At 44.4% G+C, this 576716-nt stretch overlaps 1 protein-coding gene and 1 long non-coding RNA gene across 5 annotated transcripts; one reads left to right on the top strand and one right to left on the bottom strand.

Moving 5' to 3' along the window:
* The first annotated feature begins 227766 nt into the window (after window positions 1–227766).
* CHKA (choline kinase alpha) lies at window positions 227767–520469 on the top strand. Of its 4 annotated transcripts, XM_040410245.1 has the most exons (14): window positions 227767–228076; window positions 253409–253517; window positions 282478–282497; window positions 283999–284011; window positions 303193–303246; window positions 355579–355692; window positions 359214–359347; window positions 395009–395113; window positions 410348–410406; window positions 414253–414340; window positions 507879–507987; window positions 509982–510088; window positions 512195–512276; window positions 520410–520469. In XM_040410245.1, exons 1-14 carry the CDS (start codon window positions 227814–227816, stop codon window positions 520467–520469), a joined length of 1317 nt encoding a protein of 438 aa, XP_040266179.1. In that variant the 5' UTR covers window positions 227767–227813. The 4 variants fall into 4 exon arrangements, with proteins under 4 accessions (XP_040266179.1, XP_040266177.1, XP_040266180.1 ...); XM_040410243.1 differs by lacking the exons at window positions 282478–282497; window positions 283999–284011; XM_040410246.1 differs by lacking the exons at window positions 282478–282497; window positions 283999–284011; window positions 303193–303246 and adding an exon at window positions 270346–270354 and having other exon boundaries at window positions 253409–253521; window positions 355589–355692.
* LOC120980886 lies at window positions 434164–448721 on the bottom strand. Its single transcript, XR_005774585.1, has 3 exons — window positions 448611–448721; window positions 447081–447082; window positions 434164–434176 (listed from the first exon to the last, which is right to left on the bottom strand). It is a non-coding gene; the product is annotated as an uncharacterized LOC120980886 (long non-coding RNA).
* Window positions 520470–576716: the final 56247 nt, after the last annotated feature.

The following is a 576716-nucleotide window of genomic DNA, read 5'->3' as shown; positions in this document are numbered from 1 at the left end:
TTGTATTCAGTCGTTGCAACTCGAAGCAATTCTTTAACATGTGTGTCAGTAAGAACAGAACGATGCTTTGATTTCACATGTTTCAGGGTGGAAAAAACAGATTCACAAACATAGGTTGAGCCAAACATTGATAGAAGCTTCAGTGCAGCTCGTTTTACATTGGGATACTTCTCCATAGGCACAATCTTCCAAAACTCCAAGGTTCCCTCACTCAGAATTGACCTGAGTCGGTCATCTTCCAAAAGTTCAATCATCTCAATTTGTGTTGTTGCTTCATCTGTCACCAGCGGGGGTTTCAAACAATCTGAATCGGCAGCAAATGGGTTAACGAGGAATGTAATTTGTGGCCTCTTCAGTTGTAGATCCTGGAATCTGTCCTCAAAGTTCTGCTGTAGGTTTTCAAGAAGTTCTGCGTAGTAAGAAGTTCTCTTTTTTAGGATCTTAGCAGCTTGGGCACTTGCATTGGACACAGAGGGGAAATGTGTTAGTTCTCCCTTTCTCAGATTAGTTTTAAAAAGCTTGAGCTTGTTAATAAACGCAAAAACTGTTTGCACTAGATCGGGCAGCATCTTTAATTTCCCTTGGAGGTCAAGGTTGAGTCTATCCAGGTGGTGCAGCATGTCCACCAGAAATGCCAGGTCCAAAATCCACTGGGAATCAGAAAGCACAGGATAGTCTTTGTGTTTTTCTTCCAGATACAACTTTACCTGACTCAAAAGTTCAAAAAAATGAGATATCACCTTACCTCTTGAAAGCCATCTTACAGAGCAGTGAAGTGGCAAATCACTGGGAAGGTTCTCATCAAGGTCTGCAAAGAGATTTCTGAACTGTCTGTGATTAAGTGCATGAGTGCGAATAAAATTGACAATTTCCAGAACAGGCATCATGACGTGGTCCAAATTTAGCTTTTTAGACACCAGCTGCTCCTGATGAATAATGCAATGAAATGTCCAAAACTGTGGAAATCGGTCATCACATTTACATAGCCCGACAAGGCCATTAACAGATCCTATCATAGACGGTGCTCCATCTGTGGTTATGGCTGTGAGTTTTGATAATGGCAAATTTGCCTTTTCAACTACAGTCATCAGTGTCTCTTTTATCGATGCCACGAGTTCTGTCTGTTAACGGGACAATATCAAGTAGCTCTTCATTTATTGTACAATTGTCTGATACAGACCGTACAAAAATTGCCAACTGAGGCTTGTCTTGTATATCAGTAGACTCATCCAGTGCAATACTGTAATACTGGCATTTCTCAAGGTCAGAGTACAGCTGTGTTTCAACTGCACTGTTAATGTCTGATATTCTGTGTTCAACTGTATGTCGTGACAATTGGAGGTCTGATACCATTCGTTTCAAACGTTCATCTTCTGGAGACAAGATTGCAATGGCGTCACTAAGGCAACTTTTCACTAATTCCCCTTCATTGTATGGTTTTTTGGCGCGAGCAATATTCCATGCCAGTTGATAGGATGCAAGAGTGACAGTTTCTGAATGTTTTGTAAGTTTCTTAAAGAACTGAGTCTGTTGTTCAGCGTGGCGTTTCAATGCATTTAGCTTGTGTTTGCGTAGTTCTGTACCAGCCGGAAAGTCGTGGTCAATTTTAGCATGTTGTGTGGCAAAGTGGCGCTGAAGATTTGAAGCTTTAAAATGTGATATTGATGAAGGCTTCCCTTTCCTCTCAATGAAAAAATACAAATCCTCCCACTCCGGTAGAAATGTTCTGTGTTCATCTTCATATTTACGCTTGGCTTTATGTTTCCCAGACACTGCCATGTTTAATGTGGTGACGTTGCAGACACACCTAGGTTTTGGAGGAGAAAAATATGAAAAAAATAGAACCAATCCTCATCAGACCTCCAAAATGAGACCTCTAATACTCAGATGAGACATCACAAATCCAACACCTCCATGTTCTGATCACCCACAATGCTCAGACAACCGCCCCATGCTCAGATGATCTGACATGGGGGGAGTTATGAGCAGGGTGGGGTGTCTGATTTGTCGTGTCTTATGTGAGCACTGGGGGGCTTATTTTGTGGGTCTGATGAGGATTTGGGGGTCTTATCTAAGCTCATACTACCCCCATGTCAGATAAGACCCCCATGATCAGTAGTTCAATAAAAAACCGAGGGCTCTTCTCCATGAGTAGGAGGCTTATCCTGCCGTACCTCTGGTGCTGCTGCTCTGAGCACTGCTGCCCGATCCACAGTGACCTGACGTTTTGTTTGGATTCCTAGTTTTGTTTGGTTTCCTCAAACTATTTTTCGTCTTATGTAAGACACACCTAGGTTTTGGAGGAGAAAAATATGAAAAAAATAGAACCAATCCTCATCAGACCTCCAAAATGAGACCGCTAATACTCAGATGAGACATCACAAATCAGACACCTTCATGCTCTGATCACCCACAATGCTCAGACAACCGCCCCATGCTCAGATGATCTGACATGGGGGGAGTTATGAGCAGGGTGGGGTGTCTGATTTGTCGTTTCTTATGTGAGCACTGGGGGGCTTATTTTGTGGGTCTGATGAGGATTTGGGGGTCTTATCTGAGCTCATACTACCCCCATGTCACAGCCGGTGCAATATGGCCACAGCCGGGCAACGGCCGTGTGAACGAGGCTTAGGCAGATAAAGAGATAAAAAAATGCCAAATTGGCCAGTTGCTGTTTTAAAAGACAATATCGCCAGCTACTCATACGTGGTAGAGGTAATTATCCAAACAGGGGTATATAATACTTCACATAAGTTTTTATTTTATTTTGCAGCATAAAATAGTGTCATTATCATTTGGAGGCAATTACAGACCAGTGAATTTTTGTGGCCATTTTGCATTGCAGTCTTTATGGGTATGTAACTGCAGAAATACAAATATGGCTGACTGTCAAAATGTCCCTCCCAACCACTGTGACTGGGTGATTTACCAGCCGCACATTGCCCCTCACATAGCTTAAAAATCTGCAGGCAGCACTGATGACATGCAACCACAAGCTAGTTGCATAAGTTGCCCAGCGAGAGTCCAGTACAGTGAGCTCACCCTTAGGCTGGGTTCACACGAGCGGATGCCGTGCGTGACATCCGCTCCGTGAATGACAGCCAAGACCCGATGCAGACTGCAGAGGCACGGAGTGTTAACATGATTGATAATGCTCCGTGCCTCTCTGTGATCTCTTTACTACGAAATCACAGTGACAACTTTATCTCACTGTGATTTCGTAGTAAAGAGGTCACAGAGAGGCACGGAGCATTATCAGTCATGTTAACACTCCGTGCCTCTGCAGTCTGCATCGGGTCTTGGCTGTCATTTACGGAGCGGATGTCACGCACGGCATCCGCTCGTGTGAACCCAGCCTTAATTTCACATCCAGCAGCCTCGGTCTTCTCTTCTTGCTCCTGTACACAGCAAGGAGGCGGTGCTGGTTAAGTCCTGCGCAGAACGTCCTCAAGCGTCAGGACGTTATCACTGTAGGCACTGTTAACACTTTGTGACCCCAAAGGACGTTATCACTATGTACAGGGCCGGCTCCAGGCTCATGTGGGCCCTTGGGCGATAAAGTCTCAGTGGGCCCCCTTGAGGCATTTGGCACGACATACGAGGCAATGGAACTGCATTTATTATAGATGTTGTCGGATACAATAGACAGGGCATGTGCGCCAGTACTGAAAAACTACCCTCCTTATGTGAGCCAACACAAAAAATACCTCTATAATGTGCACCAATACAAAAACTAACATATGAAAGCGCTCACTAGTATTCGCTTTATAAGACGCACTCCGTCTTATCAAGCAAAAAATACAGTGCTATTGGCAAAGGGGGGGGCACTCACTAGTATTCGCTTTATAAGACGCACTCCGTCTTATAAAGCAAAAAATACAGCGCCATTTGCAAGGGGGGGTGCTCACTAGTATTCGCTTTATAAGACGCACTCCGTCTTATACAGCAAAAAATACAGCGACATTGGCAAAGGGGGGGGGCTGGGCGCTCACTAGTATTCGCTTTATAAGACACACTCCGTCTTATAAAGCAAAAAATACAGCGCCATTTGCAAGGGGGGCCCCTATAGCTACGTCAGTGCCCCCCCCCCCCCAGAAGCAGTGGGCCCCTGCACTTGCCCGGGTATTCCAGGTGCTGATGCCGGCCCTGGCCACTGGGCACCCTTGAAATGCACTGGCATGCAGTTTTCAAATATATGCGTAATTTGTGGGCAAAACTGCTATTCACCTGTGCAGCAATTAACAATCAGCTTGAAATCTTTGGTGATTTGCTGTAAAACGTTATATTGGCGCAGTTGCAGCCACATTATGGTGACCCCTCTGTGTGTCCGTGCCATAAAAAGGTCCAAACTGATTATTACTGACGCACAGGGTTAATCCTGCAGCACCACAGTCATCACAATTGTAAGGTGCTGACCATGCATCAGGTTCCTATTCTCATTAGAACTAGAGAAAATGTTTTCTTGTGTAGGGTGGACTGTGGGAGGACGTGAAGTAAACTGCTTTGATATTGCTTTACTCCTCCATCCTAAAAAGGAGGGGCACTGATTTCCCGTGCTATAGACTAGGAATCATTCCTGCGGTAAGTAATCCCAACATATAGAATAGCAGAGCTGCCATGTCTGAACACAACCTTGCTTTTAGAGCCAATCACCAAAATCTGTGAAAACTGTCTGCTACTGAGTGTAAGCTCCTATGCCCAGGAACCTTTCTCCTTTAGCTGGTGCTATGTAGCTTATTTTCATCAGTATGACTTTGACTATCGTTATCAATAAGATCATACAATTAAAAATCCGGTTTCGTTCAGGTATATAGCCCCCATAAACGTACCAAGTCTACAAGAACTGGTCTTTCTGTGACTGTCTGTAACTACTAGTAACTTACTAGACTTACTAGTTCACCTGAATTCTAAATTTAAAACGAGATCCAGCAGCAGCAGCATTCAGCTTTGTCTGCTTTCCTCTGAGCTACAATGCTTTCCTCTGGGCGCCAGGTTTCCAGCTCTGGGCTCGGCTATGAGTCCTGTCTTCTGCAGCTGCGCCGAGATGAGTCCTGCTGCTGGCTGGGGGCGGGCTTACAGTCAGACTCAGATGATGATCTTGGCGGCGTGCGCTGCTATGGAAACTGCCTGGAGTCAGAAGATCACGTGAGAGAGGGGCCGGGCGGCGGGCGCTGCGCAGCATGAATGAACCTGTATGCAAACATTTTAAAGGGGCCGCTGCCGCGAAGACGAGTGGGCCCCCTATGTACACTGTGTAGGTAGGCACTATAAATTGACCCAATTACACTCTTCAGAGCCTGCTCTTCCTGAGGCTTGCTCTACTAAGTGGCTTCTTATTAAGTGGAGTTAAAAAACTAGGAGTTTAAGAAAAGGAGTTTGGAAACTAAGGTTGGATATTATTTCCTTGCGTGTTGTTGGCTTAATTTTACGTGGTCCTTCGACTACAGCAGACAGGGTCTAAATCTAAATCATTTATACTGTTTTACTTTTTTACTGTTGTAATCCCCATTTAGTATGTGTTGCACAATTTACAACGCAGTCCAGTGCACATCTTGCATGATGTATGCAGTCCTGGAACAGGAGTTCAAGGGTGTATATCTTTGTTCTAGATGTGAGCAAATTACCCGTTTGGAATCGCAGATCGAGTCTCTAAATGGGCAAGTTGCAACACTGAGAGGCATTGATAATTTGCAAAAGAGTTTGCTTCTCACCGAGCAAGCACTCTTTGGGGTAGATGAGGGGGAGGGTGACAGAGAGGAGGCTGAGGAAAGTGAGGTAGCTAGCTGGGTAAAAGTTAGAAAGCGGGGTAGAGGGAAGAGTGCCAGGGAGGCTAGCCCTGATCTGACACACCCCAACAAGTTTGCACGTTTGGCAGATGAGGGGGATGTCAGTCCGGGGACGGCACTGCTGCAGCCAGACACTTCCTCTGCCAGTCATGGGAATGTCAGCTCCAGTAAGCAGGGAACCAGGAGAGCAGGGCAGGCCAGACAGGTGCTGGTAGTGGGAGACTCCATTATTAGGGGAACAGATAGGGAAATCTGTCACAAAGACCGTGATCGCCGAACAGTGTGCTGTCTTCCTGGCGCTAGAGTTCGACACATCGCGGATCGGGTTGACAGATTACTGGGAGGGGCTGGAGACGATCCAGCGGTCATGGTCCATATCGGAACCAATGACAAAGTTAGAGGTAGGTGGAGAGTCCTTAAAAATGATTTCAGGGATTTAGGTCAAAAGCTAAGGGCAAGGACCTCAAAGGTAGTATTTTCCGAAATACTGCCTGTACCACGAGCCACACAAGAAAGGCAATGGGAGATTAGGGAGATTAACAAGTGGCTCAAGAACTGGTGTAGGAAGGAGGGGTTTGGGTTCCTGGAGAACTGGGCCGACTTCTCTATCGGCTACAGGCTCTATCGTAGGGACGGGCTGCACCTCAATGGGGAAGGGGCAGCTGTGCTGGGGAGAAAGATGGCTAGAAGGTTGGAGGAGTGTTTAAACTAGGGACTGGGGGGGAGGGTAATTACACTATAGAAGGGGAAGATAGTGCAGATAGAGACCGGGGGCAAGGTAATAAGAATGGGGGAGGAATGGAAGGAGGGACTAGAACAGTTCAGAAGGAAAGGTGTAGGGTAAATAATATGCATAAACCTCTCAAATGTATGTATACTAATGCCAGAAGCCTGACTAATAAAACTGGTGAACTGGAATTAGTGATGTGTGAGGAGGACTATGACATAGTGGGAATAACTGAGACATGGCTGGATGATAGCTATGACTGGGCAGTTAATGTACAAGGTTACAGTCTGTTTAGAAAGGATCGTCAAAACCGGAGAGAGGAGGGGTCTGCCTTTATGTAAAGTCCTGTCTAAAGCCCACAGTCCGAGAAGATATAAGTGAGGGACATGAACATGTGGAGTCACTGTGGGTAGAGATACATGGAGCTAAAAACAACAATAAATTACTAATAGGAGTTTACTATAAACCACCTAATATACCAGAGTCCACAGAAAATCTACTACTAAACGAGCTAGACGAGACGGCAAATCATAATGAGGTGGTTATTATGGGGGACTTCAACTACCCAGATATAGACTGGGAAACTGAAACTTGTATATCTCATAGGTTCTTGGCAATAACCAAAGACAATTACCTTTCCCAACTGGTTCAGGACCCGACTAGAGGGACGGCCATACTGGACTTAGTATTAACCAATAGACCTGACAGAACAACAGATGTGCAGGTCGGGGGACACCTGGGAAATAGTGACCATAAAGTAATAACCTTCCAATTATCTTTCAAAAGAGCGTTTCTACAGGGAGGAACAAAAATACCAAACTTCAAAAAAGCTAATTTTAGCCAACTAAGAGAGGCCATAGGCCTAACTAACTGGGACAAAGTCCTCACAAATACAGACAAAAAATGGGATATCTTTAAAAACATCCTAAAATCTCATTGTGAGAGGTACATACCGTATGGTAATAAAAGGTTAAGGAACAAAAAGAAACCAATGTGGATAAATAGAACTGTAAAGAAAGCAATAAATGACAAAAAGAAAGCATATAAAACACTAAAACAGGAGGGTAGCACGGAAGCACTGAAAAACTATAAGGAAAAAAATAGAACATGTAAAAAACAAATAAAAGCGGCCAAACTAGAGACCGAGAGATTAATTGCCAAAGAGAGTAAAACTAACCCAAAAATGTTCTTCAATTATATAAATGTTAAAAAGTATAAATCTGAAGGTGTCGGCCCTTTAAAGAGTAATGAGGGGGGAGTCGCAGAGAGCGAAGAGGAGAAAGCAAAGCTGTTAAATATTTTTTTCTCCAATGTATTCACTGAGTAAAATAAATTGTCAGATGACATGCAGAATGCAAAAATAAATTCCCCATTAAAAGTGTCCTGTCTGACCCAGGAAGAAGTACATCAGCGACTTAAAAAGATTAAAATAGACAAATCGCCAGGACCGGATGACATACACCCCCGTATCCTAAAGGAATTAAGTAATGTCATAGCCAGACCCTTATTTCTGATATTTGCAGACTCTATACTGACAGGGAATGTCCCACAGGATTGGCGCGTGGCATATGTGGTGCCAATATTCAAAAAGGGGCCAAAAACAGAGCCTGGAAACTATAGGCCGGTAAGTTTAACATCTGTTGTGGGTAAACTGTTTGAAGGTTTTCTGAGAGATGCTATAATAGAGCATGTCAACGGAAATAAGCAAATAACACCATATCAGCATGGCTTCGTGAGGGATCGGTCATGTCAGACTAATTTAATCAGTTTCTATGAGGAGGTAAGTTCTAGACTTGACAGCGGCGAATCAATGGATGTCGTATATCTGGACTTCTCCAAAGCATTTGACACTGTACCACATAAAAGGTTAGTATATAAAATGAGAATGCTCGGACTGGGAGAAAACATCTGTATGTGGGTAAGTAACTGGCTGAGTGATAGAAAACAGAGGGTGGTTATTAACGGTGCACACTCAGATTGGGTCACTGTCACTAGTGGAGTACCTCAGGGGTCAGTATTGGGCCCTATTCTCTTCAATATATTTATTAATGATCTTGTAGAAGGCTTGCATAGTAAAGTATCAATTTTCGCAGATGACACTAAACTGTGTAAAGTAATTTACACTGATGAGGACAGTATACTACTACAGAGGGATCTGGATAGATTGGAGGCTTGGGCAGATAAGTGGCAGATGAGGTTTAACACTGATAAATGTAAAGTTATGCACATGGGAAGGAAAAATGCAAGTCACCCGTAAATACTAAATGGTAAAACACTCGGTAACACTGACATGGAAAAGGATCTAGGAATTTTAATAAACAGCAAACTAAGCAGCAAAAACCAGTGTCAGTCAGCTGCTGCCAAGGCCAACAAGATAATGGGTTGCATCAGAAGGGGCATAGATTCCCGTGATATGAACATAGTCCTACCACTTTACAAATCGCTAGTCAGACCACACATGGAATACTGTGTACAGTTCTGGGCTCCTGTAAACAAGGCAGACATAGCAGAGCTGGAGAGGGTTCAGAGGAGGGCAACTAAAGTAATAACTGGAATGGGGCAACTACAGTACCCTCAAAGATTATCAAAATTAGGGTTATTCACTTTAGAAAAAAGACGACTGAGGGGAGATCTAATTAATATGTATAAATATATCAGGGGTCAGTACAGAGATCTATCCCATCAGCTATTTATCCCCAGGACTGTGACTGTGACGAGGGGACATCCTCTGCGTCTGGAGGAAAGAAGGTTTGTACACAAACATAGAAGAGGATTCTTTATGGTAAGAGCAGTGAGACTATGGAACTCTCTGCCTGAGGAGGTGGTGATGGTGAGTACAATAAAGGAATTCAAGAGGGGCCTGAACGTATTTCTGGAGCTTAATAATATTACAGGCTATAGCTACTAGAGAGGGGTCGTTGATCCAGGGAGTTATTCTGATTGCATGATTGGAGTCGGGAAGGAATTTTTTATTCCCCTAAAGTGGAGAAAATTGGCTTCTACCTCACAGGGTTTTTTGCCTTCCTCTGGATCAACTTGCAGGATAACAGGCCGAACTGGATGGACAAATGTCTTTTTTCGGCCTTATGTACTATGTTACTATGTTACTATAATCCCTGCGAGCCGCATACACTCCCCTGCGAGCCGCATCTGTAGACAGAGCGCGGCAGAGAGGAGGAGCAGCAAATGAAGTCGGAAGGAGCCGCATGCGGCTCGCGAGCCGCGGGTTGGCCACCCCCTGGTCTAAAGGAAGCATGCGGGCAACCAGGCTTCTCCAATGCAATGTGGCGAGATTGGTCTCGTCACAATTCTGTATTAGGAATGCTATTATTTTCCCTTATAACCATGTTATAAGGGAAAATAATTACGTCTACACAACCTTGAACCCAAACCTGAACTTCAGTGAAGAAGTTCGGGTCTGGGTACCATAGTCAGTTTTTTATCACGCGCGTGCAAAACACATTGCACCCGACGATAAAAACTGAACAACGGAACGCAATCGCAGTCAAAACTGACTGCAATTGCGTACCTACTCGTGCGGGTTTGCCGCAATGCACCCGGGACGCATCAGGATCCAAAACCTGACGCCCGTCTGAAAGAGGCCTTAGGGTCACTATTTTTTCAGCAGTATAGTACCTGGGGCATTGGGGAGCACAGCTGGCACAGTATTGGGAGTGGCAGCAGGATGACACTATGGGGACACCAGGATTGAGAAATCTAACGTGTCTGTGTTACAAACTCTGTAGAGATGAGATGCGGCTGAAAGAATTTCTCATGGCGGTCTAATGGAGGAGAAGAGGAAAGAGAAGGTCTTCATGACAGGAGATGTCCCTGGATGTAAGAGGTATGTGGTCAAGTATTGGGGAAGGGGGGGTGCCAAAGAAATGACCCGCCCCGGGTGCCAAACACCCTGGGCACACCACTGCTCAGGTCCCATATGAAAGGATACATATGCACTACAGTAAGCAGAGCTGAGGCTCCTGTTTGACCCTAACAGCTGTAAATTCAGTCACCCTGCTGTCAGCTCCTCTCTCCTCAGCTCTGCACCATCATGCAGAGCGCTTCTGCTTCCTTCCGACCTCTCACCTAGCCTAGGAATAGTGTGAAGGAAGTGACTGGCAGTGCTGGGGGTAAACAAGCATAGAGAAGTGCAGGAGGACCCAGAGGAGGGTCAGCATGTGGGACATTACTGCTGATAAAAGTAAATACAGGGCTGCTAGCTGTGGGAGCAAACTTCCACCAAAGACATCACAGAGGGGCGGGCACATCAGGCAGTGAGTTACTACCTGATTGGAGGAAGCGACTGCTCACTCTTCTGCCTTCGAGCCCAGCGCTGCACATAGTGCCAAATGAAAATGTAAATATGTAATGGCACTGGGGCATTTGGGGTTGCAATGGGCCCCTCATTGACACTGGACATGGGGCTGCCAACCCAACGCCATATTATAATCAGCCATTGCTAGTATTTATCTCTCTACTGTTACTAATGCAGTGTGTATTCATGTTGGAAAGGGGGTGGAGCCATGCAGCCTGGCCAGGCCTCCTAACCTCAAGGGCCCCATAGCCAGTGCGTGGTCTGCCTATATTGATGGTTCGCCACTGCCTGGTGACCTTCTGTGGCAGGACGTTTGATTGCCGGATCACCCTCTTTTGGAGGATCCTCTGTGAGCCTTGTCCTTTTCCTGGTAGGTGACAGATTCTCCTTACACCAAGAAAGGATAGACCCTTGGTCTTTCATAGCAAGGAGCTCTGGATTTTTTGGTGGTTCTGGAGTGCATGGAGCAGTATCAGTGGACGTCTCTTTATCCTCACACACCTCAGGGCAGTGCTCCTGTTTGATGGGTTCAGGCTGTACAGCAGCAGTAGTAGTAGGCCCAGATATTTCTGTAGTGGCAGTGATAGCCACAGACTTGCTCTTCTCTGGCTCTGCTACTCCAATAGTCAGGGGCAACAGTGGTAAAATCCGCCTGGCAGATGGCCTGCTGCTCCCTACCGGAGTGACTGGAAGTCTTCTTTGCTGTTGTTGCAGCGGTTGAAAGTCTCTAGTGGCAATGCCAATGGCCACAGGGCAGTCCTTCTCTGACTCCATTATGGCAGTAGTTAGAGGCATGATGCAGGTGGCTGCAGCTGCTGCTAATGGATCGCTGCGGTCCAGGTGGGTGCTATATTCGTTGTCAGACATGGCCCTTAATACCCAGTACCAGATTAGAGGGATCAGTATTGGCCACAATGCAGTTTAGATGCAGGTTGCTATGGGCAACTGCAGCAGAATTGGTGCGTGGCTCCTTTAAGAGTCACTGCAGCTGCTCAATTTCGGGAACTATCGTGCTCTGGCAGACAGATGTTTCTCCAACATCCAAGACAGAATTTTCCATTTTTCAAGATGGCCGCCGCTTCACTTCCTGTATGGGCAAATCCAGCGATTTCTTTGTCCTCCTGGGAACTTGTATTCAGCAGAACAACCTGCTGTTGTAAGACTGGTTTCTCTGTGGATGCTGGCTGTTTGGATACCTCCCCTCTGTTGGGTGGATGTATCTAAGGTGGCCGATTAACCCCTGCTCTGCCACAGTGCTGCAACTGATGCAGACCCACACTCTTCAGCAGTAAGTACATGCAAAAGTCTCTTTTTCTCGGGGTTTGGTGATTACTGTAGCTTGTAGTGTATAGGCCCAAAGGTAAATTCTGTTCACTGACACCACTTTTACTATCCCAGGGCCTTTCCAAGGTGTGGTAACACACGTCCCAGATTAGGAATGCCAGAGTGGTGTAATGGACTATAATGTCTCTGTAGAGTAGTGATAATTGTGTCACTGTGTCAACTACCTGGGCACGGCTGGACTCCTGGCTCACTTGCAATAAATTTGAGTGTAGTGATAGTAGGAGTAAGAGGAATTTTGCAGCAGAAATGATGTCCAGACCTTTAGATGAAGTTCAAACGTTTCTTTACTTGACATAATTTGTATCCAAGCAGTATACAACTTTTGTCTCTTGGTTTTGGCAAGGATTGGCAGGAATGAGTGCTTCTGCTTTGAATGTGACCTCTGCTGTGTAGGAGACAGACTAGCTGAGGAGGGAATAGCTTCAACTAGGTCTCTGGACTTATCTCTCAGATGGATTCTCAGGGGATGCTTTCTTCCTGGAACTCTGGAGGTTGTCTGTAGTTTTCTGCTTCTTCATACAGCTGAGGCTGAAGGTGCTCAGACTGGGAATATGACCAAGTCTCAGCAGAGACTAGGTCCTTGCTGTCTTCCCTATGCAGGGGTGAAAACTATATCTGACTCTAACATTTTTTTTCCCTTCCTTGCTGCAGGAAGACGGAATAGTCCACCTCTCTTCAGCAGGGGGACAGAATAGAACAGGATTGTTCCACTCTGAACTGCCATAACATTAAGACTACCTCTCTACGAATATGCTACTGCCACCTGCTGGTGAACCTGGAAAATTCTAAGAACAATTACATTAAACATAGTTTTTATGCACATTTCTGGGGAACATAAGCAAAATCGTATCAGATGACAGTATAAAGCTCTTAGAAGGTAGTAGCGGGTTAGAGGCGTGTAGTAACACAACTCTGGGGTGTTACAGAAACCACCCAAAAATTACCCCATTTTAGAAACTACATCCTTCAAGGTATTCAAAACTGATATGGTCGACCATATAAATGACACTATTAGGATAATCGCAAATATCATTCAATGTCAGCAATGGAAGTAATAATAGCTATGCATGGATGAATATGGCGTGAAAAGTTCTCAAATGGTGTCCTGAAGTGACAAAAAATTGGTGTTGAAAAAATTAGGTAGGAAAATTATATCCTGATTCAGGATTGTGCACATACAATAGTGTCCATAAAATGTGAGGAAAAGTAATAAGTTGGTATAAAGGCCGTGTGCCTAAAAGGTGTATTTAAAGGAAAAGAAAGGGACACCTGTTGGATCCCTGCACGTTCGTGCACGCTGGTATGCTTGTAATACTTCATCTAACAAGTAGGGGCGTCCGGATCAATGCATCAACTCATACACTTGTCCGCATCAAACGCTATTGCTGTTGTCTGTATTCAGCTGTTAGGTAATTCGTTTGTATAGAAAGTCTCTAATATCGGCCAGGCACTTACCTCTGAATAGAGGATGGCCTTTGCTGTTTGAGGAGAGAGTTGTCTTACCTCCTATGATGTTTTGTTTGGAGATCTCTTCCTTGGCTAAGTCCAGGTAATGTGCTGGAGACGCCGCTCCGTCTTCACAGCTTGCAGGCTCTGACAATCTAGCCCGATCTCGCGATGTTATGAGTGGGACTTCCGTCCGGTCTCTGTATTCACTCAGATATTTGGGGCGATTCAATTGTCACAGAGTTTCGTTCTTCAGTTTAAAAGTTTTTCTTTATAGCATGGCCATGCAAAGATTCTTTCAGCGGAGGGGGATGATTCCACATCCCTTCCTCAGTGGTCATATCCGGCACTTCTAACCTCCTTTTTAAGCGTTTTTGAAGTCCTCTGTAAGTTACGGTAGTGTAATCCAGAATTGGATTGTCATTGGCAATTTTTCACCACAATGCGGTTATGATGCGTTTTTATTGCGTTTTTTTCTCTATTGATGCGTTTTTTCTTGTTTTCTGTCCTATTCATTGCGATCAATCTCTGTATGTCATTAAAACTCATAAAAAATAATGCAATGTTGCAAATTTAATAAAAACATGTTATAATTCATATAAAATACATATGAATATTCAGCAGCATATAATATATAAAATGTATAAAATTTATATAAGAAAAAGTCATCTATTATGAACCATTCGGTGTAAATTATGTAAATAACCATAGGTGTTGCTGTATAGACATGGAGTTGGTCGGATTAGGTGGGGGTCCCAAACCAGAGGGCGGGTCCCAGCGCCGATAAACGGCCAAGCTTAGGACCCGTCATCGGGAATGGGGCCCGAACCCTATAGAAAACCAAACAGCTCCATGTCAGAATTCAATCCAAATGGCAGTAAGGATCCGAATTCATATATCTGCCTAGATTCTGCTCTAGACATTTTCTGAATGTAGTCACCTCCTCTCCAATGTTGGTTAATCTTCTCTAGTCCCACAAATTTTAGGTCACCTGGATTACTATTGTGTGTCTCTTTGTAGTGTTTTGACAATGAGTGCTTGTCATACCCTTTTTTGATATTGGAGATATGTTCCCTAATTCTTGTTTTCAGGGGTCGTTTTGTCCGACCTATATATTGGCGATTGCAGGGGCATTGAATCAGATAAATCACCCCAGATGTATTACAAGAGATACAATCGTCAATTTCCCATATCCCAATCAAGTCCTTAGCCGGGATGGAATCAGGGAGTCCGACGATTCTCAAATTACTGCGTCTCGATCGATTTTCGAGATCGTCCAGCTTGTCCCAGAGCCTGTTGTTTTCAGCCAGGGTTTTCTGTAGTTGGACTGCAGAGATACAGTCCGAGCTTCCACCTCCTGGACTTTAAGCTGTTGTGCTTCTTCATAAGTGCAAACGGTTATATCTACTTATTTTAGTTATAATGGGTATTCATTGCCTTTGAGAGCAATGTTGATTTATATTCACTGTTTTGTATGGATTTTCATGTAGGCCAAAGTAAGTCCATGAGAAGATTACTGTGCTGTTCAAGAGCTAGTGTTATAGTAACAATATATTATACATTTAGAAAGTTAGAAGATACACCGCACCTGCAGATTCTGAGGCTTCATTGTTTTTTATATCTGAACATGAATTCCACAGTGTGAGAATTGTCTAGATGTTCCTCAAAGTATACATTCATGTATCAAAGTTTGTTCCTCCGCCCTGAGACAAGGCCTCCAGACGTCAGAGGTGTAGTAGTGAAAATATCAGGCATGTATGAGTTAACCCTTAATGGTATGATGCCTATTGCTTAGACAACAGTGCCACCTAGATATGAGCAGTTAATACTACATCAGTAGCAAAAGTGCATTCTGGGTAGTATTATGACGTCAGGCTCCTTATCAATGCACACACCCATCCAACAATGTTGGAAGTTCCAAACTCGGAGGGCGTGTTCATCTGATAAGTTTTGGGTTAAGAAACCAGTTACCAGGAGAAGAAAAAAAAAAAGAGGGAGAGAAAAAAAAAAAACAAAGAAACATTTGGATTATAGATCTCTGGAGAATCATTTGGATTATCGGGAAATACTCTTGAGAGCTGGCTGCCCCAAGACTCTGCACATCACTTGACCCTTGGGTAATGTATATTTTTGTTTTATGTAGTATTGATCTAAATTAATTGGCTTGATACTTAGTCAAATACCCGCTCATTTGCGGACGTGTAACGTTAGTTGCTACATCAGTATTTTCTCTGATTTCAGTTACGATGCATATAACTGAATAAAGGGGATAATATTGGAGAAACTCTCTGTTGGGAATCTTTATATTCCCTAGTTCGACATCAAGGCAATAATTTATAAGTTTTGTTGCAATACTACGATTATCTGAGTTTGGTCATCCTCATTTTTTTGGGGGCGGAGCAAGGGCTCATATCTGTCATCTTCTTGATTGAGTTTTCCGCATAATCCATTGATTGTATATCTCTCACAAATTTAAAGCTATATTGCATAATATTCTTGTGTTGGTTGAGTATTGTTTTGTTGGCATCATATAGTGGTGAATTCTGGGTACTGCATATCATTGTATATTATTGAAATTTATGTTGATTCATTTTTGATTGTATATTAAACTATTGTATAATAAACCATTTATATTTTTGCATAGACGCTTGTACCCTGTTTTACTGATTGCACAAAATAATCAGGTTCTTGATCGAACTCGTTTTGAGATGATTATGTCCATCTCCCGGATCAATATTGTTTGCATAATTTTTCTTTTGATCCGTTCAAAAAATTTTTTTTTATCTTTATATAAAGCATTTGCTTTATATACCCGACATAAAATGGAGGCCCCGGTAGCGAGATCGAGTTAATTCTTTGATTATTTGTGCAAATAGTAAACCGTTCCATACCTTTCTTGGCTAACCAGATTATTTATAAATCTGTGTATAACTTTATTGCAAGAAAATGAGTGCAGCCGGTAGTGAAGCCGGTAGTGATGTTGCAACAGGAGATAGTCCATCTAGCCCGGAGCAGTTAATCCAGAATGTTGTTGAATATGTAAATTCACATTTAAATTTGGATCATGATGTGGCTGCATGGATAAATGAGTTGCAGGCAGAAGCCAAGAGAGAATGTGTGGATGTATGGACGCCACTTGGCACAGTCAGGAGACAACTAACTTATCTTGATGTGCTTAAAAATACTGCCAGTAAAAAAACAACACCTCTTAAAGATGTTGCCATCAATTTTGTATGCATTATTAGAGGTCAGCATTCTCTCAGAGAGTAGACATGTGCATATAACGAAAGTGCAAGCATATGTATCCCATATGGAAGAAAGATTAGAATCTGCAAAGGCATCGATCGAGGATTTAAAATGCGAGCTCGATCACAGCCATGCTGCCTATCACAAATTAATAAGTGAGGCAGAGGAGCTGCACATCCGTTATAGCAGTCTGCAGCAAACAAATGAACTAAGCCAAACTGTAGCTAATGTTCAAAGTGATCTGTCTGATCACGAGGGATATCCAGACCCTCCAATTCTCACACCCCAAAATGTAGATATGTCATCATCACATGCTCTTAAAGCGCAATCCATCCGAGACCCTAAGCCACCAGAGGGTGATGGCATGATTAAACAGTAGGCCTTAAACCAATTAAATCAGGCGTTTCAAGCTGTAACCGCCTTACTAGGCGCTAGCGACGCAAAAGGGTACAGAAGTGCCCCTCCACATCCTCCTCTAGAGAGGAATGTTAGGGTTAAGTCACCTGTGCCAAGAGGGTCTGATGGGAGTGAGCAGAGCGTGAGTGATTGTGACAGTGATGTGGGAAAGCGTGTGATCCATTCCCTACCACGCAGGTATAAGATTGCCCATCAGGGGGATGAGAGTTTCAGATGACCAACATATGCTGAGGTGGTCTCTAGAAAGAAAAATACTCAGTGTTCAGAAAAGGATCAGAACTCCTCGAGTATTATTAAGTTTCTAAATGTCACTGTGCCCAAATTCTCTAAAAAGGGTTCTGCTGAAATTGCCAATCACTTAGAACTGTACCAGTCCACCATGGATTCTTTAAAATTGTATTCTGATGCGGACAGGATCAGATTCCTACCATGGGCATTTGATGGTAAATATCGCCACTACTTTATTTCATTTAGGGAGAGGGGAATTCTGGATTGGCAGGATGTTTTGCATAAGGTCAAATTAGAATTTGGCCCTTACCGTACTGTGACTGCTACAAAACGTGATATCTATAAACTCGCATGTAGACCCAATCAGAGTCCCCGGGAATTCCTCCCCATCCTTAAAAATGCCTATGGGTTGGCGTATAGATCCCCAAACTGGGAGTCTGAGGAGTTCAAACAGCTGTTTTATGATGCAATGCCCATGCAAATTAAGCTTAGCTTGGCTAGAGATCTTGATCTCAAAGCTCCCTTGGACAGGTGACGGCTGCCACCTCACTGTATAACATCAGTGAATGCCATGCTACAGGTGAGAGGAGATATAAAAAGTCCCCAGAACAAAGCGTAGCAGAAGCTAAGGTAAACCCTGGCTTCAAATTTGAAACGCAGCCACGTAAGTACCCTCAGTCTACAGGACCTGTCCAACAAACCCAGCGACAACGGGTAGGACCCAAGCAAGCAAGACCTCAGAGCCCCAAGGGGCCAGAGGGGGATAACTCCAGTGCTGGGAGGTCTAACTACCATCCCCAATATTACAATAGGGGTCCCCAAGGATACAGGCGCTGGAACAACAGGCCCAGACAACAGAAGGAAAGTAGGCCTGAATCCCCTACCTCACCTAGAAGTCGGTCACCCACTTCTAATAAGGGAACACCAGAAGTCCAAACTGTGCGCAAACCAAACAATCGTTTGGATCATTTGGCAGATCAAGTAGCCAAATTACAGGAGATCATTAGTAAAATGTCCCTGGTGTCAACTGGAAAACAGCCTGAGTCTTTTTTAGGGGTAACTGCAGGACCCAGCTCAGCCCTATAATGCAGGCAGGGCAGGGTCAGAGCCCAGGCCGGTGCAAGGCTACTAAGATGGTTGTAACAGAATCTAATGTGATTTATAATCCTACTTTGCCTTGCAGTGTTCTTGACCCTAAAATTGAGGCCAAGGAGGAGATGTCTAACATGTTGTCTATATTACAGTCTAATCATGATGATTCCTGCACTAATGTGTCTTCTCCAGTGAGTGATCCTATCATCTCAGCGTCAACCTGCGAGCTGCCGTCTGTAAGCTGTGATGTGATCCAGTGTTCTCCAAAGGTGGGGGCTGCTGCTGCCGCCGCGAGCAGCAGGGATTCCAAGAATTCACCAGAGGTCGCGACGCTGCAGAAAGGTCAAATCCTTAACAAGTGTCAAATAGGTGATCACCCTAATTTTTTGTGTGATTTGTTTCAGATCAAAGGCCGATATTTTCTTGATTCCTATCTCCAAGATGAACTTATTGGGCCAATCAGGGGTTTACTTGACACAGGATCACAAGCCACTATATTGTCATATAGTTATTTCGAACAGGTATTGGAGGTGACAGCAAAGAAGCCGAAACTGAAATCGTTTGATGGCTCTTTGATAAGTGTCGGCGGAGACGCTTTGCAGGTAAAAGGTACATCATGGTTAAAATTCAAAATTGGCAAGAAGATAATTAGACATCCCACACTGATTGTGGACCTTCCCTATGATCGGCTGATCATAGGAATCGACCTCCTGAGAAGATTGAGTTCCATAGTAGGCTTCATCAATGAAGCCGTCTGGACTCAGGTGAAGGCACCCATTGCCTATGAGTACTCTTGCAATGCACAATCCCAACGTAATTGTCATGTGATTGAGGAAAGGTTTAACTCTGTTGAAGTGCATTTTAGGAACAATCAAACGCCGGATGTCACGATCCTGAAAAATGGTGAGCCCGAGGAAGCCGTCAGCGGTGCCGCACATACCATAACCATCTAGAAGGACAGAATTGAAAAGGTAACCCTGGATGGGGATGCATTAACTATTTCTCTTAAAGGGAGAAGTTACGAAGTCGCGGACCTGACCAGGCATACTCAATCCATGGTACGGATTGAGAAGGTTAATGATAACTTATTGATTCCCGTACAAGTGAACAATATGGCCCGGGTGAAATACGCCAAGTTGGATCTGAAATCCGAAGCCAGTTACATAAGCCTGAGTCTCTTGAAACAGATTGCTAATCCTAAAATGATTAAAGTTTCCTCTCCACAGGACCAATGGGTTCATGATCTGGATGGAGATTCACAGAGTCATAATGTGATTGCAAGATGTATTTTGTCTATTTCCATAGGAGATAAAACCACAGAACATTTATTCATTGTGTTGAATGAACCACGGTACCAGATGTACATAGGTAATGACCTTCTACACCGATTTGCCGTGCAGATTGATCTAGTCAACAATACTCTATGGTCCAGATTACCTGGGAACCCGGAGGGATTCCAGAATGAAGACCAAGCCTTGAGATGGGGACAACAGATGCCCTATGCCGTGAGTATCGTGGTTGCAGATGAAGTTAAAATCCCTGAAGGATGTAAACCATTTCTTCTTCCCATTCAAATAAAGAAGGGACAAAGACTGAAGAATGCAGATGCTTTGATCTGTTTGTCCAACCGGATGCAGCAACTTGGCCTGAAGGTAAAGTAGACTCCTATGGTAAACATTCATCAGGAACCATTGCATATGGTAATTCATAACATGGCTCCCCATAGTATATCTCTACAAAAAGACACTATAATTGGTCTGGCTATGGATTCGGAGTATTACACTTTTGGTTTCCAAAATGATGTCATTGAACTTATTCCTGATGAATACCTGACAGAAGAACAGGTAGTGAAACAACATTTTCCCTCAACACCTGAGGGGTTATTTAATATCCACTCTGTTTATCCTTTCAGCTCTGAAGAAGGTACATGCCACATTGAAGAATCATCATTGGTTTTCAACCATGAGATCGATGAGAAGGAGTACGAGTCATGCCAAACAGGAAAGGATAAGGTACGCAATACTCAAAACGATTTAACTAGTGAGCTTGAAGAAGCTTACGAGTTAAGTCAACCTGAAATCTTTCCAGAATTTCAGGAACGGGTGGAAGAGCAAATCTCTGTGGCTGACGCATGTTCCGAGGAGTCGGAGCGTCAAAAACTAAAGGGGCTCTTCGCCGAATTCCAGGACATGTTTGCTAAGGATTCTTACGACTGTTGGGAAACTGACCTACACGTTGCAAGAATCCAAACGGATCCAAATGCACCCCCTGTATATGTTAAACAGTACCGACTTCCGCTGGCGGCATATGAGTCGCTATCGGAAATCGTCAAAAACTTGGAGAAGCGGGGGATCATCCGTCCAGTGCACAGCTCGTTCAACCATCCTGTGCTTGGGATTCTCAAACCCAATGGTCAATTCCGTCTCTGTTCGAACCTAAGGCAGTTAAACAAACGTGTATACAGTGGGGGAAATAATTATTTGACCCCTCACTGATTTTGTAAGTTTGTCCAATGACAAAGAAATGAAAAGTCTCAGAACAGTATCATTTCAATGGTAGGTTTATTGTAACAGTGGCAGATAGCACATCAAAAGGAAAATCGAAAAAATAACTTTAAATAAAAGATAGCAACTGATTTGCATTTCATTGAGTGAAATAAGTATTTGAACCCTCTAACAAAAAAAGACTTAATACTTGGTGGAAAAACCCTTGTTTGCAAGCACAGAGGTCAAACGTTTCTTGTAATTGATGACCAAGTTTGCGCACATTTTAGGAGGAATGTTGGTCCACTCCTCTTTGCAGATCATCTCTAAATCCCTAAGGTTTCGAGGCTGTCTCTGTGCAACTCTGAGCTTGAGCTCCCTCCATAGGTTTTCGATTGGATTAAGGTCCGGAGACTGACTAGGCCACTCCATGACCTTAATGTGCTTCTTCTTGAGCCACTCCTTTGTTGCCTTTGCTGTATGTTTTGGGTCATTGTCGTGCTGGAACACCCATCCACGACCCATTTTCAGTTTCCTGGCAGAGGGAAGGAGGTTGTCGCTCAGGATTTCACGATACATGGCTCCGTCCATTTTCCCGTTTATGCGAATAAGTTGTCCTGTGCCCTTAGCAGAAAAACACCCCCAAAGCAAAATGTTTCCACCCCCATGCTTGACGGTGGGGACGGTGTTTTGGGGGTCATAGGCAGCATTTTTCTTCCTCCAAACACAGCGAGTTGAGTTAATGCCAAAGAGCTCTATTTTGGTCTCATCAGACCACAGCACCTTCTCCCAGTCACTCTCTGAATCATTCAGGTGTTCATTGGCAAACTTCAGACGGGCCTGCACATGTGCCTTCCTGAGCAGGGGGACCTTGCGAGCCCTGCAGGATTTTAATCCATTGCGGTGTAATGTGTTTCCAATGGTTTTCTTGGTGACTGTGGTCCCTGCTAATTTGAGGTCATTAACTAACTCCTCCCGTGTAGTTCTAGGATGCTTTTTCACCTTTCTCAGAACCATTGACACCCCACGAGGTGAGATCTTGCGTGGAGCCCCAGAGCGAGGTCGATTGATGGTCATTTTGTGCTCCTTCCATTTTCGAACAATCGCACCAACAGTTGTCACCTTCTCTCCCAGCTTCTTGCTAATGGTTTTGTAGCCCATTCCAGCCTTGTGCAGGTCTACAATTTTGTCTCTGACATCCTTGGACAGCTCTTTGGTCTTTCCCATGTTGGAGAGTTTGGAGTCTGCTTGATTGATTGATTCTGTGGACAGGTGTCTTTTATACAGGTGACTAGTTAAGACAGGTGTCCTTAATGAGGGTGACTAATTGAGTAGAAGTGTCTAACCACTCTGTGGGAGCCAGAACTCTTAATGGTTGGTAGGGGTTCAAATACTTATTTCACTCAATGAAATGCAAATCAGTTGCTATCTTTTATTTAAAGTTATTTTTTCGATTTTCCTTTTGATGTGCTATCTGCCACTGTTACAATAAACCTACCATTGAAATGATACTGTTCTGAGACTTTTCATTTCTTTGTCATTGGACAAACTTACAAAATCAGTGAGGGGTCAAATAATTATTTCCCCCACTGTACATGTCCGGATGGCCCGTGCCGTATATTGACCAGAGTTTGGCGCAAATACAGGGATCCAAAATTTTCACTGCTTTGGATTGTGCGCAAGGATATTGAACAATCAAAGTGGACGAGAGGGATCAATACAAACTGGCCTTTACGTTTGGAAAGCAACAATATGCATGGACCCGATTACCTTTCAGGTACATAAATGCGGGTCATGAGTTTGCTGTGTTCATGTATAAGGGAATGCCTGATGCCACTGAACGAGGTACCTTATCCTATGTGGATGACATCCTAATCAAAAGTACAACTTTTGAGGAGCATATTACGGAACTGAGGCATGTACTAACCCAACTAAGAAACGCTGGTGTAAAACTTTCTTTACAGAAGGCTCAATTGTGTCGTACCAAAGTAAATTTTTTAGGTCACGAAATCACTGCCGATGGAATTAACCCACAGAAGAATAAAGTGGAAGCAGTGATCAACACAAAGTCACCTACAAATACCAAGGAGTTGAGATCCTTCCTGGGCATGATGAACTATTCACGTAAGTTCATAGATAATTATGCCGAGATTACAAAACCTCTTTTGCAGTTGCTGAAGAAAGGAGTAAAATGGGAGTGGAGTGAGCGTCACGAGCAAGCTGTGAATGAGCTCAAAACCAGACTTATCCAGGCCCCATGCCTTGCCTATCCAGAAGGTGGAAAACCCTTTTACATTGAAACAGGTTTCACCGACAAAAGCGTGAGTGCAGTCCTTTTCCAAAAACAGGACAACCTGAACAAGATCATCGCCTATGCCAGCAAGTCCTTGTCACCGATTGAGGTAAAGTTCAATGACTGTGAAAAAGCATTACTGTCAACTGTGTGGGCTTTGCAGTATTTCAGGAGTTTTATCCAGGGCGAAAAGATCATTGTGGAAACTGCACACCAACCCCTGCAATATTTGCAGAGTGATAGAATTAAGGATGGGAATTTATCAAACAGCAGGATAACCGCCTGGACGATGTCCTTAATGGGATGGCCATTGGAAATCAGGTACAAACAAAATAATAAGAATCCAGTTGCTCAAGGATTAGCCAAACTGCATGATTGTTCCAATTCAGGACATTAAGGTGAATCGCCACAAAATGATTTCCTGGAAGAACAATCTTCATCTCCATACAAGTCTTATGAAGAAGAATACTGCAAATCATTACCATGTGCATATGTTGATGGCTGTTCTTTCCATACCGATGTAGAAACTGAACGCAAATTGGTTGCAGGTATCGGAATCGTATGGAATAACACATTCCCAGACATGTCCGTCGGATACAAAATTGGTTCCAAAAGTAGCCAGTTCGCGGAGCTCACCGCTGTGTATAAAGCTGTACAAATGGCTATTGACTCTGGTCTTAAAGAGTTTGTTATAATCACAGATTCTAATTATGTTCGCAGTAGCTTCGTGGAGTACTTCCCTGGATGGAAAAGGTCTAATATGGCGAGGAGTAACAATAAGCCTGTTAAGCATGGTAAAATGTTTTGTAAGATCGACGACATGGTTACCACCCATGGTCTCACCATTTACTGGAAGAAGGTAAGAGGTCACTCAAAATCTCCAGGTATAGATAAAGAGGGGAATGATTTGGCAGATTCCCTCGCTAATCAAGCAGCCATTAATGGAGAAGTCTTGAACGTTGATGACCTCATGGGAACTATCCAAGTGGATGCAATGACAAGAAGACAGGCCCAAAAGGAAACCGAAGCCAATGTGGCACAATGGAGCCAAGATTCCCCTAGTGAGGATCTCAACGCGAGTCAAAAGGGGGATCCAGTCATTGGTATGTTTTACAAACACATTGAAGATCCGCAGAACTGTCCCATAACTATGGCAAAGAAGAGTTACAAATTTTGATGAAGGGTAAGTCCCAATTCTCGTTACAGGATGGATTGTTGGTAAGAACCTCGAAGAATGGTATCTCACAATGGGTGGTACCCACAGCATACCGAGGTTTGATGTTACAACACGCCCATGACGCCCCAACGGCTGGTCATCGAGGTGAGAAGTTAACGTATGAATTACTACGGGATTACGCTTATTGGCATCATATGTTGCAAGACGTTCGCACATATTGTCAAGGATGTGTAATATGCCCTCAATTCCAGCCGCAAGCACCCACTCATCGGGCACCGCTGATGAAAAGGGGGATGTCCATGCCATGGTCAGACATCCAGATTGACTTTATTGGACCAGTAACAACTTCATCAAAAGGCAACAGATATATGTTAACCGTGACTTGTCTATTCACAAAATGGGTAGAATGTTTGCCTTGCAAGACTTGCAGTTCAAGTGTGTGTGCGTCTCTACTCATTAACCACGTGTTTTCCAGGTTCGGTCTTCCCCAACGCATAAAGTCCGATCGCGGAAGTCATTTCACTAGTGAGGTGATGACAAAAACGTGGGAGATACTGGGAGTACAAAGGAAGCTACATATAGCTTACCGGCCAGCCTCTAGTGGTGGAGTGGAACGCTACAACCAAACAATTGTCAACAGTCTAAAGAAATTTGTCAATGAATCCGGTAAGGACTGGGATGTAAAGTTGCCTCTGGTTCTCATGGCCATCAGAGCCACTCCAAGCGCAGCAACCAAACTTTCTCCCTTCGAAATGATCACAGGAAGGAAGATGGTGTTACCCCAGCATTTACTCTACCGGACAACAGACCAAAATTTGATAAATGCTTCAACAGCCCATCAATACATAGAGAATCTACGTAAGCACCTTCAACATGCTTTTGCATTCGCCCAGAAGAATCTGGAGAAAGCAGCCGTAAGCGCCAAAACCTACTATGATCTGAAGACTACTCAAAAGGAGTACCAAATTTCCGATCAGGTTTATCTCTATAACTTCGCCCGGGATCAGGTGAAGGAAAATAAGTTCCTGCCTTCCTGGAAGGGACCCTATGTTGTCATTGACAAATTGTCACCTGTGGTCTACAAGATCAAAATTCCTAAGGGGGATGAATTTATAGAGAAATGGGTGCATATTAATCAATTACGTGTTTGTCATCCTAGGTCACAGCTTCGCCAAATGGAAGGATTGCCGGATGATGAAGAGTAAAGAGATATCAAGGTTCCAGCTAAAGATGGGAACCCAGGATTGGTATAGTATGAACATACAAATGTACTAACCTATCCTCATGTATTTTCCTCTGTAACTAATTATCTTTTAACTCACTTTTGGATCGAGAACTTGCTCTGTCCAAGAAAAGAAACGATGCCAAATCAAAGATGTATGGTCGTATTAACTCTTTTCTTGCAGGAGTGATAAAAAGTGGAAGATGTATGTACTTATATTTGTCATACAATATATTTCAGGCGCAAGATGGCATTGAGTGTTGTTGCCGTTATCTACATCATCCTGATCTTGGGGAAGGAGTTCCAGGCCGAGCCGATTGCTGTACCAGGCCTTTCATCTGGGATCATGCTACAGGATACCACGGGATTCCTCTTGACGAATAAGAGGATTCTATCCCAAAAGTTCTACGTCAGTTTGGATCCACGTGTCTTCATCGAAAGACAGTTCAACATTTCCGAGATTTCGTCTCCGGAGATAAAGATTTGGTATCAAATGCACATTGGCTATTCCCAAGAAAGGATTACACAGATCCTGGAACAGACAAGGAAAACCATGACTAGAGAACAGTTTTCAACAAGTCGTCGACCAAAGCGGTTCATTTCTGCCATTACAGCCGCCATAATCTTTGCCGTAGTGGGCACTGTCATTGCCACCGGTGTATCAGCTGTTAATTCCATCTCTATTAAGACATTGGAACTTGAGATTGGTTCACTGAAAAGGAACCTAATGAGTATTCATGCAGAGATGGAGAATCAAAAAAAACATTTATCGGACTTATATTCCGTCGTTACCATCAACTTACACTCAAAGTTATTGACTCATTCAATAGATCTTCATGAGAGTCACGAACAGTTTAAACAAGAACTAATGTCTCTGAAGAATCTGAATGAAAAGCCCTTTGTGACAATACAATGTAGTCCAACTTCTCTATTGGATTACATTGTAATGAAGGGGGATTTGTTGTGCTTCTTCATAAGTGCAAACAGTTATATCTACTTATTTTAGTTATAATGGGTATTCATTGCCTTTAAGAGCAATGTTGATTTATATTCACTGTTTTGTATGGATTTTCATGTAGGCCAAAGTAAGTCCATGAGAAGATTACTGTGCTGTTCAAGAGCTAGTGTTATAGTAACAATATATTATACATTTAGAAAGTTAGAAGATACACCGCACCTGCAGATTCTGAGGCTTCATTGTTTTTCATATCTGAACATGAATTCCACAGTGTGAGAATTGTCTAGATGTTCCTCAAAGTATACATTCATGTATCAAAGTTTGTTCCTCGGCCCTGAGACAAGGCCTCCAGACGTCAGAGGTGTAGTAGTGAAAATATCAGGCATGTATGAGTTAACCCTTAATGGTATGATGCCTATTGCTTAGACAACAGTGCCACCTAGATATGAGCAGTTAATACTACATCAGTAGCAAAAGTGCATTCTGGGTATTATTATGACGTCAGGCTCCTTATCAATGCACACACCCATCCAACAATGATTGGAAGTTCCAAACTCGGAGGGCGTGTTCATCTGATAAGTTTTGGGTTAAGAAACCAGTTACCAGGAGAAGAAAAAAAAAAACAAAGAAACATTTGGATTATAGATCTCTGGAGAATCATTTGGATTATTGGGAAAAACTCTTGAGAGCTGGCTGCCCCAAGACTCTGCACATCACTTGACCCTTGGGTAATGTATATTTTTGTTTTATGTAGTATTGATCTAAATTAATTGGCTTGATACTTAGTCAAATACCCGCTCATTTGCGAACGTGTAACGTTAGTTGCTACATCAGTATTTTCTCTGATTTCAGTTACGATGCATATAACTGAATAAAGGGGATAATATTGGAGAAACTCTCTGTTGGGAATCTTTATATTCCTTAGTTCGACATCAAGGCAATAATTTATAAGTTTTGTTGAAATACTACGATTATCTGAGTTTGGTCATCCTCATTTTTTTGGGGGCGGAGCAAGGGCTCATATCTGTCATCTTCTTGATTGAGTTTTCCGCATAATCCATTGATTGTATATCTCTCACAAATTTAAAGCTATATTGCATAATATTCTTGTGTTGGTTGAGTATTGTTTTGTTGGCATCATATAGTGGTGAATTCTGGGTACTGCATATCATTGTATATTATTGAAATTTATGTTGATTCATTTTTGATTGTATATTAAACTATTGTATAATAAACCATTTATATTTTTGCATAGACGCTTGTACCCTGTTTTACTGATTGCACAAAATAATTAGGTTCTTGATCGAACTCGTTTTGAGATGATTATGTCCATCTCCCGGATCAATATCGTTTGCATAATTTTTCTTTTGATCCGTTAAAAAAATTTTTTTTTTATCTTTATATAAAGCATTTGCTTTATATACCCGACAAAGCTCCAGCTCATCCAGCTTAGTGGAGTGGAGAGATACTTCAGCCTGCAATGCTGCGAACGATTGTGCGATGGTAGACGACAAAGCTTCCTGCAGGTCCGGAAGAATACGCGATGCTACCTCTATCACAAGGTGTTTGTAGTCCAGGTCTGTATTCTCCAACTCCCGAGCCTTGCAATGGTCCGTCCGGTCTTCACAGGCCGAGGAGTTAGGCTGTTGAGCGTCAGCCGTCATCGGCGCCATTTTGTCATCTGCAGGTGCAGCGCTAGGTTTATCTTGGGTTTTCTTTGACTTATTCCCCATGTGTATGAGGAAGCGGTCCATAAACAGGAATTCCTCCCTTTCTGGGTGATTGTCCTGGCCGCCTGATCTAGATCGACAGCCAGTAACGCAGTGATTTTGTGTCCGCTGTGCCCCAAGTGACGGAGCTCCTAACACATGCTGCTCACTCGATGGCGCCGGAATTGGAAGTCCTTTGTTGCATGTTGAAGCTCTACTTGGAACCTTGTTAAGATCCAACAATGTAAAATATGATTTTTTTGCCATTTTTCAAGTGGTCTTAAACTTTTGATCAGGACTGTATCAGCGTGTCCCAATGCAGCGTTTTCCCAGCAAAAAAACTGGTACATCAGGGGGCAAAAGGATAATGCTTGACATAAAGCAAAAAAGAAAGAGATAAGTCCTGGAGTATTGACTTCTACATACTCTATAAAAGAAACTAATGTAGGGGACCCTATGGTTGGTGCTCTGTGAACAAGACTACAGCGGCATGATCTGGGCCACTAGATGTTTGGTGTCTCAGTAATGCTCATATCTGGTGCCATTATAAGGGTTTGCCCCTCCCAAAACACCCCCCCCTCACTTCCTCTTAGGTAATTGAAGTGTATTATAAGAAATAAAACATACTAAATCAATTCATATCCAATGGGTCCTAAATGTAAAATGGTAATCCTTATTGGTGAAAAGATAATGCATTTAGAAATTCAAGAATTATGCAGAACTATGTAAACCGCCGGCGTGGAGGCGGAGCGCATCTATCTTTTTGATGATTCCTTGAAATATATTGTTTATTCATTCCAAGGATATTGTCACGGCCTTTGGTTTGCACTGTGACATTGTTGCCAAACTTGCGGTTGCCCGCGGCAACGTGTTGCTGTGAGAGCATGCGGTGGCAGTGTCTCAGCCTTCTGGTTGATTGCCGTGATATGGTTGCCATGCATGCTGTTGCAGGTGGTAACGTGGGGTTTGGTATGCTTGTGTGTGCACTTACCCTTTAAGTGGCTTCCTTTTTCTGTCTGGTGTTGGAAGGGTTAACTCCCTTCCTAGTGTTTTGTGAACACTGGGTTTGTGTGTGGGTGTGGGTGTGGGTGTGGCTGCTTGGGCTATTTAGCATTTGCTGGATGCTTGAATCTGGGGGTTCCTCCATCTTTGGTGTATGCTGATGGTTCACTGTTCCTGGCTTTTACCATCTGTCCAGTGAGGGCCACCCTTTTGGTCATTTATGTTATTATGGTGTCTCTTTCCTTTCCTATCTTTTGGTTTGTGTGGGTTATGTTCAGTGTGTTGTATGTCTTGTGTGGTGTTACATGGCTGGTGATGTTTGGTGTCCAGCATGTTTGCTAGACATTCCCCTGTCTCACGTTTGTTGCAGCTATGGGTGTCCTGGGTTCCTGTGTGGTTGTAGTTTGTGCTGTGTCCTTTAATGTTGGTGTGGACAGCAGCACTTGTGCACGGGTTCCAGTCAGTGTGTCTGTGGCAGGTAAGTGTGTTATGGGTTTCGTTTACCTGTCAACTCCATATGCTGTATGTGTTCCCCTCTCCTTGCAGCCAGGCCTCAGATAAAGACTCATGTTCCTCCATGACTGAGAGGAACAGGTCGTCTCTTCCCTGCACCTTGGTGAGGGATTACCAGGGCGACTCAGGGTCTCTAGGAATCCAGTGTATGAGTCGTCCTACCATTGGGGTCTGCTCATACGGTGAGGAGTCAGGGAGAGGATTATTACTCCCTTATTACTCCTTTTGGCCAGGCTGATACCCTTTTACCCTTTGACACCGCACGGTGGGGGGTCTCCCCCACTCCCCACTGTGACAGATATTCTTTTTTTTCTTTCATTTTCGGTATTTATAATAATTTGTGTTTATCATCTTTTTACCTCTGGGACAAACACCTTGTTATCAGACAGGGCGCCAATAGGTATCAGAAAGGGCTTAGCCACGAGAGGTGGGGTCGCCCCTTTCGGGACGGGTTCTCTGCCTGTAGGCAGGGATAGGTGAGGGATTCAATAGGGATGGTGAGGTTTTTTTCATCCCATAAAACCTATACCGTTGGTCTTCTTCTCCATGATACATGATTCTTCAATCCATGAGTAAGAAGGACACAAGAATCACTGTTTCTTATTCATTTGTCTTAGGCTACTTTTACACTAGCGTTTTTTTTTGCGAATCCGTCATGGATATGCAAAAACGTTTCAGTTACAATAATATAACCCCATGCATCCGTCATGAACGGATCTGGTTGTATTATGTCTTATATAGCCAAGACAGATCCGTGTGTCAGAGAAAACGGATCCGTCCCCTTGACTTACATACTTGCAGCGTTATTCTGTCTGCAATGGGGATGGAGCCAAACGGAACAGAAAGCATTTTGGTGAAAGTAGCCTTACATAGATAGATTTATTTGTGGTCTGGGCTGCGGTGAGCGCCCCTGAAATGCTAGAACTAACTACCTCGCCTAACTACGAAGGCTAGTGGTGTGCCCTTAGCCATGTACGAGGGTAGGCAAATAAAGGGGGCAAAAAGCATGATAATAGGTATTTAGTTCATTGAAGTAATTGTATTTACAAAACCAGAGTGGAAAAAGCTCTGGCGATCTCATCTTTGGGATGCAGGATATAATGCGAGAAGCATGACGACTGCCAGCATCCCATCTTGCGAATGATGTGGGCTGGAACCCCATGCTTGGAAGCGGTGGAGGCGGCTTCAATTCTAAAGGAATGGCCCGAGATGACCCTGGGGTTATACCCTAGCCCTGCCGCGAGGCTACGCATATACTTGACAAACTGTGTGGATGAAAGCAGGCGTGACGGGAAGGGAAGTAAGGGGCTATCCGGTGCCCGGACACCTAGAGTGACTAGTAGTTTATTAAAAACTGCCACTGGACACCATGCACTGCTGGTCGGGAAATATTCTACCGGCACGGGGGGCCCTACCTGCAAGGTCTTAGATACGGGAAATAGGAAGAAAATGACCTTGTTTACGGATGTGCTGGTTAACTACTGCACCTGAATGGTGAGGGGAGGAGCTAGTGAATTCCACGGGTCTGAGAAAGCCATAAAAACGTAGGTAGAGAGCGGCCTTGAGAATGGTGCTTTTGAATGGCCCGAAAGGGTTGCTATCTAGGGAGGAGGATATTTTCCTAAATAGATCCCCGGAAATAAGCTGCCTGATGGGTTCTGATTTTGTGGAATTTTCCTGAATGCCGCGTAGCGTGGCTTTTATGGCTTGTGAGGAAAAAATGGAGCCGCTACCGGGATGATTTATCATGAGATGATGTTGCACCCCTGCCAAATACAACCTGATGGTGTTGTAGGGAAGGTGGCGGACTTTGTGGCAGTAAGCCAGAAAAGCCATGATGAAGGTGACTTGGTCCGTGTTGTCCCTGGGATGAGATGAGAGAATAGTTTGAATATTTTCAAATCTGCTTGATAATTCCTAGTTGAGTTAATGGAAAGGGACTTGCGGATGAGTGCCCAGGCCACTGATATGTGCCTGTCTATCTATCTTTGCGGCTTGTGGCATGACCTGAAAGAAAACTGTAAAGTTTAAGTGTGACAACGCGTCTGCTGCTACATTCTTGATGCCCTGAATGTGGCTGCATGAGATGCTGAAGTTGTGCTTTAAGGCCAGCCACATCAGCTTGTGCACGAAGCGCATGACCTTGGGCGAACTGGACCTGCCTTTGGTGAGGATGTCAACTACCGTAAGGCTGTCCGTAATGAACGAGACTGGCATGTTACTCCAACCTCTGCCCCAGACTTGGGCGGCAGCCACGATGGGATAGATCTCCAGTAGGGGTGAAGATTTGATGGCCTGGGGGTCCGAATATATTTGGGGCGGCCAAGAATCTGCGAACCATTGCCTGCCGCATATGGCACCGAATCCGAATGATGCAGCCGCATATACGGTTGGGAATGTCTCTTTCTATTGCGGAACGAAAAGGGAAATGCCGTTCCACTCGGATAAAAAGACAATCCACATGGCTAAGTCAGCAAGGGCTTCTCGATCCAGATGGATAAGAGAATCCTGGTCTGTAGCCGCGGGCAACAATTGGAGGAGTCTTGACGTGAAGGCCGGACCCTGTGGCATGATTTTGGTAGCGAAGTTGAGTGAGCCTAGTAAAAACTGTAAATTGACTTTTGTCATGGTCCTAGAACCTACATGTCTGGCAATAGATGTTTTAAGCCTGGCTAATTAATCTTCCGGGAGCCTGGCCTCCATCTTAGTTGTATCTAAGGAGATACCCAAGAAGGTGATGACCGTGGAGGGGCCCTCCACTTTTGCGGGGGCCACTGGAACGCACAATTCTGAAAAAATGCTGAGCAATTTTTCCAACCTATCAGGCACGTGGTTGGGGCTCTCGACCAACAGGAAGTCGTCCAGGTAATGAATTACCCTGGGACAATTGCCGTGATTTACCAGAATCCAATGGAGGGCCTGGGCAAACTGGTCGAAGAACAAGGGACTGCTCTTAGACCCAAACGTCAGACGAGTAGCAAAATAGTACTGGTCCCTCCATTTGATTCCGTAAAATTTCCATAAATGTGGCTGAATCGGCAGCAATTTGAAAGCGTCAGAAATATCGGCTTTTGACAACCACGCACCTACCCCTACTTGCAAAATCAATTGGATGGCTTCGTCCAGGGAAGAGTATATCAAAGAATTGAGGCTTGGTATACTGGAAGCATGAGGAGCTGACAAGTCGTAGATCAACCTCTTTTTATTGGAAAATTTCTAGGTGACCAGACCAATAGGACTTACTCTGTAAGTATTGAAGGGAGGAGCTGAAAAGGGGCCGATGATGAACCCTTTTTGCAGTTCGGCCTGCAGTAGAAGGTCTATCGAGACTGGGTCTTCCATGGCTGACACCAGGTTGGGTGCTTCCCATGAAACTAGAGGCAATGTGACAAGGCCAGTATGAAAGCCTTCTGTGAAACCTGATTCTAGGAATTTTACAAATGCGGGGTCGTAGTGATTTTTAAGAAGAGAGACTAGGGCGGGAAGATTAACGTTGGGAACAGGAAGATTGTGCATGGGCCCGGAAGCAAACAGAGCAGATATGGAGCGCCTTGCATTTATTGTAGCTGCAGAAGGGGAGATTTTAATTGTTGCAGATTTGATTTTTCCCGAGGAACACTATGGGTCGGCCTAATTTGTCCAGGAGCGGACCTGACTTCTGGGGACCTGACGTGCTGGGCTGTTGCTTTGCCTGGGAGGTGAGAATTAAGCTGGGGCACCAGTCGGAAGCATGCAGTACTGACTGGCAATAGGTGCAAGTGGGGGCTTTGAGTCCTGCAAAGTGCCTGCAGAAGAGCTTTATATCTAGGGGAGCCCAGTTTGTGATGTACTAAAACTGGGCGAGTGCGGCCGCCGTTTTTGCAGAGAATGATCTATGATAATCATAGAAAGCAAATCCTCCGTACTAGTACCCCAACTCCATGACCCTATATAAATAAGCATCTAGCTCCTCCCTCCTGGCAGGCTGTGCAGAACAGACTATGTCCCGATACAAACTAAATGCCAATACAAATTCAGGAATAGTATGTTTTTTGTTGAGCCGCGCATCCTTTGATTTCAGGACCACTGACACGTCGCCACAAGTGATGGTCCTACTTTCGATGGAGTCATGGTTTGAAATCAGGATAGCTGCTAAATTGACATCCTTGCCCGGCCGGGATGGCTCGACGTATGTTCTCCAGGACAAAAAAAGATGGGGCGATCTCGGGAGCACAAGAAAACCTACCTGGGGACGAAGGCCGAGAAGTGGAAGGTCCTGGGCCGGAGGCGATGGGTGTAGAAGGAGCCTCGCCCCTGTTTTCAACTGCCTGTAATCTGGCACTGACGTCGGACAGGGAGCTGGACAAGCTGTTAATGGTTGCATGCAGCTGAATTAGAGATAACTGAATAGTGGACATTGAGACCTGTTCTACAGGTGCACTAGAAGGCTCGGGGAACAACAGGCGATATAACTCTGCCTTGCGAGCAGAAGCAGAATGTCGTATCCCTCTTTTGTTCAACTCTGAAAGCAGTTTTGGAATCGTCCACCTCCTGTAGGATGAGTGGCTGCTTTGTTCGGACACCGCGGATTCTACGGTAGACAGCGCATCCTCGATATCAGAACCGTGAGACATGATGTGCTGAAAACGAAGGGAACACGGTATAGCCTGCCAGTAATACAAGTGGGAACTATGCAAGGGGCGAACTATCGTAATGTGAAGAGCATGATCCGTGAGATGGGGAGGCGGATAGGTTAGTGATGACATTGTAGCAAAGTGAGTGCCCTTGACCGACCCGAGGTAACGGTGATGATAGAAAGTGGAAACGTGACTCGATGGCCGGGCTTGGTGACCTCTAACGAGATGCGTGAGAGTGGTAAACCTACCTGGAGGCATCTTAGATGTTCGACAAGCCTAATGGAATATCACCTGAAAGGAATGGAAGATTTGCCGCAATTGGCTATGCGAGGGGCCCTAAAGCCAAAACACACCTGTTTCACTTACCTGGATATCAGTGACTGAGTCTTTAAGGGTACCCGCGGGGTATCTTAGTACCTAAAAGAATGAGACCGTAGACTAACTGCCCGAACAACGGAAGGGCGACATCGAGACCGAATCATGCCTGGTGTGTGAAAAGAACTAACAGGGGAAGGTTAGTGACTACGTTTTGGAGAAAATATCTAAATGGCAGGGTGAACCGTGGGAAAGAGACAGTAGAAAAGTACAGCGGGAGATGTCCTGAACAAAAAAGACGAGACAAAACGATTAGTGTAGGCAACGCAGTTGCCGTATTTGTGGGAGGGGAGGCTCCTGCACATCGTATATAAAGCACTGCGTACCCCTCCCCCTGTCAGCTACGTTCGCATCACGTTCACAGCAGCGTCATGCGCAGGCGCATCTTTACTTCTGGGTCGCAAGCGGGGTCAGCGTCCTCTGAGCCCCAATGTACGGCTAGCAGAGTTCCCACATCGTTCGTCGGCGTGTGCGTCCGGGTCCGGTAGGGTAAGTCCGGCCTCGCGCTCTTCCTTCTGACAGCCGAGCCCCACGTCCGGGCAATGGTGGCTCTGTTACATGCGGCTCAGCACATTCGGCTCTCTGTGCAGCCGCCTTGTACTCCCTGCACGGCGGATACCGGCTCTCGTGGAACAGTGGCTTGAATTTTGGAAAACACAGGGGGTAATGCCGACACACCGCAAGCTGCGTGAACCCTGCATACCATCCAGTAAGACGCGGAGCATCAGCAGGCAGGGAGTCACGTGGAGGCCCAAACGCAGGAGCAGCACCTAAAGCGGCTAAGAGCATAACAACCCGCTCCAGTACCAGAAAAATAAAAAATATAAAAAATCTTAAGAACGTACTTACTGCAATACTTGACGAGGACCTGGGGTACTCATCTCTAAGGAGACCATTCACTCAGTGTATATCCAACGGAGGTACATGCTCCGTTCGGCGTTCCTGTATACCTAGTGCGCATGCGTGCCATTTTCCATAGGGTGTGATGCTTATCTCATGGCGCCTGCCGTGTGCACACCCCGCAGGTGTCATGGGAACCGCGGACACCATGCAACCCCGCGTCTCCATGCGTACTCTGCACCTGCACGCCCGACACACGAAACCACCGGATCCGACGTCGGGCTCCCTGTTCCTGCGCAGTGCGTCCCCGGCCGGCGCCATGGCAACGCAATAAACAGTCCTTATAGTGTATCGCTGCAACATTTGTTTCGGTCTAATCAGTGCGGCATTCATATATTATATTTTTTTTAGCATGTTCTAGCACTTAGAACTTGGGGAGGTTCTGCTGGCCTCAACGGTGGGCCTGGGGTATAGTACAACCCATACCTGGAGACATAATGAGTCCACATAATCTTGTAGACATCGTCGCTCTCTCCCGCTAACAATAGAACAACTTCTGAGGGCCACTGGGTGATTGTGGACTACCGCCAGCCTCTGCAGGCACTTTGGTAGCCTCTACCTCCTTTCTGGGCCTCTTGCCTCTATTGGGCTGGGGACCAGGACGATCAGCCATATTGTCAGGCAATGGTCCTTTGAAAATCTCTCTACAAAAGCGCACGTCCTCACTCTCAGTCAGATTGGCGCACGCTCCACCTACCGGTCCGCCCCCTAGGTTCACTTACATAACCTAGGTATGGCACTAGCATTGTAATCCATATTAGGCATATCGTGGCGCAGTATTATTAATAAAGAAGCTTCAGGTGGCCATTTTAGGTGAATAAGGAAAGTCCATTCAATGACAGCAATCAGTTCTATTGACCATAAAAACATCTTCAGTTTTGCCATCTTCATGCAAATTAATAATAAAGGTTTTGTATAGTTAGATATTGATCCGTTAAGAATAACTACGTGGGTGGCGCACGTCCGCAGTTAGCGCCAAACATGCAAGGTGTCGGGTAATGTGCATCAGCGGTCCACGTATGGTGGCCCTAGCAGATAGGGTCATGACATCTGTGATTGAGTTCCGATGTTCTTGCATGTAAATGTGTTTATTCTGTAAACATTACTTTACGGGCAAGCACGCGTCAGCGGTTAAGTGCATGTCCGTAGGTGCACTATGTCTATCAATTGGCGTTGCATCAGGGTTATGTTCAACCACGTTCACGTGTTTCTAGGCCAATACGAGGTGGTGAAAAAAAAAAAAGGCAGTTTGCGCCTGGCCAATGGCAGAAGGTGCCAGGCGAGGGCTGGCATTCAAGGTAGGATCAGACGTGGTTCCACGGTCCGTGACTCACATCGCTCCGGGGTCAAGGGGGTTGGGCACTAATGGTCGAATGATTGTGGTTAGGATTGTTACCTTCAAAAGCTACGTCCGTTTGTCAGCATTTTCTTTTGTCCCATGCTCCTTTCACTGCGAGCTGCGTTTATGCGTCCGCGGTTGCATTCCATCAATACTCTGCTCACTTCAGATTGCATTCATACAACTGCTTTATACCATGCTCTTCATGCTCATACTCAGAGCTGTGCCCATACCATGTTTTAGGCACCACTCACATCCAGTGCTGCATTCACCCACTTGTTCTTATATCATGTGTTATACTCTGCTTCCACTAAAGCTGTATTTCCTTTCATTTCTAGGCCTATAAGAGTGTGTTCCTACCATGTTCACAAGTTGGTCATTCGTTAAGGGTCTTCTCTTAGCGAGCTGCAATGCCTCTGGCTCTTGTTTTCCCCCATCTGTTCAATTTCACGGTTCGCGGTTGATTAATGTTTCGGTTGTACTCGTGGTTCGGATCACTACTGTCCATGAATTTTTCCATCAGGTCTGGCATGTTTAACTACTTATCATCACCATGAGGTCATCCAGTTCAGTCCCTTGGCTTTGGGGGCCCGATGTCCGTTTTTAGTGTTGTCCATTAGGGGTACTATACGGTTGTAGGCTGGTTAGTGTCTCAAGTTCATTGTCGGAGATGATCATGATCATGCAAGTCCTATTGGTGACACATAAGTGATGGGAAAAGTAAAAAAAAAAAAAAAAAACATCTGCTATTAGTCGCCCACGCATGACTTCTCCGTTATAGTTTTACACACAGAACTCCGCCTTTAGTCTCCCACGCATGGCTTCTCCGTTTAGTTGTATACACATGACTCCGCTATTGGAGTCTCTCACGCATGGCTTTCTCCATTTTAGTGTTTCACATATAACTCCGCCATTAGAGTCTCTCATACATGGCTTTTCCGTTTTAGTGTTTCACACATAACTCCGCCATTAGAGTCCCTCACGCATTACTTCGCCATTTAGTTTTACACACATTACTCCGCCAGTAGAGTCTCTCACGCATTACTTCGCCGTTTTAGTTTTACACTCATAACTCCGCCATTAGAGTCTCACACATTACTTTGCCGTTTAGTTTTACACATATGACTCCGTCATTAGTCTCACGCATGGCTTCTCCGTTTAGTTATACACACATGACTCCGCCATTAGAGTCTCTCACGCATTACTTTTGTCACGACTGTGACTGATCCAGACAGGTCTGGGAGGAGAAGGTCGCAGCGACTTGCTACTCGCGATAGCTTGTGAGTTTGCTCCGTGGTTCAGGGTATGTCATCTGGGTTTTGCCTTGTGAACCTTTTTGTCCTGACTGGGAGTTTGTAGGCATCCTTCTCAGGTGAGTCCTGTCTGCCACTCCCAGCTACTATATTAGTTTCAGTTTCACTTGCAGTCATTGCCAGATATAGTCCTTACTTCCAGTGCTACTCTGACCTTGGAAGGAGATCGTTTGATGGTGTTGCTGTGGAGCTCTTGTCCGGCGTGGACTGTCGTGTTTGGGATCGCCTTCTCTGCTCGTGACTGGATAAGTCTATCTCTGCTGTTGTTTGTTTGTTGCTGTCTTCCCCTGTTGTTTTCCTAGACGTGAGTGATGGTGACTAGCGCTCCCATCGGCCTTTCCCCAGTCCAGTCTTGTTAGGGCGACTGAGGGTTTAGGCATCCTGCTCGCCGCACGGGTTCACACCCCGTCTAGGGTATCAGGGCAGACAGGTGCCAGCTTAGGGTTAGTCAGGGGTGGCCATTCTATTTCCCATCCGTAGATAAGGGTCCCCCTTCCCCTCCGTCTGGTGCGACACGACTGCTGCTGGGATAGCGGTCGTGACAACTTTGCCGTTTTAGTTTTACACATATGACTCAGCCATTAGTCTCACGCGTGGCTTCTCCGTTTAGTGTCACACATATGACTTTGCCAGTAGAGTCTCTCACGCACGGCCCCGCCATTAGAGCCTCTCACGCATGGCTTCTCTATTCTAGTTTACACATATGACTCCACCATTAGAGTCTCTCACGCAGGGCTCCGCCATTAGAGCCTCTCACGCATGGCTTCTCTGTGTTAATTTTACACATATGGCTCCGCCATTAGAGTCTCTCACGCATGGCTCCGCCATTAGAGTCTCTCACGCATGGCTCCGCCATTAGAGTCTCTCACGCATGGCTTCTCCGTGTAAATTTTACACATATGGCTCCGCCATTAGAGTCTCTCACGCATGGCTCCACCATTAGAGTCTCTCACGCATGGCTTCTCCGTGTTAATTTTACACATATGGCTCCGCCATGAGAGTCTCCCACGCATGGCTCCGCCATTAGAGTCTCTCACGTACGGCTTCTCCAATCAAATATTACACACATAACTCCACCAGTCGAGGCCGGCTGCGTGGTCCCACAACCAGTAGGTTCGATGTCTTTTCTGCCTTCAGACCCGCTCGCATGGCTCGGTCATCCGTGGCTCGCAATACAATTATCTCGTGGTGACTCGCACGCGTGGCTTGCGCCATTAGAGTCTCTCTCACGTTATCGTTTTCTCAGACTTTTATTTTCTAGGTCGTCGGGTCTTCATTGTTTTCCCTATTAGCAGTCATCCCAAGCCTGCCTTGGCGGACATCATCTTTTCCCAGGCATGCTTATTTCATCTACAAACTTGGGCTGAGGGGTTGGTGTCCAGCCAAAGTCCTGGGTATCGGTCCATCTGCCCGTAGTAATAAGGTAAGGAGGTACAGTAATAAGGCAGAAGTCATTGTCCAAGAATACGGCAAGTAATTACGAGACGGCTTGGTACCGTTTCCAGGTTTCAACAGTCTTGTCCGCAACAGGGTTGTATCACATCACATACCTACTAACGTTTATCGCATTTTTGCCACTCAGATCTTAAATATTCCCACGGAACGATCAAGTTATTTAGCCGGGATACAACACCATTGGCATTTTTCCTATCCAGACAGGTCATCTTCATTCTTAGCACACCCTATTAGTGCATTCCTGTAAGGAATACTTGACGCGTCAACCGTGAGTAAGATTTCCAGGAAACTATTCTCAGGTGAAATGTTAAATCCATGTTGATTATGTTAAGTGCAGACCCCTTTGGTTAAGGACTTGCGCTTTGGTCAAAACAGCACTGTATTTATGTTTCAGGGGGTTCCTGCGACCTGGGAAATTCACGTGCCCCATCACTAGCAGTACCTTCGTGCTAAAACAACAACCAAATGCCTAGGGCCTCTTTCACACTTGCGTTGTCCGGATCCGTCGTGCACTCCATTTGCCGGAGGTGCCCGCCGGATCCAGAAAAACGCAAGTGAACTGAAAGCATTTGAAGACGGATCCGTCTTCAAAATGCGTTCAGTGTTACTATGGCAGCCAGGACGCTATTAAAGTCCTGGTTGCCATAGTAGTAGTGGGGAGCGGGGGAACAGTATACTTACAGTCCGTGCGGCTCCCGGGGCGCTCCAGAATGACGTCAGAGCGCCCCATGCGCATGGATGACGTGATCGGGGAGCCGCACAGACGGTAAGTATACTGCTCCCCCGCTCCCCACTACACTTTACCATGGCTGCCAGGACTTTCGCGCCGAAACAACGTTTAGCTTAAGGCCGGATCCGGATCAATGCCTTTCAATGGGCATTAATTCCGGATCCGGCCTTGCGGCAAGTGTTCATGATCTTTGGCCGGAGCAAAAAGCGCAGCATGCTGCGGTATTTTCTCCGGCCAAAAAACTTTCCGTTCCGGAACTGAAGACATCCTGATGCATCCTGAACGGATTTCTCTCCATTCAGGATGCATTAGGATAAAACTGATCAGGATTCTTCCGGCATAGAGCCCCGACGACGGAACTCTATGCCGGAAGAAAAGAACGCAAGTGTGAAAGAGCCCTAGGTTCCTCCGTGTCCCACACTTGATCACACAAAGCCACACAACCAGGCATAAAATTGAAGTTCTTCCCTATGGGTAACAAGTAGTGTCCAGTGGCAGTCTTTAACGTACAGTCGGAATTCATCAAATGCGCTCCACCTAACTCCCCTCGTATTAGCGTACAACTCCGGCCCCTAAGCAGTCATATATCCCTAAAGTACATACGTGTCTTATAGCCTTAGTTAGATATCGATCCGTTAATAATAACCAGCCACTCATCCAGAACAGGAGCCACCTCAGCCGCGTCAAGTACAATGTACCTGTTCACATTATTAAGAACCGGGTCGTTGGAAATCGCCATGGTACACTCGTTACATACCCTACCCTAAACGAGACATGTCTTTGACTTTCAGAATTTGCTATCATGATGTTATTGTAATACAGTTCCCTATTTTCTCTACTACTGAGTCTTGTATTTTTGGCCCCTTTAGGCTACCCTTTACAGCAGTTCCGCCACTACTCTACTGCTATGTTTAGGTTACTGTCATTCTGATAGTTGATCCGAGCACAAGTGTAGGCAACGCAGTTGCCGTATTTGTGGGAGGGGAGGCTCCCGCACATCATATATAAAGCACTGCGTACCCCTCCCCCTGTCAGCTACGTTCGCATCACGTTCACAGCAGCGTCATGCCCCTCCCACCCAACCCTCATATCATCCTTACTTACAGGATGGCCCCCTTTAGGCTACCCTTTACAGCAGTTCTGCCACTACTCTACTGGTATGTTTAGGTTACTGTCATTCTGATAGTCGATCCGAGCACAAACACTGACAGAGGAAAGAAGCAACCGAGTAACTGACGAACCGACATAGACCAGGGAGTACCTGGTAAAGATCAGAATGCCGCGGAGAACCCAGCCTGGGTATACCATATGAGGCGGCATGGGCTGTGTGAGCCCAGAAGGGGACAGACGTGAAAACATTGAACCGTGGAGATGAAGACAGAGGAACTAAATGACACAGAAAAGCTGGAACCTGGGTTTCAGGCCAGCCCAAGCGAACATGATAGAACAGAAAATGAAACAGAAAGAAGCCGTGAGCACCAATACGCCGAGACATCCCGGCCGGGCAAGAATGTCAATTTAGCACCTGGTGAGGACAAGATCGAGGAGGAAAAAAGATGATGCCTGGGCGTACCAAGCAATGAGAGACGGGTTGCGTGACCCGAACGGAGACAACGAGAAAGAGACATGGAACATGCGGCTAGGGTACCGAAAGAAATACCAGAAAACCAAACTCATGACAGACAAGAAGCCAGGGCGCACCTGGCGAAGACAAGAATTTGTGGGAACATGGTGCCTGGGCGTAGCAGGCAAGCAGACATGGGTTGCGTGACGAACTTAGGAGAGACATGAATATGCGGTTTAGAATATATATATATTTTTTTTATACGAGGGACAAGAGACTTACGAAAGACAAAACCAGGGCGCACCTGGTGAAGACAAAAAAAAGGGTTGGAAACATGGTGCCTGGGCGTACCAAGCAAGGAGAGAAGGGTTGCGTGATCCCGGAAGGAGACAAACATGAGAGAGACATAAAAACATGCTGCTAGGATACCAGAAAAATTACGAAGAAAAACAGGGCTGAGAGACACGAAGCCAGGGCGCACCTGGCGTGGACAAAGGTGTTGACCACATGGCGCTTGGACGTGCCAAGCAGAGAGACGTGGGTTGCGTGACCCAGGAGAAACAAAATGTGGGTAAACATGATGAGGGCCACCGGTGGAAACTAGCCCATAACATGCGGCTATGTCTTCGCAGACAGCCCCCTCCCGCGGCCGCGGGCAGATAGCCGTGCGACTATGAGAACAGCCGGCGAAGGCACAGGGCGCGTGCCCACCCCCCTCCAGATAGGAGAATTGCGAACGCGCCTGACCGCCTGGTGGAACGCGACCTCCCGCTCCGGCCAGAGCAGGACGCAACGACTGACACCCTGATAAGTATCGGCTGCCAGCTTGCTCACCGCTCAGCCCTTGAGCAGGTGAACGCTGGATGGTACTTCCAGCCAGTAGACCCTGAAGCTGAGCGCCATCAGTGGGTGGGCGCCATACCCAAACAACAGCAGTGGGGCTGGGAAGGCCGCCCCAGAACCCAAGAACCCATCCAGCGCCTGATGCAGCACGCGGAGGGACCTATGGGCCTGGGGCGGACCGGGATTCCGCACCGGGACCATCCAGCAGAAGCCACCAGGAGAAATACCTGCGGCCTCCCAGGACCCCTACGCCAAATAATGAATGGGACAAGCTGTCCCACGTGACCTTGGGCGGATGCTGGCACGGGGGAAGGGGCCGCACGCTAAATGGCTTGGATGTGAGCGGAAGCCGACCAACCTACCCCGTGCATGCGTGCGAGCCTGCCCTGCCGCCTGGTGAGACCGCGAGCGCCAGCTTGCTGACTGCTGCGGTCAGAAGACGCTGGAGGGAGATGGGTAGCCAAGGGCAGGACCCCGGACGCTTGTGCACTTACCGGAGGCGCAGAAGGAATGTGAGGGGAAGCCGTCACGTTGTCCTAATCCTGAAGTGCCGTTGACCTGGAACCGGAAGCAGCCAGCATCAAAAGAAATGCGCGACCTGACGACGGAGTGGCGGCGTTTTTGAAGCCCCTTTTCCCCTCCCACAATTGCAGGCTGAATTTTCAGCCTGCTGAAATATATTGATTCATTAGTGTTGGATATCATATTTCATTCTATTTAGGGGCATTCTATATGTTTTTAGATACTCTATTAAAGGTTATATTTTAATAAGGGAAGGTTTTTCTATGTTAAGGTCTACTACACTACCCTTAGATCAAATTGCTTTCACAAGCGTATCAAAGATATAATAGGGAGGCATTATTCACACTATAGGGAGAGAGAGCAGGGACCAATTAGCACAGTGCAAAGCCTAGGTAATAGGAGTTATTATCTTACACCTTGCTGCACTAATTGGGGATACAAAGTGCTCTAATATTACAGAATTTATTACATCCTTGATTGTCTAATTGGGGTGAAATTGCGGTCTGATACAACAAGTTTTGGGGTGTTTTTATTTTATATATAAGTACATCCATTTATCCTTTATTCTGGGGTGAAATTGCGATCTGATACAAGTTTTGGTCTGTTTGTATTTTATATATAAGTACATCTGTAACAGAAGCCCTCGGTTTGTCTGTTGGAATACAGGGAGTGCAGAATTATTAGGCAAGTTGTATTTTTGAGGATTAATTTTATTATTGAACAACAACCATGTTCTCAATGAGCCCAAAAAACTCATTAATATCAAAGCTGAATATTTTTGGAAGTAGTTTTTAGTTTGTTTTTAGTTTTAGCTATTTTAGGGGGATATCTGTGTGTGCAGGTGACTATTACTGTGCATAATTATTAGGCAACTTAACAAAAAACAAATATATACCCATTTCAATTATTTATTTTTACCAGTGAAACCAATATAACATCTCAACATTCACAAATATACATTTCTGACATTCAAAAACAAAACAAAAACAAATCAGTGACCAATATAGCCACCTTTCTTTGCAAGGACACTCAAAAGCCTGCCATCCATGGATTCTGTCAGTGTTTTGATCTGTTCACCATCAACATTGCGTGCAGCAGCAACCACAGCCTCCCAGACACTGTTCAGAGAGGTGTACTGTTTTCCCTCCTTGTAAATCTCACATTTGATGATGGACCACAGGTTCTCAATGGGGTTCAGATCAGGTGAACAAGGAGGCATGTCATTAGATTTTCTTCTTTTATACCCTTTCTTGCCAGCCACGCTGTGGAGTACTTGGACGCGTGTGATGGAGCATTGTCCTGCATGAAAATCATGTTTTTCTTGAAGGATGCAGACATCTTCCTGTACCACTGCTTGAAGAAGGTGTCTTCCAGAAACTGGCAGTAGGACTGGGAGTTGAGCTTGACTCCATCCTCAACCCGAAAAGGCCCCACAAGCTCATCTTTGATGATACCAGCCCAAACCAGTACTCCACCTCCACCTTGCTGGCGTCTGAGTCGGACTGGAGCTCTCTGCCCTTTACCAATCCAGCCACGGGCCCATCCATCTGGCCCATCAAGACTCACTCTCATTTCATCAGTCCATAAAACCTTAGAAAAATCAGTCTTGAGATATTTCTTGGCCCAGTCTTGACGTTTCAGCTTGTGTGTCTTGTTCAGTGGTGGTCGTCTTTCAGCCTTTCTTACCTTGGCCATGTCTCTGAGTATTGCACACCTTGTGCTTTTGGGCACTCCAGTGATGTTGCAGCTCTGAAATATGGCCAAACTGGTGGCAAGTGGCATCTTGGCAGCTGCACGCTTGACTTTTCTCAGTTCATGGGCAGTTATTTTGCGCCTTGGTTTTTCCACACGCTTCTTGCGACCCTGTTGACTATTTTGAATGAAACGCTTGATTGTTCGATGATCACGCTTCAGAAGCTTTGCAATTTTAAGAGTGCTGCATCCCTCTGCAAGATATCTCACTATTTTTGACTTTTCTGAGCCTGTCAAGTCCTTCTTTTGACCCATTTTGCCAAAGGAAAGGAAGTTGCCTAATAATTATGCACACCTAATATAGGGTGTTGTTGTCATTAGACCACACCCCTTCTCATTACAGAGATGCACATCACCTAATATGCTTAATTGGTAGTAGGCTTTCGAGCCTATACAGCTTGGAGTAAGACAACATGCATAAAGAGGATGATGTGGTCAAAATACTCATTTGCCTAATAATTCTGCACTCCCTGTATTGTGGATTTTGGGGTACTTTTTAATCTATAAAAAGAAAATGTGATTTTACTGTCTAGAAATAATTAGATTACTACAGTGTCTAACCTGATTATCTCCCAGTCTGGGGGGAGACATTGTATGTCCTTTATGGGGGTCTTTATACACAGTGTGGTTTTCCTGTCTGGAGATAATTAGGTTACCTACAGTGTCTAACCTGATTATCTCCCAGGGGAGACATTGTGTGGGACTGTCCTGGATTGTGTGATTATTTCCATTGGTCTGTGTGGTTGTCACGCAGTTCTCAATCAGGTCCATGGGGGAGGGCCCCTTCCATGGAGACTTGTATAAAAGGCCAAGGTTGGCACCAATAAATGTTGTTCTTCTTACCCTCAACTCGCAGCCTCGTCTCGTGTTGTAGGGAACAGCTATATCACTACTAGCTCTTGTAAGAGCTGCACAGCTACTGTAAATCGCAACTCTACTGGCTGGTGGCAAGCAGTGAGATGGTTCTTTTACCCCAGAAGGCGTGCAGGTCGAATGGAATGCTGATATGAGCAGCTAAAAAGGACGACCCTCAAGGATCTACTTGAAAGCTGTGGAGGGAGTGCCAGCAACTGACCTAAGAGGGAGCTGATTGTGGAGTTACAGCACCTGGATCAGAATTCTGCCATGGTTGAAACCCCTACCCCATCTGGAGACTAAACAGCTTGCATAGTGAGGGAGCGGTTGGCGATCTATGGGCCAAACCCCTCTGAGGAATGGATTGCATAGATTTTTGCCCAGGTAGCAGTGGAAGCTCGAGAACAGAGGGAATATGAGCTGCAACGAAATATTGCCCAGCAACCTCCAGAGCCACCCCCAGTCAACCTTACTCCAGCCATCACAGAAAAGTGGAAGGTACCGTTTGCTGCATTTAAACAGTTCTGGGAGGCAGAGGGGGAGATCGACAGCTATTTGGTGGACTTTGAAAGTCAGTGTGTACTTCACCAGGTACCCCCAGACGAATGGGTTACCATTCTATCCGGCCAGCTCTCCGGGAGAGCAGCGGAAGCTTTCCGGGCCATCCCAGAGGACGAGGTAAATCAATACCACCTTGTCAAAGACACCTTACTTAAACGGTATGCCCTAACTACTGAGGCATACCGGCGGAAATTCCGAGCTACCAAAAAACAGGGATGTGACACCCACATGGAATGGGCTAACAAATTGCACCGCACCGCTACCCATTGGATTAAAGGGATTCTGTCACCTCATTTTCGGTTATAGAGCTGCGGACAGGCACGGCTAGATCGCCGCTAGCATGTCTGCAATATACCGGTCCTATAGGTCTGTGTCCTTTTATTGTGTTTAAAAAATGATTTTAGAGATATGAAAATGAGCCTGGTAAGGTGCCCAAGGGGCTGTACTAACCTTCTTGGTGCCCAGCCACGCCCCCCTGTGAAGGAGCCCAGCACCGCCTGCGTCCTCCGAATCTCCTCCTTTCTTCACAGTTAGATTGCCATAATCTCGGGATGCGTGAGCGCGCATGCGCAGTTCCTTTGCTGAGGCTGATGCCAGCACAGGGAAGGAACACTATACCGGCACTGCGCATGCGCAAGCTCGCGCATCGCAAGATTACGGCAATCTAGCTGTGAAGAAAGGAGGAGATTCGGAGGACGCAGGCGGGGCTGAGCTCCTTCACAGGGGGCGTGGCTGGGCACCAAGAAGGTTAGTACAGCCCCTTGGGCACCTTACCAGGCTCATTTACATATCTAAAAAAAAAATATTTTAAGACAATAAAAGGACACAGCTTTATGGGACAGGTATATTGCGGACATGCTAGTGGCAATCTAGCCGTGCATGTCCGCAGCTCTATATGCTAAAACGAGGTGACAGAATCCCTTTAATGGATGCCAGGCCGTATCTGCCGAGGAGGTGCTACAAATTTTTCTCTTAGAGCATTTCTTCAATAATCTACAGCAGGACTTAAGCAACTGGGTAAGAGACCGACGTCCCCACACCCTCACAGTAGCGGCCCGCCTGGCCGATGAGTATTCGAATTCCAGGCGACTGGACCCAGCAATATCCCGACCTAATCCTCGAGCCGATGCCCGGGTCCCCATTGTATCCAGAACCGCTCCACGACCGGAGTTTAGGGCCCCTGTTCCGCCCGACCCCGCTCATTTTGCTGGTCCTTCCAGGAATAGTCCAGAGTATTCCAAGGTGAAATGTCACGGATGCCACAAACCAGGACACCTAGTGGCCAATTGCCCTTTTAGCCCTCCCTGACCTTCCTGGAACAACTCATACCCTGTGTCAACCCCTGCTGCATCCCGTACCCCACCTGTTCACTGCGTGGACACAGACACTCACCCTGAGGAATATCTGGGAGTATTGTACGAGGTCAATCCCATTCATGCCGATTCCGGGGATAATAGACAGCAGCACCGACAAGAGTTCAAACTTGATGGACAGGTCGCCCAAGGACTATGGGACACTGGGGCTACCATTACACTGGTACAGAGGCACTTGGTTGAAGCCCTATAAGCATACGGGCCAACCCGTAGTTGTTTGAGTGGCTGGGGGAGCCATATTTCGCCTGCCGATGTCAGTCCAGGGACGGCACTGCTGCAGCCGGACACTTCCTCTGCCAGTCAGGGGAATGTCAGCTCCAGTAAGCAGGGGACCAGGAGAGCAGGGCAGGCCAGACAGGTGCTGGTAGTGGGAGACTCCATTCTTAGGGGAACAGATAGGGAAATCTGTCACAAAGACCGTGATCGCCGAACAGTGTGCTGTCTTCCTTGCGCTAGAGTTCGACACATCGCGGATTGGGTTGACAGATTTCTGGGAGGGGCTGGAGAAGATCCAGCGGACATGGTCCATATCCAAACCAATGACAAAGTTAGGGGTAGGTGGAGAGTCCTTAAAAATTATTTCAGGGATTTAGGTCAAAAGCTTAGGGCAAGGACCTCAAAGGTAGTATTTTCCGAAATACTACCTGTACCACGGGCCACACAAGAAAGGTAGCGGGAGATTAGGGAGATTAACAAGTGGCTCAAGAACTGGTGTAGGAAGGAGGGGTTTGGGTTCCTGGAGAACTGGGCTACAGGCTCTATTGTAGGGACAGGCTGCACCTCAATGGGGAAGGGGCAGCTGTGTTGGGGAAGAAGATGGCTAGAAGGTTGAAGGAGTGTTTAAACTAGGGACTGGGGGGGAGGGAAATTACATTATAGGAGGTGAAGATAGTGCAGATAGGAATGGAAGGAGGGACTAGAACAGTTCAGAAGGAAAGGTGTAGGGTAAAAAATATACATAAACCTCTCAAATGTATGTATACTAATGCCAGAAGCCTGACAAATAAAACTGGGGCACTGGAATTAGTGATGTGTGAGGAGGACTATGACATAGTGGGAATAACTGAGACATGGCTGGATGATAGCTATGACTGGGCAGTTAATGTACAAGGTTACAGTCTGTTTAGAAAGGATCATCAAAACCGGAGAGGGGGAGGGGTCTGCCTTTATGTAAAGTCCTGTCTAAAGTCCACATTCCGTGAAGATATAAGTGAGGGACATGAACATGTGGAGTGACTGTGGGTAGAGATACAGTACAGACCAAAAGTTTGGACACACCTTCTCATTCAAAGAGTTTTCTTTATTTTCATGACTATGAAAATTGTAGATTCACACTGAAGGCATCAAAACTATGAATTAACACATGTGGAATTATATACATAACAAACAAGTGTGAAACAACTGAAAATATGTCATATTCTAGGTTCTTCAAAGTAGCCACCTTTTGCTTTGATTACTGCTTTGCACACTCTTGGCATTCTCTTGATGAGCTTCAAGAGGTAGTCCCCTGAAATGGTCTTCCAACAAGAACCTAGAATATGACATATTTTCAGTTGTTTCACACTTGTTTGTTATGTATATAATTCCACATGTTAATTCATAGTTTTGATGCCTTCATAGTCATGAAAATAAAGAAAACTCTTTGAATTAGAAGGTGTGTCCAAACTTTTGGTCTGTACTGTACATGGAGCTAAAAACAATAATAAATTACTAATAGGAGTTTACTATAAACCACCTAATATACCAGAGTCCACAGAAAATCTACTACTAAATTAGATAGACAAGGCTGCAAATCATAATGAGGTGGTTATTATGGGAGACTTCAACTACCCAGATATAGACTGGGAAACTGAAACTTGTATATCTCATAAAGGATACAGGTTCTTGGCAATAACCAAAGACAATTACCTCTCCCAACTGGTTCAGGACCCGACTAGAGGGACGGCCATACTGGACTTAGTATTAACCAATAGGCCTGACAGAACAACAGACGTGCAGGTTGGGGGACACCTGGGAAATAGTGACCACAAAGTAATAACCTTCCAATTATCATTCAAAAGAGCGTTTCCACAGGGAGGAATAAAAATACCAAACTTCAAAAAAGTTAAATTTAGCCAACTAAGAGAGGCCATAGGCCTAACTAACTGGGACAAAGTCCTCAAAAATAAAAATACAGCCACAAAATGGGATATCTTTAAAAGCATCCTAAAATCTAATTGTGAGAGGTACAGGGTAGAGGTACTGGTACGGTAGTATGGCAGGGATGGCCAACCTGTTGCAAAACTACAACTCCCAGCATGCCCAGACTACCTACAGCCATCAGCCTACAGCAGGGCATCGTGGGAGTTGTAGTTTTACAACAGCCAAGAGAGCCGCAGGTTGGCCATGCCTGCCGTATGGGAATAAAAGGTTAAGGAACAAAAAGAAACCTATGTGGATAAACAGAACTGTGAAGAAAGCAATAAATGACAAAAAGAAAGCATATAAAACACAAAAACAGGAGGGTAGCACGGAAGCACTGAAAAACTATAAGGAAAAAAATAGAACATGTAAAAACAAATAAAAGTTGCCAAACTAGAGACCGAGAGAATAATTGCCAAAGAGAGTAAAACTAACTGTCACCGCCAGTTCTGTGAGAAGGTCTGGCAGACGTTCTTCTCTACCTCTTGTGTCACAGCCACTATCTCTGGCTGTGACCTTCCGTCATTGCTTGTTCGGCACTCCTCGCTGAAGTTCCGTTCCTGTGTCATTTGTGGTTCTTTATGGGTTAACTCCCCTGTGTGCCTATTAGGAGTTAATCCTCTGTCTGCTCCATGGGTGTGGTCTCTCTGCTGCACCTATGGAACCTGTATATAAGGCTGAGGTTTCCTCATTTCTGTGTCAGCTCTCCTGGTGTGTGTTGTCTTGTCCTGCTCCTGGTTTGTACTCTCTCTCTCCCATGCTGCTGACCCATGGGATCTGTGTCGGTTTCCCTACTTGTTCATTTACGTCCTTTCCCGTCCTCTTTCCTGTCTTTCTGTTATCTGTTCTGCCAGTTATGTTTTAGTTACTTTGTGTTTATTCTGATGTCTGTGTTCAGCAAGTCTTTGCAGCAGAGTGGCATATGCGCAAGGCCACGCAGTTTATCTCTGGTGGAGCAAGTCCTTCTCTGCTCATTGCCACTCCTGCTCCCTTGCGTGAACTCCTGCTTGTATTATTAGTTGCCCTGTTTTGTATTTGCCTGTATGTTATGTATGCCTATGTGCCGTCGGTACCTTCTGGTACCTGTTGTCCATTCGCTCCTGCTGTCACTGCCTAGTTCACGCTCCAGAGTGGACCCTGGCAACTTCCTGCGGCAAAGCCTAACCTTACCTTCTGAGGCCCTAGTGAATACCAGGAGTTGCTTAGTCACGCCCCTCTAGAGTATTACTAGACAGTGGCGCAATGGGGGTTTTCTCCCACTGTGCTGACGGTACATAGAGCTCTTGTTTTGTCTGTGCTGCCTTTCCTGTTTTGTTTGTGCAATAAACTCCTATGTGTCTGTACCTGATTTCCGTTTGTTTATTGCATGACGACGCGGTGGTCTCTCCTGGGACCTCCAACTCGTGACATCTTGTATGACGTTCTTTGTTTTGGTTTCACTTTGTCATCTCCTTTCCTTCTGCCAGGTGTCACTTATTTAGACTAATCGTCTTCCTTTAATTCCCTCCCATACTGCCTCACTTTGCGGTTTATACTACTTCCTGGATGAAGTGTTCACTGCTGGAGGCTGCTGCTGCTGTTTGCTCAGATAAGTCTTTTCCTTTATTGTGTTTCCTTGCTGGCTTTATTCTAGGTGACCCTGACTCCGTCCGTATTAAGTGCAGGGAGCCGGTGGTAGTGTCCCCTCACTATTATAGGGTTTTCAGGTGTCACACAGTCTTAGGTACGTGGACATGCAATCGTCTACCATTGAGACCCTTGCATGTGCATAGCAGTCAGGGAGAGCTCTTAGGGTTTTAAAGGGCTCGCCTATATGCTCCTTAGTTTAGGATCAAGCCAGTCGGTCGTTTATTTATACGTTCCAGCTATCTGCATCTTCATCTGTGACACTAACCCTAAAATGTTCTTCAATTATATAAATGTTTTAAAAAGTATAAATCTGAAGGTGTCGGCCCTTTAAAGACTAATGAGGGGGGAGTCGCAGAGAGCGACGAGGAGAAAGCAAAGCTGTTAAATATTTTTTTCTCCAATGTATTCACTGAGGAAAATAAACTGTCAGATGAAATGCTGAATGTAAAAATAAATTCTGCATTAAAAGTGTCCTGTCTGACCCAGGAAGAAGTGCAACAGTGACTTAAAAAGATTAAAATAGACAAATCGCCAAGACCGGATGGCATATACCACCGTATCCTAAGGGAATTAAGTAATGTCATAGCCAGACCCTTATTTCTGATATTTGCCGACTCTATACTGACAGGATTGGCACATAGCAAATGTGGTGCCAATATTCAAAAAGGGTCCAAAAACAGAGCCTGGAAACTATAGGTCGGTAAGTTTAACATCTGTTGTGGGTAAACTGCTTGAAGGTTTTCTGAGAGATGCTATGTTAGAGCATCTCAACGGAAATAAGCAAATCAAGCCATTTCAGCATGGCGTCATGAGGGATCGGTCATGCCAACTAATTTAATCAGTTTCTATGAGTAGGTAAGTTCTAGACTTGACAGCGGCGAATCAATGGATGTCGTATATCTGTACTTCTCCAAAGCATTTGACACTGTACCACATAAAAGGTTAGTATATAAAATGAGAATGCTCGGACTGGGAGAAAACGTCTGTATGTAGGTAAGTAACTGGCTGAGGGATAGAAAATAGAGGGTGGTTATTAGTGGTACACACTCAGATTGGGTCACTGTCACTAGTGGAGTACCTCAGGGGTCAGTATTGGGCCCTATTCTCTTCAATATATTTATTAATGATCTTGTAGAAGGCTTGCATAGTAAAATATAAATTTTCGCAGATGACACTAAACTGTGTAAAGTAATTAACACTGAAGAGGACAGTATACTACTACAGAGCGATCTGGATAGACTGGAGGCTTGGGCAGATAAGTGGCAGATGAGATTTAACACTGACAAATGTAAAGTTATGCACATGGGAAGGAATAATGCAAGTCACCCGTACATACTAAATGGTAAAACACTCGGTAACACTGACATGGAAAAGGATCTAGGAATTTTAATAAACAGCAAACTAAGCTGCAAAAACTAGTGTCAGGCAGCTGCTGCCAAGACCACTTTACAAATCATTAGTCAGACCACACATGGAGTACTGTGTACAATTCTTGGCTCCTGTGAACAAGGCAGACATAGCAGAGTTGGACAGGGTCCAGAGGAGGGCAACTAAAGTAATAACTGGAATGGGGCAACTACAGTACCCTGAAAGATTATCAAAATTAGGGTTATTCACTTTAGAAAATAGACGACTGAGGGGAGATCTAATTACTATGTATAAATATATCAGAGGTCAGTACAGAGATCTATCCCATCATCTCTTTATCCACAGGACTGTAACTGTGACGAGGGGACATCTTCTGCGTCTGGAGGAAAGAAGGTTTGTACACAAACAGAAGATGATTCTTTACGGTAAGAGCAGTGAGACTATGGAAGTCTCTGCCTGAGGAGGTGGTGATGGTGAGTACAATAAAGGAATTGAAGAGGGGCCTGGATGTATTTCTGGAGTTGATCCAGGGAGTTATTCTGATTGCCTGATTGGAGACGGGAAGGAATTTTTTTATTACTCTAAAGTAGGGAAAATTGGCTTCTACCTCACAGTTTTTTTTTTTTGCCTTCCTCTGGATTAATTTGCAGGATGACAGGCCGAACTGGATGGACAAATGTCTTTTTTCAGCCTTATGTACTATGTTATGTACTACAGGGAGTGCAGAATTATTAGGCAAGTTGTATTTTTGAGGATTACTTTATTATTGAACAACAACCATGTTCGTAATGAACCCAAAAAACTCATTAATATCAAAGCTGAATATTTTTGGAAGTAGTTTTTAGTTTGTTTTTAGTTTTAGCTATTTTAGGGGGATATCTGTGTGTGCAGGTGACTATTACTGTACATAATTATTAGGCAACTTAACAAAAAACAAATATATACCCATTTCAATTATTTATTTTTACCAGTGAAACCAATATAACATCTCAACATTCGCAAATATACATTTCTGACATTCAAAAACAAAACAAAAACAAATCAGTGACCAATATAGCCACCTTTCTTTGCAAGGACACTCAAAAGCCTGCCATCCATGGATTCTGTCAGTGTTTTGATCTGTTCACCATCAACATTGCGTGCAGCAGCAACCACAGCCTCCCAGACACTGTTCAGAGAGGTGTACTGTTTTCCCTCCTTGTAAATCTCACATTTGATGATGGACCACAGGTTCTCAATGGGGTTCAGATCAGGTGAACAAGGAGGCCATGTCATTAGATTTTCTTCTTTTATACCCTTTCTTGCCAGCCACGCTGTGGAGTACTTGGACGCGTGTGATGGAGCATTGTCCTGCATGAAAATCATGTTTTTCTTGAAGGATGCAGACTTCTTCCTGTACCACTGCTTGAATAAGGTGTCTTCCAGAAACTGGCAGTAGGACTGGGAGTTGAGCTTGACTCCATCCTCAACCCGAAAAGGCCCCACAAGCTCATCTTTGATGATACCAGCCCAAACCAGTACTCCACCTCCACCTTGCTGGCGTCTGAGTTGGACTGGAGCTCTCTGCCCTTTACCAATCCAGCCACGGGCCCATCCATCTGGCCCATCAAGACTCACACAAATTTCATCAGTCCATAAAACCTTAGAAAAATCAGTCTTGAGATATTTCTTGGCCCAGTCTTGACGTTTCAGCTTGTGTGTCTTGTTCAGTGGTGGTCGTCTTTCAGCCTTTCTTACCTTGGCCATGTCTCTGAGTATTGCACACCTTGTGCTTTTGGGCACTCCAGTGATGTTGCAGCTCTGAAATATGGCCAAACTGGTGGCAAGTGGCATCTTGGCAGCTGCACACTTGACTTTTCTCAGTTCATGGGCAGTTATTTTGCGCCTTGGTTTTTCCACACGCTTCTTGCGACCCTGTTGACTATTTTGAATGAAACGCTTGATTGTTCAATGATCACGCTTCAGAAGCTTTGCAATTTTAAGAGTGCTGCATCCCTCTGCAAGATATCTCACTATTTTTGACTTTTCTGAGCCTGTCAAGTCCTTCTTTTGACCCATTTTGCCAAAGGAAAGGAAGTTGCCTAATAATTATGCACACCTAATATAGGGTGTTGATGTCATTAGACCACACCCCTTCTCATTACAGAGATGCACATCACCTCATATGCTTAATTGGTAGTAGGCTTTCGAGCCTATAATGCTTGGAGTAAGACAACATGCATAAAGAGGATGATGTGGTCAAAATACTCATTTGCCTAATAATTCTGCACTCCCTGTATGTTACCGCCCGTGTTCACCTAGACTGGGGAGCCGGATCCGGAGTAGCACAAGTTGGCATAATGGATATCTTACCTGCAGAAGTCCTTCTGGGCAACAATTTGGGCCCCCTCACTTCTGCCTACGTTCCCACCTCTACAGCAGCTACACACCCCTGTCACGAGGGTGTCAAGAGCCACGTCTGACTCCGTTATACCCGGGGTCAGGAAGTCGCAGCGGGTGGCTGCGCGCTCCCTGTCACGAGGGTGTCAAGAGCCACGTCTGACTCCGTTATACCCGGGGTCAGGAAGTCGCAGCGGGTGGCTGCGCGCTCTATGTCTAAAAATCGTGCTGCTTCTTAATGATAGCTTTCTGTGTTTGCCTTGTAATCCTTTTTGTCTCACTCAGGGATCCGTAGCTTCTTCTCCTCAGCTGTTTCTTGTCCGTCACTCCCAACCTCCTTATATTCTCCCTCCCACTTCTCTGGTTGTCAGATATAGAGCTTCCTGCCTGGACTTCTATACTGACCCACTGGAGCTGTGTAGCTGTGATTCCTGGTTGTTGCTCCAGAGTGTTACCCTCCGGATCCCTGTTGGGCTTTTGTTGTCCGCTGTTGTCGCCCACCTGGGATTATATGTTTGTCTGTATTGTCTGTCCTCTCCTTGGTGTTTTCCTCTTAGTGTCAGTGGAGCGGACTAGTGTTCCCACCGCCCTATTCACTACTTAGGGCTTATCTTAGGGAAAGCCAGGGTTTAGGCACGTGATCGGCGTACGGGTGAGAAACCAGTCTAGGGACATCAGGGCAGTCAGGTGCCAGCCTCAAGGTGAGTTAGGGGTCACCACCTTTCCCTCTCCCTTGGACAGGGCCTTCCCTTTTCCCTCCCTTTGCGTCACGTATGTGATCGGCACGCCGGTCGTGACATTATATCTGGCCCTTATTTTGTGTAGGTAGAAAAAATAAAAATAAAAAGACTTTTTCTTTCTGCCTATTTAGAAACCAGTATGGATCCCATTGCTGCTTTGACAAAGCAACTTCAAGGCCTGTCTTTGGAGGTGGCAGGATTGAAGGATTCGGTCCTCCAGCACCAGCAGCAATTGCAGCAGACCGCAAGCCCAGCGGTTGCTATGGGAAACCAGGTTGCTGCGGAACCCAAGGTTGTTCTTCCTGACAGATTTTCTGGGGGAAGGGACAAATTTGCGACGTTCCGTGAGGCCTGTAAGTTATATTTTAAGCTGCGCCCTTACTCCTCTGGTAATGAAGAACAGCGGGTGGGGATTGTTACTTCCCTGCTTCAGGGGGACCCACAATCCTGGGCGTTCTCTTTACCCACTGATTCCCAGGCTCTCCGGTCAGTGGATGAATTTTTTGGGGCCTTGGGTCTCATATATGATGACCCTGACCGAGTCGCCCTGGCTGAGTCGAAGTTACAGAGACTCCTACAGGGAGAGCGGCCAGCAGAGGAGTATTGCTCAGAGTAACGTAGGTGGGCTACGGATACCCAGTGGAAAGACCCGGCTTTCAGGAGTTAGTTCTGCTCTGGGTTATCCGAAAGGGTTAAGAATGTGCTTGCGCTGTATGAGACCCCCTTTTCACTTGATGCAGTTATGTCCCTTTCCATCAGAATAGATAGACGTTTTAGGGACAAATTGAAAAATCCGGAGCAATTGGTAACCACTCCGAAGCAGCAGTTAGTCTGTACGGGCCTAGAAGAGCCTATGCAGCTAGGAGGAACTACTTGTCAGGTCCGTCCTCCTGAGGCTCGCCGTAGGCGTGGGGTTTGTTTTTTCTGTGGGGGGAGGGGTCATTTCATTAATGTCTGTCCTTCCTTTCTCAAAAACAAAAGACCGTCGGAACTACTAACCCCAGGCTGTGAGGAGGATGTCAGCCGGCGGGTATACGTTTCCTCTATACGAACATCTCAATTTGTGTTGCCAGCGGTTGTTGTTTTTGGTGTTAAGACGGAGACTATTTCTTTCTTTCTAGACAGTGGAGAAGGGGTAAATTTGATAGATGCCCATTTTGCCCGCACTATGGGTTTGTCTCTTTATACGCTACAGAGACATATTCCCATATTCGCTATTGATTCTGCTCCTCTGTCTCAGAGAAACCTCACTCACATTGTCCATAACTTACAACTTCGGGTAGGGGACCACCATAATGAGTGTCTTTCATGTTATGTTCTGGAGGGCCTTCCCTCTCCTGTGGTATTGGGTCTTCCCTGGTTGGTAGCGCACTATCCAGTGGTGGATGGGCAGGCCAGGGAGATATTGGAGTGGAGTGAGCATTGCAGAGAAAATTGCTTAACTGCTTACCGACCGCCTAACGCAGGGATGCGTCCTGGCGGCAGTCGATTCATTCCTCCTAGACGCATATACGTGTCATCTCGCGAGACGCGAGATTTCCTGTGAACGCGCGCACACAGGCGCGCGCGTTCACAGGCACTGCAGGTAAGCGAGTGGATCTACAGCCTGCCAGCGGCGATCGTTCGCTGGCAGGCTGTAGATGCGATTTTTTTAACCCCTAACAGGTATATTAGACGCTGTTTTGATAACAGCGTCTAATATACCTGCTACCTGGTCCTCTGGTGGTCCCTTTTGCTTGGATCGACCACCAGAGGACACAGGCAGCTCTGTAATAAGTAGCACCACACTACACCCCGGTCACTTATTAACCCCTTATTAACCCCTGATCACCCCATATAGACTCCCTGATCATCCCCCTGTCATTGATCACCCCCTTGTCATTGATCACCCCCCTGTAAGGCTCCATTCAGACGTCCGTATGTGTTTTACGGATCCACGGATCCATGGATCGGTGGGTGGTGGGGTGATCAATGACGGGGGTGTGATCACCCCATATAGACTCCCTGATCACCCCCCTGTCATTGATCACCCCTCTGTAAGGCTCCATTCAGACATTTTTTTTGGCACAAGTTAGCGGAAATAGTTTTTTTGTTTTTTCCTACAAAGTCTCATATTCCACTAACTTGTGACAAAAAATAAAATCTCACATGAACTCACCATACCCCTCACGGAATCCAAATGCGTAAAATTTTTTAGACATTATATTCCAGACTTCTTCTCACGCTTTAGGGCCTCTAAAATGCCAGGGCAGTATAAATACCCCACATGTGACCCCATTTCGGAAAGAAGACACCCCAAGGTATTCGCTGAGGGGCATATTGAGTCCATGAAAGATTAAAATTTTTGTCCTAAGTTAGCGGAAAGGGAGACTTTGTGAGAAAAAAAAAAAAAAAAAGATTTCCACTAACTTGTGCCAAATTCTTTTTTTTTCTATGAACTCGCCATGCCCCTCATTGAATACCTTGGGGTGTCTTCTTTCCAAAATGGGGTCACATGTGGGGTATTTATACTGCCCTGGCAATTTAGGGGCCCTAAAACTTGAGAAGAAGTCTGGAATCGAAATGTCTAAAAATGCCCTCCTAAAAGGAATTTGGGCCCCTTTGCGCATCTAGGCTGCAAAAAAGTGTCACACATGTGGTATCGTTGTACTCAGGAGAAGTTGGGCAATGTGTTTTGGGGTGTCTTTTTACATATACCCATGCTGGGTGAGATACATATCTTGGTCAAATGCCAACTTTGTATAAAAAAATGGGAAAAGTTGTCTTTTGCCGAGATATTTCTCTCACCCAGCATGGGTATATGTAAAAAGACACCCCAAAACACATTGCCCTACTTCTTCTGAGTACGGCGATACCAGATGTGTGACACTTTTTTGCAGCCTAGGTGGGCAAATGGGCCCACATTCCAAAGAGCACCTTTAGGATTTCACAGGGCATTTTTTACACATTTTGATTTCAAACTACTTCTCACACATTAGGGCCCCTAAAATACCAGGGCAGTATAACTACCCCACAAGTGAAAGAAGACACCCCAAGGTATTCCGTGAGGGGCATGGCGAGTTCCTAGAATTTTTTATTTTTTGTCACAAGTTAGCGGAAAATGATGATTATTTTTTTTTTTTCTTACAAAGTCTCATATTCCACTAACTTGTGACAAAAAATAAAAACTTCCATGAACTCACTATGCCCATCACGAAATACCTGGGGATGTCTTCTTTCCAAAATGGGGTTATTTGTGACGTTTTTCTACTGTCTTTGCATTGTAGAACCTCAGGAAACATGACAGGTGCTCAGAAAGTCAGAGCTGCTTCAAAAAGCGGAAATTCACATTTTTGTACCATAGTTTGTAAACGCTATAACTTTTGCCCAAACCATTTTTTTTTTACCCAAACTTTTTTTTTTTATCAAAGACATGTAGAGCAATAAATTTTGAGAAAAATGTATATATAGATGTTGTTTTTTTTAAAAAAAATTACAACTGAAAGTGATAAATGTCATTTTTTTGCAAAAACTTCATAAAATTTTGATTAATAACAAAAAAAGTAAAAATGTCAGCAGCAATGAAATACCACCAAATGAAAGCTCTATTAGTGAGAAGAAAAGGAGGTAAAATTCATTTGAGTGGTAAGTTGCATGACCGAGCAATAAACGGTGAAAGTAGTGTAGCGCAGAATTGTAAAAAGTGGTCTGGTCATTAAGGGTGTTTAAGCTAGGGGAGCTGAGGTGGTTAAATAGCAATTGCGTAGTCTCCTCCATAGCTACTCTACTTACATTTGTTTCGGACTTTGAGGACGTTTTTTCTGAAAAGGTTTGTCAGAAGTTACCACCTCACCGTCCTTATGATTGCCCGGTTAATCTGATTCCCGGTGCAAAATTACCCAAGACCAGGTTATATAATCTTTCAGGTCCCGAGAGACAAGCCATGAAAGATTATATCTCCGAGAGTCTGGCTAAGGGACACATCAGACCCTCTTCATCACCCGTGGCTGCAGGGTTTTTCTTTGTTAAAAAGAAAGATGGGGGCCTGCGTCCTTGCCTAGATTTCCACGAACTAAACTGGATAACCATCCGAGACCCATACCCTCTTCCTCTCATTCCTGACCTGTTTATTTAGATTGCGGGTGCTAGGTGGTTCTCCAAACTTGATCTTAGGGGGGCCTACAATCTGATTCGTATCAAGGAAGGGGATGAGTGGAAGACAGCTTTTAACACCCCCAGGGGCATTATGAAAATCTAGTCATGCCTTTCAGTCTGACCAATGCTCCTGCTGTCTTCCAACATTTCGTTAATGAAATTTTTAGTCATCTTATCGGCAGGTTTGTGGTGATATACCTAGATGATATTTTAATTTATTCGTCTGATCTGAAAACACATGAGGTACATGTCAGACAGGTACTGCAGGTCCTACGGACGAATAAATTATATGCAAAAATTGAAAAGTGTGTCTTCGCCGTTCAGGAAATACAGTTCCTGGGATATCTATTATCTGCTTCAGGCTTCCGTATGGATCCTAGGAAGGTCCAGGCAATTTTAGATTGGGATCTTCCTGAGAACCTTAAAGCACTGCAACGGTTCTTGGGTTTTGCAAATTTCTATAGAAAGTTCATAAAAAATTATTCTGTGATTGTCAAACTCCTTACTGACATGACTAGGAAGGGGACTGATTTTTCTAAATGGTCTGACGCCGCTAAAATGTCATTTTCCTCTCTAAAAGAGAGGTTTACCTCGGCACCTGTTCTATCCCAACCTGATGTCTCCCAGCCTTTTATTGTTGAAGTAGATGCGTCAGAGGTGGGAGTAGGGGCTGTACTGTCTCAGGGTCCATCTCCTGGCAAATTGCATCCTTGCGCTTTCTTTTCTAAAAAACTATCTGCAGCGGAGAAGAACTATGATATTGGCAATAGGGAACTATTAGCTATTAAACTAGCGTTTGAAGAATGGCGTCACTTTTTAGAGGGGGCAATCCCCCCCGTCACGGTGATTACGGACCACAAAAACCTTCTGTACCTCGAATCAGCTAAGCGTCTCACCCCTAGACAAGCTAGGTGGTCGCTATTTTTTACCAGGTTTAACTTTTTCATCACCTATCGTCCTGGGGCAAAAAATACCAAGGCAGATGCATTATCTCGTAGTTTCCCTGGAGGGGGTAATGTGGGTGATCCGGTAACCATTTTACAAAGAGGAGTGGTTGTCTCTGCTGTACACTCTGTTCTGGAGGGAAAGGTGTTAGAGGCCCAGGGGGACGCCCCGGTCTCTTGCCCCTCAGAGAAATTGTTTGTACCGTTAAACCTGCGTCTCGAATTATTAAAGGAACATCATAATTCGGCACTTGCTGGGCACCCGGGTAGTAAAGCAACTTTGGAGCTATTGTCTCGTCGTTTTTGGTGGCCAAGGTTGCGTCAGGATGTAATGGATTTTGTGTCTACTTGTTCTACTTGTGCACGGGCGAAAGTCTCTCATACACGTCCAGCAGGGTCTTTATTGCCACTTGTCATTCCCAATAGGCCATGGACACATATATCAATGGATTTCATCACTGACTTACCTTTGTCTGCGGGTAAAACAGTTATCTTGGTAGTAGTAGACAGGTTTAGCAAAATGGTACACTTTATTGCATTACCCGCACTACCTAATGCTAAGACTCTTGCTCAGGTATTCATCAGTGAAATCGTGAAGCTTCACGGGGTCCCTTCCGATGTTGTTTCGTATCGGGGAACCCAGTTTATTTCAAAGTTTTGGAAAGCTTTTTGTTCCCGTTTGGGGGTACACTTGTCCTTTTCCTCAGCTTTCCATCCTCAGTCGAATGGACAGACTGAGCATACCAACCAAAACCTTGAGACATACCTAAGGTGTTTTGTGTCTGAAAACCAAGAGGTGTGGTCATCATATTTACCGTTAGCTGAGTTTGCTATAAATAATCGCCGTCAGGAATCCACTGGCAAGTCACCATTTCTCGGTGCATATGGTTTTCATCCCCAATTCTGTACTTTCAAAGAAGGGGGGTCATCAGGGGTTCCCGAAGAGGAACGGTTTTCGTCATCTCTTTCATCTGTATGGCAGAAGGTGCAAGCTAACTTGAGAAATATGGGAGGTAAATATAAATGCATGGCTGATAAGAAACGGTCGCCAGGTCTGGACCTAGGAGTGAATGACTATGTGTGGTTATCTACTAGGAATATTAAGTTAAAGGTTCCCTCTTGGAAACTGGGTCCTAGGTTCATTGGTCCTTACAAAATAGTAGCCATCATTAACCCCGTGGCTTTTCGCTAACTCAGACTTTTAAAATCCATAACTTCTTCCATAAGTCGTTACTCAAAAAGTATGTTCCACCTCTAGAACTGTCACCACCCCCTCCTGTTATTGTTCATGGTAATCTGGAGTTTCAAATATCCAAAATTGTTGATTCTCGTCCGCCGCTCTCTTCAATATCTGGTGCATTGGAGGGGTTACGGTCCCGAGAAAAGAATGTGGGTTCAAGTATCAGAGGTAAACGTCAACAGGTTAGTTCAGGCTTTCCATGCCTCTCATCCTGAGAGACCTGGTCCTGAGTGTCTGGAGGCCCCTCGTGGAAAGGGGGGTACTGTCACGAGGGTGTCAAGAGCCACGTCTGACTCCGTTATACCCGGGGTCAGGAAGTCGCAGCGGGTGGCTGCGCGCTCTATGTCTAAAAATCGTGCTGCTTCTTAATGATAGCTTTCTGTGTTTGCCTTGCAATCCTTTTTGTCTCACTCAGGGATCCGTAGCTTCTTCTCCTCAGCTGTTTCTTGTCTGTCACTCCCAACCTCCTTATATTCTCCCTCCCACTTCTCTGGTTGCCAGATATAGAGCTTCCTGCCTGGACTTCTATACTGACCCACTGGAGCTGTGTAGCTGTGATTCCTGGTTGTTGTTCCAGAGCGTTACCCTCCGGATCCCTGTTGGGCTTGTGTTGTCCGCTGTTGTCGCCCACCTGGGACTATATGTTTTGTCTGTATTGTCTGTCCTCTCCTTGGTGTTTTCCTTTAGTGTTAGTGGTGAGGACTAGTGTTCCCACCGCCCTATTCACTACTTAGGGCTCATCTTAGGGAAAGCCAGGGTTTAGGCACGTGATCGGCGTACGGGTGAGAAACCCATCTAGGGACATCAGGGCAGTCAGGTGCCAGCCTCAAGGTGAGTTAGGGGTCACCACCTTTCCCTCTCCCTTGGACAGGGCCTTCCCTTTTCCCTCCCTTTGCGTCACGTATGTGATCAGCACGCCGGTCGTGATAACCCCGTGACGACCAGGGCCCTAGCTAGAACAGAACGGACCAGTTCACCAGCTCCGGAGAACCAGATGCTTCAATGTTCGGACTGGGGGCAGTTCTGAGCCAGGTGGGAGAAGATGGAGGAGAGCACCCTGTCGCCCACCTTAGTAGAAAACTTCTTCCCCGAGAGGTCAGCTACGCGGCGGTGGAGAAGGAGTGCTTAGCCCTGGTGTGGGCCTTAAAGAAATTGACTCCCTATTTATATGGACAGGAGTTCACACTTGTTACAGACCATAACCCGCTTGTGTGGCTAAACTGTGTTGCAGGGGACAATGGCCGACTACTGAGATGGAGTCTGGCACTCCAATCCTACAACTTTACCATCCAGTACCGGCCTGGAAAACAGAATGGCAACGCAGATGGATTATCCCAGCAGACTGATCTCAACCCCACATAACAGAGATTGGACAGCCCCAAGCTGCCCTGAAAAAGGGTCAAACCGGGTCTGCCAGCGTGTTCCACTAAGAGGGAGCCATGTAACAGAAGCCTTCGGTTTGTCTGTTGGAATATTGTCGATTTTGGGGTACTTTTTAATGTATAAAAAGAAAATGTGGTTTTACTGTCTAGAGATGATTAGATTAACTACAGTGTCTAACCTGATTATCTTCCAGTCTGGGGGGAGACATTATACGTCCTTTATGGGGGTCTTTATACACAGTGTGGTTTTCCTGTCTGGAGATAATTAGGTTACCTACAGTGTCTAACCTGATTATCTCCCAGGCAGAGGGGAGACATTGTGTGGGACTGTCCTGGATTGTGTGATTATTTCCATTGGTCTGTGTGGTTGTCACGCAATTCTCAATCAGGTCCACGGGGGAAGGCCCCTTCCATGGAGACTTGTATATAAGGCCAAGGTTGGCACCAATAAATGTTGTTCTTCTTACCCTCAACTCGCAGCCTCGTCTCGTGTTGTAGGGAACAGCTATATCACTACTAGCTCTTGTAAGAGCTGCACAGCTAATGTAAATCGCAACTCGGCTTGGAAGTCTCTGGAGCAGCTCTAAAGTGCCACGCTGACCAGGGGAGAAGGACGTTGCCAACGATTCATACTGTTACAACATCAATTCATCCTTGATTCTCGGGTGAAATTGCGGTCTGATACAAGTTTTAGGGTGTTTTTATTTTATCTATAAGTTTATCCATTCATCCTTGATTCTGGGGTGAAGTTGCGGCCTGATACTACAGATTTTAGGGTGCTCAAATTATATTAAACATAAATATATACGTTAATCCCTAGTTGGGGAGTTGGTGTAAAATTGCTGCCTGATACTATTGCTATTTTACCCTTGCAGTTACCCTTGCAGTTACTGTTACTGTATAGTATGTCCAACAGAAAGGTGACAGGCCTTTCTAAGGGAACGAGCAGTGGCCAAAATGTTTCTGGAGCTGACAGAACTAGCAGCAGAAGAAAGGGGTTGGTAACAGCAGTCATAGTGACAGGGCAGTGCTGCCAGTGTCATCCAGCGGTCATATTTTGACCAGCAACCTAGCTGTCCTTGAATGGCTGACTCAGTCATCAACATCATCTCAAGTGACAGACACCCCAAGCCAGGAGTTGGTGGGTTCCTCTGACACCACGCTTGTTAGCATACAAGGTTTGTATTGTATAAGCATCAACCACTGCATGTCATTGCTGTATGCCTAGTATATTGTATGGTCACTAGATGGCAGTGTTACATTTGTGTAAGTTCCTGTTTTTGCTATGTCTTTAAAATAAAAGAGTTCAGTGCTCATTCTGTTACCGAGCAAACTGCAAAGACTGTAGGCCTGTTCTTTGTTTAGCCTCAGAAAGTATTTACAAATAGTGATGTCGCAAACATAAAATTTTCAGTTCGCTAACGGTGAACGCGAATTTCCGCAAATGTTTGCGAACGGGCGAACCGCCATAGACTTCAATAGGCAGGCAAATTTTAAAGCCCACAGGGACTCTTTCTGGCCACAATAGTGATGGAAAAGTTGTTTCAAGGGGACTAACACCTGGACTGTGGCATGCCGGAGGGGGATCCATGGCAAAACTCCCATGGAAAATTACGTAGTTGACGCAGAGTCGGGTTTTAATCCATAAAGGGCATAAATCACCTAACATTCCTAAATTGTTTGGAATAACGTGCTTTAAAACATCCAGTGTGTGTATATGATGTTGTATCGATCAGGTAGTGCAAGGGTTACGCCCGCTTTACAGTGACAGACCAAACTCCCCGTTTAACGCACCGCAAATAGTCCATTTGCACAACCGCAAACTCACCATTTGCACAAGGTTGGATACCAAGCTAGCCATGTCCCGTTCCTTGTCCTCAATGACGTCATTGAAGGTCTCTTCCTCCACCCAGCCCCGTACAACACCAAGGGTCCCTGAAAGGTGACAACAAGCCCCCTGGGACGCCTGCTGTGGTTGGTCTTCCACTTCCTCAAAGCCACCTTCCTCCTCTGACTCCTCTTCTTCAGACTCCTCTCTCTGCATTGCCGCAGGTCCAGCAATCGACGACGACAAGGCTTCTTCTGGTGGTGATCATAACTCTTCCTCTTCATGCTCATCCTGATCCAGCACTCTTCGCAGGGCACGCTCCAGAAAAAACGCATATGGGATGAGGTCGATGATGTTGCCTTGGGTTTGACTGACCAGGTTTGTCACCTCTGCAAAAGGACGCATGAGCCTACAGCCATTGTGCATGAGCGTTCAGTAACGCGGCCAAAAAATACCCAGCTCCGCAGAGGCTGTTCTCTTTTTTTAAATAAAAAAAAATCTGTTCTTAACAGTTTAATCTCTGTTTTGTCACCTATCAGGGGCCGGTGTATGGAATAGATTTTAGTAACCGGGAGATGGAAAAAGATGCTTGGTCGGTCCTCTTACTTCCAATTTGGGGCACTGCGCGTACGGCTTGCAATGTACTGTGCCACCAGATATGAGTGGTATGTTAAGTAGTACTATTCCTATCAGTTTAATCCCTGTTACCTCCCCGATCAAGGGACGTGTATGGAATAGATTTTAGGAACCGGGAGATGGAAAAAATGCTTGGTCGGTCCTCTTACTTCCAATTTGGGGCACTGCGCGTGCGCTGTGCAATGTACTATGCAATCCCAATATGAGTGGTATGTTAAGTAGTACTATTCCTATCAGTTTAATCCCTGTTACGTCCCCTATCAGGGGACGTGTATGGAATAGATTTTAGGAACCGGGAGATGGAAAAAGATGCTTGGTTGGTCCTGCTACTTCCAATTTGGGGCACTGCGCGTACGCCTTGCAATGTACTGTGCCACCAGATAGGAGTGGTGTGTTAAGTAGTACTATTGCTATCAGTTTAATCCCTGTTACGTCCCCTATCAGGGTCCGGTCTATGGAATAGATTTTAGGAACCGGGAGATGGAAAAAGATGCTTGGTTGGTCCTCCTACTTCCAATTTGGGGCACTGCGCGTGCGCCATGCAATGTACTGTGCCACCAGATATGAGTGGTGTGTTTAAGTAGTACTATTCCTATCAGTTTAATACCTGTTACGTCCCCTATCAGGGGACGTGTATGGAAAAGATTTTAGGAACCGGGAGATGGAAAAAGATGCTTGGTCGGTCCTCTTACTACCAATTTGGGGCACTGCGCGTGCGCCGTGCAATGTACTATGCAATCCCAATATGAGTGGTATGTTAAGTAGTACTATTCCTATCAGTTTAATCCCTGTTACGTCCCCTATCAGGGGTCGGTCTATGGAATAGATTTTAGGAACCGGGAGATGGAAAAAGATGCTTGGTTGGTCCTCCTACTTCCAATTTGGGGCACTGCGCGTGCGCTGTGCAATGTACTGTGCCACCAGATATGAGTGGTGTGTTAAGTAGTACTATTCCTATCAGTTTACTCCCTGTTACGTACCCTATCAGGGGCCGGTCTATGGAATAGATTTTAGGAACCGGGAGATGGAAAAAGATGTTTGGTTGGTCCTCCTACTTCCAATTCGGGGCACTGCGCGTGCGCCGTCCAATGTACTGTGCCACCAGATATGAGTGGTGTGTTAAGTAGTACTATTCCTATCAGTTTAATCCCTGTTATGTCCCCTATCAGGGGACGTGTATGGAATAGATTTTAGACAACAGCAAAGAGTTGTCAATAGTTGACACACTCATGACATAAATTTTATTCCTCTATGCGTCAATCTTGGTGTAGTGATGACTGTGCTCGTGCGCACGTTTGGGAGATTGCAGGCAATGTTTTTTTTTCAAAGCCTATGGTCGTGCTGAGGTAGTTCAGTGACAGTTAAGTGACCCAGAAAACAATGATTCTGCAGTGTGGGCCCATTGTTGGCCTAGTAGGCTTTAATGATCACCTTAGATCAGGGGTCTCCAAACCCCGGCCCGCGGGCCAGAACCGGCCCGCTTGTGCGTTCGATCCGGCCCGCCCGCAGCTGGCAGGTTGCAGGAACCAAATCCGCACAACCGCCCATGCTGTCACGCTTGTGTTGTGTGTTCGATTCCGCGCCCGCCCGCAGCTGACAGGTTGCAGGAACGAAAGCCGCACAACCGCCCATGCTGTCACGCTGTGCTTTTTGATTGGCTGCTGGGACCGCCGATGTCCCGGCAACCAGTGACGTCACAGGTGCGGCACCTCCCCTCTTCCCGCCCGCTGTTTGAAATAACAAATCCACGTGTGTAGCAGCGGGCGGGAGTCGGGACTCAGGAGTCCAAGAAGAAAAAAAAAAGAAGAGGAGCAGAAGCCGGCTACAGCGGAGGCAAGTGTTGCACAACGCTGATGGGGACACAATGGGGAACGCTGACATTGCTGTGCTGCGCTGATGGGGACACAAGCTGCTGAGGACACATACTGATGGGGATATTGCTGTGCTGCTGGGGACACTGCTGATGGGGACATTGCTGTTCTGATGGGGACACCGTTGATGAGGACACGGGTGTCCCCATCAATGGTGTCCCCATCAGCACAGCAATGTCCCCATCAGAGGTGTCCCCATCAGCGATGATGGGCACACTGCTGATGGGGACAATTCTGTTCTGATGGGGACATTGCTGGGGACACCGCTGTTTGGCACACTGCTGATGGGGACATGGGTGTCCACATCAATGGTGTCCCCATCAGGATAGCAATGTCCCCATCAGCGGTAACCCCATAATCGATGTCCCCATCAGCACAGCAATGTCCCCATCAGAGGTGTCCCCATCAACGGTGATGGGGACACATGCTGCTGGGGACACCGCTGACAGGGACATTGCTGTGCTGATGGGGATGTTGCGGTGGACACTGCTGATGGGGACATTGCTGTTCTGATGGGACATTGCTGGGGACACCGCTGATGGGGACATGGGTATCCCCATCAGCGGTGACCCATCATCGGTTTCCACATCAGCACAGCGGCGTCCCCATCAGCAATGATGGGGACGCTGCTAATGTGGAAACTGCTGATGTGAACATTGCTGTGCTGATGGGGACATTGCTGAGGACACCGCTGATTGTCACACTGCTGATGGGGACAAAGGTGTCCCCATCAATGGTGTCCCCATCAGTACAGCAATGTCCCCATCAGCGTCCCCATTCTGATGGGGACATTGCTGTTCTGATGGGGACACCACTGATAGGGACACGGGTGTCCCCATCAACCGCGTCCCCAAAGGCAGTGTCCCCATCAGTGGTGTCCCCATCAGCTGCTAATGGGGACTCCGCTGATGGGGACATTGCTGTTCTGATGGGGACATCATTAATGGGGACATTGCTGTGCTGATGCTGACATTGCTGTTCTGATGGGGACATTGCTGTGCTGATGGGGACACCGCTGATGGGGACATTGCTGTGCTGATGGGGACACCGCTGATGGGGACATTGCTGTGCTGATGGGGACATTGCTGTGCTGATGGGGACAACGCTGATAGGGACACGGGTGTCCCCATCAATGGTGTCCCCATCAGTGGTGTCCCCATCAGCACAGCAATGTCCCCAACAGCAGCGTCCCCATCAGTGGTGTCCCCATCAGCACAGCAATGTCCCCAACAGCAGCGTCCCCATCAGTGGGTGTCCCCATGATGGGAATATTGTTTTTCTGATGGGAATATTGTTTTTTTGATGGGAATATTTTTTTTTTTATGGGAATATTGCTTTTCTGATGGGGACATTGCTGTTCTGATTTGGCCATTGCTGTTCTGATGGGGACACCGCTGATAGGGACACGGGTGTCCCCATCAATGGTGTCCCCATCAGCCGCGTCCCCAACAGCAGTGTCCCCATCAGTGGTGGCCCCTATCAGCTGCTAATGGGGACTCCGCTGATGGGGACATTGCTGTTCTGATGGGGACATCGTTGATGGGGACATTGCTGTGCTTAAGGGTGACACGGCTGATGGGGACATTGCTGTGCTGATGCTGACATTGCTGTGCTGATGCTGACATTGCTGTGCTGATGCTGACATTGCTGTGCTGATGGGGACATTGCTGTGCTGATGGGGACATTGTTGTGCTGATGCTGACATTGCTGTGCTGATGCTGACATTGCTGTGCTGATGCTGACATTGCTGTGCTGATGGGGACATTGCTGTGCTGATGGGGACATTGCTGTGCTGATGGGGACATTGCTGTGCTGATGGGGACATTGCTGTGCTGATGGGGACATTGTTGTGCTGATGCTGACATTGCTGTGCTGATGCTGACATTGCTGTGCTGATGGGGACATTGCTGTGCTGATGGGGACATTGCTGTGCTGATGGGGACATTGTTGTGCTGATGCTGACATTGCTGTGCTGATGGGGACATTGCTGTGCTGATGGGGACATTGCTGTGCTGATGGGGACATTGCTGTGCTGATGGGGACATTGCTGTGCTGATGGGGACATTGCTGTGCTGATGGGGACATTGCTGTGCTGATGCTGACATTGCTGTGCTGATGCTGACATTGCTGTGCTGATGCTGACATTGCTGTGCTGATGCTGACATTGCTGTGCTGATGGGGACATTGCTGTGCTGATGGGGACATTGCTGTGCTGATGGGGACATTGCTGTGCTGATGGGGACATTGCTGTGCTGATGGGGACATTGCTGTGCTGATGGGGACATTTTTGTGCTGATGGGGACACCGCTGATAGGGACACGGGTGTCTTTGCGTTGTTTTGCTAAAGTTTTTTCTCTTTTGTTCTCAGTCATATCATGCTGATTACAAAAACGATCCATGTAAAATATATACATTTAATTTAATACATAACTGATTTTTTTTTCCGGCCCCCGAATACTTGTAAAATCTTCAATGTGGCCCTCCTGTTGAAAAGTTTGGAGACCCCTGCCTTAGATGATCACAAAGAAAATTAATGTTTTTTCTATGCAAAATTATCCAGCTGATCGCTTTTGATCTGTTCACAATGAAGCAACGACCTTATCATCTGGGGTGTGCCAACATTGCCAACACATGCATAGAGGTGTTCGCTTCATTGTGATACGCAAGCCCCTTCACCACAACAAGGTAACGATCACGGGAATTAACACATGTATGTGTATTTTTATTTATTTTATTTTTGCAGCCACAGTGCAGCACCAGAGGCCAGAAAAATTAGGCATGTACACATGCCTGAAAAATCTGGTATTGTTGCAGCCGCACTAAAGTGCACTAAAACATTGCGGCTTGAACCCTAGTTGTTGGCGGAGAAGTCACGCAAGTCATCCGGCATGCAGAGATAAAATACAGCAGCGTGTGGACCATTTTTAGCCCAAGGCAGCTCATCTCATCAGGCCTTTTTTAGTCGAATGTATCGCCCACTGTCAGTCCCTTCGGGATCCATGCCTCATTCATCTTAATAAAGGTGAGGTAATCTAGACTTTTTTGACCTAGGAGACTTCTCTTCTCAGTGACAATACCTCCTGCTGCACTGAAGGTCCTTTCTGACAGGACACTTAAAGCGGGGCAGGCCAGAAGTTCTATCGCAAATTGGGATAGCTCAGGCCACAGGTCAAGCCTGCACACCCAGTAGTCAAGGGGTTCATCGCTCCTCAGAGTGTCGATATCTGCAGTTAAGGCGAGGTAGTCTGCTACCTGTCGGTCGAGTCGTTCTCTGAGGGTGGACCCCGAAGGGCTGTGGCGATGCGTAGGACTTAAAAAGCTCTGCATGTCCTCCATCAACAACACGTCTGTAAAGCGTCCTGTCCTTGCCGGCGTGGTAGGAGGAGGATTACTTTCACCTCTTCCCCTGTTAGATTCCCGTTGTGCTGTGACATCACCCTTATACGCTGTGTAAAGCATACTTTTTAATTTATTTTGGAACTGCTGCCTCCTTTCCGACTTCCGGTAATTCGGTAACATTTCAGGCACTTTCTGCTTATACCGGGGGTCTAGTAGCGTGGCCACCAAGTACAGGTCGTTCTCCTTCAACCTTTTTATACGAGGGTCCAACAACAGGCACGACAGAATGAAAGACCCCATTTGCACAAGGTTGGATGCCGAGCTACTCGTGTACCGCTCCTCGTCCTCACTGATCTCACTGAAAGTATGTTCTTCCCCCCAGCCACGTACAACACCACGGGTACCAGATAGGTGACAACGAGCACCCTGGGATGCCTGCTGTGGTTGGTCTTCCTCCTCCTCCTCCTCAAAGCCACATTCCTCCTCTGACTCCTCTTCCTCAGACTCCTCTTCCAGCGTTGCCGCAGGTCCAGCAAGCGATGCTGATAAGGCTGTTTCTGGTGGTGATGGTGACCACAACTCTTCCTCTTCCTCATCAAGCTCATCTACGGCCTGATCCAGCACTCTTCGCAGGGCACACTCCAGGAAGAAAACAAATGGGATGATGTCGCTGATGGTGCCTTCAGTGCGACTGACTAGGTTTGTCACCTCCTCAAAAGGACGCATGAGCCTACAGGCAAGAGCGTCCAGTAACGTGGCAAAAAAATTCCAAGCTCTGCAGAGGCTGTCCTAGCACCCCGGTCATACTAATACTCGTTGATGGCTTTTTCTTGTAGGAGGAAGCAGTCAAACATTAGGAGTGTTGAATTCCAACGTGTCGGGCTGTCGCAAATCAAGCGCCTCACTGGCATGTTGTTTCGCCGCTGGATATCTGAAAAGTGCACCATGGCCGTGTAGGAACGCCTGAAATGGCCACACACCTTCCTGGCCTGCTTGAGGACGTCCTGTAAGCCTGGGTACTTATGCACAAAGTGTTGTACAATCAGATTCAACACATGTGCCATGCACGGCACATGTGTCAACTTGCCCAAATTCAATGCCGCCAACCAATTGCTTCCGTTGTCACACACCACTTTGCCGATCTCCAGTTGGTGCGGAGTCAGCCACTGTTCCACCTGTCCATTCAGGGCGGACAGGAGTGCTGGTCCGGTGTGACTCTCTGCATTCAGGCAAGTCAACCCCAAGACGGCGTGACACTATCGTATCCGGGATGTGGAATAGCCCCTGGGGAGCTATGGGGGTGCAGTTGATGTGGAGCAAGACGCAGCAGCAGAAGAGGACTCAGCCGAGGAGGTTATCGAAGAGAATGGTGTAGGAGGAGTAGAGGAGGTGGCAGCAGGCCTGTGTCACGACTGTGACTGATCCAGACAGGTCTGGGAGGAGAAGGTCGCAGCGACTTGCTACTCGCGATAGCTTGTGAGTTTGCTCCGTGGTTCAGGGTATGTCATCCGGGTTTTGCCTTGTGAACCTTTTTGTCCTGACTGGGAGTTTGTAGGCATCCTTCTCAGGTGAGTCCTGTCTGCCACTCCCAGCTACTATATTAGTTTCAGTTTCACTTGCAGTCATTGCCAGATATAGTCCTTACTTCCAGTGCTATTCTGACCTTGGAGGGAGATCGTTTGACGGTGTTGCTGTGGAGCTCTTGTCCGGCGTGGACTGTCGTGTTTGGGATCGCCTTCTCTGCTTGTGACTGGATAAGTCTATCTCTGCTATAGATTGTTTGTTTCTTGCTGTATTCCCCTGTTGTTCTCCTAGACGTGAGTGATGGTGACTAGTGTTCCCATCGGCCTTTCCCCAGTCTAGTCTTGTTAGGGTGACTGAGGGTTTAGGCATCCTGCTCGCCGCACGGGTTCACACCCCGTCTAGGGTATCAGGGCAGACAGGTGCCAGCTTAGGGTTAGTCAGGGGTGGCCATTCTATTTCCCATCCGTAGATAAGGGTCCCCCTTCCCCCTCCGTCTGGTGCGACACGACTGCTGCTGGGATAGCGGTCGTGACAGCCTGCCTGCATGTCGTGGCGGTGTTACCAACTCCTCTGCAGAGCCACGCATTCCATGCTTGGCAGCCGTCAGCAGGTTTACCTAATGCGCAGTGTAGGTGATATACCTGCCCTGACCGTGCTTTGCAGACCAGGTATCAGTGGTCAGATGGACCCTTTCCCCAACACTGTGTGCCAGACATGCCATGACTTCCTTTTGCACAATAGAGTACAGGTTGGGGATTGCCTTTTGTGAAAAGAAATTTCGGCCGGGTATCTTCCACTGCGGTGTCCCAATAGCTACAATTTTTTTGAAGGCCTCAGACTCCACCAGCTTGTATGGTAAAAGCTGGCGGGCTAAGAGTTCCGACAAGCCAGCTGTCAGACGCCGGGCAAGGGGGTGACTCTGTGACATTGGCTTCTTACGCTCAAACATTTCCTTGACAGACACCTGACTGTGGGCAGATGAGCAGGAACTGCTCAAGGCGAGAGACGGAGTGGCGGATGGTTGAGAGGGGGCAAGGAGGACAGCAGTGGTTGACGTGGCTGAAGATGCTGGACCAGGAGGAGGATGGTGGCTTTGAGCTTGTGTGCTGCTTCTACTCGTCATCATGTGTTGATCCCATAGGCGTTTGTGATGTGCGATCATGTGCCTTCGCAAAGCAGTTGTACCTAGGTGGGTGTTGGATTTCCCACAACTCAGTTTCTTTTGGCACAGGTTGCAAATGGCATAGCTGCTGTCAGAGGCAGACACACAAAAAAAATGCCACACTGCTGAGCTTTGCAATGACGGTATTCTGGTGGTGGCAACAGCATGCGTTGATTGGCGTGCTGTCTGGCTGACCCCGGGTGCCGATACATGCTGTCTGACTGTGTCACTAGCTCCTTACGACGACCTTCCCCTGCTTCCAACTCGTCTCCTCCTCCTCTCTGTCTCCCCATCTGAACTTTCACCCTGTTCTTCTTCTCTTTGAGCGGGCACCCACATGACATCCACGGACACATCGTCACCATCAACCGCTTCACTTGTATCTGACAACTCAGCAAAGGAAGCAGCAGAGGGTACAACATCATCATCATCATCACACAGTACGTCCATGTGTGTAATGCTGCCTGACTGAGACGTATCCCTGTTATCTACATCCTCTTGCAATAATGGTTGCGCATCACTCTGACAGATCAAGTGAAGCAGCTGTGGTGCTAGTGTTGGTGGTGGCGGCATGCGGGCGAGTGGTAACTTGAGAGGTGCCCGAAGCTGAGCTGGAGGAGGATGGTGCATCAAGGTTCCGAACGGAAGCTGTAGAAGATTAGGTGTCCTGTGTTAGCCAGTCAACTATGTCCTCAGAACTTTTCGAGTTCAGGGTACGTGGCATCTGAACACTGGGCATTATTCTAGGGCCAAAGGGAATCACAGCACCACGACCACGACGGCCCCTGCGGGGTGGCCTGCCTCTGTCTGTCATTTTTTTTAGATTAGTTTAGTTGTACTATGCGTGCAAGCTGTGACACCAGATATAAGTGCAAAAGAACAAACCACGTCCCACGGCGCGAATTACCGTCAGCCAGTCACCAGGATCAAGAAGGAATCTTTTATTGCAGCGATACAACGCGTTTCGGGGAATCACTCCCCTTCATCAGGTACAAAAAAAGCTGCACAACTTTTTTGTACCTGATGAAGGGGAGTGATTCCCCGAAACGCGTTGTATCGCTGCAATAAAAGATTCCTTCTTGATCCTGGTGACTGGCTGACGGTAATTCGCGCCGTAGGACGTGGTTTGTTCTTTTGCATCATCATCTTCTTGGGGGCTCCAGGCTTCTCCTTTTGAAGATTTCTTGTGGTCCCGTGGCTGCAGACCGCCATATCCAGACGTCCAGGCTTGTTTGAAAATACCTGCAATAGTGTTGTGCCTACATTTGCACAACCACACAAGGTGAGCCTTACCATCTTTCTCCGTATATTACTATACACTCACAGAATTACCCTATGGTGCGCCCATCTGTTTTGTTACAGATTTTAAAAAACTAGCCTGCTATATTACATACCAGATATAAGTGGCACTGTGCACTGGCAGAAGTTGGCAGAGTAGACGCTGTAGGCCTGACACACACTCTTGCAGGCAACTGACTGCTATTCTATTACAGTCAAAATTGTAGTTTTTTTTTTAAATGTAATATACTGTGACACCAGATAGGAGTTGCATTGGTGACACTCGGCACTTGCAGGGTCTGAAACACACACGTTTGCAGGCAACTGACTGCTATTCTATTACAGTCCAAATTTTTTTTTCTTTTTAATGTAATATACTGTGACACCAGATAGGAGTTGCAGTGGTGAGGTGACACTCTGCACTTGCAGGGCCTGAAACACACACGCTTGCAGGCAACTGACTGCTATTCTATTACAGTCAAAATATATATATTTTTTTTATTTAATATACTCTGACACCAGATAGGAGTTGCACTGGTGACACTCTGCACTTGCAGGGCCTGAAACACACACGCTTGCAGGCAACTGACTGTTATTCTATTACAGTCAAATTTTATTTGTATTTTTTATGTAACATACTGTGACACCAGATAGGAGTTGCACTGGTGACACTCTGCACTTGCAGGGCCTGAAACACACACACGCTTGCAGGCAACTGACTTCTATTCTATTACAGTCAAAATTGTTTTTTTTTTAAAATGTAATATACTGTGACACCAGATAGGAGTTGCAGTGGTGACACTCTGCACTTGCAGGGCCTGAAACACACACACGCTTGCAGGCAACTGACTGCTACTCTATTACAGTCAAAAAAGTTTTTTGTTTTTTTAAATGCAAGCTACTGTGACACCAGATATGAGTGGTGGCACTGGGCAACTGGGCACAGTATACGCTGTGAGCCTGACACACACCCTGGCAGGCAACTGCAATTAGATTACACAGAAAAAAAAAAAAAAAGCAGACTGATGTACTAGCGCTAAAAAGGGCTTTTAGGTGCTGTCAGGACGCTGTCCTTACAGCAGAGATCAGATGAGTCTTTCAGGACTGGAGTGGACACTGAATACACTAGCCTAGCTATCGATTTCCCTATTAAATCAGCAGCAGCTACACTGTCCCTCCTCTCACTAAGAATGCAGCTTCCGAATGAATCTAAAATGGATGCTGTCCAGGAGGTGGGAGGGTCTGGGAGGGAGGGTCTGCTGCTGATTGGCTGGAATGTGTCTGCTGACTGTGAGGTACAGGGTCAAAGTTTACACAATGATGATGAAAAGGGGGCGGACCGAACATCGCATATGTTCGCCCGCCGCGGCGAACGCGAACAAGCTATGATCGCCGGGAACTATTTGGGACATCTCTAGTGCAGTATACATTTTAATCCATGCATTCCGTACAATATACACATAACCCCACAGTGTAGGTGTTATACTGTATATTGAACGGCATGGTGTATGGATTATAATGTATATTGTATAGCATGGTGCAGCGATTATAATGTATTTTATACAGCATGTTGCAGGGATTATAATGTATATTATACAGCATGGTGCAGGGATTATAATGTAGTGCATATTATACAGAATGGTGCAGGGATTATAATGTAGTGCAGAATGGTGCAGGGATTATACTTTATATTGTACGGCATGGTACAGGGATTATAATGTATACTGTACAGCAAATGTATGGAGTTTACACCATGCCGGCCAATATAACCCCTGCACCATGGTGTACAATATACAGTATAACCCCTACACAGTGTAGAGGTATACTATATATTGTGTGGCACAGTGTATGCTATATGTGTATAACATAAACCTATTCCACATAAAAACGTATTACTTGGATTGGCCCTTGGGGATCTCGGTCGCCACTTCAACACTTTGGCTGGGGGCTAGGTCTAAGAAGATGCCGTCCCCTCCTATTTTCCCCTCTTTTGCTGCACTGCACATGTTTTCCTCTTCCAGTAGCAGCAGCAGCGCATAAGGAAGGAGGCGGGACCAGCGTGGAGCTCCGCACAGGAACGTCCTGACACTAAATAATGTCTGTAAGGGCACTGTGGGCAGTATGGAGTGTGCCTGTTCCGAGTTCTAGGGCCACCCACTACAGCAATGCACACAGTGAAAATTGTGTGCATTGCCAGGGTGGGCATCCCCAGAGTACGGAACAAGCATACACCATTACATGAAGTCCAGGCTGCGGCGGTGATCGGGCCTGCAAACGTCTGAGCAGAGGCATAAAGGAAGCTGCGCAGCCACGTGCCCGCGCAGCTTACAGGGAGCACTGCTTGGGAATAACTGTCACGACCATGGTCATGGTCGTGACTCAGGATCCGCATGCAGTTGCCTGCGGTTTGGTTTTATTGTCAACCACATGGTGAGGGCTGCTGGTATGTTGCCTCACGTGTGGTTGCCGCTGGCAACATGATTTGGTACTTGGCAGTATAGCAGCCTGAGCTGTTGCTAGGCAGCTTGCTGTCAAGTGCATGCGGTTACACCTGGTTGGGTGTGTGTGTATGTATGCACTTTGTATGTCTGGTGTGCACTGTGACACTTCCCTTCACTGTGGCTGCCTGTGGCAACGTTTGGTATTGTGTACATGTGGTAGCAGTGTCTCGGCCTTCTGGCTGACTCCCAGGACATGGTTGCCACGCATGTCGTTGCCTGCAGTGTGATGTTTATTTGGACACTTCCCCTTTAAGTGACTTTTTCCCTTGCCTGGTGTAAGAAGGGTTAACTCCCTTCTTAGTTTGTGAACACTGGGTGTGTGTGTGGGTGTGGCCACTTGGGGCTATTTAGCTCCTGCTGGATGCCAGACTCTGAGGGGTACTTCAGCCATGGTTAGCTGAAGTCATCCTCCTGGCTAATACCATCTGTCAGTGAGGGCCACCCTTGTGGTCATAAATTACGTTACATGGTGTTATGAAGGTGTGTGTGTGTGGTCTCATTGTAATTGCAGCTTATGGTCCTGGGTTCCTGTGTGATGTGTGGTGTGTGCTGTCTTCATTTGTGTTCTGGACAGCAGCACTTGCACATGGGTTCCAGGCTTTGTTGTCTGTGGCAGGTGAGTGTGGTGTTTGTTGCATTTACCTGCCATTGCCATAAGTTGTTTCTTTTCCCCTTGTAGCTTGGCCACTTTAGACTCCTGTTTCTCCACGTCCAGGAGGAACGGGCTGTCTACCCAGCTCCTAGTTCAGGGATCGGCGGAGGGTCAGAAGGGATCCGAGGTTCCTGAGCATGAGCCCTCCTACCTTCAAGGGCGGCTCATGCATCTAGGAGTCAGGGTCAGATTAGGGAAGCTCTAGGAGGTGACCTGCTCCCTAATTCTGTGGTTCTGGCCAAGTAGCGACCTTACCATCTCCTGACATCGCACGGCTGAGGGTTTCCCCCCATCCTCAGCCGTGCCAATAACCCTTTCATGTTCATAAAATTCACAGAACTCTACAAGAAGAAGAATGTGAAAAAATGACTTTTATTCACCCTTCTTAATGCGATTGTACAGTCTTGTCACAGGACCTTTCTCAAGTAAAGTTATACTGACAATGCAGTTATATCCATACAAACAATGCCAATCAATCATTACATAGACTTCACATGAAACACATCCAAAATACATGTTATGTTGGGTTCACATCACATTTTGGTCTTAAACAGATTCCTCAGGCGCATGCCATGCAGTGAAAAAATTTATATTAACGTATAAAATTTTTTTGCTGGAATTTGCAGAATGGAAAAGTGCACTACACTATGCTCATTTTTTTGTATACTGTTGTCATGAGGGTGTCACGACCTTTCGCTGACCCTGTTGTGCTGGGGTCAGAAGGTCGCAGCGGGTGGCTACGAGCTCGGTTTCTCAAGGGACTGCTCCATGACCTAATGGTGAGAATAGATTCCGGTCCCGGTTTTCCTGCTTAGGTTTGCGATCCTTTTTGTCCCATTTTGGAATCTGTAGCTTTTCCTTTCAGCTGTTCTCTGTCAGCCATTCCCACCTACTATATATTCTCCCTTTCTGCTTCCCTTGCCAGATATAGACATTCCTTCCAGATCTTCTATTCTAACCTCAGGTGGACAACTGTTGCTGTGGAGCCGTTTGAACTGGAGCTGTTGGATCTCCGGTTCACTTCTGTTGTTGTCTCCCTTCGAGGATTGTTTGTGGTGTTTGTCCTTTCCCTGTTGTTCCCCTAGGTGTCACCGGTGAGGACTAGTGCTCCCACTGCCCTATTCACTACCTAGGGCTTATTTCAGGGTAAGCCAGGGACAAGGCACATGATCGGTGTACAGGTTAGCAACCATTCTAGAGACGTCAGGGCAGCCAGGTGCCAGTGCCAGGTGAGCTAGGAGTCACCACTCCTCCCGCTCCCTAGTGGAAGGGTACACTTCTTCCCTCCCCTCTGTGCCGCACGTCTGTTACCTGCCATCTCAGGCATGATATTATATCTGGCCTTTATTTTGTTTTTTCTTTAAAAAAAATACACTATGGATTCAAATGCTGCTTTGGCAAAGCAGTTGCAAGGTCTGTCTCTTGAAGTGGCAGGATTGAGGGTGTCGGCCCTTCAGCAGCAGACTTCGAGCCCAGTGATTGCTATGGGTAACCAGGTCAATCTGGAACCTAAAGTTGTTCTTCCAGACAGATTTTCTGGAGGGAGAGACAAATTTGTTGTTTTCCGAGAAGCCTGTAAATTATATTTCAGGTTGTGCCCAAATTCCTCTGGTAATGGGAAACAGGGGGTGGGGATTGTTATCTCCCTTCTCCAAGGGGATCCTCAATCCTGGGCTTTTTTGTTACCAGCTGTTACCCAGGCCCTCCGGTCGGAAGATTAGTTTTTTGAGGCCCTGGGTCTCATACGATGACCCTGACCGAGTCTCACTAGCTGAGTCTAGATTACGTCAACTTCAGCAGGGAGATTGGTCAGCGGAGGTTTATTGCTCCGAGTTTTGTAGGCGGGCCACAGATACTCAGTGGAATGCTAGGGGTTGTCAGAGAAAGTAAAAGACTCGCTTGCGCTGCATGAGACTCCAATGTCCCTTGAGGCCGCTATGTCACTATCTATAAGAATTGATAGACGACATAGGGATAGGCCGAGGAGTTCTTGTCCTCCAGACACTTTTCTCAGGCAGGAGTCTGTTTGTTCTGACTTAGACGAACCTACAGTGGGGGAAATAATTATTTGACCCCTCACTGATTTTGTAAGTTTGTCCAATGACAAAGAAATGAAAAGTCTCAGAACAGTATCATTTCAATGGTAGGTTTATTGTAACAGTGGCAGATAGCACATCAAAAGGAAAATCGAAAAAATAACTTTAAATAAAAGATAGCAACTGATTTGCATTTCATTGAGTGAAATAAGTATTTGAACCCTCTAACAAAAAAAGACTTAATACTTGGTGGAAAAACCCTTGTTTGCAAGCACAGAGGTCAAACGTTTCTTGTAATTGATGACCAAGTTTGCGCACATTTTAGGAGGAATGTTGGTCCACTCCTCTTTGCAGATCATCTCTAAATCCCTAAGGTTTCGAGGCTGTCTCTGTGCAACTCTGAGCTTGAGCTCCCTCCATAGGTTTTCGATTGGATTAAGGTCCGGAGACTGACTAGGCCACTCCATGACCTTAATGTGCTTCTTCTTGAGCCACTCCTTTGTTGCCTTTGCTGTATGTTTTGGGTCATTGTCGTGCTGGAACACCCATCCACGACCCATTTTCAGTTTCCTGGCAGAGGGAAGGAGGTTGTCGCTCAGGATTTCACGATACATGGCTCCGTCCATTTTCCCGTTTATGCGAATAAGTTGTCCTGTGCCCTTAGCAGAAAAACACCCCCAAAGCAAAATGTTTCCACCCCCATGCTTGACGGTGGGGACGGTGTTTTGGGGGTCATAGGCAGCATTTTTCTTCCTCCAAACACAGCGAGTTGAGTTAATGCCAAAGAGCTCTATTTTGGTCTCATCAGACCACAGCACCTTCTCCCAGTCACTCTCTGAATCATTCAGGTGTTCATTGGCAAACTTCAGACGGGCCTGCACATGTGCCTTCCTGAGCAGGGGGACCTTGCGAGCCCTGCAGGATTTTAATCCATTGCGGTGTAATGTGTTTCCAATGGTTTTCTTGGTGACTGTGGTCCCTGCTAATTTGAGGTCATTAACTAACTCCTCCCGTGTAGTTCTAGGATGCTTTTTCACCTTTCTCAGAACCATTGACACCCCACGAGGTGAGATCTTGCGTGGAGCCCCAGAGCGAGGTCGATTGATGGTCATTTTGTGCTCCTTCCATTTTCGAACAATCGCACCAACAGTTGTCACCTTCTCTCCCAGCTTCTTGCTAATGGTTTTGTAGCCCATTCCAGCCTTGTGCAGGTCTACAATTTTGTCTCTGACATCCTTGGACAGCTCTTTGGTCTTTCCCATGTTGGAGAGTTTGGAGTCTGCTTGATTGATTGATTCTGTGGACAGGTGTCTTTTATACAGGTGACTAGTTAAGACAGGTGTCCTTAATGAGGGTGACTAATTGAGTAGAAGTGTCTAACCACTCTGTGGGAGCCAGAACTCTTAATGGTTGGTAGGGGTTCAAATACATATTTCACTCAATGAAATGCAAATCAGTTGCTATCTTTTATTTAAAGTTATTTTTTCGATTTTCCTTTTGATGTGCTATCTGCCACTGTTACAATAAACCTACCATTGAAATGATACTGTTCTGAGACTTTTCATTTCTTTGTCATTGGACAAACTTACAAAATCAGTGAGGGGTCAAATAATTATTTCCCCCACTGTATGCAACTAGTGGAAGCCATTCATCAGGTTGGTCTTCCTGGGGTTTGCCGTAAGACAAGGGTTTTGTTTTTTCTGTGGTTGGAGGGGTCATTTTAATTGAGCTCGTACATCCGTACAACCGCCGGAACTACTGACCCCAGGTTGTACGGAGGATGACAACCTGGGTGTATACATCTCCTCCATACAAATGTCTCAGTTTGTTTTGCCAGCTATGGTAGTCTCAGGTAATAAAACTGAGACAATATCTTTTTTTTTGGAGGGGGTGGTGGTCAATATGGTGGATGCCCGATTCGCTCGGACTCTGGGTTTGTCTTTTAGTCCTTTATCTAGATCAATCCCCATATTCACCATCAAATCTGCTCCTCTTACTCAGGGGAAACTAACATACATTGTACATAACATATATCTTCGGGTGGTGGCCCTCAATAATGAGTTTATTTCTTGCTATGTTCTTGAAGGTTTTCCCACTCCTATGGTATTACGTCTTCCCTGGTTGATAGTTCATAATCCTGTCATTGATTGGCAGGCCAGGGAGATATTAGAGTGAAGTGAGCATTGTAGGGACAATTGCCTTAGTAGCAGTTGCTCAGCCACCTCCATTACAACCTTACCAGCAATTGTGTCTGACTTTGAGGACTTTGTTTTCTCTGAAAACAAAGAGGTCTCAGTGGTTACCACCCTATCGTCCATATGATTGCCTGGTTAACCTGCTCCCTGGAGCAAAGTTACCTATGACCAGGTTATATAATCTTTCTGGCCCTGAAAGACAAGCCATGAAGGACTATATTCCCGAGAGTCTGACTAAAGGACATATCAGACCCTCTTCTTCACCCGTGGATGCATGGTTCTTCTTTGTGAAGAAGAAAGATGGGGGCCTGCGTCCTAGCCTAGATTTTCGTTAACTAAATCGGTTAACTATCCGAGACCCCCTCTCCTCTTCCTCTCATTCCTGACCTTTTTAATCAGATTGCTGGTGCGAAATGGTTTTCCAAAATGGATTTAAGGGGAGCCTAGAATCTGATTCGCATCAAAGAGGGGGATGAGTGGAAGATAGCATTTAACACTCCTAAGGGGCATTATGAAAACCTGGTCATGCCATTTGGCCTGACTAATGCTCCTACTGTCTTTTAACACTTTGTCAACAATATCTTTTGTCATCTTGTCGGCAGATTTGTGGTGATATATCTTGATGATATTTTGATCTATTCACCCGATCTGGAGACTCACAAGGCACATGTCCAGCAGGTGTTGCAGATTTTACGGACGAATAAGTTATATGCTAAATTAGAGAAATGTTGACAATTCCTGGGGTATCTGTTATCAGTAGAGATGAGCAAATTTATCAAAAATATGAATTGGCCGGTTCACTGAATTTTTAGAAAAAAATTTGGTTTGATCCGAATTTATTCACGGTGAATTTTGTAAAAAAAATGGCTATTTCCTAGCTGCAGAAAGCCTTTATAGTAGTGTAGAACACTGTGCCTTGCAGTAACACGCATAGGGAGTCTGCTCTGGTAGTGAAATAATACTGTGAGTCAGTATGACATGCAAATGACAGCCGTTGCTCTTAGAATCACTGTACACTTCACTTATTTGGGCAGTCACGGGGCCAAAACTGACCAAATAAGTGAAGTATGAACTCAGCCTTACAGGTCAATGTTAGTGCCAAGAAGAAAGGCACTCCTTTTACACCGTCGTCAGCTGATTCCACATAGATGTCTACAGAAACCTGTCCTATTAAACACTTAAACAAGTAGAGTCCCCCGACAGAGTGGAGAGGGTGTCAGCAGTGAGTTTGTGTTGACGTCACAGATTATTTTGCCCTTCCTCTGATCTGTCAGAACAATAACCACCAAAAAACGTATCCTGTCTGTTGAGTATCCGCCTTCACTCGGTCAGCAATCCATCAGTATTGAATCAGTATTGAATCAGCAATCCAAAAAAAAAGAGGAGTAGATCCAAAACAGAGATGACATGTGAATGGAATATTTGCATGTCTTCGGTGTTTTGTACCCACTCCTGCTTTTGGCTACCAAATCACAAGCCAATTTTGATGGGACCATACAGGCCTTACAGATGCTACACAGATAGGATCCATTGTGCGTCACATTTTTCCTTCCTTCTGATAGATCAGAAGAAGGGTCAAATAAATGATGATGTCAGCCAGGCCAAAAGGCAAAATAGTGGCCCAGTCTTTGTGGGGGATATAAAGCAAATGCTTTATATAAAAATAGGATCAAAGGAAAACTTTCAAAGGAAGTTGATCCTCGAGGTGGACATATAAAACACCTCAAAAAGAGATTGTTGTTAATTTAATTATGTTGTGCAATCAGTAAATAAGGTACAAGCGTCTATGCAAAAATATAAATGATTTATTATACAATAATTTAAAAAACCATCAAAGCTTAATCAGTAGAAAAACACAATAATATGCAATAACACACAGTGATATGCAGTACCCAAAACTAGATGGCACTAATACAAAGACCAACGTATACACGGTACCTCTCAAACATAAAATGTAATACGATCCATCTCGACAACAATCATCAGATATAAAACTCAATAATGTTAATAATAGATACGAACCCTTGCTGTGCACAAAACTATGACAAATCTCGGATAATCGGGTAGGATTGTCACACAACTTATAAATTATCAAGCCTGGTATGACTATAGAATGAAATTATTCCAATCAGAGAATTTCCTCAGAAATCAATAATTAGATCTTTTATTCAGTAATATGCATCTTTACTAAATAGTGACAATATTGATGTAGCACTTTTAATAACTATACATCTGCCATACAACGGGGAGTTTTCTAAATATCAGGCTAATTAATTTATATCAACACTACACGGAATAAGTTATACGTTACCCGAGAATGCAGATGATGTGCACTGACTAAGGGGAGTCAGCTCTAAAGTCTGTTCTCATCATTGGGATTTTCTCCTGGGGTGTGCTTCCTTTCTTTGTTTCTCAGTGTTTCTGTGTCATCTGTTGCTCCCTGTTGTTCTTTCCTGTTGCTGTTTTTTTCCCCTCATGTGTGTGTGGTTTATGATAACAAACTTATCAGTTAGAAACACCTTCCTAGCTTGGAGTTTTCCAATCATTGTCGGCTAGGCATGTACATATGATAATGACTGTGATGTCATTGTATTACCCAAAATGCATTGCTGCTGTTGGTGTAATGTTACTCATTTACCCCTAGGTGACACTATTACCTAAAAGCTATTAGTATCATCCTAGTAAGGGTTAAATATCTAAGGCCCCTTTCACACAGGCGAGTATTCCGCACGGATGCGATGCGTGAGTTGAACGCATTGCACCCGCTCTGAATCCTGACCCATTCATTTCTATGGGGCTGTTCACATGAGTGGTGATTTTCATGCATCACTTATGCGTTGCGTGAAAATCGCAGCATGCTCCTCTTTGTGTGTTTTTCACGTAACGCAGGCCCCATAGAAATGAATGGGGTTGCGTGAAAATCGCAAGCATCCGCAAGCAAGTGCGGATGCGGTGCGATTTTCACTCACGGTTGCTAGGAGACGATCGGGATGGAGACCCGATCATTATTATTTTCCCTTATAACATGGAGGGGGTAAAAAAAAATAAAAAAATTTTTAACTCGCCTTATTCCACTTGATCGCGCAGCCCGGCTTCTCTCCTGTCTCCTTCTTTGCTGATTGCAGGAACAGGACCTGTGGTGACGTCACTCCGGTCATCACATGATCTTTTACCATGGTGATGGATCATGTGATGACCAAGTGGACTAAGGTGAGTTAAATAATATATTATTTTTTTTAACCCCTCCAGTGCTATTTTACTATGCATTCTGTATTCAGAATGCTATTATTTTCCCTTATAACCATGTTATAAGGGAAAATAATACAATCTACAGAACACCGATCCCAAGCCCGAACTTCTGTGAAGAAGTTCGGGTTTGGGTACCAAACATGCACGATTTTTCTCACGCGAGTGCAAAACGCATTACAATGTTTTGCACTCGCGCTGAAAAATTGCGCGTGTTCCCGCAACGCACCCACACACTTTCCCGCAACGCCCGTGTGAAAGAGGCCTAAGTATGACTTTATCTCACATTCTATACACATGACATATGGAACCTTAAATTAGAGCTGAGGGATTAATTTTGACACAAAACTAACTAAAACACAGACTTTGCGGTACCAGTTGGATGTTTCTCACACTCTCAAATTTATGTTACAGATAATAATATAATGAACATTGTACTCACAGATGTGTGTGTCTCCTCGGCTACTCCAATGGGTGATTGATGATTAGTTAAAATAACGCATCTTTCCCTAGACAGAGACTTATTAGCAAGTTTAATATATATATGATAACAGATATATAAATGTCCTTAACCACTTGCCGCCGCGCTAACGCCGAAAGGCGTCATTGCGGCGGCTCTCCCAGGTCACACTAACGCCGATTGGCGTCATCTCGCGAGAGGCGAGATTTCCTGTGAACGCGCGCACACAGGCGCGCGCGTTCACAGGATCGGAAGGTAAGCGAGTGGATCTCCAGCCTGCCAGCGGCGATCGTTCGCTGGCAGGCTGGAGATGTGATTTTTTTAACCCCTAACAGGTATATTAGACGCTGTTTTGATAACAGCATCTAATATACCTGCTACCTGGTCCTCTGGTGGTCCCCTTTGTTTGGATCGACCACCAGAGGACACGGGTAGCTCAGTAATATGTTGCACCAAGCACCACTACACTACACCACACCCCTGTCACTTATTAACCCCTTATTCACCCTTGATCACCCCTGATCACCCCATATAGACTCCCTGATCACCCCCCTGTCATTGATCACCCCCCTGTCATTGATCACCCCCCTGTAAAGCTCCATTCAGATGTCCGCATGATTTTTACGGATCCACTGATAGATGGATCGGATCCGCAAAACGCATACGGACGTCTGAATGGAGCCTTACAGGGGCGTGATCAATGACTGTGGTGATCACCCCATATAGACTCCCTGATCACCCCCCTGTCATTGATTACCCCCCTGTCATTGATCACCCCCCTGTAAAGCTCCATTCAGATGTCCGCATGATTTTTACGGATCCACTGATAGATGGATCGGATCCGCAAAACGCATACGGACGTCTGAATAGAGCCTTACAGGGGCGTGATCAATGACTGTGGTGATCACCCCATATAGACTCCCTGATCACCCCCCTGTCATTGATCACCCCCCTGTAAAGCTCCATTCAGATGTCCGCATGATTTTTACGGATCCACTGATAGATGGATCGGATCCGCAAAACGCATACGGACGTCTGAATGGAGCCTTACAGGGGCGTGATCAATAACTGTGGTGATCACCCCATATAGACTCCCTGATCACCCCCCTGTCATTGATTACCCCCGTCATTGATCACCCCCCTGTAAAGCTCCATTCAGATGTCCGCATGATTTTTACGGATCCACTGATAGATGGATCGGATCCGCAAAACGCATACGGACGTCTGAATGGAGCCTTACAGGGGCGTGATCAATGACTGTGGTGATCACCCCATATAGACTCCCTGATCACCCCCTGTCATTGATTACCCCCCTGTCATTGATCACCCCCCTGTAAAGCTCCATTCAGATGTCCACATGATTTTTACGGATCCACTGATAGATGGATCGGATCCGCAAAACACATACAGGCGTCTCCCTGGAGCCTTCCAGGGGGGGTGATCACCCCATATAGACTCCCTGATCACCCCCCTGTCATTGATCACCCCCCCTGTCATTGATCACCCCCCCTGTCAGGCTGCATTCAGATGTCCGTATGATTTTTACGGATCCACGGATACATGGATCGGATCCGCAAAACACATACGGACATCTGAATGGAGCCTTATAGGGGGGTGATCAATGACAGGGGGGTGATCACCCCATATAGACTACCTGATCACCCCCCTGTCATTGATCACCCCCCTGTCATTGATCACCCCTCTGTAAGGCTCCATTCAGACATTTTTTTGGCCCAAGTTAGCGGAAATTATTATTTTTTTCTTACAAAGTCTCATATTCCACTAACTTGTGTCAAAAAATAAAATCTCACATGAAGTCACCCTACCCCTCACGGAATCCAAATGCGTAAAATTTTTTAGACATTTATATTCCAGACTTCTTCTCACGCTTTAGGGCCCCTAGAATGCCAGGGCAGTATAAATACCCCACATGTGACCCCATTTCGGAAAGAAGACACCCCCAGGTATTCCGTGAGGGGCATATTGAGTCCATGAAAGATTGAAATTTTTGTCCCAAGTTAGCGGAAAGGGAGACTTTGTGAGAAAAAAATAAATAAAATCAATTTCCGCTAACTTGTGCCAAAAAAAAAAATTTCTATGAACTCACCATGCCCCTCATTGAATACCTTGGGGTGTCTTCTTTCCAAAATGGGGTCACATGTGGGGTATTTATACTGCCCTGGCATTTTAGGGGGCCTAAAGCGTGAGAAGAAGTCTGGGATCCAAATGTCTAAAAATGCCCTCATAATAAGGAATGTGGGCCCCTTTGCGCATCTAGGCTGCAAAAAAGTGTCACACATCTGGTATCGCCGTACTCAGGAGAAGTTGGGCAATGTGTTTTGGGGTGTCATTTTACATATACCCATGCTGGGTGAGATAAATATCTTGGTCAAATGCCAACTTTGTATAAAAAAATGGGAAAAGTTGTCTTTTGCCGAGATATTTCTCTCACCCAGCATGAGTATATGTAAAAAGACACCCCAAAACACATTGCCCAACTTCTCCTGAATACGGCGATACCAGATGTGTGACACTTTTTTGCAGCCTAGGTGGGCAAAGGGGCCCACATTCCAAAGAGCACCTTTCGGATTTCACAGGTCATTTACCTACTTACCACACATTAGGGCCCCTGGAAAATGCCAGGGCAGTATAACTACCCCACAAGTGACCCCATTTTGGAAAGAAGACACCCCAAGGTATTCCGTGAGGGGCATGGCGAGTTCCTAGAATTTTATATTTTTTGTCACAAGTTAGCGGAAAATGATGATTTATTTTTTATTAATTTTTTTCCTTACAAAGTCTCATATTCCACTAACTTGTGACAAAAAATAAAAACTTCCATGAACTCACTATGCCCATCACGAAATACCTTGGGGTGTCTTCTTTCCAAAATGGGGTCACTTGTGGGGTAGTTATACTGCCCTGGCATTTTAGGGGCCGAATGCGTGAGAAGTGGTTTGAAATCAAAATCTGTAAAAAATGGCCGGTGAAATCCGAAAGGTGCTCTTTGGAATGTGGGCCCCTTTGCGCACCTAGGCTGCAAAAAAGTGTCACACATGTGGTATCTCTGTACTCAGGAGAAGTTGGGCAATGTGTTTTGGGGTGTCATTTTACATATACCCATGCTGGGTGAGAGAAATATCTTGGCAAAAGACAACTTTTCCAATTTTTTTATACAAAGTTGGCATTTGACCAAGATATTTATCTCACCCAGCATGGGTATATGTAAAATGACACCCCAAAACACATTCCCCAACTTCTCCTGAGTACGGCGATACCACATGTGTGGCACTTTTTTGCAGCCTAGGTGGGCAAAGGGGCCCACATTCCAAAGAGCACCTTTCGGATTTCACAGGTCATTTACCTACTTACCACACATTAGGGCCCCTGGAAAATGCCAGGGCAGTATAACTACCCCACAAGTGACCCCATTTTGGAAAGAAGACACCCCAAGGTATTCCGTGAGGGGCATGGCGAGTTCCTAGAATTTTATATCTTTTGTCACAAGTTAGCGGAAAATTATGATTTTTTTTTTTTTTTTTCTTACAAAGTCTCATATTCCACTAACTTGTGACAAAAAATAAAAACTTCCATGAACTCACTATGCCCATCACGAAATACCTGGGGGTGTCTTCTTTCCAAAATGGGGTCACTTGTGGGGTAGTTATACTGCCCTGGCATTCTAGGGGCCCAAATGTGTGGTAAGAAGTTTGAAATCAAAATGTGTAAAAAATGACCGGTGAAATCCGAAAGGTGCTCTTTGGAATATGGGCCCCTTTGCCCACCTAGGCTGCAAAAAAGCGTCACACATGTGGTATCTCCGTACTCAGGAGAAGTTGGGGAATGTGTTTTGGAGTGTCATTTTACATATACCCATGCTGGGTGAGAGAAATATCTTGGCAAAAGACAACTTTTCCCATTTTTTTATACAAAGTTGGCATTTGACCAAGATATTTATCTCACCCAGCATGGGTATATGTAAAATGACACCCCAAAACACATTCCCCAACTTCTCCTGAGTACGGTGATACCACATGTGTGGCACTTTTTTGCAGTCTAGGTGGGCAAAGGGGCCCACATTCCAAAGAGCACCTTTCGGATTTCACCGGTCATTTTTTACACATTTTGATTTCAAACTACTTACCACACATTTGGGCCCCTAGAATGCCAGGGCAGTATAACTACCCCACAAGTGACCCCATTTTGGAAAGAAGACACCCCAAGGTATTCGCTGATGGGCATAGTGAGTTCATAGAAGTTTTTATTTTTTGTCACAAGTTAGTGGAATATGAGACTTTGTAAGAAAAAAAAATCAAAAAAAAAAAATCATCATTTTCCACTAACTTGTGACAAAAAATAAAAAGTTCTATGAACTCACTATGCCCATCAGCGAATACCTTAGGGTGTCTACTTTCCGAAATAGGGTCATTTGTGGGGTGTTTGTACTGTCTGGGCATTGTAGAACCTCAGGAAACATGACAGGTGCTCAGAAAGTCAGAGCTGCTTCAAAAAGCGGAAATTCACATTTTTGTACCATAGTTTGTAAACGCTATAACTTTTACCCAAACCATTTTTTTTTACCCAAACATTTTTTTTTTATCAAAGACATGTAGAACAATAAATTTAGAGCAAAATTTATATATGAATGTCGTTTTTTTTTGCAAAATTTTACAACTGAAAGTGAAAAATGTCATTTTTTTGCAAAAAAAATCGTTAAATTTCGATTAATAACAAAAAAAGTAAAAATGTCAGCAGCAATGAAATACCACCAAATGAAAGCTCTATTAGTAAGAAGAAAAGGAGGTAAAATTCATTTGGGTGGTAAGTTGCATGACCGAGCAATAAACCGCTAAAGTTGTGGAGTGCCGATTTGTAAAAAAGGGCCTGGTCTTTAGGGGGGTATAAACCTGTGGTCCTTAAGTGGTTAACCACCTCCGGACCGCTGTACGCACAGACGCGTCCTGGAGGTGGTTGATTCATTCCGAGTGGACGCATATACGCGTCATCTCGCGAGACGCGAGATTTCCTGTGAACGCGCGCACACAGGCGCGCGCGCTCACAGGAACGGAAGGTAAGAGAGTTGATCTCCAGCCTGCCAGCGGCGATCGTTCGCTGGCAGGCTGGAGATGTGTTTTTTTTAACCCCTAACAGGTATATTAGACGCTGTTTTGATAACAGCGTCTAATATACCTGCTACCTGGTCCTCTGGTGGTCCCATTTGTTTGGATCGACCACCAGAGGACACAGGTAGCTCAGTAAAGTCCCACCAAGCACCACTACACTACACTACACCCCCCCCCCCGTCACTTATTAACCCCTTATTAGCCCCTGATCACCCCTAATCACCCCTGATCACCCCATATAGACTCCCTGATCACCCCCCTGTCATTGATTACCCCCCTGTCATTGATCAACCCCCTGTAAAGCTCCATTCAGATGTCCGCATGATTTTTACGGATCCACTGATAGATGGATCGGATCCGCAAAACGCATCCGGACGTCTGAATGAAGCCTTACAGGGGCATGATCAATGACTGTGGTTATCACCCCATATAGACTCCCTGATCACCCCCCTGTCATTGATCACCCCCCTGTCATTGATTACCCCCCTGTAAAGCTCCATTCAGACGTCCGCATGATTTTTACGGATCCACTGATAGATGGATCGGATCCGCAAAACGCATCCGGACGTCTGAATGAAGCCTTACAGGGGCATGATCAATGACTGTGGTGATCACCCCATATAGACTCCCTGATCACCCCCCTGTAAAGCTCCATTCAGATGTCCGCATGATTTTTACGGATCCACTGATAGATGGATCGGATCCGCAAAACGCATCCGGACGTCTGAATGAAGCCTTACAGGGGCATGATCAATGACTGTGGTTATCACCCCATATAGACTCCCTGATCACCCCCCTGTCATTGATCACCCCCCTGTCATTGATTACCCCCCTGTAAAGCTCCATTCAGACGTCCGCATGATTTTTACGGATCCACTGATAGATGGATCGGATCCGCAAAACGCATCCGGACGTCTGAATGAAGCCTTACAGGGGCGTGATCAATGACTGTGGTGATCACCCCATATAGACTCCCTGATCACCCCCCTGTCATTGATTACCCCCCTGTCATTGATTACCCCCCTGTAAAGCTCCATTCAGACGTCCGCATGATTTTTACGGATCCACTGATAGATGGATCGGATCCGCAAAACGCATCCGGACGTCTGAATGAAGCCTTACAGGGGCATGATCAATGACTGTGGTGATCACCCCATATAGACTCCCTGATCACCCCCCTGTAAAGCTCCATTCAGATGTCCGCATGATTTTTACGGATCCACTGATAGATGGATCGGATCCGCAAAACGCATCCGGACGTCTGAATGAAGCCTTACAGGGGCATGATCAATGACTGTGGTTATCACCCCATATAGACTCCCTGATCACCCCCCTGTCATTGATCACCCCCCTGTCATTGATCACCCCCCTGTCATTGATTACCCCCCCTGTCATTGATCACCCCCCCTGTCATTGATCACCCCCCCTGTCATTGATCACCCCCCCCTGTCATTGATCACCCCCCCTGTCATTGATCACCCCCCCTGTCATTGATCACCCCCCCTGTCATTGATCACCCCCCTGTCATTGATCACCCCCCTGTCATTGATCACCCCCCCTGTCATTGATCACCCCCCTGTCATTGATCACCCCCCTGTCATTGATCAACCCCCTGTCATTGATCAACCCCCCTGTCATTGATCACCCCCCTGTCATTGATCACCCCCCTGTAAGGCTCCATTCAGACATTTTTTTGGCCCAAGTTAGCGGAATTATTATTTTTTTTTCTTACAAAGTCTCATATTCCACTTAATTGTGACAAAAAATTAAATCTCACATGAACTCACCATACCCCTCACGGAATCCAAATGCGTAAAATTTTTTAGACATTTATATTCCAGACTTCTTCTCACGCTTTAGGGCCCCTAGAATGCCAGGGCAGTATAAATACCCCACATGTGACCCCATTTCGGAAAGAAGACACCCCCAGGTATTCCGTGAGGGGCATATTGAGTCCATGAAAGATTGAAATTTTTGTCCCAAGTTAGCGGAACGGGAGACTTTGTGAGAAAAAAATAAAAAATATCAATTTCCGCTAACTTGTGCCAAAAAAAAAAAATTTCTATGAACTCGCCATGCCCCTCATTGAATACCTTGGGGTGTCTTCTTTCCAAAATGGGGTCACATGTGGGGTATTTATACTGCCCTGGCATTCTAGGGGCCCCAAAGCGTGAGAAGAAGTCTGGTATCCAAATGTCTAAAAATGCCCTCCTAAAAGGAATTTGGGCCCCTTTGCGCATCTAGGCTGCAAAAAAGTGTCACACATCTGGTATCGCCGTACTCAGGAGAAGTTGGGGAATGTGTTTTGGGGTGTCATTTTACATATACCCATGCTGGGTGAGATAAATATCTTGGTCAAATGCCAACTTTGTATAAAAAAATGGGAAAAGTTGTCTTTTGCCAAGATATTTCTCTCACCCAGCATGGGTATATGTAAAAAGACACCCCAAAACACATTCCCCAACTTCTCCCGAGTACGGAGATACCAGATGTGTGACACTTTTTTGCAGCCTAGGTGGGCAAAGGGGCCCATATTCCAAAGAGCACCTTTCGGATTTCACTGGTCATTTACCTACTTACCACACATTAGGGCCCCTGGAAAATGCCAGGGCAGTATAACTACCCCACAAGTGACCCCATTTTGGAAAGAAGACACCCCAAGGTATTCCGTGAGGGGCATGGCGATTTCCTAGAATTTTTTATTTTTTGTCACAAGTTAGTGGAAAATGATGATTTATTTATTTATTTTTTTTTTTTTTCATACAAAGTCTCATATTCCACTAACTTGTGACAAAAAATAAAAACTTCCATGAACTCACTATGCCCATCAGCGAATACCTTGGGGTCTATTCTTTCCAAAATGGGGTCACTTGTGGGGTAGGTATAATGCCCTGGTATTTTAGGGGCCCAAATGTGTGGTAAGGAGTTTGAAATCAAATTCTGTAAAAAATGACGAGTGAAATCCGAAAGGTGCTCTTTGGAATATGGGCCCCTTTGCCCACTTAGGCTGCAAAAAAGTGTCACACATCTGGTATCTCCGTACTCGGGAGAAGTTGGGGAATGTGTTTTGGGGTGTCTTTTTACATATACCCATGCTGGGTGAGAGAAATATCTTGGCAAAAGACAACTTTTCCAATTTGTTTATACAAAGTTGGCATTTGACCAAGATATTTATCTCACCCAGCATGGGTATATGTAAAATGACACCCCAAAACACATTCCCCAACTTCTACTGAATACGGAGATACCAGATGTGTGACACTTTTTTGCAGCCTAGGTGGGCAAAGGGGCCCACGTTCCAAAGAGCACCTTTCGGATTTCACTCGTCATTTTTTACAGAATTTGATTTCAAACTCCTTACCACACATTTGGGCCCCTAGAATGCCAGGGCAGTATAACTACCCCACAAGTGACCCCATTTTGGAAAGAAGAGACCCCAAGGTATTTCGTGATGGGCATAGTGAGTTCATGGAAGTTTTTATTTTTTGTCACAAGTTAGTGGAATATGAGACTTTGTAAGAAAAAAAAATAAATAAAAAAAATCATCATTTTCCGCTAACTTGTGACAAAAAATAAAAAGTTCTATGAACTCACTATGCCCATCAGCGAATACCTTAGGGTGTGTACTTTCCGAAATGGGGTCATTTGTGGGGTGTTTGTACTGTCTGGGCATTGTAGAACCTCAGGAAACATGACAGGTGCTCAGAAAGTCAGAGCTGCTTCAAAAAGCGGAAATTCACATTTTTGTACCATAGTTTGTAAACGCTATAACTTTTACCCAAAGCATTTTTTTTTTACCCAAACATTTTTTTTTTATCAAAGACATGTAGAACAATAAATTTAGAGCTAAATTTATATATGGATGTCGTTTTTTTTGCAAAATTTTACAACTGAAAGTGAAAAATGTCATTTTTTTGCAAAAAAATCGTTAAATTTCAATTAATAACAAAAAAAGTAAAAATGTCAGCAGCAATGAAATACCACCAAATGAAAGCTCTATTAGTGAGAAGAAAAGGAGGTAAAATTCATTTGGGTGGTAAGTTGCATGACCGAGCAATAAATGGTGAAAGTAGTGTAGGTCAGAAGTGTAAAAAGTGGCCTGGTCTTTCAAGGTGTTTAAGCACTGGGGGCTGAGGTGGTTAAAGGGTTTCTATCACTTCATATGACATAATTAGCTGGCAGACACTAGCGATCTGCTAGTGTCTGCTCTGGCCAACCATCCTACTATAATCACTTGTGGGGCAGCGGTTTTGCTAAAAAACTAACTTTTATAAATATGCTAATGAGCCTCTAGGTGCTATGTGGGCGTCATTAGCACCTAGAGGCTCTGTCTACCTTCATACACAGCGGCCGCCCAGCACGTCCCTCCAGCCCGCCCATGTCCTCCTCCGTGTGACGCAGCGGCCGAATTCTCGCGCACGCGCCGTGTGCGGCTGTATTCGGCGCATTAGAGATGTCTGAGCTCGGAGCGGTCAGACATTCAATGGGCATGCGCGGCTGTCGGCGCATGCGCATTGAATGTCTGACCGCTCCGAGCTCAGACATCTCTAATGCGCCGAATACAGCCGCGCACGGCGCGTGCGCGAGAATTCGGCCGCTGCGTCACACGGAGGAGGACATGGGCGGGCTGGAGGGACGTGCTGGGCGGCCGCTGTGTATGAAGGTAGACGGAGCCTCTAGGTGCTAATGACGCCCACATAGCACCTAGAGGCTCATTAGCATATTTATAAAAGTTAGTTTTTTAGCAAAACCGCTGCCCCACAAGTGATTATAGTAGGATGGTTGGCCAGAGCAGACACTAGCAGATCGCTAGTGTCTGCCAGCTAATTATGTCATATGAAGTGATAGAAACCCTTTAAAGATTGCTGTTCACAAGCGCAAACCATCCAACTTGAAGGAGCTGGAGCAGTTTTGCAAGCAGGAATGGGCAAAAATCCCAGTGGTAAGACCTGGCAAGCTCATAGAGACTTATCCAAAGCGACTTGGAGCTGTGATTGCCGCAAAAGGTGGCTCTACAAAGTATTGATTTTAGGGGGGTGAATAGTTATGCACATTCACTTTTTCTTTTATTTTGTCCTATTTGTTGTTTGCTTCACAATAAAAAAAAAACATCTTTATAGTTGTGGGCATGTTCTGTAAATTAAATGATGCAAATCCTCTAACAATCCATGTTAATTCCAGGTTGTGAGGCACCAAAATAAATAAAAAAGTCAAGGTGGGTGAATACTTTTGCAAGGCACTGTAAGTTCGATAGATGTTGCTTCTGATTTTCCATTTCTGCATGAATAGACATCAGATTCCTTTTTAGCGAACCGATCTCAAGTTCCAATGTCTTAATAGAGATGGAATTAGCAGATGATACACAAAGATTATGGCGGCTGCAATCTCAGAAATGAAACGTTTTGGTCATTGACTCATTGAAAACTGTTCCCTGGTCAGGGTTTTTCTTGCCTGTTCCAGGATCTGTTTTTGGGAATAACCAACGTGTACTTGATACCACATCTTTATCTCTGGAGACTGAATCTCGAAAACGTTGAACTGTCTTTCAATAGAGACACGGGGATCCAAACTGATGTAGATCTGGGATAGACTGCTCTTATTCGTCAAGATGAATCCTGTGGTATTCTGCAGCATGATCCCAGATGAAGGACCTGGCACAGTGATTGGTTCAGCATGAAACTCCTTCCCCAAGATTAGGACGATGTAGATAACAGCAACAATCCTTGATGCCATGTGTGACGGATACTACGTCAAGCTCACGAGACGCGGTATGGTCCCTGGTTGCCAAGACGTGATGTTACACCCTTCTGGAGGAGCATGTAAGGTCAGCTTGGTACAGTTTACACAGACACATCTTGTCCATGCGGGCACAGAGAGTCAACAAGCTGAGAGGGCCTTTTCACTGCCGCAGTGAAATAGCGCCTTCTCAGCCCAGTTCATCTGCCACCAGCTTCTCGTTTGATATAAGCTCGGTCCGCTAACGGGATTATATAGGGTGAGAAACCAAACCACGGTAGCTTATCACTAGGCCAAAACACAGACGTGGGGATTCGTGATCGAGATACAAGACAGCACAAGATTAAATTATATATTTAATCGCATTAAGGGCATACTAGATAGCACAATATACACTAAGAATATATACAGTGGTCTGAGGTTACAAATACAGGTAATATGGTACAAACAGGATTACACAGAGCACAAGTCAGTTATTGGGTAGATGAATGTTCCTTTGCTGTATTCACGTGGAGGGCAATGATGTCAGTTGGTTTCCAGGTCTCTCCAAACACATTTGCACGATGTGACCCCCTTTTAGAAAAAGACCCGCCCGCTTGCTGGCACAAGCCTTTTGTACTGTAGCTGGCCCCTCCTCTGGGAAGGGTCCATTCCCCCCTCTTCTGGGCTGGCATTAAATGACCCACAAAACCCTTTAGGGTTCATAGCTCCAGACCAGAATGTCGTAGGGAGGTGGTTCCGTGCCCAATTGACCCGCCTGGGTTCCGGCTACAACTAGAGTCCAAACATGGTGCCGCTATGTGGTTTCTGTGGGGAGTTATGTATATCTCCCCTCCCAGGCATCCTACCATCAAACTACCATCAAACTAATACTATGGGCATGTTCATCGTGGCCACAGGGACACAAATATGTATCCGATTTGCGCCTGCGATGGCCGGGCGATTTATAATTCCTTATAAATGGCCAGTTCCATGCTGTCTGCTAGATTTGATTGAACTGGGGAATGGCTTAGACCCCTGCAGGGAGGTTTTCCTGCAGGATCTGTGCTGTCTGAATGGAGGTGTGAAATGTAACCAAATGTGGCCTGCTAGGAGTTTTCTTCTATCTGGCTGCGGCTTTGAAGCAGGGCCCTCCTGTGGAGTTCACTACCTCTGCTATATTTCAGCAAATGGTGGGTGTGAGGACATGGCAGACAGTAAATATTGATCCATATTCCATCTTGCGCCTATAATATATTGTATGACAAATATAAGCACATACATCTTTCCACTTTTCTTTTTATCAACCCAAAGATGAAAGAAGTCATACTACCATATATCTGCAATTTGGCATAGTTTTCTTTCTTGAACAGAGCAAGTTCTTGGTTCAGAAGTGAGTCAAGAGATAATTAGTTTCAGAGGAAAAATACATGAGGATAGGTTAGTACACTCGTTTGTTTATACAATCCTGGGTTTCCGTCTTTAGCTGGAAGCTCAATATCTCTTCACTCTTCATCATCCGGTAATCCTTCCATTTTGCGAAGTTGTGACCTAGGATGACAAACACGTAACTGATTAATATGCACCCATTTCTCTATAAGTTCATCCCCCTTAGGAATTTTTATCTTGTAGACCAGTGTTTCCCAACCAGTGTGCCTCCAGCTGTTGCAAAACTACAACTCCCAGCATGCCCGCACTGCCAAAGGCTGTCCGGGCATGCTGGGAGTTGTAGTTTTGCAACAGCTGGAGGCACACTGGTTGGGAAACACTGTTGTAGACCATAGGTGACAATTTGTCAATAACAACATAGGGTCCCTTCCAGGAAGGCAGGAACTTCCTTTCCTTTGCCTGATCCCGGGCAAAGTTATGGAGATAAACCTGATCGGAAATCTGGTACTCTTTATGAGTAGTATTCAGATCATAGTAGGTTTTGGCGCTTACTGCTGCTTTCTCTATATTCTTATGGGCAAACGCAAAATCATGCTGAAGGTGCTTGCGTAGATTCTCCATATATTGATGAGCTGTTGAAAAATTTATCAAATTGTGGTCTCTTGTCCGGTAGAGTAAATGCTGGGGTAATACCATCTTCCTTCCTGTGATCATTTCGAAGGGAGAAAGTTTGGTTGCCGCACTTGGGGTGGCCCAGATGGCCATGAGAACCAAAGGCAACTTCACATCCCAGTCCTTACAGGATTCATTGACAAATTTCTTTAGAATGTTGACAATGGTTTGGTTGTAGCGTTCTACTCCACCACTAGAGGCTGGCCGATAAGCTATATGTAGCTTTCTTTTTCCCCCCCAGTATCTCCCACATTTTCGTCATCATCTCACTAGTGAAATGACTTCTGCGATCGGACTCGATGTGTTGGGGAAGACCAAAATTTGAAAATACGTGGTTGATTAGCGAAATTGCAGAAGGCCTCAATGGTAAGGTGTGTCTTTTTGCTGATGACACACAGATTTGTAACAGGGTTGATGTTCCTGGAGGAATACACCAAATGGAAAAGGACTTAGGAAAACTAGAGGAATGGTCAAAAATCTGGCAACTAAAATTTAATGTTGATAAGTGCAAGATAATGCACCTGGGACGTAAAAACCCAAGAGCAGAATATAAAATCAGTGATACAGTCCTAACCTCAGTATCTGAGGAAAGGGATTTAGGGATCATTATTTCAGAAGAAATGTGGGGGATTGGGTCAGCACAACCCGTATGTAGGTGCACATCACTATGGCGAAATACATATACAAACGGAAAATGCAAATGTGATCGCACACTACATCCAGCACTCTGCCCTGCCTCCATGCTGGATGAGACATTGGTGTACATTTTGGCCAAAGCATATTAAGCCACTCACTGCGTCAAGGTCGTCTCATTTGAGTGGTCCCTATCACTAGTTCCTACCTGTTCATGGGCCATGACAGCCACACAAAGTCCAGGGACTTTGTGTGGCTGTCATGGCCCATGAACAGGTAGGAACTAGTGATAGGGACCACTCAAATGAGACGACCTTGATGCGGTGAGTGGCTTAATACAATTATTTCAGAAGACTTAAAGGTAGGCAGACAATGTCACAGAGCAGCAAGAAATGCTAGCAGAATGCTTGGGTGTATAGCAAGAGGAATTACCAGTAGAAAGAGGGAGGTGCTCATGCCGCTCTACAGAGCACTAGTGAGACCTCATTTGGAGTATTGTGCTCAGTACTGGAGACCATATCTCCAGAAGGATATTGATACTTTGGAGAGAGTTCAGAGAAGAGCTACTAAACTGGTACATGGATTGCAGGATAAAACTTACCAGGAAAGATTAAAGGACCTTAACATGTATAGCTTGGAAGAAAGACGAGACAGAGGGGATATGATAGAAACTTTTAAATACATAAAGGGAATCAACAAGGTAAAAGAGGAAAGAATATTTAAAAGAAGAAAAACTGCTACAAGAGGACATAGTTTTAAATTAGAGGGGCAAAGGTTTAAAAGTAATATCAGGAAGTATTACTTTACTGAGAGAGTAGTGGATGCATGGAATAGCCTTCCTGCAGAAGTGGCAGCTGCAAATACAGTGGAGGAGTTTAAGCATGCATGGGATAGGCATCTCAAATGAGACGACCTTGACGCAGTGAGTGGCTTAATATGCTTTGGCCAAAATGTACACCAATGTCTCATCCAGCATAAAGCCAGGGGCTATCCATAGTATTTAGTATATCGGGCAGACTAGATGGGCCAAATGGTTCTTATCTGCCGACACATTCTATGTTTCTATGTTTCTATTATTAGAGATGCGCACACACTTGAACTGCATGTTCTGCAAGGCAAACATTCCACCCATTTCATGAACAGACAAGTCACAGTTAACATATCTGTTGCCTTTTGATGACGTTGTTACTGGTCCAATAAAGCTATTTGTACGGCTTTATACACAACTGTAAGCTCTGCGACCATGGCTAATTTTGGGACCAATTGTGTACCACACGGACACACCTGGAAATATATTTTTCCACACGACTCCGATACCTGCAACTAGTGTACATTCAGTTTCTATATTGGTATGGAAAGAACAGACATCTACATATACACATGGTAAGGATTTGCAATATTCTTCTTTATAAGACTTGTATGGAGACATAGATTGTTCTTCTAGGAAATCATTTCCAGTTGATTCATCTTTATGTCCTGCATTGGTGCAATTGTGAAGTTCAGCTAATCCTTGAGCAACTGAATTCTTATTATTTTGTTTGTATCTGACTTCCAATGGCCATCCCATTAAGGACATCGTCCAGGCGGTTACCCTGCTGTTTGACAGATTTTCATCCTTGATTCTATCACTTTGAAAATATTGCAGTGTTTGCTGTGCAGTTTCCACAATGATCTTTTCGCCTTGGATAAAACTCCTGAAATATTTCAAAGCCCACACATTGACAGTAATGCTTTTTCACAGTCATTGAATTTTACCTCAACCGGTGATAAGGACTTGCTGGCATAGGCGATGATCTTTTTCAGGTTGTCCTGTTTCTGGGCGAGGACTGCACTCACGCTTTGTCTGTGAAGCCTGTTTCAATGAAGAAAGGTTTCCCACCTTCTGGGTAAGCAAGGCATGGGGCTTGGATGAGTCTAGCTTTAAGCTCATTCACAGCTTGCTCATGGCATTCACTCCATTCCCATTTCACTCCTTTTTTCAGCAACTGCAAAAGAGGTTTCGTAATCTCGGCCTAGTTGTCTCTGAACTTACATGAATAGTTCATCATACCCAGGAAGGATCTCAACTCCTTGAGATTTGTAGGTGACTTCACTGCTTCTACCTTCTTTTTCTGTGGGTTGATTCCATCAGCATTGATTTCGTGACCTAGGAAACTGACTTTGGTACGACACCATTGAGCCTTTCCTCAGTTGAGTTAGTACATGCCTCAGTTCCGCAATGTGTTCCTCAAAAGTCGTACTTTTGATCATGATGTCATCCAAATAGGATAAGGTACCTCATTCAGTGGCATCAGGCATCACCTTATGCATGAACACAGCAAACTTATGGCCTGCATTAATGTACCTGAAAGGCAATCGGGTCCAGGCATATTGCTTCTTCCCAAATGTGAAGGCCAATTTGTATTGACCCTTCTCGTCCACCTTAATTGTTCAATATCCTTGCGCACAGTGAGCAGAGCAGTGAAAATGTTGGATTCTTGTATTTGCGCCAAACACTGGTCAATATACAGCATGGGCCATCCGGACATATATACCCGTTTATTTAACTGCCTTAGGTCCAAACAGAGGCAAAACTGACCATTTGGTTTGAGAATCCCAAGTAAAGGATGGTTGAACGAGCTGTGCACCGGACAGATGATCCCTCGCCTCTCCAAGTTTTTTAAGATTTCCGATAGCGACTCGTAAGCTGCCAGCAGAAGTTGGTACTATTTGACATATACAGGGGGTGCATTGGGATTTGTCTGGATTCTTGCAACGTGTAGGTCAGTTTCCTTACAGTCATAAGAATCCTTAGCAAACATGTCCTGGAATTCTGCGAAGAGCCCCTTTAGCTGTTGATGCTCCAACTCATCGGAGCATGCATCAGCTATAGAGATTTGCTCTTCCACCCATTCCTGAAATTCTGGAAAGATTATACTGTAGGTTGTCTTAACTCGTAAGCTTCTTCAAGCTCACTAGTTTTGAGTATCGCGTACCTCCTCTCTTCCTTGTTGGCATGACTCGTACTCCTTCTCATCGATCTCATGGTTAAAAACCAAAGATGATTCTTCAATATGGCATGTACCTTCTTCAGGACTGAAAGGATAAACAGAGGAGATATTGAATAAACCCTCAGGTGTTGAGGAAAAATGTTGTTCCACTACTTGTTCTTCTGTCAAATATTCATCAGGAATAAGTATAATGACATCATTCTGGAATCCAAAAGTGTATACTCTGAATCCATACCTAGACCAATTATGGTACCCTTTTGTAAGGATATGCTATGGGGAGCAATATTTTGAATTACCATATGCAATGGATTCTGATGGATGTTTACCATAGGAGTGGGCTTTACCTTCAGGCCGGGTTGCTGTATCCGGTTAGACCAGGCATCCTCAAACTGCGGCCCTCCAGCTGTTGCAAAACTACAACTCCCAGCATGCCCGAACAGCCTACAGGTATCAGCCTACAGCAGGGCATTGTGGGAGTTGTAGTTTTACAACAGCTGGAGGGCCACAGTTTGAGGATGCCTGGGTTAGACAAACAGATCAAAGCTTCTGCATTCTTCAATTTTTGCCCCTTCTTTACTTGAATGGGAAGAAGAAATGGCTTGCACCCTTCAGGGATTTTAACCTCATCAGCAACCATGATAATTACGGCATAGGGCATCTTTTGTCCCCATCTCAAGGCTTGCTTTTCATCCTGAAACCCCTCCGGGTCTCCAGGTAATCTGGACCATAAAGTATTGTTGACCAGATCAATCTGCACAGCAAATCGGTGTAGAAGGTCATTACCTATTGTAGGAAGTCGCAAGGGTCCATCATTGATGGAAGGTATGTGTCACCGAGATTCCTGACCTTGGTGAGGTAAGAGCCAGTAATTTTAAGTGTCAGCGGCAGTTAGTGCTGACTGACACTATTTGTTATTTAGTATGGCTGTAGAGCCGATCCGGGCCAGCTCTTACTGGGAGCAGCCAAAGTGCAGAGTGGGTGGCTGTTCCCCATGTTCCAGGCCTGGTTTTGGTTTGGGATAAAAACCCAGCGAGCAGTCTCAGCTGAGTGGATTATCCTCCAGTTCACAGTGAAGCTGTGGAAAAGCTTTGGTTTTGGGATCTGCATGAGGTGTGCCGTGCTAAATGGCTGAGAGCCGCATTGCTGGAAAACAGGCCCCCTAAAGCCTGCAGTGGATGGCTGATGAAAAACTGCTAACCAGGTGAATGCTTGTGTTCTGTGGACTTTCCATGGTATGAACATACACTAATACTGCAAACTGTTATTTTGTTTTGCCTTTTGTGTGAATAAACACTGAAATATTTAAGTTAAAGACTTTGTTATTGCCTCTATACTGCGTCCACTAAGCTGCCTACCAGAGCAAATCCACACATTTGGTGTCGGATGCTGGCAAACGCAGTGAGACTGGCCTGAAGGCCGAAAAGTTTTAGTTTTTTCCCCGGGCACGGGTGTATGTCCTTTATCAAGCCGGCAAGGTTACGACCCATATCCCCTGAAAAAATGGAGGCGGTCGTGAAAGCTCTCATGGAGGCTAACTTGCAGCAGCAGGAGGCAAACAAGTGGCAGGAGTGTCCCAGAACATCCACGATGCCCGGAAAGCTGTTTGTGCGGCGATCCCTACCAGCTGACCAAGCGGCCGACTACCTGACCGTTAAAGATGAGATTCTGGCAAGACTGGAGGTGAATGTATTGGTCTGGGCCCAGCGAGTGCGTCAGTGGGATTTTAACCTGGCTGAACCCGCCAGACCGCAGTATTATGACCTGCTACACCGGCTGCAAAAATGACTGCAGCCTGACGTACTGAGTCCCACTGCTATGCTGGACCACCTGTTGGCAGATGTGTTCTGGAGGGCTTTGCCGTACCCTCTCCAGCACTGATTCGGCTAGGTGTCTCCTGGTAATGCCCTAGAGATGGTCGACCTGGTGGAGCGCTATGATGCCACCAGAAATCTGCTGGGGGGCCAATCAAACCCCGGAAATCTCCACCGCAGGCCCGTCGGCTGGTGCCAGCAAAAACCCGCCCGGGACGTACCCCCTGCAGATCCAGCCCGGAAACATAAGGGCCGACTATCCCCATCGGGGTGAACCTATGGACACTAACTTTGGCTACCACCCCTCAATGTATGCCAGGAGGCTGTGTGCATCCGGTAACCACGAAACAATAGACAATTGTCACCTGTGCCAGCTGCAAGTGGGAGATACCCTGGCATTGGCGCTGCTGGACTCAGGGAGCCTGGTGTCCATGGTAAGAGCTGCCCTGGTGCGGCCCGCCGAGTATACTGGCCGAAAAAGTAGGCATAGTGTGCATCCATGGAGACTTAAAGGACTATCCCACCGCCCTAGTCCCTAGTGTCACTATCCACGGTGGCCGGCACGTGGACTCATGAGGTGGCCGTCGCCACAAAGTTGCACTATGAACTAATAATTGGGAGAGACTTCCCCAGTTTCCCGGCACTATGGTCGGATACGAAAGTTACCGATACCTGGGAGACAGATGTGACCCTAGCAGAGTGGCCCTGCTCAGGAGGGAGACCAGAACCCTGGGAACCTGAGTCTAAAGGGCCAGCGGTAGGGGTGACTGCCACTCCGGTGGAAGAGGGGGAGACAACCCCACTAAGTGTGATGTTGGGAGACGTGGAGGACTTGTCGCCTGGTCCGGAGTTGCCAGACCTCAACATCTCCATGGATAACTTTGGTACACAGCACCAGGACCTGACTCTATCTCGAGCCTGGGAAAATGTGGTAGTAGTTGAGGGTGAGTCTATGCTCCCCCATTTTGAAGTTCAACAGGAGATGCTGTACCAGGTAAATCAACATCAGGGTGAGCATATTAAACAGCTGGTGGTGCCCAAGGCGTATCGCAAGCTCGTGTTGGAGTTAGCCCACCAACATGTTCTTGGGGGACACCTGGGCCAGCAGAAAACACAGGACCGGATTCTACAGCGATTCTACTGGCCCAGTGTGTTCAGAGAGGTGGAATAGTATTGCAAGTCTTGCCCAACTTTCCAGATAACCACCCCCCAGCCACATTTCTGTAGTCCCCTGGTCCCTCTCCCAATTACTGAGGTTCCATTCGAGCGGATAGCTATGGATCTCATAGGCCCAGTACCGAAGTCCGCTAGAGGGCACAACACATCTTAGTCGTCCTCGACTACATGACTCGGTACCCGGAGGCGGTGCCGCTGTGTCATACATCAGCCAAACTGATAGCTAAGGAGTTAATGGAGATGTTTTCTCGAGTGGGTCTGCCTAAGGAGGTTCTGACTGACCAAGGTCCAAGGTCATGAAGGAACTCTTTAAGTTGCTCCACATAAAACAGCTACGGACGTCCGTGTATCATCCACAAACGGATGGCCTGGTAGAGAGGTTTAATCAAACACTAAAAAATATGTTAAAAAGAGTGGTCTCTAAGGATGGGAGGGACTGGGACCTTATTCTGCTCTAGCTCAAACCCTGGAAAGATATGGAAACCTGTACGGAAGACAGCCCATGACCAGGGTTCCTAGGGAAAGCGGTTTCGGACACTCTATCTGAAGCAAGGGAAGCGGCTGCCACAGTGAAAATTGCTGACAGCCTCTCCTCTAAACAGGCTTAGGAAACCAGGGAGTTCATTAGTCGGAACAGGGATGTGTTCTCAGACCTCCCTGGATGCATGTCCATAATCCGGCATGACATTGTCACTGAGCCTCCGGCAAAAGTCTGGTTAAAACCATACCGGTACCCGAGACTCAGCAACAAGCGATCGCGGAGGAAGTGAAGCTAATACTCCAGCTAGGTGTCATCGAGGAATCAAAAAGTGAATGGGCCAGTCCGATAGTCTTAATACCCAAGCCGGACGGGACATTGTGGTTCTGTAACGATTTCCGCAAACTGAATGAGGTGTCCAAGTTTGACACATATCCCATGCCCCGGGTAGATGAGCTTATTGAGAAGTTAGGCCAAGCCCGGTATTTTTCTGTGTTGAACCTCACCAAAGGGTACTGGCAGGTACCCTTGACGGAGGCTGCCAAGGAAAAAGTGGCTTTCATTACGCCAGAGGGGCTGTATCAGTACAAGGTATTACCCTTTGGTCTACATGGCGCTGCCGCCACGTTTCAAAGGATAATAGACATTGTACTCCGTCCACATCGTCTGTACGCTTTGGCGTACCTGGACAATATCGTTGTCCAAAGCACCGACTAGGAAAGTCACCTACCTAAACTACAGGCTGTAGTTGACTCACTTAGGAAGGCTGGCTTAACCGCTAACCCAAAAAAGTGCGCAATGGGGTAGAAGAGACCAAGTACCTGGGGTATGTAATTAGGTGCGGAATGATCAAACCTCAGGTGAACAAAATTGAGGCAATTTGGCCCCAACCTGTCACTACTCGGCAAGTAAAGTCGTTCTTGGGTATGGTGGGGTACTATATCAGGTTTGTCCCCAATTTTGCTACAGGCCTTTTGAAGGGACACAAGTCAGTGACGGTCCAGTGGAATGAGCAGGTGGAAAAGGCTTTCTCCGCTTTGAAGTCGGCCCTGTGTGGGTCCCCGCTATTGGTAGGGCTCGGAGCTGTACTCTCTCAGGACATCAATGGGGAGGAACATCCTGTTGTTTTCCTGAGCCGAAAGCTTACCTCAGCCGAGACTAGTATAGTGGAGAGAAAGTGCATGGCCAACAAGTGGGCACTTGAGTCTCTCCGCTATTATCTGTTGGGGAGAAAGTTCCATCTGGTGACCGACTACTCCACTCTCAAGTGACTGAGCCAAGCCAAAGAGAGGAATGCTCGGGTCACCAGGTGGTTTTTGTCTTTACAAAACTTTAAGTTTCCCATGGAACATAGGGCAGGCAGTTTACAGGGAAACGTGGATGCCCTGTCACGCGTACACTGCCTGGCAAGTGTTCACCCCCTCAGGGTTGAACAAAGGGGGAGGTATGTAGGAAGGTGCAAGGGTCCGTCATTGATGGAAGGTATGTGTCACCGAGATTCCTGGCCTCGGTGAGGTAAGAACCAGTAATTTTAAGTGTCAGCGGCAGTTAGTGCTGACTGACACTATTTGTTATTTAGTATGGCTGTAGAGCCGATCCGGGCCAGCTCTTACTGGGAGCAGCCAAAGTGCAGGGTGGGTGGCTGTTCCCCATGTTCCAGGCCGGATTTTGGTTTGGGATAAAAACCCAGCGAGAAGTCTCAGCTGAGTGGATTATCCTCAACTTCACAGTGAAGCTGTGGAGACGCTGTGGTTTTGGGATCTGCATGAGGTGTGCTGTGCTAAAGGGCTGAGAGCCGCTTTCTGGAAAACAGGCCGCCTAAAGCCTGCAGTGGATGGCTGATGAAAAACTGCTAACCAGGGCCGGCTCTTACTGGAAGCAGCCAAAGTGCAGGGTGGGTGGCTGTTCCCCACGTTGCCAGGCCGGGTTTTGGGCTGGGCTATAAAACCCAGCCAACAGTCTCAGCTGTGTGGAATTTATCCTCCATCTGACAGTGGAGCTCTGGCAGGCTCTGCTTTGGGACATAAAACGTTTGGTACCATGCTAGAGAGCCACACACTGGGAATCAGGCGCCCTAAAGCCTGTTGTGGATGGCTGTGGACTGCCATGGATAAATCAGCCTGCCAGGTGACATGTTTGTTCTAGAAACATAGAAACATAGAATGTGTCGGCAGATAAGAACCATTTAGCCCATCTATTCTGCCCAATATACTGAGTACTATGGATAGCCCCTGGCCCTATCTTATATGAAGGATGGCCTTATGCCTATTCCATGCATGCTTAAACTCCTTCACTGTATTTGCAGCTACCACTTCTGCAGGAAGGCTATTCCATGCATCCACTACTCTCTCAGTAAAGTAATACTTCCTGATATTACTTTTAAACCTTTGCCCCTCTAATTTAAAACTATGTCCTCTTGTAGCAGTTTTTCTTCTTTTAAAATTTCTCTCCTCTTTTACCTTGTTGATTCCCTTTATGTATTTAAAAGTTTCTATCATATCCCCTCTGTCTCGTCTTTCTTCCAAGCTATACATGTTAAGGTCCTTTAATCTTTCCTGGTAAGTTTTATCCTGCAATCCATGTACCAGTTTAGTAGCTCTTCTCTGAACTCTCTCCAAAATATCAATATCCTTCTGGAGATATGGTCTCCAGTACTGAGCACAATACTCCAAATGAGGTCTCACTAGTGCTCTGTAGAGCGGCATGAGCACCTCCCTCTTTCTACTAGTAATGCCTCTCCCTATACACCCAAGCATTCTGCTAGCATTTCCTGCTGCTCTATGACATTGTCTGCCTACCTTTAAGTCTTCTGAAATAATGACCCCTAAATCCCTTTCCTCAGATACTGAGGTTAGGACTGTATCACTGATTTTATATTCTGCTCTTGGGTTTTTACGCCCCAGGTGCATTATTTTGCACTTATCCACATAAAATTTTAGTTGCCAGATTTTTGACCATTCCTCTAGTTTTCCTAAATCCTTTTCCATTTGGTGTATCCCTCCAGGAACATCAACCCTGTTACAAATCTTTGTGTCATCAGCAAAAAGACACACCTTACCATCGAGGCCTTCTGCAATTCCGCTGATAAAGATATTAAACAATATGGGTCCCAGAACAGATCCCTGAGGTACCCCACTGGTAACAAGACCTTGGTCTGAATATACTTCATTGACTACAACCCTCTGTTGCCTGTCCCTCAGCCACTGCCTAATCCATTCAACAATATGGGAGTCCAAGCCCAAAGACTGCAATTTATTGATAAGCCTTCTGTGTGGGACAGTATCGAAAGCCTTACTGAAGTCTAGATAAGCAATGTCTACTGCACCTCCGCCATCTATTGTTTTTGTCACCCAATCAAAAAAATCAATAAGATTAGTTTGACATGATCTCCCTGAAGTAAACCCATGCTGTTTTTCATCTTTCAATCCATGGGATTTTAGATTTTCCACAATCCTCTCCTTAACCTTCTCAGGACCGCCGAGACGCGAGATTTCCTGTTAACGCGCGTACACAGGCGTGCGCGTTCATAGGAACGGAAGGTAAGAGAGTGGATCTCCAGCCTGCCAGCGGCGATCGTTCGCTGGCAGGCTGGAGATGTGATTTTTTTAACCCCTAACAGGTATATTAGACGCTGTTTTGATAACAGCGTCTAATATACCTGCTACCTGGTCCTCTGGTGGTCCCCTTTGTTTGGATCGACCACCAGAGGACACAGGTAGCTCAGTAATATGTTGCACCAAGCACCACTACACTACACCCCCCCCCTGTCACTTATTAACCCCTTGATCACCCTTGATCGACCTTGATCACCCATGATCACCCCATATAGACTCCCCGATCACCCCCCTGTCATTGATCACCCCCCTGTAAAGCTCCATTCAGATGTCTGCATGATTTTTACGGATCCACTGATAGATGGATCGGATCCGCAAAACGCATACGGACGTCTGAATGGAGCCTTACAGGGGCGTGATCAATGACTGTGGTGATCACCCCATATAGACTCCCTCATCACCCCCCTGTCATTGATTACCCCCCTGTCATTGATCACACCCCTGTAAAGCTCCATTCAGACGTCCGCATGATTTTTACGGATCCACTGATAGATGGATCGGATCCGCAAAACGCATACGGACGTCTGAATGGAGCCTTACAGGGGCGTGATCAATGACTGTGGTGATCACCCCATATAGACTCCCTCATCACCCCCCTGTCATTGATTACCCCCCTGTCATTGATCACACCCCTGTAAAGCTCCATTCAGATGTCCGCATGATGTTTACGGATCCACTGATAGATGGATCGGATCCGCAAAACGCATACGGACGTCTGAATGGAGCCTTACAGGGGCGTGATCAATGACTGTGGTAATCACCCCATATAGACTCCCTCATCACCCCCCTGTCATTGATTACCCCCCTGTCATTGATCACACCCCTGTAAAGCTCCATTCAGATGTCCGCATGATTTTTACGGATCCACTGATCGGATCCGCAAAACACATACAGGCGTCTCCCTGGAGCCTTCCAGGGGGGGTGATCACACCATATAGACCCCCTGATCACCCCCCTGTCATTGATCACCCCCCCTGTCATTGATCACCCCCCCTGTCATTGATCACCCCCCTGTCAGGCTGCATTCAGATGTTCGTATGATTTTTACGGATCCACGGATAGATGGATCGGATCCGCAAAACACATACAGACATCTGAATGGAGCCTTCTTTCCCCAACTTTGTATCTGAATGGGGTGTCTTCTTTCCAAAATGGGGTCACTTGTGGGGTAGTTATACTGCCCTGGCATTCTAGGGGCCCAAATGTGTGGTAAGGAGTTTGAAATCAAATTCTGTAAAAAATGACCAGTGAAATCCGAAAGGTGCTCTTTGGAATATGGGCCCCTTTGCCCACCTAGGCTGCAAAAAAGTGTCACACATCTGGTATCTCCGTATTCAGGAGAAGTTGGGGAATGTGTTTTGGGGTGTCATTTTACATATACCCATGCTGGGTGAGATAAATATCTTGGTCAAATGCCAACTTTGTATAAAAAAATGGGAAAAGTTGTCTTTTGCCAAGATATTTCTCTCACCCAGCATGGGTATATGTAAAATGACACCCCAAAACACATTCCCCAACTTCTCCTGAATACGGAGAAACCAGATGTGTGACATTTTTTTGCAGCCTAGGTGGGCAAAGGGGCCCATATTCCAAAGAGCACCTTTCGGATTTCACTGGTCATTTTTTACAGAATTTGATTTCAAACTCCTTACCACACATTTGGGCCCCTAGAATGCCAGGGCAGTATAACTACCCCACAAGTGACCCCATTTTGGAAAGAAGACACCCCAAGGTATTCGCTGATGGGCATAGTGAGTTCATGGAAGTTTTTATTTTTTGTCACAAGTTAGTGGAATATGAGACTTTGTAAGAAAAAAAAAGAGATCATCATTTTCCGCTAACTTGTGACAAAAAATAAAAAGTTCTATGAACTCACTATGCCCATCAGCGAATACCTTAGGGTGTCTACTTTCCGAAATGGGGTCATTTGTGGGGTGTTTGTACTGTCTGGGCATTGTAGAACCTCAGGAAACATGACAGGTGCTCAGAAAGTCAGAGCTGCTTCAAAAAGCGGAAATTCACATTTTTGTACCATAGTTTGTAAACGCTATAACTTTTACCCAAACCATTTTTTTTTTACCCAAACATTTTTTTATTATCAAAGACATGTAGAACAATAAATTTAGAGCAAAATTTATATATGGATGTCGTTTTTTTTGCAAAATTTTACAACTGAAAGTGAAAAATGTCATTTTTTTGCAAAAAAAATGTTAAATTTCGATTAACAAAAAAAGTAAAAATGTCAGCAGCAATGAAATACCACCAAATGAAAGCTCTATTAGTGAGAAGAAAAGGAGGTAAAATTCATTTGGGTGGTAAGTTGCATGACCGAGCAATAAACGGTAAAAGTAGTGTAGGTCAGAAGTGTAAAAAGTGGCCTGGTCTTTCAGGGTGTTTAAGCCATGGGGGCTGAGGTGGTTAAGTATGGTTTCCATTAATTTCCTCACTATTGATGTCAGGCTTACTGGCCTATAGTTGCCCGATTCCTCCGTACTACCTTTCTTGTGAATCGGCACAACATTTACTAATTTTCAATCTTCTGGGACGACTCCTGTTGCCAGTGATTGGTTAAATAAATCTGTTAATGGTTTTGCTAGCTCACCGCTGAGCTCTTTTAATAGCTTTGGGTGTATTCCATCAGGCCCCTGTGACTTATTTGTATTGATTTTAGACAGCTGACTTAGAACCTCTTCCTCTGTAAAGACACATGCATCAAAAGATTCATTAGTCTTCTTTCCTAACTGAGGTCCTTTTCCTTCATTTTCCTTCGTAAAGACTGAACAGAAGTATTCATTGAGGCAGTCAGCTAGTTCTTTATCTTTTTTCATATACCTTCCTTCTTTTGTTTTTAATTTTGTAATTCCTTGTTTTAGTTTCCTTTTTTCATTTATGTATCTGAAGAATGCCTTATCACCTTTTTTCCCTGACTGAGCTAATTTCTCTTCTGCCTATGCTTTAGAAGCTCTTTAACTTGTTTAGCCTCTCTCTGCCTAATCTTGTAAATTAGCCTGTCATCCCCGTTTTTTTTTTTTTTTTTTTATAATTCCTAAATGCTATCTTTTTGTTTTTAATGATTTTGGCCACTTCTGCTGAGTACCAGAGTGGTCTTTTCCTTTTTTTGCTTTTACTGACAAGCCTAATGCAATTTTCTGTTGCCTTCAATAGTGCCTCTTTTAAGTAGTCCCATTTCTCCTGGACTCCAATGAAACTGTTCCAATATGATAGGGACTCGTATACCACTAATCTAATTTTAGAAAAGTCAGTTTTTCTAAAATCTAAAACTTTTGTTTTTGTGTGGTGTGACTCAGTCACTGTACTTATAGTAAACCACACTGACTGGTGATCACTAGATCCCAAGCTTTCCCCTACAGTAATATCATATACCAAATTCCCATTTGTGAATACTAAATCTAAAATGGCCTCCTTCCGGGTTGGCTCCTCAACTACTTGCTGTAGAGATAATCCCAGTAGGGAATTTAGAATATCTGTACTCCTGGCAGAACTAGCTATTTTGGTTTTCCAGTTTACATCAGGAAGATTGAAGTCTCCCATAATGATAACTTCCCCCTTCAATGTCATTTTAGCTATTTCCTCAACTAGTAGATCATCTAATTCTTTGACTTGGCTAGGTGGTCTATATATCACACCTACACGAGTTACCTTATGATTATCAAGCTGCAAGGTAACCCTAACTGACTCTAAATTGTTCTCGCTAACTTGTATCAAATTTGATTTTATGCTGTCTTTCACATACAGGGCCACCCCTCCCCCCTTCTTGCCTTCTCTGTCTTTCCTGTATAGAGAGAACCCTGGTATTGATATATCCCAGTCATTACTCCCCTTGAACCACGTCTCAGTAACAGCCACTACATCTATATTCTCAGATGCCATTATAGCCTCAAGTTCATTGATCTTATTCCCTAAACTGCGAGCATTTGTAGATAAGAATCTGAGCTTGTCATTTCTTAACCTTTGTGCTACTGGCATCTTCTGGATTATCACTCTAGTTTAAATGCTCCTTAGCAAATACTTGGAACTGTTCACCGAGGACATTTGTTTCTTTGAGAAAAAGATGCAAACCATCTTTCTTGTACAGTTCTTTTCCATTCCAACAAGAGCTAACATGAGACACAAAGCCAAACCATTGGTTCCGACACCATTCACCAAGCCATACATTGAATTCCTTAATGCGCATCTTCCTGTCATGCTGAAGGTTATGCACAGGCTAAACTGCAGAGAATGAAACAGTTGATGCAACCTCCCGTATATCCTTTCCAAGTGTGTGAAAAGCTTCTTTCACCTTTGAAACCTCATTGCAAGCCAGATCGTTTGTCCCCAGATGGACAATAACATCCACTTCCCTTTCCTGTTTTGCTTGCCTAACAATATTAAGGATCCGTCGTCTATCCCTGCTAGCGGTAGCACCAGGGAGACATCTTACAACACCATTCTCCTCAAACTTCACACCTCTTATGATGGAATTGCCCACCAACAGCTGCTTACTATCAGTCCTCACCTTCTCCTTTTTGTCTTTGGCTGCAGTCTTGCATACTTTAGGCATGGGAGATGATTGTTTCTCACCCACTGTGCTTGAGCCATCCGCCATGTTGCTTTTGCACTCTGAAAGTGCTGCAAATGAATTATGGAGAGCCACAGACTGTGGGACATGTCGTCTATCCACAACTCTCAGTCTACCAGAACCTACAGTAACCCGTCTTCCATTTCTAGGGGGCCTCTGTGGCAGTGGCATTGCAATGTTCTCAGTCTGAGTTTGCTTAATGGTTAATTTACAAATGTCATATTTCAAAAAGGTGATTTCCTGTTGCATTATGGAGAGCTGTCTACAGATCAGACAGTATCCAAACCTCTGAAGAGTGGAACCTGAAATAAAAGCACAACAATTCCTGCACAGAACCAGGTCTGCCATTGCAAAGAGGGGGGGAAAAAATAAAAAAATAAAAATAAATTTTTTATGCTGTGTGAATTAACACCAGGACTCTGCAAAGTTTGTTTTCCTTTTTTCCTTTTGTGTGAATAAACACTGAACTTTTGCTTTACTACCGTGTTCTTGCCTTTGTACTGCGTCCACCTACCCTGCCTACCAGAGCAAATCCCTACGATTGGTTGAGGATGCGGGCAAGCACAGTGAGGCTGGCGTGAACGCCAAAATATTTTTGGTTTGCATTTTTGGGCACAGTTGTATGTCATTTATCAAACCAGCTAAATTCAAACCTGTGTCACATGACAAAATGGAGGCTGTTGTGAAGGCCCTAATGGAGGCTAATTTGCAGCAGCGAGAGACCAACCTGCACCAGCGAGAGGTTAACAAGCAGCAGCAAGAGACCAACCAGTTGCTGCTACAACACGTGATGGCTTTGCAGACAGCAGGAGCAACCCCAAGTGTCCACGATGCCCGGAAAGCAATCCGTGCAGCGATCCCTAAGATGACACCCACAGATGACATCGAAACCTACCTGGCGATGTATGAGAAAGTGGCCACCAGGAAAAGGCTGCCCCAGGACCATTGGGCTGAGGTCTTCGCTCCTTTCCTGGCATCAGAGTCTCAGTGGGTGTATTTCGACTTGCCGGACGATCAAGCGGCCGGCTACCCAAAGGTAAAGGGTGAGATTTTGGCAAGACTGGGGGTGAATGTGCTGGTCGGGGCCCAGCGGGTGCATCAGTGGGGGTTTAACCCGGCTGAGCCCGTGAGACCCCAGTATTATAACCTGCTCAACCTATTTCAAAAGTGGCTACAGCCTGACGTGCTGAGCCCCACTGCTATGCTGGATCGGTTGTTAGCAGATATGTTCTGGAGGGTTCTGCCACCCCCTTTCCAGCAACGGATTGGCCAGGTCTCTCCAGGTAATGCGCTTGAGATGTTCGACTTGGTGGAGCGCTATGAGGCGACCCGGAACTTACAGGGGGGTTCTTTTGGGAGGGGGGCAGTCAAATCCCATAACTCTCCACCCTGGATCTGGGGCCCATCAAACGCGCCCGGGATGTAACCCCTGTGGACCTCGCTCCATTAATCTTCTGGTGGTGTCGGGAGCCTGGCCATGTTCAAGCTGACTGTCCACATCAGGGGGAACCCATGGACACGAACTATGGCTTCTGTCAATCATTGTATGCCAGGAAACTGTGTGCAGTGGGTGCTCCGGAGTCACTGAATCACCTGTGCCAGGTGGAGGTGGGAGACATTCCAGCGGAGGCTCAGTTGGACTCAGGGAGTCTGGTGACCCTGGTAAGGGCTCCCCTGGTAGGCAGTCATGAGTATACTGGCTGTAAAGTCGGAGAATGTGTATACATGGGGACTTAAAAGACTACCCTACTGCTATGGTGTCTCTGTCCACGGTTTACGGCCAGTGAACCCACGAGGTGGCTGTTGCAACCTGTCTACACTATGAACTTATAATAGGGAGAGACTTCCCAGGCTTCCCGGCACTGTGGCCTGTTCCGAGAGTGACTGATACCCATGAGACAGGTGTTAACCTAGCAGAGTGGCCCGGCCATCTCAGAGGAAGTGCTGCGGCTAGACGTCATTGAGGAGTCTAAAAGTGAGTGGGCCAGTCCTATAGTCTTAATTCCCAAGCCAGACGGGACGTTCCGATTTTGTAACGATTTTCGGGATTTGAACGAAATATCCAAATTCGATGCATATCCTATGCCTTGGGTAGATGAACTTATTGAGAGGTTAGACCAAGCCAGGTATTTTTCTGTTTTGGACCTCCCCAAAGGGTACTGGCAGGTACCCTTGAAGGAGGCTGCCAAAGAGAAAACTGCCTTCATCACACCAGAGGGTCTTTACCAATATAAGGTATTACCCTATGGCCTGCATGGCGCGCCCGCCACTTTTCAACGTCTAATGGATATTGTACTTCTCCCACATCGGTGGTACGCCTCGGCCTACCTGGACGATATTATAATTCACAGTACTGACTGGGAAAGTCACCTGCCCAAAGTACAGGCCGCAGTGGACTCCCTTCGAAAGGCGGGACTAACAGCTAACCCAAAGAAATGTGCAATAGGGTTAGAGGAAACTAAATACCTTGGGTATGTCATTGGGCGCGGAGTTATCAAACCCCAAGTAAACAAAATAGAGGCGATACGGAATTGGCTCCGACCTGTCACCTCTAGACAAGTAAAGTCGTTCCTGGGAATGGTGGGCTATTACATGAAGTTTGTTCCACATTTTGCCACTTTAGCGGCTCCGTTGACAGGGCTCTTGAAGGGTCAGAAGTCTGTGATAGTCCACTGGAATGACCAGGCGGAAGAGGCTTTCTCTGCTTTGAAGTCGGCCCTGTGTGGGTCCCCGGTTTTGGTGACGCCCGACTTCAAGAGGGAGTTTGTGGTACAGACCAATGTCTCTGAAGTAGGCCTGGGAGCTGTACTCTCTTAGGAAACCAATGGGGAGGAACATCCCGTTATTTTCCTGAGCCACAAACTTACCCCAGCCAAGACCCAGTACATTATAGTGGAGAGAGAGTCCCTGGCCATCAAGTGGGCACTCGAGTCTCTCCGCTATTATCTGTTGGGGAGAAAGTTCCGTCTGGTGACCGACCACTCCCCTCTCAAGTGGATGAGCCAGGCCAAGGAGAGGAATGCTTGGGTCACCAGGTGGTTCTTGTCTCTACAGAACTTTAAATTTTCTGTGGAACATAAGGCAGGCAGGTTACAGGGAAATGCAGATGCGCTGTCCCGGGTACACTGTCTGGAAAGTGTTCACCCCCTCAGGGTTGAACAAAGGGGAGAGGTATGTAGGAGGGCGCAAGGGTCCATCATTGACGGAAGGTACGTGTCGCTGAGATTCCTGATCTCGGTGAGATAAGAACCCGTAATTTTGGGTGTCAGCAGCAGCTAGTGCGGGCTGAAACTGTCGTTTTACTTAGTATGGCTGTAAAGCAGATCAGGGCCGGTTCTTATTGGGAGTAGCCAAAGAGCAGGGTGGGTGGCTGTTCCCCATGTTTCCAGGCCGGGTTTTGGGCTGGGCTATAAAAACCCAGCTAGCAGCTCAGCTGTGTGGAATTTATACTCCATCTGACAGTGGAGCTCTGACAGGCTCTGCTTTAGGACATAAAACGTTTGGTGAGAGCCCCACGCTGGGAATCAGGCGTCCTAAAGCCTGCTGTGGACTGCCGTGGATACATCAGCGTGCAAGTTGACATGTTTGTTCTGTGGACTTTGTGCTGTGTGAATTAACACCAGGACTCTGCAAAGTGTTTGTTTTCCTTTTGTGTGAATAAACACTGAACTTTTGCTTTACTACCGTGTTCTTGCCTCTGTACTGCGTCCGCTTACCCTGCCTACCAAAGCAAATCCCTACAGTATATATATATATACAGTGGAATGCGAAAGTTTGGGAAACCTTGTTAATCGTCATGATTTTCCTGTATAAATTGTTGGTTTTTATGATAAAAAATGTTAGTTAAATATATCATATAGGAGACACACACAGTGATATTTGAGAAGTGAAATGAAGTTTATTGTATTTACAGAAAGTGTGCTATAATTGTTTAAACACAATTAGGCAGGTGCATACATTTGGGCACCACAAAAAAGAAATGAAATCAATATTTAGGAGATCCTCCTTTTGCAGAAATTACAGCCTCTTGTCACGAGGGTGTCGAGGACCACGCCTGACTCCATTATACCCGGGGTCAGGAAGTCGCAGCGGTTGGCTGCACGCTCTATTTAAGATAGGGCTGTTTTCCTTATGGTTGCTTTCTGGGTTTGCTTAGGAAACCCTTTTGGCTCACTCAGGGATCCGTAGCTCCTTCTCCTCAGCTGTTCCTTGTCCAGCACTCCCAGACCTCCTTATATTTCTCTCTCACACTTCTCTGGTTGCCAGAGATAGAGCTTCCTGCCTGGACATCTATTCTGACCTTCTGGAGCTGTGTTGCTGCGTTCGCTGGTAGTTGGTCCAGTACGCTACCCTCCAGATCCCTGTTGGACCTTTTTGGTTTATTGTGGTCGCCCACCTGGGTGTATGTGTTTGTATGTTTTGTCTGTCCTCTCCCTGGTGTTTCCCTCTTAGTGATAGTGGTGTGGACTAGCGATCCCACTGGCCTGTTCACTATCCAGGGCTCATATTAGGGAAAGCCAGGGTTTAGGCACGTGATCGCCGCACGGGTGAGGAACCCGTCTAGGGACGTCAGGGCAGTCAGGTGCCAGCCGCAAGGTGAGTTAGGGGTCACCACCTTTCCCTCTCCCTTGGGCAGGGCTTTCCCTGTTTTCCTCCCTGTGCGTGACGTCGGTCATTACATTATCTCTGGCCATTATTTTGTGTAGGTAAAAAAAAAAATTTACCTACTTAGAATCCAGTATGGATCAAATTGCTGCTCTGTCCAAACAATTTCATGGCCTGTCTTTGGAGGTGGTAGGATTGAAGGCGTCGGTCCTCCAACAACAGCAGCAATTACAACTGACTGCAAGCCCAGCGGTTGCTACTGGTAACCAGGTTGTTGCGGAACCCAAGGTCCCTCTCCCTGACAGATTTTCTGGGGGAAGGGACAAGTTTTTGACATTCCGTGAGGCCTGTAAGTTATATTTTAAACTGCGCCCTTACTCCTCTGGTAATGAAGATCAGCGGGTGGGGGTTGTTATTTCCCTGCTGCAGGGGGATCCGCAGTCCTGGGCGTTCTCTTTACCTACTGATTCCCAGGCTCTTCGGTCAGTGGATGAGTTTTTCGGGGCCTTGGGTCTCATATATGATGACCCTGACCGAGTCGCCCTGGCTGAATCAAGATTACGGAGACTCTTACAAGGAGAGCGGCCGGTAGAGGAGTATTGCTCTGAATTCCGTAGGTGGGCTACGGATACCCAATGGAACGACCCGGCTCTCAGGAGTCAGTTCTGCTCTGGGTTATCCGAAAGGGTTAAGGATGCGCTTGCATTATATGAGACCCCCTTTTCCCTTGATGCGGTTATGTCCCTTTCTATCCGAATAGATAGACGCCTTAGGGTCAGGTTGAAAAAACCGGAGCAATTGGTAACCCCTCCCAAGCAGCAGTTAGTCTGTACGGACTTAGACAAGCCTATGCAGCTAGGAGGAACTACTCGTCAGGTCCGTCCTCCTGAGGCTCGCCGTAGGCGTGGGGTTTGTTTTTTTTGTGGGGAGAGGGGTCATTTCATTAATGTCTGTCCTTCTTTCCTCAGAAACAAAAGACCGTCGGAAAAACTACTAACCCCAGGCTGTGTGGAGGATGTCAGCCGGGGGGTATACGTTTCCTCCATACGTACATCGCAATTTGTGTTGCCAGCGGTTATTATTTTTGGTGATAAGACGGAGACTATTTCTTTCTTTCTAGACAGTGGAGCAGGGGTAAATTTGATAGATGCCCATTTTGCCCGCACTTTGGGTTTGTCTCTCTGTACTTTACAGAGACCCATTCCCATATTCGCTATTGATTCTGCTCCCCTGTCTCAGAGAAACCTCACGCACATTGTTCATAATTTACACCTTCGGGTAGGGGACCACCATAACGAGATGCTTTCAGGTTATGTTCTGGAGGGGCTTCCCACTCCGGTAGTGCTGGGTCTTCCCTGGTTGGTAGCGCACAATCCAGTGGTGGATTGGCAGGCCAGGGAGATATTGGAGTGGAGTGAGCAGTGCAGAGAAAATTGCTTAAATAGCAATTGCTTAGTCGCCTCCATAGCTACCCTACCTACATTTATTTCGGACTTTGAGGATGTTTTTTCTGAAAAGGGTTGTCAGAAGTTACCACCTCATCGTCCTTATGATTGCCCGGTTAACCTTATTCCCGGCGCAAAATTACCCAAGACCAGGTTATATAATCTTTCGGGTCCAGAGAGACAAGCCATGAAAGATTATATCTCCGAGAGCTTGGCTAAGGGACACATCAGACCCTCTTCTTCACCCGTGGCTGCAGGGTTTTTCTTCGTTAAAAAGAAAGATGGGGGCCTGCGTCCTTGCTTAGATTTTCGCGTAGGGGTGCCTACAATCTGATTCGTAGTAAGGAGGGGGATGAGTGGAAGACAGCGTTTAACACCCCTGAGGGGCATTATGAAAATCTAGTTATGCCTTTCGGTCTGACCAATGCTCCTGCCGTCTTTCAACATTTCGTTAATGACATTTTTAGTCATCTAATCGGCAGGTTTGTGGTAATCTACCTAGATGATATTTTAATTTATTCGTCTGATCTGAAAACACATGAGGTGCATGTCAGACAAGTACTGCAGGTCCTACGGACGAATGAATTATATGCTAAAATTGAAAAATGTGTCTTCGCCGTTCAGGAGATACAATTCCTGGGTTATTTTTTATCTGCGTCAGGTTTCCGTATGGATCCTAGGAAGGTCCAGGCAATTTTAGATTGGGATCTTCCTGAGAACCTCAAAGCACTACAACGGTTCTTGGGCTTCGCGAATTTCTATAGGAAATTCATTAAAAATTATTCACTTATTGTAAAACCGCTTACTGACATGACTAGGAAGGGGACTGATTTTTCTAAATGGTCTGACGCCGCTAAAGTTGCTTTTTCCTCTCTAAAAGAGAGGTTTACCTCAGCACCTGTACTGGTCCAACCTGATGTCTCTCAGCCTTTTATTGTTGAAGTCGATGCGTCAGAGGTGGGAGTGGGGGCGGTGCTGTCTCAGGGTCCGTCTCCTGGCAAATGGCGTCCTTGTGCTTTCTTTTCTAAAAAACTATCTGCAGCAGAAAAGAACTAAGATATTGGCAATAGGGAACTATTAGCTATTAAACTTGCGTTTGAGGAGTGGCGTCATTTCTTAGAGGGGGCAGTCCACCCCGTCACTGTGATTACGGACCACAAAAATCTTCTGTACCTCGAATCAGCTAAGCGTCTCACCTCTAGACAGGCTAGGTGGTCGCTATTTTTTACCAGGTTTAACTTTGTGATTACCTATCGTCCTGGGGCAAAGAACACCAAGGCTGATGCACTATCTCGTTGTTTCCCTGGAGGGGGTAATGTGAGTGATCCGGTACCCATTCTTCAAAGAGGAGTGGTTGTTTCTGCGGTACACTCTGTTTTGGAGGGGAAGGTGTTAGAGGCCCAGGGGGACGCCCCGGTCTCTTGCCCCTCAGAGAAATTGTTTGTACCGTTGAACTTACGTTTCGAATTATTAAAGGAACATCATAATTCGGCACTTGCTGGGCACCCGGTCGTTTTTGGTGGCCAAGGTTGCGTCAGGATGTATTGGATTTTGTGTCTTCTTGTTCTACCTGTGCGCGCGCAAAAGTTTCACATACACGTCCTGCAGGGTCTCTATTACCACTCGTCATTCCCAATAGACCGTGGACACATCTGTCAATGGATTTTATCACTGACTTACCTTTGTCTGCGGGTAAAACAGTTATTTTGGTAGTAGTGGACAGGTTTAGCAAAATGGTACACTTCATTGCGTTACCCGCACTACCTAATGCTAAGACTCTTGATCAGGTATTCGCCAGTGAAATCATGAAGCTTCACGGGGTCCCCTCCGATGTTCTTTCGGATCGGGGTACCCAGTTTATTTCTAAATTTTGGAAAGCTTTTTGTTCCCGTTTGGGGGTACACTTGTCCTTTTCCTCTGCTTTCCATCCTCAGTCGAATGGACAGACTGAGCGTACCAACCAAAACCTTGAGACATATCTAAGATGTTTTGTGTCTGAAAACCAAGAGTTGTGGTCATCATATTTACCGTTAGCTGAGTTTGCCATAAATAATCGTCGTCAGGAATCCACTGGCAAGTCACCATTTCTTGGTGCATATGGTTTTCATCCCCAATTCTGTACTTTCAAAGAGGGGGGGTCTTCTGGGGTTCCCGAAGAGGAACGGTTTTCGTCATCTCTTTCATCGGTATGGCAGAAGGTGCAAGCTAACTTGAAAAATATGGGAGGTAAATACAAATGCATGGCTGATAAGAGACGGTCGCCAGGTCCGGACCTAGGAGTGAATGACTATGTGTGGTTGTCTACTAGGAATATTAAATTGAAGGTTCCCTCTTGGAAACTGGGTCCTAGGTTTATTTGCCCTTACAAAATTGTAGCCATCATCAACCCCGTGGCTTTTCGCCTGGAGTTACCTCAGACTTTTAAAATTCATAATGTTTTTCATAAGTCGTTACTCAAAAAATATGTTCCACCTCTAGAACCATCACCGCTGCCACCCCCTCCTGTTGTCGTGGATGGTAACCTAGAATTTCAGATATCCAAAATTGTTAATTCTCGTCGGGTCCGCCGCTCTCTTCAATATCTGGTGCATTGGAGAGGTTACGGTCCCAAGGAAAGAATGTGGGTTCCTGCGTCTGAGGTAAACGCCGACAGGTTAGTTCGGGTTTTTCATGCCTCTCATCCTGAGAGACCTGGTCCTGAGTGTCCGGAGGCCCCTCGTAGAGAGGGGGGTACTGTCACGAGGGTGTCGAGGACCACGCCTGACTCCATTATACCCGGGGTCAGGAAGTCGCAGCGGTTGGCTGCACGCTCTATTTAAGATAGGGCTGTTTTCCTTATGGTTGCTTTCTGGGTTTGCTTAGCAAACCCTTTTGGCTCACTCAGGGATCCGTAGCCCCTTCTCCTCAGCTGTTCCTTGTCCAGCACTCCCAGACCTCCTTATATTTCTCTCTCACACTTCTCTGGTTGCCAGAGATAGAGCTTCCTGCCTGGACATCTATTCTGACCTTCTGGAGCTGTGTTGCTGCGTTCGCTGGTAGTTAGTCCAGTACGCTACCCTCCAGATCCCTGTTGGACCTTTTTGGTTTATTGTGGTCGCCCACCTGGGTGTATGTGTTTGTATGTTTTGTCTGTCCTCTCCCTGGTGTTTCCCTCTTAGTGATAGTGGTGTGGACTAGCGATCCCACTGGCCTGTTCACTATCCAGGGCTCATATTAGGGAAAGCCAGGGTTTAGGCACGTGATCGCCGCACGGGTGAGGAACCCGTCTAGGGACGTTAGGGCAGTCAGGTGCCAGCCGCAAGGTGAGTTAGGGGTCACCACCTTTCCCTCTCCCTTGGGCAGGGCTTTCCCTGTTTTCCTCCCTGTGCGTGACGTCGGTCATTATACCTCTAAACGCTTCCTGTAGATTCCAATGAGAGTCTGGTTTCTGGTTGAAGGTATTTTGGACCATTGCTCTTTACAAAACATCTTTAGTTCATTCAGGTTTGATGGCTTCATTCAGGTTTAAACAGCTCTCTTTAAGACACACCACAGATTTTCAATTATATTCAGGTCTGGGGACTGAGATGGCCATTCCAGAACGTTATACTTGTTCCTCTGCATAAATGCCTTAGTGGATTTTGAGCAGTGTTTAGGGTCGTTGTCTTGTTGAAAGATCCAGCCCCGGCGCAGCTTCAGCTTTGTCACTGATTCCTGGACATTGGTCTCCAGAATCTGCTGATACTGAGTGGAATCCATGCGTCCCTCAACTTTGACAAGATTCCCAGTCCCTGCACTGGCCACACAGTCCCACAGCATGATGGAACCACCACCATATTTTACTGTAGGTAGCAGCAGTGGCGTAGGGATCGCCATAGCAACCATAGCAGTGGCTATGGGGCCCTACGCACTGGGGGCCCATCCGGACCGCATAATTCTTTTATTTTTTTATTTTTTATTAATACACACAGGCAGCCAGGCCCGATTGCCCGCCCAGTGTAGTGGGCGGTCCGCGGCTCGGGCCTGGCTGGGGGGAAGCCAAGAAACTAAGGAAGGAGGAGTACTGTAGGCCTGGAGCAGGCGGGCCCGGGGCGCACTGCCGCACAAGGAGAACATGAGGTAGGCGGTGGAGGGGGCCGGAACGGGGGCGTAGCGGAGGCGGAGCCAGGCTGGCACCAGCGCCGCAGTGCAGGAAAGATTTCCTCCAGCTCCTAGTAACTAGAGGGAGGACTCAGGAGGCGGACTCAGGCGGTGGAGGGGGCGGGGGGGTTGGGGGGGTACCTGTTGTGGAGGGACTAAGGAGGTAGTGGTCCCGCCGGCCGCACTGGCGCCAGTCAGATTCGGCACTATGCGGCTATGCTATCGTTAGGGCAACAGATATTAACCCCCCCCCAGCCTGTGTGTGCGTGTGCGAGTGCGGCTGTGTGCTGGCTGGGCCGCCCGGCCGGACTCGTAGTCAGGGCAACATAGCAGCAGCAGCTAGGCAGGCAGAGCTAGATGATTACAGATGAATGATAGCTATTCATTCATTGGCTCAGCAGCGTGCCGCTCTGGCTGCCACTACTAGTGACAACTCAAGTCACCTGACCTGCACAGGGGGGCGTGAGTAGACAGTCACACAGGCAGCTCTAATCAGATTAATCTGATAATTCTGATTCAATTTCTTGGCGGGCGCGGGCCGCGGCTGCCGTCTGAGGTCTGACTCTGCTGTCTGCTGAATATATTATGTCTGAGTGACTGAATGAATTCTGATCTAATTTAGATCAGAATTCATTCAGTCACTCAGACATAATATATTCAGCAGAGTCAGACGGCAGCCGCGGCCCGCGCCCGCCAAGAAATTGAATCAGAATCAGAATTATCATCAGATTAGATCAGATCAGATCATGATTCTTCAGTCAGTCATATATATTCAGGCTTCAGCAGAGTCAGTCAGACCTTCGGACAGACGCACACTGGCACTCTGGCAGGCGGCAGCAAGCAGCAGCAGCGCAGGAGATGGCACTCGGCAGGCTTTCAGGACTGGACAGGGGTCAGGACTTGTTAGGGTAGGTTCGAATTGAATTTTGAATGTTATTTTATAATAATTAATATGATCACTTGATTTAAAATTAATTCAAAATGATGAGATGAGCGCCAGGGCCATGTGAGCGCAAAGCGATAGGCTAGCTAGCGCACACACTGAGGCGCTCAGGATTAGCACAGCATCAATTATGTGTTAAATTTTTTTTATGGGGGGGGATGCCGTGCTAATCCTGAGCGCCTCTGCTCTGGCGCTAGTTTGTGTGACCGTGACACTGACATGATGGAGCCTGGAGGGAGGGCCGGGGGGGACAATGTAAATGTCTGTACTCTGAGTATGTCACTGTATGTGACATGGGAATGGGGCCAGGCCGCCAGGAAGGGCCGGCCGGGGGGGGGGGGAATGATGTGCCATGGGGATGGGGGGTGTAAAATGTGACACAATAGGGGGTAATGATGTGATCATGGATGGGGCCAGAGCCGTCCGGGCGCGGGGGGGGGGGGGAGAAATAGCCTATTGTGTGTCACATTTCTCCCCATGAAAAGAAAAATAAGGTAAAAAAACATCTACCGTATGCACAGGAGGTGGGTGCGGTAGGTGCATTGCGTGTTTGCGTGGGAGCTCTGGAAGGGGTGGTGGGAGGCCCGATAGATATGTGGGGGCTGGGGGGGCTCATAATTTTTTTTTGCTATGGGGCCCATGCATTTCTAGCTACGCCCCTGGGTAGCAGGTGTTTTTCTTAGAATCCTGTGTTCTTTTTCCTCCATGAATAACGTCCCTTGTTATGGCCAAATAACTCAATTTTAGTTAGATCAGTCCACAGCACCTTATTCCAAAATGAAGCTGGCTTGTCCAAATGTGCTTTAGCCCACCTCAAGAGGCACTTTTTGTGCTGTGGGCGGAAAAAAAGGCTTCCTCTGCATCACTCTCGCATACAGCATCTCCTTGTGTAAAGTGCACCGAATGGTTGAACGATGCACAGTGACTCCATCTGCAGCAAGATGATGTTGTAGGTCTTTGGTGCTGGTCTGTGGGTTGACTCTGAATGTTCTCACCATTCGTCGCTTCTGTCTATCCGAGATTTTTCTTGGTCTGCCACTTCGAGCCTTAACTTGAACTGAGCCTGTGGTCTTCCATTTCCTCAATATGTTCCTAACTGTGGAAACAGACAGCTGTAATCTCTGAGACAGCTTTCTGTATCCTTCCCCTAAACCATGATGGTGAACAATCTTTGTCTTCAGGTCATTTGAGAGTTGTTTTGAGACCCCCAAAGAGGAGGGAAAATTAAAAGAGGAGGGAAACTTACAATTGACCCCCTTAAATACTGTTTCTCATAAGTAGATTCACCTGTGTATATAGGTCGGGGGTCACTGAGCTTACCAAGCCAATTTGAGTTCCAATAATTAGTTCTAAAGGTTTTGGAATCAATAAAATGACAACAGTACCCAAATTTATGCACATGCCTAATTTTGTTTAAACAATTATAGCACACTTTCTGTAAATCCAACAAACTTCATTTCACTTCTCAAATATCACTGTGTGTGTCTCCTATATGATATATTTAACTGACATTTTTTATCGTAACAACCGATTTATACAGGAAAATCATGACGATTAACAAGGTTGCCCAATCTTTCACATCCCACTGTATATATGTATAAATATATATGTATGCCCCAGCTATTGCATGCATCTGTATATATATTTATATAATGTGCCCCAGGTTTATATTGGGTATATAGTTGCAAGAAAAAGTATGTGAACCCTTTGGAATGATATTGACTTCTGCACAAATTGGTCATAAAATGTGATCTGATCTTCATCTAAGTCACAACAATAGACAATCACAGTCTGCTTAAACTAATAACACACAAAGAATTAAATGCTACCATGTTTTTATTGAACACACTATGTAAACATTCACAGTGCAGGTGGAAAAAGTATGTGAACCCCTAGACTAATGACATCTCCTAGAGCTAATTGGAGTGAGGTGTCAGACAACTGGAGTCCAATCAATGAGATGAGATTGGAGGTGTTGGTTACAGCTGCCCTGCCCTATAAAAAATAACACACACCACTTCTGGGTTTGCTTTTCACAAGAAGCATTGCCTGATGTGAATGATGCCTCGCACAAAAGAGCTCTCAGAAGACCTACGATTAAGAATTGTTGACTTGCATAAAGCTGGAAAGGGTTATAAAAGTATCTCCAAAAGCCTTGCTGTTCATCAGTCCATGGTAAGACACATTATCTATAAATGGAGAAAGTTCAGCACTCCTGCTATTCTACCTAGGAGTGGCCATCCTGTAAAGATGACTGCAAGAGCACAGTGCAGACTAATCAATGAGGTGAAGAAGAATCCTAGAGTGTCAGCTAAAGACTTACAAAAATCTCTGGTATATGCTAACATCCCTGTTAGCGAATGTACGATACGTAAAACACTAAAGAAGAATGGATTTCATGGGAGGATACCACAGAGGAAGCCACTTCTGTCCCAAAAAAAACATTGCTGCACGTTTACAGTTTGCACAAGAACACCTGGATGTTCCACAGCAGTACTGGCAAAATATTCTGTGGACAGATGAAACCAAAGTTGAGTTGTTTGGAAGAAACACACAATGCTATGTGTGGAGAAAAAGAGGCACAGCACACCAACATCAAAACCTCATCCCAACTGTGAAGTATGGTGGTGGGGGCATCATGGTTTGGGGCTGCTTTGCTGCGTCAGGGCCTAGACGGATTGCTATCATCGAAGGAAAAATGAATTCCCAAGTTTATCAAGACATTTTGCAGGAGAACTTAAGGCCATCTGTCCACCAGCTGAAGCTCAACAGAAGATGGGTGTTGCAACAGCACAACGACCCAAAGCATAGAAGTAAATCAAAAACAGAATGGTTTAAACAGAAGAAAATACGCCTTCTGGAGTGGCCCAGTCAGAGTCCTGACCTCAACCCGATTGAGATGCTGTGGCATGACCTCAAGAAAGCGATTCACACCAGACATCCCAAGAATATTGCTGAACTGAAACAGTTCTGTAAAGAGGAATGTTCAAGAATTACTCCTGACTGTTGTGCATGTCTGATCTGCAACTACAGGAAACATTTGAAGTCCAAGGGTTCACATACTTTTTCCACTTGCACTGTGAATGTTTACATGGTGTGTTCAATAATAACATGGTAACATTTAATTCTTTGTGTGTTATTAGTTTAAGCAGACTGTGATTGTCTATTGTTGTGACTTAGATGAAGATCAGATCACTTTTTATGACCAATTTGTGCAGAAATCCATATCATTCCATACATTCACATACTTTTCCTTGCAACTGTATATACACTCACCTAAAGAATTATTAGGAACACCATACTAATACGGTGTTGAACCCCCTTTTGCCTTCAGAACTGCCTTAATTCTACGTGGCATTGATTCAACAAGGTGCTGATAGCATTCTTTAGAAATGTTGGCCCATATTGATAGGATAGCATCTTGCAGTTGATGGAGATTTGAGGGATGCACATCCAGGGCACGAAGCTCCCATTCCACCATATCCCAAAGATGCTCTATTGGGTTGAGATCTGGTGACTGTGGGGGCCATTTTAGTACAGTGAACTCATTGTCATGTTCAAGAAACCAATTTGAAATGATTCGAGCTTTGTGACATGGTGCATTATCCTGCTGGAAGTAGCCATCAGAGGATGGATACATGTTCTCATTCTGTTTACGCCAAATTCGGACTCTACCATTTGAATGTCTCAACAGAAATCGAGACTCATCAGACAAGGCAACATTTTTCCAGTCTTCAACAGTCCAATTTTGGTGAGCTTGTGCAAATTGTAGCCTCTTTTTCCTATTTGTAGTGGAGATGAGTGGTACCCGGGGCGGTCTTCTGCTGTTGTAGCCCATCCGCCTCAATGTTGTGCGTGTTGTGGCTTCACAAATGCTTTGCTGCATACCTCGGTTGTAATGAGTGGTTATTTCAGTCAACGTTGCTCTTCTATCAGCTTGAATCAGTCGGCCCATTCTCCTCTGACCTCTAGCATCCACAAGGCATTTTTGCCCACAGGACTGCCGCATACTGGATGTTTTTCCCTTTTCACACCATTCTTTGTAAACCCTAGAAATGGTTGTGCGTGAAAATCCCAGTAATTGAGCAGATTGTGAAATACTCAGACCGGCCCGTCTGGCACCAACAACCATGCCACGCTCAAAATTTCTTAAATCACCTTTCTTTCCCATTCTGACATTCAGTTTGGAGTTCAGGAGATTGTCTTGACCAGGACCACCCCCCTAAATGCATTGAAGCAACTGCCATGTGATTGGTTGACTAGATAATTGCATTAATGAGAAATAGAACAGGTGTTCCTAATAATTCTTTAGGTGAGTGTATATATGTATATGGATGTGCCCCAAGCATCTATATAGATATATATTTATAATGCTGGCCGAAATATTCCCCCGTCATAGCTGCCCCTTCCCCAGCCAAATCCTCCTGCAGGCACATTCCAATCATGTCCAGGTGCGGCCACATCAAAAGACAGGGGATCGATAAGATCCACTGTCTTTTGTTAAACATCTCCAGCAGGGCTGGACATGTTTAGCATAACAGAGATAGGGGAACAAAAGTTCCCCTCCCGCTGTTTGTGGCATACCTCCGGTGCGGTAATTACAGCCCTAGAGGTATGCGCGGTCCTTAGATGTGCCTGCAGGGACACGTGGGCTGGTGCGGTGATGTCATATCGCCGCGCCAGCCTACGTTTCCTTGTGCGGGAAAATGTGAGCAAGCACCGTGGGGTTTAAATACCCCAGTGGCACTGCGCTCAGGAGGCATAATCCCGCACCCCCCCACCCTCAGATGGCAGGAGAGCGCATGCGGCGCTCAGAAGGTTAGTTAACCCCCGCTGCCCCAGAAGAAGAGAGCGCAGACGGCCATGTGCCGGGCTGCGCTAGAGGCAGAGAACCCCGATCCCCCGCAGAAGGCCCCTGGCACCCCCTGCAAAAGGAGAACACAGTCGGAGCTCAGAAGAGAGAGAATCCCCGCTCCCCCCTCCAGGAGAAGAACCCCCACCGTAGTCCGGAGAGCGTGTGCGGCGCTCAGAAAGACCGAGCGCCCCCACTCGCAGACAGCGCTGAGGAGGCAGCGCTGCGCTCAGGAGGCCAGTTAACCCTAGCAGCCCCAGGGGGAACAGCCCCAGAAGGAGAGCGCAGGCAGAAGAGAAGCTGGGAGAAGCCAGTAACCCCTGGAAGACGAGGATTGGTGACTAAGTATTAACCCCTAAACCACTAATAACAACCCCTGCTATCCCTGCAGCCCCAGCCATAACCCCTGCACCCTATCATCCCTGTAATCCCCTCAGGTGTTAATCCTTTCCTGGGTTAACCCTTGCCCTGCCATTTCTACCCCTGCAGCAGTGAACCCTTTACTGCTGCACTGAGGACCCCTTGTACCCAGTAGGGACAGTGAGTAGCCAGGCGGGTGGGTTGCTGCTATATACATGTGAGTGTAATGTATAGATAGTGTGTGTGGGGTGGAATTGGGAATTGAATTGTGTAGTGTAGTTAGGTTTGTATTGTTTTTGTTATAGTGATATTACTGTACTGTGGTGTGTGCGTCTATATGTATATATATTTAGAACCATTGATCTATAAATATATATAGATATAGCGTATAATTAGAATGTATACTTGTATTGTGTAATAAATATTTCTTTATTCATAACATGCAGTGTTTTTAGTGATCGCTGTAGTATTGTCACGGATGGTGTACAGGAAACAAGATGATACAAATAACATACGATGACTCACTGGATCCACAACTAAGGAACAAAAAGGGAGACCCCTGCAATCGACCTGCCGCTCTCCCTTATTGCTCAGCCTATGCGACCACTCTAAAGGTGAATGGGCGCATATCCACGTACCTCGGCTATCTGAACCTGAAGGCCCTACAATAGTGAGGGGACACGACCACCGGCTTCCTACACAGACACGGAGGGAGTCAGGGTCACCTGGATCCAGACAACAGAAAATCATAAATACTAAAACAACACTTATCTGCAGACGAACTGAGAACTGGTAGTTGGGAGCTGGGAGCTGAAGACAGCATGCACACTCATTCCAGGAAGTTGTATCAGCCACACCCAACTACCTTATGGGGGAGAATATAAAGGGAGGTAATGAGTCTGACTGCATGACAGCTGAGATAGCCTAACAAGGTGAGAAACAGAAACCAAAACAAAGAAACTCAAGGGGGAGGATCTGAACGACTCCTGTCAGAGCTTCTCAGCTGTCTGGTTGTGACAGTACCCCTCCCTCTAGGAGTGGACTCCGGACACTCAGGGCCCACCTTCTCAGGATGGGACCTATGGAAAGCCCTGATGAGGCGAGAGGCCTTAATGTCCGTCACTGGGAGCCACATCCTCTCCTCAGGACCATAACCCTCCCAATGAACGAGGTACTGGAGGGAACCGCGGACAAGACGAGAATCCACAATCCTAGAGACCTGAAATTCAAGATTCCCATCAACCATAATCGGAGGAGGAGGCAAAGGTGAGGGTACAATAGGTTGAACATAAGGTTTCAATAAGGACTTATGGAAAACATTATGGATCTTCCAAGTCTGAGGAAGATCAAGACGGTAGGCAACAGGATTGATGACAGACAGGATCTTGTAAGGCCCAATAAACCTAGGACCCAACTTCCAGGAGGGAACCTTCAATTTGATATTCTTGGTAGACAGCCACACCAAATCACCAACATTCAGGTCCGGACCAGGCATACGTCTCTTATCCGCCACACGCTTATATCTCTCACTCATATTCTTTAGATTATCCTGAATATTTTGCCAAATAGATGACAAAGACGAGGAGAATCTGTCCTCATCAGGCAAACCAGAAGAGCCCTCTCCAGAGAAAGTCCCAAACTGCGGATGAAACCCATATGCACCAAAAAATGGTGACTTATCAGAGGACTCCTGACGACGGTTATTTAAAGCAAACTCAGCAAGGGACAAAAACGAACACCAATCCTCCTGATTCTCCGCCACAAAACAGCGCAGATATGTCTCCAGATTCTGATTGACACGCTCTGTCTGGCCATTCGACTGCGGATGGAAAGCAGAAGAGAATGACAAGCGAACCCCCAAGCGAGAACAGAAAGCCTTCCAGAATCTGGAAACAAACTGCGTGCCCGTATCAGAGACTATGTCAGAAGGAATCCCATGCAATTTGACAATGTGGTCAACAAATGCCTGCGCCAGCGTCTTAGCATTGGGCAAACCGGGAAAAGGGATAAAGTGCACCATTTTGCTAAAACGGTCCACCACCACCAGAATCACAGACTTCCCCGAGGAACGAGGCAAGTCCGTTATGAAGTCCATGGACAGATGTGTCCAAGGACGGGAAGGAATGGGCAAAGGAAGGAGAGGACCTGATGGCCGTGAGTGAGGGACCTTGGCACGAGCGCAAGTCTCGCAAGCTGCCACAAAACCCTCAACCGACTTACGAAGCGCAGGCCACCAGAATCTCCGAGCAATGAGATCCAGTGTGGCTCTTGTCCCCGGGTGCCCAGCAAGGACCGTATCATGGTGTTCTTTAAAAATCTTGTGTCTCAAAGCGAGAGGCACAAACAACCTCCCAGGAGGACAAAGATCAGGAGCTTCTGACTGGGCTGCCTGCACCTCTGCCTCCAATACAGGAAAAAGAGCAGAGACCACCACACCTTCAGCTAAAATGGGACCCGGGTCTTCAAAATTCCCACCTCCCGGGAAACAACGTGACAGGGCATCTGCCTTCACATTCTTAACCCCAGGGCGGAACGTAACAACAAAATTAAACCTTGAAAAGAACAAAGACCATCTGGCCTGTCTCGGGTTCAGACGCTTGGCTGACTCCAAGTAGGCCAGATTTTTATGGTCAGTAAACACGGTAATAGGGTGTCTGGCTCCCTCTAGCCAATGGCGCCATTCCTCAAAAGCCAACTTGATGGCCAACAATTCCCTATCTCCCACATCATAATTTCTCTCTGCGGAGGAGAGCTTCTTTGAGAAAAAGGCACACGGTTGCCATTTGGCAGGAGAGGAACCCTGAGACAAGACCGCCCCCACCCCTACCTCAGAAGCATCAACCTCAACTATGAAGGGTAAGGAAACATCAGGTTGTACTAGGATGGGAGCGGAAGCAAAACTCTCCTTGATATCAGAAAAGGCCTTACGCGCCTCTACCGACCAGGAAGAAAAATCTACCCCCTTTCTGGTCATATCCGTGAGTGGTTTAACAACAGAGGAATAATTCAAAATAAATTTCCTGTAATAATTAGCAAAGCCCAAAAAACGCATCAGCGCCTTCTGATTCTCAGGAAGCTCCCACTCAAGCACAGCGCGGACCTTCTCGGGGTCCATGCGAAAACCAGAAGCGGAGACAAGAAACCCCAGAAATTGGATCTCTGGAACCGCAAACACACATTTTTCCAGTTTCGCGTATAATTTATTCTCCCGCAGGATGAGTAAGACCTGACATAAGTGTTCCTTATGAGTTTTGAAATCAGGAGAAAAAATCAAAATGTCATCCAAATACACTAATACAAATTTTCCCATTAAATGATAAAAAATGCTGTTGACGAAATGCTGAAAAACGGCTGGGGCATTCATCAAACCAAAAGGCATAACTAAATTCTCAAAATGGCCCTCAGGGGTATTGAAAGCCGTCTTCCATTCGTCTCCTTCTCTGACCCTAACCAGGTTGTATGCCCCTCTTAGGTCTAATTTGGAAAAGACTTTCGCCCCAACAACCTGGTTAAACAAATCTGGGATTAAAGGAAGCGGATACGGATCACGAATAGTGATACTGTTCAGCTCCCTGAAATCCAGACAAGGTCTTAAAGAACCATCTTTTTTCTTAACAAAGAAAAAACCAGCGGCAACAGGTGACTTTGAGGGTCGTATGTGTCCTTTTCTCAGACTCTCAGAGATATAAGCACGCATCGCGACCCTCTCAGGTTGGGAAAGATTGTATAAACGAGATTTAGGCAGCTTGGCTCCTGGGATGAGATCAATAGGGCAATCATACTCCCTGTGCGGAGGCAAATCCTGAACTCCACTCTCAGAGAAAACATCCAAAAATTCAGAGAGGAAAGGTGGTACAGTTTTAGTAGAAACCTCAGAAATAGATGTTATGAGGCAATTCTCTCTGCAAAAGTCACTCCAACCATTTATTTGCCTCGCTGGCCAATCAATGGTGGGGTTATGTTTAGAGAGCCAGGGTAGCCCCAACACTAGAGGAGTAGGCAAACCGCTAAGGACGAAACATGACACATCCTCAACATGAGTATCATTCACAATTAAACGGATATTGTGAACTATGCCCTTTAATGATTTCTGAGAAAGTGGAGCTGAATCAATAGAAAAAACAGGAATATTTTTTCGCAAAGTGCAAACCTGGAAACCATGAGTTATTGCAAATTGGTTATCAATGAGGTTGACAGCTGCTCCACTATCCACAAAAATCTCACAAAAAATGCTCTTGCTCTCTAGCGCCACCCTAGCAGGCAGGACAAAACGGGAACTACAAGCAAAAGACAATTCTTCAATTTCCGCCTCAACCCTGCCAATAGTAACAGACGGAATATTCTTAAAAGATTTCTTCCTTTTTGTCTCTTTATTACTCCCAGAAAACTGCCTGAATCTCCTAGAGGGACAAACATTTGCCAGATGATTTATACCTCCACAACAAAAGCAAACCCTCCCCTGCGGGCTGAATCCTCTATTGTCAGAGGCAATCAACCCCAGCTGCATGGGCTCCTGCTCAGAAGGGGCTGACAGCGACTGAGACCCCTGTGCACAGAATGACACCGCTGCACTGTCCCGGGACTGAGCATGATAAGAAGGAGAGATCTCTCCTCTTTCTCTAAGACGCCTGTCAATACGAACAGCCTGAGACATAGCAGAATTCAAGGAGGTAGGTCTTTCATGAAAGGCAAATGCATCTTTCAATCCCTCAGAAAGACCATAACAAAATTGACTTCGGAGTGCAGCATCATTCCAACCCGTATCTGCTGCCCATCTCCGAAATTCTGAGCAGTATATCTCTGCGGATTGTTTACCCTGGCATAACAGACGTAGTCTAGACTCAGCCAGAGCAATACGATCCGGATCATCATATATCTGACCCAGGGCTAAAAAGAATTCATCCACTGAACGGAGGGGTTGTGCCCTCTCCGGCAGCGAAAAGGCCCAGGACTGAGCATTACCCCTGAGCAGCGATATAATGATGCCCACCCTTCGTTCTTCATCACCGGAAGAATGGGGAAGAAGGCGAAAATGGAGTTTGCAGGCCTCTCTAAAACGTACAAAATTCTCACTACCCCCGGAAAACGTATCCGGGAGCGAAATCTTAGGCTCAGCACAAACTCCATGAACGCAAGCTGAACCGGTCACTTGAAACTGAGAAAAAGTCTTACGGAGATCAGCTACCTCCAAAGCAAGACCCTGAAAGCGTTCAGCCAAAAGTGAAACCGGATCCATGCTAGACGGTTTTGGTGGCTGATAATGTCACGGATGGTGTACAGGAAACAAGATGATACAAATAACATACGATGACTCACTGGATCCACAACTAAGGAACAAAAAGGGAGACCCCTGCAATCGACCTGCCGCTCTCCCTTATTGCTCAGCCTATGCGACCACTCTAAAGGTGAATGGGCGCATATCCACGTACCTCGGCTATCTGAACCTGAAGGCCCTACAATAGTGAGGGGACACGACCACCGGCTCCCTACACAGACACGGAGGGAGTCAGGGTCACCTGGATCCAGACAACAGAAAATCATAAATACTAAAACAACACTTATCTGCAGACGAACTGAGAACTGGTAGTTGGGAGCTGGGAGCTGAAGACAGCATGCACACTCATTCCAGGAAGTTGTATCAGCCACACCCAACTACCTTATGGGGGAGAATATAAAGGGAGGTAATGAGTCTGACTGCATGACAGCTGAGATAGCCTAACAAGGTGAGAAACAGAAACCAAAACAAAGAAACTCAAGGGGGAGGATCTGAACGACTCCTGTCAGAGCTTCTCAGCTGTCTGGTTGTGACAAGTATAGTAGTAGTAGTAGTAGTAGTAGTAGTAAGACGCATGTAGTTTAGTTCAGTGTAGTGTAAAGGCAACAGAGGTAGTTAGTTAGCTAGTTAATTTGCTAATTAACAGAAAGTATTCCTATTTTAGGTATAAATAGGCGGAGTCATCAATAGACGACTTACGCCTATTTATGAATATTAATTATTGGTATTATCCAAAATATCAATAATTTATATTTCCCTTTACATTGGCGAGCCAGCCAGGAGACAGAATAAATAGGCGTGGTCACAGTAGATGATTGTACGCCTATTTACGAATATTCATTATTTATATTAACCAAAATATCAATAATTTATATTTCCCTTAACATTGGCAAGCCAGGCCCACTGCTAGGAATTTGTATCTGTGTTTGGTTTTGGTGAGGAAAATCGCTTACGCTGTGAACTAGTCAGGCGGGAGGGACGCGGTCAGTGGATTCTGAGCGTCCAGAACCTTATAGTTTGGACAGATAAAGCGGTTTTCTCAATCAGAACTAAACAAAAGGCAATTTCTACAGCAGAGAACCTAAAATCTTTTTGATTTTTGTGTATTAACGAATTTCTGATTGCCTTGCACGCCCACTGAACACTGGAGAGAAGTCGTCACATACGTCACTGAAGAGAGAACCATCACCGTTAGAGCTGATCAGAAGAAGTCCGGCTGTTCGGGAGAAGGTGCTCCGGATATTAAAGGACCCCCTCCACGCAGCACACAAAGGACAAGGAAGATGGCCTCTCATCAAAACGTGAGTATGGACTTCCCCCCACTGCTACACCTAGCAAAACATAGTATGTTTAACCCCATCCTCCCCAACACTTACAAGACAGCAGAAATGCTGTGGTCCAACTTATTAGCACAGGCTTGTAGTTATGACAAGCTATGTGTTAACAAACGGATGGTGTTGAACAAGCGACCAAACGGCTTAGCATCTGCAAGTCAAAGCAAGTAGCGCTGGTGTCTCGGTCAACAGAGACAATTCCTCCGACCATTCACTGCCAATGCTGTGCCAGTAATTCGAACCTGGTTTCGGCATTGCAGGCAGAGTTGGCAGAGAATTTACAGTCTACCGTTGACTGAGATGTGCAGGTGGCTAGGATAGAGTCACAGTTAATAGAGCTGCAGAGGCAGAAGGAGGAAATTGAGGCTAAGTTGATTCAGTCTTATATTGAGATCAAGGCTTTCAAGGAGTGGGCTGCCTCTACTGGCGTGACAGTAGCCAAATTGAAGGATGAGGTTGCTGTAAGATCCCAGTCAGTGGCGTACATATAGGGGTTGCAGGGGTCGCAGTTGCGACCGGGCCCGGCACCCCAGGGGGCCCGGTCGCCTGCAGACCCCTGGCCCCTGCAGCTGCGTGTGCGTACGCTAATCTCTCTTGACTTTTGCGGTCAGAGTGACTCAGCTGTCAGCGCCGGGCCCGGGCAGGAGCGATCACGACGTCAATCCCGCGAGACCTGTGAACTCCTGCCGCAGGTCTCGCGGGAACATGCGCGCACGCGCCTGAACTCACGCAGGCGCAGCAGACAGGACCCGGACGGGAGACTGAGAAACGGCGTCGGAGGACTAGGAGACATCACAGTTTACTTCCCCCTAGTGCAGCGCCGCAGACGTAAGTAAGGAAAAGCCGCACAGTGCACTGACTGGAGTTGGAGTAGTGAGGGCCCCCCTGGCCCCTGGCAGATGACCGGGGGGGGGGGGTTTGAGCTACCTGGGGGGTTTGAGCTGCCGGGCCCCTGACTCGAGTAGTGAGGGCCCCTGGGGGCCCTGGCCTACCATGACCCCAATTTATTGCTGATCTGAGGCCCGGGGGTCTTGACTCTTTCGGCTGATGATTGATCTGGTGGCTGATGGGGGGGTCTTTGGGCCGATCTGAGGTCTGATGGGTGCTGACTGGGGGTCTCGGCTGATATGGGGGCTGACTGGGGGTCTGGGCTGATCTGAGGTCTGATGGAGCTGACTGGGGGTCTTTGGGCTGATCTGAGGTCTCATGGGGGCTGACTGGGGGTCTCTGGGCTGATTTGAGGTCTTATGGGGGATGACTGGGGGTCTGGGCTGATCTGATGTCTGATGGGGCTGACTGGGGGTCTTTGGGCTGATCTGAGGTCTCATGGGGGCTGACTGGGGGTCTCTGGGCTGATTTGAGGTCTGATGGGGTCTGACTGGGGGTCTGGGCTGATCTGAGGTCTGATGGGGGCTGACTGGGGGTCTGGGCTGATCTGAGGTCTCACTGGGGCTGACTGGGGGTCTTTGGGCTGATTTGAGGTCTGATGGGGGCTGACTGGGGGTCTGGGCTGATTTGAGGTCTGATGGGGGCTGACTGGGGGTCTGGGCTGATCTGAGGTCTGATGGGGCTGACTGGGGGTCTTTGGGCTGATCTGAGGTCTGATGGGGGCTGACTGGGGGCCTCTGGGCTGATCTGAGGTCTGATGGGGGCTGACTGGGGGTCTGGGCTGATCTGAGGTCTGATGGGGGCTGACTGGGGGTCTTTGGGCTGATCTGAGGTCTGATGGGGGCTGACTGGGGGTCTGATGGGGGTAGGAAACTAAGATGTCTGTCTGTCAAACTCTGCAGAGATGAGAGATGGCTGAAAGAAATCATCATGGTGGTCCGGTCTGAATGGAGAAGATGAAGAAAGAGAACATCTACATCAAAGGAGACGTCACTGGATGTAAGAGGTATGGGCGCGATATATAGGTAGGGCTGTGCGTGGGTGTGGCTTGAGGGTGGGCGACTGGGCGGGGAAACTGGGGGGGGGGCGGCGGGGGGGGCCCATGGATCAGTTTCGCACAGGGGCCCCATGGATTGTGTGTACGCCACTGATCCCAGTTAATGACTGGCATGCAACAGGTCATCACCAATTTTGCCAAGATGGTGCCGGCCCTTTCTTTTTCCTCAAAGTCAGGGCCAGAGTCTTCCAAAGTTTTGCCCTGTGCAGGGCAAAAAGGGGGGAGGTTAGTCTGTGACAGGCCAAATCTCCTGAAATCCGAGCCTGTCCAGACTAACAGAGATTTTTCCCTGACATTGGGAAAAAGAAATATGGTGAAGACTGTGTCCCTGAGGATGGAACAGTACAGGAAATGGGAGCACAGCTGCAGTGTAGACGGACCTAAGCCATGCAGGGCAAACATCAGATGTTTTGCATGTGCTGGCTTAGGTCATATAGCGAAACACTGCAAAGCAGGTAAAAACAAGACACACAGGACAGGAAACCAAGTCAGGTACTTCAGGTGTGGGAATAAAGAACGCATTGCAAGGAATTGCCCTTGTGTAAGTAATTGCAATGTGTCCAGTAACAATAGCCAGGTAACAAATTGTGCCGTGGGGTCTAGTCAGCTTGGCCATAAAGGAGTTACATCTCAGCGGCATACGCCTCACCAGGTGCTCAGGGGTCAGGATGGCCAAGATAGGCTAGGCAACATTTGACACCCCTGTACTATTTGTTACACTGTTTGTTCCCTGTGTATGTCCATGTTATGTGTTTTTCTTATCTGTTTGTATGTTTTTCTTGATGTTGATGGTGGTGGTCCTTGTCTACGAATGTGTTCCACCCTGCTGATTTTTGTAGTTTACATTCCTTGCTGTGAGTCCAGTCGCTGCTGTTTTTTTTATTTATTCTTGTGTCCCTTTTGAGTAAAACTGTGTTATACTGTGGATCGAGAAAGTTGTTGGTTAGCGGAATGGGTGACATTGGAACACGGTTAAGTGGGATGTCGAGATGAGCAACCAAGTTCTCTGATCCATACAGGTAACACTGTTTTGCTCAAGGTTTTCGGTAGGGCTGTGTTATGCTGGGAACTGGGGCGGACAGACAACATTGGTGTAATGTTGTGCTGCGCACTTAATTCTAGTCCGATCAGGTAACACAGCTGTGATTGAGGTTGGACACAGAGTGATTGGCAGCAGAGGGTGGACTGTGTTTTTGTGTTGTGGAGTCCTGAAGAGCCAGGGCATGATTTATGCCATGGATTCTGCTGGCCTCCCCAAGACAGGATGACAGGGGCAAATCAGCCTAAGTACACATGGGTAGACAGGGATACAGTGCCATCAATAACAATATGGTGTTTTTTCCACAGCTCCCCTCAGTTATCCTAACCTATTAGGGTGGCCATCCTTATCTGTTGGTGCAGAGGAATGGGAAGCAGAGGACGCAATCCTCTGAAGGTAGGGTGTTCAGACACCAGTGTTACGATAAAGAGGGGTCCTGTGAGATGAAGGGAAGTCCAATACCTTTCTCTACTCATGGGTCAAATGTATTGGTGCTGGTGTAGGACAATTAACTGCACCGTGAGGGGAGAAATCCCCAGGAGCGCCTGGTATTTTTTTCTGTCATAGGTATGTTCACTATGGAGCAGAGGAAAAACCCAGATGACCTAGCTATCCACCCTGACACTCTTGTGAGGCTCCAGAGGATCCCACTTGTTCAGAGGTCTTCAAGAAATGGAGAACTGTGCCACAATCCAGCGGGAGCATTATCTAAGGCTCTGGAGAAAGACTTTGAGATGTTCGGGTGGAAGAGCTTATTCAGCTACAATCACCCAGTGAAAGTTCTTCTGGTTCTGGTCATCATCATCTACATGGGACTGTGTATCGGAGGGTCCAGAACCAGACCAGAACCAGACAGAACTAACCGGAGGAGGAGGCTCAGGACATAACTCCAACATAGTCCTGTAGCCAGATATCTTATGGACACACTTTGTTTCCTATGAGGGTTCAGGTCGTATAACCTATGCCATCCTGAAACCCCATAGTACTGTGTACACATACTGATTATTTGTATGTTTGTCAATTGTGTACCCATAGACACTCTAGGTACAAATGTGTGACAGCCTATTCTCAGGGAAACTCTCCTTACAATTTGGCTGTACACATTTGCATCCTATAGTTGGTTTCCCATTGACACGTGGGTCTGTGACCTACCTGTGTCTTTGGAGGTGTAGAGAGATATGCCAGGTTGCATGAGTCTCTATGGGTACACACACTAAATCTAATTTAGCGGTGTTGGGAGGGATGTGACCTGTTTTTGTGTGAATGGGGAAGAGTAGATTCCCTAGGGACAGGCCCCCTCCTTTACCAAGTTATTTACAACCTTAATCCCAAAAACGGTGAAGTTTGTAAGGGTTGGACTGAATGTCAGTCAGTGCGGTGTTCCTTCCCGCAGTTAGAATTTAGGTACCATGATATCACCTCTTACCAGAAATTCTGACCTGCATTGTAAATACCTACGTATCTGTCCATGGGAGAACCTCCCCAACAACTGATTCTTCAATCAAGATGGAAGAAGCAGTGTCGGAAGAAAAGTCGTGCCGTCACTAACAGGAGGCCATTCCATGGTTAACCGTACTACCTGGAGACCGTGAGGGTGAAGCTATCCCAGAGTCTGACTAATAAAAGACGACAATGGGGGTGGCGGCGGGTACCTGAAGATCGACACTGACAGCAGAAACGAAATGAGGCCAGTCCACAGTTGCTACGTGGATCGACCTAGAGGCTGTGAGGTTGACGCCATTCCAGAGTACTTTGGGCGTGGCTGATACCTGAAGATCGACACTGACAGACCGCAGATCAAGAAAGTCCCAGAGCAGGATCCGGAGAGAAGAAGACGGTGTATCCTGTGGATGGAGACATCTGGTTACGGTAAAGGGCAGGTCGGAGGAGTCAGTCGTGATGGGTAATGTCTAGGTACCTAAGGGCCAGGGTATACTTCAGTCCTTCCTGAACTGTCACCAACAGTGATTGGGGTTGAGGGGTCAAATACATCCCAACCCTTCCCTCTGAATTTTTCTGTCGTGTTCTCGACAACGGGGAGATTGTAGAGGGAAGTCAGGTGGGCTTATATATAGATATGTATATGTATCTGCCCCTTCGTTGATATGTGTATATACACTCACCTAAAGAATTATTAGGAACACCATATTAATACGGTGTTGGACCCCCTTTTGCCTTCAGAACTGCCTTAATTCTACGTGGCATTGATTCAACAAGGTGCTGATAGAATTCTTTAGAAATGTTGGCCCATATTGATAGGATAGCATCTTGCAGTTGATGGAGATTTGAGGGATGCACATCCAGGTGTCACGGCTGTACGTGAGCAACAATAGTATACACAGTAAAAGAGCTACTGACCGGACCCAAACTAGGGAGGATAAAGAGTGACCCCTGTCAGACCCTCAAAGCTCTCCCTATGCTGCTAAAGCACATGCCCGGATCCAAATGGCGGAACGAGGCATGCCCATGTGCCTAAGACTGATGACCACTGTAACCCCTACAATAGTGGAAGGGGCACGGCCACCGGTGCCCTACTCAGTATATGGAGGGAACCGTGGCCACCTCAGATCCAGTCAGAAAACAATCAGGTACACAACAATGTCTGTACACTTAGCTGAAGGTGTTGCAGCCGCAGAGAAGATGGATCCAAGGACAGCTGGCAATATCCGGAGTGCTTGCTGCAGCAGAACACAGGTCCAGTGAACTGATAGCTACAAGTGAAGATACTAAAGCAAGAGCTACAACTGAAATGAGAACTATAATCCACGCCCTACAATAGGAGGAGGGGTGATATAAAGAGAGGGAAATCAAACGCATGAGGAACAGCTGGGAGGAAGGAAACCAAAAGTAAACAGAGCAGTGAGAACTCCTCCCAGCTCTAGTAGTGACATCATCACAGGGGTGGAGAAACAGAGCTGTGAGAACGTCCCAAAGCTCTGGTAGTGACAGTACCCCCCCCTCTACGGGTGGACTCCGGACACCCAGGACCCACCTTCTCAGGATGAGCCTCATGAAATGCCCTGATGAGGCGAGTGGCTTTAATGTCCGACACCGGAACCCACATCCTCTCCTCAGGACCATAACCCTTCCAATGAACGAGATACTGAAGAGAACCGCGGACAATGCGAGAGTCCACAATTCTGGAAACCTCAAACTCCAGATTGCCATCAACCAAAATCGGAGGAGGAGGCAAAGAGGAGGGTACCGTGGGCTGGACATATGGTTTTAAGAGAGATCTGTGAAATACATTATGTATCTTCCAAACCCGTGGAAGATCAAGACGGAAGGCAACAGGATTGATGACTGACAAGATTTTATAAGGCCCAATAAACTTGGGACCCAATTTCCAGGAGGGAACCTTCAGTTTAATATTTCTTGTAGACAACCACACCAGATCACCCACATTCAGGTCCGGACCAGGCACACGTCTCTTATCAGCCACACGCCTATACCTCTCACTCATCTTTTTAAGATTACTCTGAATCTTTTGCCAAATGGTAGACAAAGACGAGGAAAATCTCTCCTCCTCAGGTAAACCAGAAAGAGCCCCTCCCGAGAATGTCCCAAACTGCGGATGGAACCCATATGCACCAAAGAATGGTGACTTATCAGAAGATTCCTGACGACGGTTGTTCAGAGCAAACTCAGCAAGAGGGAGAAATGAACACCAATCCTCCTGGTTCTCTGCCACAAAACAGCGCAAATATGTCTCCAGATTCTGATTGAGGCGCTCAGTCTGACCATTCGACTGCGGGTGAAAAGCAGAAGAGAAGGACAGCCGAACCCCCAGGCGAGAACAGAAAGCCTTCCAGAACCTGGACACAAACTGTGTGCCTCTATCTGAAACAATATCAGAGGGAATGCCGTGCAATTTAACAATATGGTCGACAAAAGCTTGCGCCAACGTTTTAGCATTGGGTAAACCAGGGAAAGGTACGAAATGAGCCATCTTGCTAAAACGGTCCACCACCACCAGGATCACCGACCTCCCCGAGGAACGAGGAAGATCCGTGATAATGTCCATGGACAGGTGTGTCCAAGGACGGGAAGGTATGGGTAACAGGAGAAGGGAACCTGAAGGCCGTGAACGAGGGACCTTAGCGCGAGCGCACGTCTCACAAGCAGCCACAAAACCCTCCACCGACTTACGAAGAGCCGGCCACCAAAATCTCCGAGCAATGAGATCTACCGTGGCTCTACTCCCGGGGTGACCAGCAAGAACCGTATCATGATGCTCCTTAAAGAGTTTGTGACGTAGCTCAGGAGGCACGAACAACTTCCCAGAAGGACAACGGGCAGGTGCCTCAGTCTGGGCAGCCTGGACCTCGGCCTCCAAATCGGAATATAGAGCAGAAACAACTACCCCCTCCGCCAAAATGGGACCCGGGTCCTCGGAGTTTCCTCCTCCCGGAAAACAGCGAGAGAGAGCATCAGCCTTCACATTTTTTTATCCCAGGTCGGAATGTAACAACAAAATTGAATCTGGAGAAGAACAGAGACCATCTGGCCTGTCTCGGATTCATACGCCTGGCCGACTCCAAGTATGCCAGATTCTTATGGTCGGTAAAAACGGTGATAGGGTGCCTGGCCCCCTCCAACCAATGGCGCCATTCCTCGAAAACCAACTTGATGGCCAACAACTCCCTATCTCCCACATCATAGTTTCTCTCTGCCGGGGAGAGTTTTTTAGAGAAAAAGGCACAGGGTCGCCATTTGGCAGGAGAAGGGCCCTGGGACAAAACCGCACCCACACCCACCTCGGAAGCATCCACCTCGACAATAAAAGGTAAGGAAACATCGGGATGCACCAAGACGGGAGCAGACGCAAAACTCTCTTTAATCTTAGAAAAGGCTGCAAGCGCCTCCTCCGACCAAGAGGAAAAATCCGCCCCCTTTTTTGTCATGTCAGTAAGGGGTTTGACAACAGAGGAATAATTCAAAATGAACTTTCTGTAATAGTTCGCAAAACCCAGAAAGCGCATCAATGCCTTCTGATTCTCAGGAAGCTCCCACTCAAGTACAGCACGGACCTTCTCCGGATCCATGCGAAAACCAGAAGCAGAGAGGAGAAAACCCAGAAATTGAATCTCCGATACCATAAAAAGACATTTCTCCAGCTTGGCGTACAATTTATTTTCCCGCAGAATCTGCAGAACCTGAAAAAGATGATCCTGATGGGTCTGAACATCAGGGGAAAAAATCTAAATATCATCAAGATACACCAATACAAATTTCCCCATTAAATGGTAGAAAATACTATTAACAAAATGCTGAAAGACGGCCGGAGCATTTATCAGGCCGAAAGGCATAACGAGATTCTCGAAATGCCCGTTAGGGGTATTAAAGGCCGTTTTCCATTCATCCCCCTCTCTGACCCTGACCAGGTTGTACGCGCCTCTGAAATCCAATTTGGAAAACACCTTGGCCCCAACAATTTGGTTGAAGAGGTCCGGGATCAGAGGAAGGGGATAGGGATCAGCTCCCTAAAATCTAGGCAAGGTCGGGAGCCATCTTTTTTTTTAACAAAAAAAAAAAACCGCGGCCACAGGTGACTTTGAGGGACGAATATGCCCCTTCTCGAGACTCTCGGAGATATAAGTTCGCATTGCGATTCTTTCCGGTTGTGAGAGATTGTAGAGGCGTGCTTTTGGCAGCTTGGCGCCGGGAATGAGGTTAATGGGACAGTCAAACTCCCGGTGAGGAGGTAGCTCCTGAACACCGCTCTCGGAAAACACGTCCGAGAAATCAGAGAGAAATGATGGCACAGTTTTAGTAGACACCTCTGCAAAAGTCGCTGTGAGACAATTCTCTCTACAAAAGTCACTCCACTCATTTATTTGCCTTCCTTGCCAATCAATAGTGGGGTTATGTCTAGTGAGCCAGGGTAACCCCAAAACTAGAGGAGAAGGCAATCCGTTAAGGACAAAACAAGATATATCCTCCACATGAGTGTCACCTACAGCTAGCCGGATATTGTGAACAATGCCCTTCAGAGATCTCTGTGAGAGTGGAGCAGAGTCAATAGCAAAAACAGGTATATCCTTTTCTAATGTGCAAACCTGAAAACCATGCATGGCTACAAATTGAGTGTCAATAAGATTGACGGCCGCTCCACTATCGACAAAAATCTCACAAGAAATGACTTTGCAGGTCAGAGGAAAAGCATCAATTCCTACATCAACTTTGCCCAAAGTAGCAGATGAAGCAGAATTTGATGATTTACCTTTTGAGGTTTTTCTCTTATTATCGCTCTTAGTACAGTTCAAGAATCTCCTAGACGGACAAACATTTGCCAAATGACCTATGCCCCCACAACAAAAACACACCATACTCTGAGGACTAAATCCTCTTTTATCAGGGGCAAGTCGACCTAGCTGCATTGGCTCCTCCTCAGAGGGGAGCGAGACAGGATGAGGCCCCTGCACACTGAATGAGTCCGTACCACTGCCCCTAGACTGACAATGGCTGGACAGAGAGGTCTCGTTTCTTTCTCTTAGACGCCTGTCAAGGCGTACCGCCAATGACATGGCAGACTCTAAGGACGTTGGTCTCTCATGGAAAGCAAACGCATCTTTCAATCTCTCTGAGAGACCATGACAGAACTGACTCCGGAGTGCAGCATCATTCCAACCCGAATCAGCTGCCCATCTCCGAAATTCAGAACAATAAAGCTCCGCAGACAGTTTGTTCTGGCATAAAACACGTAAGTTAGATTCGGCCAGAGCAACACGATCCGGGTCATCATAAATCTGCCCCAGGGCCACAAAAAATCTTTCCACAGATCGAAGGGAGGGATCCCCTGATGGCAGCGAAAAAGCCCAAGTCTGAGCATTACCCCTGAGCAGGGAGATGACAATCCTCACCCTCTGCTCCTCCTTACCAGAGGAGTGGGGACACAAGCAAAAATGGAGTTTGCATGCCTCTCTGAAGCGAACAAAATTCTCACTGCCCCCGGAGAACGTTTCCGGAAGTGAGACCTTTGGCTCGCAACAGACTCCGTGAGCCGGAGCAGAGCCCAATGCTTGAAGCTGAGTCATAGATTGACGGAGATCCGCTACTTCCAAAGAAAGACCCTGCATGCGGTCAACCAGGCCAGAAAGCGGATCTATGTAAAAAAAGGACGGTTTTGGTGGATTATAATGTCACGGCTGTACGTGAGCAACAATAGTATACACAGTAAAAGAGCTACTGACCGGACCCAAACTAGGGAGGATAAAGGGTGACCCCTGTCAGACCCTCAAAGCTCTCCCTATGCTGCTAAAGCACATGCCCGGATCCAAATGGCGGAACGAGGCATGCCCACGTGCCTAAGACTGATGACCACTGTAACCCCTACAATAGTGGAAGGGGCACGGCCACCGGTGCCCTACTCAGTATATGGAGGGAACCGTGGCCACCTCAGATCCAGTCAGAAAACAATCAGGTACACAACAATGTCTGTACACTTAGCTGAAGGTGTTGCAGCCGCAGAAAAGACGGATCCAAGGACAGCTGGCAATATCCGGAGTGCTTGCTGCAGCAGAACACAGGTCCAGTGAACTGATAGCTACAAGTGAAGATACTAAAGCAAGAGCTACAACTGAAATGAGAACTATAATCCACGCCCTACAATAGGAGGAGGGGTGATATAAAGAGAGGGAAATCAAACGCATGAGGAACAGCTGGCAGGAAGGAAACCAAAAGTAAACAGAGCAGTGAGAACTCCTCCCAGCTCTAGTAGTGACATCATCACAGGGGTGGAGAAACAGAGCTGTGAGAACGTCCCAAAGCTCTGGTAGTGACACCAGGGCACGAAGCTCCCGTTCCACCACATCCCAAAGATGCTCTATTGGGTTGAGATCTGGTGACTGTGGGGGCCATTTTTGTACAGTGAACTCATTGTCATGTTCGAGAAACCAATTTGAAATGATTCGAGCTTTGTGACATGGTGCATTATCCTGCTGGAAGTAGCCATCAGAGGATGGGTACATGGTGGTCATGAAGGGATGGACATGGTCAGAAACAATGCTCAGGTAGTTCGTGGCATTTAAACAATGCCCAATTGGCACTAAGGGGCCTAAAGTGTGCTCAGAAAACATCCCCCACACCATTACACCACCACCACCAGCCTGCACAGTGGTAACAAGGCATGATGGATACATGTTCTCATTCTGTTTACGCCAAATTCGGACTCTACCATTTGAATGTCTCAACAGAAACCGAGACTCATCAGACCAGGCAACATTTTCCCAGTCTTCAACAGTCCAATTTTGGTGAGCTCGTGCAAATTGTAGCCTCTATTTCCTATTTGTAGTGGAGATGAGTGGTACCCGGTGGGGTCTTCTGCTGTTGTGGCCCATCCGCCTCAAGGTTGTGCGTGTTGTGGCTTCACAAATGCTTTGCTGCATACCTTGGTTGTAACGAGTGGTTATTTCAGTCAACGTTGCTCTTCTATCAGCTTGAATCAGTCGGCCCATTCTCCTCTGACCTCTAGCATCCACAAGGCATTTTCGCCCACAGGACTGCCGCATACTGGATGTTTTTCCCTTTTCACACCATTCTTTGTAAACCCTAGAAATGGTTGTGCGTGAAAATCCCAGTAACTGAGCAGATTGTGAAATACTCAGACCGGCCCGTCTGGCACCAACAACCATGCCACACTCAAAATTGCTTAAATCACCTTTCTTTCCCATTCTGACATTCAGTTTGGAGTTCAGGAGATTGTCTTGACCAGGACCACCCTCCTAAATGCATTGAAGCAACTGCCATGTGATTGGTTGACTAGATAATTGCATCAATGAGAAATAGAACAGGTGTTCCTAATAATTCTTTAGGTGAGTGTATGTATATATATGGGCCCCTTTATATGGCCAATAGGGAAATATATTCCCTGTATGGCTGTGTATATATTGGCCAGTATGGGCCCAGGTATGGGTAAATATATGTATAGAGATTTGTGTATGCCCCTTATATTGCACACATCTGTATATAGTGAAAACCGCACTATACCGCAGCCTATAAAAGACTTTCACTACACGTGGGACGCCACGAGTGATATGAAAACCGGCATTACCCAAAAACAGTGAGTAAAAACCATTCCGGCTCAGTCTTGCAATTAGGCAGCGTTTTACTTGCGGCATTACTGCAATTCAGGATAAGTGGCAACTAATCCACACAAAAAATAGAAGTGACTATTATTCAAGTATTATACCCAACTATCACATTGAATCCCCTCCTGGGACATTATTTGGGTTAATTAACCCTTAGAAAAGACTGCTATATATATAAAAATTTTGTTCATAGTCCAGCCGATTATACTATTGATGACTGTATTTTAGGAATTTTATAGTAATAATTTATGTGTTTTAGTAAATTTTAACATTATATGTCACAAATATTATATGTTATAATAAATATCTTTATATTAACTCTCCGTGTGGTATCAAGTGGTGGTGTGCCCTACTATTTTAAATTGTTTTCTTAATTATTTCAAAGAATTGGGTGAATCCTTTTGCAGGTGCACCCACACCATTCTTGAGCAGTAGGTGAGCCCTCTCTAAACATTTGAATTAACCCTATACTTTCACCCACTGAGAGTGAGCTCCCTCTTCTCAAAGAATGGACATTTGGAGCCACATGGAAAATAAGCGTTTGAAAGTAGAAACTTTCTCATTTGAAAAAGATGATGATGAACAAATGAATCAGTCTAATGAGAAATCAATAGCAGATATTTTTAGAGAATTGGAAAATTTATTGCAAAAACAGTTAAAACAACGTTGGGAAATTAGAGCCCTTAGACAATATATTATACAAGGGATAACACCAACAGGATTGCTATTGACCAAAATACCAGCATATGATCTATATAGTATTGAGTTTGATACAGAATGGAATAATTTCCTACAGACACAATCCATTGTTCTAATGGAAATGATCATAAAAAGAAGATCTCAGATTTTGGAACAATTGACAATCCAGATAGAAGAATTAAAAACAATTATGGCAAATTTACCCAAAAATTAAGAATATAAATTATGGCAAGAAAGAGTTTGTAAAAATATTGATAAGATTGAATATGACATAATTACCAAGAAAAGTAAGAAAATTCGGAATGCAAAAAAGGAGCCGAAGAAACAAATACAAAAAAAGACTAATAATCAATATATAAAATCAACCATAGAATCACAGGTAACCCATAATATAGATCAAGGAGAATGTAATATTCCAACCTCCAATAGGTATGAAATATTTACAGAGAACCATTTTTTAGACCAAACCCCACCCCATCACAAAGTAAGATCACGACAGAGAACACCGAGGCAATCACCCCAGTTATATCTAGCACAAAAAGAGTCCCCAGTACACCGATACAATTTACGACACAGGGATATCAGTCGGGATCACCATTATCACAAGTCTCACCAACAGCACAAGACACCACAATCGAGAACACGATACGAGGAACCCCAGAACACACAGAGACACCAGTACAAACCACAAAGACACGAAAAAGGAAATTACGCCGAGGACTCAAACAGAAGAAAACACAACAATCACTACAATTGAATGATTCAGATTCAATTGTAAATCTGAGCACGTCCACTCTCACTCCCTCTCAAATCCACTTATTAAATAAAGGTCTTAAATTTGCGCCCTCAAATCAACTAAACAAGTTTGATACATTAATAGGCATAGAAAAATATATAAGGAAGCTATGTCTAAAGAAATATTTCATTAAAAACCCAATAATGAACGGAACAAACCCAATAGAAGGAAGGAAATATGTACATACGGATGTAAAAAGGAAATCGGTAAAATATCCACGACAAGAGACCAGTGAAGGAATTATGGCTTTTAGACAAGCAGTGGAATTTGATATTAGGAAAATAAAAATAAGTAACAATAGAGAAAATAACCTATCAAAAATAGAGATACAGGCAATAAAACAATTACAAAAAGACCAAAAGATAATAATACGTCCAGCTAATAAGGGTGGAGCTATTGTAGTGTGGGATGTGGATAATTATAACAAAGAGTGTGTCAGACAATTGTCTGACACAATCACGTATAAACGCTTACGTACCGACCCCACGGCAGAATTCCACAAGCAATTAATAAATTTATGTGAAGAAGGGCAGAAATCTGGCATTTTATCTCAACAGGAATACCATTACATTACCAATGGCCAATGTAGATTGCCAGTATTTTATTGCATCCCTAAACTGCATAAAGATCCGTTAAATCCACCAGGACGGCCAATAATTTCTGGCATAGGTTCGCTTACAGCAAACCTTTCACATTACATAGATAAATTGTTACAGCCAGTAGTTAAAACAATTGGATCTTATATAAAAGACACTACTTCTATAATACAAATAATAGAAAAACTACAGTATAACCCTGAATGGACTATAGGGACACTAGATGTACAGTCCCTATATACAGTGATAAATCATAAACAGGGTATAGAAGCTATGGGACATCAACTACAAGAAAATAATCAATTACCCATAGAACAAATTCAATATCTACAGAAGGTTACACAATACATTTTAGATCATAATTATTTCTGGTTCAATTCAGATATATATTTACAGATTTGTGGCACTGCGATGGGCACCAGGTTTGCCCCCAGCTACATCAATTTGTTTATGGTAAATTGGGAGCGGAAAAATATTGATCCCAAGCTGGGGACAAACCTGGTGCTCTGGAAGAGGTACATAGATGATGTCCTCTTCATATGGAAGGGCGACCAGGAATCATTGGATGGATTTTTGGAGGATATAAATAAAAACGATTGCAACTTACGGTTTGCAGGGAAGACTAGCCAGTCGATGGTTGAATTCTTGGATCTACAAATTAAAATAGAAGAGAATAAATTAGTCTGCAATACATACCGCAAACCAACCTCAAAAAACTGTTATATCTTATATAATAGCTGTCATTTACCCCAATGGCTCCTAAATATACCAATAGGACAGTTTAGACGGATTAGGAGAAATTGTTCAAAATTGGAGGACTTTGAGGAAGAGGCTGTAATATTGAAAGACCAGTTTCTAGAAAAACGATATCCTGTAAAAATTCTGGAAACAGCCATAGATACAGTTAGACAAATAGACCGAAAATCTTTTTTCGATATAAAAACTAAAAAGGAACAGAAAGATGGAAATACAAGAATAATATTACCTTTCAATATCCATCATAAAAAAGTGAGGTATATAATAAATAAGCACTGGCACTTTATAAATAAAGCTAAAGTAATAGGTCATTTAATACCTCAATTCCCTCATTTTTTTTTTCTAAAGCACCAAATTTAGCATTGATGGTAGTACCTACAATTCCAAAAAGAAATAAAAACAAAGTAGGTTCGTCCATACAGGAATTATTCAAATACCACAGTTTTTTTCCGGTGCGGTAAATGTATGGGGTGTAAGAACACTACATTCCCCAAGAAAACATCGACAGTAAAATCCATGACAAACCCCCATGAACACACGATTAAAGATTTTCTTACGTGTAATTCTAACAGCGTTATTTATATCATACAATTCCCCTGCAAAAGACAATATGTGGGGAGAACTAAGAGACAACTTAAAGTCCGTATAGCTGAACATATTTCGAACATAAAGAAGGGGTATGAAAAACATACCTTGTCAAACCACTTCAAAATTATGCACAATCAAAATCCAAAGGGACTCATCTTTTCAGCCCTTGAAAAGGTAGAAACAGATTGGAGAGGCGGAGATCATATAAAAAGAATGTCGAGAATTAAATCAAGATATATCTTTGATTTCAATACTCTGCTTCCTGCGGGACTAAACGCAGAAATAGAAATATATGGGTTCCTATGATTCATTCGGGTGGGGGGGGGGGGTCCTCACCAGGGAGAGACCCGTGAGTTCTTATAATTTTCCGGGCCTTCCCCTGGTGGGCACCCTTCCCACTACGTATTTTACTCTGTACTACATTCCGAGATTTTTATTTTTTATTCTTTACATTATTGCTTTTATTTAGAAGAAAATACGTACAGAATTATATATGTATATGTCTTTCCAAACTTGAAAAATCCAATTCGAAACCAATATAATGAATATATATATTTTGACATAATTATAATATTTTTTATATCTACATTTTATATTTTTATATTTTTTTATATATTTTATTATATGTGATCAATGTAAAACTGTGGGACTTAACGAATACTCAGCAGTATTAGTGTAGATAGAGAGTAGAAATATAGTGAAAACGCAATGTGAACATTTACCGCATTAAAAAAACGCATATTTATCGCATGGCGGCCGATGTATTTGTTCCTGCTCTCTATCTACGTTATTTAGATTAGTAATATTATGAACACCATAAAATAAGGAATCCATGTGATACAAATACTACAAAATATGGAATATATATGGTATAAACTTTGAGTTTACGTATATTTAAGCAACGATTCTGTCTGATATACTCTTGATTTTTGCTTTGAGTTTTAAATAACATAACATATTCATAATATAAAGTGATATATTGATTTAATATGCCTTTTAAATAAGAAATAAATGTTTTAAACGATTGAAATTATATAGCTTGTCATCATGAACTTTAAAAGAAATCCACGTCACTTCCTACAAACGGCCCAAGCTAATTAATTAAAACCACACCTGTATAGGTATATAAAGATAGATCATTCCCATGGGAAATTCAACCACTGAAGAAGGAGTCGTAGCCTACTCCGAAACGCGTATGGTAATTAATCCCATGAGATAAAAGTATAGAACCGGAGAACAATAAGCGCTTCAAGAAAGGGATCGGTGAATCTGCATCTTGTTGTAAAGAAAAGCTGGATACCTGTCATTTTGTGCTGAGACCTATTTTTCCTGGTGAAAGTCAACCCTGCATATTATGAACAAATAACGCAGAAGGTATACACTTCCAGGTGATCTCTAAGACGGCACAGCTAACTACAACCACCGAGGATCCCGAAAGTTTCTTCCATTATTTCTGCCGCAAGTGAAAAACGCACTATACCGCAGCCTATAAAAGACTTTCACTACACGTGGGACGCCACGAGTGATATGAAAACCGGCATTACCCAAAAACAGTGAGTAAAAACCATTCCGGCTCAGTCTTGCAATTAGGCAGCGTTTTACTTGCGGCATTACCGCGATTCAGGATAAGTGGCAACTAATCCACACAAAAAATACAAGTGACTATCATTCAAGTATTATACCCAACTATCACATTGAATCCCCTCCTGGGACATTATTTGGGTTAATTAACTCTTAGAAAAGACTGCTATAAATATAAAAATTTTGTTCATAGCCCAGGCGATTATACTATTGATGACTGTATTTTAGGAATTTTATAGTAATAATTTATGTGTTTTAGAAAATTTTAACATTATATGTCACAAATATTATATGTTATAATAAATATCTTTATATTAACTCTCCGTGTGGTATCAAGTGGTGGTGTGCCCTACTATTTTAAATTGTTTTCTTAATTATTTCAAAGGATTGGGTGAATCCTTTTGCAGGTGCACCCACACCATTCTTGAGCAGTAGGTGAGACATCTCTAAACATTTGAATTTCCAAAATGATGCCAACATAAAGTAGACATATGGGAAATGTTAAGTAATAAATATTTTATTAGGTATCACTTTCTGTTTTAGAAGCAGAGAAATAGAAATTTGGAAAATTGTGAATTTTTCTAAATTTTTGGTAAATTTGGGATTTTTTCATAAATAAAGGTGAAATATATTGACTCAAATATATGACTATCATGAAGTACAATGTGTCACGAGAAAACAATCTCAGAATGGCGTGGATAAGTAAAAGTGTTCCAAAGCTATTACCACATAAAGTGACGCATGTCAGATTTGTAAATTTTGACCTGGACAATGGGGCATCAATGACCCTTGGTCATGAAAGGGTTAAATAATATCCCAACCAGTCAATTTAGAAGATTAAAAATAAATTGTACCGATAATAAGAAATTTGAGGAAGAAGCTACACAGATGAAACAAAAATTTCTAGAAAAAAGATATCCTGAGAAACTCATAGAGAACTCATTAGACAAAGTGAAAAAGATGGATAGACAGGAATTCTTCAGAGACAAGGAAGGAACTAAAAAAACAATCCTTCTATATAATGCACAATACAAAATAATTGCAAAAATCATTAATAAACATTGGCACCATCTATTAAATGACAAAACCATAGGTCCACTATTAAACACCAAACCATCAATTGTATACACTAAGGCCCCCAATCTAGGTCTCAAAATAGCTCCTACAGTCAAACAGAAAACAAAACAGACATTTAACAACTGGCTCCTATTGAAAGGCTTTTTTCGGTGTGGCTGTGGCAGCAATTGCAAGGCAACTAGCTTCCCCAAAAAAACTATGCATGTTCACTCCACTCAAAATTCATTCAAACTTAGAATAGATGACTGCCTAACTGTCATGGTCTTACCTTCTTGCTGTTCTCCTTCGTTTGACATGTGCTGGCGGCCATCTTGGTTTCTGGGTTTCTTGTAGCCTCCCACCCTGCGGCTCCTCCTTCCCACTGGGAGGAGCTGGATGCCCAGCTCATATATATAGGAGGTCTGTGGCTTCAGTTCCTTGCTTGGTCCTCCTGTGTTCACATGCTTCTAGACTGCTGCTGCTTCTGGTTCCTGATCCTGGTTTCGTCCGACTACCCTGCTGGTTCCTGATCCTGGTTTCGTCCGACTACCCTGCTGGTTCCTGATCCTGGCTTCGTCTGACTACCCTGCTGGTTCCTGATCCTGGCTTCGTCTGACTACCCTTCTGGTTCCTGACCTCTGGCTTCGCAAAGACTCTGCTTCGGTTTCGCCATCCGTTTGGACTTTTGCTTACAGCTTTATTTTCAATAAAGCCTTCTTATTTTCACTTATCCCTTGTTGTACGTCTGGTTCATGGTTCCGTGACATTAGGACCAAGCCATGAATTCTGACGGTACAGGGCCATCCTCGCTACCTACGCTGGTTGCCAGACTTGATCAGCAGGATCACCTGTTGGGTCGGTTCGCTGTGGCGTTGCAAACCCTGCTTGAACGCACGGCTCATTTCGCTCCCGTTGCCGATGGGTCGGTTGTCGCTCCTGGGCCCGCTCCTACTGCCGCTCCGGTTGTTGCGCCAGAGTCTACCCCGACACCTGTTGTTGCACCTGCGGTGTTTCGGGGTATGACCGGTTCTGCCCCTCTTCCACAGCGCTTTGGGGGAGAGCCAACTCAGTGCCGAGGTTTCCTTAACCAGGTGGGCATTTATTTCGAGTTGCTGCCACATGCCTTTCCCACTGAGAGATCAAAGGTGGGCTTCTTGATCTCGCTGCTCTCGGACAAGGCCTTGGCCTGGGCCAGCCCTTTATGGGAGAACAACAATCCGGTGGTTGCCGAGTTTTCCGGTTTTGTTGCTTCTCTTCGGAAGGTATTCGATGTGCCGGCTCGTGCTGCCTCTGCTGCGAAGCTCCTTATGTCCATCAGACAGGGTTCACGATCCGTAGCTGAATACGCCATTGAGTTTCGTACCCTGGCAGCAGAGGTGGGCTGGAATAATGAGGCTCTGGTCGCTGCTTTCTCTCATGGTCTCTCGGATGCCTTGAAGGATGAGGTTGCAGCTAAGGACCTACCAGTGGAGCTCGAGTCTCTTATTTCTTTCCTGATTTTGATTGACACCAGACTCAGGGAGAGACCTTCCTTTAAGGAGAGCCTGCGGAGGTTTTCTAACAGATTGGCGCCTACGTTTGCTGTCCCACCCGTGCCTCCCTCTCCTCCCACGCCTCCTGGGGATGACTTGTCTGGGGGTGAACCCATGCAGCTGGGGTTTGCTCGCCTGTCCGAGGGGGAGAGGGTACTCCGGAGACGCGAGGGCCGATGCATGTACTGTGGTCTCGGTGGGCATTTTCGGTTGGCATGTCCGAACCGTCCGGGAAACGCTCGCACCTGAGATCCTGTCGGGGGCAGATCTTGGGTGGAGTCTCCTCGTCCCCGGTTTCCCGTGTTGACAAACCACTGATCACTGTTGTCCTCTCCTGGGTCGGGGGCTCGGTGACGACCCAGGCGTTGGTGGACTCTGGTGCTGGTGGTTTGTTCATTGATAATGTGTTCGCTGCCGCCAATTCCATTCCTCTGCAGGCTCGAGGTTCCCCACTGGCTCTTAAGGCGATAGACGGCAGACCCCTTCTGCCGCCACACGTGACTCATGAGACCCTTCCAGTGGGGATAGCCATTGGTGCCGTTCACAGAGAGTCGGTCTGCCTCCAGGTTATTTCGTCTCCACACTACTCGGTGGTCTTGGGGTACCCCTGGCTCCGGAAGCATAATCCGACTTTCGATTGGAGATCGGCCGAGATCCTCTCGTGGTCACCGCAGTGTGGGGCTAGTTGCATCCATGGGTCTGTCAAGTTGCTGTGTACTTCCTCGGACTCTCTGTTGCCTCCTGAATACGAGGAGTACCGGGATGTATTCGATAAGGTGCGCGCGGTTGCCCTACCTCCGCACCGCCCATACGATTGTGCCATAGAGTTACAATCTGGTGCCGTTCCTCCTCGTGGCAAAGTCTATCCACTGTCGGTAGCGGAGAATGAGGCCATGGAGGAGTACGTGAGGGAGGCGCTTTCACGCGGACACATTCGCAAATCCTCGTCCCCGGCAGGGGCTGGATTTTTCTTTGTGAAAAAGAAGGGCGGTGAGTTGAGGCCTTGCATCGATTACAGGGATCTCAATCGCATCACGATCAAGAACGCTTACCCGATACCCTTGATTTCCGAGCTGTTCGATCGCCTTAAAGGGGCCACGGTCTTTACCAAACTCGACCTGAGGGCGGCATATAACCTGGTAAGGATCAAGGCGGGCGATGAGTGGAAGACCGCGTTTAACACCAGGATCGGTCATTATGAATCCTTGGTTATGCCCTTTGGGTTGTGCAATGCGCCCGCAGTCTTTCAGCAATTCATCAACGATGTTTTCCGTGACCTGTTGCAGCAGTGTGTGGTGGTCTATTTGGATGACATCTTGGTATATTCTGAATCCATGGAGGCCCACATTCTGGATGTCAGACGAGTGTTGCAACGGTTACGAGAGAACAAGCTGTTCGGTAAGCTTGAGAAATGCGAATTTCACCGATCCCAGGTAACCTTCTTAGGTTACATCATTTCCGCTGAGGGGTTCTCCATGGATCCTGAGAAGGTTTCGGCTGTCTTACAGTGGCCCCAGCCCAGTGGTCTTCGTTCCCTGCAGCGCTTTTTGGGCTTCGCCAATTATTATCGGAAGTTCATCAGGGACTTTTCCATGCTAGCCAAGCCTCTCACGGATCTGACCAGGAAGGGCAGTAATTCCCAGGTCTGGCCGCTCGAGGCCATCCGAGCTTTTGAGGCTCTAAAGTCCGCCTTTGTGTCGGCTCCGATTCTGTCGCATCCCAACCCTGGGTTGCCCTTTGTCCTCGAGGTGGACGCGTCTGAGACGGGAGTAGGCGCCCTTCTGTCTCAGCGTAGAACACCAGAGGGTCCTCTGCTTCCTTGTGGGTTTTACTCCCGGAAACTGTCTTCCGCGGAGTGCAACTATCAGATTGGTGACAGGGAGTTATTGGCCATCGTGCAGGCCCTTAAAGAATGGAGGCACTTGCTCGAGGGTTCGGTGGTTCCGGTCCTCATCCTGACGGACCACAAGAATCTGACCTACCTTTCTGAGGCCAAGAGATTGACACCACGTCAGGCCAGATGGGCTCTGTTCTTGTCACGTTTTAATTACGTGGTCTCCTACCTACCCGGTTCCAAGAACATCAGGGCGGATGCCTTATCACGGCAGTACTCCGAGCTGTCCAGGGAGGAGTCGATTCCGACTTCGGTCATACCTCCGAATCAGATCTTGGCCGCCATTCGCACCAGCCTGACCTCTCCCCTGGGTGAGCAGATTTTGGCGGTTCAATCTGGTGCTCCCTCTGGGAGACCCAACGGCAGATGTTTTGTGCCTGAGGAGTTGCGCACTCGGTTGTTGCGAACCTACCATAACTCCAAGACCGCGGGGCATCCTGGGAAGAATCAGCTGTCCTGGGCTGTTTCACGTCTGTTCTGGTGGCCTTCCCTACGTTCCGACATCGTCGCATATGTAGCGGCATGCTCCGTTTGTGCCCAGAGTAAGTCCCCTCGGCACCTTCCGTTGGGCCTTCTGCAACCCATAGCCACCGGGGAGCGCCCATGGTCACACCTGGGGATGGATTTCATTGTGGACCTCCCTGCATCCCGAGGCCATACGGTCATTCTCATGATTGTGGATCGGTTTTCCAAAATGTGCCACTGTGTTCCTCTCAAGAAGTTACCCTCTGCACAAGAGTTGGCCACGATTTTTGCCAGGGAGGTCTTCCGGTTGCACGGTTTGCCCAAGGAGATTGTGTCGGATCGGGGGAGTCAGTTTGTGTCCAGGTTCTGGCGCGCCTTTTGCTCCCAGTTGGGTATTCATCTCTCCTTCTCCTCGGCCTACCACCCTCAGTCCAATGGGGCCGCAGAACGATCCAATCAGGCCTTGGAGCAATTCCTTCGTTGCTATGTCTCCGATCACCAAGACAATTGGGTTGACCTCCTGCCTTGGGCTGAGTTTGCCAGGAACACGGCGGTGAACTCTTCCTCTGGGACGTCTCCCTTCATGGCCAATTATGGGTTCCAACCTGCCGTGTTACCGGAGGTATTCTCTCCCCAGGATATTCCGGCTGTGGAGGATCACCTTTCCGTCCTACGTGCTTCTTGGGTACTGATCCAGAAGTCCCTTGAGGTCTCTGCGCAGCGCCAGAGACTCCAGGCTGATCGCAGACGAGCGCCTGCTCCTTCCTACCAGGTCGGAGACCGTGTATGGTTGTCCACCCGCAACCTCAACCTTCGAGTGCCCACTCCCAAGCTGGCGCCTCGCTTTGTTGGTCCCTTCCGAGTGCTTCGCAGGGTAAACCCGGTAGCCTATGCCCTTGCGCTTCCTCCTGGCATGCGGATCTCCAACGTGTTTCATGTCTCCCTGTTGAAGCCACTGGTGTGTAATCGTTTCACTTCCTCGGTTCCTCGGCCTCGTCCGGTCCAAGTGGGTAATCGTGAGGAGTATGAGGTGAGCAATATCCTGGACTCACGCCTGGTCCGCGGTCGGGTGCAGTTTTTGGTCCATTGGCGTGGTTATGGTCCAGAGGAGCGTTCCTGGGTTCCCTCCGCAGATGTCCATGCTCCTGCCTTGCTCCGAGCCTTCCACGCACGCTTCCCTCAGAAACCGTTCTTTACTCCGCGGAGGAGGGGCCCTTGAGGGGGAGGTACTGTCATGGTCTTACCTTCTTGCTGTTCTCCTTCGTTTGACATGTGCTGGCGGCCATCTTGGTTTCTGGGTTTCTTGTAGCCTCCCACCCTGCGGCTCCTCCTTCCCACTGGGAGGAGCTGGATGCCCAGCTCATATATATAGGAGGTCTGTGGCTTCAGTTCCTTGCTTGGTCCTCCTGTGTTCACATGCTTCTAGACTGCTGCTGCTTCTGGTTCCTGATCCTGGTTTCGTCCGACTACCCTGCTGGTTCCTGATCCTGGTTTCGTCCGACTACCCTGCTGGTTCCTGACCTCTGGCTTCGCAAAGACTCTGCTTCGGTTTCGCCATCCGTTTGGACTTTTGCTTACAGCTTTATTTTCAATAAAGCCTTCTTATTTTCACTTATCCCTTGTTGTACGTCTGGTTCATGGTTCCGTGACACTAACATGTAATACGACAGACGTCATTTACATGCTCGAGTGTCCTTGCCACAAACAGTATATAGGCAGAACCAAAAGACAAATGAAAACAAGAGTGGCTGAACATATTGCCAACATAAAGAAAGGATATGAACAACACACAGTATCCAAACACTACAAAACACACCATAACAGTGACCCATTATCATTAATATGGAGGGGAGGAAATCATGTAGATAATATGTCAAGAGCTGAATCAAAAAGAATCTATGAATTTGGTACCCTATCCCCTGCAGGCCTCAATGTTGAACTAGAATTATTTAGATTTTTATAGATTTTAGGGGGGTGCCTCCTGGTGACAGGGAAATGGAGGTCAGGCTGTTTTACCAGCACCTCCATCTCCTCTCCCCGGGGAGCCCCCCTCTTACATTCTTTCTAGAAACCTTTTCCATTGACAATCCCCATTACAACAATGGATGTATATAAGACTCTAAAGTCTGTTCATAAATGCAATGTATATTTTATATTGTATTTTTGAAGAAAGCCACCCTTTCTAAGAGGATATTGACACCATAAAAATACAGACACAAATACAGTATATTGTCGACTACACTCTCCAGCATACAATTGAGTCTCCCACCATAATTTCAATTTGAAGTAGTCAAATTATGAACAAGGACCCAATCTACACTGCCATGATCTGATAACTATACTGTTTTGATCTCTACACTAACTAAATACCAGCAATGAATTCATAACTTTTTTATAAAGTTATTTTTATAATGATCTTTCCTGTATGTCACCGCTTTTTGAAAATAAATAAAAATAAATAAATCATTTTTTAAGGAATTTTTTAAAACATTCCATTAAAGAAATGTTTTTAAATACATATCTTGCAAATATATTCCTTGTCATGTGTTTTGATAATATAATATAAATCGTGTATATATATATATATATATATATATATATATATATATATATTTGTGGTAGGTGCTAATCGAGGAACAGAATAGGCATGCCTATGTGCTGCCCTGACCTGACTGGCTGGAGTGTGCCCGGCGCCAGTGACGAGGTAAGGCCTATACACTGCATGCAGAATTATTAGGCAAATGAGTATTTTGACCACATCATCCTCTTTATGTATGTTGTCTTACTCCAAGCTGTATAGGCTCGAAAACCTACTACCAATTAAGCATATTAGGTGATGTGCATCTCTGTAATGAGAAGGGGTGTGGTCTAATGACATCAACACCCTATATTAGGTGTGCATAATTATTAGGCAACTTCCTTTCCTTTGGCAAAATGGGTCAAAAGAAGGACTTGACAGGCTTAGAAAAGTCAAAAATAGTGAGATATCTTGCAGAGGGATGCAGCACTCTTAAAATTGCAAAGCTTCTGAAGCGTGATCATCGAAAAATCAAGCGTTTCATTCAAAATAGTCAACAGGGTCGCAAGAAACGTGTGGAAAAACCAAGGCGCAAAATAACTGCCCATGAACTGAGAAAAGTCAAGCGTGCAGCTGCCAAGATGCCACTTGCCACCAGTTTGGCCATATTTCAGAGCTGCAACATCACTGGAGTGCCCAAAAGCACAAGGTGTGCAATACTCAGAGACATGGCAAAGGTAAGAAAGGCTGAAAGACGACCACCACTGAACAAGACACACAAGCTGAAACGTCAAGACTGATTTTTCTAAGGTTTTATGGACTGATGAAATGAGAGTGAGTCTTGATGGCCCAGATGGATGGGCCCGTGGCTGGATTGGTAAAGGGCAGAGAGCTCCAGTCCGACTCAGACGCCAGCAAGGTGGAGGTGGAGTACTGGTTTGGGCTGGTATCATCAAAGATGAGCTTGTGGGGCCTTTTCGGGTTGAGGATGGAGTCAATCTCAACTCCCAGTCCTACTGCCAGTTTCTGGAAGACACCTTCTTCAAGCAGTGGTACAGGAAGATGTCTGCATCCTTCAAGAAAAACATGATTTTCATGCAGGACAATGCTCCATCACACGCGTCCAAGTACTCCACAGCGTGGCTGGCAAGAAAGGGTATAAAAGAAGAAAATCTAATGACATGGCCTCCTTGTTCACCTGATCTGAACCCCATTGAGAACCTGTGGTCCATCATCAAATGTGAGATTTACAAGGAGGGAAAACAGTACACCTCTCTGAACAGTGTCTGGGAGGCTGTGGTTGCTGCTGCACGCAATGTTGATGGTGAACAGATCAAAACACTGACAGAATCCATGGATGGCAGGCTTTTGAGTGTCCTTGCAAAGAAAGGTGGCTATATTGGTCACTGATTTGTTTTTGTTTTGTTTTTGAATGTCAAAAATGTATATTTGTGAATGTTGAGATGTTATATTGGTTTCACTGGTAAAAATAAATAATTGAAATGGGTATATATTTGTTTTTTGTTAAGTTGCCTAATAATTATGCACAGTAATAGTCACCTGCACACACAGATATCCCCCTAAAATAGCTAAAACTAAAAACAAACTAAAAACTACTTCCAAAAATATTCAGCTTTGATATTAATGAGTTTTTTGGGTTCATTGAGAACATGGTTGTTGTTCAATAATAAAATTAATCCTCAAAAATACAACTTGCCTAATAATTCTGCACTCCCTGTATAAGTGGGCAAAAGAGAACCGACCTGGAGTAGGTTACAAGGTTTTTTATTGGAGAATCATGATACCTATAAAGCCAATGACAGAAAGGCTCTGGAGATCTCAACTCGCGGGTTGGGAATGTACCTGGCGTAGCAGGATGACCGCCAGCGACCCATCTTGCGGATGACGTGTGCCGGAACCTGATGACTGGATGCTGCGGACGCGGCCCCTATGCGAAAGGAGTGCCCAGAGATCGTGCTAGGGTTATACCCCAACCCTGCCGCCAGGGTGCGAATATTGGAGACAAACTGGGCCGAAGACAGTGGCCTACCGTTAATTGGGAGCAACGGTTCGTCTAACGCGGGAGACTGGAGGGAGGCCTGGCAAGAAACCCTCCCGGGCCGGGGTGGGGAGGTTGGGACACCAGTCGGCCGTATGCTGAATCGATTGGCATGCCGCGCACGTTGGAGCCTGTAACCCCGCGAAATGGCGACAAAACAGCTCCATGTCCAGATTTGCCCTGTCCGTGCTGAACTGAAATTGGGCGAGGGCCGAGGATGCCTTGGCCGAGAATGACCGGTGGTGGTCGTAGAAGTTGGACCCGCCGTACTTGTACCCCAAGTCGGTGACCTGGTACAAGTACGAGTCCAACTCCTCGGGGATGAATTGCGAGGGGGAAATCTGGGGGCTGGCACGGACCGTACCTGGAGCTGCGTCCTGGGAAGTAGAAGGCAAGGCAGGAGGGGCTGGGGAAGGAGGTGCCGCCGGAGGCCGGGACTCCAATTCCCCCACCCTGGACTGGATGTTTGCTACCGAACCCGCCAGGCTGCCGATGGTAGCCTGCAACTGCAGCATGGCCAGCTGTATTGATGACAGAGAGGGCTGGTCGTCGGGGCCCTCCAGTTCTGACATCAGGAGTCGGTACAGCTCCGCCTTCCTCGCGGAAGCGGGATGACGGATTCCCCTCCTGTTGAGCTCCGCGACGAGCTTCGGAATGGTCCAGCTTCGCAGAGAGGGGTTGCTGGCGCGCCCTGACACGGAAGTCCCGGGTAAAGACAGGCTATCATCAGATTCCGGAGCCCGAGACATCTTTACACTACCTGGAGAAGGTATGACAATGACAGATGAGTAACATTACCCCCCCCCCAGACGCCAAGAGACGACACCCGCCAGAGGACGGGTTAGAACAGAAATGATTTTAATCGCTACTTACACGAACGACTCACGCTACTAATTTCCGAGGTGAGCAGAAACCTATGAACGGAAGCTCGTGAGGAAGCATACTTGATGCCGGGACAGGGAGCAACAGCAGCCTCTGGCTGGACCTACCTGCACAAGGAGGAGCCTGGCGACACGAATGAGGCTTGCTTGAAGCTCTGGAGGCCTGAGGCCCTGTTTACGTGGAGAAATAAGCTGTGTTGGAACGAGACCCGGCGATGAGTGTGAATGACCGGCCTCTAAGGCGCGAAGGGAACTTGCGAGACTCAGAAAAACTATCTTGTGGAAGACACTCTTATTGATTTTAGGGAAAGACGGTATCTGAGTGATCCAGGGGATACACCATACCTGAGTGATCCAGGGAACACATGGTACCTGAGCGAACCAGGGGGCCTGAATCCTGAGTGAAACGGGGAATTCGTGCTACCCGAGCGGATCAAGGAACACGCGACCCTGCATGAATCAGGGAACACATGACCACCAAGCGAACCCGGGAGAACATGACACCCGAGCGAATCAGGGAGCACATGACCCCTGAGTGAATCAGTGACCATGATACCCAGCGGATCAGGGACAGATGATGCCTGCACGAATCAGGGGATCAACTAGTCTGAGCGATTCAGGGAACACACAATACCTGTGCGATTCAGGGAACACACAATACCTGAGCGATTCAGGGAACACACAATACCTGAGCGATTCAGGGAACACACAATACCTGAGCGATTCAGGGAACACACAATACCTGAGCGATTCAGGGAACACACAATACCTGAGCGATTCAGGGAACACACAATACCTGAGCGATTCAGGGAACACACAATACCTGAGCGATTCAGGGAACACACAATACCTGAGCGATTAAGGGAACACACAATACCTGAGCGATTCAGGGAACACACAAGACCTGAGCGAATCAGGGAACACACAAGACCTGAGCGATTCAGGTAACATACCCCTGAGCGATTCAGGGAACACCTAACACCTGAGTGATTCGGGGAGCCAAAAAAACCCTGAGTAAATCAGGGGGGACAGACACATGTGATAACGGGAACATGACACCTGCGAATTGGAGAAGACATAACCCTGAGTGATTCAGGGAAGACATGACCCATACGATTTTGGGAACAATACACCTGTGATTTGGAGAAAACATAACCTTGAGCGATTCAGGGAAGACATGACACATGCGCTTTGGGAACATGACACCTGCGAATTGGAGAAAACATAACACCTGAGCGATTCAGGGAAGACATGGCACATGCGTTTCCGGGAACATGACACCTGTGAATTGGAGAAAACATAACACCTGAGCGATTCAGGGAAGACATGGCACATGTGTTTCCGGGAACATGACACCTGCAATTGGAGAAAACATAACACCTGAGCGATTCAGGGGAGACAACCTGAGCGATTCAGGGAAACATGACACCTGCTATTCCGGGAACATGACACCTGCGACTTGGGGAAAACAAAACCTGAGCGATTCAGGGAAGACCTGGCACATGAGTGCTGCAGGAAATACTACCAAACGCCTGAGCGATTCAGGGAACATATGACCCCTAAAAGATTTCAGGAACCCACACACTAAACCTAACCCTGGAATAAAAAACATCACAATGCGTAACATTTGACAGATTTGGCGAACCCATGGTGCCTGAGTGATGCTGGGTACGATTTTACCCGTGGGTAACCGGCACCTGGCTGAACAGGGGATGACTGCCGTAAGCGGCAGACTCCAGCCTCCCCAGGTGAGGAACCCGGTATATCTATTTAATAACCCTTGTTTTTTTTGGTTTGTTTTTTTGTGGGGTTAAGGGCAGCAGCAGCACGGCCTAACCCACCCACCGACCTGCAGGGGACAGGGAAGCGGCGCCCGGCGCGGGGGCGGCTGCCAAAGGTCCGTGGCTGGCCGCGCAACCTGCCAGCCGCCCCCAGGTACAGCCCGACCCCCCATGCTGACCCCCGACAGGGACAGCTGGGGGCGTGCAGGAGGTCCAGGAATAGCCGGCAGGTGCGCAAGCCCCAGGAACCCAGGGGGGGGACTGGGACCCCGCCAGCCTGGACCGGTAAGCAAGGAGCCCAGCCACGTGCTCGAGGTCACCAGGCCGTATGGGGAATTCAGCTCCCTACCTGAGGTCCCTGGTCCTGGAGCCGCCCCAGACCGCCGAACCGTCGCTCCGGCAGCGCCGCCCCCGTCAGTGGCGCCCAGCACCCGATGGTGGAGAAAAAAGACTGGAGACGCTGTGCGGGCCTCATGACCAGGACCGCTGTGCCAGGGCCGGGAGCCTGCCTTGGCTGCAGGGCGCGTCCGGACTGGAAGGAAGCAAGGCGGGGGAGAAGCGTTCGTGCCGCCGGTAGGCCTCGTCTACCCAGCCGAGCCCAAGCAGCAACTTACCGGATGCGCCGCGGTCTGGGATCCACGAGAGCGCGAAACCGGAAGTGGCGTCACGGAAGGTACGAACCGGAAGTAACGTCACAAACCAGCAGAAAACAGCAAAGAACGGGCGCCCTCCTGCTTGTAGCCGGGGGTTTAAATAGGGGAGGGCGCTCCCCCCACAATTACAAGCTGCACGCAGCCTTAACTATATATATATTTCATATTTTTGTAATCTTGTATAATCCTTAACTGGTCACATTACTAATGCGCCTTAACCACCTCAGCCCCCAGTGCGTAAACACCCTTAAAGACCAGGCCACTTTTTACACTTCTGACCTACACTACTTTCACCGTTTATTGCTCGGTCATGCAACTTACCACCCAAATGAATTTTAGCTCCTTTTCTTCTCACTAATAGAGCTTTCATTTGGTGGTATTTCATTGCTGCTGACATTTTTACTTTTTTTGTTATTAATCGAAATTTAACGATTTTTTTGCAAAAAAATGAAATTTTTCACTTTCAGTTGTAAAATTTAGCAAAAAAAACGACATCCATATATAAATTTTGCTCTAAATTTATTGTTCTACATGTCTTTGATAAAAAAAAAATGTTTGGGTAAAAAAAACATGGTTTGGGTAAAAGTTATAGCGTTTAAAAACTATGGTACAAAAATGTGAATTTTCGCTTTTTAAAGCAGCTCTGACTTTCTGAGCACCTGTCATGTTTCCTGAGGTTCTAGAATGGCCAGACAGTACAAACACCCCACAAATGACCCCATTTCGGAAAGTAGACACCCTAAGGTATTCGCTGATGGGCATAGTGAGTTCATAGAACTTTTTATTTTTTGTCACAAGTTAGCGGAAAATGATGATTTTTTTTTTTCTTACAAAGTCTCATATTCCACTAACTTGTGACAAAAAATAAAAACTTCCATGAACTCACTATGCCCATCAGCGAATACCTTGGGGTGTCTTCTTTCCAAAATGGGGTCACTTGTGGGGTAGTTATACTGCCCTGGCATTCTAGGGGCCCAAATATGTGGTAAGGAGTTTGAAATCAAATTCTGTAAAAAATGGCTGGTGAAATCCAAAAGGTGCTCTTTGGAATGTGGGCCCCTTTGCCCACCTAGGCTGCAAAAAAGTGTCACACATGTGGTATCTCCGTATTCAGGAGAAGTTGGGGAATGTGTTTTGGGGTGTCATTTTACATATACCCATGCTGGGTGAGATAAATATCTTGGTCAAATGCCAACTTTGTATAAAAAAATTGGAAAAGTTGTCTTTTGCCAAGATATATCTCTCACCCAGCATGGGTATATGTAAAATGACACCTCAAAACACATTCCCCAACTTTTCCTGAATACGGCAATACCAGATGTGTGACACTTTTTTGCAGCCTAGGTGGGCAAAGGGGCCCACATTCCAAAGAGCACCTTTCGGATTTCACTGGCCATTTTTTACAGATTTTGATTTCAAACTACTTCTCACGCATTCGGGCCCCTAAAATGCCAGGGCAGTATAACTACCCCACAAGTGACCCCATTTTGGAAAGAAGACACCCCCAGGTATTTCATGATGGGCATAGTGAGTTCATGGAAGTTTTTATTTTTTGTCACAAGTTAGTGGAATATGAGACTTTGTAAGAAAAAAATAAAATAAATAAATCATCATTTTCCACTAACTTGTGACAAAAAATAAAAAAATTCTATGAACTCGCTATGCCCATCAGCGAATACCTTGGGGTGTCTTCTTTCCAAAATGGGGTCACTTGTGGGGTAGTTATACTGCCCAGGGGCCCAAATGTGTGGTAAGTAGGTAAATGACCTGTGAAATCCGAAAGGTGCTCTTTGGAATGTGGGCCCCTTTGCCCACCTAGGCTGCAAAAAAGTGTCACACATCTGGTATCTCCGTATTCAGGAGAAGTTGGGGAATGTGTTTTGGGGTGTCATTTTACATATACCCATGCTGGGTGAGAGAAATATCTTGGCAAAAGACAACTTTTCCCATTTTTTTTATACAAAGTTGGCATTTGACCAAGATATTTATCTCACCCAGCATGGGTATATGTAAAATGACACCCCAAAACACATTCCCCAACTTCTCCTGAATACGGAGATACCACATGTGTGACACTTTTTTGCAGCGTAGATGCGCAAAGGGGCCCAAATTCCTTTTAGGAGGGCATTTTTAGACATTTGGATACCAGACTTCTTCTCCCGCTTTGGGGCCCCTAAAATGCCAGGGCAGTATAAATACCCCACATGTGACCCCATTTTGGAAAGAAGACACCCCAAGGTATTCAATGAGGGGCATGGCGAGTTCATAGAAAAAAAAATTTTGGGCACGAGTTAGCGCAAATTGATTTTTTTTGATTTTTTTCTCACAAAGTCTCCCTTTCCGCTAACTTGGGACAAAAATTTCAATCTTTCATGGACTCAATATGCCCCTCAGCAAATACCTTGGGGTGTCTTCTTTCCAAAATGGGGTCATTTGTGGGGTGTTTGTACTGCCCTGGCATTTGAGGGTCTCCGCAATCATTACATGTATGGCCAGCATTAGGAGTTTCTGCTATTCTCCTTATATTGAGCATACGGGTAATGAGATTTTTTTTTTCCGTTCAGCCTCTGGGCTGAAAGAAAAAAATGAACGGCACAGATTTCTTCATTCGCATCGATCAATGTGGATGAAAAAATCTCTGCCAAAAAAAGAAAAAGGAGGGGAAAGGCGTCTGCCAGGACATAGGAGCTCCGCCCAACATCCATACCCACTTAGCCCGTATGCCCTGGCAAACCAGATTTCTCCATTCACATCAATCGATGTGGATGAATAAATCCTTGCCGGGATTTTTTTTTTTATATATATACAAAGTGTTTGCCAAAGTATATGAACACCGCCACCTCCTCAGCTCATATGCCTCGGCAAACGTATCTTTTACTGCAGGAGAAATCTCGTCTTGCAGCGCCGCATACACCGACTTGCGTGTAATCTGACAGCAGCGCAATGCTTCTGTCAGAATGCACATCAGTGCTGCAGCTAGTCGATCGGTTGGTCCACCTGGAAGGTAAAAAAAAAAAAAAACAGGCCGCAACACAATAATTTTATTAACTTTGGAAGAGAACATATAAACTTTAACTTTTTGAACTGAACATTAACCTTTTTGCTTACTGGTGTTTTTTTTTTTTTTTTTTTACCTTTATTAGAAAAAACCTCTCCTTCCCCATGGGTCAATGTGCAAAGCGCAAATCGCCCAAAGATGTGGCGAAGTGCGTTATGCACTTTGTCCCATGTGAAAGGAGACGTTTGCAGCAGCTGTGAGTGAATGGGCCCTAATAGCCCTGTGTGCCTGTCCTGGTGAGATGTGATCCCTATGCTAGGTGTACCTGTGTGTGGTACTTTCGGAAACACTCTCCATAGCATAGGACAGTCAGGACAGAAATAGCGGGTGTCACGCCTTATTCCACTCCTGCTACAGACACAACATTTTTTTCGGGGTGGCGGTTGAGTTGAGGTACCAGCAACGACACTGGGGAAATGTCGCTCGTGTAGACGGCTAACTACACTGGTGGATGGGGCCACGGAACCTCCTGGATAAAGGAGGTTCTCGATGATCTCTTCCTGGAATTTGAGGAAGGATCCTGTTCTCCCAGCCTTACTGTAGAGAACAAAACTATTATAGGCAGCCAATTGAATTAAATATACAGACACCTTCTTATACCAGCGTCTGGTTCTGCGGGAAACTAAATAGGGAGCCAACATCTGGTCATTGAAGTCCACCCCTCCCATGAGCGCATTATAGTCGTGGACTGAGAGGGGCTTTTCAATGACACGGGTTGCCCTTTCAATTTGGATTGTCGTGTTTGCGTGAATGGAGGAGAGCATGTAAACGTCACGCTTGTCTCCCCATTTCACCGCGAGCAGTTCTTCGTTACACAAGGCAGCCCTCTCCCCCCCTTGCAAGACGGGTGGTAACGAGCCGTTGGGGGAAGCCTACGCGACTAGTTTGCGCGGTGCCACAGGCGCAAATCCGTTCTAGAAACAAATGCCTAAAGAGGGCCACACTTGTGTAAAAATTGTCCACATAAAGATGGTACCCCTTGCCGAATAAGGGTGACACCAAGTCCCAGACTGTCTTCCCACTGCTCCCCAGGTAGTCAGGGCAACCGACCGGCTCCAGGGTCTGATCTTTTCCCTCATAGATCCGAAATTTGTGGGTATAGCCTGTGGCCCTTTCACAGAGCTTATACAATTTGACCCCATACCGGGCACGCTTGCTTGGGATGTATTGTTTGAAGCCAAGGCGCCCGGTAAAATGTATTAGGGACTCGTCTACGCAGATGTTTTGCTCGGGGGTATACAAATCTGCAAATTTCTGGTTGAAATGGTCTATGAGGGGCCGAATTTTGTGGAGCCGGTCAAAAGCTGGGTGGCCTCTGGGACGGGAGGTGGTGTTGTCGCTAAAATGCAGGAAACGCAGGATGGTCTCAAATCGTGTCCTGGACATAGCAGCAGAGAACATGGGCATGTGATGAATTGGGTTCGTGGACCAATATGACCGCAATTCATGCTTTTTAGTTAGACCCATGTTGAGGAGAAGGCCCAGAAAAATTTTAAGTTCGGAAACTTGGACTGGTTTCCACCGGAAAGACTGGGCATAAGAGCTTCCCTGGTTGGCGGTTATAAATTGTGTGGCATACCGGTTTGTCTCTGCCACGACTAAGTCCAAGAGCTCCGCAGTCAAGAACAGCTCAAAAAATCCCAGGGCCGTACTGATCTGAGCTGTCTCAACCCGAACTCCAGACTGGGCGGTGAAAGGGGGAACTACAGGTGCGGCTGAAGTTGGTGACTGCCAATCAGGGTTTGCCAGCACCTCAGGGATTCTAGGGGCTCTACGGGCCTGTCTGCACGGTGGCTGCGACGGGGTAACTACTGCACGTGCCACCGTACCAGCTTCAACTGCCCTTCTGGTGCTCGCCACGTCACCATGTTGTACGGCAGTGCTGGTACTAGGTCCAGGAAGGGCTGCGCTGCTGGTGTATGCTTCACCACGTAATCCGGCAGCGACAGCCCCACTCTGCTGCTCATGAAACGGATCCTGCACAACCTGTGGTCTAGCGACACGGGGCCTGGTACGCCTGGTTCTATCAGGGACCTCCACCTCCTCGTCCGAACTTTGGGTCAGAGAGCCACTGCTTTCTACAGGTTCATATTCTGACCCGCTAGATTCATCAGATGAGGCTTCCCACTCCTCATCCGACTGGGTCAGAATCCTGTAGGCCTCTTCAGAAGAATACCCCCTGTTTTCCATTTGGACTACTAAATTTAGGGGTATTCCCAGGGCCGTCTTTACCGCAGGGCAAAAGGGGCAGCTGCCCCGGGCCCAGTTGCTCCTGGGGAACCCAAGCAGCCTTTTACTTGGATTTTACTTGTCCCCCTATATTTTGTTGCCGCCGCCGCCCGCCGGCCCTGTAACAGCACGGAGGCCATGTAACAGCACGGAGTCACTGTCCGGAGTGAGGAGGGGGCGGGGCCCGCGGCCGCTCTGCGCTCCGCTCTGCTGCCTGGCCTGCCTGTCTCTTTAACAGAGCAGACCAGTGGCTGCTGGAGCGTGATGCAGCTGCCGCACAGGCAGAAAGAGGAAGGAGGCGGAGCCCCAGCCAGCAGCCACAGCCAAAGCCAAGCAACTAACAGAACTTACAGGTATTTGGTGGGGGTGGGGGGGCTCATATAGGACAGGGGGACAGTGTGTGCTTTCCTGCCTGCTACTACATCAACCCCCCCCCCCCCCCCCAGGGATTGTGGGGGTCATTAAGGGTTGGACTTGCTGCTGATGTTGAGTGTGCCAGTGTGTGTGTCTGTCCCTTTGTGTGTGTGTGTGTGTGTGTGTCCGTCCCTGTGTGTGTGTCTGTCCCTTTGTGTGTGTGTGTCTGTCCCTTTGTGTGTGTGTGTGTGTGTGTCTATCCCTGTGTGTGTGTGTTTGTCCCTTTGTGTGTGTGTGTGTGTCCATCCCTGTGTGTGTGTGTTTGTCCCTTTGTGTGTGTGTGTCCGTCCCTGTGTGTGTCCGTCCGTGTGTGTCTGTCCCTTTGTGTGTGTCCGTCCCTTTGTGTGTGTGTGAGTGTGTCTGTCCCTTTGTGTGTGTCCCCGTCCCTGTGTGTATGTCTCTCCCTGTGTGTATCACCATGCCCACAGTGTTCCTATGTCTTGAAGCAGCTGCTTCAGAACGTTCTGTGCGGGGGAAGAGGAAGAAGATGGAAGAGGAGGCAGCGCCAGCATGGAGTCCATGCGATAGACACAGGGAGGCACACTAAGGACAAAGGTAACACTTCCACATGATCTACACTAGTGTTATCTGTGGTTTTACATAGGACTGCAGGTAACACTACTACATTATTTAGCACTAGTGTTATCTGTGGTTTTACATAGGACTGCAGGTAACACTACCACAAGGTTAGCTCACACAGGGCGCCTGAACACCTAAGGCCGGCCCTGGCTGCGCACCCCAGCGCCAAGGGATGACGTCACTGATGTAATATGCCTCTTATATGTGGAGAGCGGTGATGTCACAGATGTAATATATTACTTATAAGTGATATATTACATCAGTGACATCACCACTCTCCACACATAAGTAATATATTACATCAGTGACATCACTGCTGTCCACATATACCGGTAAGTAATACATTACATCAGTGACATCACCGCTCATCACATATATGTGGAGAGCGGTGATGTCACTGATGTAATATATCGCCTATATGTGGACAGCGGTGATGTCACTGATGTAATATAACATTATATGTGGAGAGCGGTGATGTCACTGATGTAAAATATCACTTATATGTGGAGAGCGGTGATGTCACTGATGTAATATAACATTCTATGTGGAGAGTGTTCATGTCACTGATGCAATACAGCGCTCCAGATGGCGACCAAAATGGTCGCCAATGCGCCTTAAAATTTGCAGATGGCGACAAGACTTGTCATAGGCTACAGGCCTGAGGTCTATTTGGTAGTGAAATCCCAGCGCAGGCAGGCGTGATGATGTCATCACGCCCGCCTGTGCCAGGACGCGGTGAGGTGTGCGTGTCTGCGTTGCACCATCCCTCGCCGTACCAGCAGCTAGTGAGCGCCAGTGAAAGGAAACAGGTGAGTATAAGATTTTGGCTTTTTTTTAAGGTGTGGGAAGGCGGGATCCAGGGGGCCCAAGTAAATTCTTGCCCAGGGTCCAATCAATATTAAAGACGGCCCTGGGTATTCCCTGAGACTACCCAAGAAAAAAAGCAAGCCTGTCTTACAAAGGGGAGGCTAGCGAAGTACCGGAGGCCGCTGCGGTTGATAAAAAATATCAAAACTGATTTTTTTATCGCCGCAGTGCGTGTAAAGTGATTGTGCAGTGATCAAAAAACAAAATTTTTTTTGTCACTGCGGCGGGGCGGGCGTGGGTGAACGCACGTGTGGGCGACCGATCAGGCCTGATCTGGCAAACACTGCGTTTTGGGTGGAGGGCGAACTAAAGTGACACTAATACTATTATAGATCTGACCGTGATCAGTTTTGATCACTTACAGATACTATAAAAGTACAAATACTGATTAGCGATACGCTAAACAGCGAATAAAAGTGACTGCGGTGCGGTGGGCTGGGCGCTAACTGATCCCTAAACTACCTAACCAAGGGGCCTAAACTAATCCTAAAACCTAACAGCCAATACTAGTGAAAAAAAAAAAGTGACAGTTTACACTGATCACTTTTTGTCTTTCACTAAGTGATTGACAGGGGGCGATCAAGGGGTTAATTTGGATGATGGGGGTGATGGATGGTGATCAGGGGCTAAGGGTAGTGTTTGGTTTGTACTCACAGTGATGTCTGCTCCTCTGCTGGATCCAACCGACGAAAAGGACCAGCAGAGGAGCAGAGAAGCCATATAACAGATCATATTTACTAATATGATCTGTTATATGGCTTGTGATTCGATTTTTTAAAAATCAGCAACCTGCCAGCGACGATCATTGGCTGGCAGGTTGCTGATGCAATACTACTCTAACTTCTGCCGGCCCGCGATGCGCATGCGCGGGCCGGCAATACCCGAAATCTCGCGTCTCGCGAGAGGACGCACCGGCGCGTCCACCCAGAGAAACAGGACCGCCGCAAAGACGCAATCCTGCGTACGGCGGTCCTGAGGAGGTTAATAATTTATATGAAGACATAGCGCTCAATAACAAATCTTGACTATGAACAATGAATTTGCATGTGTATAAAACAAACCATCCAGTCCAGGATTTAGAAAAAATGCAATTAACTCAAAGCAACACCCTCTTGAGCAAAAATATATAAAAACCCTCACTTGTCTCCAGTGCACAAACACTAACCACTGAGGAAGGAGCAGAAATACGCTCCGAAACGCGTCTGGTAATAAGGAACAGTGAGGATATAACAAGCCAGGATAACCAGGAATCGCAGCGGTTTACTAGATTAACTGCCAACTATTCAAAAAGACCGCACTATCCTCGGACACAGTATTGCGGAAAAAGGACCAATCACCAATTCCGGAAAAAGTGACATACCGCCCCACCCAAGTCACGTGGGACGCCACGTGATAAAGACAAGTGACCACGTGGGACGCCGCGCAGGTCCTTGCTGGACAAAGTAGAAACACAGCGGCGTGGAGCGGTATTGTACACACCCTCTCTTTCCCATACAGGCTGCAATTAACAGCTAATGCAAGTTTTAACATAATCTCAATATGAGAATACTAGCATAAGAACTTTGCTTACAGGAAAACAAGCAGATTCAGGCGAACTGTATAGTTCTATAAAGAGCGCGAATTCCAACCACAGTCAATTCCTGTACAACCATAATCTGGTTCAAACCTAATAGACAATCTGTGTCTGCTTATTACAAGCGCTCTCCGCTGATTATATTGTGCATATTTTAACATATATTTATGGATTCAATTTGCAGCTAAACTCTAAACTGTGATATATAGGAACCAAAACGCTGTCTTGCACTTCGAACTACATACCTCTGTGGAAATATAAACTTTTTTATATACCCAGTATATTTTTACAATATTTTGGTATACCCAACGGACATCAAGCACGTCTATATCACTATATTGAATACCTGAATGGAAAATTTCATGCATTTTACCAATATGTATTCAGCTTCTACATAGTCATACAGTACATACCAAAAGTTTGGACACACCTTCTCATTCAAAGAGTTTTCTTTATTTTCATGACTATGAAAATTGTAGATTCACACTGAAGGAATCAAAACTATGAATTAACACATGTGGAATTATATACATAACAAACAAGTGTGAAACAACTGAAAATATGTCATATTCTAGGTTCTTCAAAGTAGCCATCTTTTGCTTTGATTACTGCTTTGCACACTCTTGTCATTCTCTTGATGAGCTTCAAGAGGTAGTCCCCTGAAATGGTTTTCACTTCACAGGTGTGCCCTGTCAGGTTTAATAAGTGGGATTTCTTGCCTTATAAATGGGGTTGGGACCATCAGTTGCGTTGAGAAGAAGTCAGGTGGATACATAGCTGAAAGTCCTACTGAATAGACTGTTAGAATTTGTATTATGGCAAGAAAAAAGCAGCTAAGTAAAGAAAAACGAGTGGCCATCATTACTTTAAGAAATGAAGGTCAGTCAGTCAGCCGAAAAATTGGGAAAACTTTGAAAGTAAGGGCTATTTGACCATGAAGGAGAGTGATGGGGTAGTGCGCAAGATGACCTGGTCTCCACAGTCACTGGACCTGAACCCAATCGAGATGGTTTGGAGTGAGCTGGACCGCAGAGTGAAGGCAAAAGGGCCAACAAGTGCTAAGCATCTCTGGGAACTCCTTCAAGACTGTTGGAAGACCATTTCAGGTGACTACCTCTTGAAGCTCATCAAGAGAATGCCAAGAGTATGCAAAGCTGTAATCAAAGCAAAAGGTGGCTACTTTAAAGAACCTAGAATATGACATATTTTCAGTTGTTTCACACTTGTTTGTTATGTATATAATTCCACATGTGTTAATTCATAGTTTTGATGCCTTCATAGTCATGAAAATAAAGAAAACTCTTTGAATGAGGTGTGTCCAAACTTTTGGTCTGTACTGTATGTGTATCCAGACTGCAATTTTATGCACTGAACCTGCGCATTTGCACATATTTATAGATTTCAGTGAGTATTTGAATTTTAGCACATCTGTCTTGTGTCTAACGTTTATAAACGCATAGTATACCATCTACTTGTGGTCATACAACAGACTCTATTTAATTGATGCTTAGTTCATATCCGTTTACCATTAATAAATATTATATTATATAACCAAGACATCTAACATCTCAAGTTTATTCCATATAGGAGTGTGCCATCACACCTGCATACATAGAATTTTCTTTATTATACGGTTCTTTGGGTATACCGGTGATTGAGCACCTCTATCCATATTTTCCAATTGGTGAGCCACTGAAATACTCTATTTCAAAGATTTTAAGACTATGTTAATGGAAATATCTGAACATTGATTGTTGAAACGCATAGACCTTGTATGCGAACATTACCTTATTGCGATTACAATATTGATGGATATGCTGCAGTGAGATCAGTTTTATGACGGATCCCCCCAATAGTTTCTCATTTATATCCACTAAGTTCTACTGCAGTGGACTGCCATATTTTTAAGTCTGGCCAGACTATTTATTATTGTGATTTTATTGAGTTTACTGTTTACTGTTATTGATTTTATCCAAATATCTTTATTAATAAAGTACCACCTACTCCAGATATTAGCGAGTGCCCAGCATTTCTTTGTTAAATATCAGATGATCCAATAACATCTGACTATTTAGGTCACTTTTTATGGAACACCAAAAGAAGCAATTTTTTTTTTTAAAGTTCGTACACTTCAGTTGCTGTAACTAAGCCATTTCATGAAATAACTGGCAAAAAGCTAGATCTATTTGTTGATAAGAACTAATATTTTGACTCAAACAAAAAAAAGTATTTTAAGTTCTTAATCAGATGATACAGGCAATTAAAACATGGGACAAATACGTCCCTTGGTCCTCAAAGGGATAATAATGGAATGGCACAACATTTAGCCATAACAATAGATGATCCAGAAATATTAGTACATGGGGAATACATGAAGTAATTAATGAACACATGTCAGGACTGGTGAATGGTCCTATTTAAACTAGTATTATGTTCAAATAGTAATTTTTTTAGTATTTTTTTTAAATATTGGTGTGTTGATATATTAACCCCTTAAGGACCCATGACGTACATGTACGTCATATCTTGACGGGACTTAAAGACCCATGCCGATCCACCCCCCTGCAGCTCCAAGCGCTGCGATTGGCCGATCAATGTGTCAGTCACATAGCAGTGCAGGAAGTTGTCAGCAGCTGCGGGGAGGGTCGGGAGGGGGTCAGGGGACGGTGGCGGGTGCTGAACTGGTCAGCACCGGTCACATCCAAGGTGAGGCAGGGGACACCAGTGTTTTGGGTCCCCTGCCAGCGCTGTGATTGACTGGAACAACGCTCCAGCCAATGGCAGCGCTATAGCTGCACAGGAAGAGGCAGAACTTCCCTGCAAGAAGCCATTCTAGCTGCAGAGCCCCAATCAGTACTAGCATCTGCATATTTTTTAGTTTTTTTTTTCCACATTTTTTTCTGTGTGAAAAAATAACTGCAGTTAGTGGTAGTTAGTTTCATATATACACTCACCTAAAGAATTATTAGGAACACCATACTAATACGGTGTTGGACCCCCTTTTGCCTTCAGAACTGCCTTAATTCTACGTGGCATTGATTAAACAAGGTGCTGATAGCATTCTTTAGAAATGTTGGCCCATATTGATAGGATAGCATCTTGCAGTTGATGGAGATTTGAGGGATGTACATCCAGGGCACGAAGCTCCCGTTCCACCACATCCCAAAGATGCTCTATTGGGTTGAGATCTGGTGACTGTGGGGGCCATTTTAGTACAGTGAACTTATTGTCATGTTCAAGAAACCAATTTGAAATGATTCGAGCTTTGTGACATGGTACATTATCCTGCTGGAAGTAGCCATCAGAGGATGGATATATGTTCTCATTCTGTTTACGCCAAATTCGGACTCTACCATTTGAATGTCTCAACAGAAATCGAGACTCATCAGACCAGGCAACATTTTTCCAGTCTTCAACAGTCCAATTTTGGTGAGCTCGTGCAAATTGTAGCCTCTTTTTCCTATTTGTAGTGGAGATGAGTGGTACCCGGTGGGGTCTATTGCTGTTGTAGCCCATCCGCCTCAAGGTTGTGCGTGTTGTGGCTTCACAAATGCTTTGCTGCATACCTTGGTTGTAACGAGTGGTTATTTCAGTCAACGTTGCTCTTCTATCAGCTTGAATCAGTCGGCCCATTCTCCTCTGACCTCTAGCATCCACAAGGCATTTTCGCCCACAGGACTGCCGCATACTGGATGTTTTTCCCTTTTCACACCATTCTTTGTAAACCCTAGAAATGGTTGTGCGTGAAAATCCCAGTAACTGAGCAGATTGTGAAATACTCAGACCGGCCCGTCTGGCACCAACAACCATGCCACGTTCAAAATTGCTTAAATCACCTTTCTTTCCCATTCTGACATTCAGTTTGGAGTTCAGGAGATTGTCTTGACCAGGACCACACCCCTACATGCATTGAAGCAACTGCCATGTGATTGGTTGACTAGATAATTGCATTAATGAGAAATAGAACAGGTGTTCCTAATAATTCTTTAGGTGAGTGTATATATATATATATATATATATATATACTGTATATATATCAATTTCAGTTAGTGTCAGTTTAGATTTTTGCACGAACGCACCATCAGCGTACTTGCATTTTGTAACCACTGAGCACTGATCAGTAGTGTCCATTACTGATCGCATCTGCAAGTTTTTTTTTCTGCAGAAAATACTTTTTTTTTCTGCAAAATACATTTTTGTGCAGAAAAAACTTGTTTTCTGTGCAGAAAAGACTTTTTTTTTGCAGAAAAACTATTTTCTTTACTACTTTTCTTCTTTTTAATTTAATTTCTAATGTATTACAAGCCCCTTCACGTGTGAAAACACTACATACACACCCCACACTAAATAAAAGTTTACACGTTTCACACATCACACCCCAATAAAAAAAAATGTCCCATTCATCCCAACGACTATACTCAGCTGAAGAGGCATACGCCATCCTTGCCTCAGATACCGAGTCTGCCAGTGAGGGAGAAGAGGATGCCACTTTCCTCTATTCCTCTACCCCCTCATAATCATCATCATCCGCTGATGAGGGACCCTCTAAAAGACGCCCCAGGGTAGCAGAGGAGGCAGCCCCCCAGTGTGAGCCCACATGGACCCCACCTCCTGACTTTTATCAGCCCCAAACTTCACTGAGCTAGATTTTTTTTTAAATCTTCTTCTCTGAAGATTTTGTAAATCTAATGGTGGCCCAAACCAATTTGTACGCCCAACAATTCATTGCTCAGAACCCTAGTTCGACATATGCTAGACCCCTAGGTTTGACCCCAGTAGATAGAGCAGAGATTATGAAGTTTTCGGGACTCGTGCTGCATATGGGCGTAATAAAAAAAACAAACGTTAAGCAATATTGGAGTTCTGACATTTTCTACCAGACTCCAATTTACAGTCAGACCATGACCTGGAAGCGATTTGAATCAATCCGAAAATTCCTACACTACAATGACAATACACAGTGCCCACCCCAAAACGACCCACCATTTGGCCGACTGTTCAAGGTTAGGCCTGTCATTGACCACTTCAGCAACAAGTTTGCTGAGGTGTACAACCCAGAGAAAAATGTCAGTGTAGATGAGTCCCTATTATTGTTCAAAGGGAGGATTAGATTCCACCAGTACCTGCCTAGCAAACGGGCAAGGTATGGCATAAAAATATACAAACTCTGTGAGAGTAGATCCTGGTACGCCCACAAATTCTGCGTTTACGAAGGTAAAGATTCCAGAATAGAGCCCCCAGAATGCCCCCCCGTACTAGGAGTTAGTGGGAAGATTGTGTTGGAATTACTGCACCCACTGCTGGATAAGGGTTACCACCTCTATGTGGATAACTATTATATCAGCATACCCCTATTCAGGTCCCTGACTGCCAGGTGTACTGTGGCTTGCGGCACAGTATGCAAAAATCAAAGAGGCCTCCCTAGATCCCTGGTAGGGCAACCACTGAGAATGGGCGAAAATAGGGCTCTCTGCAATGAGAATATGCTGGTGGTTAAGTACAAGGACAAGAGGGATGTCCTTGTACTGACCACCATTCACACTAACGCCAGCTCCCCTGCCGCTGTACGAGGTACCACTACCACTGTCAACAAGCCAGACTGCATCCTTGATTACAACAGGCACATGGGAGGGGTGGATCTTGCAGATCAACTTATGAAGCCCTACAGTGCCACACAGAAAACAAAAGTGTGGTACAAAAAGCTGGCCATACACATTGTACAGATGGCAATGTGGAATGCGTACATCCTATTTCAATTTTCAGGCCACAGAGGAGCTTTCCTTTAGTTCCAAGAGGTGGTAATCAAGGCCCTAATTTTTCAAACCCAGGCCAGGAAGGGTCCCAGTACTTCAGGAAGTCAAGGTGCCCGTGTCGTACCTGGGCAACATTTTCTAGGTCAAGTCCCCCAGACAGCAAGGAAGGGAAGGACTCAAAAAAGATGCAGGGTGTATTCCAAAAGGGGGATAAGGAAAGACACCATTTACCAATGCGAAACCTGCCCTAAAAAAACCTGGCCTGTACATGCAGGACTGCTTCAGAATCTACCATTCTTCCATGAAATATTAATTTTTATGCTCCCTGTAATATTTCCACTTTATATCTGATTTAGTCCACCTCGCTTGAATATCCACTTTCCAACAACCATCAATTACAAAAAAAAGGGGGGGGGGAACTAACCTTGGTAAAGGTATTTGTATACACATATATACAGGTGAAACTCTAAAAATTTGAATATCGTGCAAAGTTCATTTATTTCAGGAATGCAACTTAAAAGGTGAAACTAACATATGAGATAGACTCTTTACATGCAAAGCGAGATATTTCAAGTCTTTTTTGTTCATAATTTAGATGATTATGGCTTATAGCTTAAGAAACCCCAAAGTCACAATTTTGAGGTACTCTTTGCTCAGGGGATATAGATTAATTAGCTGACTAGAGTGTGACACTTTGAGCCTAGAATATTGAACCTTTTTGCAAAATTCTAATTTTAAGCAGCATTAATGCAATTCCTTTTCATTTGCTAAAATAAATGGACTTTTGCACGATATTCTAATTTTTCGAGTTTCACCTGTATATCAATGCCAAGAATGGACTAGACCTATCTTGACCCAGGTATAAAGTGTGTATTAAACCTTACGTTTAATTCGACATAATGATAAAACGGCTGTGAGCCATAACAAACAATTAAAACACTTTGTTTCCACCCCAAACAGTTAACGACTTAGTTGCTGCCAGGGTGAGGGAGATGTGCACTATCTCCTATTCACCACAACTATATCTGCAGAGCTTGAACATAGGGGGCAAATTGTGGATAGACTAATGTAAGCAAACTACCTGTAGTTGCCTGCAAAAACTGATTAAATGGAATAAGTGACTGTGCTCCTTAGGGTTGTTGCGGGTATCGAAATTTTGATACCCAATCGATACATTTGTCCCGGTATCGATACGATACCGAGATTTCCATTTTTTCGATACTGGGCTGCGCTGCTGTGCAGTCTAGTATCTTTGAACATGAGCGCGCTCATGTTCTCTCAGCAGCACAGGGGAGAAGGAAGCAGTCTCTCCCTCCCCCCTGTGCTGCTGCTGCCGCTGCCACCAATGAACGGAGAGAGGGGCGGAGGAGGGGCGGGCGCACTGCGCCCCCAATGATAGGACTTTTCCTACACAGAGCGGCGCCCAGAGATGTCTCTGCACTTACCATTATTCATGGGCGCTGCTCCGTTCGCCCGCAGTGCCCCATTATCGTCTCCTCTCCTGCTCCATATGCTAATTACTATCGGAGCAATGGGGAGGAGACATCAGCTTCTCTAGTGGGCGTTCCTTCACCCTGCGCTGCGATTTGACAGCGCTACAGCCAGGGAGAAGGAACGCCCACTAGAGAAGCTGATGTCTCCTCCCCATTGCTCCGATAGTAATTAGTATATGGAGCAGGAGAGGAGACAGTAATGGGGCACTGCGGGCGAACGGAGCAGCGCCCAGGAATAATAGTAAGTGCTGGGACATCGCTGGGCGCCGCTCTGTGTAGCCTGCTACTTAAAGTCTGGACCCACGTCTTTAACACATAATAATACAGGAGACAGGTGCCGGCAGCAGAATCCCATTGCCGGCTCCCTGCCCCTGACAGGGAGCTGCGATCAGTGCCAGTTAACCCCTCAGGTGTGGCACCTGAGGGGTTAATTGCTGCTGATCTGCTGCCAGTACCCGCCTCCTGTATTAAGGGGTAATTATCATTGGTGGCGCAGTGCGCCCGATCCCCCTCAACCCCCCACCCCATTAAAATCATTGGTGGCACAGTGCGCCCGCCCCTCTCAACCCCCCAGTATTAAAATCATTGGTGGCAGTGGCCACAGGGTCCCCTCTCCCCTCCTCATGGGTGGTGCAGATCGGAGTCCTAGCAGTGTAAGCCTGGGGCTCCGATCGGTTACCATGGCAGCCAGGACGCTACTGAAGCCCTGGCTGCCATGGTAACATCCCTGATGCTGTGTGCACAGAGCAGCAGGGACAGTGTGAAGTCCTATTCACCCTGATAGAGCTCCATCAGGGTGAATAGGACAAGGGTTGAAAAAAATCCCAGGTTATGGCCCCTAAGGGGGGAAATAGTTATTAAATAAAAAGTGTAAAAAAAAAGTAAAAAACCCCCACCAAAATCACCCCTTTCCCAATTTCACATATAAAATGTATAAACAATAAATAAACATATTACATATCGCCACGTCAGAAAAGTCCAAACTATTAAAATATTTTAAAAAATCTAAGCGGTGAACATCGGAACAGAAAAAATAAATAAAAACTGAGCGATTCGCCATTTTTAAAAATGCAAAGTGCACGTGGCTTTTTTGGTTTATTTTTTTTGCGTGGTATCGAATATCGCAATACTTTTTTTATGGTATCGAAAACCGAATCAAAAATTTGGTATCGCAACAACTCTAGTGCTCCTACACACAAACGTTCACAGCACAGCACACTTGTCTGACACTACAACAGTAGCTGTCAAGACGTATTCACACACTGCACACACTCTGCTAAGCGCTCCACCTAGCTCAAAAAACCTTGCTATATTGAATGAAATGTCCTACACAAGGACTTCTAAGCTACTAAGCAACATTTGAGTGGACAACAATTGTTTAAAACAATCAACTGCCCCCCCAACATGTTTCACCAGATCACTGGTTTCTTCAGGGGTTTAGGCAAAATTGAAGACAACAGACATGATGGTGGTATATTTGCTGCAATTCTGTGATTGATTTGTGTGGTAGCCAATTGCTGTTAAGCAAGCTACACCAAGTGACAAATGAGAACGCAAGAGATTTGGAATAGCTGCCCTCCCTATTTTGTTGTTGACAAATGAAAGCAGGGCAGAGGAGGTCTTCTTGTGACATCATGTGCAAGCTGTCACTGCGCTCCAACTTAAAAAATCAGCGAGATGATGCTTTCCAAAGCGCATGTCCTGCGCAGGCGGTGGGTGCGTGAGCACTCAGTCTCTAGTAGCCGAGACACTGAGTGCCTTTAACCGTGCGCACCAACTAAAAAGTAAGGGAAATCAAGACATGCCCAGTGCGCATGTCCTGCGCCGGCAGCTGATGCGTGAGCACTTGGTTAACAAAAAAATAAATAAATAAAAATTTTCTTTAAAAAGTGCTCTGCTGCCCATGCATGCCGACTTAGAATATGATAGCGATATGAGATGGCCTGTGCGCATGGCCTGCGCTATCAATAGATGCGCTGACACTTTAACGACGGTAAGGATACAATGTCACTAAGGCCTCATGCACACGACCGTATTTTTTTTGCGGTCCGCAAAAACGGATTCCGTTTTTCCGTGATCCGTGACCGTTTTTTCGTCCGTGGGTCTTCCTTGATTTTTGGAGGATCCGCGGACATTAAAAAAAAGTCGTTTTGGTGTCCGCCTGGCCGTGCGGAGCCAAACGGATCCGTCCTGAAATACAATGCAAGTCAATGGGGACGGATCCGTTTGACGTTGACACAATATGGTGCAATTTCAAACGGATCCGTCCCCCATTGACTTTCAATGTAAAGTCAGGAGTTAATATACCATAGGATCAGAGTTTTCTCCAATCCGATGGTATATTTTAACTTGAAGCGTCCCATTACCATGGGAACGCCTCTATGTTAGAATATACCATCGGATTTGAGTTAGATCTGAAACTCAAATCCGACAGTATATTCTAACACAGAGGCGTTCCCATGGTGATGGGGACGCTTCAGGATAGAATATACTAAAAGAACTGTGTACATGACTGCCCCCTGCTGCCTGGCAGGTGCTGCCAGGCAGCAGGGGGCAGACCCCCCCCCCCCTGTTTTTAACTCATTAGTGGCCAGTGCGGCCGGCCCCCCCTCCCCCCTGTAGTTAACTCTTTGTTGTCCAGTGCGGCCGGCCCCCCTCCCTCCCCTGTAGTTAACTCATTGGTGGCCAGTGGGCCCCCCCTCCCTCCCCTGGTAGTTAACTCTTTGTTGTCCAGTGCGGCCGACCCCCCTCCCTCCCCTGTAGTTAACTCTTGTTGTCCAGTGCGGCCGGCCCCCCCTCCCTCCCCTGTCTGTTAACTCGTTGGTGGCCAGTGGGCCCTCCCCCCTCCCTCCCCCTCCTAATTAAAATCTCCCCCCCTATCATTGGTGGCAGCGGAGAGTACCGATCGAGTCCCAGTTTAATCGCTGGGGCTCCGATCGGTAACCATGGCAACCAGGACGCTACTGCAGTCCCGGTTGCCATGGTTACTTAGCAATTTGTAGAAGCATTATACTTACCTCCGAGCTGCGATGTCCGTGTCCGGCCAGGAGCTCCTCCTACTGGTAAGTGACAGGTCTGTGCGGCGCATTGCTTAATGACCTGTCACTTACCAGTAGGAGGAGCTCCTGGCCGACACGGACATCGCAGCTCGCAGGGAGGGGGGAGGGGCCAGCCGCACTGGCCACCAACGAGGTTAACTACAGGGGAGGGAGGGGGGCGCGCGCACTGGACAACAAAGAGTTAACTACAGGGGAGGGAGGGGGGCCCACTGGCCACCAATGAGTAAACTACAGGGGAGGGAGGGGGGGGGCAGCCGCACTGGCCACCAATGTGTTAACTACAGGGGGGGGGGCTGCCCCCTGCTGCCTGGCAGCACCTGCCAGGCAGCAGGGGGCAGTCATGTACACAGTTCTTTTAGTATATTTTAACCTGAAGTGTCCCCATCACCTGGGAACGCCTCTGTGTTAGAATATACTGTCGGATCTGAGTTTTCACGAAGTGAAAACTCAGCTCGGAAAAAGCTTTTATGCAGACGGATCTTCGGATCCGTCTGTATTAAAGTAACTACGGCCACGGATCACAGACACTGATGCCAATCTTGTGTGCATCCGTGTTCTTTCACGGGACCCATTGACTTGAATGGGTCTGTGAACCGTTGTCCGTAAAAAAAAATAGGACAGGTCATATTTTTTGGATGGACAGGATACACGGATCACGGTCTCGGCTGCAAAACGGTGCATTTTCCCGACTTTTCCCACGGACCCCATTGAAAGTCAATGGGTCCGCGAAAAAAACGGAAAACGGCACAATGGCCACGGATGCACACAACGGTCATGTGCATGAGGCCTAACAGAGAAAAAAAAAAAAGGGGGAATTTTGATATCCATCATCCACTGATGCCAAATATATATAAATGCATTCTAGTATTGTCTGCCACAGTATGACTCAGGCAAATTGTGCTGCTAGCACAACCTGCATAACTGTGGCTATCCCACCATGCCAACCCCTAGCTGTCATCTATGTTTATTTGCTCACTAAACTGAAAACTAACCTTAAATGTGTATTCCAACTAAGATTGCCTCCCTAAACGGTCTTAAAAATGAGGGGGGGCGTGCCGGATGCCGAGCTGTGAGGACGGACTAGGTGAAGAGCTCCACACCAAACCTTCCAGTGGCCCACAGAACTGGTCAGAACAGACACATAAGCTGTTTTTCAACCCACTAATCCAGTGGCGTTGCTAGGGCTGGTGTCACCCGGTGCGGTAGAAAATGGTGTCACCCAACCAAGCATACATTTTTTAGCCATATATGGGTGCTATGGGGTGTGCTACTACCGTAGGGGGGCATCCGTTTAGCTTAGAAGACCCCCCCAAAAGCGCAGAGCCCAGCACTCCCTTTACCCCCTGCTGGGCAGCAGCTCACCTAGGTCAGGTGCACCCCCACTTTCGCTGGCTGGCTGACCAAGACACCAAATGCTGTTCAATTTCTTCTGGTGACCGCTTCTTCGTGTGGTCATCATGTTCTGACCTGTGCGGATGAGTCACGTAGGGGACGTCCATCAAGCTCTTCCCCTGCCGCCACAGCGCCGCTGACGGTCCCTTCACTGAGCCTGCCGACCAACCCAAGTGGTAACGGGGGGGGGGGGTTGTATAGTAAACAGACCGCTGATGTGGGGGGGCACTAAGCAAACAGATCGCCGACATAGGGGGGGGTTGGGGGTGCTGCTAGCAGACAGATCGCCCGCCGGGGGGGTGCTAGCAGTCAGATCCTTACGGGGCAGTAGCGGATCCAGAGCCTGGTCTCGAAAGGGGCACTTCCAGATTATTTTCTGTCCGCCGCCACAAAATTATGGTGCTTATAGAATAGACTACACAGTGTAGAGGTATACTGTATGCTATATGTGTATAACATAAACATATTTCACATGAAAACTTACAATTACTTGGCTTGGCCCCTTGGGGATCTCGGACACCACTTCAACACTTTGGCTGGAGGGCTCTCATAATAAGGATTTGGAGAAGGTGCAGTAGGGTCACAGAGCAGGGAGAGGCTGGTGCTGCTACTAGGGAGCTCATACTATGAGGGAGTAATAAAACCCACATAATGCCCCCCCCCCCCAGTAGAAATAATTCTCCTTATAATGTGACAGTGCAAAAAAATACCCCCTTGTAATGCCCCCAGTTGAGCTAATGTCCCCCATCGTGCCCCCATAATGTGCAGTATAAAATTACCCCTATATCGTGCCCCCAGTAAATGCCCCCATAGTGCTCCTCTCCCCCCTTTCTCCTAGTGCCCCCCATATGTACCAGTATAAAATGCCCATATATAGTGCCCCCAGTAGATGCCCTCAGTGTCCCCAAATTTGCAAGTATAAAATACCCCTTCTTAGGGCCCTCCGTAGATGACCCCATAGTACTCCTCTCCCCCCTTCCCCATAGTACCCATCATGTTCTCCCCAGTATAAAATGCTACTGTACAGAGCCCCCCATATGAAATACCCCTTCTTTGTGGCCTCAGTAGATGCCCCAATAGTGCCCACCAAAAATCAGCCTGTAAGAAGTGCCCCCAATAATGCGCCAGTAAAATGTGCCTCCATAGATGCCCCCCAATCATGTACCAGTAACAAGAGCCCCCCCAATAATGTGCCAGTAACAAGACCACCCCCCCCAATCATGTGCCAGTAACAAGATCAACCCCCCATCATGTGTCAGTAATAAGAGCATCCCCCCCATCATATGCCAGTAATAAGAGCCTCAGCCCCCCCAATCATGTGCCAGTAACAAGAGCCACCCCCATGATGTGCCAGTAACAAGAGCCCCCCATCATGTGCCAGTAATAAGAGCAGCCCCCATCATATGCAGTAATAAGAGCCTCAGCCCCCCAATCATGTGCAGTAACAAGAGCCCCTTCATGATGTGCCAGTAACAAGAGCCACCCCTCATGTGCCAGTAAAAGTATTTGTACATATATATCTAAAAAATAATATATATACTTACCTCCTGTAAGCGATGCAGACCTCTTCCGGGCTGTTGTCCCGCACTGACGTCATCACCTCGCGCCTAGTGCCTATCAGAGGAACAGGAAGGGACACGCCTCTCCTTCCCTCCCCTGCCCCGCCGCAGCATCCATCTGTATCGCTGTCCTGAGGACGGCGATACAGATGACTATCGAGATGAGCGCTTCACAATGGAAGCGCTCATCTCTCTGTGCCCTGCCGCCGTCGCATCAGACTGGTGTCTCCCGGTGCACTGCACTAATCCACCCTTGGCATCATCTGGGCACCTCTCCATAATGACAAGAGGAAGAAGAAAGCGGCAAGTCCGCCTAAACTCACTGCATTTTTTAACCCTGCACAAAAGGGCACACAAGATGGCACCCGATTCGCGCCACTCAGAGCGTGCCTTCACCGACTGCGCTCCTGCAAAGTGGCTCACCATCTAAGAGGCCTCCTGAGAATTCACTGGCGACATCTCAGCAGCACCTTTACCACCACATGAAAAAGGGTGCTCAAACTGTTAGTAACTCTCAGCCTCTTCCTATCCCACACTGGGGTTAACAAAAGCCCTTCACCAATACCACAAGTTCCCCCTACATGAACTTAAATCCATGTTTCAAGAGCTAAAAGCTCTATACACAAAGATATTAAAGAAGCTATCTCTGCCATCTATGTAGACCTAGTAGCAATTGGGGAACGCACGGCACACTTGGGGGACAATAATGGATGAATTTGTAGTGGCCCATAATAATCTGGTGGACACTAACAACGCAATGGAGGATGATATTGCAGCCATTAAATTAAAACGAGCCGACCTGGTAGTACGCTCTAGGCGGAATAACATTCGCTTCAGAAATATACCTGAGTCAATAACAGACTCTCAATTACAAGATTCCTAAAGGATCTAATGGTGTCTATCCTCCCAGAATCTTCAGATAAATATCTTATTATAGACAGAGCCCACAGGGTCCCCAAACCCAAGTCTCTACCTTCACATATACCTGTTCTGGCAAGGATTCACTAATATAAAAGAAGCTCTCCTAAAGGACAGGCAAACCAAAAAATATCCATACCAGAAAGGTTCCAACAAATCTCTTTATTCTCAGACTTATCTTCTGTCACACTATCGCAGAGAATTTGTAAACTATACAAAAATCCTGCATCACCACAATATCCCTTATAAATGGGGATTCCCTGCAAAAGCTGATAGTTCGCAAAATTGAGTCTTTATCACTCCAAAAGTTAGCGGGAGCAGCCATAAAGAATTGGACACTTGAATCTCCACAAGAGGGCGACATAGCTCCACGTAACTCTCCTCCTAAGACAAAACCTGCACTTCTCTCCCAAGAGTGGCAAAGAGCTCAGCTCATCATCTCCAGACATTGAGCAGATGCTCCTGCCTCACCCTTTCACCTTTCTTCACTCCAAGCTACTCATTATACATGCTCGTCCCTCTGTGAGATTGTGAAACAGCTATTTCTGCATAATGTCTGTACTTACAACTGTATTGGCATTCCAGGCACTAGAGGCCACTGTTTTTCAGCTACAGCCAGCACACTCTGAGATTTAAATATGCAAAACAGATGATGACTCTGGTGCTGCCTGTGAGTGAACCAGGAAGTGTATTGGCATGGTGGAAGGATTGTGCTGTGAGGGACTGAATCCGATTCCATCCTGGCTTGCAGATGTCCGGCAGTTAATGGACACTCAGAAGAAGGAGAGTAGCTGTAATATCCTTTCTGTATCCAGCTCTTTTGAAAGAGAGGTTGTCCCAGGAAGACCAGTCCAGTGTGTGGACAGAAGGCCTCACTATCAAGCAAGGCCGCACGGTTGCTGAAAAGTTGGTGGCCATCTCTGGTAGGCTGCATCCTCGGGCCCAGAATGGACACAGGTCAGTACACCTGGTTACTGATTGCAATATATTGTCTGGCGCCTGAAGTTACAGAGACTAGCCTAGGCCTCTCATTAGTTAGTTAGTTAGGACTATATAGTTTTGCTAGGCTGTGCTGTACTGTACTGGACTGCAGTGCAGTTATTGACTTGCAGGCTCTGCTGCGTTTGCCACCGGCTAGGGGTGTCCTCTGTAGCGGCACAGCACGACTTGCAGGCTCTGCTGTGTCCGCCATCGGCTAGGCCTGTCCATTGGGCAGGGACATTTACTGTGGGTACGGGATATAGCGTTTCTATGCATGTTTGTATTGCTTTGGTGATGCTTATGTTATTACTTGTCGTTTAAGTAAAGTTTTCTGTTCTTGCATATTAAGCTGGTGTCAGTGTCGCTTTCCTTGTCTGTGACTTCGCTGTATTCTGGGGAGCCCACCCCGGTACACGGCTTACACCTCACCCACTGCCAGCTTAAATAAACATTCTGCAGGAACAAAAATGGCTTGGTGGGAACTGTTGAATTGTTGATTCGTTGAATTAGACACTTCGTCCATTAGTTGATATTTTTTGCTCGTTACTAAAAATTCTCTATCCATTATTTCACGCTTCCCCCCCTACATGAAGCTGAATACTTCTATAAGTGACTTTTTTCCCCCCATGATTTGGACTGTTTTTAACCTTTTTTTTTTTTTCTAGCTACTACAACAGTTATCATCTACAATTGAATACAAGGAACCATCTTCAAGAATACAATGTACCAGAACCAAGTTACGGTATCCCGACTCTACAGATCTACAAATAAGGACTTTTCTCGTGAGCATAAAAACCACTCAATACAATAACCTTTTATCTAGGGATCGACCGATTATCGGTTTGGCCGATATTATCGGCCAATATTGAGGATTTCCACTTCACCACCATGACGGCCCAGAGAGATTGACCCCTGACCTCTGTAGGGGCAGGAACAGAGATAGGTTTAAAAGGACCCCTCCCACCACCATTCACCAGTGTGTTCCTGCCCCTATAGCGGCCAGGACAGAGTAAAGTCATCTCTGGCTTTCAGGGAGGTGAAGTGGACCTCGTTTTATTATTTTTAAGTACCTGGGTGACCGCATCGGTGGTGTTCCTTGCCTCCCTTGCGGGTCCTTTTCACCCAGAGATGCGTCCCCTGCTCTCCGGCGGACTTTGTTCCTAAGCTGACAGGGAGACGCCAGGGTCACGCTCCCTGTTGTGGGAAGCCTGCCCTGAGCTGCCGCTGAGTCGCCTGCCTCCAGGGAGGTAGCCGACCGGAAAGACGCTCAGCGCTGTCGCGCGCGTCTGACGTCACTTCCGGGCCGCCGGCGGAACCCGGAAGTAGACGGAGCTCCTATAAAAAATGCTAACAAGCACCTTCCCGTTGCGCTCTCTGCAATCGTGCTCTGACCGGAACATGTCGGACCAGGAGAAGGAGCCACAGCAGCAGCAGGAGCAGACCGCTCCCGAGCGCCCCTGCGTGAGTAGCCCACCTGGGCAAATCGGCAGCTTCACAGGTGGCAGGGGGGGGGGATGTGTGCTTAGAGTTAACCGCTTTTCCCCTCCCCCTGGTGTGTCTGCTGGTATACTGCATCAAATTATGCTCCTATACTAGACTGACATAAATTTAATGGGCTGCCTCTCTCACTTTAGGCCAAACTTACCTTAAAAAAAGGAAAAAGGACCGCCAAATGCATCCAGTGCTCCGTCAGGCTTCCTGAGGACTATACTAAAAAGCTTTGCAAGCATTGCATTTCTAAAATAGTGAGAGACGAACAGCCCTCAATTATGCAGGAGTTTAGATCCATGATTCAGGAGGAGGTTAGGTCCTCACTGGCCTCCCTCCGTGAGGATTCCAGGGGGATCCGCCCACCTAAAAGACCCAGGGGGGCGGACATTCCCTCTGACTCTGAGGATTTAGAAGATGATGCCTCATCCTCTAGAAAAGAGGACGACGACCCCCTTTCTGAAGGAGAGATCGTAGAGGACTCTAGGAAATTTTTCTTCACTCCCAGTGAAATGAGTGACCTTTTAAAGGCGGTCAGGGATACCATGGGGGTGGAGGACATTCAGCAACCCCACACAGTTCAGGAAGAGATGTTTGGGGGATTGAGGGTCAAACGCTCCAGGGTATTCCCCATAAACGGAAACATTAAGGAGATGGTGATGGATGAATGGGCCCATCCTGAAAAGAAGCTAGGAATTTCCAAAGAATTCAGAAACCGCCTTGTATTTGACCCGTCAGACTCAAAAATTTTTGACGAGGTCCCTAGAATTGACGTCCAGGTGGCGAAAGTCAATAAGAAAACCTCACTTCCATTTGAAGACTCCTGTCAGTTAAGGGACACTATGGAAAGGAAGGCGGACAGCTTATTAAAAAGGTCCTGGGAGGCAGCCATGTTTAGTGTCAAGACAAACATAGCCGCTACTTCAGTCGCCAGGTCTATGTACCTGTGGCTGAATGAGTTAGAGGGTCATCTAAGCAGTAAAACTCCCAGGGAACAGATACTAGACTCTATCCCCTTGCTAAAGTCTGCCACGGGTTTCTTAGCGGACGCTTCCGCAGAGACAATTAGATTTTCAGCCAAGGATGCAGCCTTGTCCAATGCGGCCCGAAGGGCACTTTGGATGAAATCTTGGTCGGGAGACATCTCTTCCAAGATGAAGCTGTGTTCTATAGCCTTCTCGGGTGAATACGTGTTTGGTCCCGTATTAGACACGATCCTCAGAAGGCTACTGATAAAAAGAAGGGGTTCCCTGAGGATAGGACCCCTAAAAAGAAACCCTCCTTTCGTGGTCAATATACCCAGAATAGTTCCTTTCGTGGAAAAGGAAAAACCGGACGTTGGAGTTACCCAAAAGGGGGGAGGGGTAGAGGGTACCTCCTTAATCCCCAAAACAAGGGTGGCGAGAAACAGTGACGCCAGGATAGGGGGAAGACTATCCCAACATTTTGCTCAGTGGCAGCAGACTTCTCCGAGCCTCTGGGCGCAAGATCTTGTCAAGTCGGGATACAGGATAGAGTTATCTTCCCCCCCTCCAGATGTATTTCTGATTTCTCACCACCCTTCTCCTTTTCAGCACAGCCAGATCTGGAAGGAGGTCCAGAATCTCCTGGACCTGGGAGTAGTAATTCCGGTTCCCGTGCCTCAACGGGGGCGGGGGTTCTACTCCAGCCTTTTCTTGGTAAAAAAACCGGGGGGCTCCTTCCGCATGATCATAAACCTCAAGAGGCTAAACAAATTTGTGATCTACAAAAGGTTCAAGATGGAATCTTTAAATTCTACCATCCCCTTAATTCAAAGGGACGTGTCCCTCTGTACAATCGACCTGAAGGACGCATATTATCATGTTCCCATTCACTCCCAGTCTCAGAAGTTCCTGCGTTTTGCAGTAAGGGATCACAGAGGGTCTGTTCACCACTTCCAGTTCGTGGCTCTCCCCTTCGGGCTGGCTTCAGCCCCAAGGATTTTCACGAAGCTGGTGGTAGAGATGGTCGCCTCCCTGAGACCTCAGGGGGTGACGGTCGTTCCTTATCTAGACGACTTTCTACTAATTTCAAACACGGTGGATCAATCTATAGCAGATCGAGAAACCTTCTGTTCCCTTCTGACATATCTAGGTTGGGTTATAAACCTAAAAAAGTCATCCCTAGTTCCGAATACCAGGGTAAAGTTCCTGGGGGTTTTGCTGGATTCGGAAAAACAAACTACCTTCCTTCCAGCAGAAAGAATCCAGAACCTACAGTCATCAATCAGGGCCTTCCTGAGACGTCGCTCCTTCTCGTTCAGAGAAACGATGAGCCTTTTAGGTCAGATGACAGCCTGCATCGTAGCAGTCCCGTGGTGCCAGGCCCATTACAGAGCCCTTCAGTCCTGGCTTCTAAGAAAATGGGACAAAAATCTGACCTCTTTAGACAGGAAGATCCTGATCCCGGGCCACATAAAATCTTCAGTCCGGTGGTGGCTTCAAACAAAAAATGTAAAAAAAGGCATGGTCTGGTTCAAGACCCCGGCAGTACATATTCAGACCGACGCCAGCCTAAAAGGGTGGGGCGCAAAAATCTACTCCAATCTCTACCAGGGAGACTGGCCTCTAGAAATTGCAGCTCAGTCCTCCAACTACAGGGAGCTCAGGGCAGTTTGGGAAACAATACGAGCAGCTGCTCCAAAACTAAGGAACCAACATATAAAGGTCTATTCAGACAATGTAACGACCGTGTCCTACCTCAAGCATCAGGGGGGCACACGGTCTCAAAAACTGGAAGGTCTGTCCAGAAAAATCTTCCTCTGGGGGGAAAAAAATGTAAGATCAATATCGGCAGTTCATTTAAAAGGAAGCCTAAACTGTGCGGCGGACTTCCTCAGCAGGACTACCATAGACCAGGGAGAATGGTCCTTGAACATCGAGATCTTCAATCTGATTGTCCAGAGATGGGGCCTTCCAGTGGTAGATCTCTTCGCTACAAAGATAAACACAAAGGTATCAACCTTTTGCTCCCTAAACCCAAGGGACAGGCCCCTAACGATCGACGCCTTCTCCCTGCACTGGGACTGGGATCTTGCATATGCCTTCCCCCCGTTCCCATTAATCCCAAGGGTTCTACAAAAAATCATCAGGGACAGAGCCAGAGTCATCCTGGTCACCCCGTACTGGCCCAAGAGAAGCTGGTTCTCGATTCTAGCCAAGCTCTCCCCACAGGAAGCATTTATTCTCCCAGCGAGAAGGGATATCCTGATCCAGGGGCCGGTTCTCCATCCTCATCCGGAAATCTTCAAACTCTCGGCCTGGATCCTGAGTCCAACCTCCTGAGACAGAGAGGTCTCTCTGAGGGTGTTATATCTACCTTGAAGGCCAGCAGAAAAAAGGTGACTAACGCCATTTATTTTAAAATCTGGAAAAGATTCTGCACCTGGTCAGGCAACGAGGCCCCAGACCAAACCAGACCAAATATACAGAAAATTCTGGATTTCCTTCAAAAGGGACTAGAATTAGGGTTAAGTCCTTCCACCCTGAGAGTCCAGGTCTCAGCGCTTAGTGCCTATTTCGATTCCGAATTAGCCAGCCATAGATGGATCCAAAGATTCCTGAGGTCCGCAGCCAGACTAAGACCATCTCTCAGATCAAAGGTGCCTACCTGGGACTTAAACATTGTCCTTAGAGGACTCACAGGTCCACCCTAGGAACCCGTGGACGCATGTTCCTTGAAGAATCTTTCTCAGAAGGTGGCTTTTCTTATAGCCATAACATCGGCAAAAAGACTGAGTGAGATTCAGGCATTGTCAATAAGACAACCATATCTCACAATACAGGAGGATCGTATTACCTTGAGGTTAGACCCGACATTTTTGCCAAAGGTAGTAACAGACTTCCATAGAAACCAGGAGATCATTCTTCCCTCCTGTAGAGGCCTGCTGTGCGACAATACAGCAGGCTACGAGCAAATATGGAGTGTTCGCAAAATGGGGAGAAAATGGGGAACATATACTGGGGTAAATCTTCTCCTTTAACCCCTTGTGAAAGTGAAAAATTGGGGACTGCTAGTAATTTTTCCTTTTTACAAATGTGTGCTTTGAAATCTTCTCTTTAGTTTTTCTGCCTTCTGTGAGACAACTGTTTGCTAAAAAGTACACTTTCCACCACTTAAAATGTTCGTACGGGGGTGCTGTTTCCGGAATGGGGTAACTTTTGGGGGTTTCCACTATAGGGCCACCTCAGGGTGTCTTCATATGCGACATAGCTCCCAATTACTATTCCAGCTAAATCCTCTCTCCTAACCGCCATATGGTGCTCCTTCCACTCTGAAGCCGGCTGAGTGGCCATACATTATTTTTTGAGCACATATGTGGTGTTGGTGTATTCGGGGGGAAATGGGGAACAAAATGTGGGGTGCATTTTGTCCTGTTACCCCTTGTGAAAGTGAAAAATGTGGGTGTAAAGCAACTTTTCCAGGAAAAGAATTTGTCAAAAACTGAACAACGGAATGCAATCGCAGTCAAAACTGACTGCAATTGGGTACCTACTCGCGCGGGTTTGCCGCAACGCATCTGGACCCTATCCGGACATTTTTTTTTTTTTTTTCAAAGCCAAGCGTTTCCTAATTCTGTGAAACGCCTGATGGGTCAATATGCTCACTACACATCTTGAAATATTCCTTGAGGGTGTAGTTTCCAGAATGGGGTCACTTTTTGGGGATTTCCACTCTAGGGGTACCTCGGGGTGTCTTTTTATGCGACATAGCTCCCAAAAGCAAATCCTGCAAAATCTGTCCTCCAAAAGCCCTATGGCGCTACTTCCCTTTTGGACCCTGCCATGCACCCATACATCATTTTTTGAGTACATATGGGGTGTAGTGATGGCCCGAATTGTTCGCCGCGGCGGGCGAACATATGCAATGTTCGGTCCGCCCCCTATACATCATCTTTGGGTAAACTTTGACCCTGTACCTCACAGTCAGCAGACACATTCCAGCCAATCAGCAGCAGACCCTCCCTCCCAGACCCTACCACCTCCTGGACAGCATCCATTTTAAATTTATTCGGAATCTGCATTCTCAGTGAGAGGAGGGACAGTGCTGCTGCTGCTGATTCAATAGGGAAAGCGTTAGCTAGGGCAGTGTTCTGTGTCCACAGACTCATCTGCTGTAAGGACTGGTACAGGGCTGGTACATCAGTCTGCTTTTTTTTATTTTTATATATAATATTTAATATGATGCAGCTGCATCGAGTATTTGATTTTAACCCTTAATGGATGGAGCACTTTTTGTATTCACATATGTGTAATTAGAAGCTGTACACGAGGGATATTGATACAGCACATTGGAACACTATGTATGATATATATAGAACCTATTAAGTAGGTACTTCACTATTGAATATGTTACCACTTCTGTATAAAAAATTTTGACATGTAGAATATGTTTACACAAATAGTCATGTGAGATGTGACGTTTTTGGGATCATGTGATTTTATTGTGCACATGTGGTTTCACTAATTGCACCAATTTGTATTGGATTGTGGGTATATAAACCCCACAGTGTAGCACTGTTGTAGCTTGACAAAGGCCTCATTGAGAAGGCAGAAACGTAGCTGGAATAAAGTTTGGGGTCGTCACCCTATCACTTAACAACTGGAAGTGCTGCCTCTTCATTCTTTGAATATATATATATATATATATATATATTTATTGCAGTTGCCTGCCCGTGTGTGAGAGGCTGCAGGCTCAGTCACAGACAGTACTGTGTGCACACCATTCATACAGGGTGTGACAGAAAATACCTCGCAGATAAAAAAAAATTCTATTTAATCTTTTTCTGTGATCTAATCACAGTTGCAAGCCAGTGTGTGTTAGGCCCACACAGACTGTATTGTGGCCACTGGCTAGTGGCTAGGCCTCCACTTATACCGTTACAGGGTGTCACTCACTCACAAATACCTCGCAGATAAAAAAAAAATTCTATTTAATATTTTTCTGTGATATAATCACAGTTGCAAGCCAGTGTGTGTCAGGCCCACACAGACTGTACTGTGCCCACTGGCCACCACTTATATAGGGTGGCACAGTACCTTGCACGTACAGACGCATAGTAACACTTATCTAATAAAAAATTACAGGCAGAGGCAGGCCACGCCGCAGGGGCTGTCGTGTTCGTGGTGCTGTGATTTCCACTGGCCCTGGAACAATGCCCAGTGTTCAGAGGCCACGTACCCTGAACCCAAAAAATTCTGAGAAAATAGTTGACTGGCTTACACAGGACACCCAATCTTCAACAGCTTCTGCTAAGAACCTTGACGCACCATCCTCCTCCAGCTCAGCTTTGGTCACCTGCACACAAGTTACCACTCTCCTGCCCGCCACCACCACCACCACTACCACCACCACAGCCGCTTCACTTGATCCCTCAGAGGAGTTATTTACACATCAGTTGGATGAAATTAGTGATGCGCAACCATTATTGCCAAAGGATGGAGATAACAGGGATATGTCTCAGTCAGGCAGCATTACACACATGGACGTACAGTGTGATGATGATGATGTTGTACCCGCTGCTGCTTCCTTTGCTGAGGTGTCAGATACAAGTGAAGTGGTTGATGATGACGATGTGTCCGTGGATGCCTACTCGAAGAGAAGAAGAGGGGGAAAGTTCAGAAGGGGAGACAGAGAGAAGGAGGAGACGAGTTGGAAGCAGGGGGAGGTCGTCGCAAGGAGCTAGTGGCACAGTCAGACAGCATGTATCGGCACCCGGGGTCAGCCAGACAGCACGGCAATCAACGCATGCTGTTGCCACCACCAGAATGCCGTCATTGCAAAGCTCAGCAGTGTGGCATTTTTTTTGTGTGTCTGCCTCTGACAACAGTGATGCCATTTGCAACCTGTGCCAAAAGAAACTGAGTCGTGGCAAATCCAACACCCACCTAGGTACAACTGCTTTGCGAAGGCACATGATCGCACATCACAAACGCCTATGGGATCAACACATGATGACGAGTAGAAGCAGCACACAAGCTCAAAGCCACCATCCTCCTCCTGGTCCAGCATCTTCAGCCACGTCAACCACTGCTGTCCTCCTTGCCCCCTCTCAACCACCCGCCACTCCGCCTCTCACCTTCAGCAGTTCCATCTCAGCTTCCCACAGTCAGGTGTCTGTAAAGGAAATGTTTGAGCGTAGGAAGCCAATGTCACAGTGTCACCCCCTTGCCCGGCGTCTGACAGCTGGCTTGACGGAACTCTTAGCCCGCCAGCTTTTACCATACCAGCTGGTGGAGTCTGAGGCCTTCAAAAAATTTGTCGCTATTGGGACACCACAGTGGAAGGTACCCGGACAAATTTTTTTTTCAAAAAAGGCAATCCCAAACCTCTACTCAGTGATTGAAAAGGAAGTCATGGCATCTCTGGCATACAGTGTTGGGGTAAGGGTCCATCTGACCACTGATACCTGGTCTGCAAAGCACGGTCAGGGCAGGTATATCACCTACACTGCGCATTGGGTCAACCTGCTGACGGCTGACAAGCATGGAATGCGTGGCTCTGCAGCGGAGTTGGTGACACCGCCACGACTTGCAGGCAGGCCTACTGCCACCCCCTCTACTCCATCCTCTTCCATAACCTCCTCGGCTGAGTCCTCTTCTGCTGCGGTGTCTGGCTGCACATCAACTGAATCCCCCCAGCTCCCCAGGGGCTATTCCACATCCCGGATACGACAGTGTCACGCTGTCTTGGGGTTGACTTGCCTGAAAGCAGAGAGCCACACCGGACCATCACTCCTGTCCGCCCTGAACGCACAGGTGGATCAGTGGCTGACCCCGCACCAACTGGAGATCGGCAAAGTGGTGTGTGACAATGGAAGCAATTTGTTGGCGGCATTGAATTTGGGCAAGTTGTCACATGTGCCGTGCATGGCACATGTGTTGAATCTCATCATACAACGCTTTGTGTCTAAGTACCCAGGCTTACAGGACGTCCTCAAGCAGGCCAGGAAGGTGTGTGGCCATTTCAGGCATTCCTACACGGCGATGGCGCAATTTTCATACATTCAGCGCCGAAACAACATGCCAGTGAGGCGCTTGATTTGCGACAGCCAGACACGTTGGAATACAACACTCCTAATGTTCAACCGCCTGCTCCAACAAGAAAAAGCCGTCAACGAGTATTTGTATGCCACGTTTTTTTTGCCACGTTACTGGACGCTCATGCGCAATGTCTGTAGGCTCATGCGTCCTTTTGAGGAGGTGACAAACCTAGTCAGTCGCACCGAAGGCACCATCAGCGACCTCATCCTATTTGTTTTCTTCCTGGAGCGTGCCCTGCGAAGAGTGCTGGATCAGGCTGTAGATGAGCGTGAAGAGGAAGAGTTGTGGTCACCATCACCACCAGAAACAGCCTTGTCATCATCGCTTGCCGGACCTGCGGCAACGCTGCAAGAGGAGTATGAGGAAGAGGAGTCAGAGGAGGAATGTGGCTTTGAGGAGGAGGAAGACCAACCACAGCAGGCATCCCAGGGTGCTCGTTGTTGTCACCTATCTGGGACCCGTGGTGTTGTACGTGGCTGGGGTGAAGAACAGACCGTCAATGACATCAGTGAGGACGAGGAACGGGAAATGAGTAGCTCGGCATCCAACCTTGTGTAAATGGGGTCTTTCATGCTGTCATGTCTGTTGAGGGACCCTCGTATAAAAAGGATGAAGGAGAACGACCTGTACTGGGTGGCCACGCTACTAGACCCCCGGTATAAGCAGAAAGAGGCGGAAATATTACCAACTTACCGAAAGTAAGAAAGGATGCATCAGTTCAAAACAAAACTAAAAAATATGCTTTACACAGCTTATAAGGGGGATGTCACAGCACAACGGGAATTTAACAGGGGAAGAGGTGAAAGTAATCCTCTTCCTACCACGAAAACGGCGGCAAGGACAGGACGCTTTACAGATTTGTTGTTGATGGAGGACATCGTTAGAGAACGACTCGACCGACAGGTAGCAGACTACCTCGCCTTAACTGCAGATATCGACACTCTGAGGAGCGATGAACCCCTTGACTACTGGATGTGCAGGCTTGACCTGTGGCCTGAGCTATCCCAGTTTGCGATAGAACTTCTGGCCTGCCCCGCTTCAAGTGTCCTGTCAGAAAGGACCTTCAGTGCAGCAGGAGGCATTGTCACTGACAAAAGAAGTTGCCTTGGTCAAAAAAGTGTTGATTACCTCACCTTCATTAAGATGAATGAGGCATGGATCCCGAAGGGACTGACAGTGGGGGATACGTTTGACTAACAAAAGGCCTGATGACATGCCTTGGCCTCAAAATGGTCCCCACGCTGCTGTATTTAATGTCTGCATACCGGATGACTTTCGTGAATTCTCCGCCACCAACTAGGGTTCAAGCCGCAATGTTTTAGTCACCTTTCTGCCTTGAAAACATCAATTTTTCCGGCCGCTGCTACAACAGCGTCTGCAACAATAACATTATTTTTCAGGCATGTGTACATGCCTAATTTTTCTGGCCTCTGGTGCTGCACTGTGGCTGCAAAAACAAAACAAAAAGGCACATACAAATGTCAATTTCCCTTCGTGATCGTTACCTTGTTGTGGTGAAGGGGCTTGCGTATCACAATGAAGCGATCATCACCTCTATGAGTGTGTTGGCAATGTTGCCACACCCCAGATGATAAGGCCGTTGCTTCATTATGATCAGACCAAAAGCGATCGGCTGGATAATTTTTCATAGAAAAAACTTACATTTTTTTATTTTTTTAAGTTGTATGGGTGGGTTTTTAATACATAAAATAAAAAAATCATAATAAAGTCTCTTAATAGTTTATTAGAAATAATGCAGACAATTTAAAAAATCTCCATCAATTCCAATACAAAGCAAGTACAAAGCTCAGAAATAAATTATTCCAGGATGTCGTAATGGTTCGTTAATTCGACAATGGTTAATCAATTCGACACACGTCCCCGGATAGGGGACGTAACAGGGATTAAACTGATAGGAATAGTACTAGTTAAGACACCACTCATATAGGGTGTCACAGCACATTGCTCCGTGCACGCGCAGTGCCCCAACTTGGGAGTAAGAGGACCGACCAAGCTGCTTTTTCCATCTCCCGGTTCCTAAAATCAATTCAGTTTGGTGTATCAGAGTTTGGTCTGTCACTGTGAAGGCAGTCGAAGGTACCCGGCCTAAATTTTTTTTTCACAAAAGGCAATCCCACCCTGATATGGGACGTAACAACGATTAAACTGATGAGAAATATACTACAGAAAATAGCACTCATATCGGGCGTGACAGTAAATTGCACGGCGCAGACGCAGTGACCGTGGATTCAAACAAAGGGGAGGGAGCCAGCGTTTTTTTAACCATCTCCCCGTTCGAAAAATCAATTCAATTCACCTTTCCGGGACCCTTGGTGTTGTACGTGGCTGGGTGGAGGAAGAAACCTTCAATGACATCAACGGGACATGGCTAGCTTGGTATCCAACCTTGTACAAATGGGGAGTTTGCGGTTGGGCAAATGGACTGTTTGCGGTTGTTTGCGGTGCATTCAAAGGGGAGTTTGGTCTGTCAATGTCTGTGAAGCGGGCGTAACCCTTACACTACCTGATCGATACAACATCATACCTGATCATATACACACACTGGATGTTTTAAACCACGTTCTTCAAAAAAAAATTGGATTGTTAGGTGATTTATGCCCTTTATGGATTACAATCCAACTCTGCGTCAACTATGTAATTTTCCATGGGAGTTTTGCCATGGATCCCCCTCCGGCATGCCACAGTCCAGGTGTTAGTCCCCTTAAAACAATGTTCGCGAACATTTGCAGAAATTCGCGTTTGCGAACGGAAAATTTTATGATCTCGACATCTCTAATTGGGTGTTGGCGTATTCGGGGGGAAATGGGTAACAAAATGTGGGGTGCATTTTTTCCTGTTACCTCTTTGTGAAAGTGAAAAATGTGCTTGTAAAGTAACTTTTTCGGGGAAAATTTTTTAAATTTTTCATTTTCACAGCCAAGCATTTCCTAATTCTGTGAAACGCCCGATGGGTCAAAGTGTATTTATCTCACCCAGCATGGGTATATGTAAAATGACACCCCAAAACACATTGCCCAACCTCTCCTGAGTACGGCAATACCACATGTGTGACACTTTTTTGCAGCCTAGGTGGGCAAAGGGGCCCACATTCCAAAGAGCACCTTTAGGATTTCACAGGTCATTTTTTACACATTTTGATTTCAAACTACTTACCACACATTTGGGCCCCTAGAATGCCAGGGCAGTATAACTACCCCACAAGTGACCCCATTTTGGAAAGAAGACACCCCAAGGTATTCCGTGAGGGGCATGGCGAGTTCCTAGAATTTTTTTATTTTTTGTCACAAGTTAGCGGAAAATTATGATTTTTTATTTTTTTCTTACAAAGTCTCATATTCCACTAACTTGTGACAAAAAATAAAAACTTCCATGAACTCACTATGCCCATCACGAAATACCTGGGGGTGTCTTCTTTCCAAAATGGGGTCACTTGTGGGGTAGTTATACTGCCCTGGCATTTTAGGGGCCCGAATGCGTGAGAAGTAGTTTGAAATCAAAATCTGTAAAAAATGGCCAGTGAAATCCGAAAGGTGCTCTTTGGAATGTGGGCCCCTTTGCCCACCTAGGCTGCAAAAAAGTGTCACACATCTGGTATTGCCGTACTCAGGAAAAGTTGGGCAATGTGTTTTGGGGTGTCATTTTACATATACCCATGCTGGGTGAGATAAATATCTCGGTCAAATGCCAACTTTGTATAAAAAAATGGGAAAAGTTGTCTTTTGCCAAGATATTTCTCACCCAGCATGGGTATATGTAAAAAGACACCCCAAAACACATTGCCCAACTTCTCCTGAGTACGGTGATACCAGATGTGTGACACTTTTTTGCAGCCTAGGTGGGCAAAGGGGCCCACATTCCAAAGAGCACCTTTCGGATTTCAACGACCATTTTTTACAGATTTTGATTTCAAACAACTTCTCACGCATTCGGGCCCCTAAAATGCCAGGGCAGTATAACTACCCAACAAGTGACCCCATTTTGGAAAGAAGACACCCCAAGGTATTTCGTGATGGGCATAGTGAGTTCATGGAAGTTTTTATTTTTTGTCACAAGTTAGTGGAATATGAGACTTTGTAAGAAAAAATAAAAATAAAAAATCATCATTTTCCGCTAACTTGTGACAAAAAATAAAAAATTCTAGGAACTCGCCATGCCCCTCACGGAATACCTTGGGGTGTCTTCTTTCCAAAATGGGGTCACTTGTGGGGTAGTTATACTGCCCTGGCATTCTAGGGACACTAATGTGTGGTAAGTAGTTTGAAATAAAAATGTGTAAAAAATGACCTGTGAAATCCTAAAGGTGCTCTTTGGAATGTGGGCCCCTTTGCCCACCTAGGCTGCAAAAAAGTGTCACACATGTGGTATCGCCGTACTCAGGAGAAGTTGGGCAATGTGTTTTGGGGTGTCTTTTTACATATACTCATGCTGGGTGAGAGAAATATCTCGGCAAAAGACAACTTTTCCCATTTTTTATACAAAGTTGGCATTTGACCAAGATATTTCTCACCCAGCATGGGTATATGTAAAATGACACCCCAAAACACATTGCCCAACTTCTCCTGAGTACGGCGATACCACATGTGTGACACTTTTTTGCAGCCTAGATGCGCAAAGGGGCCCAAATTCCTTTTATGAGGGCATTTTTAGACATTTGGATCCCAGACTTCTTCTCACGCTTTAGGGCCCCTAAAATGCCAGGGCAGTATAAATACCCCACATGTGACCCCATTTTGGAAAGAAGACACCCCAAGGTATTCAATGAGGGGCATGGCGAGTTCATAGAATTTTTTTTTTTTTTGGCACAAGTTAGCGGAAATTGATTTTTATTTATTTTTTCTCACAAAGTCTCCCTTTCCGCTAACTTGGGACAAAAATTTCAATCTTTCATGGACTCAATATGCCCCTCACGGAATACCTTGGGGTGTCTTCTTTCCGAAATGGGGTCACATGTGGGGTATTTATACTGCCCTGGCATTTTAGGGGCCCTAAAGCGTGAGAAGAAGTCTGGAATATAAATGTCTATAAAATTTTACGCATTTGGATTCCGTGAGGGGTATGGTGAGTTCATGTGAGATTTTATTTTTTGACACAAGTTAGTGGAATATGAGACTTTGTAAGAAAAAAAATAAAAATTTCTGCTAACTTGGGCCAAAAAAATGTCTGAATGGAGCCTTACAGGGGGGTGATCAATGACAGGGAGGTGATCAGGGAGTCTATATGGGGTGATCACCCCCCTGTCATTGATCACCCCCCTATAAGGCTCCATTCAGATGTCCGTATGTGTTTTGCGGATCCGATCCATGTATCCGTGGATCCGTAAAAAACATACGGACATCTGAATGGAGCCTTACAGGGGGGTGATCAATGACAGGGGGTGATCAGGGAGTCTATATGGGGTGATCACCCCCCTGTCATTGATCACCCCCCTATAAGGCTCCATTCAGATGTCCGTATGTGTTTTGCGGATACGATTCATGTATCCGTGGATCCGCAAAAAACATACGGACGTTTGAATGGAGCCTTACAGGGGGGTGATCAATGACAGGGGGGTAATCAATGACAGGGGGGGTGATCAGGGAGACTATATGGGGTGATCACCCCCCTGTCATTGATCACCCCCCTATAAGGCTCCATTCAGATGTCCGTATGTGTTTTGCGGATACGATTCATGTATCCGTTGGATCCGTTAAAAAACATATGGACGTTGAATGGAGCCTTACAGGGGGGTGATCAATGACAGGGGGGTAATCAGGGAGTCTATATGGGGTGATCACCCCCCTGTAAGGCTCCATTCAGAAGTCTGTATGTGTTTTGCGGATCCGATCCATGTATCCGTGGATCCGTAAAAATCATACGGACGTCTGAATGGAGCCTTACAGGGGGGTGATTCATGACAGGGGGGTGATCAATGACAGGGGGGTGATCAGGGAGTCTATATGGGGGTGTGATCACCCCCGTCATTGATCACCCCCTTGTAAGGCTCCATTCAGACGTCCGTATGTGTTTTGCGGATCCGATCCATGTATCCGTGGATCCGTAAAAATCATACGGACGTCTAAATGTAGCCTTACAAGGGGGTGATCAATGACAGTGGGGTGATCAATGACAGGGGGTTGATCAGGGAGTCTATATGGGGTGATCAGGGGTTAATAAGAGGTTAATAAGTGACAGGGGGGGTGTAGTGTAGTGGTGTTTGGTGCTACTTATTACTGAGCTGCCTGTGTCCTCTGGTGGTTGATCCAAACAAAAGGGACCACCAGAGGAAATGGTGTGTCTTCCCAGGATATTTGACTGCAGAGGCAGTTCACCTGGGTACCGCTCAGAGAAGTAAAGAGTATGTAGAGAAGGGGAGCAGTAACAATTTTAAAACATAGCTTTTAATATATCTATTCTCCCAGGGTAGGGAGTAAAAGACCCCTTACAAACAAAAAAACACAAAAAGACAGACAAGACCCCTGGAGGGTTATGCCGCGTGTGTAACGCTGCGTACCCACACAGGTGTCGTCCTCCCTAGGCCTATGGTATATTGACACAAGGGCCTATGAGGAAAGGACCATGTGATCCCTAGTATCTGAAACCCTTAAGGTGATGTTGGATCAGAAAATAAATAAGAATGAAAGGTCTTACCAGTTCTTAGAAGGCCTCACTTAATAACCCCCAAATAATGGGTTAGTTACAGGAGGTGGTCACAATCAGGCAGGAAGGTACGTCAACAGATGTTCATGTAGGGAGGGGAGAAGGACGTCCGAAGTGTCCATACAGCCTGGTATTAGAGTAGCCTCAGAAAAGAAACTCACACCTAGTACCTCCCTACTTGACCCTACCTGGCCCTAGTGACCTATCACGGGGTCCGTGCCCCGCAAGGGGTGGCCCCGTCCGGAACCTTGCCCTGATGCGGAAACCCTAGGTAACCCTATCACAGGGTGACTAAGGGCAGGGTCCTGTATATCAAGGCAGGTAGAGATATAAATAATCTAAGGTAGCGTATATCTCAAAATCAATAAGGTGATAACATTAAATAATAAGCACAAGAGGAGTGCGTGTTTTTAGTGATATGTGAGCGTGCCCCGACGCGTTTCATAAGTGTAACATATCTTAAATCCACATTCTTAAACCTAAAGCCCCATAAATCATCAGGGGACACGGGGTTAGGTATTATGGCTCCTGTCGGTCTAACTATTACAACTGTATTAGGTATTTCAGTGTATCCAAATATAAGGGAGTAATCATTCAAGCAAATGACTCCATCTCAAAGTAGACCATAGACAGAGTGAGGCATATAGGATGATGTACCTATAGAAAAACATAGACAGAAACAGTATAAACAGAATGTCTAAGTGTCCATGCTGTCCACATAGTGATGGGTGCAAGCCGGTACTTACATAACTACTGGAGTAGTATCTTTCAGTGTCCAGAAGTGACGGCATGGAGGTTCACCATGTCGTCCATCACAGGGTGCACACCTGACATGTAAGCCGAGGCGCGCTGTACTTTAAATGAGAGGAAGGGGAGTCGCCAGTCAGTGCGCATGCGTCAGGTATGACGTCGACCCACGTGACCGGATCAAGTCACATGATCGGGCCACGACGGGGGTGCGGTGTCCTAACAGGGCGCAATGGGGCCTTATCGGGTAAGGCCAAGGGGGAGGCAGCTATTATGACGCAGTCGCGTCACCACGCCTACCGGGCCGTGCGATGGGCGCAACTCAGGGGGGAGGAGTGGAAAGCCTCAGATTGCCCCAGTATGCAGCGCCCCTTGCAGTGCGATCTGCAGGATAGAGGGGGTGGAGCCAGACAGGGAGAGTAAAGGTGCAGTCCGAGTGGCTACTACACTAGTCTTCCCCAGGTGGGGAGAGAGAATGACCCCTCAATATTTGGACATAGTGGGACATTTTGGTAGGTTAAAATACTAGCTAGCCTGAGAGGGGGGGGGGTGGGTTGAGGAGGAAAAGACAGGAGACAGTTGATAGAGAGGACATTATATTATGAACTCCGACTATATGAATACCTAGGGAGAAACATTAAAGGTAGAGCTGCCAATGACCCATGCAGTGATAGATGGAGGGGAGACATTCATATATAACAGCCAAAATGTAGTTGTTCGTTCAAGCCATGGGGGAGGGAATGTGTTGAGTTAAAGATCCACCAGCATTTACGCTGGAGGATCAGTCTGTCCCAGTCACCCCCCCCCCCCCCCCCCCCCGGAAAGGTAGCGTTGACCACACTCGCAGCTAAGTAGGTAGATCACCCCTACGCTGCGCAGTTAATAAACTCGTATGGGCTTTGTCCGGGGGGTTCGCTGGCAAAGGATTTACCCTTGACCAACCAATCAACAAAAACTACAGTGGCCGCATTTGTAGCAGCCGAAAGGGATTCGACGTTTGAATGGCGCAAATGTGGAATCCATTTCGGACAATACATCCGTCTCAGACGTAACTGTTCCGAACTCAGTGAATTCAAACAACAGGCATCCATCATGAGAGCTAGGTTCTTAGAACGTGGCTACCCAGATAGAATACTGAGACAAGCGTATCAAAAGGCTTTGGGACGCAGTAGGACTGCCCTTCTATATCCTACCATACGCCCCAACACAGACTCAGCAAAATTGATAAGGATAATTGGCACCTATGACTCAGCCGCAACCCAAGTAAAAGCATTCTGGGTCGCAACTGGGAGACACTTTAATGGACCCCGACCCTAGCCGAAATTCTGAGCCCGCAACCCCTCAGTAACATTCAGAAGGGGGGGCCAAACCTAAGGGACAAGTTAGTACACAGCCATTTCAGTCCCGCTACGACCCAAGGGTCATGACTGGACAGAGGACACTATAGGCTGCTACAAATGCGGCCACTGTAGTTTTTGTGATTGGTTGGGTCAAGGGGTAAATCCTTTGCAGCGAAACCCCCGGACAAAGCCCATACGAGCAAGCAGTTTATTAACTGCGCAGCGTAGGGTGATCTACCTACTTAGCTGCGAGTGTGGTCAACGCTACGTGGCAAAACCCGGAGGGAACTCCGCAAAAGGATGAGTGAACACCTGGGAGACATCCGCAATGGGAGGGATACACCGGGTATCCCAGGTATGTTCAGTCCACTACACGGTGGCCGCACATCAGCCATTAAGTTTATGGGAATCGAACGGTGAACAAACCTTTCCGGGGGGGGGGGGGGGGGAGGGGGGGTGACTGGGACAGACTGATCCACCAGCATTCACGCTGGAGGAATCTTTAAACTCAAACACATCCCACCCCCATGGCTTGAACGAACAACTACATTTTGGCTGTTATATATGAATGTCTCCCCTCCATCTATCCACTGCATGGGTCATTGGCAGCTCTACCTTTAATGTTTCTCCCTAGGTATTCATATAGTCGGAGTTCATAATATAATGTCCTCTCTATCAACTGTCTGTCTTTTCCTCCTCAACCCCCCCTTCCTCTCAGGCTAGCTAGTATTTTAACCTACCAAAATGTCCCACTATGTCCAAATATTGAGGGGTCATTCTCTCTCCCCACCTGGGGAAGACTAGTGTAGTAGCCACTCGGACTGCACCTTTACTCTCCCTGTCTGGCTCCACCCCCTCTATCTGCAGATCGCACTGCAAGGGGCGCTGCATACTGGGGCGATCTGAGGCTTTCCACTCCTCCCCCCTGAGTTGCGCCCATCGGACGGCCGGTAGGCGTGGTGACGCGACCGCGTCATAATAGCTGCCTCCCCCTTGGCCTACCCGATAACGCCGTGCCTTATGGCGCATGCGCCCTGTTGGGACGCCGCACCCCCGTCTGGCCCGATCATGTGACTTGATCCGGTCACGTGGGTTGACGTCATACTGACGCATGCGCACTGACCGGCGACTCCCCTTCCTCTCATTTAAATACAGCGCGCCTCGGGCTTACAGTCAGGCGTGCCCCCTGTGATGGACGATATGGTGAACCTCCATGCCGTCACTTCTGGACACTGAAGATACTACTCAGTAGTTATGTAAGTACCGGCTTGCACCCGTCACTATGTGGACAGCATGGACACTTAGACATTCTGTTTATACTGTTTCTGTCTATGTTTTTTCTATAGGTACATCATCCTATATGCCTCACTCTGTCTATGGTCTACTTTGAGATGGAGTCATTGCTTGAATGATTACTCCCTTATATTTGGATACACTGGAATACTTAATACAGTTGTAATAGTTAGACCGACAGGAGCCATAATACCTAACCCCGTGTCCCCTGATGATTTATGGGGCTTTAGGTTTAAGAATGTGGATTTAAGATATGTTACACTTATGAAACGCGTCGGGACACGCTCACATATCACTAAAAACACGCACTCCTCTTGTGCTTATTATTTAATGTTTTCACCTTATTGATTTTGAGATATACGTTACCTTAGATTATTTATATCTCTACCTGCCTTGATATACAGGACCCTGCCCTTAGTCACCCTGTGATAGGGTTACCTAGGGTTTCCGCATCAGGGCAAGGTTCCGGATGGGGCCACCCCTTGCGGGGCACGGACCCCGTGATAGGTCACTAGGGCCAGGTAGGTCAAAGTAGGAGGTACATGGGTGAGTTTCTTTTCTGAGGCTACTCTAATACCAGGCTGTATGGACACTTTCGGACGTCCTTCTCCCCTCCCTACATGAACATCTGTTGACGTACCTTCCTGCTGAGTGTGTACACCTCCTGTACTAACCATTATTTGGGGTTATTAAGTGAGGCCTTCTAAGAACTGGTAAGACCTTTCCATTTCTTATTTATTTTCTGATCCTAACATCACCTTAAAGGGGTTATCCGAGTTAATAAAAAAAAAAAAAAAAACACTTAAAATCCATCAGGATATACATATAATTTGGTTAAGCTAGATTTCATCAAGTTAAAACCCATATTTGCACCTTTTCATGGTTCTGTCATTGCTGTGTTTACATGCTGAAGTACATGCTGAGGGGGCGTATAACAACAAAGCCTGAGCTCTGCCTCATGAATATTTCTGGGCGTGACAACCTGACCTTTCCTTCACCCTGCTCTGCACTTTGCATAAAAATAAATAAATACACACACAGGGCAGAAGATCTTCCTGTCACATTGCAGCTGTACAGTAGAGATGGGAAGTTTGGATCTTTTTCATGAATCGGTTCATTTGAATCAGTTCACTCAAAAGAACCGATTCATGAATCGGATCTTCGGTTCACTTCCTGAGCCGGCAGAAGCAAGTGAACTGAAGATCAATGCGCATGCTCAGCTCATTGAATCTTTGGTTCACTTGCTGAGTCGGCTCTCAAGTGAACCGAAGGTCAGGAGGGACTTGCTCCTGGCAAACACAGCTCTGCTGCAGTGAATGCAGTGGAGCAGACTGTGATGTAGTGGCTATAGTTATTGCAGGGACTCAGAGAATTGTCTGAGAGTTTATTAGTCAAAAGAATCGTGTCACCGAGTCCCTACCAGACTTCGTGCTATGCTACACTGCTGCATGCACCCTGTACACACACAGCTCTGCTACATGCTATACTACACACCCTGTACACACAGCTCTGCTACATGCTATACTACACACCCTGTACACACAGCTCTGCTACATGCTATACTACACACCCTGTACACACAGCTCTGCTACATGCTATACTACACACCCTGTACACACACAGCTCTGCTACATGCTATACTACACACCCTGTACACACACAGCTCTGCTACATGCTATACTACACACCCTGTACACACACAGCTCTGCTACATGCTATACTACACACCCTGTACACACACAGCTCTGCTACATGCTATACTACACACCCTGTACACACACAGCTCTGCTACATGCTATACTACACACCCTGTACACACACAGCTCTGCTACATGCTATACTACACACCCTGTACACACACAGCTCTGCTACATGCTATACTACACACCCTGTACACACACAGCTCTGCTACATGCTACACTACACACCCTGTACACACACAGCTCTGCTACATGCTGTACTAATGACCCCAGCGCTTCCATGAATTTTTGATAATCAAGTGGATGTGCGCTTGCAAAATGCCGCACAAACCCTCATCCAGCTGTTTTCTGTGTGGCCGCATCACTTGCGGTATAGAGCTCTGGCAAGGTATAGAAATTTTTCAGAACACCGGGAAAACGGAGAAAAAGACTGCCAGAGGGATCCGTCCATCCACATGGCAAGTGGATCGACGGATCCATCCTTTCGGTGCATTCGTAGACGGATCCGTTCTTGCAATGCATTTCTAGACGGATCCGCACACGGATTAGTCTACAAATGTTGTCAGTTGACAAACCGATCGGCAGATCCGGCAGGCAGCTCTGACTACGGAACTGCCTGCCGGATCACACTAAGGCTCCATTCACACGTACGTTGTGTGTTGCGGACCCGCAAATTGCGGATCCGCAACACACCCGCCCGCCACCCCTATAGAAATGCCTATTCTTGTCCGCAAGCTGCGGACAAGAATAGGACATGTTCTATCTTTTGCGGAGCGGCTGCAGACAGCACACTGTGTGCTGTCCGCATCCATTCCGTCACCATAGAAAATGAATGGGTCCGCACCCGTTCCGCAAAATTGCGGAACGAATGTGGACCCATTTGCGGATGTGTGAATGGAGCCTAAGGGTACTTTCACACTAGAGGCAGGATCGATCCAACAGGCTGTTCACCCTGTCAGATCCGCCCTGCCGCTATTTGGCCGTGCCGCTGGACTTCCGCTCTGTCCCCATTGACTACAAAGGGGACGGTGGTGGAGCTATGGCGCAGCACGGCAGTGCACAGTGAGCTGCCGCTTGACTAAAAGTACTGGATTTCCGACTTTTTAGGGTACTTTCACACAGCATTAGTGTGATCCGGCAGGCAGTTCCATCGTCTGAGCTGCCTGCTGGATCCGCCAATCAGTGTGACAACTGACAGCATTTGTAGACCCGATCCAGGTGCGGATCCGTCTAGAAATGTATTGCAATAACGGATCGGTCTATCCGCTTGTCATGCGGATGGACGGATCCCTCTGGCAGTCTTTTTCACAGTATTCCCGGTTTGTGCATGCGCAGACCGGAAGGACGGATTCGTCCTTCAGTTGTTTTGCAACGCCGTATCCTCAAGGCAGCTCCGTCGTCGGAGCTGCGTGCCTGCTGGATCCGCCGATCAGTGTGACAACTGACAGCATTTGTAGACGGGTCCAGGTGCGGATCCGTCTAGAAATGCATTGCAATAATGGATCCGTCCAGCGGCACGGCCAAATAGCGGCAGGGCAGATCCGACAGGGTGAACAGCCTGTCGGATACGTCCTGCCGTTAGTGTGAAAATATCATTAGCATTATCTGTATCTAAGCAATATCTATATTATTCAAATATATATTCAATATGGATATTGCTTAGATAAATACATATATTGGTGGCAGATAAGGATTTTATATAGCTGAATAATGATGATGATAATAATGATGGGCAATTATTTATTTATATTTCCCAGGGGGTGTTCAATGTGTACTAGTGGGGCGGGGCAGGGCTGTAATAACTCGGCTCTGGTATGTACTGCACATGAGTGATCGCATAGCAGAGCCGAGGCAGTGTGAGGAGAGCTGGAGGGGGGAGGGCACCAGAGGCTCTGACGTTTCATTTACAGAGCCTGGCCACTCCCTCAAGCAGGGAGACGGCTGTAAACGAAACATCATCAGCAGAGCAGAGCCGGGCAGTGTGAGGAGAGCTGGAGGGGGGAGGGCACCAGAGGCTCTGACGTTTCGTTTACAGAGCCTGGCCACTCCCTCAAGCAGGGAAAAGGCTGTAAACGAAACGTCACCAGCAGAGCAGGGTTACTGACGTCAGGTGTAACATGACCCTGAACTGAACTGGCCAAACAGTGATAGATAGGTGATGAAAGTGATTTTAATAAACTTTCACTGGTCTACAATAAAAGCAATTAGAATAGATTTATTTAAGTCGGATAACCCCTTTAACCCCTTAAGGACATAGGACGTACCGGTACGCCCTATTTCCCGAGTCCTTAAGGACCAAGGACGTACCGGTACGTCCTAACTTTTAAATCGGGATTCCGGCGCCCGAGGGGTTAAACGGAACGGGATTTCGGCTGAAATCCTTCAGCCGGCATCCTGTGACAACGCCAGGGGGGGTGATGTGACCCCCCCGTGTCGGCGATCGCAGCAAACCGCAGGTCAATTCAGACCTGCGGTTTGCTGCGCTTTTTGCAGTTTCTGATGCCCGCGGTCCCTGACCGCGGGGATCAGAAACTTTAGAGTGGCTAAAATCTATATTTTTCACCCCCCCTGCACCCCTGCATGATTTGATGCCGGCGGGTGGTGCGGGGGGGGGTGTCGCAGGCGGTGGGGGCGTTGCGGGAGGCGGGCGGTGCGGCAGGCGGGATCGCGATCCCCCGCCCGCCTCCCCATGAATGATCGTTGGCTTCTAGTGGTTATACCAGGGTGCCAGCACATTGCTGGCACCCTGGTATAAACGGCTGACATCTGTGCAGATGTCAGCCGTTTAACCCTTTCCATACCGCGGTCCGTACGGACCGCTGTATGGAAAAAGTTAACTGTCATCGGTCAGGGAGCTCCCTCCCTCTCCATCGGGGGGCTGCTGTGCCTTTGCAGCCCCCCGATGGAGAGGGAGAGAGCCCCCAGAGAGCCCCCCTCAGCCCCGTGCTTACCCTTCCCCGTCTGTGAAGTTCTGAGCAGACGGGGAGGGTTCCCATGGCAACAGGACGCCTGCTCAGGCGTCCTGCTGTCCATGGTGCTGAACAGATCTATGCTGAAAGCATAGATCTGTTCAGTGTAAGTAAAATACAGTACAGAACAATATATATTGTACTGTACTGTATTATACAGACATCAGACCCACTGGATCTTCAAGAACCAAGTGGGTCTGGGTCAAAAAAATGTAAAAAAAAAGTGAAAAAAGTTAAGATAAAAAAAAAACATTTATCACTGAATAAAAATTAAAAAAATTAAATAAACTACACATATTAGGTATCGCCGCGTCCGTAACGACCTGATCTATAAAATGGTTATGTTACTTTCCCCGCACGGTGAACGCCATAAAAATAAAAAAATAAAAACTATGAGAAAATTTTAATTTTGCCCACCTTACTTCCCAAAAAAGGTAATAAAAGTGATCAAAAAAGTCGCATGTACGCCAAAATAGTACCAATCAAACCGTCATCTCATCCCACAAAAAATGAGACCCTACTCAAGATAATCGCCCAAAAGCTGAAAAAACTATGGCTCTTAGACTATGGAAACACTAAAACATGTTTTTTTTTTGTTTCAAAAATGAAATCATTGTGTAAAACTTACATAAATAAAAAAAAAGTATACATATTAGGTATCGCCGCGTCCGTATCGACCGGCTCTATAAAAATATCACATGACCTAACCCCTCAGATGACCACCGTAAAAAAATAAAAATAAAAAAAGTGTAAAAAAAGCCATTTTTTGCCATCTTACGTCACAAAAAGAGTAATAGCAAGCGATCAAAAAGTCATATGCACCCCAAAATAGTGCCAATCAAACCGTCATCTCATCCCGCAAAAAATGAGACCCTACTCAAGATAATCGCTCAAAAACTGAAAAAACTATGGCTCTTAGACTATGGAGACACTAAAACATTTTTTTGGTTTTAAAAATGAAGTTATTGTATAAAACTTACATAAATAAAAAAAAATGTATACATATTAGGTATCGCCGCGTCCGTGACAACCTGCTCTATAAAATTACCCCATGATCTAACCTGTCAGATGAATGTTGTAAATAACAAAAAAAAAAAAACGTGCCAAAAAAGCTATTTCTTGTTACCTTGCTGCACAAAAAGTGTAATATAGAGCAACCAAAAATCATATGTACCCTAAACTAGTACCAACAAAACTGCCACCCTATCCCGTAGTTTCTAAAATGGAGTCACTTTTTTGCAGTTTCCACTCTAGGGGTGCATCAGGGGGGCTTCAAATGGGACATGGTGTCAAAAAAACCAGTCCAGCAAAATCTGCCTTCCAAAAACCAAACGGCGCACCTTTCACTCTACGCCCTACTGTGTGCCCGTACAGTAGTTTACGGCCACATATGGGGTGTTTCTGTAAACAGCAGAGTCAGGGCAATAAAGATACAGTCTTGTTTGGCTGTTAACCCTTGCTTTGTTAGTGGAAAAAATGGGTTAAAATTGAAAATTAGGCCAAAAAATTAAATTCTCAAATTTCATCGCCATTTGCCAATAACTCTTGTGCAACACCTAAAGGGTTAACGACGTATGTAAAATCAGTTTTGAATACCTTGAGGGGTGTAGTTTCTTAGATGGGGTCACTTTTAGGGAGTTTCTCCTCTAGGGGTGCATCAGGGGGCTTCAAATGGGACATGGTGTCAAAAAACCAGTCCATAAAAATCAGCCTTCCAAAAACCATACGGCGCACCTTTCCCTCTACGCCCCGCTGTGTGGCCGTACAGTAGTTTACGGCCACATATTGGGTGTTTCTGTAAACGGCAGAGTCAGGGCAATAAAGATACAATCTTGTTTGGCTGTTAACCCTTGCTTTGTTAGTGGAAAAAATGGGTTAAAATGAAAAATTTGACAAAAAAATTAAATTCTCAAATTTCCTCCCCATTTGCCAATAACTCTTGTGCAACACCTAAAGGGTTAATAATGTATGCAAAATCAGTTTTGAATACCTTGAGGGGTGTAGTTTCTTAGATGGGGTCATTTTTGGGTGGTTTCTATTATGTAAGCCTCGCAAATCGACTTCAGACCTGAACTGGTCCCTAAAAATTTAGTTTTTGTAAATTTCTGAAAAATTTCAAGATTTGCTTCTAAACTTCTAAGCCTTATAACATCCCCAAAAAATAAAATATCATTCCCAGAACAATTCACACATGAAGTAGACATATGGGGAATGTAAAGTCATCACAATTTTTGGGGTATTACTATGTATTACAGAAGTAGAGAAACTGAAACTTTGAAATTTGCAAATTTTTCCAAATTTTTGGTAAATTAGGTATTTTTTTTGTGCAAAAAAAATAATTTTTTTGACTTCATTTTACCAGTGTCATGAAGTACGATATGTGACGAAAAAACAATCTCAGAATGGCCTGGATAAGTCAAAGCGTTTTAAAGTTATTAGCACTTAAAGTGACACTGGTCAGATTTCCAAAAAATGGCCTGGTCCTTAAGGTGAAAATGAGCCCGGTCCTTAAGGGGTTAAGGGTTTCAGATACTAGGGATCACATGGTCCTTTCCTCATAGGCCCTTGTGTCAATATACCATAGGCCTAGGGAGGACGACACCTGTGTGGGTACGCAGCGTTACACACGCGGCATAACCCTCCAGGGGTCTTGTCTGTCTTTTTTGTTTGTAAGGGGTCTTTTACTCCCTACCCTGGGAGAATAGACATATTAAAAGCTATGTTTTAAAATTGTTACTGCTCCCCTTCTCTACATACTCTGGACCACCAGAGGACCAGGTAGCAGGTATATTAGATGCTGTTATCAAAACAGCGTCTAATATACCTGTTAGGGGTTAAAAAAATCGCATCTCCAGCCTGCCAGCGAACGATCGCCGCTGGCAGGCTGGAGATCCACTCGCTTACCTTCCGATCCTGTGAATGCGCGCGCCTGTGTGCTCGCGTTCACAGGAAATCTCGCGTCTCGCGAGATGACGCGTATATGCGTGACTGTGCGCAGGGCTGCCGCCTCCGGAATGCGATCCTGCGTTAGGCGGTCTGGAGGCGGTTAAAATGTAAAATCTGCAAAAAAATTTGAAATTTTGAAATTTAATTCCCATTTTCATTTAATTCTCGTGGGGCACCTAAAGGGTTAATAAAGTTTGTAAAATCAGTTTTGAATAGCTTGAGGGGTGTAGTTTCTAAAATGGAGTGATTTATGGGTGGTTTCTAATATGTAAGCCCCAGAAAGTGACTTTATAACTGGTCATGAAAGAATTGGGGTTTGGAAATGTTCTTAAAAATTTTAAGATTTGCTTCTAAACTTCTAAGCCTCCCCAAAAAATAAAATGTCATTTTCAAAATGATTCAAACATGAAGTAGACATATGGGGAATGTAAAGTAATTACTATTTTTGAAGGTATTATAAAAGTAGGGAAATTGAAATTTGGAAATTTGCTAATTTTTTCATTTTTTTCTGTAAATTAGGTATTTTTTATAAATAAAAAATTATTTGACTCCATTTTACCACTGTCTTGAAGTACAATATGTGACGAGAAAACGCTCTCAGAATGGCCTGGATATGTAAAAGCGTTTTAAAGTTATTACCACGTCAGATTTGCTAAAAATGGCCTGGTCCTGAAGGTGAAAAATGGCAGGGTCATTAAGGGGTTAATTTACATGTTCTGTTTGTTTTAATTTTGTAGAACGGAGAACAACCTTGAGGAGAAAGCTGAAGATAGTGCACCGCAACACTCCAGCACCTGTGATGAGGAGCCTACTGCGTCACAAGCTCCTCCAGAGAGTGTTGAAAGGCCCAGCACCTCTGCCGCCTCTTGGCCCCCAGCCTCTGGAGTGGACCCCCCACTTTGTCCTTACCCGCCAGCTGCCGCAGATCAATGCCTCCTGCCGAGGCTATGATAAATACTCAGGTCCTGGACTATTTGTCTAGAGCCCGGCAGGAGGACCATTTTGATCTATATGCCCACAGTCTGGCATTTTATTTGCAGAGTCTGCCTCCAGAACGAGTACTGAGAACCAAAGCGGCTCTCGTTATCGTTCTGGAGGCAGCCACTCCACCAAATGATCCCACGGACATGTTTCTGGCCCTGGAGAATTGGCGCAGCCATGGGCACATGTCTGGCCTCGGCCAACGACAATTCTCCAGGTTTGCCACGGGCTGCCACAATTCCCTCTCACAAGGGAACATTATGGGCAACAAAGTCGCCCATATGCCCAACAGTATCATAAGCGACACTTCATATGGCCAGCCTGAGCCCTCCACATCCCAAGCTGCCCCATCTCACCACTCTGACCCCCCTTTGCAACCCTCCTACCCTGGGCCTCAGTTTTAGGGTCCAACTGGGTCACCTGAGCATTGTTTTCATTTGTAAATTTTCAGTTCACATTATTGTTTATATTATTTTTTTTACAAACATTTATGTAAATTTGAGTACTCTGTGCAGAAATAAACCGTTTTATTTTCACGCATTTCATTGTTTCCTGTCTTTATTATATACAGTGGGATGCGAAAGTTTGGGCAACCTTGTTAATCGTCATGATTTTCCTGTATAAATCATTGGTTGTTACTATAAAAAATGTCCCTCAACTTTGACAAGATTCCCAGTCCCTGCACTGGCCACACAGCCCCACATCATGATGGAACCACCACCATATTTTACTGTAGGTAGCAGGTGTTTTTCTTGGAATGCTGTGTTCTTTTTCCTCCATGCATAACGCCCCTTATTATGGCCAAATAACTAAATTTTAGTTTCATTAGTCCACAGCACCTTATTCCAAAATGAAGCTTGCTTGTCCAAATGTGCTTTAGCCCACCTCAAGCGGCACTTTTTGTGCTGTGGGCGGAGAAAAGGCTTCCTCTGCATTAGGCTACTTTCACACTTGCGTTCAGAGCGTATCCGTCACAGACGGATCCGCTCCCATAATGCAGACGTTTGGATCCGTTCAGAACGGATCCGTCTGCATTATAGTTTAGAAAAAATTCTAAGTGTGAAAGTAGTTCAGACGGATCCGTCCAGACTTTACATTGAAAGTCAATGGGGGATGGATCCGTTTGAAAATTGAGCCATATTGTGTCAACTTCAAACGGATCCGTCCCCATTGACTTACATTGTAAGTCTGGACGGATCCGTTTGCCTCCGCACGGCCAGGCGGACACCCGAACGCTGCAAGCAGCGTTCGGGGGTCCGATTGCGGAGCGGAGGCTGAACGCTGCCAGACTGATGCATTCTGAGCAGTTCCGCATCCACTCAGAATACATTGGGGCAGTACGGATGTGTTCGGGGCCGCTTGTGAGAGCCTTCAAACGGAGCTCACAAGCGGAGTCCCGAACGTGTGAAAGTAGCCTTACTCTTGCATACAGCATCTCCTTGTGTAAAGTGCGCCGAATGGTTGAACGATGCACAGTGACTCCATCTGCAGCAAGATGATGTTGTAGGTCTTTGGTGCTGGTCTGTGGGTTGACTCTGACTGTTCTCATCATTCGTCGCTTCTGTCTATCCGAGATTTTTCTTGGTCTGCCACTTCGAGCCTTAACCACTTGCCATCTGGGCCATTTGTCCTCTTCCTGACCAGGCCTAATTCTGCAAAACTGACATATCTCACTTTATGTGGTAATAACTTTGGAACGCCTTTATTTATCCAAGTCATTCAGAGACTGTTTTCTCGTGACACATTGTACTTCATGATAGTCATAAATTTGAGTCAAAATATTTCACCTTTATTTATGAAAAAATCCCAAATTTACCCAAAAATTTGAAAAATTAGCAATTTTCTAAATTTCAATTTCTCTGCTTTTAAAACAGAAAGTGATACCTCATAAAATATTTATTACTTAACATTCCCCATATGTCTACTTTATGTTGGCATCATTTTGGAAATGTCATTTTATTTTTTTAGGACGTTATAAGGCTTAGAAGTTTAGAAGCAATTCTTCAAATTTTTAAGAAAATTGCCAAAACCCACTTTTTAAGGACCAGTTCAGGTCTGAAGTCACTTTGTGGGGCCTACATAGTGGATACCCCCATAAATGACTCTAGAAACTACACCCCTGAAGGTATTCAAAACCGATTTTACAAACTTTGTTAACCCTTTAGGCGTTCCACAAGAATTAAAGGAAAATGGAGATCAAATTTTTAAATTTCACTTTTTTGGCAGATTTTTCATTTTAATAAAAAAATTTCTTTAACACATCGATGGTTAACAGCCAAACAAAACTCAATATTTATTACCCAGATTCTGCGGTTTACAGAAACACCCCACATGTGGTCATAAACTGCTGTATGGGCACACGGCAGGGCGCAGAAGAAAAGGAACTCCACATGGTTTTTAGATGCCATGTCCCATTTGAAGCCCCCTGATGCACCCTTACAGTAGAAACTCCCAAGAAGTGACCCCATTTTGGAAACTAGGGGATAAGGTGCCAGTTTTATTAGTACTATTTTTGGGTACATATGATTTTTTGATCATTCATTATAACACTTTATGGGGCAAGGTGACCAAAAAATTGGTTGTTTTAGCACAGTTTCTATTTATTTATATTTACAGCGTTCACCTGAGGGGTCCGGTCAAGTGAGATTTTTATAGAGCAGATTGTTACGGACGTGGCGATACCTAATATGTATACTTTTTCTCATTTATTAAAGTTTTACACAATAATAGCATTTTTGAAACAAAAAAATTATGTTTTAATGTGTCCATGTTCTGAGAGCTATAGTTTTTTTTAGTTTTTTTTTAGAAATTTTCTTATGTAGGGGCTCATTTTTTGCGGGATGAGGTGACTTTTATTGGTACCATTTTGTGGGACATACGCGTTTTTGATCACTTGGTGTTGCACCTTTTGTGATGCAAAGTGACAAAAATTGCTTGTTTTGACACCGTTTTTTTTTTTTTACGGTGTTCATCTGAGGGGTTAGCTCATGTGATATTTTTATAGAGCTGGTTTTTACGGACGCGGCAATACCTAATATGTCTATTTTATTTGATTTTTTTTCTATTTTTAAGATTTTTTTTTTATTCCTTACTTGGGGACTTTTTTTTTTTTACATGTGAAACTTTTTTTTATTTTATTTTTTCAACCCTTTATTTTTATTTTTTTACACTTTTCGTCCCCCATAAGGTCATACAAGACCTCTGGGGGACATTTGCTTCACTTTTTCTTTTTTTTTTTTCACTGTTGATTTCTCCTGTAACTGGGGCTGACATAGTAGCCCCAGTTACAGAAGAAATGCACCCCCCAGAGAGGCTGTACAGCGCAATACAGCGCTGTACAGCCTCAGTGCAGGGCTGATCGAGGTCTGTGGATGACCTCACACAGCCCCTGCACTCTCCGGTCCCGGCTGTGTATGCAGCGATCCAGAAGGCAGGGACACCTGGGAACTGTCCCTGCCTTCTCTAAGGGTTGCCCTGCTGTCACTGACAGCGGGCAACCCGATCAGCAGCTGCACGATTAGCGTGCAGCTGCAGTTTCTGAACGGACGTTTTAAAACATGATCCACCCATAGGACGTTTATATCCTATGGGCGGACAGGAGGTGGTTAACTTGAACTGAGCCTGTGGTCTTCCATTTCCTCAATATGTTCCTAACTGTGGAAACAGACAGCTGAAATCTCTGAGACAGCTTTCTGTATCCTTCCCCTAAACCATGATGGTGAACAATCTTTGTCTTCAGGTCATTTGAGAGTTGTTTAGAGACCCCCATGTTGCTACTCTTCAGAGAAAATTAAAAGAGGAGGGAAACTTACAATTGACCCCCTTAAATACTCGTTCTCATAATTGGATTCACCTGTGTATGTAGGTCAGGGGTCACTGAGCTTACCAAGCCAATTTGACTTCCAATAATTAGTTCTAAAGGTTTTGGAATCAATAAAATGACAGCAGTGCCCAAATGTATGCACCTGCCTAATTTTGTTTAAACAATTATAGCACACTTTCTGTAAATCCAATAAACTTAATTTCACTTCTCAAATATCACTGTGTGTGTCTCCTATATGATATATTTAACTGACATTTTTTATCGTAACAACCAACGATTTATACAGGAAAATCATGAGGATTAACAAGGTTGCCCAAACTTTCGCATCCCACTGTACATTGAATTATATTTATGTAGCACAAACACATAGAACACATTAATAATTGTAAACATTTATTATACATTTATATAACCTACATACATGTAACTATATGAACATGATTTGTAAATCATTTACACACATAAATATTAATTTAGTTATAAACAATAGCAACCAATTTATAAACTTTATTCTACATTTTGGTATTTAGAATACACTAGCAGAAGGACCCGGCATCGCACGGGTATATTTCATCTATTTAAGTTTGTTTTTGTGTGTCGTAAAAAGATAGACAGTATCCCCCATAACAGTGACCTCTACAGTACCTGCCCCTTTAACAATGACCTCCACATTGCCTGCCCCTTTAACATTGAACTCCACATTGGCCACCCCTTTAACATCGACCTTCACAATTCCCGCAACTTTAACAATGACCTTCACAGTGTCCGACCCTTTAACAGTGACCTCCACAAAGCCCGCCCGTTTAACAGTGACCGCCCCTTTAGGATTGACCACCGTTTAACAGTGACCTTCATAGTTGCCGCCCCTTTAACAGTGACCTTCACAGTTCCCGCCCCTTTAACAGAGACCTCCACAGTGCCCACCCCTTTAACAGTGACTTTTACAGTGACCGCCCCTTTAACAGTCACCTCTCCTTTAAGCTTGTGACATGGTGCATTATCCTGCTGGAAGTAGCCATCAGAAGATGGATATATGTTCTCATTCTGTTTACGCCAAATTCGGACTCTACTATTTGAATGTTTCAACAGAAATCGAGACTCATCAGACCAGGCAACATTTTTCCAGTCTTCAACAGTCCAATTTTGGTGAGCTCGTGCAAATTGTAGCCTCTTTTTCCTATTTGTAGTGGAGATGAGTGGTACCCGGTGGGGTCTTCTGCTGTTGTAGCCCATCCGCCTCAAGGTTGTGCGTGTTGTGGCTTCACAAATGCTTTGCTGCATACCTCGGTTGTAACGAGTGGTTATTTCAGTCAACATTGCTCTTCTATCAGCTTGAATCAGTCGGCCCATTCTCCTCTGACCTCTAGCATCCACAAGGCATTTTTGCCCACAGGACTGCCGCATACTGGATGTTTTTCCCTTTTCACACCATTCTTTGTAAACCCTAGAAATGTTTGTGCGTGAAAATACCAGTAACTGAGCAGATTGTGAAATACTCAGACCGGCCCGTCTGGCACCAACAACCATGCCACGCTCAAAATTGCTTAAATCGCCTTTCTTTCCCATTCTGACATTCAGTTTGGAGTTCAGGAGATTGTCTTGACCAGGACCACACCCCTAAATGCATTGAAGCAACTGCCATGTGATTGGTTGACTAGATAATTGCATTAATGAGAGATAGAACAGGTGTTCCTAATAATTCTTTAGGTGAGTGTATATAAGAGATATATACCTAAAAATATTACAAACTATTTAATGTCCATTATGAACACAATAGTATAGACAATACATATGGAATTTACTGACATGACCCATGTAATGATAGGTATTAGTAATTGATAATGAGGCTAACTACAACCTAATTATTTTATGGTGATACAGGCATACATTTAATATCGTGCTTACATTTTATCTTTATAGTAATGAGGTATTACTACATATTTCACATTAAAAGACAAAACATGCAATGCGACAACTCACTGCAATATAGAGTACAAAATTGCATAATAATTACAAGTGCTACACGATAAGTGAGAGATACTTGGCAAATCGTTTTGTACAAAATTATTTGAGCCCGTCTGCCGCACGTCAAGGCGATCTCTGTTAGATGGGTTCCTAACACTAAATTCTACCTGTTAAGTGCCATGACGGCTACCATACACTTTAGGGAGTGTAGGTTCCACATGCATGCTGGGTCTGCTTCAATAACTGTCATTTTGGGTGCCAAAATGGCCTCCACTATATCCAATGAGTGCAGGTACCAACATGCATGCAGGCCCACTCCACAACACCCCCGGGGCCAAATGGCCACCAAAGACTGTAGTGAGAGTCCACAAACTATCTCACTCCTGGTGCCAAATGGCTTCAGTGAGTGAGGGGGAGCAGGCCTGACTATGTGTGCTTTTATTGTGTAAAAAAAAACTGATTTGATACATATGCAAATGAACCTGAGAGGAGTCCTGTATGTGAGATGAGTCGGGGACAGGACTCATCTCAGGTTAATTTGCATATGTAGCAAATCGTTTTTTTTTACACAATAAAAGCACACAGACCTATGGGGACTGTATATTGCGGATGTGCTAGCGGCCATCTAGCAGCCCATGTCCTCAGCTCTATACACAAAATCCCGGTGACATGTTCCCTTTAAAGGGAATCTGTCACTAGCATATTAGCAAATTTTATTTTTTATGAATCCATGTGTAATAAAGTACCTTATTTCCATATGTCTTGTTCTTTTTATTGTGAGTCTTGTCATTTCTTAAAAAAAAACGCTTCTTATGATATTCAAATGAAGCTGTAAGGAGCCCAGAGGGGCGTTATTCTTTCTCCACGGTGCCCAGGAACGCCCCTCTGAAGGGCCGTGCCCTCCTAAATTTGAAAACTAATAACTCCTCCAAGTTCAGCTAAATCGCCTCCCAGAGGCGAGGCTAAGTACCCCCCCCCCCAGCGCCGCGCTCTGCGGCAAACACCCCTGATCCTCCTCTCGCCTGCAACCGAAATACCGCGCAGGCGCAGTGCCGGCGATTTAGCTGGCTGAGGAAACAGCGAACACGTCACTGGGATCGGCGCATGCCCAGTGACGCTGTTGAAGCTGTTGCCCTCAGTCGTCTTATCAGTGCAGGCGTAGGAAATCGCCGGCACTGCGCCTGCGCGGGATTTCGGTTGCAGGCGAGAGGAGGAGCGGGGGTGTTTGCCGCAGAGCGTGGCGCTGGGGGGGGGGGGGGGAGGGAGCACTTAGCCTCGCCTCTGGGAGGCGATTTAGCTGAACTTGGAGAAGTTATTAGTTTTCAAATTTAGGCGGGCACGGCACGTCAGAGGGGCGTTCCTGGGCACCGTGGACAAAGAATAACGCCCCTCTGGGCTCCTTACAGCTTCATTTGCATATCATAAGAAGCGTTTTTTTGAAGAAATGACAAGACACAGAATAAAAAGAACAAGACATATGGATATAAGGTACTTTATTACACATGGATTCATAAAAATAAAAAAATTGCTAATATGCTACTGACAGATTCCCTTTAACAGTTTTCCTGCCTGTACAATATAGGAAGTTCAGGGACCCTGACCATTGGTGTGTATTATTGAGACCCATGATTTCTAACCATGACTTTGCATTGGACTCATTTTACATTCTATAGGGCCCTATGCTTACATTACATTGTCTGATTGTTCTGCTTTGCCATCCAGTTTCTGATGTGAGAAACTGCAGCAGGAAAAAAGGGGCTCGCGCACGACGGCCTCACCTATCTCCACGGCAACAAGGTCTAGACTGCTAGCGCGCCTCTAACCTCAAGAGAGCGGCGGAGGGAGGAGTTCCGTGAGGGCCAGAGTGCAGAGGCTTCGTGACGTCACACAGAGATTCTATATAAGGGAGAGATCCACGCTTGGACTGGTAGTTGGTTAGAGACAGCTACTAGCGCGGAAGTCACTAGACTCGTGTATTCTTCCTCTCGGCACACGCCTCTGCCTCTATTACTTAGGGACGTTTCCGTATTTAATTTCTACTAGGATGAAGACGAAATTCGCCTGCGCAGAGGAGCCCCGGAACTCTCTGGGCTTGTTGATGAGTTCACCTGGAGGGCTAGTGACCGGCCAGAGAATGGCGGAGTCAGTGGTGTCGGAAAACCGAGACCAAGAAGAGGCAGGCTGCAGGGAGAAGGCAGACGAGCCGGACCCCCGCACCAGGCGCAAGGCTTACCGTTGGTGTAAGGAGTTCCTGCAAGGGGCGTGGGAGTCCCTGGAGGAGGAGCGCTTCCAGATCGGCGTTATACGGTCAGTCGTGCTGCTGACTATGGCTGCTGTGTATCACCATGTACTGTCCTGTCTGTAGGCGGCGGATAATGGTTGTACTGTGGGCTGCTTCGGCTGTACCTATGGTAAATTCAGACCGCAAAAACCGTTATTCTGCCCATTCTTGGCCTGGTCTTGAAAAATGAGTGGAAAAAAACCCTCGGCCACATGACCTGCAGCGTGGCCTCCCATTGAAAACGATGGGAGGTGAATCCGTGCTGAAACCTGCGTCCAAAATCCTCCGTCTGACCCTATGTGTAAAACAGTGGTAAAGAAGTAAGCTGATCTGCCTCAAATGTGCATGAAATGCTAGCTATTTTAGCACCTTCCCATTGACTTAAATGAGGAATGCAGCTAAAATCCGCTTAAAAAAAAAAGTAGCATGCCCTGTCTGAAGCAGATTGGAAATTGGCAGAGGAAGAAAATGCCACCTGATGGCAATTTCCCAATTGAAGTCAATGGAAAACTGTTGGCATTTTGATTGCAGATGATGTGGCTGTCTTCTGTTATTTTTGTGGTGAGAACATGGCCTCATAGTTTGGTCCTGTAGAAGTGATGGTTAGAATATTGTAGATCTCTTATCCTACAGTATCACGTAGGGGGGTTTAATAGAAGAAATGTGTAGAATAACGCTGGCCTATTTCAGTAGACAGGTGATTGCTTCAGTACTCTTCTGTTTGATTGTTGCAGAGTTTCCTTTTAGTAGAAGGCATGTTTGACATTTATTATCTGAAAAGTTAGTGGTTGTCTGGGTTTAGAGCTGAACCCGGACATACCCACAATTCCACCCAGGCAGCCCTCTGTTATGAGCATCGAAGCATTCCATGCTCAGATGCTCTCCTTTGCCCTGCGCTAAATTGGGCAGGGCAAAGGCATTTTATGGAGTTCCGGTGACGTACTGGGCTCTCCATATGAACTGCTAGGCGGAGGCTTCCACCCAGCAGTGAGCCCGGTGACGTCACGGCACTAATGGGCAGGCTTTAGCGCTGCCCTAGCCTGTAAAACGGCTAAAGCCCGCCCATCAGAGCCAGTGATGTCACTGCCTCCGCCGAGCAGTGTGTTATAAACAAAAAAGCCCCTTGCCCTGTATGATCCAGCACAGGGCAAGGGAGAGCTTGATAACAGGGGGGCTGCCTTTAAAGGAAGTCTTGCCTCATTTTCACCAATATAACGAACAGCATTCCTCCCCTCACCCAAAGATTGCAGACACATTCCAAACATACCTTTTGAATACTTTCTGCCTTTATTCCATGTCGAGAAAAAGCACTTTTATTCTCCTGGGAAACTGCTCCTAAGTCATGACTGAACTCTGCCATGAATGTGTCACCCATAATCTTTTTTTTTTTTTCTGCTAGTTAAACCAGAAATTCTTTACAGGAGCTACCATGGGACATGGATATAGTAGATGCAAGGGACTTGTTGGCTTCTGTGGGAGAGTTTTGTAGGCATGCTGTCACCTGTGCAAAAGTCATTGTACAGGAAAAGAAAGATAAGCTTTTAAAGTGGTTGCCCTTTTTATTTATTTTTTATACTATTGATGATCTATTCAAAGGTTAGGCCATCAATATCATATCAGTGGGGGGTCTGACTTCTGGCACCCTGGCCGATCAGCTGTTTGAAGAGAAGGCAGCGCTCATACAAGTGCTGCCTTCTCTGCTCTGTTTACATTCTCTTTGCAGCAATTGTGGTGTTCAGTAGGTGTAATTACAAGTATGGCCTACCCTTTCATTTTTATGGGCCAGCTGTCTGTTCAAATGCATAGAAAGGAGCTGTCCCATAGAAGTGAATAGGGAAGCCATACTTGTAATTACAGCAATTGCTGTGGCGAGCATGTACACAGAGCAGAGAAGGCAGCACTCATATGAGCACTGCATTCTCTTTAAACAGCTGATCAGCTGGGGTGCTGGGTGAAATACATGGAGAGGCAACCAATAATAAAATACTAATGAATTTATTATAAGCCACAGAAAATCTCCTACTAATGTCATAATTGGGGATGAGCGAATCGACTTCGGATAAAACATTCGAAGTTGATTCACATAAAACTTTGTTCCAATACTGTACGGAGCAGGGGCTCCGTACAGTATTAGGGTCCATTCACGCGTCCGTTGTTTCTTTCCTGATCTGTTCCGTTTTTTGCGGAACAGATCTGGACCCATTCATTTTCGATGGGTCCTGAAAAAAAAATCGGACAGCTCAATGTCAGATTTTTTTTTTTCAGGACCCATTGAAAATGAATGGGTCCAGATCTGGTCCAGATCTGTTCCGCAAAAAACGGAACAGATCAGAAAAGAAACAACGGACGTGTGAATGGACCCTTAGAATGTATTGGCTCCGATGAGCCGAAGTTATTACTTTGCGTAATAACTTCATAAATTTATTTGGACTGTAAAAACCATTTCCCGAACTCTGGTTTGGTTCCAAGGTACCACTAGTCATAATAATGGGGGACCTCAACTTCCCAGATATAGATTAGGAAACTGAAACCTGTGTGTAAAAGAAACCGGTTCTAATGGGTTAGGATCTTATCAGAGGGACGGTCATTCTGGACTTGGCATTAACTAATAGACCTGACAGAACAGACGTGCAGGTTAGAGGACACCTGGGAAATAGTGACCATAATATAACAACCTTCCAATTGTCCTTCAAAAGGGTATTTTTTTCATGGAGGCACAAAACACTGAACTTTCGAAAAGCAAATCTTGACGAACTTAGGCTACTTTCACACTAGCGTTCGGAGCGGATCTGTCTGATGTTTCATCAGACGGATCCGCTCCGATAATGCAGACGTTCAGAACGGATGCGTCTGCATTAAAACTTAGAAAATTTTCTAAGTGTGAAAGTTGTCTGAGCGGATCCGTTCAGACTTTACATTGAAAGTCAATGGGGAATGGATCCGCTTGAAGATTGAGCCATATAGTGTCATCTTCAAGCGGATCCGTCCCCATTGACTTACATTGTAAGTCTGGACGGATCCGCTCGCCTCCGCACGGCCAGGCGGACACCCGAACGCTGCAAGCAGCGTTCAGGTGTCCGCTCACTGAGCTGAGCGGAGCGGAGGCTGAACGCTGGCAGGCGGATGCATTCTCAGTGGATCCGCCTCCACTGAGAATGCATTAGGGCCAGACGGATGCGTTCGGGGCCGCTCGTGAGCCCCTTCAAACGGAGCGCACGAGCGGACACCTGAACGCTAGTGTGAAAGTAGCCTTAGGCCTCTTTCACACTTGCGTTGTTGGGATCCGGCATGCACTTCCGTTGCCGGAGGTGCCTGCCGGATCCGGAAAAACGCAAGTGTACTGAAAGCATTTGAAGACGGAACCGTCTTCCAAATGCTTTCAGTGTTACTATGGCACCCAGGACGCTATTAAAGTCCTGGTTGCCATAGTAGGAGCGGGGAGCGGGGGAGCGGTATACTTACAGTCCGTGCGGCTCCCGGGGCGCTCCAGAATGACGTCAGAGCGCCCCATGCGCATGGATGACGTGATCCATGCGATCACGTGATCCATGCGCTTGGGGCGCCCTGACGTCACTCTGGAGCGCCCGGGGAGCCGCACGGACGGTAAGTACACTGCTCCCCCGCTCCCCGCTACACTTACCATGGCTGTCAGGACTTTAGCGTCCCGGCAGCCATGGTAACCACTCTGAAAAAGCTAAATGTCGGCTCCGGCAATGCGCCGAAAAAAAACGACGTTTAGCTTAAGGCCTGATCCGGATCAATGCCTTCCAATGGGCATTAATTCCGGATCCGGCCTTGCGGCAAGTGTTCCGGATTTTTGGCCGGAGCAAAAAGCGCAGCATGCTGCGGTATTTTCTCCGGCCAACAAACGTTCCGTACCGGAACTGAAGACATCCTGATGCATCCTGAACGGATTACTCTCCATTCAGAATGCATTAGGATAATCCTGATCAGGATTCTTCCGGCATAGAGCCCCGACGACGGAACTCTATGCCGGAAGACAAGAACGCAAGTGTGAAAGAGCCCTTAGAGAGTCCATTAGCTGCACTAACTAATCTGTGTAAACTATACTGTTAAAAATAAATAAATAAAGGGAACACTTAACCCCTTCTACCCCGGGCCAGTTCTTGCTCTTCTGCCCAGGCCATTTTTTGCAAATCTGACATGTATCCCTTTATATAGTAATAGCTTTGGAACACTTTTACTTATCCAAGACATTCTGAGATTTTCTCGTGACACATTGTACTTCATTATAGTCATAAATTTGAGTCAATATATTTCACCTTTTATTTGTGAAAAAATCCCAAAATTTGTAAAAATTACGGATGCAATGATATCAAATATGTCTACTTTCTATGATGTTTGTTTTACATAATAAAGCATTTTTTAAAACAAAAATTAGGTTTTTGTGTCCATTTTCTGAACGCCCTATTTTTTTATTTTTCTGCCGATTGTCTAGTTTTTTGCAGGAAGATTTGATTTTATTGGTGCCATTTTTGGGTACATATGATTTTTTTGATCATTCATTATTATACTTTATGGGGCAAGGTGACCAAAAAATTGGTTGTTTTGGTGCAGTTTTTATTTATTTTTGCAGCGTTTACTTTTTATTTTTATAGAGCAGATTGTTACGGACGTGGCAATGCCTAATACGTCTTCTTTTTCCCTTAGTGATCACTAATACTCCTTTTTACTGACGTAAACAGAGGGGGGTTTTAGCTAAACAGCTTGCTTTAATCAATCACTACATGTACCCAAAATGGTGCATTAAAAACTAGAACTTGTCCTGCAAAAAATAAGACCTCATACAAGTACACAACAAAAGTTATAGCTCTTGGAATGTGATTTAAAAAAAGTGTGTGGTCACTAAGGGGTTAAGTTTTACACAATAATAGCATTTTTGAAACCAAAATAATATTTTAGTGTATCCATAGTCTGAGAGCCATAGCTTTTTTATTTTTTGACCGATTGTCATAGTTAAGGGTACTTTCACACTTGCGTTTTTCTTTTCCGGCATAGAGTTCCGTCACAGGGGCTCTATACCGGAAAAGAACTGATCAGTTTTATCCCCATGCATTCTGAATGGAGAGTAATCCGTTCATGATGTCTTCAGTTCAGTCTTTTTGACTGATCAGGCAAAAGAGAAAACCGCAGCATGCTACGGTTTTATCTCCGGCGAAAAAAACTGAAGACTTGCCTGAATGCCGGATTTTTTTCCCATAGGAATGCATTAGTGCCGCATCCGGCATTCGGAAAGCCGGACCCGTCCTTCCGGTCTGCGCATGCGCAGACTGAAAAAAGGTGAAAAAAATAAATGCCGGATCCATTTTGCTGGATGACACCAGAAAGCCGGATCCGGCATTTCAATGCATTTTTTTGACTGATCAGGCATTTTTAAGACCGATAAGGATCCTGATCAGTCTTACTAATGCCATCAGTTTGCATACATTTTGCCTGATCCGGCAGGCAGTTCTGGCGATGGTACTGCTTGCCGGATCTCTCTGCTGCAAGTGTGAAAGTAGCCTATTTTTTAATTTTTTTTCTACGGTGTTCATCTGAGGGGTTAGGTCATGTGATATTTTTATAGAGCTGGTTGTTACGGACGTGGAGATATACCTAATATGTATACTATTTATTTATTTCACTTTAGCACAATAATGGCATTTTTAAAGCAAAAAATAATCATATTTAATGTCTCCATTGTCTGAGAGATGGCTTTATTTTTTTGACCGATTGTCTTGGGTAGGGTATCATTTTTTGCGGGATGAGGTGACTGTTTTATTGATACCATTTTGTGGGACATACGCCTTTCATTATGGACGCGGCGTTACCGAATGTGTGATCTTTTTTCTTTTCTTTGTTTTTTATTATAAAATAAGGGTAAAGGGGCCTTTTTTTTTAAAAAAATTATTTTTTTATTTTACATAATTTTTAATTTTACATTATATAATTTTTATTGAACATTTTAAAAATTATTTTTTCTTTACTTTACTTTACTTTATTTCTGATCACTTTCGGGGGTCTGATTCCCTCTGCAATGCCTTACAATACATCTTTATTGTAATGCATTGCCTGTTCATGTACTACAGTGAGTAGCTGGATCTCCTCGGCACCCGTAGAAGGCAGGTCCCGATGCCGTGCAAGGCATTGGGCAGCCCTTGCACGGCATCATGCTGCCTTCTGACACATCAAGTCCCCGCCACAGCAGCGCTGGACTCAATGCGCTCCCTCACCCGACACAAACCCTTTCTATGTCGCGGTGCGCGGCATAGAAGGGGTTAATCTACCGGCATCGGCTTTTACAGTGATGCCGGCGGATACAGCACGGGCCCGGCTACCAGCGACTGCCGGGCTCCTAGAGTGATCGCGCGCGCACCGCTCCGGTGCCCTCCCGATCACCATGACGTTCTATTATGTCAAATTGCGGGAACGCAGTGGCTTCCTTGATGTAATAGTACGTCATGTGTCAGGAAGGGGTTAAACAACCCAATGTAACTCTAAGTCAATCACGCTTCTGTGAAATCAACCTGTCCAGTTATGAAACAACACTGATTGTGAATCAGTTTCTCTTAAGGACTTGGCAATTTTTTGCAAATTTGACCAGTGTCACTTTAAGTGCTGATAACTTTAAAATGCTTTGACTTATGCTACTTTCACACTAGCGTTCGGGTGTCCGCTTGTGAGCTCCGTTTGAAGGGTCTCACAAGCGGCCCCGAACGCATCCGTACTGCCCTAATGCATTGAGTGGACGCGGATCCGCTCAGAATGCATCAGTCTGGCAGCGTTCAGCCTCCGCTCAGCAAGCGGACACCCGACTGCTGCTTGCAGCGTTCGGGTGTCCGCCTGGCCGTGCGGAGGCAAGCGGATCCGTCCAGACTTACAATGTAAGTCAATGGGGACGGATCCGTTTGAAGATGACACAGTATGGCTCAATTTTCAAACTGATCCGTCCCCCATTGACTTTCAATGTAAAGTCTGGGCGGATCCGTCTGAACTACTTTCACACTTAGAATTTTTTCTAAGCTATAATGCAGACGGATCCGCTCTGAACGCTAGTGTGAAAGTAGCCTTATCAGGGCCATTCTGAGACTGTTTTTTCGTCACATATTGTACTTCATGACACTGGTAAAATAAAGTAAAAAAAAATCATTTTTATTTATAAAAAAAAAATACCAAATTTACAAAAAATTGCAAATTTCCAAGTTTCAATGTCTCTACTTCTATAATACATAGTAATACCTCCAAAAATAGTTATTACTTTACATTCCCCATATGTCTATTTCATGTTTGGATCATTTTGGGAATATTTTATTTTTTGGGGATGTTACAAGGCTTAGAAATTTAGAAGCAAATCTTGAAATTTTTCAGAAATTTTCAAAAACCCAATTTTTAGGGAACAGTTCAGGTCTGAAGTCACTTTGCGAGGCTTACATAATAAAAACCACCCAAAAATTACCCATTCTATAAACTACACCCCTCAAGGTATTCAAAACTGATTTTACAAACTTTGTTAACCCTTTAAGTGTTCCACAAGAATTAATGGAAAATAGAGATACAATTTAAAAATTTCCATTTTCCATTTTTATAATTTTTTTCCAGTTACAAAGCAAGGGTTAACAGCCAAACCAAACTCAATATTTATGGCCCTGATTCTGTAGTTTACAGAAACACCCCATATGTGGTCGTAAACTGCTGTATGGGCACACGGCAGGGCGCAGAAGGAAAGGAATGCCATACGGTTTTTGGAAGGCAGGTTTTGCTGGACAGCATGTCCCATTTGAAGCCCCCCTGATGCACCCCTAGAGTAGAAACTCCAAAAAAGTGGCCCCATTTTAGAAACTACGGGATAGGGTGGCAGTTTTGTTGGTACTAGTTTAGGGTACATATGATTTTTGGTTGCTCTATATTACACTTTTTGGGAGGCAAGATAACAAGAAATAGCTGTTTTGGCACCGTTTTTATTTTTTGTTATTTACAACATTCATTTTTATAGACCAGGTTGTCACTGATGCGGCGATACCTAATATGTATACCTTTTTATTTATTTAAGTTTTACACAATTTCATTTTTTAAGCAAAAAAATCATGTTTTAGTGTTTCCATAGTCTTAGAGCCATACTTTTTTCAGTTTTTGGGCGCTTACCTTGGGTAGGGTATGATTTTCGTGGGATGAGATGACTGTTTTATTGGCACTATTTTGGGGTGCGTGTGACTTTTTGATCGCTTGCTATTACACTTTTTGTGATGTAAGGTGACAATTTATTTTTATTTAGCACAGTTTTTATTTTAAATTCTTTACGTTGTTCATCTGAGGGGTTAGGTCATGTAATATTTTTATAGAGCCGGTCGATACGGACGCGGCGATACCTAATATGTATACTTTTTTTTTTTATTTATGTAAGTTTTACACATATAATTTTTGAAACAAAAAAAATAAATCATGTTTTTAGTGTCTCCATATTCTGAGAGCCATAGTTTTTTCAGTTTTTGGGCGGTTATCTTAGGTAGGGTCTCATTTTTAGCGGGATGAGATGACTGTTTGGCACTATTTTGGGGTGCATATGACTTTGATCGCTTGCTATTACACTTTTTGTGATGTAAGATGACAAAAAATTGTTTATTTAGCACAGTTTTTATTTTTTACGGTGTTCATCTGAGAGGTTAGGTCATATGATATTTTTATAGAGCCGGTCAATACGAATGCAGCGATACCAAATATGTATACTTTTTTTTATTTATGTAAGTTTTACACAATAACGGCTTTTTTCAAACCAAAAAAAAATGATTCTTTAGTGTCTCCATATTCTGAGCCATATTTTTTTTTTATTTTTTGGGCGATTGTCTCAGGTAGGGGCTCATTTTTTGCGGGATGAGGTGACTGTTTGGTACTATTTTGGGGGGCAAACGCCTTTTTGATCGCTTGCTGTTGTACTTTTTGTGATGTAAGGTGACAAAAATGTTTTATTGTGATATGTTTATAGAGCCGGTCGATACGGACGCGGCGATACCCAATATGTATACTTTTATTTATTTATTTTTCCTTTTTTTAACCAATTTTTTTTAACTTTATTTGGGGAAAATGACGTTTTTGTTTATTTTTACTTGAAACTTTAATTTTTTGGGGGAAAACTTAATTTTTTTTCAACTTTTTTTTTCACTTTATTTTTTTGTCCCACTTTGGGACTTGAACTTTGGGGGGTATATTCCTTTACTTCAAAATGTTTTTATTGTTTCATATAAATATGAATATACACTGATAGGCGTGAGAAGATTAACAATGACTAGATCATAGATAAATCGGCAAGTTTATACAACAACCAATATATTAGTTATACAGATATTGATATAATCGGTATATTGCATTATCTGGTAGAACTCGAACTTGGGGAAACGCTTCAAAAGGGGGAGAAAGGAGGGAGGAGGGGGGGAGTGGTGAGTCTGACGGGAGGAGGGTATAGGATATTGTGAGTCATGATGTCTTACATTTCCTCTCAACATGGGCTATCATCATAGAACAGCATATTTTTCTCAAAGGGACTTCTGGCTTAGTCAGCATACCCTCTAAACTTCTTCCATGGGCCCTATATATCAGAGAAACGTTGAGGTGTTCTGGTATCCCAATGTGCTATTTGCTCCAATCTATAGATCTGGTCACATTTCATATACCAATGTTGTAATGGTGGGGGATTTGTTTTCCGCCACAACAGGGGTGTGGAATTCCTATCGCCCGACGCCCGGGACATGCACTACCGGGCAAGTATTTTGAACAGTTGTTTAGCCCTGTGCGGGCAAGTAACAGGGACATGTCGGTTGGGCAGTAATAGGAGCGGTCATATGCTAGCCGCGAGCTGACCGCTCCTACATCTGTCAGCCTGCCCCTGCATCGTGCATATGAGTACCGTACATATCACTTCCTGCAGGCGGCCCCCGCTCCTCCCGGCTCCTGTATGGAAGTCTCCGCCCACCTGCCAGCACAGGAGCGCACAGTAAGTCAGCACACTGACTGTCTCCAGAGACTGAGTAATTGCAGGCCAAGATGGGAGAAGAGGAGTGAGAGACCCCACGGCCCCCTGCAGATGAGTGTTCCTCCCGGAGCCTGTCCACATCGCAGCTCCCGGCCTGACCTGCAAGCGCTGACTGGGGTCACATAGCATTATACTGATTTATGATGCTATGTAACCCTTACAGTTCTGGAATGTGTTGGATAACACTGACAGCATTATGTCAGTGTTATCCAATACATTCCAGAACTGTAAGGGTTACATAGCATCATAAATAAGTATAATGCTATGTGACCCCAGTCAGCGCTTGCAGGTCAGGCCGTGAGTTGTGATGTGGACAGGCTCCGGGAGGAACGCTCATCTGCAGGGGTGTCGGAAATAAAGGTTGTGCTGTTTTTCTTCTGAGGCTCTGGCCCTGCCTGCAATCTGCACTGCACGTGGCACTTGATAAACTATAATGTCTCCAAGTGGCCCCCATACAGTATAACGTCTCCTTGTGGCCCCCATACAGTATAACATCACCTTGGGGCTGCCCACATACAGTATAACGTCTCCTAGTGCCCCCATACAGTATAACGTCACCTTGGGGCTGCCCTAGTGCCCCCATACAGTATAACGTCACCAAGCGGCTGCCCCCGCACAGTATAACGTCACCCTGTGGCCCCTGCCCCCATACAGTATAACGTCACCCTGTGGCCCCCGCCCCCATACAGTATAACGTCTCCTTGTGGCCCCCGCCCCATACAGCATGACATCTCCTTGTGGCCCTGCCCCCATACAGCATAACGTCTCCTTGTGGCCACCGCCCCATACAGCATAATGTCTCCTTGTGGCCCCTGCCGCATACAGCATAACATCTCCTTGTGGCCCCCGCCCCATATTATTATTATTATTATTATTATTTATTATTAAAGCGCCATTCATTCCATAGCGCTGTACATATGAGCGGTGCACATACATAATACAGACAATTGCACTAATCATAAACAAGACAAGTTACAAACTGGTACAGAAGGAGAGAGGGCCCTGCCCGTGAGGGCTTACAATCTACATGGTATGGGAGAAGGACACAGTAGGTGCGAATTAAGTTGGTCATGGCGGTATAGAGGCAGCGGGGTCACTGGTTGTAGGCTTGTCTGAAGAGGTGGGTTTTCAGGTTTCTTTTGAAGGATTCCAATGTAGGTGAGAGTCTGATATGTTGGGGTAGCGAGTTCCAGAGTATGGGGGATGCACGGGAGAAATCTTGGAGTCGATTGTGGGAAGATGCAATAAGAGGAGAGGAGAGAAGGAGGTCTTGTGAGGATCGAAGAGTGGGTGTGGGGATGTATCGGGAAAGTAGCTCAGAGATGTAGGGAGGGGACAGGTTATGGACGGCCTTGTATGTATTTGTTAGTACTTTGAAGTGAATTCGCTGGGCAATGGGGAGCCAGTGAAGGGATTGGCAGAGGGGAGAGACAGAGGAGTAATAGGGGGAGAGGTGGATTAGTCGGGCAGCAGAGTTGAGGATAGATTGGAGGGGTGCGAGAGTGCTAGATGGAAGGCCACAGAGGAGAATGTTGCAGTAGTCTAGGCGAGAGATAATGAGGGCATGTACAAGAATTTTCACAGATTCAAAGTTAAGGAAAGCACGGATGCGGGAGATGTTTTTGAGTTGGAGGCGGCAGGTGGTGGAAAGAGCTTGGATTTGCGGTCGGAAGGAAAGTGCAGAATCCAAGGCAGCGGACTTTGTTGACCGGGGAGAGTGTGCAGCCATTGATCATGATAGATAGGTCTGTTGAGGGGGTTGAACAAGATGGGGGAAAGATTATGAATTCTGTCTTATCCATATTAAGTTTTAGAAAGCGAGTGGCGAAGAAGGATGATATAGAAGATAGACATTGTTGGATTCTTGATAGTAAGCTGGTGATTTCTGGACCAGAGAGGTAGATTTGTGTGTCGTCAGCGTAGGAGTGATACTAAAAGCCATGGGACTCTATGAGCTGTCCCAGGCCAAAAGTGTAGATAGAGAAGAGCAGGGGTCCTAGGACAGAGCCTTGCGGGACACCAACAGAGAGAGAATGAGACGAGGAGGTGGTGCGAGAGTGGGAGTCGCTAAACGTCCGGTCTGTGAGGTATGATGTGATCCAGAAGAGGGCCAGGTCGGTGATGCCAAGAGATGAGAGAGTTTGCAACAGAAGGGAGTGGTCAACAGTGTCGAAGGCAGAGTACAGGTCAAGGAGAAGGAGGACAGAGTATTGTTTCTTGGTTTTGGCTGTCAGTAGGTCATTGGTGACTTTGGTAAGGGCAGTCTCGGTCGAGTGGTGGGGTCGGAAGCCAATTGTAGGCGGTCAAAGAGGGAGCAGGAGGAGAGGTGGGAGGACAGTTCTGAATGGACATGTTGTTAAAGTAGCTTTGAGGCATACGGAAGAAGTGATATGGGGCGATAACTGGACAAGGAAGATGGGTCAAGTGAAGGCTTTTTGAGGATGGGTGTAATCGTAGCATATTTAAAAGCAGAGGGGAAGACACCAGAGTTTAGTGATAGGTTGAAGAGATGAGTTAGGGCTGGGATAAACACTGTGGTGAGGTTAGGGATGAGGTGGGGTGGGATGGGATTGGGTCAAGTGCACAGGTGGTCAGATGAGATTTGGAGAGTAGAGCGGAGAGTTTTTCTTCTGTAATGGTGGAGAAGCGGGTTTTGGGAGAAGGGGACCGAGCCGTTGTGTAGAGGGTCTGTGGGGACTGTGTGGTGAAGCTTTCTCTGATGTTGACTATCTTTTGTTTGAAATATTTGGCAAAGTCCTCAGCTGAGAAGAGAGGAGAGGGTGGGGGCGCTGGGGGGGCGGAGAAGGGAGTTAAAAGTGCTAAAAAGTTGTTTAGGGCTGTGTGACAGGGAAGATATGAGAGATGAGAAGTAGGCCTGTTTTGCATCAGCGAGTGAGGATTTAAATATGAGGAGGGATTGCTTGTATGCCGTGAAATGATCATTTGAATGGGATTTCTTCCATTGCCGCTCAGCAGCCCTGGAAGCTTGTCTGAGTTTTTTGGTCAGGTTGGTGTGCCAGGGTTGTCTGTTGATTTTTCGGGTTTTGTTGTGTGTGAGGGGGGCAACAGTGTCCAGAGCTGTACTTATTGTGGTGTTATATAGGGTGGTAGCAGCTTCTGGGTCTAAGAGGGAACAGATGGTAGAGAGTGGGAGAAGAGAGTCGGAAAGCAAGTGAAAGTCAAGATGTTTAAGGTTCCTGCGGGGGTGTGTTAGTGTGTGGATCGGGGGAGCAGCAGAAGAGACCAGTGAAGAGAAGGTGAGTAGGTTGTGGTCGGATAGGGGGAGAGGCGAATTAGAAAGGTTAGATAGGGAGCAGAGGCAGGTAAAGATCAGATCCAGAGTGTGACCATCTCTGTGGGTGGGAACTGAAGACCACTGTGATAGGCCGAAGGAGGAAGAGAGTGACAGGAATTTAGAGGCGGCCGAGTGGCATGTGTCAATAGGGATGTTGAAGTCACCCATGATGATAGTGGGGATGTCGGCAGAAAGAAAGTGTAGTAGCCAGGTGTTAAAGTGGTCAAGAAAGATGGTGGCTGGGCCTGGAGGGCGGTAAATGACGGCTACTTGAAGGTTGGAAGGAGAGTAGATGCGAACAGAGTGTACTTCAAATGAGGTGAGCGTAATGGAGGGTGGCAGCGGAATTGGGCTGTAGGAGCAGGTGTCTGATAGGAGGAGACCAACTCCTCCACCATGTTTGCAGCCGGGGCGGGGGGTGTGAGTGAATTGAAATCCACTATAAGAGAGTGCAGCAGGGGAGGAGGTGTCTGAGTGTGTCAGCCATGTTTCAGTGAGACCCAGAAAGGAAAGGTTTTGAGAGATGAACAGTTCATGAATGTATGACAGTTTGTTACAGACAGAGCGCACGTTCCATAATGCTCCTGCAAGAGGAACCAAAGGAGCAGGGGTCAGAGGAATGGTTATTAGGTTTAAGGGGTTGGAGAAATTTGTAGAATGAGATTTGTAGTGGGACATGGAGGTGATAGTGGGGATTTGCTGAGGGGGTCCTGGATTTGGAGAGATCACCAGCAGTAAGGAGAAGCAGAGAAAGTGTTAATAGATGAGAATAAGAGATGGCATGAGGAGTGTGTGTGTGTTTGGGAAGGAAGTGTTTTATGTTGGCAAACAGGTTTGTGCAAGCGATCAGATGAGAAGGTAAAATGTAAGAAGAGATGAATAGTTCCTTGCTGGGTGAATGGATGTGGGGGTATTTCAGGAGGTGTTGGAAAAGTGGGAAGAGTAAGAGGAAAAATTGAAACATTGTTTGCATTAACTATGTCTGTAATTACCTGTGATCCCCTTCTGGTCCAATTCTGGTATAATTCAGTCAGTGCACTTAAGAGTGGCACTTGAGAGATGTGGCATTTGGAAAGACCAAGGTCTGGAAGACCTAAGGACTTAGATTTATACCACTCAGTGTTCAATCAGGTGTGACCAAGAGGGGAGAGGGCTACATATGGCCTAATCAAGGGGCACCAGATACAGGGGTGAAATAGTCGATGCAAACAAATACTCAATAAATCTAGCAGGGAAGGAGACATTAATGCTTCAGAAAAGACATACCAGGATTTAGAAGGAGAGATGAGAGGGGGTGGACAAGATCAGACTGTGGAAAAGCTGGGTATAGCAGTTAGGTTCAATGCAGACATACCTGGAGATGAGAGAATTGGGTGATGGTCAGTAGGCAGTGATGACAGAGGATTCAATATCCATAATATTACATTCTGGTATAATTCAGTCAGTGCACTTAAGAGTGGCATTTGGAAAGACCATACTGTATAACATCGCCTTGTGGCCCCCGCCCCCATACAGTATAACGTTAGTATAAGTTCAGGACAAGTAGATGGTCATGAGGGACAAGTAGATTGAGCCCCCACTTTAGTCCTTCGACAAGTATTTTTTTATTTTTTATTTCCACACCCCTGCACAAGAAGACGGGCAGCAGCTAATAGTATCTTACACAAAGTGTGAACCTCTTTTGATTTTGTACCGGCCAATTCTCCCATTAAACCAAAAAGACATAATTTAGGTGACACTCGGACTGTTATTTTGCACACTTGGGATAAAACTTTACATATTTCCTGCCAATAAGTTTGGATTTTAGTACACGACCACCAGACATGGCTCTGAGTCCCTATAGTAGATTCACACCTCTAGCAAATAGAGCTGACTTCTGGGAACATAGTGTGCAACCGTTGTGTGAGGACTTTGTAGCTGTTCTCCTGTAATTTTACACATCTAGAGACTTTCCCTGGAGCCATTAATACCTTTGGCAATTCCCATTGATCAAAATTAATAGCTAGTTCCCTTTCCCATTTATCAATAAATTTGCATCTATTTGTATTGGTGAAGGAATTAATCGAGGTATATAACTGGGAAATCTTCTTTTTAGGTTCTAGTTTTTGCAAGGCCATTTTTTCAAATTTCATGTGGTCTGTGCCCCATACTGGAGCTCTAGTTAGTTTTTAAAAAACGTGATAACAGTGTGCAATTTGGAACATAGTACATTGTTTCAAAGCAGGATGTAGTTGCAATTCTGACAATGATGGCAAGTCAGCGTCTTGGCACAAAGACAGTATTGGCGTCATATTATTCTTGTCTCCTTCTTTAACTGTATTCCAGAAACATAAGTTTGACTGACACAGAACATCCCTTACTTGCATAAGTAAAGCATAATTAGGCATCAGCTTCTGAAGCATATTCAGTGTACACCATCGGGTTATTGTGTGTTTAGTAATCGAGCTATGTGTTATAAGCATTTAGTTTACTTTCGTCAAATCTAGGAAGAGTAAGGACCTTTAAAGGGAGGTTCGACATCGCTTCTTCCACACTAATGTCTAGTCGACCTGGGGTAGGACGCAGCCAGTCTAGACTTCTAGTACAGAGGATTGCCTTATGATAAGTGTGAATGTCCGGTATTCCCATATCCCCTCTCATGGGGTGCCTGATTACATATGCCGAGGGCAATCTCGCTTTCTTTCCTCCCCATAAAAATTTAAGAAAGATCTTCTGAACTTTTTTAAAGAAGGCTAGGGGGATAGGGATCGGTAAGGCCTGTAAATAATATAGCACTTTTGGGAGGAGTATTGTTTTTATAAGGGATTTGCGAGAGACAAAGGGAATATCCCAACTACTTATCAAATCCTCTAGTTGAGGGATAGGCAGGACGTTTTCACTATATAACTGATTGAACTCAGGGGTAAGTTCTATTCCTTAAAAGGTTATTGCTTTTGACGTCCATTGGTAGGCCGTGGTGTTTTGCAAAATAGGCTGTTCATGTGCCGGCAAGGATACATTCAAAACTGTTGACTTCGAAAAGTTAACAGAGAAGTTAGCGACCTCATGAAATTGTCCTAGAATAGACATGATCGCTGGGAAAGCATCTTTTGGATTTGTGACTAAGTAGGACGTCGTCCGCGAATGCGGCTGTTGAGTGTACTGTCTTCCCTACGGTCATCCCCTTTATCTCTGTGTTCTGTCAGAAAGCCTGTAGCAAGGTTTCTATTGTTAATATGAACAACAGAGGAGACAAGGGACAGCCTTGCCGAGTACCATTTGTTATTTTGTTACCTTTGCTGTTGGGTGTCGATACATTGCCATTACCCCATCAATAAATGCTTGAGGAATACCAAACCTGGCCAATGTTTGGGACATGAATTGCCAATCTACTCTATCAAACGCCTTTTCGGCGTCCATACTGAGCAAAATCAAAGGTGTAAATGTAAGTTTTGCCAGTTGCATAAGATGTATCACTCTAATAATGTTGTTTTTACCTTCTCTGCCCCGCACAAAACCTACTTGTTTGGGGGAGATTAGATCTGGTAATAATTTTTTTTTAATCTGTTTGCTAACATTTTTGCGTAAAGCTTAAGGTAATTATTTAGCAGCGATATAGCCCTATAGTTTGCGCAGAGTGAGTGGTCTTTTTTTTTGGTTTGGGAATGATAGAGATTTGTGCTTGCAGCATGTCACTGTTGAAGGCTCCTCCCTCCCTCGCCTCATTACACACTTTTAAAAAAAAAAAATGGAAGTAATATCTCTGAAGGTGGAATAATACAAGACTGTGAAACCATTGGGCCCTGGACTTTTATTTAATGGGGACTCTTAGTGCGATTTGTAGTGCTGTTATTGAAAAGGGGGCGCTTAAAGATAATGACTGCTCTTTACTTAGCTGGATAACCTTAGCTTACCCGTATTAACGATTGGTAGCTAACTTTAAATAGTCCTCCCTAGAAGGAGAAAGGGTACCTCTGAGATTGTATAGTTGGCTATAGAATTCACAGAACTGTTGAGCAATCAGGTTGGTTTTGCGTACTTTGTTGGAGTTAGGTGTCTTAATATTAGATATATAGGAGGATATTTTCCTTTTCTTTATCTGGGACAAGAGCACTTTGGTGGCTTTATTACTGTGGGCATAGAATTTATATCTCGTGGAAAGGAATAGTTTCGCTGTGTTGGCGTTTAACAAATTTTTTCATTTCCGAGTGGAGATTCTCCAACTGCACTAGTACACTTTTCCCTAACGCCTCCACAACGGCACTTATTGGAGTGTCCCCGCCTCGGACAGGAAACAACGACGTAGAAGCAGAAGATTTAAGAACCTCCTCCCCTTTACCTAGTCAGTCGTTGTTTCCTGTCCGACGGAAGACGTGGAAGCCGCTCCTGTAGCAGGAGTAACTTTTCTTCCGCCCAGCCTCACCTCGATCCTGGGGTTCTCCCCACTTCATGTGGGAGGGCTGGAGCAGGGAACGGGCCAGCGGGGACGCATTGCCTCCCTTCCTGTTCCTTGGAGTAAGTCCTGGTTGCAGGCGTCCCCGGGCGCGTGTGCGGTAGTTGCCAGAACTATCGCGGGATCCGACGTCCGGCGTGTGACGTCAGCGGGTGAGATTCTCCTTGGGCAAGAGAATCTCGCGAGAAGGCGGAGCTCCAGCGGCGCGGATTTTAAAAAGATTTCCTCAAACACAGCGTCCTCGTGCTACGAGGACGATGCAAAGCCCTGGAGATATGGACACCGCCAGAAAACCCGTGGATCCTTCAGCCTCTGCCCTCAGCCAGGTAAGCCTCCTCCCAGAGGAGAGATATGCTTAATAGCGTGTGTTTCTGTTCTTACCTAAAGAGTATGTACACACTTGGTGCTTGCTGCTTCCACCACCGGTGAAGGGTCTGGCCTCTTAAATAATTTCTAAAGCCACTGGTCTCTAAGTATGCCCCATTCTTTGTGTAATTGATCTTAGGCCAGAGAGACCGCGACCCTGAAGCCGCCTGGTGGAAATTTGGCACGGAAGAAATGTGGCATTTGTCGCAAAGCACTCTCCTCCAAGTCAAAAAAAAACCTCTGTGCCCCAAGTGCACAGAAAAAATTGTCTCAGAGGAATCCCCTTCCCTGCTAGAGTCCATGAGGTCAATAATTAAGGAAGAAGTGAATGCGGCAGTAGACCTTAGAATGCCGTCATCCCCAAGACCATCCACCTCTCAAAGATCCCTAGCCTCTGACGCCGGGTTTGAATGGGATGAAGGGGAAGTCTTTTCTGAGGTAGTCTCCTCCTCTGAAGACGACTCAGGTAAACCCCTCTTTCTGCCGGAAGAGACAGATGGATTCTTAAAAATCATCCGAGCAACTATGAACATCGAGGAGGTGAAGGAGGCTCACTCTGTACAAGACCGGATGTACCAGGGGTTAGGGGAAAGGAAGAAAAGAACCTTCCCCATTCACAATAATGTCAAGTCCCTCATTGCTAGGGAATGGAAAGATCCAGAAAAAAGGGTAGCTATATCGGGTGCCTTTAAACGCAAATACCCCTTTGATGATGCTGATTCTAACCTGTGGGAAAAAACCCCAAAGGTAGATGCACCAGTAGCCCGGATCTCTAAAAGAACCTCGCTACCCTTTGAGGATACTGGCCTCCTCAGAGACCCCATGGACAAAAAGTGTGAGAGCCTCCTAAAGAAATCATGGGAGACTAACACAGCTATGCTGCGACCAAGTATAGCTTCCACCTGTACTGCAAGAACACTCTCAGTATGGCTGAACCAGCTAGAGGATCATCTGGCGGCGGGTACCCCGCGGGAAGAAATCCTAGCTTCCCTACCAGCCCTAAAGAAGGCGTCTAATTTTCTTGCCGATGCATCTGCAGACCTAGTAAAGCTTTTTGCCCGGTCAGCGGCCTTATCGAATGCCACAAGAAGAGCTGTCTGGCTCCGCACCTGGTCAGGGGACGCGAGCTCAAAGAATCGCCTATGCTCCATCCCGTGTGAAGGCGATAGACTATTTGGGTCCACCTTGGATGATATTCTGGATCAGGCGGCGGACAGGAAGAAGGGCTTCCCTATAGAGAACCGCTATTTCCATCAGAGGCGTTCCTTTCGGAATCAAAGAAAGCCCGAAGGAGATCCTAAGAAAAAAGAGGGTTCAAAGAGGTGGCAGCCCTCCAGAGGTAGGGGTAGAGGGTTTCTCTTTAACCCTGAGAATGCTTCATCCTCAAAACAATGAAGCTATACATCAAGTGGGGGGCAGACTAATCTACTTTGCTGCCGTCTGGGAAAATATAGGAGCATCTCCCTGGGTAGTGGACACCCTAAGTCATGGGCTAAAGTTAGAGTTTCTGTCAATACCCACAGATCATTTCATGATCAACAAAATCCTACCTCATCAAGAAAAACAATCCTGCCTAGAGTCAGAAATTACATCACTCATTCAGAAAGGAGTAATCTGTCAGGTTCCTGCGGAAGAACAGGGAAAAGGGTTTTACTCCCCTGTCTTCTTAATCCAAAAACCCAACAAGACCTATCGACTAATAATTAACTTAAAAGGTTTAAACAAGTTTATCATTTACAAACGCTTCAAGATGGAGTCAGTGAGATCCACCATAAATGTCCTGCCCCAAGACTGCTTCATGGCGACCATGGACCTTCAGGACGCCTATTACCACGTCCCGATTGCTGTGGCCCATCAAAAGTTTTTGAGAATCGCTATTTATATAAATAACCGGCTCTGTCATTTTCAGTTCATAGCCCTTCCCTTTGGGCTTTCCTCAGCCCCAAGGGTGTTTTCAAAAGTTATGTCTGATGTCGTCAAAGCCCTTCACCTAAGAGGCATCCAAATTATACCGTACCTGGACGACTTTCTGGTAGTTGCTCCCTGTGAAGAGACCCTTCTGTCGCACCTAGCAGATGTTCAGAAATTTTTTACCACCCTAGGGTGGATAATAAATTTCAAAAAGTCAGACTTAAATCCAGCACAAAGCAAAACCTTTTTAGGGGTAACATTAGATTCCCATCGATTTAATGTCTTTTCTTCCACAGATCAAACAGATCGAGCTCCAGGAAAAAGTCTCGCTTTTCTGCAGCCAAAAATCCACAACAATAAGAAACCTCATGACCATTCTAGGTATCCTTACGTCCACGATCCAGTCAGTAAGGTGGGCCCAACACCACACAAGACCACTTCAGGCGTTCCTCCTATCTTCCTGGGATGGCACCTCCTCGGCCCTAGAAAAGCGAGTATTGATTCCGAAATCGGTAAAAACATCTCTTCTGTGGTGGAGAATCAGAAAACACCTTCAGACGGGTGTTTCCTGGAGACAAGGAGATCAAATGATCATAACCACAGACGCCAGCAGCATCGGCTGGGGGGGTCACTCAGGCGGGAAAGTGGTCCAAGGCACTTGGGGAGCGGATCTACTACAAGCCTCCTCCAACTTAAAAGAACTCTCAGCGGTATACAAAGTCATAGTCGCTCTCTTTACGCCTACATCACCAAAAAATATAAAAGTCTTCTCAGACAATACTACCGCGGTCGCCTATTTAAACAAACAGGGAGGAACCAGGAGTCGCTCCCTAGCAGCCGTAAGCGAAAAAATCTTCTCCTGGGCAGAGAGCAACCTGATTTCCCTTACAGCCTTACATGTCAGAGGAGAAGAGAATACTTTAGCCGACTTCCTCAGCCGTCAAACTCTGAAAGAGGGAGAGTGGTCCCTAAATCCACAAATATTTCACCAATTGTGTCTCAAGTGGGGGACTCCAGAAATAGATCTGTTTGCGACAAAGTCCAACAAACAGACCAAACAGTTCTGTTCCCTCTCCCAAAAGGACCAGCCATTATGGATAGATGCCCTATCCCGACCATGGCCAAACTGCCTTCTCTATGCCTTTCCTCCCTTCAGCCTTATACCGAAGTCTCTGATAAAGGTACAGGAAGAGAAGGCCAAGGTAATCTTTATAGCCCCTCACTGGCCGAGAAGATCCTGGTTTCCCTTACTACTTCACCTTTCAGCAGGGGAATCCTGGGTCCTCCCATCCATTCCGAATCTCCTTCATCAAGGCCCAGTAGATCACCCAAGCGTCAAAAACTTGAACCTGAGGGCCTGGAGACTGAACGCAACACTTTAAGAAAAAAGGGACTCTCGGATTCAGTTATTTCTACTCTTATGCTCAGCCGGAAACCCATAACATCCAGAATTTATATGCGGACCTGGAAAGCCTTTCAGAAATTCGCGGGTGACGCGAGTTTGCCCAACATTCCTCAAATTCTGCAGTTCCTTCAAGCCGGACTTGACAAAGGCCTCAGGCCAGCAACCCTTAGAGTGCAGGTATCAGCCCTTAGTGTGTTTTTGGACGTCAAGTTGTCAGAATCCTCTTTAATAAAGCGTTTTCTCAAGGGCGCAACGAGAGACTCCTGTAGCCCGTCCTACCATTGCTCCCTGGGATCTTAATTTAGTACTGTCTGTACTAATGTCTCCCTCGTTCGAACCTATAGAAGATATATCCCTGAGACTTCTGACGTTGAAGACAGTATTCCTTACGGCCATTACAACGGCTAGAAGAGTCGGGGAGATCCAAGCCTTTTCATATAAACCTCCTTATCTGACAATCTTCGATGATCGCATAATTCTGAAACATTGCCCAGCCTTCCTACCTAAGGTAGTGTCTAGATTTCACTGCGAACAAGAAATATCACTGCCCTCGTTCTGTCCTTCACCAACCTCGGAAAAGGAGAAGAATTACCACAACTTGGATGTAAGAAGGGTGGTAATCTGCTACCTCAACAGAACTTCATCGTTCAGGCACTCAGACCAGCTGTTCTTACAGTACCAAGGGCCCAACAAAGGTCACGGGGCAAGCAAACCTACGATATCCAGATGGATAAAAAATATGATCCAGTTAGCTTACCTGCAGAAAGACCTCCAACCCCCGGTTGGAATAAGGGCTCACTCCACCAGAGCGGTATCATCCTCATGGGCGGAGGCAACATCTGTATCATTAGAACAGATATGTAGAGCCGCAACCTGGGCCAATCCTATGACTTTTTTCCATAACTATAGGCTGGATATCCTTAAGAACCAGGACTTATCATTTGGGCGCGGGGTACTTTCTGCTGCTGTCCCTCCCTAGATCCTATTACTCTGTTAATCCTCCAATAAGTGCCGTTGTGGAGGCGTTAGGGAAAATAAATAATTACTCTTACCGGTAATTGGTTTTTCCAATAGCCTCCACAACGGCACTGGGATTCCCTCCCTAAAATATTATTACATGGGTCTAAGTTTGTAAAGACTTATTGTTTTCCTTCTAATGATGTAATTGTCCTTGGTTATTAATACAAAATTTATCTTGGCATCACTTCCGTGTCCTCTCTTATTGACTGACTAGGTAAAGGGGAGGAGGTTCTTAAATCTTCTGCTTCTACGTCGTTGTTTCCTGTCCGAGGCGGGGACACTCCTCCAATAAGTGCCGTTGTGGAGGCTATTGGAAAAACCAATTACCGGTAAGAGTAATTATTTATATCCTGTTGGGACTGCCTATTGCGTTTTTCTAGATGTTCAATTTTCCTATTTAAAGGGACTCTGTCACCACTTTCTAACCCCCCCTTTTAAAAGTATTGTTATCTCCATGGCGCCCCTGTGATTACAAAGGTGTTGTTAGAAGATAAATTCGCCGTCTCCTTTTGATAAAAAGAGCTTTTATCTAACCTGTCAATCTTCTTGATAAGGTGCCCAGGGCGTTTCTGTTGGTCTCAAGCTGCCGCCCGCCGCCGCCGCTGTTGGTGCCCAGCTCCTCCCCTGATGCTTTCAGCGCCGCCTGAATATAATGAAATACGCCTCCGGCTCTCGCTCAGTGCCCCCTCCTTTTAAAAGATCCCGCGCGTGCGCACAGGCCTGTGCCTGATGCGCCCGTGCGGACATTTACAATCAGCCTCATTGAGCGAAGTGCGCATGCGCGCACTTCGCTCAACCTCCTCATCAGACGAGCACTGCAGCCGGCCGGCTGCAGTGCTCGTCTGATGAGGAGGTTGAGCGAAGTGCGCGCATGCGCACTTCGCACAATGAGGCTGATTGTAAATGTCCGCACGGGCGCATCAGGCACAGGCCTGTGCGCACGCGCGGGATCTTTTAAAAGGAGGGGGCACTGAGCGAGAGCCGGAGGCGTATTTCATTATATTCAGGCGGCGCAGAAAGCATCAGGGGAGGAGCTGGGCACCAACAGCGGCGGCGGCGGGCGGCAGCTTGAGACCAACAGAAACGCCCTGGGCACCTTATCAAGAAGATTGACAGGTTAGATAAAAGCTCTTTTTATCAAAAGGAGACGGCGAATTTATCTTCTAACAACACCTTTGTAATCACAGGGGCGCCATGGAGATAACAATACTTTTAAAAGGGGGGGTTAGAAAGTGGTGACAGAGTCCCTTTAAGTCCTCAATTCTCTTTTGTTTTTGCTTTTTTGTGAAAGCACCTAGCGCTATCAAATGACCTCTCATAACCAGCTTATGAGCTTCCCATAGAGTCAAAAACGATAGATCACCTATGTTATTTAATTGGAAATATTCTGGTACTATTAAGTAACGTTTCATTGAGCCGCCATCAGAATTCTGACTTTGGCATATTAGGTATCACCAAAGACAGGAACACCGGTGCATGGTCAGATAATAGAATAGATCCAATATTCGAGGAGATACAGAATTGGATAAACTGTACCTTAAGAAATATATAATCTAATCTCTGATAGGTTTTGTGGGGCGTTGAGTAGAAAGAGTAGTCTGTCATTTGGGTGCATACTTACTCATTGGGATGGACGAACCATTTTTATTTTATTGGGGTGTGACCTGTGAAATGTGTAAACGTTTGTCAGGGGTGTGCATGTTATGTTTTCACACGTGAAGGGGCTTGTAATTGGAAATAAAATTTAGGAGAAAAAATAATAAAATTAATCTTTTCTGCACACAAAAAAAGCTGTGAAAACTGAGCAGACGCGATCTGTAATGGACACTACTGATCGGTGCTCAATTGTTGCAAAATGCACGCATGCAGATGGTGCGTTCGGGCAAAATTCTAAACGAACACTAACTGAAATTGGTATAATATATAAAATATTTTATAACTGCAGCTTTTTTTCTCCACAAAAAAAAAATCAAAAATCTGCAGATGCAAATGAGCACACTACTGTCTTTACTCTGCATCACTCACACAGATCGTACGTGCAAGCGTGCGTGCAAAAACTGTAGTATAAAAATTCACTGCAGTGTCTATATATAGAGCTCTCCCTCTAAATAAATAAATAAATAAATAAATAAATAAAAAAAAATATATTATATCTCTATCTATATATATATATATATATATATCTCTAATCTCTATCTCCTTATTCACAAGCCATTTAGGGCAGCAAGCCCAGCAATTGTTGAATTATGTATTGTTGCAGTATTCACTAATCAGAATAGGGTTCTATTCATGCTATCTCCATTGTTTCAGTTTATAAAAGAGCTATGACTGCTATTAGGGATGAGTGAATCGACCTCAGATGAAACATCCTAAGTCGATTTGCATAAAACTTCGGTCCAATACTGTATGGAGCGAGCGCTCCATACAGTATTAGAATGCATTGCTCAGATGAGCTGAAGTTATTATTTTGCGAAGTCTCATGTGACTTTGCGTAATAACTTTATAGATTAATTTTTACTGTAAAACCCCATTTCCCGAACTCTGGTTCGGTTCCAAGTGGCACCTTGGAACTGAACCCAAGTTTGGGAAATTTTTTTTACAGTAAAAATCTATGAAGTTATTACGCAAAGTCATGCATTCTAATACTGTACGGAGCGCTCAAAGTTTTATGTGAATCGACTTCGGATGTTTCATCCGAAGTCGATTTGCTTATTCCTAACGGCTATGCCTGATCTGTTTTCAAACAAATTGCGATAAACCCGTTGAGACTACTGTGGACTGCTCTATTTGTGACATTAACAGTACCAGAGCCTAAGTGTAAAACCATATTCTACACTAAAATAAGCCAGTTTGTGGCTCCATGTGTAAACAGATTTTATTTTTATTTTTTTTGCATTTACTTTAGAGGTGGCCTGAGTAACATGCTGTTTCATTGCTCCTTGCCAGAAGATGAGCTCTGTTTGGGCAATGAGCCACGGAGTGTTCTGCTGCGGTTATATGGCACTATTTTGCAGGTGGGTGAGCTTGTTAGATGAAGTTAGAAAGGTCTGTGTCTGTCTGTTGTTGTATTCTGTTGGTGTCTTTTGGCTTGTTCTGCCAACATTACCAGAAATTTTTGCTGCCTTTTAGCATAAGTGTCTGTTCCAGTTAGACTTCAATTTTTTTTACATTATGCATATTGCACAACTGTTTGTTCTATTAATGTAGTTCATGCTTCGTTTATTGGTATCAGCTGAATTGCGTTATGGATTCCGTTACCACGGACCATGCCTTTTTAGAGGCATTCCGTTATTCATTCCGTCATAATAGTCTATGGGCTTCAAAACGGATCCGTCCCGTTTCCGTTATTGTCCCGGTTGAGAGTGCGGGGAAACCCTCAACCGTGCGATGTTATAGGAAAGGGAAGCTGCTAGGCCAGGACCACAGGATCAGGGAGCAGGTCACCTCCTATTGCGTCCCTAATACTGACCCTGACTCCTATCCGTATGAGCCAACCCAGATGGTCGGAGGGCTCATACTCCGGAACCTAGGGTCCCTACTAGCCCTAAGGAAATCCCTGGACTAGGAGCAGGGTAAGACTACCTGTTCCTCCTAGACACGGACAAACAGGAGTCTAAACTGGCCAAGCTGCAAGGAAAGGGAAACGTCAACAGCATATGGATATGGCAGGCGAGTGAAACCACTACCACCCCTACCTGCCACAGACACACTGACTGGAACCCGTGCTCAAATGCTGTCGTCCACACCAAACACAAAAGGACACAGCACACACACATTAAACACACAGGAAACCAGATCCATAGCCGCAATAAGAATAGACACCACACAAACATAATCCTAACATCAATACATATTTTTATGACCTCAAGGGTGGCCCTCACTGGAGAGATGGCATAAGGATACCAGGAGGATGGCTCCAGCAAAACATGCCTGGAGTACCCCTCAGCTTCAGGCATCCAGCAGAGGCTAAATAGCCCAAGTAGCCACACCCACACAGACACACACTGGAAAGGGAATTAACCCTTCCAACACCAGACAGGGTAGTGAAGTCACTTAAAGGGGAAGTGCACACACAAATAAACCCCCTGCACACCAAACGGGGAAAGTGCACACATCTAACCCAAGTTGCCATAGGCAACCGCATGCATAGACAGTGAGCAGTCCAGCAACAAGCTCAGGCTGCTACACTGCCAACAACACCATGTTGCCAGCGGCAACCGCAGGTGAGGCTAACCACTCACAGCCCTCAGCTGCGGTGAACAACCAGACTGACCGCTGGCAACTGCATGTGAACTCTAAGGCTGGGTTCACACTTGAGCGCATTTTATATGCGCGTTTAACGCGCGTTTTTGTCGCACATTTTTATGCACGTTTTTTGCAATAGTAAACGTGCGTTTGACGCGCGTTTGTGTGATTGACTGCAGTGTCCTATGGCCACAAACGCGCGTCAAAACGCCCCAAAGAAGCTCAAGAACTTGTTTGAGTGTAGGGCGTTTTTCAGCGCGTTCAAACGCGCTGTAAAACGCTCAAGGGAGGACCAGGGCCATAGGGAAGCAATGATTTTCATGTGTTGAGCGTTTTACAGCGCGTTTGAACGCGCTGTAAAACGCTCAAGTGTGAACCCAGCCTTAGAGTCACGACCATAAGCATAGTCGTGACAGTTATGCAGGTTAGTCCTCACCTGTATAACGGAAACGGACGGATCAGTTTTTCAGCCCATAGAGTTTTATTATGACAGAATGAATAATGTTGTGGTCCGTGGTAACTGAATCCATAATGCAATTCACCTTTTACCAGTAAACGAAGCGTGAACAAATTTCATAACCTGAAATTTGCTCATCATTGAGGTAGAAATCAGGCATTACTGCTGCATTTTTCATATCTGTCTAATTACTAAAGTCTTGTTACACAGGCTGACTTTGGAGGTAATTATCAAGAACAAACGGTTCTTTATAATTGCCTGTTTGTCAAATGATGTGAGGACTGCATTTACATGCAGCAATCATCTCTTCTGTATTGGGACTATTGATCGCTACTGTATTGCTTGTTCCGTTGGAGAATCATTGCTTCTGGGAAACAGATTGTTATTCAGACAGCACGATCTGTTGCCCAGAAATGATGATTTAGATAACTGCAGTAATAATGCTTTCATCTGATGAATGAGCGTTTGCCCTTTATCAGTTGATCGGCATCACCTTTACACAGGGCAGTTATTGGGAACGGGTGTTCCTAGGAATGCTACTTCCTCATAATTGTCCTTATTGACCTCTTTCAAGGAGCCTTAAATCTTCTCTTTTAGTTTTCTCATCATTTTATCTGATGTCTAAAATACCAATTGGCCATTAGAGGTATACAATTATTGCTAAGATTATAATCCAGCCCTTAATATAACAGTTCTGAAAATATTCTATGCATAATTCCTACAATGAAATATTCAATGCAGTACAATAGTTGGAATTGGCAATTTATGTACTTTACCTCCAGTTATAGAAAAATGTATGTTATAGACTTGACAGATTTTCTTTGCCTGTGATCTGACATTTGAAAGCCCTTCAATTTGCTAGAGTGAAAATGCTAAAGTGCTTGATAAAGTGCAAATCTGCTTCTAACAGTTTATTTATTTTTTCTTGCTGTACCTAAGGGTACTTTCACACTAGCGTTTAAGTTTTCCAGTATTGAGTTCCGTCATAGAGGCTCAATACTGGTAAAAATGCTTCCGTTTTGTCCCCATTCATTGTCAATGTGGACAAAACTGAACGGAATACTCCAAAATGCGTTCCCAGACCGGAAAGCAAACTGCAACATGTTGTATTTTGCTTTCTGTCCTGGGAAACTGATCAAGACCCCAATGCAAGTCAATGGGGACGGATGTGTTTTCTCTGGCACAATCTGCCACAATAGACAACTGATCTGTCCCACATTGACAATGCAGTTAATGACTGATCCGTCTTGGCAATGTTAAAGATAATACAACCGGATCCATTCATAATTGATGCCGACGGTTGTATTATCAGTAACAGAAGCGTTTTTGCTGGACGACGCCGGATCCTGCAAAAAACGATAGTGTGAAAGTACTCTAAGAAAGTTAGACTGTCCATATACACTCACTGACAAAAAAATAAATAAATATATATATATGTGTGTGTGTGTGTATGTATATATGTGTATATATATATATATATATATATATATATATATATATATATTTATATTTATATTTCCCTCACTGCCGTATAAAAAGACTCAGAGGCTACTTTTGTACCTCTTGTTAAAAGATTTTTGACTGCTAGATATGCCTCCATGATACACTAAGACATTTTGTCCAGAGATGCATTAGTGGACTGAGAGAAGCAGGATGGTCGACAAATATCCCAGTATCTAGGCTGCTCTAACCTAGCGGTTAGTAGGTGTTAGGAGTGAGCACAGAAGTTATGGACACACAGCAAACATGACAGATTCTGGAGAGTCATCACATACAACAGTCGGTCACACCTAGTATTTATATGAGGGACACTATTGCGGCCACGTATTGCGGCCACGTATGTTGCCTGTCATGGCAGGGCTTCCAACTGTTATTTTCCATTTCGTCCACCATGACGGCTTAACCATGAGATTGTGTTGCTGCCCTTACAGAGGTCAAGGGGTCAGAGTTAAAAAGGCCACCACCCACTCACCCTCAATGTTTCGTGTCCCTTGGGGGCACCTCACAGTGAGACCTGTGGGAGGTGAAGATTTTTTTGTTTTATTATTTTAAATAACTGTTGTGGGGTTTTTCCCCTTCCCCTCTGCCCTCCTGCGGTTCATTCTAAAGCTGGGCAGAGGAAGACATTCAGGAGCAGATCTCGTCCCTGTCTAGCGGGGGCCTGTTATCTCTCCACATGCGTAGGGTCCTCCTTCCCTTCCTTTGTGGAAGCTGACCGCGCACTACAGAGCACGCTGACCTCAGTGCGAAGCCTCAGCACCGTGCTCTGTTCCCAGCCTGCATAGGACATGGGGCGGAGCTTGGAACCCACGTGTGCACGCGCTGATGACGTCAGACACGGTACCTGTGGTAAAAAGCGGCAGATTAATCAGGCATCGCTGCTTCCAGTGTGGTGTTCCTCCTCCAGGATAGGATGTCTGCTCCTGAGGCCGCTGCAGGCCAGATGGATTCTACAGACCCCCCCCTCGGCTACCTCGGCTCTATCCTTATGGAAGTTACATCTATGATCCAGAACGAGATAAAATCCTCCCTGGCCTCCCTCAAATCCGTTCCTCCTACTCCACCTGCGAAAAGGTCTAAGATGTCATTTTCATCCTCCTCTGACGTAGAGGACATGGACGAGGAGGCTTCCACCTCTAGACAGAACATTGATATGGATGTTCTGTCAGAGGGAGAAATTGTGGAAGATAGTAAAAAATAATTTTTCTCTTCTGATATGGAGGAATTATTGGGAGCTGTAAAAATCGTTGCAGGATGAAATATTTGGAGGACTTGGAGCAAAGAAATCCAAAGTGTTCCCAGTAAATGAAAATATTAAAGATATGATTCTGGACGAATGGATGGATCCAGAACGGAGATTAGGTGTCTCTAGGGAGTTTACGAACAGGCTGTTTGGTGTTTCATTAAAGATTTTTTTTCAGCTTGATCAAAGATTGATGTCCAGGTAGCGAAAGTTGTCAAAAAGACCTCCCTTCCTTTTGAGGATTCTTCTCAGCTACAGGATCCAATGGAAAGGAAGCCTGATGCTCTACTGAAAAAATCCTGGGAAGCATCCATGTTTGGGATTAAAACGAACATAGCGGCAACATCAGTGGCTAGATCCATGTATTTTTGGCTCAGCGAATAAGAAAAACATATTAAAAACAAGACTCCTAAAGAGGAGGTCCTAAACGCTATTCCCCTTCTCAGGTCAGCCACAGCATTCTTGGCGGATGCCTCAGCTGAGTCTGTTAGGTTCGCCGCTAAGGATGCTACATTATGCTCTATTGGTTTCTCTGGAGAATATGTTTTTTGACCGGTCTTAGACTCTATTCTCAACAAAGCAGCTGACCAAAAGAAAGGGTTCCCTGAGGAGAGTAAAAAGAAGCTTTAACCCTCAGTCCAAATCCTATAGAGGCAAAGGAAAATCAGGGAGGTGGAGCTATCAAAAAGGTGTGTGTGGGGGGGGGGGGGGAGACAAGGGTTTTCTTCTCAATCCCCAAAATAAACAATCCGATAAACAATGATGCCAAGGTTGGGGGAAGGTTGAGAAGTTTTCTATCCCAGTGGGAATCCATGACCCAGAACCCCTGGGTCTTGGACATCATAAAAAACCGGATACAGAATAGAATTCTCCTCAACCCCTCCAAAGAAGTTCCGGATAATCTCCCACAGCCAGAGCGTGTTAGAAAAAATTTGGCTGGGAGTCTTAGATTTTATAGATTCAAATCTGGTAATAGAAGTTCCTGAACTAAAAAAGGGAAAAGGTTATTATTCAAACGGTCTTCCCGTACCATTATAAATCTAAAAGGGTTAAACAAAGCCATTACCTAAAGGAAATGCAAAATGAAGTCTATCTTCCATGATCCCTTTAATCAAAAACGGAGCCTTCATGAAGTCCATAGATATAAGACGCCTATTACCACGTCCCCATACCCAAAAATACATCAGATTTGCATTAATGGACAATGCCGGTGTGGTAAATCAATTCCAGTTCACTGCTCTACCCTTTGGGATATCCTCCGCCCCAAGGGTGTTCACAAAACTGGTGGTGGAAATGATCTCCCCTCTCAGGACAGAGGGATTAAAAATGTTTCCATACCTAGACGATTTCCTTATTATAGGCAACTCAGAACTAGATACATCCAGTCAAATGGATTACCTGATTCACAAGTTCAGAGTTGGGCTGGTTAATAAATCAGAAAAAGTCTTGTCTGGCACCATCTACTCAAATGAAATTCCTAGGGGTGATGATAAATTCTATTACCCAGATGTCCTCTCTACCACAAGAAAAGTTGAGATTCCAATCCCAAAGTCAGTGTTCGATCAGGAGTGCCATGAGCCTTCTGGGAATGATGACCTCATGCATCACCGCAATGGCATGGTGCCAGGCCCATGCCAGGGTAACTCAATCCTGGATACTAGGGAAGTGGGACAGAAAACAGTCCTCCCTAGTGAAAAAGATAACCATCCCCCTACGCGTAAAGTCAGATTTAAACTGGTGGATGGAAAAGAAGAATCTGTCGAGGGGTGTAACCTGGTTGAGAAATCCAGAAGTCCAGATCCTGACAGATGCAAGCGGCACGGGCTGGGGAGCAAAGGTATCCTCCTAAAACTACCAGGGCAGGTGGTCAAACGAAATAAAACAAAGATCATCAAACTACGGAGAGTTGACAGCTGTCTGGGAGACTCTAAAAGTATCCCAAAAACTATTGTCCAGAAAACATCTAAAAATATTCTCCGACAATGTAACAGCTGTGGCCTACCTAAAACACCGGGGGGGCACAAGATCACAAGCCTAAAGGGTCTGGCGGAAAGAATATTCTTCTGGGCAGAAAGAAATGTACTTTCAGTCACAGCGAGCCATCTAAAGGGTTCAGAAAACACAGAAGCCGACTACCTCAGCAGAAAAACTTTAGACCCAGGGGAGTGGTCCCTAAATCAAGAAATTTTTCCGAAAATTTACAGAAGATGGGGAGTCCCTCAAGAAAAATCGAAAGTGGGGCGGTTTTGTTATCTAAACCCCAGAGAAAAGCCATGGGCAGTCGACGCCTTTTCAGTCAGGTGGACCTGGAACCTTGCTTGCGCCTTTCCTCCTTGGGTCCTAATTCCTCGAGTAGTGCAGAAGATAACGTCACTCCGGTCATCACATGGTACGCCATGGTAAAAGATCATGTGACATACCATGTGATGACCGGAGTGACGTCATCAAAGGTCCTTGACCTATACTGAATGCTCACCACAGGTCCTACACAACAAAGGAGACAGAAGCAGATGCCGGGCTACGCGATCAAGTGGACTAAGGTGAGTTAAATTTTTTTTTTTTTAACCCCTCCAGTGATGTTTCACTATGTATTCTGTATTCAGAATGCTATTATTTTCCCTTATAGCCATGTTATAAGGGAAAATAATACAATCTACAGAACACCGATCCCAAGCCTGAACTTCTGTGAAGAAGTTCGGGTTTGGGTACCAAACATGCGCGATTTTTCTCACGCGAGTGCAAAACTCATTACAATGTTTTGCACTCGCGCTGAAAAATCGCGGGTCTTCCCGGAACGCACCCGCACATTTTCCCGCAACGCCCGTGTGAAAGAGGCTTAAAGGTACAGATATCTGCTTTGGGTGCATGCTATGATACAGATCTAGCCAGCCACAGGTGGATAAGATTTGTAAGAGCTGCTTCTAGACTAAGACCATCTATAACCCCAAGGATTCCCCAGTGGGATTTAAACCTGGTCTTGAAAGGTCTAATGAAATCTCCATTTACTTCCTTACAGGACATTTCAATTAAACATCTTACTTTCAAAGCTACGTTCTTAATAGCAATAACATCAGCTAGACGCCTGGGAGAGATTCTATCTGTGGATGGCACATAGGGCCATGAGGGGGGCCAGCATAAGACACACATATAGCATCTTATGCTGGTCCCCCTCATGGCCCTATGTGTCCCTTCATGTGTCCTAAACTGCGCACATAACTGGCTTTGTGTGTAAAGTATTTTACTACTGTCTGAAACAAGCTCTCTCCTATTGATAAAATGGTCAGCCTCTGTACTCACTTTCACTATGAATGCACTGCAGTGAGCTGGCCGGCCGGCACGTGACTGACGTCACTTAGTAACGCTCCTCCCACTTCAGGAAGCAGGAGCGTTACTAAGTGACGTCAGTCACGCGCCGGCCCGCTCGCTGCAGTGCATTCTTCGTGAAAGTGAGTACAAAGGCTGGCCATTTTATCAATAGGAGAGAGCTTGTTTCAGACTGTAGTAAAATACTTTACACACAAAGCCAGTTATGTGCGCGCGGCCCCTTCATATATAATCGTGGCATTTTCGGGTCGGCCAAATCGCCATATCGCATTTGGCGATTATCGCGATTCGATAATTTTTTTCGATATATCGTGCAGCCCTATTGCCCACACAGAAGACTAATTGCAGAAAGATCTAGTTCTGGTATGTTCCCTGTTAAAAGATCTCAGGTGGAAGATAAATCATGCAAAATCTTGTCTAACCCTGTCTCAGAATTGCACCTTTTTAGGGATGCAGCTAGACTCCAAGTCCCAGAAGACAATTCTCCCTCAAAGGAATGTCTCGTCCACCATAGAGCATGTTTGGGACCTGTTTTGTTCCTTCCAGTGTTCTTTCAGACAAGCAATGATGGTACTGGGTCGTTTGACAGCTACGATTCCGGCCGTACCCTTCGCGCAGATTCACACAAAATCACTGCAGGTGGATATATTGCAGACCTGGAATGGACTTCCACAAACGCTGGAGGAAAGGTTCCATCTTTCATCCACAGCAAGATCATCCCTCCTATGGTGGGCATCCCAAAGGAACCGCTCGGTGGGAATGCCTTGGTCTTTTGCAGATCCCATGATAACTACGGACGCCAGTCCCTGGGGCTGGGGCGTACACTCCGAAAAAAGATACCGGCAAGGAAGGTGGGACTTAAAAACAATAGACCTCTTTGCCTCCCGGAAGAACAGGAAGGTGGAAAGATTCTTCTCCCTAAATCGTTCAGAGAATCCTACAGCTATAGACGGTCTAGCTCAAGACTGGAATCAGGAATACGGATACGCCTTCCCTCCCCTTTCCCTAATTCCACAAGTCCTGAAAAAAAGTCCAGAGGGAAAGAGCCTCCATAATATTAGTAGCCCCAAGATGGCCCAAGAGAGTGTGGTATTCAACCCTGATAAACCTATCCAGGGAGCCCCCTTGGATCATTCCTCCGAAGGAAGATCTTCTCTCCCAGGGCCCGTTCCTACATCCCAACCCAGAAATTCTGCAGTTATCGGTATGGAAGTTGACAGGGATATCTGGTTAGGGAGAGGCCTTTCCGACAGAGTAGTTTCCACCCTTTTAGGCAGCAGGAAGGTTACTACGGCTAGAAAGTATAATAGTCTGGAAAACCTTCTCTTCCTTTTTAGGGTCCAGTCCAGATCCGTTTAGCCCTCCAGAAGTCCCTAAGATCCTGTATTTCCTACAAGCTGGTCTGGATAAGGGTCTCAAGGCTTCCACCTTAAAGGTGCAGGTGGCAGCTTTGAGTTACTTTTTTAACTTCCAACTAGCTGTCCATCCTTGGGTTTAGGGTTTTCTATCTGCAGAAGCTAGACTCCATCCTTCCCTAAGACCTCTTTCCCCTCCCTGGGATCTAAATAGGGTTTTGACAGCACTTACACAGGAGCCCTTTGAACCTCTGTCCGAAGTTTCGATAGACATCCTGTCCATAAAAATGGCTTTTCTCTTAGCCATCACCTCCGCTAGGAGGATATCAGAGATCCAAGCCTTTTCGGCTTATCCTCCTTACACCACTATTCTGGAGAACAAAGTAGTCATTAGACCACTTCCAACCTTTTTACCCAAAGTAGTCTCTGATTTTCACAGAAGCCAAGATATTAGGCTGCCGTCCTTTTTTACAAACCCTTCCAATAGTTCAGAACAGAAATGTCATTGCTTAGATGTTAGAAGATATCTGCTGGCCTATTTAAGCCACCTCCCCCTCGAGAAAGGACGAGAATCTCCTGGTCCAATTTCTAGGCAAGAATAAAGGGCGCAAAGTGTCTTCCAGGGTCATTGCTAGATGGGTTAAAAAGGCCATAGTTAAAGAGGACCTTTCACCTATTATGACACTGTGAACGAAGAATACAGACATGGAGAGTGGCGCCCGGGTATCTCACTGCACTTACTATTATCCCTGGGCGCCGCTCCGTTCTCCTGTTATGCCCTCCGGTATCTCCGCTCACTAAGTTATAGTAGGCGGAGATTTCAGTCACTAAGTTATGGTAGGCGGAGTCTGCCCTTGTTCTGCTCTAGCGCTGGCCAATCGCAGCGCAGAGCTCACAGCCTGGGAGGTTATTTTCGCCCAGGCTGTGAGCTCTGCAATGCGATTGGCCAGCGCTACAGCAGAACAAGGGCAGACTCCGCCTACCATAACTTTGTGACCGGAGATACCGGAGGGCATAGGGGGAGAACGGAGCGGCACCCAGGGATAATAGTAAGTGCAGTGAGATCCCCGGGCGCCGCTCTCCATGTCTGTATAGTTATTTCACAGTGTCATAATAGGTGAAAGGTCCTCTTTAAGGCTTATATTTCTTTAGGGCTTCCTCCTCCATCTGGATTCGGGGCCCATTCCACTAGAGCAGTCTCGACCTCCTGGGCAGAGAGCAGATGTTTCCCTAGCCCAAATCTGTAGGGCAGCCACCTGGAGTTCTCCATATACCTTCCTTAGGCATTATAGATTGCAGCTTCATTCTGATGCATCCTTCGGAGAGAGGGTTCTTCAGGCTGTAGTCCCTCCCTAGGTTCCGATTTATAGTTTATCTCGCATAGGGTGCCGTCATCGGTGAGGGGAAAACAACATTGCATACCGGTAATCGTTTTTCTCAATACCCATGACGGCACCCTCCAAAATTCCCTCCCCCCCCCCCCCCCCCCTTCCCAAAAAAAATATATAATAATAATAATAATAATAATAAAAAAAAAAAATATATATATATATATATCTATATATCTATATGAGGAAATATTGTCACATCCACATAGGGTATGCTGTGCCAGTAATAATTATACACATATCACTAAAATCTTTAAAAGTACACCTATGTACCCATCTAGCTACAAATAATATTGCACAAGTCCCATAAGTAGCCATACCAGTAGCTACTGTAACCTTGCAGAGAAATCCCAACAGGAATTAACCTGGGATGGGCCTGTAGATCCTGCACAGGTTAAGTTGGAATACCATCCTGCATACCCTGGTAAGGACAAAACCATCATCAAATGAAAAATAAGTGCAAAAAGTAGCATAAGAGAGCAATACAGACCAGAGGCCAGGAATGAACAAACCAACCCCGACGCGCGTTTTGCCTTGCTTCCTCTAGGGGGCGTACTAGAGGAAGCAAGGCGAAACTCGCGTCGGGGTTGGTTTGTTCACTCCTGGCCTCTGGTCTGTATTGCTCTCTTATGCTACTTTTTGCATTTTTTCATTTGATGATGGTTTTGTCCTTACTAGGGTATTCGGGATGATATTCCAACTTAACCTGTGCAGGATCTACAGGCCCATCTGTAGGCAAATGTGCCCCAGGGAACCATATGAAATGTGTATGCCTCCTTTCCCAACCGTATTTTAACCTGTGTCCAGGCTAGGAGTGGCCCAACAGGATACTAGAGCCTCCTTTCAATTGTACAGTTTTCCTCGGTAAACATATTCTTTTGCTCTAATATTGTAATTGCTTACATATATCCTTATTACATTCACACGTGTGCTTTTTTTTTTTTTTTAGTCAAGGAGTGTACATGCCTTGTAGTCTCTTTGCAGTCTTTGGCTCCTGTCTTTGACATTGCTTTTAGACAGAATAATCTTAGCAAATTGTAAGGGTTATCTTGGTGGACAAACCCCCACCACTGAAAACATCTCGCATCTTGAGGGTATAACCTTTTAAAGAGGTTGTCTCATAATCCAAAATACTCAGCTATCTCATGCAACCCCATAGAGCTGAATAAAGTGGTGGATATGTTGCTCCATTCAAACTGGGAGCCTAGGCCCCTGTTTTTTGTGATCGGCAGGGGCCCCAGTGTCCAGACCCTCGCATATCAGACACTTATCCCCTACCCTGTGGTTAGGGGTTAAGTTGCCAAAGTGGGACAACCCCTCTAATGTGTTATTATTTAAAGAGAACTGAGAAGATTAATATATAGTTTTGTGGGTAAAAATTCAGTAAGACTTGTGTAAAGGGGGAATAATAATACCAATATTTATGCAAATATCGATAATTAATATTCATAAATGGGAGGAGCCATCTAGTGATAACTCCGCCCATTTATGCCTTTATATAATAATAACAATACCTTTGCTATACTTTACACTGATCACTATGCTAGCTGCATGCGCCTTAGTAAACTAACTATCGCCAATAACCACACGCCACACAGATAGTTATAAACCAAACACAGTATTTATTACTAACAATACACTACGCACGCAATACTAACAATACAGCACTAAATATACAATCCTAAACTACACTACACATTCCCAATTCCACCCATCAACTAACTACACAGTTCACACATACAAGTATATTAACAATCACCCACCCATCTGTACACACTGTCCCTACAGGGTTAACGGTGGCACTGCAAGGGAGTGCAGGCCATAGACACTATAGATTCAGCACTGCAAGGGTTACTTGCAAGTGAGTGCTGAGGTTTACCAGGGGTACAGCAGGGATCAGGGACACAGCAGGGAGTGGGGGTAATCAGGGGTACTAATAGGGCCACAGGATCAGGGGTACAACAGGGGAATACAATAAGGCAAGGGTTTGGGGGCTCAGGCTGTCCAGTAATAGATACAGTGGGGGTAACCACAAATACAATCAGGGGAACCAGTGGCACAGGATCAGGGGTACAAACAAGGATACAATAAGGCAAGGGTTTGGGGGATCAGGGTGTCCAGTAACACGGCAAGGGTAAATCAGGGCCCAGGGTACACATCAGGGACAAGGGTACACATCAGGGATAGGGGTTACAGGACCAGGGGTGTGGGTTAACCAGGGGAGAGATATAGCGGTCGGGGGTCAGGGGATATACTTAATCCTTCCAGCGCATGGAGCTGCACTCTCCCATGTATCTAGTCTGGTTGCAAGAGACCGCACCTCTGGCCGGTTCGGGGTTTTATAGCCCAAAAGCAACCCCCTCCTCCTTCCTCAGGCATGTGACATCATAGTGTGCCTTAGTCCCCCCCCCTCCTAGTCCCAAAAATGCTGGGAGTAATGGGCATGGCCATGGGGCAGAGGTGTGGAAAAACAGGTTCTCTGATTAGAAGGTCCCCTCACAAACGGTGCCAAAGCGTCTGATTGCTTTGGGCCTGAACAAAAGGGGACTAGATGCTAATCAGCTGTTATCCTACAGGCTATAACAACTCTGTTGATAACAGTTGGAATTGCATATATGCATATATATATCCACAGATGCTTGGGGGGCTCATCTATAAACACATACAAAACCGGGGGTATGAATGGGCAGCAATAAGCCCACATACATACTGTCATGCTGACATAAGTGTATATACATAGACACGTGTGCAAATACATACACACATATCTATATATACACACGCCACCATGAGCCCCTGGGGATCACCATGGGCATCACCCCATGATGCGGTGGTTAATGTATGCATATATATACCATACATGCCCGCACGTGTTTGCAGGCATGCATGGATATATATGCACACGTCTCAACCGTTCCTCAACAACTTGTATCTTTTATACATTGAAATGGTCAATAACTTTTTCACAACTTAGCATAAATCAATAATACAGGCGACTCTAAAAAAACGTTGTAACATATTGACACTGGCCTTCACCAGTGTTTGTCAACAATACCTCTCCTCCCCCATTATAGTCAGTGATATCTGTTTGCCTTTGTTCCTGTCAGCTGTGTGCTGAATCTGGCACTTCTGTTTTCGTTCTGCTTCTATAATGGAACAGAACAATAGAAAAGATAGCGCTGATGTGAACATATTTTAAGAAAATGTTAGGAAGCAGATTCTCCTCTCTGTGTGCAGTGGATGGGTGCTAGTCTCCATCCACCAGATCTAGGAAAACCGCAGACTAGAGACAGATCCTGCAGAGGGGGAAATTGCAAAAAAAAAAAAAAAAAAAGACAAATACAAGTGTTATACTGGCAAAGAATGTGTTACTCCTCATGTACACATACTATACTATTGATTAATGCAGAGCTTGTTGAAAGGATAGGCATTAAATCTATTCTTTTTTTTACTTCAGTTGTACACAGGGGCCGTCTTATCATTGATGGCATTTCCTGTGTAAGTGTGTATACATTGATAGCTGCCAGCCATAGATTTGGCAACATGGTTCTCAAGTTCAGAAAGAGCACAGATTTAGATGTATAAATTAATAGTTTTATTGAATCTATTCCCACAAAACTATGTGTCAGTCTGCTCAGTTCCTCCTCCTTTAACATGCAGCCTTTTTGCTGGCATTTCTGTTTTTGTGCAATTGCCTCATTTTACATTAAAGGGGTTCTCCGGAAATTAAGAAAATGAACATTCGTAAATATTACTTTATTATAAATATTTATAATAAAGTAATATTTACGGATGTTCATGTTCTTAATTCCCGGAGAACCCCTTTAATGTAAAAAGAGGCAATTGCACAAAAACAGAAATGCCAGCAAAAAGGCTGCATGTTAAAGGAGGAGGAACTGAGCAGACTGATTATATATATATATATATATATATACACACACACTGTATAATGCCATCATCTTATGCTCATTAATCATTACCTATACTTCACATGAAACACATCCAAGATACATCAAGAGAACTGGACACCGCAGTTGTAATTACATTCGATGGCGACACTATGGTCAAGTAAAACAGTAAAGAGAAGTCAGCACTTACATGAGCCCTGATTTTCATTCAAACAGCAGGGTTCCCTGGTGTACGACCCCCACCGATCTGATATTGATCACCTATCCTGAGGGTAGGTTATCAGTATGGGAAATGGGACAACCTCTTTACACTTTTATAATTGGTGCACAAACACTATAGTGAAAATTCTATAATTATAAGGCCGAGTTCACATCCCGTTTTTGTCTTACAGTTGCAAGAAAAAGTATGTGAACCCTTTGGAATGATATTGATTTCTGCACAAATTGGTCATAAAATGTGATCTGATCTTCATCTAAGTCACAACAATAGACAATCACAGTGTGCTTAAACTAATAACACACTTAGAATTAAATGTGTTGGAGTTACATATACCGTATATACTCGATTATAAGACGAGTTTTTTGGCACATATTTTTGTGCTCAAAAAGCCCCCTCGTCTTATACTCGAGTCTAGGTCTGTATTATGGCAACTTACATTGCCACAATACAGACCAACAGTGGCGTAGCTATAGGGGGTCGCAGCCGTCGCCATTGCGACCTGGCCCCTAAGTCAGGGGGGCCCACGGGGCCCCCCAGGAGATGAGTAAAACCCTGGATTATTTATTTGGATATCTTACTTTGTTTTAGCTCCGGTAATAGCAGGCAGTGCGGGGGGCGGCGCTCACTCACTGACGTCACGCGCCTGCGCCGCCTAGTGGGAGAAGCAGGCGAGTGACTTCAGTGAGTGAGCGCTGCCCGCCCGCCCGCACTGCCTGCTATTACCGGAGCTAAAACAAAGTAAGATATCCAAATAATCAGAGTAAAGAGCTCAGCAATGAGCAATGATTAAAGTTAAAGTAGTTACTGATTATTTTATAAATATACTGCTGTGAGCGTCGGGGAGGGGGATCCGTGGATGGCACTGTAGGGGGATCTGTGGATGGCAGTGCCATCCACAGATCTCCCCCCTAAACAGTGCCATCCACAGATCTCCCCCCTAAACAGTGCCATCCACAGATCCCCCCCTCCCCTAAACAGTGCCATCATGGCACTGTTTAGGGGAGGGGGGATCTGTGGATGGCACTGTTTAGGGGGGAGATCTGTGGATGGCACTGTTTAGGGGGGAGATCTGTGGATGGCACTGTTTAGGGGGGAGATCTGTGGATGGCACTGTTTAGGGGGGAGATCTGTGGATGGCTCCCTGTATTTAATGCAGAGTGTGTGTATATAATGCACACACTCTGCATTAAATACAGGGAGTCAGTCAGACTCCCATCAATCTGAGTCACCCTCTTGCAGATGTGTGTATATAATGTAGAGTGTGTGCATTATATACACATACACTCTGCATTATAGCTGCATTTCCCACCCTAGTCTGATACTCGAGTCAATCATTTTTCCCATTTTTTTGGGGTGAAATTAGGGGCTTCGGGTCGGCTTATACTCGAGTATATACGGTATATATATATATTTTTATTCCCAAATATATTTCATTAGTTAGTGGCTCATTTTGTCTAGGGAGCAAAGATTAGGAGTAACAAAATGGCCACTGTCATATTAATACACACAAAACCTGTCCTAATCACACAGCAGGACAAGTTATTTCAGGACACTGAGCTAATGAGCTGCCTCATCCTCCCCTACCTGTCAGGGATTATGATCCTATATACAGCTGATAAGATCTTCAGCTGAATCTCTGTGGGAGTAGAGTCCATGAAGGGACATGAAATACAGAGAGGACGGACAGGACAGACTGTGGTCATGTGGGGCTGTGTTAATGAAGACTGCATACAAGCACTGCTGCTCATTAGCCACATCTGCTCATTAACTCATTAAATTACATTCATACAGAGATTCAGCTAAAGTTCTTATCAGCTGTGTTCAGGACCACAATCCCTGACCAGTAGTAGAGGAGGATGAGGCAGCTCTTTACCTTAGTGTTCTGAAGTAACTTGCTGTGTGATTAGGACAGGTTTTCTGTGTACTAATAGGACAGTGGCCATTTTGTTTCCCCTGATTGCTCCCCAGACTAAACAAGCTATTATAATTAATGAAAGGTATTTGGGAATATATTTATAATGAAGTAATTTAGTATTTTCACTTTATTAATTCCTGGAAAACCCCTTTAACCACCTCCGGACCGCCTAACGCAGGATCGCGTTCCGGAGGTGGCAGCGCTGCGCACAGTCACGCATATATGCGTCATCTCGCGAGACGCGAGACTTCCTGTGAACGCGCGCACACAGGCGCGCACGCTCACAGGAACGGAAGGTAAGAGAGTTGATCTCCAGCCTGCCAGCGGCGATCGTTCGCTGGCAGGCTGGAGGTGTGTTTTTTTTTTAACCCCTAACAGGTATATTAGACGCTGTTTTGATAACAGCGTCTAATATACCTGCTACCTGGTCCTCTGGTGGTCCCCTTTGTTTGGATCGACCACCAGAGGACACAGATAGCTCAGTAAAGTAGCACCAAGCACCACTACACTACACTACACCCCGTCACTTATTAACCCCTTATTAGCCCCTGATCACCCCATATAGACTCCCTGATTACCCCCCTGTCATTGATCAACCCCCTGTAAAGCTCCATTCAGATGTCTGCATGATTTTTACGGATCCACTGATAGATGGATCGGATCCGCAAAACGCATCCGGATGTCTGAATGAAGCCTTACAGGGGCATGATCAATGACTGTGGTTATCACCCCATATAGACTCCCTGATCACCCCCCTGTCATTGATTACCCCCCTGTAAAGCTCCATTCAGATGTCCGCATGATTTTTACGGATGCACTGATAGATGGATCGGATCCGCAAAACGCATCCGGACGTCTGAATGAAGCCTTACAGGGGCATGATCAATGACTGTGGTTATCACCCCATATAGACTCCCTGATCACCCCCCTGTCATTGATTACACCCCTGTCATTGATCAACCCCCTGTAAAGCTCCATTCAGATGTTTGCATGATTTTTACGGATCCACTGATAGATGGATCGGATCCGCAAAACACATACAGGCGTCTCCCTGGAGCCTTCCAGCGGGGGTGATCAATGACTGTGGTGATCACCCCATATAGACTCCCTGATCACCCCCCTGTCATTGATCACCCCCCTGTCATTGATCACCCACTGTAAGGCTCCATTCAGACATTTTTTTGGCCCAAGTTAGCGGAATTTATTATTTTTTTTTCTTACAAAGTCTCATATTCCACTAACTTGTGTCAAAAAATAAAATCTCACATGAACTCACCATACCCCTCACGGAATCAAAATGCGTAAAATTTTTTAGACATTTATATTCCAGACTTCTTCTCACGCTTTAGGGCCCCTAGAATGCCAGGGCAGTATAAATACCCCACATGTGACCCCATTTCGGAAAGAAGACACCCCCAGGTATTCCGTGAGGGGCATATTGAGTCCATGAAAGATTGAAATTTCTGTCCCAAGTTAGCGGAACGGGAGACTTTGTGAGAAAAAAATTAAAAATATAAATTTCCGCTAACTTGTGCCAAAAAAAAAAAAATTCTATGAACTCGCCATGCCCCTCATTGAATACCTTGGGGTGTCTTCTTTCCCAAATGGGGTCACATGTGGGGTATTTATACTGCCCTGGCATTCTAGGGGCCCCAAAGCGTGAGAAGAAGTCTGGTATCCAAATGTCTAAAAATGCCCTCCTAAAAGGAATTTGGGCACCTTTGCGCATCTAGGCTGCAAAAAAGTGTCACACATCTGGTATCGCCGTACTCAGGAGAAGTTGGGGAATGTGTTTTGGGGTGTCATTTTACATATACCCATGCTGGGTGAGAGAAATATCTTGGTCAAATGCCAACTTTGTATAAAAAAAATGGGAAAAGTTGTCTTTTGCTAAGATATTTCTCTCACCCAGCAAGGGTATATGTAAAATGACACCCCAAAACACATTCCCCAACTTCTCCTGAATACGGCGATACCACATGTGTGACACTTTTTTGCAGCCTAGGTGGGCAAAGGATTTCACAGGTCATTTACCTACTTACCACACATTAGGGCCCCTGGAAAATGCCAGGGCAGTATAACTACCCCACAAGTGACCCCATTTTGGAAAGAAGACACCCCAAGGTATTCCGTGAGGGGCATGGCGAGTTCCTAGAATTTTTTATTTTTTGTCACAAGTTAGTGGAAAATGCTGATTTTTTTTTTTTTTTTTTTTCATACAAAGTCTCATATTCCACTAACTTGTGACAAAAAATAAAAACTTCCATGAACTCACTATGCCCATCAGCGAATACCTTGGGGTGTCTTCTTTCCAAAATGGGGTCACTTGTAGGGTAGTTATACTGCCCTGGCATTCTAGGGGCCCAAATGTGTGGTAAGGAGTTTGAAATCAAATTCTGTAAAAAATGACCTGTGAAATCCAAAAGGTGCTTTTTGGAATGTGGGCCCCTTTGCCCACCTAGGCTGCAAAAAAGTGTCACACATCTGGTATCTCCGTACTCAGGAGAAGTTGGGGAATGTGTTTTGGGGTGTCATTTTACATATACCCATGCTGGGTGAGAGAAATATCTTGGCAAAAGACAACTTTTCCCATTTTTTTATACAAAGTTGGCATTTGACCAAGATATTTATCTCACCCAGCATGGGTATATGTAAAATGACACCCCAAAACACATTCCTCAACTTCTCCTGAATACAGAGATACCAGATGTGTGACACTTTTTTGCAGCCTAGGTGGGCAATGGGGCCCATATTCCAAAGAGCACCTTTCGGATTTCACAGGTCATTTTTTACAGAATTTGATTTAAAACTCCTTACCACACATTTGGGCCCCTAGAATGCCAGGGCAGTATAACTACCCCACAAGTGACCCCATTTTGGAAAGAAGAGACCCCAAGGTATTTCGTGATGGGCATAGTGAGTTCATAGAAGTTTTTATTTTTTGTCACAAGTTAGTGGAATATGAGACTTTGTAAGAAAAAAAAAAAAAATCAAAAAAAAAATCATCATTTTCTGCTAACTTGTGACAAAAAATAAAAAGTTCTATGAACTCACTATGCCCATCAGCGAATACCTTAGGGTGTGTACTTTCCGAAATGGGGTCATTTGTGGGGCGTTTGTACTGTCTGGCCATTGTAGAACCTCAGGAAACATGACAGGTGCTCAGAAAGTCAGAGCTGCTTCAAAAAGCGGAAATTCACATTTTTGTACCATAGTTTGTAAACGCTATAACTTTTACCCAAAGCATTTTTTTTTTTTACCCAAACATTTTTTTTTATCAAAGACATGTAGAACAATAAATTTAGAGCAAAATTTATATATGGATCTCGGTTTTTTTTGCAAAATTTTACAACTGAAAGTGAAAAATGTCATTTTTTTGCAAAAAAATCGTTAAATTTCGATTAATAACAAAAAAGTAAAAATGTCAGCAGCAATGAAATACCACCAAATGAAAGCTCTATTAGTGAGAAGAAAAGGAGGTAAAAATTCATTTGGGTGGTAAGTTGCATGACCGAGCAATAAACTGTGAAAATAGTGTAGGTCAGAAGTGTAAAAAGTGGCCTGGTCTTTCAGGGTGTTTAAGCACTGGGGGCTGAGGTGGTTAAAGGGACACTGCCAGATTTTTTATTTTTTTTTTATCACACATTAACATACTGAATGTGAATTTAACAAAAGTCAGACCATTCACTGTGGCCAGAGAGAGAAGGAAATGAGTGGCTCAATTAAACCACCATACTTTGCACTGATAAGTGCAGTGCTCTTCTGTGGGCATCTTTATCTAGGTCTAACAACAGAACAATATTGCATGTTATCCCAATTCTACTAATCTACTATAATACTAATAGATAATTTTTACCTGGCAGCAGAAGTAAACTAACAATGGATTATTAGTTTATTAGATTATTAGTTTTATCTCTCTGCACTGACTGTTAGGCGGGCAATATTTTGTATTTTAGTTTAAATGACCTAGTACAGCCAAAGTGGGAAAGAAAAATGGCCAAAAATTCTCAATAGCTTCTTTGAATATTGAGGTGAACAATACCCTTTTCTGATGGCAGTGTCCCTTAAATGGAGGCTGTAACAAGGAAATTTACTGTTAAATAATTGCAATGCCTATTAGTGCTAGCTTAGCTGAATATAAGGATATTTTTCACTAAGCAATCCGTTGCTTCATTGTGGAGAAAAAGTTTAATCTTTATGCAAATTAGCAATTATATGCACAGCAAAAGTTTAATCTTTATGCAAATTAGCAATTATATGCACAGCAGGTAGGCACAAGCCACTCTGTGCTCCTTTGCTCATCCTGCTTCCACTACCCCACTTTCTCCTTGATTCCATAAAAATAAAAAATTGAGAGCAAAGAGCCCATGATTTTTGCTCTCCATTTTTTATTTTTATAGTGTCAGTGCATGGAGACAGAATAAGGGGATGCTGGAAGGAGTTTTCAAATGACATTTGATTGCGACTGTGTGGAATTTTCTGTTTAACAAAGAATTTTTAATATTAGCGGGATGTGCTCCGTAATAAGATTTTACGATGTTTTTTTGTCTTTCCTTGTTGATTGACAGGGTCAGGTTCCTACATGGTCATCTCACTTGGCCCAGTCAATAAAGTTGGAGAGGAAAGGCTGGCAGAGGAAATGGGATTAATTTATCTCTTGCATATGGATTAAAAGTAGATGAAACAAACCGAAAAGGAATACTGCCTCATAGGTACAGCAGCTTTCCAATAATAAGCTGTTAAACGCAACTACTTTATTATTCCTTTTTAAAATAAATATTTGTATGCCACAAAGTGGTGATGGTTAAAAATTCATGTGACTCAATCCCATTTGAATTACGTCTCATATGTATTGATTTGTATACTGTGTACACATACAACAGATTAATAGTTGTATTAGCAAAGATTCCACACCACTGCCTATTAGTTTCTACTATAGAGAATTGCTGGCTGGCTAAATGCCAAAGAAAGTGTTATCGGGGGAACAGACAAGAACAGCAATAAGAAAAAATATTTTTAACCAAATTATGTGCGTTTGATGGGTTTCAACTAATGGGGCGGGGTGTGGATTACACAGTTATGGGGAAGGATCTGTAAATGACGCAGTCTTATCGGGAGGATCTGTGGATGACACACATGGCACCTTATGCTGGTATTAGAGCCATTATGTACCTATGTGTCAGTCATTGCGGTCTCCTCATTTCCTCCTGTATTAGTCATTAATGTATCCCCTCATTTCCCTGTGTTAGTAATTAGTTGACCTCAGTCAGAACAGCCATCACATGTAAAGTCTATTCAGTTCATCCCCTAGCAGTGGTGGTGCTTTGTTAAACTAATCACCAGCTGTAAGGAGTACTCGCTATGAAAGCAGCGGGCAGCATTGTCGCCTCACGCTCCGCCCTCCTCAATTATGAAATCAGTGGAGCCAGAGCATGAGTGAGTGCCCCTATGCTTTCGGCCTGCGTCTTATAAAGTGGAAAATAGTGTGTGTGTGTGTGTGTGTGTGTGTATGTATATATACACTCACCTAAAGAATTATTAGGAACACCTGTTCTATTTCTCATTAATGCAATTATCTAGTCAACCAATCACATGGCAGTTGCTTCAATGCATTTAGGGGGGTGCTCCTGGTCAAGACAATCTCCTGAACTCCAAACTGAATGCCAGAATGGGAAAGAAGGGTGATTTAAGCAATTTTGAGCGTGGCATGGTTGTTGGTGCCAGACGGGCCGGTCTGAGTATTTCACAATCTGCTCAGTTACTGGGATTTTCACGCACAACCATTTCTAGGGTTTACAAAGAATGATGTGAAAAGGGAAAAACATCCAGTATGTGGCAGTCCTGTGGGCAAAAATGCCTTGTGGATGCTAGAGGTCAGAGGAGAATGGGCCGACTGATTCAAGCTGATAGAAGAGCAACGTTGACTGAAATAACCACTCGTTACAACCGAGGTATGCAGCAAAGCATTTGTGAAGCCACAACATGCACAACCATTAGGTGGATGGGCTACAACAGCAGAAGACCCCATCGGGTACCACTCCTCTCCACTACAAATAGGAAAAAGAGGCTACAATTTGCACGAGCTCATTAAAATTGGACTGTTGAAGACTGGAAAAATGTTGCCTGGTCTGATGAGTCTCGATTTCTGTTGAGACATTCAAATGGTAGAGTCCGAATTTGGCGTAAACAGAATGAGAACATGTATCCATCCTCTGATGGCTACTTCCAGCAGGATAATGCACCATGTCACAAAGCTCGAAAAATTTCAAATTGGTTTCTTGAACATGACAATGAGTTCACTGTACTAAAATGGCCCCCACAGTCACCAGATCTCAACCCAATAGAGCATCTTTGGGATGTGGTGGAACGGGAGCTTCGTGCCCTGGATGTGCATCCCTCAAATCTCCATCAACTACAAGATGCTATCCTATCAATATGGGCTAACATTTCTAAAGAATGCTATCAGCACCTTGTTGAATCAATGCCACGTAGAATTAAGGCAGTTCTGAAGGCAAAAGGGGATCCAACACCGTATTAGTATGGTGTTCCTAATAATTCTTTAGGTGAGTGTATATGTGTGTGTATATATCACAAAAATGTCAAAAGTACTGATTCAATCCAGGGTGGCTGTATAATCCATGATGGATACCCTCCTCATTTGCATATGTCACCATAAATACTTCCAGCCTATAAAAACATAACTTGACCGGTGACATAAGTGGAAATCATACCCATACCATACCAGATGAGTCAGAGATCATGTGTGACTAGTGTCGGTGACACCACTTCCAGTTATGTGTGTTCCGATCACATGATCATTGAAAACACTGTCACCATGTTTTTTAATCATGTGGTGAATGACAGCACCATCACATAATAAATGAGTATTATCAATGGGTGTGGAAATTGAGCCCACACCATACCATTTGACCAGAGATAATGTGACTAGTACTAGTGACATCACTTTCAGTCTGCATGTGAGTAGCAATCACATAATCATTGACATTGCTTCCGGACGCCATGGTTTTTGATCATGTGATTGACAACAGCAATACATGATGAATGAATAATTGTTGTCAAATGATAACTTATATAAATTTACCGTTTGCTACCTACTATTTTGATCAATAGGTAGTATCCAGTACAGATGTAGAAGTTTATTCCCACCTGATTTTTATAAAGATATATTCTCACTTATTAATACCAATAAATAAAACTGGGTTATATCAAGATAATATATGGAAGAATTGTACCTCAATAGATGAAGGTATATTAATACTCGAGTAGTACGGTAATTGTAAAAAATGTATTTGCAAGGTAAACCTATAGAAAGCTAAGTATATATTACAGCAGTATGGATTCTTTATCTTCTTGGATTTGACACTTTTTTTTTTGACAACCACCTTTTGAAACATAAAATATATATCATGGTTCCTCCATGAACCAATAGATAAATTAATATCTGGGACATGAATAATGTTTTTATATACTAATACTATAATGTCTTTTTAATTCAAAATAAAGAGAAAGCAGCCCTTGGAAAATGAGACACATAAGGCAAATCGTTAATTCAGACCTCACGGATTCACTGATTTAATAGGGACCTGTCACCAGTTTAACTTTTATAAAAGCAATACCTCATACTGTAGTCCAGGTTCAAGAGATACAATCCTGCGATTTTTTTTTTTTTGATTTTTTTTTTGAGATCCCTGTTTGAGTTTTGGCGATTAATATATTAATCACTAGTATATGTACAGGGAGGAAGAGACCTCTACTCTTCTCAATGGGCTGCTTTCTACCTGGTTTTGAAGCAATCGATAGCAACTGAACAGCGTCACAGCTAGGGAGAAGAGGAGAGCAGAGGTCTCCTCCCTGTACCAATGCAAGTAGTTTAACATGGCTGCCAAAACCGAACGAGCAGCATAGTGGCGTAACTGAGGAGTGAAGGGGGGGGGGGGGGGGGGAATAGCGAGATAACATAACCTAAACCTGGATGACAGGTATTGCTTTTATAAGAAAGTGTTGACAGGTCCTCTTTAAGCCTAAAAATCAATTTAGCCTCTGCCTGGAGTACAATATGGTCTAGGTTTCCCTTCCAAGGTCCCAAAGTACAGTGTTGAATCCCTCAGAATTTCAAATTAAATAGATTCAAGGAATAACAATCTTAAGTCTGGAGATAGATGTATCTTGTTTCAAACTGTTATGTTGCAGGATGATTTTACCCACATTACAGTAGCAAATAGGGACATTTCGCCACATAAACCACACCTGGTCAAATGTCATTTTATTATTCATGTGTTGCTGCTGTCATCGATCACATGATCAAAAAACATGGTGTCGAACATGTGATTGCTATTCACGTGGAGACTGGAAATTATGTCCCTAGTACAAGTTCTATGATGTCTTATCATCTGGTATGGTGTGGGCATGGTTTCCACACTCATTGATGATTCATCATGTGATGGTGCTGTCATTCATCACATGATCGAAAAACATGGTGACAGGAAGTGTTGTCAATGATCATGTGATTGCAACACACCACTGAAAGTGGTGTCACGAACACTAGTCACATGACCATCTGGTATGGTGTGTGTGTGATTTCCACACCCATCACTGCTTGTGTCACCAGTCAAGCTATGTTTATATAGGCTTAAGGTATTTATGATGACATATGCAAATGAGGGTGTCCTTTATGGACTTTATGACCAACTTGGATTTATTCAGTACATTTGATGTATTCTTTAGTGGGCCACAGCATTCTAATGACACATTACATATACAGGATGTGGCCAGATAGTGTTTGCTTTACACGCTGTTGTCCTCGTCTTTTCCCCTGATGACTCCTGCTTTGGTAGGGAAAAATGTTGGGAGGACAGGAGTGGCATTTCTGGATTTGAGCCTGCATGTGATTTCCTATAGTAGAAATTAATAGGCAAGGGTCTAGAACTGCTAATTATACAACTACTAGCTGAAGGATCTCCACAGCCCCCCACCCCTTAACACTTACCCCTCCCCCCCTGACAGTGCCCCGTCCCTTAAAATTGGACCGCCACAGCAGCCCACTCCCTTAACTTTGACCTTTATAGCAGCCTTTCCCTTTAACCGTGACTTTCACAGCATACCACCCCCTTGACAGTGACCTCCACAGGAGCCCGCCCCCTTAACAGTGGCCTTTACTGGATCGGGGGCGTTTCCTTTTAAATGGCTCACTCTAAGACAGCAGCACTGTACTTTCTGAGTGTAAGCTGCAGGGAGAAAGTCAACCTCCCTCTCACCCCTGCAGCTGACATAAGTTGATTTTTACCTTAATTTTTTTTAATCCCCCGTTGGCTCATGAGTGGGAGGTGCGTGGCCTAACCAGATGAAGGGAGTGGCTTAGCGGGACCTGGGGGCAGGGTTTTAAGTCTTTTGAGGGTGGACACATTGTGGCAGGAGGCGTGTCTGGGCTCCTTCCAGCAAGAGTGACGCTCCTCTGGGCACCTTACTGGCTCATTTGCAAAAAACTTTTCAGAGGATAAAAACATCTAGAAATAAGGTACGAAGTGCTATTAGACATGGCTTTACTGCAATAGCGATTATCCTTGTGACAGATTTCCTTAAAGCTCTCCTACAACAGTGAAGATAAATGGCTGGGTTGTTATGGAAACCTAGAGTAAAACTGTATGTGGAAGACCTGCAAGCTTCTATTGGCTGATAATGGTCATGTCACCAAGCTTCTATTGGCTAATGCATTTTTTTGGAATATCTCAGGAACGGAACCTTCCTGGACACCTGATGTACCTGTGTGCAAAATTTCGTGATTGTAAATGCGACGGTGCAGATTCCTTTAGCGGACACACACACACACACACACACACACACACACACACACAGCTTTATACACTGCTCAAAAAAATAAAGGGAACACTTAGGGCTCTTTCACACTTGCGTTCTTGTCTTCCGGCATAGAGTTCCGTCGTCGGGGCTCTATGCCGGAAGAATCCTGATCAGGATTATCCTAATGCATTCTGAATGGAGAGAAATCCGTTCAGGATGCATCAGGATGTCTTCAGTTCCGGACCGGAACGTTTTTTGGCCGGAGAAAATACCGCAGCATGCTGCGCTTTTTGCTCCGGCCAAAAATCCGGAACACTTGCCGCAAGGCCGGATCCGGAATTAATGCCCATTGAAAGGCTTTGATCCGGATCCGGCCTTAAGCTAAACGTCGTTTCGGCGCATTGCCGGAGCCGACATTTAGCTTTTTCAGAGTGGTTACCATGGCTGCCGGGACGCTTAAGTCCTGGCAGCCATGGTAAAGTGTAGCGGGGAGCGGGGGAGCAGCATACTTACCGTCCGTGCGGCTCCCCGGGCGCTCCAGAGTGACGTCAGGGCGCCCCAAGCGCATGGATCATGTGATCACATGGATCACGTCATCCATGTGCATGGGGCGCTCTGACGTCATTCTGGAGCGCCCCGGGAGCCGCACGGACTAAGTATACCGCTGCCCCGCTCCCCGCTCCTACTATGGCAACCAGGACTTTAATAGCGTCCTGGGTGCCATAGTAACACTGAACGCATTTGGAAGACGGTTCCGTCTTCAAATGCTTTCAGTACACTTGCGTTTTTCCGGATCCGGCGTGTAATTCCGGCAAGTGGAGTACACGCCGGATCCGGACAACGCAAGTGTGAAAGAGGCCTTAAACAACACAATGTAACTCCAAGTCAATCACACTTCTGTGAAATCAAACTGTCCACTTAGGAAGCAACACTGAGTGACAATCAATTTCACATGCTGTTGTGCAAATGGGATAGAGAACAGGTGTAAATTATAGGCAATTAGCAAGACACCCCCAATAAAGGAGTGGTTCTGCAGGTGGTGACCTGACCACTTCTCAGTTCCTATGCTTCCTGGCTGATGTTTTGGTCACTTTTGAATGCTGCCGGTGCTTTCACTCTAGTGGTAGCATGAGACGGAGTCTACAACCCACACAAGTGCCTCAGGTAGTGCAGCTTATCCAGGATGGCAAATCAATGCGAGCTGTGGCAAGAAGGTTTGCTGTGTCTGTCAGCATAGTGTCCAGAGCATGGAGGCGCTACCAGGAGACAGGCCAGTACATCAGGAGACGTGGAGGAGGCCGTAGGAGGGCAACAACCCAGCAGCAGGACCACTACCTTCGCCTTTGTGCAAGGAGGAACAGGAGGAGCACTGCCAGAGCCCTGCAAAATGACCTCCAGCAGGCCACAAATGTGCATGTGTCTGCTCAAACGGTCAGAAACAGACTCCATGAGGGTGATATGAGGGCCCGACGTCCACAGGTGGGGGTTGTGCTTACAGCCCAACACCGTGCAGGACGTTTGGCATTTGCCAGAAAACACCAAGATTGGCAAATTCGCCACTGGCGCCCTGTGCGCTTCACAGATGAAAGCAGGTTCACACTGAGCACATGTGACAGACGTGACAGAGTCTGGAGACGCCGTGGAGAACGTTCTGCTGCCTGCAACATCCTCCAGCATGACCGGTTTGGCATTGGGTCAGTAATGGTGTGGGGTGGCATTTCTTTGGAAGGCCGCACAGCCCTCCATGTGCTCACCAGAGGTAGCCTGACTGCCATTAGGTACCGAGATGAGATCCTCAGACCCCTTGTGAGACCATATGCTGGTGCGGTTGGCCCTGGGTTCCTCCTAATCCAAGACAATGCTAGACCTCATGTGGCTGGAGTGTGTCAGCAGTTCCTGCAAGACGAAGGCATTGATGCTATGGACTGGCCAGCCCGTTCCCCAGACCTGAATCCAATTGAGCACATCTGGGACATCTCGTCTCGCTCTATCCACCAACGTCACGTTGCACCACAGACTGTCCAGGAGTTGGCAGATGCTTTAGTCCAGGTCTGGGAGGAGATCCCTCAGGAGACCGTCCGCCACCTCATCAGGAGCATGCACAGGCGTTGTAGGGAGGTCATACAGGCACGTGGAGGCCACACACACTACTGAGCCTCATTTTGACTTGTTTTAAGGACATTACATCAAAGTTGGATCAGCCTGTAGTGTGTTTTTCCAGTTTAGTTTTGAGGGTGACTCCAAATCCAGACCTCCATGGGTTGAAAAATTTGATTTTGATATTTTTTTTTTGTGTGATTTTGTTGTCAGCACATTCAACTATGTAAAGAACAAAGTCTTTCAGAAGAATATTTAATGAATTCAGATCTAGGATGTGTTATTTTTGTGTTCCCTTTATTTTTTTGAGCAGTGTATATTAGATGAATCTGGTGTGTGTGTGTGTGTGTGTGTACACAGTATACAATCAATACATATGAAAAGTGATTCAAATAGGTCACATGTATTTTTAACCAGCACCAGTTTGTAGCATGCAAATATTAAGAAGGAACAACAAAGTTGTTGCTTTTAACAGCTTATTAGTGGAAAGCTGCTGTACCTATGAGGTGGTATTCCTCTTTGGTTTGTTTCATCTAGGACAGTGGTTCTCAACCTTTCTAAAGCCGTGACCCCTTAATACAGTTCCTCATGTTGTGGTGACCCCCAACCATTACATTTTTTTCCTTGCTACGTCATAACTAATTTTGCTACTGTTATGTTGACCCACCAAAAACACGCACAGACACCAATACACCAAATGTTAATTCAAATACACAAGTATTCATTCATAACCACAGAACTTTAGCATAAATACAAAATATTTGTAAACCAAATAAATAACTTTAAAATAATAAAAAAATACCCCCTAAAAAATCGGTGGTGCGCACAGTACCCCTCAAATAAATAACTCAGTGGTGCTCACAGTACCCCCCCCCCCAAAAAAAAAAAATCTGTGGTGCTTTAAGTCCCCCCCCCCCAAATAAATAAATCAGCGGTGCTCAGGGTCCCCCAAATAAATAAATCAGCGGGGCTTCAGGTCTCCCCCAAATAAATAAATCAGCGGTGCTCAGGGTACCCCCCAAATAAATAAATCAGCGGTGCTCAGGGTACCCCCAAATAAATAAATCAGTGGTGCTCAGGGTACCCCCAAATAAATAAATCATTGGTGCATTAGGTTTCCCCCAAATAAATCAATGGTGCTCAGGGTCCCCCAAATAAATAAATCAGAAGTGCTCAGGGTCCCCCAAATAAATAAATCAGTGGTGCTTCAGGTCCCCCCCACAAATAAATAAATCAATGGTGCTCAGGGTCCTCCAAATAAATCAGCGGTGCTTCATGTCCCCCCAAATAAATTAAGCCTTGCTCAGCCAAATAATTAAAATAAAATTAGCCAGGCTCAATTAAATCATTGGTGGCAGTGGTGCTCAGCGGCGGTGTCATTAACGAAAAAACTCGGACCTCAGCAGACAGGCCGCCCGACTTACCCATCCAGACGTCAGGCTCCTTCAAGCACAGGCAGTGATAGGACATCACTTCCTGTGCGCGAGGATAAGGGGCCGCTGCCGTTGTGCGGGCGACCCACAATAGGAAGCCTCAGGCGACCCCCCGGAAAGGGCCGATCGACCCCCAGGTTGAGTACCGCTGATCTAGGAGAATCAATTCCTTCCCTAAGCCTGTATTCGCTGTAGACTCTCTACATTGATGATTAAAAGTACTTTTTCTTCAGAATAAATAAGTGGAAAATCATTACATTCAGCTGCGCTATCCCTACAAGGCATTGTGCCTGGATTAACAGTGCAATTCCTAGTGAAAGGCACCCTTAAAGGGAACCTGTCATGTGGATATTTGATTATAATCTAACTAATTATATACCATCATTAACTACTAAAAAGTACCTTAGATGTATTCACTTACTGGTGTGACAGATGGTTATCTCATAATATACACACAAAGATGCCACATGCCAATGAGCTGATTGGAGTCCAGCGTGATGTCTGAGTCCCGCGTATATTTAATTCAGAGCTTTAGCCACTCCCCTGCCCACCTGCTGCTGGTTCATATGGAAACAAACTGTCATTCAGCAGCAGGTGGGCGGGGAGAGTCAGGAGCTCATGAATATTCATGACTCATCATTATCAGCTGGAGCTTTTCAATACAAGATGTTGGCAGATTGACTGGGTCAATTAAAGAAAGTGACCCAGCATTGTGCTAAGAGGATCAGTCACTTATTTATGTTGCCCTTAGTTAGGACACCATAAAACTGGTGACGGGTTCCCTTTAAAGGGAGTCTGTCACCACATTTGGGCATATTAGACTGATCAAATAGTGTTATGTGCCACCCAGAACTTAAAAACGGTACCTTTGATGTATGTAACCGTTTTCTTTTAGCTAAAAATGAACTTTAAAGATTATGTAAATGAGCCCTCTCAAGTGCCCAGGGCGGCGTCTCAATCCTCCGAGCCCCAGGCAGCACCTCCTCAATGGCTCATAACCCCGCCCTCCGTGTGCCTCTGCCCGCCCGTTTACTCCCCTCCTCTGTCCTTTTCCACTGCAGCTGCGCGGTCAATCTCATAGCGGGCGCATGCGCAGTAGGTATTGTAATGCCCTGCCAGGAGCGGGCATCGCATTGCGCATGCGCCCGCTACGAATTTGACCGCGCAGCTGCAGTGGAAAAGGAGATAGGAGAGTAAACGGGCGGGCAGAGGCACACGGAGGGCGGGGTTATGAGCCGTTGAGGAGGTGCTGCCTGGGGCTCGGAGGATTGAGACGCCGCCCTGGGCACTTGAGAGGGCTCATTTACATAATCTTTAAAGTTTATTTTCGGCTAAAAGAAAACTCTGTTACATACATCAAAGGTACCGTTTTTAAGTTCTGGGTGGCACATAACACTATTTGATCAGTCTAATATGCCCAAATGTGGTGACAGACTCCCTTTAATGTGAAAAGTGGGAGTTGCATCTGTTTATATAGCCATAGAATCTTTTAAATAGCAATCCATGGCAGAGGTGATCATTGTGTACTTTCCAGATTCAGTATTTCCGGCTGAGGGGTGGCGTGATTTTAAAGAAATGGCTGGAGACTGTATAGTGGTCATGCCGGGTTAAGAGGTAAAATCTATTTTACCTCACTAAGCCTTATATTTCTTATGGGTAAGTTTAAGAGCTTTACTTACAATTGAGGACGTCAATGTCCCATCAGATTCAGAGAATATGGGCTTCAGAATGGATGGGTTTATAAATGCACAGGAATCATCCACTTTATTCTCCTAGCTGTATGCAAAGCGGTATCTTCCAGAAGAAAAAACTGAATCCTATGGTGTACTGTTGAGGGGCAAACACCATAACCAGCTGTGTGCTGATGGATATTTGGCTTGGCACTAACGAGCTGGCTCTTTCCCTGGGAGATACGGCTTTGCATATTTTTCCATGTAGCATTACCACAAAGTCTCCATACACAGCTGGTCTCTGTACTCCACCTAAGCTATCCCTAGCTGTGCATAGTTTTATAGTCTATTGATTTTATATATGATCAGCAAAGGAGTAAATAACATTTCACATTAACAAGACATTGTTTTTCAAATAACTTAATATAATATGACTTTGTAAACCCATTAGTCAGTTTTCTGTTTGCTATAACCTGAAAGCTTATTGTTGACTTTGCAAGATTCTGTATTTACCTCTGGGTGCACTTCCCATTCGGCCACTATTCAAAGTCCAAACCAAAAGAACAGCGTGGCATGGACTTAGATAATGTCAGTAATGTTCAGGGACAGAAAGGATCCACTTTACTATCATGGTCAATTGACTTTCTGCTCTTGAATCATTCACCTTCTGGAACACTGCCAGGTACAGTACTGTATGTGATTATCTGTTCAGCAAAATAATCTGTAATCTATGGCTTCTCTGTCATTGACTTTGAACTCCGTCCAGTCATTAAAAATCCATGCCTGTGTAATAATTCATTCATGCTATAAAAGTTGATGCAAGGAATGTAAATGGTGACTATCATTTATTTTTGCACTTTTAATTTGGGTTAATGGCAAATGGTTTTCAACACTATTTCAAAGAATGGCTGACATGTTTTCTCAAAGAAGCTTGGCAGACATTTTGTTTCGCAAGGTCAAGATATGTGGAAAAGGGATAATGCTGTTCGCTTTATCTAAGGTACCAGGCAAATATTTATTTTTCTTTCACACTAGGAATTAGGTAAAGACTACGGACTAGATCACTTAATATCAAGCAACTGACGGTGAAAACTGTTGTGGCTGGTAATGCTAAATTTTACTCTTGATAATTTGCAGGCCCTCCTGTTTTGGCTACTTTGCTAATGTAATTTTAAAGCCTAGTTTTATTTCACTTTTTTATGTAATTGCAGACTTAGACACAAAAAGATTCGGACCTTTTGAAACTGGCTGACCTTTTGCATGTGCGCTTGGCAGCTAAAGCCATCTGTGTCGGCCCCGGGTTGATATTTGCCTACATTGCTGATAAAAATGAAGTTGTAATATATTCAAATGAGCCTCTAGGAGCAACAGGGGCGTTGCTGTTACTCCTAGAGGCTCCACTCTCTAACAACTGCCACGCCCTCTCCACTTTGACAGGGCCAGGCAGTGTAAATGTGATTATGCCTGGCCCTAACTTCTAAAGCCAACCAAAGTGCAGAGAGCTGAGCCTCTAGGAGTAACAACAATGTCCCTGTTGCTCCTAGAGGCTCATTTGCATATATTAACTTCACTTTTCTCAAATCAGCCAAATTCATAGGTAAAAATGTAGGGCACCATTTTACTTTTTAAGGGGGAGGTGTTGGAAATCAAAATTCTAATACTGCTATTATTCTAATTATCTACTTATGTTCCAGAGCAGCAAAGTATATTTTAAATTATTAAATTCTATCAGGTTTTCTGGCATTATATCTCTAGGTTGGGAGGGTTTGCTTGGCCAGGGTTTTTACCTCTTTAGTTGTATGTGCATGTGTTCTTTGCTGCAGGTGTAACCATGCCATCGTGCCTTGCACGCTCTGGTTTCCAGGTAACAGACACTATCCACGGTATAGTATGCAATATCGGTGTCAGAGCATTATGTAAAGTTTTCTATTGATTTGATAAGCAATGGTATATTATGCATGCATCAGTCTATATGTGCTTTATGGACTTGGGGGGAGATTTATCAAACTGGTATAAAGAACTTGCTTAGTTGCCCATAGCAACCATTCAGATCATTTTTTACAGCTTTTTTGGAAAATGAAAGGTGGAATCTGGTTACTATGAGCAACTAAGCCATTTCTACTTTACAACAGTTTGATAAATCTCCCCCTTACTGTGCTTCAGACCAAAATGAACTAATGAGGAAATTTTCTAATCAAGTCGAACATTATGCAGATTTAATCTGTAAAGTGACTAAACTGCTATCACAGTCATTGACTTGTATGATGTGGTTGTACTAGGTGATTAAAAGACTGAATATGAGGAAAAGTAATCTTTGGCCCTCAAAACTTTCAGATGTACATTGACACCTTTTTTGAGACTACCATCTTAAACTATTTTAAAAAAGTGGTTGTCCACTAAAAGATGGAAAACTAAAAGTTAACTAGATAAAGGAGTGGTCTTTGGGACAGGTTTTACTGTAGATGGAAAAACGTAAGCTCTACATGTCTTTCATATCCACAATATTTGGTAGCGTATTGTTGAGAATGGCTCCACCATTTAATGTATACAGTATATTATCTTATTGTATGGAGCATTAGTAAGTCTGTGGATTCCTGTCTACTTTTCAGGGACTTGTAAAAAGATAAAAAGGGTTGTGGAAACTGTGTGATGGGACTAAGCACTGGTTCCAGTTGGCCAGGCATACAGAAACAGTCAAGCAGGCTGGCAGTCCACTGTTTCCGTAACTTCCATTGTAGTGAATGGGTGCTACACAAACAGTGTAGCAGAACAAGCTACACTGCCTGCATATCTCCAGGAAGTATGGAAGCAGTGTAGCTACTGTAGCTTGTTTCTGTAGCTCCCATTCACTACAATGGGAGTTACAGAAATAAGAGAATCCCTGCCTGATCAGCTGTTTCCGTAAATCCCGGCCACCTAGGGCACTTAGTCCCATCTCGCCGTTACAACCCCTTTTAAGACTGCCTCGGTGGCAAAACAGCTTAGTTCATTTTTGGTACATCACAAGCTTCCATAAAATGATACCAACTATGCTTAGAAACCAGGTTTTCAGCTTGTCTGTTCTACTTGTTCAGATTATAGTTATTTATACCACTAAAAGGGCTCCAAATAAGCATATATTTCATATAAATCAGATTTTGGTTCTCCTTTGATCTGTTCCTAATTCAGCTCTCATGAACTGATTTCCAATGCTATGTACACCTTTTGGGGGCAATTTTTTATTTTTATTCTATTCACTCATTTTGGTCTAAAACCATTTTTTCAATTTATCTTTATTTAAAATATTGAGCTTTTCTGTCACAAAGGGTCAACTGTCTAGTTTTGTGTATGGTACTTTCACTTTGTGCAGGTCATCTAATAAACCTTACCTCTAAATTACTGAAAGGTCATAAACACTTATTTAAGCCACATTCTTATCAGTAAAATAAGAATTGAGCTATAATGAGTGTTTAGGAGGTCAAAGATAAGGAGCAATCATTTGAGCTGCCTGACTAAAAATACAGAGCCTGCTACTGGAGAAACTCAAGGCTGCACAGATAGTGGTTGAAGATTTAAGACCAATTGAAAATTTTATTTCCATTTCACCACCATGACGGCACACGAGAGAGAATGACCTGTATGACAATGTAGGTGCAGGAACAGAGAAGGTTAAATTGACCGCTCCCACCATCATACACCAGTGTGTTCCTGCCCCTACAGTGGCCAGGACTGAGAAAGCCCTCTCGGCCAGTCAGGGAGGTGAAATGTATTATGTACCCTTTTTTTTTTTTTTTTTTGCAGTACCTGGGAGTAGCGATCGACCGATAGATTATTATTATTTTTTTAGGGCCGATACCGATAATCTGTGAACTTTCAGGCCGATAGCTGATAATTTATACCGATATTCTGTGAATTTTCATTATTGAAAAATTCCTACACAAATCTGCTGAAAATGAATGTTTATTGTTAATGTGTATTTTTTTATTTTTATTTTTTTGTAAATCTTTCATTTATAATTAATATTTTGGTGTCATTTTATTTTTATTTTTTTTCAACTATTAGCCCCCTTAGGGACTAGAACCCTTGTCCTATTCACCCTGATAGATCTCTATCGGGGTGAGAATAGGGCCTCACACTGTCCCTGCTGCTCTGTGCTCTGTGCACACAGCAGCATGGAGCTGACTATGGCAGCCAGGGCTTCAATAGCGTCCTGGCCGCCATGGTAACTGATCAGAGCCCCAGGCTTACACTGCTGGGTCTCCGATCGGAACTGCCACTGAGGAGGAGGGGAGAGGGGACTCTGTGGCCACTGCCACCAATGATTAATACTGGGGGGCTTGGGTAGGGGGGGCGCACTGCACCACCAATGATTAATACTGAGTTTTGGGGGGGGGGGGCGCACACTGCACCACCAATGAAGATACCTCTCTCATTAATTCATATGCAGGAGGCAGGAGCTGGCTGCAGAATCACATAGCCGGCTCCCGACCTCTATGACAAGTAGCTGCCATCTGCGGTAGCTGAGGGGTTAACTGCCACGGATCGCAGCTACCGCTCATAGAGGTCGGGAGGCGGCTATGTGATTCTGCAGCCAGTTCCCGCCTCCTGTATATGAATTAATGAGAGGGGTATCTTCATTGGTGGCGCAGTGGCCACAGCCCCTCCCCCTCCTCTTGTCCTCTCTCCTCTCATTGGCAGCAGCGGCACAGGGGGGAGGGAGACACTGCTTCCTTCTCCACTGTGCTGCTGAGGGAACACAGGGAGCGCTGTCAGCAGCGTGATCCTTGTTCCCGATACGTTATTGGTATATCGGCAAAATAGATGCCGATACTGATAACGTTCAAAATCCTGAATATCGGCCGATATCTGTAAAACCGATAATCGGTCGATCCCTACCTGGGAGCTACATCAGGAGCTCGGCGCTTCCCTTGCAGGATCTCGTTCCGGGTACATCCCCTACTCTCCAGAGGCGCATGCCAAAGCTGATGGGGAGATGGCAGGGTCACGCTCCCTGTTAATCTGGAGCCTGCCCTGCGGCTGCCACGGGCCTCCAATCTCCTGGTGAGATCAGCTGGCCGAGACGTTGCACGTGTGCCCGGAAGTGACTCTCTCATGCTGGGAACTTAAAGCTCCATACCTCTCCGACACTGACGCAACATGTCGGACCCGGAGCTACAGCAGCCAAAAGAGCATGATGCTCCAACGCTTCAAACCTTGAGTGCACACATTTTGTGTAGTGGGGGCAGACCCACCAATGAAAGGGTCCATAGTGGGGATTATAGGAGGTAGTTTGGAATACCTACTATGAAATGCCTCCCCTTGGTCTAGTTACCTCACATTCAATGTATACTGCACTTTCTTATGATGTACTATAGATAGAATCCTGCATTGATATAGGTCTGTAAACAAACTTTGAAGGAACCCTGGAAGACTGAGATGCATCCAATGCTGTGCTAAACTTCCTGATAAATATACAAAAAAAACTCTGTAAAGAGTGTATTCCAAAGATTGTGAGAGATGAACAGCCGTCTATCATGCAGGAATTCAAGTCTATGATCCAAGAGGAAGTTAAATCTTTGGCATCCTTTCGCGAAGAAGCCCTTGCAGTGTCTCCGCCAAAAACTGAGACATATCCTCCTCGGACTCTGAGGGTTTGGAGGACGAAGCTTCCTCATCTAAAAGAGATGAAGACGAGCATCCCTTATCTGAAGGGGAAATAACAGATGAATAAAAAAATATATTTTTCTCCACAGCGGAGATGAGTGATCTTTTAAAGGCGGTTAGAGATACTATGGGAGTAGAAGATGTCCAAAAACCTCACTCAGTTCAGGAGGAGATGTTTGGGGGGATTAAAATCTAAACGCTTTAGAGTGTTTCCCATAAATGAAAACATTAAAGAAATGATTATGGATGAGTGGGCCTTCCCTGAGAAATTAGGCATTTCTAAGGAATTTAAGAGTAGATTATTATTTGACGCCACTGAATCTAAAGTATTCGATGAAATACCTAGAATTGACATCCAGGTAGCAAAGGTAAATAAATAAAAAAACTCGCTACCTTTTGAGGACTCTTCCCAATTAAGACACCATGGAAAGAAAAGCGGATAGCCTTCTGAGAAAGTCTTGTGAAGCGGCAATGTATTGCCTTAAAGGGAACCTGTCATGTGAAAATTTGATTATAATTTAACTAATTATATACAATCATAAACTACTAAAAAGTACCTTAGATGTATTCACTTACTGGTGTGACATATGGTTACCTCATACTATACACACAAAGATGCCACATGCCGCATGCTAATGAGCCGATTTGAGTCCAGCTCATTTGAGTCCAGAGTCAGTGAGTCCAGCGTTTTTATAATTCAGAGCTATAGCCACTCCCCTGCCCACCTGCTGCTGATTCATATGGAAAATAACTGTCAATCAGCAGCAGGTAGGCGGGGAGAGTCAGGAGCTCATAAATATTCATGACTCATCATTATGAGCTAGAGCTTTTCAATACAAGATGTTGGCAGATTGACTGGGTAAATTAAAGAAAGTGACCCAGCATTTTGCTAAGAGAACCAGTCACTTATTTATGTTGCCCTTAGTTAGAAAACCATAAAACTGGTGACAGGTTCCCTTTAAGTAAATTATCACATAGAAACATAGAAACATAGAATGTGTCGGCAGATAAGAACCATTTGGCCCATCTAGTCTGCCCAATATACTGAATACTATGGATAGCCCCCGGCCCTATCTTATATGAAGGATGGCCTTATGCCTATCCCATGCATGCTTAAACCCCTTCACTGTATTTGCAGCTACCACTTCTGCAGGAAGGCTATTCCATGCATCCACTACTCTCTCAGTAAAGTAATACTTCCTTATATTACTTTTAAACCTTTGCCCCTCTAATTTAAAACTGTGTCCTCTTGTGGTAGTTTTTCTTCTTTTAAATATGCTCTCTTCCTTTACCGAGTTGATTCCCTTTATGTATTTAAAAGTTTCTATCATATCCCCTGTCTCTTCTTTCTTCCAAGCTATACATATTAAGGTCCTTTAACCTTTCCTGGTAAGTTTTATCCTGCAATCCATGTACTAGTTTAGTAGCTCTTCTCTGAACTCTCTCTAGAGTATCTATATCCTTCTGGAGATATGGCCTCCAGTACTGCGCACAATACTCCAAGTGAGGTCTCACCAGTGTTCTGTACAGCGGCATAAGCACTTCACTCTTTCTACTGCTTATACCTCTCCCTATACATCCAAGCATTCTGCTGGCATTTCGTGCTGCTCTATTACATTGTCTTCCCACCTTTAAGTCTTCTGAAATAATTACTCCTAAATCCCTTTCCTCAGATACTGAGGTCAGGACTGTGTCAAATATTCTATATTCTGCCCTTGGGTTTTTACGCTCCAGGTGCATTATCTTGCACTTATCCACATTAAATTTCAGTTTCCAGAGTTCTGACCATTCTTCTAGTTTTCCTAAATCCTTTTCCATTTGGCGTTTCCCTCCAGGAACATCAACCCTGTTACATATCTTTGTGTCATCAGCAAAAAGACAAACCTTACCAGCGAGGCCTTTTGCAATATCACTTATGAAGATATTAAACAAAATCGGTCCCAGTACAGATCCCTGTGGAACCCCACTGGTAACATTACCTTGTTTTGAATGTTCTCCATTGACTACAACCCTCTGTTGTCTGTCACTCAGCCACTGCCTAATCCACTCAACAATATGGGAGTCCATGCTCAATGACTGCAGTTTATTGATAAGTCTTCTATGTGGGACAGTGTCAAAAGCCTTACTAAAATCTAGATATGCGATGTCTACTGCACCTCCACCGTCTATTATTTTATTCACCCAGTCAAAAAAATCTATAAGATTTGTTTGACATGATCTCCCTGAAGTAAACCCATGTTGTTTTTCATCTTGCAATCCATGGGATTTTAGATGTTCCACAATCCTATCCTTTAATAGGGTTTCCATTAATTTGCCTACTATTGATGTCAGACTCACTGGTCTATAGTTGCTCGATTCCTCCCTACTACCTTTCTTGTGAATGGGCACGACATTTGCCAATTTCCAATCTTCCGGGACGACTCCTGTTACTAATGATTGGTTAAATAAATCTGTTAACGGTTTTGCCAGCTCACCACTAAGCTCTTTTAATAATTTTGGGTGTATCTCATCAGGCCCCTGTGACTTATCTGTCTTCACCTTAGACAGCAAACTTAGAACATCTTCCTCTGTAAAGATACATGCATCAAACGATTTAATAGTCATTCTTTCTAGTGGAGGTCCTTCTCCTTTTTCTTTTGTAAAAACTGAACAGAAGTATTCTTTAAGGCAGTCGGCTAGCCCTTTATTCTCTTCTACATACCTTCCGTCCTTTGTTTTTAATTTAGTTATTCCTTGTTTTAATTTCCTTTTTTCATTTATATATCTGAAGAATGTCTTATCCCCTTTTTTCATAGACTGAGCTAGTTTTTCTTCTGCCTGCGCTTTAGAAGTTCTTATAACTTGCTTGGCCTCTCTCTGCCTAATCTTGTAGATTTCCTTATCTTCATTGCTCTGGGTTTTTTTATAATTACAAAATGCTAGCTTTTTATTTTTAATGATTTGGGCCACTTCTGCTGAGTACCACATTGGTCTCCTCCTTTTTTTGCTTTTACACGGCAACCTCAGTGGCTAGGTCAATGTATCTCTGGTTGAATGAACTAGAGAAACATCTAATTAGTAAAATATCTCGGGAACAGATTCAATTCCCTTGTTGAAATCAGCTACAGGCTTCCTAGCTGATGCCTCAGCAGAAACTATCCGTTTTTCAGCTAAAGACGCGGCTTTATCCAATGCCGCCAGAAGAGCCCTTTGGATAAAATCCTGCGGAGGAGATATAGCATTCAAAATGAAGTTATGCTCGATAGCCTTTTCTGGGGAGTATATATTTGGCCCTGTCCTGGACACGATCCTAGAAAAGGCTACCGACAACAAAAAAGGTTTCCCTGAAGAAAAGCTGACAAAAAGGAAATTGCCCTTTTTGTTCCCAGTTTAGTCAAGATAAATCCTTTTGGGGAAAAGGAAAAACGGGCGCTGGAGCTATGCAAAAGGGGGACAGGGTAGAGGATATCTTATTAATCCCCAAAACAAAAACCGCGACAAACAATGACGTCAGCATAGGGGGAAGACTAAAGAGCTTCTACCCTCACTGGAAATTCGTAACTTCAAATCCTTGGGCTTTAAACATAGTAAAGAACGTTACAGGATAGTTCCCCCCCCCCCCCCCCTCCAGAAAGATTCAAAATCTCTCATCATCCGGCACAGTTAGTTAATTTGGGAAGGAATTCAGGATCTCCAAAAATTGGGAGTAGTAATTCCAGTCCCCCCATCTCAACAAGGTCAGGGATATTACTCAAACCTGTTCCTAGTAAAAAAAAAAAAAAAAACTAGGGGTGCTTATCGAATGATAATAAACTTAAGGGACCTAAACAAGCATGTTATCTACAGGAAATTCAAAATGGAATCCCTGAGCTCCACCACCCTTCTAATGAAAAAAAAACAAAAAACGCCCTGATGTGTACAATCAACCTAAAAGACGCTTACTACCACGTCCTGATCCGAGCCGAGTCTCAAAAATACCTAAGGTTCGCCATAAAAGATCACATGGGGAACCTAGCCCATTTTCAATTCGTCGCCCTCCCCTTCGGGAGATCATCTGCCCCCAGAATATTCACCAAGTTAATCGTAGAAATTATCGCCCTTTTGAGAACTCAAGGTCTTACGATCGTTCCCCACTTAGACGACTTCCTAATCATATCGGACTCGGAACAACAGATTAAAAATAGATCGAGGTTTTGCGATCTTTTAAAAAATCTAGGATGGATAATAAACTTCAAGTCCTGTCTATCACCATAAACAAGGGTAACATTTCTTGGAGTTCTTTTAGATTCCACAAAACAAACTTCCTTCCTTCCAGAAGGAAGGATAGTAACTATACAAAAAACTGTCAGAAGCTTTTTAAAAAGGAGACTTTATTCCATCAGGGAGACAATGAGTCTCTTAGGGCAGATGACAGCATGTATTGTTGCAGTTCCATGGTGTCAGGTCCACTACAGAACCCTCCAGGTTTGTCTTCTGAGAAAGTGGGACAAGCCGCAATCCTCACTAGACCAAAGGATTCGGATCCCAGGACACGTAAAAAGCTCCACACTCTGATGGTTGGATTGAAAAAAATCTAAGGAAAGGTGTAGAATGGCAGAAAACACCAGCAATAATTATCCACACCGACCCAAGCAGCACGGGATGGGGAGCGAAGGTTAACACAAACCTCTATCAGGGAATCTGTGCTACGGAAATAACAATGCGATCCTCAAGCTATCGGGAACAGAGCAGTATGGGAGACCTTGAAGGCAGCCTCGGCAGAAATAGTAAACCACATAAAGATCTTCTCAGGCAACGTAACAGTATCCTACCTAAAACCTCAGGGTTGTACAAGATCAGTAAAACTACAGAATCTATCCACAAAAATATTCTCCTGGGCAGAGAAAAAAGTTAAATCTGTCTCGGCCATTCACCTAAAAGGAGAACAAAACTTAATAGCAGATTTCCTGAGCAGGACCACCATAGATTAGGGAGAATGGTCCTTAACCCCTTAAGGACCGGGCTCATTTTCACCTTAAGGACCAGGCCATTTTTTGCAAATCTGACCAGTGTCACTTTAAGTGCTCATAACTTTAAAACGCTTTGACTTATCCAGGCCATTCTGAGATTGTTTTTTCGTCACATATTGTACTTCATGACACTGGTAAAATGAAGTCAAAAAAATTATTTTTTTTGCACAAAAAAATACCTAATTTACCAAAAATTTGAAAAAAATTAGCAAATTTCAAAGTTTCAGTTTCTCTACTTCTGTAATACATAGTAATACCCCAAAAAATTGTGATGACTTTACATTCCCCATATGTCTACTTCATGTTTGAATTGTTTTGGGAATGATATTTTATTTTTTGGGGATGTTATAAGGCTTAGAAGTTTAGAAGCAAATCTTGAAATTTTTCAGAAATTTACAAAAACTCAATTTTTAGCGACCAGTTCAGGTCTGAAGTCACTTTGCGAGGCTTACATAATAGAAACCACCCAAAAATGACCCCATCTAAGAAACTACACCCCTCAAGGTATTCAAAACTGATTTTGCATACATTGTTAACCCTTTAGGTGTTGCACAAGAGTTATTGGCAAATGGGGAGGAAATTTGAGAATTTCATATTTTTGTCAAATTTTTCATTTTAACCCATTTTTTCCACTAACAAAGCAAGGGTTAACAGCCAAACAAGATTGTATCTTTATTGCCCTGACTCTGCCGTTTACAGAAACACCCAATATGTGACCGTAAACTACTGTACGGCCACACAGCGGGGCGTAGAGTGAAAGGTGCGCCGTTTGGTTTTTGGAAGGCTGATTTTTATGGACTGGTTTTTTGACACCATGTCCCATTTGAAGCCCCCTGATGCACCTCTAGAGGAGAAACTCCCTAAAAGTGACCCCATCTAAGAAACTACACCCCTCAAGGTATTCAAAACTGATTTTACATAAGTCGTTAACCCTTAAGGTGTTGCACAAGAGTTATTGGCAAATGGGGATGAAATTTGAGAATTTCATTTTTTTGCCTAATTTTCAATTTTAACCCATTTTTTCCACTAACAAAGCAAGGGTTAACAGCCAAACAAGATTGTATCTTTATTGCCCTGACTCTGCCGTTTACAGAAACACCCCATATGTGGCCGTAAACTACTGTACGGGCACACAGTAGGGCGTAGAGTGAAAGGTGCGCGGTTTGGTTTTTGGAAGCCAGATTTTGCTGGACTGGTTTTTTGACACCATGTCCCATTTGAAGCCCCCCTGATGCACCCCTAGATAACTTTGTTAACCCTTTAGGTGTTGCACAAGATTTAATGGAAAATAGAGACACAATTTCAAAATTTCACATTTTTGGCAGATTTTCCATTTTAATATTTTTTTTTCCAGTTACAAAGCAAGGGTTAACAGCCAAACAAAACTCAATATTTATGGCCCTTATTCTGTAGTTTACAGAAACACCCCATATGTGGTCGTAAACTGCTGTACGGGCACACGGCAGGGTGCAGAAGGAAAGGAATTCCATACGGTTTTTGGAAGGCAGGTTTTGCTGGACTGTTTTTTTTGACACCATGTCCCATTTGAAGCCCCCCTGATGCACCCCTAGAGTAAAAACTCCAAAAAAGTGACTCCATTTTAGAAACTACGGGATAGGGTGGCAGTTTTGTTGGTACTAGTTTAGGGTACATATGATTTTTGGTTGCTCTATATTACACTTTTTGTGCAGCAAGGTAACAAGAAATAGCTTTTTTGGCACGTTTTTTTTTTGTTATTTACAACATTCATCTGACAGGTTAGATCATGTGGTATTTTTATAGAGCAGGTTGTCGCGGACGCGGCGATACCTAATATGTATAAATTTTTTTTTTATTTATGTAAGTTTTATACAATAACTTCATTTTTAAAACCAAAAAAATGTTTTAGTGTCTCCATATTCTAAGAGCCATAGTTTTTTCAGTTTTTAGGCGATTATCTTGAGTAGGGTCTCATTTTTTGCGGGATGAGATGACGGTTTGATTGGCACTATTTTGGGGTGCATATGACTTTTTGATCGCTTGCTATTACACTTTTTGTGACGTAAGATGGCAAAAAATGGCTTTTTTTACACTGTTTTTATTTTTATTTTTTTACGGTGGTCATCTGAGGGGTTAGGTCATGTGATATTTTTATAGAGCCGGTCGATACGGACGCGGCGATACCTAATATGTATACTTTTTTTTTTATTTATGTAAGTTTTACACAATGAGATCATTTTTGAAAAAAAAAAAATCATGTTTTAGTGTCTCCATAGTCTAAGAGCCATAGTTTTTTCAGCTTTTGGGCGATTATCTTGAGTAGGGTCTCATTTTTTGCGGGATGAGATGACTGTTTGATTGGTACTATTTTGGCGTACATGCGACTTTTTTGATCACTTTTATTACCTTTTTTGGGAAGTAAGGTGGGCAAAATTTCAATTTTCTCATAGTTTTTATTTTTTTATTTTTATGGCGTTCACCGTGCGGGGAAAGTAACATGACCATTTTATAGATCAGGTCGTTACGGACGCGGCGATACCTAATATGTGTAGTGTATTTTATTTTTTTTATTTTTATTCAGTGATAAATGTTTTTTTTTTTATCTTAACTTTTTTCACTTTTTTTTACATTTTTGTGACCCAGACCCACTTGGTTCTTGAAGATCCAGTGGGTCTGGTGTCTGTATAATACAGTACAGAACAATATATATTGTTCTGTACTGTATTTTACTTACACTGAACAGATCTGTGCTTTTAGCATAGATCTGTTCAGCACCATGGACAGCAGAACGCCTGAGCAGGCGTCCTGTTGCCATGGGAACCCTCCCCGTCTGCTCAGAACTTCGCAGACGGGGAAGGGTAAGCACGGGGCTGAGGGGGGCTCTCTGGGGGCTCTCTCCCTCTCCATCGGGGGGCTGCAAAGGCACAGCAGCCCCCCGATGGAGAGGGAGGGAGCTCCCTGACCGATGACAGTTAACTTTTTCCATACAGCGGTCCGTACGGACCGCGGTATGGAAAGGGTTAAACGGCTGACATCTTCACAGATGTCAGCCGTTTATACCAGGGTGCCAGCAATGTGCTGGCACCCTGGTATACCCACTAGAAGCCAACGATCGTTCATGGGGAGGCGGGCGGGGGATCGCGATCCCGCCTGCCGCACCGCCCGCCTCCCGCAACGCCCCCACCGCCTGCGACAAAAATATTTATTTTAGCCACTCTAAAGTTTCTTATCCCCGCGGTCAGGGACCGCGGCGATCAGAAACTGCAAAAAGCACAGCAAACCGCAGGTCTGAATTGACCTGCGGTTTGCTGCGATCGCTGATACGGGGGGGTCAAATGACCCCCCCCCCCCCCCCTGCATTGTTACGGGATGCCGGCTGAATGATTTCAGCCGAAATCCCGTTCCAATTAACCCCTGGGGCGCCGGAATACAGATTTTAAGTCAGGACGTACCGGTACGTCCTGGGTCCTTAAGGACTCGGGAAATAGGGCGTACCGGTACGTCCTAGGTCCTTAAGGGGTTAAACAGAGAGATATTCAACCTGTTGGTAGAAAAGTGGGGTCTGTCATCTATAGACCTATTTGCATCCAAACTAAATTCAAGTCCCATTATTTTGCTCCCTGAACCCAAGGGACAATCCTTGGGCAATAGATGCGTTTTCCCAAAACTGGAATTGAGACCTCGCTTATGCCTTTCCTCCATTCCAGCTAATACCCAGGGTTTTACAGAAAGCCATGCAAGAGTCTTCAAAACTAATCTTAATAACCCCATTCTGGCCCAAGAGAAGTTGGTTCTCCATACTAATGAAACTATTGCCACAGGAACCATTAACTCAGGAAGGATACCTTGGTCCAGGGCCCGGTCTCAAATCCACATCCGGAGCTCTTCAGGCTAACAGCATGGATACTGAATCCGACATCCTAAGACGTAAAGGCCTTTCTGAGATGGTAATATCTACTCTCAAGGCAAGTAGAAAGAAATTAACTGCTGCTATTTACCTCAAAATATGGAAAGAATTCTGTATCTGGAGAGGACACGCCTAACCACTCAGAGCCCAATATCCAGAAGATCCTAGACTTTCTTCAAAAGGGTCTAGAACTGGGCCTCAGACCATCTACCCTGAAGGTTCAGATTTAAGCCCTAAGTGCCATCTTTGACATTGAACTGGCCAGTCATAGATGGATCAGGAGATTAGATCTGCATCTAGACTAAGACCTTCAATCAGACCCCGGATGCCTTCCTGGGACTTAAATACGGTTAAAGGACTTACAGGGGCTCCATTTGAACCATTGGAAGACATCTCTTTAAAGAACCTTTCACAGAAAACAGCTTTTCTGATAGCCATATCATCAGCTAAGAGGTTAAGCGAAACCCAGGCCCTTTCAATTTGTGAACCATACCTCACTATACAAGAAGACAGGATATCCCTCAGACTAGATTCAGGGTTTTTACCCAAAGTAGTAACTGATTTTCCACAGAAACCAAGAAATAGTATTACCTTTCTTCTGTACAAACCCCAAAAATCCTGGGGAGGAGCAATTCCACTCCCTGGATGTCAGAAGAACTGTCCTCAGATACCTGGAAAACACCAAGGATTTACACCAAGTGGATAATTTACTTATCCAATTCCGAGGGAAAAATAAGGGCAAAGCAGTATCAAAAGCAACCATCGCTAGATGGATTAGACTAACTATTTCAGATTGTTACAAAATTCAGGGTATTAGTTGCCCTGTAGGAATTAAAGCCCATTCTACCAGGGCAATTTCCTCATCATATGCAGAAAGAGCAGGGGCTTCTCTGGAACAAATATGCAGAGCAGCCACATGGTCTAGTATGAATACTTTTGTAAGACACTATAGATTGGACTTATCCAGATACTCGGATCTCTCTTTCGGAAGGAAAGTTTTACAAGCCATAGCCCTCCCTTAATGTTAGTAATCTGGTAGTTCTCTCATGTGTGGCGTCATGGTGGTGAAATGGAAAACCGGAACTAGACTTATCGGTAATTCGGTTTCCATTAATCCACCATGACTGCACAATATCCCACCCAAAAAAAATTTGAAATAATAATAAAAAAATATATAAAATTATATTGGTATGAGGAAATACCAAGAAAATAAAATGCATGTTAATCTTATAGTGGGTGGGAGCACTGTAATCTGGAACTCACTGGTGTATGATGGTGGGAGGGATCAATTTAACTTTCTGTTCCTGCCCCTACAGAGGTCAGAGGTCACTCTCTCGTGTGCCGTCATGGTGGTGGATTCATGGAAACTGAATTACCGGTAAGTCTAATTCAGTTTTTTTTTTTTTTTTTTTTTTTTTTACTCAAAGAATATAATGGAACAATTTTTAAAAAAATGCCCCCAAAGGTGTACATAGCCTTTAATCTTTGAACCACAAAAGAAACAATTTGGCCCCATTTTACTGTACAGTTCTTTGTCTATATTATTTAGTTTGCTTGAGATGGATGCCATCACTATAAAAAAGGTTAGATTTTGTAAAGCCTGCTTTCTGAAACATTTCATATAGTTGGTTGTCGCCATTTCTTCCTCTTGGTTGCTTGTTACATTTTAACTTTATGGCCTCTTTCACACGAGCGTGACGGATTAGGTCCAGATGCGTTCAGGGTGCGTTCAGTGAAACTCGCACTATTTTGCAAGCAAGTTAAGTCAGTTTTGTCTGCGATTGCGTTCAGTTCCGTTTTTTCTGCGCGGTTGCAATGCGTTTTGATGCGTTTTTCACGCGCGTGATAAACTGAAGGTTTACAAACAACATCTCTTAGCAACCATCAGTGAAAAACGCATCGCACCCGCACTTGCCTGTGGATGCAATGTGTTTTTCACGCAGCCCCATTCACTTCTATGGAGCCAGGGCTGCGTGAAAAACACAGAATATAGAACATGCTGCGATTTTCACGCAATGCAGAACTGATGCGTGAAAAACAACGCTTATGTACACAGACCCATTGAAATGAATGGGTCAAGATTCAGTGCGGGTGCTATGCGTTCACGTCACGCATTGCACCCGCGCCGAAAACTCGCTCGTGTGAAAGGGGCCTATACGTTTTCATACAGGAATATCGGTAAGTGCTTTATCATAAAGTATGCTTTATCAATTCTGATGCCTACAGTTCACTATATTAGCTTCTTAAAATGAAAGTACAGAGTGTAGTATGTGAATGTCAAAGGGATCCCCTTCATGTTGAACATAGTGTTTTTACGCTACAGGCAACATGTTATAGAGCAGGAGTAACTGAGCTGATTAATATATAGTTTTGTGGGAAAAGATTTGGTATAACCTGTAATTTTTTTATTTTAATTCCTGCACATTCTTTGGCTTTGAAATCACCTATCAGTGATTGACAGCCAAACCTCTATAATTCTGTATATACAGGTGAAACTCCAAGAATTTGAATATTGTTCAAAGTTCATTTATTTCAGTAATGCAACTTAAAAGGTGAAACGAATATATGAGAGACTCGTGATGAGCGAGAAATTTCAAGCCTTTATTTGTTATAATTTGGATGATTATGGCTTACAGCTTATGAAACCCCAAAGTCACAATCTCAGGTACCCTTTGCTCAGGGGGTAGGGATTAATTAGCTGACTAGAGTGTGACACTTTGAGCCTAGAATATTGAACCTTTTCACAATATTCTAATTTTAAGTTGTATTAAGGGTCCATTCACACGTCCGTAGTGTATTGCGGATCCGCATCACACCCCCATAGAAATGCCTATTTTTGTCTCCAATTGCGGACAAAAATAGGACATGCTCTATTTTCTTGCGGAGCTGCGGACCGGAAGATCGGGTTCGCGATCTGGAAATGTGGAGATCACAGTGTGCTCTCCGCATCTCTTCCGGCCCCATAGAGAATGAATGGGTCCGCACCCATTCTGCACAATTGCAGACGTGTGAATGGAGCTTAATGCAATTCCTTTTAAGTTGCATTACTGAAATAAATGAACTTTTGCACGATATTTTAATTTTTCGTGTTTCACCTGTAGAGAAAGCTGTCAATCCCTCATTGACAGCTACCGTATCTCTATATGCAGAATTATAGAGGTAAGACTGCCAATCACTGATAGAATTGCCTCTTTGACTTCAAAGTCCAGAATGTGCAGGAATTTAATGTAATACACGTTTTTACTGAATATTTTCCCACAACTGTCAATCTGCTCCGCTCTGATGTGACTAGCTTACATTGCATTTACCGTACGTGGTGACAGGTTTCCTTTTAGAGCAACTATATACTTGATCCTATAGCTTTCAAGCCCCAAAAAAAAGTGTGATTGTTTGCTATGTGTTCTATATCGATATCATGTACTGGGTTTCGCATTGGGAAATAACTCCAGGACCTGGCATTTAAATATGCCAGTTAAAATTGACTAATATTTAGATATATACATTATGTGCTTGCTGACATGTTTAAGTTACGTTGATTTGTGTTATATATTTTTTTTGTTTGTTTTTTGTTCATTAAATAACATTATTGTATTTTTAACAGATGTCTTGTAACAAAGGAGAAAACAAAGAGACCCAAAGGGAGAATTTCTTCCAAGTAAGTGTTTGCGGTGGAGCTTTGCATTGACAGACATACTGTATGTCTTCAATTGTCTTCCTAGCAATTGGCTAATGTAGTGCCTTAAATGGATTCTGTCACCAGGATTAACGCTATAGCGAGATTTAGGCCTCTCTCACACGAGCGTCATGTTTTTGGCCCGGATGAGATGCGGGTGCGTTGCGGGAAAATGCGTGATTTTTCGGCGCAAGTGCAAAACATCGTAATGCATTTTGGACGCGCGTGAGAAAAATCGGCATGTTTGGTACCCAGACCCGAACCCGGACTTCTTCACAGAAGTTCGGGTTTGAGATCGGTGTTGTGTAGCTTTTATTATTTTCCCTTATAACATGGTTATAAGGGAAAATAATAGCATTCTTAATACAGAATGCATAGTACAATAGGGCTGGAGGGGTTAAAAAAATAAAATAAAAAATAAGTTAGAGTACCTTTCACCGATCCTGACATTGTGAACTAAGTATCATGACATATACAGCAGCGCCCAGGGATCTCACTGCACTTACTATTATCCCTGGGCGCTGCTCCGTTCTCCCGTTATGTCCTCCGGTATGTTCGGGGACTTGGTTATAGTAGGCAGAGTCTGCCCTTGTTCTGCTGGGCGTCTCCTTCTCCTAGGCTGTAGCGCTGGCCAATCGCAGCGCAGAGCTCACAGCCTGGGATGTTTTTTTTCTCCCAGGCTGTGAGCTCTGCGATAAGATTGGCCAGTGCTACAGCCTAGGAGAAGGAGACGCCTACAGAACAAGGGCAGACACCGCCTACTATAACCAAGTCCCCGAACATACCGGAGGACATAACGGGAGAACGGATCGGCGCCCAGGGATAATAGTAAGTGCAGTGATATCCCTGGGCGCCGCTGTATAGGTCATGATACTTAGTTCACAATGTCAGGATTGGTGAAAGGTCCTCTTTAACTCACCTTAATCCACTTGTTCGCGCAGCCCGGCTTCTCTTCTGTCTTCATCTTTGCTGTGCAGTAGGAATAGGACCTTTGATGACGTCACTGCGCTCATCACATGGTCCATCACACAACCTTTTACCGCGGTGATGGACCATGTGACGGACCATGTGGTGAGCGCAGTGACGTCACCACAGGTCCTTTTTCTGTGCACAGCAAAGATGAAGACAGAAGAGAAGCCGGGCTGCGCGAACAAGTGCGGACTACTGGCACCGGCTTTGACGAGTCAACTGCGCATGCGCCGGCTCCCTTTTCTGGTTCCAGTGTGGTGCGCAGGGAGCTGACGCAAGCGCAGTTGACTCGTCGAAGCCGGACATGCTAAAATCTTGTGCTAGACAGCTTGAGCACATGCTGGTTCCCCATATTCATGAGCTCATGGTTCTCCCACCTGGTGCTTATTCATATGGAAAAAAAACTGGCATCAGAAGCAGGTGGACAGGGAGATCCATGAGCTCATGAATATGGGGACTCATTGGCATGCGCTCAAGCTGTTAGCAGCATAAAACTTGTGACACATTCCCGTTAAATCGAACCTATCACGTTAAAATGCAGTCCAATCTGCAGGCAACTTGTTATAGAGCAGGAGGGGCTGAATTGATTCATATGTAGTTTTGTTAGGAAAAGTTCAATATAACATGTCAGTTATTCATTTAAATACCTGCTCTTTATATGCTTGGTAGTGCTGATCAGCGATTGGCAGCCCCTCTGACTGATAGTTATCTCCATCTGCAATCACTCATAGGATCACCTCTATGGACCTCTGTTCCCAGAATGAGTAGATATTAAAATGAATAAATGACAGGTTACACTGAGTTGTTTTTTTGTTTTTTTCCAACTGGATATTGATCTGTACAGTTCTGGTTCTGTAAGATTCTGCTTGCAGACTAGACTGCATTTTCAACATAATGGGTTGAAGGGCACACTTGCATATGACTATTTCTTTCATAGTAGGAATTAGTCTCGTGTAAAATGCCTTTTCATAGTTAAACATTTTTATTTTTATCTACATGCCATCCTAGAAACTTCTTGTTTTGTGAAGCTTAAACAGCCTGGCACATTAGGCCAGAACATGTATGCAAAGCAATGCATTGCCCCTGGATTTACTTATTGATGGATGACTGAAGAGATTGTAATTCAGATGTAGTTTTTCAAAGCTGTGTGAGACAAATGGCGATATTTGGCCAAGGTGCTGGAGCTGTGGAAAATACAGCAAGCTACTTCTGTCTCTCCAAAAAAAAAATTTGTGCCAGTTAAAACTAGAAAAAATGTTTTGCTATCTGATCTGTTTTTATTTTCTGATAAAAAAAAATAAAAATTATTCTGTTTTCTGAACATGATTATGGGGGCTGCTGCCCAGAAACAATGCAGCTCTGTGAACGAGTGATGGCAGTTGCGACCACTTGTTCTCAAACTGTGGAGGTGATCGTTGCATGTAAATGCAGCTCTCTCCTCCACTGAACGATCAGTTGACTGTTACTGCTCAGCGCGTGTAAATGCGTCTTTATAAAGAATTGCTTCCACATGAGCCTTACACACAATGAGCTGACCTCATTGACTGATATGGGAGAGTTATATAGGCATGCTCTGTGCAGAGTTAATTTTACAAGCAAGGAGTAGGTAAGCTTTGATAAATGCCTATTGTGTTATCTATACACATGTGCCATTCTATACTTGCCTATAGTGATAGAGATAACTGCAGTAAAGTGATCTCTGCAGACCAAGAATTGGCGCATATTAGGCCTAGTGGCCAGTGTGAAAACTACAGGTTTTTTTTTTCTTTAAAGGGCTTCTGTCACCCCCCAAACAGCAATTTTCAGTATTGGACTTAATATAATTGCTAATGTACGCAGAGTCCATATATACCCCTCTTATCTCTGACTGTGCTTTAAATTCTTTAAAAATAGTACTTTTGTGATATGCAAATTTCTTCACTACCAGCAAGTTGGGCGGTTACTTGCTGGTAGCCACCACATCCTCGGTCTAAAAAAACTTGATTGACAGGGCCAGCGAGCGCTCTCCTCCTTCCGCTGGCCCTGTCTGCAGCTGAAATCCTGCACCGTATCTGTCCTCATTCGGCGCAGGCGCTCAGAGAAGGATGCTAGCTTGGCTGCTCCTTCGTCAGCGCGCCTGCGCCGATGACGTCAGCCCTACACCCGGAAGAGAAGATGCCGGCATCGCTGGTAAGGAGGCGGAGAGTCCGGTGACGTCGCTGGATGCTTGATTCAGGTAAGTATTTGCCTAATAAGCAAACAGCCACTACTATAACCACCAACAAAATGGGGTGCCATTTACAAACATTGTGAACTAAGTGTCATGATCTGTACAGCGACGCCCAGGGATCTTTTACTGCACTTACTAATATTCCTGGGCGCCGCTCTGTTCTCCTGCTATGCCCTCCGGTATGTTCGGTCACTTGGTTATAGTAGGCGGAGACTTAGGGGACTTGGTTATAGTAGGAGATGACTGCCCTTGTTCTCCTCGGCGTCTCCTTCTCCCAGGCTGTAGCGCTGGCCAATCGCAGTGCAGAGCTCACAGCCTGGGAGGTTTTTTTCTCCCAGGCTGTGAGCTCTGCGCTGCGATTGGCCAGTGCTACAGCCTGGGAGAAGGAGTCGCCTAGGAGAACAAGGGCAGTCTCCTCCTATTATAACCAAGTGACCGAACATACTGGAGGGCCTAGCAGGAGAACGGAGCGGCACCCAGGGATAATAGTAAGTGCAGTGAGATCCCTGGGTGCCGCTGTACAGATCTTGACACTTAGTTCACAATGTTTTGCCAGATGAAAGGTCCTCTTTAAGGTCTAGACTTGACCATGGTGAATCAATGGATGTATATCTCGACTTCTCAAAAGCATTTGATACTGTACCACATAAAAGTTTAGTATATAAAATGAGAATGCTCTGACTGGGAGAAAAATGTCTGTGGGTAACTAACTGGCTCAGTGATAGAAAACAGAGGGTGGTTATTAATGGTACACACAGATTGGGTCACTGTCACTAGTGGGGTACCACAAGGACAGTATTGGGCCCTATTCTCCAATATATTTGATCTTGTAGAAGGCTTGCACAGTATAATAATTTTTGCAGATGATACTGAACTGTTGTGGGGATTTGCTCTGGTAGACAGGTTTGCGGACGCAGTATAGAGGCAACGACAACGTCTTTAACTAAAACAGTTTGGTGTTTATTCACTAAGAAGGATAAGCAAAACAGTCAGTTTCAAGGAAAACAGTCACTTTGAGTCTGGTGTTTGTTCACACCATGCAGCAATGCAGAAGTCCTTGGACATAGCAGAAAACCACCTGCTCTCACGCCAACAAGGTAGCAGGCCTTTAACCAGGCCCAAACTCCCAGGTCCCAACACAGAGACTGACAGAGCTTCACTGTCAGAGAGGAGTAAGTTCCTACCACCTGACAGTGCTGCCTGTGTTTTATAGCCCAAACCAAGACACAGCCTGGAACGTGAGGAGCAGCCACCCACCCTGCACTTTGGCTACTCCAAGTAAGAGCCGTCCCGGATCGGCTTTACAGCCATACTCCCCTTGGTTAAGACTATGGCCGACCTTCTCTCGGAAGGGCAAAGAAGAATAGGTGAGGGCCCTTTCACTAGCCTCAAACCTAAAAGCACAAAACCCCCTCCCCCAATGGAGAGCAACTCTATAGATTTATTCTTGACCATAGTGAGTAAAGAACTAGAAAAATTTGATTATAAACAGCCCAAAAACGGCTCCAATTTGGATAAAAAACAAATAGAGGCCATGATGAAAATTCAATCAAATCATGACATCATTTTGAAACCATCTGATAAAGGTGGAAACCTAGTGGTCATGAATCATCAAGAATATAAAAAAATGTGTAACACCATTCTTAATGATAAAAATTGTTATCAAATTCTTGAGGCTGATCCCACAGAAAATTTCACTAGGGACCTGGAAATCATCCTTATTGAAGCTCTTAAGAATAAAATATCTAAGGATGAGGCCAAATTCATGCTCGTACCACATCCCCAAACTGCCACATTTTACACTGTCCCTAAGATCCATAAAGGACTCACCCCATTAAAAGGACGCCCAATTGTTGCAGGCATCAATTCCCTCACCCAGAATGCAGGTATTTGTCGATAAGGTCCTTAGAAATTATGTTACAGCACTCCCTTCATACATTAGGGATACTTCGGATTTATTGGGTAAGATAGATGGCATACAACTTGACGATGATATTCTCATAGCCTCTATAGATGTAGAGGCTTTGTACAGCAACATTCCACACGACAAGGGACTGTGTGCCATTAATCACTTCCTCAAGAGCCGCGGTATACAATATAGTGCTCATAGTGACTTTGTACTTCAACTTTTGGATTTTATTCTCAGACATAACTTCTTTCTTTTTGACTCCAGGTTCTTCCACCAGCTCAGGGGCACAGCAATGGGGAGCGCATGTGCCCCCACTTATGCTAACTTGTTCCTGGGCTGGTGGGAGGATACCTTGGTATTTACAGATGAAAGTCCGTGGACGTCGAGGATAGTCTTCTGGGGCCGCTATATCGATGACATTCTGATATTCTGGAGCGGCCCCAGACGACTATTCTCTGATTTCTTGGCCGACCTGAACAAAAATCAAATAGGCATGCACTTCACATCGGAAGTGTATAATCAAGGTCTTGCCTTCCTGGATTTATATATCACCCTGAGGAATGGCGCAATTACCACAAAAACTTATAGAAAACCAACAGCAACAAATAATCTGCTCAGGTGGGAGAGCCATCACCCAGAAAACCTAAAATGCGGCATTCCAAAGGGACAGTATCTGCGAGTTCGCAGAAACTGCACTACACAAAAGGATTTCTTTAGTCAGGCAAAAGACCTTAAGACCAGGTTTAACCAAAGAGGTTATCCTGACTATCCCCTACAAAGGGCGTTCAGGTCGGCTTTGAATCAAAATAGAATGGACCTTTTATCACCTAAACCCAAAAAGACAGATACGAACTCCATCTTCCGTATAATCGGTACCTATGATACCTGCAACAAAGAAGTCCGATATATCTTTCAGAAATACTGGGATATGCTCCTATTGGACCCAGATATACGTGATATACTTCCAGCTAAACCTGCCATAACGTATAGAAGGGGTAGATCACTAGGTGACAGATTCATTCACAGCCATTATACAGCAGTTAAAAAACCCGGCACCTGGTTAGATAGAAAACCCTTGGGGACCTTTAAGTGTGGCTCCTGTATAGCTTGTCCTTATATACATCAGACCAAAAACTTCACCAGCAATACCACCAATAAAACATATAATATTCGGTATTTTGCAAATTGCAAGACTAGTGGGGTGGTATACCTCTGTACATGTTTGTGTCAGCTTCAGTATGTCGGTAAAACTAAGCGGGAATTTAGAAGAAGAATTGGAGACCATCTAGGAGACATTAAACATAAGAGAGATACCACCCTCTCTAGACATATCCATGACCTCCATGATGGCAATCCCAAGTGTTTAAAATTCTGTGTTGTTGAGGTAATTCGCCCATCGCCAAGAGGAGGCGATCTCAATAAGAGAATTTTACAAAAAGAGTCCGAATGGACCTACCGATTAAAAACGGTGAGCCCACTTGGGCTGAATGAAATTCTCTCTTTTGGTTGTTTCATCTAAATGTAATTTGAATATATGGTAGTTTGTCTTTATCTGGTTTCTAATGATGACATACTACCTAATCCAATTAAACTATTACCTCCCCCCCCCCCCCCTGGATGATTATTTATCATCCGCTGCTATCATCTACTGTGATCCCTTGTTATCATTTTTACTGTACCTTGTTGGACATATATATGTATCTTTTTGAAAACCTGTGATATTCTATTCAAGTGATCATGATTATATAATATTAAATTCGGACCAAACAAATGATATCAGACCGAAATAGGTCTATATTTCATTATCTATATACAAATGGTACTAGTATTAGGTGGTAGGACTTAATCATTAGTTATAATATATACAATAACAGGTCCTCCCTTATGTATCCATTTGCCGTCCCATACCACTATTCCAACAATTAAAACCCTCCTTGTATATGCCACTATGATAGACCAATTATAGATTTTTCATCTCGGTGCCATAACTTCAAATAATGTTTATGAAATATATCAGCAATGCCTCAGTATCTAGTGGCAGCGTTTACTCTTCATTATGTGCTTTAATATCCAAAACTATATTCTGTTTGGTATTCCCACTGATTGGATCGCTGTGGAACGCATTAACATGCGTTCCAATGCTCACTAATAACATTTTTCGGCACAGTCTGTCTACTTCCGGTTCCTCATGCGTTCCACCTTCGGCTTGCGTTCCACCAGCAGCCAATGATAGAGGTCGGCGTCTAAACAAACGACGCACTTCCGGTTTTGGCCTGCGTTCCACCAGCAGCCAATGCTAACGGTCGGCGCCCACACCAATGACGCACTTCCGGTTTCGGCATGGACGACGGTGGAACGCACGCCGCACATCACAGATCATGAGGTACCTATGTTAATCTATTATGTTGATTAGGTTTGGTATATAAAGGTGGCAGTCGCAGATATCATTCTGGACTGCATTACCCAGTTGGATATTATTGACAAAGAGCTATTGGGCTGACGGCTATCGTGCCAATGATCTATCTCTATCTTTACTTTTGATATCCCCTGAAGAATCCGGTGATACACATCCACTATCATCGGAGGAAACGCGTTGGGATTACTCCATCCTATTACTCTTTTTGGCTGCACTGACACTGGGAAAAATTACTTTCAGGGACAGAACAATAGGGATAGCCGTCGATAAGTGGGGTCGCTCCCTTGGGGGTGATTCTCCCGCATTTAGGCGGGAGACCTCTCCGCTTGTAGGCAGGGCCTCACTAGTCGGCTAGGGATACTATCTTCCCAGTCACCCATCTGTCCTGCATTAGAAGAGCCGTTTACAACATCTTTTTTGTGATATCTGCAGCGAACACCCATCTATACCGTTCCTGTGGACATTTCTACCCCAAACACGAACATCCTGCTGTGGTACGATTTATCTCAATAACACAAAAATCATCAAACCGTGAGTGGGGACTATCTAGTCCAAATCGTGCTCTCTATTCCTGTTTGTATACCCGGTGCCAGTATGTGCATAAGCCCTTGTATCTTACATATGCAGTCATCTATACACTTATGTGGGACTTATTTTAAATGCTAATAACTAAAAGTTAAGTTTTAGTAGGACAACTATTCAGTGACTTACAGCCATACTAAATAGCAAAACCATGTCAGCCAGCATTAGCTGCCGCTGACACATGAAATTACCAGCTCTTACCTCACCGAGGCCAGGAATCTCGGTGACATATACCTTCCATCAATGACGGACCCTTGCGCCTTCCTACACTGTGTAAAGTAATTTACACGGAAGAGGACAGTATACTGCTACCGATGGATCTGGATAGATTAGAGGCTTGGGCAGATAAGTGGCAGATGTTTAACACTGACAAATGTAAGGTTATGTGCATGGGAAGGAAAATACATGTCACCAGTACATACTAAATGGTAAAACACTGGGTAACACTGACATGGAAAAGTACTTAAGAATTTTTGTGAACAGCAAACTAAGCTGTAGAAACTAGTGTCAGGCAGCTGCTGCTAAGGCCCATAAGATAATGGGTTGCATCAAAGGGGGCATAGATGCCCGTGATGAGAACATAGTCCTGCCACTTTACAAATCACTAGTCAGAAAACACATGGAGTACTGTGTACAGTTCTTGGCTCCTGTGAACAAGGCAGACATAGCTGAGCTGGAGAGGGTTCAGAGAAGGGCAACTAAAATAAATGGAATGGGTGGACTGCAATACCGAGAAAGATATCAACATTTGGTTTATTCACTTTAGAAAAGACATATATCGGGTCACTACAGAGATCTCTCCCATCATCTATTTATCCCCAGGACTATGACGAGGGAACACCCTCAGAGTCTGGAGAAATAAAGGTTTGTAGAAGAGGATTCTTTACAGTAAGAACAGTGAGACTATGCAACTCTGCCTAAGGCGGTGGTGATGGTGAATTTACTAAGAGTTCAAGCAGGATCTGGATGTACACTGCTCAAAAAAATAAAGGGAACACAAAAATAACACATCCTAGATCTGAATTAATTAAATATTCTTCTGAAATACTTTGTTCTTTACATAGTTGAATGTGCTGACAACAAAATAACACAAAAATTAAAAAATGGAAATCAAATTTTTCAACCCATGGAGGTCTGGATTTGGAGTCGCACTCAAAATTAAAGTGGAAAAACACACTACAGGCTGATCCAACCTTGATGTAATGTCCTTAAAACAAGTCAAAATGTGTGTGGCCTCTACGTGCCTGTATGACCTCCCTACAATGCCTGTGCATGCTCCTGATGAGGTGGCGGACGGTCTCCTGAGGGATCTCCTCCCAGACCTGGACTAAAGTATCTGCCAACTCCTGGACAGTCTGTGGTGCAACGTGACGTTGGTGGATAGAGCGAGACATGATGTCCCAGATGTGCTCCATTGGATTCAGGTCTGGGGACCGGGCGGGCCAGTCCATAGCATCAATGCCCTCGTCTTGCAGGAACTGCTGACACACTCCAGCCACATGAGGTCTAGCATTGTCTTGCATTAGGAGGAACCCAGGGCCAACCGCACCAGCATATGGTCTCACAAGGGGTCTGAGGATCTCATCTTGGTACCTAATGGCAGTCAGGCTACCTCTGGCGAGCACATGGAGGGCTGAGCGGCCCTCCAAAGAAATGCCACCCCACACCATTACTGACCCAATGCCAAACCGGTCATGCTAGAGGATGTTGCAGGCAGCAGAACGTTCTCCACGGTGTCTCAAGACTGTCACGTCTGTCACATGTGCTCAGTGTGAACCTGCTTTAATCTGTGAAGAGCACAGGGCGCCAGTGGCGAATTTGCTAATCTTGGTGTTCTCTGGCAAATGCCAAACGTCCTGCACGGTGTTGGGCTGTAAGCACAACCCCCACCTGTGGACGTCAGGCCCTCATATCACCCTCATGGAGTCTGTTTCTGACCGTTTGATCAGACACATGCACATTTGTGGCCTGCTGGAGGTCATTTTGCAGGGCTCTGGCAGTGCTCCTCCTGTTCCTCCTTGCACAAAGGCGGAGGTAGCGGTCCTGCTGCTGGGTTGTTGCCCTCCTACGGCCTCCTCCATGTCTCCTGATGTACTGGCCTGTCTCCTGGTAGCGCCTCCATGCTCTGGACACTACGCTGACAGACACAGCAAACCTTCTTGCCACAGCTCGCATTGATGTGCCATCCTGGATAAGCTGCACTACCTGAGCCACTTGTGTGGGTTGTAGACTCAGTCTCATGCTACCACTAGAGTGAAAGCACCGCCAGCATTCAAAAGTGACCAAAACATCAGCCAGGAAGCATAGGAACTGAGAAGAGGTCTGTGGTCACCACCTGCAGAACCACTCCTTTATTGGGGGTGTCTTGCTAATTGCCTATAATTTCCACCTGTTGTCTATCCCATTTGCACAACAGCATGTGAAATTGATTGTCACTCAGTTGCTTCCTAAGTGGACAGTTTGATTTCACAAAAGTGTGATTGACTTGGAGTTAAATTGTGTTGTTTAAGTGTTCCCTTTATTTCTTTGAGCAGTGTATTTATGGAGTGTAATAATATTATAAGCTATAGTTGGATTTCTGGAAAAGGGTTGTTGATCCAGGGAGTTATTCTGATTGCCTGATTGGAGTCGGGAAGCTGACTTGAACACTGAGTGATTGGGCATTATCTTGGCGAATGAGGTTCAATGTGGACAAATGTAAAGTTATACATCTTGGTAGTAATATTTTATGTGCTTCATATGTCCTAGGTGATGTAGCACTGAGAGAGTCACTTAAAGAGGAGGATTTGGGTATCCTTGTGGATGGTAGATTAAATTACAGCACACAATGTCAATCAGCTGCTTCTAAGGCTACCAGGATATTGTCATGCATTAAACGACGCATGGACTCGCGGGGCAGGGATGTAATACTACCACTTTACAAAGCGCTGGTGCGGCCTCATCTGGAATACGCAGTCCAGTTCTGGGCACCAGTACGTAGTGTCAAGTATTTATTTCATATAAGATATGAAATCATAAAAATTATGATTTCATATTTTTATGAAAAATGAAATTTTTTTATTGGCGGACATATAAACGCCAGTTCTTTTATTGATGAGATCTAAAGTCAATTCGTGCAGCTAATTAAACAGGGTGCAATTAATTATATAAAAAATATAATTTATTCCAAATACAGTAAAAATGGCATACAAATTAATACAAGGACAATATCAAAATTGATCACAAGATGGTGCTCCACCGTTTACGCCAGGCTCACTTAATTTACTACACCAAGTACAATACAATGCTACTCTTTTTTTTTTTTTTAAATCAAATTACCAATTAGTGTACTGGTTATCAAAACATTATCATGCAACGAAAAAACAATAGAAATGAATCTGCGGAAAAGTCCCTTATGCTCAATCAAAGAATATGGCAGTAAGAGACTTCTTATAAATACGCCCGTTGGCCTAACTACGGATAATAAAATTCGATCAGAGATCCCATAAAATTATTGTTTTAACACTATTGACCCACTAATATTGGGGTCTCAACTATATGCCAATTGGAGCGATTTATAATTACTGCAAATGAAATAAATTATACATTACCCCTGGCTTTGGGATAAAGAGCTTTTAGAAGGGACCCAGCTTTCCAGGATTTAGATCTGTCAGTTTCTTTGTGCGAGTCTCGGGTGTGTCCCTGGAAGAATTCCTTGGGGTGTAGGGAGCTTTTTCTTAGGACTGGAAGTGGTGAAGATGTTCTGTGACCTGTCACGTCCTGTGGTATGTTTCTGACGTGTGAAGTGATGATCCCCCGATCTCAAAACTGGATCAGATATTCTAATCCTTATCTATGTCCATCCCCTCTTGGATTAGGGATTTCCAATTAGATAAGGTGGGTGTGACGTATGTTAATCATGGGGATGATGTCACTTAATTGGCATTCCTTAGAAACTTCTGCCCATCTACCACTTGATGGCACAGTTTCATATATGAAATTTAAATGTTCAGGAATGCCAAATGCACATATATCGCACCTGGTCCCATGACTTTCTTAAACTTTTTCCATTACATCAACCAAGGAGGTACTCTTTCTGACACTTTGCTCAGACCGACTGGCGGTATTAGAAGTTTCCCTAATCCTTGAATTTATGGGGCAGATAAGAGTACAATAGTCCTTAGAAAGTTTTACCCAGTTTGTGTATCTTAGTCATCCAAATGACTAATTAATTGCCGTCTAAGATGACTGAGCTCTTCTCTAAAAGAAGATCCTCTTAGTAGAAAACCAGCTTATATACTCTTATTGATACATATGTGGCATAATATATATATATATATATATATATATATATATATATATATATATATATATATAATACACTGCTCAAAAAAATAAAGTGAACACTTAAACAACACAATGTAACTCCAAGTCAATCACACTTCTGTGAAATCAAACTGTCCACTTAGGAAGCAACACTGAGTGACAATCAATTTCACATGCTGTTGTGCAAATGGGATAGACAACAGGTGGAAATTATAGGCAATTAGCAAGACACCCCTAATAAAGGAGTGGTTCTGCAGGTGGTGACAACAGACCACTTCTCAGTTCCTATGCTTCCTGGCTGTTGTTTGGGTCAATTTGAATGCTGGCGGTGCTTTCACTCTAGTGGTAGCATGAGACTGAGTCTACAACCCACACAAGTGGCTCAGGTAGTGCAGCTTATCCAGGATGGCACATCAATGCGAGCTGTGGCAAGAAGGTTTGCTGTGTCTGTCAGCGTAGTGTCCAGAGCATGGAGGCGCTACCAGGAGACAGGCCAGTACATCAGGAGATGTGTAGGAGGCCGTAGGAGGGCAACAACCCAGCAGCAGGACCGCTACCTCCGCCTTTGTGCAAGGAGGAACAGGAGGAGCACTGCCAGAGCCCTGCAAAATGACCTCCAGCAGGCCACAAATGTGCATGTGTCTGCTTAAACGGTCAGAAACAGACTCCATGAGGGTGATATGAGGGCCCGACGTCCACAGGTGGGGGTTGTGCTTACAGCCCAACACCGTGCAGGACGTTTGGCATTTGCCAGAGAACACCCAAGATTAGCAAATTCGCCACTGGCGCCCTGTGCTCTTCACAGATGAAAGCAGGTTCACACTGAGCACATGTGACAGACGTGACAGAGTCTGGAGACGTCGTGGAGAACGTTCTGCTGCCTGCAACATCCTCCAGCATGACCGGTTTGGCATTGGGTCAGTAATAGTGTGGGGTGACATTTCTTTGGAGGGCCGCACAGCCCTCCATGTGCTCGCCAGAGGTAGCCTGACTGCCATTAGGTACCGAGATGAGATCCTCAGACCCCTTGTGAGACCATATGCTGGTGCGGTTGGCCCTGGGTTCCTCCTAATGCAAGACCATGCTAGACCTCATGTGGCTGGAGTGTGTCAGCAGTTTCTGCAAGACTAAGGCATTGATGCTATGGACTGGCCCGCCCGTTCCCCAGACCTGAATCCAATTGAGCACATCTGGAACATCATGTCTCGCTCTATCCACCAACGTCACGTTGCACCACAGACTGTCCAGGAGTTGGCAGATGCTTTAGTCCAGGTCTGGGAGGAGATCCCTCAGGAGACCGTCCGCCACCTCATCAGGAGCATGCACGGGCGTTGTAGGGAGGTCATACAGGCACGTGGAGGCCACACACACTACTGAGGCTCATTTTGACTTGTTTTAAGGACATTACATCAAAGTTGGATCAGCCTATAGTGTGTTTTTCCACTTTAATTTTGAGTGTGACTCCAAATCCAGACCTCCATGGGTTGAAAAATTAGATTTCCATTTTATTTTATTTTTGTGTGATTTTGTTGTCAGCACATTCAACTATGTAAAGAACAAAGTATTTCAGAAGAATATTTAATTAATTCAGATCTAGGATGTTATGTTTGTGTTCCCTTTATTTTTTTCAGCAGTGTGTGTGTGTATGTATGTATGTGTGTGTATATATATATATATATATATATATATATAATATATGTATGTGTATATATATGTATATACATACACACACAATGATACATTATCAAAAACTGGATATGAATATACAAACATTATATATATCATTGGTTAAAATATATGAAATTACATACAATCACACGTGAATATTTACTTTATACTGGTGATTATATGGAATAACGCTGCATACCAGTGTCTTAAACAATAACCTCTCTTGACCCTGGCACTTAAAACAGTTTATATGAGACCCATTATATTCTTTAAGATACCACATCTGTTGGCAATAACTTTTAAAACAATATACATTGCATGCCAGTGACTTTCCGTACCAGTTAAACTTATCCTGACCTTTTTCTGGCTTATTCCAACAGAGTTTGGCCTCTTAAAGGTAATGTGAATCTCCATTTTGGTTCTAATATTGTCAGACCTTAATATGCAGATATAAATATGCCCGACAAATCCCCCTTCATTCCAAAATATTCCAAAAAGTGTGAATATATTTGGAATGTTCAAAAGGGCTTCTCATATATTTTCTTCGTGATTCACGGAGCGTAGGCTTTGTTTGTGATGTTTTAACCATAGCTTAGCCACAGTCTTTTTAATAAATCTTATCCAACGTATCATTTGGATAGTCAACATACTCATCCACCCCAGGATGACAATAAACAATACACCCCATACATAATTTCGCCCCCATGCCCAGATGGAGGTATACAATATCTCATTGTCCGTTGACTAATACTGAAACGTGTCCATGGTGACGTTATCCTTCCGGATTACCATACGAACGGTATGACTAGGTTTATTATCTAGCAAAAAAAATTAATCTGGATTTATGGCGATCTCCTGATTTTGGAAGGCATCAATACTTTCCACTTCTCCTTCAACATCCTTTATGTCCACAGGATATAGTGTATGATTCCTAGAATTACGGGGTACTTTTACAATGGAGACATGAGAAGGTAGGGCGATGACTTTCACCATTACGTGGTCATTCGAAAAGACAGTCATATCTGGCAAGCGTGTGCTAACCAGCCATTTATCTTTTATCAATACTGCATTCACCTGTCCCGCCTCAATCTTTGACAGGGTCACCTGGCACTTCTCTGATCCATGTTTCTCATATTCGAGACCGCATAACGCATTGGTTGCGTCATAATTAAAAGGATCACCTTCGCATTGAAAATTGTTGTCCCGGAACGTTACACAATTCTCCAGAATAGGGACAGACAACCATTCCGGCTTCCAAGGCTGGTACGCCACAATGTCAGGAGTTTGAATCCTAACATGAATATTGTCTTTCCAGGTGCCTACATTATGAATTTTTTTCATCGGAAATATATTGTCCTTAGTGACAAAGGGAATTGATAATAGAAAACAGATCTCCATTTTTATGGGATCAACATATAACTGTATCGCAATCCCCATGTTGAATGCTAAATTCAGCTGGATATCTTCTATTTTATTTCCGCTGACATTTTGCAGCATTCTACGGACGATATCGTATGATACGAAATCAAGCGGAATACGTCCTTCCCTCAGGTCTTGCATCCCACTTTGTACTTCATCGTGGTAAAGCTGAGTTTGGAAATCAATACGTTCTTTTAATAATACAAGTTCTTGTTTAAACTGTTCGTTACTCTGATGAAGGTTTATGGAATGGTCAAATAATTTTGAATGTAAGTTTGTAGTAACAACAGTATCTTGTACCACTGTATACAAATCCGATAAATGTTGCTTCTGCTTTTCCATCTCCGCATGAATGCTCATTAATTACTTTTTAGTGAACTGATCTCGAGCTCTAATGTCTTGATGGAGATGGAGTTGGCGACTGTTACACTTGTGGCAATAACAGCGCCCACTACGCTAAAGATTATGGCGGCTACGATCGCAGAAATAAATCGCTTTGGTCTTTGGCTTGTAGAGAATTGCTCTCTGGTCAAGGTCTTCCTTGTTTGCTCCAGGATCTGTGTAATCCGCTTTTGGGAATATCTGAAGTGCATCTGGTACCAGGCTTGGATTTCCGGTGACTGGATTTCGGACATGTTAAATTGCCTTTCGACGAAAACGCGTGGATCCAGGCTGATGTAGACCTTCTGGGATAATATCCTCTTGTTCGTCAAGATGAACCCTGCTGTATCTTGTAGCATCATTCCGGATGAAGGACCTGGCACAGCAATCGGCTCAGCATGGAACTCCTTCCCCAAGATCAGGATGACGTAGATAATGGCAATCATCTTTGATGACATCTTACGCCTATAAAATATTGTATGACACATATGAGTACATACATTTTTCAACTTTATCCTGCAAGAAAAGAGTTACTAATATCACATACCTCTGATTGGCATAAGTTCTTTTCTTGGACAGAGTAAGTTCTGGTTTCAGAGGTGAGTTAGGAGACATTTTGTTACAGAGGAAACGTATATCAGGATGGGTTAGTATGAGTTAAAGATGTAGAATAACAGATGACACTTTTCCGTTTTTATACGATACCAATCCTTATTTCCGTCTTTAGCTGGAACCGTAAAGTCTCTTCACCTCTTTTCATCCAGCTTCTTCAATCTCTCGAAGTCGTGCACTAGGATGACAAACACGTAGCTAATTAATGTGCACCCATTTTTCAATAAACTCATCCCCCTTAGGGATTTTGATCTTGTAGACCACTGGAGATAATTTGTCAGTGATGACATAGGGACCTTTCCAGGAAGGTAGGAATTTTCTCTCCTTCACTTGATCCCGAGCAAAGTTATAGAGATACACCCGATCGGAAAGTTGATACTCCTTCTGCGTAGCCTTCAGATCGTAGTATGTCTTAGCACTCACTGCGGCTTTCTCTATATTCTTCTGGGCGAACGCAAAAGCATACTGAAGGTGCTTGCGTAAATTTTCCACATACTAATGCGATGTTGTAGCATTGATCAAGTTATGGTCTGTTGTCCTGTAAAGTAAATGCTGGGGTAACACCATCTTCCTTCCTGTGATCATCTCGAAGGGAGAAAGCTTAGTTGCTGTGCTTGGGGTGGCTCTGATGGCCAGAAGCACCAAAGGCAACTTGACATCCCAGTCCTTACCAGATTCATTGAGAAACTTTTTAAGGATGTTCACAATGGACTGGTTGTAACGTTCTACTCCACTACTAGAGGCTGGTCAATAAGCTATATGTAGCTTCCTCTTTACCCCCAGGATTTCCCACATCTTTGTCATCACCTGACTGGTGAAGTGACTTCCACGATCGGATTCGATTCGCTGGGGAAGACCCAATTTAGAAAATATGTGGTTAATGAGCAGAGATGCACATGCGCTTGAACTGCATGTTTTGCACGGCAAACATTCCACCCATTTGGTGAACAGACAAGTTACGGTTAACATATACTTGTTGCCTCTTGATGAGGTTGTTACTGGTCCAATGAAGTCAATTTGGATGTCTGACCATGGCATGGACATCCCCCTTTTCATTAGCGGTGCCCGATGAGTGGGTCCTTGTGGCTGGAATTGAGGGCAGATTAGACATCCCTGACAATATGTTCGCACATCTTGTAACATATGTGGCCAGTAAGCGTAGTCCCGTAGTAACTCGTACGTTATTTTCTCACCTCGATGACCAGCTGTTGGGGCATCATGTGCATGTTGCAACATCAGACCTCGGTATGCTGCAGGTACTACCCATTGCGTGATACCATTCTTAGAGGTTCTTATCAGCAGTCCATCCTGTAATGAGAATTGGGACTTATCTTTCATCAAAATTCGTAACTCCTCCTTACCCACACAGTCTTTCGTGGTTATGGGATAGTTGTGTGGATCCTCAATGTGCTTATAAAAAAGACCAATAATTGGATCCCCCTTTTGGCTCACAATGAGATCCTCACTAGGGGAATCTTGGCTCCACTGCGCCACATTGGCTTCAGCTCCCTTTTGGGCCTGACTCCTTGTCATAGCATCCACTTGGATAGTTCCCATGAGGTCATCAACGTCAAAGACTTCTCAGTCAATGGCTGCTTGCTTGGCAAGGGAATCTGCTAGGTCATTCCCCTCTTTCTCCATGCCTGGATAGTTTGAATGACCTCTTACCTTCTTCCAATAAATGGTAAGACTGTGGGCGGTAACCATCTCATCAATTTTACAAAACATCTTACCATGCTTTACTGGCTTGTTATTACTTCTCACCATGTCGGATCTTTTCCATCCGGGAAAGTACTCCACAAAGCTGTTACGAATATAATCAGAATCTGTGATGATTACAAACTCCTTAACATCATATTCGATAGCCATTTGTACGGCTTTGTACACAGCAGTAAGTTCTGCAACCTGGCTGCTTTTGGAACCAATTTTGTATACAATGGATACATCTAGGAATGTATTATTCCACACGACTCCAATACCTGCAACCAATGTACGTTCGGATCCTTCATTGGCATGAAGGAACATCCGTCTACGTACACACATGGTAACGATTTGCAGTACTCCTCTTCATAAGATTTATATGGGGATGATGATTGTTCCTCCAGGAAATAATTTCCTGTTGACTCACTTTTACGTTCCGTATTGGTACAGTCATGGAGTTCTGCTAATCCTTGAGCAACTGGGTTTTTATTATTTTGTTTGTACCTGATTTCCAATGGCCATCCCATTAAGGACATTGTCCAGGCGGTTATCCTGCTGTTTGACAAGTTTCCATCTCTTATACGATCACTCTGCGAGTATTGCAGTGGCTGGTGTGCGGTCTCCACAATGATCCTTTCGCCTTGGATAAAACTCCTAAAATATTGCAAAGCCCACACAGTTGACAATAATCCTTTCTCACAATCATTGAATTTGACCTCAACCGGTGACAAGGACTTGATGGCATAGGCGATGATCTTGTTTCAGTTTACCTGTTTTTGGAAAAGAACTGCACTTACGCTTTTATCAGTAAAACCTGTTTCCACGAAGAAAGGTCTTCCCCCTTCTGGATAAGCAAGGCATGGAGCCTGGATAAGTTTGGCCTTGAGCTCGGTTACAGCTTGCTCATGATGCGCACTCCATTCCCATTTTACTCCTTTCTTTAGCAACTGCATAAGGTTATGTAATTTTGGCATAATTATCTATGAACTTACGTGAGTAGTTCATCATGCTCAGGAATGATCTCAACTCCTTGAGATTTGTAGGAGATTTTGTCTTGGTCACTGCTTCCACCTTCCTTTTCTGTGGGTTAATTCCATCCGCAGTGACTTCATGACCTAGGAAATTAACCTTGGTCCGGCACCATTGAGCCTTCTGCAAAGAAAGTTTTACACCTGCTTTCCTCATCTGGGTTAGTACATGCCTCAACTCCTGAATATGTTCCTCAAAAGTTGTACTTTTGATCAGGATGTCATCCACATAGGATAAGGTACCTCGTTCAGCGGCATCAGGCATTGTCTTATGCATGAATACTGCAAACTCATGGCCCGCATTTATGTACTCGAAGGGCAGTCGGGTCCACGCATACTGTCGTTTGCCAAAGGTAAAGGCCAGTTTGTACTGATCCCTTTCATCCACCTTAATTGTCCAATATCCTTGTGCACAGTCAAGGGCAGTGAAGATTTTGGATCCTTGTATTTGTGCCAAACATTGGTCAATATATGGCACGGGCCATCCGGACATATAAACACGTTTGTTCAACTGTCTTAGGTCCGAGCAGAGACTAAATTGACCGTTAAGTTTGAGGACTCCAAGTATCGGATGCTTGAATGAACTGTGTACTGGACAGATGATACCCCTCTTCTCCAAGTTCTTGACGATTTCCGATAGTGACTTGTAAGCCGCCAGCGGAAGTCGGTATTGTTTGACAAAAACAGGGGGTGCATCGGGATCTGTCTGGATTCTTGTAATGTGTAGATCTGTTTCCCCACAGTCATAAGAATCCTTGGCGAACATCTCCTGGAACTCTGTGAAGAGCTCCTTTAGCCGTTGACGCTTCGACTCGTCGGAGCATGCGTCAGCCATGGAGACTTGTTCTTCCACCCGCTCCTGAAATTCTGGGAAAATCTCATGCTGACTTAACTCGTAAGCTTCTTCAAGCTCACTAGTTAAATCGTTCTGGGTGTAGCGTACCTTATCTTTTCCTTGCTGAAAACCAATGATGACTCTTCAATGTGGCATGTACCTTCTTCAGAGCTGAAAGGATAAACAGAGTGGATGTTAAATAACCCCTCAGGGGTTGAGGAAATATGTTGTTCCACTGTTTGTTCCTCTGTCAGGTATTCATCAGGAATTATTCCAATAACATCATTTTGGAATCCAAATGTGTAGTATTCCGAATCCATAGCTAAACCAATTACGGTGTCCTTTTGTAGGGATATGCTATGGGGAACCATGTTACGAATTACCATATGTAACGGATCCTGATGGATATTTATCAGGGGAGTAGGCTTTACCTTTAGGCCGAGTTGCTGTATTCTGTTGGATAAACAGATCAACGCGTCTGCGTTCTTCAGCTTCTGTCCCTTCTTTACTTTAATGGGGAGAAGAAATGGTTTGCATCCTTCAGGAATTTCAACTTTTTCAGCAACCATGATACTTATGGCATAGGGCATCTGTTCTCCCCATCGTAAGGGTTGTTCTACATCCTGGAACCCCTCTGGGTTTCCCGGCAATCTGGACCATAAGGTGTTATTCACCAGGTCAATCTGTACGGCAAATCGGTTTAGAAGGTCATTACCTATATACATTTGATACCGTGGTTCATTTATCACAATGAAAACGTGCTCTGTAGTTTTACTTCCTATGGAGATAGACAAAACGCATCTTGCAACTACATTATGACTTTGGGAATCCCCATCCAGATCATGAACCCATTGGTCCTGTGGAGAGAAACTTTTAATCATTTTAGGATTGGTGACCTGTTTTAGGAGTCCTAGGCTTATGTAACTTGCTTCGGATTTTAAATCCAACTTGGCAAATTTCACCCGGGCTATATTGTTTACCTGTACATGAATCAATAAATTGTCATTGACCTTTTCAATCCGTACCATCGATTGAACGTGCCTGTTGAGGTCCACGACTTCGTGATTCCCCCTTTCAAGAGAAATGGTTAATATATCATCATCCAGAGTTACCCTTTTGATTTTGTCCCTCTGGATGGTAATGATGTGAGTGGCACCATTGACATCTTCCTCGGGCTTACCATTCTTCAGGATTGTGACCTCTGGTATTTGATTGTTCCTGAAATGCACTTCAATAGAGCTAGGTTTCTCTTCAATCACATGACAACTGCGTTGTGCTTGTGTGTTGCAAGAGTATTCATAGGTACCCATCACCTTCACCTGAGTCCATACTGCTTCATTAATGAAATCAACTATGGGACTCAATCTTTTTAATAAATCGATTCCTATGATCATCCGATCATATGGAAGATCCACAATCAATGTGGGATGTCTAATTATCTTCTTGCCAATCTTAAATGTCAACCAGGATGTTCCTTTTACCTGTAAGGCATCTCCACCTACACTTATCAAAGAGCCATCAAATGACCTTAATCGTGGCTTCTTTGATGTTAAATCCAAAACCTGTTGGAAATAAGTGCAAGATAAAATGGTGGCTTGTGATCCAGTGTCTATTAAGCCTTTGATTGGTCCGATAAGTTCATTTTGGAGATATGCATCCACAAAGTATCGGCCATCAATCTGAAACAAATCACAGAGAAAGTTAGGATGTTTACCCATCTTCTGTCTGAGAGGTTGACCTCTCTGCAGCTCCGTGACCTCTGCATTCCTGAGTCTCCCCGGACAAGCTGGAGGAGCAGCGTTAGCCCCCCCCCCCCCCCCTTTGGGACAAGCTGTGTGACATCACAAGTCACGGCTAGATGCTGGAACGATGGGATTACACACTGGAACAGACATCTGATCATATGAATTGACATTATTAGACTGCAAGATAAATGACATATTAGACATTTTCCCCCCCTGGCCCTAATTTCAGGGTCAGAGGTACTGCAAGGAAATATGGAATTAGGAATCGCATCAGATTCTACCACAATGAACTTAATATCCTTACAGTGGCCTAGGTTCTGAACCTGCCCAATCTGCTTTATGATGATAAACTGCTGGGACCGGCAGTTGCCCCTAAAAAAGATTTAGGCTGTTTTTCTGGGGATAACTGGGACAACTTACTTACCATGTCGCTCAGCTGGGCCACTTGCTCTACCAGCTGATCAAACCTGTTTGGTTTGGGAACATTTTGGCTTTGCTGGGCACCCTGGTTATTGGTAGGTTACCTACTCCTGGGTGAATTCGAGGATTCCTGCCTATCTTCCCTCTGTTGTCTGGGCCTATTATTCCAACGCCTATAACCCTGGTAACCCCTATTGTTATAGGGCCTATATCCCTGGTGACCCCTATTGTAATAGGGACGGTAGTTAGACTTCCCATTACCTGAATTATTCCCCTCTGATCCATTAGTATTTTGGGGTTTGGTCTGCTTGGGCGGTCCTACCTGTTGTTGCTGGGCTTGTTGAGCAGGTCCTGTAGACTGAGGGAACCTTCGTGGCTGGCTTTCAAATCCTAAGCTAGGGTTTACCTTAGCTTCAGCTACCTTTTTGCTCTGGGGATTTTTTAAACCTTCTCTCCTCTGTTGCATGGCACTCACTGATATTATACAGCGTGGTGGCAGCCGTCACCAACCTATCCAAGGGGGCATCAATATCCAGATCTCTGGCTAAGTTAAGTTTGATCTGGGTTGGCATAGCGTTATAGAATAACTGTTTGAATTCTTCAGATTCCCAATTTGGGGATCTATATGCCAACCCATAGGCATTTTTGAGGACAGAGAGGAATTCACGGGGACTCTGGGTCTACACGTAAGGTTATATATGTTCCGTTTTGCAGCAGTAGTGGTTCGGTATGGTCCGAATTCCAATTTACCTCATGCAAAACACTTGGCCAATCTTGTACTCCACTCTCCTTAAAGGATGTAAAGTAATGACTATATTTATCATCAAATGCCCATGGAAGGAATCTGATCCGGTCAGCATCAGAGTACAATTTTAAAGAATCCATAGTGGATTCATACAGTTCTAAGTGATTGGCTATCTGAGAAGAACCTTTCTTGGGAAATTTGGATACTGTAGTATTTAAAAACTTAATTATGCTAGAGGAGCTCTGATCCTTGTCTGAATATTGGGAATTTTTCTTCCTAGAAACCAGATCAGCATATGTTGGTCGCCTGTGATCCTGTGGCAAGGAATAAGTCACATGCTTCCCCACATCACTGTCAGACTCACATGCACTTTCACAACTTTCATGACTTACGACACAGGTGATTTAACCCTAACATCTCTCCTCAGGGGAACATGTGGAGAGGAACTTCTAGGGGCTTCCATGTTGCTGGCGCCTAGTAAGGCAGTTAGTTTGGAATGCCTGACTTAATTGGGTCAATAGATAAAAAAGTGACTGGCACTCGCTATATCTGTCACATCAACAGCATTTAATGGCCGCCAGCTCAACAATGGAGTGTGGGCAGCAGAAATAATACAGCATATAATAAAAACACAATCTTATAATGACATTAAAAATACCCCTAAAAATATAAAATATAGAAAGTGCGATGCACTGATGGTAGGATCCTGAATAGAAGAATAATCCTATATATATATATATATATATATATATATATATATATATATATATATATATATATATATATATATATATATATATATATAATATATCTCTATCGCAGTCTGGTATGCAACTTATATGTTTTGCCAAAAGTTCAATTGTATAATCTTATTTATGGCAAGTATTGAAAATGTCCTTTAAATGAAGAAAAATCCAAATGACTGCTACTGGGAGTACTGTCCCTTTTTAAATGAACGTGAATATCATTAGGTCCGTTAGATTCCACAATATAATAGATGTAGCGGTGGACCTTTTACCCGGTATTTGAAAGCCCCGGCAATCCCGTTGTTCAGCTCACCGCACCGCTCGAGGTTACTTCCGGCGTCCTCGCTCCCTGGTGTCTGTCACGTGTTCTCCAAGGGTATCGCGGGACTTGATAGCTTAGTTCCGGTGTTCCTATGAGAGGTACTCACATTGAATAGAAGAATGGAGCGCTCCAAATTCAAAAGTGTTTTATGTCGTCTTGATCATATCTGGATTCTTATATTAAGCAGAGATATAGCGCCAGACGCGTTTCGGGGACTTCTCTCCCCTTCCTGACACTATGGGGCGGCCCGGAGGACACTCCATGTCCTTATGGACCTTGGGAAGGCAGTAAAAGACCGGGAGTCTTCCGGGCGTCCCCAGTCTTTTACTGCCTTCCCAAGGTCCATAAGGACATGGAGTGTCCTCCGGGCCGCCCCATAGTGTCAGGTATTGGCTCCTTAACATCTAATCTCTCAAGGTATATAGACACATGGTTACAACCTGTGGTGAAAACCACGAGGTCTTACTTGAGAGACACTACCCAAATTATCGAACTATTGGAAGGATTGACCGTGGGAGAAGATTGGATAATGACCACTTTGGATGTCCAGTCTCTCTACACGGTGATAGACCATGAAGCAGGTATAAGAGCTATCAAAGCACAATTAGAAAACAACAAAGAAATGAAGATACAGCAATTAGAATTTATTTTAGAGGGGATAGAACACATCCTACAGCATAATTATTTTTATTTTGAAGGAAGTTTTTATTTACAGACCAGAGGAACCGCCATGGGCACCAGGTTTGCCCCCAGCTATGCAAACCTGTTCCTAGCTCAATGGGAACGGGGGGCCATCGATTTGCATAGAGGGGGCGACCTGGTGCTCTGGCAGCGATATATAGATGACGTCATCTTAATTTGGAAAGGAGACCATAAAAGTTTAGATAGTTTCATATTGGAACTAAACAGAAATAATCTAAATTTGGTCTTCACACAGAGCACCAATACTATGGAAACTGAATTCCTGGACCTGGCAGTTAGGAAAGTAGATGACAAATATATATGCAAGACTTTTCAAAAACCCTCTGCCAGAAATGCATTTATTCTACACTCGAGCTGTCACTTGCCTAATTGGCTGTTGAATGTGCCCTTCGGACAGTTCCGTAGACTCAAACGGGACTGTACCGAGGAGCCACAATTCGAGGTAGAAGCGATGCATTTGAGAGACAAATTCCTGGCAAAACAGTACCCTATCAAAACATTAGAGGGATCATTAGAGAAAGTAAGAAAACTACAGAGGAGTTCACTATTTTCAGTAAAAACAGTGCAGAATAGTGAAATAGATGTTCAATTTAGGATTATTCTCCCTTATATAGCACAAAGGAGAAAAGTGGAAGAGATAATCAAACGCCAGTGGCATCACCTACTGCAGGATAAAGTTATAGGCAGATTAATGCCTCCGAAACCACAAATAACATACATGAGGGCACCCAATTTAGGTATAAAAGTGGCCCCCTCCATTAAGACGAAACAGACTAAAATACCAGGGACTGGTAGATTGACTAATTTAAAAGGTTTTTACAAATGCGGACAGTGCATTTGTTGTAAAACAGTCAAAATTCCAAGAAACACTAAGAAGGTGCTCTCCACCCAAAATTCTTTTATGTGGGAGATAGAGCACTTTCTTACATGTAATTCAGTCAGCGTGATTTACCTCATACAATGTCCGTGTCAAAGACAATATATTGGACGGACAAAAAGGGCCTTGAGAGTGAGTATATCCGAACATATTTCTAATATTAAGAAAGGATATCTAAAACACTCACTCTCAAGACACTTTAAGGAGGCTCACGGACAAGACCCCACAGGATTGATTTTTGTAGCCCTGGAAAAGATTGACAAACATTGGAGAGGGGGAAACGACATTGAACGGATGTCAAGAGCAGAATCTAAAAAAAATTATGATTTTGGAAGTATGATGCCAGCTGGTTTGAATGCCGAACTGGAGATTTTGGGCTTTTTATAATCTAGGGCAGTGTGCCTTTCACTCAATAGGGGATCACATGCTTAGCCGTGTATCGGCGCTGTGACCCCCTCTTGGTGATGGGCCCACTTCCCCATTTCTACTCATATTACACTGAACTGCTCTGAATAGATGGAAGACTAACTATAATATGTGACTATGATGCTGTTAACTTTACCAATTCTACTTCCTTGCTAATAGCTGCATATTTTTAATATTTTAATGGTTTTATACTTTTTATATATTTTTTATATATTTTACAATGGAATGCAACTGAGTAGTGACCTATTATGGCATGATGATGAAAAATATAGAAAAAAACGCATGTGTTGCGCAAAAATCGCATGCAAAACGCATCAAAACCGCAACACATGAAAAAGGTGCTCCAGTCCAGATTTTGCAGAGTTCCTATGGAGATATAAAAGGAGATGATGCACTAGCAGAGATATGGCCACTGAGGAAGGGGAGAGAAGTCCCCGAAACGCGTCTGGCGCTATATCTCTGCTTAATACAAGGATCCGGATATGGTCAAGACGACATAAAACACTTTTGAATTTAGAGCGCTCCATTCTTCTATTCAATGTGAGTACCTCTCACAGGAACACCGGAACTAAGCTATTAAGTCCTGCGATACCCTTGGAGAACACGTGACAGACACCAGGGAGCGAGGACGCCGGAAGTAACCTCGAGCAGTGCGGTGCGGTGAGCTGAACAACGGGATTGCCGGGGACTTACACATACCGGTAAGCGAGTTTCTTTCCCACAGCATTGAACACCAGAGGCTCCGGAGGCTTTCAAATACCGGGTAAAAGGTCCACCGCTACATCTATTATATTGTGGAATCTAACGGACCTAATGATATTCACGTTCATTTAAAAGGGACAGTACTCCCAGTAGCAGTCATTTGGATTTTCCTTCATTTAAAGGACATTTTCACTACTATGTGATGATATGTCTAAATGCTGGGGCATAAGATTTGGAGGGTCTGGAGATCCCACAGAATTAGACGGATCTCTATCAGCATTAATCACAGTATGGCTTGATTTGCCAGTCTGCTGAATTTTGGAATATCGGAGGTGCAACTCCTCTAAGTCATGTTTTGCCTTTTGGTATGCATCATGGCTATGATCAAGGTTGTATTTTAAGTCCTTGATCGTGTCCTCTGCAGACTTTAGTTCTGCTTCTATCTGGGCTATATGGGTTTTCGTTCCCATTATGGATTCATATCTCTTTTGTGAAAGAGTACTGACCGCCAATAATGCATAAAAAACAGGTGGCAATGCACATAAGAGGTGTTGGTCCCTCTTGGTAATATCATTTGCCAAATCCATATATGTCAGGTATCTATCAACTGTGCCCCCTAGTATCCATACATCACAACGTTCTGCAAAGGCTCTTGTTTGCATCTCAATCCATCCATTCATTCATGTCCTTGTCCACTTTAAACCGGGAATAAAGATATTTGATGATCTTCTGGATTATCTGTTCCGGGTATGATTAATTATCTGCTGTAGCATGGCCATTACCCGAGTCACTGCTTGTTGCACTAATGATTCTAATCAATAACAACAACAATTTGACTTGCCAATAAGGATTAAGGAATATTTTCACTAATTGCACAAATTGGTTATAGAAATATCTCAATCAATCTCAGCAGTGCCTCCAAATATGTCAAGTATTTATTTCATATAAGATATGAAATCATAAAAATTATGATTTCATATTTTATGAAAAATGAAAAACTTAATTGGCGGACATATAAACGCCAGTTCTTTTATTGATGAGATCTAAAGTCAATTCGTGCAGCTAATAAAACAGGGTGCAATTAATTATATAAAATATAATTTATTCCAAATAAATACAGTAAAAATGGCATACAAATTGATGCAAGGACAATATCAAAATTGACAACAAGATGGTGCTCCACTGTTTACGCCAGGCTCACTTAATTTACTACACCATGTACAATACAATGCTACTTTTTTAAATCAAATTATTACCGATTAGTGTACTGGTTATCAAAACATTATGATGCAACGAAAAAACAATAGAAATGAATCTGCGGAAAGTCCCTTATGCTCAATCAAAGAATATGGCAGTAAGAGACACCTTATAAATACGCCCGTTGGCCTAACTACGGATAATAAAATCCGATCAGAGATCCCATAAAATTATTGTTTTAACACTATTGACCCACGAATAATGGGGTCTCAACTATATGCCAATTGGAGCGATTTATAATTACTGCAAATGAAATAAATTATACATTACCCCTGGCTTTGGGATAAAGAGCTTTTAGAAGGGACCCAGCTTTCCAGGATTTAGATTTGTCAGTTTCTTTTTGCGAGTCTCGGGTGTGTCCCTGGAAGAATTCCTTAGGGTGTAGGGAGCTTTTTCTTAGGACTGGAAGTGGTGAAGATGTTCTGTGATCTGTCACGTCCTGTGGTATGTTCCTGACGTGTGAAGTGATGATCCCCCGATCTCAAAACTGGATCAGATATTTTAAACCTTATCTATGTCCATCCCCTCTTTGATTAGGGATTTCCAATTGGATAAGGTGGGTGTGACGTATGTTAATCATGGGGATGATGTCACTTAATTGGCATTCCTTAGAAACTTCTGCCCATCTACTTCTTGATGGCACTTTTGTTTCATATATGAAATTTAAATGTTCAGGAATGCCAAATGCACATATATCGCACCTGGTCCCATGACTTTCTTAAACTTTTTCCATTACATCAACCAAGGAGGTAGTCTTTCTGACTCTTTGCTCAGACCGACTGGCGGTATTAGAAGTTTCCCTAATCCTTGAATTTATGGGGCAGATAAGAGTACAATAGTCCTTAGAAAGTTTTACCCAGTTTGTGTATCTTAGCCATCCAAATGACTAATTGCCGTCTAAGATAACTGAGCTCTTCTCTAAAAGAAGATCCTCCTAGTAGAAAACCAGCTTATATGCTTCTGCAAAATATACTCTTATTGATACATATGTGACATTATATATAATATACAAACCGGATTCCAAAAAAGTTGGGACACTATACAAATCGTGAATAAAAACTGAATGCAATGATGTGGAGGTGCCAACTTCTAATATTTTATTCAGAATAGAACATAAATCACGGAACAAAAGTTTAAACTGAGAAAATGTACCATTTTAAGGGAAAAATATGTTGAATCAGAATTTCATGGTGTCACTCATCTCATGCTACCACTAGAGTGAAAGCACCGCCAGCATTCAAAAGTGACCAAAACATCAGCCAGGAAGCATAGGAACTGAGAAGTGGTCTGTGGTCACCACCTGCAGAACCACTCCTTTATTGGGGGTGTCTTGCTAATTGCCTATAATTTACACCTGTTCTCTATCCCATTTGCACAACAGTATGTGAAATTGATTGTCACTCAGTGTTGCTTCCTAAGTGGACAGTTTGATTTCACAGAAGTGTGATTGACTTGGAGTTACATTGTGTTGTTTAAGTGTTCCCTTTATTTTTTTGAGCAGTGTATATATCTGGCAATCATGGATCTTGTGTAGTGGTTATCTGCTCACTACAGTACAGTATAGTGTTGTATACAGATATGTAATGGAGCAGTGTACAGTATACAGATATATAATGTAGTGGATACAGAGTGTAATCCAACATTAAGAATAGCAAGAATAGGGTTGGGAATTATTATATGGTAGTAATAAAATGTGCAATTGTATTTTTCAATTTTTTTTGTTATGTTTTTTAAAAATAAGGATACAGGGATTTTTGTGATTTTATGCACAGTATATTATTTAAAAAAATAAATTTTATATTTTATATACAGAGCCGACCGTCGATCCTATATTTAAATATATGCAAAAGGGTAGGCACAGTACTTTCTTATTTAATCTGTTTTGTCCATAGTGATAGTGCCAACATTACAATAAAAGATGGACACTTTACTTTCAGTGAGTCCGCGATCCCGAGAACACCTGTTTTTTTTTCTTCTTTTTTTACCTTCTACCATACTACAGTATTTAAATAGTCATTCATACTGGGTACAGATTATGTCACTGAACTCTCCGTTTATGTATATAGAGAAAAACAAATAATATACATTATATCTTCTTATTAGCGAAGATAGAAAATATAGCGCTATATTCTCTTAGTTAATTCTAGCAAGCCAACCAATACAATATATAATTTACAGTATTTTGTTTATCATGTAACAATATTATTTGTTTTAATGGTGTCAGTGTTAAAGGGAACCTGTCACCAGGATTTTGGGTATAGAGCTGATGACGTGGGTTGCTAGATGGCCGCTAGCACATCCGCAATACCCAGTCCCCATAGCTCTGTGTGCTTTTATTGTGTAAAAAAAACTATTTGATACATATGCAAATTAACATGAGTCATATCTTACTTGTGTGACCAGAGAAGAGTCATATTTTCAAGCTCTGACTCATCTCAGATTAATTTGCATATGTAGCAAATAGTTTTTTTTATACAACAAAAGCACACAGAGCTATGGGAACTGGGTATTGCGGATGTGCTAGCGACCATCTAGCAACCTATGTCCTCAACTCTATACACAAAATCCCGGTGACAGGTTCCCTTTAACATCATAATTCATTTAGATGCAAATCGCGATTCATATGCTAATGCCGTCCTTCATTATCACATGTTTGGCTATTTGTGAACAAGGGAGGGAGTCTGTTTAAATATTACTGTATATGGTGTTACTTTATACCCTACCCCCCACTCTCAGTATGGCTACAATAGGATCTAAGGCCCCTTTCACACAAGCGAGGAGGGGCTGGAGGGGTTAAAAATAGGGCTGGCGGGGTTAAAAAAAATAATAAACTACTGTACAATGGACTAACTGTACATTCATATATTTATGTATTGATCACAATTATGATTCAGTACATCAAGAATATTAGACTATATATTTGCATATGCAGCTCTATAATATATCTGTATACACCGCTCCATTATGTCTTTAGATCTGTGATACAAGTGGATTAGATTTGGATAACACCTGGTGATTCATTGTACCGGATTTTTTGCGGTCTACTCCATACAGATATATAATGGAGCGGTGTGTACAGATATATAATGAAGTGTTGTATACAGATATGTAATGGAGCAGCGTACAGTATACAGATACACTCTGTATCCACTACATTATATATTTATTAGCTATGTTCCTATAGTGGCTGAATGTTAATACAGTATCGAAAAACATGTACAGTATGGATACATTTGTATTTAGCAAAGCCTTTTGATCATTTACTCCTTGCCGGCATGCTGCGGTTTTCTCTTTTGCCTGATCATTCAAAACTACTGAACTGAAGACATCCTGATGCAAACTGAGAATGCATGGGGATAAAACTGATCTGTTCTTTTCCGTTATAGAGCCCCTGTGACGGAACTCTATGCCGGAAAAGAAAAACGCAAGTCTGAAAGTACCCTAATATTGTTACATGAAAAACAAAAATAAATAAATAAATCAATACAGCTGCAGCGCTGGGTAAGTTATAAAATACACCAAAAGTTTACAGGCAAAAATAGACCAATATATACAGTGTTGCTGCTATATTGATTTTATTATATATAAATATATTTTATATATTTATATTATATAAACATTTACATATATCTGTGTGTGTGTGTGTATATATATATATATATATATATAATCAATCATACTGTACAATACACTATCTAAATCACCATACCTCATATGGATCATGGAATAAATAATTATACAATATTACACTAATTATACTATATGTAAATTTATACATAATATACTGTATTAACATTCAGCCACTATAGGAACATAGCTAATAAATACACTCTATATCCACTACTTCAGAGAAAAATAAATATGGAAAACTGCATCAAGATACAAAACAATATACACTTAAAGGATAAAAAAACTGATGAATGCAATAATATTGATTGTGTATCTGACATACTTGAAGCAAACTATCTTATTACAAACCAGATTCCAAAAAAGTTGGGACACTATACAAATCGTGAATAAAAACTGAATGCAATGATGTGGAGGTGCCAACTTCTAATATTTTATTCAGAATAGAACATAAATCACGGAACAAAAGTTTAAACTGAGAAAATTTACCATTTTAAGGGAAAAATATGTTGAATCAGAATTTCATGGTGTCAACAAATCCCCAAAAAGTTGGGACAAGGCCATTTTCACCACTGTGTGGCATCTCCCCTTCTTCTTACAACACTCAACAGACGTCTGGGGACCGAGGAGACCAGTTTCTCAAGTTTAGAAATAGGAATGCTCTACTATTCTTGTCTAATACAGGCCTCTAACTGTTCAATCGTCTTGGGCCTTCTTTGTTGCACCTTCCTCTTTATGATGCGCCAAATGTTCTCTATAGGTGAAAGATCTGGACTGCAGACTGGCCATTTCTGTACCCGGATCCTTCTCCTACGCAGCCATGATGTTGTGATTGATGCAGAATGTGGTCTGGCTTTATCTTGTTGAAAAATGCAGGGTCTTCCCTGAAAGAGATGACGTCTGGATGGGAGCATATGTTGTTCTAGAACCTGAATATATTTTTCTGCATTGATGGTGTTTTTCCAGACATGCAAGCTGCCCATGCCACACGCACTCATGCAACCCCATACCATCAGAGATGCTGGCTTCTGAACTGAGCGTTGATAACAACTTGGGTTGTCCTTGTCCTCTTTGGTCCGGATGACATGGCGTCCCAGATTTCCAAAAAGAACTTCGAATCGTGACTCGTCTGACCACAGAACAGTCTTCCATTTTGCCACACTCCATTTTAAATGATCCCTGGCCCAGTGAAAATGCCTGAGCTTGTAGATCTTGCTTAGAAATGGCTTCTTCTTTGCACTGTAGAGTTTCAGCTGGCAACGGCGGATGGCACAGTGGATTGTGCTCACTGACAATGGTTTCTGGAAGTATTCCTGAGCCCATTCTGTGATTTCCTTTACAGTAGCATTCCTGTTTGTGGTGCAGTGTCGTTTAAGGGCCCGGAGATCACGGGCATCCAGTATGGTTTTACGGCCTTGACCCTTACGCACAGAGATTGTTCCAAATTCTCTGAATCTTCGGATGATGTTATGCACAGTTGATGATGATAGATGCAAAGTCTTTGCAATTTTTCGCTGGGTAACACCTTTCTGATATTGCTCCACTATCTTTCTGCGCAACATTGTGGGAATTGGTGATCCTCTACCCATCTTGGCTTCTGAGAGACACTGCCACTCTGAGAAGCTCTTTTTATACCCAATCATGTTGCCAATTGACCTAATTAGTGTTAATTGGTCTTCCAGCTCTTCGTTATGCTCAAATTTACTTTTTCCAGCCTCTTATTGCTACTTGCCCCAACTTTTTTGGGATTTGTTGACACCGTGAAAATTGGAATCAACGTATTTTTCCTTTAAAATGATACATTTACTCGGATTAAACGTTTGATCTGTCATCTACGTTCTATTACAAATAAAATATTGACATTTGCCATCTCCACATCATTGCATTCAGTTTTTATTCACAATTTGTTTAGTGTCCCAACTTTTTTGGAATCCGGTTTGTACTTGAAATTGGGACATTCTCTAATAACTTTCTTATTCCCTAAACACTGAAGGTATTTAGATGCAAATCGCGATTCATATGCTAATATGCCGTCCTTCATTATCACATGTTTGGCTATTTGTGAACAATTGAGGGAGTCTGTTTAACACTACTGTATATTGTGTTACTTTACACCCTACCCCTCACTCTCAGTATGGCTACAATAGGATCTAAAGCCCCTTTCACACGGGCGAGGCAGGGCTGGAGGGGTTAAAAATAAATAAAAAATAATTTAACTCACCTTAATCCACTTGTTTGTGCAGCCCGGCTTCTCTTCTTTCTTCTTCTTTGAGGAATAGGACCTTTGACGTCACTGCGCTCCTCACATGGTCCGTCACATGATCTTTTACCATGGTGATGGATCATGTAACGGACCATGTGATGAGCGTAGTGACGTCATCAAAGGTACTATTCCTCAAAGAAGAAGACAGAAGAGATGCCGGCTGCGCGAACAAGTGGCTTAAGGTAAGTTAAATTTTTTATTTTTTTTAATCCCTCCAGCCCCATTGTACTATGCATTCTGTATTCAGAATGCTATTATTTTCTCTTATAACCATGTTATAAGGAAAAATAATACAGATCGGGTCCCCGGCCCGATCGTCACCTAGCAACCATGCGTGAAAATCGCACCGCATCCGCACTTGCTTGCGGATGCTTGCGATTTTCACGCGGCCTCATTCACTTCTATTGGGCCTGCGTTGCGTGAAAAACTCAGAATATAGAGCTTGCTGCGATTTTCACGCAACGCACAAGTGATGCGTGAAAATCACAGCTCTTGTGCACAGCCCCATAGAAATGAATGGGTCCGGATTCAGTGCGGGTGCAATGCATTCACTTCATGCATTGCACCCGCTCGTAATATTAGGCCCCTTTCACACGGAAAAATAATCACCAAAAAAATGAAACTAACTTTCGTATGTATGAAAATCCAAAAAGCTTTATTGTAAATATATATAAACAGTACATACATGTATTATAAAACAGGCAGCACAAGGCGGGACACACAGATGAGGAGCAGGACCCAAGGAGAGGCCTGGAAATCAGTGCAAAAACATTTTATATATATTTACAATAAAGCTTTTTGGATTTTCATACATACGAAAGTTAGTTTCATTTTTTTTGGTGATTATTATGACTCCTTGGGGCTCCGATGTTTTGATATCATTCTGTCCAGTTAATATTGGTTGACCACACGGGCGAGGTGTTGCCTGCTACTATTTATTTATTTACAACTAGATTGGGTGTCTTTTAGCAGTGCACCTATCCATTATTACTCCTGGTTGAGCAACCCAATATTTTTATATGTAAAAAACTTGCATTCATTTTTAAATTATTATGTTTGCATTTTTTCCTATTTACATATATTTTATTGATTTATTCCTGAAACAAAAAGGATTCAATGTTCTGCTCTTTCAGCAGTAATCATCATCAGTCAGATGCATAATAACTTGCTGTGTTCAAATTGCGCCATATATTGGGAATCCTGTTATAGTTGCTGATTTAGACTAGCGCCCCCTATATTGAAGAGCAACAAAATGCGGCTGCAATATGCAGGGACTCCAGCAGCCTCCCCTGCTGTCTGTTATATGGCAAATTCCATTAAAAGATCGAAGCGCTGACATTGATAGTTACTTACCAACTACTGCCACCTTGTCTATACTGCAAGAAATTGCTGTGAACTTGGAGATAGATATATACTGTGTGTATGTATGTATGTATGTATATATATATGTGTGTGTGTATGTGTGTGTGTGTGTATGTATATATATATATATATATATATATATATATATATATATATATATATATACACACACAAAAACAGGTCACAGCAGCACAAGACCGATGAAGTGGGTGCAGGTGATCCTCACAGCTGCAGGCTGCACTTCCCCTCTGCAACGTTTCAACCGCTCAATGCGGTCTTTCTCAAGCATACAACATGGTGTCATAACAGGGTATATACCCACAATGCATAGCACAGGATAAAGTGACAATAATTCAATTAAAAATATGCCAAGGATAAAAATCATGTATAAAATACAATAAACATCTCAAAGTTGTTAAAGTTGCATCAATAGTGGTTTACATGATATAATACATCATATACAAAATCGATAACCATAATACAAACAAAGCAGTGCATTAATTAGTGACAATCAGACACATCATTACAATGTGATATCACCTGTGTATCAATATTCAAAGTGATCATCAATAAAGTTAAAAACTCACAGTGGTGCATGGACATGGGTGCCAAGAGTCTGCGTTCTCACAATCAGACCGCGCATGCCCAGGATCCCAGCAACGTCACACCACACAGACGCAGCCCTGCGACGTCAACACGGACACGTGAACAAGCACATGACCAATCCAGGGGAGGCAAATAGTAGTGTAGAAGCAGCACTGTGCGGTCTCAGGATAATGCGTCTATGTCAATGCAGCAGCCTAACCGTAGGCCCTTGATCCATCAGGCCAAATCGTATACGTGTAGAAAAGAAGATGGCTTAGGCAGCATTCCGCAATATCAAAAATACTTTAATCGTACCTCCAGACACAGATGGCAACGAACGTTTCGACTGTGTAACAGTCTTTGTCAAGCCTAATGACACAAAATCTGATAGGCATATATATACCCCCCTCATATAAAATACACACCCCGTTACATCATTAGTGCAGATCACTACACAATAGGATACACATGTTCATACTTTAACTCACAGCTAACGACATGTCCAACGAACTCGTGTAGTTCTCCTCGGCGTTCCCTTATCTGTAATGCGCAGTCGCGTCTCAACCCATCTAAAACCCGAAAGTATCATACGTCGCCATGGCGCCCGGAGGCGCACGTGTCTCTAGCCAATGAGCTGCCAGAGGGCCTCACTGACGTCACAGACTGCGCGTCAACCTCGTAACACTCACCCAAGAGCGCACATCCGTGCGTCGATGGCGTGGGTCACATGAGGTACGCAGCCAGTAACAACATCGCGCAGGTACCGGCGCCATGACAACGAAGACGCCACGATCCACGCTGCTTACTGTGGAGTAAATATGTGCTATCCGTATCCAAAATGAACTGGTTTGTGCAACATATAGACAACACAGATAATAGCCCGATTACAGAGGGACATCAAGCCGGACTGTACATATTCATGATCATAACAGGTATAGGGCAAAAACATATCATAGCAAGTACAGATAGCAATACAAACAGTGTATCCCATGTATACTTCACATATGGATCATCATCATAGCACTTTGACATATAAATTTGGGGACCATCCCCCGGTGGATGCGCTACATATAGGTTAAAATCATAATGTCCCTATACTAAGAGGACAAAACAATGACACACATCAATCGATGGATGAGACATTGAACTCTAGATTCAAACCAAAGGGTTGAAGGGACCTAAGGGTATGGATCCATTTAAGTTCCTTTTTCCTCAGGATTCCCTTCCTGTCCCCACCCCTTCTCAAATATCCCACGCTATCAATAGCCCGAAATCTCAATTGATTGATAGAATGTTGACGATCAAGCAATTGACGATCAAGCCAGCTGACAAGGGGGGCGCCGTGGTCGTGATGGACACCTGTAAATATATTGATGAGATCAAAAGACAGGTAGGAGATATTAATGTCTATGAGATGTTGGGCAAGGATCCGAGGTGGGACATAGCAGATATCATAGGGGTGTTATTGGATGAGGCTCTTAGTCAAGGAGTCATTGACGATGAACTAAACAGCTTTCTGCGGGTGAGCCATCCGATCACCCCTGTGATATATGTATTACCAAAGATCCACAAGAGTCTTGTGGATCCCCCTGGCCGACCTATAGTGTCGGGCAGGGGTTCCATCTTTAATCCTGTATCCATCTTTTTGGACAAAGTGTTGCGGATCCACGCGACCACGGCTCCCTCCTATATCAGTGATACTGGCCATTTCTTGACAAAGCTGAATTCACTTGATTTGCCGGCGGAGTTTTTGCTTGTGAGTTTTGATGTTGTATCCCTGTATACATCCATTGATCACTCTTATGGTCTAAATGTCGTCGATGTGGCCCTGGCCGGCACAGGGCTCTCTCCTGGGGCGCGCCGGCTGATCCTCGCCCTCCTGGAGGTGGTCCTGAGGAGGAATTATTTTCTCTTCGGGGACACCTTCTACCAGCAAAAGCGGGGTGTGGCGATGGGGTCCAATGTGGCCCCCACCTACGCAAACATCTTCATGGCGGAGGTGGAGGATCGGCTGGTGTATCACTCCACATTTTTTGAGAGAGTCCTGTGCTGGTGGCGCTACATCGACGACATTTTCTTGATTTGGACGGGGACTGTGCCTGAGTTGGATGAGTTCCATGCGCACCTGAACTCTGGGGTCCGGGACCTGCAGTTCACCGTGATGCATTCTGCCCGTGAGCTGCAGTTCCTTGACGTCCGAGTTCAGGTGCTCAATGGAAGGATCTGTACTGATCTCTTCCAAAAACCTACAGACAAGAACACCTTGTTAATGTATGACAGTAGTCACCCTCAGAATATGGTAAGCTCCCTTCCGTGGAGTCAATTACTTAGAGTACGTCGCATCGTATCAGATGACATCCTCTTTGAATTCAGAGTTGATGAGATGTGCGATAAGTTTAGTAAGAGAGGTTATCCCACCAAATTGATTAACCGTACCAAGCATAGGATTACATCTATGGAACGTTGTTCCACTTTGGTAAAGAAACCACAGAAACATGAGACCCCCCGAATTCCATTTGTATCCATCTTTGGGAGTGATAGCGGCAATATAGCCACCATCCTACGTCAGGAATGGCAGATCCTGCAGAAAGGATTGCCTACAGTCACTGAATTTTCAGTTCCCCCAATGATGGCATACAAACGGAGCCCCAACCTACGGGATAGATTGGTGAAAGCGGATATAGGGGGTAAGGACATCGAAAGACAGAAAAGACTAGCACCAATGAGGAATGGTAATTTCCCTTGCCTTTCCTGTTGCAACTGTGGTGGCATCATGAAAGGCGACGGTTTTACACATCCCTATAGTGGTAAACGGTTCAAAATCAAGGGTCACTATACATGTAAGTCCACAGATGTGGTTTACATGATACAGTGCCCATGTAGCTTGATCTATGTGGGGGAGACTACGATGGAATTGAGGGAAAGAATTAATAAACATAAAAGTACAATAAGAACAGGTGCACTCGACAAACCGGTTGCCAAACACTTCATTGATTGCAAACATTCTATCAATCAATTGAGATTTCGGGCTATTGATAGCGTGGGATATTTGAGAAGGGGTGGGGACAGGAAGGGAATCCTGAGGAAAAAGGAACTTAAATGGATCCATACCCTTAGGTCCCTTCAACCCTTTGGTTTGAATCTAGAGTTCAATGTCTCATCCATCGATTGATGTGTGTCATTGTTTTGTCCTCTTAGTATAGGGACATTATGATTTTAACCTATATGTAGCGCATCCACCGGGGGATGGTCCCCAAATTTATATGTCAAAGTGCTATGATGATGATCCATATGTGAAGTATACATGGGATACACTGTTTGTATTGCTATCTGTACTTGCTATGATATGTTTTTGCCCTATACCTGTTATGATCATGAATATGTACAGTCCGGCTTGATGTCCCTCTGTAATCGGGCTATTATCTGTGTTGTCTATATGTTGCACAAACCAGTTCATTTTGGATACGGATAGCACATATTTACTCCACAGTAAGCAGCGTGGATCGTGGCGTCTTCGTTGTCATGGCGCCGGTACCTGCGCGATGTTGTTACTGGCTGCGTACCTCATGTGACCCACGCCATCGACGCACGGATGTGCGCTCTTGGGTGAGTGTTACGAGGTTGACGCGCAGTCTGTGACGTCAGTGAGGCCCTCTGGCAGCTCATTGGCTAGAGACACGTGCGCCTCCGGGCGCCATGGCGACGTATGATACTTTCGGGTTTTAGATGGGTTGAGACGCGACTGCGCATTACAGATAAGGGAACGCCGAGGAGAACTACACGAGTTCGTTGGACATGTCGTTAGCTGTGAGTTAAAGTATGAACATGTGTATCCTATTGTGTAGTGATCTGCACTAATGATGTAACGGGGTGTGTATTTTATATGAGGGGGGTATATATATGCCTATCAGATTTTGTGTCATTAGGCTTGACAAAGACTGTTACACAGTCGAAACGTTCGTTGCCATCTGTGTCTGGAGGTACGATTAAAGTATTTTTGATATTGCGGAATGCTGCCGAAGCCATCTTCTTTTCTACACAATCCAGGGGAGGCGTCGGGCCAAGTCACGCAAGCGACGCGAGGCAAGCGTCGCCAGGCCAACGACGCCGACACTACCGGCGTCGTTGCCCCAGCAACCGCAAGCTAAACACCGCCGGCAATGACCAGCCCATGCTAGAGAAAAATGGGCCGGCGCAGCCAGATTAGAACAAAAGGAGACGGGAGAGAAAACAAGGGGCACAATAATCTGAAAATTCAGAAAAACAAACAAAAGGGAGCATATAAGCACCCCCATACGGCAACTGTATCCAGGTTTAGAGAGTAGAGTGAACGTGGTATATAAGTATATCGGCACTAGGAAGGAACACCTTCAAGGTCTGTGCCATACTAACATAGAGCAGGGGAACAGGGGCCGGTGGTCCATCCATTCTCACGACATGACCACAGGTCCATAATGGGTGAAGGGTCAAGGACACGTCCATGCCCAAGAACCCCAAAAACCGTCCCCTGGACCTATAAAGTGAAACAATTAGAGAAACCACCACTCATAAAACAAACAACCCTATACAGTCAACCCACATGATGTATATTATACAGAATACTTTTGCGCCCCATGGATCTCCCCCATCACCAAATTCTCAACGGAGGAACGTAGAAAATTGCGCCCGCCGTCCATATTCAACGCCATTAGAGTATAGATGACAGAAATCTAGAGAGAGAAAACAGAAATATATTGTTTAGAACAATGGATACAGAATTAACTATAAATCCAGTAATCCTAGTCAATTATATGATGAATGACCCCAATCGAATTCACATACACTAGGGCACGACGAGGAGAGGACCAAACGGGAACAATGGTAAGCCCCATCTTGTATCACATTCCACTTAAAATCAACATTGAGACCACCGGGTCTCAAAGTATTGAAGCGATGGATCCACCTAAGCTCTCTCTGTTTGAGAGCCAATGTCCTATCACCTCCCCTTCTGAACGGGGTGATTTGATCCACTATCATGAATTTAAGGTCCCTCTCCTTATGATTGGCCTCCACAAAGTGTTTAGGGACAGGCAGATTTTTCCTTTTTTGTCTAATTGAGAACCTGTGATTGTTTGTTTAAACGTGTCTTCATGTCACAAGTGGTCTCCCCAACATATAGGAGACCACAGGGACAGGAAAGCACATAGACAACATATGAGCTGTTACATGTTAGAAAGTGACCAATGTCATACTGGCTCCCCGTAACAGGATCAGTAAACCTCTCCCCCCTTGATCATGTATGAACAATTCACACACCCAAGACAAGGATAGGAACCCCTCCTCCGAGAGCCAATATGGGTTTGCACCAAAGTTTTGGCTGGAATGTCTGCACGAACCAATTTATCACGAAAATTGGCGGGACGCCTATAGGAAAGCAGGGGCGGCACCGTCAAAGATGTAACATGAGAAAGGTTGCTTTTAAGTATGGACCAGTGTTTGCGGATAATCCGAGCAATTCTAACACTCTGTTCAGAATGCGTAGATATAAATGGTATCCTTTCCACTTTATTACATGTAGTGTCTAATGGCACCTGTTGTGAACCTTTTACCTTAGTAAGATGCTTATTGATCACCCGAGTCGGGTAACCGCGTTCTTTGAACTTATGTAGCATCTGTGTGAATCGAGTAGGTAGTATACCTGAATCCTGTACCACTCTTTTTACCCTAAGTAGTATATGGTACCGAATTGATGATTGACCTGGGATGACCGCTTTTGTAATGTGTTACAATCAGTGGGCTTAATAAAAATGTCAGTAGTTAGTTGATTACCCACAATAGTTACCGTGGTATCAAGGAATTGAGCATGGGTGGCTGAGTGTACCAGGGTAAAACTGATGTCAGGGTCCAAATTATTCAGAAAATCATGAAAAATCTCCAAAGTAACCGTGCCAAATCAGGAAGATGTCATCTATGTATCTCCACCACCCCAGAACATTACTGAAGTGGTGGGATACATAGATAAGGTCCTCCTCGAGGGCCGCCATGAAGACATTGGCATAGGTGGGCGCCACATTAGACCCCATGGCGGTCCCTCGTAACTGAAGATAAAAACTCTACATAAACAAAAAATTATTATTTCTCAGTACCAGGTCCAACAATTGAATGATGAAAACCTGACAATGAGGAGAATGATTGCTGCCAGATAGATGTCTCCGGACCGCAGCCACCCCCCTGTTGTGATCAATGGAGGTGTACAGACTCGTAACGTCAAAAGAAGCCAAGAGACAACCATCCGGCAACGTAACCTCGGAGATCTTATCAAGAAAATCCCCGGTGTCTCTAATGTAGGACCTGGCACTGACTGCATATTGGCGAAGTAATCGATCCAAAAAAATCAAAATGTTAGAAAAAATTGATCCGGTACCTGCAACAATGGGACGACCTGGCGGGTCAACCATTGATTTGTGAATTTTAGGTAGCACGTATATGACCGGTGTACGAGGTTGTGGTACAGTTAAAAAAGAATAAAGCTCACCATCAATAATGTCCTGACACAGAGCTGCGTCCAGGACTTTCTTGATATCGAGCAATATCGAACCTCGGATCACCACCCAATACCCTGTATACACTCTGGTCACCCAGTTGCCTCCTAATTTCCTGAATATATTTAGAGGTGTCCATGACAAGAACCGCACCACCCTTATCGGCTGGTTTGATAGTGAGGCTGCTGTCATGGCACAATCCTTCAAGTTCAACAACATCAAAAGTAGTCATATTGGGATATTTTAAAGGCATATTCATGACCTCATCACGCAGAGCGGCTATATCCACAGAGACAGCCTTCCTAAACGTGTCAAGTGCAGGTGAATTACTATGTGGCGAAAAATCACTTTTATTAAAAAGCCCAAAAGATTTCAATCTCAATTCGGTATGTATAACTCTACCAGTCGATTGATCCAGAGGGTGACCAGCAAACCAAACCTTTAAATTCGATGTTCCTGTACAGGCGCTGCAGATCAACCTCCAAGCGGAACCAATCAACCTTGGTAGAGGGGCAAAACGAAAGTCCCTTAGAGAGCACATTAAGTTGTACATCAGGCAGGGGTACAGAGGAGATATTTACCACAGTGGATACATTATTTATAGAGCTTGATTCCCATTCCTGCGTAGCGCCATCGGTTTGATCGGCTTTGGGGATTTGGGGTTTCCTCCATCCTTTGATGCTTAATAAATATATATATATATATATATATACACAGGGAGTGCAGAATTATTAGGCAAGTTGTATTTTTGAGGATTAATTTTATTATTGAACAACCATGTTCTCAATGAACCCAAAAAACTCATTAATATCAAAGCTGAATATTTTTGGAAGTAGTTTTTAGTTTGTTTTTAGTTTTAGCTATTTTAGGGGGATATCTGTGTGTGCAGGTGACTATTACTGTGCATAATTATTAGGCAACTTAACAAAAAGCAAATATATACCCATTTCAATGATTTATTTTTACCAGTGAAACCAATATAACATCTCAACATTCACAAATATACGTTTCTGAAATTCAAAAACAAAAACAAATCAGTGACCAATATAGCCACCTTTCTTTGCAAGGACACTCAAAAGCCTGCCATCCATGGATTCTGTCAGTGTTTTGATCTGTTCACCATCAACATTGCGTGCAGCAGCAACCACAGCCTCCCAGACACTGTTCAGAGAGGTGTACTGTTTTCCCTCCTTGTAAATCTCACATTTGATGATGGACCACAGGTTCTCAATGGGGTTCAGATCAGGTGAACAAGGAGGCCATGTCATTAGATTTTATTCTTTTATACCCTTTCTTGCCAGCCACGCTGTGGAGTACTTGGACGCGTGTGATGGAGCATTGTCCTGCATGAAAATCATGTTTTTCTTGAAGGATGCAGACTTCTTCCAGTATCACTGCTTGAAGAAGGTGTCTTCCAGAAACTGGCAGTAGTACTGGGAGTTGAGCTTGACTCCATCCTCAACCCGAAAAGGCCCCACAAGCTCATCTTTGATGATACCAGCCCAAACCAGTACTCCACCTCCACCTTGCTGGCGTCTGAGTCGGACTGGAGCTCTCTGCCCTTTACCAATCCAGCCACGGGCCCATCCATCTGGCCCATCAAGACTCACTCTCATTTCATCAGTCCATAAAACCTTAGGAAAATCAGTCTTGAGATATTTCTTGGCCCAGTCTTGACGTTTCAGCTTGTGTGTCTTGTTCAATGGTGGTCGTCTTTCTGCTTTTCTTACCTTGGCCATGTCTCTGAGTATTGCACACCTTGTCCTTTTGGGCACTCCAGTGATGTTGCAGCTCTGAAATATGGCCAAACTGGTGGCAAGTGGCATCTTGGCAGCTGCACGCTTGACACTTCTCAGTTCATGGGCAGTTATTTTGCGCCTTGGTTTTTCCACACGCTTCTTGCGACCCTGTTGACTATTTTGAATGAAACGCTTGATTGTTCGATGATCACGCTTCAGAAGCTTTGCAATTTTAAGAGTGCTGCATCCCTCTGCAAGATATCTCACTATTTTTGACTTTTCTGAGGCTGTCAAGTCCTTCTTTTGACCCATTTGACCAAAGGAAAGGAAGTTGCCTAATAATTATGCACACCTAATATAGGGCGTTGTCATTAGATCACACCCCTTCTCATTACAGAGATGCACATCACCTAATATGCTTAATTGGTAGTAGGCTTTCCAGCCTATACAGCTTGGAGTAAGACAACATGCATAAAGAGGATCATGTGGTCAAAATACTCATTTGCCTAATAATTCTGCACGCAGTGTATATGTATGTATGTATATATATGTATATATATATAATCAGACGAATGATGAGGCAGCACTTCCAGTATAGAGTGAACGGGTGAGGACCCCAAACTTTATTCAAGCGACGTTTCGGCCTGCTCAATGAGGCCTTTCTCGAACTACATAACAGTGCATATGACAAGGTATACAGTGGCGGAAATAATTATTTGACCCCTCACTGATTTTGTAAGTTTGTCCAATGACAAAGAAATGAAAAGTCTCAGAACAGTATCATTTCAATGGTAGGTTTATTGTAACAGTGGCAGATAGCACATCAAAAGGAAAATCGAAAAAATAACTTTAAATAAAAGATAGCAACTGATTTGCATTTCATTGAGTGAAATAAGTATTTGAACCCTCTAACAAAAAAAGACTTAATACTTGGTGGAAAAACCCTTGTTTGCAAGCACAGAGGTCAAACGTTTCTTGTAATTGATGACCAAGTTTGCGCACATTTTAGGAGGAATGTTGGTCCACTCCTCTTTGCAGATCATCTCTAAATCCCTAAGGTTTCGAGGCTGTCTCTGTGCAACTCTGAGCTTGAGCTCCCTCCATAGGTTTTCGATTGGATTAAGGTCCGGAGACTGACTAGGCCACTCCATGACCTTAATGTGCTTCTTCTTGAGCCACTCCTTTGTTGCCTTTGCTGTATGTTTTGGGTCATTGTCGTGCTGGAACACCCATCCACGACCCATTTTCAGTTTCCTGGCAGAGGGAAGGAGGTTGTCGCTCAGGATTTCACGATACATGGCTCCGTCCATTTTCCCGTTTATGCGAATAAGTTGTCCTGTGCCCTTAGCAGAAAAACACCCCCAAAGCAAAATGTTTCCACCCCCATGCTTGACGGTGGGGACGGTGTTTTGGGGGTCATAGGCAGCATTTTTCTTCCTCCAAACACAGCGAGTTGAGTTAATGCCAAAGAGCTCTATTTTGGTCTCATCAGACCACAGCACCTTCTCCCAGTCACTCTCTGAATCATTCAGGTGTTCATTGGCAAACTTCAGACGGGCCTGCACATGTGCCTTCCTGAGCAGGGGGACCTTGCGAGCCCTGCAGGATTTTAATCCATTGCGGTGTAATGTGTTTCCAATGGTTTTCTTGGTGACTGTGGTCCCTGCTAATTTGAGGTCATTAACTAACTCCTCCCGTGTAGTTCTAGGATGCTTTTTCACCTTTCTCAGAACCATTGACACCCCACGAGGTGAGATCTTGCGTGGAGCCCCAGAGCGAGGTCGATTGATGGTCATTTTGTGCTCCTTCCATTTTCGAACAATCGCACCAACAGTTGTCACCTTCTCTCCCAGCTTTTTGCTAATGGTTTTGTAGCCCATTCCAGCCTTGTGCAGGTCTACAATTTTGTCTCTGACATCCTTGGACAGCTCTTTGGTCTTTCCCATGTTGGAGAGTTTGGAGTCTGCTTGATTGATTGATTCTGTGGACAGGTGTCTTTTATACAGGTGACTAGTTAAGACAGGTGTCCTTAATGAGGGTGACTAATTGAGTAGAAGTGTCTAACCACTCTGTGGGAGCCAGAACTCTTAATGGTTGGTAGGGGTTCAAATACTTATTTCACTCAATGAAATGCAAATCAGTTGCTATCTTTTATTTAAAGTTATTTTTTCGATTTTCCTTTTGATGTGCTATCTGCCACTGTTACAATAAACCTACCATTGAAATGATACTGTTCTGAGACTTTTCATTTCTTTGTCATTGGACAAACTTACAAAATCAGTGAGGGGTCAAATAATTATTTCCGCCACTGTATGTACCCATCAATCAGTACAAATCATTTACAATCAGTGATTAGGCGTGACTCCAGTCAAGTCACGTGATCATTAACCATATAACTACATGACATAAGTATATAATAAGCATTTTCATGTTGCAAATGTACAAACATTTCATAAGTGATCATAATGATATCAAAACTAATATATAGATATAGATCTCTGTGCTTCATTTAAATGAAGCACAGAGATCTATATCTATATATTAGTTTTGATATCATTATGATCACTTATGAAATGTTTGTACGTTTGCAACATGAGAATGTTTATTATATACTTATCATGTAGTTATATGGTTAATGATCACGTGACTTGACTGGAGTCACGCTTAATCACTGATTGTAATTGATTTGTACTGATTGATTGGTACATATACCTTGTCATTTGCACTGTTATGTAGCTTGAGAAAGGCCTCATTGAGCAGGCCGAAACGTCGCTTGAATAAAGTTTGGGGTCCTCACCCGTTCACTCTATACTGGAAGTGCTGCCTCATCATTCGTCTGATATATTTCGTGGAGGAAGAGCCGACCTCTGTGGGGACTTTGCACCCGGTACATCGTATCTGACTGTGCTGCTGATATATATATATATATATTCTCCTATTCTATGCTGCTACAATTATATTAGCATATGGAAGTGAACTGAACTTGTCTTTTTTATATTTTTTCATTTTTTTTAATTAACCCTGGTTGTTATGGAGCTCCGTGACGAATATAAAAAGCTTACAGTATGATTGGCCTTTGTCTTGTCTCCTTATTGGGCTTCCTGGAGACACTGTAAGCGGTCTTTGCTACTGTAAATTATATGCTGTACAGTACCACCATCTACAGTATTTTTGTCTACCCCTTCAGTTGTGCACAACTGCTGCTTTACACAGTACATGGAAAATCCTCGGGCACATGCCCATAAAATCTGATGTTATAGTATTTAAAAAAAAAAAAAAGTATGAACAGCTCAGATTTCAGGCCAAGCCGATATACAGTACAGTTAAAGGATTACACATTGGTCCTGTGTGTGAAAACCTTGTTAACCACTTCAGTGCTGCTCTGCTGGTCTGTTGAGCGCTGTTATGGGTGAACACAGTTACTGTATTATACATTTTACAGTATATATGATATACAATACAAATTTATGTTGATCCAGTAGGAGTGCACACCTCATTTATTTATTTTATTTCATTACCAAATATAAAAGTGCAAGTGTCCACTCTGGAAGCATCCCATTGAAATATCCAATTTGAAAAGGAAGCATTATGGATTAATTGTAAGAAAATGACAGTTGTAAGGATACAAAGATGCTGCCATTTTTTTTATATTAAAAACAATGACCCTAGGTGTTTAGGAGTGCCCCACTGACCTCCTGCCAATTAACCTTTTCATCCCCTTTCCACTAGCATTGCTTTATTTGATAACTGATGAAGTAGTGATGTAGAAGAGGGAGGTGATTTACAGTACTGTACTGTGTATGGTTCCACTCAGCACTCCTGTTTTTTTAATTATTCATTAAGTTAATAATACTGAACATATAATTAATTGGAAAAATAATTATAGGTAATAATTCCTATTCCCTTTGTTCTTTTTAAGACTTTGGTTGTGCGTTATGCCAGCAGCACAATACTGTACTGCAGATGGTGTATAGTTTCTACAGATACTACAATATGTAGATACAGTACAGTATGTTCAGCATATTTACTGTATAAGGACGATGCTGCAGGGGGTGTGTGGTATCCTGATATACAGTACTGTAGCGATACTGTCATTTAGGCAAAATAGATACTGTAGAAATATATATCTAGTGCTCCATGTACTGTAGGGTCAGTAGTGTACAGTATGTTATTTTTTTATAGGGTGTCTTCTCCTAGCCTTGTATTTGTAACAAATCTCTGTTAGGGGAATTAAAACTGGCACAAGGACAATCCATAAATTAAAAAGGTATATTAAAAGTAATATAATAAATTTTATTTTAAAGCAAAAAAAAAAAAACATTTACAAGAAAAAAGAGCGGGGATCCCGTTGTAGGGATGAGGGTAGCTGTTATCAGAAATGAAGCCGCTCGGTCACCACTTGATACTGTAGGCATGTTCCATGCGCCATCTGGTGTTCGAAACCTAAATAATGCATGCAACAGACTATATGGGTCCTACAGGAGGTGGCCACGCTATTTAAATATATAACAGAAATTTTCAAGGGTCATGCGACCAGAGCGTGGCTTGGGTCACCTACTGACTGTCTTTTATTTTTATTACATAAAACTTATACCTTTATTGTTTCTGTTTAAAAAGTTAACACTCTAATTTAAGATTAAAAATCCTCAGAGTGAGCGGTGAGACTGGTGTTTAATTTTGTATACCTCTTCTCAGTATACACCACTGGGTGGGATAGCTCCTGATATCGTTCTCAGGGCTTACCCAACTCCCTGTATCTTCACAGCAACTTTATATTTAGTTGCCTGTAAGTCTCTGCTATGGAGGCTCACAAACGCTCAGTCTGACACTAAAATGTGAATGCTCCCGCTTCCCTACATGTTTCGCCGAAGTTCGGCGTCCTCAGGGGGATATGCAGGAGCATTCACATTTTAGTGTCAGACTGAGCGTTTGTGAGCCTCCATAGCAGAGACTTACAGGCAACTAAATATAAAGTTGCTGTGAAGATACAGGGAGTTGGGTAAGCCCTGAGAACGATATCAGGAGCTATCCCACCCAGTGGTGTATACTGAGAAGAGGTATACAAAATTAAACACCAGTCTCACCGCTCACTCTGAGGATTTTTAATCTTAAATTAGAGTGTTAACTTTTTAAACAGAAACAATAAAGGTATAAGTTTTATGTAATAAAAATAAAAGACAGTCAGTAGGTGACCCAAGCCACGCTCTGATCGCATGACCCTTGAAAATTTCCGAAACCTAAATTACACCCTGAATTTAGTCACTTGTCTATTCACGCGCTTCTGGCTTAGTAATATAATTGGAAAGCGCTATGCGCTCACGCGACTCTGGAGGGAGCGCTAGCGATGACACAACTGTAATTATAAAAGTTATAGGGGTCAAAATATGGCGGCAATTTTGAATTTTTTTACTTTGTTATTACTATCAAAACACAAGAAAAACTATACATACTCGCCTGTAGAATGAAAGTAACTGGTCAAGTTTATTGCATATTGAACGTCATAAATAAAAAAAACATAACTGACAATAGCTTTTTTTTTTTTTTCAATTTCACCCCACTTGGATTTTTTTCCCGCTCCCCACTAAATCATATGCAATATTAAATGGTGGTGTTGGAAAGTACAACTAGTCCTGTAAAAAACAAATCCTCATACGGTTATGTGAACGGAAAAATAAAACGATTATGGTTCTGGGAAGGCAGGAAGCGCAAAACGAAAACGCAAAAACAAAAAACCTCCGCGGTAGAAGGGGTTTAAAAGGGTTTAGATAAATTCTTAAAAGTAAATGACATTAATGCTTCTGAAAATGTGTCGAAATCTGAGTCTTACTTCCTTTCTGGGATTCGCATGATTATCCCATACTTAGACGACCTACCGATCATCAAAAATATGAGACTGGGTTTCAAGATACAGTTTGCAATAAACACACAAGAGCTGGGGTGGATTATCAATTTTCTAAAATCTGCACTATCCACCTCTAAAGGATTTTAGGCATAGAAACCTTTGTTTGCAATTACAGAGGTCAAACGTTTCCTGTAGTTCTTGACCAGGTTTGCACACACTGCAACAGGGATTTTGGCCCACTCCTCCACACAGATGATCTCTAGATCTGTCAGGTTTCTATTAGATTTAGGTCTGGAGACTGGCTAGACCACTCCAGAACCTTGATATGCTGCTTACGAAGCCACTTCTTGGTTAGCCTGGCTGTGTGCTTCGGGTCGTTGTCATGTTGTAAGACCCAGCCACGACCCATCTTCAATGCTCTGACTGAGGGAAGGAGGTTGTTGCTCAAAATCTCACAATAAATGGCCCCATTCATCCTCTCCTTAATACAGTGAAGTCGTCCTGTCCCCTTCGCAGAAAAGAACCCCCTTATGCATGATGTTACCACCCCCATGCTTCACAGTAGGGATGGTGTTCTTGGGATGCAACTCATCCTTTTTCCTCCAAACATGACGAGTGAAATTTAGACCAAAAAGTTCTACTTTGGTCTCATCTGACCACATGACTTTCTCCCATGCCTCCTCTGGATCATCCAGATGGTCATTGGCAAACTTCAGACGGGCCTGGATATGTAATGACCTGAGCAAGGGAACCTTCCGTGCAATGCATGATTTGAAACCATGACAGCGTAGTGTTCTATCGACAGTGACCTTTCAAACTGTGGTCCCAGCTCTTCATGTCATTGACCAGCTCCTCCCTTGTAGTTCTGGGCTGATTCCTCACCTTTCTTATCAGTAATACCCCACAAGTTGAGATCTTACATGGAGCCCCAGTCCGAGGGAGACTGACAGCCTCTTCCATTTTCTAACAATTGCTCCAACACTTGATCTATTTTCACCAAGCTGCTTGGCAATTGCCCCGTAGCCCTTTCCAGCCTTGTGGAGGTCCACAATTTTGTCTCTGGTGTCTACTGACAGCTCTTTGGTCTTGCCCATGATGGTAGTTGGCATCTGACTGATTGTAGGGTGGACAGGTGTCTTTAAAGAGCTCAGACAGGTGCTACAAAGTTAGATTAATGAGTGGAGTAGAGGTGGACTTTTTAAAAGCACAGTAATAGGTCTTTGAGAGCCAGAATTCTTGCTGTTTCTCAGGTGTTCAAATACTTATGTTCAGCAGTGCAAGACGAATAAATTCTTTAAAAATCATACAATGTGATTTCCTGGATTTTTTTTTATTTTATTTTGTGTCTCAAGAGTGGGAATGCACCTACAATATGAATTTCAGACTCCTCCATGATTTCTAAGTGGGAGAACTTGCAAAATCGCAGGGTGTTAAAATACTTCTGTTCCTCACTGTAGGTACATCATCAAATTACAGGGAGCTCAGGGCAGCCTAAGAATCCCTAAAATAAGAGTGTTCGGACAGTATAACAACTGTAGCCTTTTTAAACAAAGGGTGGAAGAAAGACTGAATTTATCCATGAAAATTTGCAGATTGGCAGAAGCAAATGTTCTTTTTTTCTCGCTCAGTCGTGAATAAATTCTACCAGTAGAGTGGGGTACTTATTACACCTTCCTTCTGCATCAAACCAAAGTGACAAGGAAAGACAGTTCAATAATCTGGATGTAAGAAGGGCTATCCATTATATACAGTTCACTAAGTCCTGGTGAAAAGTTAAGAATCTCTTCATTCAATTTGCAGGTCCTAACAGTGGCAGAAAAGCGGCAAAAAATTCTATATCCAGATGGATCAAACAACTAATTACAGAAGCATACAAAATAGAGGGGAAAGAGGTTCTGCCTCAGCTAACTTGGAAACAAATCAGAGTTTGGGAAATGTGTGTTTTTTTTAATATTTTTTTACAGTACAAATTAATTTATGAAGTTATTACCCGAAGTCTCGCGAGAGTTCGCAAAGCAATAGCTTCGGCTCATTGGAGCAATACATTCTAATACGTACGGAGCTCCTGCTCCGTACAGTATTGGAACAAACTTTTATGCGAATCTACTTCAGATGTTTCATCCGAAGTCGATTCACTCATCACTAGTTGCTACAGTATCTGGTTTTAACTGGCAGATAAGATGTTTGGTGACACACTCCCTTCAATGGACTGCCTACTGTTTGGATTAAGATACACTGCCTACATGCTTCACTGAACAGCTCTGCATATTAATCCGATCTTTGATAACGGAGGCATGATGTTGGCAGTATTATAAACTTGAGCTATATGCAACCTAAAGATTATTTTAAAGACTATGCCATTGTTCTATTTTTCTAAGCAGCATTTTTTTTTTTATTAGGGTACTGCAGCTATGGTAATGGAAAGTGTAATGTTTGCAATCCTGGCAGAAAGGTTCCTTGGTCCCAAGTTGTATGGGATCTTTCCACACGGACGTCTGGAGCAATTCATTCCAGTAAGTGCAACAAATATATTGAGGGCCATTTATTAAAATATTTATGCCACTTTTGTGGTGTAAAAAAGTCATAATTATGGAACACACCTATTTGCAAAAAAAAGACAATGCAACAGCACCCTGCAACAGATAAAGTACAATAATGCCATAGTCACAAAAGATATTATATGAGTGCTAATGCTACGCTTATTTATAAAGTGAGATGCTTGGCAAATGCATTTTGTACAAAACAATCTGAGCCCGTCTGCCGTACGTCAAGGCGATCTCTGTAGGACAGGTCCTAACACTAAATACTACCTGTTATGCGCCATAATGGCCGCCATAAAGTTCAGGAAGTGTTGGATCCACATGCATGCTGGGTACACTCTGTCTTTTACCATTTTTGGTGCCATAATGGCCTCCATTACTTAGAAGGGATGCAGGTTCCAACATGCATGACGAGCCCACTCTATACCTCTTCTTGTGCCAGACAGCTTCCAATGAATGTATTGAGAGCAGGCCACAGCTTTATACTGAAACTAATAAAAATCAGCCTATGGGGCAGACAGGCTAATCAGGAGTGCACGACTCGCTGGAGTGCCACATCTCCAGCATTGTAAATCTGCAAAGAAAAGCGGGTTAGTCAGCACCTCCCAATGCGCAGGCGCTGACTAACCCCCTTTTCTTTGTAGACACACCTATTTGCAGCATAATTTGCAACTTTTAGAGGTTCTCACTAAAGGCCTGGGGTGAACTGGTGGGGCATGGCTTCACGCTGTCCACTGGGTTTACCATAAATTGCGCCAGACACTGGCATAAGTTATAGCTGAGGTCTATGCCAGTGCTTGGCTGGCATAGACTTTAGTTTCTGGCACACGGCAGGACAAAGATGTAACTAATTTATTAACAGGCATCAGCCTCTTAATAAATGAGGTGCATTTCACTGTGATGCACAGGGGTCAAGACAAGCATATGGGAATGCCAGTCCTGATGAATGTCCCTTTTTATTGTGATATTCCTAGGCTTGTGATAAATAAGTGTTGTGCAAGAGTCTTCTGATCAAAGGTTTTTGTAACTGTTGGTGGCCACTGACTCATTTGGATTGAGTATCAGTGGAGCGTGCTTTACATGCAGTCAAATTAGTTCCTTTGGTTTAAACCTCTTTGGCTTGTACAAGTTTTTCATCTCAACCCTAAACACCACACATTGGCCGACATTTACTAATGCTTTTACTCCACTACTGTGGCATAAAAAAGTCGCAAATTACGGCGCATGCCGTATTTGTACCATAATTTGCGACTTTTTCATTATTTCACCTCAAAAGTGGTGTGAAGAGGGCAGGACTTTGTGTGAGGGGTGGGGCTTAGCACAGTCCACCAGATTTACTAGTAAGGGTGCCAGAATAGACCTGAGTTTCTGGCACACAGCAGGGTAGAGGTGCACCTAATTTAACCACTTAAGGACCAAAGCTTTATACCCCCCTAGTGACCAGGCCCTTTTTTACAAATCGGCACTTCACAACTTTAACGGTTTATTGCTCGGTCATGCAACTTGGCACCCAAATGAATTTTACCTCCTTTTCTTCTCACAAATACAGCTTTCTTTTGGTGGTATTTGATTGCTGCTGAGATTTTTCGTTTTTCAGATATTAATCAAAATAGGCCGCAATTTTCTCCAAAAAAAGTGTATTTTTAACTTTCTCTGGTTAAATTGTTCAAATATAATTACATTTCTATACAAGTTTGTGTCAGAATTTATTGTGCTACATGTCTTTGATAAAAAAAAAATCCAATAAGTGTATATTTATTGGTTTGCGCAAAAGTTATAGCGTTTACAAACTATGGTACAAAAATGTGAATTTCCGCATTTTGAAGCAGCTCTGACTTTCTGAGCACTTGTCATGTTTCTTGAGGTGCTAGAATGCCAGGATAGTATAAATACCCCCCAAATGACCCCATTTTAGAAAGAAGACACCCCAAAGTATTCGCGGAGGGGCATGGTGAGTTTATGTATGATTTAATTTTTTTTCACAAGTTAGCGGAAAATGACACTTTCTGAGAAAAAAAAAAAAAGGTTCCATTTCTGCTAACTTCTGGCAAAAAAAATAAAAAATCTCACACGGACTCCCTATGCCCCTCAGTGAATACCTTGGGGTGTCTACTTTCCGAAATGGGGTCATTTGTGGGGTGTGTTTACTGTTCTGGCATTTTGGGCGGGGCTAAATTGTGAGCAACCCTGTAAAGCCTAAAGGTACTCGTTGGACTTTCGGCCCCTTTACGCACCTAGGCTGCAAAAAAGTGTCACACGTGGTATCGCCGTACTCAGAAGGAGTAGGGCAATGTGTTTTGGGGTGTATTTTTACATATATCCATGCTGAGTGAGAAAAATATCTCTGTAAATTGACAACTTTGTATAAAAAAATGGGAAAAGTTGTCATTTACAGAGATTTCTCACACACAGTATGGGTATATGTAAAAATACACCCCAAAACACATTGTGCTACTTCTTCTGAATACGGCGATACCACATGTGTGACACTTTTTTGCAGCCTAGGTGCGCAAAGGGGCCCAAATTCCAATGAGTAACTTTAGGATTTCACAGGGCATTTTTTACGCATTTGGATTCCAAACTACTTCTCACGCTTTAAGGCCCCTAAAATGCCAGGGCAGTATAAATACCCCACAAGTGACCCCATTTTGGAAAGAAGACACCCCAAGGTATTCCGTTAGGGGCATGGCGAGTTCCTAGAATATTTTTTCTTTTGGCACAAGTTAGCGGAAAATGATTATTATATATTTTTTTTTCTTACAAAGTCTTATATTCCACTAACTTGTGACAAAAAATAAAATTTTACATGAACTCGCCATGCCCCTCACGAAAGAGCTTGGGGTGTCTTCTTTCCAAAATGGGGTCACTTGTGGGGTATTTATACTGCCCTGGCATTTTAGGGGCCCTAAAGCGTGAGAAGTAGCTTGGAATCCAAATGCGTAAAAAATGCCCTGTGAAATCCTAAAGTTACTCATTGGAATTTGGGCCCCTTTGCGCACCTAGGCTGCAAAAAAGTGTCACACATGTGGTATCACCGTACTCAGAAGTAGCGCAATGTGTTTTGGGGTGTATTTTTACATATACCCATACTGTGTGTGAGAAATATCTCTGTAAATGACAACTTTTCCCATTTTTATTTATACAAAGTTGTCAATTTACAGAGATATTTCTCTCACCCAGCATGGGTATATGTAAAAAGACACTGCAAAACACATTGCCCTACTTCTCCTGAGTACGTGAGTACGGCGATACCACATGTGTGACACTTTTTTGCAGCCTAGGTGCGCAAAGGGGTCCAGATTCCAATGAGTACCTTTTAGGAGGGCATTTTTTAGACATTTGGACTGATGAACGTGATGTCACATGGCCTAGGAAAAGGCCTAAGCACTCACGAAGCACCACGGCCTCTTCGTACAGCTAATCGGTGGGGCTCCTTGGAAGTCTTCTTTTGCTTTTGTGAGAGAGAATGGTCACGTTGACTTTTATCATTTTAGAGTCGAAAGCTTCAGACTGAAGAATTGAGTTTTCCTGATATATCAGCTGAGATAGCGGAAAAGATGGCCCTTTTTCATGGCATGAGCATGCCATTCAACAAGGAACCCAAGTGGCTTTTTGGAACAATGGAGAAGTAAGTTACTTGTATTTTTCCCAGCTGCTGGATGGTGTGATGTCCCTGTCAAAAGCAGATTTTTGCTGGTGGTTACAGAGAAACTATCCCATGGCAATCACCATGGTGGCTCCTGTCAGAAACGTGTGGTCATTGATGAAAGTAAGGGTTTAGGAACAGAAAGGTTATTGCTATTTTTGCTGGAGAATATTGAGTTTTGTTCAAAACACGTGGCATATGAGAATTCCATGTACGATCTGCATACTGTAATTTTTGAGAACTTTTCCATATTGAGATTATTTTTAAAATGCTAAATCAGTATTTTCAGAGCCGAAACAAGCCTGTAAATAAACAGGGTCATTTAGACGCTGGTCTTTATAACCCCTCCATCTGGCGGTGGATCCGCCAAAGTTATGAAGAGGCCCAGGCCTCTACATTACTTCGGAGCCTCCAGCGCCAGTCTAAATGTAAGCCAGCTTCCTAGCTAGCTTACAATTAGACAAGCCCATGCCACGCCCACTTTTATAGATTTGCTGTGAGCGAGGAAAAGTCTCAGATTGCGGCGCAACTAACCGTTGCACCACAATCTGCGCCATAATTGCGCCTAATATAGGCATATTTCTGGATGATAAATGACCCCCAAAGTCATTGTTTGTAGGGATGCCATTCAGTGGTGAGAACTCGAGGCTATATTACACCTAGCATTCACCTGCTTGCTAGTGGAGGAGACCACTGCTATTACATGCAGCGATCTCCTCTGCAGCATGGGTAGGAGAGATCTCTATACCATCGCTCTTCCCCATGCTGTATAGTTGTGTGCCAGCGGCAGATCGTGATTAAACACCACGATCTGCTGCCTGCAAACAATAATTTTTTAACATGTCAAAAGATTTGAATTGCCTGATGAACGAGCATTTGCTCTTTCATTGGGCAGTTGATGACAGAATTACACTGCAAGATGATCGCTAATGAGCATTCATATGAACACTTGTTAGTGACCATCTGCCAAAAAATTGTAAGGTGTAATACAGGCTTTAACTGTTCATGAGCATTATGTGAGCTCTTACAAAACTGATACTATCATGCTCATATGTTGTAATTTTTTAATTTTTTTTAAATCATTGATTTTTATTCACCCTGCTTTTATTCAAATCAAAACAGCATCCACAGCAACTAGTTTCTGCTCAGGCTTGACTGCAGTGCCGACCCATCTTCAATACTCGTTGCTTATTTTTCTGTCAAAACTGCTTTTGTTAGTTATATTTTTATTTAATATTATATAATAGTCTACAGGCTTGGAAAATATTTTTCTTACCATTTCCTCAACCTACATGCTTTGCTTTCAATTATTTTAACTATAAACGCTCACCTGTTTACCTGCTGGGCTTAGTAATTCATTTTGTTTGACAGGAAATTAGATGTAGGGTTGTTGAGCATATTTATGTAGTATTCCATTCAAGAGTTCATCAATAAGGATGAGCGAACCTGGACAAGTGCAGCCAATCAACAAGCATTTAAGGTGTAGGCACTAGGAAGCCATCACAGTCATGACTAGTATTGGCATGGCTGTGATTGGCCGGCGCAGCACTTGAACCTGGATGCATAAATGCCGTATCACGTGTTGTGCCGTAATTTTGCCCTAACTAGTGTAGGCACAGGACGCTGCTGCAGTGAGGGACAGTGCGTGACATCCGCTCCGTGAATGACAGCCGAGACCCGATGCAGACTGCAGAAGCACGGAGCATTAACATGATTGATAATGCTCCGTGCCTCTCTGTGATCTCTTTACTACGAAATCACAGTGAGATAAAGTTGTCACTGTGATTTCGTAGTAAAGAGATCACAGAGAGGCACGGAGCATTATCAATCATGTTAATGCTCCGTGCTTCTGCAGTCTGCATCGGGTCTTGGCTGTCATTCACGGAGCGGATGTCACGCACGGCATCCGCTCGTGTGAAACAGCCCTTAGAGTTTTAATGTGACTTTGATGTCTGTGGGTGACCTGTAGGCATTTTTGATTGGTGCAGTACACCTCCTTTGCAACCAGTGACACAAAAATACATTACTTAATCGGGCTGTATTCCCATCACAATGATCACTGTTAAATCTCTTAATGATTTGACAGTGATAATTTTTTCTAAATATATTTTATTACCCAATTCCCACCCTTTTTGAGAAAATAAGTCCCCTGTTACCTGATTGTTGTCTTTCGTCTCCCCTGGTTACGGCCACCTCTCCTGTCGAATCCCGCCGGGCCGCGCTTGCGCAGAAGACTGAAGATTCTCTCCCGGCCGGGCAATGTCCTGAACGCGCACTCCGTCGCGCATGCGCCATGATGACTTCTTCCTGGCCAGTATAGTACAGAGCCGTGAACGCGCACGCCGGCTTTGTACTATGCAGGCCAGGAATATGTCACCATGGCGCATGCGCGGCGACGTGCGCGTTCAGGACATTGCCCGGCCGGAAGAAAAACTTCAGTCTTCTGCGCAAGTGCGGCTTGGCCGGGAGAAGACGTCAATTAAGCACCGCCGAATCCAGGAAGTGAACATCGTGCTGGACTAAGGTAAGTATGAAAACTGAAGATGGGAATACCCCTTTAATTCTGTGGGTGACCTATGGTCATTTTTTGGGGTTCCAAACTCCGCATTTGCATCCGACTTAATGTAGTAGGAGAGTTACATAGTTGCATTTGCAACCGTGACCCGAAAATACTATTTTGTCTGTCGCCAAATTTTTGGTTGAACATGAAAAAATGAGGAGAGCATCAAATATAGGAGGTGGCCATGGACATGGTGGTGGTGCTGTTGGTGGTGGAGCTCCTGCTGCAGGGAGAGGACATTGTCGATCTGTGCCAGCTTCGGGCCCAAATGAAACACCTTCCTCTTGTGCATGCAGGCGACAGGATGTTCTGCATTATTTTGTAGGCCCTGTGACAGTGAGAGGTTTGGTCTGGGAAAACAGGTATTTTCCTGCATGTGCTGCTAGGCTGATTACAGACAAGTGAGGTCAAATACTGGACCGGATTTTAAATGCCGATCCGGGTTTTGGCAGCACCTGGCTGTCATTAAATAGGCAGCTGGGTTCAAACGCCATGTCCCTGTGTTGGGATCTGGAAGCCTTGTGTCTGGAAGAAGGCTTGCTACCTGTTTGGTGTGAAAACCGGTTGGTGCTGCTATGAGCAAGGACTCAGAATTGCTGCATGGTGTGAATTACCACCAACACCGCACCGTCACTTGCCTAAAGTGTGAATAAAACACTGAACTGTTTGATCCAAAGAACTTGTTGTTGCCTCTATAATCCGGTCTACCAGAGTGAAACCCCATAATTGGTGGAGGATGCGGGTAAGAGCAATGAGGCTGGCGTGAACGCCGATATTTTTGGTTTCTTCATTTTTCAGGCATGGTTGTATGTTGTACATTAAACCAGCTGTTTTACAACCAGTGCCCCACGCCAAATTGGAGGCTGTTGTGAAGGCCCTCATGGAGGCTAATTTGCCGCAACGCAAGGCTAATAAGCAGCAGCAGGAGACTAACCAGTTGCTGCTACAACACGTGATGGCTTTGCAGACAGCAGGAGCAACCCCGAGTGTCCACAATGCCCGGAAAGCAGTCCGTGCTGCGATTCCTAAGATGACCCCCCGCAGACGACATCGAAACCTACCTGGCGATGTATGAGAAAGTGGCCATCAGGGAAAAGCTACCTCATGATCAGTGGGTTGAGGTCGTTGCTCCATTCCTGTATTTCTACTTGCCAGACGATCAAGCGGCCGACAACCAGAAAGTCAAGGATGAGATTTTGGCAAGACTGAGGGTGAATGTGTTGGTCCGGGCCCAGCGGGTGCATCAGTGGGGGTTCAAACCGGCTGAGCCTTCAAGACCCCCCAGTATTATAACTTCACCTCTTGCGAATATAGCTACAGCCTGACATGCGGAGTCCCACTGCTATGCTGGATCATCTATTAGCCGATATTTTCTGAAGGGCTTTGCCATACCCTCTCCAGCACTATCGGTCAGGTGTCTCCTGGCAATGCCCTTGAGATGGTGGACCTGGTGGCACGCTATGAAGCTACCAGGAATTTGAAGGAAGGTTCTGTCGGGAGGGGGTCGGCAAACCCCGGAAATCTCCATATTAGGCCCGAAGATTTGAGCCGATAAAACCTGCCCGGGATGTACCCACAGCGGACCTGGCTCTGATTGTCTGCTGGCGGGGTCAGGAGCCTGGCCATGTAAGGGCTGACTGTCCCCATCGGATTGAGCCCATGGACACTAACTATGGCTACCGTAAGTTGCTATATGCCAGGAGGCTGTGTGCAACAGGTACCTTAGAGTCTCTAGATCACTTGTGCTAGGTGGAAGTGGGAGACACTCCGGCGGAGGCTCTGCTGGACTCGGGGAGTCTGGTGACCCTAGTTAAGGGCTACCCTGGTGCGGTCCACGGAGTATACTGGCCAGAAAGTCGAGGTGATGTGCATCCACGGAGACTTAAGACTACCCCACCTCTCTGTTGTCTCTAACCACGGTGGCTGGTAGATGGACCCACGAGGTGGCTGTCGCTACAAATCTACATTATGGACTCATAATAGGGAGAGACTTTCCGGCACTGTGGCCTGCTATGTGAGTGACTGATACCCATGCGACAGGGGTAACCCTAGCAGAGCGGCCCATCTCAGGGGGAGACCAGAACCCTGGGAACCTGAGACCAAAGGGCCAGCGTAAGGGTGACCGCCACTTCGGTGGGAGATTGGGAGACAACCCTGCCAAGTGTGATTTTATGAGCTGTGGAGGATTTGCCGCCGGGTCCTGAATTGGCGGACCTCAATTTCTCTGCCTCTCCGGGGATAATTTTTGTACCGCCCAATGTCGGGACCCAACCCTATCCCGCGCCTGGGAAAATGTGCTAATAGTAGATGGTGAACCACAACAACATGGGCAGAGTCAGTGTTTCCCTGTTTTGTGGTTCATCAGGATATGTTGCATCGGGTAAACCAACTACGGGATGAGCCTATTGAACAGTTGGTGGTCCCCAAGGCTTATCGCAAGCTTGTGTTCTAGCCCACCAACATGTTCTCGGGGTCACCTGGAGCTGCTGAAAACTCAGGATCGTATTCTACAGCGGTTTTACTGGCCCAGCATATTCAAAGAAGTGGAAGAGTTTTGTAAGTCTTGCCCGAACAGCCAGATAACTAGCCCCCAGCGACATTTCCGTAGTCCCCTAGTACGTCTGCCGATTATCGAAGTAGCGTTTGACCGAATAGCTATGGACCTCATAGGCCCAGTACCGAAGTTTGCCAGAGGGCAGCAACACATCTTGGTCATTCTAGACTACGCCACTCTGTACCCGGAGGCGGTGTCACTGCGACATACCTTGGCTAAACTCGTAGCTAAGGAGTTATTGGAGATGTTATCCCGAGTAAGACTGCCTAAAGAGATGAATAGTAAAGTCACGGCACTCCAATGGATATATTCCAGTTACTTTATTACACCTAAATCAGTAGCAGTGGCTACTGATTTAGGTGTAATAAAGTAACTGGAATATATCCATTGGAGTGCCGTGGCTTTACTATTCATTGCTGGCAACTACGGAAACCTCTGGACCGGGATCCAATGCTGCAGGCACCACCACAAACTGGAACTACTGGATAAACAGTGAGTAGTGCTGTCTTACTGCTACATCGTGTACTACCTAAAGAGGTTATGACTGATCAAGGGACCCCTTTTATGTCCAAAGTGATGAGGGAACTCTAAGTTGCTGCACATAAAACAACTACAGACATCCGTTTACCATCCGCAAACGGACGGTCTAGAAGAACGGTTTAACCAAACATAAATTTTTTTTGAAAAAGGTAGTGTCTAAAGATGGGAAGGACTGGGACCTCCTTCTGCCCTATCTCATGTTCGCAGCGCGAGAGGTACCCCAGTCCTCTACTGGGTTCTTGCCCTTCGAACTGCTATATGGCAGACACCCTCGCGGTCTCTTGGATGTGACCAAAGAGGCGTGGGAACAACAACCCACTCCACATAAGTATCATTGAGTACGTTACCCAGATGCAAGATCGGATAGAGTCAGTATTGACTCTGGTTAGGGAGCATATGGTGGCAGCTCAGCTAGCTGAGAGTCGAGTCTATAATCGGCAGGCTCGGGTCTGGATCTTTAACCCGGGTGATCGCGTTTTGGTTCTGTCCAACCGTGGGCAGTAAGTTCCTGGCTAGGTGGCAGGGGCCCTGTGAGGTACTCGAGAAAATTGGAGATGTAAACTACAAGGTACACCAGCCAGGGGGCGGTGAAAGCCGGAGCAGGTTTACCATGTGAATTTACTCAAACTGTGGAAAGATAGAGAAACCTGTACAGAAGACTGCCCGTGGCCGGATTTTCTAGAAGAGGTACCGGCCCCTCTGTCTGATGCAAGAGAGGCGGCTGCCACAGTAAAAATTGCTGACAGCCTCTCCTCTAAACAGACTCAGGAGGCCAGGGAGTTCGTTAGTCGGAACATGGATGTTAGTTGGAACACAGACCTCCCTGCACGCACTTCCATAATCCAGCATGACATTGTCACTGAGCCTCATGCAAAAGTCCATTTTGTCTTGGAAAACTGGTATTTTCCTCCCAGCATGTGCTGCATGGCTGATTTACAGCCAGGTGAGGTCAAATACCGGACCAGAATTGAAGTGCCGGGCTGGGTTTTGGCAGCACCTGGCTGTCCTTAAATAGGCAGCTGGGCTCAGAAGCAATGTCTGTGTTTGGATCTGGGAGCCTTGTGTCTGGAAGAAGGCTTGCTACCTGTTTGGTGTGAAAACCGGTTGGTGCTGCTATGAGCAAGGACTCTGAAGCAGAATTGCCGCATGATGTGAATTACCACCAACACCGCAAGGTGACTTTTTTGCTTTAATATGACTGCTTGTTTTGTCAGTTGCCTAAAGTGTGAATAAAACGCTGAACTGTTTGATCCAAAGAACTTGTTGTTGCCTCTATACTGCGTCCGCTAATCCTGTCTACCAGAGCGAAACCCCACAGCCCGAATACCGTTCTACGAATGGTGAGGCCAGAACAAGTAGAGGCGGTAGCAGAATGGATGGGTGAGTACCCCCAGTTCCTTCACATGGTCTCCCACCTAGTCCCCTGCTGAAAGCCCACGGGCATCTCTCTTCCACCTCATCCCCTTGCACATGAGCCAAGCAGTCTGAACCCAAAGTCATGCAGCAGTCACTTAATGCTTTTTGATGACTCTGCTGGTGGGGTTTCAATGTCTATGGGCCATCCACCTAGCCCTGCCCCAGAAATGGAAGAGATGGAGTTCTTTGATGCCCAACCACTTGTTTGAGAAGGAGGACGTGGGAGGACCACCACAGCTAGTCTGATGAAACAGGTGTCAACTGCTGCGGCTTTCTGCAGTGTGCAGACTGGCAAGGAGGGCATCGGTGAGGAATGGATGGAAGATAATGTGGTGGATGATGAGGTCCTAGACCTCACATGGCATCCAGGTTATACGAGTGACGTGTGCAGATTCGAGGAAGAGGTGGGAGACATTCAGTGCCAGCCACACAGCAAAAGAGGGAGCAGGGTGCAAAAGCAGAAAGGCCGGTTCCATGCCAGTGCACCTGTTAGTACCCACTGCGCCAAGAGACAGAGCACTCAAAAGCCAGCTCAGAGGAGTTCCCTAGAGTGGCAGTTGTTCAGGCAATGTGCTGACAACAAGACACAGTAGCTTGCATGCTGTGCAGTCAGTGCCTGAAGTAAGGCATACACGTTTTAAACGTGAGCACCACTACATGACCAGGGATCTAAATGCAAAGCATGAGCTGCAGTGGAGTAAACATATGAAAAACCACAAAAAATCTGAGGCTCCTCCTGCTCCCTCTTCTGCTGCTGTCTCGGCCTTCTCCTCCCCCTCCGGAGCGACAGGACCAACTGGAACCCCTCAAAGAGACAGTGCTCCAGACTAAAAAAAATACCTAGTAGCCATTGGCTCCTGAACTGAAAAATTTAGGAGCCAAATCGAATTTTTAGTCGCCAAATCGAAACCGAATCAAAATGTTGGTATCGTGACAACGCTACGCCGATCAGATCGGCGTAGGGTTGTTTTGAAACTTAAAATTTTGATTTGTTTTCGTCACCATAAAGTATTGCAATACTCAATTCCTGCGCAAAAAAAAAAAACACCAAAAAAAGCTGCGTGCATTTCGCATTGTATGAAACATTCGGCCCATAATAGAACAGTCCTATGCTATTTTTTGGGGTGACAAGGTGACTAAAAAATGGCGAATGCTCACCGCATAGGAGATATTTTTTAATAATTTAATAGTTTGGACAGCGCTATGTAATATGTTTATTTATTGTTTATATATTTTATATGTAAAATTGGGAAAGGGGGGATTTAAACTTAATATTTTAGAGTACTTTCACACTAGCGTTTTTCTTTTCCGGCATAGAGTTCCGTCACAGGGGCTCTATACCAGAAAAGAACTGATCAGGCATATCCCCATGCATTCTGAATGGAGAGTAATCCGTTCAGGATGCATCAGGATGTCTTCAGTTCAGTCATTTTGACTGCAGCATGCTACGGTTTTATCTCCAGCGAAAAAAAACTGAAGATTTGCCTGAACGCCGGATCCAGCATTTTTCCCCATAGGAATGTATTAGTGCCGGATCTGGCATTCAAAATACTAGAATGCACCCGCACTGAATCCGGACCCGTTCACTTCTATGGGGCTGTGCACATGAGCGGTGATTTTCACACATTACTTGTGCGTTGCGTGAAAATCGCAGCATGCTCTATGTTGTGCATTTTTCACGCAACGCAGGCCCCATAGAAGTTAATGGGGCTGCGTGAAAATCGCAAGCAAGTGCGGATGCGGTGCGATTTTCACGCATGGTTGCTAGGATGAAAGTCTATTCACTGTATTATGTTCCCTTTATAACATGGTTATAAGGGAAAATAATAGCATTCTGAATACAGACTGCATAGTAGAAGGTCAATATAATAAACATTGGTGGCGCAGTGAGCCCCCCCAACACCCCAGTATAATAAACATTGGTGGCGCAGTGCGCCCCCCCAACAACCCAGTATGATAAACATTGGTGGCGCAGTGCGCCCCCCCCAATATTATAAACATTGGTGGCGCAGTGCGACCCCCCAACACTCCAGTATAATAAACATTGGTGGCGCAGTGCGCCCCCCCTCAATATAATAAACATTGGTGGCGCAGTGCGCCCCCCCTCAATATAATAAACATTGGTGATGCAGTGCGCCCCCCCTCAATATAATAAACATTGGTGGCGCAGTGCGCCCCCCCCCTCAATACAATAAACATTGGTGGCGCAGTGCGCCCCCCCAACACTCCAGTATAATAAACATTGGTGGCGCAGTGCGCCCCCCCTCAATATAATATACATTATTGGCGCAGTGCACCCCCCCTCAATATAATAAACATTGGTGGCACAGTGCGCCCCCCCTCAATATAATAAACATTGGTGGCGCAGTGGGCAGTGCCAATGAGGGTTAAAAAATAAAAAAAATAATTAACTCACCTACTCCAATTGATCGTCTCCTGTTCTTTCTTCAGGACCTGTCAAAGGACCTGTGGTGACATCACTGTGCTCATCACATGATACATCACATGATCCATCACCATGGTAATGGACCATGTGATGAGCTCAGTGACATCACCACAGGTCCTAAAGAAAGAACAGGAGACCGGCAGCTACGCGATCAACTGGAGGAGGTGAGTTCATTTATTTTATTATTTTTAACCCTCATTGGCACTTCCCACTGAGCCACCAATGTTTATTATACTGGGGGGGGGGGGGGGCACTGTGCCACCAATGTTTCTTATACAAATACAGGAGGCGGAATCAAATAGCCGGCACCCGACCTTTGTGACAGGAAGCTGCGATCAGCGACAGTTAACCCCTCAGGTACCGCACCTGAAGGGTTAACTCAACTGCAGCTGATCGCAGCTCCCTGTCACAGAGGTCGGGTGTCGGCTATTTGATTCCGGCACCCGCCTCCTGTATTTGTATTACAGGTCAGTTATCTTCATTGGTGGCTCCCGTCCTCCTCCCGTCTCTTCTTATTGGCGGAGGCAGCAGCAGCACCGGGGGACGGAGAGACTCCTCCACTGCGCTGCTGAGAACGATCATCTCCGGTGCCCGCCGCTGTATTGAGCAGAGCTGCGGCGGCGGGTCTAGTCGCAAATGGCGACAAGACTAAAAAGTCTTGTCGCCATTTGTAAATTCTAAGTCGCATTGGCGACCATTTTGGTCGCCATCTGGAGCCCTGAGAGAGGATGTGAGAGCAACACCACCACCACTACTGGTGTCAACTAGCATCTCCACAATATCCAATGGAAGCATTCAGCTGTCATCCCCCAAGCACTGGAAAGAAACAGGAAGTATGTATTCAAAGAATATTTTCCCTTTCATCCTCCATGACGGCATACCATGAGAGATGACCTGCCACCAACCATGTAGGGACAGGAAGTATAAAATAGACCCTCCTCCAGCATATCCTCAGTGTCTTCCTGTCCCTCCAGGTGGGAGACGGGTTACCACTCATGGCATTTGCTATAGGTCCACTTCTGTGTAGGCAGGCAGAGGTGGGGGAAACATTTGAGGATGCCTTATTGCACATGAGGGGGCAGGCAGCACCAACCTCCTATATTGGAGTTGGTTTTGGTGCTGGAGGTCTAAGTATGTAGAACCTGTTTCTTACCTCCTTGCTAGCGCGCCGGCTTGGAAGGGCCATGTGCTGACCGGACACTTAGTTCCTCCGGTCTTGGAAAATGTTCCTCATCACAGCGCTTCCTCCAGCGCATAGTGATGACGTCACAGGAAGTCCGATGTGTTCCACAGGGACTTCCGGTTTGCGTGACGGCCGTAAGGGGGCGGAGATTAATTTTGCGCGGCAGATCAAGACTGAAGTCGTCCGCTGATCTGAGGTCTGCAGGTAAGGGGAGATTTAAGAGGGCATGCAGAGCGGGCAATATGTCTGATATTGCGGCAGGACAGATGGAGCCTTCTGGGGGTGCAGCTGCAGTAAGTCACATCCAGTGGGGGAAGACTATGGAATTTTATTACCCTTACTAATGTCTTCCTCCCTTATTATGTCTCTCTCTCTCCACTGTGTGCCTGTAGAGTGATAAAGATCGGGATAAAAAACCAAAATCCTCTCAATACTAAGAAGTATGTGAGTTGTTTGACAAAACTGTCAGATAGCGGGTCCAAGAAACTCTGTAAATCTTGCACGGCTAACATGGCCAAAGACTTAGTCCCATCCATTAGAGTTGAACTAAGGGATGTGATTAAAGAGGAGATGCGGTCAGTTTTGTCTGAACAGTCCACATCTAACCCTGACCCGACGATGCATAAAACGAAGTCGCGGGGTAAAAATTACGAATCCTTTTCTTCGAACCCAGATCAGGATTCAGATTCAGATAGTGATGATTCTTTTGATTCTTCAGGCTCAGACACAGAATTTAGAAGCTTTCTATTTTCGTCAGAAGATACAAATGAATTGATAAAAGCAATTAGGACGACTATGGATCTTTCTGACAAAAAAATTCATAGGTCTGTTCAGGATGAAATGTATGGGGGTCTCGAGCACAGAAATAAACGGGTCTTTCCAGTACATAAAAATATGTTAGAAATGATTAAAAGATAATGCAAATCTCCAGATAGGAAATTATTTATTTCCAGAACCATGAGGCGTAGATTTCCATTTAATGATGAGGATGAGACTCTGTTAACCTCTTGCCCCAAAGTCGATGTTTCCCTTTCAAAATTGGTTAAGGGATCCAATTCTCTTCCCTTTGAAGATATGGGATCATTAAAAGATCCTATGGACAAGAAAGTAGATTCCACTCTAAAAAAAAAAGCCTGGAAAGCTGCTACGGCCATATTTAAGCCCAATTTAGCTGCAACTTCAGTATCTCAATCCTTGAAAAAATGGTTACAGCAGTCCTGCTTAACCACCTCCGGACCGCTGTACGCAGATTCGCGTTCCGGAGGTGGCAGCGCTGCGCACAGTCACGCATATACGCGTCATCTCGCGAGACGCGAGATTTCGCTCCAAGCCGGCCCGCGCATGCGCATCGCGGGCCGGCAAAAGTTAAAGAACAAGTTCGTCACCAGCCTGCCAGCAATGATCATTGGCTGGCAGGCTGGCGATTTTTAAAAAATCCAATGACAAGCCATATAACAGATCATATTAGTAAATATGATCTGTTATATGGCTTCTCTGCTTCTCTGCTGGTCCTTTTCGTCGGTTGGATCCAGCAGAGAAGCAGACATCACTGTGAGTACACCAAACACTTCACTGTAGCCCCAGATCACCCCCCTGCACCCCAATTAACCCTTTGATCACCCCTTTGATCGCCCCTGTCAATCACCAGTGAAAGGAAAAAAAGTGATCAGTGTAAACTGTCACTTTTTTTTTTTCACTAGTATTGGCTGTTAGGTTTTAGGGATAGTTTAGGCCCCTTGGTTAGGTAGTTAGCGTCAGTTAGCGCCCACCCCACCGCACCGCAGTCACTTTTATTCGCTGAATAGCGTATCGCTAATCAGCATTTGTACTTTTATAGTATCTGTAAGTGATCAAAACTGATCACGGTCAGATCTATAATAGTATTAGTGTCACTTTAGTTCGCCCTCCACCCAAAACGCAGTGTTTGCCCGATCAGGCCTGATCGGTCGCCCACACGTGCGTTCACCCACGCCCGCCCCACCGCAGTGACAAAAAATATATATTTTTTGATCACTGCACATTCATTTTACACGCACTGCGGCGATAAAAAAATCAGTTTTGATATTTTTTATCAACCGCAGCGGCCTCCGGTACTTCGCTAGCCTCCCCTTTGTAAGACAGGCTTGCTTTTTTTCTTGGGTAGTCTCAGGGAATACCCCTAAATTTAGTAGTCCAAAATGTCAAACAGGGGGTATTCTTCTGAAGAGGCCTACAGGATTCTGACCCAGTCGGATGAGGAGTGGGAACCCTCATCTGATGAATCTAGCGGGTCAGAATATGAACCTGTGGAAAGCAGTGGCTCTCTGACCCAAAGTTCGGACGAGGAGGTGGAGGTCCCTGGCAGCACCAGGCGTACCCGGCCCCGTGTCGCTAGACCACAGGTTATGCAGGATCCGCTTCAAGAGCAGCAGAGTGGGGCTGTCGCTGCCGGATCACGTGGTGAGGCATACACCAGCAGCGCAGCCCTCCCTGGACCTAGTACCAGCACTGCCGTACAACATGGTGACGTGGCGAGCACCAGAAGGGCAGTTGAAGCTGGTACGGTGGCACGTGCAGTAGTTACCCCGTCGCAGCCACCGCACAGACAGGCCCGTAGAGCCCCTAGAATCCCTGAGGTGCTGGCAAACCCTGATTGGCAGTCACCAACTTCAGCCGCACCTGTAGTTCCCCCTTTCACCGCCCAGTCTGGAGTTCGGGTTGAGACGGCTCAAATCGGTTCGGCCCTGGGATTTTTTGAGCTGTTCTTGACTGCGGAGCTCTTGGACTTAGTCGTGGCAGAGACCAACCAGTATGCCACACAATTTATATCCGCCAACCCGGGAAGCTTTTATGCCCAGCCTTTCCGGTGGAAACCAGTCCAAGTTTCCGAAATTAAATTTTTTTTGGGCCTTCTCCTCAACATGGGCCTGACAAAAAAAGCATGAATTGCGGTCATATTGGTCAACGCACCCGATTCATCACATGCCTATGTTCTCTGCTGCTATGTCCAGGGCACGATTTGAGGCCATCCTCCGTTTCCTGCATTTTAGCGACAACACCACCTCCCGTCCCAGAGGCCACCCAGCTTTTGACCGGCTCCACAAAATTCGGCCCCTCATAGACCATTTCAACCAGAAATTTGCAGATTTGTATACCCCCGAGCAAAACATCTGCGTAGACGAGTCCCTAATACATTTTACCGGGCGCCTTGGCTTCAAACAGTACATCCCAAGCAAGCGTGCCCGGTATGGGGTCAAATTGTATAAGCTCTGTGAAAGGGCCACAGGCTATACCCACAAATTTCAGATCTATGAGGGAAAAGATCAGACCCTGGAGCCGGTCGGTTGCCCTGACTACCTGGGGAGCAGTGGGAAGACAGTCTGGGACTTGGTGTCACCCTTATTCGGCAAGGGGTACCATCTTTATGTGGACAATTTTTACACAAGTGTGGCCCTCTTTAGGCATTTGTTTCTAGAACGGATTTGCGCCTGTGGCACCGCGCGAACTAGTCGCGTGGGCTTCCCCCAACGGCTTGTAACCACCCGTCTTGCAAGGGGGGAGAGGGCTGCCTTGTGTAACGAAGAACTGCTCGCGGTGAAATGGAGAGACAAGCGTGACGTTTACATGCTCTCCTCCATTCACGCAGACACGACAATCCAAATTGAGCGAGCAACCCGTGTCATTGAAAAGCCCCTCTGTGTCCACGACTATAATGCGCTCATGGGAGGGGTGGACTTCAATGACCAGATGTTGTCTCCGTATTTAGTTTCCCGCAGAACCAGACGCTGGTATAAGAAGGTGTCTGTATATTTAATTCAATTGGCGCTCTACAATAGTTTCTTTCTCTACAGTAAGGCTGGGAGAACACGATCTTTCCTCAAATTCCAGGAAGAGATCATCGAGAACCTCCTTTACCCAGGAGGTTCCGTGGCCCCATCCCCCAGTGTAGTTAGCCGTCTACACGAGCGACATTTCCCCAGTGTCGTTCCTGGTACCTCAACCCAACCGTCACCCCGAAAAAGATGTTGTGTCTGTAGCAGGAGTGGAATAAGGCGTGACACCCGCTATTTCTGTCCTGACTGTCCGGACCACCCTTCCCTATGCTATGGAGAGTGTTTCCGGAAGTACCACACACAGGTACACCTAGCATAGGGATTGCATCTCACAGGACAGGCACACAGGGCTATTAGGGCCCTTTTACTCTCAGCTGCTGCAAACCTCTCCTTTCACCTGGGATAAAGTGAAAAGGTAAAAAAAACTAAACAAAAAAAAAAATACCGGTAAGTAAAAAAGTTAAAAAAGTTGAAAAAAGTTAATATGTTCTGTTCTAAAGTTAATAAAGTTATTGCTTTGCGGCCTGGTTTTTTCTTTTTTGTTTTGTTTTTTTTACCTTCCAGGTGGACCAACCGATCGACCAGCTGCAGCACTGATGTGCATTCGGACAGAAGCATTGCGCTGCTGTCAGATTACACGCAAGTCGGTGTATGCGGCGCTGCAAGACGAGATTTCTCCTCTGCAGTAAAAGATATGTTTGCCGAGGCATATGAGCTGAGGAGGTGGCGGTGTTCATATACTTTGGCAAACACTTTGTATATATAAAAAAAAAAATCCCGGCAATGATTTATTCATCCACATCGATTGATGTGAATGGAGAAATCGGGTTTGCCAGGGCATACGAGCTGAAGTGGGTATGGATGTTGGGCGGAGCTCCTATGTCCTGGCAGACGCCTTTCCCCTCCTTTTTCTTTTTTTGGCAGAGATTTTTTCATCCACATTGATCGATGCGAATGAAGAAATCTGTGCCGTTCATTTTTTTCTTTCAGCCCAGAGGCTGAACGGAAAAAAAAAATCTCATTACCCGTATGCTCAATATAAGGAGAATAGCAGAAACTCCTAATGCTGGGCATACATGTAATGATTGCGGAGACCCTCAAATGCCAGGGCAGTACAAACACCCCACAAATAACACCATTTTGGAAAGAAGACACCCCAAGGTATTTGCTCAGGGGCATATTGAGTCCATGAAAGATTGAAATTTTTGTCCCAAGTTAGCGGAAAGGGAAACTTTGTGAGAACAAAATCCAAAAAATCAATTTCCGCTAACTTGTGCCAAAATTTTTTTTTTTCAATGAACTCTCCATGCCCCTCATTGAATACCTTGGGGTGTCTTCTTTCCAAAATGGGGTCACATGTGGGGTATTTATACTGCCCTGGCATTTTAGGGGCCCCAAAGCGTGAGAAGAAGTCTGGTATCCAAATGTCTAAAAATGCCCTCCTAAAAGGAATTTGGGCACCTTTGCCCACCTAGGCTGCAAAAAAGTGTCACACATGTGGTATCTCCGTATTCAGCAGAAGTTGGGGAATATGTTTTGGGGTGTCATTTTACATATACCCATGCTGGGTGAGATAAATATCTTGGTCAAATGCCAACTTTGTATAAAAAAAATGGGAAAAGTTGTCTTTTGCCAAGATATTTCTCTCACCCAGCATGGGTATATGTAAAATGACACCCCAAAACACATTCCCCACCTTCTCCTGAGTACGGAGATACCAGATGTGTGACACTTTTTTGCAGCCTAGGTGGGCAAAGGGGCCCACATTCCAAAGAGCACCTTTCGGATTTCACAGGTCATTTACCTACTTACCACACATTAGGGCCCCTGGAAAATGCCAGGGCAGTATAACTACCCCACAAGTGACCCCATTTTGGAAAGAAGACACCCCAAGGTATTCCGTGAGGGGCATGGCAAGTTCCTAGAATTTTTTTTTTTTGTCACAAGTTAGTGGAAAATGATGATTTTTTTTTTTTTTTTTCATACAAAGTCTCCTATTCCACTAACTTGTGACAAAAATTTTTTTTTTCCATGAACTCACTATGCCCATCAGCGAATACCTTGGGGTCTCTTCTTTCCAAAATGGGGTCACTTGTGGGGTAGTTATACTGCCCTGGCATTCTAGGGCCCCAAATGTGTGGTAAGGAGTTTGAAATCAAATTCTGTAAAAAATGACCTGTGAAATCCGAAAGGTGCTCTTTGGAATATGGGCCCCTTTGCCCACCTAGGCTGCAAAAAAGTGTCACACATCTGGTATCTCCGTACTCAGGAGAAGGTGGGGAATGTGTTTTGGGGTGTCATTTTATATATACCCATGCTGGGTGAGAGAAATATCTTGGCAAAAGACAACTTTTCCCATTTTTTTTATACAAAGTTGTCATTTGACCAAGATATTTATCTCACCCAGCATGGGTATATGTAAAAAGACACCCCAAAACACATTCCTCAACTTCTCCTGAGTACGGGGATACCAGATGTGTGACACTTTTTTGCAGCCTAGGTGGGCAAAGGGGCCCATATTCCAAAGAGCACCTTTCGGATTTCACTGGTCTTTTTTTACTGAATTTGATTTCAAACTCCTTACCACACATTTGGGCCCCTAGAATACCAGGGCAGTATAACTACCCCACAAGTGACCCCATTTTGGAAAGAAGACACCCAAAGGTATTCCGTGAGGGGCATGGCGAGTTCCTAGAATTTTTTATTTTTTGTCACAAGTTAGTGGAAAATGATGATTTTTTTTTTTTTTTTTTTTTTTTTTTTTTCATACAAAGTCTCATATTCCACAAACTTGTGACAAAAAATAAAAACTTCCATGAACTCACTATGCCCATCAGCGAATACCTTGGGGTCTCTTCTTTCCAAAATGGGGTCACTTGTGGGGTAGTTATACTGCCCTGGCATTCTAGGGGCCCAAATGTGTGGTAAGGAGTTTGAAATCAAATTCTGTAAAAAATGACCTATGAAATCCGAAAGGTGCTCTTTGGAATATGGGCCCCTTTGCCCACCTAGGCTGCAAAAAAGTGTCACACATCTGGTATCCCCGTACTCAGGAGAAGTTGAGGAATGTGTTTTGGGGTGTCTTTTTACATATACCCATGCTGGGTGAGATAAATATCTTGGTCAAATGACAACTTTGTATAAAAAAATGGGAAAAGTTGTCTTTTGCCAAGATATTTCTCTCACCCAGCATGGGTATATATAAAATGACACCCCAAAACACATTCCCCACCTTCTCCTGAGTACGGAGATACCAGATGTGTGACACTTTTTTGCAGCCTAGGTGGGCAAAGGGGCCCATATTCCAAAGAGCACCTTTCGGATTTCACAGGTCATTTTTTACAGAATTTGATTTCAAACTCCTTACCACACATTTGGGCCCCTAGAATGCCAGGGCAGTATAACTACCCCACAAGTGACCCCATTTTGGAAAGAAGAGACCCCAAGGTATTCGCTGATGGGCATAGTGAGTTCATGGAAGTTTTTATTTTTTGTCACAAGTTAGTGGAATATGAGACTTTGTAAGAAAAAAAAGAAAAAATAAAAAAATCATCATTTTCCGCTAACTTGTGACAAAAAATAAAAAGTTCTATGAACTCACTATGCCCATCAGTGAATACATTAGGGTGTCTACTTTCAGAAATGGGGTCATTTGTGGGGTGTTTGTACTGTCTGGGCATTGTAGAACCTCAGGACACATGACAGGTGCTCAGAAAGTCAGAGCTGCTTCAAAAAGCGGAAATTCACATTTTTGTACCATAGTTTGTAAATGCTATAACTTTTACCCAAACCATTTTTTTTCTACCCAAACATTTTTTTTTTATCAAAGACATGTAGAACTATAAATTTAGAGCAAAATTTCTATATGGATCTCGTTTTTTTTTGCAAAATTTTACAACTGAAAGTGAAAAATGTCATTTTTTTGCAAAAAAATCGTTAAATTTCGATTAATAACAAAAAAAGTAAAAATGTCAGCAGCAATGATATACCACCAAATGAAAGCTCTATTAGTGAGAAGAAAAGGAGGTAAAATTCATTTGGGTGGTAAGTTGCATGACCGAGCAATAAACGGTGAAAGTAGTGTAGGTCAGAAGTGTAAAAAGTGGCCTGGTCTTTCAGGGTGTTTAAGCACTGGGGGCTGAGGTGGTTAAAGGGCTTCTGTCACCCCACTAAACTCATTTTTTTTTTTGTGTACTTATAATCCCTATCCTGCCATATTGCCATACATTATGTTATTAATAATTTTCGTTCAGTAGATTTAGCAAAAAACGTACTTTTATGATATGCTAATTACCTTTCTACCAGCAAGTAGGGCGTCTACTTGCTGGTAGCAGCCGCAGAAAACCGCCCCCTCCTTCTGTTGATTGACAGGGCCAGCCGCGATCTCCTCCTCCGGCCGGCCCTGTCAGCATTTCAAAAATCGCGCGCCTGTGTTGATTCGGCGCAGGCGCTCTGAGATAAGGAGGCTCGCCTCCTCAGCACTCCCTCAGTGCGCCTGCGCCGATGACTTCTTCTCTTTCGGTAAAAAACTCACTCCAGTGGTGGTTAAACCTGGACCACCTAAAAGGAGGATTAGATTGGTTCCCCGATCAGATTCAAACAATCACCACCGACGATGGTCCATGGATCAGATGAGTCAGTCCTCAAATCAGAGAGACCTCTGGGCTGTTAGGGAGGCATTAAAAGCTCTGTCTCAGGATATAATGGGGAAAGATATACAAATAAGATCCGAAAATACAACGGTAGTAGCCTACCTAAATCATCAGGGAGGAACAAGGAGCGAAAGTCTGGGCCAATTGGCAGAATTTTTTTTTCGTGGGCATAAAGTCACGTAAATTCCCTATCAGCAGTACATCTCAAAGGATCTTTAAACGTGAAAGCGGACTTCTTAAGTAGAGTACCTCTAAAATTAACAGAATGGAGCCTGGAGAAGCGGGTCTTTGCACAAATAACCTCAATGTGGGGGACTCCGCAAGTAGACCTTTTTGCTACAGCACAAAATGCAAAACTCGAAAAGTTCTTCTCTCTAAATCCCTTTGATGGAAACATAGGGGTGGATGCGCTGGCACAAAAGTGGGAATTCCGCCTAGCGTATGCGTTTCCTCCTCTAGCGTTAATTCCCAGAGTATTGAGAAAGATCCGACAAGAAAGGGCTCATGTAATACTGATAGCCCTACTATGGCCAAAAAAAATAATGGTTCCCTTTGTTAAAACTTCTGTCATTCGAGAGTCCATGGATTCTTCCCTGGACAAAAAACCTACTAGTCCAAGGTCCAATCTGTCACCCCCGGGTAGAGAAACTACACCTGGCTGCCTGGAATCTGAAAGGTTAACTTTAAAAGCCAAGGGACTTTCAGATGATATAATTAATACTGACCACCCTTGGATCATCAGGTTTTTAAAAGGAGCAGATAGATTGAAACCCTTTTTTAGACCTTATGTTTCTCCTTGGGACCTTAATCTGGTCCTTTCAGGGTTAACGGTAGCCCCCTTTGAACCGTTGTCAGATGTGTCTTTAAAATATATCACACTAAAAGTCTTATTTTTAGTGGCTATCACATCAGCTCGCAGAATATGTGAGATTCAGGCACTGAAGATAGTGGAACCTTTTCTCATGATATTTCCAGACAGAATGGTGTTTAGGTTGGATGCTTCCTTCCTACCTAAGGTGGTTACCAATTTTCATAGACAGGAGGAGATTGTGGTTCCTTACTTTTGTCCCAATCCAGAATCCGAAGGTGAAGAAAAATTCCACAAACTTGATGTGTGCAGAGCCATCTTAGTTTATTTAGAGGCCACCAAAGATTTCAGGAAATCAGACTATTTGTCCAGTTCCAGGGAAAATTTAAAGGTCATAGAGCCACAAAAGACTCCTTAGCCAGGTGGATTAAGTGTCAAGGTGAGGAGTGGGGGAAACCCCCCACCGTGCGATGTTAAAGGGATAAGGGAAGCTGCTAGGCCAGGACGACAGGATCAGGGAGCAGGTCACCTCCTAATGCGTCCCTAATACTGACCCTGACTCCTAACCGTATGAGCCAACCCAGATGGTAGGAGGGCTCATACTCCGGAACCTCAGGTCCCTACTAGCTCTCAGGAAATCCCTGGACTGGATGCAGGGTAAGACGACCTGTTCCTCCACATCACGGACGAACAGGAGTCTCAACTGGCCAAGCTGCAAGGAGAGGAGAACATATACAGCATATGGATATGGCAGGTAAGTGAAACCAGTTCCACACCCACCTGCCACAGACACACTGACTGGAACCCGTTTACAAGTGCTGATGTCCACACCAACATAAAAGGACACAGCACACACCACAAATCACACAGGAAACCAGGACACCATAGCTGCAATAAGGTGAGACACCACAAGAACATAATCTTAACATCTAAACATTTACTTATGACCACAAGGGTGGCCCTCACTGGACAGATGGCATAAGAAGACCAGGAGGATGACTCCAGCATGGCTGGAGTACCCCTCAGCTTCAGGCATCCAGCAGAAGCTAAATAGCCCAAGCAGCCACACCCACTCAGACACACTAGGATGGGAGTTAACCCTTCCAACACCAGACAGGGTAAGGAAGCCACTTAAAGGGGAAATGCACACACAACTAACCCCGTGCACACCAAACGAAGAAAGTGCACACATACAAACACAAGTTGCCTTAGACAACCGCATGCAATGACAGTGAGCCCCTAGCAACCAGCTCAGGCTGCTACACTGCCAAAAACATCATGTTGCCAGCGGCAACCACACGTGAGGCAACACTGACAGCCCTCACCTGCGGTAAACCAACCTGGCCGCTGGCAACTGCATGCGATCTAAGAGTCACGACCATGACTATAGTCTTGACATTAAGTCGGCAATATTAGAATCTTACAACTCTATGGGGTTTCTCCGCCAAAAAATTTCAAAGCCCATTCTACAAGATCGATTTCCACTTCGTGGGCAGAAAAGGCTAATGTTTCAATAGAACAGATTTGTAGGGCAGCAACATGGTCCAACCCTCATACCTTTATAAAGCATTATACAGGGAGTGCAGAATTATTAGGCAAGTTGTATTTTTGAGTATTAATTTTATTATTGAACAACAACCATGTTCTCAATGAACCCAAAAAACTCATTAATATCAAAGCTGAATATTTTTGGAAGTAGTTTTTAGTTTTAGCTATTTTAGGGGGATATCTGTGTGTGCAGGTGACTATTACTGTGCATAATTATTAGGCAATTTAACAAAAAACAAATATATACCCATTTCAATTATTTATTTTTACCAGTGAAACCAATATAACATCTCAACATTCACAAATATACATTTCTGACATTCAAAAACAAAACAAAAACAAATCAGTGACCAATATAGCCACCTTTCTTTGCAAGGACACTCAAAAGCCTGCCATCCATGGATTCTGTCAGTGTTTTGATCTGTTCACCATCAACATTGCGTGCAGCAGCAACCACAGCCTCCCAGACACTGTTCAGAGAGGTGTACTGTTTTCCCTCCTTGTAAATCTCACATTTGATGATGGACCACAGGTTCTCAATGGGGTTCAGATCAGGTGAACAAGGAGGCCATGTCATTAGATTTTCTTCTTTTATACCCTTTCTTGCCAGCCACGCTGTGGAGTACTTGGACGCGTGTGATGGAGCATTGTCCTGCATGAAAATCATGTTTTTCTTGAAGGATGCAGACTTCTTCCTGTACCACTGCTTGAAGAAGGTGTCTTCCAGAAACTGGCAGTAGGACTGGGAGTTGAGCTTGACTCCATCCTCAACCCGAAAAGGCCCCACAAGCTCATCTTTGATGATACCAGCCCAAACCAGTACTCCACCTCCACCTTGCTGGCGTCTGAGTCGGACTGGAGCTCTCTGCCCTTTACCAATCCAGCCACGGGCCCATCCATCTGGCCCATCAAGACTCACTCTCATTTCATCAGTCCATAAAACCTTCGAAAAATCAGTCTTGAGATATTTCTTGGCCCAGTCTTGACGTTTCAGCTTGTGTGGTGGTCGTCTTTCAGCCTTTCTTACCTTGGCCATGGCTGAGTATTGCACACCTTGTGCTTTTGGGCACTCCAGTGATGTTGCAGCTCTGAAATATGGCCAAACTGGTGGCAAGTGGCATCTTGGCAGCTGCACACTTGACTTTTCTCAGTTCATGGGCAGTTATTTTGCGCCTTGGTTTTTTCACACGCTTCTTGCGACCCTGTTGACTATTTTGAATGAAACGCTTGATTGTTCGATGATCACGCTTCAGAAGCTTTGCAATTAGTCAACAGGGTCGCAAGAAGCGTGTGAAAAAACCAAGGCACACCTAATATAGGGTGTTGATGTCATTAGACCACACCCCTTCTCATTACAGAGATGCACATCACCTAATATGCTTAATTGGTAGTAGGCTTTCGAGCCTATACAGCTTGGAGTAAGACAACATGCATAAAGAGGATGATGTGGTCAATATACTCATTTGCCTAATAATTCTGCACGCAGTGTAGGGTAGATACTTGGTCAAAGCAGGAGCTTTCCTTCGGTAGGAGAGTTTTAGAAGCCGTTGTCCCTCCCTAGGATAGTATTGATCTGATATATCTCATGGTATGCCGTCATGGAGGATTCATGAAAAGGAAATTACCGATAAGTAATATGGTTATTAAAGGGGGTTCTGACCACTTTGACCCCCTAAGCGTTTTACGGAAGTTGGAAACACTTAGCTGTGAAAATGAAAAGTTTAGTTTCTTCCAATAAAGTGTTGCATTAGCCCCAATTTTTTTTCATTTTCACAAGTGGTAACAGGAGAAAAAGCACCCCTAATTTGTTATCCATTTTCTCCTGAATGTGGCAACACCCCATATGTAAACTGCTGTGGGGGCACATGGCAGGATTCAGAATGGAAGGAGCGCCAGAAGGCTTTTGCAGCGCAGATTTTGATGGATTGGCTTGTGTGCGCCATTGGTTTTTATTTAAGTGATTGTCTTATGTGGGGACTCATTTTTTGCAGGATGAGGTGACTGGTACCATTTTGGGGTGCATAAGACTTTTTGATTGATTGGTATTAAACTTTTTGTAAGGCAAGGTGACACAAAATGTTTTTTTTTTTTTTTTATATACAGCGTTCGCCTGAGGGGGCATATACTGTGATATTGTTATAGAGCTGGTTGTTACAAACAGGGCGATGCCTAATATATCTATAATTTTTTTTGTTAAGTTTTACACAGTAAAGCATTGTTGAACAGAATAAAATCTTGTTTTTGTGTTGCCATCTGAGAGCCCTATTTATTTATTTTTTTGGGCAATTCTTAGGTAGGGGCTCATTTTGTGCGGGATGAGATGATTGGTACCATTTTGGGATAAATATGCCTTTTTTATCACTTGAGATTACACTGTTTGTGAGGCAAGGTGACCAGAAAATTTTGACAATTTAGGCTTTTTTGACACTGTTTTTATTTTTAAATATTTTTTTTTACGGCGTTTAGCTGACAACTTGGATCATGTGATATTTTTATAGAGCCAGTCGATATGGATGCGGCGATACCTAATGTCTACTTTTCTCATAATTTTTTTTTATTTTTGTAACTTTATTTTGGGAAAAATACACTTTTTTTTACTTGAAACTTTTACATTTTTTTTGTAAAAATGTATTTTTTTTAAACTTTTTTTTTCTCTTCCTCCACGACAGCACCACAGAGAGAGAGGATGAGCCTCCAGGAACAGGAAACCTTCAGAATAAAAAGGTGGAGCCTCAGTGGTTTCCTGTCCCTGGAGCAGGAGACCTGCAGTTTTCTTTCAGGTACCGCTAGTCTGGAAGCCCCAGAAAGGTTCTGGAGGGCTATGTGGTAAATACCTGCTGGGGTCTATCGCCCATAGGTTTGGTTGGCAGGACCCTAGGAGCCGGTGGGGGTCCAGGGCCTCTGTCTGGTTCTTACGGGTGGTGCGTGGGCCCCTCCAGGGGAATAAGGCCACGCGGCATTTGGAGTAAGAGGAAGCAGCCCCAAGGGGAGTGATGCGTTCCACTGCATACAGTCTGGTGTCATGGGGATGTCTTCCGGTGCCTTCTCCAGCATGCAGCACAGACGTTGAGGTGGCGCACAGTAAGGAACATCACTTCCGATAAGACGTGCGTTCCACATGACGCACTTCCAGATTCTGCGTTCCACAGGCGCAGGCCTTCTGGGAAGAGGGGGCAGGAACAGTGAATGAGTGCGGACACCAGCGGGGGCTGACATGGTTCTGTTCTACTCTTGCCTGAGGTTTCCTTGATTCTGGTACTTCTGCCTTCTCCGGTATTACATTGTATGTTTAACCATTCTTTTCTTCTTGGGTCCGGATATGATAGATACAGATGATATCTTGTTCCCTCTGCAATGAGATTAAATCGCTGATTGCTTCGCTTATATTAAAAGTTCATCCGGAGATGCTATGGAAGAAAAGAGACCCAATCCGGCAAAAGGGGAAAGCCTTTCGCTAGTACCAATATTTTTTTGTGAAAGGGTGGGTAAGTGCCCAACCATGGTACTCAATTGATATTTTGATTGATTCTTGTTCTTCTAAAAAAGTTTTGGCTAAAAGAAAGAATAAAGAGTGTACATTATGTGGGTGTCCCTTGCCAGCAGTGTATTGACAAGACCAGTGGCAGAGGAATCTCCTAGTTTTTTGAAGAATATAAAGTCGCTTATTAGAATGGAGGTTAAAAGTTCCTTGAAGTCTTGTAAGCATCAGAAAAAGTCAGCAGTAGACTGGTTGTCGGAAGTAGATTCTGCAGTTGATGGTGAACAGGAGCTGGAGACATACGAATCACCTTTTATCTTCATCTTCTGAAGATGATATGGAGTGGAGAAATTTATTTCCTGTAGAACACACTGACAAATTGTTAAAGGCTATTCGTTCTATGCTAGAATTAGAAGATGTTAAAGATAAGTCTATAGTTGATTTCTGTTTTTGAGGGTCTTCCGGAAAAGAGACCTAGATGCTTCCCCTTACATAAAAATATTCTGGCCCTCAATAATATAGAATGGAAGTAACCAGATAAAAAAAAAGCTTACTCCCAAAAGTTTCAAAAGAAAATATTCCTTTGAGGAAGAGCCCTCTTCATGGGATAAAGCGCCAAGAATTGATGTGGCCATCTCTAAGATATCAAAAAATTCCTCCTTGCCTTTTGAGGACATGGAATGTCTAAGAGACCCATTAGACAAAAAAGTGGATTCCTGTCTTAAGGGTACATGGGAGGCGGGTGCTTCCGTGTTTAGGCCTTGCATTGCAACCACGGTTACGGCCTGGTCCATTATTATATGGTTAGAGCGGTTAGAATGTCAAATTAGGGAAAGATGTCCGAGAGAACAAATTTTAGCATCCTTCACTACTATACAGAAATCTGTAGATTTTATAGCAGATTCCTCAGTTGATTCAATCAAACTATTGACGCAGGCATCCTCCCTTTGCAATTCCGCTCGTAGAGCACTATGGTTAAAAAATTGGAAAGGAGGGGATTTGTCCTCAAAACAGATTATGCAGCATCTCTTGTCAGGGAGAATTGTTTGGTCCTGATTTAGACTCCCTTTTGGAAAAAGCGGCAGATAGGAAGAAATTTCCAGGGTTTTCAGCTGGATTTCCCTCTTTTTCCAGATCCAGACGTTCTTTTCGTTCATCTGGATTCCGAGGAAGAGGCCGAGGTAGTGACAAGAACCAGGGTTCTAGATCCAGGGGCATTGGAAGTAGAGTTGTTGCGATACCAAATTTTTGATTCGGTTTCGATACCATGAAAAAGTATTGCGATACTCGATACCATTCGATACCACGCGAAAAAAATAAACAAAAAAAGCCACGTGCATTCCTCATTTTTAAAAATGGCGAATCGCGCAGTTTTTATTTTATTTTTTCTGTTCCGGCATTCACCACCTAGATTTTTTTTTTTATATTTTAATAGTTTGGACTTTTCTGACGTGGCGATGTAATATGTTTATTTATATATTTTATATGTGAAATTGGGAAAAGGGGGGTGATTTATACTTCATATTTTAGTGTTTTTTTTTTTTTCACTTTTTATTTAATAACTATTTCCCCCCTTAGGGGCTAGAACCTGGGATCTTTCATCCCTTTTCCTATTCACCCTGATAGATCTCTATCAGGGTGAATAGGACTCCACACTGTCCCTGCTGCTCTGTGCTTTGTGCACACAGCATCAGGGATGTTACCATGGCAACCAGGGCTTCTGTAGCGTCCTGGCTGCCATGGTAACCGATCAGAGCCCCAGGCTTACACAGCTGGGGCTCCGATCAGAAGCTGCCACTGCACCACCAATGAGGGGGAGTGGAGAGGTCCCTGTGGCCACTGCCACCAATGATTTTAATACTGGAGGGTTGAGAGGGGCCGGCGCACTGTGCCACCAATGATTTTAATGGGATGGGGGGATTGAGGGGGGGGGGGGGGCACACTGCACCACCAATGATTTTACCCCTTTATACAGGAGGCGGGTACTAGCAGATCAGCGGCAGTTAACTGCCGCTGATCGCAGCTCCCTGTCAGGGGCAGGGTGCCGGCAATGCGATTCTGCTGCCGGCACCCGCCTCCTGTATGTGTTAAAGACTGACTACTGTATATGAGTCCAGACTTTCACTATTAGGCCACACAGAGCGGCGCCCAGCGATGTCTCAGCACTCACCATTTAGTCCTGGGCGCCGCTCCGTTCGCCCGCAGTGCCCCATTACTGTCTCCTCTCCTGCTCCACATGCTGCTGATTACTATCGGAGCGATGGGAGGAGACATCAGCTTCACTAGTGGGCGTTCCTTCTCCCTGGCTGTAGCGCTGTCCAATCGCAGCGCAGGGAAAAGGAACGCCCACTAGTGAAGCTGATGTCTCCTCCCATCGCTCCGATAGTAATCCTATCATTGGGGGCGCAGTGCGCCCGCCCCTCCTCCGCCCCTCTCTTCTCATTGCCGTCCCTCCTCCACCCCCTCTCTTCTCATTGCTGCCCCTCCTCCGCCCCTCTCTTCTCATTGCCGCCCCTCCTCCGCCCCTCTCTTCTCATTGGTGGCAGCGGCAGCAGCACAGGGGGAGGGAGGACAGCTTCCTTCTCCCCGTGCTGCTGAGAGAGAACATGAGCGCGCCGATAGCAGCGCGCTCATGTTCAGAGATACTAGACTGCGCAGAAGCGCAGCCCAGTATCGAAAAAACGGAAATCCCGGTATCGTATCGATACCGGGACAAAAGTATCGATTGGGTATCGAAATTTCGATACCCGCAACAACCCTAATTGGAAGTAGGGGCCTCTTGTTTGGAAGTTCCTCCTCTCAGCCTAAAAAACGTCACAACAATGACGCCAGGTGTGCTGTGGGGGGGAAGGCTAAAGCTCTTCCTTTCCGCTTGGGAAAAGATTGCAGCGAGTTGGGTCCGAAAAATCGTAGAAGAAGGCTTACTGCTAGAGTTTCGTGTAAAACCTCCTCAGAGATTTGTAGCAACAAAAGCTAAGGGGTTGTCTGCTATGATGATAGAGGTCTTAGAGCTATTAAGAAAGCAGGTACTAACCCCAGTCCCAATAGCCAGAAGAGAATTTCTCGGGTCCAGATGAAACTCCAAAGTCATCGCAGAGTCTAACTATTCGAAAAGCAATGTCGGTATTGGGATCCCTGAACTCGTGTATACAAACAGTAGAATGGGCTCAGTTCCATGCTCGGACTTTACAGGAGATCATAAGATAGCCTTAAAGAGTGGGAACTCGTTGGAGACTAAGATAATCTCAAAAAAGACTATGACATCTGACCTGGTGGGAAGACAGATCGAATCTAAAATTAAGGAATCCCTTGGAATCATCCCGATCCAGTAGTATTAACTACGGATACCAGTCCCTTTGGTTGGGGGGCTCATTTTTTGAACCAAATCATTCAGGGAAAATGGTCACCAATACAAGAAACTTTCTCCTCAAGCAGAAAGGAATTGCTAGCAGTATGACTAGCCTTGGAGGCAGCGATACCTTTCATTCATTCAACACATATAAGGATTATGTCGGACAACCAGTCTGCAGTTGCCTACATAAATCAGTCTGCAGTTGCCTACATAAATCAGTCTGCAGTTGCCTACATAAATCATCAGGCAGAAAAAAAATCTGTCCCCCCTCATGAGAGAAGCAACACTTTTTGTTTCAGAGCATGGAAGGAAAGGTCAGTCACATCTCTGCTCTCCCCATAAGGGGCAAGGAGTACTTCCAGGCAGACTTCCTGAGTCGCCATCAATTGAGACAGGGAGAGTGGTCACTAAACCTGTTAGTCTTTTCAGAGCTAGTCAGTCAGTCAGGCTTTGGGGACTTCCCGCCATCAATCTTTTTGCCACCAGATCGAACAGAAAGGTGGAGAGATTCTGCTCTCTAAATCCGTGGGAATTCCCAGATGGAGTGGATGTTCTCCTTCAAACTTGGAGTTTCCCCTTGGGGAATGCCTTTCCTCCTTTCCAACTTATTCCTCTGGTTCTCAAAAAGAATTTGAATCTAGTACTTAATGCTCTGACTAAACCCTCTTTTGGACCTTTGTCTTCCTGAGTTTTGCGGTCCGCAGATCTGCAAATCACGAATGGTGTCTGTGTGCGTTCCGCAATTTGCATTTTCCGCATTGATATAACTGCCTATTCTTGTCCGCAAAACGCGGTCAAGGAAAGGACAGGTTATATATATTTTTTTGCGGACCAATGAACGCTCCGTGCTGTCCGAATCTTTTGCGGCCCCATTGAAAACCTGCGGCTTGGATGCGGACCAAAACAACGTTCTTGTGCATGAGGCCTAATAATCATTTATTTACTTTTTTTGTCCCACTCTGGGACTTCAAATTTTGGGTGTCTGATCCCCTTTACAATGTATTACAATACTTCTGGATTGTAATGCATTGGCTGTAAGTGTATTACACACTGTAATATACTTGCAGCTTCCTGCCTGTGAGATCCAGGGGGCTGGATCTCACAGGCTCACACGGAAGCCAGCCACGATGCCTAAGGAAGTAATCTGGCTGCCTTCCCTGCCATCGGGTACCCCATCACAGCAGTGCAGGGACCCGATGGCCACCCTGCAACCGGCAGGATACCGCACGTGCCGCAGTCAGCGCTGACCGTGGCAGTGCAAGGGTTAATGCGCAGGCATTGGTGTTTTCACCAATGCCGGCACATACAGCAGGGGTATCTGTACATGGTTAACATACAAATCCAAAAAAACAAACCAAACATTTTTGGCTTTCTCCTCTGCCTCTTACACCTACACCACCACGTCTACAGCCTCCTGAACTACCTACTCCACTTGTACCTCTGCCTCCTACTTCAATATAATTATTTGTTTTTTTTAATGTATTTAGTTATTTTAGGTAATTTCCGATCTACGTTTGTTTGCGGGGCATTTTGGATCCTTTTGTAGTCCTCTAGCCCTTTTTATAACTCTTTTACAGCCATGTTTCAGCCCCAAAATTCAGATCTCCATTGACTTCAATGGGGTTCGCGGTCAAATTTGGGACTCGAACCAAACTTTGAACGGGTTCGCTCATCCCTATTCATCAATATCTGGAGCCCCTTTAATATGTGTGAAGAAGGTGTTTGTACTTGACTCAAAACTTGAAACATATGTACCAAGGTCCTAGTAATGTGATAAAAATAAATCCTATGTAAGTGGAATGGAAATGGTGATTTTTATTTAAAACTTAACTTTTAATAATTTTTTATATATAGAATATGGTCCCTAGATGTTCTATTTAGAATCCAAGAAAGTGCATGATAACACTAGGGATACAAACAAAAATTGTGCACGACGGTACCTTAGATACAATATAGTATGTGCGCGGCAGCACCTTGTAAAAAACAGTGGTCCTACCGTACAGGCCCGGATCCTCCGGTCACCGTAGATGTTCAGTGGATTCAATTAGCTGAAAAGAAGAGCAATTAAGGCTATGCGGGGGGTATTAGTGGGTTGGGGGTACCTAGACAGCCCTAAGATATAGGTGCTAACTCGGCCCTAGCATCCTAACACGGAGCACCCGTTCTAATAAGAACGACCCCGTCCGGAACCTTGCCCTTTTATTTTTACTTGGCCCTATTATGCCCTAGTGTAGCTAATCCCTACACGCATGTTTCGTATAGAAAACTCATCAGGGGAATTTTAGGCACACACAATGGGGCAATACATTAAGAACTATGGTGTTGATCTTTTTTTATTTATCAACATATATAGTTATACATGTAGTTATACACAGTTATATTAAACAGTGGGTGACACAAATGGTACCTTCAAGATGCATCAAGAAAACAATAGGGGATGTACACCATCACATATGACTCATATAGGCCCATACAAGGCAAGTTAAAGGCCATGTGCCAAACATAATAGCACGTGTCATCTTAGAGACCCACCACATCAATAATAATGCTGACTCTCCCTTTAACTGCACCTATCATGTGTCACCCTAGACAATGCACAGATCAAAAATTGCATTGTATATACTCTTATGAGACTAGAAATAGCCCAAAGAAAATATAAGCTAACAATTATGTCAATCACTGCTAATAACAGTGCACATGTGCCTGTGACTCCTGTAAGGCACATAGTAGTATACATCTACTGAATATTTTTCTATATGTACCCGTGTTTGGAACATACTGACTAGAACACCTTTTTATTTTAAATCGCACTGCAAAAAATGCCACTTTAAAACACACCGCACTTGCTATAGACGGTGTTTCAACAAAGGTTGCCCCACAGCGTCCCGGTTACTAGGCAACTCTCTATACACTGGCCGCTGACAATTATCGGTTCCTGGCTGATGACCTAATCACCGGCCAGTTAGAATGACGTGTCTCTATCTGACTCCATCAGTCAGCTTGCTGCCTATCCCCAGCATAATCTGCGCATGCGCGATCGCGTCGTACGTGCCGCTGACGTCATGGCGCTGCGTCTCAAGCCTCACTCTGAGGCCAATGGATGTTCAAATAGGAGCCAGCGTTCTCCGGCAGGCAGGCTACATCACGGCCTCTGGACACATCGCTGCGCTCCATGAGAAGGATCGGACCACCATCTAGGTCAACCTCTCAACACTGCCTGAATACCGCTAGGCAAGTTTTACGCCCTGGTACTTTAGTGGAGCCTGGACTAAAGGCCACCACTGAAAGGTACCATTTGTGTCACCCACTGTTTAATATAACTGTGTATAACTACATTTATAACTATATATGTTGATAAATAACATAAAGATCAACACCATAGTTCTTAATGTATTGCCCCATTGTGTGTGCCTAAAATTCCCCTGATGAGTTTTCTATACGAAACATGCGTGTAGAGATTAGCTACACTAGGGCACAATAGGGCCAAGTAGAAATAAAAGGGCAAGGTTCCGGACAGGGTCGTTCTTATTAGAACGGGTGCTCCGTGTTAGGATGCTAGGGCCGAGTTAGCACCTATATCTTAGGGCTGTCTAGGTACCCCCAACCCACTAATACCCCCCGCCCAGCCTTAATTGCTCTTCTTTTCAGCTAATTGAATCCACTGAACATCTACGGTGACCAGAGGATCCGGGCCTGTACGGTAGACCACTGGTATTTACAAGGTGCCGCTGCGCACATACTATATTGTATCTAAGGTGCCGTCGTGCAGTTTTTGTTTGTATCCCTGGTGTTATCATGCACTTTCTTTGATTCTAAATAGAACATCTAGGGACCATATTCTATTTATAAAAAATAATTAAAAGATAAAAATAAATGCTAAAAGCAAGCCTTAAAATATTTTGTCATTAGACTTGTAGAGTGTACATGCATAATTTCCACATAAAATGGATGTTTTAGTTATGTAGCATCTATTGCCATGACTAGACTTGTATATACTTTGTTATAATTTGGATGATTATGGCTTGCAGTTTATGAAAACCCCCAAATTCACAATCTCGGGAAATTAGAATATTACATGAAATCAATAAAAAAAGGATGTTAAATAGAAAAATGTAGGACCTCTGAAAAGTATAATCATGCATATGTACTTGGTTTTGGCCCTGTTTGCATCAATTACTGCCTCAATGTGGCGTGGCATGGATGCTATCAGCGGATGGCACTGCTGAGGTGTTATGGTAGATCAGAATGCTTCAATAGTAGCCTGTCACTGCTGAGGATGGGGGAAATCCTCAGCCGTGCGATGCCAGATGCTGTTGGCCTACTCGGCCAGGAGAACAGGATAGGGAGCAGGTCACCTCCTAACAGCGTCCCTACCCTGACCCTAACTCCTAACTGCATGGGCCGACCTTAAAGGTAGGAGGACCCATGCGCAGGAACCTCGGATCCCTAACTCACCCTCCGTCCGGTCCCTGCGCTAGGAGTCAGGGTAAGACGACCTACTCCTCCTAGGCACGGAGGAGCAGGAGTCTCACTGGTCAAGCTGTTGGGAAAAAGGGGAACCAAAGCAGACTAACGGAAATGGCAGGTGAACTAAGTAGTTCAACCAACCTGCCACAGCCTTGCTGACTGGATCCCTGAGAACACACAGAATCCAGAACCATTAGCTGCACAAACCAAACGAAGGAAGGACCCAACAGAACATCAGATGGACATCTCACACAACATGACATAAAACATAAAGTGACATTTTCTTTATGACCACAGGGGTGGCTCTCACAGGCAGATAATAACACAAGAGGCTGCTCCAGCAAGCATGGCTGAAACAACCCACTGAGCCATGCTAACAGCGAGGCTATATAGGCCAGGAAGCCACACCCACAGTCAGACACACCCAGTGCACACACACACTAGGAAGGAGGTTAACCCTTCCAACACCAGGGAAGGGAAACATAAATTAAAAGGGAAAGTGTCCAACTCAGAAACACACTGTGGCTGTTGCCGCAGGCAACGACATGGGTGGCAACCATGTCCTGGGAGTCAGCCCGAAGGCCGGGACACTGCCACCACATGTACACCATGCAACCAAACGTTGCCACGGGCAACCACAGTGAGGAGAAGATGTAAGTGTACACCACACAAAACAGAGTGCACACCGACATACAAAAGTGCATACATACACACAACTCCTAGGAAACCGCACACATAGCTGTTGTCCGCGGCAACCGCACCTGAGGCCAACTACATTATGCCTCAAGCTGCGGTTGAAACTACAACACAAAACCGCGGGCAACAGTATGCGGCTCCCAAGGAGTCACGGCCAAAACCGTGGCCGTGACATAGCCTTCAGCTCTTCTGCATTGTTCCGTCTCATATCTCTCATCTTTCTCTTGGCAATACCCCATAATTCTCTATGGGGTTCAGGTCAGGTGAGTTTGCTGGACAATCAAGCACAGTAATCCCATGGTCATTGAACTAGGTTTTGGTACTTTTGGCAGTGTGGGCAGGTGCCAAGTCTTGCTGGAAAATGAAGTCACCGTCTCTATAAAGCTCGACTGTGGAAAGAAGCATGAAGTGCTCCAAAATCTCCTGGTAGACGGCTGCGTTGACTCTGGACTTAATGAAGCACAGTGGACCAACACCAGCAGATGACATGGCTCCCCAAATCAACAGACTGTGGAAACATCACACTGGGCTTCAAGTATCTTGCATTGTGCACCTCTCCATTCTTCCTCCAGACTCTGGGTCCTTGGTTTCCAAATGAGATGCAAAAGTTGCTCTCATCAGAAAAGAGGACTTTGGACCACTGAGCAACAGACCACTTATTTTTTTTATTTAGCCCAGGTAAGACGCTTCTGACGTTCTTTGTTGTTCAGGAGAGGCTTGACAAGATGAATATGACATTTGAAGCCCATGTCCAAGATCTGTCTGTGTGGTGGCTCTTGATTCACAAACTCCAGCCTCAGTCCACTCCTTGTGAAAGTCCCCAACACTTTTGAATGGCCTTTTCCTGACAATCCTCTCCAGGTTGCGGTCATCCCTGCTGCTTGTGCACCTTTTTCTTCCACACTTGTCCCTTCCACATAACTTTCTATTAATGGGCTTTGATACAGCACTTTGGGAACATCCAACTTCTTTTGAAATTGCTTATGGAGGATATCAATGATGGTTTTCTGCACAACTGTCAGGGCAGCAGTCTTTCCCATGATAGTGATTCCTACTGAACCAGACTGAGACAATTTAAAGGCTCCGGAACCTTTTGCAGGTGTTATGGATTAATTAGCTGACTAGAGTGTAACACTTTCAGCCTAGAATATTGAACCTTTTCAAAATATTCAAATTTTCTGACATTGTGAATTTGGGGTTTTCATAAGCTGTAAGCAATAATCATCCAAATTATAACAAATAAAGGCTTGAAATATCTTGCTTTGCATGTAATGAGTCTATCTCATATATTTCACCTTTTAAGTTGCATTACTGAAATAAATGAACTTTTGCACGATATTCAAATTTTTCGAGTTTCACCTGTACATTCAGTAATTAAGTCTGCAAAAAAAGGTTTGAGGTATTGCACACAGTCCAGTGTTAAATGAATTACAATAAATAGGTCTGTGTAAATGTTCAGGGTTCCGCTTGTGAGTTCCGTTTGAAGGCTCTCACAAGCGGCCCCGAATGGATCCGTACAGCCCCAATGCATTCTGAGTGGATGCTGATCTGCTCAGAATGCATCAGTATGGCACCGTTTGGCCTCCGTTCCGCTCAGCAGGCGGACATCCGAACGCTGCTTGCAGCATTCGGGTGGCCGCCTGGCCGTGCGGAGCCAAACGGATCCGTCCAGACTTACAATGTAAGTCAATGGGGACAGATCCTTTTGAAGTTGACACAATATGATGCAATTTCAAACGGATCCGTCCCCCATTGACTTTCAATGTAAAGTCTGGACGGATCCGTCTGACTAACTTTTAGACTTAGATTTTTTTCTGAAATATAATGCAGACGGATCCGTTCTGAACGGATACCATCGTTTGCATTATAGGAGCGGATCCGTCTGTGCAGATACTAGACGGATCCGCTCCGAACGCAAGTGTGAAAGTAGCCTTAGTTAGATAGTTTGGAGTTTGTAGAGGCAATAGAGGTTTGTGAATAAGATAACCGATTTATCACTGTCTTGTCATCATTTAAAAATATACATCCAAAAACTTAAGTTTTATTACAGTTTTATTTGTTTCTATGGAGTGAGTTACACAGTAGTGCTGCAATATTGTGACTATATTTAATGATCTTTACTTATTTTTAGGTATTTGAAGCGGGTACTGAAAATAAAATTTACCAAAGAATCCCATACCATAAAGCTGAACAACTTTTTTACGTACAATCTTCCTAAAGAAATGGCTAATCTTAGGTAACTTATTAATAAGTAAATTTAGTCTGCTTGTAACATATGGTCATATAAAATGTCTGGGTTATCATTTAATGAATTGCGTGAACTATATCAGATTTGTAGGATCATTTGATATACAGTCGTGGCCAAAAGATTTGAGAATGACACAAATATTAGTTTTCACAAAGTTTGCTGCTAAACTGCTTTTAGAGCTTTGTTTCAGTTGTTTCTGTGATGTAGTGAAATATAATTACACGCACTTCATACGTTTCAAAGGCTTTTATCGACAATTACATGACATTTATGCAAAGAGTCAGTATTTGCAGTGTTGGCCCTTCTTTTTCAGGACCTCTGCAATTCGACTGGGCATGCTCTCAATCAACTTCTGGGCCAATTCCTGACTGATAGCAACCCATTCTTTCATAATCACTTCTTGGAGTGTCAGAGTGGGTTTTTGTTTGTCCAACCGCCTCTTGAGGATTGACCACAAGTTCTCAGTGGGATTAAGATCTTGGGAGTTTCCAGGCCATGGACCCAAAATGTCAACGTTTTGGTCCCCGAGCCACTTAGTTATCACTTTTGCCTTATGGCACGGTGCTCCATCGTGCTGGAAAATGCATTGTTCTTCACCAAACTGTTGTTGGATTGTTGGAAGAAGTTGCTGTTGGAGGGTGTTTTGGTACCATTCTTTATTCATGGCTGTGTTTTTGGGCAAAATTGTGAGTGAGCCCCCACTCCCTTGGATGAGAAGCAACCCCACACATGAATGGTCTCAGGATGCTTTACTGTTGGCATGACACAGGACTGATGGTAGCGCTCACCTTTTCTTCTCTGGACAAGCCTTTTTCCAGATGCCCCAAACAATCGGAAAGAGGCTTCATCGGAGAATATGACTTTGCCCCAGACCTCAGCAGTCCATTCACCAAACTTTCTGCAGAAGATCAATCTGTCCCTGATTTTTTTTTTGGAGAGTAGTGGTTTCTTTGCTGCCCTTCTTGACACCAGGCCATCTTCCAAAAGTCTTTGCCTCACTGTGCGTGCAGATGCGCTCACACCTACCTGCTGCCATTCCTGAGCAAGCTCTGCACTGGTGGCACTCTGATCCCGCAGCTGAATCCTCTTAAGGAAACTATCCTGGCGCTTGCTGGACTTTCTTAGACGCCCTGAAGCCTTCTTAGCAAGAATTGAACCTCTTTCCTTGAAGTTCTTGATGATCCTATAAATTGTTGATTGAGGTGCAATCTTAGTAGCCACAATATCCTTGCCTGTGAAGCCATTTGTATGCAACACAATGATGGCTGCACGCGTTTCTTTGCAGGTCACCATGGTTAACAATGGAAGAACAATGATTTCAAGCATCACCCTCCTTTTAACATGTCAAGTCTGCCATTTTAACCCAATCAGCCTGACATAATGATCTCCAGCCTTGTGCTCGTCAACATTCTCACCTGAGTTAACAAGACGATTACTGAAATGATCTCAGCAGGTCCTTTAATGACAGCAATGAAATGCAGTGGAAAGTTTTTTTTGTGATTAAGTTGATTTTCATGGCAAAGAAGGACTATGCAATTCATCTGATCACTGTTCATAACATTCTGGAGTATATGCAAATTGCTATTATAAAAACTTAAGCAGCAACTTTTCCAATTTCCAATATTTATGTAATTCTCAAAACTTTTGACCACGACTGTACCTAATGAAAAGTTTTCTAATTAATATTCTTGGGCTCAATTGTTGTGGTGAAATCTTCTTTATTGATCAGTATGTCTAGGGATGTTTTTACAGTAACTTACATTTCTAAGCCATCCTGAGGGTAAAAGGATTCTCTAATAAGAATACTAGATTGGATAACAACTGGTCAGAACGTGTCCGGTCCGTGTGATCTCCTCTCAATGTGCAAATGACTGGAGAACAAGATTGTCATAACATGCAAGTTGTGGGAAAATGCGGCCCCTTTATTCTCCTGGTGCATATTGGAAGGGAACACAGAGATCAAAACTAGCCTTTGAAGAAGGAAATATTTGCTGATGGGAGGGGGAAGTGAGTTCCAAGATCCAAACATTTGGTATAAAACATCGGTAGAATTTGGCACAGGGGACAGGTCTTTGGAGTCTTCCTTGGAAGGAGGTAGCCTGTGAGCATTGTTGCCAAACGGAACCTGATTCTGGTAGCTATGATCAATGATTCTGCATTACTGAATGGTTTATTAGGTTGTGTAATATTGTTTTGTTGACTGGCTTTGTTTTTGTGATTTATTTCCAGAACCCTTTAGGAATCTGGAATAGTGTTTGGTTAACGATTTAATGGCGTTTCTGTCCCACATATATATAGGCAGTGTTATGGTTTGTTAAATCTGTTTTATTGCTTAAAGTGACTTTCTTTTATGTCGTGATAATTTGGTTTATTTGTGTCTTATATATATATATATATATATATATATATATATATATATATATATAATCCAGAAAAGTAGGCGGCACTCCGAGAAAGGTGACAAGTGAACTTTATTCACCCAGGTGGTGCAACGTTTCGGTTCTTCACTAGAACCTTTTTCAAGCAAAGTAACAACTCAAATCACAGCAATATATACAGGTGAATTAATTAGCATGTTCAACATGTGACTACACTCCACCCAGTGGGTGTGTTACAAAACATGATCAGCCAATACCAACAGTGTATATATCCAAAAAGAAAAAAAAGAAAACTAAATGTACATACATTGAAGCATACATGAAAAAAATTGCATATAGAAATATACATATTTGTAAACAGTGTATCCATAATCACAAACTATACCGATCAATTACAGAGTCGATCTGCCCAATGGTGCACTGTGATGTGATAAAGTGAAAGGAGACATAGCAGAGAGGATGGGGAAACGATCGAAAAAAACATACAAGAGGGACAAGAAGAAACCTGCCATGCCGTTGTTCCGCGTTGTTTATATTCCACTGCGCAAACGCAATATCGCACCATTGACGGATATCCAGGCCGAGGACCTCTGATGTCATCAAAAACCGGCCGCAGCGTCATCTTACAGAGTCTCGCCCCCCGCGCATGCTCAGTGGACACGGTCTGTTCCCGGCACCATCTTACTTGATGGAAACAGATAGCTGCGTCTATTAACTCAGTGTAATACATCCTAGCCACTTAATCAAAGGGTATGGGCAGCCCAGAAAGAAGGGGACAGTCTAGAAACCAGAATGTCACCCATCATATCCACATGAAGTCATGCTGCGGTCACGAATCTCGCGGTCCCTGCAAGAACGACATTGTGGTTACTGAGTGCCCTCATACCCAAGAGGGATCTCCTCTATTGGGCATACGGATGTCACAAAGTATGGACAGCAGCTAAATATCTTATAACTCAAGTTGCCCCTGGTGCTTATCAGGATACGTAAACGGCAAGTATAAAACATTTTTGCAGGTGACTAAAAAGTAATGAAAATAACCATGAAGGACAAAAAAACGTCCCACATAACCCTCTTCTCTATAGTATGTTTCGATCACCCCGACCGTCTATGCCAATCCTCAAATGGTGAAATGTGAGTGATCTATATGAAAAAGAGAAGAAAAAATAGTTAATTGTTAGGCGAGAAAAAAATATATATTTTAATTGAGTTGATTAACTCCCTTAGTGTATACACGAGACGCCTACTGACATCTGACCTGATTTCAGGGGCAAGCCAACCTATAAAACATCCCCAAAATTATAGTCTACATTTAAGCCATGAGGCTTCAAACTACCCAGCCTGTGAATCCAGCTCAGCTCTCTGTGTCTCAATGCCTTAGATCTATCCCCACCTCGCCTAGGTTGGGGAATCTGGTCCACTATCCAGCATTTCAGGTCGCCCTCCTTATGTTTGGCTTCCGTGAAATGCTTGGATACCGGTAGGTCTTTCCTTTTTTTTCTAATGCTCAAACGGTGGTTATTAAGGCGAGTTTTCAATTCCGTTGTCGTCTCCCCTACATATAATAAATCACATGGACAAGATAGTACGTAGACAACGTAGCTGGAGTCACAGGTTAGGTGAAAAAGAATTTTAAAAGATTCTCCCGTCACAGGGTGTATAAAGACCTTCCCCTTACGAATGTATCTACAGTTGACGCAGTTGAGGCAGGGATAACACCCCAGACCCGACTGCGCCAACGTAGTCTGTTTTAAGGATCCCTTTGAGCCTATATCTGCCTTCACCAACTGATCCTTCAGATTCCTGGATCTACGGTAGGAGAGAAGAGGTGGGCGTTGGAATTCTGAAATGTCACTAAAACTAGTGCCTAATAGGCCCCAATGTTTGTTCAAGATTTTATTGACCGAAGGACTATGTTCACCATATACAGAAATAAAAGGAATTCTGGCCACCTTGTGTGTAGTTTTACGTGGTCTTAAGAGCTCAACCCTATCCAAACTCTGTACTCTGTTGATGTGTTCTTTCAACAGCCGCTTAGGATAGCCCCTATCCTGGAATTTATGGGCCATGGAGCTCAAGGTCTCTTCTAGTTTAGTCTCATTAGATACTATACGTTTGGCTCTAAGAAACTGGGAGAAGGGCAATGATTGTATCATTTTCCTAGGATGAGAACTGTTGAAACAGAGCAGCGTATTCACATCAGTGGGTTTGGTGTACAGTTCGGTCTGCAGCACCCCTTCCTTGAACACCACTTTAGTGTCCAAGAACTGGATCTCAGTTGCGGAGTGAATGAGAGTAAACTGTAGATCCGAATCATGGCTATTGAGAAAGCCATGAAAATCGATCAACTCTGTCTCAGAACCTGTCCATATGAGGAAGATGTCGTCGATGTATCTCCACCACCTCAGCACATGTCTGAAGTGGTGGGACAAATAGACGACACCTTCCTCATAACACCGCATAAAAATATTTGCGTAGGTGGGGGCCACATGGGACCCCATTGCCACACCCCGCTGTTGTAAATAAAATGTATCTCCAAATAAAAAGTAGTTATATTGCAGTACAATCCTGAGCAAATCTACAATGAACTCACTGGCCTGTGGGGTGTATGTAGATGTTCTCAGCATTTTTTCAACTGCCTGAATGCCCCTCTCGTGCACTATCGAAGTGTATAGTGACGTTACATCAAACGATGCCAATAGTATTGTGGGTATCTGTGTCAGGTCAATGTCATGAAGTTTAACAAGGAAATCTGATGTATCTTGTATGTAGGAAGAGCCACCAGTTGAGAAGTCACGTAAAACTTTATCCAAAAAAATTGCAATACCACCTAAAATGGAGTCACTACCCGAGACAATCGGTCTTCCCGGGGGGTCGATGAGGGTCTTGTGAATCTTGGGCAGCACATAGATTACCGGGGTGACCGGATGTGCCACCTCAAGATAGTCACAAAGACCCTCATCGATGATGCCTGCCGTCATGGCTTCCCTCAGGCATCTATTTATAATACCAGTAATCATAAATTTACGGAACAACAAGGTTCGACCCACGACATCCAAGACCAACATAGTAAAGAGAAAGTAACTGTAGTCAACCTATCCTCCAAAGAACTAACCCCCATTCAAGTGAGTGTTCTTTCAAAGGGGTTTTCATTCTGTCCTAGTTCACGCACTAATTGGTTTGAGTTGGAATGTAATTTATTTTCCTTTTTCCGTCGCATTAAATTAGCAGTGTGGTCGCACAATAAGGATGGGGTAGTTAGACCCAAATTGAGTGAGTTCACCATGGGGTCTTTGAAACTATTCCACAAGAGCAATTTTGTACCAATCATCAATGAACCGGCCGTGGAAGCATACATTGCTGCGGTCCGACGGGGGATCTCTGAACTCAGGTCATCCTTACAGGGTGATGTTGACTTCAGACATCCCAATCTGACCACTGCCGAGGCCGAGGCTCTCAGGTCCATCAGAACTGATCCCACCCTTACCCTAAAGCCTGCGGACAAGGGGGGTGCAGTCGTACTGATGGACACTGAGAAGTATGTAGGTGAGATTATGCGCCAGTTGGGGGATTCACATGTCTACCGAGTCTTAGACTCGGATCCCAAATTTATGATTACTGGTATTATAAATAGATGCCTGAGGGAAGCCATGACGGCAGGCATCATCGATGAGGGTCTTTGTGACTATCTTGAGGTGGCACATCCGGTCACCCCGGTGATCTATGTGCTGCCCAAGATTCACAAGACCCTCATCGACCCCCCGGGAAGACCGATTGTCTCGGGTAGTGACTCCATTTTTAGTGGCATTGCAATTTTTTTGGATAAAGTTTTACGTGACTTCTCAACTGGTGGCTCTTCCTACATACAAGATACATCAGATTTCCTTGTTAAACTTCATGACATTGACCTGACACAGATACCCACAATACTATTGGCATCGTTTGATGTAACGTCACTATACACTTCGATAGTGCACGAGAGGGGCATTCAGGCAGTTGAAAAAATGCTGAGAACATCTACATACACCCCACAGGCCAGTGAGTTCATTGTAGATTTGCTCAGGATTGTACTGCAATATAACTACTTTTTATTTGGAGATACATTTTATTTACAACAGCGGGGTGTGGCAATGGGGTCCCATGTGGCCCCCACCTACGCAAATATTTTTATGCGGTGTTATGAGGAAGGTGTCGTCTATTTGTCCCACCACTTCAGACATGTGCTGAGGTGGTGGAGATACATCGACGACATCTTCCTCATATGGACAGGTTCTGAGACAGAGTTGATCGATTTTCATGGCTTTCTCAATAGCCATGATTCGGATCTACAGTTTACTCTCATTCACTCCGCAACTGAGATCCAGTTCTTGGACACTAAAGTGGTGTTCAAGGAAGGGGTGCTGCAGACCGAACTGTACACCAAACCCACTGATGTGAATACGCTGCTCTGTTTCAACAGTTCTCATCCTAGGAAAATGATACAATCATTGCCCTTCTCCCAGTTTCTTAGAGCCAAACGTATAGTATCTAATGAGACTAAACTAGAAGAGACCTTGAGCTCCATGGCCCATAAATTCCAGGATAGGGGCTATCCTAAGCGGCTGTTGAAAGAACACATCAACAGAGTACAGAGTTTGGATAGGGTTGAGCTCTTAAGACCACGTAAAACTACACACAAGGTGGCCAGAATTCCTTTTATTTCTGTATATGGTGAACATAGTCCTTCGGTCAATAAAATCTTGAACAAACATTGGGGCCTATTAGGCACTAGTTTTAGTGACATTTCAGAATTCCAACGCCCACCTCTTCTCTCCTACCGTAGATCCAGGAATCTGAAGGATCAGTTGGTGAAGGCAGATATAGGCTCAAAGGGATCCTTAAAACAGACTACGTTGGCGCAGTCGGGTCTGGGGTGTTATCCCTGCCTCAACTGCGTCAACTGTAGATACATTCGTAAGGGGAAGGTCTTTATACACCCTGTGACGGGAGAATCTTTTAAAATTCTTTTTCACCTAACCTGTGACTCCAGCTACGTTGTCTACGTACTATCTTGTCCATGTGATTTATTATATGTAGGGGAGACGACAACGGAATTGAAAACTCGCCTTAATAACCACCGTTTGAGCATTAGAAAAAAAAGGAAAGACCTACCGGTATCCAAGCATTTCACGGAAGCCAAACATAAGGAGGGCGACCTGAAATGCTGGATAGTGGACCAGATTCCCCAACCTAGGCGAGGTGGGGATAGATCTAAGGCATTGAGACACAGAGAGCTGAGCTGGATTCACAGGCTGGGTAGTTTGAAGCCTCATGGCTTAAATGTAGACTATAATTTTGGGGATGTTTTATAGGTTGGCTTGCCCCTGAAATCAGGTCAGATGTCAGTAGGCGTCTCGTGTATACACTAAGGGAGTTAATCAACTCAATTAAAATATATATTTTTTTCTCGCCTAACAATTAACTATTTTTTCTTCTCTTTTTCATATAGATCACTCACATTTCACCATTTGAGGATTGGCATAGACGGTCGGGGTGATCGAAACATACTATAGAGAAGAGGGTTATGTGGGACGTTTTTTTGTCCTTCATGGTTATTTTCATTACTTTTTAGTCACCTGCAAAAATGTTTTATACTTGCCGTTTACGTATCCTGATAAGCACCAGGGGCAACTTGAGTTATAAGATATTTAGCTGCTGTCCATACTTTGTGACATCCGTATGCCCAATAGAGGAGATCCCTCTTGGGTATGAGGGCACTCAGTAACCACAATGTCGTTCTTGCAGGGACCGCGAGATTCGTGACCGCAGCATGACTTCATGTGGATATGATGGGTGACATTCTGGTTTCTAGACTGTCCCCTTCTTTCTGGGCTGCCCATACCCTTTGATTAAGTGGCTAGGATGTATTACACTGAGTTAATAGACGCAGCTATCTGTTTCCATCAAGTAAGATGGTGCCGGGAACAGACCGTGTCCACTGAGCATGCGCGGGGGGCGAGACTCTGTAAGATGACGCTGCGGCCGGTTTTTGATGACATCAGAGGTCCTCGGCCTGGATATCCGTCAATGGTGCGATATTGCGTTTGCGCAGTGGAATATAAACAACGCGGAACAACGGCATGGCAGGTTTCTTCTTGTCCCTCTTGTATGTTTTTTTCGATCGTTTCCCCATCCTCTCTGCTATGTCTCCTTTCACTTTATCACATCACAGTGCACCATTGGGCAGATCGACTCTGTAATTGATTGGTATAGTTTGTGATTATGGATACACTGTTTACAAATATGTATATTTCTATATGCAATTTTTTTCATGTATGCTTCAATGTATGTACATTTAGTTTTCTTTTTTTTCTTTTTGGATATATACACTGTTGGTATTGGCTGATCATGTTTTGTAACACACCCACTGGGTGGAGTGTAGTCACATGTTGAACATGCTAATTAATTCACCTGTATATATTGCTGTGATTTGAGTTGTTACTTTGCTTGAAAAAGGTTCTAGTGAAGAACCGAAACGTTGCACCACCTGGGTGAATAAAGTTCACTTGTCACCTTTCTCGGAGTGCCGCCTACTTTTCTGGATTACATATTGGGGTAAGAAGCCTATTCCCCTGGAGACGTGCACCCTCTTTTTCTTTGATTGTGTTCCAGTGCCGCCATTTTTCCTGTGTGTATATATATATATATATATATATATATATATATATATATAATTATATAAATATATATATATATATATATATATATACTCACCTAAAGAATTATTAGGAACACCTGTTCTATTTCTCATTAATGCAATTATCTAGTCAACCAATCACATGGCAGTTGCTTCAATGCATTTAGGGGTCTGGTCCTGGTCAAGACAATCTCCTGAACTCCAAACTGAATGTCAGAATGGGAAAGAAAGGTGATTTAAGCAATTTTGAGCGTGGCATGGTTGTTGGTGCCAGACAGGCCGGTCTGAGTATTTCACAATCTGCTCAATTACTGGGATTTTCACGCACAACCATTTCTAGGGTTTACAAAGAATGGTGTGAAAAGGGAAAAACATCCAGTATGCGGCAGTCCTGTGGGCAAAAATGCCTTGTGGATGCTAGAGGTCAGAGGAGAATGGGCCGACTGATTCAAGCTGATAGAAGAGCAACGTTGACAAGAAATAACCACTCGTTACAACCGAGGTATGCAGCAAAGCATTTGTGAAGCCACAACACGCACAACCTTGAGGCAGATGGGCTACAACAGCAGAAGACCCCACCGGGTACCACTCATCTCCACTACAAATAGAAAAAAGAGGCTACAATTTGCACGAGCTCACCAAAATTGGACTGTTGACTGGAAAAATGTTGCCTGCTCTGATGAGTCTCGATTTCTGTTGAGACATTTAAATGGTAGAGTCCAAATTTGGCGTAAACAGAATGAGAACATGTATCCATCATGCCTTGTTACCACTGTGCAGGCTGGTGGTGGTGGTGTAATGGTGTGGGGGATGTTTTCTGGGCACACTTTAGGCCCCTTAGTGCCAATTGGGCATCGTTTAAATGCCACGGGCTACCTGAGCATTGTTTCTGACCATGTCCATCCCTTCATGACCACCATGTATCCATCCTCTGATGGTGCATTATCCTGCTGGAAGTAGCCATGTCACAAAGCTCGAATCATTTCAAAGTGGTTTCTTGAACATGACAATGAGTTCACTGTACTAAAATGGCCCCCACAGTTATCAGATCTCAACCCAATAGAGCATCTTTGGGATGTGGTGGAACGGGAGCTTCGTGCTTTGGATGTGCATCCCTCAAATCTCCAACTGCAAGATGCTATCCTATCAATATGGGCCAACATTTCTAAAGAATGCTATCGGCACCTTGTGGAATCAATGCCACGTAGAATTAAGGCAGTTCTGAAGGCAAAAGGGGGTCCAACACTGTATTAGTATGGTGTTCCTAATATTTTTTTAGGTGAGTGTGTGTGTGTATATATATATATATATATATATATGTATGTATATGTGTGTGTGTGTGTGTGTATATATATATATATATATATATATATATATATATATATATATATATATATTTTTTTTTTTTTTTTTCCAATATACACTTTTGTTGGTGTGCTTTCTTGGCTGACCATCCCATAGAACTTGCGTTGGAATATTTTTATTGCTCAATATTATCTTATTTAATAACCGTGATCAAAAAAGTGCATACCACATAAAAGGTACCGATTAAAACTACAGTTCGTTACGCAAAAAACTAGCCCTCTTACAGCTGTCTCTGTAGACCGAAATATATGTTATGGCTGTCTAAATATGGCAATGCAAAGAAAATTTATATTTATTTTCAAAGGTAATTTTTTTTTTAAAGTAGTATAGCAAAGTAAACAAACTTGATATCGCCACATTCATATTGAGCCGCTGAATAAGGACGTCAGGTCATTTTTAGAGAACATTGAACGCTATGATGTTGAAACCCCAAAAACCTTGGCGGAATATTTTTTATATTTTTTTTCAATCTTGCCCCACACAGATTTTTTTTTTCTTCTTGTTTTCCAGTACAAGATATGGTAAATTTAAATGGAGGCATTCAAAAATGCATCGTGTCCTGCAAAAAAAAAGCCCTCATATAGCTGTATGAACAGAAAAATAAAGTTATGGTCATTGGAACGTGGGGAGGAAAAAAAAAAAATGCAAAAATGGGCCTCGACCCCCAAAGGGTTAATATTATTATTATTGATGATAATCATATTTCTTACATAATGTTAAAGTGAAACCTGGTTTCCCAGTAGACTCCTCCATCTATTGCATATAACTATCCCTTGTGAGCCCCCAAAATTTTTAGAATTCTTCCTAGGACAAGGCAAAATAGAGTGGGGAACACAAGAAAAGTAACAAGAAAAAATGTATTACCTGTTTGTTTTTAGTTCTTTCTGCGTGGATATCTGCAAGAAGCAGCAGAAAGTAATTTTAACAGACCACCTGCAGTCAGAAAAATTCCCCCCAGCCCTCCATCTTCGGCTGAAGACTGGCTGTTATTTCTCACTGAGAACAAGCATGAGCTTACAGTCAAAACACGACATTTGGGAAGGGGTTGGGACTGAATGCCCACACACTTCAATGGACTTTTGGAGCACTGTGAAGGGGTGAAAACTGCAAAACATAGCAGCTTACAAAGCATCCGCCAGTATGTGTGCAGATTTTCTATACAGTACAGGGGTACTGAAAGTACAAAAAGTGTTATTCAGCTTTCCCAGGTGCCTGGATGTCAACTTTGCTACTAAAGGCAAGACTGATTTCTCACTGTCTAGGCTAATGTGACATTCCTCTGGGTTAGAAAGCTGGATTAGTCTTGTGGATATGTACACACTGTCCATATAATATTACCTTTACATTGTGCAAGTAACCCAGCTTTCCCAGGATCCTGAAAGGCAAATCTGCCTGGCTATGGCACTATTTAAGAGTGAAGAGAGGGATTTGCCTTGGTAGATTTTGTATTCTGCAGTCTGTTACCGCTCTACATGCTTGTAAGGGCTTGTTCACACGACCATATGGCTTTTTCGGTGTTTTGCGGTCCGTTTTTAACGGATAAGTTTTTCCGTTTTTGGTTTCAGTAGCGTTTCCGGTTCCATTCAGTTTTTACGTATGGCATATACAGTAATTACATAGAAAAAATTGGCTGGGCATAACATTTTCAATAGATGGTTCTGCAAAAACTGAACGGATACGGAATACATACGGAGTTTTTTTTTTTTTTGCGGACCCGTTGACTTGAATAGAGCCACGGAACGTGATTTGCGATCAATAATAGGACAAGACTCAAAATGTAGCGGAACGGAAATGCGGACCCATAGAAATGAATGGTTCCGTATACGGAACGCAAAAAAGGGCCCATATACGGAACGCAAAAAAAGTTTGTGTAAACGAGCCCTAACACTGAATTTCCAGGACCCAGAAAGCCAAAAGATCTGCTCAGAAAGCTAATCTACATATTACTGCTTTATTTACAGGCACAATGTATGATTAGAATGACCCCAGTAATGTGTTGTCTTCTAAGCATGGAAAAAAACATTTGTGTGGTGATGCTATAGGAAATTCAGTGTTAGGGCTCGTGGTGGCTGATTGATTGTTTTTTGCATGTAGAGATCCCAGGTTTGAATTTTGGGAGAGATGTCTAAAAAAATGTATTCAGATATATATATTTTTCTTCTTCTACATTTATCCTATAAGAAGCCTACGTCCTTACAGTATATTGAGATTATTTATTATTATGATTATATAGTATAGCCTTTTGTTATGGTTTTAAATAAGAGAAAAAAAATAACAGAGAAAACTTGCATCTCTTCTAGGACTTGAACCTAAGATCTTTACATATGTGAGACTACATTACCACTAAGAACGGGTTCACATCAGCGTTACGAATTCTATTATTGTTTTCCGTTATAACATGGTTATAACGGAATTCGTAAGATGGAATTCAAAACGGAAACCTTTAGATGCATTCCATTTTGATCTGTCATAATAGAAGTCTATGGGCAAGCATAACTGATCCATCTGGAAAAAAATGTCCTGTCTCCACGCCCCTTGGTGCTTCGAAATTCTCATTAGCATATCACTAAAAACGCAGATATCTCTTCAGCTGTTTATCGTACAGACAAAAAAAGGTATCGTTTTAATCAGTATGATGAGCCCTACCAGCCAGTATGTCTGGTTTTAACCCCTTCCTGACATGTGACGTACTATTACTTCACATGTTTGGTCTTAAAAGATAGCGCCTTCTCCCGAGCGCCATAGCAACCCAGTGTCTGTTTCCTACAGCAGACACCGGAGGCTAATATCCGCAACTGGCGGAAATGCCAATCATGGACATTTAACCCCTCAGATGCCGTGGTCAAACCTGACCACAGCATCTGAGCGCACTAGAAAAAAACCTGAAAGCATGTGCTTCCGGTTATGCTCGGGCTCCCCTGTGCGGCGATCGGAGGAGCCTGAGCTTGTGTGCAGCAGCCCCTGTCTTTGTGAATGACAGGAGGCTGCTGCATAGTATTTCCTATGGAGCCCTTGCCTGGAATAGGGCTCCATAGGAAAGTAGTAGTGCAAGCTCATTGGAGTCTATGATGATGGCAATCAAATGGTTGATTGTTATAGTTCCCTATGGGAACTAAAAAAATCATTGTAAATTTTTTAAAATCTTTTTACAGATAAAAAAAAAAGTTCAAATTTCCCCTTCCCCAAAATGAGAATAAAAACATGTAAAAAAAATAAAATAAAAAGAATACACATCATGGGTATCGCCACGTGCGTAAATGCCCATACTAGCAATATATAAAAGTATTAATCCCATACAGAAAAAGGGAAACAAAAGTGTCAAAATGGCCAATTTTTTTTACTTTTTTTTTTTTTTGTCACATCTCCTCCCACAAAAAATTAAATAAAAAGCAATCAAAAATCCATACACGCCCTAGAATGGTATCATTGAAAAGTACACATCGCCCCGCAATGAGCCCTCGTACAGCTCGCACACATAGCTACACAAAAAGTTATAGGGGTCAGAATATGATAGAAAGAAACTTCTTTTTTTTTTTTTTTAATCTCATCTTTTTTTTCAGTATCAAAACGCAAGAAAAATTATACATTCGTACTGATACGAGTTCGTACTGACCTGGAGAATGAAGGTCACAAGTTAGCTTTCCCGCATAATGAATGCCGTAAAAAAAAAACTGAAACTGTGGCAAAATAATATTTTTTTTCCCACTAGATCCTATGCAATATTAAATAGTGGCGTTGGAAAGTACAACTTGTCCTGCAAAAGATAAGCCATCATACGACTATGTGAACGGAAAAATGAAAAAGTTATGGCTCTGGAAATGCAGGGAGCGAAAAATAAAAAGCAAAGTCAAGAAAACCTCCAGGGTAGAAAGGGTTAATAGGATTGATTCTGGTGACAGAGCCTCTTTAAGCAAGGTCAAAGTTTCCTAAAGTGCTTTACATGATTTGTTCTGTGTGTCCACTATTTTGCTGGATGCACATGGTTTAATTTTTTAATCCAGTCTTCACAAACTTACTGAAGATGATACTACTTCACAGCACTATCGGATTCATCTTTTCAGGTGAGCCATATTGTGCAATACGCAGTATGGCTCACCTGAAATAGTGGATCCTACAGTGCTGTGAAGTATCAACTGCAGTTCTTCAGTTTAAGGGCTCATTCAGACGGCCGTATGCTGTCCGCAAAAATACTGAATACTTTCCGTTTATTTGCGGATCCGCAAAAAAACGGATAGCATTCAGTATTTTCTGCGGACAGCATACGGCCGTCTGAATGAGCCCTAAGGAAGACCGGATTAAACGTTAACCCATGTGCATGTGGCAGAATGGTTGACACATAGTATAAGTCAGGTAAAGCACTTTAGGAAACTTTGACCTCGCTTAACTCCTAAGCGGGCATGGGTCAAAACTGACACTTTCTGTGTGTTTTAACAAAGACTGATATATTAGCTGTCCTCCTTCTCACTGCTAAAACCGGAGCTGAATTCAATATGGTAGATTTGAAAAAGGCAGCTGAAATCTTTTCTTCCAAATAATGCAGCTTCCCTCTCAATTAATACTTTCACACATTTGAAATCAATGTTCTACATATTACCCCAGTTAAAGGGTGTGTCCACTTTCATATGTGTATAAAAAAATATATTATTGGTTCTGTCCACACAGTATCTTCCTTTTGTTATTCATGAGATCGTTTTTTTTCTTCAAAAACTCTAACTGCAGTATCCATCCAAATCCGAAATAAATTTTTAATTAGTCCTCTGAAAAAGATTACATAACTTTTTTTTTTTTTTTTTACTTCTCCAGGGCGATACTAGAAGCAACTCACTCTCCTGTCGTGTTTTGTCACAATGATTGCCAAGAAGGTAAGACATGAAATGGCTAGTTGATTTGATGGCATTTCGGTTTTTACAGCTCTGAGCTGAATTCAATTTCTGCTGCCTTTTTATCCAAATAAAGTCTAAAGCTAGCCATAAAGCATAATAACTTTTATTTCCCGTGACTCCTCATCTCGGCTAAACCCACGTGTTTAACTCAGTGAGGAGATGGTAATTGGGCTTTGCCAGGCATCTGAAGTACCTGATCTCCTGTGAGAACAAAGCATTGGGCATTTTGACATCCACATCTAATACGTAAGGGGGCCACCCAAATCTCTGCTGTCAGGGGGGAGTTGAGTGGCCCTTGTCGTTACGGGTGATGGTTGTGGAGCCACTGTTCCAACCAGCTGGTTCAACTTTGGGCTACACCTTAAGGGCATAATCTTGGTGCTCCCCTGGAATTCACCCTTTTATCCCTATACAGGGATCTGGACTTCGCTGCAGGGGAGCCACCTGGCTGCTATCACTTGGAATAGTCCCAGTGTGGATGGCTACTGGCCCATGGTGATCAGAAACCAGTGTGTGGAACAGCGAGCAGTCAAAACATGTAGTCAGAAAACGGGCAGAGGTCAGGGCTGGCAAATCCGTGAAACAATCAAAAGGTCAGGGCAGGTGGCACAGGATAAGCACAGCTAGAAACAATGAATAGTGGCTGTGGATGTTACTGCAGTCACTTAAATGGTAGAAGGGCTGCAGTACCAGAAATGGCCACTAGCCAGTATATAGCCCTGTGCAGTTTTGGTGCCTGTTGCAGCGTGCAGCCACTAGCTCAAACAGCTGATTTGTGGAGGTGCCAGGAGTTGGTTCCCCCAACAGTTTTTATATTAGCGACCGATCATGAGCGCGTATATACCCTAATCTTTTTATTTTTTGTAATTTTTACAGCATTTGGATGCATTATTATAATTTGTAGTTAACTTGTACAACCCCTTTAAAGTTTTTTTTTCCACTTCATCCACCATGACGGCCACAGTTGAGATTGACCCCTTGACCTCTGTAGTGGCAAGAATACACGGAGAGATAGTTTAAAATCTCTCTCTCTCTCTCTCTCTCTCTCTCTCTCTCTCTCTCTCTCTCTCTCTCTCTCTCTCTCTCTCTCTCTCTCTCTCTCTCTCTCTCTCTCTCTCTCTCTCTCTCTCTCTCTCTCTCTCTCTCTCTCTCTCTCTCTCTCTCTCTCTCTCTCTCTCTCTCTCTCTCTCTCTCTCGCAAAACTACAACTCCTAGCATGCCCAGAATGTCTACAACTATCAGCCTACAGCAGGGAATGGTGGGAATTGTAGTTTTACAAACAGCTGGAGAGCCGCAGGTTGCCCTACGGGGACATTACACGGAGAGGCCTCCCAGGAGGGAGGTGAAGAGTTTGTTTTATAATTTTTTTTTATTTTCCTTTTAAATATAACTTGAGGTTGGCTTACCAATCTTCTCCTCTGCTCTCCCGCAGCTGCTGCTAAAGCTGGGCAGAGGAAATTAGGGTGATTCTCGTCCCTGAGATGGGGGCCTGTTCTCGCACCTTGCTGCATGGTCTCCCGTCCCTCCGGTGAGGAAGCAGACCTGTGAGAGTGGGACGCCGCACACCGAAGGGGGGGCAGAGCCAAGATCTAGTGCTCAGATTAGCGGTGAGGTCTGGAGGGGGCGGAGCTTCGGGACACACGTGGGGACGCGTCATCGTGCCTGGGACGCGGGCTGATGGCGTCAGACGCCGCTCCATGTGAAAAAGAGCAGGCTATTCTGACAATGCTGTCTCCACTGACTCCAGCAGCATATCAGCTCCAGAGACTACTGGGACCTGCACAAAAAGTGCGTTGCGTGAAAATCGCTGAATATAGAGCATGCTGTGATTTTCACGGAACGCACAAGAGAATCCTGGATTAATACCCTTTCAAAAAGACATTCTCTCAGGACCCAATTCTTCATCAAAATCCAAGTCTTTTCAAACTATCAGCCTGGATCCTGAGAGCGAGGTCTTAAAGAGTAAGGGACTCTCGGACAAAGTTATATGTACATTAAAGGCTATCTTTAAATCTGGAAAAAGTACTGTAGTTGGTTGGCGGAAAACTCTCCAAATATGTCCTCCCCATGTATTCAAACGATTTTAGATTTTCTTCAGAAAGGGCTAGACCTAAAAAGTCCAGATATCCACCATAAGTGCATTCTATGATACAAATCTAGCTGATCATAGATGGGTTACAAGGTTAATAAGAGCAGCATCTAGACTTAAACCATCATTACATCCTAAGGCTCCTCAATGGGATTTAAATTTTGTTTTAAATGGGTTGACGAGCAGATTTTGCTCTCATTTCAGACATTTCTATTAAACACCTCTCCTTTAAGACTGCTTTCTTAATAGCCATAACATCAGCTAGACGCCTAGGAGAAATTTATGCCCTTTCATGTTGAGAACCTTATCTTTCAGTTTTTTCCGACAGGATAGTTCTAAAATTGGACCCAGGGTTCCTTCCGAAGGTGGTTTCAAACTTCCATAGGGACCAGGAAATTGTCTTACCATCTTTCTGTAGTGACCCAAAAAGCCCCACAGAGGTACAATTTCATCTTTTAGACGTGAGGGAGACTGGAGGCAACTAAAGCTTTTAGGAAAGATGACAATCTATTGATTCCGTTTGCAGGACGCAATAAGGGTAAGAAGCTTTCCAAAGCATCCATAGGTTGCTGGATAAAATCCATTATATCCTGTTATTCCCTAATAGGTCTTGCTGCTCCTACTAGAATAAAAGCCCACTCTACCAGAGCTCTGGCCTCTTCATGGGCGGAGAAAGCTGGTGTATCTCTTGATCAGATATTTATGGCCGCTACATGGTCTAGTATCAATGCATTCGTAAAACATTATCATCTTAATATATCTGCTTCTACAGATCTGGCGATTGGCTAGAAAGTTCTGCAAGCAGTAGCACCCCGTACTGTATAATCTGTTAGTTCTCATCTGTGGCCGTCATAGTGGATGAAATGGAAAACCGTAATAAGACTTACCGGTAATTCTGTTTCCTTGAATCCCCCATGACGGCCTGTATATTCCCTCCCTTAATGTACTTAAAATGAGTATGAATTTAATACTTAAAAAATAAATTCAGTTTTTATATAGCTGTTAATACTTGATAGCACCCACTTGGTAATTTGTAAACACTGAAGGGAGAGAGTGGGTGGGGGCTTTTAAACTCTCTCTCTGTTTATTCCTGCCCCTACAGAGGTCAAGGGGTCAATCTCAACTGTGGCTGTCATGGTGGATTCAAGGAAACAGAATTACCGGTAAGTCTAATTACAGTTTTTTTATATTTATTATTATTATTATTATTATTATAATTTTTTTTTTTTATAATTTCCCTTCTACCAGTGGTATCTGGGTAGAAATCCAAACTTTCCTGCTCTTCATTGTTCTGGCTCCTCGGGTCTCTGGTTCTCTTCACTGGTGGTCCTTTCCCTGTCTGTTAACTTCCAAATGGACTAGGTCACGTGTGCCACTGTAGCCAATGACTGGCTCGGCTATTTCTGTCGTCCCCATAGAAATGAATGGGAGCGGGGGCTGCGCATGCGTGGTACGCTCCCTTTCACTTTTATGGGGAGCCGCTTGGTGGTGGCTGGACTGGAGTCCTCCAGCCACCACCTTGCAGGGCTCCAATCTTGATATAGGTCCGGGTCCCAGCAGTGGGACCCGCTCCTATAAGATAATGGGAGCATATCCCAGCTATATGCCTCCATTGTCCATGATTAGACAACCCCTTTAAGTATTATGTTGACTTCTTAGCACAATACTTTTTATAGCACCATTACAAGCTGTTATATCTTTTGATTTGTATTGCTTGCATTCTTTTGCATTTCCAGGAAACATCCTATTACTGGATGGAAGGGAAAATTCTGAAAAGCAGAAACTAATGCTGATAGATTTTGAATACAGCAGTTACAATTATAGGTATGTAATTGTGGATTAATACTTTACTGAAGTAAATGACATAACCATTTCCCAACATGTGACATAATAGCGTGTCACATGTCAGGTCTTTTAAAAACCTGAGCTAATGTCTGCGGCCGACGATAATGCCGATCGCAGACATTTAACCCCTGTGCCATGGTCAAACCTGACCACGGCATCTGAGAGCTTGTATTACTGGAAGCGCACACTTCCAGTAATGCTCCTGCTCCCCCGTGTGGTGCTTGGGCTGCCACATACAAGCTCCGGCTCCCATCATAGATAATAGTGTTTGCTAGGAAGTCAGAAAACCAGTCAGTATCTGGTGTGGCTACCATTTGCCTCACGCAGTGCAACACATCTCCGTCGCATACAGTTGATCAGGTTGTTGATTGTGGCCTGTGGAATGTTGGTCTACTCCTGTATCTCTGTGCATTCAATAAAATTCACCTTTGTTCGTTGTCCATAACATACGCCTGCTCATACCATAACCCCACCGCCACCATGGGCCACTCGATCCACAACATTGAAGTCAGCAAACCGCTCACCCACACGACGCCACACATGCTGTCTGCCATCTGCCCTGAACAGTGAAAACCAGGACTCATCCGTGAACAGAACGCCTCTCCAACGTGTCAGATGCCATCAAATATGAGCATTTGCGCACTCAGGTCGGTTAAGATGGCGAACTGCAGTCAGGTCCAGACCTTGATGAGGACAACGAGCATGCAGATGAGCTTCCCTGAGACAGTTTGTGCAGAAATTCTTTGGTTATGCAAACAGATGTTGCTGCAGCTGTCTGGGTGGCTGGTCTCAGATGATCATAGAGGTGAACATGCTGGATGTGGAGGTTCTGGGCTGGTGTGGTTACACATTGTCTGTGGTTGTGAGGCCGGTTGGATGTACTGCCAAATTCTCTGAAACTCCTTTGGAGACTGCTTATGGTAGAGAAATGAACATTCATTGCACGGGCAACAGCTCTGGTAGACATTCCTGCAGTCAGCATGCCAATTGCCCACTCCCTCAAACGTTGCGATATCTGTGGCATTGTGGACTTTTATTGTGGGCAGTCACAGCAGACCTGTGCAATATTCATGCTGTCTAATCGGCACCTTGCTATGCCACACCTGTGAGGTAAGATGGGTTATCTCGGCAAAGGAGAAGTGCTCACTAACACAGATTTAGACAGATTTGTGAACCATATTTCAGGGTAATGGGTCTTTTGTGTATGTAGAAAATGTTTCAGATCTTTGAGTTTAGCTCATGCAAAATGGGAGCAAAACCAAAAGTGTTGCATTTATATTTTTATTCAGTGTATATACAAAAAAGTGTAAAAAAAAAAATTTAAATTCAAATCACCCCCTTTTCCCAAAATAAGAATCAAAAAAGTAAAAAAAATACACATCTTGGGAATCGCTGCATGCGAAAAACACCCGCACTATCAAAATATAAAAGTATTTATCCCATATGGAAAAAAGCAAAACGAAAAAAAGCTTCAAAATGGCTGATTTGCCATTTTTGGGTTGCTTATCCTCCCACAAATTATTTTTATGAAAAGTGATCAAAAAGTCGTACACACCACAGAATGGTATCCAAAATACAGATCACATAGCAGAAAATGAGCCCTGACAAAGTTCCACACACATAACTACAACAAAGTTATAGGGGTCAGAAAATTCCAGCAAAAATTTTTTTTTCATGTTTTTCCCTTATTCAGTATCCCAACACGTGGTATTGCCAGGTTCATACTAACTGTAGAATGAAGATCACAAGTCAGTTTTACCACATAGTGAACAACGTAAAAAAAAAAGTAAAACTGGCAAAATTGCTTCCCCCCCCCCCATCCCCAGTTCCACCACATACCGTATATACTCGAGTATAAGCCGACCCGAGTATAAGCCGAGCCCCTAATTTTACCCCAAAAAAAAGGGAAAAATTATTGACTCGAGTATAAGACTAGGGTGGGAAATGCAGCTATAATGCAGAGTGTATGTGTATATAATGCACACACTCTACATTATATACACACATCTGCAAGAGGGTGACTCCCTGTATTTAATGCAGAGAGTGTGCATTATATACACACACACTCTGCATTAAATACAGGGAGCCATCCACAGATCTCCCCCCTAAACAGTGCCATCCACAGATCCCCCCTCCCCTAAACAGTGCAATGATGGCACTGTTTAGGGGAGGGGGGATCTGTGGATGGCACTGTAGGGGGATCTGTGGATGGCACTGCCATCCACAGATCCCCCTACAGTGCCATCCACAGATCCCCCTACAGTGCCATCCACAGATCCCCCTACAGTGCCATCCACAGATCCCCCTACAGTGCCATCCACAGATCCCCCTACAGTGCCATCCACAGATCCCCCTACAGTGCCATCCACAGATCCCCCTACAGTGCCATCCACAGATCCCCCTACAGTGCCATCCACAGATCCCCCTACAGTCCCATCCACAGATCCCCCTACAGTGCCATCCACAGATCCCCCTACAGTGCCATCCACAGATCCCCCTCCCCGGCGCTCACAGCAGTATATTTAAACTAATTAATAACCTTTAACTGTGGTTATCTTACTTTGTCTTTGCTCCGGTAATACAGGCAGTGCGGGGAGCGGCGCTCACTCACTGACGTCACGCGCCTTCTCCCACTAGGCAGCGCAGGCGCGTGACGTCAGTGAGTGAGCGCCGCCCCCCGCACTGCCTGTATTACCGGAGCTAAGACCTAGACTCGAGTATAAGACGAGGAGGCTTTTTGAGCACAAAAATATGTGCCAAAAAACTCGTCTTATACTCGAGTATATACGGTAGTAAAAAAAAATTCACACTACTTCCTATGCAATATTAAATGGTGATGTTGGAAACTATAGCTTGTCCTTCAAAAAACAAGCCCTCATATGGCTATGTGAAAGGAAAAATAAAAGTTATGGCTCTGGGAATGCAGGGAGAGCATGAAAACGAACAAAAAAGGAGCTCCATATCATAGAAACGTACCCATAGACTATAATTGGGCAAACATACGGTAGCTCAAAAGTTTATACTTTTGACTCGCTGTTCATGATTCTGTACGTACTTCCTTTGATACACTTCAAATCTTTATTCAAAAAACAAAGGTTTAAGAATACGTTTTTATAAAAAAAATGGACACAAACATTTTGAAACGTATGCAACTTCCGTCAAGCGTAGACGTTCAAAAAAGGATAACCTCAAAATTGTATTTTTTTTATTTATTTTTTACTGCATCTCTAAACCTATCTGCTTGACGTACAACAAAAACATGTGAACAGGCCTTAACACTAAAGTCTGTATGTAAAAAAGCCACTGCTGTTGCTTTTCTCATGATATCAGTCACTTTAAAAAAAAAAATACTCTGGTGTGGTTCTCTGACTCCAGTGGGGGAAAAAAATCTGCAGTCTGGTTTGGAGTTGTCTTCGAATAGTAGCTATTTATGCAGACTGAACACACATGTTTGATCGCAAGTGTGTGTGATTTTAAGATTGTGACTTTAGATTCCGGGACTTCAGGTTTAATCCGTATTAGCAAGTATGTGCTCCATGATTGAAAAATGCAGTCCAGACCACATCTTGTGAAATGTATGCAGTCCTAGAATAGCTGTTGGGCGCATATAGTATTTTGTGCAAAATGTGATCAAATTGCACCTTTGGAATCCCAGATCCTGTTTGTAAATGAGCAAAGTTCAACACTGAGACACCTTGATAATATGGAAAAGTTTGATGCTTAGACACTCTATAGGGTTAATGAGGTGGAGGGTGGTAGTATTGCGGATCAGGAAAGTGAGGTAGCAGCAGGCCAGGTAAAGGGAAGAGTGCAAGGGAGGCTAGCCCTGACCTGACACACCCCAACAACTTTGCAAGGTTGGCAGATGAGGGAGATGTCAGTTCAAGGATGTCACTGCTGCAGCAAGACACTTCCTCTGCCAGCCCGGGGAGTGTCTTCTCCAGTTAGCAGGGGACCAGGTCACCAGGGCAGGCCAGACATGTGCTGGTGCTGGGAGACTCAATCATAGGGCAATCTGTCGCAAGGACCAGGATTGTTGAACGGTGTTGTATTCCTGGAGCTTGAGTTCGACATTGCGGATTGGGATGATAAATTCCTGGGAGGGGCTGGCAAATACCAAGTGGTCATATTACACATTGGATCCACTGACAAAGTTAGAGATAAGTGGAGGGTCCTTAAATAATTTCAGGTTGAAAGCAGGGTAGGGACCTCAAAGGTAGTATTTTCTGAAATACTACCTGTACCACGAGCCACACCAGAAAAGCAGCAGGAGATTAGGAAGGTTAATAAGAACTTGTGTAGGAAGGAGGGGTTTGGGTTCCTGGAGGACAGGGCTGACTTCTCTGTCGGCCACATGCTCTTTCATAGGAATGGGCTGCACCTCAGTGGGGAAGGTGCAGCTTTCTTAGGGGAGAATATGCCTAGAAGGTTGGAGTGTTTTAAAATGGGGACTGGGGAGGAGAATAATTACATGATAAGAAAGATAGTGCAGATAGTGACCGGGGATGGAATGGAGGAAGAGACCAGATTAGTTTATAAAGAAAAATGTAGGGTAAAACGCATCCAAAAACCTTAATTGTATGTGTACCAATACCAGAAGACTGACCAATAAAATTGGTGAACTGGAATTAACATTGTCTGAGGACTATGACATAGTAACCTAGTTTATAAGGCTGAAAGACATTTGTCCATCCAGTTCAGCCTGTTATCCTGCAAGTTGATCCAGAGGAAGGCAAAAAGACCCATGTGATGTAGAAGCCAATTTTCCTCACTTTGGAGTCGGGAAGGAATTAGTTTTTCCCCCTAATCAGGCAATCAGAATAACTCCCTGGATCAACGACCCCTCTCTAGTAGCTATAGCCTGTAATATTATTACGCTCCAGAAATACATCCAGGCCCCTCATGAATTCCTTTATTGTACTCACCATCACCACCTCCTCAGGCAGAGAGTTCCATAGTCTCACTGCTCTTACCGTAAAGAATCCTCTTCTATGTTTGTGTACAAACCACCTTCTTTTCTCCAGATGCAGAGGGTGTCCCCTTGTCACAATCCTGGGGATAAATAAATGATGGGAGAGATCTGACCCCTGATATATTTATACATAGTTATTAGATCTCCCCTTAGTATTTTTTTCAGTGAATAACCCTAATTTTGATAATCTTTCTGGGTACTGTAGTCCACCCATCCCAGTTATTACTTTAGTTGCCCTCCTCTGAACCCTTTCCAGCTCTGCTATGTCTGACTTGTTTACAGGAGCCCAGAACTGTACACAGTACTCCATGTGTGGTCTGACTAGCGATTTGTAAAGTGGCAGGATTATGTTCTCATCACGTGCATCTATGCCCCCTTTTGATGCAACCCATTATCTTATGGGCCTTGGCAGCAGCTGCCTAACACTGGTTTCTATAGCTTAGTTTGCTGTTCACTAAAATTCCTAAGTCGTTTTCCATGTCAGTGTTACCCAGTGTTTTACCATTTAGTATGTACTGGTATATTCCTTACTGTGCGCATAACCTTACATTTGTCAGTGTTGGGGTACTTTCACACTTGCCGCAGAGGATTCCGGTAGGCAGTTCTGTCCAGCAAAACATATGCAAACTGATGGCATTTGTCGGACGGATCTGGACAAATGCATTGAAATGCCGGATCCGTCTCTCCGGTATCACACGGAAAAAACTGATCCGGTATAAATTTTTTTGCATTTTTTTGGGTGGGCACAAGCTGGGAATGCCGGGAGCTTTTTTGCCGGAACACTTAATGATGGATCCGGCACTAATATACTTCAATGCAAATTAATGCCGGATCCGGCATTCCTGCATGTGTTCAGTCTTTTTCCCCGGAGAGAGAACTGCAGCATGCTGCGGTATTATCCCCGTCCTGAAACTGCAAAAAGACTGAACTAAAGATATCCTGATGCATACTGAACTGATTGCTCTCCATTCAGAATGCATTAGGATAAAACTGATCAGTTCTTTTCCAGTATTGAGCCCCTAGGACGGAACTCAATGCCGGAAAAGAATAACACTAGTGTGAAAGTACCCTAAAACCTCATATGCCACTTCTCTGCCCAAGCATCCAATCTATCCAGATCCATTTGTAGCAGCATACTGCCCTCTTCCGTGTTAATTACTTTACACAGTTTAGTGTCCTCTGCAAAAATTGATATTTTATTGTGCAAGCCTTCTACAAGATCATTAATAAATATATTGAAGAGAATAGGGCCCAATACTGACCCCTGTGGTACTCCACTAGTGACAGTGACCCAATCTGACTGTGTACCGTTAATAACCACCCTCTGTTTTCTATCACTGAGCTACCGTATTTTTCGCCCCATAAGACGCACTTTTTCTTCCCCCAAAATGGGGTGAAAATGCCTCTGCGTCTTATGGGGCGAATGCTGTCAGTTTTACATCGCAAGCTGCGATGAGCGAGCAGGGGAGGGACTGGGAGGAGGAGCTGGGGGCCGGCAATAGCGGCGGGGCGGTGCAGTCAGTGTACTATAGCCCTGCCTCTCCGGTATACTAATATAAAATGTCTTATTGAATTAAGTTATTAAACATGCCCTCTCACTCATAATAGTACCGTACATCCTAACCGCTTAGAATGCAGGCAGGCCGGGCGGGCGGCAGTGTAACTCCCTGATGTCACGTGCCTGCGCCGCCTACTTTATGAATGAAGCAGGCAAGTGACGTCAGTGAGTGACGCGCTGCCCGGCCTGCCTGCCTGAGTTGTACTGAAGCGGTTAGGATGTACGGTACTATTAGGAGTTGGGGGGCATGTGTAATCACTTTTAATTGAATAAGACATTTTATATTTGTATACTGAAGCGGCGGGGGGGGATCTGTGGATGACATTTTTATGGGGGACATCTGTGGATGGCACAGTTATGGGCAGGGGGGGGTCTGTGGATGGCACAGTTATGGGCTAGGGGGGGTCTGTGGATGGCACAGTTATGGGCTGGGGGGGTCTGTGGATGGCACTGTTATGGGCTGGGGGGTCTGTGGATGGCACATATATAACAGTGCTACCCACAGATCCCCCCCCCCCACCTGTAACAGTGCCACCCACAGATCCCCCCCCTGTAACAGTGCCAGCCACAGATCCCCCCCCATAACAGTGTCCGTTACAGATCCCCCCCAATAACAGTGTCCGTCATCTACAGATCCCCCCCCCAATAACAGTGTCCGTCATCTACAGATCCCCCCCCAATAACAGTGTCCGTCATCTACAGATCCCCCCCCCATAACAGTGTCCGTCATCTACAGATCCCCCCCCCATAACAGTGTCCGTCATCTACAGATCCCCCCCCCCCATAACAGTGTCCGTCATCCACAGATCCCCCCCATAACAGTGTCCGTCATCCGCAGATCCCCCCCATAACAGTGTCCGTCATCCGCAGATCCCCCCCATAACAGTGTCCGTCATCCGCAGATCCCCCCCATAACAGTGTCCGTCATCCGCAGATCCCCCCCATAACAGTGTCCGTCATCCACAGACCACCATTAGTTCCAAACCCAGCAAAAGCACACCTTTTGGTTAAAAATATTTTTTTTCTTATTTTCCTCCCCAAAAATCTAGGTGCGTCTTATGGGCCGGTGCGTCTTATAGGGCGAAAAATACGGTAGTTACTTATCCAGTTACACAGTATCAAATGCTTTGGAGAAGTCAAGATATAAGACATCCATTGATTCACCGCGGTCAAGTCTAGAACTTACCTCCTCATAGAAACGGATTAAATTAGTTTGATATTACCAATCCCTCATGAAGCCATGCAGATATGGTGTTATTTGCTTATTTTTATTGAGGTACTTAGATACCATCTCTTAGAAAACCTTCAAACAGTTTACTCACGACAGATGTTAAACTTACCGGCCTATAGTTTCCGGGCTCTGTTTTCGGACCCTTTTTGAATATTGGCACCACATTTGCTATGCGCCAATCCTGTGGAACACTCAGTCAATGTAGAGTTCTTAAATATCATAAATAAGGGTCTGGCTATGACATTACTTAATTCTCTTAGGATAGGGGGGTGTATGCCATCTGTTCCCGGCGATTTTGTCTTTTTATCTTTTTAAGCCGCCGCTGTACTTCTTCCTGTGTCAAACAGGACACTTATAATGGAATTTACTTTTACATTCTGCATTTCATATAACAGTTTATTTTCATCAGTGAACACAGTGGAGAAAAAAATATTCAATAGCTTTGCTTTCTTTTCGCTGTCTGCAACTCCCCCCTCATCAATCTGTTAAGGGCGGAAACCTTCAGATTTATACTTTTTACCATTTATATAATTGAATAACATTTTAGGGTTAGTTTTGCTCTCTATGGCAATTAATCTCTCTGTCTCTAGTTTGGCTGCTTTTATTTGTCTTTTACATAATTTTTTTTTTTTACATAATTTTGTTTTTTAATGCTTCCTCGCTACTCTCCTGTTTTAGTGATTTTAAATGCTTTCTTTTTGTCAGTTATTGCTTTCTTTACAATTCTATTTATCTACATTTTTATTGTTCCTTACCCTTTTTATTCCCATAAGGTATGTACCTCTCACAATTAGCGTTTATGATGCGTTAAAAAATATCCCATTTTGTCGCTGTATTATTTTTGAGGAGTGTGTCCCAGTTACTTAGGCCAATGGTCTCTCTTAGTTGGCTAAATTTAACTTTTTTGAAGTTTGGTATTTTTGTCTCTCCCTGAAGAAACACTCCTTTGACTGGCAATTGGAAGGTTATTTTATGGTCACTATTTCCCAAGTGTCCCCCGTCCCGTCCCCCCAACCTTCACATCTGTTCTGTCAGGTCTATTGGTTAATACGAAGTCCAGTATGGCCATCCCTCTCGTTAAGATGTTTAGGATGTGTTTTAATATATTGGTCCGACTCCTGTGTGACGGAGGCATCGGCACATGAAGCGCTGAGGCGTGAAACAGCAGTCACCACAAGTCACATGCCTGCATTTTGCTGATCCGCCCCATGCCTATATCGATGTAATGTGAGAATTTCGGAATAAAGAAACCCATCTTTGAGTGCCGCTTATGTTTTTCTTCCATGGGACATGTGCAAAAGGCTTGGAGGCAGAGCACTACCTATAGTGGGAACAAGGACCCAACTTGGGAGAGCTGTTATTCTGAAAGTGGAACTCGGGCAGTGCCACCCCGTCTGTGCTCTAAAGGTTGTTTTATATTCCTAGTTTAAACACTCCTCCAACCTTGCCTTCTCCCCAAAACAGCTGTACCTTCACCATTGAGGTGCAGCCTATCCCTACCTGCCTGTAGCCGACAGAGAAATAGGCCAAATCCAGGAACCCAAACCCTTCCTTCCTACACCAGTTCTTGAGCCACTTGTTAATCTCTCTAATCTCCCATTGCCTTTATTGTGTGATTCGTAGTACGGGTATTTCGGAAGACACTTTGAGGTCCTTGCCCTAAGCTTGTGACCTAAATCCCTAAAATAATTTTTAAGGATGCTCCACCTACCTCTGACTTTGTCATTGGTTCCAATATGGAGAATGACTGCTGGATCTCCCAGTAATCTGTCAACACGATCCGTGATATGTCGAACTCGAGCGCCAGAAAGACAACACATCATTCGACGATCCCGATCTTTGGGACAGAGCGCCCTATCTGTACCCCCTAATAAGTGAGTCTCCCACTATCAGCACCTGTCTGGCCTACCCTGCTCTCCTGGTCCCCTGCTTACTGGAACTGACATTCCCCTGACTGGCAGAGGAAGTGTCTGGCTGCAGCAGTGCTGTCCCTGAACGGACATCCCCCTCATCTGCCAACCTTGCAAATTTGTTGGGGTGTGCTAGATCAGGGCTAGCCTCCCTGACACTCTTCCCTCTACCCTGCTTTGCAAATGTTATCCAGTGGGAACAACTGAGACATGGCTGGATGATAGCTATTACTGGGCGGTAAACTTACAGGGTTAGTCTGTTTAGAAAGGATCGTAAAAACCAGAAAGGATGAGGAATTTGCCTTAATGTAAAGTCCTGTCTAAAGCCCACACTCCGGGGAGATACAAGTGAGGGAAATTAACACTTGGAAGCAGAGGTTGCACTACATTTTTTCCAGAAGAGTAAAAAATACTCCTTTTGACCATTTTTGAGGAGTATTTTTAGCCGAAGAGGAGTACGGAAATTGTAGTTGTTCATATATATAATACGTAGGCTTATATAACATTAGGGGTTGCAATTGATGCAGGGAAACCATTACCCGTCTTCTCTATAATTTCTTCCATGCAGAATTAGCAAATTTTGACCAATTTCTATCTCAGAAGACTAAATCCCTAGCTTTCTTTAAGCACCAAATCTGTCATGTAGGGATTGGAGCAGTAGACTGTGCAAAACTCAATGCAATAAGAATTGAACAGTGACGTCTGGTGGTTGCGGCAGGGAGCAGTAGTGGTCTGGTGGCACTGGGTGGGGTCTGGGATGAATGTACGTGAGGCAGTTATAGGGCAGTCTTATACACAATATATCGGACTGTTGCGCAGTATAATGTACCCTATAGTCTTCTCTGTGATCTCTGGAAAGTGTGTTCCATATGGGAAAATAGACCTCTGGTCCAGGATACTTGCGTAGAGAAACTAATAGCCAAGAGGCTAAAGAAAACCCTGCTTCTTATGTTAAATCATAACTTTCATTTGATTGCTCTGATGCCTAAACACCAAAAGGAAAAAAAGAATTTAAAAAAACCTGCTGTTTCTCTAGAGGACCTTATGTTAATAGCAGTGTTAATAGTCTCAAGGGTCTATAAAAGCAGGTACCCTACTTTTATAAACCTTTGAGACTCTAACACTATTATCAACATAACTAATCAACATAACACTACTACTTTAAAAACCTGCTGTTTCTCTAGAGGACCTTATGTTAAAAGTAGTGGTAATAGAGTCCCAAAGGCTTATAAAAGTCGAGTACCTGCTTTTATAGACCCTTGAGACTCTAGTAACACTACTATCAACATAAGGTCATCTAGAGAAACAGCAGGTTTTTAAAATTCTTTTTTCCTTTTGGTGTTTAGGTATCAGAGCAATCAAATGAAAGTTATGATTTAACATAAGAAGCAGGGTTTTCTTTAGCCTCTTGGCTATTAGTTTTCCATTGATAAACCTCCACATAGAGCTCCCAGCAGCAGATAGAAGCCTGCAGGGTACTTCTGGTGTGACATCACCTGGGCACAAGCCTGACACTTCTCTCATTGTCTTTGCTCTGCAGAGGCTCCATTCCCGCCATGCTTTCCCTTCATCAGCAGCTGGCAATGGCGCTGATGGCTGCTGCTGTGTGTTCAGCGCGCGGGAGAAGGGGGGTGTAAGAAGATTGGCCAATGGCACGGCAGCCTGTGGATACTGACAAATCATCAGCCTCCTCTCTAATAACAAAGCTCTGTACTGTGAGGAGCTTTGTGATTGGATTGCTGTGCTGCCTGTGACGTTCACAGCACTCATGAATGGCAGTAAAATCATTGTGCGTATTCATACGCATCAGACTTTTTTAGGGTGTAAAACTGCCTGTACAGGCATCTGACTCTTGTACAGGCGTTATTGTGACCTCTGCTTGGAAGCACTGCGGGTAGAAATATATGGAGGCAAAACAATAATAAAATACTGATAGGTGTTTATAAGCCACCTAATTTAACAGTCCACAGAAAATCTCCAAAGATTTAATAACTAAAGATACTTGCTTCTTGGTGCCTTGTGCCCGTACAAGCAGTTTGCGATCACAGATGGGGTGTTTCTGTAAACTACAGAATCAGGGTAATAAATATTGAGTTTTGTTTGGCTGTTCACTCTAGCTTTGTTAGAGGGAAAAAATTGATTAAAATTGAAAATCTGCCCAAAAAGTAAAATTTTGAAATTTCATCTACATTTTCCTTTTATTCGTGTGGAACACCTAAAGGGTTAACAAAGTTTGTAAAATCCGTTTTGAATACCTTGAGGGGTTTAGTTTCTAAAATGGGGACATGTATGGATGGTTTCTATTATGTAAGCCCCACAAAGTGACTTCAGACCTGAACTGGTCCTTACAGGGCTGTGGAGTCTGAGTCGGAGGCAATTTTGGGTACCTGGAGTCGGAGTCGGCAAAAAATGAACAGACTCCGACTCCTACTAGATTTAAATTGGAACAAACAAAAAAAAGCAAGTTTAAATGTCCGAATTCACAAAAAGTTATAATTAATTACCGTATTTTTCGCCCTATAAGACGCACCTGCCCATAAGACGCACCTAGGTTTTTGAGGAGGAAAATAAGAAAAAAAATATTTTGAACCAAAAGGTGTGCTTTTGGTGGGTTTTGAACTAATGGTGGTCTGTGGGTGGCACTGTTATGGGGGCATCTGTGGGTGGCACTGTTATGGGGTTAATTGTGGGGACATCTGTGAATGACACATATATAGTATCTTATCTTATGTGTTATCCACAGATCCCCCTCCATAACAGTGTTTCTGTGTAGTGAATGGGGGCCGGCATCTGTTTCTGTAATGGCAGCGGGGCCCGATTCCTGCTTCATTCATAAAGTGGGCGGAGCAGGCGCGTGACGTAGTGAGTTACGCTACGAGCGCCCACCCGGCCTCCTGACTGCCAAGAAGTTAGTAGTAAGTAGTACAGCACTAGATTTAAGATGATTGGAATACTTTAACAATACCCTCAAGTTAGATATGTTTACCGTATACTACAGTGAGCGGGGCCCGGTGTAGTAGAATACAGTAACTGCACCGGGCCCCGCTGCCATTACAGAAACAGATGCTGGCCCCCAGCCCCTCCTCCCTCTCAGCCTATTCACCCCAAAAAATACGGTACTTCTCTACTGTAAGAATAAAGGCCAATGCATGCAGTGCGTCACGTTACCGCAAAACGAACACGTTAAGTGACCATGAAGAAGCATGCTTTTCATATACTTCACTATATGGCACGCATCGCAGAGTTAAGGAGCGGCAATACTTATACTTTCCATTGTGTTGTCTTCCGCTGTTACAGGGAACGCAACGCCCATGGTTAACCTAGCCTCTCACTGATAACTGATTAAGTAAATATGTTTTTTGCAGGACTAGACACTTGTATAAGTGAAGGGAATGAATAGTCAATAGCTCAAGACTGAAGCTGTAAACCATATGAAAAACTGCTGTCATTCAGCTAAGGCTATAAAAACTTGTAAACTCAGATTGTTAGCTTAAACTTTAAACATGACTATGGGATTCTACTAGGGAAATCATCTTTTAAAATAAATGCCCCTTCCTGGATCCTCCCACTGCCCTATCTTCAGCAGAAGATCAGCACACAAAGGAGAAGGCAGCGGCTTCCTAGCCAGTAGTTCTGTGGTAATGACATGTATGTTACCTTTCTTTCAAGGAATGTATAAAATACATTTGCATATTAAATACAGAGTAGTCAGAGTCGGGAGTACCAAAAACGGAGGAGTCTGAGTCGGACCATTTATCTACCGACTCCACAGCCCTGGGTCCTTAACCCCTTAAGGACACGGCCATATTTCACCTTAAGGACCAGGCCATTTGTTTGCAAATCTGACCAGTGTCACTTTGTGTGAATAACTTTTAAAACGCTTTTACTTATCCAGGCCATTCTGAGATTGTTTTTTCGTCACATATTGTACTTTGACACTGGTAAAATGGAGTCCAAAAATTTCATTTTTATTTATAAAAAAAAAAAAATTTTACCAAAATTTGGAAATATTTGCAAATTTCCAAGTTTCAATTTCTCTACTTCTATAATACATAGTAATACCTCCAAAAATTGTTATTAATTTACATTCCCCATATGTCTACTTCATGTTTGGATCATTTTGGGAATGCCATTTTATGTTTTGGGGACGTTACAAGGCTTACAAGTTTAGAATAAAATCTTGAAATTTTTCAGAACTTTTCAAAAACCCACTTTTTAAGGACCAGTTCAGGTCTGAAGTCACTTTGTGAGGCTTACATAATAGAAACCACCCAAAAATGACCCATTCTAGAAACTACACTCCAAAAGGTATTCAAAACTGATTTTACAAACATTGTTAACCCTTTAGGGGTTCCACAAGAGTTAATGGCAAATGGAGATAACATTTCAGAATTTTTATTTTTATTTTTTGGCAAATTTTCCATTTTAATCAATTTTTTCCAGTAACAAAGCAAGGGTTAACAGCCAAATAAAACTCTATTTATTGCCCTGATTCTGTAGTTTGCAGAAATACCCCATATGTGGCCGTAAACTACTGTACGGGCACACGGTAGGGCGTAGAGGGAAAGGTGCGCCGTGTGGTTTTTGGAAGACAGATTTTGCTGGACTGGTTTATTTACACCATGTCCCATTTGAAGCCCCCCTGATGCACCCCTAGAGTAGAAACCCCATAAAAGTGACCCCATTTTGGAAACTACGGGATAAAGTGGCAGTTTTGTTGGGACTATTTTTAGGGTACATATGATTTTTGGTTGCTCTATATTACATTTTTGTGAGGCAAGGTTACCAAAAATAGAAATTCTAAAATTTCATCTCCATTTGCCATAAACTGTTGAGGAACACCTAAAGGGTTAATAAAGTTTGTAAAATCAGTTTTGAATACCTTGAAGGGTGTAGTTTCTTAGATGGGGTCACTTTTATTGCGTTTCTACTCTAGGAGTGCATCAGGGGGTCTTCAAATGGGACATGGTGCCAAAAAAAGGCCATCAAAATCTGCCTTCCAGAAACCATACGGCGTTCCTTTCCTTCTGCGCCCTGCCGTTTGGTCATACAGCAGTTTACGACCACATATGGGGTGTTTCTGTAAACGGCAGAATCAGGGTAATAAATATTACGTCTTGTTTGGCTGTTAACCCTTGCTTTGTTACCGGAATAAAAACTGATTAAAATTGAGAATTTGCAAAATAATTGCTGTTTTGGCACAGTTTTTATTTTTTTGACCATGTTCATCTGAGGGGTTAGGTCATGGGGTATTTTTGTTGAGCAGATTCTTACGGAAATGGCGATACCCAATATGTCTTTTTTTTTTGTTTGTTTTAGTGTCTCAAGTCTTAGAACCATAGTTTTTTCCGATGGTCAGTGGCTAAATGGAATAAAAATTGGGGAAGGGGATTATAAATTTAGTACTCCATGGAAGTGTGGTACTCCCTGAAGCAACCGTCAATGCGGAGGCCTGGATGATCGGGGCACGTGTCACACGGAGTGGTGGTGTCCTTCCATATCCCCCTCCTGTGACACACACTGCACTTTTTTGGGGACCGTCCCTTCTTTCCAGTATGGGGGACCACACCTGGATCCGGGCACCTCTAGTTCCCGAGGTGCTCCGGCCTGCTCAGAAAAGATCAGGGCCTTGAGGACTGCCTCATAGAACTGAAGGAATTTCCCTGTCTCAGCGCTCTGGGACTGCACAAAAGAGTTGTACAAGGCAACCTGTACCAAGTAGACCGCAACTTTTTTGTACCATGCCTGAGTTTTGCGCATGGCATTATATGGCTTGAGGACTTAATCAGAGAGATCAACTCCTCCCATATACCGATTGTAGTAGACGATACAATCGGGCTTGAGGACCGTTGCCACGGTACTTCACACAGGGACAGGGGTGATGCAGTTACCGTGAATTGTGGACAGTACAAGGACATCCCTCTTGTCCTTATATCTGACCAGCAACAGGTTTCCACTGTTAAGGGCACGGGTCTCACCCCTGGGCATAGGTACCTGGAGGGGGTGGGTAGGGAAGCCTGATTGATTTTTCCACACGGTCCCACAAGCGGACGTGGATCTGGCGGTGAGGGACTGGAACAAGGGGATACTAGTATAAAAGTTATCCAACTACAGGTGGTAACCTTTATCTAGCAGTGGGTGCATAAGGTTCCACACAAGTTTCCCGCTAACACCCAGACTAGGGGAACATTCTGGGGGTTCGATACGGGAATCTCGCCCCTCGTACACACGAAACTTGTAAGTGTACCCTGAGGTACTCACAAAGTTTGTACAGCTTCACGCCATACCTCACCCGCTTAGAGGGAACATACTGGTGGAAAATGAGTCTCCCCTTGAAAGCAATGAGACTCCTCAACCGCGACCTCCCTTCCAGGTACATAGGCCTCCAAAAATTTGGCCCCAAAGTGATCGATGACCGGCCGGATTTTGTACAGGCGGTCATAGGCAGGATCACATGGGGGGGGGGGGGGACATGCTGCATTATCTGCATAATGCAGGCATTTTCGGATGGTCTCAAACCGGGTACGTGTCATGGCCGTACTGTAAAGTGGGGTCTAGTAGAGGACGTCACCACTCCAGTAATGGCTTTTTTGACTAGGCCCATGTGCAGCACGAGGCCCCAAAACGTCCTCATCTCGGCTGCACTGACCGGAGTCCAGCCACCGGCCCTAGCCAAAAAGGAGCCCGGGTGTTGAGCAATGAACTGTTGGGCGAACAGGTTTGTTTGCTCCACCATCAGATTCACAAAGTGGTCACTTAAAAAAAGACTAAAATAGTCATTCAGTGAAGCCCACTGTGGGAATCTGGATTCCTGCTTGGCCAACAAAATCAGGAATCACAGGCTCAGAATGCTCTGGGGTACACCATGTAAGTTTACCGGTAGGGGGCTCAGGTGGACTTATCTGGTGGGCCGGAAAACTAGTACGAGCCCCAGAGCTGCTCGTACTAGTGTGGGCCACAGGGTCCCTGGCATGGCGGTCTCCTTGCTCTGCCTGGCGGCATCTCCGCCGCCTTGGGGGCTCATCATCGCTAGATGACAAAAGGAAAGTGGGGTCATCCTCGTTCTCACTGGAACTCTGAGTCGAAGGCAAGCTGGGCGTATTCCTCGTCGGCCGAGAACATCTGGCGGGCCATAGGGGAGTGTGTGCGCGTGTGGAAATCTTTATTTAGTGTGAGTGTGTGTGGGGGCACGGGTGTTTGTGGACTTATCCCTAAAACTAACAGGAAAAAAAAATTAAAATTAAAAATGGGCCAAAAATGTGAAAAAAATAAAAAAATTCAAACTCTCTGATCAGCGGTGGGGTGTGCGATGCGCTAACAGTGGCCAGACGCTAAGACTGCCGGCCACAGTCAGCGTACGCAGAAAAAAAATAAAACTGCTCCCCAAAAAGTGTGGGGGGTGGGGGGGGCAAGCGGGCAAGCTGCAGCACCCCTGGGGGGATCTAGGGTCACACAGACACCCGATTGGGGTGATGCAACAGTTGAAACTTTTTTTTTTTTTTTTCTAATAAACTTTCCCTGAATATCCCTGCCTAACCTAACCTTTCCCTAACCTGGAGGGTCAGAAGGGGGGTGCTGGGCAGATATGGGGTTGCTGGCTCTGGAGATCGATGCAGCCTCCTCGCTCCCAGACACAGAAAGGAGGAGTAGAGGAGCGCTGCAATAATTTTAAACGCGCGACCCTGCAGCCAATCAGAAGCGATCCTGAGAGGTGATGTCACCGGGTTATTGGGTCCCTAGAGACCCGAATAACCCGGAAACACAGCAAACCGCAAGTCTGAATTGACCTGCGCTTTGCTGTGATCGTCGACATGGGGGGGGGGGGTCACAGGACCCCTCCCCCTGTGCATTGTCTCAGGGTGCCGCGGCAGTGATCGGAAATACACAGGTACGCCCTGTGTCCTTAACCTCTTCAGGACATAGGGCGTACAGGTACGCCCTTATGTCCTGGTACTTAAGGACACAGGGCGTACCTGTACGCCCTGTGTATTTCCGATCGCCGCGCTGCTCAAATCATTGAGCAGGCACTTCGGCTAAATGCCCGGGGGGGTCCCTTGACCCCCCCATGTCGGCGATCGCTGCAAACCGCAGGTCAATTCAGACCTGCGGTTTGCTACTTTTATCTATTGCGGCGGCGGGCGGTGCCATCGGGTCCCCATGCGGCTGTACGGGGGACCCGATGGCATGGAAGGCAGCGCGATGCCTTCCTTATGCATCTGCGCTGCCTTCCGGTGACGAGCCTGTGAGATCCAGCCCTCTGGATCTCACAGGCCCCGGAATCTGTATGAGTAATACACTCAGTATTACTCATACAGCCAATGCATTCCAATACAGAAGTATTGGAATGAATTGTAAAGGATTAGACCCCCAAAAGTTCAAGTCCCAAAGTGGGACAAAAAATTTGGTGAAAAAAAAAAGTTTAAAAAATAAAGTTTTCCCCCCAAAAAATTAAGTTTCAAGTAAAAATAAACAAAAACCTAATTTTCCCCAAATAAAGTTAAAAAAAATTGGTAAAAAATAGGGTGGGGGGGGGGGGGAGTATACATATTAGGTATCGCCGCGTTCGTATCGACCAGCTCTATAAACATATCACATGACCAGATGAACACCGTAAAAAAATAAAAATAAAAACTGTGCTAAAGAAACAATTTTTTTGTCACCTTACATAACAAAAAGTACCACAGCAAGCGATCAAAAACGCGTTTTCCCACCAAAATAGTACCAATCTGTCGCCTCATCCCGCAAAAAATTAGCCCCTACCTGAGACAATCGCCCAAAAAATAAAAAAAACTATGGCTCAGAATATGGACACACTAAAACATCATTTTTTTTGTTTTAAAAAAGCTTTTGTGTAAAACTTACATAAATAAAAAAAAGTATACATATTAGGTATCGCCGCGTCCATATCGACCGGCTCTATAAAAATATCACATGACCTAACCCCTCAGATGAACACTGTAAAAAATAAAAACTGTGCTAAATAAAAAAAAATTGTCACCTTACATCACAAAAAGTGTAATAGCAAGCAATCAAAAAGTCACACGCACCCCAAAATAGTGCCAATAAAACAGTCATCTCATCCCGCAAAAAGCATACCCTACCCAAGGTAATCGCCCAAAAACTGAAAAAAATATGTCTCTCAGACTATGGAAACACTAAAACATGATTTTTTTTTTTGCTTCAAAAATGAAATCATTGTGTAAAACTTACATAAATAAAAAAAAGTATACATATTAGGTATCGTCGCGTCCGTGACAACCTGGTCTATAAAAATACCACATGATCTAACCTGTCAGATGAATGTTGTAAATAACAAAAAATAAAAACTGTGCCAAAACAGCTATTTCTTGTTATCTTGCCTCACAAAAAGTGTAATATAGAGCAACCAAAAATCATATGTACCCTAAACTAGTACCAACAAAACTTCCACCCTATCCCGTAGTTTCTAAAATGGGGTCACTTTTTTGGAGTTTCTACTCTAGGGGTGCATCAGGGGGGCTTCAAGTGGGACATGGTGTAAAAAAAAACAGTTTAGCATAATCTGCCTTCCAAAAACCGTATGGCATTCCTTTAATTTTTTTTACTTCATTTTACCAGTGTCATGAAGTACAATATGTGACAAAAAAACAATCTCAGAATGGCCTGGATAAGTCAAAGCGTTTTAAAGTTATCACCACTTAGTGACACTGGTCAGATTTGCAAAAAATGGCCTGAGCCTTAAGGTGAAATAAGGCTGTGTCCTTAAGGGGTTAAGAGGTAAAAAATTTCATTTTGGAAAAAAATTTCATTTTTGACATTTGCTTCTAAACTTCTAAGCCTTCTAACGTCCCAAAAAAAAGTTATTTACAAAATGATCCAAACATGTTGTAGACATATGGGAAATGTAAAGTAATAACTATTTTCAGAGGTATCACTATCTGTTTTAAAAGCCGAGAAATAAAAATTTTGAAAATTGCGAATTTTTCCAAATTCTTGTTAAATTTTGATTTTTTTTTTTATAAATAAAAATGAAATTTTTACTCAAATTTTCCACTGTCATAAAGTACAATATGTGACTAGAAAACAATCTCAGAATGGCTTGGATAAGTAAAAGCGTTTTAAAGTTATGACCACATAAAGTGACACATGTCAAATTAGCAGAAAACTGCCTGTTCCTTTAAGGTGAAAAATGGCAGGGTCCTAAAGGGGTTAAAGAGGAATTTTCATCGGTCCAAACATTGTGAACTAAGTATCATGACCTATACAGCGGCGCCCAGGGATCTCACTGCACTTACCATTATGCCTGGGCGCCGCTCCGTTCTCCCGTTATGTCCTCCGGTATGTTCGGGGACTTGGTATAGTAGGCGGAGTCTGTTCTTGTTCTGCTGGGGGTCTCCTTCTCCTAGGCTGTAGCACTGGCCAATCGCATCGCAGAGCTCACAGCCTGGGAGAAGAAAAACTCCCAGGCTGTGAGCTCTGTGCTGCGATTGGCCAGCGCTACAGCCTAGGAGAAGGAGATGCCCAGCAGAACAAGGGCAGACTCTGCCTACTATAACCAAGTCCCCGAACATATCGGAGGACATAACGGGAGAACGGAGCGGCGCCCAGGGATAATAGTAAGTGCAGTGAGATCCCTTGGCGCCGCTGTAAATGTCACAATACTTAGTTCACAATGTTTGGACCGATGAAAGGTCCTCTTTAAGAGTGCATTTGCAAACTAACAGGCTCTTTGCCTTATACGGAATCCATCAGAGAACTGCTCTGTTAGCTGGCTCTATAGCCCTTATCTGTACATTCTTAACAGCTCATCGGTACTCATTATACCTAATTTCTTATAATTTAAAGTTAACCTGTCATCAGGATTTTGTGTATAGAACTGAAGACATGGGTTGCTGGATGGCAGCTAGCACATTCGCAATACCCAGTCCCCATAGCTCTCTGTGCTTTTATTGTGTAGAAAAAAAAACTGATTTGCTACATATGCAAATTAACCTGAGATGTGTCCTGTACGTGAGATGAGTCAGGGACGGGACTCATCTCAGGTTAATTTGCATATGTAGCAAATCGGTTTTTTTACACAATAAAAGCACACAGAGCTATGGGGACTGAGTATTGCGGATGTGCTAGCGGCCATCTAGCAACCAATGTCCTCAGCTCTATACACAAATTCCCCGTGACAGGTTCCCTTTAATTTTAAAATAACAATGTAGCTTCAGTGAATGTTTCAGCTGTCAGGAGTTCAGAGCTGAGGGGTACAGATTGAGCTGTCAGAGTAGTGTTTTTTTTTTTTTTTTTTTATATTTTGGGCAATTGTCTTAGGTGTGGGCTCATTTTTCGCCCAAAATATTAAAAAACTATGGCTCAGAATATGGAGACACTAAAACATATTTTTTTTTTGTTATTGTGTAAAACTTAAGTAAATAAAGTATATGTATTAGGTATTGCTGTATCCGTAACAACCTGTTCTATAAAAATACCACATGACCTAACCCCTCAGTTGACCACCTTGCATCACAAAAAGTGTAATAGTAAGCGATCAAAGTCATATGCACCAAAATAGTGCCAATCAAACCGTCATCTCATCACGCAAAAACCATATCCTACCTAAGACAATCGCCCAGAAACTGAAAAAACTACAGCTCTCAGAATATGGAGACACCTAAAACATAATTTATTTTTTGTTTCTAAAACGATATTATTGTGTAAAACTTACATAAATAAAAAAAAAGTTGACATTTTGGGTATTGCTGCGTCTGTAATAACCTGCTCTATAAAAAATATCACATGACCTAACCCCTCAGGTGAATACCGTAAAAAAAGCAATTTATTTTGTCACCTTATATCACAAAAAGTGTAATAGCAAGCGATCAAAAAGTCATATGCACTCTATAATGGTACCAATCAAACCGTCATCTCATCCCGAAAAAAATTAGGCCTCTTTCAGACGGGCATTGCGGGAAAATGTGAGGGTGCGTTGCGGGAACACCCGCGATTTTTCCGCGCGAGTGCAAAACATTGTAATGCGTTTTGCACTCGCGTGAGAAAAATCACGCATGTTTGGTACCCAAACCCGAACTTCTTCACAGAAGTTCGGGCTTGGGATCGGGGTTGTGTAGATTGTATTATTTTCCCTTATAACATGGTTATAAGGGAAAATAATAGCATTCTGAATACAGAATGCTTAGTAGGTGATCAATTGAGGGTTAAAAAAATTAACTCACCTTCTCCTCTTGTTCGCGTAGTTCCCGGTCTCTTCTTTACTACTTTAATGATGAGCTATGGGCTAAAGGACCTGTGGTGACGTCAGATCACATGCTCCAATCACATGGTCCATCACCGTGGTGATGGACCATGTGATTGGAGAATGTGATCTGACATCACCACAGGTCCTAGCCGGTACCCTGTTTCCCCGAAAAACAGTGTCTTATATAAATTTTTGCTCAAAGATGCGCTAGGTCTTATTTACAGGGATGTCTTATTTTTCCATGACACAGGGGGATCAGAGGGGGGAATCAAAATGACACAGGAGCATCAGAGGGAGGGATTACCATTTTAGTACCCCTTTCTTATCCTCCTGTGTCATTTTGATTCCCCCCTCTGTCATTTTACGTGTCCCCCCCCCCCTCCGCTGTGCAAGCGGACAGTGGATTATTTACTCTCCCCCTCCCACCTTCACCAGACATCCCACAACCACTTTATCAGACATTCCCCCCCCCCCTACCTCAGTCACCCCTGTGTCCGTGCCGGCCAGATTCTACACAATGTGCCCGACTCCTGCCCTGCACAACTCACTCACTGTCTAAATGTGAGTCAGCCAGACTCCGTCAGGGCAGAGCGAGCAGCAGGCGGCAGCTTGTCCTGGCGGCGGCGGGCTCTCTGATTTAAAGAGACCTTGCACCGCCTGATCAGCTCTGGCTGCGCTGTGGCCAATCAGTGAGCTGCGCGGCGGCGCCCGCCGCTAAGATCCAAAGGAGTCAGACACCTTACAGTAACTTCTGGGACCTTATATTCCGGGGGGCCTTATTATCGGGGAGGCCTTATTTTCGGGAGGATGCCTTATATTTCAGAAAGAGGCAAAACTGGAAGTAGGTCTTATGTTCGGGGAAACACGGTAGTTCATCTTTTAAGAAGTAAAGAAGAGACCGGGAACTACGTGAACAAGAGGAGAAGGTGAGTTAATTTTTTTATTTTTTTTTAACCCTCAATTGATCACCTACTAAGCATTCTGTATTCAGAATGCTATTATTTTCCCTTATAACCATGTTATAAGGGAAAATAATACAGTGAATAGACTGTCACCTAGCAACCATGCGTGAAAATCGCACCGCATCCGCACTTGCTTGCGGATGCTTGCTATTTTCACGCAACCCCATTCACTGCTATGGGGCCTGCGTTGCGTCAAAAACGCAGAATATAAAGCATGCTCCGATTTTCACGCAACGCACAAGTGATGCTGTATCTTTTTGCCCCCTGGAGCCCCTCCGACTGTGCACTATTGGTCTATGAGTGAAGGAACGTCTGACTTATCAGATAAGTACCATATTGGTGGCTATTATTGAAGTATCTCTTGACGTCAGCATTTGCCTTTATAACAGATTTTTTTTTATACACATCATGTAGTTTATCACTCTTACAGACCAGTGCCGTTTTGGGGCGCTCCAGTCTTCTCTTTTTCTTTTTTTGCTTTCTTTGTGTATTCTTTTTTGGTCAAATCTGTTTTTATTGATATATAAAAGTTCAGCATGCATATAATCAGTGTAGGTCAAATACAGTCATCATAAATCAAATGACAGATTACATATGTTCACATTAACATATTCTAGATAATTTTAAGCTTCCAGGTTATCAACCCCACAATACAGGTAGGTGAACCAATGCAATCATGCAAACCATACTTGCTATTCACTAGGTGAAAACCTAGGTGCTTGTAGAACATGAAAATAAGAAAATAAGAAAATAAAAGACAACATAAAAAACACATAATAACAATAATAGACCTGTCCTCTGTGACTTTCCCGATTTCACATCTATTCGTCACCTATCTGGTTAAAGAAGGTATACAATGGACTAAGCTAACATAGTATATCTTGTCAAGCATATATTTGCTGATCCCTCAGGATGTCCAACCTTTTAATTGCGCCCCCAATATGTTCCAGCTCACTCGACATTTCTGTTTTTATCTAAGTTGACCCTCTCCCTCTCTTTTATATATTTTATCCATGGTTCCCATACTCGCAAGTATCTTTCCCTATTATGGTATGTCCATCCCACTAATTCCTCCATTCTGCATATGTCTGCCATTTTTTCATGCCACATCTTTAGTGACGGTGGCTCTTTATCCCTCCATTTTACCGGGACCAGTAACTTAGCTGCCGCTATCATGTGTGTGGGTAGGTTCGTTCTGCCCGGTCTGAAGTCACTCGTAGGTAGCCAGAGCAGTACTAATTTCGGCGTAAGCTTCAGGTTCACTTTGCAAATCTGATTAATCGCTTTTTCAATATCGTCCCAGAATTTCCTCAACCTCGGGCAGAACCACCAGATATGTGACAGCGATCCTCTACTTTCCTCACATCTCCAACAAAGATCATCTAACCCTAATCCCACTTGAAATAGCCATTCAGGTGTTCTGTACCATCTCGTGAGTATTTTCAGGGAATTTTCTTGGGTCAAGATGCATTTAGAGAAACCATGTGAGTGAGTCAATACATATCTTTTATCCGAATCCTCAAGTACACAATCTAACTCCTTCTCCCAAGCTGCTACGTAGGAAGGAAAGCCATCTCCCCTATCCCTCATCAGTTGTGCATATATAAGCGAAATGCATTTCGGGGGAATCCTGGGTAGTAATGTATATGTTTCCAACCAGGTAGGTTCCTCTAGTGGAACAAATTTAGACTTTTTAAAATCTAGTACATGTGTTTTCAAAGTCCTGTACTTGGAGGAAATCCCACTTTATATTATTTCTTCCACTAAGGGACATATAGCACTCTTGCTGGCCAGTATTTTTCACCAAATCACCTACTACTACCCCCAGTAATGACTTCCAAATGGGCCTGGTCTCCACACGAGATGTGTTCAAGATCTGGGGTAACATTCTGAGAGGTGTCAGGGGTGACAACTTCCCTCTCCCCATACTAAGTACTTTCGTCTTGTTACATGCTAAGACAGTTCCTTGAGTGATGACACTAAGTATAGCTTTTTTATCTGGCTTTTTAGAAGGGAACCACAACATATAGTCCGTAAAACAACCTAGAAGAGCAAGTTCCATATCTATATGCATGGATGAGGGTCCAGGTCTCGTCAAAGCAACCCACCTCTCCAGATGAATGGCCTGTACATATAATTCAATCTCTGGAAGTGATATACCTCCTTGTTTCCTTCTTCTAGTTAATAGTTCAAAGGGTAGTCTAGCTTTTTTATTTGCCCAAATATATCTCCCAATCGTCCCTCTAATCTTGGCAATGAAATTGGCTGGTAAGTGCAGAGGCAGTGATCTAAGGGTATATAACAGCTGGGGTAATACATAGGCCGTAACTACATTCTTCCTACCTAACCAGGACAAGAACGGTATGGAGCTTTTGGATAGGAAGGCTTCAATCTTTTTCAGCAGAGGAGGGAAGTTTAGCCTGAACAGCAGACCTGGGTCCCTAGATATATTAATACCTAGATACTTAATAGAGGTCGGGGGCCATTTAAATGGTGTCAAACCTTTAAGCCTAGCTTGTTGTGTGCTTGAGAGAGATATCCCTAGTGCTTCGGATTTGTCCAGGTTGATCTTAAAATTGGACAGTGATCCAAACTGTTGGAAGATATTTAGAACTTCAGGCATAGCCTTTAGTGGATCAGTCAGTATAAGGAGCAAATCATCAGCAAATGCTGCCATTTTATGAGTATATGAACCTAATTGCAATCCCTGAATAACCGGACTTTGCCTAAATTTAAGGAGTAGAGTCTCCAGGGTAAGAATAAAGAGTGTAGGAGACAATGGGCATCCCTGTCGCGTGCCATTGCATATCGAGAAGGCGTCTGACAGAGTCCCGTTTACCATAATTCGCGCTGATGGAGAAGAGTAAAGTGAGAATATGGCATTAATAAACTGATCTGGGAAACTAAATGCTTCTAATGTGCTACGCATGTATAGCCAGCTGACTCTGTCAAACGCCTTCTCCGCGTCAGTTCCCAGTAGTACTAACGGGGTCTTATTCTTTTTATCATAACAGACACTATGAACTACCCTGCTAACATTATGTCTCCCCTCCCTTCCTGGTACAAAACCCACTTGTTCTTCCCCCACAAGCTCAGGCAACAGCTTAGAGATCCTTGCACTAAGCAATTTAGCCCACCACTTTAAATCTGTGTTGAGCAGGGAAATTGGCCTGTAGCTTCCACAAGCTTCCTGGTCCTTTCCTTCTTTATGAATTACAGTAATATGCGCTGCCTGAGCCTGAGGGGGAAGAGTCCCCCCCTGGAGCAGTGAATTACATAGGCAGACAAAGTGAGGGACAAGTATATCTCTGAATTTTTTGTAATAAGCGATGGGAAACCCATCTGGGCCAGGGCTTTTCCCCAGTGGTATGGTATCCAAAACTCGCTTCACCTCCTCTGCTGTAAAGGGCCTAAGCAAATCTAAACCATTCTCCTTTGATATGGAAGGGATCTTGATGGATTTAAGGAATTCCTTAGTCTGTGAGGCCACGTCAGGGCCTGTACTCCCGTCACCCAGGTTATACAGAGACTCATAGAACTTGCGGAATTCCCCAGCAATAGCAGGTGTGCTTGTAAATCTGTTTCCCTCTGAGGATTTAATCACTGAGATGAAGGATTTATCCCTCTGGTGTTTTAAGAGAGCAGACATCAATTTGGTACTTTTATTACCATGTAGGTAATGTTTAAAACGTAGAACCTGTAAAATTTTGGCTGATCTAACGTTAAGAAGGTCCTTCACTTTCTTACGTAGGGAGGTAAGGGAAATATACACCTCATTAGACTGCGATTTTTTATGAAGGCTTTCAAGTGTTGATATTTGCAGCAACAAGGAGTTCAACTCTTTTAGTCTCTGTCTCTTTAACCTGGTACCTAAACTGATGAGCTCACCCCTGATTACCTCTTTGTGGGCCTCCCACAAAATGGAACTGGAAACCTGACCTGAGTCATTATTCAAAAAATAGTCTTTTAACTTTTGGGAGATTAACTGTTCATTTTGAGCATCATCTGTGAGCGTGGTGTTCAATCGCCAGGTCCAGGATCTACGAGGGAGGTCAGCAAACTTCACCTTCACGCACACCGGGGCATGGTCAGAGATGACTGCATTACCTATTCTGGCTTCCGTAACTACTGGAAGCGCATGATTAGATAGAAATATATAATCCAATCTCTGGTACGAATCATGTACTCTAGAATGAAATGTATAGTCCTTCTCCTCTGGGTGTAATAACCTCCAGACATCTGATACACCTAGGTCTGATAGTGTGAGGTGAAGTTTGCGGAGTTTTTTAACCGACGAGCTCCTGGACTTAGATGTGGTGTCTTTCAAAGGATCAAAAATCATATTCAAATCCCCTCCCATGATCAGCAAACCCTCAGCAAAAGGCCTCAGGGTCTCAAGCGTCCTCAAGATCCACCTTATTTGATTAGTATTGGGAGCGTACAGGTTCGCCATTGTAATGGTTAAATTAAGAATTTTACCTTTTACCAAGAGGTACCTGCCCTCCGGGTCTGCAATTTTCGCTGACATTTTAAACGGGATATTTTTCCCCACACCAATCGATACTCCCCTTGAGGCAGACGAGTGGGACGCATGAAACCATAAGGGAAAGTGCTTATTAGTCATATTAGGGATATGCATATGCGGATGGAGATGAGCTCTGGTAGTTTCTCCACACATGTTTCCCCCCGCCGGCCTTAATTATAAGGTCAGAGTGTGCGTTATAGTGTCTAGAGACGCCATTGGGCCCTGCAGCCCATTAGTTATGTTCATAGTTATTCTTATCTTTATTTTTATTGGTTTTTTCATGTATCCTGTCTTACCTGACTTATATAATTTCACTAGTCCCTTGAGAGATAAAATACTTGAATATGGCTGAAGTGAAGGTATACTCCCTCAATATCAACTTGTTCCTTCTTTAAAGTGTGATACAATTGGCTCCTCTTCTGAGGAATATTAGCGCCATTAGCATTGAGGGAGTATACCTTCACTTCAGCCATATTCAAGTATTTTATCTCTCAAGGGACTAGTGAAATTATATAAGTCAGGTAAGACAGGATACATGAAAAAACCAATAAAAATAAAGATAAGAATAACTATGAACATAACTAATGGGTTGCAGGGCCCAATGGCGTCTCTAGACACTATAACGCACACTCTGACCTTATAATTAAGGCCGGCGGGGGGAAACATGTGTGGAGAAACTACCAGAGCTCATCTCCATCCGCCCGGTCTATCAGATCATAAAGTGAAACCCCTTCTCATTTTTTTTAAAACTGCACACAAGTAAAGGGGAAAAACATATATGTGAAAGATGAATCCCCCACTGGAGTAGGCACCTCTACTACTCCTATAAGGAAGCATATCCATGTGAAAGCAACAAACTGTGGAAATGCTAGGGTGAGAACATTATTAAAATGAACCATTCTTATAGAATCAAAGTCTCACTCCTCAGGTGATCCTCTTCTTTGGCGATCGACTTTTACCAGCTGATTGCCAGTGCCCATTCTGGAGAAGCTGAGGCAGGTCTGGCGGGAACGATGCCGGCAGCCATGATGGAATTTCCAGAGGCTCCATCTTCAGTGCGTCCCACATCTTTGGCAAATCTTCTGGTGTTCGCACCGTGAACTGTCGGCCCTCGATAGTGGTTGTTAAGCCAAAGGGAAAGAGCCATTTCAACGGGAGCTTCCTCTCCCTCAGTACATTAGTGAGCGGGCGTAAGGCTCTCCTTTTAGCCAATGTGCTAGCCGCCAAGTCCTGGAACAACAGGATCTTATTTTCCTCTAATAAAAGGTCACCCGCTTCTCTAGCAGCCTTGAGCAAAGCAGCAGTGTCCAAGTAATTCAATAAGGCACACACTACATCCCTCGGTGGTTCTGTAGCTGGCGGTTTTGGCCTCAGGGCCCTATGCGCCCGTTCAATGACAATGGCGTCCGCCCTTTCTTTGCCTATGAGCTTTTCAAACAGATGTCGCACTGTGGGTGTTATCTCCTCAGTGGAGACTGACTCCGGTATGCCTCTCAGGCGAATATTCTTACGCCGGCCCCTGTTCTCTTGGTCCTCTAGATACAGGAATGCATTATTTACCTGTTTGCAGACCGAGGCAAGTTGGCTTTGCAATCCAACACTATGCTGCGACATAAGGGAGTGCGAATCCTCCAGGGCTTCTACTCTGTGTCCCATATGTAGGACCTCCGTTTTAATGTCCGACAATTCTTTCAGGACTGGTGTCAGAGCTTTATCTAGTGACTGTGCCAGTGACTGTTGTAGGAAAGCTCTAGTTATGGGCAAGGCGTCTCTCTCACCTTGAAACTCAGATCCGGCTTCTGAGGACTCTCCATCAGAATCGTCTTCCCGCGTCTCCACTGTTGGTGTATTTCGCGCCGCCTTCCCTCGCTCCGGCTGAGAGGAGACTCTCTTACTGAGGTACTTATTCATGTCGCTTTGCGAACTCTTCAATTTCGGGGTGCTATCCACCTCCCCTCTTCTATCTCTGCTAGTTTTCCCCATAATCTCTCGTCGGGAAGCTGTGATTTAGGCTAAAAGACCGGGCTTATGGCGAGGAGCTCAGACGCACACGCACACGTCCTCCACCATGCTCAGTTGGCTCCGCCCCCTGTGTATTCTTTTTTGATACACTTGATGTGTTATCTAACTGTTAGTGTTTGATACTAATGTCCCCTGACGAACCTTAATTATCATAAGGGGAAACGCGTTGGGACTTCGAACTAAGTACTGTGTATCAAATTTATGGGATTTTTGATTATGTATCGTGTATCAAATTAAAGTGAGGGCCTTGTAAGGACAGGTTAGCCAAGGTACGTGGACAGAGTGCGTCTACCATCCAGGTGTATCTCTGGGCTGAGGATATCTTGTAGGGTGAAGCAGGGACAGACATTAGGTGTATAGACGTTTTGCCCCAATACTTTTCCCTGAGATACTGGCTGTCTGTCCGGGTCATTATAGCACCTTCTGTAGCTGCATTTGTGTCTATTAGTCCATTTTTTTTTGAGGGGGGGGGGGATTTAATATTTAATGATCATTAATAAAAGTTGAAGAGGACCTTTCACCGATTATTACACTATGAACTAACTATACAGACATGTAGAGCGGCGCCCGGGGATCTCACTGCACTTACTATTATCCCCGGGCGCCGCTCCGTTCTCCTGCTATGCCCTCTGGTATCTACGTTCCCTAAGTTATGGTAGGCGGAGTCTGCCCTTGTTCTTCTGTAGCGCTGGCCAATCGCATTGCAGAGCTCACAGCCTGGGAGAAAAGAACCTCCCAGGCTGTGAGCTCTGTGCTGCGATTGGCCAGAGCTAGAGCAGAACAAGGGCAGACTCCGCCTACCATAACTTAGTGACTGGAATCTCCGCCTACTATAACTTAGTGAGCGGAGATACCGGAGGGCATAGCGGGAGAATGGAGCGGCGCCCGGGGATAATAGTAAGTGCAGTGAGATCCCCGGGCGCTGCTCTACATGTCTGTATAGTTAGTTCATAGTGTAATAATCGGTGAAAGGTCCTCTTTAAGTTTTAGGTGGTTGCTTTCAGTGATATGGTGTAAAAAAAACAGTTCATCAAAATCTGCCTTCCAAAAACCGTATGGCATTCCTATCCTTCTGCGCAATGCCGTATGCCCGTACAGCAGTTTACGACCACATATGGGGTGTTTCTGTAAACCTCAGAATCGGGGCCATAAATATTGAGTTTTGTTTTTGCTGTTAACCCTTGCTTTGTAACTGGAAAAAATTAATTAAAATGGAAAATCTGCCAAAAAGGGGAAATTCAGAAATTTCTTGTGGAACACCTAAAAGGTTAACAAAGTTTGTAAAATCAATTTTGTATACCTTGAGGGGTGTAGTTTCCAAAATGGGGTCACTTTTTTGGAGTTTACACTCTAGGGGTGCATCAGGGGGTCTTCAAATGTGACATGGCAGCTTAAAATTATCCCAGTGAAATCTGCTTTCCAAAAACCATATGGCGTTCCTTTCCTTCTGCACAATACAGTGTGCCCATAGAGCAGTTTACAACCACATATTGGGTGTTTCTGTGAACTACAGAATCAGGGCCATAAATATGGTTTTGTATGGCTGTTGACTCTTGCTTGGTTACTTGAAAAATGGATTCAAATTGAAAATCTGCCCAAAATTGACATTTTTAAATGTTCTCTATTTTCCATTAGTTCGTGTGGAACACCTAAAGGGTTAACAAAGTTTGTAAAATCAGTTTTGAATACCTTGAGGGTATAGTTTCTAAAATGGGGTAGTTTTTGGGTGGTTTCTATTATGTAAGCCTCACAAAGTGACTTCAGACCTGAACTGGTCCTTAAGTAGTTTTGGAAATTTTCTGAAAAAGTTCAAGACTTTTACAACTGTCATGAAGTACAATATGTGATGAGAAAACAATCTCAGAATGGCCTGGATAAGTAAAAGCGTTTTAAAGTTATCACCAGATAAAGTGACACATTTCAGATTTGTAAAAAATGGCCTGGTCCTTAAGGTGAAAAATGGCAGGGTCCTGAAGGGGTTAAACATAAAAACCTATACATATGTGGTATCATTGTAATCGTACTAGAATGAAGGGCACTGGTCAGTTTTGCTGCAAACAGATTTAATAAATTATTTCTTTTTTTTCCAATTCCACCCAATTTGGAATTTTTTCCCGATTCCCACTATATTGTATGCCATATTAAATGGTGGCATTAGAAAGTACAACTTGTCCCGCAAAAAATAAGCCCTCATACAGTTATGTAAACAAAAATATAAAAGTTATAGCTCATAGAAGATAGGGAAGATAAATTAAAACGCAAAAACGAAAAAAAAAACTCAGGTATCCTAGGGGTTTAACAGATGATGATAATTCTGTATTGGGTCTACTGGGTTTTCCAGACCTCATAAGAATAAGGCTACATGCACACGACCGTTCTGGTTTTTGCGGTCTGCAAACCCCGGATCTGCAAAAAACGGAAGCCGCCCATTGTACAAATGCCTATTCTTGTCCTCAAAACGGGCAAGAATAGGACATGTTATATTTTTTTTGTGGGGCTACGGAACGGAGCAATGGATGCGGACAGCACAGAGTGTGCTGTCCGCATCTTTGCGGCCCCATTGAAGTGAATGGGTCCGCACCCGAGCCGCAAAAAATGCGGCTCTGATGCAGACCAAAATGGTCGTGTGCATGAGGCCTAAGTATTGCACTGCTAAATTGAGTTCTTCCACCTCAGTCGTAAAAGTGACACTAACAAAATGGGAACTCCACATTCAGGGAAAAAATATTTAGCGGGAATTTTTGGCTATCTTTTTCTATTTTGGCAGTACTATGCATTTTAACAATATATATATATTTTTTTTATTTTTTTTTTCCTGTAGCTGTCGGCACAGAGATAAAACTCCTAATTGGGAAGGCAATTTGTTGTCAGTTCACTGCTATTAGAAAGATTCTATCTGCAAGCTAAGGCTTATTATAACTATAGGCCAGTTATATGAATGACAATTATATTGTTCTTTTGAAAGTTTTAAAGATCGTTTATACACTGCTAAAAGCGGCATCCATGCAAGGCTATTTTGTCCGGCACAATGCCGGAATTCACGCCAGAAACCTGGCAGATTCCATTACAGTGATTGGGATCCAGCGGGCACCGGCAATTTTGGTGTATATATATTTTTTTCCCCCTGGAACAGAATACTGAAATTGTAAACACTAGTGTGGACATAGCCCAAGATGAAGAAATCATTAGTCCCTCTCATCTTATATGCACAGAGTAAGAGCTTATGCACACGACAGTATGTATTTTGCGGTCCGCAAAAAAACGGATCCTCAGAAAATACGAATGACATCCGTGTGCATTCTGTATTTTACGGAACAGCTGGCCCTTCATAGAACAGTAGTATCCTTGTCTGTAATGCGGACAATAATCGGACATGTTCTCTTATTTTGCTTAACGGAAATATGGAAACTGAATGCACACGGAGTAACTTCAGTTTTTTTGCAGACCCATTGAAGTGAATGGTTCCGCACACGGTCCACAAAAAACGACGGAACGGACACTGAAAGAAAATACGTTTGTGTGCATGAGCCCTAAAAGAGAGACTTATATACAGTTGTGTTCAAAATAATAGCAGTGTGTTTAAAAAAGTTAATAAAGCTCAAAATCCTTCTAATAGCTTTTATTTCATACACACATATGCATTGGGAACACTACACATTCTACTCCAAATAAAAACATGAAGAAAAATATATCAAATTTGTGTTCCTCTCAGGCCTCATGAACACGACCGTTGTGTGCATCCGCGGCCATTGTTCCGTTTGACGTGATTTTCTGCGGTCCCATTGACTTTCAATGGGTCCGTTGAAAACTCTGCTACTGCACCGTTTTGTCACCCGCGCCCGTGACCCGTGTTTCCTGCCGTGAAAAAAATATAACCTGTCCTATTTTTTTCACGGCCAATGGTTCGCGGCCCCATTCAAGTCAATGGGGCTGTGAAAAACGCGTTTGACATCCGCGCCCGCTTTATTTCTTTTGCCATGTGCAATCTGTCTGGCAAAACTTGTGCCAATAAAATTTTAAAAAAATATGTACAGGAAGTTTAAGGTCACAGGTTATGCTAATTTCTAGCCACTTGTGCCTGGAAGCTTCTCTGTGTGGTGAGGCAGCCATTACTGTTATTTTCCTGGCACCATGCCTCGCTGGAATGTGGAGAAGCTGATCACCCTGGTACAGGAGAGGCCAGTGATCTGGGATTCCCGATCAAATGATTACTTGGACCGGGTAAAAAAGGATGCTGCGTGGGAGCAAGTGGGCCGGAGCCTGCGCAAAAATGAATGGGCCAAAGCTGATAGCCGAGGCCGGGCTGAATTATGTAAGTGCTAGCAATGTAGTTGTGCTGTCCTTGCCCTCTGTGTGCCAAAAATATATTGTTTTAAACTCCCTGAGGTCACAATATTGTTTTTTTGGTGGTTTAGCTTCATTTTGCATAAAGGCCTGTACATGGTTTCCAAAAGTGTCGTCTATTAAAAAGCATACCACACCATTTTTATCTTTAAATGGCTTTCCCTCCCTTTGCTACAGTATACAGTACTCATGTAAGATCACGTCTGTGCCCTTTTTTTTGCCTGACACATGTGACCTTGTAATTGAGCATCTTCCAGTTGTCACCTTCACATATTGATAATAATTTTTGTCCAAATGGCTTGCACGACTAGTCTCCTCCACCTTGTTCTTCTTCATTAGTATCCACACACCTGCTGCACCTTACCATGTGGTGTTTAATCTGTCCACTTTAGAGTATTTTTTGCTTTGTCCTCTTTTTTTTTTGCAAATTATACAATTTATTTATTTTTTGGGGGAAATAATTTTTGGGACTCACAATTGTTTATGATGTCATTTCTTTTACAGTAAAACAAACTAAAACCCGCTGGGCCAGTTGCCGGGACCAATTCCGGCGGGAGGTCTCAAGTAAAGGCCGGAGTGGGGAGGGGACCTCAAGGAAGCGGCCCTACATATACACTGCACAGTTGCAGTTTTTAAGACCTGTTATGGATTTGAGGCCGTAAGTTTAATTTATTTTTTATTTGCATCTCAAATTTTGCATACACTTGCGTTTGGATCTTGGTGAGCTAAAGTGTACACAAAAGTAATGGGTTGAGTTGTACTATTGAAGACCTATACTTTTAGTAGGCCTGCCATGTCATAACTGACTCCACCTAGCTCTTTTCAAAATGAAACTCCAAGCATGGCAGAATAGCTGTAAGCTAACCAGTCCTGCTTGGAGTTGTAGTAGGGCATCAGTATCACGGTCGGCGTGACTATCACATACGTGACACAGAGGGAGGGAACAAGGAAGGCCCTGCCCAAGTGAGAGGGAAGGTGGTGACCCCTGACTCACCTAGCGGCTGGCACCTGGCTGCCCTGACGTCCCTAGACGGGTTCCTCACCCGTACGCCGATCACGTGCCTAAAGCCCTGGCTTTCCCTAAGCTGAGCCCTAGATAGTGAACAGGGCAGTGGGAACACTAGTCCGCACCACTAGCTCTAAAGGAAAACACCAAGGGAAGGACAGACAACACAGACTCAACATATAATCCCAGGTGGGCGACAACAGGAGACAACAAGAAGCCCAACAGGGCTGGAACGACAACCAGGATTCACAACTCCAGTGGGTCAGTATAGATGTCCAGGCAGGAAGCTCTATAACTGGCAACTAGAGAAGTGTGAGGGGAGAATATAAGGAGGTTGGGAGTGGCAGACAAGAAACAGCTGAGGAGGAGAAGCTACGGATCCCTGATTGAGACAAAAAGGATAGCAAGGCAAACACAGAAAACAATCACTAAGAAACAATGTGATCTTTAGATATAGAGCGCGCAGCCACCCGCTGCGACCTCCTGACCCCGGGTATAACTGAGTCAGACGTGGCTCTTGATACCCTCGTGACAATCAGATGGTGGGCAATAGTTTGTACATGCCTGGTGTTGGTTGTCTACATGAGTGTAGCCAAAGGCTGTCTGGGCATGCTGGGAGTTGTAGTTTTGCAACAGCTGGAGGCGCACTGGTTGGGAAACACTGAGTCTCTACATCATTTCTGTGGTGGAGTCACACCAGGCTCCACCGCTGAAGAGCTGTCTGATGAGACTACACGTGCAGTGCGCAGACAGCGCCTACCCTCTCTGTTTTGTTCCTGATGAATCAATTCATTGACGGTCCTGGAACATAGATGTTTGCAATCTGAACAAGAATAGAGATGCGAGATGACACGTGTGCACTGCATGCATTATATCCGCATACAGATGTTCAGCGTGTTTGACGGCTGTTGGTCACACACCAATTTATTCTTTCGTACATATTTTCTTTTTTTTATTTATTTTTTTAAATGTGCTCCAACCTCCCATTTTTATGGGAGTTCTGAAAAGTGTGATTCATTTATGGTTTCATAGGCTGTCAATTTCTTTTTTTATCTAAGATACCTATTATCTACCTTTTGTAAGCTTTGGAAATTGGTACCCATTAGGTATTGGCACTGTCATCTTTAATGGTTTAATGTAATAGCACCAACCACAACATGGATTCCTTACATTGCTCATATAAAATGACAATACCCTAATCATATGATAATGGGTTATAATGATGTTCCAACAACGCTTGCCCAGCCGCCTTAAAACTACTACTCTCATCATGCTCAAGTGTGGCCTAGTTCATTCTTTTTTTTGCCCGTAACTGAGGTGCTACAAGGTTTTATGGATGGTTGAAGCAGGCCACATACTGTCGAGATGGCTTGAATATCCGCACTGGTTTTGTCCCTTGAATGATTGATCCTCTACTGCCGCTGGACAGCTTCAAACGGCAAACAATGGTTTACCATTACATTAACATTAGCCCTTGACAAGACTTGTCCCATCGTTGCATTTTAAATGGAATTAATTTCGGAATTGCACTATTCACATAGAAGCCCTGTAATGTTGTTCATTGTGTTCACTGATATATCTGATGTATGCTGCCACTCCGTATATATATTATACGGTTACACCTCATATAAATTATGTACTTTTGTAATGTGGAACTCAAATGATCTAATTTTTACTTTTGGTTCTTTCAAATACAGTACTGTGGACAGTCTGGATCCTTCAGAAGATTCGGACACAGCTGGGAGTGAAACCCCTGCGGTTTTTTCCCCAGCAACCAGTCTAGCACCTACGCCGGCAGAGGACCTGGACGACTCAACACTGGCTCAGGCCCCCCTACCACTGGCCAGTCCATCCCGGAATATTCAGCCCCAGCCCAGACGTCGCCGCCGCCAAGTCCCTCCCTCTACCTCTGGGCAAGAGAGTCGTGAGGTTATTGACGCACGCGTCATAGATTTTCTTGCCCAGAGGCGGAGTGATGGTGTGGAGGAGAACATGCTAAGGGGACATGGGCCCCTAATGAAGCAGGTAACTCCAAACGAGCATCACGAGTGCCTGGCTTCATTAGCAGTGGTCCTCAAAATGTTCACCATAGCAAATCATGGCGACATTTTCTGTAAATTGAATGGGATGAAGAGGGATTTAGAGGATGCCGGCCAGCACCAAACACCTGTACCCTTTCAATTTCCACCCCAACCCACCCAACCACCTTCTTTTCCCCCACACCACCAGTACGGCCTCCCCCAGGGCCAAAGGCAAGGTGTGGCTCAGCCCCTTTACCCGGGCAGTTTGCCACCTGGACCACCACAGCAGGCCCATGGAAGGCCACGGTCCTCTTTTCCTGGGGGTTCCTTCACTCAGGACCTTCTGAATCTGTGATTTTTTGATGTAAAAAATTTTTATGTACTAAAATAGTTTTGGGCATAATTTTCAAAACATTGCCTTACATTACCGAACGTTAAGGCCATTAGTTTTCATAAATGTGTTTTGGCCAAAAACTTGTGGTCTGTTTTTTTTTATTGCACAATCCACAAAACATTTTCCTTTAAAAATTGTATTGTTTTAAAAAAAAAAACATGCACAGGAGCTCCCAAAACAACACTTTATTTTGATTTAAAACACCTTTTATTTAGGGCGACTTTGTATGTTGAGGTATTAGAATTTTTTTTGGACAATATACTACAAAATAATGATGTTTTAGTCTATTAACAATTAGACCAAAGCATCATTTAAAATTAGTTATATGCAGATTTCAATATGAGATGTCCAAAAAATCTCAGCCCGCAATCCCACATCAAGGGTCCTCATTATCTTGCGAGTCCCTACACTCAACTATCACAATAATTATTAGTAATCTATCTAGCAAAAAACTAAAGAGCCCAGAAGATTTCAAATACTGCCACGAATAGCGTCCCTCTGCCATGGCACGGACCCCTCTGGGCTGAAAAAGTAGTCTGCATAGAGTTCCCGAACTGCAATGCCTGCAGTCCCAGGTTGTCTATGCAGGGTCCTTTCCAAACCTAAATCTGAAGACGTAGGAAGATCTTCCAGGTCAACAGAAGAGGAAGCCTCGTGAATCCTGGTGAAGTTGTGTAGAACAACACAAGCTTTAATCACCAGGGTAGCATTCTCCGGATCCATCTGTATGGATGACAAAAACACCCTCCACTTGCTAGAGAGTAAGCGCACTCAACATACCGACGGGCACAAGTCAACCGGTAGTTGAATATACGCCTCCTGACATCCAAACCACGCTTTGGAAAGGCCCGCATAACATGTGGAGTCAATGCAAACCCTTCATCCGCCACGATGACAAATGGAGCTGGTGGACCTGCATATCCGGGCAGTCTTCTGGACTCGGGCAGGGCAAGCAGGTTGGCACGAAGCCGCTCACCCATTCTAGAAGCACTAAAGATGCGAGCATCTGCAGTGCTTCCATAGGCCCCGATATCAACCATTATAAACCGGTAATGACTGTCAGCAACAGCCATCAGCACTACCGAAAAATATTGTTTATAATTGAAGTAACTGCTCCCTGAGTGAGGCGGCTTCTTCACACGGATGTGCTTGCCATCCATTGCCCCGATGCAGTTTGGAAACTGCGCTGAAATTTGGAAGCCATCAGCAATCCGAACCCAATCGTCCGTCTTGGGCTGCGGCATCACCATCTCTCGGAGTTGCTGTCAGATCACATGGCAAGTGTGGCGTACAATTCGCGAGATCGTCGAGGTTCCTAAAAGAAACTCAAAATGCAGTGATGCAAAAGAGTTCCCAGTGGCAAGGAATCTGTTGAGAAAAAAAAAAAATCAAAACAAATCAGTCAACAGCAAATGTAAGGGAACAACAGATTCATGATTCTAGTCTAATGTTGTATACACTACATGATTGTAAACACCCTATGTCTAGTGGAGCGGGAACCTATGGGACAGGTGCCAGAGGCCCTCTGTGTGGGCACCCACACCCATTGAAAAGTCTAGGGTTTACAAATATCCACCCTAGACTTTCCAAAGCATTCATCAGCACAGGGCACACTATGAAAACGACAGGCAGCACACAATTTAAACAGGCATTTAGGGCACAATGCAAAAACGCGAAACTATATTGGACTACAGTATTCATGCAAATTGGACGTGTGGACATTTTGCATTAAACTGTACGGATCTGGGTTGATCATTCGCAACTCTGTCTGAAAACGGCTCGCCATCACTGCCCCATGTCCATGGTTGATTAAACTTCCTTTCTGAAAAAAGTGTATATGAGCAAAACAAAAACAGCAATTGGGGTGTGGCCAGTACTACCACAACTAAGTTACAACAACTGTGTTTAGCCCCTTTGAAATGCAGATAGTCATGTGCAAGTTCGAAAATATGAGCACATTAGGCATAATGAGTACGTTAGCAGAAAATCTCAGGTGTTGGCAGCAGCACAACAATCCTACAACATAGGGAACAGACTGGTATATAGACTTCAAATAGGGTGGGGCATGCAGCTACAGATCCTGACAGAGGAACCAAATTCTTACAGACACTACAAAAATCAAAGGCACCCAACAGCATTTGACTAAGGCCTCTTTCACACTTGCGTTGTCCGGATCCGTTGAGGACTCCATTTGCCGGAGGTGCCCGGCGGATCCGTAACAGCGTTCAGTGTTACTATGGCAGCCAGGACGCTATTAAAGTCCTGGTTGCCATAGTAGTAGTGGGGAGCGGGGGAGCAGTATACTTACCGTCCGTGCGGCTCCCGGGGCGCTCCAGAATGACGTCAGAGCGCCCCATGCACATGGATGACGTGATCCATGCGATCACATCATCCATGCGCGTGGGGCGCCCTGACGTCACTCTGAAGCGCCCCGGGAGCCGCACGGACGGTAAGTTTACTGCTCCCCACTACACTTTACAATGGCAAACAGGACTTTAGTGTCCTGGCAGCCATGGTAACCATTCAAAAAAAAGCTAAACGTCGGATCCGGTAATGCGGCGAAACGACGTTTAGCTTAACCCCTTAAGGACACAGCCTTTTTACACCTTAGGACCAGGCCATTTTTTGAAAATCTGACCAGAGTCCCTTTAAGTGCTGATAACTTTAAAACGCTTTGACTTATCCAGGCCGTTCTGAGATTGTTTTTTCGTCACATATTGTACTTCATGACACTGGTAAAATGAAGTCAAAAAAATTATTTTTTTTGCACCAAAAAATACCTAATTTAACAAAAAATTAGGAAAAATTTGCAAATTTCAAAGTTTCAGTTTCTCTACTTCTGTAATACATAGTAATACCCCCAAAAATTGTGATGACTTTACATTCCCCATATGTCTACTTCATGTTAGAATTGATTTGGGAATGATATTTTATTTTTTGGGGATGTTATAAGGCTTAGAAGTTTAGAAGCAAATCTTGAAATTTTTCAGAAATTTACAAAAACTCAATTTTTAGGGACCCGTTCAGGTCTCAAGTCACTTTGCGAGGCTTACATTATAGAAACCACCCAAAAATGACCCCATCTAAGAAACTACACCCCTCAAGGTATTCAAAACTGATTTTGCATACGTTGTTAACCCTTTAGGTGTTGCACAAGAGTTATTGGCAAATGGGGAGGAAATTTGAGAATTTCATTTTTTTGTCTAATTTTTCATTTTAACCCATTTTTTCTACTAACAAATCAAGGGTTAACAGCCAAACAAGACTGTATCTTTATTGCCCTGACTCTGCCGTTTACAGAAACACCCAATATGTGGCCGTAAACTACTGTACGGCCACACAGCGGGGCGTAGAGTGAAAGGTGCGCCGTATGGTTTTTGGAGGGCTGATTTTTATGGACTGGTTTATTTACACCATGTCCCATTTGAAGCCCCCTGATGCACCCCTAGAGGAGAAACTCCCTAAAAGTGACCCCATCTAAGAAACTACACCCCTCAAGCTATTCAAAACTGATTTTACATACATCGTTAACCCTTTAGGTGTTGCACAGGAGTTATTGGCAAATGGCGATGAAATTTGAGAATTTCATTTTTTTGCCTAATTTTCCATTTTAACCCATTTTTTCCACTAACAAAGCAAGGGTTAACAGCCAAACAAGACTGTATCTTTATTGCCCTGACTCTGCTGTTCACAGAAACACCCCATATGTGGCCATAAACTACTGTACGGGCACACAGCGGGGCGTAGAGTGAAAGGTGCGCCGTTTGGTTTTTGGAGGGCTGATTTTGCTGGACTGTTTTTTTGGCACCATGTCCCATTTGAAGCCCCCCTGATGCACCCCTGGAGTAGAAACTCCATAAAAGTGACCCCATCTAAGAAACTACACCCCTCAAGGTATTCAAAACTGATTTTACAAACTTTGTTAACCCTTTAGGTGTTGCACAAGATTTAATGGAAAATAGAGATACAATTTCAAAATTTCACTTTTTTGGCAGATTTTCCATTTTAATATTTTTTTTCCAGTTACAAAGCAAGGGTTAACAGCCAAACAAAACTCATTATTTATGGCCCTGATTCTGTAGTTTACAGAAACACCCCATATGTGGTCGTAAACTGCTGTACGGGCACACGGCAGGGCGCAGAAGGAAAGGAACGCCATACGGTTTTTGGAAGGCAGATTTTGCTGGACAGTTTTTTTTTACACCATGTCCCATTTGAAGCCCCCCTGATGCACCCCTAGAGTAGAAACTCCAAAAAAGTGACCCCATTTTAGAAACTACGGGATAGGGTGGCAGTTTTGTTGGTACTAGTTTAGGGTACATATGATTTTTGGTTGCTCTATATTACACTTTTTGTGCGGCAAGGTAACAAGAAATAGATTTTTTGGCACGTTTTTATTTTTTGTTATTGACAACATTCATCTGACAGGTTAGATCATGTGGTAATTTTATAGAGCAGGTTGTCACGGACGTGGCGATACCTAATATGTATACTATTTTTTTTATTTATGTAAGTTTTACACAATGATTTCATTTTTAAAACAAAAAAAATGTTTTAGTGTCTCCATAGTCTAAGAGCCATAGTTTTTTCAGTTTTTGGGCGATTATCTTAAGTAGGGTCTCATTTTTTGCGGGATGAAATGACGGTTTGATTGGCATCTATTTTGGGGTGCATATGACTTTTTGATTGCTTGCTATTACACTTTTTGTGACGTAAGATGACAAAAAATGGCTTTTTTTACACCGTTTTTATTTTAATTTTTTTACGGTGGTCATCTGAGGGGTTAGATCATGTGATATTTTTATAGAGCCGGTCGATACGGACGCGGCGATACCTAATATGTATACTTTTTTTTTTATTTATGTAAGTTTTACACAATGATTTCATTTTTGAAACAAAAAAAATCATGTTTTAGTGTTTCCATAGTCTAAGAGCCATAGTTTTTTCAGTTTTTGGGCGATTATCTTGGGTAGGGTATGATTTTTGCGGGATGAGATGACGGTTTGATTGGTACTATTTTGGCGTACATGCGACTTTTTTGATCACTTTTATTACCTTTTTTGGGAAGTAAGGTGGGCAAAATTTCAATTTCATCATAGTTTTTTATTTTTTATTTTTATGGCGTTCACCGTTCGGGTAAAGTAACATAACCGTTTTATAGATCAGGTCGTTACGGACGCGGCGATACCAAACATGTGTAGGGAATTTTATTTTTTTCATTTTTAATCAGTGATAAATGTGTTTTTTGATTTTTACTTTTTTTTCACTTTTTTTAACTTTTTTTTTGACCCAGACCCACTTGGTTCTTGAAGATCCAGTGGGTCTGATGTCTGTATAATACAGTACAGTACAATATATATTGTTCTGTACTGTATTTTACTTACACTGAACAGATCTATGCTTTCAGCATAGATCTGTTCAGCACCATGGACAGCAGGACGCCTGAGAGGCGTCCTGTTGCCATGGGAACCTTCCCCGTCTGCTCAGAACTGCGCAGACGGGGAAGGGTAAGCACAGGGCTGAGGGGGGCTCTCTGGGGGCTCTCTCCCTCTCCCATCGGGGGGCTGCAAAGGCACAGCAGCCCCCCGATGGGAGAGGGAGGGAGCTCCCTGCGCTGTTAACCTTTTCCATACAGCGGTCCGTACGGACCGCTGTATGGAAAGGGTTAACGGCTGACATCGCATCGCAGATGTCAGCCGTTTATACCAGGGTGCCAGCAATGTGCTGGCACCCTGGTATACCCACTAGAAACCAACGATTATACAAGGGGAGGCGGGCGGGGGATCGCGATCCCGCCTGCCGCACCGCCCGCCTCCCGCACCGCCCGCCTCCCGCACCGCCCGCACTGCCCGCAACCCTCCCCCTGCACCTCCCACCGGGCTAAAATCACTCGGGGGGTGCAGGGGGATCGATACAGATCTATTTTAGGAATACTAAAGTTTCTGATCCCCGCGGTCAGGGACCGCAGGGATCAGAAACTGCAGAAATCGCAGCAAACCGCAGGTCTGAATTGACCTGCGGTTTGCCGCGATCGCCGACATGGGGGGGGTCACGGGCCCCCCCCGCGCATTTAGCCTAGGTGCCTGCTCGATGATTTGAGCAGGCACCGGGTTCCGATCACTGCCGGCCGGGCGGCAGTGATCGGAACAACACATGACGTACCGGTACGTCATGTGTCCTTAAGTACCAGGACATCATGACGTACCGGTACGTCATGTGTCCTTAAGAGGTTAAGGCCGGATCCGGATTAATGCCTTTCAATGGGCATTAATTCCGGATCCGGCCTTGCGGCAAGTGTTCAGGATTTTTGACTGAGCAAAAAGCGCAGCATGCTGCGGTATTTTCTCCGGCCAAAAAACGTTCCGGTCCAGAACTGAAGACATCCTGATGCATCTTGAACGGATTTCTCTCCATTCAGAATGCATGGGGATAATCCTGATCAGGATTCTTCCGGCATAGAGCCCCGACGACGGAACTCTATGCCGGAACAGAACAACACAAGTGTGAAAGAGCCCTAAGTTTGTGGGTGTAATGTGAAAAAATTTGGAAAATTTCAAGGGGTATAAATAATTTTTCAAGGCTCTGTACAGAAGTGTACAATACATCCATATACTGCACTTGTGTGTGTATGTATGTGTATAGATGTATGTGTGTTTGTGTGTATATATGTGTGTGTATATATATGTACACACACAGTATCTAATATACACTGCTCAAAAAAATAAAGGGAACACAAAAATAACACATCCTAGATGTGAATTAATTAAATATTCTTCTGAAATACTTTGTTCTTTACATAGTTGAATGTGCTGACAACAAAATCACACAAAAATTAAAAATGGAAATCAAATTTTTCAACCCATTGAGGTCTGGATTTGGAGTCACACTCAAAATTAAAGTGGAAAAACACACTATAGGCTGATCCAACTTTGATGTAATGTCCTTAAAACAAGTCAAAATGAGGCTCAGTAGTGTGTGTGGCCTCCACGTGCCTGTATGACCTCCCTACAACGCCTGTGCATGCTCCTGATGAGGTGGCGGACGGTCTCCTGAGGGATCTCTTTCCAGACCTGGACTAAAGCATCTGCCGACTCCTGGACAGTCTGTGGTGCAACGTGATGTTGGTGGATAGAGCGAGACATGATGTCCCAGATGTGCTCAATTGGATTCAGGTATGGGGAGCGGGCGGGCCAGTCCATAGCATCAATGCCTTCGTCTTGCAGGAACTGCTGACACACTCCAGCCACATGAGGTCTAGCATTGTCTTGCATTAGGAGGAATCCAGGGCCAACCGCACCAGCATATGGTCTCACAAGGGGTCTGAGGATCTCATCTTGGTACCTAATGGCAGTCAGGCTACCTCTGGCGAGCACATGGAGGGCTGTGCGGCCCTCCAAAGAAATGCCACCCCACACCATTACTGACCCAATGCCAAACCGGTCATGCTGGAGGATGTTGCAGGCAGCAGAACGTTCTCCACGGCGTCTCAAGACTCTGTCACATGTGCTCAGTGTGAACCTGCTTTCATATGTAAAGAGCACAGGGCACCAGTGGCGAATTTGCCAATATTGGTGTTCTCTGGAAAATGCCAAACGTCCTGCACGGTGTTGGGCTGTAAGCACAACCGCCACCGGTGGACGTCGGGCCCTCATATCACCCTCATGGAGTCTGTTTCTGACCGTTTGAGCAGACACATGCACATTTGTGGCCTGCTGGTGGTCATTTTGCAGGGCTCTGGCAGTTCTTCTCCTGTTCCTCCTTGCACAAAGGCGGAGGTAGCGGTCCTGCTGCTGGGTTGTTGCCCTCCTACGGCCTCCTCCACATCTCCTGATGTACTGCCCTGTCTCCTGGTAGCGCCTCCATGCTCTGGACACTACGCTGACAGACACAGCAAACCTTCTTGCCACAGCTCGCATTGATGTGCTATCCTGGATAAGCTGCACTACCTGAGCCACTTGTGTGGGTTGTAGACTCCGTCTCATGCTACCACTAGAGTGAAAGCACCGCCAGCATTCAAAAGTGACCAAAACATCAGCCAGGAAGCATAGGAACTGAGAAGTGATCTGTGGTGACCACCTGCAGAACCACTCCTTTATTGGGGGTGTCTTGCTAATTGCCTATAATTTCCACCTGTTGTCTATCCCATTTGCACAACAGCATGTGAAATTGATTGTCACTCAGTGTTGCTTCCTAAGTAGACAGTTTGATTTCACAGAAGTGTGATTGACTTGGAGTTACATTGTGTTTAAGTGTTCCCTTTTTTTTTGTGTGTGTTTTTTTGAGTGTATGTATATCTGGTCTCTGCTCTCTAGCACGTACTGTTCCTCAGATATTCCCCAAAAATGCTAATATGGCACCATCACATGACCTACATTAGCCAATAGAAGCCTGCAGGTCTTTTTCCTCATATCCCAACTGCCATACACATGGTCACATGACCCTTATCAGCCAATAGAAGCTCGCTTCACTGCTGTAGGTCAGCTTTAAATGGCAGGGCGCTGTGGATGACACTGTTAAGAGAGTGGGGTGCTGTGGAGGTCAGTTAGGCCCCATTCACACGTCCGCAATTTCGTTTCGCATTTTGCGGAAGGAAATTGCGGACCCATTCATTTCTATGGGGCCGCATGATGTGCAGCCCGGCTCCAGAAATGCGGACCCGCATTTCCGTTCCCGAAAAAATAGGCATGCCATCCTCCACACCAGACGTTCCTTTTCACCCAGGCCGTGAACAAGGTCTCGGGATGAGACCGAAACGTTGGCCTTAATTTTCTGGATGGATAAATAAACAACTATTTACTTTCAACTCGAGTGCCGCGGTCTTATATATATTACATACTGACTGACATTACTGCTGAGCACCGGAATTTATTCACGGAGTGCCGTCCAAACCATTTCTGAATACCATCACAAAATAAGGCTGGAGTACAACAGACTCCAGCGTGGAAGCCACAGGTAAAATAAACCTCGTGGCCACACGCAGGAGACACCTAAATCCCAACCAGCTAGATAATTAACCTCTCCGGCACCAGACTGGGAAGGCCCAAGGAGAAAGAAGGAGGCACCTACGTGCTGTAACCACAACAGGTTGCCGCTGGCAACAGCATGCATGGCAACCATGTCATGGCACACACCAAAGGCTGTGATAGTGTGTATATGTGTGAGTATATATCTATATATTATATTATGAGTGTCTGTCTGTTCTTCATGCTCGACCAAACGACTGGACCGATCTTCACCAAATTTGGCACACAGGTACATCAGGTGTCCGGAAAGGTTTTAGACTGGATCTCAGCTCTCTAGGACGTACCGTTCCTGAGATATTCCCAAAAAATGACCCACATTAGCCAATACAAGCCTGCAAGTCTTTCTCTTCAAATCTCAACTGCCATAAACACTGTTTTACTCCAGGTTTCCATAACAACCCAGCCATTTTTCTTTACTGCTTAAGGCCTCTCACACGACAGTATGGCTTTTTCAGTGTTTTGCGTTCCGTTTTAAACTGATCCGTTGTTCCGTTTTTTGTTTCCGTTCCGTTTTTCCGTTCCTTTTTTCCGTATGGCAAATACAGTATACAGTAATTTCATAGAAAAAATTGGGCTGGGCATAACATTTTCAATAGATGGTTCCGCAAAAAACGGAACGGATACGGAAGACATACGGATGCATTTCCGTATGCATTCCGTTTTTTTGCGGACCCATAGACTTTAATGGAGCCACGGAAATATAGAACATGTTCTATCTTTCAACGGAACGGAAATACGGAAACGGAATGCATACGGAGTACATTCCGTTTTTTTTTGCGGAACCATTGAAATCAATGGTTCCGTATACGGACCGCAAAAACCGGCCCGTAAACGAGGGAAAAAAACGGTCGTGTGAAAGAGGCCTAAAGGGGCGGACACTGTGGAGGTCACTATTATTAAAGGGGCAGCCACTGTGAAAGTCATTGTTAAAAGGGGCGGTCACTGTTAAAGGGGCGGTCACTGTGGAGGTCACTGTTAAAGGGGCGGTCACTGTGGAGATCTCTTTTAAAGGGGAGGTCACTTTGGAGGTCAATGTTAAAGGGGCGGTACTGTAGAGGTCACTGTTATGGGGAAAATGTCTATCTTTTTACAACACACGGACACATGGACCAGATGAAATATACCCGTGCAAAGCCGGGTCCTTCTGGTTTGTGTGTGTGTGTGTGTGTGTGTGTGTGTGTATATATATATATATATATATATATATATATATATATATATATATATATATATAGAATAAAGAAAGACACCGCAGCACATCCGTTTGGTGAAAAAAGTGGGACCCTTTATTCACCTGTGCGACGTTTCGGTCCGCTTACTGGGACCATTCTCAAGCAATACAGCATTGTGGGAACTGTGAGCATTTTATGCAGTCATAGTCAATTAACATACACAAGTGGCAATCGATAAAAAATACAAAATACAGAAGATATAGTAAATAACAGAAAAATACAAATGTGACAAGCCCGGAGGGTAGTTAAACTCAAAGCCGTAAACGGCGTACATAAGGCTTCCAGGTATACATACTAGTCATAAATACAGTAAAAATACAAAAGTGGCAATTAATAGTGAATCATTATCACCTGTGAATATGTGATGTTGACAGGACCGAACATGGAGTGGGGCGTGCTCGATGGTGGGAGGATGAACTGTAGCGTGATGCGCCGCATGGAAGTGGCGTCCCGGAACTGCTACTGCGCATGTCCGTGACGTCACTGTAGGTCAAACACATGATCACCTAGTGAAACGTCACGTGACGCGGCAACGTAACATAACAATGCCGTAAGTAAAGGTAAAACCAACAACAAAACAAGAAATTCTGTGGCAGTACACGGATAGAACACCCAGGGTATGTGGTCGGGCGACATGCCATCTTGCGATGCGCTGTCGTCCGGCGTCAACGGGCACAGAAAAGGGGGAAGGTGAAACAGCGGCAGCAATCACCCTCCCACTATGCTCGTCACAGTTAACCCCTTATCGGGTGGGAATCCTGCACAGTAACTTTCTAAGTATGCAAGTGACAATAGTAAATATAGCTGTAATTAACAGTATAATAAGCAGTAATCCAGGAATAAGCCACACATGTTTAAAGTAAGCATCACGCCTCCCGCTGAGCTAAGCCCATCCAGTAATAGGTCCTGAAAAGTGAAACAATAAAAAAATATATTATCCAAATATATTCATTAAAAACAAGAAAACATTTTTTTCAACACTTAAGCCGACAAGGACAAAGCCAAAGGGAATCATATGAAAAGCCATGGCCTGTATTCTACATTCAAGCCCATCGGACGAATGGATTGTAGCTTAAAAATCCATTCGGATTCGCGTTTTTTGAGCATTTTGATACGGTCACCACGAGTCCGCGGTAACGGAACATGATCCAGGATCATAAACTTGAGATCTCCTTCAACATGTTCCATGGCCGCGAAGTGTTGTGAGACAGGCAGGTCTTTACGTTTTTTCCGTATGGAAAATCGATGTTGATTGAACCGGGACTTGAAATCACATGTGGTTTCACCCACATATAATAATTTACAGGGGCACCATAAAACATAAATCACAAAACTAGAGTCACAGGTCAAATAAAATTTAAGGGGGTAAGAGATCCCAGTTTGTGGATGGATAAATTCCCGTCCCTTCACCATGTATTTACAGTTTACACAGTGAAGGCACGGGTAACTTCCAGTTTTTTTAGGGGCCAAAAGTAGTTGACGTGTACTTTTTTGTGAGCCTATATCATTTTTGACTAATCTGTCTTTTATGTTACGAGCTCTTTTGTAAGAAGTGAGTGGTCTATTGCAGAATTCAGGAATGTTTTTATGCTCAGTTTTGAGAATTGACCAGTGTTTGTTAATTATTTTATTGACATGTGAGCTTGCTTCACAGAAGGTAGAAATAAAAGGTATTCTTTGAGAATACTCACGTTGAGTGCCTTGAAGCAATTCGCTTCTCTCTTTTAGATTACTCCGTTTGCGTTGTTGCTGCAATATAGGAGCTGGGTATTGTCTCTGTCTAAAGTTTTGTGTCATAGTCTCCAGAGTAGCATCGAGCACAGAGGTATCACTGACTATACGTTTAGCCCTAATAAACTGGCTGTAGGGTAATGACCGCACCATCATCCGAGGATGAGCACTGTCAAACCTCAAGATGGTATTCCGGTCAGTGGGTTTCGTGTAAACCTCTGTGCTCAATGCCCCCCCAGCACTGCGTACGTTTACATCCAAAAAATGTAACATAGTGGTTGAAAATTCCAAGGTAAATTGTATGTCTGGAATCAGGCTGTTCAAATAGTTGTGAAATAAATGTAACTCGGAGGCAGTACCTGTCCAAATAACAAAAATATCGTCTATGTATCTCCACCACCTCAGCACATGGCTGAAGTGGTGGGACACATAGACATGTTGTTCCTCCAAATGGGAGACGACCATGTTGGCGTAAGTGGGGGCCACATTCGTCCCCATGGCCGTCCCTCTGATTTGCATATAATAGTCATCCCCAAAAAGGAAATAGTTATTATATAAAATCATGCGCAATAAAGCCAGAAAAAAAGTACGTGCCTCAATGGTGTAATCAGATTTAGCTAAAGCAGATTCCACAGTTGCCAACCCTATATCATGCTGTATAGAAGTATACAGACTGACGATGTCGAAGGAGGCCAATATGGCGTCCTCCGGCATCGTCACGTCTGCTAACTTAGACAAAAAGTCAGTGGTGTCACTTAGATAAGATTTTGAGTTGACCACATACGTCTGCAGAATCTTATCTAAAAAAATGGAGGCATTACTGAGTAAAGCGCCACGGCCAGAAACTATAGGTCGGCCGGGCGGACACTGTAAATTTTTGTGGATTTTTGGCAATAAATAAAATAAAGGGGTGACAGGGTGTTCAATCAGTAAAAACTCACTTAGTTGCTCATCAATGAGACCAATTTGTGCATATGTGTTAACAAGTGACTTGAATTCACGTTGTATGTCAAATCTGGGATCCCTTTGGAGTTTTACATAAACTTCAGAGTCAGATAATTGGCGGACTGCCTCTGTCAAATACATAGCAGTATCCATGACCACTACCGCACCACCCTTGTCAGCAGACTTGATGGTGAGGGAGTGGTCATGGATTAACTGTTCAAGTGCCTCGAATTCCTGTTTAGAAATGTTGGGGTGCTGGATGTGATCCAAGAGTCCAGAGTGTTTGAGCTCCTGTATGTCACCCAGCACCGCGTCTGAAAACACGTCAAACGCCTTGGAAGATATTTGGGGGGAAAAATCCCTCTTGACCCTCAATCCCCAATCAGATAAACGTAATTCATGCAAGGGTAAAGTGGTAGCACTATGTACATCCTGAAAATGGATTTTTAGTTTAATTAATCTAAAGAAATACAATAAATCGGCTTCCAACTCATACCAATTAATACCACTCGCCGGACAGAAACTCAGACCTTTTTCAAGTAACTGATTTTGTACCGGTGTCAATATGTGAGAAGATATATTTACCACCGTCAAGCATTGGTCTTTCTCAGCATCTTTTGACTCCTTGTTTTTACGGTATCGATTTCTGTTTCGACCACCCCTTCTAGTGGCTTTTTTCCGTGTGCAGGTAGAGGCCCTAAAAAAGTGGCTGAATTGCCAGTGTTGGAATCATCCCGCTTTTTTATTTTTTTCTGACTCTGATTTGGGTTTGTTCGGTTGCTTTCGTTCCAATTATAGACATGGCCCGTAGTGTAGTCCATTGTGTCCCAAAGGACTACACTACGGGCCATGTCTATAATTGGAACGAAAGCAACCGAACAAACCCAAATCAGAGTCAGAAAAAAATAAAAAAGCGGGATGATTCCAACACTGGCAATTCAGCCACTTTTTTAGGGCCTCTACCTGCACACGGAAAAAAGCCACTAGAAGGGGTGGTCGAAACAGAAATCGATACCGTAAAAACAAGGAGTCAAAAGATGCTGAGAAAGACCAATGCTTGACGGTGGTAAATATATCTTCTCACATATTGACACCGGTACAAAATCAGTTACTTGAAAAAGGTCTGAGTTTCTGTCCGGCGAGTGGTATTAATTGGTATGAGTTGGAAGCCGATTTATTGTATTTCTTTAGATTAATTAAACTAAAAATCCATTTTCAGGATGTACATAGTGCTACCACTTTACCCTTGCATGAATTACGTTTATCTGATTGGGGATTGAGGGTCAAGAGGGATTTTTCCCCCCAAATATCTTCCAAGGCGTTTGACGTGTTTTCAGACGCGGTGCTGGGTGACATACAGGAGCTCAAACACTCTGGACTCTTGGATCACATCCAGCACCCCAACATTTCTAAACAGGAATTCGAGGCACTTGAACAGTTAATCCATGACCACTCCCTCACCATCAAGTCTGCTGACAAGGGTGGTGCGGTAGTGGTCATGGATACTGCTATGTATTTGACAGAGGCAGTCCGCCAATTATCTGACTCTGAAGTTTATGTAAAACTCCAAAGGGATCCCAGATTTGACATACAACGTGAATTCAAGTCACTTGTTAACACATATGCACAAATTGGTCTCATTGATGAGCAACTAAGTGAGTTTTTACTGATTGAACACCCTGTCACCCCTTTATTTTATTTATTGCCAAAAATCCACAAAAATTTACAGTGTCCGCCCGGCCGACCTATAGTTTCTGGCCGTGGCGCTTTACTCAGTAATGCCTCCATTTTTTTAGATAAGATTCTGCAGACGTATGTGGTCAACTCAAAATCGTATCTAAGTGACACCACTGACTTTTTGTCTAAGTTAGCAGACGTGACGATGCCGGAGGACGCCATATTGGCCTCCTTCGACATCGTCAGTCTGTATACTTCTATACAGCATGATATAGGGTTGGCAACTGTGGAATCTGCTTTAGCTAAATCTGATTACACCATTGAGGCACGTACTTTTTTTCTGGCTTTATTGCGCATGATTTTATATAATAACTATTTCCTTTTTGGGGATGACTATTATATGCAAATCAGAGGGACGGCCATGGGGACGAATGTGGCCCCCACTTACGCCAACATGGTCGTCTCCCATTTGGAGGAACAACATGTCTATGTGTCCCACCACTTCAGCCATGTGCTGAGGTGGTGGAGATACATAGACGATATTTTTGTTATTTGGACAGGTACTGCCTCCGAGTTACATTTATTTCACAACTATTTGAACAGCCTGATTCCAGACATACAATTTACCTTGGAATTTTCAACCACTATGTTACATTTTTTGGATGTAAACGTACGCAGTGCTGGGGGGGCATTGAGCACAGAGGTTTACACGAAACCCACTGACCGGAATACCATCTTGAGGTTTGACAGTGCTCATCCTCGGATGATGGTGCGGTCATTACCCTACAGCCAGTTTATTAGGGCTAAACGTATAGTCAGTGATACCTCTGTGCTCGATGCTACTCTGGAGACTATGACACAAAACTTTAGACAGAGACAATACCCAGCTCCTATATTGCAGCAACAACGCAAACGGAGTAATCTAAAAGAGAGAAGCGAATTGCTTCAAGGCACTCAACGTGAGTATTCTCAAAGAATACCTTTTATTTCTACCTTCTGTGAAGCAAGCTCACATGTCAATAAAATAATTAACAAACACTGGTCAATTCTCAAAACTGAGCATAAAAACATTCCTGAATTCTGCAATAGACCACTCACTTCTTACAAAAGAGCTCGTAACATAAAAGACAGATTAGTCAAAAATGATATAGGCTCACAAAAAAGTACACGTCAACTACTTTTGGCCCCTAAAAAAACTGGAAGTTACCCGTGCCTTCACTGTGTAAACTGTAAATACATGGTGAAGGGACGGGAATTTATCCATCCACAAACTGGGATCTCTTACCCCCTTAAATTTTATTTGACCTGTGACTCTAGTTTTGTGATTTATGTTTTATGGTGCCCCTGTAAATTATTATATGTGGGTGAAACCACATGTGATTTCAAGTCCCGGTTCAATCAACATCGATTTTCCATACGGAAAAAACGTAAAGACCTGCCTGTCTCACAACACTTCGCGGCCATGGAACATGTTGAAGGAGATCTCAAGTTTATGATCCTGGATCATGTTCCGTTACCGCGGACTCGTGGTGACCGTATTAAAATGCTCAAAAAACGCGAATCCGAATGGATTTTTAAGCTACAATCCATTCGTCCGATGGGCTTGAATGTAGAATACAGGCCATGGCTTTTCATATGATTCCCTTTGGCTTTGTCCTTGTCGGCTTAAGTGTTGAAAAAAATGTTTTCTTGTTTTTAATGAATATATTTGGATAATATATTTTTTTATTGTTTCACTTTTCAGGACCTATTACTGGATGGGCTTAGCTCAGCGGGAGGCGTGATGCTTACTTTAAACATGTGTGGCTTATTCCTGGATTACTGCTTATTATACTGTTAATTACAGCTATATTTACTATTGTCACTTGCATACTTAGAAAGTTACTGTGCAGGATTCCCACCCGATAAGGGGTTAACTGTGACGAGCATAGTGGGAGGGTGATTGCTGCCGCTGTTTCACCTTCCCCCTTTTCTGTGCCCGTTGACGCCGGACGACAGCGCATCGCAAGATGGCATGTCGCCCGACCACATACCCTGGGTGTTCTATCCGTGTACTGCCACAGAATTTCTTGTTTTGTTGTTGGTTTTACCTTTACTTACGGCATTGTTATGTTACGTTGCCGCGTCACGTGACGTTTCACTAGGTGATCATGTGTTTGACCTACAGTGACGTCACGGACATGCGCAGTAGCAGTTCCGGGATGCCACTTCCATGCGGCGCATCACGCTACAGTTCATCCTCCCACCATCGAGCACGCCCCACTCCATGTTCGGTCCTGTCAACATCACATATTCACAGGTGATAATGATTCACTATTAATTGCCACTTTTGTATTTTTACTGTATTTATGACTAGTATGTATACCTGGAAGCCTTATGTACGCCGTTTACGGCTTTGAGTTTAACTACCCTCCGGGCTTGTCACATTTGTATTTTTCTGTTATTTACTATATCTTCTGTATTTTGTATTTTTTATCGATTGCCACTTGTGTATGTTAATTGACTATGACTGCATAAAATGCTCACAGTTCCCACAATGCTGTATTGCTTGAGAATGGTCCCAGTAAGCGGACCGAAACGTCGCACAGGTGAATAAAGGGTCCCACTTTTTTCACCAAACGGATGTGCTGCGGTGTCTTTCTTTATTCTATATTGTACACCTTGGTAAGGTGTTTATCGCCGCTGGCACCCACACCCGACCACCAGGAGTGCTGCCCTGATTTCTTTTCCTATATATATATATATATATATATATATATATATATATATATATATATATATATAAACCAAAAACAGAACTCAGCAGCACAAGACAAAAAGCAGTGGGTGCAAGTCCTCTCAGCCGCAGGCTAAGACGGCTATAAATAAGTATAGATTCCAAAGACGAGGCAGCACTCCAATATTTACAATACATTGCAAATAATGAACGTGACAATTATATAATCTTTAGGACAATGAAGCATAAACCATACAATCTATGGTGTACAAAAAACAAAAGTCATATATAGCCGAATGGTCTACATTGCATAATATTTATCATAGTGCAATACAGTGTACATATATATTTGATCATTATGATAACGATCAAATGAAATAATTGACCAATATCTAGTTAATCAAAAAAGTGTAACATCACCTGTGCAAATGAATAAGTGCATGTAGTTTAAAAAAAAGGAACTCACACCGGATCGTATGGGACGGCGCGCCAAACTTCCGCGTCCTCACCGTCAAAGTGCGCATGTCCCAAGTGCCTGCCACGTCACCAGACGGACGCTCCAAGCCGAGGAGCCAGGCGTCATCACCATGGAAACGTGTGGGCACATGACCACAGCGATAGACACGTGACTCCTCAGGAGGACGCGCCGGGTAGAAACACGCCCACAAGGCCGGCCCCGCGTCGCTAGGCAACAATGAAACATTGCTCCCCCAGCACCAGCAGTCCCGCAGTGTGTATCGTAGTCCACCAACCGGTCACACGGCAGGCACAGGTACCCGGGCACATAAAAAAACGGCAGGAGAGGGGGAGTTAACAGACGAGAGGAGAGAAAAAAAGGGGACACTGGCATCGCAACAATGAACTATGTGGGTAAAAGGACCAGAGCAGGTCACTGTAGTTTGTATATTTATATATATAAATAAAAATCAGAGTGAACGTGGCTTGCATAAAGTATATCAGCACTGGAAAAAAGTAATAACCCGTGCCATACTTCAAAAATAGGACAACAGGCCGGGGATCAAAAGGTCCCGCCGTTGTCACGGCAGAACCCCTGTTCCATGGAAGGCGAGGGATCAGAGACACGTCCATGCCAAAGGTCCCAAACCCAAACACCGACCCTACAGTCCAAGATGAAATAAACAGACCACCACTCCAGATAGACAACATGATTATAGTAAACCCACACGTTACATGGCAAAGCCAATACAAATGCATCCAGGGATCTCTCCCATCATCATAATCCCAACATGGATAAGCAGAAGAAGGCGCATACCGTCCACAGAGAACACCAGCGGAGCACCAATGATCTAAAGAAAGAAAGAGTAGAATATAAGCAATAAGACAGAGAATTATACATCTGTATGTAACAAATTGGTTATATATATCAAAAAAATGACACCAATACGGAATTCACATACACCAGGACACGACATGGAGAGGGGCACCAGGGAATAGCAAAAAAGCCACATCCTATACTACACTCCACTTAAAATCAACATTGAGACCATGGGGTGTGTTGAGACGATGGATCCATCTAAGCTCACGTTGTTTGAGAGCCAATGTCCTGTCACCTCCCCTTCTAGACAGAGAAATATGGTCCACTAACATAAATTTCAAATCCTTCTCCTTGTGGTTGGCCTCGACAAAGTGTTTAGGCACGGGCAGATCTTTTCTTTTTTGTCGAATGGAAAAACGATGATTGTTCAACCGTGCCTTCATGTCACAAGTGGTCTCCCCAACATAGAGGAGGCCACAAGGACAGGAGAGCACGTAGATCACATATGAACTATTACATGTCAAGAAATGTCCAATCCCATACTGGATCCCCGTAACAGGGTGAGTAAATTTCTCCCCCCTGGTCATGTAGGCGCAATTGACGCAGCCAAGGCAGGGATAAGAACCCACCCTGCGAGGGCCAATATGAGATTGTACTAAAGTCTTGACGGGAATGTCCGCACGGACCAATTTATCCCGGAAATTGGCAGGACGTCTGTAGGAAAGCAGAGGTGGCACCGTCAAAGGTATAACACTGGAAAAATTGCTCTTAAGTATTGCCCAATGTTTACGGACAATCTGAGCAATCTGAACACTTTGTTCCGAATAAGTTGATATAAAAGGTATTCTCTCAACTTTATTTTGTGTGGCACCTAGGGAGATCTGTGGATTTTTTACCTTGTTAAGGTGTTTATCAATCACCCGAGTCGGGTAACCCCGTTCCCTAAACTTGTGCACCATGTGAGAGAAACGAGTCGGGAGTAAATCTGGATCCTGCACCACCCTCTTAACCCTGAGTAGCTGACTGTAGGGTACGGAATTAATGATGGATCTAGGGTGACAGCTGCCATAATGCAGCAGTGTATTACAATCGGTGGGCTTCGTGTAGATGTCAGTGGATAAATGGTCACCCACAATGGTAACTGTCATGTCTAGAAACTGGACATGTGAACTCTGATCCCTCGCCTTCCATGGAACAGGGGTTCTGCCGTGACAACGGCGGGACCTTTTGATCCCCGGCCTGTTGTCCTATTTTTGAAGTATGGCACGGGTTATTACTTTTTTCCAGTGCTGATATACTTTATGCAAGCCACGTTCACTCTGATTTTTATTTATATATATAAATATACAAACTACAGTGACCTGCTCTGGTCCTTTTACCCACATAGTTCATTGTTGCGATGCCAGTGTCCCCTTTCTTTCTCTCCTCTCGTCTGTTAACTCCCCCTCTCCTGCCGTTTTTTTATGTGCCCGGGTACCTGTGCCTGCCGTGTGACCGGTTGGTGGACTACGATACACACTGCGGGACTGCTGGTGCTGGGGGAGCAATGTTTCATTGTTGCCTAGCGACGCGGGGCCGGCCTTGTGGGCGTGTTTCTACCCGGCGCGTCCTCCTGAGGAGTCACGTGTCTATCGCTGTGGTCATGTGCCCACACGTTTCCATGGTGATGACGCCTGGCTCCTCGGCTTGGAGCGTCCGTCTGGTGACGTGGCAGGCACTTGGGACATGCGCACTTTGACGGTGAGGACGCGGAAGTTTGGCGCGCCGTCCCATACGATCCGGTGTGAGTTCCTTTTTTTTTAAACTACATGCACTTATTCATTTGCACAGGTGATGTTACACTTTTTTGATTAACTAGATATTGGTCAATTATTTCATTTGATCGTTATCATAATGATCAAATATATATGTACACTGTATTGCACTATGATAAATATTATGCAATGTAGACCATTCGGCTATATATGACTTTTGTTTTTTGTACACCATAGATTGTATGGTTTATGCTTCATTGTCCTAAAGATTATATAATTGTCACGTTCATTATTTGCAATGTATTGTGGGTATATATACCCCTTGATGACACCTTTTTTGTTATGCTTGAGAAAGACCGCATTGAGACGGTTGAAACGTTGCACAGAGGGGAATAAAGGATCCACTTTTTTACTTCCATTGGAGTGCTGCCTCGTCTTTGGAATCTATATATATATATATATATATATATATATATATATATATACACACACACACAAACAGGCAGAAATGACCTCTTTCTGTCCTTTATGCACGGCCAAATGACTGGACCGATCTGCACCAAATTTGGCGCATAGGTGTCTAGGACTGTTTTTGACAATAGAAACTCGCAGGTCTTTCAGTCTTGACATAGTTACACCAGGTTTCCATAACTCCGTTTCTTTTACTTTTAGAGGTCACTGTTAAGGCGGTATGGTGCTGTGGGGGTCACATTTTAAGGGGGCTGAATGCTGTGGAAGCCTTTTATTTTAAGGGGATGGGGTGCTGTGGAGGTCTTATATTAAGGGGGCATGGCACAGTGGGGAGGTCACTGTTATAGGGGCGTGCTGCTGTGGAGGTCAATGTTAAAGGGATGGCCCCTGTTGAGGTCACTTAAGGGGTGGATCGCTGTGGAGGGTCACTCTAAAGGGCGCAGGCCACTGTGGATGTCAACGTTAAGGGGCAGGGTTCTGTGGAGGGTTTCGAGTTAATGGGACGGCCGTTGTGGAGTACACTGTTATTGGGCAGGGGGCTGTGAAAGTCACAACGGGGTGGGGCACTGTGGAGGTCACTATTAAAGGAGTTGCCCGGGTTCAGAGTTGAACCCGGACATACCCTTATTTTCACCCAGGCAGCCCCCCTGAGGCTAGCATTGGAGCATCTCATGTTTTCGATAACACACAGCCGGGCTGAAGTTTGTTCGGGGACATCACCGGCTCTGATGGTTGGGCTTTAGCGCTGCCCTAGGCGTTTTACTGGCTAAATCCTGCCCATCAGTGCCGGTGACGTCACCGGGGTTCCTGGCAGCCCCATGGAGAGCCCCGGTACGTCACCGGATCTCCAAAAAATGCTTTTGCCCAGGGCAAAGGAGAGCATCGGAACTGCTCCGATGCTCATGTCAGGGGGGCTACCTGGGTGAAAATGGAGGTATGTCCGGGTTCAGCTCTGAACCGGGACAACCCCTTTAAGGGTACCTTAGAGGTCCCCTTTATGGGGAAACTGTGGATATCTTTTAACCTCACAGACAAATATTAAATGAAATGGTCAAAATATATCTATGCAAAGCTGGGTTATCCTGCTAGTGTGTGTGTGTGTGTGTGTGTGTATATGTATGTATTGTAGGGATGGGTAGGCAGGGTGAGCGGGCACAGAACAGAGGCACCAAAACAGTTCTTGATCAAACTGCAGTATTTTATTCACATAACAGTTCAGTAAACAACTTCACCTTAGTTGAAAGTCCTGGTGTTCATTCACACCATGCTGCAGGTTCTGCATAAAAAGTCCAAGTCCAGGTGTGTGTTCATACTTTGCCAACAGGTCCCCGCCAAAGTCCAGGATTTAGTCGTCCTGTCATCCCCAAACAGGTCACAAACCTTCATCCAGGCACAAGCCTCATACCTTAACACAGACAGCTCTATCCCACACTCTAGCTGCCTTTAATGAGAGTTGGGCGACACTACTCACAAAAAGTTAAGAATATTTGGCTTTTGGGTGAAATTTCAGGGTGAACCTTAAATGCACTCTAACCTTTACAGGTGAACTTAATGTGACCTTCTCTAAACCTTTGAATGCACATGTCCAACAGTTCAGTATTTCAGTACTTTTTGCACAACTTGCTGTTCTCGAACAAGGAGCTTAACAGCAAAATTCACAACAGGTATTTGATCCATGAATCGCCCAATAAATTTCCTGGTTCAATTAGAATTAGTATTTAAACGTCCTCCTCATCAAGCTGTTCACATTTTGACATCATGAGACCAAGACGACACCTAAAGCCCCTTTCACGCTAGCGAGTGTTTCGCGCGGGTGCAATGCGTGATGTGAACACATAGCACCCGCACTGAATCCTTTTTTTTTTTTTTCATGCATCACTTTTGCGTTGCATGAAAATCGCAGCATGTTCTATATACTGTGTTTTTCACGCAGCCCTGGCCCCATAGAAGTGAATGGGGCTGTGTGAAAAATCGCATTGCATCCGGATGCATTGCAAATGCAAGTAACTTAGCAACAGCTGTCCCTCCACGGCTGGTGCATTCCATACAGGCCAGAAGGTCCATTTTTGTGCTGCTCTACAACTACTTTTATTAGCAACAGTGAAGGGATTTTGTACAGGAAGTTATGTTTCTCAGCGTGTGGCTCCAGGTAGTGGATTGAGAGTGGAGTGTTCTGGAGACTTTCCTGCCCTCGCAGAGCACATTTCAGCATGCCAAAGGCCCCAAAATCAATGGACGTGGAGAAGCTGATTGTACTAGTCCAGGAGAGGCCCTGCATTTGGGACACAAGGTCTGGGGAATACCACGACTGCTACAAAAAAGATGTCGCATGGGTGGAAATTACCCAGGAGCTGTTTGAAAGTATATGGGCCAAAACTAAAGACCAGAGTTTGGGTAAGTGGCCAATCTATATACATCTGTGATCCTTGCTGTTTTCCCTAATATAGCACATGTGATATGTTGTTCTCCCTAGCATAGCACATGTGATACATTGTCCTGACTAGGATTATTTTTTTGGGTAAATTGTCCTTTGTTGTATTTTTATTAAAAGTGGATGAAGTAAAGAATCATTGGCGGAGCTGCAGTGACCAGTTCCGCAAGGAAATGCACAACCAAGGCCGCAGTGGGTCCGGGCCACCAAAGAAAAGGCCATGTTTCGGGAACATCTCCTGTTCCTACATGATGTCATGGAACTGCGTCCGTAAGTTAATTATAAACAATGACCACTATATGTTTATCAATCTTCACTGTATGTCGACTATGTTGGTAATTTAATAAACAATTTGTAAATTAGAAATGTCATAGTTGCCGCTAGCAACCAAGCCGATTCGTCCTTTAATTTGCAAAAGTAGGTAAACAAGATAAGTGGAATCTGATTATTTGCTATGGCCAGCTATGCCACTTGTAATGTCCCCAATGATGCTACATGACCACATATGTAATATGTTGTTTAGTTAATTTAGTACTATGCACTAAATGTTTTTTGGTGATAATAGTAATATGTGACTTCACTATTTAAAACAAAAAAATAGTGTGATCATATATTAATTTACATGTTCTGTTATTTTTAAATGTGAAGAACTGAGGATAACCTTGAGGAGGAAACAGAAGAGGGCAGTTCGCAGCAGTCAAGTACCTGCGAGGAGGGGACTCCCCCTTCCCAACCTCCTCCAGAGAGTGGTGAAGGACCGCGCACCATAGTGGCCTCTCGTCCTGCAGCTTCGGGAGTGGATTCACCCCCCACTTTTTCATTACCAAGCCGCAGAAAAAGACAGATGCCTACAGCCGAAGCTCTGGTAAATACACAGGTCCTAGACTATTTGTCTAGAGCCCGCCAGGAGGACCACTTCAAGCTGTATGGCAGGAGTCTGGCGCATCATTTGAGGAACGTGCCTCCAGAATGATTGTTGAGAACGAATACCGCTCTAGGAATCGTTCTGGAGGCAGCAACACATTCTAATGACCCCACAGATATATTTTTGTGGCACTGGAGAATTGGCGCACCCATGGGCACATGGCTGGCCCCCGGCCAATGCCAAATCCCCAGATTTCGCATAGGCCGCCACAATACCCTCCTTCAAGGGACCATTATGCCCAACAAAGTTGCCCATATGTCCAACCCTAACATGGCGACACATCATATGCTCAGCCTTTCCTCTCCGCATCACAACCAGGGCCATCTGATCACTCAGGCCCGCATCGCAACCCACCTACCATGGCCCTCAGTTTCATGGTCCACCATCGCCACCTGGGCGTTTTTTCAATTTGTAATTTTTATTTTGTATTTTATTGTTTTTGTTATTACTTTACTGAACAAAAAATACGTCAAGTTGACGACTGTGTATAAATAAACAGATTTTTATTTTCATGAATGTTATTGTTTGTTTTCTTTATTAAATACAGTGCATATTGATATTTACGTAGCACAAACACAACACATTATTTTGAAATGTTTAATATACATTAATATAACCAAAATACACTTACTATATAAACATGATTAGTCAAACATTTTTTTATACACACACAAATATTACTTTGCTTATAAACAATCTAAAACAATTTACAACATATCCCCCTCTTTCCCGTCAGCACCACAGAGAGAGAGGATCCACCCCAAGGGACAGGAAACCTGCAGAATAAAAAGGTGGAGCCTCTGTCCCACATCAGTGGTTTCCTGTCCCTGGAGTGGGAGACCTGCAGTTTCTCTTTCAGGTTCTTACCCATAGCAAGGAAGTCCCAGAGATGCTCTGGAGGTCTATGAGGTACATTCCTGCTGGGGTCTATCACACATATGTTGGGCTGGCAGGACCCTAGGAGCCGGTGGTGGTCCGGGGCTTCCACCTGGCTCTTGCGGCAGGTGTGTGTGCGCTCCTCAATGGGAGTGAGGCTACGCTGAAACATAAAGGAAATGGAAGCAGCCCCATGTGGGGTGTAGTTTTCCTCCGCTTGCGGCCGGGCCCCTGCATGGATTTGGTGTTCAGCGGCGTTTTCCTATGCATGCGGTCCAGAGGAGGAGAAGAGCGTGAGAAGTGGACGTCACTTCCAAAAAAGTGTAGGTTTTACAGCAAATATTTGTTATGTGGCTTGGTGACTGCCTCATGGCTTCAGGACCTGGTTGACTGCCTCATGGCTTCAGGACCTGGTTGTCTGCCTCGTGGCTTCAGGGCCTGGTTGGTTGTCTCGTGGCTTCAGGGCCTGGTTGGCTGTCTGCGCCAGGGCTTCAGAGCCCTTGGCTGTCTGCGCCAGGGCTTCCGAGCCCTTGGCTGTCTGCGCCAGGGCTTCCGAGCCCTTGGCTGTCTGCGCCAGGGCTTCCGAGCCCTTGGCTGTCTGCGCCAGGGCTTCCAAGCCCTTGGCTGTCTGCGCCAGGGCTTCCGAGCCCTTGGCTGTCTGCCTTGTTGTCTGCCTCTGGGCCTCGTCTGCCTGTGGGCTTCTGGACTTCCTAGTTGTACAGGGAGTGCAGAATTATTAGGCAAGTTGTATTTTTGAGGATTAATTTTATTATTGAACAACAACCATGTTCTCAATGAACCCAAAAAACTCATTAATATCAAAGCTGAATATTTTTGGAAGTAGTTTTTAGTTTTGTTTTTAGTTTTAGCTATTTTAGGGGGATATCTGTGTGTGCAGGTGACTATTACTGTGCATAATTATTAGGCAACTTAACAAAAAACAAATATATACCCATTTCAATTATTTATTTTTACCAGTGAAACCAATATAACATCTCAACATTCACAAATATACATTTCTGACATTCAAAAACAAAACAAAAACAAATCAGTGACCAATATAGCCACCTTTCTTTGCAAGGACACTCAAAAGCCTGCCATCCATGGATTCTGTCAGTGTTTTGATCTGTTCACCATTAACATTGTGTGCAGCAGCAACCACAGCCTCCCAGACACTGTTCAGAGAGGTGTACTGTTTTCCCTCCTTGTAAATCTCACATTTGATGATGGACCACAGGTTCTCAATGGGGTTCAGATCAGGTGAACAAGGAGGCCATGTCATTAGATTTTCTTCTTTTATACCCTTTCTTGCCAGCCACGCTGTGGAGTACTTGGACGCGTGTGATGGAGCATTGTCCTGCATGAAAATCATGTTTTTCTTGAAGGATGCAGACTTCTTCCTGTACCACTGCTTGAATAAGGTGTCTTCCAGAAACTGGCAGTAGGACTGGGAGTTGAGCTTGACTCCATCCTCAACCCGAAAAGGCCCCACAAGCTCATCTTTGATGATACCAGCCCAAACCAGTACTCCACCTCCACCTTGCTGGCGTCTGAGTCGGACTGGAGCTCTCTGCCCTTTACCAATCCAGCCACGGGCCCATCCATCTGGCCCATCAAGACTCACTCTCATTTCATCAGTCCATAAAACCTTAGAAAAATCAGTCTTGAGATATTTCTTGGCCCAGTCTTGACGTTTCAGCTTGTGTGTCTTGTTCAGTGGTGGTCGTCTTTCAGCCTTTCTTACCTTGGCCATGTCTCTGAGTATTGCACACCTTGTGCTTTTGGGCACTCCAGTAATGTTGCAGCTTGAAATATGGCCAAACTGGTGGCAAGTGGCATCTTGGCAGCTGCACGCTTGACTTTTCTCAGTTCATGGGCAGTTATTTTGTGCCTTGGTTTTTCCACACGCTTCTTGCGACCCTGTTGACTATTTTGAATGAAACGCTTGATTGTTCGATGATCACGCTTCAGAAGCTTTGCAATTTTAAGAGTGCTGCATCCCTCTGCAAGATATCTCACTATTTTTGACTTTTCTGAGCCTGTCAAGTCCTCCTTTTGACCCATTTTGCCAAAGGAAAGGAAGTTGCCTAATAATTATGCACACCTAATATAGGGTGTTGATGTCATTAGACCACACCCCTTCTCATTACAGAGATGCACATCACCAAATATGCTTAATTGGTAGTAGGCTTTCGAGCCTATACAGCTTGGAGTAAGACAACATGCATAAAGAGGATGATGTGGTCAAAATACTCATTTGCCTAATAATTCTGCACGCAGTGTATGCCTTTGCTTCTATGCCTGGGACCGTGGCTGGACGACTGTTCTTGGCTCTGGCTGGGACCATGGCTGGACGACTGTTCTTGGCTCTGACTGGGACCGTGGCTGGACGACTGTTCTTGGCTCGTGGCGGTCTACCTTGGGGCAATGCAGGCAGGGTGAACTAGTTCTATGACTGTCTGATTGTCTATTTGTGGTTAAGGGTCTACAATAAGCACTCCAACAAAGCCCTATAATGTTCTTGGTGAGGCGTGAGAAGATGGGCTGGACCATATTGCTTAGATGGCTCCTGGTTGGGAGTAAGAAGATAGACTGGAACATTTAGTCTGGATGACATACAGGAGGTATGGCGCACCAGCAAAACTCTATAAAAACTTGCTGCCTGTCTAGATTTTCCCAGGGAAGGCTCTGCAAGGTCGGCGGGGTCTTTCGTGCGGTAGTTTCGGCAGGGACCCTAAGGGGTCTGAAGGGTCAGGGGGCTCTTTGGACCGCTCGTGGCAGATCCAGGCCTAATTTTGCAAATATGACATGTCACTTTGTGGTAATAGCTTTGGAACACTTTTATTTATCCAAGCCATTTTGAGATTTTCTCATGACACATTGTACTTCATGATGGTAATAAATTTGAGTCAATATATTTCATCATCCCAAATTTTCCAAACATTTTAAAAAATTAGCAATTTTCAAAATTCTATTTCTCTGTTTTTAAAGCAGAAAGTGATAACTCATAAAATATTTATTACTTAACATTCCTTATGTCTACTTTATGTTGGGATCATTTTGTAAATGTCATTTTATTTTTATAGGACGTTAGTAGGCTTAGAATTGTAGAAGCAATTAATATTTTTAAGAATTTTCAAAACCCACTTTTTAACGACCAGTTCAGGTCTGAAGTCACTGTGGGGCTTACATAAAACCCCTCCATAAATGACCCAATTTTAGAAACTAGACCCCTCAAGTTACTCAAAACTGATTCTACAGACTTTGTTAACCCTTTAGGTGTTCCACAACAATTGAAGGAAAAGGGAGATTTCTAAATTTCACTTTTTTGGCAGATTTTCCCTTTTAATCCATTTTTTCTTTAACACATTGAGGGTTAACAGCCAACCAAAACTCAATATTTATATCCCTGATTCTGCGGTTTACAGAAACTCCCCACATGTGGTCGTAAACTGATGTAAGGACACACGGCAGGGCGCAGAAGAAAAGGAATGCCATATGGTTTTTGGAAGGCAGATTTTGCTGAACTGGTTTTTAGATGCCATGTCCCATTTGAAGCCCCCCTAATGCACCCTTACAGTAGAAACTCCCAAAAAGTGACCCCATTTTAGAAACTAGGGGATAAGCTGGCAGTTTTATTGGTACTATTTTGGGGTACATATGATTTTTAATTGCTCTATTACATTTTTTGTGAGGCAAGGTAACCAAAAAATTGCTGTTTTGGCACTATTTTTATTTTTTACAACATTCCTCTGACAGGTTAGATCATGTGCTATTTTTATAGATCTGGTTGTTACAGATGCAATGATATCAAATGTCTACTTTCTTTGTTTTACATAATAAAGCATTTTTGAACACTATTTTTTTCATCTTGTGCAGGGGCTTGTTTTTTGCAGGAAGAGTTGACTTTTTAATGGTACCATTTTTGGGTACAAGGTGGTTGTTTTTAGTTTACCTGAGGTGTTATATCATGTGACCTTTTTATAGAGCAGATCGTTATGAACGTGGCAATACCTAATATGTATACTTTTTTTAATTTAAGTTTTACACAATAACAGCATTAGTGTCTCCATAGTCTAAGAGCCATAGCTTTTTAATTTTTTGACCGATTGTCTTAGTTGGGGTAAAAAAAATTGTGAGATGAGGAGACTGTTTGATTGGTACAATTTGGGGGCATACACCTTTTTGATCGCTTGGTGTTGCACTTTATGTGATGTTAGGTGACAAATGGCTTTTTTGTCACTGTTTTTTTTTTTTTTACAGTCTTCACCTGATGGGTTAGGTCATGTGATATTTTTATAGAGCTGGTTGTTACAGCCGTGGCGATACCTAATATGTATACTTTTTTAAATTTATATTACTTTAACACAATAATAGCATTTTTGAAACCAGAAAATGATGATTTTTTTTTTATGTCTCCATGTTCTGAGAGCTATATTTTATTTTTATTTTATTTTTTTATTTTTTTGAGCCATTTTCTTAGGCTACTTTCACACTGCCGTTTCTGGGTCCGCTTGTGAGATCCGTTTCAGGGCTCTCACAAGCGGCCCAAATAGGATCAGTTTAGCCCCAATGCATTCTGAATGGATAAGGATCCATTCAGAATGTATCAGTTTGCCTCCGTTCAGCCTCCATTCCGCTCTAGAGGTGGACACCAAAACGCTGCTTGCAGCGTTTTGATATCCGCCTGACGATGCGGAGCCAAACGGATCCGTCCTGACTTAAAATGTAAGTCAATGGGGACGGATCCGGATCCCTTTCAATGTAAGTCAAAACGGATTCGTTTTGTTCATGGTAATGCAAACTGATCCGTTCTGAACGGATACAAGCGGATACCAGACGGATCCGCACCTAACGCAGGTGTGAAAGTAGCCTTATGTAGGGGCTAATTTTTTGTAGGATGAGGTGACTGTTTTATTGGTACCATTTTGTGGGATATATGCCTTTTTGATCACTTGGTGTTGTACTTTTTGTAATGTAAGGTGACAAAAATGTTTTTTTTAAACTTTTTTATTTTTTATGGTGTTCATCAGATGGGATGGATCATGTGATATATTTATAGAGCCGGCCGTCACGGACACGGCAATACCAAATATATGTCTATTTTATTCATTTTTTTTATATTTTTAGCATTTTAATTACTTGGAGCGATAGGCAAACATGGTGCCCGCTCGCACATGCAGCGGGCTTCATGGCCGGCAGGTCTCTGCTGTTTCAAGCAGCAGAGACATGCCGCTAGTTTCTGTGACCGGCAATAATGCCAATCGCGGTAATTAACCATTTTAACCCCTTCCGGACCCTGCCATTTTTCACCTTAAAAGGGTTGTCCGAGTTATTTTTTTGTTCTTTCTATGTTCCTAACTGGGCAAATATAACAGCTTTCCAATTAACTCACTTTATCTCCAGTGGCTGGTTTCTCAGATTTCACTGAGGGTCACATGACCTGTGATGTCAGCTTCTCTCCCTGCTCTGATAAACTTAAAGGAGACGTCACTGTGCTGGCCACGCCCCTCCTTCACTGCCGTCTGCTCTCTCTCCTAGGATTCCTAACCCCTTCAGCTGCACACACTGGGTATCTGCAGCAGTGCAATTCTGGGCACAGGAGCTGAAGGACTAGACAGAGCATTGCACAAGAAGGTAGGGGGAAGATCCTGTGTGTATTAGCAGTGTCATTATACAGGTGGGACTTGTAGTTCTACACATACAACATGCTGCAGAGTCTCCCAGCAGGCAGACATGTCACTCAGGGCAGCTCTTGTATTCACTCCCTTAGCAGAGCGGGGGGAGGGGCAAAAATTGTTTTTATTGCATGTAAACAAAGGGCCAGAAAAGAACCAGGGAAATGAGGAAATATATATTTTGCATAAAACTTGCTTAGCTTAGTTATATATTGCTGCCCATCAGATTTTCAGTGCTATATATATTTTTTTTCATAACTCTAACAACCCCTTTAAAGGTAGTATGCCAAAATAGGGGGACTGGTGGGTGGAGAACCCTCCAGGTCTCACCTATTTCTGAATAAAACCCTTTTGGGCGCCAGTAGTGGTTGATTGATAATGGTGGTTTAGCAAGTTAAGTATGTAATAGGTTTTGCATCAGCTTTATACACTGCTCAAAAAAATAAAGGGAACACTTAAACAACACGATGTAACTCCAAGTCAATCACACTTCTGTGAAATCAAACTGTCCACTTAGGAAGCAACACTGAGTGACAATCAATTTCACATGCTGTTGTGCAAATGGGATAGACAACAGGTGGAAATTATAGGCAATTAGCAAGACACCCCCAATAAAGGAGTGGTTCTGCAGGTGGTCACAGATCACTTCTCAGTTCCTATGCTTCCTGGCTGATGTTTTGGTCACTTTTGAATGCTGGCGGTGCTTTCACTCTAGTGGTAGCATGAGACGGAGTCTACAACCCACACAAGTGGCTCAGGTAGTGCAGCTTATCCAGGATGGCACATCAATGCGAGCTGTGGCAAGAAGGTTTGCTGTGTCTGTCAGCGTAGTGTCCAGAGCATGGAGGCGCTACCAGGAGAGAGGCCAGTACATCAGGAGACGTGGAGGAGGCCGTAGGAGGGCAACAACCCAGCAGCAGGACCGCTACCTCCGCCTTTGTGCAAGGAGGAACAGGGGGAGCACTGCCAGAGCCCTGCAAAATGTCCTCCAGCAGGCCACAAATGTGCATGTGTCTGCTCAAACGGTCAGAAACAGACTCTATGAGGGCCCGACGTCCACATGTGGGGGTTGTGCTTACAGCCCAACACCGTGCAGGACGTTTGGCATTTGCCAGAGAACACCAAGATTGGCAAATTCGCCACTGGCGCCCTGTGCTCTTCAGATGCAATTGTAACAGAAAACTGCAGCACTCTCCAGCCTTGATCCTTAATGCTTTATTTCACCAAAAAATGCTCTTCACAGATGAAAGCAGGTTCACACTGAGCACATGTGACAGACGTGACAGAGTCTGGAGACGCCGTGGAGAACGTTCTGCTGCCTGCAACATCCTCCAGCATGACCGGTTTGGCATTGGGTCAGTAATGGTGTGGGGTGGCATTTCTTTGGAGGGCCACACAGCCAGAGCTCGCCAGAGGTAGCCTGACTGCCATTAGGTACCGAGATGAGATCCTCAGACCCCTTGTGAGACCATATGCTGGTGCGGTTGGCCCTGGGTTCCTCCTAATGCAAGACAATGCTAGACCTGTGGCTGGAGTGTGTCAGCAGTTCCTGCAAGACAAAGGCATTGATGCTATGGACTGGCCCGCCCGTTCCCCAGACCTGAATCCAATTGAGCACATCTGGGACATCATGTCTCGCTCTATCCACCAACATCACGTTGCACCACAGACTGTCCAGGAGTTGACAGATGCTTTAGTCCAGGTCTGGGAGGAGATCCCTCAGGAGACCGTCCGCCACCTCATCAGGAGCATGCACAGGCGTTGTAGGGAGGTCATACAGGCACGTGGAGGCCACACACACTACTGAGCCTCATTTTGACTTGTTTTAAGGACATTACATCAAAGTTGGATCAGCCTGTAGTGTGTTTTTCCACTTTAATTTTGAGTGTGACTCCAAATCCAGACCTCCATGGGTTGAAAAATTTGATTTCCATTTTTAAATTTTTGTGTGATTTTGTTGTCAGCACATTCAACTATGTAAAGAACAAAGTATTTCAGAAGAATATTTAATTAACTCAGATCTTGGATGTGTTATTTTTGTGTTCCCTTTATTTTTTTGAGCAGTGCATTAGTAAAAAAGGAGTGAAGGTACAGGGATGTGTATAGAGATATCAATGTGTAGGATAAAAATGTGTGTGTGTATACAGTATATATATATATATATATATATATATATATATATATATATTTGTGGTCATGGCTACGGCCAAGAGGTATCCGAAGAACCCTAGGGAGAGAAACAACAGGAACAACCTAACCCAGCTAGGCGTGTCTTAGCTGACCTGACTAAATGGCTTGTTGTGTGCCCTGAGCCATGATCGTGGGTAGGCCTATAAGTGGGCATACCCTGTGGAAATGAGAAGATAAGGGAGGGAGGGTGGGGCACCTGAGAACCCACGCCTGGAAGTGAGGGTGTGGCTCGTATATGAAGAGCCTCCGCCCCTCCCACAAATGCAGGCTGACTAATCAGCCTTACCAACTTGTGGTCATGGCTACGGCCAAGAGGTATCCGAAGAACCCTAGGGAGAGAAACAACAGGAACAACCTAACCCAGCTAGGCGTGTCTTAGCTGACCTGACTAAATGGCTTGTTGTGTGCCCTGAGCCATGATCGTGGGTAGGCCTATAAGTGGGCAAAAACCAAGCCAAGTAGGGTAGAAAAGGAATTCGAATGGCATGTGCAAACTAATCCCCAAGCCAACTGCAAGGCGTCAGGGATCTAGAGCGAAAATTCGGGGTATACGAGGCAAGACCAGTAGGAGACCTACAACCCATCTTGTGGATGACAAGGCCAGAGACATGATTCTCAATATTGCGTATACTGCCCCAAAGCGGAATGGAGGACCGGGAATACGTTGTGAAATGGATCATAAAAACCAACTGAAACTTGTAAAGTTTGGCTCTAGTGCGAGTACTGGCAATGCCCTAGCCTCAGGAGATCGTGGGACCGCAACCTAACTGCCTAGACTATTTAGAAATGAGGGCCAAAAAGAAACCATGAAGATAGGAAGAGAATCCTTGAATAGTTCCCCAGACAACAGCTATCTGCTAGCCGTGGTCCGCGCGTTGTTCTACTGTGTGCCCGAGAATTATTTTTGCGTTTGAGACGTGAAGACCGACCTACAATCTGAAACTTCTACCGTGAGGAAATGCTGGACCTTGTCCAAAATCCGATTTAACGTGGTTGTAGGGAGTCTGAGGTTAGTGCGGCAAGAAGCTACGAAGCCATAATATACAAGATTCTGTCTATGCCCTCCCATGAGTGAGGGAATGCAATGCAATGAAGCTACCGACGAAAATGAGTTCCTGGTCATGGTAAAAAAAAGGCAAAGACTTTGCGCGGGGACCTGGTTGACAAGATATGATTGACTACGATCAGAGACTGAAATGTTAGAGGGAATTGCCCTACTTGTTCTTCATCTGGCAGGACCTGAACGAAAGCATGAACAATTAAAGAAAGACTAAATATCTGCGTAAGACATGACAATGATGCTGTAGGGCGAACCGGACCAGTTTGTGGTCAAAACATAAAGTGAGCAATCAACGTTGATTATTAGGAAATTAGGGAAGCAGGTATGTATGCGATACATAGGGGCCAAATCAGCCCAGATGCACAACCAGGCAATCAGCCCAGCAGGACTGAAAAACATGGGGCCCGAAGCCATGGGGCCGAAGCTGTCATCGGGCCCCCGAAGCCATGGGGCCGAAGCTGTCATCGGGCCCCCGAAGCCATGGGGCCGAAGCTGTCATCGGGCCCCCGAAGCCATGGGGCCGAAGCTGTCATCGGGCCCCCGAAGCCATGGGGCCGAAGCTGTCATCGGGCCCCCGAAGCCATGGGGCCGAAGCTGTCATCGGGCCCCCGAAGCCATGGGGCCGAAGCTGTCATCGGGCCCCCGAAGCCATGGGGCCGAAGCTGTCATCGGGCCCCCAAAGCCATGGGGCCGAAGCTGTCATCGGGCCCCCAAAGCCATGGGGCCGAAGCTGTCATCGGGCCCCCAAAGCCATGGGGCCGAAGCTGTCATCGGGCCCCCAAAGCCATGGGGCCGAAGCTGTCATCGGGCCCCCGAAGCCATGGGGCCAAAGCTGTCATCGGGCCCTCGAAGCCATGGGGCCGAAGCTGTCATCGGGCCCCCGAAGCCATGGGGCCGAAGCTGACATCGGGCCCCCGAAGCCATGGGGCCGAAGCTGACATCGGGCCCCCGAAGCCATGGGGCCGAAGCTGACATCGGGCCCCCGAAGCCATGGGGCCGAAGCTGTCATCGGGCCCCCGAAGCCATAGGGCCGAAGCTGTGACCGGGCCCCCAAAGCTATGGGGCCGAAGCTGTCATCGGGCCCCCAAAGCTATGGGGCCGAAGCTGTCATCGGGCCCCCAAAGCCATGGGGCCGAAGCTGTCATCGGACCTGAATAAAAGGTGCAGGTTAAATTAAACCATGAGCCTGACCGATGTGGCAGGCGATACCTAAGATAAACTACGTGGCCTGAATGACATGCAAGGCGAAATATCGTTAGGAACGAGACCTGACCGACGTGGAAGGTGACCCCAATATGAGTTCAACTGCATGACCTGAAAAGACGAAGGGAAACGTGACAGAAAATGGAGATAATAACGGACAAAGTAAAATTAAACCTGAATAAAATAAGCTGGCAAGCAGGTAAAGATATGAGTCATTCAAAAGCATAGATGCACAGATGGACAGACAACCATTGGTCGGACCCCTGAAGCCATGGGGCCGAAGCAATCACCAGGGGCCCATGGGGCCGGGCAGCCGCCAGGATGCGAACCTTAGAATTAAGGACGGCAGGGGAAAAGATTGGGGCTTAACCCAACGGGTTTAGTAATCAACCGGGACTCGATGACCTAGAAAGACAAAGACATGGGGTAAAGCTTCTTAATGAAATGAGGCTGAAATTTACTGCAAGTACTAATCTGTAAAATATAAATGAACAAAAGAAAACTTCTGAAAGGTGTGCCATGGAAAATAGTATCAGATGGCCGTATGACCTACCAATGTCGATGACGATTGTGAAATCCTCTAAGCCAAGAGCCATGCGTGAGAGTCCCCCATGGCGGGAGCCATGCGTGAGAGCCCCCCATGGCGGGAGCCAAGCGTGAGAGCCCCCCATGGCGGGAGCCAAGCGTGAGAGCCCCCCATGGCGGGAGCCAAGCGTGAGAGCCCCCCATGGCGGGAGCCAAGCGTGAGAGCCCCTCATGGCGGGAGCCAAGCGTGAGAGCCCCTCATGGCGGGAGCCATGCGTGACAGCCACTCATGGCGGGAGCCATGCGTGAGAGCCCCTCATGGCGGGAGCCATGCGTGAGAGCCCCTCATGGCGGGAGCCATGCGTGAGAGCCCCTCATGGCGGAACAAGTATCAGATGACCGTGCGAACTACGAATGACGATGCCAGTCGTGAGGTCCTATAAGCGAAGAGCCACTCGTGCGAGCCTCTTATGAATTTTATTATTATTATTTTTTATAAACCACTTATGCAGCACCAGAATGCCTTGGGGACTCGCATAACCATGACCCCCTCCAACAGCAAACCTGGAAACACTAACCAGCCTACAACCATGTTGTACCCCTAACAAACAGAACATGAAAAAACGGTCATGGGGCCCCCGGAGCCATGAGGCCGGATCAGTCATAGGGCCCCCGAAGACAGAGGGATGACGATAAGTAATTAAAACGTAAGCCGGACCTGATGGCATATGAAGCGACTTGAATGATTAGATTGGCTAGAAGGTGGCCTAAGGAAGATGACTGCCAACAGGCGTTAAAAATATAGTCATTAGTAATCCGAAGCACGTGCATACATAAAACACTAACCACCGCGAACCATAAACGTAAACATGAAATTGAAACAGAGATGGGAGAAAAAACAAGAGCCTGAGGCATTGCAAGTTCGCTAAGAGAAGTCTCTTATCGTGACAAACAAATAAACGGTTTGTGAAAACATAGCAGGAAACTTACTGGCCCACTGACCTCTGCTGAGGAGCTGTTTGGTGAACTGGGGCAGGAGACCAATCTGAGTGAATACGAACCAGAAGTAAAAGGAGACCAGTCTGAGTGAATATGAACCAGGATTAAAACAGAAAGTAGGCCTATGGAATGTAACAGACCACCAAGGAAGGGAACGTAAGCCTGAAAAGAACGCAGTTATGTTTGTCGGGAGAGAGGTACCAGAGCGGTGGGTGCAGACTGCCCCAATGAGATTGAGCAAAACCATGACGTAGCAATGAACAGGAGAATGCAGCTTTGAGTGGGAGCAGAGTACAACACATGATGTAACAACAAATGGGTGAATGCAGCTTTGGATGCGAGTGGTACCTAAAAAACATGGTATGGGCGCAGCTCTGAGTATGGGTAGCGCATGAAAAGCATGGTATAAAGCGGACGTATAAATGCAACCTGGAAGTGAGCAGAGTATTGACGTGATGCGAAAGCAGACACGTGGACGCAGCTCTAGTAGTGAAAGGAGTATAGGACAACATGCGAAAGCAGACATGCGGACGCAGCTTTGGATGTGAACAGAATATTAACTTGATGTGGCAGCAGACATGGAAAGCGGCTTTGGTGAGTGGGGTATACGACCTGGTGTAGCAGTAGAAGTGTGAACACAACTTTGGGTATAAGCAGAGCATGAAATTTGGTATAAACGCAGCTCTGGTTGTGAGTGGAGCAAGGTGGGAACACCAGGGTGGTGCGTCCAGAGCATGAAAACAGAGTAACAGTAGCAGCTATGGCTGTAAGCCGAGTATACAACATGTGATAACAGGCGTGTAATACGGATCCGGCTGTCAGCTGGGGACAGATTGAGATGTAACAGCCAACAGGTGAACGCAGCTTGAATGCGAGACCAATCTGAGTGAATACGAACCAAGAGTGGAAAAGTACAGGACAGTAAGGACGTGCGGATGCAGCATAAGACATGAAATAAAAGCCGAAAGTGTAAATGCAGCTCAGGATAACAGCAGAGCGTGAAAGTGCAGCAGGGTTTTTAAGTACATGGAGCAGTGAAATACGTGAAGTCTAAAGATGGTGGTAGCGGGGGGAGGGGGGGAGACACATCGCAAGGAACAGCTACAGCAAGAGGCCTAAACAATAACAGCTGCGTCCGATCTCCAAACATGACGTCACGTGCAGCCCGGGTAACTTTCTTTACAGCAAACCGGCTGAAGTAACTTTTCATACGAGACGAACGAAACAAAGTGAAACTTGTAAGATTTATAGGAGCTAACTCCTATTACCAACAAACAAAGTTGAAAAGAAAATAGAAGTATTTAGGCCCAACAAGCAAACCTGAGGTAGCAGATTCTGAGGCAAAGCCTCCCGTTCGCTAGCAAAGTCGGTTCCGACCGGCCAGGAGAGACGGCCCCGGCCCAACCTACTTACATAGTACGGCGCGTGCATGCCACGGAAGCAGAGAGCAAAATAACAAGCTCCATGCTGCAAAGAAATACTCCTACCACCAGAGAAGCTAGTCTGCTAATGACACCCAGCAGCAGCTGTGCACCTGAGAACCCACGCCTGGAAGTGAGGGTGTGGCTCGTATATGAAGAGCCTCCGCCCCTCCCACAAATGCAGGCTGACTAATCAGCCTTACCAACATATAATATATATATAATATATATATAGAGAGAGAGAGAGAGAAAGAGAGAAAAGTCCAGTGGGAGCACCAGCCAGGATGTGGGTTCAAGGTCCAACGTAGGGTAACGGCGATCCCCAATAATATAAAGCGAAAAAGTAGGACTGCACTCCGGAATAGTGGTGAAGTGAAGATTTTTATTCACCCATAGTATGGCAAACTTGCGACGTTTCGGCTCACAAGAGCCTTCCTCAAGCATAGAAACAGTGAAAGTGAATGCATATAAAGGCATATCATAAGTGACCAACGAATCACAGCGTGGTTACAATCATGGTTAAATTAGATACATCTGTTACAAGTGAATAAACAAAGTACATGTGCATAAAGTGACATGTGTCGTGAGATCCACAATCCCAGGATAATATCCCTTCATGTAGATCAAACAACGTATACAAAACATCAAATATATATAAATTGCATCATGATTGGAATTATAATAAAGTGATAATATATAAAAGATGAGGATTGTAGAAACTAGACCTTAGGAAGCCATAGCACCCACATAGACCATCGCATTCGTTGAGCGTCTCAATCTCTTCATTGCGCATGACCAGACGCGCATCATCATGTGTGTCATAGTATTTCAATGTGACGCATGTGCTCTGCAGAGCCAAACTGAAACCGCCATTTTGCTTAGAGGCAAATTGCCCTGCGGTTCCATTCGTGTTTATTACATAAATGTTAGCTGTGCAAGATCTCTTGCCTAAAGTAACTAGCCGCGGTAGGTGTCTCCTACGCTAATCAGCATATGGATAGGGATCCCGCCCTGCCGAGATGGACACCAATCCATTAGGCTGTATGTGTCAGAGGGGGACACCTCAATGAACCCCGCTGGCACTGTCAGCCCAATTGCTGACAATAACGCAGCCATAGAGGGATTCTCCCTCAGAAGTACAGAGACAGCATCACACAAAAAAATAGTTACACGTCTGGAATTGCGCATAAAAGAGAGAACGCTGATGCCATTGCCGGGCCGCATCGCTTCCAAAAAGGCACAGTTCAAGGGTCCACATCCAAAATTGTGAAGATTAAAATTTCTAAAAGGCAAAGAGAAATTCATACATTAGTTTCTGAATAGATGATATATTATATATGAGTTACAAATTGTACTTTCACAATTCTCCTGCACTATCATACATGTATGAGAGAGGTAAATGCCACATATACAAGTCAACCCCAAATCTAAGGGCTCTCACCTAAACTCAACATTAAGACCTCTAGGGTGCAAGCTATCCAGAACATATATCCATCGCAATTCTCTTTTCTTTAAGGTTGCTAAACGGTCGCCACCTCTTCTGGGAAGTGTAATATGATCAACAATCCAGCATCTTAGATCCCGTTCAGTATGTTGAAGGGAGCTAAAATGTCTGGAAACTGGTAAATCCATACGCTTTTTCCTTATTGAATTTCTATGATTATTTAACCTTAATTTCAGTTCTGTTGACGTTTCTCCAACGTAAATTAAGTTGCAGGGACACGCCAACACATAAATTACATATGATGAAGAACAGGTTAAATGAAATTTAATAGGATATTCTTTTCCTGTAGATGGATGTGTGAAAGACCTGGATTTACAAATGTGGCGACAATTGACACAATTGAGGCATGGGAAACATCCCAGCCCCGAGTGCGTTAATGTTCGCTGTATATTACTTTTTTTGGAGCCTACATCTGCTCTGACCAGATGGTCTTGGATGTTTCTATTTTTCCGATATGATAGAAGAGGAGGAAGTTTAAACTCAGGAACATCTTTAATGGATCTGCTCAAAATGCTCCAATTATCTTTCAAGATCCGTCCTATCACCATACTACAGTCAGAGTATGTAGACATGAACGGTATCCTTTGGATCTTTTGAAGAGCAGTTTGTGCTTTTTCTATGTTTGTATGTAAGATTTTACTTTTTTGTTCATCTAACAATCTGAGAGGATACCCCCGTTCTTTCAATTTACCTGCCATCATCTCTAGTGTAGTCACTAGCTCAGCCTGATCAGACACAATGCGCTTTGTCCGCAAGAATTGTTAATGAGGGAGATGTTTAATCAAGCTGCGTGGGTGGTTGCTTTCAAACCGTAAAATCGTGTTCCTGTCTGTCAGCTTGACAAACAAACCGGTGCAGATTGAACCATCAACCAGTTTGACATTGGTGTCCAAAAATGACAATTGTATTTTGGAGTGAGACACTGTATATTGAAGATCCGGATCAATACCATTCAGATATCCATGAAACTCACTTAGTTGTATTTCCGTACCAGTCCACAGGAGGAAGATGTCCTCTATGTATCTCCACCACCTAAGCACATGTTGAAAGTGGTGGGATACATAGATAAAGTCCTCCTCTATGTGGCGCATATAAATATTCGCGTACGTTGGGGCCACATTTGACCCCATCGCAACACCGCGTTTTTGATTAAAGAAAGTATCTTGGAACAAAAAATAATTGTTATCAAGAATCACTCAGCAGGGTATTAATGAAGTATTTCGTGTTCTGTTATAGGTGAGTCATCCAGATATTTATTAACTGCAGCAATACCCTTCTCATGTCCTATTGATGTGTATAAAGATATAACATCAAAGGACACAAGTGTTAGACACTTTTTATCGCTTTATATATATATATATATATATATATATATATACACACACACACACATATGTAAAAAATCTGCATAAGAGATCAAATGATTGTGCACATATATAAATATATAAATTCTGCTGAAAGGATAAAAAGGATAAAAATTGTACACATAGGTAGGATCACTGCATACCGTTTCGAGTGCCTGAGAGACCGTGTTCTGCAGTATCGTACACAATATAGTGTGGTACAGTTTAGGCAAATCAATAGGTAAAACAATTTTTGTTTAAAAGGATACCAATACATATATTAATGTGGTATTGTGGGTAAATTACTCACTTCACGAGGGGGCGGTTTACCAGGATAAGCATAATACACCTGTAAACCGAGTACCCCCCCAGCCTGGATCGCTTCTAGAGTTTTAACGGATGAAGGCAGCCAATCACACGGGTGCTTTTCTTCAAATTTCTTTATTGCATGTACATATATATCCGGCGGTTGAGCCGGATATATATGTACATGCAATAAATACCAAATTTACCAAAAATTAGGAAAAATTAGCAATTTTCCAAATTTCAATTTCTCTGCTTTCAAAATAGTGATACCTCTTAAAATAGTTATTACTTTACATCTCCCATATGTCTAGTTCATGTTTGGATCATTTTGTAAATGACATTTTCTTTTTTTGGGACATTAGAACGCTTAGGGATGGGCAAACGGCGACTCTCCAGCTGTTATAAAATTACAAATCCCATCATGCCCACTTTTTAAGGACCAGTTCAGGTCTGAAGTCACTTTGTGAGGATTACATAATAGAAACCACCCATAAATGGCCCCATTTTAGAAACTATACCCCTCAAGGTATTCAAAACTCATATTACAAACTGTTAACCCTTTAGGTGTTCCACAAAAATTAAAGGAAAATTAGGTGAAATTTCAGAATTTTACTTTTTTGGCAGATTTTCCATTTTAATCCATTTTTTCCAATTACAAAGCAAGGGTTAAAAGCCGAACAAAACTCAATATTTATTGCCCTGATTCTGTAGTTTACAGAAACACCCCATATGTGGTCGTAAACTGGTGTACGTGGACACGGCAGGGTGCAGAAGGAAAGGAACACCATATGGTTTTTGGAAGGCAGGTTTCACTGGGATAATTTTAAGTTGCCATTTCACATTTGAAGACCCCCTGATGCGCACCCCTAGAGTAGAAGATCCCAAAAAATACCCCCATTTTAGAAACTACGGGATAAGGTGGCAGTTTTGTTGGTACTATTTTAGGGTACATATGATTTTTCGTTGCTCTATATTACACTTTTTGTGAGGCAAGGTAACAAAAAATAGCTGTTTTGGCAATGTTTTTATTTTTTTGTTACAACATTCATCTGACAGGTTACATCATGTGGTATTTTTATAGAGCAGGTTGTTACAGACACGACAATACCAAATATGACTATTTCTATTTATATTCTCCATATTCTGAAAGCCATGTTTTTTTGTTTTTTTTTGGGCAACTGTCTTATGTAGGGCTCATTTTTTTCAGTATGAGATGACAGTTTAGTACTATTTTGGGGTGCATATGACTTTTTGATTGCTTGGTATTACACGGTTTGTGATGTAAGGTGACAAAAAAATTGCTTTTTTTACACCGTATTTTTTTTTTTACACTGTTCACCTATATTTTTATAGAGCAGGTCGTTTCGGACGTGGCAATATCTAATATGTATACTTTTTTTTTGTTTTGTTTTACACAATAATATTTTAAAACAAAAATAAAAAAATCATGTTTTAATGTCTCCATAGTTTTTTTTTTTTGGCCGATTGTCTTAGGTAGAGGCTCTTTGTTTGTAGGATGAGGTGACTGTTAGATTGGTACTATTTTGGGGGCATACGCCTTTTTGATTGCTTGGTGCTGCACTTTTAGTGATGTAAGGTGACAAAAAATGTTTTTTCTCGCCCATTTTCCTTGGGGGACACAGGAGACCTTGGGTATAGCTCAGCTCCCTAGGAGGCATGACACTAAGTGAAAACTGTTAAGCCCCTCCTCCAGCAGCTATACCCTCAGCCTGGAGAGAGAGACGCCCAGTTTTTGCTTAGTGTCCAAGGAGGCAAGACACTCCCTGCAGGGCTGTTTTCTCCTTGTTGTTTAATTTTAGATTTTTACTTTTTTCTTTTTCTTCCAGACCATCAGGGACAACAGAGACTCAATAGACCTCTCTGTTTCTCCCGGGGTTGAGCTGTGCCAGTGCCGGTCACCCGCACTGCTGCCTCCCCCACAGAAGGCAAGGTGGACCAGGGTAGCCTAGCTCCCCTGCATCCCGCCAGCGCACGGGTTGCCCACACGCCAAGTCCCTCTTCCAGCGTCCTGCCACTACGGTGCCAGTAGCTGAAGGGGCGAACCAGCTGGAACGGACCGAGGGTGAAGAGGGCTGATGGTGAGAGAGTGGCTTCTCCAGCCCTACGTCCCCCCCCTCCCGGTCTCCTGTGTGCCTGACCCCCATACTGGTGCCTCTGGACCCTTCTGTCCTTGCTGGACCTAGGCTGGCCCCTGGGGTGCAGCAGGGTGGCAATCTGCTCCCACTCCTCCCCTCCTGGCCTCCATAGGACATGCAATGTCTCCCCACCGCTAGCTTCAGAATTGGTGCAGCCGCATTGCCTCCCTTCTCCTGTCATATTATCACCTTAGCTAACACTGCACGGGCACCCGGTCTCAGGGTCCCCCCCTTCCCCTTATTGGTGTGCTGCTCAGGGCCAGGGGCCCGCTCCTGACGGCCGAGGCGTAAGGCCTCGCCTCCAGCCCACAGGGTGGGCACCCGCGGCCGGCATTGACTTAGCGCGATGCTCCAACAGGCGCCGACTGTCGGTGCATTCCGGTTGGCCAGCGCCGCAAATTTTGACCCAGGCTCGCGGGCTACTGGGCCACAACTCTGACGCCCCTTCCCGGTCCCCTGACTCCTCCGGCCGGCGGGGTGGGCACCCGCGGCCGGCATGGGGCATTCCGGTATGCCGGGCGCCCTAAATTTTGGCCCAGACTTCGCGGCCCTGCTGGGCTGCAATTCCGGCGCTCCTTCCCGGCTTCCTGACTATTCCGGCCTGCGGGGTGGACACCCGCGGCCGGTATGTACACGCGCCACTCCGGCTCAGGTCCGGCCGGTACCTCAGATACAGTGCGGCCCCGGTCGGCCGGGCGCCGCAAAAATTTAGGCCCCGGCTTCGCGCCCTGCTAGGCCGCAAAATTCCGGCCTCGGTTGGAGGAGGCAGGATTTTCTCCAGGCGCGAATTCTTCCCGCCTGGAGGTTCCCCTGCCCCCATTGGATCGCAGCGCCGCCCCCCATGCCGGACCCCTGTTAACCGTTTGGGTACGGGCTGGCTGCCATCTAGAGGAGACCCTCTCAGTTCTGGGCTTCCTCATGGGCCTGTATGGCTGGCCCCTTTCCTGCCTCTGAGAGGCTGTGCCCCTGTATGGTGGCCCCCCTTCCTGCCTCAGAGAGGAGGTGTTATTAAAAAAAAAAAAAAAAATGACGGATTTCTTGTGGGCTGCGCAGGACGCTGCAGCCTTATGTCAGTAGTGCTGGCCGTACGCATTCCCCCCTTCTATAGGCGGCATGTCGCGCTCCCCGGCTGCGGCGCTGGCCAGGTGCGTGTTCCCCTTTCTAGGCTGTTTCTTGCCCTCTCCCGGGATACGGCGCTGGCCAAGTACATGCCGCCCTTTCTATAGGCAGATTTAGTCACCCTCTTCAGTTATGGTGCTGGCCATGTGCATGACCCCCCTTCCTAGGCGGAATACTGCTTTCTCCCTGGCTGTGGGCTGGCCTTGTGCATGACCCCCTTCTATAGGCGGAATACTGCACTCTCACCGGATACGGTGCTGGCCATGTGCACGACCCCCTTCCATAGGCGGAACGCTGCACTCTCACTGGATTCGCTGCCGGCCATATGCATAACCCCCTTCCGTAGGCGGAATTCTGCACTCTCACTGGATTCGCTGCCGGCCATGTGCATGACCCCCTTTTATAGGCGGAATGCTGCACTCTCACTTGATTCACTGCCAGCCGGGTGCACGACCCCCTTCCATATGCGGTATGCTGCACTCTTACTGAATTCGCTGACTGCCTTGGGCATGCCTCCTTCCCTCAGGCGGCATACATACACTCTCACTGACTGGGGTTGTTCTCTCGCCGGTAAGTTGCTGGCCATGTGCATGACCGCCTTCCAGGGGGGTGCTTGCACTCACTGGATCCGCTGCCGGCCATGTGCATGACCACCCTTCCATAGGCGGTGTGCTGCACTCTCACTGGATATGCTGCCGGCCATGGGCATGCCTCCTTTCCTCAGGCTGCATACATACACTCTCACCGACTGTGGCTGTTCTCTCGCCAGTACGTTGCTGGCCATGTGCATGACCCCCATCCATGGCGGGGTGCTTGCACTCTCACTGGATGCGATGCTGGCCATGTGCATGACCCCCCCCCCTTTCTGGGTGGCATACTGCACTCTCACCGGATGCACTCTCACCATGAGCATGGCCCTCTAACATGGGTGGAATGCTTGTACTCCCTTTGGATACGGTGCTGGCCTTGTGCATGACCACCCCTCATTCCATGGGCGAAATTTTGCACGCTCACGAGACTCACGGCTGTCCTTGTATATGCTGTACTGGACTTGTACATGTCCCCCTTCATTGGCGGAGTAGTTGCACTCTCACGAAATTTGGTGTTGGGTGGATTATTGCACAATCACTTAATGTTAGGATAACCCTGTGCATGTCCCCCTTTTCACTAGGTGGACTTCCTGCTGGATACTGTGCGGCCATGTGCATGGCCCCCTTCTGGGCGGAATATGGTATGTCCTACTTCTCTGAAGTCGGTACTGGCCTTAGGCATCACCCCCTTTTGGGGCGGGCCTTTGCACTCTTACCGACTGCAGTGTTTGCCAGGTACATTTCCCCCCTTTCTGGGCGGACTGCTTGCGTTCCATCGCATGCCGTACTAGTCTTGTGCATAACTCCCTTTCAGGCTGCACTTTGCACTTCCGTAGATACTGTGGGACCTTCGCTGAGTGACTATTTTGCAGTGAGCGGACGTTCTTGTGCGCTCTGTGCGTTGTTTGGGCCGTGTATGCCTTCTCCTCCCGTAGGTGGGTTGGCCTTCTCACTGCTTACGGGGCTGCTCGTACGTATGCCTCCCTTCCTCCTGCGACATACTTGTTTCTCTTTCGACACGATGCTTGCCGTAAGCCTTGCACTCTTCTCTGAAGAGATCATTCTGTCCACCTGACCCGGACGGGCTCTACTTGCTCTCTACTGCACCGAGCTAGGTGGTACTCATTCTCGGATTTGGATTGTATATTGCGGTTCCGTTGTGGCTGTATCCACCACGTTCGTTGGCCCTTCCACTTGGGGAGTGTTCGTGGTTCCTAGATGCGTACCCACGGCATTGCTTCCCTGCGCAAGCTGTCACATGGATGAGAGTGCTGTCTGCAGCGCCCCTCGAATTCTACATTTGCTCTGGCGGGACTACGGTTCCCTCGCCTACTACCATTTCCTCCTTTTCGGATCCAGTGTGGTATGAGTCCTTCCTATTGACGCCCTCTGCGCTTCAGTTTTGCTCTGCTGCCAGGTTCGGCCGCTCTTCTCGGGAAGGTCACCCAACTTCTCTTGGGTGCTCAATTATCCAGGTCCGGGGGACCTCCACTTTGGGTTCTTCAGGGTATTCGCCTTCTGCGAGGCGGTGAGCCGGGCGTCTCAGAGTAGCGGGTGTTCTGCTTTTGTTCTGTCCTACTATGACGTCCCTGTTGCCCACTCCTCCTTTCGGTTGGAGGGTGTTATGCCGGCCTCTGTCTCGACTGCCTTTTCTAGCCGGCTCTGTTTTGGCTCCCGCTCGGGGCATAGCTCACCAATGTGGCTTCTGCCGCGGCCAGGCTTGTCCTTAGCTCTCCCACACCGGGACTGTAGAACCCCTTCCTGTGGTGGCAACATCGACATGGACTTTAGCCTGTCTTGTCCTGGCATCTGTCGGATGCTGGGCGGACCCTTTCGGTTCCTCCCGTCTGTCCTTCTGCTCCCCCACTCCGGGTGGATACGGGACGACGTTGCTCGGGGGCCGACGGGACCAGTTTTGCTGACTCTTCTGCCCGTGTTACTGGTCTGCGCCTGATCACATTGGGTTTTCTCCCGCTTGACCAGGCGATTCCAGCGGGCATGCTAGTGTTCGCTCCCGGCCGTGCTTCGTCCAGGATCTATTGTCGGACTTAGAGTTCTTACCTGGGGTTCTGTGGGAAGCTGGAACATTCCCCACCTCTGCCTTTCTCTCCCCATGGTTCTGTCTTTCTCCAGTCCGACCTGGACCTGGGACTGGGACTCTGTTCCTTGAAGTGTCAAGTGTCGGCGCTGTCCATCCTCTTCCAGCGTTCCTTGGGCCTGTCAAGACCTTCTTCCACGGAGTGGCTCTTTGGTTCCTCTGTACCATCCCCCGGTACTGCCCTGGGAACTACATACTGAGCTCTCGGCGCTCCAAGCGTTCCCTTGGAGCCGTTACAGAAGTTCTCTCTACTTTTTCTGTCCTGTACGGTTGAGTTTTCTGTAGCCATCCTGTCTCTCAGACGGGTGTCTGAATGGCGGCCCTTCTTGTTCCGAGCCTTCTGTCCTTCCCTAGAACAGGGCTGTTCTCCATCCCGTCCCTTCCTTCCTTCTGAGGTGGTATCTGCCTTTCATCTCAACGAGGCTATCGTCCTCCCCTTCCCACCCCCGGGAACGGACACTTCACCGATTGGACGTTGTTTGGGTCTTGCAGTATTACTTGGAGATCTCCGACTCTTGTTGACGCTCGGTCTCTTGTGGTTCCAGGAGGTCCGCGCAAAGGTTTGACGGCCTCCAGGGTGGCTTTCCTCCGCTAGATCAGAATGGCTATTGCTGAGGTTACCGCACCAAGGGCAGGGTTCCGCCTTTGGTGTCACCATTCATTTTACCAGTGTGGTCGGTGCCTCCTGGGCCGGAGTCATTGGGCTTCGGCCGTGCAATTGTGCAAGGCAGCCATCGGTCTTCCTTGCACGCCTTACCAAGTTCTACAGGGTGCATACTCGGGCTTCGGCGGATGCTGACCTTGTTTTACTACTTTTAAAAATATAAAAACCTTTTTAAAGGGATTCTGTCACAAAGTTTTGGGCTATAGAGATACGGACATGCACGGCTAGATCGCCGCTAGCATGTCCACAATATATCTGTCCTATAGGGCTGTGTGCTTTTAATTTCTTTAAAAAAGGATTTTATAGATATGTAAATTAGTGTTGTATGTGTCCAAGGGGCTGTACTAACCTTCCTGGAGGCCAGCCACGCCCGCCTGTGAAGGAGCCCAGCACCGCCTATGTCCTCCGAATCTCCTCCTTTCATCAACGATAGATTGCCGTAATCAAGTGAGATCACGGCATCTAAAGTGTTAAAAACCGGGAAACTTGCTCCTCCGGGCCTCCTACCGACATCTCCTGCGGCCAATGGGGATGTCGGTAGTTGCTTTAAATGCTGAGAGACCCAAAGTATTCATGCTGCAATTCTTATTTTGGCCACCAGATGGCAATGAACTCATTTTAAAAATACATGATCATTAAAAAAAAAAAATAAAGATTTTATAGGCTTATATAAGATTCAAAATCATTGCAATTTTTTTTTTTTTTAATAAAAAATATAAGAGACGGATCCGTCATGAACTCCATTGAAAGTCAATGGAGGACGGATCAGTTTTCTATTGTGGCAGAGAAAACTAATCTGTCCCTATTGACTTGCATTGGAGGTCATGCCGGATTCATCTTGCTCCCCATTCCAGGACAGAAAGCAAACTACAACATATTGCAGTTTGTTCTCCAGTATGGGAACGCAACTAAATGGAGCGGAATGCATTTTGGAGCATTCCATTCTGTTCAGTTACGTTTTGTCCCCATTGACAATGAATGGTGACAAAACTGAAGCGTTTTTGTTTTTTTCCGGTATTGAGGCCCTATGACGGATCTGAATACCGATAAATATTAATGCTAGTGTGAAAGTAGCCCTACCCAAAATAATGTAATGAAGTATGATCAAAAAGTCACAAACATTCCAAAATGGTATGAATAAAAAGTACAGATTGTCCCACAAAAAAATTAGCCGATATAGGAGTAGACATAAAAATAAATAAGTTATGGGGGTCAGAATATGGTGATTTTTTTTTTCAAAGTTTAAATTTATTGTTACACTAGACATAAAAAATATATATATATATATATGGGGTATCGTTGTAATCGTACTGACCCAATTTTGCCGCAAACGAAACGCTGTGGGAACAAAACCCATAAAACGGTGGAGGAATTGCATTATTATTCCAATTCCACCCCGTTTGTAATTCTTTTACCGCTTCCCACTACATTGTATGCCATAATTTAATGGCATTAGAAAGTACAACTTGCCACTCATACAGCTATATGAACAGAAATATAAAAAAAAGTTATGGCTCAAGGAAGATAGGGAAGAAAAAATGAAAACGGAATAAAAAATAAATAAAAAAATAAAAATGGTAGTGAAGGGGGTGTGGTTTGCCAGCCGAGAGAGATGGCCGCTTGAGCTGTGAGCTCCCGAGCCCTACTAAGCGACTTGATAGCTACAACAAGCTGACACCCGTCACAGCTGCCTAAAATTGGAGCAGAGGTCTCCCTCCTTACACCCATGATGACGAAAGGGAAAATATCCGTCAAGGAGCAAGGAAAATTGGACTTCTTTGTGGAGAGGCTAAGAGATCAAGATGGCGCGGGCTCGCCTGCTTCCACGCGCTCCTCAGGATCCACGGAACATGTTTCACCAGCGACCACTCCATTCCAACAGAGAAGCCCCCCAATCTCTCAACCTTCCTCTATACACTCCTCTCCACCGGTCAAGTCTCCCCTAATCCAGCCTGAGACATTCTTACCTGACCGGCGCAGTCCTCCCGGTTCCCAGGACCACGTTGTCGACTCTCTCCCTGCCAGAGTCCGCGAAACAGAAACCGCGGCTCCAAGAAGACACGCTGAGACCAGCGGGGGTGAGTGACCGGGGTGCCCCGTCTCTAGCAGACTTTCCCACCACGGACGATCTAGCTACCGGCAGTATGATTAAGGAAATGTTGGTGGTATTTAGCCGCTCCATGCATAATGAGATTGCGGCCTTGCTGTCTCCCCTGCAGGCCTCCATTACAGAGGCAGATAAACTGCTCACCCTTGTTGAATCTAAAATGGGAGACTTTGCGGCATCACATAATCACCTGGTAGATGCTCATGAGGAGTTAACCTCAGAAGTCGAGAGGCTAAAAAATGGGCGGTTAGTCGGGTAGAAACTGCCTCACAAGCCCACACCATAGTGCCTGATGGCTATCAGGTGCCTTTCCATGATTATGTATAACGGGGCCCTAGCTCGCTCTTTCAGTATGTGTAGTTTTCACCTTGCAGATCCGCCATTCCTTCCTCCAACATGGTTCTCAAAATTGCCGCTTTAAATGTTAAAGGGCTGAATAGCCCCTTTAAGAGATCTATGCTGTGGAAGGAAATTCGCGAACTGAAATGTGACATTTTCTGCACCACAGAAACTCATCTGCTCCAATCTGATGGTCATAGAATCCATCATCCATCCTTCCCACATATTTATCAGTCCCATTACATAAAAAAAACAAAGAGGAGTTCTAGTGGCCATAAGCCACTCAGTGGCCTTTTCCTTGAAATACTCGGTCCTGGACCCTGGAGGTAGATATGTAATCCTAATATGCTCTATTAATAATGTTGACTATACGTTGGTTTTTTTATATGCCCCTAACAGGCATCAGTTATCCTTCCTTCGCCGCCTGGCTTCAAGGGTGCGTGAGCTGAGGTCTGGCCATATGATCTGGAGTGGTGACTTCAATTCCATCTCAGACCCAAGCGCAGATACCACGACTCCCTCCAGAGACGCTCCTGGAGCTATTAATTCTCTTTTTCTGCAAGAAGACCTGTATGAAATTTGGAGAATACAGCACGGGTCTGAAAGAGATTACTCTTTCTTCTCAGTGGCAGGCCAATCCTATTCTAGAATAGACATGTTTTTAACCAGCAGGTCAGTGATTGCTAACACGATTTCATCGTCCATCCATACGATCACATGGTCAGACCACGCCCCGATCACCTTATTGCTTAAAGAATCTCACCTAACTAAACCTTATTCTCCTTGGCGAAATAACACATATGTAATTGATCACCCTGAACTTTCCCAAGAACTCAAAGCCGCATTGACTGAGTTCTTTCATATAAATGACGGCTCTGTCACTAATCCCTCCACCCTTTGGTGCGCCCACAAGGCGTATATTAGAGGCGTCTTTATTAAGATAGGAAGCAGACTGCAGAGGGAACGCAAAGAGAAGATAGGAAAACTACTGAATGAGATCAGGAGAGTTGAGACCCTTAATACATCCTCCGTTTCTTCTTTACACTCAGATAACCTCAAATCACTTACAGTCTTGTGAAAAAATTAGGACACCCTTTGAAAGCATGTGGTTTTTTGTAACATTTTTAATAAATGGTTATTTCATCTCCGTTTCAACAATACAGAGAGATTAAAGTAATCCGACTAAACAAAGAAAACTGAAGAAAAGTCTTTTCAAGATCTTCTGTAAATGTCATTCTACAAAAATGCCTATTCTAACTGAGGAAAAAGATAGGACACCCTTGCCCCTAATAGCGAGTGTTACCTCCTTTGGCTGAAATAACTGCAGTGAGACGGTTCTTGTAGCCATCTACCAGTCTTCGACATCGGTCTGAGGAAATTTTACCCCACTCCTCAATGCAGAACTTTTTCAGCTGTGAGATGTTTGAGGGGTTTCTTGCACGTACAGCCCTTTTCAAGTCACCCCACAGCATCTCAATGGGATTCAAATCTGGACTTTGACTTGGCCATTCCAGGACTCTCCATTTCTTCTTTTTCAGCCAATCTTTGGTTGATTTACTAGTATGTTTTGGGTCATTGTCATGTTGCATGGTCCAGTTCCGCTTCAGCTTTAATTTTCTAACTGATGGTCTCACATGTTCTTCAAGCACCTTCTGATACACAGTAGAATTCATCGTGGATTCTATGATGGTGAGCTGACCAGGTCCTGCTGCAGCAAAGCAGCCCCAAACCATGACACTTCCACCTCCATGCTTCACAGTTGGTATGAGGTTCTTTTCTTGGAATGCTGTGTTTGGTTTACGCCAAACATGTCCTCTGCTGTTGTGTCCAAATAATTCAATTTTGGACTCATCTGTCCAAAGAACATTATTCCAGAAGTCCTGGTCTTTGTCAACTTTATCGCTGGCAAATGTCAGTCTGGCCTCGATGTTTCTCTTGGAAAGCAAAGGTTTCCTCCTTGCACACCTCCCATGCAAGTTAAACTTGTACAGTCTCTTTCTGATTGTAGAGGCATGTACTTCTACATCAACAGTAGCCAGAGCCTGCTGTAGTTCTCGAGATGACACTTTAGGGTTTTTGGATACCTCTTTTAGCATCTTGCGGTCTGCTCTTGGGGTGAACTTGCTGGGGCGACCAGTCCTGGGCATGTTGGCAGTTGTTTTGAAAGCCCTCCACTTGTAGACTATCTTCCGGACAGTGGAATGGCTGATTTCAAAATCTTTTGAGATCTTTTTAAATCCCTTCCCAGACTCATAGGCTGCTACAATCTTTTTTCTGAAGTCCTCTGACAGCTCTTTTGCTCTCACCATGGTGCTCACTCTCACTTCAACAGTCAGGAGCACACCAAACTAAATGTCTGAGGTTTAAATAGGGCAAGCCTCATTCAACATGCAGAGTAACGATCTACTAATTATGTGCACCTGGTGTGATATACCTGTGTGAGATCTGAGCCAATTTAAGAGGGAATACATGTGAGGGTGTCCTATCTTTTTCCTCAGTTAGAATAGGCATTTTTGTAGAATGACATTTACAGAAGATCTTGAAAAGACTTTTCTTCAGTTTTCTTTGTTTAGTTGGATTACTTTAATCTCTCTGTATTGTTGAAACGGAGATGAAATAACCATTTATTAAAAATGTTACAAAAAACCACATGCTTTCAAAGGGTGTCCTAATTTTTTCACATGACTGTAGCTCTCAACTATCTGCCTGTCTCCTTTACAAGCATGAATTACGCTTGAAAAGGACACAGGCCATCTTCTACTCTCAAGATAACAAAGCAGGTCGCTTGCTAGCTAACCGCTTAAAACAGAGAGCAGCTAAGTCCAAGATCCCCTATCTTTTAGACCCATCCTCAGGGAAGAAAATAGTGTCCCCTATGGAAATAGCTGATGCATTTGGTGATTTCTATGCCTCCCTCTACAATCTGTCCCCCCATAAACTAGCCACGCCACCACAACCAGAACTCATTGACGCCTTCTTAGACAGGTTGGGTCTTACACAGTTGACTACTGCCCAATTACAAACTCTCAATGCCCCCCTGGCCATTGAAGAACTCCACGCCATTGTTAAAAAACTACCTCCACATAAAGCCCCAGGTCCGGATGGCCTATCTAACTCCTATTATAGGGTATTCTTCAACCAGCTCTCCAAATATATGCTACACTCCTTTCAATCAGCCAGAGAAACAGGATCCTTCCCCAAAGAAATGCTTGAAGCATTAATAGTGACCATTCCCAAGCCCAATAAGCCAACTGATGATCCAAAAAATTTCCGTCCCATATCCCTCCTAAACACGGATATAAAGATATTCACCAGAATCCTATCATCTAGATTAGCCCCCCCTCATTCCTTCAATGGTGCACTCTGACCAGGTCGGCTTCGTTAAAGGCCGCCAAATTCAAGAAAACTCTAGAAGAGTTCTAAACATACTCTCTCACCTCCACAAAAAGAAAACCCCAGCACTTTTCGTGACACTAGACGCTGAAAAAGCGTTTGACCGCATCTGCTGGTCTTTTTCCTTTGCGGTTCTGTCCAAAATGGGAGTAGAGGGCCCTGTCCTTGCTTCTTTTCAGGCCCTTTATAAGGATCTTTCCGCTAGAGTATGGGTAAATGGGACCCTGTCCAGGCCATTCACCATTTCCAATGGGACCAGACAGGGATGCCCCTTCTCCCCCCTCATGTTTATCTTATCTATCGAACCCCTTGCCCAAGCTTTATGGTTGGAAAGGAAAGTATCAGGTGTCTAGATCGCAGATCGCACCCATACACTGAGTCTTTATGCAGATGACGTGATACTTACGCTTACCGACCTTGCATCCTCCTTATCCTCAGCCCTGGACGTTATTTCCCAATTCGGCCAACTTTCCTATTATAAATTAAACTCCTCTAAATCCCAGGCCCTACCCCTCAATCTAGACCCCCAAACAGAAAAATTCACTTTAGATTGGCAACCTGACCAAATCCAATATTTGGGCATAAACCTTACCTCCTCAATCCATCGACTATATCTGGCCAACTACCCCTCTCTGCTATATGGTCTAAAAAAAGACCTAGAGCAGTACAATAAGTTCGAAATATCTTGGCTGGGCAGGTTGGCAACTTTCCAAATGTTTGCCCTGCCTAAACTCCTCTACCTATTTAGGGTTCTCCCTATAAAGCTTCCTGCATCATATTTCTCTCAGTGCAACAAGTTATTAAACACCTTCCTGTGGCATGGCAGAAAACCCAGAATTGCATCAAAAATCTTGCATGCCAGGAAACAATTAGGCGGCATTAGTTTACCAAATATCCATGACTACTACCTAGCGACACAAATAGCCCAATTGGAGAGCTGGTGGAAGATGGACTTCTCCAAACAATGGACTCATATTGAGGTCTTAGGGGGCAATCTAAGAGCTTTACTGATAGCCTCGATATCGAAGTCATTTATAAGACCATACTTGTCCTTCCTCGCCTCCAATGCCTTGGATTGTTGGATCAGATATCACACCCTCACTGCCAAAGGAATCCATCCCACTCCGGGCCCTATCCCGTTAGTTGTTCTAGATCACCTTATCCCTGATTTGGGTGTGGGAACTTAGAGCAAACATGGTATTACAGAGATTCTCCAGCTATTTCAAGATGACAGCCTAGCCACCTTTGAAAGCCTACATCACACCTTTAAGGTCCCCATTGTTGAATTCTACAAATATCTTAGAATTAGGCATTTCCTAGCTAAAAATCCCACTTTACCAGCCGCTAACAAACAGATATTAGAGCTATGGTCGCTGCCAAGACAGATCTCTAAAACCCTTCGTCCCTTATACTCTCAGTTTAGTCGCAAAGACACTTTCACTATGTCCGCACCGCTGTTATCTTGGGAACGAGATTTAGAGTCCAGATATATACCTTTACAATGGCAATCAGCTTTTAAGTATGTCTCGAAGAATATCACCTGTGTGACCCAATACAAATCATTTGTAAAAACCACCCTAAGGTGGTATTTCACCCCTGAAAGGCTACATATAATATACCCGTCTGTCTCCCCCCTATGCTGGAGGAACTGTGGCCATAAGGGCACGCTGTTTCATATTCTATGGGACTGCCCAGTAGTTAAGCCTTTTTGGGAAGAGGTTTTTTCCCTGATTTCTCAGATCTCCAATTCAAGGTCAACTCTGAGTTCCCCCTCCCCCTCATTAGCACTGTTGATGATTGGTATCACAGATATACCCACAGCATACAGGGGATTAGTCTGTCATATCCTCCTCTCAGCTAAACTAGCTATCACTTCAAAGTGGAAATCCCTGTACCCACCCAGAATACTCGAAGTAACCCAAAGGGTTAACAAAACCTGTCTCTTTGAACAAATTATGGCCTCTGCATCTTGTAATGCAACGTGTAACACAACGAAATATGAGAAAATGTGGCGAGTGTGGAAGTCCTCAAAATACATGTCCCCCTCCTAACCTTCCCAGCTGAGCAAGGTTTAAACCTTTCATTCATATACTCCCCCCCCCCCCTCCCTTCCTCTCCCCTTATTTGTACACTTTGAGGAATTATTGATATTCTGTATTATTATTATTATTTGTTAATTTACTTTATTACTTGTATAGACCTATGTTTTAACTCCCTTTGTCTGGGAGATTTCATGCTTAAATATGACTGTACTCACCTGCGAGTGTGGAACAGCATTATTTGTCTTTTGATGATATACCTTAATAAAAATTATTGACCCTAAAAATGGTAATGAAAGGGTTAAAAAGAAATTAAAGTTTCAATGATGCTTACATTTGGTGATCAGTTTAGTTATTCACATTTGTCTGGTAGGGAATAATCAGCAGACTTTGAGAGCACTTTTCATGTTGGCTGTGCTTTTTCAGCTGATGACCAGTGTTCACATTTGTAGCGTTAATATCCTACTATACTGATATTGCCTCAATAGTGCACCTAAATTGTAGTGATTGATACTGTCCTGTTACTTTTTCTAGTGACTTGCATTTATATTTCTTTAGGGGTTTTGACATTGGAAATCATTTTTGTGAATGGATGTATGATTACACCTATGAGAAATTCCCCTTCTTCAAAGCCAATTTTTCAAAGTATCCCACAAAGAAACAACAGGTAGCTGTTTTAAGGCATCTGAATTTAGTTGGGGGCTGCAGAGCTAAATTATGCTAACTACAATTTAATGGGGTTTGCTTCTTAAAGGGAATCTGTTACCACGACTTTGGAGTATTAACTGCAGTAATACATGAATAGTACTGCAGATATGGAGCCCTGATCACAAATTTTTGTTTATTTTAAAACTGCCCCCATTCTTCCACTGTCAGTGCTCAGAGCTGCATTGCATGCATGCACACAGTTCTCTCCATTTAGCAAAGCACATCAGTCCCGACTGTATTTCAGTGCATCTTTGAGATGTGACAGTGGGGCAACCAGGGAGAGTAGGAAAATAAAAAAAATGGTCATCTGGACTCATTAGGTACAATATTACTCATACATTACTGTAGCTAATAGTCCACCACAGAATTGCTATGGACAAATTTCTTCTAACATTTAGTATCCACAGAGTTCTTAATAAATGTATGATTATTGGAGGTCCCTACCAATCATGAAGAAGGGGTCCTCTGTGTGAAGGGAGCATTGGGCATTCCATTCACTTCTGTGGAATTGCCTAATAAAGCACTCTATCTCCGGCAGTCCAGTGGTCACACGTGCAGCACCGCACTTTTCATATAGGGGAGTCTAGGTACCCCTTTCTCCTGATCAGTGGGGGTCCCAGTAGTCTGACGCTAAGCGATCATACATTTATCACTTATGTGGATAGCACTATAGCTCAATTTTGCCCTGATATGTGACCTGCTTTATATTAAAGGAGTTTTCATATTCAGTTCTTCCCTGCAGCTTCTGGTGCTGGAACTAGCACTTTGACTGGAACAGGGAAGCAGCTCTGTTCAAAGTGTAGTGACCGTGCTGGATTACTGCAATTCATCTCCCATTATGGCCTCATGCACACTGCTGTTGCCTGACCGTGCACTTATTGCAACCTACAAACAGCGGGTCCGCAATATATACGGGCATCGGTCGTGTGCACACCCGTTCGCTTGGAGTGCTTCCATGGGGTTTCTCACTGTGCCTCCGAACCGCAAAGAAATAGAACAAGTTCTGTATTTATTTATTTTTGTGTGGTGCGGACAGATTACAGATCAATTCAAGTCTAATGGGTCTGGATCCATATCTGACTACCGCACGTGCCCGTGCGTTATATGGAGCGGCAAGCACATGTTCATGTGCATGAGGCCTAAGGTGAATGGGAGATAAGCTGCAGTAACTGAGCACAACCACTACAGGCTGTGCTACAGAGCTGTGCTTCCCATTACATTCAAAGTGCAATGTATGGAACTGATTGAATATTGATGACCTACCCTGAGTAAAAGTAATCAATATCGGGATCCTGGAAAACCTCTAAGGCCTAGTTCACACGAACGTATGGCTTTTATAGTTTTTTGCTGTCTGTGTTTCACGGATCCGTTGTTCCGTTTTTGAGTTCTGTTGTGTTTCCGTTTCTGTTCCTTTTTTCCGTATGGCATATACAGTATACAGTAATTACATAGAAAAAATTGGGCTGGGCATAACATTTTCAATAGATGGTTCAGCAAAAACGGAACAGATACGGAAGACATACGGATGCATTTCCGTATGTGTTCCGTTTTTTTTGCAGACCCATTGACTTTAATGGAGCCACGGAACATGATTTGCGGCCAAATATAGGACATGTTCTATCTTTCAACGGAATGGAAATACGGAAACGGAATGCATACGGAACACATTCCGTTTTTTTTGCGGAACCATTGAAATGAATGGTTCCGTATACGGAACACAAAAAAACGGCCCGTACACTCGCAAAAAAAACGTTCGTGTGAACTAGGCCTAACTGTGATGAGATCCCACAATGTACTGTTACTGGTTAACAAAATATACTATCGATTTATTCTACTTTACCGATTTAAGCAGGAATACAATAATGGAACATCTGTACTAGTAAAGTTAAAAGCAAAGCTTGCCTAAGGTTGACATTAAAAGATATCAGGATGTTTGACTTGTTTTTTTTCCAGCTTCATTTTATATCTATTTATATAAGAGAATTTCAGCCCAGGTTTGAAAACCTGAGTAATGAAGAGAGAAGTAAGGTTGAGAATGACATGCTGATTGAAATTAATAGGTGAGTGTGGACTGAAACAAACTTTTCTATTATTAAAGTGCCATTCATTCCATGGCACTGTACATATGATAAGGGGTATACATAGATAATAAAAACATGTACAATATGCATTAACAAGATGAGTTACAAACTGGTATAGAAGGAGTGAGGACCCTGCCAGTTAGGGCTTTCAATACAAAAGTTGTATTTTGATTGAGAGCAGGGCAGCAAGTGTTCAGTTTTCTATTAGTGCCACCACAGGGGCAGCAAAACATTGCAAATTCCACTTTAAAATCATTAAGTTCACAAATATTCAGACATGTCAGGTCCTTCAGAGCAAGAAATGCTTTGCTTTAAGGCGGGTTTACGCATCCCGATGTTACAGCAGATTGTTGGGAAGGAAGCGTTCCTTCCTGGCAGTCGGCTGCTCGTTCAGTGGAGTAGACTCCTGCATTTGCATGCAGCAATCCCCTTTACAGTACGAGGACGAGGGATAGATATTGCGATCGCTCATCCCTATACAGCTTCACTGTTTCTGGACAGCAGATCGATGTTTAGACTAGGGATCGACCGATTATCGGAAGTACCGATATTATCGGACGATATTCAGGATTTTGTAAATTATCGGCATCTAACCTTGCTGATATACCGATAATGCGTATAAAGCGAATACTAGTGAGCGCTTCGATTATGGAAGCGCGCACTAGTATTCATCGGGTGCAGGGAGCAGGGAAGAAGCGCAGCAAGCGCTTCCGATACTAACCCTCCCTGGTCGTCTTTGATGGGGCCTGTGCTGCACTGTCCTGACCCTGCACAGCGTCAGGACGTAGTGCGGGCACTATGACCTGACACTGCATGCTGTTAGGTGACAGTGCAGCGCGGGCCGGAGAAGACAGGGGAGCGAGACGCTGGACCCTGAGATGAAGAGGAGTCAGATGTATTCATCTAAGGTCTGATAGGGGTTAATGAAGGTCTCATCTGAGGCCTGATAGGGGTTAATAAAGGTCTGGTCTGAGGTATGATAGGGGTTAATAAAGGGCTTCTCTGAGGTCTGATAGGAGTTGATAAAGGGCTGATAGGGGTTAATAAAGTCAGTGAGAAGGGGGGAATGGTGTGGAAGTTGGCATTTGGCACTAGTATATTATAAATGTAAATTATAAATTGACTACCAACTAAGGGCTTTATTAATTTATAATTGACATTTATAATATACTAGTGCCAAATGCAAATTTCCACCACCTCAGTGACTACCAACTAATATATATTATGAGATATAAAATATCGGTATAAATTATCAGCTATCTGCCTGAAAGTTCAGATTATCAGTATCGGCTCTAAAAAATCTATATCGGTCGATCCCTAGTTTAGACAGCATGATCTGCTGCCCAGAAACATAGAAACATAGAATGTGTCGGCAGATAAGAACCATTTGGCCCATCTAGTACGCCCAATATACTGAGTACTATGGATAGCCCCTGGCCCTATCTTATATGAAGGATGGCCTTATCCCTATCCCATGCATGCTTAAACTCCTTATTTGCAGCTAGCACTTCTAAAACGTTAATTTAGATGCCTGCGCCAGCTTGTTCATTGGGTGATCGGCGGCACATTTAGACAGGCAGATTGTCGGGAACAAGCATTCGCAGGAACGGTAATTCCCGATCTGACGAAAATGGGGTCATGTAAATCCACATTTAGCCTCCTACAGTACAAGGATGGATTATCTTTTGTGACTGGTGAATCCTATGTTATCTGTATATGGATATTAAATATTAATATAATCCTGCCTGTGATGATAATGAGATGATTGATAAAGTGATCTGTACAGACCAAGAAGGTGCACCCGTTAGTTAGGCTTAATGGCCAGTGCATAAACTACTGTTAGTGACATGGTAAATTTAAATAAAATCACCAAATTTCTTTAAAAGTATGTGCGACATAAACATTTTATTTAAACAATAAATAATTTTTTATGGCACATTCCCTTTAATTCCCAGGAAAAACCCTATAAAATCCAAAATGGAAATTGATGGAATTACTTGTTACTTGTTGTTACCAGGAGTCCAGTAGTTTAACTTTCTGATAATAAAAAGGTTTTTCATCTTTTTTTCTATTTTTATTTTTTAGATTTGCTCTTGCATCCCATTTCTTCTGGGGTTTGTGGTCTATTGTTCAAGCAAAAATCTCATCTATTCAATTTGGGTATATGGTGAGTATCATTTAATTGCTGCATTTTATTATACTCTTGAGTTGGTAATCAATTAGACGTTTTAATACATTCATACAGTACCTGCAAAGCAATGGTACTGAGTCAGTTGTTGCATCTGGACATACAATTACCCTAAATGGAAGATGAATCTGCACCATCTGCAGAGAGTTTCAGCTGTGATGTACAACTTACACTTTGCTGCAACTGCTGGGATTAAAGCTAGGTAGAAGGACTTCCTAAAGAGTAAAAAAAATTGTGGATCTAAAATAAACTTACACGTTTTGCTCATATTCTGACATGATCAGAAAGAACTTCATAATTATTGAATGCTTCGATTTCAGTAGAGAATGCTGCTAAGGCTACTTTCACACTAGCGTTTTTGCTGGATCCGGCAGGGTTCAGCAATAACGCTTCCGTTAGTGATAATACAACCATCTGCATCCGTTATGAAAGGATCCGGTTGTATTATCTTTAACATACCCAAGACGGATCCGTCATGAACTCCATGTTAAGTCAAAGGGGACGGATCTGTTTTCTATTGTGTCAGATTCAGAGAAAACAGATCCGCCCCCATTGACTTAAAATGGAGTTCATGACGGATCCGTCTTGGCTGTGTTAAAGATAATACAGCCAGATCCGTTCATAACGGATGCAGATGGTTGTATTATCACTAACGGAAGCGTTTTTGCTGAGCCCTGCTGGATCCAGCAAAAACGCTTGTGTGAAAGTAGCATTGGCAGCATTCTCTACTGACATAGAAGCATTCAATAAATGGACATCCTTTTGTGGGTCATGACGGATCTGTCTTGCTCCGCATTCCAGGACGGAAAGCAAACTGCAGCATACTGCGGTTTGCTCTACAGTATAAGAATGGAATGTATTTTGGAGCATTCCGTTCTGTTCAGTGACGTTTTGTAGATACTGGGAATGTATTTTGGAGCATTCCGTTCTGTTCAGTTAAGTTTTGTCCCCATTGACAATGAATGGGGACGAAACAAAAGCGTTTTTTTTCGGTATTGAGACCCTATGGTGGATTTCAATACCGGAAAATATTAACGCTAGTGTGAAAGTACCCCATCAGGGAAAACATGTTGGGACAGTGTAGAGGTACTTAGGGGGCATTAGGGAGAGGTTCCTGCATGGGGTCAGGGCTCCAGATGGCGACCAAAATGGTTATGCTACTTAGAATTTACAAATGGCGACAAGATTTTTTAGTCTTGTCGCCATTTGCGACTAGACCCACCGCCGCAGCACTGCAGTTGAATACAGCGGCGGGGCACATGAGCTGATAGTTCTCCGCCCTGCCGCCGCAGCTCTGCAGTTGAATACAGTGGCGGGGCACAGGAGATGATGGTTCTCTGCCCCGCCGCCGATGTTCTTCTCAGCAGCGCAGTGGAGAAGGAGTCTCTCCCTCCCCCCTGTGCTTCTGCCGCCGCTGCCAGTAGGAAGAGAGACAGGAGGAGGAGGGGAGGGGCTGTGGCCACTGTGCCACCAATGAAGATAACTGACCTGTTAATACAAATACAGGAGGCGGGTGCCTGTCATAGAGGTCGGGTCCCTGTCATAGAGGTCGGGTGCCAGCTATTTGATTCCGGCACCCGCCTACTGTATTTGTATTAACAGGTCAGTTATCTTCATTGGTGGCGCAGTGCGCCCCCCCCCCCCCAACACCCCAGTATAATAAACATTGGTGGCGCAGTGCGCCCCCCCCCCCCTCCCCAGTATAATAAACATTGGTGGCGCAGTTAATAAAAAAAAAAATTTACTCACCTCCTCCAATTGATCGCGTAGCTGCCGGTCTCCTGTTCTTTCTTCAGGACCTGTGGTGATGTCACTGAGCTAATCACATGGTCCATTACCATGGTGATGGATCATGTGATGTACCATGTGATGAGCACAGTGATGTCACCACAGGTCCTTTGACAGGTCCTGAAGAAAGAACAGGAGACCGGCTGCTACGCGATCAATTGGAGGAGGTGAGTTAATTTTTTTATTTATTTTTTAATCCTCATTGGCACTGCCCACTGCGCCACCAATGTTTATTATACTGGGGGGGCGCACTGCGCCACCAATGTTTATTATACTGGGGTGTTGGGGGGGCACACTGCGCCACCAATGTTTATTATACTGGGGTGTTGGGGGGGCGCACTGCGCCACCAATGTCTATTATACTGGGGTGTTTGGGGAGGGGGGGGCGCACTGCGCCACCAATGTTTATTATACTGGGGTCTATATAATGTTTATTATATTGACCTTCTACTGAGCATTCTGTATTAAAGAATGCTATTATTTTCCCTTATAACCATGTTATAAGGGAAAATAACACTGTGAATAGACTTTCATCCTAGCAACCATGCGTGAAAATCGCACCGCATCCTCACTTGCTTGCAGATGCTTGCGATTTTCACGCAGCCCCATTAACTTCTATGGGGCCTGCGTTGCATGAAAACGCACAACATAGAGCATGCTGCGATTTTCACGCAACGCACATGTGATGTGTGAAAATCACCGCTCACGTGCACAGCCCCATAGAAGTGAATGGGTCCGGATTCAGTGCGGGTGCAATGCGTTCACCTCATGCATTGCACCCGCGCAGAAATCTTGCCCATGTGAAAGGGGCCTAAGGGTGAATAGGACAAGGGTTCCAGCCCCTAAGGGGGCTAATAGTAAGTAAAAAAAAAAAAACAACACAAACACTAAGGCTACTTTCACACTTGCGGCAGTGTGATCCGGCAAGCAGTTCCGTCGTTGGAACTGCCTGCCGGATCTGCCGATCTGGATGTGACTGAAAGCATTTGTGAGACGCATCCGGATGCGGATCCATCTCACAAATGCATTGCAAGGATTGATCCGTCTCTCCGCTTGTCATGCGGACAGACGGATCCGTCTTGTATCTTTTTACACATTTTTACCGGTCTGCGCATGATCGGAAGGACGGATCCTGCATTCCGGTATTTTGAATGCCGGATCTGGCACTAATACATTCCTATGGGTAAAAATGCCGGATCCGGCATTCAGGCAAGTCTTCAGTTTTTTTTCGCCGGAGATAATACCGTAGCATGCTGCGGTTTTATCTTTTGCCTGATCAGTCAAAACGACTGAACTGAAGACATCCTGATGCATCCTGAACGGATTGCTCTCCATTCAGAATGCATGGGGTTATGCCTGATCAGTTCTTTTCTGGCATAGAGCCCCTGTGACGGAACTCTGTGCCGGAAAAGGAAAACGCTAGTGGGAAAGTACCCTAAAGTATTACGTTTAAATCCCCCCTTTCCCAATTTTACATATAAAATATATAAACAATAAATAAATAAACATATTACATAGCGCTGCGTCCGAAAAGTCCAAACTATTAAATTATTAAAAAATATCTCCTATGCGGTGAGCATTCGCCATTTTTTAGTCACCTTGTCACCCCAAAAAATAGGATAGGACTCTTCTATTATGGGCCGAACGTTTCATAAAATGCACGCTGCTTTTTTTGGTGTTTTTGGTGTTTTTTTTGCGCGGTATTTAGTATCGCAATACTTTTTTATGGTGACGAAAGCAAATCAAAATTTTGGTATCGAAACAACCCTACGCCGATCTGTTCGGCGTAGTGTTGTCACGATACCAAAATTTTGATTCGGTTTCGATTTGGCGACTAAAAATTTTATTTGGCTCCTAAATTTTTCAGTTCAGGAGCCAATGGATACTAGGTATTTTTTTGAGTCTGGAGCACTGGGGGTCCTTTTTTATTGGGGTGGATACTCTAAGTGATTTTTAGGGTGCATTTAGGGACAGTATCCCATCTCATTTAGCCCTCATGAATATAAAGATCTTGTACAACCCTTTAAAAAAAAAAAAATTAAGTAAAATCAATGTTCCAAAATCCAAATGGCTAGCCTATGATTCTGAGCACTGACGTTTGCCCAAACAGCAGTTTATGTTCACATATTGCATTTTTTTCCCTGCTATTTCTTTTTTTACCCTTTGTGAAAATAGGGGCTAAATGAACATACAGTGGGGAAAAATTTTAACTGATATTTTTAATGGTCTAATTTTAATAAAGTCTGAGAAACATATGTGATGTCAAAACGGTCACTACACCCCCAATGAATTCCTTGTGTAGTTTCCCAAAATTGGTCATTTCTTAAAGGTTTCAGCTGTACTGGTACCTCAGTGGCATTAACACTAGGGTTCAGTAACTGCATTGTATTCCACAATTCTTTAGACTGGCTAATGCTCTGGTTACAGGATCTGCATTATTTATGAGTTAGGCTATGTGGTGCATTTCATGTACTGTAATTACATTTGATGGGACCAGCCAAAATGATCTGGCAAGCGATTGCTTCATAATGTAAATATGCCTATAGAGAAAGATATGGACTATAATACAGACTATAACTAAGACTCACTACAAAATGAGCAAAAGCTATATTTGACTGGCCAATTTTCAGCAGAGCTGTGGAGTCTGTTGGCCAAAGTTCTGACTCCAATTTCTGCATTTTATCACATGCTGATGCGGACTCCAGTTTCCACTCTGATTCTTCATAAATGGCTAATAATTTAGTAATAACAAATGTACTGTAGTAAAATGGTAACATCAGGAGTTTTCTTACTATTATGTAAGTTAACAGGCTACTTAGATAAAACTTAAACCATATTTATTGGAATACAATTTCTTAAAGGCTGTGTACACCTTCGTAGGCAATTTTTTTTTTAATGATTTTTTTTTTATGATTACAAAGTGAAAGTAAAAAGTACACACAGCTAGACAAATAGTTAACCCTTTCTGACCGAACAGTTCAAACTTTTTTTTAATAAAGACCAATTAAAAACGTGAATTTTAGCCCAAAATGTGTATAAGTAAATATACACATTTTGGGCTAAAATTCACATTTTTAATTGGTCTTTATTAAAAAAAAAAGTTTGAACTGTTCGGTCAGAAAGGGTTAACTATTTGTCTAGCTGTGTGTACTTTTTACTTTCACTTTGTGCTGGTCATTTAATAAACCTGATCTGTAAATTACTAAGAAGTCATGAACACTTAATTAAGCCACATTCTTATCGGTAAGCAGAGTTCTAATGAGTTTATGATGTCAGAGAGCAGAGATAAGGAGCCTGTCAGATTAGGCTACTTTCACACTCTGGTTTGGTGTGGATCTGTCATGGATCTGCACAGACTGATCCGTTCAGATGATACAAACGTCTGCATCCGTTCAGAACGGATCAGTTTGTATAATCTTTAGCATGGCCAAGACGTATCCGTCTTGAACACCATTGAAAGTCAATGGAGGACGGATCCGTTTTCTATTGTGCCAGATTGTGTCAGTGAAAATGGATCTGTCCCCATTGATTTAAATTGTGTGTCAGAACGGATCACTCTGCAAGCAGCGTTTTGGTGTCCGTCTCCAAAGCGGAATGGAGACGGAACGTAGGCAAACTGATGCATTCTGAGCGGATCCTTTTCCATTCAGAATGCATTAGTGCCAAACTGATCTGTTTTGGACCGCTTGTGAGAGCCCTGAACGGATCTTACAAACAGAAAGCCAAAACGCGAGTGTGAAAGTAGACTTAATCTTAGGAAACTTCTGAATTTGACCTCAGGAAAAAGTTAGAAAAGCTATATATGTAGGTGCTGCAAATACATAGAATCATGTGCAAGTCTAAATGGGAATAAAATAAATATTTAAAAGGGTAGATGCTATATTTAGTGCTTGTAGTACTAGGATTGCCTGGGAATAAATAACTTTCATAGGTGCCCGCAGCCTGTCTCTGCTATGGAAAGATTCATGCTTAAAGGGGTTATCCCCTGATTAATGTAAATAATCAAACATCATCTAGTACAGTACAGGACATGGATCTAGAGATCTCCCACTAGATTGCTCCAATTGCTCTGCTAGATTTGTATCAAGCTGGCAGCTCAAGGGGAATGTCCTTTCTCAGGAGGGCATGTCTTTCTTCTGTGAGCTCTGTCCCTATCACTGCTCAGGAGGCCTGTGTGGCCTTAGTAAGAGAATGAAATAAGAAAAAACAAACCGCAAGTGGCATTCAAAACAGTAGGAAAATCCAGCAGCAGGCTCAGGATAAAATCCAATTTCTTTATTTCTTCATTATAAAATTCATAGGCTGACCAGACAGGCAAGGTCTATGCATTTCGACTATACGTCTTAATTATGACCATGTGGTCGTGGTCATGATTAAGACGTGTAGTCGAAACGCGTAGACCTTGCCTTTCTGGTCAGCCTATGAATTTTATAATGAAGAAATAAAGAAATTGGATTTTATCCTGAGCCTTCTGCTGGATTTTTTCTACCGTGTTGATTGATTCCGGATCCGTGCACGACAAAGGAGGATGGTGGGTGAGATGAAATCCCTTTTTTCTTATATTTTGAGCAAATGGCGTTATACAGATAACTTTTATTAAATAATTCAGTAGCTATACTAAATATTTAATTACATGCAATTACACATGTATTCAGGTCCAGGTGCTGGTTTGAAAACTGTAGAATATTTTTTGTTAGACAACACCTTTAACTGCAATCTGCATCTCTGGTCCTGAGCTCTGCTCCCATGTGTCTATCTTCTGGTCTCCAGCTTGTTTACTTCTTCATGCGCATGATCATCTGCTCCGCTACAGCCAATAATTGGATTCGGCGGTGGGTGACATGTCCACAATTTTTGGCTGCAGTGGAGCAGATGATCATGCCCGTGTAGGAGACAAATTTAAACTATGGACCATAAGATGGACACACAGGAGCCAGTTTGAAGGACCAGAGCACCAGGGAGTAGGCAAGTATGATTTTTTTTCCATAGCAGAAGCAGGCTGTTGGCACCTGGAAAATGTACTTATTCCTGGTCTTCAGAGGAGGAACTTACTACTGAGCAGCACAGTTTCAAGCATTGTAACGAAGGGCCTTGGAGCAGCATGAAGATACCTAGCATAAGGGCTCATGCACACGACCATTGCCCCGCCGTGGCCGTATTGCGGCCCGCATATGGCTGGTCCGCAATACACGGGGCGCCGGCCATGTGCACCCCGCATCACGGATGCGGACCCATTCACTTGAATGGGTCCGCAAACCCGGAGATGTGGTGCAGAAGCAAGGACCAGAACCCCACAGAAGCACTACGGAGTGCTTCCGCTGTGTTTCCGGCCATGCCTACGCACAGCAAAAAAGTGCAGTAGTACATTCACAACTTTTTTGCGGTGTAGACCTTCGGATGCGGATTCCTATTCAAGTGAATAGGTCCGCGATCCGCATACGGCTGCCCCATGGTAGGTGCCTGTGCATTGCGGTCCACAGCACGGGACCGGCCAGCACACAGTCGTGTGTATGAGCCCTAAGGGACAGGAGAGAACACAGGAGATGTAAGAATTTGCTTATCTCTGTTGTGTGTGTTTTTTTTTTTTTTTTTATCAAATAGACTTAGACTAGACTGTTCTACATTTCTATGAAAGTTAATACTTTAATTACACAATATTAATGTATTTTTTAAGCTGGAGTTGGTAAATTTCTTTATTTAAAATTATTTTTTACCTTTTGACCTCACAGTACAAGTTAACGTTTTAGTATTTAAATTTACTAACTGGTGGTCACTCAGGACCTATTTACGTTTTTGGATCATGTACTGTTTATTAGATTAAAACTTTACTTTTATTTCATATTTATAATATATATGTAGTACATATATATTAAAAATATGAGGTAAATTTCTTTAGGCTCTACCCAAAATTATCTTTGACTCCATCTCCATAGCCCTAATTTTCAGGCCAATGTTCAGAGGAATGCATGTTCCCAATAATTAGCCCGTATAATCATGTCACCTGTCAGCCCTGTTTTGTCTGCTGATTTGCATCTTTCATCAGAATGAGAGATGCATGTATATCAGTAGACCATCTCCCTATGTAATCAGTAGAACTGAATAAGGGAGGAACGACTGTGGTAGCAATCTTCCCCTGCCCCCATTCACTCCATATACTGTAGGCCTGTGTAAGAGGAGCACTAATGTGTTTATCGTTGATCATGTTCATCCTGCCCATAAGTTGGGCTGTCTAATAGGGCCTTAATCTGTTTATTGATAAAGCAAAGACATTGAAAGTGGAGAAAGTTCCTTCAACTTGTTTTAATGCTGTTTTTGTTTGCGTAGGAATATGCCATGGCGAGGTTTGATGCCTATTTCCTACATAAGAAGAAATTAGGACTGTGAGTCCATCCTGCATGAACGATGATTGGAAAATTACCCAGCTCTAATACTTTCATTCATTTGGAACAGAAGAATGGTTTACAAAGAACTTACCATCACCCTGGTTGTTTACTAAAGCATATTGAATCTGTAATGTGAGTCAATATTGTCTAGATTAAGCACAGTGGAACAGCCATTTGCTATTGAGTATATATTTATGATAATGAACTCTTATCAGTTCATTAGGAGCTACTAATATTCATTATTGATCTTGTTTTTTGTTTTGTAACATTTTAGTAGGTGTTCTTGCATACATTCTTGTATTTCCAGACAAATGTGGGCAGTCTACCATAGTTTCATTTTCAAATAGTCTTCTATGTGAAACTTAAAATTATGACAAGATTTTATGCTCTTGACGAAGTGCTAATTTGGAAGAAGAACTTGGCAATCGATTTTAGCGGGGCACTTTGTAATATATTATAGAAATAGAAATCTTGCAGATGTCAGATATGTTTTAAAAGGGTTCTCCGGGCTTAAACTTTTTTGGGGTCTTAAAAGTTAACCTGTTGAGAAAATATTATTGCTCACATACTTACCTTCCAGAGTGCAGCCATTCTTGATCTGCCTCCCGGACAAGTGGTCCCTCAAGATGGCTTTTCTGAGCTTCCGGGCAATGTCAGTCGTCTTCTGTTCCTTTCTCCAGCAGGAAACGGAACGTCACCGCCCCCTGCTGGAGAAAGCTCCGGCCAGCAGTCTTCACCAGTGTGCATGTGCAGGACCGCCGGCCGTCAGTCGCTGTATCATACAGGCTTCTATGTGAAGCCTGTACTGACTCCTGCACAGCGCGATGTGAGCGCTGTGCAGGAGTGACAGCATAGCGATCAACCACAAAGGCTGATCGCTATACTGTGCATGTCACAGGGGCACTGGATGGCAAACAAGGGGGGTCAACTGATGGCAAAAGTGGGGCACTAGATGGCAAACAGGGGTACTGGATGGCATAAGGGGGTCACTGAATGGCACAGTTATGGGTGCGCTGTGGATGGCACAGTTATGGGTGCGCCGTGGGTGGCACAGTTATGGGTGCGCCGTGGATGGCACAGTTATGGGTGCTCCATGGATGGCAATGTTATGGGGGGGCCGTGGATGGCACAGTTATGGGGGCGCCGTGGATGGCACAGTTATGGGGGCGCCGTGGATGGCACAGTTATGGGGGCGCGTCACTGATCCACTAAATAAGGTTACTGTCCGTGTGCGATTTACATTTTTTTTGCAGTTTTAAGTTCTATGGGTTTTAGATCTGCATTATGAGGACCAGAATAGGACATGTTCTATCTTTCACAAAACTGGTATACGGATGTGGAAAGCAAATGGATGTCATCAGTGTGTTTTTTACATTCGTGTGTCAGTTCCAGTAAAGACAGAACATGTCCTATTCTGGTCTTCAAAATGAGGACCTCAAATCCATAGAACTCAATAGGAGTGCAAAAAATGCGGATCGCAAAATGGATATGGTCGTGTGCATAAGGGTTTAGATACACAGCTCAGCAGACAGGATCATAGAAGATATGCTTAGATACACAACTCAGCAGGCTGTGTCATACAAAATGGGATTTAGACACTGAGTGAGAAGTAGATTCATGTCTGGGTGTAGTAACATGGACACAGGAGTTGTAGTGGGTGGAGCTGCTGCAGACAGAGCAGTGTGGGGGGCGTGGCCAGCCTGTGACTTGTAACTCTGCACTGCAGCCAGGCTTGTGTATCAATAAAGTTATGTATTCAACAAAACAAGAAGGGGAGAAAGTAAACCGATCTGCCAGGATAATGTGATATCTTCCAGGGGAGAAGGAAAGCTCAGACATAAAAAACAGGCATTGGGGGATTATGTATGCATGGTGAGGGGTGTTAGGAGCACATAAAAAGAATGGACCGGACAACCTCTTTAAGGCTGCCATATGTACATTATTGTATTGGCAGCTGAGAACAGCAGGTTCAGCCAACAATCTAATGTAAGTAAAGAGCTCCCAAGTGTCTTCTGACAGATGCTGTCAGGGAAGAAAAAAATTGAGAATTTAAGGAATTAAACTAATGGACCCAAACATTTCTCGCCCGTTAAATCCCCAATAACTCCAGCTTCAGTGGTTCCCACCGGTCTTTATTTTCCTGGGAGCAATGATCTGCTGTACATCCCCTTGAGCGCTGCAGCCAATCAGTGTCCTCAGCAGTCTCTTGCCGTACAAGTTAGCATCACAGCTTAGGCTTATGATTCACGGATTAGCAAGTTGATAGCTTGTCATCGCTCCAAATAAAAAGAAGTGGCGGGCAGGGACCACCAAAGCATTAGCAGTGGACGTTTTTTTAAAAAAAAAATTTAATATAACCTGTAACTAGTTAATATTTTAGACAACTCCTTTAAACTAAGGCCAAAAACATCAGTGCTTCATGATTATAAGTCCTAAATGTAGATAAAACTCAAATCAAACAAATGAGTCAAACACATTACACTTACAGTATTTTAGTATAATGATCCAATATCACATGTTTTCAAGTGGAAACCTTTGCTTTGAGTATCTGGTGCGGCCCTGTTGGGCAGCAATAACCAACTAAATATTTCCAGTATTTGTAGATTAGTCCTGCATATCGGTTTGAGGGATCTTAGCCCATTCTTCTATAAAACAGCTTCAAATCTGTTATGTTGGTGGGTTTCCTCCTATGAACTACTCTGGTCCTTCTACAACATTTATATTGAATTAATATCAGGACTTTGACTTAGCCATTCCAAAACTTTAACTTTATTCTTTAAGTGGCTTTCTCCTTGCAGTCCTGCCATGCACACCATTTTTGTCCTGATGGTGGACTTACAAACAATATTAGTTCATGTGAGGAAGGCCCTTAGTTTCTTAAAGGTTACCTTTGGTTCCTTTGCGACCTTGCAGACTATTACATGCTTTGCTCTTGGCATGATCTTTGTTGGTCAGCTACTCCTTCGGAGAGTAATAATGAACTTGAATTTTCTCCATTTGTATACAATTAGCCTGACTCTGGATTGGTGGAGTCCAAACTCTTCAGGAGTTGGTTTTGTAACCTTTTCCAGCCTGATGAGCATCAACTACTCTTCTGAGGTCTTCAGAAACCTCCTTTGTTTGTGCCATTACACTTCCACAAACGTGTCATACTTAGAGATAGATGGATGCCTGCTCTTTAAATAAAACAGGCTGCCCTCTGACACCTGATTATTTTCCCATTGATTGAAAACACCTGAATCTTTCACCTTCAAGTCATCTGCTAATCCTAAAGGTTTACATACTGTACTTTTGAAGGGTTAACAAACTTTCAAGCACCACTGCATTTATACTACAGTTAGTGTTTCTCTTTCATTCTGTTATGTTATTTGATACTGTGAAATACTAAAACACTGTGGGTGGAATATATCATAAGTGTATGCCAGTTTTCTGGTGTTTAGAAAGTCAACTACCTTGCTGCAAGTGACCTTTTGTGCGAAAATTTGCACCTTTTTGCTGTTTTTCGACACTTTTTAAAAAAAAGTTTGAAAGTTTGTATTAGCATTGAGCAAATCGGGTTCGGATTGTTGTATCCGAACCAGATTCATTTAAAAACTTTTGTAATATGGGCTCCTAATTACTGTAAAATGTATGTCTTCCGGACGTCTTCCTGAAGTTTCTGCAAATATCGCGAGACTTAGTTTGTGTCGCTTCTATCACGTCAGTTCGTTTATTGGCATAAATTTTTGTATCAAAATGCTAAGCTGAACTTGGCTTAGTGCCTCATTAAAGAAGCAGAGTTTAGCTTTGTATTTTGATACAATAATTTGACAATAAACAAACTGACCTGATAGAAGTGAGATAAAGTAAGTCTCATGATATTTGCAGAAACTTTGCAAAGATCTCCACAGAGAACATACATTTTACAGTAAGAAGGAGCCCATATTAAGGTAGTTTTCAAAAGAAGCTGGTTTGGATGCAGCAATCCAAACCCTAGTTTGCATGATTAGCTTTGTTAAGGCGGGGAATACACGGAAAACTTGGCTGCGACACACTTCGTGCAACCAAGAATCAAAGTGTGGCAGTGCATCCACGACTCTAGAATTGAAAAAAAATCCAATAAGGTTGGATTTTTCTTCCTTCCCCAGGGTCATGGTTGAGGCAGCTTGCAAATCACACTCGAGCCTATTAATTTTTATGGCTGCACTGCTACACATCAATCCTTGGGTGCACAACAGATGTCACAGCCAGTGATGGCCAGTTCGCATTGTTCGCCCGCGAACATATGCGGGCTGCCATCTTTTTTTTCACAAGTCCGGCGAGCCGGTCTGAAAACAAGTGCGGTCAGCGGGAGCAGGCAGTTCCGAGAACAGCCACCTTCATCGGGCTGTTATCGGAACTGCCTGCTCCCGGTGACCGCATTTATTTTCAGACCGGCTCGCGGCACAGGTAAGGGGTTACCTGTGCCTCGCCGGACTTGTGAAAAAAGATGGCAGCCCGCATATGTTCGCGGGCGAACAATGTGAACTGGAGTAACATTTTTAGACAAAATTGTTGGGTTTAAAGGTCAAATTTATCAAACCATGTACAATATTTGATAAATTTGGCACAAAGTATTCCAATGCAGACTCGACCATTCATGATAAATTCCCCTCCTTCACCCCATCCATGTATTAATACTTTCTTTTTAGAGCGTGTTTACAATTGTTTATGTCCATATCCTCCATGTTTTTTTCAGTAAAGGAAAGACTGATATGAATGTGATGGCATAAATAAGCCTGAGACCAATTCCTTCATATAATTTTTTTGTCAATATTCAAAATTCCTGAGAAATGTTTATGTATTTACTGTATGTTTAATGTAATGCACTTTTTTATTTTACTTCAAATTTAAATCTGTATTTTTATATTAAAAGTGTATTGATTCTCATTGAGTCTGGTTTTATTTTAGGGTTTTCTTTTTCCTATAAAGCGTGACTTTTTTTGGCTCAGAAACAATGGCACAGATTGCGGCGCGAAGGTTATTTTCACAGTAATCTGCGACTTTCCTTGCTCACACCAGGTCTAAAAAAAAAAGTGGACGGGAAGGGGAAGGGCTGGCAGTTTTAAGCGTAGAAGATAATATATCCATCCATCCACTACCGTAAAACTTAAAGGGGTTGTTTCACTTAATCAATTTGCATTTATCATGTAGAGAAAGTTAATACAAGGCACTTACTAATGTATTATGATTGTCCATATTGTTTACTTTGCTGGCTTGATTCATTTTTCCATCACATTATATACTGCTTGTTTCCATGGTTACAACCACCCTGCAATCCATCAGCGGTGGCCATGTTTGCACACTATAAGAATAAGCGCTGTCCCTTCTGGTGGCCGGAACTGTAAGAGTGCACATAGGCTGATGCTTTTTCCTATAGTGTAAAAGCATGAACACTGCTGATGGACTGCAGAGTGGTCATAATCCCTGGAAACGAGCACTGTATAATGTGATAGAAAACTGAATCAAGCCAGTAAGGCTACTTTCACACTACCGTTCAGAGCGGGTCCATCTGATGTCTGCTCAGACGGATCCGCTCCTATAATGCAGACGTTTGTATCCGTTCAGAACGGATCCGTCTGCATTATAGTTTAAAAAAAATTCTAAGTCTGAAAGTAGCCTGAACGGATCCGTCCAGACTTTACATTGAAAGTCAATGGGGGACGGATCCGTTTGAAGATTGAGCCATATTGTGTCATCTTCAAACGGATTCGTCCCCATTGACTTCCATTGTAAGTCTGGACGGATCCGCTTGCCTCCGCACGGCCAGGCGGACACCCGAACGCTGCAAGCAGCGTTCAGGTGTCCGCTTGCTGCACGGAGCGGAGGCTGAACGCTGCCAGACTGATGCATTCTGAGCGGATCCGCGTCCACTCAGAATGCATTAGGGCAGTACGGATGCGTTCGGGGCCGCTTGTGAGCCCCTTTAAACGGAGCTCACAAGCGGACACCCGAACGCTAGTGTGAAAGTAGCCTAAAGGAGGCAATGTGGACAACCACAATACATTAGTAAGTGCCTTGTATTAACTTTCTCTACATGTTAAATTCTATTTGCTGTAATGAGACACAGACCCTTTAACCCCTTATGGACCGGGTTCATTTTCACCTTAAGGACCAGGCCATTTTTTGCAAAACTGACCAGCGTCACTTTATGTGGTGATAACTTTAAAACGCTTTTACTTATCCAGGCCATTTTTCGTCACATATTGTACTTCATGACACTGGTAAAATGGAGTCAATAAAAATCTTTTTTTATTTATAGAAAAATACCAAATTTGCCAAAAATTTTGAAAAATTTGCAAATTTCCAAGTTTCAATTTCTCTACTTCTATAATACATAGTAATACCTACAAAAATAGTTATTACTTTACATTCCCCATATGTCTACTTCAGGTTTGGATCATTTTGGGAATGACATTTTATTTTTTGGGGATGTTACAAGGCTTAGAAGTTTAGAAGCAAATCTTGAAATTTTTCAGAAATTTTCAAAAACCCACTTTCTCGTACTTTTTTCCATTGGGGGACACAGACCATGGGTATAGCTTAGAGGTATTAGTAGGAGGGACACTATGCAAATACAAAAGAGCTCCTCCTCCTCGGGCTATAACCCCCCCCGACTCCACCAGGGGAAGCTCAGTCTTTGCTTAGTGTCTGGTGAAGGAGGATGACACTCCCTTTTGACTACTCCTTTTTGTTATTTTCTTCTAGATGGGGACGCAGGTCGGCATGGCGCCTTCCTGGACCCCCATGGAGTGCCCGCCGCCGTCTTTGGGACGCTGCCTGGCTGCCTCCATTATCCCCCAAGAAGGCAAGTGGATCCGGGCTCGACCTGTTAACTCCGACATCCCACCAGCACCTGGGTCACCTGCTGCTGCCCTCCATCCAGAGCACTGTACTCAAGGAGTCAGATGTCTGAAGAGGTGAGCCCTGCTGGTACGGAATAGAGGGAGAAGACTGCAGGAGCAGATAAGTATGGCTTCCCCTCTTACCTCCCCCTCCCTCCCCATGCCCCTCCTCTCCCTCCCTTTGGGATTTGGTGGCGGCTGGCTGATCAACTTTCTAATGAGGGAATGGATGGGCTGCCTGAGTGCGGGGAGATGGATGTGTTCTCTGTCAGGGCTTTGGGGGCACTATACCAGATCTGGACAGTGGACTTTTAGAGGAGGCCCTTACTCTGCCGGGTACCCTCTCTCGGTTACCATCATCGGTACCTGTCGGCTCCCAACCAGCCAGGGCCCTCCATTTATTCTAGGCCCGCCGACACTGCTATCATCGGTTCCTGTAGCTCTGGCCCTGTTTTAGGGTGGAGCCTTCCCTCGGCAGCTCCCAACCAGTGTCGGCCCCTCTGTTTATTCTAAGGGCCGCCGGCGCTGCTGTCATCCACCGGAGGATGAGGACATTTTTATTTACCCCCGCCACGCCGTTCCCGGAGCCGGACGCTATTTTTTTCATAGGAGCGCGCGCGCTCCTTTTTTCGCGCCGCTATGACGTGTCGGGGGGGCGGAGCCTCACACTTCGCTCTGGTGTTTTGCTTCCTGTGGATGTCGTTCCCGGTGGATGTCGCTGCTATTGCATGAATGGTAGGACATGTTAGCTCTTTTCTTCTTGCTGAAGCTTCTAGGAACATTGTTGTTGTGGCCATCATGCCTAAGCCTGGGCCCCCACTTAAATCCGCAAGTCCTCTTCTCAATCGGCCAAGACCTCTTCTCAGATCCAGTGGGGTCCTGTATGAGGTGTCTTCTGCGCCTTCTGTCTCAGGTATTTGTGCCGCCCGCCCTGCTCCTGCCCTGCCCCATGTGGACAGGTTCATCCTTCTCCTCCTTCTCTTGCCAGCCCACCCCCCTCCCCCATCCCTGCGGAGCCTGCGGTTCCCGCTTGGTCATCTGCCATGTCCAGCGCAGCCGCTGATTTGGTCTTAGTCGCCAAGGCAGCCATGTCCTGTAATCTGTGGCGCCAACCACTCCGTATCCTCTCAGTGGTTCCCACAGTGGACGCCTGACTATGAAGAGGCAGCGTGAGTGGCAGCATCCCACCTCGGATGACTCAGTTTCCTCCCCTCGCCTAGAGGCGCGTTCGGACGGCACTCCCCCCTCCCTAGGGAGCACAAGTCTGAAGGGGAATTATCCGGCTCAGACAAGCCATGTTCCTTTTGGAATATAGGGCATTTTCAAATCCTGTGGCGCCAACCACCTCTCAGTGGTTTTCCACAGAGGATGCCCGACTACTAAGAGGTAGCGTGAGCTGCAGCATCCCTCCTCGGATGTCTCCGTCTCCCCCCCATCGCCTAGTGGCGCATTCGGAACGACTCTCTTCCCCCCCCCCCCCAGGGAGCGCAAGTCTGAAGGAGAATTGTCCGGCTCGGACCAGGTCATGGAGCGGGACCCCTCGCCTAAGCTCTCCACCATGGTGGCTGACTTAGTGGCGACTGTCCGAAACACCTTTAATCTCCAAGGGGATTCTCCTCCTTCCACTAGTCGGGAGTTCCCCCCTTTTTCCGTCCAGGACGCCGGAGGCTACCGCGTTTCCGGTCCATGAGGAATTTTCCACGGTCATATCCAGGGCCTGGGGCCATCCTAACATAGTTCTCGGCCACAAAGCGCATGAATACACTTTATCCTTTCCCTGCTGACGGCGAGGAGAGGTGTCTTCTCCCCCTAAGGTGGATCCCCCGGTGGCCAGACTAGCCAATTATACGGCCCTCCCTGTCTTAGACAGCTCCTCTTTGCAGGACGCTGTGGACAGGCGCATAGACTCTCTTTCCAAGTCCATTTTTCACTGGCAGGCGCGTCCCTGCGACCTGCCTTTGACTCAGCAGGGGTGGCCAGAACCCTCTCGGTGTGGTTACAGCGCCACCACCAAGAACTGGCGGAACAAGATGCGTCTACTGACACACTGGATTTGGTTCTCCAGATGTCTCAGACTTCTAAGCTTCTTTGCGAAGCTTCTAGGGACATTGCTTCCCTCTTTGCCTGCATGTTGGCCATCTCGGTCATTCAGCGCAGAGAGGTCTGGTTAAAAGTGTGGACGCCGACGCCTCCTCCAAACGTTTCCTCGCTAATCTCCCCTTTGGGGGTTCCAGACCTTCTGGGGCTCAGCTAGGCGAGTTCATCTCTGCTGCCTCTGGGGGCAAGGGCACTCATCTTCCCCAACCAAGGTCCAAGCGCACTTTTCGGACCAGGTCATCCGGCTCCGATACTAGTCCTTTTGTCGCTTCTCGTCTGGTAGGACGTCGCCTGCTTCCTCCACTGGGAGTTTCAGGACGCCCGCAAAAGGCCCTCCTTCAAACACCAGTCTTCCTGGCGCTAGAGGGCCCAGTCAGCCCGCCCTGCTGCTCCTAAGCAGTCCTCCGCATGAAGGGGACTTTTTGATGACAGTTTATTCCCTTCTGGACCGGGGGGTTATTACCCCAGTTTCCCCAGAGGAACAGGGCACAGGTTCTGGTCTAACCTGTTTGTGGTCCCAAAGAGCAAAGGGTTGGTGCGTCCGATCCTGGATCTAAAACTATTCAACACAGGATGCCTATCTGCATGTCCCGATCGCAGAATCTCACCAGTGATTCCTGCTCTTCGCCGGGGGTGGTCGACTCTATCAGTAGTCTCCCTTCTTTTCGTGTTAGCAACCGCCCTTCGGGTCTTTACAATATCCTAGAGTCGCTCATGGCGCTTCTTCATACCAGGGGCTTTCCTTGCTGCCCTACCTGGACCTACATTCTGATCCAGTCTCCAAGTCGTTCCAGTTCCAGAACGCAGTGTCACATCTGCTGCGCTCCCAGTGTCTATCCATCCGGGAGTGCATGCGGGTCCTGGGTCTTATGGTAGCCTCCTTCGAGGCCGTTCCATATGCCCAGTTTTCACACTCGTTTGCTGCAACAGGAGATACTTTCCCTCTGGGACAAGACCTCTCGGGGTCTGGACGATCGCATCCGCCTGTCTCAGCGGGTTCGGACAGCTCTCTCTTGGTGGCTGTTTCCTTTGAACCTGAGGTCGGGAAGGTCCTTCCTCCCATTCTCCTGGACGGTCGTCTCCACCGATGCCGATGCACGCACGGGTCAAGGCGGGACCCGCAGTCGGATGGTGATGCAGGAGGTGACGAGAATTCTCCTGTGGGCAGAGTCGCACGTTCTGATATTGTCGGCAGTGTTCATTCTAGGGATAGACAACTTGGTGGATCCAGGCGAGTGGTCTCTGCATCTGGATGTCTTCTAAGACGTCCGCCACAGATGGGGCCGTCTGGACGCGGACTGGATGGCGTCCAGGCTCAACAGCAAGCTCCCGGTGTTCCTGACTCGCGCACGAGTTCCGAAGCCGTCTACGCAAGGTCACGGCAGAAGGGATTCTGACCGCTCTCATCGTCCCAGAATGGCCTCGCCGCGCATGGTTCTCAAACGTGGCTCGGATGCTGGTGGAATCCCCATGGCCTCTTCCCGACAGAAAGGACCTACTGTCGCAGAGCCCGCGCTTTCACCGGAATTTACGGTCTCTTCGTTTAACGGCGTGGCTGTTGAAACCGCCATCCTGGAGAAGAGGGGGTTCTCGGATTCAGTTATTAGAACCATGATCAGTGCGAGGAAGCCGGCTTCCTCGCGGATTTAGTATCGTACCTGGAAGGCCTTCCTGGCTTTTTGTGAGAACTCGGGGTTCCTCCCCTTCGCTTTTCCATCCCGATGGTGCTGTCGTTTCTTCAGTCCGGGCTTGAGATGGGACTGTCGCTGAGTTCCCTGAAAGGTCAGGTTTCGGCGCTGACTGTCTTTTTCCAGAGGTCCCTTGCTCTTATAGGTCCTGTGCAGACTTTTCTTCAGGGGGTGGTACATTCGGTTTTCCCGTATGTTCCCCTTTTGCCTCCTTGGGATCTCAATTTGGTCCTGCGCGCTCCGCAGACGGCCCCCTTCGAACCTCTAAGAGAGGTCTCCTGACTTTTCTCACCTGGAAAGTGGTCTTCCTTGTGGCCATATCTTCCATCAACGGGTGTCGGAGCTGGCCGCTTTTTCCTGCCAGGAGCCTTTTCTGTTTTTTTCACCAGGATAAGGTTGTGCTCCGTCCGGTTCCCTCTTTTTTGCCCTAGGTGGTCTCTCCTTTCCACCTTAACGAGGATCTTGTCCTGCCCTCCTTTTACCCTTCTCCAGCAATCCCCAAGGAACGCGCTATGCATTCCCTGGATGTCGTCCGAGCCTTGAAGGTGTATCTCAAGGCTACCGCTTCCGTCCACCGTTCGGATTCCCTCTTTGTGTTTCCCGAGGGACCTCGTAGGGGTCTGGCGGCCTCCGAGGTCTCTGTGGTGCGATGGATCTGTTCGGCTATTCCTGCGGCTGATCGCGCTCGTGGTAGGGTTCCCGCGGCTCGGATACCGCTCACTCCACTAGGGCGGTAGGGGCTTCCTGGGCAAGGCGCAATTGTGCCTCTGCGTCTCAGCTGTGTAAGGCGGCCACCTGGTCGTCCTTACATTCCTTTACGAAGTTTTATCAGCAAAATTCCCTGGCTTCGGCTGATGCTGTCTTTGGCCGCAGGGTTTTACAGGAGGCGGTTCCTGTTTATCCATTGGACGTTCCTCCTGGCGGTGCTGATATTGTTCCCACCCCATGGACTGCTTTAGGACGTCCCATGGTCTGTGTCCCCCAATGGAAAAAAGTACGAGAAAAGGAGATTTTTTGTGAAACTCACCTGTAAAATCTTTTTCTCGACTTTTCCATTGGGGGACACAGCTCCCACCCATTCTGCTTGTTGCAGGAGGGGTTTTCAGTTTGGTTTATGTTTGTGGTTGGACCTCATAGGCTTTGATCCGATGGCTTCCATTACTTTTTCTTGTCTCCTTCTCCTACTGCTTTTGCAACGCCTGAGCTTCTCCTGGTGGAGTCGGGGGGTATAGCCCGAGGAGGAGGAGCTCTTTTGTATTTGCATAGTGTCCCTCCTACTAATACCTCTAAGCTATACCCATGGTCTGTGTCCCCAATGGAAAAGTCGAGAAAAAGATTTTACAGGTGAGTTTCACAAAAAATCTCCTTTTTCAAGGACCAGTTCAGGTCTGAAGTCACTTTGTGAGGCTTACATAATAGAAACCACCTCAAAATGACCCCATTCTAGAAACGACACCCCTCAAGGTATTTAAAACTGATTTTACAAACTTTGTTAACCCTTTAGGTGTTCCACAAGAATTAATGGAAAATAGAGATACAATTTCAAAATTTCACTTTTTTGGCAGATTTTCCATTTTAATATTTTTTTTCCAGTTAAAAAGCAAGGGTTAACAGCCAAACAAAACTCAAAATGTATGGCTCTGATTCTGTAGTTTACAGAAACACCCCATATGTGGTCGTAAACTACTGTACGGGCACACGGCAGGGCGCAGAAGGAAAGGAATGCCATACGGTTTTTGGAAGGCAGATTTTGCTGGACTGGTTTTTTGACACCATGTCCCATTTGAAGCCCCCCTGATGCACCCCTAGAGTAGAAACTCCAAAAAAAGTGATCCCATTTTAGAAACTACGGGATAAGGGTGACTACACATTTTTTTTTTCCAGACATGTCATCTTTCTGGGACCAAAATAAAATTGTGAGGATGGGCTTGAGAAGTTACCAAAAATGCCAGGCACTATTACTAATGTGCGCTTCCAGTGTGGAGTGCTCATTATTACAGCCTAAAATGACAGGAGGCTGGACCTCTTCTGCAGTGTTGGAACTGCCTATGTCCTCACTGCATACAGTGTCAGGACATAGTGCAGCACTGGCAACAGAGCAGGAAGAGCTGCAGTGGCGGAACCAGGCGGTTTAAAGGAGAAGTGAGTTTTTGTTTTTCCCCTTCTGCCCCAAAGTGCCCTCCTTTTAAAAAACGAGGAGACTTAAGAATTACAAGAAAATGTAATGAATTAATGGAGATGAAATTTCAGAATTTCACTTTTTTGGCAGATTTTCCATTTTAATAAATTTTTTCCCAGTAACAAAGCAAGGGTTAACAGCCAAACAAAACTCAATATTTATTGCCCTGATTCTGTAGTTTACAGAAACATCCCATATGTGGTCGTAAACTGCTGTACGGATAGACGTCATTGCGCAGAAGGAAAGGAACGCCATATGGTTTTTGGAAAGCAGATTTCACTGGGATAATTTTAAGCTGCCATGTCACATTTGAAGACCCTCTGATGCTTCCCTAGAGTAGAAACTCAAAAAAAGTGACCCCATTTTAGAAACTACAGGGTGGGCCATTTATATGGATACACCTTAATAAAATGGGAATGGTTGGTGATATTAACTTCCTGTTTGTGGCACATTAGTATATGTGAGGGGGGAAACTTTTCAAGATGGGTGGTGACCATGGTGGCGATTTTGAAGTCTGCCATTTTGAATCCAACTTTTGTTTTTTCAATAGGAAGAGGGTCATGTGACACATCAAACTTATTGGGAATTTCACAAGAAAAACAATGGTGTGCTTGGTTTTAACATAACTTTTGTTCTTTCATGAGTTATTTACAAGTTTCTGACCACTTATAAAATGTGTTCAATGTGCTGCCCATTGTGTTGGATTGTCAATGCAACCCCCTTCTCCCACTCTTCACACACTGATAGCAACACCGCAGGAGAAATGCTAGCACAGGCTTCCAGTATCCGTAGTTTCAGGTGCTGCACATCTCGTATCTTCACAGCATAGACAATTGCCTTCAGATGACCCCAAAGATAAAAGTCTAAGGGGGTCAGATCGGGAGATCTTGGGGGCCATTCAACTGGCCCACGACGACCAATCCACTTTCCAGGAAACTGTTCATCTAGGAATGCTCGGACCTGTCACCCATAATGTGGTGGTGCACCATCTTGCTGGAAAAACTCAGGGAACGTGCCAGCTTCAGTGCATAAAGAGGGAAACACATCATCATGTAGCAATTTCGCATATCCAGTGGCCTTGAGGTTTCCATTGATAAAGAATGGCCCCACTATCTTTGTACCCCATATACCACACCATACCATCAATTTTTTTTCTTCCAACAGTCTTGGAGGGATCTATCCAATGTGGGTTAGTGTCAGACCAATAGCGGTGGTTTTGTTTGCTAACTTCACCATTCACATAAAAGTTTGCCTCATCACTGAACAAAATCTGAGTAAACTGAGGGTCCTGTTCCAATTTTTGTTTTGCCCATTCTGCAAATTCAGTGCGCCGATCTGGGTCATCCTCGTTGAGATGCTGGAGTTTGTAAGGGTGCCATTTGTGAGTAGCTAATATCCGCCGAAGGGATGTTCGACTAATGCCACTCTCCAGTGACATGCGGCGAGTGCTACGCTGTGGGCTCTTGCTGAATGAAGCTAGGACAGCCACTGATGTTTCTTCATTAGAGACAGATTTCATGCGTCCACATTTTGGCAAATCCAACACTGAACCAGTTTCACGAAACTTAGCAAGCAGTTTGCTAACTGTAGCATGGGAGATGGGTGGTCTCGTAGGGTGTCTTGCATTGAAATCTGCTGCAATGACCCGGTTACTGCGTTCACCAGACATCAACACAATTTCTATCCGCTCCTCACGTGTTAACCTCTGCAACATGTCAATGGCTGTAAACAAAGAGAAACTTGTAAATAACTCATGAAATAATAAAGTTACGTTAAAACCAAGCACACCATTGTTTTTTTGTGTGAAATTCCCAATAAGTTTGATGTATCACATGACCCTCTTCCTATTGAAAAAACAAAAGTTGGATTCAAAATGGCCGCCATGGTCACCACCCATCTTGAAAAGTTTCCCCCCTCACATATACTAATGTGCCACAAACAGGAAGTTAATATCACCGACCATTCCCATATTATTAAGGTGTATCCATATAAATGGCCCACCCTGTACACCCCTCAAGGTATTCAAAACTGATTTTACAAACTTTGTTAGCCCTTTAGGTGTTCCACAAGAATTAATGGAAAATGGAGATGAAATGTCAGAATTTCACTTTTTTGGGCAGATTTTCCATTTTAATTTTAAAAAAATCCACTAACAAAGAAAGGGTTAACAGCCAAACAAAACTCAATATTTATTGCCTTGATTCTGTAGTTTACAGAAACACCCCATATGTGGTCGTAAACTGCTGTACGGGCAGATGTCATTGTGCAGAAGGAAAAGAACGCCATATGGTTTTTGGAAGGCAGATTTCACTGGGATAATTTTAAGCTGCCATGTCACATTTGAAGACCCCCCTGATGCACCCCTAGAGTAGAAACTCCAAACAAAGACCCCATTTTGGAAACTACGGGATAAGGTGGCAGTTTTGTTGGTACTATTTTAGGGTATGTATGATTTTTGGTTGCTCTATATTACACTTTTTGTGAGGCAAGGTAACAAAAAATAGCTGTTTTAGCACAGTTTGTATTTTTTGTTATTTACGGTGTTCATCTGACAGGTTAGATCATGTGCTATTTTTATAGAGCAGGTTGTTACGGACACGACCGTACCAAATAGGACTTTTGTTTTTTTCAGTTTTACAAAATAAAGTATTTTTGAAAAAAAATGACTGGTACTATTTTACGGTGGATATAAGTTTTTGATCGCTTGCCATTGCACTTTTTGTGATATAAAGTGACCAAAAATGGCTTTTTTAACTTTTTTTTTTTTTACGGTGTTCACCTGATGGGTTAGTTCATGTTATATTTTTATACAACAGGTTCTTATGGACGCAGCGATACCTAATATATATACTTTATTTATTTATGTTTTACACAATAACAGCATTTTTTTATTAAAAAAAAAAATCATGTTTTAGTGTCTCCATAGTCTGGGAGCCATAGTTTTTTCAGTTTTTGGGCGATTGTCTTAGGGTATCATTTTTGCGGGATGAGATGACTGTTTGATTGGAACTATTTTGGGGTGCATATGATTTTTTGAACGCTTGGTATTACACTTTTTGTGATGTAAGGTGACAAAAAAATTGCTTTTTTGACACCGTTTTTTTTTTTTTTTTAAATTACGGTGTTCACCCGAGAGGTTAGTTCATGTGGCATTTTTATAGAGCAGGTTGTTACAGACGTGGCAATGCCTAATGTCTACATTTTTTTATTTTTTTTATTTTTTTACATTTAACACAATAAAAGCACTTTTCAAAAAAAAAAAATCATGTTTTAGTGTCTCCATAGTTTGAGAGCCATAGTTTTATTTTTTGGGCGATTTGTCTTAGGTAGGGGCTCATTTTTGGGGGCCATATGCCTTTTTGATCGCTTGGTGTTGCACTTTTAGTGATGTAAGGTGACAAAGTTTTTCGTCGCACAGTTTTTATTTAAGTTTTTTGACTGCGTTCACCTGAGGGGTTAGGTCATGTGATTTATTTATAGAGTCGGTCGATACGGACGTGGCGATACCTAATGTCTACTTTTTTTTTCCCTATTTGAAAAAAAAATTATAAATTTACTTTATTTTGCGAAAAGGAAATTTTTTTTTTTTTTACTTGAAACTTAAATGTTATTTAGTTTTTTTGAGAACTTTACCTTTTTATTTTTATTTTTTTTTATTTTGGGGGGTCTGATCCCCTTTACAATGCATTACAATACTGTATTGTAATGCATTGGCTGTAAGTGTATTACAGACAGTAATACACTTACAGCCTGCTTGCCTGTGAGATCCTGGGGGGCTAGATATCACAGGCTCTCCCAGAAGGCAGCCTCGATGCCTAAGGAAGGCATTGGGCTGCCTTCCCTGCCATGGAATCTTTGTCGCAGCAGCGCGGGGACCCCATGGACACCGTCACCCGTGAGGATACCGCACGTGCCGTGGCCATGCAAGGGTTACCACTGAGGAAGGGGTTTCTTCACCCCGAAACGCTTTTGGTATGACAGTGAGGGACTGCTAAGAAGAATTATCTACAATCGTGTATCTACACTTGGATTGAAAGCTTTAAACTATCTGCACTAAAGAGATTTGAAAACCCCGCCTGGAATTACAGCTCACCTGACCTGTCCAGCAAACCACATGGGACACCACACAGGTCTTGGAAGGTCAGAGCGGTGATATCAAGCAGCACCGCTACTACATATCCAGGAGCGTGGGGAACTTCATATATAGACTTTGCCTAAAGGTCCTTGCAGCTCACAACAGAGCATTACACTTGGAAACCTTGGTGTACAAGCGGACCGATCATAGGAGCGGTAAAGTACCCCCTGCATAATTACAAATCTTAGGCCTCTTTCACACTTGCGTTGTCCGGATCCGGCGTGTACTCCACTTTCCGGAATTACACGCCGGATCCGGAAAAACGCAAGTGTACTGAAAGCATTTGAAGACGGAACCGTCTTCCAAATGCGTTCAGTGTTACTATGGCACCCAGGACGCTATTAAAGTCCTGGTTGCCATAGTAGGAGCGGGGAGCGGGGGAGCAGTATACTTACAGTCCGTGCGGCTCCCGGGGCGCTCCAGAGTGACGTCAGAGCGCCCATGCGCATGGATGACGTGATCCATGTGATCACATGATCCATGCGCTTGGGGCGCCCTGACGTCACTCTGAAGCGCCCCGGGAGCCGCACAGACGGTAAGTACACTGCTCCCCGCTACACTTTACCATGGCTGCCAGGACTTTAGCGTCCCGGCAGCCATGGTAACCACTCTGAAAAAGCTAAATGTCGGCTCCGGCAATGCGCCGAAACGACGTTTAGCTTAAGGCCGGATCCGGATCAATGCCTTTCAATGGGCATTAATTCCGGATCCGGCCTTGCGGCAAGTGTTCCGGATTTTTGGCCGGAGCAAAAAGCGCAGCATGCTGCGGTATTTTCTCCGGCCAAAAAACGCTCCGTTCCGGAACTGAAGACATCCTGATGCATCCTGAACGGATTTCTCTCCATTCAGAATGCATTAGGATAATCCTGATCAGGATTCTTCCGGCATAGAGCCCCGACGACGGAACTCTATGCCGGAAGACAAGAACGCAAGTGTGAAAGAGCCCTAAGTAGTGCTGCAATGTGGATATACTAACAACTCCTCAATTAATGTGGAACTTACAACCATAACAGTCTCAGGACTATGATGCTTGGAGTTAGCATTTAACAGCAACGGCCATACAGCCATTCCAAGGGTGCTAGTGCTATTGAAAAATAGCCCCTCCCAGGGACGTATTAGCACTAATCAATCTCAGATTTTCAGTGCATTTGACTATTTGCGGTATATTTTTAATTGTTTTTATGAGATGTTTTATATGTAATATTGTAGTGTGTTTATTTTTAAGCCTATAAAATTTATGTGGATACCTATTTACTGTGTGTTTGCCTAATATTGAGTGACCCCCTATCCAAACTTTATATCTGTACTGTATATATCCACTCTCTAATATTTTAATATTTTTATTAATGATTAATTTTTATACATCAATTTTTGTAATCAACAAAATATTGCTATAACAAGCAGGTGTGCACATGCCATGCTGGGGGCTCCAATGCTGCAGTGGAAGGGGGAGGGGACAACCCTATACAACCACATACATATCTCGGGATTGCGGACTCACTGAAAGTAAAGTATCCATCTTTTATTGTACAGTATGTTGGCACTATTACTAGGGACAAACCACATTAAACAAGAAAGTACTGTGTCTACCCTTTTGTATATATGTAAATATATGCAATATAAATATTGTATATATAAAATAATATACAGTGCATAAAAACACAAAAATCCATGTTATTAATACCCTAAAGTTACGTGCATGTTGTATGCCTGACTGTTGTCTAAACAGAATAATCATGCCTGCGACTGATTATTCTGTTTAGACAATAGTCAGGCATACAACATGCACGTAACTTTAGGGTATTTTTCCCTTAAGTAAAATGGCGCTCTCATGTTGATTACACAGAGCGCATGCGCATGACCTTTGCACTGTGACATATCTGATGATGTCAGTGTGGTCATGCGCAATGAAGAGTTGGAGACGCGCAACGCGATGGTATATGCAGGCCCCATTGCCACCTAAGGTCTGATTTCCGTGATCCATATTCATCATATAATCACTCTTGTAATTGTGATCTTAACCTAAACAAAGTATTGTATACATTTTAATTCACATTGAAGGGATGGCATCCCTAAGTCATAGATTGTACATCACTCGTCACTTTATGCACACGCACTTTATTTTATTCATTTGTATCAGATGTATGTAATTGTAATAGATTGTAACCACACCCTTATGGGTTGGACACTTTGTAAATGCCTTTATAATGCTTTCACTTTCACTGTTACCATGCTTGAGGAAGGCTCTTGTGAGCCGAAACGTCGCAAGACTTGCCATAATATGGGTGAATAAACTACTGCTGATTTTATCACTATTTTGGAGTGCAGTCCTTCTTCGTTTCCTATACCATTGGGGATTGCCGCTACCCTGTGTTGGACCGTGCACTCACATTCTGGTTGGTGCTCCCACTGGACTTTTTCTTTTATATATATATATATATATATATATATATATATATATATATATATATATATATATATATATATATATATATATAAATCTGGCAATCATGGATCTTGTGTAGTGGTTATCTGCTCACTACAATACTATTATATGGTAGTAATAAAATGTGCAATTGTATTTTTCTATTTTTTTGTTATCTTTTTCTATGTTTTTTTAAATAATGATACAGGGATTTTTGTGATTTTATGCACAGTAAAATATTTTAAAAAATAAATAGATTAATATTCTATATACAGAGCCAACCATCGATCCTATATTTAAATATATGCAAAAGGGTAGGCACAGTACTTTCTTATTTAATCTGTTTTGTCCATAGTGATAGTGCCTTAATACTTAATACACCGCTCAATTAGTGTACAGTATGTCTTTAGATCTGTGACTGTACAAGTGGATTGGATTTTGATAACACCAGGTGTTATCTCGGGATCGCGGACTCACTGAAAGTAAAGTGTCCATCTTTTATTGTAATGTTGGCACTATCACTATGGACAAAACAGAATAAATAAGAAAGTACTGTGCCTACCCTTTTGCATATATTTAAATATAGGATCGATGGTTGGCTCTGTATATAGAATATTAATCTATTTATTTTTTTAAATATTTTACTGTGCATAATATCACAAAAATCCCTGTATCCTTATTTAAAAAAACATAGAAAAAGATAACAAAAAATAGAAAAATACAATTGCACATTTTATTACTACCATATAATAGTACTGTAGTGAGCAGATAACCATGGTAGTAAATAACATTGATTTTTGTGTTTTTATGCACTGTATATTATTTATAAGAAAGTGTCTAGTGTAGGGGGGAAAAAGTTATTAATTAGTACATAGTTTTGTACATATATATCCACTCTGTAATATTTTTATTTTTATTAATTAATTATTAATTTTTATACATCGATTTTTGTAATCAATAAAATATTGCTATAACAAGCAGGTGTGCACATACCATGCTGGGGGCTCCAATGCTGCAGTGGAAGGGGGAGGGGACAACCCTATACAACCACATGTTGGCACTATTACTAGGGACAAACCACATTAACCACCTCAGCTCCCCTAGCTTAAACACCCTTAATGACCAGGCCACTTTTTACACTTCTGCACTACACTACTTTCACCGTTTATTGCTCGGTCATGCAACTTACCACCCAGATGAATTTTACCTCCTTTTCTTCTCACTAATAGAGCTTTCATTTGGTGGTATTTCATTGCTGCTGACATTTTAACTTTTTTTGTTATTAATCGAAAAGTAACGAAATTTTTGCAAAAAAATGACATTTTTCACTTTTAGTTTTAAAATTTTTCAAAAAAAACGACATCCATATATAAATTTTTCTCTAAATTTATTGTTCTACATGTCTTTGATAAAAAAAAAATGTTTGGGTAAAAAAAAATGGTTTGGGTAAAAGTTATAGCGTTTACAAACTATGGTACAAAAATGTGAATTTCCGCTTTTTGAAGCAGCTCTGACTTTCTGAGCACCTGTCATGTTTCCTGAGGTTCTACAATGGCCAGACAGTACAAACACCCCACAAATGACCCCATTTCGGAAAGTAGACAGCCTAAGGTATTTGCTGATGGGCATAGTGAGTTCATAGAACTTTTTATTTTTTGTCACAAGTTAGCGGAAAATGATGATTTATTATTTTTTATTTTTTTTCCTTACAAAGTCTCATATTCCACTAACTTGTGATAAAAAATAAAAACTTCCATGAACTCACTATGCCTATCACGAAATGTCTTCTTTCCAAAATGGGGTCACTGGTGGGGTAGTTATACTGCCCTGGCATTCTAGGGGCCCATTCTAGGGGCCCTAATGTGTGGTAAGTAATGTGTAAATGACCTGTGAAATGTGTAAAAAATGACCTGTGAAATCCTAAAAGTGCTCTTTGGAATTTGGGCCCCTTTGACCACCTAGGCTGCAAAAAAGTGTCACACATCTGGTATCGCCGTACTCAGGAGAAGTTGGGCAATGTGTTTTGGGGTGTCATTTTAAATATACCCATGCTGGGTGAGAGAAATATCTCGGTCAAATGCCAACTTTGTATAAAAAAATGGGAAAAGTTGTCTTTTGCCGAGATATTTATCTCACCCAGCATGGGTATATGTAAAATGACACCCCAAAACACATTGCCCAACTTCTCCTGAGTACGGCAATACCAGATGTGTGACACTTTTTAGCAGCCTAGGTGTGCAAAGGGGCCCACATTCCAAAGAGCACCTTTCGGATTTCACAGGCCATTTTTTACACATTTTGATTTCAAACTACTTACCACACATTAGGGCCCCTAGAATGCCAGGGCAGTATAATTACCCCACAAGTGACCCCATTTTGGAAAGAAGACACCCCAAGGTATTTCGTGATGGGCATAGTGAGTTCATGGAAGTTTTAATTTTTTGTCACAAGTTAGTGGAATATGAGACTTTGTAAGAAAAAAAAAATCATCATTTTCCGCTAACTTGTGACAAAAAAAAATAATTCTAGGAGCTCGCTATGCCCCTCACGGAATACCTTGGGGTGTCTTCATTCCAAAATGGGGTCACTTGTGGGGTAGTTATACTGCCCTGGCATTTTAGGGGCCCTAATGCGTGAGAAGTAGTTTGAAATCAAAATCTGTAAAAAATGCCCTGTGAAATCCGAAAGGTGCTCTTTGGAATGTGGGCCCCTTTGCCGTACTCAGGAGAAGTAGGGCAATATGTTTTGGGGTGTCTTTTTACATATACCCATGCTGGGTGAGAGAAATATCTCGGCAAAAGACAACTTTTCCCATTTTTTTATACAAAGTTGGCATTTGACCAAGATATTTATCTCACCCAGCATGGGTATATGTAAAATGACACCCCAAAACACATTGCCCAACTTCTCCTGAGTACGGCGATACCAGATGTGTGACACTTTTTCGCAGCCTAGATGCGCAAAGGGTCTGAATAAATTGAATATTGGAATGCCTTAAAATATGTATTTTATTAATACCGTTTAAAATAATCGGCCCAACGGTGATAAATGTGAACAATACCTCACTGGGAGGTTACAAACAACTGCCAACCAAAGATGAACTGGTAGGGAGAAAAAATAAATAATAGAAGCCAGGCGGTGTGTACACTGGCTCACTCAGAGGGTGAGTTAGGAAAAAACAGGGATAGAATATAGGAGGGAGACAGATGCTGGGTCTCTTCCCCTCAATGTGTCCCTGTATCCTAACTAGAAACACACCCTCTCTGACTGCCCCTAGATGGCCCTCAGACCTATCCGTTGACTGCCCAGCTTCGTCAGAAGCAAAGAAAGACCAGTCACTTGCTAGGGCAGGCAGATAAGAGGTAAAAAATGAATAGAATTATGTCCCTACGCGTTTCACTGACGCCCCAAGGTATTCAATGAGGGGCATGGCGAGTTCCTAGAATTTTTTTTTTTTTGGCACAAGTTAGCGGAAATAGATTTTTTTTTTTGTTTTTTCTCACAAAGTCTCCCTTTCCGCTAACTTGGGACAAAAGTTGTAATCTTTCATGGACTCAATATGCCCCTCAGCGAATACCTTGGGGTGTCTACTTTCCGAAATGGGGTCACATGTGGGGTATTTATACTGCCCTGGCATTTTAGGGGCCCTAAAGCATGAGAAGAAGTCTGGAATCTAAATGTCTAAAAAAATTTACGCATTTGGATTCTGTGAGGGGTATGGTGAGTTCATGTGAGATTTAATTTTTTGACACAAGTTAGTGGAATATGAGACTTTGTAAGAAAAAAAATATATAATTTCCGCTAACTTGGGCCAAAAAAATTTCTGAATGGAGCCTTACAGGGGGGTGATCAATGACAGGGGGGTGATCAGGGAGTCTATAGGGCGTGATCACCCCCCTGTCATTGATCACCCCCCTGTAAGGCTCCATTCAGATGTCCGTATATGTTTTGCGGATCCGATCCATGTATCCGTGGATCCGTAAAAAACATACGGACGTCTGAATGGAGCCTGACAGGGGGGTGATCAATGACAAGGGGGTGATCAGGGAGTCTATATGGGGTGATCACCTCCCTGTCATTGATCACCCCCCTGTAAGGCTCCATTCAGATGTCCGTATGTGTTTTGCGGATCCGATCCATGTATCCGTGGATCCGTAAAAAACATACGGACGTCTGAATGGAGCCTTACAATTGGGTGATCAATGACAGGGGGTGATCAGGGGTTAATAAGTGACGGGGGGTGTAGTGTAGTGGTGTTTGGTGCTACATATTACTGAGCTGCCTGTGTCCTTTGGTGGTCGATCCAAGCAAAAGGGACCACCAGAGGACCAGGTAGCAGGTGTATTAGACGCTGTTATCAAAATAACGTCTAATATACCTGTTAGGGGTTAAAAAAATCGCATCTCCAGCCTGCCAGCGAACAATCGCCGCTGGCAGGCTGGAGATCCACTCGTTTACCTTCCGATCCTGTGAACGCGTGCGCCTGTGTGCGCGCGTTCACAGGAAATCTTGCGTCTCGCGAGAGGACGCGTATATGCGTCCAGGAGGAATGAATCGACCGCCTCCAGGACGCGTCCCTGCGTTCGGCGGTCCGGAGGCGGTTAAACAAGAAAGTACCGTGTTACTCACCTTAATCCACTTGATCGCGCAGCTCGGCTTCAATTCTGTCTTCTTCTTTGCTGTGTGCAGAAACAGGACCTAGATTCTATTGTAGCCATATTGATAGTGGGGGGGTGTAGGAAACAGATGAATGCAATAATATTGATTGTGTATGTGACATACTTGAGTATTATACCCCTTATTAACCCCTCCAGCCCTATTTTTTACCCCTCCAGCCCTATTTTTAACCCCTCCAACCCCTCCTCACCCATGTGAAAGGGACCTTAGATCCTATTGTAGCCATACTGAGAGTGGGGGGAAGTAAAGTTATTAGAGAGTGTCCCAATTTCAAGTGATAAGATAGTTTGCTTCAAGTATGTCAGATACACAATCAATATTATTGCATTCATCTGTTTTTTTATCCTTTAAGTGTATATTGGGGGAGGCGGAGGGGAAAGGAGTCACTATGCTAAGATATGGAGTTGCCCCGACTGCTGTTCAGCAGAAGGGGGGGCTATTTAGGGTGGGGAGGTATCTATGGGAGGAGGGAGAGGGGGACGTGTTTTTTTTTCTCCTCCACCTCTGCTAGATGGTTAGGATTCTCTCATTGAATGTGAGGGGTTTACGGGAGAGAGTAAAGAGATATGCTATCCTTGAGTGGATGAAGAGGTTCTTGCCAGCCTTCATCTGCCTCCTAGAGACACATTTGGATAAGGAATCTTTAAGGTGGCTGGAGAAGAGATGGATAGCGGAGGGGTACCACTAAGTATACACTACCTATTTTAGAGGGGTCTCAATTTTGATACACAATAAGATTAAATTTGAGTGTCTGGCATATGAGGCGGATGATTATGGCAGGTACCTCTTTCTATATTCTAATATAGAAGGTGCTAAAATGGTTATTGCGAATCTATATATTCCACCACCATATAAGCCAGATGTCTTATATCTACTGTATAGATTTATGTTGAATAGGCAGAAATCCAAAATGATTGCGATAGGACACTACAATGCGGTGATGGACCCACTCAGGGATAGAACATCTGGCAGAGGTGGAGGAGCATTAAAAGTAGATTTTTTTTAAATTAGCCCAAGAATTTAATTGGGTTGTTGTTTGGCGTCTTCAGAACCCAGATGAAACCATGTATTCCTGTTATTCTAAAACATATCAAACCTGGTCAAGGATAGATATGGTCCTGGGAAACAAAAATCTAGGATTAAGATAAAGTACTTGCCTATGGCTTTATCAGACCACAGTGCAGTGGTAATGGAATTAGATCTGATTAAAAAAGGTGTTTTGCTACTATTTAAGTTTAACTCCCACTGGTTAACGATGATCCCAGATAAAGAGACTATAATGGAAGAACTAAAAAAAATTTTTGGGGAGAATAATGATACTGCTAGCAGGTTAATTGTTTGGGATACTGCCAAGGCATATCTGAGAGGATTGCTCTTCAAAAAGGTGAATTATTGGAAAAAGAGCACTAGAGAAATAGGTAACGCACTGGAAAAAAAAGCAGAAGAAGCAAGAATAACTTGTATAACATACCCTACGGATTATAATAGGAAAATATGGGAGGAACAACAAGAAAAGTTAAAGGCACATCAAATGGACAGAAGTAGGAAAGAATTACTTTTTCAAGGGATCCGCTTAGCTTCAGAGGGAGAAAAGGTTGGTAAAATTCTGGCAAGTATAGTAAGAAATCAAAGAGGGAAATCCTGGATAGGGGCGATTAAAGATAAAGCGGGTGAAATAATTAGTACACCGGAAGGAATTAAAGAAGTGTTTCTGGAATATTTCCAGGAACTTTATAAGTCCAGGGTACAATACTCAAAACAAGATCTGGATTTATACCTAGACAGGATATCTCTCAGAGAGCTATCTCAGTCCCAAAAAGAATATTTAGAAAAAGAAATATCGATGGCGGAAATAAATGAGGTTTTGAGCAAGGTAAAATCTGATAAAGCACCAGGATGTGATGGGCTCCCTTTTGAAATATATAAAACGTTCTCCCAGGTATTAATACCAGAATTAAAAACAACACTGAATGAGGCCCAAAAAATCGGTGATCTACCAGAATCCATGAAAGAGGCAATTATTACCCTAATCCCAAAAAAGGGTAAAGAACAACTAGATCCTGGATCATATAGGCCAATATCTCTTTTAAACACGGACGTTAAAATCTTGGCAAAGGTTCTGGCCGATAGGCTATCGAAGGCGATTAGGGGAGTTGTAAATGAAGATCAGACAGGCTTCATACCCGGGAGAACGATATATTCAAACATAAGAAGGTTGTTCCTAAATATTGAAGCCAATAGATTAGAATCGGGGGAGAAAGCGGTACTTTCACTCAACGCCCAAAAGGCATTCGACTGTATTGAATGGGAGTACTTATGGGCAGTATTAAAAAGGGTTGGTATAGGGGAGGGATTCATAAGATGGATTCAGCTAATATATTATAATCCTAGGGCTAGAGTGATTTTAGATGGGAGCTTGTCCCTGCCCCTTGCCCTTTATTGGGGCACTAGGCAGGGATGCCCTCATTCACCATTACTATTCGCTATTGCGATTGAGCCCTTGGCATGTATAATAAGAAATGATAGGGAGATTAAAGGTTTTCAATACGAGGGTGGAGAAGAAAAACTATTAATGTACGCGGATGATATTTTATTATTTATGCACAATACTGGAGATCAGTTTAATAGAGTTATTGATATAATAGATAAGTTTGGTTCCTTTTCGGGATTAAATATTAATTTGGGGAAGTCACACTTGTTGATGTTAGGTAATGTACAACCACAGGGAGATTTAAGGGTGCATGTGCTAGAGAAACACAAGAATTTTAAATACCTAGGTATACAAATCTCTGGAAATATAGCAGAATATGAAAAATTAAATGTACTCCCCTTACTAAAAGAACTTAGGACCAAAGTACACATTTGGCGGAGATTACCTATGTCAATACAGGGTTGAGTAAATCTAATAAAAATGATTTTTCTCCCCAAAATACTTTATGTCCTCCAAAACGCCCCATTGAGGTTACCGCAGAGTATTTTTAAGTTACTGGATAGTTTAATGGGGGATTTTCTCTGGAAAGGTGCTATCCCCAGGATAAAGGAAGAAGTGCTTCAGCTCCCAGTAAGAGAGGGTGGATTAGCTGTTCCGAATTGGTTTTTTATTATTTAATATCCCAATATGGTCATATAAAAGGCACTTTAAATGGTTTAGTGGGTAGACAGGTTATAAATAGATTGGGGTGGAAAGAGGAATGGAATCACTTAGAGGTGTTGGAATCAGGTACACTGGGGAAAAAGAGTACAGGAAATAGAATATTAAATTTACTGGAGTACATATGGGTAGAGATTAAAAAAATATTAGAGATTAAAGGGTTCTTGCACTATACACCCATCTGGAAAAACATAAATCTCAAGGAATTGCAAACGATTAAGATCTATATAGACTGGGAGAAAAAAGGGATGAAATACCTTAGCCAGATATTCGAACAGGGCAAACTGAAAGACTTTAATACAATGGTTAGAGAGTTTGGGATCCCCCAAAAAGATATGTATAAATATTTTCAGCTTAGGAATGCGCTGCGAACAGTTGGGCAGGATGATAAATATAGAATAGAAAAATCAGATATAATACATAAATTTACCAATGAGGGCGAAAGAGGAGGAATAACCGCAAAAAGATATAGGATATTGATGGAGGGCAAAAAGAAACGGATTATAATACTTGCTAGGAAAAAATGGGAGTATGAACTTCAATCTTTTACGGAAGATAAATGGAAAGATGCCCTCAGAAGGTATTCTGGGGTCTCTAATAGGGGCTCACATAAGATTTCACAGTTTTTTGTAGTTCACAGGCTGCATCGATCCCCACGGATATTTAAAAAAATGATGGGTGTGAGAGCCTCGGATAAATGTTCAAAATGTGGGAGAGAGAACGCCGATTTAATACATTGCTTTTGGAGATGCCCAAGATTGTTTAAATATTGGAGAGAAATAGTAGAGACTGTATATCTAATTTTGAAGGTCCAAATATCTGAAGATCCTGTGATTTGTATATTGGGGGCAACTGAACATCTGAACTTAAATAGAGATACACGTGTGGTTCTCTGTGAAGTGCTATTTCAAGCTAGACTTCTTATACTTAAGAAATAGGTAGGGGTAGATCCTCCGACAGTGGAACAGTGGAGAAAAGCAGTTGATAACCTGATCAAGGAAGAACGGGTGATGGAGGGCCATAGTAAAAAAGTAAAAAATATTGATGAATTATGGAAAAACTGGTTACTTTAGGGCTGGATTGACGAAGGATTTTTTTTTTTTTTTTTTTTTTTTTTAACGTCCCGCCTCTCCCCCCCATAAGGGTGGTGTGAGGGCAAAAGGAAAAAATAATGCTTTATGCATAGAAAAATCAGTCGCTATTCCCTGCGGATATTGAAGTATGTGATTATTGATTTGATATGTTTGGAATGAATATGTTTTTTTACAAAATGAAAATAAAAAGATTTTTTAAAAAAAGTGTATATTGTTTTGTATCTTGATGCAGTTTTCCATATTTATTTTTATTATTTGTTTTTCTCTGAAGTAGTGGATACAGAGTGTATTTATTAGCTATGTTCCTATAGTGACTGAATGTTAATACATTATTTATATTATATATAAATTTACATATAGTATAATTAGTGTAATATTGTATAATTATTTATTCCATGATCCATATGAGGTATGGTGATTTAGATATAGTGTATTGTACAGTATAATGGACATATATAGATAGAAATATAGATAACCTCTGTATTAAAAAATGATTGTACAATATTACACTAATTATACTATATGTAAATGTATATATAATATAAATATATAAAATATATTTATATATAATAAATCAATATAGCAGCAAAGCTGTATATATTGGTCTATTTTGGCATGTAAACTTTTGGTGTATTTTCAAACTTACCCAGTGCTGGAGCTATATTGATTTATTTATTTTAGTTTTTCATGCAACAATATTATTTGTTTTAATGGTGTCAGTGTTAACATCATAATTCATATTAGGTTTCCATTGCGCAATTGTGGAGAAAGAGATCCAACATTAAGAATAGCAAGAATAGGTGTGGGAATTGGCCTGGCAGAAGGGGGGGGGGGGGGGGGGGGGTCGGTGGGGGATGCCATCAAGGAGGAAATGTTCAAAAGGCTTTGCTAAATACAAATGTATCCATACTGTACATGTTGTTTTTCGATACTGTATTAACATTCAGCCACTATAGGAACATAGCTAATAAATTCACTCTGTGTGAAAGGAGCCTTAGATCCTATTGTAGCCATACTGAGAGTGGGGGGTAGGAAAGTTATTAGAGAATGTCCCAATTTCAAGTAATAAGATAGTGTGCTTCAAGTCAGGCACAGGCAGTGTAGTCAGCGATACTGAGGTATAATACTGCAATGCGCACCATTAGTCGATCCTTTTGTATGTACTTGCAACCTTAATGAAGGACGGCATTAGCATATGAATCGCGATTTGCATCTAAATACCTTCAGTGTTTAGGGGATAAGAAAGTTATTAGAGAATGTCCCAATTTCAAGTAATAAGATAGTTTGCTTCAAGTATGTCGGATACACAATCTATATTATTGCATTCATCTATTTTCTTTTATCCTTTAAGTGTATATTGTTTTGTATCTTGATGCAGTTTTCCATATTTATTTTTATTTATTTGTTTTTTTCTGAAGTAGTGGATACAGAGTGTATTTATTAGCTATGTTCCTATAGTGGCTGAATGTTAATACAGTATTTATATTATATATAAATTTGCATATAGTATAATTAGTGTAATATTGTATAATTATTTATTCCATGATCCATATGAGGTTGGTATGTAACTATCAATGTCAGCGCTTCGATCTTTTAATGGAATTTGCCATATAACAGAGACAGTAGGCAGTTAGTGAAGGACCTATTTATGGGATATTAATTTATTTGTTTGTGTATGCTCCTGGATCTATCACTAATTTATATGTATTGCTATTTTTTATTGCTGGTCATTTTAGCTATTGTCCTGATTTTAGTTAATAAACACGTACTCCACCAGAAGCGCAGTGAAATGGTCTCCAGCCAGAAAATAACCTGCACTTTCAGCCTGCAGACAATACCCCCCTTCCCCAAACAGGGAGTTCCTTTTGTCTGCGGGCTTTCGGTGAATGGGAGGGCAGGGCATCAGTGTGTAGAGAGATAGTGTGCGATCTAATTCACAGACAGCCTGTAGGGGGGGAGGGGGAATCATAACTGTGATCGATACATAAATATATAAATGTACAGTTAGTCCATTGTACAGTAGTTTATTATTTTTTTTATTAATTTTTAACCCCCTCCAGCCCTATTTTTATGAGCTAGGCTGTCAGGTTTTCTTATTCACAGCGCTGCCGAGATAGCGTCCTTTGTTTCTTTAGTAACCAAAAGGTGCAAGGTATCTGCATCCTCATGCACTCTACTCCTGGCATTTCTCCTATAGAATTAGTCTTTTCTATGAAGGATATTTATTTAATTGTAGGATAATTCTAGCTTTCTGAGTTATGTTAATGTGCAATAGACACAAATGACTTTACACTCAGTGCCCACAATATACCAGCTGTATTTATAGATATATATATAGGTACTCCATTTGACAGATATAATACCTTAATATGTTATTACATCGCAATGCGATTAATTCAAGTTCTATGAATCGCATTGCGATTTCAACTTAGTCCTAGGCGCAACATCGTACTGTACAGTGTACAGTAGCTGTCTGGTGAACTTCCCCGCCACCCCCGACTTCTTCTTTTTGGCTGCGTGCGTGATGAAGGGGACAGTATACTGTACATTACCGTATATTGTCAATGCCACGCAGGTTACTGTAATCTCCGCCACCTCTGTGTTTCCATAAGGGTGAACGTGACCAGACGGTAATTACAGTAAGCTGCGCAGCAGCGATAATTCATGCATGTGTATGTACTGTACTGTACATGGCTGTATTTTTATTCGTGTATTGCCATACTTTTGAATTAAATACAGCACATGTACTGTACGATACAGAGTCCAACAGAGTATAGGGAACAGGAGGATGATGAAGTCGGCTACCCGACAGACCATACGGCTTAACGCAGCCGCAAGTACTGTAGATAATGATATACTGTAGGTGCTTACTACTCTCCCATGTAGAATACAGCTTAGTCAGCCAATCAGAGAATTTTATCTGATGACCTCATGACCGTGAGAACTATTCTCTGGCTGAGTAAGCTACAGTATATTCTATGAATGAAACCTGCTTTTCAATGTGAATGGGCAGAGGAGGGCATGTGACTTGTGAAACCAATAAAAACACATCTCGTGGTATAAAAGGATCAGCCTGGAAAGAAAATGTCAGTCTCTTTTTGTTTTGAAGCGGAGATGCTGCTCTTTTTATTTTTTTGTTAATTGATTTTGGGTGTTCTGGAGCATCCCCCTGACCTCCTGTCATTTTGTCTATTAACCCTTTTTTCCATCACTCACATCAGAAACCCCAGTGTGGGGTGGACATAAGATATAGTGATGTTGCGGTAAATCTTATATGATGCCGCATATAGAGAACTTGTGCTTGAAATATCACTTACAGGGGCATATAATTACGTCTGAAGGATATAGAATGTCTGGTAGGTTATTAGCCTGGTTGTCTTACAGGTGTTTCTGGGATTGTGCGTATGGCTGTTCATGTACAGTAATTTGGCAGGTAGCCGTTCTTATGATGGAAAATCCTGTGCTATAATATAATGCGCATCCTATGCTATAATGCATATATATATATATATATATATATATATATAAAAAAAAAAACTTTAGATTAGATTAAATAATTTTATTGTTTAAAATAAAAACATTACAAACTCATAGATATGACAAAGAAGCAATCTTACAACCCTTTCTAAAAAAAATGAATATAGTATGTGATTATATCCCTTCGGTTCAAGGCTTTTTCTTATTTTAGTGCATTTACAGTATCTCACACATGGATAAATATTTTGCAATCTTTTTTTATTTATTTTTACTTTTTATTTTTATAATTATTCCTATTTTACTTTTATGTGTATTTTTGTGTATTTTTATATTTTAATATTTTTATGTACAAAAAAATCTATAGCTGTATATGCAATACCTATTTTTAGTAGATTTTTTTCTTTCAAATATACTGGGACTGGGTGGCTCAGTAAGGTGTTGAAACCTCAATATTCATAGAGCTTTTGATGTCAGTTCCTGCACGCAATCGAATACAGTGCACATTTGCACATTGGTCTATTACAGTGGTCTATTGTGCTTGAACTGCAAGGGCCAGCATATATTATTAATAGAAGTGCAGCCTATCCAGAGCTAATACATAATACATAATTTTTTATATATTTAAAATGGGTAAATAAATACTCAATTTTTCAACCAAAAATTTGTATATGTCAGATTGTGCTAGAAATATTGTCTGGGGGAGCAACAGTGGTCGAGCTTCTGAAACCTGTGGATGAGCAGCTGTTGTGACACCACAAGTCTCAGCATTCCCTGAAACCATAACGCATGCTGAAAAAAATGGACGTGCTGGATACTAAGCAATCTCTGGCTGCAACTTGTAACTCTAGATAGGCTGCACTTTTATTAATGATGCGTAGTACTCACTGTTAGGAGTGAATGGAAGGGGGTGGCGAGTGCTTGGTGGCACTACTAACTCACTCCTTATATCTGTATATATGTTTTATTCTTTAAGTATATTTTATACACAATCTATATTATTGCATTCATCTGTATTTTTATTCCTTAGGTGTATATAGATTTTTATTTTTTTATTTCTCTTTTTATGAATTCTGGATAGGGTGTACACTGGAGGTATTTAGATGCAAATCGCGGTTCATATGCTAATGCAGCCCTTCATTATCACATGTTTGGCTGTTTGTGAACAAGTGAGGGAGTCTTAGGCTACAGCATATGGTGTAACTTTACACCCTACCACCCCCCCCCCCCCCCACTCTCAACCTTGATTTTACTGTGGCTATGAACTTCTAATTGTGACAGATCTATGCAAATCATGTATCGGACCTATTGGACCATTGATTTTTATGATTTTTGTATATATTAATTTTAAGCATTTATTTTTGGAGTGGTCTATTGTGGTGAAACTACAAGTGCCAGCATATATTATTACTGTATTACTTTTAATACAATAGATTTGTATTAAGGAGAGCATAGTTTTGTTTAAAAAAAAAAATATATATATATATATATATATATCAATTTAATAATATATTTAAAATGGGTAAATACACTGCGTGCAGAATTATTGGGCAAATGAGTATTTTGACCACATCATCCTCTTTATGCATGTTGTCTTACTCCAAGCTGTATAGGCTCGAAAGCCTACTACCAATTAAGCATATTAGGTGATGTGCATCTCTGTAAGGAGAAGGGGTGTGGTCTAATGACATCAACACCCTATATTAGGTGTGCATAATTATTAGGCAACTTCCTTTCCTTTGGCAAAATGGGTCAAAAGAAGGACTTGACAGGCTCAGAAAAGTCAAAAATAGTGAGATATCTTGCAGAGGGATGCAGCACTCTTAAAATTGCAAAGCTTCTGAAGCGTGATCATCTAACAATCAAGCGTTTCATTCAAAATAGTCAACAGGGTCGCAAGAAGCGTGTGGAAAAACCAAGGCGCAAAATAACTGCCCATGAACTGAGAAAAGTCAAGCGTGCAGCTGCCAAGATGCCACTTGCCACCAGTTTGGCCATATTTCAGAGCTGCAACATCACTGGAGTGCCCAAAAGGACAAGGTGTGCAATACTCAGAGACATGGCCAAGGTAAGAAAGGCTGAAAGACGACCACCACTGAACAAGACACACAAGCTGAAACGTCAAGACTGGGCCAAGAAATATCTCAAGACTGATTTTTCTAAGGTTTTATGGACTGATGAAATGAGAGTGAGTCTTGATGGGCCAGATGGATGGGCCCGTGGCTGGATTGGTAAAGGGCAGAGAGCTCCAGTCCGACTCAGACGCCAGCAAGGTGGAGGTGGAGTACTGGTTTGGGCTGGTATCATCAAAGATGAGCTTGTGGGGCTTTTTCGGGTTGAGGATGGAGTCAAGCTCAACTCCCAGTCCTACAGCCAGTTTCTGGAAGACACCTTCTTCAAGCAGTGGTACAGGAAGAAGTCTGCATCCTTCAAGAAAAACATGATTTTCATGCAGGACAATGCTCCATCACACGCGTCCAAGTACTCCACAGCGTGGCTGGCAAGAAAGGGTATAAAAGAATAAAATCTAATGACATGGCCTCCTTGTTCACCTGATCTGAACCCCATTGAGAACCTGTGGTCCATCATCAAATGTGAGATTTACAAGGAGGGAAAACAGTACACCTCTCTGAACAGTGTCTGGGAGGCTGTGGTTGCTGCTGCACGCAATGTTGATGGTGAACAGATCAAAACACTGACAGAATCCATGGATGGCAGGCTTTTGAGTGTCCTTGCAAAGAAAGGTGGCTATATTGGTCACTGATTTGTTTTTGTTTGTGAATGTTGAGATGTGATATTGGTTTCACTGGTAAAAATAAATCATTGAAATGGGTATATATTTGTTTTTTGTTAAGTTGCCTAATAATTATGCACAGTAATAGTCACCTGCACACACAGATATCCCCCTAAAATAGCTAAAACTAAAAACAAACTAAAAACTACTTCCAAAAATATTCAGCTTTGATATTAATGAGTTTTTTGGGTTCATTGAGAACATGGTTGTTGTTCAATAATAAAATTAATCCTCAAAAATACAACTTGCCTAATAATTCTGCACTCCCTGTAAATACTCAATTTTTCAACCAAAAATTTGTATGTCAGATTGTGCTAGAAATATTGTCTAGGGGAGCAACAGTGGTCGAGATTCTGAAACCTGTGAATGAGCAGCTGTTGTGACACCACAAGTCTCAGCATTCCCTGAAACCATAACGCATGCTGAAAAAAATGGACGTGCTGGATACTAAGCAATCTCTGGCTGCAACTTGTAACTCTAGATAGGCTGCACTTTTATTAATGATGTATGCTGGCACTTGTAGTTCCACCACAAAAGACCACTACATCATAGTGATAACAGACAACCTGTAGTTCTGGATAGGGTGCATTTTTTATCAATGATTTATGCTTGCACTTGTAACTCCTCTGTGCATTACCGGATTTGAGAAAGTTGAAATCGCAATGCGATTAATTCAAGTTCTATGATTTGCATTGCGATTTCAACTTAGAGATTCTGCCGACTTCCGTGCTCATGGAGCGTCCCCATCACCATGGGAACGGCTCCATGCTAGAATGTACTGTTGGATTTGAGAAAGTTGAAATCGCAATGCGATTAATTAGAGTTCTATGAATCGCATTGTGATTTCAACTTAGTCCTAGGCGCAACATCGTGAGCCGGAGCTACTGTACAGTACTGCTCCATGCTAGATCTGTACTGTATATTAGATTGAATTTGCTGCCATGCAGCTATATTATTGGTTTGATGTTTTCACCGGTGCAAGATACCATGAATAAATAAAATGAAATAAAATAAAATAGTATAGTGTACAGAGACCAACAGGGCAGACAATAGGGTGACTGGGACGCAGATTTTTTTGTGGTGAAGTGTTAGATAATAGTGATGTTGCAGTAAATCTTATATGATGCCGCATATAGAGAACTTGTGCTTGAAATATCACTTACAGGGGCATACAATTACGTCTGAAGGATATAGAATGTCTGGTAGGTTATTAGCCTAGTATTTTTTTTTTTTTTTACTAAGGGTACAGGGATGTTTGTGTTTTTATACACTGTATATTATTTTTGATGTACTGTAGTTCCAAGCGGGTCCCGGGTAGTTCCAAGCGCCATCTGGTGTTCACTCAGCAAAATTGCACCACCAAGCCCTTCGGGTTCACAAATGAAATTCGCTATCGTTACGCGCTGATGCGAGTCTGCAGGGAGCGCTAACGATGATACAACTGTATCTCACTTTATGTGGTAATAACTTTGGAACGCTTATCCAAGCCATTCAGAGCTTGTTTTCTCGTGACACATTGTACTTCATGCTAGTCATAAATTTGAGTCAATATATTTCACCTTTATTTATGAAAGAATTCCAAATTTACCAAAAATTCGAAATTTTCTAAATTTCAATTTCTCTGCTTTTAGAGAAAGTGATACCTCATAAAATATTTATTTAACATTCTCCATATGTCTACTTTATGTTGGAATCATTTTGGAAATGTCATTTTATTTTTTTAGGACGTTAGAAGGCTTAGAAGTTTAGAAGCAATTCAAATTTTTAAGAAAATTGCCAAAACCCACTTTTTAAGAACCAGTTCGGGTCTGAAGTCACTTTGTGGGGCCTACATAGTGGATACCCCCATAAATGACCCCATTGTAGAAACTACACCCCTCAAGTTACTTAAAACCGATTTTACAAACTTTGTTAACCCTTTAGGCATTCCACAAGAATTAAAGGAAAATGGAGATCACATTTTTTAATTTCACTTTTTTAACAGATTTTCCATTTTAATCCAATTTTTTCTTTAATACATCGATGGTTAACAGCCAAACAAAACTCAATATTTATTACCCAGATTCTGCGGTTTACAGAAACACCCCACATGTGGTCATAAACTGCTGTATGGGCACACTGCAGGGCGCAGAAGAAAAGGAGCGCCACATGGTTTTTAGATGCCATGTCCCATTTGAAGCCCCCCTGAAGCACCCTTACAGTAGAAACTCCCAAGAAGTGACCCCATTTTGGGGATAAGGTGCCAGTTTTATTGGTACTATTTTTGGGTACATATGGTTTTTTGATCATTCATTATAATACTTTATGGGGCAAGGTGACCAAAAAACAGTTTTTATTTATTTATTTTTACAATGTTCACCTGAGGAGTTCGGTCAAGTGACATTTTTATAGAGCAGATCGTTACGGACGTGGCGATACCTAATATTTTTTACACAATAATAGCATTTTTGAAACAAAAAAATTGTTTTAATGTGTCCATGTTCTGAGAGCTATATTTTTATTTTTTGAGCAATTTTCTTATGTAGGGGCTCATTTTTTCCACTATGAGGTGACTGTTTTATTGGTACTATTTTGATGGTGTTGCACTTTTTGTGATGTAAGGTGACAAAAATAGCTTTTTTTGACATTTTATTTTATTTTATTTTTACGGTGTTCACCCGAGGGGTTAGGTCATGTGATATTTTTATAGAGCTGGTTATTACGGACACGGCGATACCTAATATGTATACTTTTTTTATTTATTTCACTTTAACACAATAATAGCAAAAAAATAATGTTTTAGTGTCTCTATGTTCTATATTTTTTTTTTTTTTTTGAGCGATTTTCTTATGTAGGGGCTCATTTTTTGCGGGATGAGGTGACTGTTTTATTGGTACCATTTTGTGTGACATACGCCTTTTTGATCACTTGGTGTTGCACTTTTTGTGATGTAAGGTGACAAAAAAGGCTTTTTTTGCACAGTTTTTTTTTTTATGGTGTTTATCGGACTGGGTCGATCATGTGATATAATTATAGAACTGACCGTCACGGATGCGGCAATACAAAATATGCCTATTTTATTTTATTTTTTCTATTTTTAACATTTTTTTTTATTCCTTACTTGGGGAATAATTATTTTTTACATGTGAAACCTTTTTTTTTTTTTTTACACTTTGCGTCCTCCATAAGGTCATACAAGACCTCTGGGGGACATTTAAACTTCACTTTTTTTTTCCACAGTTTATTTCTCCTGTAAATGGGGCTGACATAGTAGCCCCAGTTACAGGAGAAATGCACCCCCCAGAGAGGCTGTAATACAGCGCTGTACAGCCTCAGTGCAGGGCTGATCGAGGTCTCTGAAAGACCTCACAGCTCCTGCACTCTCCGGCCCCGGAGGTCACATGACCGCAGGGCCGGAACAGGAAGCGCATAACAATCTAGAAGGCTGGGACACCTGGTCACTGTCCCTGCCTTCTCTAAGGGTTGCCCTGCTGTCACTGACAGCGGGCAACCCGATCAGCAGCTGCACGATTAGCGTGCAGCTGCGATCTCTGAATGGACGTTTTAAAAAGGTCCATTCAGAGATAGAGAACCACCTCCCGGACGTTTATATTCTATGGGCGGACGGGAGGTGGCTAAGCGCAGGTTGCGTTAATAATTATATTGCTTCCAGATACACCAATAGTCCTTAAAGGCTTTTTTTCAATAAAATATTACTATTTCACTCCCTACACTATCTGTCCCTTTTTTAGCACAGCTCTCCCTGACTAAGACTGAGCCGAACACGTGTTATCGGGTGCTATATAGCACCCGATGACACGTTCCTGCCAGCCAATCACTGTAATGCCACAGAGGAAGCCACTGCTGTCCAAAAAAACCATTGCTGCACGTTTGCAGTTTGCACAAGGGCACCTGGATGTTCCACAGCAGTACTGGCAAAATATTCTGTGGACAGATTAAACCAAAGTTGAGTTGTTTGGAAGAAACACACAAACTATGTGTGGGGAAAAAAGAGGCACAGCACACCAACATCAAAACCTCATCCCAACTGTGAAGTATGGTGGTGGGGGCATCATGGTTTGGGGCTGCTTTGCTGCATCAGGGCCTGGACGAAAAATGAATTCCCAAGTTTATCAAGACATTTTGCAGGAGAACTTAAGGCCATCTGTCCACTAGCTGAAGCTCAACAGAAGAAGGGTGTTGCAACAGGACAACGACCCAAAGCATAGAAGTAAATCAACAACAGAATGGCTTAAACAGAAGACAATACGCCTTCTGGAGTGGCCTAGTCAGAGTCCTGACCTCAACCCGATTGAGATGCTGTGGCATGACGTCAAGAAAGCGATTTACACCAGACATCCCAAGAATATTGCTGAACTGAAACAGTTCTGTAAAGAGAAATGGTCAAGAATTACTCCTGAATTTTGTGCACGTCTGATCTGCAACTACAGGAAACGTTTGGCTGAAGTTATTGCTGCCAAAGGCGGTTCAACCAGTTATTAAATCCAAGGGTTCACATACTTTTTCCACCTGCACTGTGAATGTTTATATGGTGTGTTCAATAAAAACATGGTAACATTTAATTATTTGTGTGTTTATTAGTTTAAGCAGACTGTGATTGTCTATTGTTGTGACTTAGATGAAGATCAGATCACATTTTATGACCAATTTGTGCAGAAATCCATATTATTCCAAAGGGTTCACATACTTTTTCTTGCAACTGTATGTTTGAGTACAAACCTTTTTTCTTCTAGATGCAGAGGATGTCTTCTCGTCACAGTCCTCGGTATAAATAGATCATAGGAGAGATATCTTTATCTGCCTCTGATGTATTTGTACTGTAGGGATTTGCTCTGGTAGACAGGGTAAGCGGATGCAATACAGAGGCAAGACCACAGTTGAAAAAACAAAAGTCCAGTGTTTATTCACACAGAGAAGGCAGAAAAGAAAAACAATGCTTTACAGGGTCCTGGTGTTAGTTCACGCAGCAAGAGTTCCCAAAATAACAAAAATCACCTGGCAGACCACAGCAGGTTTTAGGGCGCCTGACTCCCAGCAGGTGGCGCTCATGCAGCTCTCAGCCTTGCAGTATGGCGGATCTCCTCAGCTCCCAAAAACACAGAGCTCCCACATCTCCACTATCACTTGGAGATTCATACCACACCCACCTGAGCTGCTGGCTTGGTTTTTAAACCCAGCCAATACCTGGTCTGGATTTGGGGAACAGCCACTCACCCTGCTCTTTGGCTGCTCCCAATAAGAACCGGCCCAGATTGGCTTTACAGCCACACTAAGTAAAACAGTGTCATCGAGCACTAGCTGCCGCTGACACACAAAAATTACCGGTTCTTATCTCACCAAGGCCAGGAACCTCGGTGACACATACCTTCCGTCAATGACGGACCCTTGCGCCTTCCTACATACCTCCCCCCTTTGTTCACTGAAAGGGTGAACACACGCCAGACAGTGTACTCGGGACAGGGCATCCGCGTTTCCATGTAACCGGCCTGCCCCGTGTTCTACTGTGAACTTAAAGTTTTGCAGAGGCAAGAACCACCTGGTGACCCAAGCATTCCTCTCTTTGGCCTGGCTCATCCACTTGAGAGGGGAGTGATCGATCACCAGACAGAACTTCCTCCCGAACAGATAATAGCGGAGAGACTCGAGTGCCCACTTGATGGCCAGGAACTCTGTCCACTATACTGTACCAGGTCTCCGCTGGAGTGAGCTTACGGCTGAGGAATACAATGGGATGCTCATCCCCGTTAACTTCCTGAGACAGTACCGCACCGAGGCCTACTTCGGAGGCATCAGTCTGGACCACAAATTCCCTCTTGAAGTCGGGCATCACCAAAACCGGGGACCCACACTTCAAAGTGGAGAAAGCCTCTTCCGCCTGGTCATTCCAGCAGACTATCACGGACTTCTGTCCCTTTGAACCCTGTCAACGGAGCCGCTAAAGTGGCAAAATGGGGGACAAACCTCATGTAATAGCCCATCATTCCCAGGAACGACTTTACTTGTCTAGAGGTGGCAGGTCGGGGCCAATTCCGTATCGCCTCTATTTTGCTTACTTGGGGTTTGATGACTCCGCGCCCAATGACATACCCAAGGTATTTAGTCTCCTCTAACCCTATCGCACATTTCTTTGGGTTAGCTGTTAGTCCCGCCTTTCGAAGGGAGTCCACTATGGCCTGTACTTTGGGCAGGTGACTTTCCCAGTCGGTACTGTGAATGATATCATCGTCCAGGTAAGCCGAGGCGTACCACCGATGTAGATGAAGTACAATATCCATTAGACATTGGAAAGTGGCGGGGGCGCCATGCAGGCCAAAGGGTAACACCTTATATTGGTACAGCCCCTCTGGTGTAATGAAGGCAGTTTTCTCTTTGGCAGCCTCCATCAAGGGTACCTGCCAGTACCCTTTGGTGAGGTCCAAAACAGAAAAATACCTGGCTTGGCCTAACCTCTCAATAAGTTCATCTACCCGAGGCATGGGATATGCATCGAACTAAGATATTTTGTTTAATTTCCGAAAAACTTTATAAAATCGTAACGACCCGTCTGGCTTGTGAATTAAGACTATAGGACTGGCCCACTCACTTTTAGACTCCTCAATGACGTCAAGCCACAACATGAGCTGCACTTCCTCCGAGATGGCTTTTCGCCTAGTCTCTGGTACCTGGCTTTAACCGGACTTTTGCCTGAGGCTCAGTGACAATGTCATGTTGGATTACGAAAGTGCGTCCAGGGAGGTCTGAGAACACATACGTGTTCCAACTAACGAACTCCCTGGTTTCCTGAGCCTGTTTAGAGGAGAGGCTGTCAGCAATTTTTTATGTGGCAACCGCTTCCTTTGCATCAGACAGAGGAACCGGAACCACTTGCCCTAGATAGCCCGGCCGCGGGCTGTCTTCCATACAGGTTTCCCTATCCTTCCAAGGTTTTAGTAAATTAACATGGTAAACCTGCTCCGGTTTTCGCCTCCCCGGCTGGTGTACTTTGTAATTTACCTCTCCAATTTTTTCACGTACCTCGTAGGGCCCCTGCCACCACGGTCGGCACCAGAACCAAAACCCGATCACCCGGGTTAAAGATCTGGACCCGGGCCTGCCGATTATAGATCCGACTCTGGGCTCGCTGAGCGACCTTCATATGCTCCCTGACAAGAGGCAAAACGGTCTCTATCCGCTGTTGCATCTTGGTAACATATTCAAGGACGCTTTTATGCAGAGTGGGTTGTTGTTCCCATGCCTCTTTGGCTACGTCCAACAAACCACGAGGATGTCTGCCATATAGCAATTCGAAGGGCGAGAACCCAGTAGGGGCACCTCTCGCACTGCGAACATGAGATAGGGCAGAAGGTCCCAATCCTTTTCATCTTTGGACACCACCCTTTTTAACATGTAGAAAGAAGCAAAAAAAAAAAAGATTGTGGAGCTCACGAAGCTTGTTGCACATGAGAAGCACGGATGGAGCTGGGAACCAAGCGCCCCAATCCAATAGGAAAAATATAGATACAGACCTCCAGCTTCTATTCAGTGACAGCCTTTATTCTTAGTGTTGCAGTAAAAACGACAGTGTGTTCACATCTATGCGTTTCAGATCGATTACTTCTGATCCTTCCTCATGACAAAAGTGAGCACCTACACTCTGGTTTAAGTAGACAGAGCCACTAATTACCAGGTGGAAACAATTTACATAGCATACGCCCAACTTTCATTCACTAATATATTCCACATTGTGAGAAAAAACATAAAAGACAATAAAATGCATATATCAATATCATAATATACATGACAGCAAGGAATCAATAATGTAAAATTAAATCTTACTTCCGATTCAGACCTTTAGGTACAGAAGTACCCATGGAAAAGATCCAAAAGACCTCTCTGTTTAGTAGCTTATGTCTATAGTCACCTATAGTAGTACAGCCCACATATTGTAGGTGGCAAATAGAGCACGTAATGCAATAAACTACATGACTGGTATTACAATTAACGTATTGTTTTAGCTCAAATGAGCATTGCATGGAAAAATAAAAATAAAAGAACCAGTCTGAATATAACTGCAGCACGTGCAGATATGATGCCCACATTTGTAAGTGCCCTTATATCTCAACCAGGTGGATGAATTGCGATTTTCTTCTGTATATAGACTAGGACTAATTCTTTGCGCCAGAGTAGGTGCCCGTCGTGCAATACATTTAACACCTGATTGAGCTATATTTGTCCATTGTTCATCAAAAGTTAGAACCGCCAGATGTTTCTTGATAATCCTGCATACACATATCTCCCGATACTCAGGACTATAGCTGGTGACAAAAGACACAGACTCCTCCCTCTTATTATCAAGATGTCTCCTCTTACCCGCAGCGGATGGAGACTTATCAGAAAAAACAAGGTCGGTTCTAGATTTAGATGCCACAAATTTTTTCGCCCGATTAATAGTCCACGGTGTATACTTCTGCAAAGACAGTCTGGATGCCACCACTGCTGTTTCCTTAATAAAGGCTTGATCACCAGAGCAATTGCGTCTCGCTCTGATCAATTTGCCCTTAGGGACATTATGTACAACATGTAAAGGGTGGCATGATGTCGCAAGTAACGTTGCATTACCAGCAATGTCTTTGCGATAAGTAAAAGAGGATACAGTATTGGTGGCAACATCTCCAACCAAAGTAATATCTAAAAATAGGATGGTGGAAGGATCACTGTGGATAGTAAATTTAAGGTGGCATTTGTTGTCATTGAGGAAATCACCAAAAAGCGGGACGGCCGCCACATCACCCGACCATACAAACAGTAGGTCGTCGATGTAGCGGACGTACCACCTCAGGGAAGACCCACAAGAACACTCGGCCGAAAATAAATAGTGACACCGACTCTGCCCCTGGTTGTTGTGGTTCACCATCTACTATTAATACATTTTCCCAGGCTCGGGATAGGGTTGGGTCCCGGTGCTGGGAGGCACCAAAATTATCCCCAGAGACAATGAGGTCTGCAGCTCTGGACCCGGTGGCAAGTCCTCCATGTCTCCCACCATCACACTTAGCGGGGTTGTCTCCCCCTCTTCCACCGAAGTGGCGGTCACCCCTACCGCTGGCCTTTCGGACTCAGGTTCCCAGGTTTCTGGTCTCCCCCCTGAGCTGGGTCATTCTGCTAGGGTTACCCCTGTCTCATGGGTATCAGTCACTCTCGTAACCGGCCACAGTGCTGGGAAGTCTCTCCCTATTGTAAGTTCATAGTGTAGGTTGCTTGCAACAGCCACCTTGTGGGTCCACCTGCCGGAAACCGTGGACAGAGACACCATAGCAGTAGGGTAGTCTTTTAAGTCCCCATGCATACACATGACTTCGATCTTACGGCCGGTGTACTCAGCGGAGCGTACCAGGGTCACCAGACTCCCGGAGTCCAACAGAGCCTCCGCAGGAGTGTCTCCCACCTCCACCTGGCACAGGGGGTTCAGAGACTCCGGAGCACCCACGGCACACAGTTTCCTGGCATATAATGATTGACGGAAGCCATAGTTCGTGTCCATGCGTTCCCCCTGCTGTGGGCAGTCCGCTCGAACATGGCCAGGCTCCCGACACTGCCAGCAGACCATTGGGGCGGGGGCCACATCCCGGGCAGGTTTGGTGGACACCAGTCGCCGGGTCCGGGGCGGAGGGACACGGGATTTGAGTGCCCCCTCCCAAAATAACCCCCCTGTAAGTTCCGGGTAGCCTCATAGCGCTCCACTAGGTTGACCATCTCCAGCGCATTACCTGGAGAGACCTGGCCAATCCATTGCTGGAGAGGGGGTGGCAGAGCCCTCCAGAACCTTTCTGCTAGCAACCGGTCCAGCATAGCAGTGGGGCTCAGCACGTCAGGTTGTAGCCACTTTCGCAACAGGTTGAGCAGGTTATAATACTGGGGTCTCACGGGCTCAGCCGGGTTGAACTCCCACTGATGCACGCTGGGCCCGGACCAGCGCATTCACCCCCCAGTCTTGCCAAAATCTCCCCCTTTACCTTTGGGTAGTTGGCCGATTGATTGTCCGGCAAATCGAAATACGCGCTGAGACTCTGATGCCAGGAAAGGAGCAACGACCTCAGCCCACTGGTCTGGGGGCAGCCTTTCCCTGGTGGCCACTTTCTCATACATCTCCAGGTATGTTTCGATGTCATCTGTGGGTGTAATCTTAGGGATCGCTGCACGGACTGCTTTCCGGGCATTGTGGATGCTTGGGGTTGCTCCTGCTGTTTGCAAAGCCATCACGTGTTGTAGCAGCAACTGGTTGGTCTCTTGCTGCTGCTTATTAGCCTCGCGTTGCTGAAGGTTGGTCTCTCGCTGCTGCAGATTAGCCTCCATGAGGGCCTTCAAAACAGCCTCCATTTTGTCACGTGACACAGGTTTAAATCTAGCAGGTTTGATAAACGACATACACCCGTGTGCAAACCAAAAATATTTTGTCGATCACACCAGCCTCACTGCGCTTGCCCACTCCAAGCCACCAATTGTAGGGATTTGCTCTGGTAGGCAGGGTAAGAGGACGCAATACAGAGGCAAGACCACGGTTACCACACCAAGCTGAGCTGCTGGCTGGGTTTTTAAACCCAGCCCAAAACCTGGCCTGGACGTGGGGAACAGCCACCCACCCTGCTCTTTGGCTGCTCCCAATAAGAACCGGCCCGGATTGGCTTTACAGCCACACTAAGTAAAACAGTGTCAGCGAGCTCTAGCTGCCGCTGACACACAAAATTACCGGTTCTTATCTCGCCGAGGCCAGGAACCTCGGTGACACGTACCTTCTATCAATGGTGGACCCTTGCGCCTTCCTACGGTACATACATACATTATAGTTATTGGATCTCCCCTCAGTTGTCTTTTTTCCTAAACTGAATAACTCTAATTTTGATCATCTTTCTGGGTACTGTAGTCCACCCATTCCAGTTATTACTTTATTTGCCCTCCTCTGAAAACTCTCCAGCTCTGCTATGTCTGTCTTATTCACAGGAGCCCAGAACTGTATACAATACAAATCACTAGTCCGTGACAATGACAGGATTATGTTCTTATCACATGCATCTATGCCCCTTTTGATGTACCCCATAATCTTATTGGCCTTGGCAGCAGCTGCCTGACACTGGTTTCTTAAGTTTACTGTCCACTAAAATTCCTAAGTCCTTTTACATGTCAGTGTTACCCATTGTTTTGACATTTAGTATGTACAGGTAACTTGTATTATTCCTTTTTTCAAAACTGAATAACCCTAATTTGGATAATCTTTCTGGGTACTGTAGTTTACCCATTCCAGTTATTACCCTCCTGTGAACTCTCTCCAGCTCTGCTATGTCTGTCTTGTTGACAGGAGTCCAGAATTGTACACAATACTCCTTGTGGTCTGACTAGTGATTTGTAAAGAAGCAGGGCTATGATCTTATCACTTGAATCTATGCTCCTTTTGATGCACCCATCTTGTACTTTTGCATTTTACTCTATACAGGAAACAGTTGTGTTCTTCCAGACCGAGGTGTACATCTAGTGGACCTACATACACCATAAATTGTGGAAGCTTCTAAGCCAAAAGTAACCCAGAAATATACCACATGGACTTATGGGGGTCATTTATCAAACTGGTGTAAAGTAGAACTGGCTTAGTTTCCCATACCCACGTTTTATTTTTGAAAGCTCCTTTGAAAAATAAAAGGTGGAATCTGATTAGTTGCTATGGTCAACTAAGCCAGTTCTACTTTACACCAGTTTGATAAATGACCCATTAGTATTAAGCAATAGACCTGACAGAACAACAGATGTGCAGATTGAGGAACACCTGGGAAATAGTGACCATGAAATAATAACCATCCTAAACTCAAATTGTGAGAGGTACATACCTTATGGGAATAAAAGGGTAAGGAACAGGGGAAAAAAAAAAAAACAAACTATGTGGATAAATAGAATTGTCAATAAATGGCTAAAAGAAAGCACTTAAATAAGTAAAACAGAAGGTAGCAAGGAAGCATTGAAAAACTATAAGGAAAGAAATAGAATATTAAAAAGACAAGTAAAAACCGTCAAGCTGGAGACGGAGAGTAAAACTAACCCAAAAATTTTTTTCATTAATATAAATGGTAAAAGTTTAAACCAGAAAGTGTTGGCCCTTTACAGAGTGATGAGGGAATAGCAGTAGAGATCGATACGGAGAAAGTACAGTAACTCTATTAAATATCTTTTTCTCCAATAATGAGAAATTATTGCTTCAAACTTAAATGTTTCAAACTTATTAAAAAACACCTTAGGGGCAAATTTGAAGCCCTTTTCAAAAATATGTTGTTCTCCCTTGGACTTTTTGTTACCCCTCTGTTGTCATCTTTCTTTCCAGTTCCCTCTCTTTCCTGTATTTCTTTCATATTTTCCTTTGATGTTACTCTATCTCTCTCTACACCCTTTTTAACTGTTCTCTCCGGGGTCATTACTGATCATTACCTGACTCAGAGGGTTGAATCGGTTCTGGATGGGGATTTCTGGGTTAATGGTTTTGTTTTGTATCACCACCTTTGGGGATAACGGAAGAGAGGGATATGGACTTACTATTTCTTCATACTCAGTGTACCATATGTAGTGAACACCGAAGTTCTTCTTGGTCACTACAGGTGTACATTAATCTATTGTTTCAAAAGAATTTAAATTATCTGTTGCCACTATTTACCATTATATCAACTGGTAAAGAATCTCTAAAAAATTTTCTATTAAAATCTTTTTTTATTTTATCTTTTTCTTTAATATTCATTTTTTTCTTTATATGATCAACCAGGGGTTTTATACTAGAATAATCTTTCCAAGGTCTTAATTTTTCAAATCGTTCCAGAATTTCCCTATTTATGGTCATTAACATTTGTCTTCCTTTGTTGATAATAAAAATTATCGCTCTTCTCGAGAAATCATGAAACATTGTAGTGGCATTATCATGGCACTACAAAGAAAAACATTATAGGGAAATTTACTGGGTCAGTTTTCTGTGGGATAGAGGTGGTGAGTAGGGTTGAGCGAACCTGAACTGTAAAGTTCTGGTTTGTACCGAACTTTAGGATTTTTGGACCCCGAACCTGAACATTTCAGTAAAAGTTCGGGTTCGGTGTTCGGCGCTTTCTTGGCGCTTTTTGAAAGGCTGCAGAGCAGCCAATCAACAAGCGGTTAACTGTCTGACCTTAGAAACCATCACAGCCATGCCTACAAATGGCATGGCTGTGATTGGCCAGAGCAGCATGTGACCCGGGCTCTATATAAACTTGAGTCACATAGTGCTGCACGTCACTCTGCTGTTACAAGTGTAGGGAGAGGATGCTGCTGGACTTGTGATTTCAGGGAGAGAATCTAACTCAGCGATCTACATAGAAATAGTTGTGTGGGTGCAGGGCACAATCGTTTTACCCTGCCCTAAGCCCATTGACCAAAAAAAAAAAAACTTTTATAATTCTGTTAACTAGGTGGGCGGCGGCAGCGGCCATTTTATGCAAGCTCAGTGCACCAGCACTGCATCTGAGCTTTTGGGACACTGCAAATCACCATTTTTTTGGCAATCTACAACACCTATATTAGTCAGTGTGCAATTTAAGGTAGAAATACACCCATCATTTTCTGGGGTTTTAAAAATACACTTTTTTGCCAAAAAACTGTATTTTCCTGATCTGCAAGTGTTAAATTCAAGTTTAATATTTATACAGCTTTCATATTCTGTTACCAAAAAAACACTTTTTTGGCAATCTACAACATCTGGATTAGTCAGTGTGCAATTTAAGCTAGAAATACACCCATCATTTTCTGGGGTTTTAAAAACACACTTTTTTGTCCAAAAACTGTATTTTCCTGATCTGCAAGTGTTAAATTCAAGTTTAATATATACAGCTTTCATATTATGTTACAAAAAAAAAAAAAAAAAAAAACCTTTTTGGGCAATCTACAACATCTGGATTTAGTCAGTGTGCAATTTAAAGGGCTTCTGTCACCCCACTAAAGTCTTTTTTTTTTTTTTTTTGCTACTTATAATCCCTATACTATGATATATCAATAGATAATGTTATTAATCATTTTCGTTCAGTAGATAATTAAAAAAACTGACTTTTATCATATGCAAATTACCTGTATACCAGCAAGTAGGGCGGCTACTTGCTGGTAGCAGCCGCATCCTCCTCTCATAAACACGCCCCCTCCTCATGTTGATTGACAGGGCCAGCGAACGCGCTCGTTCTCTGCTGGCCCTGTCTGCATTCAAAATATGGCACCGTACCGGTCTTCAGTCGGCGCAGGCGCACTGAGGGGTGGACGCTCGCTCTGCTGCTCCATCCTCAATGCGCCTGCGCCAGTGACGTCACATCTACACCCGGTGCAGGCGCACTGAGGAAGGAGCGGCCGAGCGAGCTTCCTCCCCTCAGTGTGCCTGCGCCGACTGAAGACAGGTACGGCGCAGGCGCCGGATTTTGAATGCAGACAGGGCCAGCAGAGAACGAGCGCGTTCGCTGGCCCTGTCAATCAACAAGAGGAGGGGGCGTGTTTATGAGAGGAGGATGCGGCTGCTACCAGCAAGTAGCCGCCCTACTTGCTGGTAGACAGGTAATTTGCATATGATAAAAGTCAGTTTTTTTAATTATCTACTGAACGAAAATGATTAATAACATTATCTATTGATATATCATACACTGCGTGCAGAATTATTAGGCAAATGAGTATTTTGACCACATCATCCTCTTTATGCATGTTGTCTTACTCCAAGCTGTATAGGCTCGAAAGCCTACTACCAATTAAGCATATTAGGTGATGTGCATCTCTGTAATGAGAAGGGGTGTGGTCTAATGACATCAACACCCTATATTAGGTGTGCATAATTATTAGGCAACTTCCTTTCATTTGGCAAAAATGGGTCAAAAGAAGGACTTGACAGGCTCAGAAAAGTCAAAAATAGTGAGATATCTTGCAGAGGGATGCAGCACTCTTAAAATTGCAAAGCTTCTGAAGCGTGATCATCGAACAATCAAGCGTTTCTTTCAAAATAGTCAACAGGGTCGCAAGAAGCGTGTGGAAAAACCAAGGAGCAAAATAACTGCCCATGAACTGAGAAAAGTCAAGCGTGCAGCTGCCAAGATGCCACTTGCCACCAGTTTGGCCATATTTCAGAGCTGCAACATCACTGGAGTGCCCAAAAGCACAAGGTGTGCAATACTCAGAGACATGGCCAAGGTAAGAAAGGCTGAAAGACGACCACCACTTAACAAGACACACAAGCTGAAACGTCAAGACTGGGCCAAGAAATATCTCAAGACTGATTTTTCTAAGGTTTTATGGACTGATGAAATGAGAGTGAGTCTTGATGGGCCAGATGGATGGGCCCGTGGCTGGATTGGTAAAGGGCAGAGAGCTCCAGTCCGACTCAGACGCCAGCAAGGTGGAGGTGGAGTACTGGTTTGGGCTGGTATCATCAAAGATGAGCTTGTGGGGCCTTTTCGGGTTGAGGATGGAGTCAAGCTCAACTCCCAGTCCTACTGCCAGTTTCTGGAAGACACCTTCTTCAAGCAGTGGTACAGGAAGAAGTCTGCATCCTTCAAGAAAAACATGATTTTCATGCAGGACAATGCTCCATCACACGCGTCCAAGTACTCCACAGCGTGGCTGGCAAGAAAGGGTATAAAAGAAGAAAATCTAATGACATGGCCTCCTTGTTCACCTGATCTGAACCCCATTGAGAACCTGTGGTCCATCATCAAATGTGAGATTTACAAGGAGGGAAAACAGTACACCTCTCTGAACAGTGTCTGGGAGGCTGTGGTTGCTGCTGCACGCAATGTTGATGGTGAACAGATCAAAACACTGACAGAATCCATGGATGGCAGGCTTTTGAGTGTCCTTGCAAAGAAAGGTGGCTATATTGGTCACTGATTTGTTTTTGTTTTGTTTTTGAATGTCAGAAATGTATATTTGTGAATGTTGAGATGTTATATTGGTTTCACTGGTAAAAATAAATAATTGAAATGGGTATATATTTGTTTTTTGTTAAGTTGCCTAATAATTATGCACAGTAATAGTCACCTGCACACACAGATATCACCCTAAAATAGCTAAAACTAAAAACAAACTAAAAACTACTTCCAAAAATATTCAGCTTTGATATTAATGAGTTTTTTGGGTTCATTGAGAACATGGTTGTTGTTCAATAATAAAATTAATCCTCAAAAATACAACTTGCCTAATAATTCTGCACTCCCTGTAGTATAGGGATTATAAGTAGCAAAAAAAAAAAAAGGACTTTAGTGGGGTGAAGGAAGCCCTTTAAGGTAGAAATACACTCATCATTTTTTGGGGTTTTAAAAACACACTTTTTTGCCCAAAAACATTATTTTCCTGATCTGCAAGTCTTAAATTCAAGTTTAATATATACAGCTTTCATATTCTGTTACCAAAAACTTCTGGATTAGTCAGTGTGCAATTTAAGCTAGAAATACACCCATCATTTTCTGGGGTTTTACAAACACACTTTTTTGACAACAAACACTATTTTCAGGCCTTGCAGCATCAGCACGTGTGAAATTACAGGCTTATATACTGCTGTCAAATTCAGTTGTTAAACAAACACTCGTTTGGGCAAAAAAAAAAATTTTAGTTGGCAGCCTTTGATGCAGATGTCATTGTGAGATACACCCTTAATACATTTGGGTTAGATTCAGTGATTTTAAAAACCGCCATTTGGTGCACCAATATTGAATTCAGGCCTACACAGTTTCAGGCCGTTTGAGATACACCCTCTACATACAGGGGTTTGATTCAGGCATTTGAAATACAGCCATTTTGGTCAAAGAAATCTTTAATTCAGGCCTACACTGGTTCAGACCGTGTGAGATACACCCTCTACATACAGGGGTTTGATTCAGGTATTTAAAATACAGCCATTTGAAATACAGCCATTTTGGGCAAAGAAGTATTTAATTCAGGCCTACACTGGTTCAGACCGTGTGAGATACACCCTCTACATACAGGGGTTTGATTCAGGCATTTGAAATACAGCCATTTTGGGCAAAGAAATCTTTTATTCAGGCCTACACTCGTTCAGACCCTGTGAGATACACCCTCTACATACAGGGGTTTGATTCAGGCATTTGAAATACAGCCATTTTGTGCAAAGAAATCTTAAATTCAGGCCTACACTCGTTCAGACCCTGTGAGATACACCCTCTACATACTGGGGTTGATTCAGGCATTTGAAATAAAGCCATTTTGAGCAAAAACATCTTTAATTGAGGCCTAGTCTGGTTCAGGCCGTGTGAGATACACCCTTTACATACTGTCGTTCAATTCTACTATTAATTAAACACCCATTTAGGGCAAGATCCTAAATTCGAAAAATATGAGGAGAGCATCAAATAAGGGACGTAGCCCAGATCGTGCTGCTGCTGGTGGAGCTCCTGTTGCAGGGAGAGGACGTGGTCGATCTGTGCCAGCTACACGCACAAGTGAAACCCCTTCCTCAGGTGTGAGTAGGCGACAAAACCTGCAGCAGTATTTGATCGGGCCTAATGCTGCTCTACGAATGGTGAGGCCTGAACAAGTACAGGCAATAGTAGATTGGGTTGCTGACAGTGGATCCAGTTCCTTCACATTGTCTCCCACCCAGTCTCCTGCTGAAAGACCACAGTTGGCACCTGCAGCCGATGTCCATCAATCTTTCACCTCACCCCCTTGCAAATCAGCCAAGCAGTCTGAGCCCCAAGTCATGCAACAGTCTCTTCTGCTTTTTGATGACTCTGTTAGCAGGGTTTGCCAGGGCCATCCACCTAGCCCTGCCCCAGAAGTGGAAGAGATTGAGAGCACCGATGCCCAACCACATATCTTTCAAGATGAGTACATGGGAGGACCATCGCAGCACGTCTCGGATGATGAGGGCTGGGGCTTTCGAAAAGTGTGCAGACCGACAAGGAAGGCAGGGGTGAAGACTGGGTGGAAGATGATGTGGAGGTGTCACGGATGGTGTACAGGAAACAAGACAATGCAATACAATTAATGACATGACCTGAAAATCCAGCAGACAGAAAATCACAAATAAAGGAACAGCACTTATCTTGCAGAGGACTGAGGCATAGAAACAGCATGCACACACACTCCAGGAAGTTGTATAAGCCGCACACTACTGCATTATGGGGAGGAACTAAAAGGGAAGCAATCAGTCCAACTGCATGACAGCTGAGATAGACTAACGAGATGAGAAACCTAACCAAAACAAAGAAACTCAAGGAGGAGGATCTGGAAAGCTCCTGTCAGAGCTTCTCCGCTGTCTGGTTGTGACAGTACCCCTCCCTCTACGAGTGGACTCCGGACACTCAGGGCCCACCTTCTCAGGATGGGACCTATGGAAAGCCCTGATGAGACGAGTGGCCTTAATGTCCGTCACTGGGACCCACATCCTCTCCTCAGGACCATAACCCTCCCAATGAACGAGGTACTGGAGGGAACCGCGGACAAGACGAGAATCCACAATCCTAGAGACCTGAAATTCAAGATTTCCATCAACCATAATCGGAGGAGGAGGCAAAGGCGAGGGTACAATAGGTTGAACATAAGGTTTCAATAAGGACTTATGAAAAACATTATGGATCTTCCAAGTCTGAGGAAGATCAAGACGGTAGGCAACAGGATTGATGACAGACAGGATCTTGTAAGGCCCAATAAACCTAGGACCCAACTTCCAGGAGGGAACCTTCAATTTGATATTCTTGGTAGACAACCACACCAGATCACCAACATTCAGGTCCGGACCAGGCACACGTCTCTTATCTGCCACACGCTTATATCTCTCACTCATGTTCTTTAGATTATCCTGAATCTTTTGCCAAATAGATGACAAAGACGAGGAGAATCTGTCCTCATCAGGTAAACCAGAAGACCCTTCTCCCGATAAAGTCCCAAACTGCGGATGAAACCCATATGCACCAAAAAATGGTGACTTATCAGAGGACTCCTGACGACGGTTATTTAAAGCGAACTCAGCAAGGGACAAAAAAGAACACCAATCCTCCTGATTCTCCGCCACAAAACAGCGCAGATATGTCTCCAGATTCTGATTGACGCGCTCTGTCTGGCCATTCGACTGCGGGTGGAAAGCAGAAGAGAATGACAACCGAACCCCCAAGCGAGAACAGAAAGCCTTCCAGAATCTGGAAACAAACTGCGTGCCCCTATCAGAGACTATGTCTGAAGGAATACCATGCAATTTGACAATGTGGTCAATAAATGCCTGCGCCAGCGTCTTAGCATTGGGCAAACCAGGAAAAGGGATGAAATGCACCATTTTGCTAAAACGGTCCACCACCACCAGAATCACAGTCTTCCCCGAGGAACGAGGCAAGTCCGTTATGAAGTCCATGGACAGATGTGTCCAAGGACGGGAAGGAATGGGTAAGGAGAGGACCTGATGGCCGTGAATGAGGGACTTTGGCACGAGCGCAAGTCTCGCAAACTGCCACAAAACCCTCAACCGACTTACGAAGTGCAGGCCACCAGAATCTCCGAGCGATGAGATCCAGTGTGGCTCTTGCCCCCGGGTGCCCAGCAAGGACCGTATCGTGGTGTTCCTTAAAAATCTTGTGTCTCAAAGCGAGAGGCACAAACAACCTCCCAGGAGGACAAAGATCAGGAGCCTCTGACTGGGCTGCCTGCACCTCTGCCTCCAATTCAGGAAAAAGAGCAGAGACCACCACACCTTCAGCCAAAATGGGACCCGGGTCTTCAAAATTCCCACCTCCCGGAAAACAACGTGACAGGGCATCTGCCTTCACATTCTTAACCCCAGGGCGGAACGTGACAACAAAATTAAACCTTGAAAAGAACAAAGACCATCTGGCCTGTCTCGGGTTCAGACGCTTGGCTGACTCCAAGTAGGCCAGATTTTTATGGTCAGTAAACACGGTAATAGGGTGTCTGGCTCCCTCTAGCCAATGGCGCCATTCCTCAAAAGCCAATTTGATGGCCAACAATTCCCTATCTCCCACATCATAATTTCTCTCTGCGGAGGAGAGTTTCTTCGAGAAAAAGGCACATGGTTGCCATTTGGCAGGAGAGGAACCCTGAGACAAGACCGCACCCACCCCTACCTCAGAAGCATCAACCTCAACTATGAAGGGTAACGAAATATCAGGTTGTACCAGGATGGGAGTGGAAGCAAAACTCTCCTTGATATTAGAAAAGGCCTTACGCGCCTCTACCGACCAGGAAGAAAAATCTACCCCCTTTCTGGTCATATCAGTGAGTGGTTTAACAACAGAGGAATAATTCAAAATAAATTTCCTGTAATAATTGGCAAAACCCAAAAAACGCATCAGCGCCTTCTGATTCTCAGGAAGCTCCCACTCAAGCACAGCGCGGACCTTCTCGGGGTCCATGCGAAAACCAGAAGCGGAGAGAAGAAACCCCAGAAATTGAATTTCTGGAACCGCAAACATACATTTTTCCAGTTTCGCATATAATTTATTCTCCCGCAAGATGAGCAAGACCTGACGTAAGTGTTCCTTATGAGTCTTGAAATCAGGAGAAAAAATCTAAATGTCATCCAAATACACTAATACAAATTTTCCCATTAAATGATAAAAAATGCTGTTCACGAAATGCTGAAAAACGGCTGGGGCATTCATCAAACCAAAAGGCATAACCAAAGGGGTATTGAAAGCCGTCTTCCATTCGTCTCCTTCTCTGACCCTGACCAGGTTGTATGCCCCTCTTAGGTCTAATTTGGAAAAGACTTTAGCCCCAACAACCTGGTTAAACAGGTCCGGGATCAGAGGAAGCGGATAAGGGTCATGAATAGTGATACTGTTCAGCTCCCTGAAATCCAGACAAGGTCTTAAAGAACCATCTTTTTTCTTAACAAAGAAAAAAACAGCGGCAACAGGTGACTTCGAGGGTCGTATGTGTCCTTTTCTCAGACTCTCAGAGATATAAGCACGCATAGCGACCCTCTCAGGTTGGGAAAGATTGTATAAACGAGATTTAGGCAGTTTGGCGCCTGGGATGAGATTAATAGGGCAATCGTACTCCCTGTGCGGGGGCAAATCCTGAACTCCACTCTCAGAGAAGACATCCGAAAATTCAGAGAGAAAAGGTGGTACAGTCTTAGTAGAAACCTCAGAAACAGATGTCATGAGGCAATTCTCTCTGCAAAAGTCACTCCAACCATTTATTTGACTCGCTTGCCAATCAATGGTGGGGTTATGTTTAGTGAGCCAGGGTAGCCCCAACACTAGAGGAGTAGGCAAACCGCTAAGGACGAAACATGACACATCCTCAACATGAGCATCACTCACAATTAAACGAATATTGTGAACTATGCCCTTTAATGATTTCTGAGAAAGTGGAGCGGAATCAATAGCAAAAACAGGAATATCCTTTCCAAAGTGCATACCTGGAAACCATGAGTTATTGCAAATTGATTATCAATGAGATTGACAGCTGCTCCACTATCCACAAAAATCTCACAAAAAATGCTCTTGCTCTCTAGCGCCACCCTAGCAGGCAGGACAAAACGGGAACTACAAGCAAACGGAAAACCTTCAATTTCCGCCTCAACCCTGCCAATAGTAACAGACGGAACATTTTTAAAAGATTTTTTCCTTTTTGTTTCTTTCTTACTCCCAGAAGACTGCCTGAATCTCCTAGAGGGACAAACATTTGCCAAA

Source organism: Bufo bufo, chromosome 10, assembly GCF_905171765.1.
Source record: "Bufo bufo chromosome 10, aBufBuf1.1, whole genome shotgun sequence".
Lineage (NCBI taxonomy): Eukaryota > Metazoa > Chordata > Amphibia > Anura > Bufonidae > Bufo > Bufo bufo.
Note: the sequence above shows the minus strand (reverse complement) of the source record. Positions and strands in the feature narration are given on the sequence as shown.

Bases quoted from the DNA above. Each gene is read 5' to 3' on its own strand.
- CHKA (XM_040410245.1), top strand. From the start codon at position 227,814: ATGAAGACGAAATTCGCCTGCGCAGAGGAGCCCCGGAACTCTCTGGGC. The intron at 507,988-509,981 runs GTAGCTGTTTTA...TTTTTTTTCCAG, and splicing joins ATCCCACAAAGAAACAACAG to CTTCATTTTATATCTATTTA. The intron at 510,089-512,194 runs GTGAGTGTGGAC...TTTATTTTTTAG, and splicing joins ATGCTGATTGAAATTAATAG to ATTTGCTCTTGCATCCCATT.